General features: G+C 23.9%; 16 protein-coding genes and 1 non-coding gene across 44 annotated transcripts; 9 read left to right on the top strand and 8 right to left on the bottom strand.

Moving 5' to 3' along the window:
- The first annotated feature begins 69,529 nt into the window (after positions 1-69,529).
- LOC122508204 lies at positions 69,530-77,013 on the top strand. Of its 2 annotated transcripts, XM_043621405.1 has the most exons (5): positions 69,534-70,437; positions 70,517-70,649; positions 76,311-76,463; positions 76,533-76,617; positions 76,942-77,013. In XM_043621405.1, the coding sequence occupies exons 1-3, from the start codon at positions 69,892-69,894 to the stop codon at positions 76,460-76,462; spliced, it is 831 nt and encodes a 276-aa protein (XP_043477340.1). In that variant the 5' UTR covers positions 69,534-69,891; the 3' UTR covers position 76,463; positions 76,533-76,617; positions 76,942-77,013. The 2 variants fall into 2 exon arrangements, with proteins under 2 accessions (XP_043477341.1, XP_043477340.1); XM_043621406.1 differs by lacking the exons at positions 76,533-76,617; positions 76,942-77,013 and adding an exon at positions 73,781-73,855 and having other exon boundaries at positions 69,530-70,437; positions 76,311-76,449.
- A 1,805-nt stretch (positions 77,014-78,818) lies between these two features.
- On the top strand, positions 78,819-92,326 carry LOC122508191 (PAN2-PAN3 deadenylation complex catalytic subunit PAN2). Of its 2 annotated transcripts, none has more exons than XM_043621369.1 (20): positions 78,819-79,152; positions 79,625-79,812; positions 80,019-80,188; positions 80,281-80,401; positions 80,617-80,813; positions 80,896-81,109; positions 81,240-81,376; positions 81,513-81,659; positions 81,759-81,855; positions 82,845-83,081; positions 83,207-83,452; positions 83,544-83,793; positions 86,547-86,726; positions 86,934-87,272; positions 87,559-87,952; positions 88,217-88,443; positions 88,933-89,062; positions 90,326-90,547; positions 90,635-90,896; positions 91,290-92,326. In XM_043621369.1, exons 1-20 carry the CDS (start codon positions 79,077-79,079, stop codon positions 91,302-91,304), a joined length of 3,849 nt encoding a protein of 1,282 aa, XP_043477304.1. In that variant the 5' UTR covers positions 78,819-79,076; the 3' UTR covers positions 91,305-92,326. The 2 variants fall into 2 exon arrangements, with proteins under 2 accessions (XP_043477304.1, XP_043477305.1); XM_043621370.1 differs by having other exon boundaries at positions 78,820-79,152; positions 83,544-83,766.
- Positions 92,327-94,290: 1,964 nt separating this feature from the next.
- Positions 94,291-184,295, bottom strand: LOC122508300 (integrin alpha-PS2). 2 transcript variants are annotated; one of them, XM_043621578.1, is made up of 12 exons: positions 183,766-184,295; positions 158,492-158,616; positions 147,365-147,474; positions 131,437-131,575; positions 122,501-122,562; positions 108,381-108,429; positions 107,786-107,860; positions 102,757-102,935; positions 102,306-102,544; positions 101,334-101,961; positions 95,913-98,648; positions 94,291-95,659 (listed from the first exon to the last, which is right to left on the bottom strand). In XM_043621578.1, exons 1-12 carry the CDS (start codon positions 183,936-183,938, stop codon positions 95,570-95,572), a joined length of 4,605 nt encoding a protein of 1,534 aa, XP_043477513.1. In that variant the 5' UTR covers positions 183,939-184,295; the 3' UTR covers positions 94,291-95,569. The 2 variants fall into 2 exon arrangements, with proteins under 2 accessions (XP_043477513.1, XP_043477514.1); XM_043621579.1 differs by lacking the exon at positions 107,786-107,860.
- A 6,396-nt stretch (positions 184,296-190,691) lies between these two features.
- Positions 190,692-193,295, bottom strand: LOC122508301 (putative tRNA (cytidine(32)/guanosine(34)-2'-O)-methyltransferase). 2 transcript variants are annotated; one of them, XM_043621580.1, is made up of 6 exons: positions 193,207-193,295; positions 193,000-193,124; positions 192,845-192,914; positions 191,883-192,085; positions 191,398-191,792; positions 190,692-191,079 (listed from the first exon to the last, which is right to left on the bottom strand). In XM_043621580.1, exons 1-6 carry the CDS (start codon positions 193,278-193,280, stop codon positions 190,765-190,767), a joined length of 1,182 nt encoding a protein of 393 aa, XP_043477515.1. In that variant the 5' UTR covers positions 193,281-193,295; the 3' UTR covers positions 190,692-190,764. The 2 variants fall into 2 exon arrangements, with proteins under 2 accessions (XP_043477515.1, XP_043477516.1); XM_043621581.1 differs by having other exon boundaries at positions 193,000-193,265.
- A 99-nt stretch (positions 193,296-193,394) lies between these two features.
- On the top strand, positions 193,395-196,038 carry LOC122508299 (hydroxysteroid dehydrogenase-like protein 2). 2 transcript variants are annotated; one of them, XM_043621576.1, is made up of 2 exons: positions 193,395-193,501; positions 194,460-196,038. In XM_043621576.1, exon 2 carries the CDS (start codon positions 194,469-194,471, stop codon positions 195,690-195,692), a length of 1,224 nt encoding a protein of 407 aa, XP_043477511.1. In that variant the 5' UTR covers positions 193,395-193,501; positions 194,460-194,468; the 3' UTR covers positions 195,693-196,038. The 2 variants fall into 2 exon arrangements, with proteins under 2 accessions (XP_043477511.1, XP_043477512.1); XM_043621577.1 differs by lacking the exon at positions 193,395-193,501 and adding an exon at positions 193,613-193,818.
- A 3,045-nt stretch (positions 196,039-199,083) lies between these two features.
- LOC122508297 lies at positions 199,084-214,993 on the top strand. Of its 3 annotated transcripts, none has more exons than XR_006302209.1 (9): positions 199,084-199,773; positions 205,040-205,414; positions 205,541-205,962; positions 206,048-206,566; positions 208,972-209,338; positions 209,434-210,161; positions 210,309-210,466; positions 210,547-211,039; positions 211,964-214,993. XR_006302209.1 is itself a non-coding variant. In XM_043621575.1 (9 exons), the coding sequence occupies exons 1-9, from the start codon at positions 199,621-199,623 to the stop codon at positions 210,780-210,782; spliced, it is 2,784 nt and encodes a 927-aa protein (XP_043477510.1). In that variant the 5' UTR covers positions 199,084-199,620; the 3' UTR covers positions 210,783-211,722. The 3 variants fall into 3 exon arrangements, 2 of the variants coding, with proteins under 2 accessions (XP_043477510.1, XP_043477509.1); XM_043621575.1 differs by lacking the exon at positions 211,964-214,993 and having other exon boundaries at positions 206,048-206,250; positions 206,425-206,566; positions 210,547-211,722; XM_043621574.1 differs by lacking the exon at positions 211,964-214,993 and having other exon boundaries at positions 210,547-211,722.
- Positions 214,994-216,790: 1,797 nt separating this feature from the next.
- On the bottom strand, positions 216,791-218,015 carry LOC122508296 (CXXC motif containing zinc binding protein). The gene is made up of 2 exons (XM_043621573.1): positions 217,831-218,015; positions 216,791-217,747 (listed from the first exon to the last, which is right to left on the bottom strand). Exon 2 carries the CDS (start codon positions 217,737-217,739, stop codon positions 217,254-217,256), a length of 486 nt encoding a protein of 161 aa, XP_043477508.1. The 5' UTR covers positions 217,740-217,747; positions 217,831-218,015; the 3' UTR covers positions 216,791-217,253.
- A 386-nt stretch (positions 218,016-218,401) lies between these two features.
- LOC122508294 (phosphatidylinositol 4,5-bisphosphate 3-kinase catalytic subunit delta isoform) lies at positions 218,402-232,956 on the top strand. The gene is made up of 10 exons (XM_043621571.1): positions 218,402-219,068; positions 220,465-220,923; positions 226,054-226,488; positions 226,567-226,997; positions 228,389-228,679; positions 228,815-229,093; positions 229,524-229,796; positions 229,885-230,199; positions 230,628-231,090; positions 231,218-232,956. Exons 1-10 carry the CDS (start codon positions 218,925-218,927, stop codon positions 231,347-231,349), a joined length of 3,222 nt encoding a protein of 1,073 aa, XP_043477506.1. The 5' UTR covers positions 218,402-218,924; the 3' UTR covers positions 231,350-232,956.
- LOC122508295 (protein Spindly) lies at positions 222,287-225,487 on the bottom strand. The gene is made up of 6 exons (XM_043621572.1): positions 225,020-225,487; positions 224,558-224,867; positions 224,030-224,150; positions 223,634-223,943; positions 223,366-223,522; positions 222,287-223,286 (listed from the first exon to the last, which is right to left on the bottom strand). The coding sequence occupies exons 1-6, from the start codon at positions 225,271-225,273 to the stop codon at positions 222,459-222,461; spliced, it is 1,980 nt and encodes a 659-aa protein (XP_043477507.1). The 5' UTR covers positions 225,274-225,487; the 3' UTR covers positions 222,287-222,458.
- Positions 232,957-234,833: 1,877 nt separating the features above from the next.
- Positions 234,834-247,682, top strand: LOC122508293. Of its 2 annotated transcripts, XM_043621570.1 has the most exons (14): positions 234,834-235,134; positions 235,950-236,132; positions 238,001-238,336; positions 239,020-239,248; positions 240,446-240,618; positions 240,862-241,115; positions 241,511-241,696; positions 243,704-243,894; positions 244,036-244,110; positions 245,592-245,886; positions 246,248-246,373; positions 246,472-246,758; positions 246,885-246,977; positions 247,223-247,682. In XM_043621570.1, the coding sequence occupies exons 2-14, from the start codon at positions 235,954-235,956 to the stop codon at positions 247,334-247,336; spliced, it is 2,538 nt and encodes an 845-aa protein (XP_043477505.1). In that variant the 5' UTR covers positions 234,834-235,134; positions 235,950-235,953; the 3' UTR covers positions 247,337-247,682. The 2 variants fall into 2 exon arrangements, with proteins under 2 accessions (XP_043477505.1, XP_043477504.1); XM_043621569.1 differs by lacking the exon at positions 234,834-235,134 and having other exon boundaries at positions 235,815-236,132.
- Positions 247,683-249,970: 2,288 nt separating this feature from the next.
- LOC122508292 (mitochondrial intermediate peptidase) lies at positions 249,971-254,247 on the top strand. The gene is made up of 10 exons (XM_043621568.1): positions 249,971-250,287; positions 250,517-250,779; positions 250,890-251,076; positions 251,291-251,370; positions 251,460-251,648; positions 251,853-251,988; positions 252,154-252,492; positions 252,615-252,836; positions 252,974-253,204; positions 253,641-254,247. Exons 1-10 carry the CDS (start codon positions 250,150-250,152, stop codon positions 253,944-253,946), a joined length of 2,091 nt encoding a protein of 696 aa, XP_043477503.1. The 5' UTR covers positions 249,971-250,149; the 3' UTR covers positions 253,947-254,247.
- Positions 254,248-255,053: 806 nt separating this feature from the next.
- LOC122508290 (cullin-4A) lies at positions 255,054-263,718 on the bottom strand. 2 transcript variants are annotated; one of them, XM_043621567.1, is made up of 11 exons: positions 263,197-263,718; positions 262,013-262,376; positions 259,745-259,933; positions 259,485-259,631; positions 259,154-259,340; positions 258,795-258,984; positions 258,315-258,616; positions 257,978-258,208; positions 257,616-257,894; positions 257,225-257,377; positions 255,054-256,833 (listed from the first exon to the last, which is right to left on the bottom strand). In XM_043621567.1, the coding sequence occupies exons 1-11, from the start codon at positions 263,498-263,500 to the stop codon at positions 256,738-256,740; spliced, it is 2,442 nt and encodes an 813-aa protein (XP_043477502.1). In that variant the 5' UTR covers positions 263,501-263,718; the 3' UTR covers positions 255,054-256,737. The 2 variants fall into 2 exon arrangements, with proteins under 2 accessions (XP_043477502.1, XP_043477501.1); XM_043621566.1 differs by having other exon boundaries at positions 258,795-258,987; positions 263,197-263,716.
- Positions 263,719-264,495: 777 nt separating this feature from the next.
- LOC122508203 (troponin C-like) lies at positions 264,496-327,826 on the top strand. Of its 3 annotated transcripts, XM_043621402.1 has the most exons (6): positions 264,496-264,645; positions 310,796-310,862; positions 316,724-316,742; positions 320,800-320,943; positions 324,175-324,423; positions 327,771-327,826. In XM_043621402.1, the coding sequence occupies exons 1-6, from the start codon at positions 264,617-264,619 to the stop codon at positions 327,797-327,799; spliced, it is 537 nt and encodes a 178-aa protein (XP_043477337.1). In that variant the 5' UTR covers positions 264,496-264,616; the 3' UTR covers positions 327,800-327,826. The 3 variants fall into 3 exon arrangements, with proteins under 3 accessions (XP_043477337.1, XP_043477338.1, XP_043477339.1); XM_043621404.1 differs by lacking the exons at positions 264,496-264,645; positions 310,796-310,862 and adding an exon at positions 316,118-316,244; XM_043621403.1 differs by lacking the exons at positions 310,796-310,862; positions 316,724-316,742 and having other exon boundaries at positions 264,502-264,645.
- Positions 271,359-426,073, bottom strand: LOC122508202 (neo-calmodulin-like). 4 transcript variants are annotated; one of them, XM_043621397.1, is made up of 9 exons: positions 365,655-365,679; positions 344,786-345,511; positions 337,761-337,802; positions 304,510-304,755; positions 289,231-289,264; positions 280,000-280,101; positions 278,352-278,487; positions 278,122-278,270; positions 271,359-272,276 (listed from the first exon to the last, which is right to left on the bottom strand). In XM_043621397.1, exons 2-9 carry the CDS (start codon positions 344,870-344,872, stop codon positions 272,245-272,247), a joined length of 828 nt encoding a protein of 275 aa, XP_043477332.1. In that variant the 5' UTR covers positions 344,873-345,511; positions 365,655-365,679; the 3' UTR covers positions 271,359-272,244. The 4 variants fall into 4 exon arrangements, with proteins under 4 accessions (XP_043477332.1, XP_043477333.1, XP_043477334.1 ...); XM_043621398.1 differs by lacking the exon at positions 337,761-337,802; XM_043621399.1 differs by lacking the exons at positions 337,761-337,802; positions 344,786-345,511; positions 365,655-365,679 and adding an exon at positions 425,619-426,073.
- LOC122508200 (cytochrome P450 9e2-like) lies at positions 373,069-374,821 on the top strand. The gene has a single exon (XM_043621396.1). The coding sequence runs from the start codon at positions 373,154-373,156 to the stop codon at positions 374,678-374,680; it is 1,527 nt and encodes a 508-aa protein (XP_043477331.1). The 5' UTR covers positions 373,069-373,153; the 3' UTR covers positions 374,681-374,821.
- On the bottom strand, positions 390,088-390,218 carry LOC122508304. Its single transcript, XR_006302212.1, has one exon. It is a non-coding gene; the product is annotated as a U11 spliceosomal RNA (small nuclear RNA).
- Positions 426,074-447,497: 21,424 nt separating the features above from the next.
- LOC122508198 (broad-complex core protein) lies at positions 447,498-575,688 on the bottom strand. Of its 14 annotated transcripts, XM_043621390.1 has the most exons (8): positions 529,787-530,460; positions 523,575-523,776; positions 521,631-521,822; positions 517,630-518,218; positions 515,079-515,141; positions 479,210-479,266; positions 457,181-457,456; positions 449,802-449,938 (listed from the first exon to the last, which is right to left on the bottom strand). In XM_043621390.1, exons 2-7 carry the CDS (start codon positions 523,758-523,760, stop codon positions 457,194-457,196), a joined length of 1,350 nt encoding a protein of 449 aa, XP_043477325.1. In that variant the 5' UTR covers positions 523,761-523,776; positions 529,787-530,460; the 3' UTR covers positions 449,802-449,938; positions 457,181-457,193. The 14 variants fall into 14 exon arrangements, with proteins under 14 accessions (XP_043477321.1, XP_043477323.1, XP_043477324.1 ...); XM_043621391.1 differs by lacking the exon at positions 449,802-449,938 and having other exon boundaries at positions 457,066-457,456; XM_043621394.1 differs by lacking the exon at positions 449,802-449,938 and having other exon boundaries at positions 457,066-457,456; positions 515,079-515,126.
- Between the last annotated feature and the right edge of the window lie 1,028 nt (positions 575,689-576,716).

Below are 576,716 nucleotides of genomic sequence, written 5' to 3'. Positions count from 1 at the left end.
GGTGAAAAATGTTATTATTTGTGAAAATAATTGAATTCTAGTGAAATTAATTAAATTCTTGCAAAAAGTTTTATTATTTTTTAAAATAATTGAATTCCAGCGTAGAATTTTAGTAGTTAATAAAAATAATTGAATTTTCGCAATGAATTCTATTAAAATTTGTGAGTATAATTGAATTTCTTATCTGAATTCCTTAGAATCCTTTAAAAATAATTAAATTACTAAGAAGAATTTTATCATTTATGAAAATAATTAAATTTTTGCGAAGAATTTTATTAAAATTTTTAAAAGTAGGTAATTGGATATTGTTAAGAAGCATTGTACTATTTATGAGAAAACAATTGCCTGGAATTTTATTTAAATTTTTATAAGTAATTGAATTTTCGTGAAAAATGTTATTGCTTGTGAAAATAATTGAATTCTTGCGGTAGAATTTTATGCAAAGTTTTTAAATTCATTTTTTTCGAAAAATTTTATGCAATATTTCAAATAAATCAATTCCTGTAAAAATTTTATTACTTATAAAAAATTTGAATGTTTGCGAAGAATTTTATCAAAAATCTTTTGTAGAATTTCATTAAAATTGTACAGATATTGAAAATCATTGATTTTCAAAAAGTTTCTGAGAATAATTGAATCGTTTTAAATAATGTTATTACTATTTTTAGATTTTTTTTATTTCAACTATTAGCGAATTTAAAGTGATGCAAATTTTTCCCCAAAAATAAAGAGAAAAGTAGTTTTTAGTGTCATAAATCTAAAAAATGTATTCAAATAGTAGCAAATTGTAAAAAAAGTACTAAATAGTAGGTTTTAAATTTTTCTAAATTCGAATCCAAAAGCAAACCTTCAAAATTTTGAATTGATTCGGATTTGGAGAGTAGGATACATGTCAAAATTTCAAAAATGATAAAAATTTTCAAGATCCTCTCGTCAATTAGCCTTTATTTAATCTTGTAAACTGCATAAGACTTAGTTACAATGTTTTTGAGCGATACAAAACAAAGGATGTAATTAGTAACGCCTCTGTGATGTAAATATATAAAACGATTAATAGGAAGGAAACTCGGAGGAAGTAATTATTTAGAATAGAATTTTTTTATTGCGAATCGGAACAGTAAAGGTTGAAAATATCAAAAACTTGATCACAGGAAACAGGATGATAATTCTAGACAGAGGAAAAAGGAAAGAGTGTTATTTGAAGAATGAGAATGAAACTAATATGAATATAAAGGGAAGAAACTATAATACAAAAGAATGTTTAATGTTTAATTTCTAAAATTTTTAATGTGCCAAAAACAAGAAAAATTTTGTACACGATTGTAAAAAAAAGTTCAAGGCGAATTCACAAGGTTTTTAAGTTTTTTAAAAATATTTTTAGACACCAAAAACCTAGAACTCTTGTAAGAATTCTAAAAATTTGTGTTTTTAGTACTGTTTATAAAATTTACCGACTTTTCCATAATTTTCCTGAAAAAAATTTTTTTTTACTGATTTCCCTGACCTGTGGCAACGATGAATAAATTAATATTAAGAGAGACAAATTTTATGTCTGTTATCAAAATAGCAGACTTGAATAAGAATTGACTACTATTATCTTTATTTTCTTCGTCTTCAAACTACTTTCTTTATCTGAATGTGTCTATACGACAAAACCTGCTTCCTGATAACCACTATCAGATAAAAGCGTCAATAGAAATTTCAACTTACAAACGATAACTCCTTTCGAGAAGATAAGTGAGCGATTAATCAAATAGACACGATTCAGAGAGATATTAATTCTAAGTATGAGAATCATTCCAAAAATAAATGAAATAGAAACAAAGATTAATAACTTAACAATCGTAAAAAACTGTTAATATAGAATTAGCAAATTTTGTTTCGAGTCAAACAAATTTTCTAGAATTTTATTAGAATAATTCTACAATAAAATTTAGTGAAGACCATGGTATTCGCTTCACTTCGTTTGTGAGAGAACTTTCATGCCAACTAGGCGGGAATTCAAAGAACTAAATGGCGCGAAATTCAAAAACAGAAAAATTTAATTACTAATACTTTTATTACTAAAAGAAAATAATTAAAAAAATATGTATTTCTGATTAATATTGTAGTAGATTAATAATTGTAAAAAATAATAGTAGATTTATGCTAAAAACAACTTCTATGGAAAAAAAAAGAATCAATAATATACAAGTTCTACAACAATGAATGTATAATTAAGTAAACGATTCTCTTCTTTCTTCATATAGGAATTCAAAATTAACCGAGAACAAAGCTATTGAAAGATCTCGTACATCACGATCATTAAATTCTCGCAGATATTCTCTACTTTGACTTTTTACGATCCCTCAGTGGTGCAGTAAAAAGTCTCCATGAGTAACAAATCCTGAAAGCATTTATTGGTCGTCATGGACTTCACCTCCGGGTAAAATTTCGTGAGAACCTGCTTTTAACCGGCTCAGTTACTTTATTAGTAAATTTGCTAAACGAAACGAAAATACTGAAATTTTCTCTTTTTTTCCTCTCATTAATTCTTAAATTTCTATATTATTAACTTTTAAAATACCTTCTTTAACAAAAGCCAAAAAATTATTATTTCAGTGCGCGTGTGGTTTTTTTGCGCAATTAAACCCCAAAAATTAAATTGAAAGTAAAGAAAAAAAGAAAACAATCATGTACTTTATGCATGGATGAAGAAATATTTCTTTTTAAAGGGCATTAGGTTGTAGTCGTATTCTGCGATGTCCAGCAACTTTTTATATGCTGCTCGTTCCTTGAAGGAAACGTGATGCGGACAACACTCTATACCTCCGTGAACGCATTGATATCCCTCTCTTGAAACTCTCCCGACGAAAAGGGATTCCACAACAGGAATCTGAAAGGGACATCTTTCAGACTCTTCCGATCCGATACGCTATCAAATGATCTCGCATAGATCAAAGAAACGCTTTAAATCAGCTAAAGACAAAATACGCAAGAATGGCATTGGTGCGAATCTCGAGAATTTTTACGCATTTATTATGCAATTAGTATACTATTAGTTCAATGCAAAAATAGTAAATCAGGGCTGCCACAAAAATTTTATTTTCTTTTTCCCCGACTTTTCTCTCATTTCGAGATAAAATTTTCAATTTTTCGTTTGAGTCTAAAGAATATTCTGATTCAAAATGATTTCTCAAAATGATTAGATACGCAAAGAATGTTTTATTACATTTATTTACGAATTTCTTTAATTGTAAAATTATTCGAAAACATAAATAATTAAATTCTTACAGGTAAAATAAAAGTTTTCCCATGAATTCAATTATTTAAAAAATTGAAATAAAATTCATTCAAAAAATTCAATTACTTTTCATAAATAATAAAATTATTCATAAAAATTCAATTATTTATTTATTTTTAATACAATTTTAAATAAATTCCTGTAAAAATGTAATTATTTTCAAAAACTTTTTGCAAGAATTCAATTACATTTCACAAATAATGAAATTCCTAGCAGAAATTCAAATATTTTTAAAATCTACTATTTTAATAAAATTTCTGAAAAGAATTCAATTATAAAAAAAATGTAATTACATTCACTGCGAAAATTCAATTATTTTCATAAACAATAAAATTCTTCACAGGATTTCAATTATTTAAAAAAAATGTAATAAATTATAATTGTAAGAATTCAATTATTTTCATAAATAATAATATTCTGCACGGGATCGGGATTTCAATTATTTAAAAAGAATTTAATAAATATTCGTTGCAAGAATTTAATTATTTTTTTAGATGATAAAATCCTTCATAGGATTTTAATTATTTTTAATACAATTTTAAGTAATTTCTTCGAAAAATGGCATTATATTTTTTAATATTTTATTAAAATTCTTCGAAGGAAATCAAATATCAATTAAGTAGGGGAATGTAGTCAAGGTTGGCCTACTGTCTAGGTAGGCCACTCGCGTTTTTTTGTCAAGTTCACTAGCGCCACCTACGCGCATTTTTGTCGAAGCTTGTCTTAGTGAAACCTAACTTTTTGTTCAATTACATTTTCGGAAAATCGAAAATTGTGTTTTCTGTGACGTCGGTACAAAAAAAGCTCAAAAAAAGTTTTGTGCATAATGTGAAAAACCATTAATAAAAGATAAAAAACAAATTGAATCGTCAAGGCAAGTATGCAGAAAATTTGTGGGACTCATGGTTGAAAGGAAAACAAAGTAAAAAATCGAATCCCGAAACGTATTTCTTTATGGTTACAACAATTCGGTAATGTTACTTACTGTCAAGGTCGGCCACTATGTGTTTAAAATGCGCAAAGATGAGGACGAGCTACTTCATTTGCAAAAACTGCAATTCTGTATAACTCATAATATAATTGATCATCTTATTAATATTTTTATTTAATTTTATTAATATTTTAGTGCAAAATTTTTTTTTATTTATATTTATTTTTTTATATTGTTTATTTTTATTATTTTGTTATTTCATTAAGTTACAAACTGTAAACAATAAAGAATCAATTTTCCGTAACTCCAAACATGTTATTTTATTTTTTAACGATTAATGCCCTTTGAATTTTAAACATGGCCGACCTTGACTGTAATGGCCAACCTGGACTACAAATTTTTTTTTTTTTAAATCTTTATAACTTTTTCATTTTTAAACCTGTCAATTTACTTTGTACAGAAAAAATGTTCCTATTAAACAGGACTTTCCAACCATATACTTCAATTGTCCAAATTCATTTTTAAAAAAAAGTTATAAACAAAAGTCAAAAAGGTGGCCGACCTAGACTATGTTCCCCTATTTTTAATAATTTTTGCAAAAGTTCCTTAGGAATTATCAAATCCATTTTTTTACAATTCAATTTTACGAAATTTCGGTTTTTCAGAAAATTCTTCAATTAAATATTTAGAAAAAACACTTGAAATAATTTTAAAAAAAATTTAATTAAACTTTTTCAAAGAAATTAATTCTACAAAAGTGTTAGTTAAAAGTATGAAAAATTTAAATTTTCAAAGATTTTAATTTGAAACCTTTTTTAAATTTACTGATTTATAAAAATTCACGCTTTATTTTAATATTCAATTATTATCTAAAATTTTAACTGAAATCAAGTTTGAAATCAACTTTTATTAGAAAATTCTACAATTCAATTTTTTTAATACAAAAACAAATAATTTATTAAATGTTTCTTAAAAAGTTAAAATTGAATTTTCATATAGAATTTTATCGACAAATTTTTGATAATTTGAATTCTTTCGACGAATTTTAATAAATTTTTTAAAAATAATTACATTTTTCGAGGAATTTGATTGAAATTGTATTAAAAATAATAGAAATTATGCAAAGAATTTTATTATTTATGAAAATACTTGAATCTTTGTAAAAAATTTTATTATTTGAAAATAATTGAATTATTGCGGAAAAATAAATATAAAAAATTTTGTAAATAATTAAATTCCTGTCATATTTTTAGTATTTATAAAAAAATAATTTAAATCTTTGCGTAGAATTTGATCATAATTTTTTTTAAATAATTAAATTCTTTTAGAAAATTTCATTAAAATATTAGACATTGAAAATCATTGAATTAAGGAAAATTTTTAAAAATAATTGAAATTATGCTAAGAATTTTATTAAAAAATTTGAAAGTAATTAAATTTCCGAGAAGAATTTTACCACTTTTAAAAATAATTGAAATTTTGACTAGAATATTTGTATATTTTTCAATATAATTGAATTTCTGCAAAGAATTTTATTACTTTTGAAAATAATAAAATTCCTATACAAAAAATCTTATTATTTATGAAAATAATTGAATTCCTGTTTAAAATTTTTTTTATTTATGAAAATAATGTTATTATTGGGAAGAAATTTATAAAAAAATTTGTAAATAATGAAATTCCTGTGATTTTTTTTAGTTATGAAAATAACTAAATGTTTGCGTAGAATTTGATCAACAATTTTTTTTAAATAATTGAATTGTTTTGGAAAATTTTATTAAAACAGTAAATATTGAAAATCATTGGATTGAGAAAAGTTTTTGAAAATAATTGAAATTTTGACAAGAATTTTATTAAAATTTTTTGAAAATAATTGAATTTCATAAATCATTTATAACTTCTCCAAAATTCAATTTTTTTAGTGTTTTTAACTAAAATTCTTCTATAAATTCATTATTTTTAATAATTAATTAAATATGTATTAAAAAGTTTACCTAATTTCAGAAGAATTTGAATTATTAAAATTTTTCAGCGTCTCGGTACCTTTCACCGTACCGTGATACACTAAAAAAATTAATTTAATTCAAATAACTGATATTATCTATTATCAAATAAATATTTACTAGATTCAAATAATTTTTATTTAATTCATACCAATAAATCATATTTGAACCAACAATTTCAGTATTTGAAGAAAATACAATTCAATTTATTCAAATAAAGATTAATTGATACAAAAAAATATTTATTTGATTATAGATTAATAATTGTTTATTTGAAATTTGAATGAAATAAATTTTTTCAGTGAATAATCTTTATCCCAAAAAGCACAATATTGTGTCAATATTGCAATATTTTTCGGTATTGCCAAGCAATATTGCTACATTATTGAGTACAAATGTTGTTTATTTTTTCTGTTGTTGTTTATTTTTGTCATAATATATTTTCATTTTTTTATTATAATTATTATTGTATTAAAAAATTGTTAACCTAACGAGACCCGTAAACAAGTAACTTTATAATGCCAATTGAAAATCATCCAATTTGAAGATAAATTTAAGCTCGATTGGACTCTCATTTTCTCAGCTTGTTAAAGATTGTGTAAAGACTTAATAAAACCCCTCGCCAAAAAAGGAAAATCATGTTTCGAGTGTAGATGTGGAGGAACAACAAGAGAATATCACCGTGCTATCAAAGAAGGGTCGCGCTGACATTAATTACTTTGAGGTGACGACATGCGTGGGCAGAAGGCTGCGATTTAATAAAATGCAGTCCTCTTGCATACGAATTATTTCATAAACCCGGAGGCGCGTGTTCAATATCAATTTAGTCTTCGTTTCATACAAAACTATTATTATTTTTATCAAATTTCACGTTGACTTTCCATTTCCATTCGATTTTCACTTTGCCTTTCACTTTGAAAGCATAAATGAAAGACGAACTGAAAGTCAAGCTCAAAATCGAAATCAAGGTTAAAGTTTAAGTCAAAGTTAAATGGAAAAGTAAATGTCAAAGTCAAAGTTAAAATCAATGTGAAAGCGAAAAGTAAATGTCAAAGTTAAAGTTAAAATCAATGTGAAAGCGAAAAGTAAATGTCAAAGTTAAAGTTAAAATCAATGTAAAAAGTAAATGTCAAAGTTAAAATCAATGTGAAAGTGCCAAGTAAAAATCAAAGTCAAATTACAAAATCGCACGAAGATAAAAATTTGTCAGGACAGAAAAAAGCACATCTTCACGTATTAAATTCCCCACAACGAAGGCAACAATTACTGCTCACCACTTTTCTATCACGATTCGCTGCCGCGCATTTGAAACGCAGGTGTGTTCTCAACGCGCACTAAACCGGATGTAGTAAATTGAACTCTCGATGGAAATTTAAGCCTTTATCTTCAGCAGTCCAAAAAGGATTGTCACTTTCATATACCATATACAATATAATTGCCATACAAATTTCTGAAGCACTCGTTTATTTTACTTTAGCTTTTATTATTTATTTTATACTTTGTATATATTTGAAACACGTCGTGCAATCGAAATTCGAAACAATACGAAACTAGAAAGCAGGCAATTAAAAATTAATTAAAATCGTTAAGTACATTAGACTTGTAAATAATCATTAGTTAACGAGTAAAATCCTATATATGATAATACATGGAAATTGGTGAATATTTTTTGTTTTCCTTTTTTTGAGATGAAGACTGCTGAAGATGTAATTCGAGGTGCTATAAGAAGTGCTCGTTCTCGGGAGGTCTGGCATTATTCGTGATCCCAACTTGGTGAGGATTCTTAGAAATTTTGTGTCTCGGTGAAAGAATGTGCTCTCGCGGTAAGCCTTTCTCTTCTTCCTCAGAGACTTTCCTCTATGGTCAAGACTCGGTTAACTAAACTACGCAGCTAAATTTGAGATGTATGTTTTAGTACTGTCTCACCCTCTTCGAGTTTGTCATATAGTATTCTTTGATCTTCACTTAGATTTCACTTTCACTTTCACTTTAGCCTTCGATTCGATTTTCACTTTAACTTCGGCTTTTACTTTCACATTGACTGAAAAATCGAAATCGAAAGCTAAAGTTAAAGTCAATGTTAAAGACGAAATCGAATCGAAAGTCAAAGTTGAAGTCAAAGTTAAAGTCAATGTCAAAGTCTTAATCCAATCGAAAGTCAAAGTTTAGATCGAAAGTCAATATCAAAGTCTAAATTGAATCGAAAGTCAAAGTTTAAGACGAAAGTCAATATCGAAGTAAAAATCGAATCGAAAGTTAAAGACGAAATCGAATCCAAAAGTCAAAGTTAAAGTCAATATCAAAACCAAAATCGAATCGACAGTCAAAGTTAAAATCAAAAAGTCAGTGTCATGACCATGACTTTGACTTAAAAAATGATTAAATTCATTTCGAGAGTCAAAAAGTCTGATCAGAGTCCCTTTTATAAATAGAGCAATGAATCTAAAAATTTTATTTTTACAATACGCTTCTTTGTACGCTCTTTTATAACACACACCCAAATTGCCCATATAGGTAAAGAGTAAGGAAAAAAAAAATTTTCTTAAAGATCGCATGCCACGCTATCAAACGTCATGTCGTATCGTCCAAATTAAATATTTTACGACTTTATGACACTGAATTTTGTCGAGAAGAAACCGGTTTTCTTTTTCAAATGTTTTTTTTATTCACTCGTACTATATCCCAATCAAAAAATACTTCTGATTAATAATTAATTCCCTTTTTTCTAAAATAAAATCAATCGCTATATAATCTTGATGAAAATTCATACAAAAATTGATGACGATGAAAATAATTCACTTATTGATTGCAGTACATAAAACTAACAATCTTCTCTTCTTTCTTTCTTTTGCTAATAATTTAATAATAATAATAACAATAAATTAACAAGAACTGAAATAACAGTTGAAATTGTAGAATGTGATAAGTAGAACGGCAAGATTTGTATTGTAACTGCTTCAATAATGGGAAATCGTATAGGAGTTTTAAAAATAAGGATCCAAAAGAAAAATGCGAGAATGTAACGAGATTAAAACGACGAAAAAAAGCGAGATTTTTAAGGTCAACTACAATTTTAAAAAAGAGAGCGATATAATGAATTTTCGAGAGGTTTAAGAATCGAATGTGATAATAAAAATGTTTTGACAGAAAATGAGTGTTTTAAGAATGACTTTATAAAAGTGTGACCGTGTTATAATTTCGCTTATCGAGCCGGAAATGGATAAATCGGATGAGATCATTATTTATAATGTCAAAGTTAAGTGGAATGGTTTCTTCGAAGATGATTATCTTTGATGAACTAAATTTTTATTGCTAAAGATAAAGGAATCTCAGAGTACAGGCTTCACACTCAATAATTAATGTAAAAAAAGTATCAAAAAGTAGCTTCAATACTGAAAACAGTAGTAAAAAAGCAGCTATCGAAAATTAATTTTAACGAATAAAAAAAATTCTTTTAGTCGATTCAGAAAAATTTTGATATTGAATAATTGAATGTTTCTTAAAATTTAATTCTTATAAAGAATTTATCGATTTTTTAAAAAAATAATTCAATTTCTGAGAAGAATTTTATTATTTATGAAAATAATTGAATTTTTGCGAAGAATTTTATTTAATTTTTTTTAAATAATTGGATTCTCATGAAAAATTGTATTATTTGGGAAAATAATTGAATAATTGTTAAGAATTAAAGAAAGAATTATTAATTTTTTAAAAAATAATTGAATTACTGAGAGGAATTTTATTATTAATCAAAATAATTGAATTCATAAGAAGAATTTTATTGAATTCTTTTTAAATAATTGCATTCTCGTGAAAAATTTTATTATTTGGGAAAATAATTGAATAATTGTGAAGAATTAAAGAAAAAATTCAAGAAATTATCAATTTTTTAAAAAATACTTGAATTTCTGAGAAGAATTTAATTCTTATTCATCAAAATAATTGAATTCTTGCGAAGACTTTTAATGAATTCTTTTTAAATAATTGAATTCTCGTGAAAAATTTTATAATTAGAGAAAATAATTGAATAAAGGTAAAGAATTAAAAAAAGAATTATGATTTTTTTAAAAAATAATTGAATTACTCCGAAGAATTTTATTATTTATGAAAATAATTAAATTCTTGTGAAGAATTTAATTCAAATTTTCTTTTAAATAATTGAATTTCTCAGATTTTTTAAAACTTTTTCGGGAAATTTCATTAAAAAATTGAAAATAATTGAAATCTGACAAAGAATGTTATTAAATTTTTTTTAAAAAGTTGAATTCCTGTGAAAATGTTTATTTTTAAAAATAATTGAATTCTTGAGAAAAATTTTATTAAAATTTCTTAAAGTAATTGAATTCCTGAACAAAATTTTATTATTTATGAAAATAATTAAATTCTTGCGAAGAATTTTATTGAATTCTTTTTAAATAATTGAATTCTCATTGAAAATATTATTATTTGGGAATAATTGTGAAGAATTAAAGAGAGAATTCAAGAATTTATCAATGTTTTAAAAAAATAATTGTTTTCTTGCCTGGAATTTTATTTAAATTTTTATAAATAATTGAATTTTCGTGAAAAATGTTATTGCCTGTAAAAATAATTGAATTCTTGCGGTAGAATTTTATAAAAAGTTTTTAAATTGATTTTCTTCAAAAAATTTTATGAAATATTTGAAATTAATCAATTCCTGCGAAAATTTTATTACTTATTAAAAAATGGAATGTTTGCGAAGAATTTTAACAAAAATCTTTTGTGGTATTTCATTAAGATTGTATAAATATTGAAAATCATTGATTTTCGAAAATTTTTTGAGAATAATTGAATAGTTCTAAATAATTTTATTACAATTTTTAGAATTTTTTTTTATTTCAACTATTAGCGAATTTAAAGTGATTGTAAAAAAATAGTAAATAGTACTTTCCAACAATAAAACTTAATTGTCTAAATTTATGTTTCAAAAAAGAAGTTCAAAAGGTGGTCCAATGTATATACCAATAAATGTTAAAAATGTTATTTTGACTTTAAATTCGGAGAAATGAAAAAAAGAAAAAACGAAAGAAGCATAATAAAAAAAGTAGAAGGGTCAGGCGAAGAAATTAAACGAGAACTTTGCGTGACCTGTCATTGGACAAGTCAAGATACGAAGATACTGATGATACTGACTCAAGGTACAATTGACACATTGATCAGTAAAACTGCGAAGCACATTTGATTTGCGATCAGAAACTCCAATTGCAACTACCAATCTTGCTATGCGCGCACACACTTATTTCCACTGTCGTTATTCATTTCTTAATTTTTTTTCTCTCATTCTTTGAATTCTTTTTTGTGACTTATTTTTTTTAATTCCGTGCGCCTTGGGTCCTATATTCCTTTTGCCAATGCGCGTGCGCAACGGCTGCAAATGAAGATTTATAGAAGATCCTGCCGAGCAACTGCAAGTTCGCCTGCCTTGCCCTGCCTTGCCTTGCTGGCTGGCACGCGATGTGTAAAAAGAATTGAAAGAAAAATGATTTGATTTTATTGAGCGACTTGTAAAAACGAATGATTTACGGTGACTTATTTAAATCTCATAAGCTCTGAATTTATACGTCGTCAGTTTTATATGAAAGGATTTAGGCTTTCTGAAATTGCTGTATTTTAAGTTTTGTAATTAATGGAATATATATACATAGCTATGCGTGCAAAAGAAGACGTATAAATTTATATAAACAATTAATAATTAATAATATTTCAATAATTTATGTCTTCAGCATAATTATAAATGCGATGGAAAATATTTCCGGTTAATCAATAAATTCTATTCGGATCATATAATTTATCTAGACTGTTAAAATAAGAAGACCAATCAATTTTTTATGCGGCTGATGTAAAAATAATTACACATTTTTTCTAAGGATATCAAATTGAGACAAAAAACGAATAAAAATGTTGCTTCGCAACACTTTTGATTCGTTTTTTGCCTCAATTCGATATCCTTAGAAAAACTGTATTAAAATACTTTTATTTTATATTAATTTAAATCGTCACTATTAACAGAATTGTCACCAAAATATAATTTGGTTTTTCCCTGCGATTTCCAGATAGAATTTTGACTTTTTCTCTGACCCTAAATATATTGTGATTCACTCTAAAAATTCTTCTTTAAATCAATTATTTTTAATAATTTTTGAACAAGTTCTTTGAGAATTCTCAAATCTATCTGTTCACAATTCAATTTTACGAAATTTCGATTAATTGAAAATTCTTCAGTTAATATTAGAAAATAAAAACTTCAAATAATTTCAAAAAAAAAATTTCATTAAACTTTTTCAAAAAAATTAATTCTTTAGAATTGTTAGTTAACAGTAAGAAAAATTCAAATTTTGAAACCTTTTCAAAATTCAATTATTTACAAAAAAATCCATGATATAATGTTTTAATTATTCAATTATTATTATCTAAAGTTTTAACAAAAATTCATTTTTTACAACAATTTTTATTAGACAATTCTACGAGAATTCAATTATTTAAATACAAAAAAAATAAATTGAATGTTTCTTAAAATTTAATTTTTGGCGAAGAATTTTACCAACAACTTTTAAAAATAATTAATTTCTTTTAAGGAATTGAATTGAAAGCTTGTTGAAATTTATTATATTAAAGAATTTTATAATAATTTTTGAAAATAATTGAAAACTTTTTCAAGAATTTTATTAAAATTTTAAAAAATAATTTACATCCTGAAAAGAATTTAAATAATAATTTACGAAAGTAATTGAATTCATGTAAAGAATTTTATTAAGTTTTGTTTTAAATTTTAATAATTGAAATTTTGACATTTTTATTAAAATTTTTGACAATAATTTAATTTTTCAGAAGAATTTCGCTATCTTAAAGACAATTTTATTCTTAACAAGAATTTAGAAAAAAAATTTTAAATAATTTAATTTCTGCAAAATATTTTATTACTTTTCAAAAGAATTCTTGTGATAAATTTTGATAATTATTAAAATAATTGAATTTTGAAAAAGAATATTATCAAAATTCCTTAAAATAATTGATTTTATTGAAAGAATTTTATTGTTTATCAAGATAATTGAATTCTTTTGCAGAATTGCTTAAAAATTTTTGAAAATAATAATTGATTTTCTGCTACGAATAAAAAGTTATTTATGAAAATAATTGAATTATTGCAACGAATTTTATTATTTTATTGAATAATTAAATGTTTCTTAAAATAGAATTCTTTCGTCGAGTTTTAATAAAATTTCTAAGAATAATTGCATTTTTCGAGGAATTTATTTAAAATAGTATTAAAAATATTTGAAATTCTGCGATGAAAATAATTGAATTTTGAGAAAGAATTTTATTAAAATTCCTTAAAATAATTGATTTTATGGGCAGAATTTTGTTGTCTATCAATATAATTGAATACTTTTGCACAACTACTTAAAATTTTTTGAAAATAATTCATTATTTGCGACATTATTTATGAAAATAATTGAATTATTGCAACGAATTTTTTTATTTTATTAAATAATTGAATGTTTCTTAAAATTCAATTCTTTCGTCAAGTTTTAATAAAATTTTTAAGAATAATTACATTCTTTGAGCAATTTCTGTAAAATTGTATTAAAAATAATTGAAATCCTGCGATGAATTTTATTATTTATGAAAATAATTGAATAGTTGCTAAGAATTTTATTAAAATTTTCAAAAACAATTGAATTTCTTTATTTAAGAAAATAATTGAATTTTTCGATTGATAAATTTAAAATAGTATTAAAAATAATTGAAATTTTTCAATGAGTTTTATTATTTATGAAAATAATTGAATTCTTGTTTAGAATTTTATCAAAAATTTTGTAAAAAATTGAATTTCCATGAAAAATTTTATTATTAGTGAATTATTGTGAAGAATAAAGTAAAAATTTTGTTAAATAATTGATTTCTTCGAACTTTTTTTTTTGAAAATTCTATTCTAAATTAATTGAATTCCTGTGGAAAATTTATTATTTATGAAAATAATTGAATTTTGGGTGAATTTTATCCATTTTTTTTTTTAAATAATTGAATTCTTTTGTGAAATTTTATGAAAATAGTAAATATTGAAAACTATTGAATTGTGATAAACTTTTAAAAATAATTGAAATTTTGCAACGAATTTTATTTTCAATGTTTGAAAATAATTGAATTTTGGGCGAAATATTTTGCTATTTATAAAGATAATTAATTCTTCACGAGATATTTGTTATAATTTTTAAAAATAATTGAATTCCTGAGAAGAAATTTATTACTTTTGAAAATAATTCAATTATTCTTGTGATGAATATTGGAATTATTTATGAAAATAATTGAATTTTGTAAGGAATTTTATTAAAATTCCTAAAAATAATTAAATAATTATCTCTATTAATTAGTGAATGATAATTGCGTTAAAACTTTCGAAATAATTAAATAATTATCTCTATTAATTAATTAATTAATAAGCTAAGAGTGTAAAACAAATTTGTTTTCCCGAAATCGAAAAAAATAAAAAAAAACTGTTTAATTAATTAATTAATTTACATATTCTTAATTGTAAAATTGTTCCCGAAAATATTATATTTTATCGCAAACTTGAAAAAAAGTGCGCGCCCTAGCTATATTATTGCATCCGTATTAAATTCGTGAATTGATTTTAAAGAGAATGAAGCCAATTAAATTTCTGTGTTGAAATAGCCATAACGATGATAAGAAAAAAAGGTGAAAGACTTCTTTCGAATAAAGATTGATCATTAGCAGGTTATCTATACAAAAGGTGTGAAATCGGTAAACTTAATGCCACTCATTATTATCTAACTTAAGACATTCTTATCCGCCATAGGATCTTCAATTGGAATCGGCAATTATAAAGTCAAGTGAAAACTTTTTAGAATAATTGCCTCCTTTAAACGAATATAGTGATGAAAACATTGTCTACTGATCAGCTTGCGAATAATTAATCAGAGCTGACGGAAATCGAGAACAAAAGTGAGATTTGCCTTACAATGAATTTTTTTTCGATTAGTCATTGCCTCAATCTCAGGCACTCATAATCATGTAGTAATTAAATTGACCTAAAACTAAAAAATGATTTTTTTAAATATTAACTCAATCTTTAAATTTAATTACTGATTTTTAAATTTAATTGATTTAATTTTTTTATTTTATTAAAATTTTCAAAGAGTTAAATGTATAGTTTTTAATGTTTGTTGTATAAAAAAAAAGTGTATATTGTATAGTCTACAATGTATATTGAATCCATTTATAAAAATTAATTAACTAACGCACGAAAGTTGTGGTCAAAAACGGCGACTTTTTTACCATTCCCACGAGTTTGAATAAAATAAAATGATACGATAAATTTTCAGCAGAAACGATGATCCTTAAGAAGAAACACTTTCGTTCTTATAAACACACCGATAAATGATGTTCATGGAAAATATTATTATATAGCCAATAAGGACCGCAATTCTTTGAACAGATTGAGTTATAACAACTGGGAGGCCGTAATTGGTAAATATACCTGAGTCCAATTATATTTTAGACATTTCTTATACAATGTAGAGCTAGAATTGACGAAATTTGAATTTAATTATTAAATTGGAACATGAAAAATTCCAATTTTCGACACGCTTCTTCTTACTCTTATATACATTTTGACAAAATTTCAAGGGAAAAAATAATAAACTATTTAGAAATGGCACAATTTCGAGAGAGAATTTAAAAATTTAAATACACTACATAACTATACTAAAGTACTATTTAGCTGATCAATTTCATATTTAAACTATTCACGTTTTTTTTCACTATTTCTGAAATTCGAAAAAATAATGAATCAAAATTGAGAACTCAAGAACAAAATATTTTCTTTTTGGGTAAATTAATTTTTTTCGCTTTCTGTGTTCGTCAGACCTGTATTTTTGAAATATTTTTTTAGGGGAGATTTTTTTTTGTCTATAGAGACAGACCAAAAAATTCTTAATCATGTAAAAAACTGTTGGATAAAAAAAATTGTTGCATTTAACAAATATAAATATGTAGAATTTTTTTTCTGTTGAAAATTTAATAAAATTTCAAGCAGATTGAAGCAGATTAATTAACTGGTATTTTCAGAATTTTTATCGACGCATCTGATCAGGGTGTTATCAATTTCAGCAATCATTAAAGAGCTCTCTTTCTATTTTTCTTATACTTCCTCTTCTGCATGCACGTGGGCGAACTTCGTGCCAAGGCTTCGAGGGAAACTGGATTAAGGAACGCAAGACTCGGACCAATTTTATATACACACACAAGCAAAACTTGATCACATATATGCATGTATATAAAATTTCTGAATTTCAAAGAAAAATAATTCCACTTTCAAAATTTTGTAACATTTGTCGTAAAAATTTATAGCAATTTTTATTTATTTTATTTCATAATTACTACAAACATTTAATTTTGTTTTTCCCTGACTTTCCCCCGATTTCCAGATATTTTCCTGACTGATTTTGCCTTTTTCCCTGACCCTAAAGAATATTCTGTTATTCACTCTAAAAATTATTAGATACTCAAAAAAATGTTCTATTACATTTACTTAAGATAAAAATTTATTCGAAAACATCAAAATAACTTCATTTTTGAATAAATATTTCATTATTTTTCCATGGGAATTAAAATTCTTCAAAACTTTCAAATTCAAAACTTTTTGAAATTCAACAACTTGTAAGAAAATAATTAAAAAACATGAAGAAATCAATCACTCCGAGTCGAAGACTCGGAGTAATCGATTTCTTCATATTTCATAACAATAACCAAGTGATAAAATTATTATTTTCTATGACAAGAATATAGTTACTGTAAACTCCTTCAAAATTATTATCATTGCAATTAAATTCTTATTTTCTAAAATTTTTAACTAAAATTCTTCTTTAAATCAATTATTTTTTAATCATTTTTGAAAAAGTTTTTCGAGAATTTTCAAATCCATTTGTTTACAATTCAATTTAACGAAATTTCAAAAATAAACGAAATTTTCGGAAATTCTGCCATTAAATATATATTAGAAAATAAAACTTGAAATAATTTCAAAAAAAAAAAATTAATTCTACAAAATTATTATAGTTAAAAGTATGCAAAATTCAAATTTTCAAAGATTTTAATTAGAAACCCATTCAGAAGTCAATTATTTTCTAAAAAATCATGCAATCACTCTTTTAATATTTAATTATTATCTAAAATTTTCACTAAAATTCATTTTCAAATCAATTTTTATTATTAGAAAATTCTACGAGAATTCAATTATTTAAATAAAAAAAATTAATAAACTAATTAAATAATTGAATGTTTAATAAAATTGAATTTCTTGACAAAATTGTTTAACAGAATTTTATCAACAAATTTTTTAAATATTTGAATTATTTCAACCAATTTTAATAAAATTTTTAAGAATAATTAAATTTTTTCGAGGAATTTAATTAAAATTATATTATCTAAAAATAATTGAAATTCTGCAAATGAATTTTATTAATTAAGAAAAAAATTCAATTCCTAAACAGAATTTTATTATTTATGAAAATAATTGAATCCCTGCAAAAAAATGTTATTATTAATGAAAATAATTGAATAATTATTGTAAAAAAATTTATAAAAAATTTGTAAATAATTGAATTCCTGTGAAATTTTTATTATTTATGAAAATAATTAAACGTTTGTGTAGAATTTTATTAAAATTTGTTTTAAATAATTGAATTCTTTTGGAAAACTTTATTAAAATGGTAGATAATGAAAATCACTGAATGGAGGAAAATCTTTGAAAATAATTGAAAGTTTAACAAAATTTTATTAGTTTTTATTATTTATTAGTTGAATTTTATTAAAATTTTTGAAACTAAATATATTTTGAAGAAGAACTTTATTTTTTTATAAAAATAATTAAATTTGGACAAAATTTTTTTTTAATTTTTGAACATAAATATAAAATTTTAACTAAAATTAATTTTTAAATCAATTTTTATTAGAAAATTCCACGAGAATTCAATTATTTAAATACAAATATAAATAATTTATTAAACAATTAAATGTTTTTTAAAATTGAATTCTCATACATAATTTGATTAACAAATTTTCAAATAATTGAATTTTTTCGACGAATTTTAATAAAATTTTTAAGAATAATTACATTTTTCGAGGAATTCGATTAAAATTGTATGAAAAATAATTAAAATTATGCAAAGAGTTTTATTATTTACGAAAATAATTGAATTATTGCGAAGAATTTATTGAAAAGTTTCAAACAATTGTATGCAAATTCTATTTTTAATAATTGAATTCTTGGGGAATTTTCATTATTTTAGATAATAATTAAATATGCTTGTAGAGTTTTGTCAAAATTGTTCTTAAATAATTAAAATTTTGTCAAAAATTTTATTACTTTTAAAAATAATTCCATGTTTGTGTAGAATTTTGTCAAAATTTTTGTTTAAAAATTTAATTCTTTAGGGAAATTTTTTTTAAAATATTAGAATATTGAAAACCATAGAATTAAAAAAAAATTTTGAAAATAATTGAAATTTTCACATTCAATTATTTTCAAAGATTTTAATAAAATTATTAAAATCTTTGAAATTAATTGAATTCTTGTGATGAATACTAATATTTATAAAAATAATTGAACTTTGCAATGAATTTTATTAAAATTCCCCAAAATAATTGAATTTTGGATGAATTTTATCAATTTTTTTTAAATAATTGAATTCTTTTGAGAAATTTTATAAAAATAGTAAGTATTGAAAACCATGGAATTGTGATAAACTTTTAAAAATAATTGAAATTTTGCAATGAATTTTTAAAAAATTTTTGAAAATAATTGAATTTTTGGCGTAATATTTCGCTATTTATAAAGATAATTAATTCTTCACGAGATATTTGTTAAAATTTTTAAAAATAATTGAATTCCTGAGAAGAAATTTATTACTTTTGAAAATAATTGAATTTTGCAAAGAATTTTATTAAAATTCCTAAAAATAATTGAATTTTGGCAAAGAATTTTGATATTTATAAAGATAATGGAAATATTATAAGGTTTAGAATTTTTAATTAAAGTTAAAGTTCAAAAAATTAATTTTTTGAACTTTCGTGGATATAAATTTTCAAGGTTTAGAATTTTAAATATTTGAACTTTCGAAGTTTTAAATTTTCGATCTTTTGAACTTTGGTGGATTTGAATTTTCAAGGTTTAGAATTTTAAATGTTTTGAACTTTCGAGGTTTTGAATTTTTGATGTTTTGAACAATCGAGAAGTTAAACTTTCGGGTTTCGAGATGAAAAATGTTTTTCGACTCTCTCAACGTTGACGCCAACTTTTCAGGGACTTTATTTATTTTTATTAATTTTATTTAATTTAGAGATTAAAGTCTTAACATTAAAATTGCAACCTATTGAAAAACACTTGTTTAATAATAACACAGAAATTTTGCAATAGTTTTAGTGCACAATATATCGTAATCTATTGACTCGAAAGTGCACATTAATCTATCTTGTTGTGAGAAATCACTCGGAAGAGATGTTCGAGGATAGATTTCACTGGAGAAAAAAAAATGCTAAAGCGAAAGATGAAGATCACTTGCTTAGCTCCAGTTGTTCACGAAACATTAGATCATGCAACTATGCTTGTGGTGCAACAGATGTAACTACCGTGAGGCTCTGCATGCAATTAAATAGTGATTATCGTCTTAAATACGTTTAAATTAACGCCCTTGGATACTTTCTAATATCTATCCGAAAAAATTTCACGAAATCCAACAATAAATTATTTTGTTAATAAATTATTTCTCTTGTAATTCTAATATATTTACAATTTGTACCTATTAGCATTCGTGTAAATTGCATGTCTTTCTTTCTACACTTTTTTTTTATTAAAAATAGCTAACAAACTTTTTCTCTAACTTTTCCTCTTTTACATATTAAATTAATTAATTATTAAATTAATTATTAAATTAATTATTAATTATTACTAATATATTAATACTATTAAAAAATATGCCAATATTCGTACATAAAATTTAAATAAAAAAAATAATTCTACGAGAATAGTAGTTTATCAAAACGTCTTTAAGGCAAATATAATTATTTATACGAAGAGATGCACGCGAGAGGAATAATTGTCCGGGAGTAAAATCGGTGGCATCGTTTTGTCACATTGCAATTAATTGCGAGCGTCGCCGAATTAACAACTTTAATTACGCCTCCGGACTTGTCTCTTTCTTGTGTCCAGCACTAATGTGTCCTTATATATACGTCAATGTGAGTTATTCTCTCTTTTCCATATGCAAATGAAACCTTTGATTCCAATTCGAATGTTGTAAAATATAAACGAAATAAATTCATTTTTATCATGTATACTTTATATTTTTAATGTATTTTCAAAACAATCGTACAATAAATTGCAATATACACGAGCAGCTTTATTTAAAATTAAAGGGGATATAAACTCAAGCAAACATTATAAACCTAATTATTTTTTATAATTCAATTTTTAATTTTTAATTATTTTTTAAAAATGTTTATTAGTATATAAAAAGGTAAATATATATTAAAAACTCTGACTTTGACATTGACTTTCATTACCATTTCAATTTTCATTTTGACTTTCACTTTGACTTTTAGAGTCAAAGTCCAAATCAGAGTGGAAGTCAAAGTCAAAGTCAAAGTCAAAGTGAAAATGTAAATCAAAGTCAAATTACAAAATCGCATCACGATTTAATACCCAAATTCAATCCCAAATTAATATTTATCTTTTTACAGTAACATATTAAAAATAATCATTAAAGAGGAATTTTCTGATTTAAAGCACTTTCCTCTGAACGAATTCACCGAGTACCAATGGGAAACCAATAAGAAACGCAATTTATCAAACGACATGCTGTAATTTCATGTGCTTGGATGTTGAATGCAAACATTGCTAATACTCACACAAGCACCAAACTGATGGTTGTACAGCATCGTGCATTAGGTACTGCACCTGGCTTCAACAATCGCTCTTATTCAAAAAGAAATCAACGCTAATGACACGATAATGTATCTCACTGTATCATCACGTTTCAAACTAACCAGAAAAATACCCTCACTTTGCATTCAAATTATGCAAATTTCTTGATTAAATATTTACATATTTTTAAATATAATCAACATTTCTGTGAATCAATTTTTAAATGCGTATACGAATTTTTTTTTCTTTAAGTAATGATGTTCCTAAAGTTTCGAACGTTCAAATGAACAACAATATTTTTTGTTACTTCCAAGGCTCGAATCAGTGAAAGTATTTAATGATAAATCGTCCAAACGCCCATCCTGCCGGAAGGACGTTCCGAAAAAAAGGCTTTTAAAAAAAGGGAATTCAACTTTTCTTTTCTGGCACTCTTTGGTGTTAAAGTAGACGAAAAGACGAAAAAATACATATTTTTGACTTTTTAAAATAATAATTTAAACCATTTTTCAAAGCCTTCAAACTTGCTATGTTTCTAAACAGTGAAAAAAACATTTTTTCGTAAATTTAATGTAAAATCCCCAAAAATCAATATTTTTTGACCGGACAAGTCTCTTTCTCTTCAGAAACGTTCAAAGAATGAAACCTAATTTTTTAATTAAAAAAAAATTCATTTTTAATATTTTTCAGTATATTTGAGTAATACTCAGGCGCGAGTCCCTTCGAAATTGCTCTATAAAATTAATATGGAAGCAGATAAATGTAAAACTAAGTATATCGTTGGAAAGGTAATGAAACAAGCTTTCAAATGATGTAAATATCGAGTCTTTAAATTTATAAACCTGGGCTAGGCAGTCTCTTAAATAAAGCGAAAAGCGTCCTGCCGGCAGGACCGGGCTTCGTCATTCTGTGACTAAAAATTATGTGAATTTTTGGAACATATAACTTCTTCAAACTACCCAGCCCTTAGTTTTGAACTTACAAGCTCGATATTTATATGCGCTGAAAGCTTGTTTCGTTACCTTTCCAATGGTATATTTCGTTTTTTATTTATCTGAATCCATGTTAGTTTTCTTTAGTAATTTCGGAGGGACTCACCTGAGTCTTTTTCGTCCTGCCGGAAGGATGTTGGACGATCTATCATTAAAAATACGGAATTTAAGGACGAAAAATGAAAAATTGCGGACTATTTACGGACCAATTACTGAAAAAAATATAATATATATTTATATTATAATATAATATATAAATATAATATAACAAAAAATATAACCAGTCCGAGTCAAATAAGAGAATATTTTACTTAAAACTACAATTTAAATTTTTCATAACTCTATAAAACATGGAGATATCGATAACTCCGAGTTCGGAGTGATTCGACTCGGAGTGATCGACTTCTTCATGTTTTATAATAATTAAAGATGACCGAGTGATAAAATCATTTACAATTCAATTATTATTTACAAGAATTTTTAAATAAAATTCTACCTTCAAATCGATTATTTTTCATAATTTTTGAAAAACTTCTTTGACAATTTTCAAATCCATTTGTTTACACTTTACAATACTCAATTTTACAAAAATTTTTTAAATAAATTCTTATTGGTCATATTTTAAGGACCATTAATCCCTCTTTAATTAGCGACCAAGAAACAAAGAATTGATCAAAAATTATTCGAGTTATGAATTTTTTTCCGATTTTTTTTTAATTTTTGTTTTTCTGATACGGGCGGGTGGGGACGCTGACTATCAAAAATTTTTTAAATAAATTCTTATTGGTCACATTTTAAGAACCATTAATCCCCCTTTAATTAGCGACCAAGAAACAACGAATTGGTCAAAAATTATTCGAGTTATGAATTTTTTTCCGATTTTCTTTCCAATATTCGTTTTTCTGATACGGGCGGGTGGGGACGCTGACTATCAGAAATTTTTTAAATAAACTCTTATTGGTCAAATTTTAAGGACCATTAATCCCCCTTTAATTAGCGACCAAGAAACAAAGAATTGGTCAAAAATTATTCGAGTTATGAATTTTTTTCCGATTTTTTTTTAATTTTTGTTTTTCTGATACGGACGGGTGGGGACGCTGACTATCAAAAATTTTTTAAATAAATTCTTATTGGTCACATTTTAAGGACCATTAATCCCCCTTTAATTAGCGACCAAGAAACAAAGAATTGGTCAAAAATTATTCGAGTTATGAATTTTTTTCCGATTTTTTTTTAATTTTTGTTTTTCTGATACGGGCGGGTGGGGACGCTGACTATCAAAAATTCTTTAAATAAATTCTTATTTGTCACATTTTAAGGACTATTAATCCCCCTTTAATTAGCGACCAAGAAACAAAGAATTGGTCAAAAATTATTCGAGTTATGAATTTTTTTCCGATTTTCTTTCCAATATTCGTTTTTCTGATACGGGCGGGTGGGGACGCTGACTATCAAAAATTCTTTAAATAAATTCTTATTTGTCACATTTTAAGGACCATTAATCCCCTGTAATTAGCGACCAAGAAACAAAGAATTGGTCAAAAATTATTCGAGTTATGAATTTTTTTCCGATTTTTTTTTAATTTTCATTTTTCTGATACGGGCGGGTGGGGACGCTGACTATCAGAAATTTTTTAAATAAATTCTTATTAGTCACATTTTAAGGACCATTAATCCCCCTTTAATTAGCGACCAAGAAACAAAGAATTGGTTAAAAATTATTCGAGTAATGAATTTTTTTCCGATTTTTTTTTAATTTTCGTTTTTCTGATACGGGCGGGTGGGGACGCTGACTATCAGAAATTTTTTAAATAAATTCTTATTGGTCACATTTTAAGGACTATTAATCCCCCTTTAATTAGCGACCAAGAAACAAAGAATTGGTCAAAAATTATTCGAGTTACGAATTTTTTTCCGATTTTTTTTCCAATATTCGTTTTTCTGATACGGGCGGGTGTGGACGCTGACTATCAAAAATTTTTTAAATAAATTCTTATTGGTCACATTTTAAGGACCATTAATCCCCCTTTAATTAGCGACCAAGAAACAAAGAATTGGTCAAAAATTATTCGAGTTATGAATTTTTTTCCGATTTTTTTTTAATTTTCGTTTTTCTGATACGGGCGGGTGGGGACGCTGACTATCAAAATTTTTTTAAATAAATTCTTCTTAGTCACATTTTAAGGACCATTAATCCCCCTTTAATTAGCGACCAAGAAACAAAGAATTGGTTAAAAATTATTCGAGTTATGAATTTTTTTCCGATTTTTTTCCCAATATTCGTTTTTCTGATACGGGCGGGTGGGGACGCTGACTATCAAAAATTTTTTAAATAAATTCTTATTGGTCACATTTTAAGGACCATTAATCCCCCTTTAATTAGCGACCAAGAAACAAAGAATTGGTCAAAAATTATTCGAGTTATGAATTTTTTTCCGATTTTTTTTTAAATTTCGTTTTTCTGATACGGGCGGGTGGGGACGCTGACTATCAGAAATTTTTTAAATAAATTCTTATTGGTCACATTTTAAAGACCATTAATTCCCCTTTAATTAGCGACCAAGAAACAAAGAATTGGTCAAAAATTATTCGAGTTATGAATTTTTTTCCGATTTTTTTTTAATTTTCATTTTTCTGATACGGGCGGGTGGGGACGCTGACTATCAAAAATTTTTTTAATAAATTCTTATTAGTCACATTTTAAGGACCATTAATCCCCCTTTAATTAGCGACCAAGAAACAAAGAATTGGTTAAAAATTATTCGAGTTATGAATTTTTTTCCGATTTTTTTTTAATTTTCGTTTTTCTGATACGGGCGGGTGGGGACGCTGACTATCAGAAATTTTTTAAATAAATTCTTATTGGTCACATTTTAAGGACTATTAATCCCCCTTTAATTAGCGACCAAGAAACAAAGAATTGGTCAAAAATTATTCGAGTTATGAATTTTTTTCCGATTTTTTTTCCAATAATCGTTTTTCTGATACGGGCGGGTGGGGACGCTGACTATCAAAAATTTTTTAAATAAATTCTTATTGGTCACATTTTAAGGACCATTAATCCCCCTTTAATTAGCGACCAAGAAACAAAGAATTGGTCAAAAATTATTCGAGTTATGAATTTTTTTCCGATTTTTTTTTAAATTTCGTTTTTCTGATACGGGCGGGTGGGGACGCTGACTATCAAAAATTTTTTAAATAAATTCTTCTTAGTCACATTTTAAGGACCATTAATCCCTCTTTAATTAGCGACCAAGAATTAAAGAATTGGTCAAAAATTATTAGAGTTATGAATTTTTTTCCGATTTTTTTTTAATTTTTGATTTTCTGATACGGGCGGGTGGGGACGCTGACTATCAAAAATTTTTTAAATAAATTCTTCTTAGTCACATTTTAAGGACCATTAATCCCTCTTTAATTAGCGACCAAGAATTAAAGAATTGGTCAAAAATTATTAGAGTTATGAATTTTTTTCCGATTTTTTTTTAATTTTTGTTTTTCTGATACGGGCGGGTGGGGACGCTGACTATCAAAAATTTTTTAAATGAATTCTTATTAGTCACATTTTAAGGACCATTAATCCCCCTTTAATTAGCGACCAAGAAACAAAGAATTGGTCAAAAATTATTCGAGTTAAGAATTTTTTTCCGATTTTTTTTAATTTTCGTTTTTCTGATACGGGCGGGTGGGGACGCTGACTATCAAAAATTTTTTAAATAAATTCTTATTGGTCAAATTTTAAAGACCATTAATCCCCCTTTAATTAGCGACCAAGAAACAAAGAATTGGTCAAAAATTATTCGAGTTATGAATTTTTTTTCGATTTTTTTTTAATTTTCGTTTTTCTGATACGGGCGGGTGGGGACGCTGATTGCTATCAAAAATTCGATCAATTTTCGACCAAATTTTTATTTTTTGGTTACAAATTTAAGGGGGATTATTGCTCTTTAAAATGTGACTATTGCATTTTTTTCTATAAACTGTAATAGCTAGCGTACGTTGTTTGTGCGTTGATTGAACCGTATAGGGCCACTGCGCTACTATGTGTGTCGGCGCCTATGGATTCTTCTGATGGCTGGCGGGTCGCTAGTTTCACCGAGCCTATTACTTTTCAAAAGAATTGAATTCTTGTGATCACTTTTGATAATTATCAAAATAATTGAATTTTAGAAAAGAATTTTATTAAAATTCCTTAAAATAATTGATTTTAAGGAAAGAATTTTGTTCTTTATCAAGATAATTGAATTCTTTTGCAGAATTACTTAACAATTTTTGAAGATAATTGCTTTTCTACAACAAATTAAAAGTTATTTATGCAAAATAATTGAATAATTCCAACGAATTTTATTATTTTATTGAATAATTGAATGTTTCTTAAAATTGAATTCTTTCGTCAAATTTTAATAAAATTTTTAAGATTAATTACATTTTTCGAGAAATTTGATTAAAATAGTATTAAAAATAATTGAAATTTTGCAATGAATTTTATTATTTATGAAAATAATTAAATCCCTAAGAAGAATTTTATTACTTTTAAACAATATTTAATTTTTGCGATGAATATTATTGAAAAGAATTGAAAATAATTGAATTTCTACAATTATTTGTAATTTTTCTAAAATTCTCTTTTTTCAAAAGAACGAACTTTTACGGGATTTACGGACCTAGTTTGAGCCCTGTACTTCTTTTAATTTGTATTTTATTGTAATTATTTTGTGTATTAAGAATATTAATTGCTAGTTACTTCTTGTAGTGTAAATAAATATTTAATTTACATTATTTTCCAGTTTAATTGGAGTAATTTTTTAAAATATTGAAATAGAAACTAAATTTCTTTCACTTAATAAATAAATAATGACTCTAAAGTACTAAACTTTCGAACGAACGAAATTTTGTTTCTATTATTTATATACTTTTCAAATTCGAATTTTATTAGAAATTATAATAATATTGAATCACATATCATTACAAAATAATTTATCAACTTTTAAAGTGTATAACCCGTGTAGAAATTTCGCTATGGCCCAGATCAGGGACAGATCGGGCCTTCCCTATTAGGGAATGAAACACACGGCCCGACATGGCCCGGATCAGGAAATCCACATTTGATCGTCGCCCCGATCTGGCCCAGGTCGGGCCGTGTGTTTCATTCCCTAATATGGCCATAGTAGGGAAATTTCTACACGGGAATTAACATATTTTAATAATTGTACTCTAATTTTTCTGTTTAAATACTAAATTTACCTTAATTTCAAAATTTTTTTTTAACTTTCATTAAATTACCAGGATTAAATTAATGTAACTTAAATATTCACTAAGTTAATAATACGTATATATTTTTTTTACAAATATATACAAATATTTTTCATGAAAAAATTTCAAACAGATAATAAGATACCACATACATATGAATAAAATTATTACTGTAGTCTGGACAGGAATATTATAGCCATGAATCTTGACTTTGCATCTCTGCTTTGGCGTTATCGAAAATGATAAGATCTCTTTCCAATCGTTCTATAAATCGTACGAAGAAGACAACCAAAATTTTTGTTGAATAGATAATATAATTATAGACGTGAACTTTACAGAATTATCTTCAATGCCGCTGTTCTCTATAAAAAGATTTCTTACCACTATATACATACTAACAAAACTGACTATTCAAAAATGTACAATTTCTCTAATGTTCAACTCCCAAAAATAGATTTAATATTTCATCGAGAAATATTCCGATATAATTTTCTTTCGGAATATTCCTACAATATTCTTTATGAAAAATCCCCACATTATATTACAAAAATCGGAGGTTTTAATGTTCCTAGAATGTGGATGGAATATTTATTCGAAATGTTTTCAATATTCCAAGAGAATAGGAATATTCCATGCTATAAAGAAAATAACAAAAAAGTAGATAATTAGGAAATTTCCTCTTGTACTAAAAAGAACACGCTTCTAGGATAAAAGAAGAAAAGAAGAAAGAAAGAAAGAGAATTTCTTGTTGATTTTCGCCTCCGTCCTTGTCGCAGATATAAAAATGAGTCATATAAGCAAAGTGTTCTTCCGTCAATCATGATTATGCGACTTTTCAACATACTATTTACCAGAGTATTCTCTTCAAGGTTCGCGCTTCCAGTCCCTCGGGGCCTATGCGAAGCCATAACAATAATCCTTATCCCCATATAATTGTGCCCGCGGAGGATTTATAGAGCGGGTTCGAACCAACCACAGAACGCGTTTTCTGATGCTATCTAACGATCTCCCATTGAGAAAGAGCCTAGAACTACGGGACTGGTCTTGCGAAGGCAGCCACCAAGATGGGATTCATTCACTTCAGTGCACATGCTTACCAGGAAGCAACTAATGCGACCGAGTGCAATGTCCATTAAATCCGATTAGTCTTATAAATATTGTTTCTTAATATAAATAACAATAATCTTCATTAGATCATTTTAAAAACATGCTCCTTCTTCTTATTTAAAAAATACGCACCAACTAATTGGCAAAAGAAAAAAATTCAGAAAAAAGAAAACGAGAACAATAATAAACTCGCTTACCTTGATGTCTGCATTTTGAGGAACGCAAGTGCTCAATGATGGAGTAAAGTGGTTTCCTACTGCAACCCCCATAGCTCCCAGGGGAGTCATGTTCTAATCCGTCCGCCAGGATGTCACGAATCTGTAAAAGAAATTTTATATTTTTTAATTTCCGGGTTTTTAATTTTAATATTGAATTAATTGTTATTAATTCAGTGAATGCAATATTCAAATTAAAAATGACAAGTGCTTCGCACTTTTCTACTAAATGCTACTACTTTTCTACTATTTTTCATACTGATCGATACTCAATTCTCAGATGTCACATTGTATTAAATTATTTGCAATTCAATAAGTTAACATTAATAAAGATAGTAGTTCAAATTAAATAAAATACTCAGTTATTTCGAAAAAATAGTTTCAAAAATTATTCCTTCAAACACAATTTATTTAATTTAAATTCACTATCTTAACATTAATCAAAAAGCAGTTCTTTAATAAAATACTGAGAATAGTTATTTTAAGAAAACATTTCAAAAAGTTATTGCTTTAGATACAATTTATTTAATGTCAATAAAAAATATTTGATTCAAATAAATTTTTTATTCAAAGAAACAAAAATAATTTTTTTCTCCAAGAGTTGGAAAGTTTTATTTTATTTCCATTTATTCGCAAAATAGTAAAATAATATAATGAAATCCTGAATTAATAAAGGGAATGTGAACATTATAATTTGAAAAAGTGCATTAAACGAAATTAAAAAAATAAAATTATATTGTAATTTATAATTACATTTTAATCAAAAGAATTAAAAAAATTTGTATTTAAGGAAACATTTTTGACAATATTTTTGAATGTATTGCAATTAATAAAAGTAGATAAATATAATAAACCTTGAACCATGGAAAGCTTTATATTGAATTAAAAATATTTAATTTTAATTAAATAAAATAATTAGTTATACTTATAATTATTTTCTACCAATAATTAGTTACTAAATTAGTTATTAATAAGTAGTATACTAATTTCTGAAGCAAAAAGTCATCAGTTTCATTTTATTTATTTTTTTTATGACTAATTTTTGACTAATTCAGATTTAGAGAGTGCGTTTCACACTGAGAATGAGGCAAATTGGTGACTTAGCCGAAGTGCAGATGCTTCATCTGTTTATTTAAAGCGACAAGTTTTATTGTCTATTTTTTTGCGCGCGGCGTTGTCTTTTTTTGGTTGAAGAGCAAATTCCCGTAAAATTCTTAGTTAATGGAAGGTAAGAGGTAAGCGTGAAACAGTGAAAAAATAACGGTGGTAAACTGTTCCGCTCGTAGATGAGTATGTAAGTGCTCCTTGTGCATAAAGGAGACTGACGACATTAGTGTCACATTAGCGTGTACTACTAGCCGTCGACCAGCTGTCCTGATCTGACTTCCGTGCATCTGATGATATTCCGATCGTACTTTCAAAGAAACATACAATAAAAATAGAAATCTAGGATATTTTTATACAATTACTAAAAAAACGATGTCAAGTTAAAAAAAATAATTTTTAAACTTCTTGTCAAATATTTCCAGTTTGTTAAGGTTGAAGACTTTTTGCTACTGTCTTTTTTACGTCCGTGTCATTATCCTTGACAAGAGGTCGATCCTTACCATCCTTAGCTCAACAGGTGGTAGCCGTCTTCTATCGTTCCTTTATACTAATAATATGTATATTTTTGCTGTTTTTTTTTTCTAATAACAAAAAGACGAGTTCAAGAACATTATTCTTGAATAATTAATACGTATTTTTTCTATTTATTCATTTTATTCCTATTAATTATAATTTAAATTTTGTATATGATTAAAATGTACACTCACTACTGAAAGCGTACGAATTATCTTCTCGAGAAAAATTTTTGGTGTTATTTTTGCGAAAGGTTAGCAAAATAAAATTCCAAGATGCTTCATGTAACATGAATAAGATGTTAACCAGTCTCATGATGAAATGAATCTGGTCTCATGCTGTAAGATGATCTTAAATCTTATAGTGATTCTCATAACATTATTACGCGCTACGTGTCCATTGCATTACAATGGAAATGAAAATTAAATTTTTTTATCGCAGACTTCTCGGCTAAATTGGTTACCAGATTTAGATATTAAAATTATGTAAAAGTTATTAAAATTATTTCTGTTTTCCCCTGAAATTTTTTTTTCTACTTTCACAAAAATTCATTTAATGAATGTAAAATCGAATTAATTTTTGAATTTCAGCAATTTTTGGTAAATAATAAAAGTTTGCGGAGATGGAAAATTCCTCAGCGCTAATGAGATGATTGGTTGTAACTTCAACTCTGCATTATTCCGATCTACTGCCTCTCATCGCCCTCATAATGTGTACACATGTAACATCGCGTTAGTTAGAGTTTGAAGAGCATGCGAGAGAGGCATATTGGTGTGGGTGCTAATTGCGAAGAACGAAACTCGTGCCAGAAAGAAGAAATAATAGCGAAAGACAGAGAGAAAGAAGAGAGTAAATAAGCTCTAGAAAATACATCATTTTTGCCCTACTTGATAAAACACGGTAGTTCACCTCGCTACGAATTTCATTATAGAAATATAACTTAACACATTTTTAAACATACATTCTATCATAAGCACTGTTAACTTAAAACGTATCAAATTTCAACGAATTGATACCAAAAATGTGGATCAAATAAAAAATTGATCTGAATTTTTGGCAACAATTTGATCCACTTCAGTATCAATTTGATACTTTCAAGAAAACTGTGAGTGTTAAATTCTAGAGCATTGTTAAATATAAAAAAATCTATTTATGAACTTATTTAAAAGTGGTTCAATAAATTTATACCGTTTATAAAAAAAAGCAAAACAAAATTTTCATTTACCACTAAAAATGTATCTGAGAAAAAGGCCTAATTGGAATACTTCTTCGGCAATAATATTGATATAATTATATTTAATTCCAGATAATAAAATTACAATCTAAAATCAACTTGTTATACATTTATTGGGTTAAAATAAAAAAGGCAATTTTAAAAGAGTGAATAAGTCATAGTACCTATAAATTCTTGTAACGGCACTACTTTTTATATATCGAGATCACAACAAACTACACCGATGGAGAATCTGTTGGACCATAAAACCGCGAAACTCGTAGACTTGGCAATATAACTCAAGAGGAAATGCAAAAAATAAAAGCACATTTTTATAACAAGCCAAACCTACATGAAACTTTTCTTGACATCAAACTGTTTTCTTCCTCTACATAATCTGTATACATACCTAATTTATAATTATCAATAAAATTATTCCTGGCATTTATTTTTTTCCTCGCCTTTTTACATTAGTTTATTCGTAATTTTTTTAATTTGTAATTTTATTTATTTATTTAACGGTTCCTAGGGCTAATATTAATTTATCTAAAAATAATTTGTGAGAAAAAATTTGTTTATTTTCTAAGAGAACTTCACTCAAGTTTTTTTTTTTAAAAATATATAAAAATCTTGAAGAAAAATATCAAGAGACAAAAACAAAGTTTAAACAATTTTCTTTCAGAAAAATATTACGTGACAAGAGGGAATTTTTGTCAGTTGTTCGCTTGGGGAAATGAGAGTAGTGACCGGAACACAACTTTCTTGTGATATAATAAAACAACTGGGGCTATAATGCAGTTTATAAATTCGCGCAAGCTGGCAAGCTTGTGAATAAATGCTGCAAGAACTCATCTTTCGCGGATTCATCATCACTGAAGTCCTGACTAACGGCGCACATTTAACTACCCAGAAACGCAAATTAAACGCCGCTAGTGTTTAATGACTGGCGTGGGGTCACTTTTTCCGTTATTCCAATCTTACCATAAAAGAAGGTTTTTCAAACGGTGAATAATGGCTAAATACTTTTTGATTTCAAAAAAGTGCGGACGCGCTGAAATTACCAACGTTTATCCTTTCATTTCATGTGTATTATAATAATTTCAAAAGTTTTTCATATACATCTGCGAGGTTAATAGCAAAATTCAAAATTCATCCTTAAAATGGAAAATCTTAACAATAGATCTAAAAACTTAAAAAATTTATTTTTATTTATAACATTTTTTAAAATAACAATAATAGAGACAAAACAACAAAAACAAAATAACAATAATAGATCTTAAAACAAAACAAAGAAATATTCATTTTTATTTATAAAATTTGTCAAAATAACAATAATAGAGATAAAACAAGAAAAACAAAATAACAAGAACAATAATAGATCTTAAAACAAAATAAAGAAATATTCATTTTATTTTGACATCTTTTTGAGATCTTCCCTGACATTGACTTTGACTTTGAAAAGAAAGAATTTTGACTTTATACCTATGCTTCAAGAATATTCTGATTCACTCTAAAAATTACTCTACAGAATTGCTAGTTAAAAGTATAAAAAATTCAAATTTTCAAAGATAATAATTTGAAACCTATTCAATATTCAATCATCTAACATTTTAAACAAAATTTATTTTTAAATCAATTTTTATTAGAAAATTCTACGAGAAATAAATTATTTAAATAACAAAATTAATAATTTATTGAATGGAATGTTTCTTAAAATTGAATTTTTACGAAGATTTTTATCAACAACTTCCGAAAATACCTAACTAATTTCTATTAAGGAGTTTAATTAAAATTTAACTAAAATTCATTGAATTAAAGAATTTTAGCACAATTTTTGAAAATAATTGAAAACTTTTAATGAATTTTATAAAAATTTTTAAAAATAATTGAATTCCTGAGAAGAATGTAAATAATAATTTATGAAAATAATTGAATTAACGCAAAGAATTGTATTACATTTTTTTAAATAATTAAAATTTTGTCAAGAATTTTAATATTTGACAATAATTTAATTCCTGAGAAGAATTTCGCTACCTATTTATAAAAACAACTTAATTCTTGACGAGAATGATAAAAAAATTTTGAATTTTTATAATTATCAAAATAATTTAATTTTAGAAAAGAATTTTATTAAAATTCCTTAAAATAATTAATTTTAAGGGAAGAATTTTGTTCTTTATCAAGATAATTGAATTCTTTTGCAGAATTACTTAACAATTTTATAAAAATAATTGATTTTTTGCTCCGAATTAAAAGTTATTTATGAAAACAATTGAATTATTGCAACAAATTTTATTATTTTATTGAATAATTGAATGTTTCTTAAAATTAAATTCTTTCGTCAAGTTTTAATACAAATTTTAAGAATAATTACATTTTTCGAGGAATTTATTTAAAATTGTATTAAAAATATTTGAAATTCTGCGATGAAAATAATTCCTAAATGAAATTTTATTATTTATGAAAATAATTGAATGTTTTTGTAGAATTTTATGAAAAATTATTTTCAATAATTAATTTTTTATAAATTTTATAAAAATAATAAATATTAAAAATCATGGAATTGCGAAAAATTTTTTAAAATAAATGAAATTTTGTAAAGAATTTTATTTAAATTTTTGAAAGCAATTGAATTTTTGGCGAAAGATTTTGCCATTTTTATTTATAAAGATAATTGAATTCTTGACAAGATATTCGTTAAAATTTTTGAAAATAATTGAATTCCTCAGAAGAATTTAAATAAAAATTTATGAATATAATTAAATTCATACGAAGAATTTTAATAAATTTTTTTAAAATATTTTAAATTTTGCAAAGAATTTTATTAAAATTGTTGACAATAATTTAATTCTTGAGATGAATTTCGCTATCAATTTACAAAGATAATTTAATTCTTCACGAGAATCATTTTAAAATATTGAAAATAATTTAATTTCTCCAAAGTATTTTATTAGTTTTCAAAAGAATTGAATTCTTGTGATGAATTTTGATATTTATAAAAATAACTGAATTTTGGAAAACAATTTTATGAAAATTCCTTAAAATAATTGATTTTCTGCAACGAAGTTTATTATTTTATTGAATAATTGAATGTTTTTTTAAAATTGAATTGTTTCGTCAAATTTCAATAAAATTTTTAAGAATAATTGCATTTTTCGAGGAATTTATTTAAAATTGTATTAAAAGTATTTGAAATTCTGCAATTAAAATAATTAAATGTTTTCGTAGAATTGTCTTAAAAAATGTTTTCAATAATTAAATTTTTTGATAAATTTTATGAAAATAGAGAATATTGAAAATCATTAAATTGCGAAAAACTTTTGAAAACGATTGAAATTTTGCTAAGAATTTTATTTAAATTTTTGTAAATAATTTAATTTTTGGCGAAAAATTTTGCTAAATTTAACGATAATTGAATTCTTGACGAGATATTCCTTAAAATTTTTGAAAATAATTGAATTTTTGGCGAAAAATGTTGCTAAATTGATAATGATAATTGAATTCTTGACGAGATATTGCTTAAAATTTTGAAAAATAATTGAATTTTGCAAAGATTTTTTATTAAAATTCCTAAAAATAATTGAATTTCTGTGAAGAAACTTGACTAGATTTAAAATTCAGAAACTGATAAAAAAACAGAATTCAATACAAATTGGGTCAAAACAAGTGAGTTTGATTCGACCCAAGTGCGTATACAGAGGTATTTCTTCAGGCATAGGTCGAGCGAGAAATTAGATACCCCTGGAAATAAGTCAGGTGTGGGCTGGTCCTGGTCGCTGCGAAAGAGCACGTCGGTATCAGAGACCATTCTTCTTAAATTTACTTGAATGAAATCGGATCGTTTTACCACAATCTTTACCCACTGTTACAAAACTTTGTAAAAACATACACACAGCTACACCTATACACCTACATTTATGACGAATTCTCTAATTACGAGTCGAATATGTAAATGAGTATATATGAGTAAAAGTAAATAAATAAATAAATATAGTCTTTAAATCTGAATTAGTTGAAAATAACTAATTTCTAGTTAAATCTTGACTGACCTTTTGCTTCAGCAATTAGTAAAAATTTATTTATAAATAATAAGTATTATTAAAAGGATAAGTATTCGAAGAAACGAAGATGCACTTCCAGGACAGGAATATAATTATTAACGGATTTGCATTTTAATAGAACCTCCCGGAGAAGGTAAAGCCAAAAAAATGCTCTTCCGTTCTCTCAAAATAGCTGATGACAGACTATCTGTTTACAAGTAGACTTGCGAATTCTTTCACCGTGGGACAATTTTTTTAAGAATAAGGGTAAGAATTCAATAATTTGAAATTTTCTAATTACAAAAATCATACGCTCATTATAGTAGGTACAAGTTTTACATACACAGAAAATTGTAGGGTATTATTTTAACACCATGGGCTAAAATAACCTGCAAAGCTCTAAGTATTATAATAATCAAACGAAAGATTATTTTTTCCAATAAGGGGCCGTTTATAAATTATAAGACATTTAGGGGGGGGGGGGGTCAAATTTTCAAAAAAAAAAATGTCTAACGTAATTTATGGACAACTCCTAATTGGTGACGAACACATAAGTGGATTTCAAAATGTTTATAATAGTCAATGACCGAAGGAAACATATTCAATAGATAATGGTCAAATTTTAGGAAATTAATAGAAACATCAAAAACTGCGAATAAAATAACCCCCCCTCCCAATAAATGTATTTATTTAAATAATATCTAAACGTATCTAATCTGGATTGTTGAAACAATTTCTAAAATGAGTTTCTAGGTAATTCTAGTTATAGGGGAATTTGTAAAATTTATTAAATTGGAAACGTGTGGGTGGAGAAATTTTCGTAAGAGAGACCCCAGAGAGTCTGTTTAGTGAATATAACGTGTAACGTGGAATAACACTGAAATAGAAGCCAGGCAACGTTAGTATTCACCGAAAAGAAGATGTAGAGAAAGAGAGGTTATTTTTGGTGAGGTCAGAGGCTGAGGTCAGTCTATCATGCCTGGTCAACCTCCCACAAGTCCTGGAACTGCGCCAGCATCTCGTTTTGCACCCACGCAATTTGACATTCAAGAGTATAGAGGAGCGTATAAAATCTCGATATGATGCAAAAAGTTTCCTGCGATTCAAAATCTAACCAGGAAGCGAGATAAATGCATGTTATTTATTTAACATTTTTTTTCTTTTTTTTTCTTTTTTTGACTGCGTGTGGAAATACAAATACTCAATTTTAGATATATTTCTATAAAATCTCAATTATGAAAATAATTGAATATATTGCGAAGAAATTTTTAAAAAATGAAATTATAATTACGGTGACTAACTTGCCTTGATTATTTGCGAAAAATTTAAATAAAATTCTATAAAATGCATAATTACCGAATTAGACTATTTTTAATAGAATGTAAAGAAATTTCAATTATTTCAAAAATTTGCAATTATTTGTTTATAAAAATTCAATTATCTGGAAACAATAGAATTGAAAAATTTCAAAAATCTTATTTTGCAGAATTTTCAAAAAAAACTTTGCGAAAATTCAATTTTATTAAAAAATTTTAAGTGTGTATCTTTTTTTAAACTAACTAATAAAAATTTTGATTATTAGGTAATCTTCGCACTAAGAAACTTGAATGCATTAGAATGTGACTCTTTATAAAATTCAATTATTTATCAATTATTAAATTAAAATACTTTGAAAATTCGATTTGTTAAAAAGTTTTTAATGAAATTCTTTAACTAATTTAATTATTATCAGTTGAATTTCACAAAATTTCTATGAATTCGATAAAATTTTTAAAAATTTATTTTGTACATACTATATTTGAATCACTGACTGATTTTTTACTATCAAATTAATTATTTTTAAATTTTAACTAATTCAAATTTAGAGAACAGTATAATATCTATAAAAATTGGAATAAAAAGTATTTTAAAATTCATCATAAAATTTAAATTATACATCACGCCTTTAGTATTCAAAATTCAACGTTCATAATTAGTATTTACTATTTAGATAATAAAAATTAAATTTTCGTTTATTTAGACTCGAAAAAAATAAAAAGTAAAATACATCGGAAATTGGAAGGTAACAAAGTTTTTTCGAGTCAACAATTTACTCCAAAGGGGAGTTTAAACTGGATATAAAGTAAATCAAAAAGATTTACTGACAGGGATGCCGCAAAAAATAAATTTTGATTTTTCCTGACTTTTCTCTGATTTCCAGACAAATTTAAATAAATTTAGTTTATAATTCAATTTTACTAAATTTCGATTTTTCGAAAATTCTTTAATTAAATATATATTTGAAAATAAAAACTTGAAATGATTTTACAAAAATTCCATTAAACTTTTTCAAAAAAAAATTAGTTTTACAGAATTGTTAGTTAAAATTAAAAGTATGAAAAATTCGGATTTCCAAAGATTTTAATTTAAAACCTTTTCAAAATTCAATTTTATTTCTAAAAATCCACGCTATAATACTTTTAATATTCAATTTCAACGAATTTTAATAAAATTTTTAAGAATAAATACATTTTACGAGATATTCCATATTCGATTAAAATTGTATTAAAAATAATTGAAATTCTACGATGAGTTTTATTATTTATAAAAATAATGGAATTATTGCGAAGAAATTTATTGAAAATCTGTAAATAATTGAATTCCTGTGAAATTTTTTTTTATTTATGAAAAGAATTGAATTATTGCAAAGAAATTTATAAAAAAAATTTTTAAATAATAATTGAATTCTTTTAGAAAATTTTGTTAAAATAGTAAATATTGAAAATCATTGAATTAAGGTAAATTTTTCGAATATAATTGGAATTTTGACCAGAATTTTATTAAAATTTTTGAAAATAATTAAATTTCTGAGAAGAATTTTTTTATTTGTAACAATAATTGAAATATGACAAGAATTTAAAAAAATTTTTTTAAATAATTGAATTTCTGTAAAAAAAAGTTTCTTATTTATGAAAATAATTGAATTAGGTGAAGAAATTTATAAAAAAAAAATTGTAAATAATTGAATTCCATTGAAATTTTTATTATTTATTACAATAATTGAAATATTAAAATGAAATTTATAAAAAATTTGTAAATAATTGAATTTAAGAAAAATTTTTTAAATAATTGAAATTTTCTTAAGAATTTTATTAAAATTTTTGATAATAATTAAATTTCGAAAAAAAAAATTTTATTATTCATAAAGATATAATTGAAATTGCGACGCAAATTTTCTAAAAATTTATGTAAGAATTGAATTATTGAAAAAAAAATTCTTGAAAATAATTGATTTTTAGACATGAATTTTTTTATTTATAAAGATAATTGAAATATGACGAGAATTTTAAAAAATTTGTTTAAATAATTGATTTTCTGTAAAAAAAATTTGTTATTTATGAAAAAAATTAAATTATTGTCAAGAAATTTATAACAAATTTGTAAATAATTAAATTCTATTGAAATTTTTATTAAATTTATGAAAATAAATACATGTTTGCGTAGAATTTTTTAAAATCTTTTTTAAATAATTGAATTCTTTTGAAAAATTTTATTAACTTAGTAAATATTCAAAATCATTATAAATTATGAGTTAATTTTTTATAAAATTTTTGAAAATAATTGAATTTTAAACATAAATTTTTTTATTTATAACAATAATTGAAATATGACGAGAATTTTTAAAAAATTTTTTCAAATAATTGAATTTCTGGAAAAAATATTTTTCATTTATGAAAAGAATTGAATTATTGCAAAGAAATTTATAAAAAAAATTTGTAAATAATGACATGCCTGTGAAATTTTTATTATTTAAATAAAAATAAGTATATGTATGTGTAGAATTTTTCAAAATTTTTTTAAATAATTGAATTCTTTTGGAATTTATATTATTTATGACAATTGTTGAATTATTGAAAAGAAATTTATAAAACTTTGTAAATAATTGAATTCTTCAGAAAAATTTTATTAAATTGAATTAAAATTTATTAAAATAGTAGATATTGAAAATCATTGAATTTGAGAATCATTGAGAATCATTGAATCAATCATTTTATACTTTATAAAACAAACAAAAATAACACCAAAAATTCAGAATTTTCTCATGACTTCTAAAAATTTAATTTTTTCCAGTACTTTTAATAAAAATCCCTGACTTCTCCCTGATTTTCCTGACCAATTCTACGTGAAGGTGTTAATACAAAGGATGAAATAAAATTTAAAAAGTCTAAATTTTATTCGTTTATATTCGTTTACCTTAATTCCAGAAAGGTTTGACTTTTATGTAATCCAATTAACCTCTAGAGGGCCGGTAAATTTACCCAGATTTGAGTAGTTTTTTATAAAAATAAATTTATAAATAAGAACTCAATTCGATAAAAAGATTCGTCAAAATAAAGGTTAAGAGCCCTCTAAAGGTTAAGAGTTAATATTTTGCTCTTTCTTCTAAAGTGTAGCATCTTAAGAAGATGACTTTTTCCACATAAGGAAGCAAACAAGGGTAAATAAAAATTTGTTGTGATTGTGTACGTATTATATTGGCTCAAAGCCAAAATAGGGTGGCGTAGGTGATTTCAAGAGATGACCCGAACTCAGTTTTGGAAAGCTCGACCTCGCCCCTCTTTCTTCCTTTAATCTTAAAATAACGCGACCGTCTTGTTTCTCCGATTTCACGATCCGTGATTGCCCATTTTCCGCACTAGAGCCAAGCGCAATCTTGATCTCATAAAATTTTGCGATTGCAATTTTCTCCAAAGAAATCGCACACACAATAGAACTATGTTTCGACTAAAATCATTGAAATACGTCTTTGTCTTCGTCTTCCACTTCCTTTTCACTGAATTTTACCCACTAGAGTCTGACTTTAATTCTTAAAAATTAAAATTCACTGAATCTATACTTTAATTCTTGAAATCTTCCCCAAATGATAAAACTGTTATGTTTAATTTAATAATACTGATTTTCCTTTCGTGTATATTATGATTACATTTACAAATAAAAAATAAAAATTCACACTGAAACGTGTTAAATTATAAATATCGAATTAGAAACGATAGAGAACAATATAAAGATCCAATGTAAGGCAGAATCAATACAAATTGATTTGCTGATGTATAGAACCGATCGACACATTGCCTATAATGTTGAGGTTAAACGGCGATCTGATAAACTGATATTATTAGATACTGGTAGAAGGGATAAACATGATTCAATTTTCAATATTTTCTCTGCTACAGTTTGATATCAATTTATTGTAACACGCGTCGATACGGAAAGGTTTAGCTCTTCATGGAACAGATTAGAAAATATTGAAAACAATCTTATTCAATTTTACCTTCTTCAAGTTCACAACGTTTCTAATCAACGGACTTTAGAAGAAAAAATACTTTTCCTGTTAATATCTTTTTAGAAATTTCTATTTTTAGAATGTCTTACATACTTTCTTGACCAATAAATTAAAAAATAAAACAGTAAAAAAAACACTACAAATTTAAACCTTTTTGAAATTAAACAAACTTATAAAAATATTGTTATAAAACATGAAGATAACGATTACACCGAGTCTTCGACTCGAAGCAATCGATATTTTCATGTTTTATAATAAATAATTAAAAATGACCCAGTGATAAAATTATTATTTTGTATAAGAATATTGTTACTCTAACTATTTCGCAATTATTTTCATCATTAAAATTCAATTATTATTATCTAGAATTTTTAACAAAAATTCTTCTTTAAATCAATTATATTATGAGTTAAAAGTACAAAAAACTTAGATTTCCAAAGATTTCAATTTGAAACCTTTTCAAAAATCAATTATTTCTAAAAATTCATGCTGTAATGCTTTTAATATAAATTATTATCTAAAATTTTAACCGAAATTCATTTTTAAAACAATTTTTATTAGAATATTCTACGAGAATTCAATTATTTAAATACAAAAATAAATAATTTTGTCAATAATTGAATGTTTCTTAAAATAAAATTACCCTTTAATTTTTTCGAAGAATTGTATTATCAACTTTTGAAAATAATTAATTTCCTTTAAGGAATTTAATTAATATTTTATTGAAATTTATTATATTAAAAAATGTAATAACAATTTTTGAAAGTAATAATTGAAAACATTTTGAAGAATTTTATTAAAATTTTTAAAAATAATTGAATTCCTGAGAATTAAAAAAAAATAAAAATAAAATTAAAAAAAAAAAATAATAATTGTAATTAATTAATTAATTAATTAATTAATTAATTAATTAATTGTAATTGTATTTTATTTTATTAAAAATATTTGAAATACTGTGAAGAACTTTATTAGAATTGTTGAAAATAATTGAAATCCAATGACAATTTTTATTAATTATGAAAAATAATTGAATTCCTGAGAAGAATTTTATAAAAATTTTTTTTCAAAATTGAATTTTTAAGAAATATTTTGCTGTTTATTAAAATAATTGAATTTCTGAGAAGAAATCTATTATTTATGAAAATAGTTGAATTTTTGCCGAAGAATTTATTAAAATTACAAAATTATTGAATTCCAGTGAAAAATTTTATTTTTTGTGAAATTAATTTAATTCTTGTGAAGAATTTTATTAAATTCATTTAATAATTAAATTTTTGCAAAAAATGTTACTTTTTTAAAAAATAATTGAATTTTTGACGACGAATTTATTAAAATTTTTCATAATAATTAAATTCCAGTAAAAAATTTTATTTTTTGTGAAAATAATTGAATTCTTGCGAAGAATTTTATTAAATTTCTCAACTTAGTAATTGAATTTTTGCAAAAAATGTGACTTTTTTAAAAAAAATAATTGATTTTTTGACGACGAATTTATTAAAATTTTTCAAAACAATTGAATTCCAGTGAAAAATTTTATTTTTTGTGAAAATAATTGAATTCTTGCAAAGAATTTTATTATATTTTTCTTAGTAATTGAATTTTTGTAAAAAATGTTACTTTTTAAAAAACAATTTAATTTTTTACGACGAATTTATTAAAATTTTTCAAAATAATTGAATTCCAAGGAAAAATTTTATTTTTGGTGAAAATAATTAAATTCTTGCGAAGAATGTTATTGAATTTTTCTTAATAATTGAATTTTTGCAAAAAATTTTACTTTTTTTAAAAATAATTGAATTCTTGAGAAGAATTTAAACAATAATTTATGAAAATAATTGAATTCATGCGGAAAATTTCAATAAACTTTGTCTAAATAATTTATTGCAATTTTTCCAAGAATTTTATTAAAATTTTTGATACTAATTTAATGTCTGCAAAGTATTTTAGTACTTTTCAAAAGAATTGAATTCTTGTAATTAATTTTGATATTTGTCAAAATAATTGAATTTTGTTAATATTCCTTAAAATAATAGAGGTCTGTGAAGCTGGCCGAACCACTTTCATAAAAATGAATTTAAATTATACCATTAATTAGTGCTCAATTAGTGCTATTTTTGTACCATATTGCCGAATTTAGTGCTCAATGTTTATTTAAAAAAAACAAAGGTTCTGCTGAGTGAACGTTCCGCTGGCCGGACCATAACGAAAAACGCTTTAAAAACGCCAACAGAATATTTATAAATAGCCTATTATTTAGTGCTCAATTAGTGCTCAAAGATTAACAAAATAAAAAATTTTTTTATTAATTATTTATTTAAAAAAAAAAATTTTTTTGAATGAGTGAGTAATCCGTTAGCCAGACCATAACGAAAAACGCAATAAAAACACCAACAAAATATTTATCGATAGCCTATTATTTAGTGCTCAATTAGTGCTCAAAGATTAACAAAATAAAAAATTTTTTAATTAATTATTTATTTAAAAAAAAAATTTTTTTCGATTGAGTGACTAATCCCCAACCGCACCATTACGACAGACACGTCAAAAATCACAACAAAATATTTATCAATACCCTAAAATTTAGTGCTCAATTAGTGCTTAAATATTAACACAATAAAAAATTGTTTATTAATTATTTATTTATAAAAAACATTTCTTCGAAAGAGTGGACACGTTAAAAATGTTTTAAATTCGTTTTATAATTCGTTTTCTTAGCCTATAATTTAGTGCTTAAATAGTGTTCGCAGATTAAGAAAATAAAAAATTTTTTTTATTAATTATTTATTTAAAAGAAAAACTTATTCAAATGAGTGAGCGAACCGCTATCCGCACCATTACGAAAAACACATTAAAAACGCCAACAAAATAGTTATCAATAGCATATTATTTAGTGCTCAATTAGTGCTGAAAGATTAACACAATTCAAAACTTGTTTGTTAATTATTTATTTAAAAAACTAACTTATTAGTCTAACTGAGCGATCCGCTGGCCGGACCATAACGAAAAACACGCTAAAAACGCCAACAGAATATTTACAATTAGCCTATTATTTAGTGCTCAATTAGTGCTCAAAGATTAACACAATTCAAAATTTGTTTGTTAATTATTTATTTATAAAAAACATTTCTTCAATAGTTCTAGAGTTCCTGATACTTTTTAGAAATAGTTCCGGCGATTAAATAGTAAAAAATAAGTTTTTTCATAATAGGGGGCCAACTTCACGCAGTCCCTCACTATTGAAAAAGTGGATTTATAATTAGAATTTAGAGTTGTTTTAATAGAGTTCTAGAGTTCCCTACATTTTATTCGAATAGTTCTGATAATCCGAAGTCATAAAAAAATTATTGAAAACACGAGAATTTTTCAAAAAATCTAAAATGTTACGTTACCCAGGCGGAAATTTCCAACCGGCGCGGATCCTAGCCCGTACTGACGCCGGTGTAACTGTACTGGCTCGGAACCGGCTGCCAACCGAATGTGAACGGGCATTCTACCGAATAGTGACTAGGCCAGGAGCGCGCTGGCAACCGGCTCGGAACTGGCATTCTACCGCCCGCTGACCGGCCGGGAGAAGCCGTTCCGTGTATAATTCAACCGGCTGGGACCTGGCACTCTACCGACCGTGGATTTTTCATTTAATAGCCAGCCGAGCGCTGGCATTCTACCAACTGACAACCGGATCGGATCCAAATGATAATTTCAACAAATATCAATAAAAAAAATAATAATTAATTGCAAAAGATAAATACTGATGACAATTCATTGACAGTTCACTTTACACATTTTTTTTATTTTTTTATACACTTAAACGCAATTTTTTATTACATAGACATTTGAAAAATCCTAACGCTTGGGGGTACGGAACCTACGCCTAACCGAATATTTACGCACCGAAATCTCGCACGCTAACCACTATGCTACGCTCGCATGGGACTCTCAAATCTTAAATACTCTCAAGTGTCACTAGCTCAAATAAAACTTGCAGAATTACTACGCGTCAATGATACCGCTATATTTTTATTATTATATAATATATTAAATAATTGTATCTCAATATAATAATATTGAACATAATAATATTAATAATTTTAATTAATATCACAATAATAATAAATTTATATTAATAGTATAAATTTATTTATAATAATTATAAAGTATAAGTGCACAACAAATTTTTTTAATTGCTTAATTTTGAAAAAACTCTCAATAAATAATTACTTAATATTTTGATTAAATTCATTTATTAATTAATCATTATTTTCTAAAATAATGCAATTAATTATTGTAATAATTATTTAGTTATGACACATTTATTGAAAATAAATTTATAATGTGATTTATAATGTGACAATAAATGACGACATCCGCAGTCGGATCCGCCCCAGCACCGACCCAGTACAGACTTAACATATCCGTCATTCTTCCGACGCCGCAGAAGAATAAGATCCGCCGGCGGAAGAAATCCAGTACCGAGCCGGTACTGACAATAGTGGGAAGACGGTTCCGACAGTCGGAGCATAATCTGTACCGCGCCGGTTGCTTTTTCAGATCCGAATCGGTACAGACCGTCGGTACTTGCGGTCTGTACGGGCGCGGATCCCAGCCGGTTGTAAATTCCGACATTGGTCCGACTTTTCCGCCTGGGTACAAGAGTTCTGATTAGAGTTCCGTTAGCCCCCCATCTAGATCAATAAAAAACTCTTATAACAATTTTTTCAAAACCTAAAAACTACAAAACTACAAGACTTTTATGTTTTAAAAGAATTTTTTTTTTCAATTGAAAGTTCTATGAGTTCTAATCAGATTTCTGTGAGCCCCCAATACTGTTCGATAAAATAACTATAATAGGTAACAATTTTCTTAAGACCCAAAAACTACTGAATTACAAGACTTTAAAGTTTAAAAAAAATTCATTTTTTTGTTAAATTTAGAGTTCTAAGAGTTTTGATGAGAGTTCTGCGAGCCCCCAATAGTGTTCGATAAAAAACCCTGAAATCAATTTTTTCAAAACCTAAAAACTATCTATTAAACTACAAGACTTTTATGTTTCTAAAGAAATTTGTTTTTTTTTAAATTGAAAGTTCTATGAGTTCTAATCAGAGTTTTGTTAACCCCCAATAGTGTTTGATAAAAAACCCTAATAAGAATTTTTTCAAAACCTAAAAACTACTGAACTACAAGACATTGAAGATTCAAAAAAATTTGTTTTTTTTTAAATTAAGAGTTCTTGTAGTTCTGATCAGAGTTCTGTGAGCCACCCATGGAGTTCGAGAAAAAACCCTAATAACAATTTTCTCAAAACCCAAAAACTACTGAATTACAAGACTTTAAGGTTTGAAATTAATTTGTTTTTGAATAATTGAATAAGTTCAAACACTTAGTCATGTAAAGTTGGCACTACTTTTTAAAAAAAATCAAAATTTTAACAAGAGTTCTGGGCACTTTAGCAATAGTTCTCGAGTTCTATAACGATTATTATTTAAATAGTTCTGATGATTGACAAAAAAAGCGACAATGAAAAAACTTGGTGTTAACTTTGCATAGAACTATTATTTATGCAAAAAAGAGTTTTGTTCTCATATTCTGAAAGAGAATAAAGAGTTCTACAGTTCTCTACCAAAAGAACAAGAGTTCTGCAAAATTTCGAAAGTTATTAACAAATTAACCCCTTGGCTGTCAACGAGATTTCCACTGTTCGGGACAAAAGTGTGTTGAAAAAATTTTTAATGGATTTTTATGAAACTTGGTACCTTAAGGTTTCTAGGGTCGCTGATTATAATATATAATAATATATTATATAATATTATCTCTCTATATTACAAAAAGATATCGCCGCCGCTGTTTCAAGATTTTTTGACATACAGGTCAAGAGTTGACCTGTAGTTTTCCCCTCAAAATTTAGGTCAATTTTGAGGGCAGTTTTGACCTAGACGTCAAAATTTGACAAAAAATATTCGCTACCCTCAAAATTTAGGTCAATTTTGAGTGCAGTTGTGACCTACGCATCAAAATTTGACAAAGAATTCCCGCTACCCTCAAAATTTAGGTCAATTTTGAGGACTGTTTTGACCTAGACGTCAACATTTGACAAACAATTTTCGCTACCCTCAAAATGTAGGTCAATTTTGAGGGCAGTTTTGACCTACGCATCAAAATTTGACAAAGAATTCCCGCTACCCTCAAAATTTAGGTCAATTTTGAGGACTGTTTTGACCTAGACGTCAACATTTGACAAACAATTTTCGCTACCCTCAAAATGTAGGTCAATTTTGAGGGCAGTTTTGACCTACGCATCAAAATTTGACAAAGAATTCCCGCGCGCAGACTTAATGATGAGGTGAAGTTTGCCATCTGACCTAACAATGTAAGGTAATTTTATTTTAAAATTGTGTTTGTTCTTACACCTATCATTTTGACCTAATTTTGACGTTTCATTTTTTACTCTCTCATTTAGTTACGTCATAATCTATGTGTAATTTGACTTTTATTTAACTACAACTTAAGGGGTTAATCTGACATCAGTATGATAATTTTTGGTAAAATCAAATGTCGTTAAATACCCTGACATTAGCTGATGAATTTAATTTTTTATAGTTTATTAAAATTTTTATATATTTTTTTACTTTTATTTTTTTATACAGGGGAGGATGGGGCAAGGATAGTAAGTTTTTGCTTATGCTCAAAAATCGAGTAATTCATGGTATATTCGCATTTTAACACCAAAAGATGATAGTAAAAATTGGAAGTCAATCTGTCACCATTTGCGAAGTTAGGAGTTTATTTTTGAAAATGCTAAAATGTCAACGTTATGTTTATCATATTGTTTTCTATATTAGAGTTTCAGAATATTTATTTACGTAAGTGTTTTTCGGAGTGGAATTTCCTGCTGAACACGAATATCGTATTTATTTTCAAGTTAATTCACGTCGTTCCTTAAAATTTAGAAAAAACTGAAATATGGGCTCAAGGGGCAAGGATAGTTATAGAGATAATACGGCACGGTAAAATCCTGTTAATGCCATTGCAAATTTTAAAAAAGTGTTTAATTGTTCTTTTTAGGTTGATATACATAATGGTGCGTAATTATATATGTAAAACAAAGCTTATTGACCAAGCAATTGGTAGTTGTCTGAAGATTTGGGGTTCACAAAACTCTGATTAGAACTCATAGAAGTTTCAATTTAAAAAAACCAAATTTCTTTTGATAATAAAAGTCTTGTAGTTTAATAGTTTTTAGGTTTTGAAAAAATTGGTTTCAGGGTTTTTTATCGAACACTATTGGGGGCTCGCAGAACTCTCATCAGAACTCTTAGAACTCTAAATTTAACAAAAAATGAATTTTTTTGAAACTTTAAAGTCTTGTAATTCAGTAGTTTTTGGGTCTTAAGAAAATTGTTACCTATTATAGTTATTTTATCGAACAGTATTGGGGGCTCACAGAAATCTGATTAGAACTCATAGAACTTTCAATTGAAAAAAAAAAAAATTCTTTTAAAACATAAAAGTCTTGTAGTTTTGTAGTTTTTAGGTTTTGAAAAAATTGTTATAAGAGTTTTTTATTGATCTAGATGGGGGGCTAACGGAACTCTAATCAGAACTCTTGTAACGTAACATTTTAGATTTTTTGAAAAATTCTCGTGTTTTCAATTATTTTTTTATGACTTCGGATTATCAGAACTATTCGAATAAAATGTAGGGAACTCTAGAACTCTATTAAAACAACTCTAAATTCTAATTATAAATCCACTTTTTCAATAGTGAGGGACTGCGTGAAGTTGGCCCCCTATTATGAAAAAACTTATTTTTTACTATTTAATCGCCGGAACTATTTCTAAAAAGTATCAGGAACTCTAGAACTATTGAAGAAATGTTTTTTATAAATAAATAATTAACAAACAAATTTTGAATTGTGTTAATCTTTGAGCACTAATTGAGCACTAAATAATAGGCTAATTGTAAATATTCTGTTGGCGTTTTTAGCGTGTTTTTCGTTATGGTCCGGCCAGCGGATCGCTCAGTTAGACTAATAAGGTAGTTTTTTAAATAAATAATTAACAAACAAGTTTTGAATTGTGTTAATCTTTCAGCACTAATTGAGCACTAAATAATATGCTATTGATAACTATTTTGTTGGCGTTTTTAATGTGTTTTTCGTAATGGTGCGGATAGCGGTTCGCTCACTCATTTGAATAAGTTTTTCTTTTAAATAAATAATTAATAAAAAAAATTTTTTATTTTCTTAATCTGCGAACACTATTTAAGCACTAAATTATAGGCTAAGAAAACGAATTATAAAACGAATTTAAAACATTTTTAACGTGTCCACTCTTTCGAAGAAATGTTTTTTATAAATAAATAATTAATAAACAATTTTTTATTGTGTTAATATTTAAGCACTAATTGAGCACTAAATTTTAGGGTATTGATAAATATTTTGTTGTGATTTTTGACGTGTCTGTCGTAATGGTGCGGTTGGGGATTAGTCACTCAATCGAAAAAAATTTTTTTTTTAAATAAATAATTAATTAAAAAATTTTTTATTTTGTTAATCTTTGAGCACTAATTGAGCACTAAATAATAGGCTATCGATAAATATTTTGTTGGTGTTTTTATTGCGTTTTTCGTTATGGTCTGGCTAACGGATTACTCACTCATTCAAAAAAATTTTTTTTTTTAAATAAATAATTAATAAAAAAATTTTTTATTTTGTTAATCTTTGAGCACTAATTGAGCACTAAATAATAGGCTATTTATAAATATTCTGTTGGCGTTTTTAAAGCGTTTTTCGTTATGGTCCGGCCAGCGGAACGTTCACTCAGCAGAACCTTTGTTTTTTTTAAATAAACATTGAGCACTAAATTCGGCAATATGGTACAAAAATAGCACTAATTGAGCACTAATTAATGGTATAATTTAAATTCATTTTTATAAAAGTGGTTCGGCCAGCTTCACAGACCTAAATAATAGATTTTCTGGGGAGAATTTTTTTATTTATCGAAATAATTGAATGTTTTTTTGCAGAATTATTTAAAATTTTTCGAAAATAATTTATTGTTTGCGACGAATTAAAAGTTATTTATGAAAATAATAAATTGAATTATTGCAACGAATTTTACTATTTTGTTGAATTATTGAATGTTTCTTAAAATTAATTCTTTCGTCAAGTTTTAATAAAATTTTTAAGAATAATTGCACTTTTCGTGAAATTTATTTAAAATTAAAATTATTTAAAATTCTGGAATGAAAATAATTGAATTTCTGTCGAAAAATTGTGCTATTTATAAAGATAATTGAATTCTTGGCGGGATATTCATTAAAATTTTTTTAAATAATTGAATTTATTCGAAGAATATAATTACTTTTGAAAATAATTGAATTCTTGTGATAAATATTGTTATTTATAAAAATAATTGAATTTTTCAAAGAATTTTTTTTAAATTCCTAAAAATAATTGAATTTTTGAGAATAATATTGTTATTTATGAAGATAATTGTGTTAAAACTTTTGAAATAATTAAATAATATTAAAAAATTCATTCTTGTCAGAAATTAAAAAAAAATTTAAAGGTTTTGTATTAGAATTCGTGGTAGTTTCCTAGTTTATGAGACAAATAAAAAAGACACCAAAAATTCAGAATTTTCTTATAAATTTTAAAAATTTAATTTTTTCCAATATTTTTAATAAAAATCCCCGACTTTTCCCTGATTTCCCTGACCTGGGGCAACCCTGAAATTCAAATTCTTAAATGGAAAGTCTCCGAACTCCAGGTGAATCCAAATAGAAAATTAGTGCCACTTTCATAAATAAAAACACCAAAAAATAATTTATGACGCTAAAAGTCGACGCCAACTTCAGGAACATATTTTAACTCTTATATTTTAGCCTTCGAACTCTAATTTTAGTTCAATAATTTAAGTCCTAAAATTCACTTAAACTAGTTTCAAATTCAAAAATATACCACGTTTCAATAATATTTTAATCTTTATCCACAAAATGTCAGATTTAAAAATATAAACTCAGTTTCAGACTTCGTATTTTTTCCATATTATTTTTTTTTTCTGTTGATCTCCCCCCTCCAATTGAGAGCCCTGTCTCCCACTCTTTCAGATTGAATCCAAGTCATAAAACCCACGCGCACTCTACGAGAGGTAAAAAGGGAAGAAATCTGATGGTTACAGTTTTAAAGAAAAAAAGTTGCTGCTGTTGCAGCTACTGCAAGTATTTTCTCTCTGATATCATGCGTTTATGTCGCGGTTAAAATACCAAACGACAGGAAACGTATATCATCATTTTTGCAGTAATGGCGCATATACATTCATATAATATGTATAAAACATTAAGGAGGAGTTCCTAACCTTATCCTTGTTTCAAAATTCTATAAATTTTTCCTAAGCAACAACACGTGAAGCCAATCCATTTACTGGGAAATTTAAGCCTTTTTTTATTCATTTTCGTCTCGACATTGGTAAACACTGGTAACTTTAGATTTCATAATTTCTTTTCTGTGTAAGAAAAAAAAAAATTGGAGAAAAGTTTCAGTCTCTTATCTTTTGGAGGGAAAAAAATTTGAGAAAAGTTTCATAGTTTCTTATCTTTTGGAGGGAAAAAAATTTAAGAAAAGTTTCAGATTTTTTTTCTTTTTAGAGGAGAAAAAATTTGAGAAAAGTAAATAAGGTTCTTTAAATTCTGTCGATAGTGAACGGATTCGCAGAGGTAATAGAGAGTACCCTTTCGATTCTTTAGTACATTCCTTTTATTCTGGTGCCGTTAATTGCGGTGAACTTCTTTGAACCTAGCCGAAGTATATACAAAACCTCGCAGCCGCCACCACCACTATAACTCTACATACAAGTTGCAAATATGCGTTCACATTGAGATCGCGCAGCTCTATTAAATAAATGTACAGCAAAGAAATAAGAGAAACAAAATTACACAACAACATATACACTCCTTAATACCGCACAAGAAATGTTAATACCTATTTATCCACCAAACCATGGATTACAGGTCCCTGAAATTAGCATCGATCCTCAGCGGCAAAAATATTTTTCGCAAATTTTAGTAATCAAAAATGGCACTAATTTTACTTCGCCTGGAATTCTGAAAGTTTATAGTCAATTGTTTGAACTAAAAATATTCAAAAAGATTTTTTTATGTTTCCTGGAAGGAAAGCTTTTTTATGCTCAGCGTCAACGCTAACTTTTAGACATCTCCTGCCGCGCCGTTTAAACAAAATTAATGTTAAATATCTAATGTCAATTGTAATTTAATGTTTTCTAAAGTTATTGTGCTTATTCTTGAAATATAATTTCACTTAAATATTTCAAAATTAATTCAATTTTAAAAGAATTGCGTATTTACAATATTCATAGACAAAAGAACTTTAAAAGATTTTGATTTCAAATTTTGTAAAGTTTCAATTTTGAATGAATTTAATTAGAAATGTAACAAAACATAGATTTCAAAAAAAAATTTAAAAACTAAAATTCATCTGAAATTAGTTAAATTTTTTTTAATATATATTTAATTAGTTTTATTGAAAATAATGGATTTATAGAAGAATTTTCATTAAAAACACAAAAACAAATTTAATTTTGAAGCAATTACAAATGATCGCAGAAATTCAATTATTTTTCAAAAGTATAGTAAAATTCTTCTCAGAAATTCAATTACGTCAAATTTTTTTTTAAATTCTCGTCAAAATTTCAATTATTTTCAAAAGTAAAAAAATTTATTCTTCTTCGAAATTAAATTATATTCAAAAATTTTAATAAAATTATTGTCAAAATTTCAATTATTTTCATAAATAATAAAAATTTCATAGGAATTCAATTATTTACAAATTAATTATTATAAATTTCTTCGCAATAATTCAAGTATTTTTATAAATATTAAAGTTCTTTTACAGAAATTCAATTATTTTTATAAACAATCAAATTCTTTTGAAGAATTCAATTATGTTTTTAAGTTTTAAAAATTTTATTAAAACTTGTCAACAGAATTCAGTGATTTAAAAATATATTGATAAAATTCTTTATGAGAATTGAATTTTAAGAAACATTTAATGATTCAATAAATTATTTATTTTTGTATTTAAATAATTGAATTCTCGTGGAGTTTTGTAATAAAAGTTAATTTAAAAATGAATAATTTTAGTTAAAATTTTAGTTAAAATAATTGAATATTGAAAGCATTATAGCGGGGATTTTTAGAAAGGATTGAATTTTGAAAAGCTTTCAAATTAAAATCTTTGAAAATCTAAAGTTTTCATACTTTTAACTATAATAATTCTGTAGAATTAATTTTTTAAAAATATTTAAATTGAATTTTTTTGAAATAATTTCAAGGTTTTATTCTCTAATATATATTATTTAATTGAAGAATTTCCAAGTAATCGAAATTTCGTGTAAAATTGATTTGTAAAGAAAGAAATTTGAAAATTTTCGAAGAACTTTTTTTTTTAAATAAAAAAATATTTACCTATATTTATAAAAAGAAATATTAATTTTAGTTAAAAATTCTTAAAAAGAATAACATTGAATTGAAATAATGAAAATAATTTGGAAGATGTTATAGTAACAATATTCTTATAATATAAAATAATGATTTTATCACAGAGTAAGTAATGATTAATTTTTTCATTAAAAAAAAGAATTTTTTGCAATCTTCAAAATTTAATTGTTTTAGTGATTTCAACTAAAAATTATTAAATAAAATAAAATAGTAAATAATTAAATCACATTTAATAAATTTTTAAAGAATTGAATTCTTTTGTCGCATTGGAATAAAGTTTTTAAAATAATGACATATTTTACGAGAAACTCGATTAAAATTGTATAAAAAATAATTGAATTTCTTTGATGAGTTTTATTATTTATAAAAATAATTATGTAAATTTGATGTAATTTGATTTTAAAATTTAAATTTAATGATTTTAATTTAATTTCATTTAAATTATATTTAAATTCATGTAATTCCCAAAAAGAATTGTATTATTTATGAAAATAATTGAATTACTGCGGAGAAATTTATAAAAAGTTTGTTAATAATTGAATTCCTGTAAAATTTATATTATTTATATACGACAATAATTAAATGCTTGCGTAGAGGAGAAATTTTTGAAAATAATTGAAATTTTGCCAAGAATTTTGTTAAAATTTTTGAAAATAATTGAATTTTAGAGAAGAATTTTATTAATTATTTAATTGAAAGTTTAACTAGATTTTTTTTTAATGTTTGAACATAATTGAATTTCTGTGAAGAATTTGATTACTTTTGAAAATAATTGAATTTCAGCAATCATTTGCAACTTCTTCAAAATTCATTTTTTTCCAAGAACTTTTGCGAACCTAGTTCGAGCCCTGAGACTTTGACTGCAAATAACAGTTAAATGTAAACGTCCAGAAAATTTCAAGTGAATGTAAAGAGTAAAATGAGTGAGTTTACTAAAAAGCTCCAAAAAAAATTGTTTGCCCTGATTGTTGACGCCAACTTCAGGTTCTAAAAAATATTGTAACTACTGTTTGTTATTTTTAAATTAAAAATACAAAAACTGAACCAACTTTTAATGTAAACCACTTCATTGCATCTGAGATAATAATTAACAAAAACTGACTTTACTTTATCACAATTAAACAGATCCGTGAAGTTAGCATCGACACTCAGAGTTGAAAATTATTTTTGTTTGTAAAAATGAGAAAGTAAAACAATTTTTTTAGTGCCCTAATTTAATTTTAACTTTCAAGGTGAATGAAACAAGTGAATTTAGTGTCATTTTCATCTTTAAGAAGAAGTAAAAACATAAAAGCACCAAAAACAGTTTTCGCTAACCTCAGAGTAATAATTAAAGAAACTATTAATTAGGATAAAAATAACACAAACATAATTAATAATCTTAAAAGAGATTTGCGTCTTAGGTACCTCTGTATAATCGGAGTGCGTATGAATGAATATCGAAACATATATAAGAGCAAAATTCCCTTATACGAACGCCCTAACAAATTTTATATGCGTTACAAGAAATTCAGATCAGTGGAAGCAAAAAGCATCATCGGGACCTGAGCTATTTTCTTAAACGTCTTAAATTCCAACTAATAATTGAGCAGCTGAATGGCTGGGCGGGGAAGCAGGAATTATGCAAATCGCGTTAAATCGAGATCGTATCCTGAGGCCGCGACAAGGAAGGAAAAGGATGATGAAGAAAACGAAGGAACAACCAAAAAAAAAAAAAAAGAAAAGAAAAAAAGAAAAGAAGAAGAAGAAGAAGAAAAGAGGAGCCAGGAAAAAGGAGACGAATGATCAAGTAAAAAAGAAGGAGAGACAAGAAGTGAAGTTAAGTGCAACCATAGAGACGAGAAACTTGCCCCTGCATTGTGATTGCCGTTGCTGCAGTACTTATACTCAGTGAAGCAGTCTGACCACGAAACAACCAAGCCAAAGCCTCGTCTTAAACCCCTCTTATACCTGTCCCGAAGAATCAACAGGTTGCTCGACCTCCACCTGCCTCTCTCATTTGCGGGCCACTGCATGAAGCACCACACCTCCTTTCGTATGCTTTTGTAATGTCGTTAGTTCAGACTACCGAGATGAACTGTTTGGCTTCGAAGCCAACCAAAAAAAAATAAAAAAACAACAACAACAAAAAATAATAAAATACTCGAAAAAAAAAAATTGTCGATGAATGCCATGCACGCACTTGCTCCTGTCGCCTCGAACTCTGTCTCGATATATCCAGAGAGTTAAGATAAATAGGCGAACAGCCTCACCAAAGATCTTGGTTTCGAAATGGTTTTCGTGGCTGGTTGCATTTAGGCTTCACGCACTCTAGACACACGATTTTAAATCGATAATATTTCTTCTTCAATGACAACTGACAAACATTAGAAACTTTACTTTCAAACTCTCCTCGAATTTAGCGTCGACGCTGGTCAAATAAAGATTTCTTTCCAAAAAACCAACACTTTAACAGATTAACTTAATCTTTTCAAAGATTTTGAGTTCAAATCGATAAAAGGAAAGTTTGAGAAATCCTAGTGATTGGAAACAGTAAAATTAAAGGCCATTTTTGTCACTAAAAACGGATACTCCAAAAAAGAGTTTATGACGCCTAGCGTCAAAAACTCTTTTTTTGGAGTATCCGTTTTTAGTGACAAAAATGTCAGTTAGCTTCAGGAACCTAATTATTTTTCAAAAAACTGCAAAACAATCTCAAAATTTGAAATAAGTGGCATGTCGTCCGCGAATTAAATTTAAAACAACTATAAATAATGTAAAATTCTACTAAAAATTAGTTAAAATAGTTACTAATTTGAATTACCTTGTGCGACTTTTCACTAATTCGGATTTAATAACAGCATTCTTTTTACAAAAATATAAAAAAGCAAAAAAAAATTTGTCAAATCGTCGATCATAAACGTAAACTTCACCAACATGGATAAACGTGCGCAAAAGCACAAGACAAAATACGACAGGAAATACCCACACGGAGTTTTATTTTACTTCCTGTGAAACCACTATTTTAATTATATATACTATTTTTACGAAGATGTCACTTACTTGTACGCTACTTCGTTACAAGGCAGAAGACTCGTCCTCTCTCACATCACAAAACACCACAAAATGAAACAAAAAACAAATAGAACCAAAATACACAATTTTCAAAGAAACAATATCAACTTCTTCATATCACTAAACGACGAGAATTTCCTTTTATGCACACAAATCGAATTTAAAAATAGTAGAATAAAAACGAATCACAAACTTTTTTAATTGTAAATTTTAAAGACGTAATGTATATACGATTGTAATATTTCACAAATTTCACAAATAGAAAAAAAGTGGAAAAATTTTCCAGGAAAACGTATCGTTGATACGCTTGAACGATTAAAACTGTCTAAGTTCAAGTCGTGGGTGAAAACGAGCAACATCGAGGTGTTTATTCCTCGATAGTGTCACTATATTTAAGTGGATCCACGTGCTTTGTGCGCACGCATATTTCTATACTAGAGTTAAGCCGTCTGCTACAATTTCGAAAATTATTCAACTTTGGAGTTTTAGAATTTTCAATTTTCGATTGAAATCGAACTCTCTAAATCTGAATTAGTGTAATTTTACTAATAGTTACTAGTTTTCATTAACGACTTTTCCCCTTTTTATAATCAGATAGAAATTACTACTTTTGTTAGTAAAATTTTACTAATTTTTATTACAATTTCACTATAATTGCTAGTTTCATAATAACAGGCTTCACACTCAATAATTAATTTTAAAAAAGTATCAAAAGTAGCTTTAATACAGAAAAAAGTAGTAAAAAAGTAGCTATCGAAAATTAATTTTAACGAAAAAAAATTGTTTTAGCCGATTCACCAAAATTTGATTCAATATTTCCCTGACTGTTTTCTGATTTCAATCAAAAATATTTATTTTTATTCTAATCCTGCTCTAAATTTTTGAAAAATTCAATTATTTTCTAAATTTTCAACCCAAAAAATACAATTGTATTTAAAAGTAATTTTTAAAGGGAAACAAATAAAATTATTTAATAAAATTTAATTTAAATTTTTCACAGGAATATTAAGAAAATAAATTAATAATTTTTCAAAGTAAAAATTTAAATGTTATTACAGTTTTACAACAATTAGAATTTTCAACGATTTCGATTTAATAATCTTTTGAAATTTAGTTACTTCTAAAAAAACTGTACTATAACGCTTTTAATATTCAATTATCTAAAATTCCAAATGAAATTCGTTTTTAAATTAATTCTTATTACAAAGTTCAACTGAACTTCAACTATTTAAATACAAAACTAAATAATATATTGAATAGGTAATTAAATTATTTTCATAAATAATAAAAATTTGTTACAGGAATTGAATTAGTTTTATAAATAATAAAATTCATCGCAGGATTTCAATTATTTTTAATAATTTTATTAAAATTGTCCGAAAGATTTCAATTATTTAAAAATTTTGTTGATAATATTCTTTAAGAGAATTCCATTTTAAGTACTTAACATTTAATTATTCAAATCAATTATTTATTTTTGTAGGTATTTAAATAATTAAATTCTCGTAGAATTTTCCAGTAAAATTGGATTTAAAAATGAATTTTAATTAAAATTTTAGATAATAATTGAATATTAAAAGCATTATTTCATGGATTTTTAGAAGTAATTGAATTTTGTAAAGATTTCAAATTGAAATCTTTACAAGTTTAATTGAATTTTTTGAAATTGTTTGAAGCTTTTAATTTCTAACATCATATATTTAATTGATTCAATTATTCTCAAAAAGTTTTCGAAAATCAATGATTTTCAATATCTATACAATTTTAATGAAATTCCACAAAAGATTTTTGATAGAATTCTTCGCAAACATTCAATTCTTTTATAAGTAATAAAATTTTCACAGGAATTAATTTATTTGAAATACTTCATAAAATTTTTCGGAGAAAATCAATTTAAAAACTTTTTATAAAATTCTACCGCAAGAATTCAATTATTTTCACAAGCAATAACATTTTTTTCAAAAATTCAATTATTTATAAAAATTTTTTAAAAATTCTTCACAAGAATTCAATTATTTTCCCAAATAATAATATTTTTCACGAGAATTCAATTGTTTAAAAAGAATTAAATAAAATTCTTTCCAAGAATTCAAAAATTTTGATAAATAATAAAACTCTTCTTAGTAATTCAATTATTTTTTAAAAATATTTATAATTCTTTCTTTAATTCTTCACAATTATTCACTTATTTTCCCAAATAATAAAATTTTTCACGAGAATTCAATTATTTAAAAAAAATTAAATAAAATTCTTCGCAAAAATTCAATTATTTATATAAATAATAAAATTCCTCTCAGAAATTGAATTATTTTTTAAGAAATTGATAAATTCTTTATAAGAATTAAATTTTGAGAAACATTTAATTATTTCCAAGAAGTTTATAAAAAATATGTAAATATATTGAATTTTTGTGAAATTTTCATTATTTATATGAAAATAATTCTTTGCGTAGAATTTTATTAAAAGTTAGATTAAATAATGTAATTCTTTTGGAAAATTTTATTAAAATAGTAGATATTGAAAATCATTCAATTATTTAAATTTTTTTAAATAATTAAATTTCGAATTTTTTGTAGTGTTTTTAACTCAAATTCCTCAATAAATTCATTATTTTTAATAATTAATTAAACATATACATATTAAAAAATTTAACTAATTTCAGAATTATTTGAATTGTGAAAATTTTTGCAAAAATTTATGTTGGTTAAAATTACTAATGAAATTCATTCAAAATTGAAATTTTATAAAATTTAAAATTAAAATCCTTTCAAGTTCATCTATTTATGAAAATTGTAAACGAAACTATTTTAAAGTTCAAATTTTGAATTTTGTAACATGGAGTCTAAATTTTATGATTACACTTTGAAAAAGATTTCAAAAAAAGAAAAACTTGTGTATTTTTTATTAGAAAAAGGTGAAAAAGGAAAATAGGTGACAAATCGTCAAAAAAGGGGAAAAATGTGATAAAATTGAAATAAGGGGATAAAAGGGGAATTCAATTCAATTCTTCATAAATATAAACGAAAATAATTGCAATTTCTATTATCCGAACGGGGTCCTATCTGAATTAGTTGGTATAATTGAGGTTCCACTGTAATATAAGTCTCAAAGAAACGTGGATGAACGATAAAGCGTTATAAAGATAAATCTCGATTACTGTTACAGAATAGTTTAGAATTCGTTCGTCTTGAATAATTTAAATTTGCAATCGGTAGTTTTTTTTACTATTTTCTTTATATATAGTATAAAGAAAAAATGCCTGAACTGGATCTGTAAAAGCACTCCACATCATCCTTATGCTTTACAGTAAACAGCAACCAGTGGAAATGAAGAACATGAACTCAAGAAAAAACTAAAATTTACGCATACTCGTAATTAGCGGCTACACCGAAGAACTGAATCGTGGTCTCGATAATCGTGGTAATTTATGCATGCGTTGAGATAGCCACGCGCGGCATAATATAAAGAGCGCCGCGAAATGTCGTCCAATTAACGGCGAATGAGAGCGTCGAGGGTCGCGAATAAGACGACGTCTTTGGAGACATTAACGACTCGTTTATGCATCCGCCTCGGACATGTAGACGCCAAGTATTAAATACCGATCAAACTCTCTCCTAACTTTGCAGCAAGAACTTTTAAACATTTTTTTTACCTCTCAATGTCATAATATCTAATAATCCACTCATTTCCATTCAACTTTTCCTGATTTGATTTCCATTAGGCATACGTACAATTATTAAATACTTTCGAGAAGAAGCAGCAGCAGCAGCAACAACATCACTATTTCGCGGCATTCATTTTATGATTTTCTTATTGATCCATAACCTTTCAGGACAAAATGTATTTATGCTTCACTTGGACTTTATTAACGTTCCTCTTAAGATGTCTTCTCACTAAAGTATGTCATTAAATATGTTTAAGAATATAGGACTTAATTAGAAGACTTGAAGACGAGAATCGATGGATCTCGTAAAATTTAGTCGATTCAAGGTAAAAGTCGGTTAGGTTTGCCTTGCTTTGTCTTTTCTGATTAAAATACGCTACACAAAAACTAAAGTAAAGCGTTTCAGCGAATAGTAGAATCAAAAAGTACTTTTCGAACTGCAAACAACAAACAACAAACTTTTCAACTTTTCAAGAACAATTCAATTTTCTTGATGGATTGTGAAGGATTCTGGCTCCCACGCCTATCGAATGTTAATGACCCTAATGAATGTAACAAGTTAGAGCATTGACATTGAAGATAAGCCCGATATCTTCCCATCTCTATCGGTCGCTCCGGTTATTATTTATTTATGCGTGCAGCCTCGAAACCCGTTTGACGACACAGGACCTTCACCACGTCCCTGTCCTCGTCTAGGAAAAATCCCGATGATCGCGATCAGCCATATATGCATATACACACACGCACACTAATAAAATTGCACTCAAGACCCCGAAGATCAGTGAGCGCCAAAAATGGCAGTCGATAAAGATGCTTTTCGTTTAAAAATTAATGATTCAGGGGCTTTGGCTTTAACAGCCTTCTTCAATCTTGAAGGTAGTTCTTGAACTGTGTGTAACTTGAAACTGATAGAATTTAATTAAGGAAGGCAATAGAATTTTCATTCCTCATTTTTTCTATGATTCTTTTTAATTGCATTCCATAAGATGTTATCAAAGAGTATTCAATTTCTAAACTGGTTCACTATTTCATATGCGCACTATAATTATTATATGTATATATGACCCTTATGATATGAAGCTCAAGTCTACAGCAGTTTTCAGTTTCTTTTTTCAAAACAAAAATTAATGAGACGATATTTATTGTCTTGGGTTCAAATTTTAATTATTTCTAAAGTGATGCTTGTAATGTTTTTTCGACTTCTTTCGTAAAGGAAGTACTTCACTATATTTTTGTTTTGATATGCTTTTTTTCTGTTCCTAAAGTTCTGAAAGTTCAACTGAACACTATTTAATTCCTCATAATAATAATCCACAATTTCCATACAGAATTTCCACTTCTTCTCTGATCCTAAAGAATATTCTGATTCACTCTAAAAATGATTAGATACTCAAAAAAATGTTCTCACACTTTTATTTACAAATTTCTCTAAAAGTAAAATTATTCGAAAACATCAATAACTTCATTTTTTAAATAAATATTTAATCATTATTATTTTTCCATAGGAATTAATATTTTCAAAGATATCAAATTCAAACCTTTTTGAAATTCAACTGCTTGTAAGAATATTATTAGAAACATGAAGATAACTCAGTGAAAAAATTATTATTTTAAATAAGAATATTGTTACTTTAGCTTCTACTAAATTATTTTCATAATTTAAATTCAAATATCATTTTCTAGAATTTTTAACTAAAATTATTCTTTAAGGGAGCGTTCACAAATGATGTCACGCAATTTTTGGAGATTTTCGCCCCCCCCCCCCCCTCTACCCACTGTCACGCAAATTTTGCAATTTCACATGAGAAAAATACATTGTGTCACGTTTAGTAGAGACCCCCCCCCCCTACTCCCAAAAGCGTGACATCATTTGTAAACGCTCCCTAAATCAATTATTTTTAATAAATTTTCAAAAAGTTCTTCGAAAATTTTCAAATTCTTTTCTTTACACATAAATTTTACGAAATTTCGATTATTCGGAAATTCTTCAATTAAATATTCATTAAAATATAAAAACATGAAAAAAATTTTATAAAAATCCAATTAAACTTTAAAAAGAAAATTAATTCAATAGAATTGTTAGTTAAAAGTATGAAAAATTCAGATTTTCAAAGATTTTAATTTGAAACCTTTTCAAAATTCAATTATTTCTAAAAATCTATTCTATAGTACTTTTAATATTAAATTATTATCTAAAATTTTAACAAATTTTTAAATAATTGAAAATTTTTTGAAGAATTTTATTAAAATTTTTAAAAAATATTGAATTCTTGATAAGAATTAAAAAAAATAATTTTTGAAAATAATTGAATTCATGCGAAGAATTTTGTTATATTTCGTTTAAATTTTAAAAAATGGAAATTTTGCCAAGAATTTTATTAAAATTTTTGACAATAATATTTAATTCTTGAGAAAAATTTCGCTACCTATTTATAAAAACGAGAATGAGAGTGTTTAAAAAATTTTGAAAATAATTTAATTTCTTTAAAGGAATTTAATTTAAATTTTACTGAAACTTATTACATATTAAAGAATTTTATATAACAGTTTTTGAAAATAATTGAAAATTGTTTGAAGAATGTGATTAACAACTTAAAAAATAATTGAATCACTGAGAAGAATTTAAATAATAATTTATGAAAATAATTGAATTTACGCGAAGAATTTATTAAATTTCGTTTAAATAATTGAAATTTTGACAAGAATTTTTGACAATAATTGAATTTCTGAGAAGAATTTAAATAATAATTTATGAAAATAATTGAATTTACGCGAAGAATTTATTAAATTTCGTTTAAATAATTGAAATTTCGACAAAAATTTTTGACAATAATTGAATTTCTGAGAAGAATTTAAATAATAATTTATGAAAATAATTGAATTCATGCGAAGAATTTTATTAAAATTTGTTTAAATATAGTTGAAATTTTGACCAAAAATTTTATTAAAATTTTTGAGAAGAATTTCACTGTCTATTTATAAAAACAATTTAATTCTTGACGAGAATTTTTTTTAAATTTTGAAAATAATTTAATTTTTGCAAAGTATTTTATTACCTTTCCGAAGAAATGAATTTTTCTTATCAATTTTGATATTTATCAAAATAATTCAATTTTGAAAAAGAATTTTATTAAAATTCCTCAAAATAATTTATTGTATGTAAAGAATTTTATTGTTTATCAAAGATAATTGAATTCTTTTGCAGAATTACTTAAACATTTTTGAAAATACTTGATTTTTTGCGACGAATTAAAAGTTCTTTATGAAAATAATTCAATTATTACAACGAATTTTATTGTTTTATTGAATAATTGAATCTTTCTTAAAATTGAATTCTTTCGTCGAGTTTTAATAAAATTTCTAAGAATATTTGCATTTTTCGAGGAATTTATTTAAAATTGTATTAAAAATATTTGAAATTCTGCGATGAAAATAATTGAATTCCTAAATAAAATTTTATTATTTATAAAAATAATTGAATGTTTTCGTAGAATTGTACTAGAATTGTATCAAAAATTATTTTCAATAATTAAATTTTTTGTTAAATTTTATGAAAATAGTAAATATTGGAAATCTCTGAATTGCGAAAAACATTTGAAAATAATTGAAATTTTGCAAAGAATTTTATAAATTTTTGAAATTAATTCAATTTTTGGCGAAAAATTTTGCTATTTAATATTTTTATAAAGATAATTGAATTCTTAACATATTCATCAAAATTTTTAAAAATAATTGGATTTCTTTGAAGAATTTTATTATACTTTTGAAAATAATTGAATTCTTGTGATGAATATTGTTATTTGTGAAAATAATTCAATTTTGCATAGAATTTTATTAAAATTCCTGAAAATCATTCAATTTTAGTGAAGAATTTTGTTATTTATCAAGACAATTGCGTTACTTCTAAAGAATTACTACAAAATTCTGGTTTTTAGTGTTATTCTAAAAAATTTGATATATTTTTCCGATACCTTTGATCTTTTTTATCAAAAAAAAAAAACCTCAGTATATTTATTATTACTGTCAGCAAAGAAACAAAATTGAGGATGGATTGCAATTATTTCATTTCCGCTAAAATTTTTTTCAAGCAATTTTGACTACAAGTGCGGAAAAACGTGAACGGTTTTGAAATCCAGCAGTAATTTGTGCAATTGCAATAGAAAGATCATCTCTATAAAAGCATTCTGAACCCTTCATCGTATATACGTGGGCTCGTGCTATGCCAATTATTATGGACTGACTTTGCCTTATTCAACATCTATTTTCTTCCTCACGTACACTATTCACCAGCTGTTTGCAAAATGTGTATAATTTCCAACTCTTCATTTCCTCTATATGCTTGACCATGACTCTTAAATATATTCTGAAATTTACCATTTTTGCTACTAGAAATATTTTCAATCTCTTTTTTGCTTGAAATTTTAATTTTAATCTACCGAAAGTAGGAGGCACTCGCACTTTTAGCACTGAAAACCTCGAATAATAGTTTTTGACGGTAAAGATCGATTTTCTGTTCAAAATACATAAGAGGACTTTTAAATATGTATTGTTACATATATAAAGGGTGGGTCAAGATTGAGAATTGAAGCAGAGCAGGACTTGGCCGACTACCGGTCGGTTGGGTCGCTATATTCTCTCTCCTCTCTCTCTCTCTCTCTCCTACTCTTTCTTTTCCACTGTCGCCTTCTTATCTCCTATCCCTTCTCCGCACTTGTTTTATCCTCCTCTTTCTTATTTTCAGTCACTACCTCTTTCTTCCCTACCCATTCTACAAGAATTGTTCGATTGTTTTATTGCTTTTATAAACGCCGCCACCGCGGGCACTTCCTTTGTTGCAAGATTCATTGTTGCACCGCAGAAAGATGCGAATTTTAATTTGATATTGTCTAATATTATTTATGCATGAGCAGTTGAGCTAAAGTCTCATCCCAATGAACTGTTTATACAGAAAAAATTCTTCTAAAGTAATAATTTCACAGAAGGCTGTACACATACTCTCCTTCAATTAAAATTTAAAGTTGAAATGCACTCAGAAAAAATTAACTTTGAATCACATACTCTACTATGTTGCAAAAACCTTACCTTTAGGTTTATTAAATTATAAAGTTTGGGTTGCAACAAAAATTTAATTTTCTTTTTCCTTAACTAATAAATTAATTTTTTCGATTTTTGGAAGACGTATATAAAAGGTAAAAGAAAAACACTCTTTTACTTTTTTATAAAATAGACGACGTTTCGGTGGTCAGGTTAACTTAACTTAACTTTTCCTTAATTTCCAGGACTGCTTTTTCCTGACTGATTTTGACTTTTTCCCTGACCCTAAAGAATATTCTGATTCACTCTTAAAATTATTAGATACTCAAAAAAGTATTCGATTACATTTATTTACAAATTTCTTCAAAAGTAAAATTATTCGAAAACATCAATAATTTCTTTTTTAAATAAATATTTAATCGTTATTATTTAAAATTTTCAAATTTAAACCTTTTCGAAATTAAACAACTTATAAAAAATTGTTATAAGACATGAAGTTTGACTCTTTGCCCGTAAATATTAAAAAATTAAGAAAAAAAAATTTTTTTAATTTTAAAAGAATTTTATAAACATTGTTTTAAATAATTAATTTTTTCGAAATATAATAAATAATATGAAAATTGGTATCTTTCATTAATTTCTCATACATATTAAGTGAACAGAGCAAGTTTTAATAACCCTTTCGAGTCTCAAGTTTTAAAAAATTTGTCCATAGGAATTAAAATTCTTCAAAAGATTCGAATTCAAACCTTTTTGAAAATCAACAATTAACTTATAATTTAAAGGGCTACAAAACTTACTCCGCGAGGAAGTAAAATACTCATTAAAACTTCATTTTGTTTTGCATTGTTTCTATTTCCAAATAAAATTTATAAAATAGTAACAATTATCCATATTCATGCTGACTCAGCTTTTTTTAGTCAAACAGCCACCGTCACAGTTACATCCAATCGCATTACATGGTCCAACACCACAATAGTATCCTTCTCTTTTCTTACCATCTTTGCAAACTCTTACAGCACACCTGAGGCTTGTTTTATTATTAGGATCACAATCAGTTTCAATTATATCACCTCTGCCGCAACATTCAGCACGACTCTCATTAGGAAATAATAAAAATGTTACAGCAAATAACAGCAAGTAAATTTTCAACATTGTTGACATTTTATAACTATATTTTTTGCAGTGCTTCAATTTTCAAAATTTTTTGGGATTGTGTATTATACGCTTCTATACTCTTTGACACTACTGCGTATAATTTTGTTGCAGTTTAAAACTTTTATACCTCACAAGTGCAGAGAAAAACAATAAAAATTTATTTTTCACTAAAACTACTTTATTAATCAAATACGCGTCCACTGAAGAAAGGTTTGAATTTCTTACACTCGATTGATAATTACGAGGCCTCAAAAACTGCAGTTTGTCATTTATAGAGGTACGAGTTATCAGACATAGTAATATTTTTTTATAAGTTTCAGAGTAACTCCACTTACTAATTACACGTTGTTATATTTTTTCTTAAAGAATTATGACTATTTTAATGCGTCGAAGAAAAATAATCACATAGCAAATTTCTATGTTTCAAAAGAGTTAATTTATGTATCCGAAACAACGATAATTTTGCTACTATTTTCAATTTGTATTTTATTTTTAAAAAATTCTTTTTTTTATAATGAAAAAATTAATCATTACTTACTCTGTGATAAAATCATTATTTTATATTATAAGAATATTGTTACTATAACATCTTCCAAATTATTTTCATTATTTCAATTCAATGTTATTCTTTTTAAGAATTTTTAACTAAAATTAATATTTCTTTTTATAAATATAGGTAAATATTTTTTTATTTTAAAAAAAAAAAGTTCTTCGAAAATTTTCAAATTTCTTTCTTTACAAATCAATTTTACACGAAATTTCGATTACTTGGAAATTCTTCAATTAAATAATATATATTAGAGAATAAAACCTTGAAATTATTTCAAAAAAATTCAATTTAAATATTTTTAAAAAATTAATTCTACAGAATTATTATAGTTAAAAGTATGAAAACTTTAGATTTTCAAAGATTTTAATTTGAAAGCTTTTCAAAATTCAATCCTTTCTAAAAATCCCCGCTATAATGCTTTCAATATTCAATTATTATAACTAAAATTTTAACTAAAATTATTGATTTTTAAATTAACTTTTATTACAAAATTCCACGAGAATTTAATTATTTAAATATAAAAATAAATAATTTATTGAATAATTAAATGTTTCTTAAAATTCAATTCTTATAAAGAATTTTATCAACATATTTTTAAATCATTGAATTCTTTTGATGAATTTTAAGAAAATTTTTAAGAATAATTACATTTTTCGAGTGATTTGATTAAAATTGTATTCAAAATAATTGAAATTCTGCAATGAGTTTTATTATTTATAAAAATAATTGAATTATTGAGAAGAAATTTATAAAAAATTTCTAAATAATTGAATTCTTGTGAAATTTTTATTATTTTATGAAAAAAATTAAATGTTTATTAGAATTTTATAAAAACTTTTTTTAAATAATTGAATTGTTTTGAAAAATTTTATTTAAAATAGTAGATATTGATAATTCTAGAATTGAGGAAAATAATTGAAATTTTTGCAAAGAATTTTATTAAAATTTTGAATTTGATTTAAATTAAAAATAATTGAATTTCGGCGATTAGTTTCATTATTTATAAAAATAATTGAATTCTTAAAAACAATTTTATCATTTATGAAAATAATTGAATCTCTGTGAAAAATTTAATTATTTATGAAAATAATGGAATTATTGCCAAGAAATTTATAAAAGTTTTCTAATTTCAATTATTATAAATAATTGAATTTCAAAGATTTTAAGTTGAACCCTTTTCAAAATTCAATTATTTCTAAAAATTCAAGCTATTATGCTTTCAATATTCAATTATATTTTAAAATTCTAACTACAATTCATTTTTTAATCAATTTTTATTAAAAACATTTTCGAGAATTCAATTATTTAAATAAAAAAATAAATAATTTATTGAATATTTCTTAAAATTAAATTTTTATGAAGAATTTAAAAATTTTTAAAAATAGGTAATTGAATTCTTTCGGCGAATTTCAAAAAAAAATTTAAGAATAAATGCAATTTTCTATCATTTTATCTTAAATTGTATTAAAAATAGTTGTAATTATGCGATAATTTTTGTTATTTATGAAAAAAATTGAATTCTTGCAACTAATTTTATTAAACATTTTTTTAGAGTTGAATTCCTGTGAAGAATTTTATTTGTGAAAATAATTAAATTCCGGAGAAAAATATTATTCTTTATGATAAATTCTTGTGAAGAATTTTATTTAAATTTTTTTTAAATAATTGAATTTCTCCGAATTTTTAAAAAAATTTTTAAAATAATTGAATTCCATGGAAAAAATTAAAAATAATGGAAATCTGACGAAATATTTTATTAAAATTTCTTAAATAATTAAATTGCTTCAAAGAATTTTATTTTTTACGAAAATAATTGAATTGTTTCGAAGATTTTTACAAACATTTTTGACAATAATAATTGTATTCCCAGGAAAAATGTTATATTTTACGAAAGTAATTGTATTCAATGATGAATTTTATTATAATTTTTCCAATTTATAAAGCATTTTATGAAAGTTTTTTTAAATAATTGAATTCTCCAGAAAAATTTTATTATTTATGAAAGTAATTGATTTCTTGCGAAGAATTTTATTCAAATTTTTTTAAATAATTGAATCCTATAAATAAATGTATTATTTGTGAAAATAATTGAATTCTTAAGAAGAATTGTATTGAAAATAATTGAATTGTATATGAAAATTTTATTAAAATTGCAATTTTATTAACTAAATCTTGTAAAGAATTTTGTCAACATTAAATAATAGAATTTTTACAAGAATTTTATTTAAATTTTTGTATTAGAATTCTTGTCAATTTCATAGTTTATGAGGAAAAAATTCAGACTCAAAATTTCAGAATTTTCTTATAAATTCAAAAAATTTAATTTTTTCAAGTACTTTTAATAAAAATCCCTGTCTTTTCCCTGATTTCCCTGACCAGTGACAACCCTGTTTAATTTTGTACATTAATTCTGGTGATTCAACCAAAATTTGGTTGTTTTAAAACAAATTTTATTTTGAGTTTGAAATGTTCCTTAAAAATTTAATATACAGTTATGATTATAGGTATTAGTTGCATGATTCATAAATTCAGTTTAAAAACTAAACGAATTAATTATTTTTACAATTTAATGAACTATCCAACCTTGAATTTTTTGATAATTGAATATAATAAAGAAAACATCAGGCCAAATGACTTGCGCACTTGTGGCTTCGAATCAATATTCTCGTTTCAGCGCTAGTGCCCTGAGATGAAGGCAACAGTTATCAGCAGTATTTTTTCTCGTAAACAAGGGTGGAGATTAAGTAATCCGACTAAATCAAAGGATACAAATTAGCAGTACCAATAAATTTGTGGAGTTCAAAACACATTTTTTTAAAGTGATGTAGTGCAATTCCGTCGGATGAAAGTCACAGTGACTCTAAATTCTCTGATTTAGAAGAAAAAAAGAAGAAGTAAACGAAAATGTAGAAAAAATAAAGCAAAATCCAGTAAATCATAAATGAAATCAAATTCAGAACTTTAGTCATAAACAAAATGGATAAACGCCTTTCTCTTGGAATCAACGCCAGCATCCTTCTGATTTTAATAATATTCTGTGCCCTTCTATCTCTTCCCCTAAAATACCTATTCAACACCAATTACAAAGGCACTGAACCAACAGAAATTAATTCTCAAACTACTGAACAAACAAAACAAATTGTCCAAAAAGAAGAAATACCTCCGGAAGTGAAAGATTTTAAAAAAATGAATGTCTGTCCCTTCAACTACGAGCTCTGGATGAAATCACTATTCATTACCAACTACGACAAGAACTGTACGGAAAAACCGGAAATCAAAGAAAATCCTCAAGTTCCCCTTGAGGAGAAAACGGAAGAAATTCAAACAGTCGATTTAAACATTAAAAATGAAAAACCAAACGAAATTCTCTCCACTCTATCCACGACAAAGAAAAAGGATGTAAATAATACACAAATAAATAAATCAATTCCCGTTGCTGTACATATTCTCGCAATAATGCTTGTCGTTTCTGTCATTGTGGCTTTGGCTGAGGTTGTGAGGATTCGTTTCGCCAGGGACAAGGTACACCTTCATCCAACAACATCCCTTAAATCAAAATAATATGACTGGGGATTAATCAGTTTCTGTAAAAAAAATTAAGGACTTGTCAACTACTGGCAACGTCACAATTAGGCGAGGATCGGTTATCAACTTAATGGCTCAAAAGAAGGAAATGCTCAAAAGTCAACGCTCCCTAGACCTTCAAGCTATGCATCGATCGACACGACTCCTTGGTAGGTTATCAATTCATTTCCCCCACCTAAAAAAAAGTTTTTGCCGTACAAAGTAAAAAAAGTCCATGAATTTCATAGGTCCCTGAAGTTAGAGCGTCGACACTGAGCATCGAAAACAACTTTTTTTTCGCTAAATCGAAAAAACTGAAACAATCTTTTCAGTTTAAAACCTTCGTTTCAAAGACACAGGGTTGCCACAAAAATTTAACTTCGTTTTCCCTGATTTCCAGACAGAATTTTCACTTTTTTCCCCGACCCTAAAGAATACTTTGATCCACTCTAAAAATGATAAGATACTAAGAAAAATGTTCTAATACATTTATTTAAGAATTACTTTAATTGTAAAATTATTAGAAAACATTAATAACTTCATTTTTAAATAAATATTTAATCATTATTTTTTTATAGGTATTAAGATTTTCAAATTCAAACCTTTTTGAAATTAAACAACTTATAAAAAATTGTTATAAAACATGAAGAAATTGATCACTCCGAGTGATTTCTTCGTGATTTTATAATAATTAAAGATAACCCCAGTGAAAAAATTATTATTTTATATAAAAATATTGTTACTCTAGCTATTTCGAAATTATTTTAATTATTTAAATTCAAGAATTATTATCTAGAATTTTTCCATAGTTGATAAGATTTTCAAAAACTTCAAATTAAAATCTTTTGAAATTCAATAACTTATAAAAAAAACCCAGTGATAAAATTACTATTTTTTATATAAGAATATTGTTACAACTTCTTCGAAATTATTTTCATCATTTAAATTCAATTATTATTTTCTAGAATTTGCAACTAAAATTCTTTTCTAAATAAATTAATTTTTAATAATTTTTGAAAAAATTCTTTAAATTTTTCAAATCCATTTCTTTACAATATTCAATTTTACGAAATATCGATTATTCGGAAATTCTTCAATTAAATATTTTTTTAGAAAATGAAAACTTTAAATAATTTTTAAAAACAATTCAGTAATTAAACTTTTTCAAAAAAAAAATAATTCTAGAGAATTGTACGAAAAAATCAGATTTTCAAAGATTTAGATTTGAAACATTTTCAAAATTCAATTATTATCTAAAATTCTAACCGAAACTCATTTTTAAAACAATTTTTATTAGAAAATTCTACGAGAATTCATTTAATTTAAATACAAAAATAAATAATTTATTCAATAATTAAATGTTTCTTAAAATTTAATTTTTATGTAGAATTTTAGAAAACTTTTGAAAATAATTAATTTCTTTTATGGAATTTAATTAAAATTTTACTAAAATTTATTACATTAATGAATTTTATACCAATTTTTGAAAACAATTGAAAACTGTTTGAAGAATTTTAATAAAAATTTTAAAAAATAATTGAATTCCTGAGATAAATTTAAATAATAATTTATGAAAATAATTGAATTCATGCGAAGAATTTTATCAAATTTTGTATAAATAATTGAAATTTTGCAAAGAATTTTTTAAAAATTTTTGACAGTAATTGAATTCTTAAGAAGAATTTCAATACCTATTTACAAAAATAATTTAATTCTTGACCAGAATTTTAAAAAAATTTTAAATAACTTAATTTCTAAAAAGTATTTTATTACTTTTCAAAAGAATTGAATTCTTGTGATGAATTTTGATATTTATCAAAATAATTGAATTATGGAAAAGAATTTTATTAAAATTTCTTAAAATAGTTGATTTTATGGGAAGAATTTTGTTGTTTATCAAGATAATTGAATTCTTTTGCAGAATTACTTAAAAATATTTTGAAAATAATTGATTTTCTGCGACGAATTAAAAGTTATTTAAAAAATAATTGAATTACTGCAACGAATTTTAAAATTTTATTGAATAATGATTGAATGTTTCTTAAAATTAAATTCTTTCATCAAGTTTTAATCAAATTTTTAAGAATAGTTACATTTTTCGAGCAATTTAATTAAAATATTAAAAATATTTGAAATTCTACGATGAAAATAATTGAATTCCTAATTGTTTCTTAAAATTTAATTTTTACGAAAAATTTCAGTAAAAACTTTTGGAAATTATTCATTTCTTTTGTGAAATTTAATTAAAATTTACTAAAATTTATTATATTAAATAATTTTAAAACAATTTTTGAAAATAATTGTAATCATTTTGAAGAATTTTATTAAAATTTTTACAAATATAATTGAATTCCTGAGATGAATTTAAATAATAATTTATGAATATAATTAAATTTATGTGAAAAATTTTATTAAAATATTTGACAATAATAATTGAAAATCAATGAATTGCAAAAATTTTTTGAAAATAATTGAAATTTTGTAAAGAATTTTATATACGTTTTTGAAAGTAATTCAATTATTGGCGAAAAATTTTTCTACTTATAAAAATAATTGAATTTTTAACGGGATATTTGTTTAAATTTTTAATAATAATTGAATTTCTTCGAAGAATTTTGTTACTTTTGAAAATAATTGAATTCATGTGCTGAAAATTGTTACTTAAGAAAAGAATTGAATTTTGCAGAGAATCTTTTTTTTAAATTCCTTAAAATAATTGAATTTTTGTGAAGAATTTTGTTATATTTATCAAATTCAAGATAATTGCGTGAAAACTTTTGAAATACTTAAATAATTGATAATTTTGCATTAGAATTCGAGGTAATTTTAGTTTTCGAGACAAACAAAAAAGACATGAAAATTAAAAATTTTCTTATGAATTCTAAAAATTTAATTTTTTCCAATACTTTCAACAAAAATCCCTGACTTTCCCTGGCCTGTGGCAACCCTGAAGAGGTTTTACGTTTAAAAAAAGTAATTTTTTATTCCCAAATTGAATGAAAGAAGTAAAATTATTAATGCATTTTTATCTCCAAAAATCCGAAATAATAGTTTTCGACGCTGTGCGTCGATACAAATACATTTTTAATTATATGAAAAAGTCCCAATATGGTATTATCTCAATCAATAAATAATAATCTAACAAAGTTAGAGAAATCAATAAATTACCTAGAGAATTATATTTGAAATTCATCCTGTAATATTTATTCAATCACACCAGATGAAGAATACGAAGATAAAGGAAATTTTAATTTTGAATATAAATTAATAATATAATATTATTATAATTGAATGCCTCTAGGAATGAAATCAGTATCATTGCAGGGGCGAAGAGGTCACGTGCCCCGTGGGCCTCGTGCCTAGGGATTATTTAAACGTAATATAACTTCACAAACTTCTGTTTCTATTCTGTTGTTAAATACCTTTTATACAAAAATCATTTTTTCAAAATGTTGCCCTTTATAATTAAATTATATATGTATTTTATTACTATTCCTATAATCTATTTCATCTTTTCAGGTATATATGTCCGAAAAAAATGTCCAAAACTTGTTTAATTTTATATTATAATAATTTTAACATTTATATTGTACTATAATTATAAATTATAATTTTCTCATTTATTTATCATCCTAAAATTTTGAACGTTCAAATAAAGAAAATTTGTCTATTTATTAATTTTTTTTATAAATATAATAAATCAAATATTTTATTGTTAAATTACTTATGTATTTTCTACTATTGACATTGACAATTTTTATTTTACTAATATTGGAATAAATAACGAAAAAGTTACAAGTTCGCCTCGAATTGTTAAATAAAAAACTGTTCAATTTATTTACATCTTTTATTTTCAATCCAAAGGTAACTTTTGAAAATATTAATATAAAAAATATTGCAACGCGTTCAGAATTTTCGGAAATAAAATAATTTACCAAGTTCCAAAATGTTTAATTTACGTTTTGAATCGTAATTGCAAAGATAGTAAGTTTTAATTAAAAATATTATTGCAAAAAAAATTGTTCATTCGAACTCCTGAATTTTTGGAACTTATTCACTGTATATAAACAAATACCAATATAAATATAATTTTCTACTTTTTAAATAATATTGTACATAACAAGAACAATATAAAACTAATTTAAAAAAACTAATTAAAAAAAGGGTAATTCAAGTTTAAAAAACAATGCAAATCTTTCATTTTCGTAAGATTTGCATATAATTTTGACACTTACTTGAGAAACGATGCATTTTTTTAAAGAACAATTAATTTCAATTACCTTTGTTGTTGCAAAGTGTTTTTTTGAGGCAATTCTGTCCGATTATCCATTTTAGAAGAAATCCATTTAGTTAGAATATTTCTTCCTATTTAAATATCCCCTTATTTATTGGAATGTGGTTAAACATTTGGCACTCACTATAAATATCACTTGCTGTATTCACTTTTGTCAATGTCGAATAATTATTTAGAATTGAAAACTGAAATTAACTTCTAAATTTTACTAAAAGAACACTGCACTTGAATGATATGGTGGAATACTAAACTATACCGTAAATATGCAACCGGTGGAAAAAGTTATTTTTGACAACTATTTTGAGGTTATGTTGCTCGATTGTCAATTTATAATACTTCTGTATTCATATTGCATTATTGTCATTTACTCAATTTACTTCCTTAATGCCGAACAATAACTATAAGTTATGATTGGAACTAAAATTGAATGTTAAATAATACTTAAAAACGGTATAAATTCTACTCTCACTGTTGCAAAGTACAAATCCCGTGTGAAACTGAAAAATACGTTAATCATAAAATATAATAAAGCTTTTACACGATTGCTACAGATGGCACTACTGTATTGTAATGAATATTTTGGGGTTATGTTGGTCGATTGTCACGATTGCCAGATTATCAATTTTACGTATTCACTAATTATCACGACTATCACTTGATTTATTCACTTCCGTAATGCCGAATAATAATTTCGTATGCTCGAAACAAAAGTTTAATTTTAATTAATCAAAAACATGGTAAAAAGTCCAATTTATTAGCTACCACCGCTATCACTGTTGCACAGTTCAAATCCCACGCAAAACTGAAACAAAGATTATTTTACCCGATTGTTATAGATGGCACTACTGTTCAATAATTATTATTTTGAGGTTATGTTGTTCCAATTTCAATGTATTGTGTTGTATTCGTATTCCACTAATTATCACTTGCTCGATTCAATCACGAAAACTACGGATAATAATTTAGTAAAATTGCAACTATAGTTTAATTCTAATTAATCTAAAACACTGTAAAAAGGGTAAAAATTAAAAATTCACGTTTATCAATTATCATTGTTGTCAAGTGCAAATCCCGCGCGAAACTGAAAAATACGGGCGGGAATCATAATACAGCTTTCACTCGATTTCTCTAGATGGAGCTACTGTACAGTAATGATAATGTAGAATTCTTTTGTATCATCATTCTCGAGTGAAGAAACGTAAACAAAAAACGTTTTTTATATTAAAAAAATTAAATAAAATAAAAAAAGTACTAAAATTTTGTTATAAATCAGTTTTTTATAAAAATAATTTACGTATAATGTCAAAAGTGTCAAGACAATGTATATATTTGTAAATACACAAATAATTTGCGATATATTATTGAATACGCAAATAATTTAAAAAGTAGAAAATTATTAACATTTCTAAATGTATATTTTTTTCATGACACGTTAATGTTTAATTTCTATGCACTTATTTCCCTCTAAATTTCAAATTTCACTTTAAAGTAAAATCTTATTTTAATCATCTATTAAAGAAACGAAAAATTTTTCTAGGTAAGACATCTTTCTTCCGCCGTTCGTCTTTTCCAATTCAAGATATCTCGAAAATCATTCACACCAGCAGGGAATTATCAAAGTGGTCGTCCACTGATTCAGAAGATATGATAATTAGCAGTCATCGTGCACATTTAATTCGACGCCAATAAGGTAAATAATTTTATTTGCGAACTAAGTTATTATTTACCGAAATGATAAATTGCATTTTAATTTTTACAGATAATATGATTACGAGATTTGTGGAAATTATGAATATTGTCATAATTACATCGAAATAAGGATTGTGTCATTAAATGAGAGAATGGTAAACAAAATTATATAGTATAATAATTATATAGTAACAAATACACCCAGAAAAAAAAGATATATTTCACTCAGGGTCTATTAAACTTTTTGTTTGTTTCAAATAAATTTTGTTTGATTCAGATAAATTTTATTTGTTTCAAATAAAAATTTTATTTGTGTAAAAGAAATTTTTTATTTAAAATAAATAATTTAGTAATCTCCGAGTCAAATATGTTTTTAACTCAAATAAATTATGTTTGGTTTATGTAAAATTTTTCTCTGTGTGTATAATTTTTAGAAATCTATATAAAAAATGTAACATTCTCATTTCTTTAATTTTCAGTGAAATATTCTTCATTTTCTACTCGTCAACACTTACTATCTGACGCTAATTAAAATTCGTGTCATGGCAACTCAAAAAAAAAATGCTCAAACTATCGTAATTATTCTCAAAACTCAAGTAAAAAATTATTAATTAATTAATTCACATTTAGTTGAAGATATAAAATCTATAATCAAAAAAAGTACAAAAATTAAATTATTTTCAAAATAAATAAGTTTTACAATACTTTTAATATCGTTCGTATGTTTTTATCATCGACAATTTTAATAAAAAAAATACTAATAATAACAGTTTATACTACGGATAAAAAGACTATTTATTAGGAACAAATTTAAATTTTAGGAAAACTCAATTTTTGTAAAAAAAAAGCAGTAAATATTGAGTTTTTGGGTTTTTATTTTTATATTAAAACTACTAAATCTCTCAGGCGATGCCGGAAAAGATTTTTAGACGGGGCCAGACAAAAATATTATTAAAATCGTAATTTTATCACACTTACTCTTTCGTAAATCTAAGACTATTTCTGGAGGAGACAAGCGCCAGCGCATTCTTCTGAATCAAATCCTGTAATCATACAATAAAAAGAGAAACTTTATAAACTTTTATCTGATATTTATCAAATCAAGTATGCTATTAAATCATTCATAAGCATAAATACAATGCTTTTCCTTTCGAGGAAGCAAAATTAAGGAATCAAAAATATGCTACAAAATTTATACTATATTTTAGCAGGGTTGCCACAGGTCAGGGAAATTCAATTATTCTTAGAAATTTTAATGAATTTCTTTGCAATATTTAATTATTTTCATAAATAAAAATATTCATTATAAGAATTCAATTATTTTTCATTAATAATAAAATTCATTTAGAATTTCAATTATTTTCATGGCAGGAGTTTCAAATATTTTTTAATAAATTCCTTGAAAAATGCAATGATTTTTAAAAATTTTATTAAAACTTGATGAAAGAATTGAATTTTATGAAACATTCAATTATTCAACAAAATAATAAAATTCGTTGCAATAATTCAATTATTTTCATAAATAACTTTTGATTCGTCGCAGAAAATCAATTATTATCAAAAATTTTCAAATAATTCTGCAAAAGAATTGAATTATCTTGATAAACAACAAAATTCTTCCCACAAATAAATTTAATTGAAAAATTTCCAAATAATGGAAATTTCGTAAAAATTTAATTGTAAACAATTGAATTTTAAAATTTAATTATTTTTAGTGTGAATCAGAATATTCTTTAGGGTCAGGGAAAAAGTCAAATTCTGTCTGGAATTAATCAGGGAAAAACAAAGTTAAATTTTTGTGGCAATCCTGTTTAGTTTTCAAATCGTACAATAATTTATAATTTTGAATAAATAACATTTAAGTTATTAAACCAAAAGATCTATTGTATTTTTTAAAATGGAATAATTATTACAATGATCATCTACATTCCCTAAATTAATCTGTTGAATATGTGAAAAACTATCAATCTCTGTTTTACTCTGTGAATAAATGTTTCTTTTCCAAATCATTCTATACACTAATTCTGTGAATAAATGTATATAATAAACAAAAATCTTAATAAAGATAAAGACTCTTATTTTCCCTGAAAATTTGTCAAATTTGATAATTTAGTAAATGTACAAAATTTGCTAAAAATCTAAAAATTCCTAAAAATTACAAAAACAGTCCAAAAATAACAGGGAGGAAATATGTTATTTCTAATTAAAAAAAATATTTGGTAGAACAGGTAATAAAAAAAATTCCAATTTACCGCGTTTTATATAAACTTCGATCACTGCTCACGAGAAAACAGAATCTTGGCGCTGGAATCAGTATAACAATCAACAGTGAGTTCCATTTCAACCACATTTTACATATTTTATGATTTCTATTATTGAAACACCGATATGAATTAAATTTATTATGTTCATACCACCAAGAAATTTGTCATTTAACATTTAAACGGCGTCGATACTGTTATTATTAATTAGTGGTAATTTAGTCTACAAGCTCTGCCAGTGATAAAAATTTGAATAGTAAAAACATATTTTTTATTGAACGCTATTATCTCAAGGTGACTGATGGTGTTCTCAACGGTCAATTTATGACAAATAAAACAAAAAGAAGAATAAAATGGACTTTTCAGTCTTGGGCCACTATGATCCATCCTTAGACGCCAATGCTGCTGTTGTTGAACAGGATTTATTGTGTAAGCACTTATTTTCATTGTTTTTGTATTAAAGTTAAGACTTATGGAATTCTGCTGAGTTCTAAAAATTAATTCAAGCTTTCCTTAATTGTTATATTATAAAGACATGTTAATGTTAGTGACAATTGTTAACAGATTGCTTAATTTTCTTTACTTGAAAAATTTAAACAAAACGAACCTAACCCTTCTGGAGAGCAAATTGTCAAAGTGCTGTCAAGTGGGGTTATGTTGTTTTATTTCAGACTCACAATAAACTTGTACTTGATTTGAACAAACTAAATACAGTAAGTTCAGTATTTGCAATAAATTTTATAAAACTAGCGGTTAATTTTTATATTCTTTCTTTGAATTAAACAATTTAACTATTTTTCCTCTTATTTTATTTGTCCTTTTATTTTTTCCTTTTATTCTCTTTTTTATTTTGTTTAATTAACACTGTGTCAAAATATTTCATTCACTGTTTTAATAACAGGGCAGGATCCAAATTACGAATTACCTGCAGATGGATTCGTGCCTACATCGGAGCAATTTGGGGAAGAATTTTCAGGAGCTGAATATCAGGAGACGCGAACATTTTTGGCCGATGGAGGCGATAGATTTGGAGTTTCCACTGTGTCTTTTGATTCGGTGGAAGAACTTTTATGGATGGGAAACCAAGGGGTACTTTAATTATAAAAACTCTAAGAATTATATTTACTTTTTCTTAATTTATTTTAAAATTCCAGTATATTAAGAATTTTTAATATATTCAGAAGAAAAAATTCTAGTATATTAAGAATTTTTAGTATAACTAAGAATTATAAAAAAACATATGTTTTCATTTAATAATCAAAAATATTAATTTATGTAAATTAAAAATATTATAGGGTCACGTAACGTCATATTATGGCTCCAGTTTGCAAAAATATACCTCATTTCAAGTGCACGCAACGCAAGAAATTCGGCAAATTCATCCTGTCGACGAGGGAATTTTAGCATTGACACAAAGTATGTTGCGATGCCAGCTGCGACGTGGTATTCCAATATTTACACACACGTATGTTTGACCTAAATAATTTATCGTTTAAAGATAATATTAAATGTGTTTAATTATGTAATGAAACGATTATGTAATTTCGTTAATTATAGATCAGCAAATATGATCGATATGCAGTGTATACTTCAAATATCTCCGACAAGATTATTAATGGGTGGCCATCAGGATAAACTTATTGATTTTGAACTCACCAGAGGCAAAGAAACTGGATTAGTAAGTTAATTAATCTATTAGGCTTAAAAGCATTTGCTTTTAGAAAAATTGCAAAAAGTATTTTCTGAATGTAAAAAATGTAAAACCACTTTTAGAGTGAATTAGAAAATTCTTTATGGTTAGCGAAAAAGAGAATTAAATTTTTGTGGCAACCCTGTAATAATTTTTAATAATAATAATAGTTTAATAAATATTGTAATAACAATTTGTTCCAGGTGAACGTGGGTGAAAGTGGTTGTGCCATACTAAGGCAACACAACAGACTTATTTGCGCGGGTAATCCTGCAGGCAGGATTGATCTCAGGGATCCAAATACGTTGTCTGTTGAGCACACACTTGATACTCATAGTGGCTCATTAAGTGATTTTGATGTTCAAGGGAATTATCTGGTCACTTGTGGTTTCAGCAACAGGTGAGAAAATTCTAAATTCTATTCATTTGAAATTTCAATTGTAAATCAAGAGTTTTCATTAATTTAAAATATAAATTTATAGTCTTCAGGGAATGTCGGTAGATCGATTTTTGATGGCATATGACTTGAGACAAATGAGAGCACTCAGTCCAGTTCAAACGATGGTTTTTCCATTCTTACTCAAATTTCTACCGAGTTATTCCAGTCGTATTGCTGTTGTGTCTCCTCTCGGACAAATGCAACTGCTTGACACTATTTACGCCAATGTTCAACCATCAGTCACTTGTTTATATCAGGTAATCATTTTTCATTGTTTATTTTTATTTTTCAATTTCATTTCAAAATTTAATTTCATTTTTGAGTAAAATTTCACGTTCGTATAATATTTAACTTTTTATTTAGTAATACCGTTTTTAATTATTACAGGTTGCCACTGGAGGTGCAATGATATTATCTTTCGACGTTTCTCCTACGTCGCAATGTCTGTCTTTCGGAGACGCAGTTGGTTCTATTCATCTTATGTCTACAAACAATCCAGAACCACAATTTAACACCTTTTCCAGGTCAGTAAATTTTATTTCATCACTTTCAATAAAATGTTCTCAAACAGTTTCGAATTTTTGGAGCATTCATTAAATGCAATGATGTGAACTATCAATTCAGTAAAAAAAAAGTTTATTAAAATTTTTTTGTCCTTAGGCCTACTGAATTTGCAGATCCAGTGGAAACACTGCAACCTTTTTCATTTGATGATAATGAAACTTCACTAAGTTCTACTCCAATGGTATACACTGGTCATCCACTTTTTAGCGACTGGCCCGAGGAGTACATTAAAAAAGTGTACAGGTAAATTTTGCATTTACATTCGAATGTGCATTTAAACTAAAATAATTAAACTTATTTTTATACATTTTCCATCGATTCTTATTCTATTTTTCTTTCCAGAAAGTCACCGCAGATTGATCCGGAAATCCTGAAAACAATGAAAATGCAAGGTCCTATTGGTTACGCGCCGAACCCTCAGTCATTTCGCAGAAATCAAGTGAGGAAACAATATTCTCCCACACTACTACAATATTCACCACCCCTTCTTTAAAATATTCTTAAAAAACCCAATTTCAATTTTTCTAGAAATTACGTTTCATTTTTTTTTTTTTCTTTATTTTCCTTCCATCTTTCAATTTGAAGACTGGAGCCAAATTTAGTTAATTGATCGTTAAATTGTGTGAGAAAAGACGTAAATTCTAAGTCGATTTTTGAAATCAAATACTCTATATAGCTGCATATTTTCGTAATTTATGAACCAAATGTTTACGGTGATAAAAAAAAGAATCTACTTTTTGCAATTATAGTGAGATAATTTAATTAGTATTCGAAAAATAGTGCCATTTCTATTATAGAAACAAGACTGATGTAAAGTATTATGATAATTGAAATTGAGAACGTGATAATATTTTTCTAAGAAAGAATTATTATTTGCAGTTATTTCTCTAATAATTATCAGTAAAAAGAAACTCTCCCGTAAATTGTTAAAATTGAAAAAAGTAATTATAATCAAAATTACGTATTTAATATTGCATTCGCTAGAATTAAAAAATATTTTCAAATCTATTTTCAAATCTATTTTCAATTTAGTTATCTAAAAATGCAAAAATCTCTTAAATGAAAAATTAATTACAAGAGACTAAACATTTACACAAAAAAAAATGAAAAAGTTTCTAATGAACTGAATTATTAGAATTTATTTTTTCATTATTATAAATTATATTAAGGAATATCGCCTAAGTGATAAATAAAGTGTATAAAATATAAATAAAGTGTATAACGAGTGAAAATAAAGGTTATATGCGAGATCGTCATAAACCTGACTTGATTAATTTGGTTCTTATTTATTTAAAAATTGTCGAATTCCCAGGCACTGTGAATAGGTATTATTTATTTATACTCAAAAACTTTTTTAATCGGCATTTAATTTTAATGAAATAAAATTTTCATTTGTATGAAAGAAAATAAATAATACCTTTTTTACAGATTCCATACAATTTGGAAAAGAGGCGTGGTATAGTCACAAAATTATTTGGCAATGATTCACGAGTTAAAACAGACGATGGGACCTTTGTGGCTATACCAAAACGATATCGTAAGACAGAAGTTAAATATTCGATGAAATTTTATTACGATGAATTTGATTTCGATCAATATAATCGATCAAATTTTTGCGGCTTGGAATCTACACTTCCAAACAGTTATTGTAATTCCATGCTTCAAGTGAGTAAAAAAAAACATAAACTTTACTTCTTCCGCTATTGAATTTAAAAATATATATTAAAAAAAATATGTTTCAATTTTTGGATAATAGAAGATTTTCTGAAAATCAATTTCTTTTTAAACAGATGCTTTATTATTGTGAACCGGTAAGAATGTCGTTGCTTTCGCATTTATGTCAGAGAGAATTTTGTCTCTCCTGTGAAATGGGTTTTCTCTTTCACATGTTGGACACTTCGAAAGGAGTTCCCTGTCAAGCGGCGAATTTTTTGAGAGCTTTCAGAACTGTTCCAGAAGCATCAGCATTAGGTCTGATATTAAATGATCTTCATCCCGAAGCAAAAAGAAAAGTCAGCTTGATAAGATTGATTCAGGTAATTTCATTCATTTTATCATTAGATTTTAAATCTGAATTTATTCATTTTTCGAAAAATAATAATAATTTTAATTAATAATATTACACAGAGTTGGAACAGGTTCATTTTACATCAAATGCACTATGAACTATTGGAAACGAAGAAACGCCAACAGGAGAAGGAGGAGGAAACTATGCGATTAAAAATGGAACCCAAGCATAATGCATTTGTTTACAATGAACATGATTTTCCGAGTATTTTACAAGATCTTGGCTCACGATACATAAACAATGAGGACGATAGAAGAAGAAGACGAAAACAAGAGGAGGATGGTAAATATATGTGGATCACATCGAAAGGTAAACACAATTCACGTGTAACCTTTGCATTGGGCACTATTTTGTGTTTATTTTTCAATTTTTCTGCTAATTTTTTAATTTTCTACCCTTAGCAATCTGTGTTTGTAGTGACATTATAGTGATGTCTCTAGAAAAAAATAGAGTAATGTATTCCCTCTACTTATTAAACTATTTTTTTGTACCATAAAAATTTATCGCTAGTGTTTCTTAATGCTTTTTTTCTTTTTTTTTATTAAAAAAAGAAGAACAGGGCTCGAACCAGTGAAAGTATTTAAAAATACCGACTTTACGGATCAAAAAATGAAAAAATAGGGAGCATTTCCGGACCAAAAAAATATAACCAGTCCGAATCAAATAAAATATTTTACTTAAAAATAGAGATTAAATTCTTCATGTTTTATAATAATTAAAGATGACCGAGTAATAAAATCATTTACAATTCAATTATTATTTACAAGAATTTTTGAATAAAATTCTTCTTTAAATCGATTATCTCTATTAATTTTTAATAATTTTCGAAAAAGTTCTTTGGCAATTTTCAAATCCATTTCTTTACAATATTCAATTTTACGAAATTTCAATTATTCGTAAATTCTTCAATTAAACAAATATTAGAAAATAAAAACTTCAAATAATATTATAAAAAAAAATTCAATTAAACTTTTTCAAAAAAACTGATTTTAAAATTCAATGATTTTTAAAAATTCACGCTATATTTCTTTTAATATTCAATTATTATCTAAAATTTTAACTAGAATTCATTTTTAAACAAATTTTAAAATATTTGAATTTCTAAAATTCTTTCTAAAATTTCTAAAATTTTAACTAAAATTTATTTTTTAATTAATTTTGATTAGAAACTTCTACGAGAATTTAATTATTTAAATACAAAAACAAACAATTTATTAAATAATTGAATGTTTCTTCAAATTGAATTCTTAAAACTGTATTAAAAATATTAAAGGTGAAAGAAGTTAACAATTGAATTAACAATTGTATTAAAAATAATTCAAATCCTACAATGAGTTTTATTATTCATACGAATAATTGAATTCCTAACAATAATTTTATTATTTATATGTAAATAATGAAATGTTTGAGTAGAATTTTGTCGAAATTTTTTTTTAAATACTAATTGAATTCTTTTGGAAAATTTTTTTAAGTAATTGAAATTTTACCAACATTTAATTAATTGTATTACTTGGTATTTGAATTTTATTAAAGTTTTTAAAAAATAAATGAATTTTAGAAAAGAACTTTATTATTTATAAAGATAATTGAAATAATTACAAGAATTTTAAATGAATTTCTAAACATAATCTAAAATTTCAACTGAAATTCATTTTTAAATCAATTTTTATTAGAAAATTCTACTAGAATTTAATTATTTAAATACAAAAATAACAATTTATTGAAGAATTGCATTTTTCTTAAAATTGAATTTTCATAAAGAATTTTATCTAATAATTTTTAAATAACTGAATTTTATCAACGAATTTAAATAAAATTTTGAAGAATAATTTCATTTTTCGAGAAATTAGATTAAAATTGTTTTAAAAATAATTGAATCTCTGTAAAAAAATTTGATTGAATTGAGAAAAGTTTTTAAAAATAATTGAAACTTTGCCAATTTATTAAAATTTTAAAAAATAATTGAATTTTGGAGAAAAATTGTATTATTTCTAAAGATAATTGAAATTTTGAAGAGATTTTTTTAAAACTTTAGACCATACCTAATTGAATTTCTGAGAAGAATTTTATTACTTTTAAAAATAATTGAATTCTTTAGATGAGTTCTTTAATCAATATTTCTTTTTAAATACCTAATTGAATTCTTTTGTGAAATTTTATTGAAAATAATTGAATTTTGATAAATTTTTAAGAAGAAATTTAGTAAAATTATTTTGAAAAAAAAATTGAATTGTTAAAAAGAATTTCATTAAAATTTTTGAAAATAATTTTTATTCTTTCAAGTTTAATTAAAAATGTATTGACAATGATACTTAAATTCTAATAAATAAATTATAGGAAGACTTTTTCAAATAATTGAATTTCTTTGATTTATTATTTATGAAAATAATTGAATGATTGTAAAGAAATTTATAAAAAAAACTTTGTAAATAATGAAATTCCTGTGAAATTTTTATTATTTTTTGAAAATAATTAAAAGTTTGTGTAGAATTTTTTTTTTTTTTTTAAAAGTAATTGAATTCTTTTGGAAAATTTTATGAAAATAGTGAATATTAAAAATCATTGAGTTTAGAAAAATTTTTGAAATTAATTGAATTTCGGAGTAGAATTTAATTATTTCTATAAAGATAATTGAAATTTTGATGAGAATTTACAAAATTTTCGGAACATAATTGAATTTCTGCGAAGAATTTTATTACTTTTGAACATAATTGAATTTCTGCAATCATTTCTAACATTTTTAAAATTTCCAATATTGTATCGTACAATTTACGAACTTTTCATCCTTTTTGAATCAAATTACGGACTTAACGGACCTTTTTTTTTTTAAAAAAAAAACGGACTTTTACAGGATTAACGCACCTAGTTCGAGCCCTGGAAGAAGTAAAAGAATCTATTTTACTGGCTATTGTAGATGCTTTTAAAAAGCTTATTTTTAATTATTGCTTTGTTTTTTAAAAGTATGATAAAATTTTCTACATAATAATTTTCATGTTATTTTTATATTGTTTCAACGTAATAATTACTTATGTCTTATTTCTATACGAAACAAAAAAATTTAGACGACAGTGGCAAGAAATCAACGGATGAGAATGAAATCCGAGAGGAGGAATCAGAGATTAGTCGGGTTTTCGGTTCGGAGCAGATTCATATACATCGATGTTTAAAATGTGGACAAGAAGCTTCGAAACGTTCCATAATGTTACTGTGCAACTTAACGTATCCCGAGATGACAAATCCTTGTAAGACGCAAAATCAGTTTTTTCAATCTAATTAATTTTAAATTTAAATTTATCCAAATTTTTCATCAAATGAATTTAAATTTATCCAAATATTTCATTAAATGAATTTAAATTTACTAAAAATTTCATAAATTCAAATTCATTTTGATATTTTCTATCATAAATAAATGGAAATATTTGTTTTCAATGAATTATTTAATTCAATAGCGGAAGAAGTGCCATTTTCGAAAGTTTTGGCTCGGAGTTTGAAACCTGAGAAAGTCACTCCGGCCTGGTGTGATAAGTGTCAAAAATTCAATCCCACCTTACAATTGCGACATCTAACAAAATTGCCGCAAGTATTGGCGCTAAATTGCGGATTGGATAGCCAGCAGGATAAAAAGTTTTGGCAGAATCAAATGGATATTGTCGTTAAAAAAGTTCTCAATGGAGTTGAAGGGAACAGTCCACTTTCCAGTCCTATTCCATCAATCGCCAAACCTTGTCGATATGGAATAAATTGTTCCCGCACTGGTTGCCGATTCAGGCATGTCGGTCGACCACCCGGTAAGAAGAACATTTCTTTTGGACAAAAAATGTCCAAAAAAAATTTACAAATGTCAGGGTTGCCACAAAAAATTTTATTTTATTTTTCCCTGAATTTTCAGACAAAAATTGTGCCATTTTTCCTGAATGTAAAGAATATTCTGATTCACTCTCAAAATTATTAGATACTAAAAAGAACTTTCCATGAATTCCCTGACCTATGGCAACTCTAAATATTTATATATTTACTATTTATAATTATTTCAATAGAATTCAATTTCTATATCTGTAAATTTTCTTTTGCCAGAAACATCCTCACCATCGTCATCTACTTCTGTATCAAGTCATCTTTACTGTTCACATTCCTGGATACCGCAAAACTTAGAGATAACATTAGATGAGAAACGAAATTTGCACGTTACAAAGCTAGACAATAAAGTAAATAGTGATTTTGAAGACAAGTCGAAAGTATCAGAGGACGTCGATAGGAGTCATATGAAAATACAATTAGCAGCGGGAGAAACAAACGACAAAGAAGTACAAAAAGTTAATTATGAATTAAGTGCAGTAATTTGCCACATTAATGATAAGAACAACGAAGATAGACGAAATCTTGTTGCACTGATTCGTGTCGGTGAAAATTATCACGAAAGATCAAATGGAAATTCCACGTCTCAGTGGTATATTTTTAATGATTTTTGGTAAGACTTTTTACCTTTTTAAATCTTAAAAAGAACTCGAATTTTCAAACCGAATATTAAAATTTTCAAATTAAATATTTAATAAAACCACTCGGACGTTAAAGATTTAAGATTTAAGTTTTCAAACAAAATATTAAAATTTTCAAATAGAGTATTAAAATTTTTAAATGAAATATTTAAAATTTTCAATAAAATATTCGAATTTAGAAATAGAAATAAAAAAGAAATTTTGTTTTGAAAATATTTAATGGAATACTTTGACAGCATATCAGCTGTTTCTCCACAAGAAGCCGTGTGGTTTAATCTCGACTGGAAGGTGCCATGCGTTCTTCAATATACAGCCAAATCATCTACTGAATCTGCTCCCTTTGTGAGTCCACTTTGTAAATGGACATTTGATGTTTTTGGAGAGGACAAGTGTATTGCTCGAAGTGGAGGAACAAGAGGAATCACATTTACACCCCTTTCTGCCGATGAAACGCCCAAAAAAGGTGAGAAGAAAAATGAAGATTCAAAAATTCCAAACATTCAAATAAACGAATTAATTTTTCTACAGAAATATTTCCAAAAAAACGTTGGTAAATCTCACAACTTTTATAATAAACGATTTAGAAAATAAACTATTTTTCCTTCAAATTTTTACAATATTAAGTTGATCAGCAATCAACAATTTAAAAAATAAAAATTTGTAGACAAAAAATATTATTTTTTGGGTAAAAAATATTTTTTTTCTCGTAATCGTTGATCACAAACGTCGCAAAATTCACCTACGTAAAAAATTACTGAGTTATAAAAATGAAAACGTAAATTAAACTTTTTTAAACTTTACGAAATTATTTTTTAACGCGTGGCGCAATATTGTAACAGAATTTGGATTTAAAAATAAATTTCATTTATTTGAACGTTCAAAACTTTACGGACATAGAAAATGTTAAAAAAGAAGATTAGAAAAAGTTCTTCATTCTAAAATATGATTTCAGGTGATTTAGTGGGAATCGACGCAGAATTCGTTACTTTAAATCAAGAAGAAGCTGAACTTCGTAGTGATGGTAAAATTTCTCAAATAAAACCAAGCCACATGTCGGTGGCTCGAGTCACATGCATTCGAGGGTAAGTCATTGTTTAATTCATTAATTTATTTTTTATTTAATTCATTAAGTCATTGTTCTACGTTTCTTCTACTTCGACCATATTTTCATAAATAGAAAATTTCTTCTACTTTTACTGTATCATATTTTCATAAATAGAAAATTTCTTCCACTTTTACTATATTTAGGCCTCGGATATTATAACTAAACTTTTTCGACTATTTTCAAAAAATACGACTTCTTTCGACCCATTTTCAAAAATTACGACAACTTTTGAAGAATTTTAATTGCAAATTTTGAAAATAATTGAAATTGAATTCCTCGGAAAAATTCAATTTTAAAAAAAAAAATTTAATATATTTCGAATAAATTCAATTATTTTCTAAAATCTTAATAAATCCTTCGAAACAATTCAATTATTTTTATAAATAGTAAAATTCTTTGCAGGAATTCAATTATTTTCAAAACATCTTTAATTGAATTTCTCGGAAGAATTAAAATATTTTCATAAAATTCAATTATTTCCTTAAATTTTAATAATTTCTTCGAAACAATTCAACTATTTTTATAAATACTAAATAAATTTTCAAAATTTACAATAGAAAAGAGTTTCAAATAGGTAATTGAAATTTTATAAAATTTAATTGAAACTAATTGGTTTTTTTCAAAGTGTTTTATTAAAAAATTTTGAAAATCAACTTTTACAGAATTTTAATTGCAAATTTTGAAAATAACTGATTTCTCAAAAATTTTAATGAAAAATTTTCAAGTGTAAATTTAAAAATGGTAATTAATAAAAATTAGCTTCTAAAAATTATATTAAAATATTTTTAAATTTTTGTATTTAAATAATTGAATTTTCAAAGAACTTTCAGAAAATTATTAAAAATAATTGATTTCGCGAAGAATTTTGATTAAAAATTATAGAAAATAATTAAATTTTAAGAGAATTAAAATTGTAATTTTTAGAAGGTTTTAAATAGAATTTTTGAAAATTTTATTCCCGTATAAAAACAAAAAAAGTACCTATTTAAATATATTATTTTACGAAATTGTTCAAGTTTTGAATAATTAAATTTAGTAATCAGTGAAAGATCAGAAAATACAAAATAAATTTTTTGTGACGACACTGAATTAAATAAACGACTTTTTTTCTATTTTAAATCCACTAAAGCGACTTTTTTCAAGCTTAATGTCGATCCGAGGCCTGTATATTTCATAAATAGAAAATTTCTTCTACTATTTTTCTTCTATTTTTTCATAAAGAAAAAATATTCTATTCTAGGCAAGGTCCACTTGAATACACTCCATTCATTGATGATTATATAAGTACGCAAGAACAAGTAGTGGATTATTTAACCAAGTTCAGTGGAATCCAACCTGGTGATTTAGATGCGAACTTCAGCAGCAAGCATCTAACTACCTTAAAGTCGACTTATCAAAAGTTGCGATTTCTTGTTGATAATGGTATTATATTTGTAGGACACGGACTCAAAAACGACTTTAGGTAATTTATTGTGACCCGAAATTTATTTCTCTTTTCAAATTACTCTTTTAAAAACTTTGACTATAAAATTGAATTGATATTTTCCAGAGTTGTCAATTTGGTGGTTCCACCTGAGCAAGTTATTGATACCGTTCTACTGTTTCATTTACCGCATCACAGAATGGTATCTCTTCGATTTTTGACATGGCATTTTTTAGGTAAAAAAATACAGTCTGAAACACACGATTCAGTAGAAGATGCTCGAGCTGCACTTGAACTTTATCATAAATATAAACAACTTGAAGTACAAGGGAATTTATCGGAATCTCTTAAAGAGCTTTACAGTGTCGGTGCACAATTACAATGGAAGGTAAGTTATTAAATATTTTTAATGTCCCCAAAAGTTTCCAACCACCGAATGAACGTTTATTACTATTTTTATCATTATTTTTACTACTTTTTGAATAATTATAGAATAAAATTTTAAAATTCCACTTATTGAATTCAATTATTTTCAATACAATTTTAATAAAATTCTTCACAACAATTCAACTAAAAACTAACAAAAAACTATTAAAGAGAATCAGTTTTTTATAGAAAGATAAATAAAAATTGAAATAAAAAAATATTTCGTTCAACTGAATCTTCTTAAATTTAGAAATATTTTTATTTAGATTTACATTCATAAAATTTGAATAAAATTTTCATATAGAGTGTGATAAATCAGAAATAATATATTTAAACACTATTTTTTTATTTTCAGGTTCCAGACAGCTGATGTAGTAAAAGAGTTACTGAAAAGAATTCAGTAACAATCGATGAGTGTCGATTACAAGAGAAATCCGTCTTATTGTTAAATATTTAACAAAAACAATGAAAAAAAATGTAAGAAACATTTCTTACGGCTTTATTTATATGTATAGCCACGAATTTTTTCATATTCAAAAGAAATTCAAATAGTCTCAGGCACTATATTTCCTCTCTTCGAGTCTATATTTGGATTTTCTAATCCAGTGTCTGATTCTTTGAGATTTTCTAAACAAGTGTGTGCTGTGTATGTATCAAATAAGTATAAACTTGGTTTTTTATATTTTTTTATAAGTTCAGATAAAAATAGAATTGAATGATAGTGATGTTCGTCAAGTGGGTATAATTATTTACGGTCTTCGTTTTTTTTTTAAAGGAAATTTTTAATTTGTATTTTTTTATATACATATATATAATTGTGAAATCGCTAATGATAATTTCTTATAAAGGAAGAACACAAAACTTTAAGAAATTATTGCTGTATTCTACATATTCAAAAAAAAAAAGAAAATCAGAATCAGTATTGAACTTTGTGAATTGTTAAAAAGTTGTAGAGAAACTTTTTAACGAATGTGAACTCATGTGTATTTATGATAGATGAATTTTACAGTAATTTTCTTGTACATATATATTATTCGCATTAGATTTTAAATTGTTCTAAATGTAATTTCTTGTTTTAAAGAGAATTACTTTATTTATATTTAATTTAAAATGTCTAGGAGAGCATAATTGAGAAAGAAAATGGAGAGCCTTTGTCTGAATGACTCAATTTATCAATTTATTTTCATTTTCACTATATTACATTGTTAATATACTTGTAATCAATTTTACCAACTACGATTAAAAAGTTTAAAAATTCGATTTAGATAATCGGGAATTGATTCCTTTAATCGGTGGTTGGTAGAACCAAGCTTCGTTTTTTATTATTTTTTACAATGTATTTACAGTTTATATACTAATTTTCATTGAAATTAAGATGCAGTCAATACTTAATTAATTATTACTTTTACTATTTACATTCTTAATTAAATGTTTGTTACGTAATAATTTATGTACTTTAACTTATGAAAAAACATTATTTTCTTAAAACTTATACAACAAAAAATAATTTTTAGTTCGTAAAATCAAGAGAGAATATCTTGAGAATCTTAATTTTCTTTCTAGTATTTCTAAGTATAATTATTTGTGATATTTTTCGTTTTGACTTATTTAATATTTCCTTTTTTTTTATATAAACGAAGAATTATATATAATGTACACTGAAAATTCATACGTTGTCCATATTGTGGTAAATGTAATTATTTTTTATAAGAATTTTATGAAAATAGAACACTGTTCGTTCAATAGTCATTTCTTAAATTAGAAAAATCGATTTTGTTTGGAAAGAAAAAGGCAAAGAAAATGTTTTGGTGTTATTAGAAAATATATGTTGTTTATTGTGAATCTAAAAAGCATAATAAAAAATCTGTCTTTCATAATATTATTTATTTTCAATTATTAGATTAATAATGAAATTTACAATGAACTTTATTTAATGAAAAAGACATCAAATCATTTCATTTGTTTTTTTCCCTATAAAAAGTAATTGAAAATTTTGGAAATGGCTGTTTATCAAAATGTGACTGTAATCGATATATTTTTTAATACGTCAATAAAAATGAATTATCCTTTAGAACACCGTCTATGTTGAATATAAATTATAATGTCGACAGTAAAAATTTTTGTATTTCATCGAATTTTATCATTGCGATTTCTTTTAATAAATAGTTATGAATTTAAAATTATACTTTACTTTCTACCTGTTTAAAAATTAATTTTAATCATTAAAAAAGTTGCTACAAAAAACCCACCTAAAAAAATTAAACTTCTACGAATGATGTTCAAGTTCTGAACGTTAATTTGATCGAAATATATTTATTTTTTTAAATTAAAATTTTAACAATAATTTTGTGTCACTAAAAAAAAATTGTTTTTAAATGTAAAATTTATGTTTTTGAAGTTGATTTATTTATGAGAATTGTAAACGCAACTCTTAAAATTCAATTAATTTTGAAATATTTAAGTAAAATTATTCATTAAATAATTTCTAAGTTTAAAAAGAAATTATTGTCAGAAATAGAAAAAATTGAAGTTTTTATAATAGAATTCGTGGTAATTTTATAAATAATAATTTATTAATTTGTAATAAAATAATTTCGATCATTTAAACGTTTAAAACTCGTGGATCATTTCTGTGATAATTAATAATTATTTAAAATTTATTAAGATAAATATAATTTTAGTCTTTATTTGTTATGAGTTTGTTAAATAAAAAAATGCGAAATGCTTTAAAAAAATAGATAACGTATAATAAAAACACTATTTTTTAATATTTCAAATGATTATCAAAAAAAGAAGATCATTGAATTAATATTTATTTATTATTTTAATATTAAAACTTAACTCAGTATATATACATGTCTGTTAGGAAGAGACCGAAATTCTTTACTTAGTATTGCAAATAATTTTTTGAAATGATATAATAATTTACAGATTATACACACATTCACATAGGGAATACGAAATATACAAAAAAATATATATATATTCGAATACCCTATATACTAGGCGTTTATACACATAATTTTTCTAATAAATAATACAATTCTCGTCTGAAACTTATACTTGATATCAAGTTAAGTAAAAATGCACTAACAAGAAAATTATAATTAGTTGTTTTCGATTAAAAAAAAGTAATTATTTTTTAAGCCAAAATTTACTAAACTGGCATTAAGTTTTACCATTAATTATTATAAATTCGATTTTAATTTCATGAATTTCATGCATTTTATGTATTTCATGCGCCTTTCGAAAAAAATGATATTAGTTTGTTATTAAAATTTTTTTTTTGATAAATATTATTTGTTTCTCTATAAAATATTTGAAGAAAATAAGAATTAAAAAAATTCATCTATAAGTACATTTTTAAAAAACTTTCTGTCACTATTATTATTATCATCATCATCGTCTTTAAATTAAAGATTAGTAAATGCCATAAAAAATATGTTGACATCACTTGTTCGATTAAAGAAAAAACAACACTTATTTTGTGTGTGGTGTTTTTCTTTATATTAATCTCTTAAATATATCACTACTACATTATAATAGATTTCCACCTCATTGTCAATTTCATCTGATATAACGTCACGCATTCCTGCAACTGACAGTACAAAAATATATTTACATAACAACGTCGATAAGGACTTGTCATCGTCTCGACAAAGATTCAGAGGACTTAAAAATAAGTAAGTTAAAAAACTGTTTCTGACTAGAAACTTGTAAAATCAAGCTGCAGGAATCGAGAAGAGTATTCATTGGCAGTTTAGCAAATTTTTGTTTAAAGAAATGGGAATTAACGATTAACATTGTGTAACTAGTGGAGAAAGAAGATGTTTTCCAAACAGTTTGAAAAAAATTGCTTCTTTCATACGAGATACACGTGGTACTTTGTGTAACACCTGTTTGAAATAACAATATTTTTGTTCTATTCAAAAAACAATTGAAATTACCTTTGTTTTCTTTGTAGATTTGTTGCGATTAAGATTTAGAGGTTATGTAGTCCGACTGTGAATTTTCAATTTAGAATATTTCATGTTTATATGGCACTCATTATCACTTACTCGATTCACTTCATTAATCTCGATTAATAATTTAATTCGATTAGAAACTTTAAAACTTTAATTAGATAATAATAAAAACGCAATTAAAAAAACACATACGCAACCGGTGGCTGTCACATTGTTAACTGAAACTGAAAGATTTTCATCAAACCAAGACTATATAACTTTTGCGAGATTCCGCTAGATGGAGTTACTTGTCCGCTCTGTCGGTAACAGAAAATACTGAACTGTACAGAAAAGTAGAAACGTTTTTCTTGCAGGTGTTACACAATTTTAAAAAGTTCTTTTTTTGTTGTTAATTATATATGTGTAAATATATATTAACAATATTATTGGAAAACAAATTGATTGCCAATTAAATTTCTATTTGGCAACAATACCTTCACATTCACATTTTCGCAAATTATTCTCAAACTGTTTTTGAAATAATGGAAAAAATAAGAAGGTATAGAATGATAATTTTTGTGCTTGTTACAAAGAGCAAATGATTTAGTAATTGTGTAAAAAGTGCCAATTAATTACTCTTCGTTATGAGTAACATTTAAAGGCACTGTTTCGGTTTTCTAAATCAAAGAGCTTAGTGATCATCCCCATGGAAATGGCCATTTCGATTTAGTGGTTGTCTTTCTGGGGCGTCTGTGGGTCTATTTCTCTTGAAGAATCCGCACTGAAAAAACAAAAAAAGGTAATTTTAATTTATTATTCAAATAATTTATAATATTTATAAATATATATGACACTTTCCGGAGAAATATCGATTTTACGTGTGGCAAAAAATTATAGATTATATTTACAGGAACTCCGAGTCTTCGACTCGGAGCAATCGATATCTTCATGTTTTATAACAATTTTTTATGATTTATATTTTTAACAAATAAATAAATAATAATAAAAATTGAAGAATAAATAAAATATTGTACCTTATGAAGTAAATATATTAACAGCAATAAAATGACGACACCAGCGCAGGCAGACAAAACAACAACCCAAAGTGGCACAACGTCTGCTACTGGAGGAGGTGCTGTAGGTTCAACATTCGTAAATACTTCCTGACTCTTAACATTTTGCTCGGCAACATTATTAAGAGCAGCGAATCTCGTTATTCTCGTCAATACTTGAGTTGAAACCTGAATAGGCTCCCTGTACGCAACTTTCTTCAAAGTAGCCGCTTTGATTCTGAACTTCAAACTCAAATGAGCCTCCTCTCCTTTCTTCAAAGGTCCCAATTCACACTTTATTTGGAAACAACTGGCTCGCTTGCAGGGATTTTTGGTAATATCATGAGTCACTGGATCCAATTCGCTCGTCGTCGTCGTCGTCGGCAAACCTTGTTCTGCTTCACGTCTATGTCTAACGTTTCGCTCATGTGATTCGTAATGAGGATTCATCCAACTATCTCTAGCGGGAGTTTCACTATTCCTCGTGTAAACCTTGGATTGAATTCTCTTCTCATTGGTGCGCCTTTCCTCGTGACTCTGAGAACTGTGCATTTGAAATTCTTCGCCGACGTCTCTGTTGGAAGTCGAGGACTCTGTTCGCCAAGAGCTGCCTGACGAGTGTCCGGAGTGTCCGTAAACTTGTCCGTTTTGATAAGGATTGCTGTCGAACGAGGAATGAGTTTCCTGTGGGGAGCTAGTGTAACTATAGGTCCTAATACTGGAGTAAGTGGAAAATCCTTCGAGAGCGAATCTATTGCCATTGCTCAATTGAATGTAAGCTTTATTTCCAGGTCCGGCGATAAGTTCACCCTCGACGGGACCGAATCTGTGACTCACTGGACTGCCAGGATCGGACAATATTCTCTGTCCGAAATTATCCTCGAGAGGGAATTGAGTACCGTCCTGGAATACCATACACTTTTGCCCACTTTTCGTTGTGCCCATTCTCCCTCTAAAGTTAATGAAATTCTTCCCATGTCTTCTGTACGCTGACACCTTGTAAGTGCCTCTCGATATATCAGAGAAGAACTGCTCAAGATCCTGTGTGGAGCTAATATTCCGCATTCGTAAATTAATATCCGAAGTTCCAATCACTTCCTCCCGATCGCCACTTATTTCGTCATCGTATCGAGAATTTGTTATAACTCCATATCCCTTTTGTCGAACTTCCTCTCTATCCTCACCAAAATGACGCTCCGTTCCATAAACCGTTCCCGAACTTCCCTTTGAATTGTAATCATAGTCCTCCTCATCGTCCCTCTCCTGCTGTCTTATCCTCTCCTCCTCCGCTAATTTCTTCTCATTGATCCTCTTCAATTCATCGAATCTCCTCTTCTCTTCATACAACTTTCTCTTCTCCTCCTCCAATTCCGCCCTTTGTTTCTCAATCTCCTGTTGTTTCAACATATCAAAACTCGAACTACCCGTGGAACTCGTACTCATCTTCCTCTGTCCGTAGGAATAATCCCGAAATTGTTTCGAATCATTATTGTTCTCTCGTAAAGTCGAATGATAACCACCTCCAAAACCCGCAGAATTAATATCGAAATTTCTCGAACTCTCGGAAGTGACAAATATTTTCTTCTCTTCGTCGCTACCGAGCGGAAGTCCAAATCCTTGTGAATTATCATTACGATTTGCAGAGTGTCTTATTTGATTGAATTCCGAACTATCGCCGGTATTGACCTCAATTCTTCGTCTATCGTCCGAAGAATCGTAACCTTTCTGAACGGCAATACCACCGGAATGAAAATCTTCCTGATAATGTTGATGATGATATCCCGAAGTACCATACAGGGAAGAATAACGAGTTCTAGTCGCGTCCGTGTACTTGAGATGATGATAATTGTAATCCGCATTGACGCACTTAATCGTTCCTTGCGGCTCTTCCATCAGATAAAGCAGATCATCACCGCCTAGTGTTTTACCCGGCCATGTGACAAATACGTCAGCACTCAAGAAATTCGAAGGTCCATTATTTCTCACCGTGTAATTGTGAACAATCGCCGGTCCAAATTCAATGTCCGTGGTAATATTCTCCGAAGTGTAATTTTCCGGATTGTAGAACAACTCCTTCGGTCGACTTTCACCCTCGACGACAAGTTCAAGATCAACCCAAACGGGTATTTTAATTGCCTCATAATTATCGCGCATTGTACCAGAATTTTCCGAATTTGTCGTATTCACTTCCATTTTAAAGTCGAATGTCGCATTCATATTCTCGGCGACAATTGGTTCGAGAATTGTTTTGAATTTTACCATTTTACCCCTAGGCATTGGATTACCGATGTCACAACGTAGAACATTGTTTTGATTTGGAGCTAAACATTGAACGAGAACGCCGGTGTTGTTAAATTGCTCAAAATTGATGTACTGCACGTGTGGTGGGAGTTGAAGGTAGAACATTGCTTCGTATGCATCTTCGCCTAAATTCTTGACAGTGACTGTTATGTGGAAGTCTTGACCAGAGCCCAAGAGATATTTCTCAACACTTGCACTTGTCGACAATTGAAGATCGGGAATACAAATGTTGTCTTCGCCACAATTTTTCCTAATGTAAATTGAGTCTTTCAAGGAAGTTGTTTCTGCCAAGACTGGACGCAATGGCATGTCGGGACTACGACGTCGTAGATCTGGTTCTCGATTTTCGGAGAGAGTCAAACGAGCCTCGGCATCAATGCCTGTTAATTTGTCCCTTATGTGAGGAGTTACGTAAACCTGAAAAGAAAATAAGTAAATAAGACGAAAAAAATAATTAAGACATCAAATCTTAATTATTATTAAGTTCACAAATTTATATTTTTTGCAAGAAAAATATTTAAAATTTTTTTATAAATAATTGATCAAGAAAGTTTCATCAAGCTTCGCACTCAATAATTAATTTTAAAAAAGTAGTAAGCTGAAAATAAGTAAAAAAGTTGCTATTGGAAAATTTAATTTAACTAAAAAAATTCGTCTGATTTATGAAAATCACAAAAATTTTATTCTCCATTTCCTGATTTTCATGAAAAATATTCACTTTGTTTCTTATCCTGATAACTACAATTCTAAATTCTTCTAAAATTCAATTATTTTCCAAATTTTCAGTTAGAATTATAAAAAAATAATTTTTAAGAGCAAAAAATAAAATTCTTTAAAATATACAATTTATTTCAATTAAATTTCCCAAAATTTCCAATTAATTGCAGGAATAACAAAAATCAATAAATAATTTCTTAAAATTTTTACTGGAATTTAACTATCATAAAATTTAAATACAATTTCTCAAAAGACTAATTTAAAAATTTTAAATTTTAAATTTATTTTTTTTAATTTTTAAATAAAATTACTCAAAACTTTAATAATTTTTTAGAAAAAATAATAAATTAATGTTTAAATATTTTTACGGTTTTAGAACTATTAAAATTTACAAAGATTTCAATTTCAAAATTGTTTTAAAATTTAATTATTTCTAAAAATTCTAAAAATTATTTCTAAAAGAAAGCTTCTAATATTCAATTACTATCAAAAATACCTATTTACTGAAATTCATTTTCAAGTTATTTTTTATTGGAAAGTTCTACAATTCAATTATTTAAATACAAAAATTAATAATTAATGAAACAAATGAATATTTTTTTTTTATTAAATTGTTACAATGAATATTATCCAAATTTTTCAAAAGCAATGATTTCTTTCGAAAAATTTTAATAGAAATTTTAAGAATACTTACATTTTTTATCGAATTTATTAAAAATTTTATTAAAAATAATTTAAATCCTTTGAAGAATTTTATTGTTTACGAAAAGAATTTAATTCTTGTAACGAATGTCATAAAGTATTGTTTAAATAATTATATTTCTGTGAAAACTTTTATTATTTTCGAAAATGATTGTATTGTTTTCAAGAATTTCTTTGAATTTTTTTTTAAATAATGAAGTTTTTTTTAATAATTTCCATTAAGAATTTCTCAAATAATAGAATTTTGTGAAGAATTTCTGTCAAGTTTTTAAACTAATCGTGTTTCTTAATAATTGTCATTAAACATTTGATTATTGGATTTTATAACAATTTTTAGATAATAATTAAATTTTTCACAGAATTTTATTACAATTTTTTCTAAATAAATTGAATTCATTCAAATAGATATTTTAATTAAAACATTGAAAATAGTTGAATTCTTTCGAAGAATAATAATTTAAAATTCTTGACAATAATTAAATTCTTTCCAAGAATTTTTAAAATTTTTTGAATGTAGTCAATTTTTTTAAAAATTGTAATTAACAATTAAAATTGTTCATGAAAATTTCAATTATTTTAAACAATTTTATTAAAGTTTTCGTAAATAATATAATTCTTTTTGAAGAATTGCTTTAAGTTTTTTGAAAGTAACGTAGTTTTTTTAATAATTTGCCTTATTTAATAATTTTAATTGGAAATTTTTTAAATAATTGAATTTTACGAAAAATTTCTTTCAAATTTTGAAAATAATCGTGTTTGTTAATAATTGAAATTAAAAATTTGATTAATGAATTTGATTAAAATTTTTTGGAAATAATTGAATTCTGTCCAAAATTTTATTACAATTTTTTTTAAAATAACGAAAAATCATTGAATTCTTATGAAACATTTTAGTAAAACTTTTGGAATTAATTCAATTCTTTCGAAATATGATATATAATTTTTAAAAATAATTGAAATCTTTCGAGAAATTTTATTAAAATTGTATTGAAAATAATTGAATTCTTGTGAAGAATTTTATTATTTTTGAAAATACATAATTGAATTCTTGTGAAAAATTTTATTATTTATGAAAAAAATTGAATTTTTGTGAAGAATTTTATTATTTATGAAAATAATTGAATTCGTATAGAAAAATGTAACGAAAATCTTTGAAAATAATTGATTCTTTTTAAACAATTTTATAAAAATATTTTAAATAATTGAATTCCTGTTTTTTAAATAGTAGATGATATTGAAAATAATTGAATGTCAGCGAAGAATTTTATTACTTGTGAAAATAAATGCAAGTATGCCCAAAAATATTCTCAAAATTTTTTGCATTTTTATCAAATTTTGTAAGATTAATTTTTTTTCAACTCCTTGTGGATTTAAATTAAAGTAGTGTACATTTTCCAAAAAAATAGTATCTTTTAGTTTCACAAATGTAAACAATGTATTCAAATAATAAATTGTAAAAAAGTAGTAAATAATATGTTTTAGTAGATGAGTGCGAAGCCAGTTTCTTTTGTACAAAAGTTTACAAAAATTTGCTTAGAAAAATATTTTTTCTTCTATAACGTTGATCATAGATATTGAAAATTTGACCAAAGTTAATTAAGAACTGAATAATTTTTTATCTAAGAAAATATTTATATTAAATTTTTTTTTGTATTGAATTTACTTGTTTCACTCCGTACTCACCCGGAAAATTCTAGTCCACTGTACTTTGCGTTCGAGAGTGACATTCTTGATAGTCATCACGTTCCTTCCCTCCTGCTCAATAAAGAACATTCTTGGATTTTTCGTCTTGACTGGATCAAGAATCAGTTCAATATCAAAAGTCTGATGGGCATAATCGGCATCGTACTTCAGGAAGACCTTTAAAAAGAGACACGACACTCTTTCGCTGCCTCTTCTAATTGCACAGTCCTTATTGTCGAGATTTATTCCCGATAATTTGGAGTGACGCTCGAAAAAGTATTCAACTTTACAGTCTGCTCGAATTACAGGTCGGGATCTGAAAAATATCGCGGCATCTGAATCGTACGCTCCTACTACCAGATCGGGATAAGTATTTTGATCCAGATCCTGGCCGCCGGCAATTGAAAAGCCAAAAGTTGCGAGTGATTCTTCAAGTTCCGTTGCGAAAATCACTTGGGAGTATTTCTCTTGAAGGCCTTCCTTTGAACCACGATAAATGTAAACTGCTCCTCGACCCTCTGGGCCAGCATATGGTGCACCGATGGCAATATCTCCGTAACCATCATGGTCAGTGTCACCCAGGAAGGCTAAGGAGAGACCAAATCGACCCCTATTGAATTCTCCGTCCCTGCGAAGAAAAATAACAATTATTCATTCTCATCTGCATCTTGTTTTCGTTTTAGATTCTCAGGCTTTGCAATCGATAGTTGAAGAAAAGAACAAACATTCAAGAAAGTCATTTTATTAATATTCAAATCTTAAATTAAAATAATATTAAAATAATATTAAAATAAAATAATAATGTTAAAATAAAATTAAAATATTAAAATAATATTGAAATTTTAATAAAATTAGCTCTAATTAAAAATAAATAAATAAAATAAATTTAAATAGTGAAAAATATAAAAAAGATTTAAAAAATAGCGTTTTGTCGATAAGTCTGAATATTTTTTTTTCTACTGAATAATTTACCGAAAATCTTTCTTGTCGAATATGGCGTTCGGTTTAACAGCTCGATAAGCAATATAAACTCTTCCCGTCTCGATGACTTCTAAATTGCCAGGTAATGTAAACATTGGTGCACTAATTATCAGATCATCGAATCCATCTCCATTAATATCGCCGGAAGCCAGAGCGTAGCCAAAATATCCTCCCATTTGTTCACCAGTGATATTTCTGTAGTTTTTCATTTGCGAATCAAATAAAGCTACCTATAATCGACAAACAAAAGTTTCACAAAATTAGTTACCAATATTTTTAAGGACATTTTTTTTCTTATTCGAAAATTAAATTTTTTACTTTCAATTCTTATTCTTATTCAAAAATTAAATTTTCTTTACTTTCATTCTTATTCTTATTCGAAAATAAAATTTTCTGAATTTAAAATTTGAAATGCAGTTTTCTATACACTTGATATACCTACTTGTCCCATTAAATTGTTCCCACGTGGAATTCCAACAGCAACATCACTTTTTCCATTTCCTTGATAATCTCCGGAAGTTACTGAATATCCCATATAGCTGTCATCGTCTTGTGGGCTTCCTTCTTTCGTCATTAAAACTTTTGTGCGATTGTCCAATCCATTATATGAATACAATTGCCCTGTGAATCAATTGCAAATACATTAAATTATACAACTACACATTTATTATTAAATATTCATCTCTAAATGAAAACAAGGAAAAAATATTTGTTAGAAAATTTTATTTCTTTCTCTAATCTCGCAGAACTTCAATTTAAACCATGACAAAAAAATCACACATTATTTCATGTTATACACTGAGAAAACAATATCATTGAAGCAAACATAAAATTAAGATAAAAAGATAATTATCTTTGTAATACAGTCGACCAAAAAAATTATTTTTTTGTATGCAGGGCTCGAATCAGTGAAAGTATTTAAAAATACGGACTTTACGGACTAAAAATAAAAAATTAGGGACCATTTCCGAATAAAAAAAAAAATATAACCAGTCCGAGTCAAATAAGAGAACATTTTACTTAAAATTATAATTAAATTTTTTGAATTTAATTAATAAATTAAATTAAATTTTTCCATAACTATATAACATGAAGATATCGATAACTCCGAGTTTTCGACTCGGAGTGATCGTTATCTTCATGTTTTATAACAATATTTTTAAAGAAATTTTTGAAAATCTAAATTTCTATTGAGAAATAATAATAATTAAATATTTAAAAAAAAATTATTGTTTTCGAATAATTTTACAATTATAGATATTCGTTAATAAATTTAACAGAACATTTTTTTCAATAAAATTTTTTCCTTTTTATTCTAAAAATTCAGAAAGTTTCAATTTCATTTTCAATTAAATTTTCGAATTGACAAATAAAATTTATAAACATTTTTATTTCTTTATTTTCAAAAAACTTTGAATTTTATTAAAATAATATTGAAATTAAGGAATAACTCTACGAGAATTCAAATATTTATATACAAAAATAAATAATTTATTGAATAATTCAATGTTTCTTAAAATTAAATTCTCATAAACAATAATTTTATCAATAAATTTTTAAAACTACATTTTTTGAGGAATTCGATTAAAATTGTATTAAAAATAATTGAAACTCTGCGATGAATTTTATTCTTTATAAAAATTATTTGAAACCCTCCAAAAAAATGTATTATTTATGAAAATAATTGAATAATTTCGAAGAAATTTATAAAAAATTTGTAAATAATTGAATTCTTTTGGAAAACTTTATTGAAATAGTAGATTTTGAAAATCATAAAATTTCAGGAAAATTTTTGAAAATAATTGAAATTTTAACAAAATTTTATTTTGTATTGTTTATTAATTCAATTTTATTAAAATTCTTGAAAATAAATAAATTTTGGAGATGAACTTTATTATTTATAATTTTTAAAAATAATTGAAATTTTGCTAAGAATTTTATTAAAATTTTTGGAAAATATTTGAATAATTTTGGAGAATAATTTTAATTCTTTTGAAAATAATTAAATTTTGGAGAAGAATTTTATTACTTTTAAAAATTATTTAAACTATTACGAGAATTTTTTGTTTAAACATAATTGAATTTCTGAGAAGAGAATTTTTAAAAATAATTGAAATTTTGCTAAGAATTTTATTAAAATTTTTGGAAAATATTTGAATAATTTTGGAGAAGAATTTTAATTCTTTTGAAAATAATTAAATTTTGGAGAAGAATTTTATTACTTTTAAAAATTATTGAAACTATTACGAGAATTTTTTGTTTAAACATAATTGAATTTCTGAGAAGAATTAAATTTTAAATAAATAATAATAACTTCAAATAATATTAAAAAAATTCAATCAAACTTTTTCAAGAAAATTAATTTCAAAATTCAATTATTTTCTAAAAATTCTATTATTAATTAATATTCAATTATTATCTAAAATTTTAACTGAAATTCTTTTTTAAATCAATTTTTATTAAAAAAGTCTAAGAGAATTCAATTATTTACATACAAATAAAATGCAAATACAAAATAATTTATTGAATCATTGAATGTTTCTTAAAATTCAATTCCCATAAAGAATCGTTATTTTAGACAATAAAAATCATTGAATTAAAGAAAATTTTTGAAAATAATTGAAATTTTGCAAAGAATTTTATTCAAATTTTTGAAAATAATTGAATTTCTAAAAAGAGTTTTATTATTTACAAAAATAATTGAATTCCCGAAAAAATTTTATTATTTATGAAAATAATTGAATGATCGCGAAGAAATTTATAAAAAAAATTTGTAAATAATGAAATTCTTGTAAAAATGTTGTTATTTTTTGAAAGTAATTAAAAGTTTCTGTAGAATTTTATTACATTTTTTTAAAAATAATTGAATTCTTTTAGAAAATTTTATGAAAATAGTAGATATTGAAAGTCATTGAATTAAGGAAATTTCTGAAAATAATTGAATTTCGGAGAAGAATTTAATTATTTCTAAAGATAATTGCAATTTTGATGATGATTTTTGAAAAATTTTTGAAAAATTTTTGAACATAATTGAATTTTTGCTAATAATTTTATTACTTTTGAAAATAATTGAATTTTTACGGACCTAATTCGAGCCCTGTGTGAAACATAATAATTTTGATTCAATAAAATTAGGTACATTTAAATCAGTTACAAAATTTCATATTTTTTTGATTGTCTTCTTATTATTTTTGGAATAAAAAAAATGTTTCTCAGTGTAAATTCAAATGGAAAAAAAACTAAAAGCATTTTAACTCTTTAGTTTTGACGTATTATAAAATTAATAATAAAATATTTGCAAAAAGCAAATTTACTGAAATCAATCGTATACATATAATTTTGTTAAAAACTAAATAGCACCAGGAGCATTAAATATGTTAATTTATATGCACTTGAAATATACTCTTCTTCACTATAGGCATTAATCTAATTAAATAAAATTAATACTAAATATAGCCTCCGATGTTGGTCTCGACATCGTAATGGAATTTTTTGTTTAATGTGGTATTATTAATGACAACACTATTATGATATTATAATTATTAAAGTATTATTGGTGGTGACGAGAAGGATCATCTCTTGCTCTCCTCTTGTTAATCAGCACTGCTTTTGACGCACGAAGCTGTAATAAGCACGCCAACACCTGTTAGATATTGCCACCCTTTGGCTCACCTGGCAGTCATTTCATTAAATATTCAATTATTACACAAAGTTACAAACTCATTAAACAAAAAATAATAAAGAAAAACAAAATACTATGCAAGAAATAATGTATTTATTTTTATTATTTTAAATTTTCTATTGTACATAAAAAAACAATAAATAAATAAATAAACGAAATGCTATTAAATTAAAGTAAAAAAATAAGACTCTCATAATAACAATTATAAATAAAAAATTGAATTCATAATTCATAATAACATTAATTAATAATAATTAATAATACGAATAAATAAATAAAAATAATAAAATAATAATTAATCGTAAAAAAATTATAATAATTCCCATTAGCTTCAGATTTAGTTAATGAAAAAACAACGTAAACACTCAACAGTTACTGATAAATAAAAAACACAAACTCTCCAAAAAACATAGAAAATATTTTTAAAAAATTGCTGTTAATTACGTTGAATTTTCTTTCATTTCTTCAAAATAAAAACTGAATAAAAATTATGAATAATTAAATTAAAAGAATTTTTGTTTCGTAAATTGAAAAAAATTTTTTTTTATAAATATTTTCAAATTTCAAATTATTTTATTAAAAATCATCAAATTGTTGCAAAGAATTTTTGATAATTCTAATTATTAAATTCTTTTTGAAGAATTTCTTTGAATTTTTTTTTTTTTAATAATGGAGTTTCTTTAATAATTTGAATTACAAATTTTCAAAATAATTTAATTTTATGAACAATTTATTTTAAGTTCTTAAAATAATCGAGTTTGTTAATAATTGAAATTAAACATTTAATTATTAAATTTTATTATAATTTTAGGAAATAATTGAATTCTTTTGAAAAATTTTTATAACGAATTAAGAAAAAAATTGAATTCTTTTGTGAAATTGAAATTTAAAAATTGAAGTTTCGTTAAATGTTCAATATAATTGAATTTTTGCATAGAATTTTACTATTTTAAATGTAATTGAATTGTTTTAAAGGATTTATTGAAATTTTATAAAATAATTTAATTTTTTCGAAAAATATTATTAAAAATTTTTTTAAAATTGAATTGTTTCACGAAATATTATTAAAATTGTATTAAAAATAATTAAATTTTTTCGAAGAATTTATTAAAATTTTAGAAAATAATTGAATTCTTATAAAAAATTTCATAACGAATTAAGAAAAAATTGAATTTTTTTGATAATAATTGAATTTTTGCAAAGAATTTTTCTATTTATAAATGTAATTGAATTGTTTTGAAGAATTAATTAAAATTTTAGAAAATAATTGATTTTTTTTTTAAATTAACATTTTTTAAATTAATAAACAAAAATAACTAATTAGTAAATTAGTTAGTAATTGAATTTTTTTAAAGTTTGAGTCTGAAATTATTCAAAAATTCATATTTGAAAATAAAAAATGTAATTTGCATAATAATAAATTGAATATCGCACTTTTTGCTCGTGTAACATTTGCAAATAAACAAATGAAAAATTATAAATAAATTATTAAAAAAAACAGAAAAAATAAATAAATAAAGTTAATAAATAATTAATTAATTAATAAGCATCACTGCCAAGCAAGTAACAAGGGTAGAAATGGGAACTTCTGTTTGTAATAGTCGACATATCAGCATGCTTGTAAAAATCATCATAACATTTTCACTGACATGTATCAAATATCGAGAATTACGTGTTAATGTGAAAATGATTTTTAATTATCATGAAGAAAAAATCAAAAATTAATTTAGGGTTGGGAATTTAAAAAAAGCAATAATAACTCAGGGGAGGACCTGAAAACTCATGGTACCTTGAAAAGCACCTAATCGGGTATCGTCAGGGCAAAATTCGAACTTGGTTTGACTGTCCATCGAGTACAGCTGACCTGAAAAGTGTTTAAGAAAAATATTTCTAATATTTTCACACTATTATTATTATTATTTACAAATCATTTTTATCAGTTCTCCCATTTTTTGTCTTATTGAAAATTAATACCTGAAGGTTGATTATAGATTTATTTTTTACAAACTTAACACTATTTTCATTTTACGATGTGTGGAAAAATAACGAAATTATTCTAATTCTTATAATTAGATATTATAATTATTATATTAGAATTTTTCTAATGATTAATAACTATATAATATTACATTCATAATTTATAATTATTGCATTACTGTTATAATTCTTTTGATTGTTCTTTAAGTTTAAAAATTAGAAAATTTAAATTTCAGTTATATCGAATTAGCAGTTGTAATGAAGGAATATCATTAATGATTATTTACGATTTTTACGCAGTCGAGTTCAAAAATGAAATGTAGATAAAGTAATAGACTGCACACGTAAATTCATCTAAAATAGAAAATTAATTTTAAAAAATAATTAAAATCAAAAATAAAAATTACCTTGCCAGTACCAACTTCCTGGAGCTCCAATGAAAAGCCTTTTGCCATCCTGTAAACAAAAAATTATCCCAATTAATTTCAATTTTTGTAGATTAAAATTTGGATTGATTTCATTTTTTATTAATTATAGAATTATAATAAATTTCAATTTTTTTAGATTGCAAATTTAATCCCAAAAATACTTTATTAGACAATTTAAAAAACTTAGATTATTAAAAAATTTTAATAATTCAAATTCTTCTGAAATTAGATAAATTTTTTAATACATATTTAAATTATTATTAAAAATAATGAATTTATAGAAGAATTTTAGTTAAAAGCACTCAAAAATATTGAATTTTGGAAAAGTTACAAATAATTTCTAAAATTCAAGTATTTTCAAAAGTATTTTAAATCTCTTCGTAGAAATTCAATTATTTTCAAAAAAAAATTTCAATTCTCGTCAAAATTTCAATTATTTTTATAAATAATAAAATTTTTCTCCGAAATTCAATTATTTTCAAAAATTTTTAATAAAATTCTTAGCATAATTTCAATTATTTATTTATTTTCAAAAATTTTTCTCACCTAATTAAATGATTTTCAATGTCTAATGTTTTAATGAAATTTTCTAAAAGAATTCAATTATTTAAAAAAAATTATGATCAAATTCTTCGAAAACATTTTAATTATTTTATTATAAATACTAAAAATTCAATTATTTTCAAATAATAAAATTTTTTGCAGAGATTATTTTTAAAACAATTTTAATTGAATTCCTCGAAAAATGTTATTATTCTTAAAAATTTAATTAAAATTCGTTAAAAAATTAAATTATTTAAAAAATTTTTTGATAAAATTCTTTAATAGAATTGAATTTTACGAAACATTCAAATACTAAATAAATCCTTTATTTGTGCATTTAAGTAATTGAATTCTAGTAGAATAGGTTTTTATTTCAGGGAAGAGTCAGGAAAAAATTTTCAATATCTACCATTTTAAAAAAGTTTTTCAAAAGAATTCAATTATTTAAAACAAATTTTAATAAAATTCTACGCAAACGTTTAATTATTTTCATAAATAATAAAAATTTCACAGGAATTCAATTATTTACAAATTATTTATACATTTTTTTGCAATAATTCAATTATTTTCATAAATAATAAAATTCTGTTTAAGAATTCAATTATTTTCTGAATTAATAAAACTCATTTGCAGAATTTCAATTATTTTTGGGTAAGATAATTTTAATTGAATTCCTCGAAAACATTTAATTATTCTTAAAAATTTTATTAAAATTCGTCGAAATAATTCAAATGTTTAAAAAATTTGTCAATAAAATTCTCTTAAACAATTTTATCAAGAAATCCAATTTTATGAAACATTCAATTATTTAATTAGATTATTAATTTTTTTATTTAAATAATTGAATTCTCGTAGAATTTTCTAATAATAAAAATTGATTTGAAAATGAATTTTAGTTAAAATTTTAGATAATAATTAAATATTAAACGAATTATTGCATGAATTTTTAGAAAATAATTGAATTCTGAAAGGGTTTCAAATTAAAATCTTTGAAAATTTGAATTTTTCATACTGTTAACTATAGGGGAGAGTCTCCAGTTGTGAGACACCTCCAGTTGTGAGACAGTCAATTTTTTTTAACATGCAATATTAAAAAGCCGATTGGTTTATATAAAAACATTTCTTTTTATATGAGCCAACTTTTTCGTGTACGCCGAAGCGGATATATAAACTGTTTTTGTTAAATACCAACACTGTGTGTGATAATCGACTAAAAAGCGTTTTTTCAATAAATGTAAAGTACTTTTTTTCCAAGTTAATTAATTGAAAAAGGTAAATGTAATGCATTTTCTTTTAGTGTTTTCCTTATATTTTGTGATGCAATATTGCATTGTTCCAATCTACGGTTGAAAATAATTTAATTTTCCTTTTTCAAAATAGCGCCAATTTCTGGGTGTGAGACGCAGCATATCACCAGTTGTGAGACGGTGTCAACACCCATCTGGGCAGCATAAAAAATACGACTTTGCAGGCATACTATTTAAATGTTGTTTTGATTTTTTTTCTAGTATTTTTGGGCATGTCAAGTGGAAAAAAGTCAATTGATTCAGAAGAAATCAATTTTAATGCTCTTGTTGAAGCTATTAAATTGTGTTTATTTGATAGTCATATTTTGGCAAATAAATATTATTATTTAGTATATAATAATATATATTATTAATATATTTAATTATTTCTACTAAACATAACGTTTTATGTCAAACTTATTAAATTTTAGCAATTTTTAATGAGTGTCTCACAACTGGAGACATTTTTTTTTTTGAAAAAAAGCGATGTGCTCGGAAAATGTATCGTAAAATTTTTTGAGTTCATCGAAACACTATACTTTCTTTTAATAAAAGTTGCGTATTTCTGTTACCTTTCGAACTGTGTATTTTATTTACAATTTCGTTTACCCGTTTACAATTTACGGGTCAAAAATGAAACCCGTCTCACAACTGGAGACTCTCCCCTAGTAATTCTATAGAATTAATTTTTTTTTTGAAATTATTTCAAGTTTTTATTTTCTAATATATATTTAATTGCAGAATTTCCGAGAATTTCGTTAATTTTTGAAATTTCATTTAATTGAATTTTAAACAAATGGATTTGAAAATTATTCTCAAAAAACTTTTTCAAAAATGATTAAAATGTAATTGATTTAAAGAAGAATTTTAGTGGAAAATTCTAGAAAATAAGAATTTAATTGTAATGATAATAATTTTGAAGGAGTTTACAGTAACTATATTCTTGTCATAGAAAATAATAATTTTATCACTCGGTCATCCTTATAAAACATAAAAATTTGGGGGAACGATTTCTTCTTGTTTTATAACAATATTTCTAGAGTTGTTGAATTTCAAAAAGGTTTGAATTTGAATATTTTGAGGAATTTTAATTCCTATGGAAAAATAATAATTAAATATTTATTTAAAAATGAAGTTAATGTTTTAGAATAATTTTCCTTTTAGAAAAATTTGCAATTAAAAGTATTAGAACATTTTTTTCAATTCTCTAATAATTTTTAGAGTGAACCGCAGAATATTCTTTAGTGTCAGGGGAAAAAGTCTAAATTCTGTCTGGAAATTAAATTTTTTTGACAACTCTGAATTTAATAAAAATAAAGGAAAATTTCAAGAAAAGAATAAAGAACCCTGAAAACAAATTCTGATTTCTAATTTTATACCAGAAATTTAATTAGATATTTTTAACCAGATTTTCTAATATACTTTTAACCAGAAAATGCAGTATAAGGTTGTATTTAAAATTTCATTCCGGTTAGAATAACAAAGAATTTCTATTTATTTTAACTAGAGTTGTTTTAAACAGTTTCAAGGAGATTACTTCCGAAGTTTGGAGTTAAACTTTTTTTAAACTAGAGTTTTTTTATAGTGTAATTTCGAGTGGATTACTTTAGAAAGTTTCGTGGTTAGTTTATAGTTTTGAATCAAGTGCGAGAGAAACTAAACTTCCAGAAATGAAGAAATGTTCCCCGAAAATGAAGAATGATATTTTGATGTAGAAAAAGTAGAAACTGAAATGGTGTTTTAAATGAAATGAAATTTAAATGTACAATGTAGCAATGCTTTATACGCATGATGTGCGTGAACAAGAACAGAGGATCTTTTGCGCAATGCTGTATTATATGTATAGAGACAAAGTTTCAAACTGCCATTTAAGGATGGGACATTTCGTTCTGTCACTGTGTTCCGTGTTCCCTACTTGCAGGGACCACCTACGCGCCCGGTGGTCCCGTTCTTCTCTCGTTCTTTGCATCGTTTTATAAACGGCTGGCATTTCTCATGATAAGCAGAGTAAAACAATCTTTTTGAATGTTCACTCGATCTTAAGAGTTACAAAATAGTCTTTATTTCTTCCCATTCTTCGCTCATTTTGTTTCCTGCTTTTCTCCCTGCAATGCTCTCCTTGCACCTTCCTATCATTTATCTTTTGTATGCATTTTTTTTTGTCATTTGCAATATTTTTGAACGTTAAAAACAGGGCTCGAAAACTAGGTCCGTAAATTTACTTATTCAAGTCCGTAAAACTTACTTAAAATTTATAATTTTAATGTTCTCTTATTCGACTCGGACTGATTTTTATTAATTAGTCCGTAAAGGATCCGTAATTTTTTATTATTGGTCCGTAAAGACCGTATTTTTAAATACTTTCACTGGCTGTTCGAACCCTGTAAAAATTATCTTGTTTTTGTTTTTTTAAGGGAATATTAATATTTACACTGGGGAAAAATTTATTTGATTATCATTTATCATCCAAGTTATGAATTAATACTACCATTAAGCTGTATTAAACGCTTAAACGACGATCCTATTAGTAGTAAAATATTCTTTTTAAAAAAAAAAAAAAAAAAAAAAAAAAAAAAAATTCATGAATGCTTGACGTAGAATGGAAGATAAAAATTAATTGTTTACAGTATAAAAAGAAGAAGTAGAATGTTGAAAAGGCATGAAAGGCACCTGCGTTCTTTCAAGTGGCGCCAAGCCAGTCGTGGGTCGCTTATTTCGACCCTCATATTATTTATCGCCAGGCACGAATATTATTTGTGCATCTTGCTGCCGTTCGCACGGGCCCAAACAATGGTCGTCACTGGCAAAACATGAATGCAGCAAACCGTGACTTCTGTTCCGGCGCAAACTTACTACTCGCGATAATAAAAAAAAAAAATAATAAAGAGCGAAAGAGAGAGAGAGACCCAAACCGAAAAGGCGTTGTCACTCATCAGAAATAACATTTTTCGCTCTATCACACAAACTAATGAATTATTATAAACTATTCGAGTTTTTTCTTTCATTCTTCAGGAAGTCTGTCTGTACTCGACAAAGGTAATTGAAATCTAGATATTTCACTCAGGGTGGACACTTTTTCAATAAAAAAAAAATTCACTGGCATTTCCCGGTTTTTCCCGTAAAATTAGGGACATGGGAAAAAATTTCTTTCTGCGCTACGACAATTATTATTCTGAACGAAAAGAAAAGATTGAATTCTTGCAAAGAATTTTATTAAAATTTTTGAAAATAATTCAATTCCGGTGAAAAATGTTAATATTTGTGAAAATAATTGAATTTTTGCGAAGAATTTTTAAAATTTTTGAAAAAATTGAATTTTTGCGAAGAATTTATTAAAATTTTTGAAAATAATTCAATTCCGGTGAAAAATGTTATTATTTGTGAAAATAATTGAATTTTTAAAATTCTTGAAAATAATTGAATTTTTGCGAAGAATTTATTAAAATTTTTGAAAATAATTGAATTTTTGCGAAGAATTTATTAAAATTTTTGAAAATAATTCAATTCCGGTGAAAAATGTTATTATTTCGTCGGGTTAGCGCAATATCATACTTATTCGATAAACAAGGCAAGAACATACTTATTCAGAAAAGAGGCAAGAACATGCTTATTCAAAATATAAAGTAAAAACAAACGAATTCGCAAATTAACCTTTTTAGTCAGTCTTTAAATTATCAAGAATATTATAATTTTATTTCAATAATACTTTTCATATTAGAAAAACAAAATATTAAAAAAATTATTCTCAATGGAACTAAATAAAAGTTATTATTCGTAAAACAATTGTACAAAAGTAAAATTTAAAATCTGACTAAAAAGGTTAATTTGCGAATTCGTTTGTTTTTACTTTATATTTTGAATAAGCATGTTCTTGCCTTTTTTCTGAATAAGTATGTTCTTGCTTTGTTTGTCGAATAAGTCTGATATTGCGCTAACCCGACGATTTGTGAAAATAATTGAATTTTTAAAATTCTTGAAAATAATTGAATTTTTGCGAAGAATTTATTAAAATTTTTGAAAATAATTCAATTCCGGTAAAAAATGTTAATATTTGTGAAAATAATTGATTTTTTGAGAAGAATTTTAAAATTTTTTGAAAATAATTGAATTTTTGCGAAGAATTTATTAAAATTTTTGAAAATAATTCAATTCCGGTGAAAAATGTTATTATTTCGTCGGGTTAGCGCAATATCATACTTATTCGATAAACAAGGCAAGAACATACTTATTCAGAAAAGAGGCAAGAACATGCTTATTCAAAATATAAAGTAAAAACAAACGAATTCGCAAATTAACCTTTTTAGTCAGTCTTTAAATTATCAAGAATATTATAATTTTATTTCAATAATACTTTTCATATTAGAAAAACAAAATATTAAAAAAATTATTCTCAATGGAACTAAATAAAAGTTATTATTCGTAAAACAATTGTACAAAAGTAAAATTTAAAATCTGACTAAAAAGGTTAATTTGCGAATTCGTTTGTTTTTACTTTATATTTTGAATAAGCATGTTCTTGCCTTTTTTCTGAATAAGTATGTTCTTGCTTTGTTTGTCGAATAAGTCTGATATTGCGCTAACCCGACGATTTGTGAAAATAATTGAATTTTTAAAATTCTTGAAAATAATTGAATTTTTGCGAAGAATTTATTAAAATTTTTGAAAATAATTCAATTCCGGTAAAAAATGTTAATATTTGTGAAAATAATTGATTTTTTGAGAAGAATTTTAAAATTTTTTGAAAATAATTGAATTTTTGCGAAGAATTTATTAAAATTTTTGAAAATAATTCAATTCCGGTGAAAAATGTTATTATTTGTGAAAATAATTGAATTTTTAAAATTCTTGAAAATAATTGAATTTTTGCGAAGAATTTATTAGAATTTTTGAAAATAATTCAATTCCGGTAAAAAATGTTATTACTTGTGAAAATAATTGAATTTTTGCGAAGAATTTATTAAAATTTTTGAAAATAATTCAATTCCGGTGAAAAATGTTATTATTTGTGAAAGCAATTGCATTTTTGCGAATAATTTATTATAATTTTTAAAAATAACTGAATTTCAGTGAAGAACTTTATTATTTATTTATTTAAGATTCTTATTTCTTTATTATCTGTGAAAATAATTGAATTCTTGCGAAAAAAATTTTTTAAAATTATGAAAATAATTAAATGTTTACGTAGAATTTTATTAAAATTTTTTTTAAGTAATTCAATTCTTTTGGAAAATTTTATTAAAATAGTCGATATTAAAAATCATTGAATTCAGGAAAATTTTTTAAAATAATTGAAATTTTGCTAAGAATTCTATTAAAACTTTTTAAATTAATTGAATTCTTAAAAACAATTTTATTATTTATGGAAATATTTAAATTCTTGAGAAGAATTGTATTTAATTTTTTTTTAAATAATTGAATTCTCATGAAATATTCAATTATTTGGGAAAATAATTGAATAATATAGTTTTATTAAAATTTTGAAAAGTAGGTAATTGGATTGTTGAGAAGCATTTTATTATTTATCCGAAAATAATTGTATTTTTACCTGGAATTTTATTTAAATTTTTATAAATAATTGAATTTTTCGTGAAAAATGTTATTGCTTGTGAAAATAATTGAATTTTTGCAGTAGAATTTTATAGAAAGTTTTTAAATTGATTTTCTTTTGAAAAATGTTATGAAATATTTCAAATAACCCTTTAACGCCCAGTGGTACATACGCTGTACCACAAATGCATTAAAGTCATCATAACTTTGAAACTAATACATATTACTAAAAATTTTAAATTCTTAGCTCTAGTAAAACTCTTCCAGCAAATAATTAAAAAAAAACAAAAGTAAAAAAATAATAATAAATAAATAAAATAATAATAAATAAAAAAAGTGTCAAGATACATTTTCTCCTATGACGGACGAAAAAATTTAAAAAAATTAATCAGATTCGTTAAAAACTTGTTACTCGGAGGTTTTTGGGGTCGCTGATTACGAATATGAAGTCAAAATTGCAAAATTCAAAATGGCGGATCCAATATGGCGGACGAAAAAATAAAAAATAATGGGATTTATATGAAACTTGTCACTCGGGGGTTCTTGAGGTCGCTGATTACGAATATGAAGTTAAAATTGCAAAATTCAAAATGGCGGATCCAATATGGAGGACAAAAAAATTAAAAAATAATGGTAACGATATTCAAGTAAATCCTATTTAATTTTTAATTCTCGTCCGCCATATTGGATCCGCCATTTTGAATTTTGCAATTTTGACTTCATATTCGCAATCAGCGACCCCAAAAACCATTACATACCAAGTGTGGTTGAAATCGAATCGGTGAAAATAATTCGGGCTTTAAAAAGATAAATTAATTCCTGTGAAAATCTTTCTGCGCTATGACAATTATTATTCTGAATGAAAAGAAAAGACTTTTATTTCTATAAACGAATAGGGATTCAAAGTACAAAGTGCGGTGAGTTAAAAATGTTGCATAACATTTGAAATTATTAATAGTGGATTAAATAAACGTGAACTCGCGACAAGAGTCAGGTCTTTAGGCGATGCATTCGCTTCATATACGACACACGAGTTGCGAGATACCCCCTACTGAGAAGTAGTCTCTTGCTTACATGAAAAAAATTTGCAACCGGAACAATAGCAAGAATAAGGGACTCTCAAGTCTGTCTGCCAGGAAACACGATCAGCACGAGTTGTCTTCTGGCGCCGATCGACTAAGAAAAAGAGACTACGGAGGTGCGTATGCCAAAAGACCTGATACCTCTGCAGAAACACTGTACCAATTGTCGCAATGATAAACTTATATATAAAACTGTCGCTCTCAATCAAGATCCTTCATATACAATAATTATACGAATTATTTTTTTACAATAATGATTAAATATTTATTATAAATAAATAAAATGCTATTCATCGAACGTATAGCAAATTTTACTCGCCGGAAATAGTAAAAGTAGTAAAGCAGAAATGCGTAAGAGTTCCTGACAGTTTATAGGTATTACTATAAAGGTATAGTAAAAGTTACTTTATTCGTTTTCTCCACAGGGAGAAAAACACATAACCGTATAGTATTATTAATGAAAAAAAATATACCGCAAGTCTCGTTAACTATTTCATATACATACGAAAATTGTATAAACACGTGTTGGCCCATACGTATACATGTATAATTGTGAGTACGTAAAAGCAGAGAGAAAGAGAGAGAGAGAGAGGGGTATTAACATTGAATGCTGTGAGCCAGTTTAGCTTCGCCGGACATGCATTAAACATCCCAGACAATTCTGAATTATACATCCGTGAGATAGCTGCCTGAGTGTCTGTGGATTGTCCCACTATTTCTTTGGCGGCGATCGAGCCAATCGGAAGCTGAATTGAGAAAAAGAGAGAGAGAGAGAGGATTGAAAAAAATCTATGGATAATTATACACGTATTCTGCAAATAAACAGAAATTTTTCTTCAAAAATCATATTATACACTTTCTTATTTTTGATAATCTATGAAAAAGAAGCTTCAGTTGGGAAAGCAATAAATTTCTCTACAGCAACTTTGTAATTTGACTTTGACTTTCATTTTCACCGTCTTTGAATTTTACTCTGACTTTCGATTCGATTTTGAATTTAACATTGACATTGATTTTGACTTTCATTTTCACTCTCAGGCTTCACACTCAATAATTAATTTTAAAAAAGTATTAAAAAGTAGCTTTAATACTGAAAAAAGTAGTAGAAAAGCAGCTATTGAAAATTAATTTTAACGAAAAAAAAATTGTTTTAGCCGATTCACAAAAATTTGATTCAGTATTTCCCTGACTCTTTCCTGATTTCAATCAAAAATATTTATTTTTATTCTAATCCTGCTCTAAATTTTTGAAAAATTCAATTATTTTCTAAATTTCTATCCTAAAAAATACAATTGTATTAAAAAGTAATTTTTAAAAGTAAACAAATAAAATTATTTAATAAAATTTAATGTAAATTATTCACAGGAATTAAGAAAATAAATTAATAATTTTTCAAAGTAAAAATTTAAATGGTATTACAGTTTTACAACAATTAGAATATTCAATTATTATCCGAAATTTCACCTCAAATTTGTTTTTAAATCAATTCTTATTATAAAGTTCAACTGAACTTCAACTAGGGTAACTGCACCAATTGCCGAGGGTGCTCCAATTGTCGAGGATAATAATTTTCTTTTTTAGATAAATAGTATAATATATAATATTTAAGAACAAAAAAAATTTCTAAATAATCTTTGTATTTTCAACTGTATATTTATATATACAAATTTCGTAGCGATTCTACTAAAATAATTATTTAATTAATATTATAATTCACTGCTGTGAAATTTACACGAATCTCCGTTTTCTTAATACTTCAGGTTGATTAAAAGAGATTTTTAGAAATGCAAATTAAACGTATTTATAATGACTTTTTGTGTACAAAATTATTATTATAATTTTGTACACGAACTAAATTAATTTTGTATGCATGTTTTTTTGTTAAAAAAAATATTTAATATTTTTTAAAAGCAAATCATCGGTATTTGGTTCCTTTTTTTTTGACAGTTCCATTTTTCGAGGTAATGACTCGAAAATTGGTGTAGTCACTTTTTTCGCTGATGTACCATTTATCGATGGTTAAGTGTTTATTTACTAAACGTCAAACATAAATACTAAACATTTATAGGTACAGAGAAAAAGAAAAAAAATGCTCCAAAAATTTACAACCAACAGAAAATAATCAACCAAAAAAAACAAGGAAGACGGAAAAAAAATTAATAAAAAAAATGCATTATTTAAAACTAAAAAATTTTGTACTATAGTTTAATTATAATTAACCATTATATTTACAGTTCGTAATAAAAGTTGATTTTATTCGTTTACAAATTTAATGTGACTTAAATTAATTTATTTTTTCAATAAGTGTCTGATTAACAAAATTGATTAAATTTAATTAACTTATTTATAAAAGTTTAAAAAACAGTCAAATAATTTTCTGTCCTGTATCGTCTACTATAAAAATGTTTTATATCGATATTATAAATTATTTAATTATAGTTAAATAAATATATTTGATTTCTGGTAATGTTCTATAATATTTTTATCGAAAAAATAAATATCTACTTGATTTTCAAATATCTGTACAGGTTAATTGTTAGGTTATATTGGGTTATATGTTTAAAAATGTCATACCCTCGACAATTGGAACAGACCCTCGAGAAATTAGCACAAGACCATCGACAAATGGTGCTTTTGCTCGATTGACTTTTAAATATATTTTTTGCTTAACAATTTAGTTTATATTAAAAAAATAATAATGAATATTAAACATTATTAGATCCTTCGTCCAAATATACAAAAATCAAATTTTAAAGTGCATTTACTTCCGAGAAAAAAAATGTCAAAGTCACATGTTGCCTAAAACCCTCGACAATTGGTACAGTTACCCTATTTAAATACAAAAATAAATAATATATTGAATAATTGAATGTTTCTCAAAATTTAATACTTATAAAGAATTTATCAATTTTTTAAAAAAATAATTGAATTTCTGAGAAGAATTTTTTTATTTATGAAAATTTTTGAATTCTTCCAAAGAATTTTATTGAATTTTTTTTTAAATAATTGAATACTCGTGAAAAATTTTATTATTTAGGAATATAATTGAATAATTGTGAAAAATTAAAAAAGAATTATCAATTTTTTGAAATTAATTGAATTCGAATGAAAAACTTTATTATTTGTGAAAATAATTGAATTTTTGCTAAGAATTTTATAAAAATTTTGTGTAAAAATTTGTATTTCTGCGAAAAATGTTACTGTCTTTGAAAATAATTGAATTCTTGCAAAGAATTTTATTAAAATTTTTGAAAATAATTCAATTCTGGTGAAAAATGTTATTATTTGTGAAAATAATTGAATTCAAGTAAGAAACTTTATTATCTATGAAAATAATTGAATTCTTGTAAAAAATTTTATTAAAATTTTTGAAAATAATTAAATTTCGGTCAAAAATGTTATCATTTGTGATAGTAATTGAATTTTTGCAAATAATTTATTAAAATTTTTGAAAATAATTGAATTCTAGTGAAAAACTTTATTATCTTTGAAAATAATTTAATTTTTGCAAAGAATTTTATTAAAATTTTAGAAAATAATTCAATTCTGGTGAAAAACGTAATTATTTGTGAAAATAATTAAATTTTTGCGAAGCATTTATTAAAATTTTTGAAAATAATTGAATTGAAGTGAAAAACTTTATTATCTAACAAAATAATTGAATTCTTGTAAAGAATTTTATTAAAATTTTTGAAAATAACTGAATCCTGGTGAAAAATGTTATTATTTGGGAAAATAATTGAAATTTTGCGATTAATTTATTAAAATTTTTGAAATCAATTGAATTCTCAAAAACAATTTTATTATTTATAAAAATATTTGAATTCATGAGAAGAATTTTATTTAATTCTTTTTAAATAATTGAATTCGCGTGAAAAATATTATATTTGGGAAAATAATTGAATAATTGTGAAGAATTAAAGAAAAAATTCAAGAATTTATCAATTTTTAAAAAAATAATTGAATTTCTGAGAATAATTTATTATTTATCAAAATAATTGAATTCTTGCGAAGAATTTTAATGAATTCTTTTTAAATAATTGAATTCTCGTGAAAAATTCAATTATTTGGGAAAATAATTGAATTCATGTGAAGGATTTTATTAAAGTTTTGAAAAGTAGGTAATTGGATTGTTGAGAAGCCTTTTATTATTTATGCGAAAATAATTGTATTCTTGACTGGAATTTTCTTTAAATTTTTATAAATAATTGAATTTTCGTGAAAAATGTTATTGCTTGTGAAAATAATTGAATTCTTGTGGCAGAATTTTATAAAAAGTTTTTAAATTGATTTTCTTCGAAAAATTTTATGAAATATTTCAAATAAATCAATTCCTGTGAAAATTTTATTACTTATAAAAAAATTGAATGTTTGCGAAGAAATTTAACAAAAATCTTTTATGGAATTTCATTAAAATTGTATAGAAATTGAAAATCATTGATTTTCGAAAAGTTTTTGAGAATAATTGAATCGTTTTAAATAATTTTATTACAATTTTCAGAATATGTTTTTTATTTCAACTATTAGCGAATTTAAAGTGATGCAAATTTCCCCCAAAAATATAGAAAAAAGTAGCTTTTAGTGTCATAAAACTAAAAAAAGTTGTAAATTGTAGGTTTTAGTAGATGAGTGCGAAGCCTGCACTCTGAATTTTTGATAATGATTTTAACTTTCGATTCGATTTTGACTTTGAATTTAATTTTCATTTTTACTTTCAAGTTCGAGATCAAAATCAAAGTCAGAGTGAAAATGGAAGTCAATGTCAAAATCGAATCGAAAGTCAAAGTCAAATTACAAATCGTATAAACTTTACAAGAATATGAATTTTCTCAAACAACTTGACAACAATCTCAAATACTTGTTGGTAAAAATAAATTTTTCCTAACAGCTATAGAAAAAAATAAACTATTTTCGAAATTTGCATATTTTTATAGGAAATGAGGGTTTATTTAAATTTTATTCCTCTTCAATTCGCAAAATATTTCGAACCTCCTACACTCTTGCGAATTCGACCTTGCTAAATGAATTATAGAATACATAAATTTCACACTTGAAGAAAAAGGACAAAATGAAAGTGTACTCAGTGATTACTTTTCACTGTTTCAAATTACATTTCGAAGGAGAGATTTCGTAATGCAAAATCCGCCTGCCAAGTTAAGGGTTAAGTAAGAATACTTATATAGGAAGAATTCGCATTCCTGGCCATATTCGGTACGCACTGTATTCATGGATATACAACCGCTTGTCCGGAAAGGTACTATATACCACCTCTATCAGTGAAAGAGTGGTATTCCGATAAAGAACAATTTTTTCTTTCCTCTTATACTCTACTTTATGTATGTGACCGCTTTTGAGAAAAGGGTATTAGCAATCTTACTTTCAAACCACTTTTGACTAAAACCGTTTACAACAAGAAAGGTTTTTTAGATGTGTAGGTTTCAGACTTTGTTTTTTTCCCAACAATCGAATTTTGTTTTCCAGGCTCTTTTAATATAATTATAAAAACCCCCAAAAATTCTAATAAAGTGCGAAGGAAATATTAAAATTGAAACATCATAATAACATCATTAATTCTAAAATTAACAGTTAGAAAAAAGTGGTCGATGGGAAATGAAATGAAATAACAAAATTTAGATCTCACCTTGGATACGGAGGCTCCCAGTCCTGCTTGACATGAACCCTGCAGATTGTAGCCCTGTTTTCCTGAAACGGAAATGCGTAATTATTGTATATATTGTCCGCCTATTCAGACGAATAAAAACATCACTCGTCATATCTAGTCTATTGTATTCATGATGACAATAATACTAAATAAGTACTGGCTAAATTCAACATCTGACCTTTCGTTTAACTTTATTGCTTCCATATATACACATGTATTTAATCATTCACATATGTTTTATTTCACATTCTTTTTTTTTAAACATAATTTATTGGCTACCTGCTAATATTTAAATATGGAAGTCATGTTAAAATCAAAATTCTTTTCTGTATTTGAGAATTCAATTTGTAAACTAATACTTTTTGTATAAATATAAAAATAATAATAAAAACCGTAATATTTATAATAAATTAATAATACTTTTTATATTTTTATAAGAAGGACTGACACACTTTCGGCTTAAAAAAATTATAAGCACCACTTTAGTCATTTTTTTTTCAATTTCTACGTTTCTTTCAAACAGGAAGAACAACTTTACGCTTTATAAATTCGCCGCAATGATATGATATGCCCTTTACGGAAATGTTATAACGTTTTGAGTACTGCGCGATGATATTTCAGAAGAAAAATATGAGAATCTCTGTAAAGGACTTTTAAACGCATAATAATATATTTACTACGTTATTCAAACAGCATGGAAAGTTTTATATCAATTTTGGTAGTTTATTAGAATTCTAAAACTAAAATTTAGGCGATGCAAACTGCAAATGGGAATTTGTACCTCAACGTACAAAAATTTTAGAGAAAAACCTGCTCTTTGATGATTCTAAAAACTTTTGATCTAGCATGTACGACTATTTGCAACTATTACGAACATTTTCTGAATCTTTTGATACTTTTTATTTCTGATATTTTATTTCTAAATTTAAAGTATTTAATTTAAGTTTTTTATTTCTAAATTCAGTCCGAGGCCTGTTATTATTATTATTAAATTAAAATACGCGGTCTTTAAAGTACTGCATTAAATTATTGCTTTTGCATTTCAACATATATATATATATATTATAAGCCTCTTTTGCTTTTGTATTATAATATTCATTAAGTAGAAGAAATGCAAATTTATTTTATATTTAATCAAATAAAATGTTCACATCACTCGATTATGTAATTGATTCATTGTAAATAATTACAATGTCCGTGAAATTATATAGTGATTCGTGGTACTACTTAATTAAGTTAATTACGTGACCCTTGGATTAATCAAAAGCGAGTAGGGTATATGCAGTCATCAGAGGTAGCAAATTAATTAGAAAGGAGTGTTTAAAAATAAACCCGACCCGACCCGATATATATTTAAGCTCATTAGCAGGTTAGATCTGATAATACAATAAAGAGTTGCGACCGCTGCGACCATAGGTACATAATTATAACCATTTAAATTCATACGACTAAATAACTAAACAACTAAACTAATTTAAAAAATAAACAAAAGTTCTTTACTAATAATGATATACCCAGAAAAAAATGCACACAAAAATTTAACTTTGTTTTTCCCTGACTTTTCCATGATTTCTAGACGGAATTTTCACTTTTTCCTGACACTAAAGAATATTCTGATTCACTCTAAAAATTTAGATACCGAAAAAAATGTTCTAATATATTTTATTTGCAAATTTCTCTAAAAGTACAATTATTCGAAAACATTAACTTTATTTTTAAATAAATATTTAATTATTATTTTTCCGTAGGAATTAAAATTCTTCAAAACATTCAAATTAAAACCTTTTGAAACTCAATAACTTACTATCTTCGTGTTTTATAAAAATTAGAAGATGACCGAGTGATAAAATTATTATTTTTTGTATAAGAATATTGTTACATCTTCTTATAAATTATTTTCATCATTTTAATTCAGTTATTATTTTCCAGAATTTTTAACTAAAATTCTTCTTTACATCAATTATTAGTTAAAAGTAAGAAAAATTTAGATCTTCAAAGATTTGAAATTAAAACCTTTTCAAAATTCAATTGTTTCTAAAAATTCATGCTATAATGATTTTAATATTCAATTTTACTCTAAAATGCTAAACGAAATTATTCATTTTTAAAACTGTTTTTATTAGAAAATTCAACGAGAAAGACAATTTATTTATTTAAATACAAAAATAAATAATTTATTCAATGATTGACTGTTTTTTGAAATTTAATTTTTACGAAGAATTTTATTAACAACTTTTGAAAATAATTAATTTCTTTCAAGAAATTTAATGACAATTTTATTGAAATTTATTATATTAAAAAAATTTATAGCATATTTTGAAAATATTTGAAAACATTTTGAAGAATTTTGTTAAAATTTAAAAAAATAATTGAATTCCTGAGAAGAATTTAAATAATAATTTATGAAAATAATTGAATTCGTGCGAAAAATTTTATTAAATTTTGTTTAAACAAAGGAAATTTTGCCATAATTGAATTCCTAAAAATAATTTTCTTATTTATGAAAATAATTAAATGTTTGAATAGAATTATATCAACATTTTTTTTAAATAATTGAATGCTTTTGGAAATTTCATTAAAATCGTAGATATATTGAAAAACACTGAATGGAGGAAATTTTTTTTAAATAATTGAAATTTTACGAACATTTAATTAATTGTATTACTTATTATTTGAAATTTATTAAAGTTTTTGAAAATAAATGAATTTTGGAGAAGAACTTTATTATTTATAAAGATAATTGAAATTTTTACGAGAAATTTTTTTAATTTCTAAACATAATCTAATAAATTTTAACTAAAATTAATTTTTAAATGAATTTTTATTAGAGAATTTTACGAGAAATCAATAATTTAAATACAGCAATAAATAATTTACTCAATAATTGAATTTTTCTTAAAATTTAGTTTTTACGAAGTATTTTATTAACAACTTATGAAAATAATTAAATTCTTTTAAGGAATTTAATTTAAATTTTACTGAAATTTATTATAGTAAAGAATTTCATAACAAGTTTTGAAAATAATTGAATTTCTGGGAAGAATTTAAATTATAATTTATGGAAATAATTGAATTCATGAGAAGAATTTTATTAAATTTTGTATAAATAATTGAAATTTTGCCAAAAATTTTATTACAATTTTTGTCAATAATAATTGAATTCTTGAGAATAATTTCGCTACCTATTTATAAAGATAATTTAATTGAAAATAATTCATTTTCTGCAACAAATTAAAAGTTATTTAATTGAAAATAATAATTAAATTATTGCAACGAATTATATTATAATTTTTAAACTGAATGAGAATATTTTTTAAGTCAAGGAGAAGTAAGAATTCGAAATTATATTTTTAGGAGAAGCAAAAAATATTCTTACTATAGAAAATATTCTACCAATAAGTAGTCCCTTTTTGCAGTCTATATACAATAAATTATAAAAATTGAAATATTCAAAGCTAGCAAAAATTGCGAGAAATGTGCTGAAAAGCAAAAAATTTCTATACTTACAGGAAACAAAAGGAAAACAAACTTAAAAGAAAAATTTCTGTTTGGCACAACAATTAAATACACTTGACATTTTTAAAATAAATTTTCTTTATCCGTTTGTATGTGTGTGTGTTATAAATTGTCGTGTTAAAACACTTTCATTTGAAATAAATGTGGTGTCAGTTTAAAGTGTTTAGAAATCGAATTCAGTGTTCGTTGAAATTGTAAACTATATATTATTTAACTCGTGTTACAAACATATTGTAACCATTTCTGGATAAAACTCCGTTTGTCTTGTCAGCTTGTCCGTCTTTCAAGTACGTCTTTCTGTCTGCCGTTTATCTATCTCGACCTGACTATTCGACTTGCGAACGTCGGCAAATTAAACGGGACGATTAGCAGACTGACAGAGAAACTCGAAATTCTCCGAATAAAATTGTTTTTTTCCTCTCAAGTTGAGTATTTTATCTTAAATTAATAAATTTGTAAAGAAAAAATACTTGAAAGGGAAATTCCATCGCCATTGTTGTATAAAAAGAAAAGAATTGGATAAAAAAGACGATAGGAAAAAAGGGGTTATACTAATTGTTACTAATTGTCTTTATGCTTATCGCTTTTTTATTCAAGTCATTTCACTGCAATTCAATGTTTTAACTTATACGAAATGCTTTTAACTTTTTTATGGACGAATACAATGATACTTGTGTTCATTCGCATATTTATGCTTTTATGATGAGTAATCTGATTTATTTAATTTATAATTTGGATTTTGCTTAAATTAATTCGAACGTACGTGCATTTACACCCAGAGGAAAATTTTTTTATAGGATTTAAATAAAAAGATATTTGTCACAGAAGCTACTAAATTATTTTTTTTTAAATACAAATTTTATTCGCCACGAATAAGATTTATTTAAAGAAAATAAAAAGAATTGTTGGCTCTGAGTCAAATACATCAGGGTTAGAACAGGAAAATCAGGTAATTCAGGAAAAAGTCAGCGATTTTTATTAAAAACACTGAAAAAAATTAAATTTTTAGAATTCATAAAAAAATTCTGAATTTTTGTGGCATTTTTGTTTGACTTATAAACTATAAAATTACCACGAATTCTAATACAAAAACCACCAAAAAAATTTTTTTTTTTTATTTCTGACCAGAATGAAATTTGTAATATTTAATTATTACAAAAGTTTTAACACAATCTTGATAAATAACAAAATTCTTCACAAAAATTCAATTATTTTCAAAAATTTTAATAAAATTCTTGACAAATTTTCAATTATTTTCAAAAGTTTTTCGCAATTCAATGATTTTCAATGTTTACTATTTTCATAAAATTTATCAAATTAGTTAACAATTGAAACAATTTTTTTGATACAATTCTACGAAAACATTCAATTTTTTTCATAAATAATAAAATTTCATTTAGAAATTCAAATATTTTCATTGCAGAATTTCAAATGTTTTTAATACAATAAATTTTAAACAAATTCCTCGACAAATGCAATTATTCTTACAAATTTTATTAAAAACTTGACGGAAGAATTCAATTTTAAGAAACATTCAATTATTCAATAAAATAATAAAATTCGTTGCAATAATTCAATTATTTTTAATAAAATTCTTTTTCAAAATTCAATTATTTTGATAAATATCAAAATTCAGTACAAAAATTAAATTCTTTTGAAAAGTAATAAAATACTTTGTAGAAATTAAATTATTTTCAAAATTTTGTTTAAATTCTCGTCAAGAATTAAATTATCTTTATCAATAGGTAGCGAAATAATTCTTCTCAAGAATTCAGTTACTGTAAAAATTTTTAATAAAGTTCTTGGCAAAATTTCAATTCTTTAAACAAAATTTAATAAAATTTTTCTCATGAATTCAATTATTTCCATAAATTATAATTTAAATTCTTCCCAAAAATTCAATTATTTTCAAAACTTGTTATAAAATTCTTTACTATAATAAATTTTCAGTAAAACTCAAATTAAATCTCTATAAGAAATTAATTATTTTCATAAGTTGTTAATAAAATTTTTTGTAAAAATTAAATTTTAAGAAAAATTCAATTATTGAGTAAACTATTTATTAATGTATTTAAATTATTGATTTCTCGTAAAATTCTCTAATAAAAATTCATTTAAAAATGAATTTTAGTTAAAATTTTAGATTATGTTTAGAAATTTAAAAAATTTCTGGTAAAAATTTCAATTATCTTTATAAATAATAAAGTTCTTTTCCAAAATTCATATATTTTTCAAAACTGTAATAAAATTCGATTGATAAGTAGGTAATACATTTAATTAAATGTTGGTAAAATTTCAATTAGGTATTTAAAAAATTTTTCTTCCATTCAGTGTTATTCAATATCTACGATTTTAATAAATTTTTCAAAAGATTTCAATTATTTCAAAAAAATTCAATTCATAAATTACTATTTCAATTCTTCTCAGGAATTCAATTATTTTTTAAAATTTTAATAAAATTCTTCAAAAAGTTTTCAATTATTTTCAATAATTGTTATAAAAAATTTTATAATATAATAAATTTCAATAAAATTTACATTAAATTTCTTGAAAGAAATTAATTATTTTCAAAAATTGTTAATAAAATTCTTCGTAAAAATTAAATTTCAAGAAACATTCAATCATTGAATAAATTATTTATTTTTGCATTTAAATAAATAAATTCTCGTAGAATTTTCTAATAAATATTGTTTTAAAAATGAATTTTAGTTAAAATTTTAGATAATAATTGAGTGTTGAAAGCATTATAGCATGAATTTTTGGAAATAATTCAATTTTGAAAAGGTTTCAATTTCAAATCTTTGAAAATCAAAATTTTTCGTACTTTTAACTAATAATTGATGTAAAGAACAATTTTAGTTAAAAATTCTGGAAAATAATAATTGAATTTAAAATGATGAAAATAATTTTGAACAAGTTAGAGTTACAATATCCTTATAATAAAATAATGATCTCATTTGAATGTTTTGAAGAATCCTAATTCCTATATGGAAAAATAGTGATTAAATATTTATTAAAAAATGAAGTTTATGTTTTCGAATAATTTTACTTTTAGAGTTTGCAAATGAAAGTATTAGGACATTTATTTGAGTATCTAATAATTTTTAGAGTGAATCGCAGAATATTTTTTAGTGTCAGGTAAGAAGTCTAAATTTTGTCTGGAAAGGAGGAAAAATTAAATTTTTCTGGCAACTCTTAATTTAATAAAAATAAAGGAAATTTTCAAGAAAAGAATAAATTGTCATAACAGAATTTTATTATTTTATTAAAATTTTTGAAAATAATTGAATTTTGAAGAAGAAATTTATTGAAATAGTAGGGTAGAGTGGGGTAAAAAAGCCACATTTTTACTTTTGATGCTGTAAAATCTGTATTTAAAATTTTTTTCTCAAATTTCCAATTGTTATTGAAAGTTTAGTTATTAAGCTTGAAAATTCTTGACGAAAATAATTTTTATCTCATGAAAGGACTAAGTTATAAGAGTTTTACGAAAGCACTGCAAGTGGCTTTTTTGCACCACCTGGTGGGGTGAAAAAGCCACCCTACGATTTTAGCAAAACATGTTATCAATTTAGGTATTTTTATAGTTTTCCTTTATTTATATGACAAATAGTCTTATTTGAAAAATATTTTAATAATTATGAAAGAGTTTTTAGCAAGCAAAATTGAAAATTATATTAAGTTTACCTGTTTTCGATTTTCACTGCCAATTTTTCGTACCTTTTTTAGAAGTTCTCTTTAAGTTTGACCACAGATAACATATTTCGTTGCAACCGTTTATTCATTGTTTATTTTTTAAATGCACTTTGAACTAATTTTTCGTCGTGTTTAATTTATTTTATTAAATAAACACGAGAAATTTTGTAAAATAAGAAGGTTAGTTTAAATAGAAAACAAGTGAATTTCACAAAATATTCAATGGATTTTTTGCCCTGGCTTTTTTACACCCAAGACCAGTTATTAAAAAAAGCAAAAATAAATTGTTAATTCAGTTCAATTTCCAAAAATTAACATTGTATACGTTTTCGGTATACTTTTCTCCTTATGTACAAACATTTACTTTTACTATTCGTTCACTTAATCAGGTTGTAATATGTTTGAAAAGTTCACCAAAATGTTTTCAAAAAAGCAACAAAAAATTAAAATTACAATAAAAACAATATTAATCTAGGTACAACATTCAAATTAGATTCAAAAGTTGCGTATTACCTAATAGTATTTATATTCTAAACAGCTGATAAATCGGCTTAATAGTTTTTAAATAAAACTCAAATGGCTTTTTTACACCATGGCTTTTTTACCCCACTCTACCCTAGTTATTAAAAATAATTGAATTTTGATAAATTATTGAAATTAATTAAATTTCTAAGAACAGTTAATTTCATTAAAATTATATTGAAAAATAAAATTGAATTCTTTTTCATGAAATGAAAAAATAATGAAAATAATTGAATTCCTGGTGGAAAAAATGTTATTTTCCAGGTTTTCAGATTGCGTAGCAACCCTGGAATAGTTTTACGGAAAAATATTATAATTCCTTGAGTGATGTAATGTAAAGATTGAATTTAATGAAGTTGTTCTTCATCTATTTGTGCTAAATTATAGAAATTTTTAAATATTCCTAATACTTTCTAAATATTAAGTTTAATATGATAAATTCTATAAGTTTTGTCCTAATTGTTATAAATTCTAACGGTGACGCCTTAATTATGGACTGAAATTAAGAAACACGAAATTGTTGAACAATTTTCTGAGTAAATTATTATTTTATATGACTTGACAGAGACATGCGCTCATAATTAGCAAAGAGGCAGTCGAACATCGCGGGTCTTCGACCGCTGTGTTGCAGATTAACTATATAGATGACATTAAGAAACGTTTGATTGGTTCAAGTGCTTTTAACATAAAACCTAGAAAATGTATTTCCTTCATTTCAAATTGACGCGCACAGTATTAAAAGTAAAATTAACATGATGTCAAAATCATTTCTTCTAATAAAAGTTGCTTCAATTTCTCCATTTCTTTTTTTTTCATATAAAAATACAAGCGCACTTCCATTTAATAGTATCGCAATTAAATATAATGTTTACATGATTCTTTAGATTTCTTGAAATATTAAAATTCCTATGGAAATAAAGTAAGCGAATTATGTTTACTACCAGTAATAAATATTAGTAAATAAATTAATAAATATTACGGTTAGTAAATAATTTTGTGAATAATATTTAAAAAATACGAACGCTGAATAAAAACTTTTTTTTTGTTACGGTAAAATGTTATACGAAGAGTATTCAAACTTTTTTAATTCTTTCAGGTTTGTAAAGAAAAAAATTAATTTACACTCAGATAAAATTAATCTTGTTTGTGAATATTTATGAAATTTGTTTATAAAAACTCACCTGTTCGACAAGGAGAAAATTCCAGTGGTTGGCTAACAAAATTTGTCAACCAACAAGTGCCAACTGGCTCTCTTTTGTCCGCGCCTGAATGTCCTTTCGACACTTGCTTACCAAACCACAAATATCTTGGTGCACATGCCTGCAAAAATAATAACAATTGTTTCATTAAACATTGAATTTGTTTTCACCTTCGTAAACAAAATTATAATAAACAATAATAACTATGAAGTAATCTCATAATCTGTTATACAATTTAAATACTTAAACTTGATAGCAAGTGAAAATAATTTTTATAATCTTTATGTTCCTTATTTTAATTATTGATAAATTTATGAAAATTAAAATGCATATGAGTGTGAGTATAAATAAAATGTACTTATAAGTAGAGCGTGACATAAGAACATGTGTGTCCTTTTGCAAACTGAGGGCAGCAATTGAACAAATAAATGTTCTCAATAAGTATTTAAATCAGTCAACCACGACACAAATTATACAGATATTTATCTTTATTGTCTTCTTTCTGACTGTGAATCAGAGTATATTCGCTTATGTGAAACAATAAATTACAACTTCAAAATTAGTATAGATTCCTCTCGTTATTGTCATGATGATTTTTAACAAAAATCGTACATTTCTGTTTTAACAATTTACTCTTTTCTTGAAATTTTCCTTTATTTTTATTAAATTCAGAGTTGCCGGAAAAATTTAATTTTCCCTCATTTCCAGACAGAATTTAGACTTTTTCCCTGACACTAAAGAATATTCTGCGATTCACTCTAAAAATTATTAGATGCACAAAAAAAAATGTTCTAATATCTTTTATTTGCAAATTTCCCTAAAAGTAAAATTATTCGAAAACATTAACTTCATTTTTAAATAAATATTTAATTATTATTTTTCCATAGGAATTAAAATTCCTCAAAATATTAAAATTCTACTACTACTGTACTACTACATACTTGTTTTACTGCTTAAACTTTATAAACACGAGGAAATAGATGTTTAACTCCGAAGTGCATGAATACATATTATGGTTCCTGAAATAATTCAAAGGTCTCAAGATCCCTTTGTTAATAATAATTTTCACAGCGAGTTAATGATCCGTTGTGGCTGAAGGGTCAAAAGTCATATGACGATGACCTCAATTACATATGTTACATAATCGCCCTATGAAGGTTATAGACACAAGGGACCAGATTTCATTCAGCTTATTTATGTGTAAAAAAAACTATATACAAATATATACTTAATTTAAAAAACTTCTTTACAAAGTAAATATCGTGTTCTTCTCACGTATTTTCAAGCCTAGGACTGAATTTCGACACACAGTCAACTATATAAAGTATTATAAAAAAGCGTTGAAGCTTAAACTTGTACCAAACAAGATTAAAATACTTCACATTATTGACTTTATTTTCTCCACGACAAAAGTTATTTTAATAAAGAAGAACAAGTATTTTTATTTGTTTCAAGTAAATTTTATTTTGTTCAAATCTGTTTTATTTGTGTCGAATAAAATTTTTATTTAAACCAAATAATCAAATATAAATAATTCAGTAGACTCGGAGATAAGTTTACTTTCTATTTAACTGAAATTAATAGATGTCTAAATTATTATTGAGACAAAAAACATCAAAACGTTGCTTCGCAAATTACACGTTTTTTTTTTAATTTGATATCCTTAGAAAAACTGTGATTTATTTGAGTTAAATAACATTTTTCTGAAATCTGAAGACTGTATTTTCAAAATATTTTTAGAGGTGGGGGAAGAAAGAGTTTCTTCCGGCATTGATCTTACAGGTAGCGCACTAAATAACTCACTAAATGATAATATAAGACTTTTTTAAAAAAAACTATCAAGAAACAATGGAAGAATTTCCGCAATATAAATTATCTTCAATGACCTCGACAGTGGATCTTATCACATCCTCTATAAAATTGATAAGTGCATAACGCATAACTTGCATTTGAATACTGTGAAAGTAATTATAATAACATAACAATAATTATAATAACAATAATCATAAGAACAATAATCGTAACAATTGAGAATGTTTCGAATTCAAAATAAGGTGCTTCAATGTATAAAATTAAAAAAAAAATACTTTTATACAAAGTTAAGACACAATTATATTATAAATATTCTTCTTCATAAATTGAAATTCTCCAAAAGTGTATGCAGATATTTCGTTATTAAATACTCCACAATATAAAACAATCATAGCGAAAATGCAAGAAGGAGATAAGACATCACGAGAAGGGGGAAGTAAATTGAATGTAACGACAAGTTGACAGTATTTCACTCATACAACACTTAAGAGATGCAATAAGAATAAAAAGAGGAGATAATACAACAAGAGGAGTTATTGTCTACACTAAACAGCAATTTTTTCATTGCGCCACTTTAATCATTGCAATAAAAAAACAAAATAGTAAATTTAAAACGAAAAAAAACTATAAATTCTTTTCCTTTCTAATTTAAATTTAATCTATTAATTAATTAATTAACTATATTAATCTTCGTATGCTTTCATTCATTCTGTCCGCAATTTCAAGTTAGTTTTTGCGAATGCTTTTGTTTTTTTTTTCTTCAAAAAATATTGTTTGACAAATCGAAAATATGGAGGTATTTTTTCATGATTCACAATAGAATAATATTAGAAATTAGAAAATTAAAAAAAATGATGAGTAACAAATAAAAAATATAACTCACTTTATTTGTTATATGCTTTTTTCTATATAACAAATTTTGTTTGACTGATCCAAATTATTCTCCTTTTTATTTATGAAAAATAAAAAAATACTAGAAAATTATTTTTAAAATTACTAATTATATTTAAAAAATTGAGGGAGAAGTCAGAGTGAGAATTGTTGCTAGTTATTTCATTAGTATTAATTCCATCCCCAGTTTTTTTCGTTTAACTTTTTATTCTCCCATTTAATTTTCGGTTCAGTAACTTTTTCCTTCTAACAAAATGAAAAAGATTGAGAAACAAAAACTCTGAAATTATAGGGTCCAAAAAGAGATTAGTTGTTTCCCCATAAATATAATAGGAAGAATCGAATAATCGATGAACAGTCATGGGCATTAAACTTGCGCCCGCTTCTGCCGCAAGTATAAATCCATTGGCTTGCTCGACTTTAACGCACGAACAGCTGCAAGAGTCTCGTGCATATGGCATTTAAACGTGGACGTACATATTATTCGTATGCGCGTGCATGCAGGGAACTTTTTCAAACCAGAAATTGTAATAATATATAGATACTATTTATTTCAGAATATAAAGGCTGCATTAACACATCACAATGCCAATACCACTTCAAATGTTACAAACTGTATAACAATTGCAACAAAAGAATTAGTTTTCAAATAATAAAGGGTGAAATTTTGAGGAGAGTTTTTATAGGTCAAAATCATCAAGTGTTTGCGTAAAATATTTTCGTTTCAGATCCAATAGATAAATAATGATTTTTATCGGTCTGTATATTAAATATATATATATATAGTACCGACTAAAATTGTTTCCTACAACATTGCAGTTTTTAAATTCAAATATTTATTTCTGTCAATGACTAGAGGCAGGAAAACTTTATCCTTGAGCGCATAGAAGCATAAATTTTAAAACTGTTCTCCAGTGTTTTCGCATTTTCGCATTAAAAATACTATCCAATAATATCAATATTTTGTAAATTCTTCCACAATTATTTAATAAATTATTTTTTCGAACGTCGTCTATTTTATAAGAAAGTGAAAGATAGTGTCGCTTTTTCTTTCATCTTTAAAATATCTTCCAAAAATCGAAAAAATAATATTACTATTTAATAATAGAAAATAGTAATTGCAATTTCCTAAAGCATACATAATTTCTGAAGAAGCATAATTGAATTATCACTTTTGTTTTGATTCTTAATTTCCATCACTTATTTTTCAATCCTTAATTCACAGCTCTAAATATATTTAGTGATAAGTGAATTATAGGATATTTTTTCCAAGTTCCAATAATTAAATTTTGGTGCATTAATAATTAATTCACCTAATATTTGAAATTTTACAAAATTTCAATTTTTAATGAGTTTTAATAAAAATGTTAAAAAACTTGGATTTTTGAGAAATTTTAACAATTCAAATTCTTCTGAAATTAGTTAAATATTAAATTTTTTAATAAATAATTCATTAATTATTAAAAAAATTAAATTATGCAGAAGTTACAAATTATTGCAAAAATTCAATTATTTTCATAAATAGTAAAACTCATCGTTGAATTTGAATTATTTTCACTACAATTTTAATCGAATTCTCCGAAAAATGTAATTATTTTTAAAAGTTCAATTAAAAAGCGTCAAAAAAATTCAAGTATTTAAAAATTTGTTGATAAAATTGTTTATGAAAATTCGATTTTAAGAAACATTCAAATATTTAAAAAATTTGTTGATAAAATTCTCTTAAAAAATTTTATCAAGAAATTCAATTTTATGAAACATTCAATTATTTAATTAGATTATTAATTTTTTTATTAAAATAATTGAATTCTCGTAGAATTTTCTAATAATTAAAATTAATTTGAAAATGAATTTTAGTTAAAAGTTTAGATAATAATTATATATTAAAAGAGTTATTGCATGAATTTTTACAAAATAATTGACTTCTGAATGGGTTTCAAATTAAAATCTTTGAAAATTTGAATTTTTCACACTTTCAACTATAATAATTCTGTAAATTTAATTACATTGAATTGTAAACAAATGGATTAGAAAATTCTCGAAAAACTTTTTCAAAAATGATTAAAAAATAATTGATTTAAAGAAGAATTTTAGTTGAAAATTCCTAGAAAATAAGAATTTAATTGCAATGATAATAATTTTGAAGGAGTTTACAGTAACTATATTCTTGTCATAGAAAATAATAATTTTATCACTTGTTTTATAACAATATTTCTAAAGTTGTTGAATTTCAAAAAGGTTTGAATTTGAATATTTTGAGGAATTTTAATTCCTATGGAAAAATAATGATTAAATATATTTTTAAAAAAATGAAGTTAATGTTTTCGAATAATTTTAATTTTAGAGAAATTTGCTAATAAAAGTATTAGAAAATTTTTTTGAGTATCTAATAATTTTTTAGAGTAAATCGCAGAATATTCTTTAATGTCTCTAAATTTAATAAAAATAAAGGAAAATTTCAACAAAAGAATAAAGAATAAATTGTTGTTATAAGGAGTATTTTAATAGTAAAAATTAATTTATTATTATTATTGCAATTAGGACTTATTATTATATATTAAATATTATGAAATTAGTAATACACAATTGTCTTCATTACATGCTTCAAATAAGACCATTTTCTACGGTCATTACTTACCTAATAAAAATTTTATTTAAACTTCTCATATCTCTGTTATACAAATTGTATACAGTGAGTGATTCTGATACGCATAGTTTAGCAATTTAACCTGCTTAATTATATTAATTTTATCTATCTGATAAAACCTAGTTTTCTAACGGATATTTATGTTTGTTTATTTTTGCCACTATAATTCTCTTTTTTTAGTCTTTTTGCAACTAACTTTTTGCAAAAAGAATTTAACACCGAAGAAAAAATTTATTATTGATTCAAATAAAGGATAATTTTCAACTTTCAAAAATTTTACAGGAACAAATAAATATTTATTTGTATTAAATGATTTTTAAGTCAATTAAATTATATTTGCTTCGCATACTCAGAGAATAATGAAAAATGTTTGAATGAAATGTTTTTTATTAGAAATATTTTCATAAAAAATAACTGACTGACTATAAAAATTAGAAACTTAAATTTTATATCTATTATCTATAAACTTTGTAATTAATTTTTTTTATAGTGACTCAAAATTATTGTGATAAAAATTTAAGTTGGAGATGAAAATGAAAGAAATATTTTTTTATGCAAATGAGGAAAAAGTCAGAATTTTTGTGAATCGACTAAATCGAGTTTTTCCTTCATCAAATTTAATTTTACGATAGCTATACTTTTTACTCCTTTTTTAAATCTTAAAACTACATTTTGCTTCATTTTTAAAATGAATTATCGAGTGCGAAGCCTGATAAATGATAATATACCAAACTCACTTTTCTCCGTGTATTCAATAAACCTATAATTCAATAAACTTTGGTAAAACATGACTATACATTTACCCATTGTCACTGTAATAAATTCTCGAGGAACGCGCGATTTAATACTAATTATGTTGGAAAAAAACTGGTCGCATAATTTACCAAAAAAAAAAAAAAATAATAAGAGAAGAGAAGAATCTCCCTCCTTGTGTCAGTATACACACGAAACAGCCAAGGAACGAAGATATTTCGCGCGACTTGGGTATATTGTGCCTCTAAAGTAGTATAAAGAAAAAAAATCACAGCATCCAAAAAGTTGCTTAAAGGTTTGGCGTAATAGGCTCGGTAATCACTGCAGTCATAAACTGTCAAGAACATATGCAACGTCTCTTCGACGAGACATTTTATTTATTTTCAAATTACAGCAATGAGTGTCCCAAAATTGAAGAGAAAGCTTCTTTCCAAGCACACCGCTTTAAAAAGCAAGAAAGAAAAAGATGAAGAGGAGAAAATAAAAATAAAAGAAAATTGTGAGACCTTTCGCATCACCTTTACGATGATTGTCGACCGTATATTACATTCATGAGCTCAATACGTACAGTGTGTATAGTAGGTTTAATCTTCTTATGAGTTAGTGTACAAACACCTCACACTATATATGGAGGGAGAGGCACGAACGAGCTGAACTATGACAAGTTACGGCCACTTTTTAAGAAGTCGTATTTTGCCAATCTGACAAGTTTGCGCATTCTGATAAATTTATGTCATTCGGTAAATTCAGGTCTTCTCAAAAGATGTCAACTAACAGATTACAATTATTAGAGTCTTCAATATACCTGTATAGTGGTAGCGAAAGTATTTTTCAATATACAATCTTTAAATTCTTTTCACATTTCTTAGCAATAACTTAGCAGTAGCTAAAAGCTTATGTACTGTTTATTTTTCAAGTAAATATGTAAAATAAAGTAAAATGTATAGAGAAAAAAAAGATTGTTGTGCATTTTTTTTTATAAGGATTGAATAATAGTGGTCAATGGTTCATAGGTCAAGTTGAACTCTACAGGCATTGGTACAAAAGATGCAAGCTAACAATAAGTCACATTAAGGTGCTTCTACAATAGAGGTTTAGTGCTCACTAGCGCACATCGATGTGCATTCACTGCAATTATTAATAGAATAGAATTTTTTTTTTTGCTTGTTTCTGCGTGGTACATACGATTTTTAAAATCATTTATATATTAAAGAGAAACAGGGATGCCACAAAGGTTTTATTTTTTTCCCCTGACTTTTCTCTGATTTCCAAACTTTTTCTTGACTGATTTTGCCTTCTTTCTTGATCCTAAAGAATATTCTGCGATTCACTCTAAAAATTATTAGATACTCAAAAAAAATGTTATCTTATTAGCAAATTTCTCTAAAATTAAAATTATTCGAAAACATTAACTTCATTTTTTTAAAAATATATTTAATCATTATTTTTCCATAGGAATTAAAATTCCTCAAAATATTCAAATTCAAACCTTTTTGAAATTCAACAACTTTAGAAATATTGTTATAAAACAAGAAGAAATGGATCACTCCGAGTCTTCGACTCGGAGTAATCGATTTCTTCATGTTTTATAAGGATGACCGAGTGATAAAATTATTATTTTCTATGACAAGAATATAGTTACTGTAAAATCCTTCAAAATTATTATCATTGCAATTAAATTCTTATTTTCTAGAATTTTTAACTAAAATTCTTCTTTAAATCAATTATTTTTTAATCATTTTTGAAAAAGTTTTTTGAGAATATTCTCAAATCCATTTCTTTACAATTCAATTTAACGAAATTTCAAAAATTATCGAAATTTTCGGAAATTCTGCAATTAAAAATATATTAGAAAATAAAAACTAAAATTCATTTTTAAATCAATTTTTATTATTAGAAAATACTACGAGAATTCAATTATTTAAATAAAAAAATTAATAATCTAATTAAATAATTGAATGTTTCATAAAATTGAATTTCTTGATAAAATTGTTTAAGAGAATTTTATCAACAAATTTTTTAAATATTTGAATTATTTCGACGAATTTTAATAAAATTTTTTAAGAGTAATTAACTTTTTTCGAGGAATTAAATTAAAATTATATTACCTAGAAATAATTGAAATTCTGCAAATGAGTTTTATTAATAAAGAAAAAAATTCAATTCCTAAAGAGAATTTTGATTATTTATGGAAATAATTGAATTCCTGCAGAAAATGTTATTATTTATGAAAATAATTGAATTATTGCAAAGAAATTTATAAAAAATTTGTAAATAATTGAATTCCGGTGATTTGTTAAAAAATAAAATGATTATTTTATATTATAAGAATTCTGTTACTGTATAATTTCTTCAAAATTATATTCAATCTAATTTAATTATTATTTTTCAGAATTTGTAACTAAAATTCCTCTTTAAATCAATTATCTTCAATAATTTTCGAAACTTTTCCAAAATTCAATTATTTCAAAAAATTAACGCTATAATGCATTTAATATTGAATTAATTTTATTATCATAAATTTTAACTTAAATTACTTTTAAAAATAATTGAATTCTTGAAATGAATATTGTTATTAATGAAAATAATTGAATTTTGCAAAGAATTTTATTTTTTATGGAAATAATTGAAACCCTCTAAAAAAAATTAATTATTTATGAAAATAATTGAAATTTTATTTCAATTTTTTATTTTATTTATTTTGTATTATTTTTGAATTCAATTTTTATTAAAATTTTTGAAATTAGATAAATTTTAAAGAAGAACTTTATTATTTATAATTTTTGAAAATAATTGAAATTTTGCCAAGAATTTTATTTAAAATTTTTGAAAATAATTGAATTTTGGAGAAGAATTTTAATATTTTTGAAAATAATTGAAATTTGGCGAGAATATTTTCAAATTTTTAAAAATAATTCAATTTTGAAGAAGAATTTTATTATTTATAATGATATTTGAAACTATATTACGAGAATTTTTTTTTAACATAATTGAATTTCTGAGAAGAATTAAATTTTAAATAAATAAATTTAAATAATTTATTGAATAATTGAATGTGTTCAAAAATTAAATTCTCTTAAAGAATTTCATCAACAAATTTTTAAATACTTGAATTCTTTTGACGAATTTTATTATTTATGAACAAAATTTATTTTTATAAACAAATGGTATCAAAATTTTAGAAAATAATTATATTCTGTAAGGGACCGTTCATAAATGATGTCACGCTTTTGACATCATTTGTGAACGCTCCCTAAACTATATTATTAAAAAATTTTAAATTATTGATTTTTTTCGAAAAATTTTCTTAAAAATTGTATTTTAAATAGTTAGGTAATTGAATTACTGTGAAAATTTTATTATTCCAATTCAATTTTTGCAAAGAATTTAAAAAATTTTTTTTAAAATATAATTGAATTCTTGTGAAAAATTTTGTAATTTGTAAAAATAATTGAATTTTTGCAAAGGGTATTATTGAACTTTTTTGTAAACATTTAAATTCTTTTGTAAAATATTAAAATAGTAATAAATATTTAAAATGATTAAATTGAAGACAAATTTTTAAAAATAATTTAAACTTTGCCAAGAACTGTATTAAAATTTTTTAAAATAATTGAATGTCTGAGTTTTTCTTTGAGAAAAGGGGAATAGAATCATTTAAGAAAAATGAATTTTTAAAATCGTTTAATAAAATTTCCTGACATTTTTCAAGTTTTTCTTAGATTTAAAAAAAGTTTCCAGGTTTTCCAGGATCTTAGTAGCCCTGAATTAACCAAGTAATAAACTTTCTCTCCATCATATTGTAGAAGCACCTTCACAGTATGAGGAAAACGTGATTTTTTTCTTATGATCCCAATGTAATAGATACGGTTCTGAACAGAAGCTAACACAGTGAAAGATAAATAAATAACCACATAAACTTTACTATATCGAAGACCAACATCGTTTTCTTTTATTTCTATTGTACTCCTCAATATATCTGATGGCAAATTAAATTATTGCTCTTGTATTTATATGATAGTCGTGCCTTTAATTTCAATACAATAATAATTCAAGTACATTATTGTACCTTTATTTGCTATTTCTAATCTACATCGATGATTTTTAAATGCATGTGCTTCATGATTTGGCTCATCTCATATCTATAATAAAATAGTGCTCCTGAAGTTAGCGTCAATGCTCAGCGTCAAAAATTATCATTTCGTATTTTTAGATATAAAAAGTGTCCCTAATTTCTCTTCTTTCATTCAACTAGAAATGCTTTTAGATTTTTAGTCTGAAATTTTTGAAAAAATATTGTTCGGTTCGAAATATTGTTAGAATTGAGAAAAGTGTCAAGAAGCAAAAAAATTCCAAAATTTCGACTCCTGCTTAGTTTCAAGTGAAACGAACTATAATTATATGTCGTGCCTTCGCTATATGCCGCCACCTTTATATAATGTCCCACTTCAGTAGCCAATAAGAAATTATATTGTGGAAGCTGTGAAATAATCGGTGGTTTTGTGGTGATTATCTCAATCTACTGCATTGTCCCATAGAGAATGGTGGTCAAGTCTGGGTAAAGGAGAGAGAAAGAGAGAAGGAAGGAGAAAATAAAAATGGTCAGAACTCTTGATGTGAAACGACCCGCTTCTGGCGATTGTCTTAAAAGACAAGACCGCCAAAGCAAAAAAAGAGCCGTTTAGCGGGCGTTGCAATTTGTCCCATGAACAAAACACACACTTGGAATGCGTATTGTCTACCGTTGGATTATCTTTCCTCTTTGTCATACGCACTCAAAGAAAGATCCCCCCCGTCAGAATTGTTATAATAAGGGGAAAAAAACAAAATGTCGCTAAAAGAATCAAAAACAAAAAAACAAAATACTCCAAGAGAAAGATTGGATCGAGAAGTGTGCATACCTGTCGGAAGTGAAAATTGCACCATTCTCCAAATCTTGTCTTGATTTCCAGAAATCTTTCCGCCATTAAAAAATTATAAGCGAGTAAAAAGTTATTAAAAAACAGAAATATTAAAATTATTTTCTAATTATTAAAAAATTTTTTAGGGAGAAAATGGTGGTTTAATTTCTCCACTTGAGAACGCCAAGGTCACCACCAGGTGGCGAGAGAAATTCCAAGAAAACTCAACTGTCATCTAGCGGTGACCTTGGCGTTCGCAGGTGGAGAGTAGCGTCTAGTCTCCATATTCAATCTCAAAATGTTTTAATTTAGATTCAAAAAACCAGCAGACATTGAATTGATAATAGTCAATTAATCGGTTATTTGAATCAAATAAATTGTTTTTTCAGTGATAGAAAAGGCTTTCTTAAAAAAAAAAATGGTATTAGGAAATATTTATACAATATTTAACAACTGTATAGAATAGAAGACGTATAGAAATAGAAGACGAGATAGATATAAATCGATGGGATCAGAAATTAAAAAAAAGAAAGCAAAGAGATGAATGTGAAATTCTTAGAATAATGGAAATCATTTATTCTGATTGAGGAAAGGGTGGATGTGTAAAGGGAAAGAGATGTATAGGAGTCCAGTGGCAAAAACATCGTGGATATCTGGCGGCAGTGCGCGGAGAATACGAAAGAACAATCGCCCGTAAAATATGGGCTACTCTTCACGATCTAGTGGCGGCTTCTTCGCGGTAGTTGTCGTCGGCAAAGACGCATCGATTAAAATGGAAAGAAAGGCCACGATGGGGCCACGACGGGGCCATGCCCAAGCAAAGGACAATCACGACCTCAATGACCTCTGAGAGCCTTTTACAAAACTTCCCTTTTGCCTTTACGATTGGCTTCATCGGGAACGCCACAAGCAGCCTCTCAACTAAAGTGCAAAAAACAATCGTTCATTCCACAAAACACGACACAGAAACTAAATTATATCTCTCTACACGCTTTTTCTTGTTTAATTTCCTGCTTCTTTGCGTTATCAATATACCATTTCGTATGTACTTAAATGCTGCAATTACGCTCTCGAATAATGCTTTCAAACATTTTTTTACAATTATTTCCAAAATTTTTGAATCACTGATTAATGATTCAAAATTCTTGAAATAATTTTTCAAAGAATTTTTGAATCATGGTTGCCACAGAAATTTAATTATGTTTTTCCTTGACTTTTGTCTGATTTCCAGACATTTTCCTGACTGATTTTGACTTTTTCCATGACCCTAAAGAATATTCTGATTCACTCTAAAAATTATTAGATTCTCGAAAAAATATTCTAATACTTTTATTTGCAAATTTCTCTAAAATTAAAATTATTCGAAAACAGCAATAACTTCTTTTTTAAATAAATATTTAATTATTACCAAAGAGTGGAGACTATTAAATAAGTAAAGTGTTTTTAAGAGCACAAAAATAATGAAGCTAAATGCCATCTAAAAGAAGAAAAAATGTTGAATTTTAAGAAATTCGGTTTTTTGAATTTTTTCAAATTTTTGATAATCTTAGATTCTTTGCCAAAGAGTGGAGACTATTAAATAAGTAAAGTATTTTTCAAGAGCCCAAAAATAATTAAGCTAACTGCCATAAAATAGAAGAAAAAATGTTGAATTTTAAGAAATTCGTATTTTTGAATTTTTGATAATTTAAAATTTTTTACCAAAAAGTGGAGAATATTAAATAAGTAAAGTATTTTTCAAGAGCACAAAAGTAATGAACCTAAATGCCATAAAACAGAAGAAAAAATGTTGAATTTTAAGAAAATCGGTTTTTGAAATTTTTTCGAATTTTTGATAATTTTAGATTTTTTACCAAAGAGTCGAGACAATTTAATAAGTAAAGTATTTTCCAAAAGCACAAAAATAATGAAGCTAAATGCCATTAAAGAGAAGAAAAAATGTTAAATTTTAAGAAATTCGGATTTTTGAATTTTTTCGAATTTTTGATAATTTTCGATTTTTTACCAAAGGGTGGAGATTATTAAATAAGTAAAGTATTTTTTAAGAGCCTAAAAATAATGAAGCTAAATGCCATTAAAGAGAAGAAAAAATGTTGAATTTTAAAAATTTGTCAACATTAAATAATAGAATTTTTACAAGAATTTTATTTACATTTTTAGAAATAATTGAATTTCTCAGAACTATTTTTTGCAATTCTCTGAATATATTTGAATTCTTTCGAGAAAATTCATTAAAAAATTCAAAATAATTGAATTGGTTTGAAGAAATGTTTAAAAAATTGGTAAGTAATATTGAATTCCTGGGAATTATTTATTAAAATTTTGTTTAAAATAATTGAATTCTGTTGGAAAACTTTATTAAAATAGTATATGATGAAAATTATTATAAATTGAGGAAAATTTTTGAAAATAATTGAATTTTTGACATGTATTTTTTAAAAGTTTTTGGAGATAATTTAATTTTGCAGAAGAATTTTATCATTTATAAAGAAAATTGAAATTTTGACAAGAATTTGAAATCCAATTAATTTTGCAATTTTTAACGTCTAAAAATCAGAATTCGAATCATTTTTTTCAAAAACGAACATTCGAAAAATCTGTCCAATTTATAGTTATTGGGTGTGTATTTCAAAATCTATTTAAGCAACATCTCTATTCAATACACAGTACAATTCGGGATTTTCAAATTGTATAGCACGTATTACAATTCTAAAGGTATAAATGCATTCATCATATACGCCAGTTTGCTCGTACACTGCGAATCAACACGTGAGGCGAATAATTCCTCGTCTTTATGAGCGAAGCGCAAACAATTCACTCTATCTTCGCCATTTAAGAAATCACCAACTTTTATTTTTCATTATTTATTCAAAATCTGTCATATAACTTCCGTTATGACGATTTTTCTCTCACTTCCTTACAATTTAGTTGCTAAATTTTATAACCCATTATAAATGTATAAATTTATTTACTTTTTTTTAAAATCTTTTTTGAAGTTTTTTCTGCTGAATTTATTTGATTTAAATAAAAATTATTTAACAATAAAATAACATTATAGTAAATACTTATGTATAATTATTTATAACATAATAATAATAATAATAATAATAATAATAATAATAATAATAATAATAATAATAATAATAATAATAATAATAATAATAATAATAATAAAAGATACTAATAATAATCGATAATAATAATTAATAATAGACAATACTAATAATAGATCTTACGATCTGAAGATAGTAGACAGTTTTTATAAATCCATTCATGATGAAAAAAATATAAAATAAACTTTTTATAAACTAGAAAAGTATTTCTTTGTATAAAAAGGTAGAAAAAAAGAAAAAACCAGTATACATTATATACGTTTGAAATTAAAGTTTCCCCTGAGTGGTTCAGTTGGTATCAAGTTTAATAGTATAGATCGGAATAAGGGTTGAATTTGAATATTATATGCACATCTGCACTGGCATGTGCACAAATATTCACGAGTAATAAAGATTATATCTTTATATTCAATGTTCTCATTGTCCTTACGATTATTTTATGCCTCGCCACGCATTGAATTCATTTTCCTCGCTTGATTTGTCGGATTCTTTGTCATTGGGAACGCATTATCGTTGGGAAAATGTAAATAGAGTCTTATTATATCATCTCAAGTTTTGCATTTTTCGAAAAAAGTTTTAAATTCACAGTTTCACGTTATCTTATCAAAAATGAAAATTTATTTAAATTCCAAACTATGCCTTTATTCGAGTTTATTACTTTTTGAATATGCTTTACAAATTTTTGGCATAGTCTCTGAACTTTTTAAAAAAAAGTTTAGAATTGGTAAAAATTGAGCCGCACTAACTTCACAGGAGGAAGAGTTTTTATTATTTTTAGTCACTTCTTTTACTAAAGTAAAAGAATTTTTTATCGAAAGTAAAAAAAGTACAAATGCCTATTGTTTCGCACCTGGTGAAAATTAAAATTCGCTTTCATCTATGCTCGAGGACAATTAATTTCATGCATAATATATTATTCTAATTTACTTAATTCTAGCCAAGCAAAAAAAGCATCGATAAGTCTAAGTCATTTTAATTTTAATCACCCAAATATTCTTACTACTGGCGTATAAGTACCTCAATGTTCACTAAATTTTAGAGAACAGCATATTGCGCAAATATTTCTGCAAAATTTATAAACTAATTTCTCCCCTTGTATTCATGGATATAAAAATAAAATATGCATTAATCTTCGAATAATTAAAGTTTATAACAAAGTAATGTTTGTGACAATCTTGTAATAACAAACAAATGTTGATTATCTTCAAGATCAGGAAAATATCATTCATTCCCCTGTTGATTTCAACTTCAGAGTAGTGTTAAATTTTGCTTGTTTTGAAATAGTCCAGAAATAGAAGCAGTCGCGTTCGTTCGAGACACACGTTACTACTCGGTAGATTCGAAAAGCAAGTTTACTTCTTAGAGCAAGGAAAAATGTCTACGCAAGTTAGAAGAATTTTTCAATTTTAAATAAATTATCTTCTTCTAATTTACTTAATTGCGAACTTTTATTTTATCTTTCTTATTCTCTATCTTTTCTATTTTCTATCTTTTTCATTTTGTATCTTTTCTTTTTCTATTTTATATCCAGGGTTGCTGCACTTTTGCCCTTTTCAAATTCCCTAATTTTTCCAGGTTTTTTCAAGTTTTATAAAATTCCCTGACATTTCCATATTTTTCAAAAAAAAACGACAAACAAAAGATATTTCCGAATATTTAGATTTCTGATTGACTTTAAAAAAAATGTTTGGGTAAAATATTTGTGAGTCATTAAAAATAATGAAATTACGTAAATTACCGGTACATAATTTAAAAAAATATAAAATACGTATACGTAATGAGAAAGTACTCACAAGTAGGGGTCCTCCGTCCACCTTGGAAGATGAAACTGTAGCTCCGAACCATTGGCCGGATTTGTTATCAACTTGTACCAAACCATGACTTGTATTTGTAACACTATTTCCTGTAACAAATGAAAATTGATGCATTCATAGTTTTTGGAAAAAAACATGAAAACTGTAATATCTTATCAGATAATATAGTCTTGTATATCACTCAACGTCTTTCAAGTTGCAAGACTAAAAATATAATTTAAAAATGTAACTATTATAATGAAATGCCTTTTATCAAGTCACGCCCATCATGAAATGATCTAAATCTAATCAATTTACCACACCCAAGAGTGGCCTATTTCTGAAAGACCTATAAGGGCCACGCCTCTTGTTATTTTAATAATTTTAAAAAATATGGTTCTTAACATAAAACACGCAAAAAATGAGCCTATTTTCACTCACCATTATCACTACTTCTAAAGCTTCTGAAGCATAATCAGCGTTGTCATAAAAATTCGATTTTCTTGTTCCCTGATTTCTAGATACGTAGAATTTTCGATAAAAATAGATATTTAGATATTTAGACACTAAAGAATATTCTGATTCTCTCTAAAAATATACCCAAGATTAAAATATTGAATGAAAATTAAAAATACCCTAATACATTTATTGCCTTCAATTGAAAAATAGTTCGAAACATCAGTAACTTTTTTAAATCATTAAATAGCAGCTTTTAGTATCATAAATTTAGAAAAAAGTATCCAAATGGTAGCTAATCGTAAAAAAAGTAGTAAATATTAGGTTCTTGTAGATAAGTACAAGGTTTGTAATTAAGAAGAAATAATATGCGAAGGACAATTTTAATTAAGTTTGCGAATATTTTCATTAAACATGTATTTACATTTGGCATCCCTTTTTCTCGGGATTCACCGAAGGGATTCACCCTGCTTTTATTCCCATATATGCTCGCGTGTATCGCACAAAAGAGAGCCCATTAAGCGTAAAGGCACATTTGTCCTTTGATGAAATGCGCAAAAGGGGAACTTTTCATTTTTCAAAGTGGTACCAATCATCTAAGGCTGTTGCTTTCCGATGTGGTGCCAGTGGTAGTTCCAGTTTAACCAGTGCCAACAATGTATGAACTGGCAAATGCCCAACTCGATGGCAGAACATGTCATGCAGACTTACGGTTCTCTGTATTAGGCATTGCAGGTTCTTGTGGGCTTTTCGATTCCACGTAGGAAGTTCTGCGGTTCATCTGGTCTGCGACCATCTCAGGGTGTAGCGACCCGCAAGATTGCGATGAGAGAAGAAGAAAACCTGAACCTCATCCAACCGACTTATCTGGTACTGGTACAAGTCAGTGAGTGAGTGAGTGAGTGAGTGACCTCTAAGGCCACACTAAGTTCACTCCGTTTCCTCATACGCAACAAGAATCTCGATCAAACAAAACCAGGAATCTCACAGATTAATCATCATTTAATATGTGAGAAGAATTTATTTCTCCATGTCTTGTACGTTTTCACTCTTTTTATAATAATATAAAAAATACATTCGAGAAAAAGCTTATGTCTGGCTTTAATAGAAAAGGTACTTTATGTAAAAGTGACCCTTATAACTGTACGAGCATACATCAGATCAATGGACTACATATGCTAAATTAAATTGATATATCCATGCGTACGGATAATAAATACACATATGATTTACTCACATTTTATTCAATTAGCACTTGGATAGCTACATATATGCGTAATTGAACTTGATTGGGATTAATCATCTAAAACACTTGAGACATAGATTCCATTGCGAAAATATATATCACTCATCTACTGAAACCTACTATTTGCTATTTCAGGGTTGCTACAAAAATTTAATTTTGTTTTTCTCTGACTCTTCTCTGATTTCCAAACAAAATTTTCACTTTTTCCCTGAACTGAAAAATATACTGATTCACTCCAAAAATTATTAGATACTAAAAAAAAAAATTCGATTACATTTATTTACAAATTATCTTCAAAAGTAAAATTAATCGAAAACATCAATAACTTCTTTTTTAAATAAATACTTGTCATTATTATTTTTCTATAGAAATTAAGATTTTCAACTTCAAACCTTCTGAAATTCAATAACTTATGAGAATATTATTATAAAATGACCGAGTGATAAAATCATATTATTTTATATCATAAGAATATTGTAACTATAAATTTAAATTGTCAAAGATTTTAATTTGAACCCTTTTCAAAATTCAATTATTTCTAAAAATTCGAGCTTTTATGCTTTTATTATTCAATTATAATTTAAAATTCCAACTGAAATAATTCATTTTTTAATAAATTTTTATTAGAAAATTTTCGAGAATTCAATTACGTAAATACAGAAATAATTAAATATTTCTTAAAATTGAATGATTATAAAGAAACTTATAAAAACTGTTTTAAATAATTGAATTCATTCGGCGAATTTTAAAATAATTTTAAGAATAAATACAATTTTTTATCACTTTATTTAAAATTGTATAAAAAATAATTGAAATTCGGCGATAAGTTTTCTTATTTATAAAAATGAATTTAATTCTTGCAACGAATTTTATTAAAATTTTTTTAAAGAATTGAATTCCTATGTGAAGAATTTTATTTGTGAAAATAATTAAATTCCGGAGAAAAATATGAAAATAATTCAATTCTTGTGAAGAAGTTTATTTAAAATTTTTTAAATAATTGAATTTCTCAGATTTTTTTTAAAACTTTTCGAAAATAATAAAATTTCTTTAAAAAATTGAAAATAATTGAAATCTGACGAAAAATTTAAAAAAAAAACTTTTTTAAATAATTCAATTCCTGTGGAAAGTTTTATTTTTGAAAAGAATTTAATTCTTGGAGAGAATTTTATTAAAATTTCTTACATAATTGAATTACTTCGAAGAATTTTATTTTTTACTAAAATAAACATAAGAATATTGTAACTATAAATTCAAATTTTCAAAGATTTGAATTTTAACCCTTTTCAAAATTCAATAATTTCTGAAAATTTAAGCTATTATGCTTTCAATATTCAATTATAATTTAAAATTCTAACTGAAATTCATTTTTTAATCAATTTTTATTTGAATATTTTTCGAGAATTCAATTATGTAAATACAGAAATAAATAATTTATTAAATAATTGAATATTTTTTAAAATTGGATTCTTATGAAGAATTTTATCAATATTTTTAAAAATAGTTATTTGAATTCTTTCGGCGAAATTTAAAAAAAATTTTAAGAATAAATGCAATTTTTTAACATTTTATTTAAAATTGTATTAAAAATAATTGTAATTCTACTAATTTTATTAAAAAAGTTTCTAAAGAATAGAATTCCTGTGAAGAATTTTATTTATAAAAATAATTAAATTTCGGAGAAAAATATTATTCTTTATGAAAATAATTAATTTCTTGTGACGAATTTTATTAAAATTTTTTTAAATAATTAAATTATGAATTCTCCGAATTTTTTAAAACTTTTTAAAAATAATTGGATTCCATCGAGAAATTTCATTAAAAAATATTGAAAATAATGGAAATCTGGCGGAGAATTTTATTAAAATTTCTTAAATAATGGAATTGCTTCAAAGAATTTTATTTTTTACGAAAATAATTGAATTTAATGGTGAATTTTATTATAATTTTTCAAAATTTATAAAGCATTTTATAAAATTTTTTTTAAATAATCGAATTCTTGAGAAAAATTTTATTATTTATAAAAATAATTGATTTCTTGTGAAGAATCTTATTCAAATTTTTTTAAATAATTGAATTCCCATAAATTAATGTAGTATTTGTGAAAATAATTGAATTCTCAAAAAGAATTGTATTAAAAATAATTGAATTGTATATAAAAATTTTATTAAAATTGCAATTTTATTAACTAAACCTTGTAAAGAATTTTTTTCAACATTAAATAATAGAATTTTTACAAGCATTTTATTTAAATTTTTCGAAATAATTGAATTTCTCAGAACTATTTTTTTCAATTCTCTGAATATATTTGAATTCTTTCGAGAAACTTCATTAAAAAAATTAAGAATAATTGAATTGTTTGTAAGAAATTTATAAAAAATTAGTAATTGAATTCTTGGGAAATTTTTATTAAAATTTTGTTTAAATAATTGAATTCTTTTGGAAAACTTTATTAAAATAGTAAATGATGGAAATTATTATAAATTGAGGAACATTTTTGAAAGTAATTGAAATTTTGATAACAATTTTATTAAATTTTTTGTAAATAATTGGATTTTGGAGAAGAATTTTATTATTTATTATATAAAATTGATATTTAATAATTGATATTTTGAAGAGAATTTTTTTTTTAATTTTTGATATAATTGAATTTATGCAAAGAAGTTTATCCCTTTGAAAATAATTTAATTTCTGTAATCTGTTGTTCTTAAAATTTCTATTTTAATTCATTAAAAATTGATATTTTCTAAAATTTTTAAACTGAAACCTTTGAAGTTTATCTATTTACGAAGATTGTAAACGTAATTTTTTTGAAATCCAATTTATTTTGCAATTATTAAGTAAAATTATTCATTAAATAATTTCTAAAGACGTTAAAAAATTCAGAACTCTTTTATAAATTTTAAAAATTTAATTTTTTCCAGTACCTTTAATAAAAATCCCTGACTTTTCCCTGACTTGTGACAACCCTTTTTTTCTACGTTAAAAAATATTCAAAATGGTTAGAGAATTGCAGAACATATTTTTAATTCTTTTTTTCACATCATCTCTGATTAAACGAACAGAAGCAGAAGCGACTTTTTAAGGTTATTTACCGAAAAATGAAACGAGAGATATACAACGGTAAAAGTTGTTACACATTGTGAGGAGAACAAGTCGCAACGATATAGCACGCCACACGCGGTTCAACGACTCGAAGGGCAGTGATTTTAACTGCAATTTACCTTAGCACTTGAGCTGTGTGCGGAATACCCGCAGTGAATAATTGACAATTCCTTGGCGCTGAAAGTTCGAATAATCCACAATTACCTGAAATCACTGTGCGAGCATTTTACACTGTGACTTGATATGAGAGGTTACTGCGAGAGAATGAAGAAGGTGATAATGGCAAAGATCAGAAGAAAGGATATAAGAGAAGAGAAGAAGCCCCATTACGGTAGAATGGTATGATATGTATTGCTGAAATTGCAGTATTATGGGCTCTTATCTTCATCTGAAAACAAGCGACCTGAACTTCAACTGTTTTCAAAGAGATTTACGCTCTCTCGATATCATAACAATTTATTTTCATTATAGAATCATTTCCTCGCACGGACAACAATAATAATTTGTCGTTGAGCATGATTGCAATCATATTTTTCAATATTTGACATCACGCACTCAAGAGAGGGATCTAATGTTTTAAGTTATTTACTAGTAAAAACAAGGTCTGTTAACTGTTTATATCTTAAAAACAAAGTAATTGAAAAGTAGCCAACTTTTGAAAATTAAAACAATAGGTTAAGTCGTAGTTTTACGACTTAAAATAATACTGTCTCAAGACTACGATTCAGTCAAAAATATTTCTAATGTAAATGGTTTTATAGTCAAAAGGGGACTGAAAGTAAGCAGTTAGAACAAAAATTTAATTTTCTTCTTCCCTGACTTTTCACTAATTTCCAGACAAAATTTTTACTTGTTTTGACCCTGAAGACTATTGTAAAACATTAAATTTACTCGTTTGCTTCAAAGGCACCTTTCTGCAGGTAGTAATTTAGTAGATAATTTACTAATAGAATTTCATTAAGTTAAAAGCCAGAACAAAGTCGTTTTATTTATAAATTTTTTTTTGTAGCGATTATAGTATAATAAGAATTAGCCAATGCATAAGTTTGCGACTTTGTGTGATCTTGTCCAATTAGGTTTAAACTAGCTCGAAACTAGTTGTTCATTCCTGTGAAGCGCAAATGCTTGCTCTACACTACAGGTGACCAGAAGACTACTCGATTCTTGCCAATTACCGTCCCGTGTATGTCCATTGTACAGCCCATAAACTATTATAGTTGTTGTGCACAAAATATACAACTTTTCAATATCAAAATAAATAACAACCTGCTATTGTTCACAGTTTTTTTTTATATTATTACGTGTATAGTTATACAGTAAGAAAAGCTATCCGTCAGTCATAGGAAAGTATGGGAATCGCATAAGTCTGTCTCACTCCCACTTATGGGATATGACTGACGTGGTAGGTTTTCGTACTGTATATTTCTTGTATATCGCGATTGTAAATATAAAATTGATGGAGTGAAACTTTTTCTTGTAGGAATTAATTATATTTTTTCTCTTCTTGACTTTTCCCCTCTATTTACTACTTTAAATAAATAAATTTTAAAAAACTAAAATTCGGTTTTAATATTTCGATTATCATAAATGTTTTCCAGGTTAAAAAACGGAATTTTTGCAGGTTTTTAAAACGAAAATTATTTGAGAACATCAATGACTTCATTTTTAAATAAATATTTAATCATTTTTTTTTATAGAAATATTAAAAAATTTGAAATTCAATAACAAGAAAATTATTATAAAACATGATGATAACGATAACTCCGAGTCTTCGACTCGGGAGTGATCGCTTTCTTCATGTTTTAAAATAATTAATACTTGCTACTTTGTTACTGTAACTTTTTCAAAAATTATTTGCATCATTACGATTATTCATTTATAGAAATTTCAACCAAAATTCTTCAATTTTTTAAAAAAAATTTCAAAAGTTCTTTGTTAATTTTCAAATTTTTTTGTTTACAATTTAATTTTACGAAATTTCGATTATTTTGACATTCTTCAATTAAATATATTAGAAATTAAAAACTTCAAATAATTAAAAAAAATCCATTAAACTTATTGAGGCAAATTAATTCTAGAGAATTCTTAACTAAAAGTATGAAAAGTTCAAATTTTCAAAGATTTTAATTTGGAATTCATTTTTAAATTAATATTTATTAGAAAATTCTACGAGAATTCAATTATTTAACTATAAAAATAAATATTTTATTCAACAATTGAATGTTTCTTAAAATTGAATTTTCATAAAGAATTTTATTAACAAATTTTTAAATAATTGAATTCTCTTGACAAATTTTAATAAAATTTTTAAGAATAATTGCATTTTTCGAGAAATTTAATGCAAATTGGATTATAAATAAATAAATATTGAAATTTTGCCAAGGATTTTATTAAAAGTTAGGAAAATAATTGAATTTCGGAGAAAAAAATTATTATTTATAAAGATAATTGAAATTTTGACGAGAATTTTTGTAAATTTTTAAATATAATTGGATTTCTGCGAAGAATTTTATTAAAATTATTTTGAAAAAAATTGAATTCTTACAAAGTATTTTATTGCAATTTATAAAAATAATTGAATTCCTACATAGTATTTTAGTATTTATGAGAATTATTGAATTCTTGAAGAAAATTTTATTAAAATTTTCGAAAATAATTAAATTCCTGCACAAAATTGTATTATTTTTGAAAATAATTGAATTCTTGGGAAGTAGGTATTTTATTGCAATTTTTGTAAATAAATTAATTTTTTGAAGAATTTTATGAAAATTTAAAAGATTAATTCAATTATTTCGAATAATTTCATTGAATATTGTATATTAAAAATAATTGAATTCTTGGGATGAATTTGATTATTTATGTTAATAATTGAAGCGTTTTGTGCAGAAACAGCATAAGTCCATAATTCAAAATTGTTCAGGAATCAATAAAAACTGTTTTTCTCGTAAATGTTAAGATTTTTTTTAATTCGGCTTTTTGCATTATATTCTACTAACCTATAAGTTAAAAAATCCAATATGATTAATTAATTATCTACTTAATATAAAAAATTAAAAAATAAATTAACATTTGGACTTATGCTGTTTCTGCACAAAATGAAATGAAAAACACAGAAAATTTATTAAATCTAGTGAAATATCAAAGTTTTATGAAATATTTAATAACATTTATTTATAATATTAAATTTGGATAATTTTTAGTAACATTTTATAAATAATAAAATTGTTTTAAGAATAAATTTAACCAATTTTCAATATTTTCTGATTTTAAAATAATTCAGTTACCACTGTCACTTTTTGCTTCCCATGAGTGTTTTTATTTATAATATAAACTGTTTAATATAAATTATTAAAATACGTCAAGAATATCACAAATAAATATAAAACTTATCATGGACTTGTGCTGTTTCTGCACAAAATGATATTTTAATTATTTTTTTTAAGGGTTTAGAGTTTAGTCACTTATGTAATATTTTACCAGATTGAAAAGCTTCATTTAAAGATAAATTTTCAATAAAAAAGTGATTTTCGAAAAAAAATGGACTTATGCGGTTTCTGCACAAAACGCTTCAATTGAATTCTTACCCAGAATTTTATTATTTTTTAAAATAATTGAATTCTTGTAAAGAAATTTTAAAAATTTTTTGAAAATATTTAAATTGCTAAGCAGATTTTTATTATTTGGTAAACTAATTGAATTCTTGCCAAGTATTTCATTGCAATTTATAAAAATAATTGAATTTCTGAGCCGAATTTGATTATTTTTGTAAAAAATTGAATTTTTGCAAAGAATTTTATTAAATTTTTAAAAATAATTTTATTCTTCATAGAAATTTAATTAAAAATGTATTGAAAATAATACTTAAATTCTTATAAATAAATTGTAGCAAAGGTTTTTAAAAATAATAAAATTTCTTTAGAAAATTTTTAATAAAATTTAATAAAAATTTAATAGAATTTTTAAGAATAATAACTTTTTTCGAGGAATTCCATTAAAATTGTATTAAAAATAATTGAAATTCAGAATTGAGTTTTATTATTTTTATGAAAATAATTGAATCCCTGTAAAAATTGTTCTTATTTATGAAAATAATTGAAAAATATATTAAAATAATTTGTAAATAATTGAATTCCTGTGAAATTTTTATTATTTATGAAAATAATTAAAACTTTGCCAAGAATTTTATTAAAATTTTTGAAAATAATTGAATTTCTGAAAATAAATTTTACTACTTTTGAAAATAATTGAATTTCTGCAATAATTTGTAATTGCTTCAAAATTCAATTTGTTTTACACTGAGAGAAATGGATAGTCAGATTTTGATGTTAAAAAGATGATGTTACACGATACTATCATTATGCTACTGCCAACCATCACAGATGCTAAAAAAAATATAGTTATGCTACCCCGTACTACCAAGATGTTACTCCTGATGATATTGATGGTAACGGTGACTATCTAGATAGCTGTCTGTATACGTAGCATTAAAGATGGTCACCCTAACCACAATTATGTTACCCACTACTATAAATTTCTCTCCGTGTACTGTTTTTAACTAAAATTTTTCTATAAATCCATTATTTTTAATAATCAATTTAAAAATTTTTTTTAAATCTAAGTTTTTTTTATATATTTGTAATTAAATTCATTTAAAATTGAAATTTTACAAAATTTTAAATCAAAATTTATTGAAGTTCATCTACTTATGAAAATTGTAAAAGTAATTCTTTCAAAACTGAATTAATTTTAAAATATTTAAGTTAAATATTTAAGAAAAAAATTAAAATGTTAAAAAACATTAAAACATTTGCCTTTTGATATAATTTTTTCTGAAAGACGTATAACTAAATTTTGTACATTTTTTTTTTTTTGAGAGAGTATTTTTTTTTACATTGTTGTTTGCAGTAAAAATTATATTTTAGTTTTGAAATTATGTTAATGTCACTACTTTCATTAAACATGTATTATAAAAGTGAAAGTAATTAGAAGTGATGTATGCATTTTATATGCATTATTTTAAGAATTGATAAGTCTCGCATTTCTGATAAGAGAATGAAAGTCAGTAACCTGTTTTCTGATACTGCGGGATGCAGAAATAATAATTCTTGCGTAATTTTCTATATAGTAATAAAATTATTACATTGTGTCTATGTGCAAACAAGTTTATTTTCAAAGTTTCATTGATAATAAATAAACATAATTATAATTCTATTAAAGATATTTGCATTCTTTGATGTTTCTATAAAGTTCTGAATTTTTTAAGTTATCAAACATACCCTACAATTTTTATTTACTTTTTCATTGACTTTCAAATTTATTTTCTAAACTTTTCTAATTTAATTTTCCATTAACAAAGGAATAATAAAATTATATTACTGCTTCTCGTTGAAATTAATGTAAAAATCTTTTAATATTTAAAAAATTGTCTTCGATTTCCGACTAATTTTTCTTTTTCTTATCAAATTATTGTTTTTTTTTACCTTTCAAATTCTTAATATTTGTCAAAATAATTTTGATTAATTACTGAACAAAAAAAGAGAAGTTTTTTTTAACAAAAAACGATCTCTACAATTTCAAATTGGAAATTTAAATTCAGTAGTAGAAATTGATTTTTATTGCAGATAAAAACCGGAAATCGAAGTTTATTAGACAAGGAATTTTTAGAAATTTTATTTTATTAAAAATAAATTTTTTCTATCAATTAAACTAGATTAGATAAAAATTAGAAAATCTAAAACTGCACCCGAATACTTAAAAAAAATTATCCTAAAAGTTGAAAAAAATAAAAAAAAAGCAGTAAATAGTAGCTTTTAGTAGAAGAAAGTAGCCTGCAATATTAAAAAAAAAGAAAGAAAGAAATGGATCAATTTCATATGAAAGAAAAAAGCAGATCATCATTTCGCAGAAAGTGTTCATAAATTAGCCGAATTATAACTTTATTAAAATAAAATCCTTAAAAAAATTCATCAAGAAACGTTATAAAGACAAATGAATGTAAGAAATCGTTTTCGCAGATTTCATTGCGATAAAAATAAAAATCAAGTTAATAGTATCTGGTTCCAACTTTGGAATTCGCAAGAAATCCCTTGTTCCAAGTCCTCATGACTTAACCGAATTCCCGCGAGAGATTTTCAAGACCGGTCTCAAAGAAATGTCCAAGACAAATTTATTGATCTTTCTTTTCATTTATCAGAATACTGTTGAAATCACTGTTTTCATTCAATTTCAAATTGAATTTGTACGAATTAGATAAGGCAATCGCCACTCTTTTTTTGATGTTATAATTAATTAATAAAAGATAAATATATATTATCACTCACCATTTCTTGTGTCAAATCGAACAACATGGCAATTGTTGTCTTGATTTATGTCACATTTGAAAACCGAACCTCCACGAACTATATCCTTTTGATTGGTTTCCCCTGCTGGTGCGCCAACAATCACTCTGCAACAAAAAAATGTTTGGTAAATATTACAAAACTGCGTTTTTCAATGTTTTCTAATTCACTGCTAAACTTAATGTAAAATTAAAAAATTTTGCCTCTTTTTGGACCGAAAATCGTAATTTTTCTTGCCCAAAAGAAATACCCCGCCGGACTATTGGAACAAGTTTAATAGTTTTCGGAATTGAGGTCAGTGGTCCAAAGTTATTTTCGTGTATGATGTCAGAGTTTTCTCGCAGTTTTAATAACGCAGCTGTTTTCATAATAGATCTTTCACATACGAAGAAAGAAGAGATTTGTTGACAATTTTTCAAAAATTAATTAACAAGGTATACTTAAAAATATGAAGAGTGTTAAAATTCGAAAATTTACTTGTATATCTGTACTAAAAATATGATACACAAGTTCTGAAAGATCAGATGAAGTAAATTTTTTGCCAATATAATAAATTAATAAATTAATAGGGTAAGAGCCACCTTGGGGCACTCTAGCCAATAATTTCAAACATTCAAAAATACTAATAGCAAAACCAAAATTCAGAATCTATTTTGTTTATAATCCGTAACAAAATAATTGTGTTCTCCAAATTTATAATTTCTTTATAATTTATAATCGTTTTTGTCTCGACTATACAAGCAAAATATCAGTGAATAATTTCAATCATATATGCAAATGTAGTAATAAGCAAGGGTCCGTCGACATCTCCAATTTATTTAGAGATTGTACACGCACATAGCGTGCTGAATAGGCCATTAGCATTATTGACTCGAGGTTCGCTAACCATCTTCATGCACTCAATTTTTAAAAATTATCCCCATTCATTCGACTATCAATAAGCCACAAACATTAGATGCAAGAGTTATAAAAGATAATATGCCGTTGCGAACAATACCTTATTATATTTAAAAATGCATTTCCTTTATTTATTCATCCTTAAGAATAAGTAAATTAATTATATAAAACTTATGTAGAAAGGGGTCTTTTTTAAAGCCCTTTATGTAATAAATACATAAATGTGACGGGCCCCGAAGAATGAAACTAAAAATTAAGGATTCTTTTACCATAAAATACTTGTCCTTTTTAGATCCAAAATAATTAATAAAAACTTTTAGTTCTATTAAACTGTAGAGCTATTAAACAGAAACTTTTAATTAATGTAAAAATAGCGCAAACAAAAGCTTAAAAATTGCTTCTTTTCTTTCTTCGCAGAGCGTCATGAATAAAAATGTAAATTTCGAATTGTGATAATAACGTCTATATGTATGTATATAATTACATATAATGCGTATTAGACAAGTGATGTACCGAACATACAATTATTAAAAGTGCTTCTCTAAAGGTCTCTTCTTTTTTTCCAACAATTTAACTGCTACCAGCATTAATGAAATTTTTATTTTTGTATCCATAGATATAGAAAAAAAACACTGCTCTCAATTTGAATCATATAGAAAATAGAAACTACTATATTGCAGAAGAGCGTCACTCTTCTGTGGTTTACCATTGATTCAAGATGTTATAAACACAGCAGAAATGAGCACACAAGTTTTTTCTGTACCACTATTATATCCTTTTTATCATCACTTAGATCTTTATAGTCTTAATAAAATCACATTACTATAAAATTTTACACTGATCTAAAATTTCAACATCAAAACCTCCACGCAGACATAGACGTTGAAAAAAAGCTCTATAATTAACATTTCAATCAAAACTCCAAGTCTGAAAACTATTAATTTTATAAATTTAAATAATAACCCAAGTACCCTTTTTCTACTTAATTCTACTTTACACCTTTTACTTAATTATACATAATGTAACTTCCTACGATGAAAAGATGTGGATCTAGATATAAAATGCAGAGCTCGAACAAGTGAAAGTATTTAAAAATATACGGACTTTACGGAACAAAAATGAAAAATTAGAACATTTATGGACCTTTATGGGATTTACGGACCTAGTTCGTGCCCTGAATATGTAGATAAAGATATAAAATACAAAAGATAAAATATAAAAGATATAAAATATCTTAGAATAGAAAAACAGAAAAGAAAGGTTGAGAAATATTTTTAGCAACCGAAAGGTTTCTGAAGTCACTTCGCACTTGAAAGAATACTTAAAAATACCAAACACAATATTAAGTATATTTATAATCACAATACTAAATCCACAATAATACCTCTTAAAAGCACTTATTATTCTTAAAAGTTTTTAAGTACTCAATTTTCTTTATCAAGAAAAAAAGAATAATTTATATACAATGACTATCAAAAAGTTTTGAGATTGGGGTTATCGACTAAAAGCGTTTCAGGATATTGCCACATTTGCGGATGTTATTTATAAGTCTCATTTCCGTAACATAGAGAATTTATAAAGAGATTAATCTGGAGCATGATAATCTATAAAATTTAGTACAGCTATATATGTGTACTAAATTTAATTTACACTGTACACGCATATTTCACATACACGCATGTGTATGTGAATAAATTCTGCAAAAAAAGTTTTAAAATAACAAAAAAAGGAAGTATCAAAACGCTTTCTAAGAAGATATGTGCGAAATAAACACGATTGTTTACATACATTTGATGTAGAGGCTTAATAATTTCTTTCATGTCAATCAAATATTTATCGATGAATGCCTTTCTGATTTTCATCTGAACCGCTGTAATCATTAACAGCATACATTTTTTAACACTCAAGTGATGAATAAATTAAAGCTATTCAACCAATATTGTATCTGTTAATATGGCCAGTCATCGAAATCATAATGGATCTTTGAAGAATGATATTTCTCGCTGCATTTTATGCTGAATCTAATGGAAAATGAAGACGCGATAATAATCGAACCTATTAATATTATTTCATGTTTATAAAAATATGCACGTAGTAAAAGAATTAAATGTATAAAAAAATTACAAATTAAAAAAATATTTATTCACTTGTTGCAAAGTATCTGGGAAATATAGTTATTGAAAGAAACAAGTGAATTATAAATTTATAACACATGAAGGATGTAATTTTTTGTATACGCCACAACATATATTTATGTAAATTGAAATGAAACGAGACTAGTGTCTTCGTCAGTTATGACATTTATTCTCGATATTGTCTTTCCTGTTCCCTGAAGATATATTTAGACACAAGTTTTTTCTGATTTTAGTAAATTACTATCAATTTAACTGTCATGTGTGTATTTATCATTTTTATAAAGAACTAACGCACTTGACCTGATTTTTGACCTGACTGAAGACCAACGTTGAAGGAAACTTCTAAATCGTAAACTATACGAAAAAGAATAGGCACCAGACAATCGCAGTTTTGCTATCATAAATCGTTTCGATTCCATATTTCTTTAAGTTACAATTAAGTTAACAAATTATACACTTTTATTTCTGAAATAAATAATATTTATTCATTGAATGAATAAATAATAAAATCTCTAATGTTCGCGAGTAGTTTAAATAAAACGAATCAATAAACTACAAACCTACTAACAACATTAATACTAGTCTCTGCGTTAAATTAACTTTTTCTCAATAGAGTGTAAAACTAACGTGGGTCGATGCCGACGGAGTCTTAAACTCGCCCACTTTAAAAAAACAACAGTACACACACAGATATATACCTGCATTTAGCATACGAATCTTTGCAGAGGCGAACCGGTCCACACCATACAAAATTACGATAATTTTCAATGTTAAAAAAGTTATTGATTTCATAAGAATACACACGTCATATATACGTGAAAGTGGATTTTGGTAAAAGAGCTTTTCTGATTCACATTCAACGAGATTTTATTTTAAGCATATTTTTTATACGCTACCATATATGCGTGACATTTTTCATACTTGAAAATTTAATAGAGATTGTCAATTATTGCATTACAGCAAAATTCATTTATTGTTTTTTAAAGCCGAGGTTCCTTTATTGGTCAAGTCTGATTATGGAACGAACTGTTTTCAATGTACTACATTTTACAGAATTTTCCAGTCTTCAATTGTTTTTCTCAATTGAAATGCAGTTATGTTGCTCTGCCAGTTTCTCGCTATAACAGAAATGCTGTTATTCGATGAGGTTTTTCCATATTTTCTAAATAATCATTTAATCGATTTGGTTTGCTGACAAAAACTTGGAAGACTTAAAAAAACAAATTTACCGATTTCTACCATGTGCGCCTTTTCTCCAAAAACTTATTGTTCCTGAAGAAGTGCTTTCCTTTTGCCTTTTAGAAATGAAAAATGACTCATTATAAGGAAAAATGAAAGGGGTCCACATTAGCATTTAATGAAAGGATTTTTGGAGATGTTTTTCGGTGACATATGATTCGGTTAGAAATTTTTATATCTATATAACTAAATCTGGGCTCAGGACGGCCTACGTAAAGCGCGGCCCACCTTTATATTCACTTAGGAACGACTGTATTGACTTATTATTGCAACACGATGCTGGACAGACGCGCATTTATAATCCCTTATTTGGCAAAATCGGACGGCTCCATCGTGCTGCCGCGCCATACTTGGCGAATTGCTCAATGCCATCGTCCCGATCCCGCGCAATCGGACAATTCCATCTCTCTTTTTCTACCTGAATTTCTCTCTTACTTTCTCCCACAGGCAGAAATTGTTTAAGTGTTTTCTGTTTTTTTTTCCCTCCTTTGCCAAAAAAGCGCCGAGCGTAGTACTATTTTTGGGAATTTATTTTCGTTGTTGCATTTATCGTATTCGTATCATCGTATCTTGTCATGTCATAATATATCGTATATCAACATTATCAAGATCATCGTGATTATTATTATCATCATTAACAGAAGCATCGTTATCATCTTCGTTATTATCATCAACAGCAGCATCATTATTATTATCATTAACAGCAGCATCATTATCATTATTAACATCTTCATTATTATCACCAACAACAGCATCATTATCACTAACAGCAGCATCATTATCATCATTATTATCACCAACAACAGCATCATTAATCATCACCATTATCATCAATAGCAGCAGCATCATTATCATCTTCATTATTATCATCAATAGCAGCAGCATCATTATCATCCATAGCAGCATCATTATTATCATTAACAGCAGCATCATTATCATTATTAACATCTTCATTTTTATCACCAACAACAGCATCATTATCATCTTCATTACCATCATTATCATCATCAACAGTAAAGCATATCATATTAGAGAAAGATATGATTGATGATGATGAAAGCAGCCGGCGAAAAGACTGAGAAACTAAAGTAGGAATGTACAGCAAATTAGATTTGCGAGCAGAGACAATAAAAGCTTTTAAAACAGTGAATCGGAGAGTTCAGCGAACTTGAAACAGCAAGTCCATCTGTACGAGCGCGTATGTTAATGAGGGTGCGTGCTGAGAAATTAAATTTCAAGCGGGAGCAGTAAGTCTTCGGCCAAGGATTCACGCCACGAACGGATTCGTTGATAGGACTCGAAGCGAGTATTTATACTTTGTAAACGCGACCGACGTACTTACACGCAGGATGTTAACCACCCTATAGCCTTCATGTTATGGGACATGGAACGTGTGCGAGCTTTGACGTTTGTACATTGTACACTTGTTCAATCAGACACGACCATCTTATATATAGTCCCTACACGAACTTTCGTTATCCTGACAAATGTGACCACAGTCACCATGTACCTTTTGAATCAGCAAAATCATTCCTCTTTTTTCTTTACTCTCTCGCACAAAACTCTCTGCATCTAAATATTCAAGCAATATTATTGCACGACACGAGAAACATTTTTATCGATGTAAATATTTATTTATTTTTTATTTAGACCTAAGGGGAATATATGATTTTTAGCTGATTTTTGACTCAAATATTTTGGCAAATTGCGTTTATGTTAGAAGCAATAATAGAAGTACAGAAATACAACAACAAAAGTACAGAAATGCAATAATAGAAAGTACAGAAATACAACAACAAGAGTACAGAAATGCATTAATAGAAGTATAGAAATACAACAAACAGAAACACCAAGTGTATGATGTTCCCTTAGCGCATAACATTCCCCGATGTCAAATTGCAACTATTATTGGTTAGAGTACTGGTCTCACTAAAAACTTAATTGACACGTGATATAAACTCAGCGCACATTCAAGTATATCTTAATGCACGTGCAGACTTTCTTTGATTGTACATCTGTATTCGCATATATACATATAAAGGCCATACACAATTTGAAATGCCTGAGCATGTGTAAGATGTTCAATCCCGTTCAGTTCGTAGCAGTTCGTAGTGACGCAATGCAAACGGAGGCGCGTTTATACATCGTCATCACGAGGCTCCACTACTTTATAAGGAGCACCTACTCACAAATACCATTCCCTCCTCTCTTTACATTGGTAAATAGAATTCCCTTGTGTCTCACACACACACACACACGTGACATATAGAGAGAAACCCCTCTGGAGAATGTGGATCAAATTTAATTTGCATGTCAAGTATTTCAATACATACAAATATATATACCATTTATATATATCTATATTGTATTTAGGTACATACAATACATCTATAAATCCACCTGGATTTAGTTGTTTAAAGTAACCTTAAATACACCCTCCCCTTTCATTCACTATTTTCTTTATTCTAATATTCCTAATTGTTTTTCTAAATAGAGAAAAAAAGGGAAAAATTAGAAACTAGGTCAGTGTTACAAATACAGATACAATATTTACTTATTGTATATTGATCATTAAAGTGTACGTGTGGTGCGGACTAAATAAAGGCAAGATGCAAACCTTGTTTGTAATTGATTTGTCTTCAAAATTATCTTAAGATCACTGTGAAAAAAGGTTCTAAATTAGAGCTGATTTCAGTAATAAAATTAATCAAAGCTCAAAAAATTATAAACACCACCTAAGCTAAGAGAATTAAAAACGATAATAATAAAAATAATAATATTTGCATTTTTTTAAACCGTTTTTAAAATTGTATTGTAATAAAAAGGTTAAAATTCGGTTGTTGATGTCTTTTTCTTTTCTAAATAACGTTAAAAATGTTAGCCATTTAGGCTTCTATTACAAAACAATAATAACAATACTATTTGTGCAAGAAAAATTAAAAAATTATTTTATTTACTAAAATTCTACGCAAACATTACATTATTTTCATAAATAATAAAAATTTCACATGAATTCAATTATTTACAAATTATTTTTATACATTTTTCAATTATTTTCATATATTATTAAATTATTTTCATGAATAATAACATTTTTTACAGGAATTTAATTATTTTTCTAAATATGTAATAAAACTCAATGCTGAATTTTAATTATTTTTAATACAATTTTAATGGAATTCCTCGAACAATGTAATTATTCATGAAAATTTTATTAAAATTCGTCGAAAAAATTCAATTATTTTTATAACCTTTGCTACAATTTATTTTTTAGAATTTAAGTATTTTTTTCAATACATTTTTATTTAAATTTCTTTAAAGAATAAAAATATTTTCAAAAAATAAAATGAAATTCTTCGCGTAAGTAACAATTCAACTTTTTTCAAAATAATTCTAATAAAATTCTTCGCAGAAATCCAATTACCTTTAAAAATTTACAAAAACTCTCGTCAAATTTCAATTATCTTTGTAAATAATAACAATTTTCTCCGAAATTCAATTATTTTCAAAACTTTTAATAAAATTCTTGTTATAGAATTTCAATTATTTTTAATACAATTTTCATCAAAATTTCTCGAAAAATGCAATTATTCTTAAAATTTTATTAAAATTTGTCAAGAGAATTCAATTATTTAAAAATTTGTTGATAAAATTCTTTATGAAAATTCAATTTTAAGAAACGTTCAATTGTTTAATAAAATATTTATTTTTATAGTTAAATAATTGAATTCTCGTAGAATTTTCTAATAAATATTGATTTAAAAATAAATTCAAAACTAAAATCTTCGAAAATTTGAACTTTTCATACTTTTAATTAAGAATTCTATAGAATTAATTTTTCTCAATAAGTTTAATGGAATTTTTTTCAATTATTTGAAGTTTTTAATTTCTAATATTTTGAATTGAAGAATGTCAGAATATTCGAAATTTCGTAAAATTAAATTGTAAACCAAAGAATTTGAAAATTCGCAAAGAACTTTTTCAAAAATTTTTGAAAAAAATGATCCTAATGTTCTGAACATTCAAATGAACGAAATTTATTTTTTTCTTCTTCAAATAAAATTTACATTCTAATATTTTGTGTCACTATGAATAAAGTTAATTATATAGATTCTAAATATAAAATTTATTGTTTTTAATTTGTATTGCAATCAGTAATTTGTGAAAATACTTTTAAAATAGTATTTCGTTCATTTGAACATTTCTTGTTATTGAATTTCAAATTTTTGACTATTTCTTTAAAAAAAATAATGATTAGGCTGCGTCTACAACAAAAAATAATGTATAGAAAATTGTGTAATGTATAGTGTAATTGACCCTGACAGTTGGCAATGCCAAAAACAATACACATTACATTCCAAATTACACATTTTTCTACACATTATTTTTTCTATTGTAGACGTAGCCTTAAATATTTATTTAAAAATGAAGTTATCGATGTTTTTGAATAATTTTCGTTTTGAAAACCTGGAAAAGTCCGGGAATTTAAAAAGAGCAGAAGCTCTTTATAATAATAATTATTATTGTTATTAATATTATTGTTGTTATTATTACAGCAAATACTAAACTGTTTGTAAAAGGTATTACACGGCACGGCGCACGGCATGTTATAAGTGAAGAAATATTAATCCTAATGAATCATGAATGTGAATCAAAAGAAGCACATTTATAGAAATGTACAGGGACTACTGCTCAATATTTCAAGGTCCGTGTATATAATTTTTTTCAGACATTTAAGATGGAACGAATGGAAGGAATATGCAGTTAAGGAGAGGCATATGTTGGTTCCGAGTTTGGTCATAATACAAATTCTACAAAAGGCAGAAAACACGTGCGGATGCCACATTCTGGCGGCCATATGGCTGCCAGAACACTATGGTCTACATCTATACACTGTGTATACGTACGCACGAACAGTATATAATATGAGAGGAAGGAAGTGTTTTTCTGCTAACAGAAGTCACTTATGGGCCATCCGTGTCACATTTCTCAGATTTTCATTTTTGTCGCTGTCGCTGGCATAATAACACAATATGTACCTGCAGTAAAACGTGCATTACAATACTACAAGTTCCTCTGTGTTTTAAAAAAAAATACTCGCCTTTTATTATTTACACAGATTGAAGAAAATAATTCTTTCTTTCGGTCCACTTTTTCACTTCGCTTTTCACTGAAACTGTGTTTATATTACAAGGATTTTTGACTGAATTTCCAGCCTTGAAAGAGTTTCAAGTTTGAAGTTCATAGTAAAAATTTAGTTTTGAGCCCTTTGAATCGTTTGGACTTTTAGTCCAAACTAACTTTTAGCATTAGTAAAAATTTTTACCAAAGCAAAGGACTTGATAATTTTTTTTTAGATTAAGATTAGAAGAAGTAGATTTAGATTAAGAGAGAATAGTACTTTTAGTAGATGCGAGATTTAATATTTAAAAAAAGGAAATAAATTTTTATTCCTGTATGACGAGATGCTTACTTTTTAGTAGGTGGATTAGTTACATCTTTCTCGTACACGAACTATTACGTCATTACTATATAAGTGAAACAAAACATACTCTATAATAAACTAGATATATAAGTACTACCTGACCTATAAACAAGCAATCGCAATATGAAATAAATTTGTCTTTGCAAAATCGACAGAAAAAATATAGAAAAATCACTTTCCAGCTATAGCTTTCGAGTTACAGACGCATATGTTTAAACGTATTTTAAATTGTATTTTCTAAACACGAAACTATCGATAATAATAAATTTTGAAGAAGAGAATATTTTCTTCGCAAGAGAATAAAGATGGGGTCAAAGTTTCATCAATTCTTAATCTCTTTGGTTATTTAAAGAATTTTTAAAGTTAACTTGAGTTATTTTCAAACATAAATCACAGAAAATGAATGCCAAAAGTATTTTATTGTAATTATATAAAAATTTATCACGAATATAAACAAGCAAACGGTATAAAACGGTGTACAAGTGCCAAAGAGAATTGTATTCCTCCTCCTTCTTCTTTTTCTTCTCCTACATACCTATTCACTATACTATAAATAAAACAACTTTTTCGTTGATGCTCTAACTATTTCTACACATTTATTTGACTACCAAAAAAAACGTGAATCAACTTTCATCCAAAAAAATAAATACCTACTTTGTTTTTGTATCCAAAATGCAGAGGATATTTATTGCTCCATTTTTATATACAAGACTGGATAGTATTGTCTTTTCCAAAAAGAAATTAGAATATACACGTACTATGTGAGTGCATGCAGTTGATGTGAGAGAAAAAAAGAGAATTTCATTTTAACGAGATACCTAACTGACCTGAGCCCACATAGACGTAAGTTTGAAAGTTGTATATCAGTGCATATATGTATATATAGATATATGCGTTCATGTAGAGGCGTGTAAAAGTGATATGCCTGAGGCGACTGACTCTTCCGTATAATGACAGAGCCTGAGGTTCCGGCACGTGCCTCACGCGATCCTCATTACCTCCTTCTATTACTATCCTCTTTTTCATTTTCTTTTCCCTACAATCCCCCCTCGTTCACAATTTACCAGAATTTTTAAATTTTTTTTTATTTTGTTTTGTGTATATTTCCCTAAAATCAAATCGTCACGATTCGATTTTTATTCAAGGGAAAAAATAGAGTAGACTAACTTTTACTATACTTAATTCAGTTAATTCAGTAAAACAAAGCGTCTGAAACTTTAGCGCGTATTTCGAACTGAATTTTAATATAATTTTTACAAAAATGTACTTAAAAATATTGCCAAGATTGACGCAAAAATTAAATTTTGTTTTTCCCTAATCCACAGAAAAATTGTTGACTTTTTCTCTGACCCTAAACAATATTCTGATTCACTCTCAAAAATGATACTCAGCAAAAAAAAATGGTCTGTTACATTTATTTACGAATTTCTTTAATTACTAAATTATTCAAAATAAAAATTTTTAAAAAATAAAAAAAAAATTTTTATTACAAAATTTTACGAGAATTCAATTTTATTTAAATGCAAAAATAAATAATTTATTCAATAATTGAATGTTTCTTAAAATTTAATTTTTACGAAGAATTTTATCAAAAACTTTTCAAAATAATGAATTTCTTTTAAGGAATTGAATTAAAATTTTACTGAAATTTATTGAATTAAAGAATTTTATAACAATTTTTGAAAATAATTGAAAACTTTAGAAGAATTTTATTAAAATTTTTAAAATAATTGAATTTCTACTAAAAAATTTATCACTTATGAAAATAATTGAATTTTTACAAGGAATATTATTAACATAAAATAATTTAATTTCTGCGAAGACTATTTATCATTTTAAAAAAATAATTTAACTCTTGCAAAGAATTTTATTGAAACTAATTGAATTTTAACAGAGAATTTTATCATATATGTGATAATATTCGAATTCTCCTAAAGAATTTTTTATTGAAAATAATTGAATTGAATAGAGGAATTTTATTAACATTTTTAAAAATAACAATTGAATTCTTTCGAGAAATTGTATAATTTTATTGAAAATAATTCAATTCCGGCGAAGAGATCTACTAAAAATAATTGATTTCTTCCAAAGAATTTTATTAAAATTGAAAAAAAATAATTGAATTCTTAAGAAGAATTTTATTAAAATTTTTGAAAATAATTAAATTTCTCAAAGAATTTTATAATTTATTAAGAAAATAATTGAATTTTTTCAAGGATTTGAAATTGAATTGAATTTTTTCTTGACAATAATAGAATTCTTGCAAAGAATTTTATTATTGAAAATAATTCAATTGTTTGAAAAAATTGTATTAAAAAATTTTTTGAATAATTGAATTTTTTTTGACGAATTTTAATTAAATTTTTAAGAATAATAACATTTTTTTGAGGAATTCGATTAAAATTGTTTTAAAAATAATTGAAATTCTATAAATCATTGGATTAAGGAACATTTTTTAAAATAATTGAAATTTTACCAAGAATTGTATTAAAATAATATTGAAAATATTTGAATTTCGGAGAAGAATTTAAATATTTCTAAAGATAATTTAATTCTTGACGAGAAATTTTTAAAAAATTTTGCACATAATTTAATTTTTGCAAAGTATTTTATTACTTTTCAAAAGAATTGAATTGTTGTGAATTTGTGATGAATTTAGATATTTATCAAAATAATTGAATTTATGGGAAGAATTTTGTTGTTTATCAAGATAATTGAATTCTTTTTCAGAATTACTTAAAAAAATTTTGAAATAATTAATTTTCTCCGACGAATCAAACAAAAGTTTTTTTTTGTTAAAAAAACGAATTAAAACCGAATTAAAAGTTATTCATTAAAATAAAAGAATTATTGTAAGAATTTTATTATTTTATTGAATAATTGAATGTTTTTTAAAATTGAATTTTTTCGTCAAGTTTGAATAAAATTTTTAAAAATAATATTTGCATTTTTCCAGGAATTTATTTAAAATTGTATTAAAAATACTTGAAACTCTGTGATAAAAATAATTTAATTTCTAAATGAAATTTTATTATTTATGAAAATAATTGAATGTTTTCGTAAAATTGAATTAAAACTTTGTTTTAATAATTAAATTTTTTGAAAATAGTAAATATTGAAAATCATTGAATTGAGAAAAACTTTTGAAAATAATTGAAATTTTGTCAAGGATTTTATTTAAATTTTTGAAAATAATTGAATTTTTGGCAAAAAATGTTGCTAAATTTATAAAGATAATTGAATTCTTGACAAGATGTTCATTAAAAATTTTTTTAAATAATTAAATTTCTTCTAACAATTTTATGACTTTTGAAAATAATTGAATTCTTGTGATGAATATTGTTATTTATGAAAATAATTGAATTTTGCAAAGAATTTTATTAAAATTAGTAGAAATTGCAATTTATTTGTAAAATTTACTAATTTAATTTCATAATTTACTAATTCAAAAGCAAAAAGTCAATCACTAATTTAAAGTAAACATTTTTACGAATTCAAAGTTAGAGAGCAATATTCTACAGAATTTTTCTTTGACTCATTGTAAAAACAATAATTTGATTACTAAATTCGTTCATGGAATCGTAAATACATTTAAATTGTAAATATAAACTATTTCAATGGGAGTTCGTAAAAATGTTTTTCACAAATTCAAGTGTGAGCTTGACTATTTCTTTTTCAAACGAATTCAAAAAATCAAGTCTATTTTTATACAAAATCTGTTTATATTCTTTACCTAAAGACGCAATCTCCCTCACAGAAAATTGTGTTGTAAAATAGAATGCAACGCTCTTATTTTAATTCAATGTACAACACAACTTTCACTATAAATAGTGATTTTAAACCTTTCTTTCGAAATCATGAGTTATTTGAACTCAGAAAATATTTAAATCCTAATTTTTCCCTATATTTTAAGATGTCCTCTCTAAATTTAAGTTAGTTAAAAATTAAATCAGTTAAAAATAACTAATTTAACAGTATAATTATTTTTAAGCCTAAAACTAGATTACGTTAATTTTAGGACTTAAGATAATACTCTCAAGGCTAAAATTCAGTCAAAAATATTGATTTCATGTAAGCGGTTTTAGTCAAAAGTCAATTACTTTAAATTAGAATTATTTTCTATTTATTTTCTACTAATAACTATTTTTTTTACTAATAATAAATTACTAGTAAGTTTACTAAATTACTGAGTTGATAACTGATCAAATAGTCAAAGATTTTATCAATTATTTGCAAAAAAAAATTCAAATTTTGAGATGAGGCTTTTGATTCTATAAAAAAGTATGTCTTATACCCTTGTTATAAATAAACACTTCTCGGGGGAAAAAAATAATACTTAAGTGGTCATATAAACAGTGTACATAAATAATAACTAGGTACCCGTATATAGAAAATTACTTCGCATAATAATATCTAACAATATTCAAGGATGCATTTAAATTTTAGACATGCAATGCGCTCTCAACAGAGTCGACTAACAATATTTAGCCTTTTAATTAAGAAGAACATACTCTTTAATTTATTAAAACACCAGTGAGGGAAAAAATTACAAGTTGAATACTAATATCAGGCCTCGGACTGAATTTAGAAATAAAAAAAATTGTATCAAAAGTGTCGTAAAATGTTCTTAATAATTACAAATCGTCGCACATTATTTATTTAGAAACAATAAGCAAGATTTGCATTTGAATAAAAAGGGTTATAAATTTGTCTAGAATTTTGTTAAAATTTTTGAAAATAATTGAATTTCTGAGAAGAATTTTACTACTTTGGAAAATAATTGAATTTCTGCAATAATTTGTAATTGCTTCAAAATTCAATTTGTTCTTGTGCTTTTAACTAAAATCATTAATTGCAATTTCATCACTACTATGTATTATTATATTCAACAATATAATTACACAATAATTATAATTGAATCAATAAATACAAAACACTAAAAAAACGTATTTTTATAAATCGTATTCAGTATTTTGCAGTCATATACACATGCTGTCTACTATATGAAAGATGTAACATTATTATGTATTTATTTTTTAATTAAAGAAATATAATCATTCGAACGTAATTGCGTACATGCATCATTAAAGTAACTGTATAATCTTCTAGAATAATATCTAAAGAAATATACGAGTGTCAACCACCTATATTAAACATATAAAATGTACATATGAAATTTTTTTATAACCATAAATGTAATTTATTTCCCACAGGAAAATAAAATTATAATATAAAATAAAATTTCCTTCGAAGAAGAAGAAGAGAAAAAAAGAAATATGAAACAACTTAAAATATTTTCTCTTATAGACGTAGGATGAAAATTCATTCATGGATTATTCATTCATGTAACAGTGGAGTGTATATTGATTATATACTCGTGTTTTACCAATATTATGCAATTATATGATGTCATCTTATTTTTTAGTCAAGGGCATAATATATAGATTCTTAAGATATTGGATTTAAAATTTAATTCACCAGTCTTTTCGATTATTTCTAATTAATTTGTAAATAGAATACGCGCGCGCGATAGAAAATGTATAATAAATGCATATAGTAATCTGGACCGCCCACATAATATGTGCGAGGAAAATTATTATATAGGTATATTGCAGCAATGACCTTATACAAGTTGCGTGAAAAACAGCCTCGTATTATTACAATGCCTCTTAACAACTTTCCATAAAAAAAATTAACATATACTACGAGTATTAACTTAAGTTCGAAGAGATAAATTTTTACTCTAATTTAAACAAAATGTGTTTATATATCTTCAAAAAGAAAAATTTTTAGTACCACAGTAAATCGTGAGGTATTAAAAAGTGTTGCAGATTAAATTAAAACCAAAAAAGAATTAAATAATCAATTTTGGGTGTTATTTTTTAAAATGAATAAAATTTTAGTTCATTAAATTTTTTTATAATTTATAATAATTAAAATAATATAATATAATAATTTTATAATTTATAATAATTTTCGAAAAAGTTCTTTGGCAATTTTCAAATCCATTTCTTTACAATATTCAATTTCACGAAATTTCAATTGTTCCTAAATTCTTTAATTAAATGCATATTAGAATATAAAACCTTTAAATAATATAAAAGAAAATTCAATTCAACTTTTAAAAAAAAATCAATTTCAAAATTCAATTATTTCTAAAAATTCACGCTCTATTGCTTTTAATATTCAATTATAATCTAAAATTTCAACAGAAATTCATTTTTATAAAATGAAAATCAATTTTTATTAGAAAATTCTACAAGAATTTAATTATTTAAATGCAAAAGTAAAAAATTGAATAATTGAATATTTCTCAAAATTCAATTTTCATAAAAAATTTTATTAACAAATTTTTAAATAATTAAATTCTTTTGTCGGATTTTATTAAAATTTTTATGAACATAATTACTTTTTTCAAGGAATTCAATTATAATTGTATGAAAAATAATTGAAACGCTGCGATGAGTTTTATTATTAGTAAAAATAATTGAATCCTTAAGAAAAATTTTATTTCTCTTGAAAATAATTGAATTTTTGCAATAATTTATAACTTCTCTAAAATTAAATTATTTTCTAGTGTTTTTAACTAAAATTCTTCAATAAATCCATTATTTTTAATAATTTTTAAAAAAGTTCTTTGAAAATTTTCAAATTCATTCGTTTACAATTTAATTTTACAAAATTTCAATTATTCGGAAATTCTGCAATTAAATATTTATTGAAAAATAAAAACTTGAAATAATTTCAATAAAAATCTTATTAAACTTTTCAAAAGAATCAAATTCTACAGAATTGTTTGTCAAAAATATGAAAAATTAAGAATTTCAATGATTTTAGTTTGAAACTTTTTGAAAATTTAATTATTTCTAAAAATCCACGTTATAATGCTTTTAATATTTAATTATAATCTAAAATTTTAAATGAAATTCATTTTTAAAACCAGTTTTATTAGTAAATTCTACGAGAATTAAATTATTTAAATACAAAAATAAATAATTTATTAATTTCATGTTTCTTGAAATTAAATTCTCATAAAAAATGTTATCAACAAATTTTTTAAATCATTAAATTCTTTGGACGACTTTTAATTAAATTTTTAAGAATAATTACATTTTTCGAGGAATTCGATTAAAATTGCATTAAAAATAATTGAAATTATGCAATGAGATTTATTATTTATGAAAATAATTTATTGAATGTTTGCGTAGAATTTTATTCAAATTTTTTTTTAATAATGGAATTCTTTTGGAAAATTTTATTGAAATAGTAGATATTAAAAATCATCTGAATTTTAGAAAACTTTTGAAAATAATTGAAATTTTTACAAGAATTTGATTAAAATTTTGTAAAATAATTGAATATCAGAGAAGAATTTTATTACATATTTATAAAGAGAATTGAAATTTTGACGAGAATTTTATTTTTTCTTTTGAAAATTTTTTTTCTTTTATATATCAAAAGAACAGAATTCAAGTTGCGCAAAATTAATTCTTAAAAATATTAAAGTTACATCACATTTATTATAACTTGAGATTGACAAGCGAAATAAGTTTGATGTAAGTTACGACATATTTTTTCCCTAGAAGTTGATTTGTGAATTTTTCTATTAAAAAAAATGCGTTAATATTATTCTGGTGATTCAAAATAAAATGACTCACTGTTTGAAAAATACGTAACTATAAAGTTCACAGCGTTTATGATCAACGATTAAGAGAGAAAAAAAATTTTCCGCAAAAAATAATACTTTTTGTTAAGAAATTTTTCTAAATTTCATAATTTAAATGGAAAATTATCTTTTCAAAATCGTTGCTTTTTTAATGGCGTCAAGAACTTCACCAAAGTAAAAAATTCTCCTATAAAGTTCTGAATAATATAAAAAATTTTTTTAATGAAAAATACAAAAAAGAAAAAGAAAAATAGAAAAATTGCATTTTAATACTTAATGCAAACAGTAACTTTCGAAAATTGTTTAGAATACAGAATATTGAAAAAATATTTCGTTCATTTGAACTTTTAGAATTATTGGTAGTTGGAGAGATGTCAAAACGACTTCGGAGATGTAAAATTATTTTCGCTATTATATAAAGTCATTTGAATAAAATTGTTCTTTTCTTTTGTAAATAATAAATGGAAATTTACTACGAAAATTAGCAATAATTAATAATTATTAGCGAGTAGATTTCAGAAAATTAATCGAGACATCCAAAATGTCATTTTCAAAAGAATCGCCCATATAAACGAAAATAAAAAAAATACCCATCTCGACTTTTAAAAATGCTATGCGAATATTTTACGATGTGAAATAAAACGAGAAATGTTATATAGGCTCTTTCTTTAAACGTTCATATGAAATATTTTCTATAATTGCGCTATAAATTGTATAAAAGATATTTTATTACTATTTTTGTAATATCTCGCTACTATTTTTATAATATCTTCAAAATATTTTTATAATATCTTCCTACTATTTTTATAATATCTTCCTACTATTTTTATAATATTTTACTACTATTTTTATATTTTACTACTATTTTTCAAATATTTTACTACTTATTTTATATTTTACTACTATTTTTCAAATATTTTACTACTAATTTTATATTTTACCACTATTTTCTGGAATAAAATAAATGAATTCGGTCCAAAAGTATGTATGGAAGGAAATTTTCACTCGGAGTTGTATAATGATAACGGTCATTGCAATAATCAGGATGACAATTCTACGAAACCTGATCATCAATTATAAATATCCCTTAGTTGAGAATCTATTTTGGGAATTAATGCTAAGCGCAGACAAGACCGGTAGTGGTACTAGTGCGGAGTCAGGCGGCGAGACACACACGTGAAATTAATGGAAGCGTTGCTCGTAAAGCTCCTACAAGGTGGCCTAAATATACGCCTAGAATGATATTTCTAATACAAGCAATCTTCACTTCCGGTATAATCTGTAATTTCATCAAAGATTTACAATTTTTAATTTCAATTCATTCACTTCGATAATTTTATCGTCGTATTTTATTTCTAAGAGAGCGACTTGTCTATTATTAAATAAATATCTACCTTTATCGAATAATTTATTTATTTATATCAGATTTGTGATTTTTATTCAAATCGAATAAATTCTATTTGTACCAAATTATAATTTGAGTATTTTAGGCAAATACCATTTAATAAAAAAGTTTGTGAGGGATAAAATGGTGGTTTGATTGCTCCACTTGAGAACGCCAAGGTCACCACCAGATGGCAGTTGAAAATTCCAAGAAGGAACTGAACTGACATCTAGCGGTGACCTTGGCGTTCGCAGGTGGAGAATAGCGTCTCCATATTGTATCACAAAATATTCGACAATATTCGTAATTCTATAATTATTTATATTTTTCCAACACAGTTTTTTTTAAAGATTTCAAATTTACAATTTTTAATTTTAAAGTGCAATTTGTATACCTATTTTAAGTGATCAATAAATTGAAGCCGCGCACTGTTTCGAATCAAACAATATATTGTCAGAAGGGACGCAATTTTATTCGAACCCTTGACGATTTCTTTGATTCAAAAAATTTTTTTTAAACATCTGGTCCATGCAGCACTTGAAAACTTGATGCTCTTTAAATTCCAAGAGAGTGGTCGAGTTGTGAAAGGAAATCTTTTTATTCATAAAAGCATTTCTTTTATCAAATCTTCTCAAGTATACTTCTTGTTGACACTTGTGAGATATAAGCAGCGCATATACCTTTCAGAAATTATTATAAATGCACTTGTTTAATCAACAAATAACTATACTTTACTTTCACTCGTTTAATTAACAAATAATTAACAAAATTTTATTATTTTAATTCTTCTTCTTAACTCTGCTGAAAATTGATCTTTTCTTGCTTCTCTGAATCAAAACCATAATTCGTAACGGTTTTGCAAAAAAAAATTGATTCTTCGATGCATTATTTTAATCCTTTAACTTATTAATCCTCTAACTCTGGAGTTAGTTTTGACGCAATTTTTGGAAAGAATTTTTTTTAAATATTAATTCTACGAATTTATTCAATACTTTTATTTATACTGTATTGGAAAAATATAATTTTCGAAAAAATTGATATGGAAATTTTTCCCTTTTCTTTTGCTTCTATTAATTTTCTATATCATTTTTCGCGGTATTATTTATACACCGGTTTCCAAAGAGTTAGGGTTGCAAAGTTTATTCGTGGCCTGTCGTGAACGTGAGTCACGAGGCAATGGGAACGCAAGATCAGTCGTTATGATGCTCCAGATTAAGTCTGGTGCTCAAAACAGTGACATTAAACAAATAATATTTCGACAAAAAAAAAAACTCCCATATGTTCAATAATGTGCAAAATTTAAATTAACCAGTTCACTAAATATTATTATTATTATTATTTACACAATATATGCATGCAAAAAGAATAAATAAACTTTTTTGAAATTTGTTGAGGAAAAAAAATCACCTGGAATAGTAGTTTCTCTATAGAATAGCGATAGTTTTATAACTGAACCAACAAAAAAATGTTGACTTTGGTGAAGTTCATAACGATTTAATAGAAAAAAAATTACTTTTTCAATTTTAATTTAAAAAATTTTTTTACTTTTAAATATTTTAACTTTGGTGTGAAGTTCATAAATGACGTTTATAATTAACGATTTAATAGAGAAAATATATTGCTATTCAAATTTTTGGCTAAGAACTTTTTCGTAACAATATTTCTTTATCAATAATTCAAAAAAGAAAAATTTGTTTATATTTTAATTATTTTATTAATTATTATTTTTATTATTATTATTATTATTATTATTATTATTTTTATTATTATTATTATTATTACTATTATTTTTATTATTATAATTATTGCCCTTATTGTTAAGAATGATATATATAAAAAATAATATGCTGATTATGAGCACATTAAAATTCGAGTTGCACTGACGTATACAAAACAATGTCCTGGAGATGAAGTACCTATTGTTTCTCGCATGGACCGACACACAGTCTCAAGTGATAAGCAAACAAAGTCGTATAAGGTCTATCGCAAGTATATTATATATGTATATATATGCGTGTGTACAAAATAGAAAGCAGTTTATCATCTCTCTACCCTTTTACTTTTTAATTATTTTCAAATGTTTCTTTGTATATTAAACATTAAAAAATGCCTCAGTAGCTTCATTTAATTTTCGATCAATTTTAAACGTTCAAATGAACGGAAAATTTTTTTCTGCTAAAGTATTTTTAAAATGTAAAATAATAATAATATTAATAATAATTATTATTATTATTATTAACTCAAAATTTTTCGAAGCCATAAAATTATTTAAATAAAAGATGTTTTGATTCTTCTCTTTGGCCATCAGGCCAAACAGAAGAATCAAAACATCTTTTATTTAAATAATAATTACTATTATTATTATTAATAATAAAAAAATAGGAAAAATAAATAGGAAATAAAATAGGAAATTTCCTTAGGAGAAAAATTGCAGTAACTTTACACTTGATGAAAATGAATTTAAATTTATGTCTGAAATTTCATAATAAACTTGTTTTATAAAATCGCGTAAAACTAGTCATTTTAATTATATATATAGTCTATAAATAAAAAAAGAAATTTGACAAATAATGTCTTTTAGATTAATTCTGATCTTATTGGGCAGGAAAATATATATTTTATTTTTCCCATCACATTGGAGGCGTGACATTGAAAGTATAATTCGCAACAGATCGATATAGGGGCAATTTGAAAATAAGACCCCCTTCAAACAGAAATATATACAGTGCACATTCACAACAACTGCACGTGTATTTCAGTTCGATATATTAAAGCGGGAGTTATATTAGTACAGTCACCAAATGTACAATCTTTGACGGGATTAGCTCCAATGCATTAGTCAGAAAACTCGATTCTTCGACAAAAATGGGAATTACGACTTGCAGGTGACCATTATTACAACATCGTAATTTTATTTTATTAAGGAAGGAGAGAAAAAACTTTTTTTTTCTATATAAGAAAATTCTTTATATTTTTTTTAGTAGGTATGTATATAAGATAATTGCGATTGTCTAGAAGAAAAAATCTCTTTTAATTTAAATTCAGGGGAAAAAAATTGTTTAGTGAAAATTAACATCAAAATGAAAAATGTATTTTACAACAGTAAAGTTTTACTATTATTTACTAATAATTACTATTATTTAGTAATACAATTACTATTTTGTTTAGTAGCTTCGTAAATATTTTTCTAAGTTTTATGTTTCTAAAAGTTCCTATTTTCTATTTTATGTTCCTACTTAGACGCTAAGCGTCGAATAGTTCGAGAGCTATTGTTTGCAATTTTTAGAGATGAAAATTTTAGTAATTTCGCTTCTTTCTTTTACTTTGTGAGTAAAAAAAACGTGCAGTGGACTTTTTTAACCAAAGATCTTTGGAACAATTGTTTCGATTTGGCAAAAATAAAATTGTTTTCGTCGCACAGCGTCGTCGCTAACTTCCAAGGCCTCTAAGTTTTAGTAAATAATTACTAAAAATTGAAGAATAAATTTTTACTAATTCAAATTAGCGTATTTTAAACTTTTTACATTAGGTTTTTTTTAAATTAAACTTTAAACTCGATTTTCTCTAATTAAATTTTAATTTCGAGTGTTTAATAATTAAATTTCAAATCAGAGCTTTTAAATCAAATTTTAAATTAGAATTTTGAACTTAAATTTTATATTGGAGCTTTTAAATTAAATTTTTAATTTGAATTTTTAAATTAAATTTTTTATTAGAATTTTGAACTTAAATTTTAAATTGGAGCTTTTGAATTAAATTTTTAATTCGAATTTTGAACTTAAATTCAAAATTAGAGCTTTTAAATTAAATTTTTAATTCGAATTTTCCAATTAAATTTTAAATTAGAATTTTGAACTTAAATTTTAAATTGGAGCCCTTAAATTAAATTTTTAATTGGAATTTTCAAATTAAATTTTAAATTAAAATTTACAAGAATTCATTTTTAAGACAGAATTTTTAAATTAAATGTTGAATTATAGATTTCTTAAATTAGTGCTTTTAAATTAAATTTTAAACTAGGTAGAATTTTCAAATTAAATTTTAAGTTAGTGTTTTCAAATTAAATTTTAAATTAGTATTTTCAAATTAAATTTTGAATTAGATTTTTTAAATTAAATTTTAAATTAATGTTTTTAAATTAAATTTCAAATGGCATAGAATTTCTAAATTAAATTTTGAATTAGAATTTTTTAATTAAATTTTAAATTAGGTTCAAAGAGTTTTTTTCAAATCTATTTAACTTGTCAAAAAAAAACTTAAGATTATATTTTATATTAGTTATAAGCAATTTTATAAAAAAAAACAATATCAAAAAATTTCTTTTTTGCCCAGAAAAGTGCAAAGAAATTGATGTTCTTAAAATTCTGAACGTTCAAATAAACAAAATTTACTTATTTCTAATTCGAAACTAAATTTTTACTCAAATAATTTTTGCGTATAAAAAAATAAATTATAAAGCTCCTAAATATCAAATTTAAGTTTTTAATTTTTATTGCAATCAGTAATTTATGAAAATATTTTCATTAAAAATATTTCGATCATTTAAACGTTAAAAACTTGTGAATAATAAAAATTAAAACATGAGTTAAAAGAGCTTGAATTTAATAATACCTACTTATAATAATTTTTTTTTGATAAACCCGTATGAGTTTAAAATAAATAAATAAATAAATAATAGTAATAATAATAATAATAATAATAATAATAATAATAATAATAATAATAATAATAAGAAAAATAATAATAATTTATGTGGCAGTGCCATCAAATATTTAAAGAAAGGAATTTTTTTTTAAACCTGACTTAATATATAAATAATTTTTTTTCATCTTTAATGATAAATAGTAATAATAATTATGATAATAATTATAATAATAATAATATTAATAATAATTATTATAATAATTATAACAATAGAAATAAGTTAAAACAATAATAATAAAACCCGAGTTTAGAAGCAATATCCTCACATTCGAAAAAACTAAATTGCACTTCTTTAAAACATAAACATCATCTTGATATAACTAATTTGACTGAGTGTGCATTGTATATTTTAATTACTCGAGTTCAAGGAACTATTTTCTTGTAAATACTAAGAAAATCTTGATTCAACTTTTAATAGAATTGACCAAGTTTCTTGCTTAAAATTTTGGCGCAGAAAGATGAAGAAGAAAAAAAATAAAGAAGCATTGTTTCGAAATAGTCAACTCTACATTAAAATATTAAAGATTTAAAATAAAAAATTAAATTTTCAGAAATGAATAAAATGAGTGTGAAATATTATCAAGTAGAATAATAATTATTATTATTATTATTATTTTTTTTTTTTGCAAACCGCGAGTATAATGTCATCCCTTATTCTTAACGCATATACTCTATTTTACTATCAACAGGAAGATCCATTCGCACTTGAGCGATTGTGACATCGAGTCATTAGCATAGTTATCCGGAAGCTGATAATTATTATTTAACGCAAACCGTTACACTTTTTACAACAGCTGCACATGGTTGTTATATGAAATCTGTACAGGATTCAAATGTGCATACCAAACAAATGCGCGTTATACTATTTCACTGAAAATAGATCGAATTTATTTTTGTAATCACGAAAAAGAAATTTAGTCCAAAAATAGAAAAAGTTAGACTAACTTTACTTGTCATTGAAACTATCAAAGAAAAATATTCCTTTGAGGCTGAATTTAAAATTAATCAAAAAAGGGAAAATTATACCAACTTTTGCTATTTTTGCAAATATTTTACAGAAATTTTCTTCGAACTTAGTAATTTTTACTATAACTTATTTATTTTTAAAGCAAAAATGTTTCTTTTTGAAGTAAATTTTACGAAAATGTACTTTGAACGGAGAAATTTTTACTAAACAATTTTTACTATACAATTTTTACTAAATTTATTTCTCTTTAGAGCAAAAATTTTGCTTCGATCGAAGTATAGGAAAATGAACTTTGAACGAAGAAATTTTTACTAACTTTTATTTCTCTTTGTAGCGAAAATTTTGCTTCGATCGAAGTAAATTTACGAAAATGTACTTTGAACGGAGAAATTTTTACCAATCAATTTTTACTATCCAATTTTTACTAACTTTTATTTCTCTTTCTAGCGAAAATTTTGCTTCGACGGAAGTAAATTTTACGAAAATGTACTTCGAACGTAGCAATTTTTAATTTTAATCCATTTTTTACTAACTTTTACTTATTTTTGGAGTAATTTTTGCTACACATTAAAAGAGAATTTTACAACTGGGAATTTTTGCTCCGAAAATAGTGAAACTTGACAAAAATGCGCAGAGTTTCTTAACACTTTTGGTTTTTTCTATAAAAAAAAACAAAAAGTTTTTTTTTTCCTTTTCAGTCAAATGAGAATGTAAAAAGGAAAAAGAACAATTAGAAAAATAGTTTTCAAAAGGGAGAAGAAAATTCGAAAACTACTTACGATCCTCGCCCTACAGAATCACGATATTCAGCGACAGAAAATCCGAACATTGACTGACGATACGATTTGTAAAGAGTATAATGTTTAGTCTCAACATTAAAGGCCGTAATTTTCCAATATGAAGAACTACCGAAAAAGGCAATTAGCCCCAATAGAAGCCAAAAGAGCCCCATATTTTTTCTTTTTTTTTAAATCACTCTCACTATTTCACAAAGTGATCAACACCAAACGTTATCTGTTCATGTCCAATGATTTTTCAAATTTTTGTTACAACTGTAGAGTTTGCAATAAAAGTTTGCGGAATCAGTTTAAAAAATTTTCAAGTATAATGCACGAGGGAAAGATAAAAGGGATTTTGCTGAGGTCTTTTTTGATGAATTTTCTGTTGTGTGTGAATCATGAAATGACCGGTGTTAAGGACATGTGCTGAAAGCACGAGGTGAACGGAAGCCACGAACTTGCTTTGGCGAAGACGGCTTGACGAACGGTCGCGGACAGACTGGTGTTTCTGACTGACTGAAGTGGAAGAGTGGAACTCAGTTCTGTTCAGCTCCCACCCACTGCACTACATGCTGCCATACAATTGTTCTTCATCTCATCCAATTTCATTTAATGTTTTCACGACTCTCATTATTGTCATAAGATAATTCACTAAAATGTAAAAATAATATAATTCCTCTAAATAAATAAATAAATATTCCTCTAAAATAATAATTATTTTTTTCGATATTCTGTAGATAGAAAATATCCCCTGCATATGTTTTAATATTATTTTATTTTCAATTTTCCATCGGGTTTTATATTCTTGTCGCATCATTCATAAAAATTCAGTGTGAACAAAATAATTTTTTCTTCATATAGGAAAAAATTAAATTTTAATTTACACTCTTAGTTGAGAATTTTTATGCTTTATGAAAACTTGGAAAACTCAAAACATTTCCTGTGATGTGTGGGAGTTTTATTTACTGAAAGGAATATTGTTCAGATAACAACTATTAACTTATGTTTGTTTTGTTATTAAAATTTATTATATTATTATTATTGTTAATAATATTATTATTGATTTTTTTATTATTATTAAAATAATTTTCTGTAGTAATTTTGCATTTAAAAAATCTAATTAACAGTTTGCAAAAGAAAAGGCATCTTTGACGATATAAATTAATCAAATAACAAATCAAGTAAGCTTGATTTCTTTTGCTTGCATAACTTCTTTTACTATCAGTCCCTCATTTACAAATAAAAAATTACATTTCAAATTGAATTTTCTTTTATAATAATCGAATTGAAATTCGTTTGTTATTAGAATGATTTCAAAATAATGTTAAAATAATAATAATAGTAATAATTAAAATAAATAAAAAGTAATAAAAATATTATTTATGTACGGGAAATGTGAAAGGCCGAAAGGTCGTACATATGAATCCAATAAAAATAAATAAAAATAAAGTAATAAAAATAAAATAGTAAGAATAATAGTAATAAATAATGTTGTAATAAAAATTATTTTTACTTTCACTTTCATTTTCATTTTCACTTTGATAAATTTTTATTTTCACTGACACTTTGATAGGTTTTTAATTTTATTTTTATTGTCACACATTCACTTCGATAGAAAGTGAAAATGTAAATAAAAATCTATTCTATAAAAATCTTAGTGGAAATTAAGGGGCCCCGAAATTAAAGTGGAAATAAAAATCTAACAAAATGAGAATGAAAGGGAAAATAAAAATTTGTCAAAGTAAAAATGTAAGTGAAGATAAAAATCTATCAAAATGTAAATAAAAGTGAAAATAAAGTTGAAAATAAAAATTTATAAAAATAAACATTAAATTGACAATAAAAAACTGTCAAAGTTTTAACTAAAATATTCGTCTCTAATAAATTATTTTTAATAAATTTTTTCGAATCCTTTTTGAGAATTCAATTATTTAAAAAACAGAATGTTCAATTAAAAAAATTTTAGAATCTACATATTTACAATTAAATTTTACAAAATTTTGATTATTCGAAAATTTTTCAATTAAATATACATTCAAAAATTAAACTTATTTAAAAAAAATTTAAATGAAAATTGTTCAAAAATTAACTTCTTAGTTAATTAATTTAATTAAATTCGAAATTTAAGTAATTTTTAATTGAAAATTCAATGAAAAATAACTTAAAATTCAAATTTTCGAAAATTTCAATTCAAAACCTTTCGAAATGCAATTAATTTCTCGAATTTTTAACTAAAATTCGTCTCTAAATCAATTTTTTTTTAATAAATATTTGGAGAATTCAATTATTTAAAACAGAAAAAAAATCCAGATTAAAAATAATTCTTAAATCCATTTGTTTAAAATTCAATTTTACAATTGTATATTCGAAAATTTTCCAATTAAATTAACTTCTTAAAAATTTTGAATTAAAAATTACTAAAAATTATAGTATTATGTTAACTTGGTTGAACAGTGATTATAACACAAGTGAATTAGGTTTTGTAGGATTTGATGTTTACCGTTGTGATAGAAGTGTACATACAAGTGACAATGCTAGAGGTGGGGGTGTATTAATTGCTGTCAAATCTAACTTAAGAAACTCTCAATTATTTTCTCATATAAATTCAATTGAACATTTATTTGTTAAAGTTAATTTTAATAGGGAACATTATTGTATTGGTGCATATTATATTCCTCCTAATGCAACTATTCAAATGTATGAAACTACATGTGAGTCATTGGAGTGTGTACTTGAAAAATTTCCATCCACAAAAGTGTGTATCTTTGGTGATTTTAATATGCCCTATGCTGTTTGGAATTCTGATAGCAATCTTGGCCCTTTTTGCAATTTTAAAGCAGGATCTCTCAATTCACATAAATTAATAACAAGTATTGTATCTGACACACTTGATTTCTTGAATTTACCACAAATTAATTCTTTTTTAAATAATTATGGATCTTTACTTGATCTTATTTTTTGCAATTTTTATGAATATTCGTTGCATTTAGTTCAGGATGAAATTTTGTTAGAAGTTGATAAACATCACCCTCCTTTATTGTTTGTTATTGAAGACAATATAGAAACGTCACCAGACTTGACATTAGGACCGATTACTGATAAATTTGATTTTAGAAATGCAGATTATGCTGCAATAATGTATTTTTTGGATAATGTTGATTGGAGCGTTCTTTTTTGTAATTGTGATATTGATAATGCCGTTGAAATGTTTTATGACTATGTTTATACTTCTATAGAATTTTTCGTTCCTTTAAAAACAATATATAATTCTACCTTCCCTCCTTGGTTTACTTCGGAATTAAAAAATCTAATAAATAATAAAAAACTTGCACATTTGAAATATAAACATAGTGGTCTTTCCACTGACTACGAATCTTTTTCTAATCTACGATCACAATGTAAAACTTTATCAAAAAAATGTTATAATGATTATATTTGTTCGACCGAACTTGAAATTGTAAAAAATCCCAAAAATTTTTGGAAATTTGTTAATTCTAGACGTAAAACATTTTCAAATATCCCAAGTTTTATGCATTTGAGAGATACATATGTTGAAAGTACTAGTGACGTCGCGAATTTGTTTGCTTCCTTTTTTAACTCGGTATTTACAACTCCTGACACAAACAGTTTTCATTGTCCCACTTGTGACCTTGATAAACTTGATCTTAGTAATTTTTCCGTAAATCAAGAGACTATACATTCTCGTCTCAAAAATTTAAATACTAATAAGGGTGCAGGTCATGATGGATTACCTCCACTTTTTATTAAGACATGTTGCTCGTCTTTTGTTTTTCCACTTTACTTACTTTTCAACAAATCAATTTCTTCTGGGACTTTTCCTTCTTTTTGGAAAAAAGGAATTATAGTCCCAATTCATAAATCGGGGGATCTAAGCGATATTGCTAACTACCGTCCTATAACAATACTAAGTGTATTTGCTAAAGTATTTGAAGGTATTATTGCGGATACTCTTTATTCTACAGTTTCAAATGTAATTATAGACGAGCAACATGGTTTTACGAAGTGCAGGTCTGTTGACACTAATCTTAGTCTTTTTTCTGACTTCATTTTGCTTAATATGGAGAGTGGCCATCAAATAGACGCAGTATATACTGATTTTTCGAAAGCCTTTGATAAGGTCGATCATAGAATACTTATTGCAAAGCTCAGGAACCTTGGTATTTATGGTAACTTTCTGTCCCTGATTGACTCATATTTACAAAATAGACCTCTTTTAGTACGTGTCAAAACTATTTTTTCTGACTGTTTCACCGCTACATCGGGGGTACCCCAAGGCTCTCTTCTTGGTCCTTTACTTTTTATTATATTTATTAATGACGTACGATTAGTATTTAAGTATTGCAAGTTTCTTTTGTATGCTGATGACTTAAAATTATTTAAGGTGATCAATAATCATGATGATTTTCTTGCCTTGCAGCATGACCTGAATGGTCTCGCAGAGTGGTGTCTACTTAATAAATTACCTCTAAATGTTTCTAAATGTTTCGTTATATCATTCTCGAGATTAAAATTGGTCATTCACCATGATTATGTTATTGATGATAAGCATTTGACAAGAAAGGACCAGATCTCTGACCTTGGGTTAACCCTAAGTACAAATTTCTCGTTTAATGACCATGTAACTAGTATTGTAAACAAATCAATAAGAATACTTGGTTTTATCACGAGGAGCACTTTTGATTTTCATAACCAACGTGCAATGAAATGTCTTTATTTCTCTTTAGTAATGCAAATAATCTTGAATTTGTCCGTAATATGGCATCCGCAGTATGATTATTTAATAACGAGAATCGAGAGAATACAAAATAGGTTCCTTCGCTTTATGGCTTTTAAATTAAAGATACCATTTGATCGCTTTAGTCACGATTATTCTCAACTAAGGCGACTCTTAAATATACCTACTCTAACATCTAGATTTTTATATAATGATATGATATTTTTATACAAAGTGATCAATCAGAAATACAAGTGTCCTCCTCTCTTATTAAAAATTAACTTTCATGTGCCTACTAGGAGATTGCGTAATTATTTACCCTTTTATGAACAACATCACCGCTGTAATTATGCTGCTAATTCGGTTTTCTCAAGAATTAGTGTGGAGGCAAACAATTATTCCGATTGCATTGATTTTTTCAACTCAAATGAGAACAGATTTATCAGCGAACTTAAAAACACGATTTTTTCATTTGACTAAATTTCATTTACTTCGGCCAATCTTATGATTTCTTTCTTTTGTAATTTTCTTTAGATTATAAGATCACTTTTGTTAAGGACTTTTTTTGTCCGTCCAAACTTTAAATAAATAAATAAATAAATAAATAAATAAATAAAAATTCAAATTTACAAAAATTTTATTTTACAACCTTTCGAAATTCAATTATTTTCTCGAATTTTCAACTAAAATTCGTCTCTAAATCAATTATTTTTAATAAATATTTGGAGAATTCAATTATTTAAAACAGAAAAAAAATCCAGATTAAAAATAATTTTTAAATCCATTTGTTTAAAATTCAATTTTACAATTGTATATTCGAAAATTTTCCAATTAAATTAACTTCTTAAAAATTTTGAATTAAAAATTACTAAAAATTCAAATTTACAAAAATTTTATTTTACAACCTTTCGAAATTCAATTATTTTCTCGAATTTTCAACTAAAATTCGTCTCTAAATCAAGTATTTTTAATAAATATTTGGAGAATTCAATTATTTAAAGAAGAAAAGAAAATTCACGTTAAAAATAATTTTTAAATCCATTTGTTTAAAATTCAATTTTTCAAAAACTAAATTCTCTGGGATTTTCAATAAAAATTACTTAAAATTCTAATTTTGTAAAATTTTAATTTGAAACCCTTTGAAATTCAATTATTTATCAAAATTGTAAACGCAACTCTTATAAAATTCAATTATTTTCGGAAATTTTTAAGTAAAATTATTCTTTTTAAACAATTTGTAGGTAATAATTTTATCCCATGAATTAAATTATTTTAAATAAATTCAATTTCTTATTCTTGAAGTTTAATTATTATCAGAAATAAAAAAAAGTTAGAATTTTTATTTTAAAATTCGTAGTGACTTCAAAATTTATAAGTCAAACAAATAAAAATTCAAGAAGAATTAAATCTTTTTAATATTTTCAAAAATTTCTGTTCTTAAAAATCCAAAATTTTATTTATTTAATTATTTATTCAAAAATAAGTTGTAAATTCTAAAATTCAGAATTTTATTTATTTATTCAAAAATAAGTTCTAAATTCTAAAATTCAGAATTTTATTTATTTATTCAAAAATAAATTCTAAATTCTAAAAATATATTAATTTATTTAATATTTAATATTTTTTCAGTACTTTTGATGAAATTCCCTAATTTTCCTGACCAATTTTTTTATTTTCCCTGACTTCTTCTTGAATTCCCCAATTTCCCTGGACTCTCTAAAAATTTAAAAATTCACTAAATATAATAATAAATAATTATACCTCTAAAATAATTATTATTTATTTAGACATTTTATATATATATATATATGTAAAAAATTCTCCACGTAACACGATTTAATATTTTCAACACGTTTTATATTTTTCTAAATTATTCATTGCACATTGAATAATTTTAATAACAATCGAATTTAAATTCGTTCGTTATTAAAATATCTACGTAATTGCAAATTTACTCAACATTTTGTAAATTAAATAGAACAAATTTTGTATTTAAATTTCGAAAAGTGTATTAGTTTTTAATAATTTATTAATTCTACACTAATTAAAATGCTAAATAAATTTTTTCCTCAGTAACAAAACCACCAGCTCCGCGAATTACTCGCACTTATACAAAATAAAATTAATAAATATATAATTGAAAGTTTTTATCAACTTTTTTCTGGTCTTATAATTACAAAAAAAAGGCAAATTGTAATTATATTGTATTTTATTCTTATTATTAGTTATTAATTAGTCAGTAACGCTAAAAAATACAATTTAATTTACAAATTCATTTCTTCTATCATTTTCTTTACACTCTCAACCGATGATTCAATATCATCGTCTTCATTCTTTGATAATAGTTCCTGTTCTTCTGCATTTTCTCTAACGTCAATTTTCCCTTCCTCAAGATTTTCATTTCCTTTCTTATTTTTTATTATCATGTCACTTATTGATTCTAACATTGAATTTAACACCACAACACTTCCATCGGCTTTTCCAAGTCTTGTTTTCTGGAGTAAAATCATCGCCTCTTCATATGGCGGTGCTATTGGAGACTGCGTTGGTTTACAGTATTTAAATGATGTTCCTTCTGACTAAAAATAGAAAAATACAAGTCTTACTTCAATAATCAATTCTTATTTATTTAAATTTTATTAATTTATTTCCATTTCTAATTAATTACATTTCTTTCTCTAAATTTTCTCATTTTCATTATAAATCTCTACATTTACTTGAAAAAGAAGAAACTAAGAAAATAAGTTGATAAAGTAGTTTCCTGTGACAGTGAACTGCTAGGAACTCATTTTCACAACAGAATTTAGCAGAATTTTAATATCTTAAATAAAATTACTTATAAGTTAATAAGTAAACTTTTGGCTAATTTACTTTTATTTACAGCAAAGTCTACTTACATCTAATGGATACGATGTGTCTGAATCAGGTCCATTGAGATCTCCGCAAACAACAAAGGGAACAATACATTTATTGATTCCTTCTAATTCTTGAAAACTGCACTTTTCATTAGTTAATAACGGATTCATCATGTGCGGTTTGTAACCATTTGGTAGAGAATAATTTTTACAAACGACAAACGCTTCAAAGCTGGAATTACGCGAGCTGGGTGGTTTTGTTACAATGACAGATGAGAAAAATATTTTCAATTGAGAATAAAGAAGAGACATGTCATCTGCTCGAAATATTTTTGCCACAAATGTTCCCATTGGTTTAAGGATATGTGTTGTAATATTCAAAGCAGCTAAAAGTAGCTGAGATTGGACAAATACGTCCATATCGTGTAGTCCAGTGACTAAAATCATGTTTTTTTTTTCTTTTTGCTCAAAAATACTTTAAATATGAATTTTTTAAAAATAAGTAATTTTGAATATTTTTGACTTACCATCTGGTGCACCATCGCAGACCACTAAATCGGCATTTTCATTTCCAAAATGTGATATTATTTCTTCTGCCACTGAGACTTTTGTGATATCGCCTTGAATTTGGGTTACACCTTCTATCGGCGACATTGCCTGTAGATCGACTGATATTATTTTTGGTGGTTGAACATCTCTTCCCTTGGCAACTTCTTCTTTGTAAACTTCACTGTTGAAAATTATTATTAAAATTAGATACACTTAATATCTTCATTTCATAATGGGGCCGTCCATAAACCACGTAGCCCCATTTTTTGAGAATTTTGACCCCCCCCCCTCTCCCCATGTAGTACGCTATTACATGTATTAGCGCCATTTTTTCCTCTTGTCGTAGTCAATTGCTTGACCCCCCCCCTCCCCCTCAAGAGGCTACGTGGTTTATGGATGGCCCCTAATTAAGATCATAGTTGATTAAAATTTTTCAAAAATCAAAGTTCTTAAAAATCTTTAATTAAATTCATTCAAAATTGAAATTTTATAAAATCAAATTAACCCTTAATATTAAAAATTTTAAACAAATTAAAGTTGTATTTGAATAAAAACTTCAATTTTCATCCAGTAAGAAACAATTCAGGTTTTGAATGTCCGTCAAATTCTTCTTTAAATAGATTTTCGAAACTACTAAGATTTAAGAGTAAATTACATATAAAATAAATAATGCAATTCAATAAATACTTTAAATTTTCTTTTAAAACTGTTTAAAGAAAACAGTGAAATTCTATGAATAGTTTAAGTTTACTTTTAAATTATTTAAAATAAACGTTGCAATTCAATGAATACTTTAAATTTTCTTTTAAACTGTCTAAAATAAACACTGCAATTCAAAAAAATACTTAAAATTTACTTTGTCTAAATGAATATTTCAGAATTTAAATATTCACTTAAAATAATATTGACTTTCTCATGACATTAAATTATAAATATTTACTTCAATCGTTTGGATAACACTTGACTCCAACTTCCTGGAGCAGCACACAAATCGACCGCTCTTGAAACTCCTAAAAATTAAATATTATTATTAAAAATTATTTCAAAATCGAGCTTTTTGCCTATAACAATAAAAATTAATGTTATTTTATATACCTTCAAAAATGTTAAATTTGTTGTCAATATGAAGAAGTTTATAAGCGCTGCGTGCTCTGTATCCTTCCTCTTTTGCTTTTCTGTAGTATATATCTCGCTTATCTTTCGTTGTTTTGCCCATTTTGCTATAAAACAAAACGAATTTACTGTTTTCAAATCACAGAACTATTAAAATATTTATATTCTAACTGAAAAACACTGAAATACTTTTGCGGTTTTTGCAAAGAAAATGTAGACACTTTTGAGGTTAGGACCTCCAGCGGTAAATGGCGGTAAAACATGAAGGTGCCTTCACAGTGAAAATACACTACTAAATCTGGACAAGTAGCAAAGAACCCCTCTTGTTTCAACATTGTTACAAGAATTAAAACTAGAGGGCGCATTTTTGCATTTTAAAAAACAATTATTGTAGAAACGGTCTGTTCACCTGTGTTTATGTCAGTACACGTCACCTAGTGAAATACTCTCATACAATAATAAAATTTGAAAAATAATTATTTAGGTAATACTTTAGTATTCTTTATTTGTTTTCTATTTATATAACACATTGTTACTGTATCTATAGATCATATTAATAGAGACTAAGAAGTGCAAACTCATCATGAATTTCAAAGAGAAAAATGTTTTTATTTTCAAATATCTTGACAATTGAACTTTGAACCAATGATTATGTACATAAATATGTTCATATATATAGGTATATATAAATGAAAATCAAATCAGTCTTGAAGTTAAAGTCCACTGGATAATAATAAAAAAATACTATATATTTTTTTGTCGATTGTCGAAAATTGAGAAAATTTTCGTTTGAAAATTAAAGTAAGGGATAAGTTTCAGTTTTTTATAACCATATTTGTAAATTGTTTTCTCTTTTAATTTAACTGTTAAATAATACTTTATAATTCACGAAATGTAGAGAGTCTTTTAAGAGTTTTAAAATGTTTTATGATTATTTAAAAGTTGGTAGACAAATTCAGGTTTTTAGAAAGTAGGACTTGTAAAGAACATCTTGTTAATAGAAACAATCAAACAATTATATACAGTTAACTTTTTTAAAGTGACACTTCCCAATTGGAAAATTTTTTTTTAAATTAAATGAAAAAAATTTTATTTTTTACATTCAAAAATTATTTTAATTGTTATTTTTGAATAAGTTTAAATTAAAATTTCGGAAATAATTGAATTTTGCAAAAAAAAGTGTCAAATTTAATTTTTCGATAGCTAATTTTTTTCCACTTTTTCTGTCTAAGCTACTTTTTGCTACCTTTTTAAAATTAATTATTGAGTGCGAAGTCTGCTGTAGACCGATTGAACTTAAATTGTAATTAAACGCTAACAAAATAATTAAAATTAAATCGATTAATAATTAGACGATTTCTATTTTGATATCGATCAGTCATAATAAAATTATGTTTTTGGGAAAAAATTCTTTTGTCATTAAATGAGAGTAATTATTTTAGATATCAACAATGATCAACACCGGGAAATTAGCAGGTTGTACTATTTTTATAACAGGAGCATCGAGAGGAATTGGAAAAAGCATAGCTTTAAAAGCTGCGAAAGATGGAGCGAATGTTGTAATAGCTGCAAAAACAGCAGAACCACATCCAAAACTTCCTGGCACAATTTATACAGCCGCTGAGGAAATTGAAAAAAGTGGAGGACACGCACTTCCCTGTATTGTTGACGTTCGAGATGAGGGTCAAATTAAAACAGCAGTGGACAATGCAGTCAAGAAATTCGGTGGAATTGATATTCTCGTTAATAATGCAAGTGCAATTTCATTAACAAGTACTCTTGCCACAGATATGAAGCGTTACGATTTAATGAACAACATCAATGCAAGAGGAACTTTTCTCGTTTCAAAAATGTGTTTACCGTATTTATTAAAGAGTAAAAATCCCCACATTGTTAACATTAGTCCTCCATTAAACATGACTCCATTTTGGTTTAAAAATCACGTTGCGTACACAATGGCAAAGTACGGAATGTCAATGTGTGTTCTCGGTATGGCAGAGGAATTTAAAGAGGAAGGTGTCGGTGTTAATGCCGTTTGGCCAAGAACAGCCATTCAGACAGCTGCCATTGAAATGCTACAAGGCAGCGAATCAGCAAATTACAGTAGAAAACCAGAAATTATGGCCGATGCCGTCTATGCCTTAGTTTGTAAGGACAGTAAATCGGTGACTGGAAATTTCTTCGTCGACGAGGATCTATTGAGAAAAGAAGGTGTCACAGACTTTTCTCAATATTCATGCACGCCGGGAAATGAAAAGAATTTAATGCTCGATTTCTTTTTGGACGAGGCATTAGATTCACGACTAATTCCAAATAAGACTGAGAATAAAGTTGATGGGAGTAAAATAGCAAATTTATTTACAGTTATTGAGAGTAATTTAAATGCAGAGCTTGTTGATAAAGTTGGAGCGGTATATCAATTTAATGTGAAGGGCGAAGAGGAAGGTGTTTGGTTTATAGACTTGAAAAATGGAAAGGGCACAACGGGAAAGGGTGAGCCAAATCAACCAGCAGACGCTGTTCTCACTATGGATTCGCAAAACTTTTTCGCCATGTTTTCTGGTAAAATGAAACCCGCCTCTGCTTTTATGACTGGTAAATTGAAAATTACAGGCAATATTCAAAAGGCAATTAAATTAGAGAAGTTAATGGTGAGTTTAAAGTCGAAACTTTAAAATAAGATTTAAAAAACAGTTTAATAACTAATGGTATTCTTTAAAAGATAATAAATTCTAATAATTATATTCTTAAGAATTAAGAATAATTGGACTTATTACTTCAAGGTAATATTTATCTAAAATAACAATATTTAACTTTGGGTGAAGTTCACGACGTTTTGTGATCAACTTTTGGAGGGAAAAAATACTTTTTAACCCAGAAAACATGGCCCTAAAGTTTAACGTTAAAATATTACTTCTTATAATTTTAATTTTTTGCAAAATAAAAAATTACTTTTCATGGGGAGGGTACACCGATAATTATTATGGAATATTTAAATTATTTTTTTGATATAATTAAAAATATCGACGTACGCTCCCCTTAACTAAATAAATATTCAATTAAAATACTTTTTTCTCTATTGAAAATATTTTCATTAATTTTCAAATTATAATAAAAATTAGAAACTAAGATTTTATATTTAGAAATTTTATAATTAATTTCTTTTATAGTGAGGCAAAATCATTTGCTTTGTGAAATATTGATTTTAATCAAGTTCACAACGTTTATAAACAACGATTTAAAAGAAAAAATATTTTTTTATTCAAAAAAATATTTTGTACAGATTTTAGATAATTTGAAAAAGAGAAATTTGTGAACAAATTTTAATTTTATTATTTTCGTTAGGAAAAATATCTTTTTCTTTCAATCGTTGATCATAAACGTTGCGAACTTCACAGACAAAAAATGTACAAAATAATTGTACACAATAAAAATTTAATTTATAGAATAAATAAATAAATTTCGTTCATTTGAACATTCAGAAATTTAGAGTCAGATAAAAATAATTGTTAATTTGACAAAAATTTGAATAAAAAAGTAGTTTTTTCTTCAAATTGTCTATTATAAACGAGAATTTCACCAACGTTATATTTATATGTATACAAATTGTTATTCTATATTTTTTATATTCTTATATATATATGTACATTGTATCAAAAATTTTAATAATGTTTTAACTTTTTTAAAATAAAAATCTGCGATAAAATAAATGAAAAGGTGTTCAACTAGTAGAGAAAACGGCTCGTATTTGAAATTATATGTAAATTTTCACTCTGGAATATTATTAGAATCAGTATTTTTACGTTCACAACTTGCAAAAATTATCATATATCACATTTTTCAGATTTTCGATTTTTGTAGGTATTTTAAAAGTAAAATATATTTTTTTAAATTTGTAACTTTTTATTTAGTTTTTTAATATATTTTTTAATTTTATATTACTTTTTAACCTTTTTTTTAATAGTTCACTGAAAAGAAAATTTATTTGATTCAAATAACCGATTAATCTTCTATAAAATTGTTTTATTTTGTCAGGAAATTTTATCAAAAGTACTGGAAAAATATTAAATTTCTAGAATTTATAAGAAAATTATGAATTTTGTTGTCCAACGTAACAGACTTAAATAACAAAATATTACATTTAATTTTAAATTCTTTCTATTTTTAACAATAATTAAACAAAATTTAATTTTAATTAAATTCGTCGAAAATATTTGAAAGAGAAAAAATTTCACATCCTATAAAATAGTGACAATTTAAAATTTTTTTTTTTTGCAATAATATAAGAAAACAAATTTGAATTAGTAAAAATTTGAACTAATTAGAACAAAAGTAATAAGAAATTTTTAAAAATAAATTTTTAAATAATAAATAAAAAATAAAAATAAATAAAATTTCTTTTCTTAGAAAATAAATTAGTTCTTTCGAAACATTTTTATTCAAATTTTTTTTCAAATTAGTTATTTTTAAATACATAATATTCAATTGAAAAACTTTCAAATTATTCAAAAATTTCATGAAATTGTCTTGTAAACAAGTGGATTTTAGAAATTTAGTTAAAATTTCTAGAAAATAATTGAATTGAAATTTTGAAAATAATTTTTAATAAGGTACAGTATCAATTCTGAAAAATTATTCTATTTTAAAGGATTTTAAATTTGAATTCTTTTTTAAAATCTTCCTATGGGAAAATAATGGATAATAATTAAATATTTATTTCAAAAAATCTAAGTTCAAAATTATTTTACAATTAAAGATATTCAAAAAAAATGTATTGTAAACATATTTTGGAGTTTTAATTATTTTTAGAAACTAAAATATTTTTACGGTTTGAGAAAAAGGCAAAGTTTTGTCTAAAAATCAGGGAATTCTTTCAATCTTTCATGGAATAATTTATTTTCAGAGTTATTCTTTATAACCAGGAAAAATAATTTATTATTGGAAAATGACTGTGAATTTTTTTGGTGATAAAAGTGTCCACCCTGGTATAGTTTTTAATTTTATATAACTTTTTAAATATATTTTTTAATTTTACCCTACTTTTTTAATTTTACATTTTCAAAATTGACATTTATAATTTATTTATTTATAAGGAATTAATTCTTTTTTCGAGGTTAGCAAACAGCCCTTTTCTCTGGTAGTCCGCCTGACTAAGCATTCGCTTTTTCTACTTATTTCCCTAAAACTAAATATAATTATAGTAGTTTTAAAAAATTTTCACTAATTTTCACTAATGTATAAATTTTTACAGAATTTGTTCTTCTTACTTTTTATAAACTATTTCTAAAGCGCTTTAGATCGAAGTTTATATTAAAATTCCAGTTTCTAGAAGAGGAAACCAAATAACCAGCAACTAGTGTACAAATATCGATTTTATGGCAAACTTCCCAGATTTTCTCATGTGTTCGAAACATAAAAGTACGTCTACTTCTAACTGGGTTGTTTTTTGATTAAATTTCACATTTACATGCAAATTTCCAAGTAGAATGGTGCATTAAAAATTATAATGAAAAGTGGAAAAAAATTCTCATGACGAAATGAGGGTGTGTTTGCGTGCGTGTTTGCACTTGAAGGGAGTGACGAGTTCAATCCGCAAGTAACGGAATTTATAGACAACCCTTATTACCCTAAAAATTTCACTGTTCGCAGGCGCTCTCCTCTTCACAACCTGCGCAGTTAACATCCTATAATATAAGGCTATTAGCCCTTTCTCGTTATATGCGGTATTGTGGAGCATGATTATATGCTATGTGCCCAGCCTTTATTTCACGCAATCATTTTCAAAGATAAAATTTCAATTACCTTCTTTTTTTCTTCATTTCGAAATAAAGTGTATATAATGTTTATAAATGAAGAAACTTGAGTTTTAAACGCCTCTCGAAATGACAATCGAATTTATAATCAGTGAAAAAATGTGCAGACTTGCAGCACCCCAAGTACAATTCTTGCGACATGCGTCGTGCATTCATCCCTCTCTTTCGCCGGATATTCACTTGAGCAAGTTTGTAATTTCACGTACTTGGTCGATTCCTCGTGTCCGAACCTCAAGTCACTCATTTTCTCGCTTTCTACAAAATTGAGTAATTAAATTAATATTTACTTGTTCGATAGAAATTGCTCCCCTTTAGTCACATTTTAATTAGTTTAACCCTGTTTCGCCGCTAGTGTTCCAACCCCAGTGAAATACATCTATTTGTATATTTTTTCAATTAGTTAATTTTCAATTAATTTCAATTTCAAATATTTTCAACAAAAAAAAAAAATTAAATTTGATTCGATAAAAGTGAAAATGCAAACGATAAGGGATAATGTGCTCGAAGAGGCAGGTTAAAAGCATCTCGTGGGATTACCGCACACTACATAATCCCGGACAATCCTTTAACTTGTATCAATAACGAGAAATGTGAAAATAGATGTGCCAATAAAAAAAATATCACGACCTCAATGTAACGGGAAATATGTACAAGATGTAAATTTTAAATTACAAGAATTCGTATTTTAAATACGAAGAGTATCTTTTTTTTTAATATTTATACAGTTTCTTCACACTATTTTCAATAGTGCATTAAAAAAAGAAACAAACGAAAAGGAAAAACTATAAAAATGTTTGGATCAAAATTGAGGACTTGGATGGAGGCACACATTGTACGTCCGAAGAAGAAAAAAAAGAAAGATTTGAAAGAAGGCGAAAAAGGATTCGAATCTAATTGCAATTCACCTAGTAAATATTACACAAGATTGTCCGTTCCTTGTCAAGTGAGTATATTTTTTAAATTATTATTTTTTACGGGAAGGGTGAACTGGTATTTTTAACTATATCAAGAAAATAATTTTAATATTCCATAAAATTGTTTTTATAAATTTTTATTTTATGAAAATAAAATATATGAAAAAAATAAATGAAAATTTCAATGAAATGTATAATTTTTTGAGAGGGATTCAATGGTCATAAAGAAGAAATTACTTTTTAAATTTTTGTCAAATTAACCATTTTTTTTACCTGACTCTAAATTTTTAAATGTTCAAATGAACGAAATTTTTTTTCTGCTTAAATATTTTTTTTTAAATTTACTGAATAAACCGGAAAATAATGTAAATTAATCATTTTTACTATACAGACAATTTTTTTTTAGTAAAGTACAAATTAAAAGAAAAAATATCGTCGTTAAATCATTTTTAATCCTTTGAAATTTTAGAAACATCGACATTTTTTTCTATTTAATTTTCAAAATTTTCTGATAAAAAAATTTATTTGATGCAAGTAATCGACTATTTGTCCATCAAATAAATATTTACTTGAATTAAATAATTTTTATTTAAATTGCATTGTAATTGAACAAATAAAATGTATTTTAACTAATAACTTAAGTATTTGAAGGAAATACCATTTATTTGATTTGAATAAAAATTAATTGATTCAAGTAATTATTTATTTGATAATAGACAAAAAATCAGTCATCTGAATCAAATTTTTTTTTCTTTATGGAATATTTAAATTAATTTCTTGATATGATTAAAAATATTGGTGTTACCCTCCCATTAAAAAAAAAATTGTCGTTTCAAACTCAATTACTCCAATTACATTTCAAATTGAATTTTTTAAATAATATTCGAATCGAAATTCGTTTGTTATTAAAATAATTTAAAAATAATGTTAAAATAATAATAATAGTAATAATTAAAATAAATAGAAAGTAATAAGAGTTTTTATGACTAATTAAACTCTTTTGACAAGTTTCTTTAAATTTATTGAAAATAATATTTTTTTAAAATAATTTTAATTAAAAATTTGTAAAATAATTGAATTAAACAAAGAATTTTTTCAATTTTTTAAAATAATCTTGTCTGTTCGTAATTATAATTGGAAATTTGGTGAATTTAATTTTATTAAAATGTATTGATACTAATTGAATTTCTGCAAAGAATTTTACTATTTAGAAAAATAATTGATTCGTTCCAAAGAATTTTTATTATTTATGAAAATAATTAAATGTTTGCGTAGAATTTTATTAAAATTTTTGAAAATAATTGAATTTGGAGAGCAATTTAATTATTGAAAAACATAATTGAAATTTTGAGGAGAATTTAAAAAAATTTTCAAATATAATTGAATTTCTGCGAAGAATGCTATTAATTTTGAAAATAATTGAATTGTTTTTTAGAATTTTATGGAAATTTATAAAAAATAATTGAATTCTTGTGAAGAATTTTTTTTTTAAAATAACATTCAAAAGAATTTAGTAAATCTGAATAATTTTGCTATTTATAGAAATAATTGAATTCTCAAGAAAATTTTTTTTTCAAAAGTTTCTAGAAATAATTAAATTTTTGCGACGAAATTCAATAAAAGTTTTAAGAATAATTACATTTTTCAAGGAATTTGATAAAAATTGTATTAAAAATAATTGAAATTCTGCAATCGATTTTACTATTTATGAAAATTTCAATTATTTTAGTGACTCTTTATAAAATTCAATTATTTATCAATTATTAAATTAAAATACTTTGAAAATTCGATTTGTTAAAAAGTTTTTAATGAAATTCTTTAACAAATTTAATTATTTTCCGCTGAATTTTACAAAATTTCTATTAATTCGAAAATTTTCTTAAAAATTTATTTACTAACTACATTTGAATCAGTGATAGATTTTTTTCTATCAAATTAATTATTTCTAACTAATTTAGAGAACAGTAAAAATATCTATAAAAATTGAAATAAAAAGCGATTTTTAAAAAAGAAATTAAAATAATACAACTATTTATTTCCCGATTTTCCCGGTTAGTAGACACCCTGCAAATTTTAGGGAAATTAAAATATTTTATTAAGATGTTAAAAATTGTAATAAAAATGAATAAAAATTGATATAAATGAATAAAAATAAATAAAAGTAAATAAAAACAAGTAAAAAGTAAAAGTTTCCATAAAAGTAGGGAAGACAGGGGAAGATATCTGCTGTTCTAACTGCATAATGAAAGAAGCACCGGGTGAAAAGGGTTGGCAATGTTCTAAAATATGTATCACGTATTCAGTGTTCTTAAGACTATATGTGAATACAATAGAGTGAATGTGAAAGAAACATTTATATTGCTGCCAAAGAAAAATTGTGAAGGCAGTACAATGCTTTGTCAGACCTTCCTAATTGAAGTACATACCTATACCTATACCTTTACCTTCCATTTGAGAAATGTTCTAGGAACTCACTTGAAAGTGGGTGCATCGGTAAACGACAGACAGGTCATTAACACCCTTTATTGGCGTTTACTTTGAACTTCTGTCATGCGAAAAAAAAGAGAGAATATAAATAGTCTGCAGGGTTTAATGCTTCATTACGTTTGCTTATGTTCAATACATAATGTAATTGCCCTTTACACGAAACAATATACTTTTTCGTTATTTTCAAAACAATCTGACTGATCCAAACAAGAGAAAACTGATTAATTCAGATATTAATTTTTTTCACCCAAAATTGGGAGAAGAAACTTGTAAATAATTCCGATTAGTCTCCACCCTTCTAAGCATTATTAAATTCCATGTCTGTCTTCTGTCTTCTACAAATCTCACAAATTTTTAAAAAATTATTTTATTTCTTTCTAATATGGAAGTGAAATTTTAATTAATTAAGTTTCATCAAAGACTATACAAAAAAGATACTATAAAGTAAAATTCAAATTCTACTAAAATTAGTTAAATCTTTTAGTATATATTTAATTAACTATTAAAAATAATAAAATTCTTTTTAGAAATTGAATTATTTTCATAAATAATGAAGTTCATCGCAGAATTTGAATTATTTTTAAAAATTTTATTAAAATTCGTCGCAAGAATTCAAATATTAAAAAATTTGTTGATAACATTCTTTATGAGAATTCAATTTTAAGAAACATCCAATTACTTAAAAAATAATTTAATTTTATATTATTTAAATAATTTTAGTAAAATTTTAGATAATAATTGAATATTAAAATAATAAAATTTTTCTTAAATATTCAATTATTTTCAAAAGTTTTAATAACTTTCTCGGCAAAATTTCAATTATTTTAATAAAATAAAAAATTCAATTATTTAAAAAAAATTTAATAAAAGTCTACGCAAACATATTTAATTATTTTCATAAATAATAAAAATTTCAAGGAAATTCAATTGTTTACAAATTTTTTATACATTTCTTCGCAATAATTCAATTATTTTCATAAATAATAAAACTCATTGCAGAATTTCAATTATTTTTAATACAATTTTAATCGAAAAATGTATAATTATTCGTAAAAAGTTTATTAACATTCGTCAAAAAAATTCTGACGAATTTAAAAATTTGTTGATAAATATTCTTTATGAGAATTCAATTTTAAGAAACATTCAATTATTTAAAAAATTATTTATTTTTGTATTTAAATCATGAATTCACGTAGAATTTTCTAATTAAAATTGATTTAAAAATGAATTTCGATTAAAATTTTAGATAATAAGTGAAAATAAAATTAATAAAATTCTTCTCCAAAATTCAATTATATTCAAAAACTTTAATAAAATTCTTGGCAAAATGTCAATTATTTCCAAAAATTTTGCTCAATTCAATGATTTTCAATATCTACTATTTTAATAAAATTTTTCAAAAAATCCAATTGTTCTGCAATAATTCTATTATTTTCTTAAATAATAAAATTTTTTTTACAGAGATTCAATTATTTTCATAAATAATATAACTCATCGAAGAATTTCAATTATTTTAAATATAATTTTAATCGAATTTCATCGAAAAATATAATAAACATTTTATTAAAATTCGTCAAAAGAATTTAATTTTTTAAAAATTTATTCATAAAATTCTTTATGAGAATTCAATTTTAAGAAACATTCAATTATTGAATAAATTATTTATTTCTTATTTAAGTAATTGAATTCTCGTAGATTTTTGTGATAAAATTTTTTTTTAAAAATTAATTTTAGTTAAAATTTTAGATAATTGAATATTAAACGCACTATAGTGTGAATTTTAAAGTTTAATTGAATTATTTTCATAAATTATTATTATTTTAATTCTTATCAAGAATTCTATAATTTTTACAAATTTTAATAAAATTCTTGTCAAAATTTCAATTATTTTCAAAAATTTTAATAAAATTCTTATCAAAATTTCAATTATTTTCAAAAATTTTAATAAAATTCTTGTCAAAATTTCAATTATTTTCAAAAGTTTTAATAAGTTTCTCGGCAAAATTTCAATTATTAATTGAATCAGTAAAAATTTTTAATAATTTGAATCAGTGACTGAATTTTTGCTTTTGAATTAGTAAAGTTTATTAATAAGTTAGAAGAAATTACTACTTATTAGTAAAATTTACTAATTTAAAAACAAAACGTCAGTCACTAATTTAAATTAGTAAGCATTTTTACTAATTTAAATTTAGAGAGTTCAATTATTGAATAAATTATTTATTTTTGTATTTAAATAATTGAATTTGAATTTTTTTTTTTGTAATTATTTGTAGATTTTATTTTCTAATATAAGATTTAATTGGAGAATTTTCGAATAATCGGCGTTTCGTTAAATTGAATTTTAAACAAATAGATTTGAAAATTCTCAAAATAACTTTTTAAAAATTATTGAAAATAATTGATTTAAAGAAGAATTTTAGTTAAAAATTTTATAAAATAATAATTGAATTTTTAAAAAATCTTAATTCTTGTGCAAAGATAATAATGATTAAATGTTTATTTAAAATTAATGTTATTGATATAATTTTACAATTTTGAGTATCTAATAATTTTTCGACTGAATCAGAATATTCTCAAGAGTCGCAGAGAAAAAGTAAAAATTTGATCTTTGTTAGAAAAAGTCAGAGAAGAAGAAAATAAAATTTTTGTCGCAACCCTGAATATTAAACTGAGAAAAATATAAATAAAGAAGAATTCCTCACAGTATTAAATATTGTAGCCGCGGCAATGCGCATATAGGGAGATACTTTTGAAACCGTGCCAGAAAAAATATATATGATGTTAAAGTCCTATTGAATTTTCAAGGTACATCCACTGGTTTCACCTGCACTGACGAAGAACTTGGACGGCATCCATCTGCAGACGATGACGGGCTCGTCTGGTACTTCTGTCGGTGTTGGAAGTGTTAATCTCTCATCGCCTGAAAGTGCCTACAGTACTGGATATTCGACAGATGGCACATCTCCCGGTGCGAGCTTTCCTCCTGAATATTACATCAATATCAGAACGGGAAAGCACTATTTTCAAAATAGAAAAAACACCACTCGAGGCAAGAAGAATTGCGACGCTAATTGTCAACCAGTTGCACTGCTTAATGGACGTGAAAATTCAGCAACAAATCAATCGACATCTGTAAACAATAAACAGCCTAAAAATTCTCAAGGAAATACATTTACTAAGGTTTGTGTAAATTATTAACTAAAAACCAATTATAAATCATTTTACATTCTGTGTAATATCTGATTGGGTTGAAATTGAAATTGAAGAGAGTTGCAATATTCATATTTCTATTTTTTCATTTACCAGTTGACTGAAGCGGCAAAAAATCATTATCCACACTATTATCAGAGTCACAGTCCTCAGCAGGATGAGCATCGTCGGCATACACAAGTCTCGCATCAGAGGGCAGAATCGTTTTCAGTGAATTCATCAATAAACAGTCTGTCGATTCCATCTTCTATACCACCGCCTCTAGTTTCGGGTCCACTGCAATCCCCAAGGCAACGATCGCGAATTCGAACGAATCCATGGCTGTCGGCCAACTCTTCCAGTTCGGCCAGTACATCGGGCTACAAGTCAAGACTAACTCCCGATGAAAGTAGTATTAGTTCAAGTTTAAAATTGATGGAATCTTCGGGCAGCGTGAGTGACATTAATGTCAGTATTTATCGGGAGAATAAAAAACGAAGAGAATACAGACAGGAGAGTCTTAGTGCTGGCAGGAGTCCGTAAGTTTTAAATTCCATTTTGTAAGACATTAATGTCTCTAAGAAATTTTTTTTTTTGCTACTTGTTAATTTTCTGTTTCTTTAGTATAAATCAGAATTGGAGAATAACGCCAGGAATGAATATTCGCGATGTGAATAATTCTCTAGCAATGCCAAAGCGTTCGAAAATTGGAGGGAGAGTCATCAATAGTAGTTGTAGTACCAGCAGCAATAGCACTTGTTCAGCGTCCTCGACAACAAGAAGTGTCCATACATCCGACGAAGATTTAACTCTAAACGAAATGTTGGGTAAATATGATGAAAGTTATGTTTATGAAAAAGAAACTGACATACTGTCGGACAGTGATCCAACCGATTGTGACGATCATATCGATTCACTATCCGACGTCGACACCGCACAAGATGAGAATGATCCATTCGAAAAAGATTTCGATTACATTGATAATGCCACGTCTTTTCTAGAATTGGAGAAACTAGATTCATCTGGACATTTATACAATAATAAACAGTGCTCATTTTTCTCAGTGACCAATCAGTTGGGTCGGCATGATCCTAGATTGACATTCATTAAGAGACGAAATAAAGAGGAAAAAGCGAATCATCGGTAAGATTTTTCTTTCTTTATTTTTGGCCTCGCACTTATCTACTAAAACCTACTATTTACTACTATTTACTACTTTTTTACGATTTGCTATACTGTTTGGATACTTTTTTTTTAAATTCGTTACACTAAAAGCCACTTCTTTTCCATGTTTCAAAATTTACAGTACTTTAAACTTGTTAACAGTTAAAACAAAAAAAAAATTGGTTTAAAAAATTTTATTAAAGTTATTGGAACAAATTTAAAAATGTTAATAAAATTCTTTTCACAAACATTCAATTATTTTCATAAATAAACAAATTTTCGCAGGATTTCAATTATTTTTAATAGGTACAATAATTTTAATTGAATTCCGCGAAAAATGCAACTATTTAAAATAATTTTGATATAATTTGTTTATTAGAATTTACTCACTATTTTTAATATCATTTTTAATTATATTTCTTAAAGAAATTTAATTATTTTCAAAAATTTTAATGAAATTCTTCGAAAAAATTCTATTTTCTTCACGGATAATAAAATTATTCGCAGAAATACAATTATTTACAGAAATTTTTATAAAATTCTTAACAAGAATTCAATTATTTGAAAAAAATTAATAAAATTCCCAAGAATTCAATTATTTTTAAAAATAATTCAATTCTTCTTAGAAAAAATAATATCCATCTCAAGAATACAATAATTTTTAAAAATAATAGGTACAATTGTTCTCAGGAATTAAATTATTTTAAAAAAAAATTCTTTGCTAAAATTCAATTATTTTCATTATTAATAAAATTCATCACAAGAATTCAATTAAATTTTAAAAATTTTAATTAAATTCTTTGCTAAAATTCAATTATTTTCATAAATAATAAAATTCATCACAGAAATTCAATTATTTTTAAAAATAATTGAATTCTTCTTTGGAATAATCAAAATTCTTCACAAGAATTCAATAGTTTTTAAAAATAATAAAATTATTCTCAGGAATTGAATTATTTTTGAAAATTTTTATAAAATTCTTTGCTAAAATTCAATTATTTCCATAGATAATAAAATTCATGGCAGGAATTCAATTATTTTTGAAATTTTAATAAAATTCTTTGCTAAAATTCAATTATTTTCATAAATAATAAAATTCACCGCAGGAATTTAATTATTTTTCAAAATAATTGAATTCTTTTTTGGAATTATCAAAATTCTTCACAAGAATTCAATGATTTTTAAAAATAATAAAATTATTCTCAGGAATTCAATTATTTTTGAAATTTTAATAAAATTCTTTGCTAAAATTCAATTACTTTCATAAATAATAAAATTAATCGCAGGAATTCAATTATTTTTCAAAAATTTAAATGATAATCGTTGCAAGAATTCAATTATTTTTAAAAATAATAAAATTCTTCTCAGGAATTCAATTATTTCTTAAAAATGTTAATAAAATTCTGTGCTAAAATTTAATTATTTTCATAAATAATAAACGATTTTCAAAGAAATTCAATTATTTAAAACACAATTTTCATGAAAATGTTTCAAAATAATTATTTCTTTAAAACGATTTTTTTTAAATTCTTCTCAAGAATGCAATTATTTTAAAAACTTTATTAAAGTTCTGTGACAAAAATTCAATTATTTTCATAAATAATAAATTTTATTGCAGGATTTCAATTATTTTTAATATAATTTTTAATTATTTCCGCTATAAAAGCAATTATTCTTAAAAATTTGAATAAAATTCTTCGAAAAAATTCAATTATTTAAAAAAATATGATATAAGTTTTTTTTTAAAGTGTAATAATTACTTTCAATTCATTTTTAATTACATTTCTTGAATGAATAAATTTAATTATTATCAAAAATTGGAATGCAATTAATCGTAAAAATTCAATTATTTAAAAAAATGTTGATTAAGTTCTTTATAAGAATTGAAATTTAAGAAATATTCAATTATTCAATAAATTATTTATTTTTGTATTTAAATCATTGAATTCTCATAGAATTTTCTATTAAGAATTGATTTAGAAGTGAATAAAATAAAATAATTTCAACTCTATTATTAAAATGATTAAAGTTTTGATTAATTTTATTTATAAATTTCAAGAAAAAAATGATATGAATTTTGAAAGAATTATTTTTGTAATTTTTATAAATAGTTAAATTTCAAAAATTGCCTTACATTGAAATCATTAATGAAATATTTTAATTCCTGTAGTCAAAATAAATAGGTATTTAAATATTTATTTAAAAATATTATTCTATTTTTAAATGTAATTAGGAAATTATAAAAAAAATTGAGTAGTCTAGTTTAAATTTTCGATAGCTATTTTTTTTACTACTTTATTCTGTCTTTAAGCTATGTACTTTTTGCTAATTTTTTAAAATTAATTATCGAGTACGAACTAATAGAAAGTAATTTTTATCCACAGGTCTATTAATGTGGGAAACGGTGTGAAACGACAAAATATACATTTGAAGAAAATTGAAAAACTTACCAGTGAGAGGACTGTTAATGAGAAAAGGAAAAAGAGAATTTCTCAAAGGCGCAAATGGGATGATGAAACTGCAAATCTAAATAGAGTGCTTGTCGAGAGGATGCTATTGAAAAATTCAGGTTTCAACCAAGGGAGTCGAAGTGTCGGAGGAACTCCCATTTGTCTCAGGAGGAAAAAACACGATGTCAACAAAAATTTCTCACCGATAAAGCAGCCATCCGTTACTGAGGGCTTGATATCCCCTCGACAATTTTTAGTCGAAAAGAAAGCGGCAGAAATTGTTAAACGCAGATCTAATTCAGTAAGAAAACAATCGTTTCTTTTCTTTAAGAGAACATTTTATTTACAAAAATTGTCAGATTTCGAAAAGTAATAATATTTTTTTTCCCCTCACAGGTAAGCTACGTGAACGGAAAGGGTTACATGACAACGTTCGCCTCAGAAATCGCTCTAATTGAAGCTGATAAAGAAGCAGATCGAAAATACAGAGAATTAATAATGGAGGCGGAAAATATTCTTGTAAATATGCAAAGAAATCACAATACTTCTCCAGTTGTACCATCGCCGTCTAGAAAATTTCACAATGGCTTAACAAACAAACGAGTGGAACTGATAAAAAATACGGAATTAAATATAGAACTTGCTTTATCGAAAAGTAGAAATTCCCAACCGGAACTACAAAGTGGAAGTATAAAAGATTTAGAACACATCAGTCCCAAGAGACAATTTCCAAGAAATGGAAATTTAGCCATATCGAAGGAAAATCATCAAGTAAAATGCCCGGATTCTCCACTAATGTCAAGAAAAGCTTCACATGAGTCACTTATCAAGGGCCTATTGCAAAATAAAATACGCGTTGTGAATGATAATTTAACGAGAACGCAAGGATTGCCATCGAATTATTATGCCATTGAGCAAGGATCTCCAAATTTTAATAAAAGAGCCGAGTCACCGTCAATTGTAAAATCTAATGCAGAAGTTATGAAGATGCAAAATAATTATGTAATGGAGAAAAAGAATGCAACAATTCCCACTCCTTTGAAAGTGGAGAGTAATACATCCAGTTCGTCTGATTCTGAGGAACGTTGCGAAGATGTTGATAGAGAGCCGCTTCTTAATTTCAGGTTAGCGTGAAGCAAATTATATTTCTGCTACTATATAAATTCTCAATTTATTTTAATTTAATTTTTAATCGAATTTATCACTATGCGGTATTTTAATATATAACTAGCAACAATTAATTAGTTAATTAATTAATTATTCGTTAATAGGTCAATAGATATGGATCCAATTAAGGAAAGTGCATCATACTGTCCGCAAAGTGAACCAGTCAAGAGAAAAGTTTATGCAGGAAGTGTGACATTTGGAAGAATTCAAAAAACCTTGGGTGAACATAATGTACTCGGGGATACAACGAATGAAGACACAGGTAATTATCAACAATAATAAAATTTGAAAGGTACAAAATAAATTCATACTTTCACCCAATTTTTTTTTTTTCATTTACAGATGGCTCGAGAAGATCTCTTCGGGAAAAAGTAGCGCGTCTTCGACAGGAACGACTAGTAGCCGAAGCAAATTTGAACGTACAAGAAAATCGAGTTTTTCAGCAACAAATTTCCCAGATACGAAGGCAAATGCTTATGCAAACAATCGAGGGCTTAAAGCGCAGTTTGGAAGATCAATCAGCTACTTTAAAGCAAACTTGCCTAGACTCTTCGATTTTGAATGATAATTTTTCTTAAAAAAAATAATTTCGTTGCAATTCTTGAGAAAATAGAAGAGAGAAATATTAAGAGAAGAAATAAGAGAAAAAAGAGAAAAAAGAAAGAGAGAAATGTTAAGAGAAAAATACTAAGAGAAAAATGACAAACTTGATTTAATGAAACTAGGACGGATAAAAAAAAGGAGAAGAATATGAAACGAAAAGCTTCCATTTCCAGCTAAGCCAGAAACTAGAAGTTAGAAATAAAGCATAATGAGCTTTGAAGGATATCTCAAGGTAGGCAATAATCAATAAATTAATACGATTCTATAAACGAGTATACAATACAGGACAGAATTGTCAGTACACAATAGAAAAAAATTTGTAAAAAGCACACTTTTTCTTTTTCTCAAAAAATGATAAAGTCAGAGGAATTTTTCAAACTTTATTATTTTCATACAGAATGTAAAAAGAAAGGTATGTTTTTTTACAGATAATTTTCTTTTCGTTGACTGAAAATTTTGATCAATACTGTAAGTATATCATTAAAGGCTGTTAGAAAAAATAGATATCATTGAAATTCATGACGAATGTCATGAAAAATTATTCAGAGACAGTGATGCCTTTCCTGGTCTTTATAGATGCTAGGAGCTCAATTTATTCAATGATTATATTATACTATCAAAAAAAAAAATTAATCAGTAAAAAATGAATTTATCACTTTTTATAAGTATTCTTTCAATCCAATTTTTATTTCACGGAAATTAATTAATTTATATTTTTATTCTACATAATGTCCTTAAGGAAATGACAAAGTCGATGTGATTTTGATACACAGAATTTCAATGGAAAAATCGAATCGACTTTGACACCACTTTAAAATTCTGAACGTTCAAATAAATGAAATTTTTGTCTTCAAATTCAAATTTCTATTTATTATTATAATTCAGGATTGTCACAAAAATTTAATTTTGTATTTCTCAGACTTTTCTTTGATTTTCATTTGCTTACAATTCAAATTAAGTGAAATTTCGATTATTCGTTAATTCTTCAATTAAATCTATTTTAGAAAATTCTATTTCGAAAATTATAATTCTCATGAAGAATTTTATCAACAGATTTTTAAATAATTAAATTTTTTGACGAATTTTAATACAATTATTAAAAATAATTACATTTTTCGAGGAATTCGATTAAAATGGTTTTTAATTCTTATTTCAGTGAGAAATTTTTGAAAATATGTATATTAAAAATATTTCGGTTATTTGAACGTTGAACATTTTTTGGACATTGTATACAATTTTCTATATTCAATCCTGCATTAGACACGTGGATGTGGAAAAAAACAGAAAAAATTTTTCTCAGTGTTTACTGCAATTAATTGTAAATTAATAATACTCAAAACACTTGAAATAGTGACTTTGCTATACTTGGCTAGTTCTAAGAAGAAAGGGAGGATAAATTATATTTTAGAAGAGATTTGCAAAAAAAATTTTTTCTCAATTTTATAACAGAATATTGTCACCACTTCATAGAATATTCAGGCAATATTACCAATATTGAAATAATAATATTTACCAAAATTGGAACAATATTACCAATAGTGGAATAATATTTTCCAATAATGGATTTCCAATGGAACAATATTACAAATATTGAAAAAAGATTAACAAAATTGGAACAATATTGGTTTGAATTAATGAATATTACCAATATTACCATGAAGATGGTTATTCTGATAATGTTAATAAAACTTTATAAATCGGATGAATTCTGACAAAATTTGATGACAACTATAATTATAACGTATACTAATAATAAAGCCAGATAGGAACAAGCTTATATATACGATGCGTATGTATATTTTTCTGAATGAAAGATATAAGATTTATCGAAATTACAAAAAATATTTTCTGGGTGTGTTTCTTGTTAAACTTCAATAAAAAAGCACAGAAAGACCATATTTTATACGACTGTTTCGTTCGTCTGTTGAAAATTTGAAGATTTGAATGAAACAAGTTTTTCAATGTGTATACTGTTAAAGAATTAATGAGATAATTAATTATAGAATTCTATAATTAATTATAGAATGTTCTAGATTTGGCCCCAATTGACAGTTTGATAAAGATGGAAAAAAAGCAAAGTTTTTGAAAGATACCCAAATTAATTAGGCAATCAGTCTTTTTTACATTAATAGAATAAATAATTTATTGTCTATAATATACAATAGTATACTATATACAATAAATAACTTTGTATACTATATACAATAAAAATAACTTTGTATATTATATACAATACGATATATTAGGTGCATAATAGTGATGAGTTCATCATTTACTACAGACTTCTAGACAATGAGGATCTATTAGATTTTTTTCTTTCTAGAAATTATATACTGCAGTTTATTAAAAAAAAAAACTTATTTAATAGAAAAGTAATCTCAAATAACTTCCATTCGCAAAATGAAATTTATAATCATTTAAAAGTAACTAAAAAATAGGCATGATAATTGTAGGTCTTATTGATATGTTACTGAATGTAAATTATTATTTTATTTATTATAGTTCATAGTTCCTGAAAGAGAATTTAATAAAAACCTCAGGTGTTAGTTCTTATATTTGCTCTATTAAAAGTGAGAGTTCTTTTTGTTTCGAAAAAAAAGGTCTTCCGTTATAGTTTTAATGATGATAAATATATATATCCTATTTACTTGATGAATAATATTAATTTACAGTATAACATTAAGGGACTAATTGATAAATTATTGCAATTCTTCCTCTACGAAAAATAAATTTAAATACTTAAAATTTGCTTTTCTAGATTTTTAACGAACCGTTTTTACTATGAACTTTTTTTTCCAAAAATTTAAGCAAAAAGTAGGTATGACTTTTTAACAGTCAGTATAGAGACATTTAGGAATGTATTTTACACGCGTAATCCAGTAAAACGGTAGAAATTGTAATAGTAGGTACTGTATCTTCTAAATTTGAAAAAATTTACACGGACTTTGTTATTCAAAGATTTTCTTTTTACAGTTTTGTCTCTTTTATATCAAAAAGCAATGAATTACGATGAAATAAATTAGTAAAAGATGACTAATTAGTAAAAGAAGAGTGTTTAAAAAAAAATTTGCTTTGTAATTTCGTTTCGAAATAAAAGTCAAGAGATAATTTTGACTTTGAATTCAAAGTCCGAGACAAAAATCAATTTTAATTTTCAACTTATTATCATTTCTCACTTTGTCAAGAATAAAAAAATCAATTGATAGCTTAAGACGATTCTTATAGAGAGGCAAAGAAAGTGATATTTAAGAGAATAGACTGATAGTGTTAGTAATTTAAAGTGTAGAATTAATTTTACAAAATATTATTTCCCACTTAACTTATTACAATATCATAACGTATAGAATTGTAATTGAAATATGAATAGCTTCATTTGAGATTACCCAATATTAAACTTTTAGGACAGTGTAGTAACTAATAAAAGAAAAATGTTTTCAAAAAAAAAACATAGATGAGTAGTTCTTGTAGCAATAGTTAAAATTACCAAGAAATATCTACTAGTCTTTTAGATGGTTATTATCATATTTTAGTAAATGATGAAAAAATTGTACTCAGAGTACGCCTTCAAAAAAAAAAAAAAAAAAAAAAAAAAAAAAATGGGGCCCAGAAATTTGGGCATTAACTTTCGATCATATTTTATTGTATATGTACGAAAAAGTTTGCTGTGAATCATTATGATTTAAAACTAAATATTTCTCGACACTTTGTATCGAGCATTTTTGTATTTAAATATATTGTATTTATGTACATATCGACTAAGTTTAGTTGAAAGTTTGTTAAATGTTGAAAAATTTTTCACTGCAGCATTCGCATTATTTGGGAAAAATTACTTTGAAAAGTTGTCCCTCTGGTATTCTTTTCTAAATAACAAATGAAAAGGATAACAAATTGAGAGTAACGCGTTACTATTTTGAAAAAGTAAGAATAATTGTAACGAACTACATGTTTTGGATAATTTGTAAAGAAAAAGTCGTTACTTTTCTTCTTACCTTGTAATTATTTGGATTTAATGACACGTTTTGAATGTGTGGATTGTTCATGTGTATGAAAATATTTTTAAAGAAATTTATAACAAATATTAATATTAATTTTTTTTCTATGAATATTTTTTAATTTTATGTACAATCTGTGTTACAGAAAAGATAAAAATCAGTTTTTCTTTATCTTAAATATAAAGATTTCCAAAGATTTGAATTGGAAACCTTTTCAAAATTCAATTATTTCTTTTGATGATAATTAATTTCTTTTAAGCAATTTAAGTAAAATTTTACTAAAATTTATTATATTAAAGAATTTTATTAAAATTTATAAAAAGTAATTGAATTTCTGAGAAGAATTTAAATAATAATTTATGAAAATAATTGAACTCATGCGAAAAAATTTTATTAAAGTTTGTTTAAATAATTTAAATTTTGCCAATAATTTTATTAAAATTTTTGCCAATAATTGAATTCTTGAGAAGAATTTCCCTACCAATTTACAAAAATAATTGAATTCTTAACGAGAATTTTTGAAAAATTTTGAAAATTGTAATTTAATTTCAGCAAAGTATTTTATTACTTTTAAAAAAAAATCGATTCTCATGATGAATTTTAATTTTTATCAATTTTTTTAAATTTTGGAAAAGAATTTTATTAAAATTCCTTAAAATAATTGATTTTATGGGAAGAATATTGTTGTTTATCAACATAGTTTAATACTTTTGGAGAATTACTTGAAATTTTTTGAAAATAATTGATTTTCTGTGACGAATTAAAAGTTATTTATGAAAATAATTGAATTATTACAACGAATTTTATTATTTTATTGAATAATAAATTGAATGTTTCTTAAAGTTCAATCAGTTTTAATAAAATTTTTAAGAATAATTGCATTTTTTCGAGGAATTTTGAAATTTAATATTTAAAATTGCATTAAAAATGTTTGAAATTCTGCGATGAAAATAATTGAATTCCTAAAAGAAATTTTATTATTTATGAAAATAGTAAATATTGAAAATCATTGAATTGTGAAAAACTGTTGAATATAATTGAATTTTTGGAAAATAATTTTTGTATTTTGAAATATAATTGAATTCTTGACGAGATATTCGTTAAAAATTTTAAAAATAATTGAATTTCTTGGAATAATCTTATAACTTTTGAAAATAATTGAATTCTTGTGATGAATATTGTTATTTATGAAAATAATTGAATTTTGCAAAGAATTTTATAAAAATTCCTTTAAAAATAATTGAATTTCTGTGAAGAATTTTATTATTCATGAAGATAATTGCGTTAAAGCTTTTGAAATAATTAAATTATATTAAAAAATCCATTCTTGTCAAAAATAGAAAAAAATGTTAAAAACTATTAGAATTCGTGGGTAATTTCATATTTTATGAGGCAAATAAAAAAGACTCCAAAAATTCAGAATTTTTTTATGAATTGAACCGCCGGATCGTAGAAGGGCATATAGCCAATGTAATTCAAATGGGCTATATGCCCTTCTACGATCCGGCGGTTCAATTCTAAAAATTAAATTTTTTTCTACTATTTTTAATGAAAATCCCCGACTTTTCTTTAAATTCCTTGATTTTTCTGACCTGTGGCAACCCTTTTCTAATTTTCAAAAAAAGTATAGAAGGAAAATATTTCTATTAACATATTTGTAATAAATTTCTTTAAGCCCTACTTAATCGAATCCTTCCCTGACATATTATTTATGCGATCAAATCGATAATGCTTATAAAATAAGTAAGTTCGATAAAATATCGTTTTTCAAGTTTCTTTCATTGTCTTTTTAAAAGTACAATAAAGACAACTGCGCATAGAAATAATTTTTAAAAAATGTATACTTTATGTACTAAATTTTTATTGTAATTTGACATATTCTTCTTTATTTCAACTTTTTTTTCATAATTTATATAATGAAGAAAATGTAAAACTGTTTATTTACAAAAATTAACGGTTACTTTTTTGAAAGAGAAACGGTAACAAATTACTTTCTGGGAAATATTGATAACGAATTATTTATTATTTTTCTTATTACAAAAAAACTGATAACAGGGCATAGAAAAATGTCAAATTTTCTTGATTGTAAAGAAAATGACAACAATAAAAATGACTGACCTGTCATCAATTTCCTGTCATATTTTCTTAAATGTATACATGTACGACGAGAATTTATCGTTCTAGTCAATAATGACTAACACCGTTTAAAAGGTGTATTAAAATGGTACTATTGTTGCAAGCAATATCATTTATATATCAATAATTTTTTATGTATCTGATAACTGTGAATAAATAAATTATATTACAAGTGCTCAGGATTTATTACAAACGAAGAAACCATAAGCATTTATGCTAAATATAAATTCTTTTTTAAAAATCTTAATTCGATTTTTAAATTCTCATCAATATCTCGAAATATTACGACAGTTATAATAAAAAAATATCAAGGAATTTTTATTTAATTCTTTCGAAACGACTTTCAATTTCATAAATTCCCACTGAACTATTAATTTTATCACAATATTCTACCCACTCACCTTCAGCGAGATCAATGTCTGCAAATACATTTCCATTATCGCATGCTTTTGCAATCCATCCTTCTCTCGCTGAAAAATCACACGGCTCTATTCCCCGACAATCCAAACAAACAATTGTCTTAAATTTCCCCTGATCATCTGAACTATATGACTTTAAAGAATCCTCAATAATTGTCATTGAATTCTCTCGAGAACAAAGTTTACACTTGCTGACAAAGTGATTGACACCATTTCCGCGTTGTGCAGGTGTTGATTCGTCTAAAGAAGCATAATTCCATTTTTCCGAAACCTCACCGCAATTATTGCAGGAAAATTTCAAATACCAACGAAAGTCAACACCACTGGTTTTTAATTCGTCAATATTTTCGAGTGTAGCTTTTATTTGAAGAGCAATTTTAACCATTGTCAATGCTATATGCACAAATATAAATTTATAAAATATATTTGTTTTTATGGATAAAGAGGTTATGAAATATAATCGATTCAATACATACATTATTTGTCACGTCCACTAAATCATAAGTTTGAAAATATGTTGATATTAAATACTGTAATTTTTCTGCAAACAAGTTTTCTTTTTGCAAAATGACAGAAAATAATAACTTCTTCAATAGTTTTTTAACAATCTAACAACAATAAACAAAAATTTGTTCCAAATATTATGAACAAGTGTACTAACCTTTAGTGTTGCCGAGGACCTTAAGACTTTTTCAGGTTGAGTCCACAATAAAATAAATCGTCTCGACTTCGATGCGCAGTAATCAAAAATGTGTGTACGCGCATCGAATCGTCTTGAAAGTCGAGACGATTTTTAGCTATTCTGGAATCAGCCTCACAGGCTTTGCAATTCCCACACAACTGCTTGGGGAAAATTGTCCAGAACTCTACACAGATGTGTACACACCTTAATGAACAATTGTCAATGCAAACCCTGTGAATAGAGCACAAGGAATCGAAAGTAAAGCTGCATCCTTTTCTATCTCATGCAACTTTTTGCGAACAATTTTTGCGCGAACAATTGTGCGTTGACCTTCATTTTTCGCATCTCTAGCAGTGACCTCTGCAGACTCACTTCGCTTACTTTCTTGTAAAATGGTCATCAAATAAAATGTAAATATGTAATGGCGCCTCGTGTTGTTTTTGACTGCAAATGATAATTCTCATTGAATAACAAATTTATCATTGAGAGAAATTCATGTGAAAGTAAAGTTTTTCAACAAGTGAGAACGTGGCAATTTATTGTTCATTGAATGATTGTATTTTTAAGAATTTTGTGTGACGAAATTTATTGAAACGTGTGTGTACTCAAGACATCAAAAGGGGGTTGTTGCAAAGAAAAAAATGTAAAAATTACATTTTTTTTTACACTTACATTTTGTGTAGATTGTTTTTTTTGGCAAGCTTACATAATGAATGCATAGAGACATATGATTCAAATATGAAAACAAGAGCAACAGCTGAAATTGAGGTTGGAAAAATGGAACACCCATTCCTAGAATTGTTTACCCACTGTTTGTGAGTCATACGTGTTTGTTCAACGTGGTAATTGGATTTTGATTATTCGTGGAAAAAAGTAAACTATCTCATCATGGTTCATACGCCAAGTGCATATACTTATAATTTTTGGACAAAGACCCCAACAGAAGTTGTTGAACTCACATGTCTTATGCCAAATGGAGTTCTCATACCATTGGAAACAAATCGCAACACAACCCTCACTGAAATTAAAGAGGTAAATATTTATGTTGTAGACTTAATTTTTTTCCTTTTTATTTACAAAACATTGCAGTTTATTTTTAACACTTTTTTTTCTTTTTTATAAAGTGTATAAAGTACATAAGTGAAATAACAAGTAAATATTATTTCGCAACTCCTTTAAAAATCATAACGATTATAAACAAATAACAAAATATTAAAGGGTTGTAAACAAAATTATCTCAAAGAAAGGGCGCGTAAACTTAAATCAACTTTTTTTGCAATCTTTCAATTTCTAATTATTTTATTATTTTTTTCCTCAAATTTTCGAGGATAATTTTCATTTATTGACTTAAAAATAAGTTTATATTTACAAGTCACGTCATAATATATGAATAATAATGGAAAAACTCGTGATAATAAGGAATGTTTTGTGTATTTAAAAGTTCTCTATCACAAGGAAACAGTGACGTTGTTATTGCGTAAAAAATTACGTATGTCTACCTTTATTTATAAATATTTATCTTTGTTTCGTAATTTTTTTTTTCAAATTGGTTATAATGACGATAATTTCGAGTTTATAGTTTTCTATTTTTCTTTCCATTTGTCAAAAACGATTATTTGTCATATTTATTTCTTTTTATACTTAATTATTATTTTTAAAACAAAATGTGTGGGTTAAAAGGGTAAACAAAAAATTTTTTTTCTCATCTAATTCTATTTTAAGTTTTGTTTGTTTATTTAAATGTAGTAGTAGTTGTTATGTAAGAAAATTGTATTAAGTAAGAAGTTTTTTTTGTCGATAATTTGAAAAACAAAGTTGGGATAATAATAAACTGAATGCTATATATATGAATCTATTTTGAAAATTTTTTTTTTTTTGTCTTTAATTTATTTAAATTGATGTTTGTTCATGGAAATATAATCTATTGATAGTGGAATTAATTTTTTTCTTATCGAAATAAAAATTAATTTTTTTTAAATTTAGAATTTTAGGAAAGTATCAGAAATTTGTTTGTCAATCATCTTTATCGGAAGGTGCGATTAAAAGTAAAATGTGACAAGTTTGTAAAAACACGATGCAATTACACGTGTCGTTGAATAATGATAAATTTAAAGCACATGGTCATAACTTTTTTTTAATGTTGAGCAATTGATGTAAAATTTTTTTTATAGAAATTTTAAATAAGTAGTACACAAGTTTTTGCATTTATGAAATTAAAAAAACTGTTGCTTAAATATTTGATGGTATTTTTGTTTTTCTTTAAATTCTATAGAAATTAATTTAAATAAATTTATTTTCAATATTAATTCAAATTATTAATAGTAATTCAAAAAGTAAATAAATATTTTCTTGTTAGGAAAATATAAAATAATTTTTAAATTTAATTTGATTTTGTTTATGTGAATATTAAAGTTGTTAATGTTTACAGGACTTATGGGACGAAGCGAGCAAATATCCGCTACACGGTACATTAAGAGATGCACCGTCATACGTCTTCTCGTGTATTAATGCAAATGCCGAGGCAGAAGAATTACGTGATGAATCAAGACGACTGTGTGATATAAAGCCATTTTGTTCAGTGTTAAAAGTAATTGAGCGTGAGGAAGTGAAAGGAGATAGAAATTTAGATTCACAAATTGGTCTTCTCATCGGAAAAGGATTACATGAATTTGCAGCCTTGAAAAATTCCGAGGTGAATGACTTTCGATGGAAAATGAGGGTCCTCGGTGATGAAATTGCACTTGGTCGACAAAAAAAATCATGGATCGAAAAAGTAGAACATCAATATCCATTGAGACTAGCGAATTGTTCAATTCTACCGCAACACATTGAATCGAGACTCAACGATGGGAATATTGTTCTACTCACGAAATTCGAAAATACTGAGGTGAGTCTGTACTTTTTAATAAATTATAGAAATCAGAGTTGCCACAGATCAGGGAAAAGTCTAGGAATTTTATTAAAAGTACTGGAAAAGTATTAAATTTCTAGAATTCATATAAGAAAATTCTGAATTTTATTGTTCAGTAGCTTTTTTAATATATATTTAATTGATTATTAAAAATAATGGTTTTTAGAAGAATTTTAGTTAAAAACAGTAAAACAAATTGAATTTTAAATCAGTTACAAATAATTGCAGAAATTCAATTATTTTCAAAAATTTTAATAAAATTCTTTGCAAAATTTTAATTATTTTCAAAAACTTTCATCAATTCAATAATTTTTAATATTTACTACTTTAATAAAAATTCCTGAAAGAATTCAATTAGTTAAAAAAAATTTTAATAAAATTCTACGCAAACATTTCATTATTTTCATAAATAAAAAAATTTCCATATGAATTCAATTATTTAAAACAGAATTTTCCTAATAATTTTTCGAAAAAATTCAATTATTTAAATACGATTTTTATAAAAACTCTTCGCAAGAATTAAATTATTTTTTTATAAATAATAAAATTCTCAGGAATTCAATTATTTTTATAAATATTAAAACTCTTCGCAGGATTTCAATTATTTTTAATACAATTTTAATAAAATTCATTTCTAAAATTCAATTATTTTCATAAATAATAAATTTCATCGTAGGAATTCAATTATTTTTAAAAATAATAAAATTCTTCTCAGGAATTCAATTATTTCTTAAAAATTTTAATAAAATTCTTTGCAGAAATCCAATTATGTTTAAAATTTTACAAAAATTCTCGTCAACATTTCAATTATCTTTATAAATAATAATATTTTCCTCCGAAATTCAATTATTTTCAAAACTTTTAATAAAATTCTTGTCAGAATTTCAATTATTTTTAATACAATTTTCATTAAATTTCTCGAAAAATGCAATTATTCTTAAAAATTTTATTAAAATTTGTCAAGAGAATTCAATTATTTAATAAATAATTTACTTTTGTATTTAAATAATTGAATTCTCATAGAATTTTCTAATAAATATTGATTTAAAAATGAATTTCAAATTAAAATCTTTGAAAATTTGAACTTTTCATACTTTTAATTAAAAAATTAAATTAAATTGTAAACAAAAGAATTTAAAAATTCACAAAGAACTTCTTCAAAAATTTACTTAAAGAAGAAAGTTGAAAATTAAATATTTGTTTAAAAATAAAGTTATTGATGTTTTTGAATAATTTTCGTTAAAAAAACCTGGAAAAGTCAGGGAATATGAAAAGAGCAAAAGCGTAGCAACTCTGAATAATTTTAGGGGAATAAATTCTTTTCAATTAATTTAATAAGTAAATTAGAAAATAATTTTTTATTAACTCTCGTAATGTTAAAAATTATAGTATCAAATAAAAAAAGAAAATTATATTTTATATAAAAATGTCTTGATATTAATTATAAAAGAAAATATCTCTAACAGCTTTGTACAATTTTGCTGTGAATTAATATTAATTTTGTGTAATTTTTACTTGTTTGATTCATCACTGGAAATATAAACAATCGGATAATTCGCTTGTTTTGCCTTTAGTTCACGTATGTAACTTTTTTTCGGCTCAATAATTGTATCCTCTGTAAATCGTAGAACTTTTTTCTCTTTCATCTCATTTGTATATTTCGATGTTTTTGATAATGTTGGTTTTAAAATTGACGAATTACCAGCACTCTGTAAGTTCTCCTTATTCGATTCTTTTGCTTTAAATTTTTGTTGAATATCATCTAAACGAGAACTTGTGGAAACTGGTTGAAAATCTTCCAAGTCCGGATTCATTTCAACTTTTAACTTATTCATATTTGGTTGAATTGGCTCTGTCATTGACATGTCGTTAGTGAAATTTAGAGTTTTTGATATTTTACTCAAACTTGTGGCATTTCTGTCATTGGCAATAATAGTTGTTTCTAAATTAGAACTGTTGTTTAACTGTGTTGTTTCGATTGGTAGTGTCATGGACATATCTTTCGTGAAATTTAAAGTTTTACAAATATTATTCGATTCTTCTTTGTTGAAGTTACAAAGAACGGTTGTATCTAAATCGATACAGGAATCATTCTTTGATATTTCGCCTGTTAATGTGCTGTCAAAATTCGACAATGCTTTTGGTTGAATTAATTTCTCTAGTGAGAAACTTGTCTCGTCGAGTACTTTTGGTTGTAGACTCGATTCCGGTTCATCTTCAAAGTCATCATCGATTTTCAAACTTTTATTGCTCATTTGATTTTTTAATAATTGCTGAATTTCGCTTGTTGAGTAATTTGGATTTTCTTGTAATTGATTTTGTAACGCTGACAGATTTGCCTGATGAAAAGGAAAATTTCTTATTAATCGAATTTCAAAGTGTAGAAATTTTAAAAAAATGAAGAATTTTTTGTTTTACCTCTAGAGACAGTGCCTTGTATTTCCAGTATCGCAAACGACTTTTCAATTTATAGGAGAATTCTTCTTTGAGTAAAGTACGAATTGAATTGTTTTCAATTTGTGTCTGTAGCTCCTCGATATCTTTCTTTTTTGATTTTAGTAATGTTTGTAGATAACTGAAAGAAAATAAATATTAATAAAGGAGAAAAGTTTTGTAAATTTATAAATTTAATTGAAAGGAAAATTTCAATTTTAATTTTAATTTTAATTTCAATTTTTTTAATTACTTCATATTGGAGTTTGTCTCTTGCTCCTTTTGCAGTTCTTTGCTCTTCTTTTGTTCCTCCTTTAATCTATTTTCCAAATCTCTGATTCTTGTTTTATAGGAATCAAAGAGGGCTTCTTCTTGTTCAACGGATTCAAGACATGTTTCTTCATATTGTCGAACTAATGTTGCACGTTCTAATTTTAATGTTTTAATTTGATTCTCCTTTAGTTTATAGGTTCTTTGCATTTCGAGATAACTCGAGCGCATTGATTTCATTTTTTCCAACATATGCTGACGACGATCCTCCACTTCGGCGAATATGGAATTTCCTGAAATTGGGAGAAAATAAGAAATTTATTTTTGATTTGAAATTTTTTTTCTATTTTTATTCTTATTTTTTTATTCTTTTTTCTACCTTTTTGATCACCATCGGTAGGAGCCGTTTTGAGGCTATTTAATTCTATACGACAATTTGCAAGTTCTTCCTGTGTGTTTTCGATAATTTGATTTTTTTCCTCCATTCGTGTTCGAAAATCCTGAGAAAAATGTAAATTATTTTAAATCTTTTTTTTGCGCACGGAACGTGATATTAAATTAATTATTATTATTATGCAAATTACAAAATTTTTTATTTTCAAATGTGAATATTTTAATAATTTCAGATTCAAACTTTTAAAAAATTCAATTATTAACTAATTTATTAATTAATTCTTCATGTTTATTAATTTCAAAAATTTTAATAAAATTCTTTGTGGGAATTCAATTATTTTCGTAAATAATAAAATTCTTCGAAAGAATTCTATTATTATTAAATTTTTTGATAAAATTCTTTGCAACAATTCGATGATTTTCAATACATTAATTTTAAAATTGAAAATATTTAAAAAGATAACTGCGAACCGTTTACCGGAATATAACGATTATTAATATATATTTTACTCACTTGTATTATTGATTGTAAATCGGTAATTTGATTCTGAAGAGAGGTATTAAAATTTTCTAATTGAACAAAATTATTGTCCCTCTCTTCTAGAATCATCATCAATTCTTTCACTTTACTATCATTTTCTTCTGTTGATGTAAATGTTGTTGTTTCCTCAAAAGTTGTCTCTTCCTGTATCGATGGTAATTTTTCCTGTTGCTTCAGTAGTTTATTTTGACTTTCTAAAAATATATTTTCTTCTCCTCTCAAAACTAAATCATCCTCGAGTTCTTTTATTCGAGACTGGAAAACTTTTCTTTCCTCGCTGAATCTTTAATTTTTTAATTAAATTATAAATTGTAATAATAATATTTTTAATATTATAAAAATATATATTTTTAATATTATAAAAACCCTTTCGTTATGAAAATATATATTTTTAAATTAATTTAAAAAGTATATGATATTTCTAAATTTACTTACTTGTCTGTTAATTGTTGAATTGCAATATTAAGTGTTTCTGATCGTTGAACGGAAGCTTCTTCATAGAGTTCTTTAATTTCCTCATTCATTGCCTTTGCTGTTTCTAATTCACGTCGTAATACGTGAATTGTTTGTTGATAATCTTCATTGTTGCTTGTTAATTTTGTAACTTGAGATCTAAGAGAAGAGGCTTCTTCTAAAGACTCATTAAATAATGATTCAAAACCACTGTTTGTAAATGATTTGTCTCCCATTTCTTTTGGTTATGTTGTTCAGTTTGTTTTATTTCACTTTCTTTTCTTTAGGGCAAAACATACAAAATAAATATTTAAAAACAAATTAACGATAACATAAATAAACTTGGTGTCTATTCTAAAAATACAATTTTCAACACAGAAAAATCAAGAAACTGCCTCCAAAATTTATTCCATGTTTTGTTTTAGTTTTAACGGTTTCAGTGTCGATGACCGCGCGATGGTTTGTAAAAACAGGAACCACGAAGTCGAATGTTTTCGTTGCGTCGGTAAAACAGAATCGAATTATTCGAATTTTTAGCAGAATTTAAAAAAAAATTCTATTCGAATTAGTTTAGTAATTAATATTTTGTATAATTAATAGCAGAATTGAAAATTGTTCAAATTTTTTATTTGTATTTCAATTTTTTTCCTTTATGTATTTATTATTATTTATTCATTATTAATTTCTTTTATTATCCTTTAATTATTAATTCATTTTTACATCATAATAATTAATTTATTATTTAGGAAAATAATTAAAATCTCGTGAGGAATTTTGTTAAAATTTTTTGAAAATTCTAATTAAATTCTTTTTCAAGAATTTCTTTGTATTTTTTTTTTTTAAATAATGGAGTTTCTTTAATAATTTTAATTAAAAATTTAATTATTGAATTTTATTAGAATTTTAAAAAATAATTGAATTCTTTTGAAAAATTTTATAAAGAATTAAGAAAATTAAGTTTGAAAAGTATTGTTTATAAATTATAATTATTGACTGTTTTCTTTTTTATGTTTCAGACAACTTTTTCGTTTCAAATATCACACTCAACGACTCCTCATCAATTGCTGGTTCAAATATTAAATAAACGGGCGAATACATTAATGTCCCGGGGAGAGAGACCTGGTGACTTTATTCTTAAAGTTTGTGGACAAGAGGAATATTTAATTGGCGAATATCCGGTGATACAATTCATCTACATTCAAGAATCACTGTCAAGGGATACGACGCCCGTTCTTTTGGTTCTCAGTCGGGAAAATGTGATTCTCGCTAATGAAACTGCATTTGACAATCCCGAAGCGGATACATTAAAGCGTACAAGACCCTCATCATCAACATTAACACTGCGAAGAAAAGGCAAACTCATATCAGTCTGGAAAATTGAGGATCAATTTTCATTTACCGTTAATGGCATATCCAGACTTAATTGCGACGCCGCTCATCGAACAGTTGAGGTAAAACTATCATTTAATTTATTAATTAATATATCAAAAAGAAACAAGATTAATTTTCATTGTCTATTCTTTTTTTAGATTGGCCTTCAAGCGGGCCTGTTTCATGGTGGAAAATCGCTGTGCGAGAGTCGAAAAACCAAAGAAACTGTCGTGAATTTAGACGGCAGTTGCGAATGGGAGGAAACGCTCAAATTTGATATTAAAGTCCGTGACATTCCGCGAATGGCGAGACTTTGTTTTGTGCTGTACGAAATCAGCAAGACTGCAAAAGGACTGAAAAGCCGAAGACTGGTGAAAGACTCGAAGCAGGAGTATTTTATCAATCCCCTATGTTGGACGAATACAACAATTTATGACTTTAAAAGTCAGCTCAAAACTGGCGCAATGACACTTTATACGTGGACATATGCCGAGGATATGCAAAACGAAGATTTGCTTCATCCACTTGGAACAGTTGTTTCCAATCCTCATATTGATCGCGCTGCTGCTTTAATGTTAACTTTTCCCAAGTGAGTCAATTTTCATTTTTTTGAAATTTTACTTTCAAATAATTATTTTTGAAACTAATAAAATCCTTATCACAAAATTCAATTATGTTAAAAATTTTCAAGAAAATCTCGACAAAATCCCAATTATTATCTATATAACTAAAAAAATTCTTCTTCAAAATTCAATTATTTTCAAAACTTTTAATAAAATTCTTGTCAAAATTTCAATTATTTTCAAAAATTTTCCTCATTTCAATGATTTTCAATATCTACTATTTCAATAAAATTACCCAAAAGAATTAAATTATTTTCAAAAATAATAAAATTCTTCGCAAAAATTCAATTATGTTCAAAATTTTTTTTACTAATTCTCGTAAAAATTTCAATAATCTTTAAAAATAATACAATTCCTTACGAAATTCAATTATTTTCATAAATAATAGAAATTGCACAGGGATTTGTCTTCGAAATAATTGAATTTTTTTCAAAAAAATAATATAATTTTTACAGGAATTCAATTATTTTTATAAATAATAAACATCTTCTGAAGAATTAAATTATTTTCAATAAAATTTTATGAGAAGATTAAATTATTTATAAAGTTTATTATTATAAAACGGAAAAATTCAATTAATTTCTAAAATTTTTAAAAATTCTTCTCAAAGATTAATTTTTTTTTTAAAATAATTAAATTTTTCTCAAGAATGCATTAAATTTTCAAAATTTGTAATAAAATTCGTCGCAACAATTCAATTATTTTTATAAATAAGAAATTTATTCTCAAGAATTCGTTTATTTTCAATAAATTTTTAATAATATTTCACGAAAGGATTCAATTATTTAAGAAAATTATTAAAATAATGAAAGAATTCAATTATTTGCGAAAATTTCAATAAAATTCTTGACAAAATATGAATAAAATTTCAAAAATTTTCCTGAATTCAATTATTTTCAATATTAATATAATTTTCCTAAAGAATTCAATTATTTGTAATTTTTTTTAAATCTCTTAATAATAATTCAATTATTTACAAAAAATAATAATTTTATCACTGGATTATCTTTAATTTATTATAAATTGTTTAATTTCAAAATGGTTTGAATTTGAAATTTTTGATAATCCTAATTCCTATGGAAAAATAATAATGATTAAAATTATTTATTTAAAGAAAAAGTTATTGATTTTTGCGAATAATTTTACTTTTAGAGAAATTTGCAAATAAAAGTATTAGAGTAATCATTTTTGGAGTAAATTAAAATATTCTTTAGGATAAGGGAAAGAGTGAAAATTTTGTCTGGAAATCAGGGAAAAATCAGGGAAAAAGAAAATTTAATTTTTGTGTCAACCCTGAATCTTAAATGTATTTTTTTATTTTTTTAAACTAAAATTGAGAAAGTGTATTTTATTTCAGTTATGGAAAAGATAAATCCGTCTTGTATCCGTCGCCGGACAAAATGGTGGAGTATGCGGCAAAATTGCAAGAATCTTCGGAAGAGTCGTTGGAGGAGGAACCGAGCCAAGACACTGATGCTAATACTCTACAACAATTGGAGCAATTGAGAGCATTAGCGGATAGAGATCCCTTACATGAACTTCACGAACAGGAGAGAAAGACTATGTGGCTCTTAAGGCATCACTGTCTCAGAAAAATACCATCACTCTTGGCAAAGCTTCTTCATTGTGTTGAATGGAACGATCACAGGTATATTAATTTTTTTTCTAATTCTAATTCTAAGCTAAGCTTTGAAACGTGAAAAAAACAGAAATATTCGATTTCTGAATTGAAATTGAAAGTAATTAAAGAAAATTGTGTTTATTTTATTGTTCTTTAAAATAGGGAGGTTGCGGAAGCGACGGCACTGATTCAACAATGGCCAAAATTACCAGTGGAACGGGCTCTTGAATTATTGGATTACGCATACGCGGATCAAAATGTTCGAAGTTTTGCCGTACGTTGTTTACATGACGTTAGCGACGAGGATCTCAGTCTATTTCTACTTCAACTCGTTCAAGCCTTGAAACATGAAAGTTATCTTTCATGCGATTTGACTGAATTTCTACTCAGAAGGGCTCTCAATAACCAAAGGATTGGTCACTATTTATTTTGGCATCTGCGGTGAATATTTCATTTTTCCTTAATCGCATTCATTAAAGACTCAATTATTAAATATAAATTGCATTTATTCAAATATTTCAAGAATAAGAATTTTATGACATATTTATTATATTTATGACTTATCTTATTTACTTTTTGGAAATTATTTTTTGAATAGTATTTTATTATTTATTTTCACGGATGTTTCAATTAAATTAATTCAATTAAATTTAATTAGAATTTGCATCAAATTAGTCCTTTTAGTTTTACATTTTTTAATTTTTTAGTTTTACATTAGAAATTAGTTTCTATTTTTTTTTTTTTTACTAAAGTTACACCTGATTAGTAAGACTAATCGAATTTCAATTGATTTAAATTTTGATTCATTTTAACGAGAATATTTTTTATTTCGATATTTCTTGATGCTTATATTTTTGTTTTGGTGTAAAAGATCGGAGATGCAGGTCGGTTCGGTTTCGGTACGATTTGGCCTGATTCTGGAAGCTTACTGCCGAGGAAGTCAACAGCATATGAGAGCACTGTTCAAGCAAATGGAATGTCTAGATAAATTGAAAACAAGTATGGAGCAAATGAAGTTGCGGGGAAAAGATCGAAAGGCCGTTTTACAAGCTTTTCAGGACTTTATTCAAGAGCCTCATTGTCAAGATACACTCTTGAATGTTCTCAATCCACTGGATCCGGTCTTCAAATGGAATCGAATCAAGTAATTAACGATAATTAAATAATAAATAATATTAAAAAATAATAATAATAATATTACTTCATTTATAAATTCATTGTTTGCTTTTCAGAATCGAGAAGTGCAGAGTAATGGATAGTAAGAGACGACCGCTTTGGCTTGTTTTTGAAAATATCGATCCCTTTGGTGATGATATTTATTTGATTTTAAAATACGGCGATGATTTGCGACAGGATATGTTGACGTTGCAAATGCTTCGAATTATGGATAAATTGTGGAAAAGAGAAGGATTGGATTTACGTATGAATCCATACGGTTGTATTTCGACTGAAAATCGAATGGGTCTGATTGAAGTTGTTCACAATGCGGAAACGATCGCTAACATACAAAAAGTTAAAGGCATTTTCTCAGCTACTGCAGCCTTTAAGTGAGTTTTTGTCTTGTTCTAGATTATTTTTTTTTTTTAATTTCTCAAAATTCATTTAACGTTCTAAAATATTTTTAAAAATTACTTTTAAATTATAGTAGAAAAACGAATTTTTAAAAAATTATTTTTGCAAGCAGAAATTAGATTACCTAGGTATTTAAGTCTTTGGAAATAATAAATTAAAATAATAAATTGGTTAATAAGTAAATTTTTCAATTTTGAATCTGAAATTATTTAAAAATTAAAGTTGATATTTAAAAATAAAAAAGTTTATAATATTATTAGTATTAATTAATGCTGAAATTACTTATCAATATTAATAATAGTATTGCTTATTAATTTTAGTTATTTCAATTAATGTTAATAACCTTCTTAAATTGTCTATTTTTCTTCGTTTGTTTTTAATTTTTTAATTTCCTGATTCGCAGGAGAGGATCGCTTTTGGCATGGCTAAAGGATCACAATCACACCGAAACGGAATTAAATAAAGCAATTGAGGAGTTCACATTAAGTTGCGCAGGCTATTGCGTTGCAACTTACGTGCTTGGAATTGCAGATCGACATTCGGACAATATAATGGTGAAAAAAACGGGACAATTATTTCACGTTGATTTTGGCCATATTTTAGGACATTTTAAAGAAAAATTTGGCTTTCGACGTGAACGTGTTCCATTTGTATTGACAAATGATTTTGTTCATGTGATTAATAAGGGACAAACGAAAAAAGGACAAGCCGTTGAATTTCAACGTTTTCAAAATTATTGCGAGCAAGCTTTTCTTGTTTTAAGACGTCATGGAGGTTTAATTCTTTCTCTATTTGCAATGATGATCTCCACCGGACTTCCGGAACTCTCCTCGGAAAAGGATCTCAATTATTTGCGAGACACTCTCGTAAGTAGAATTTCTTTTTTTATTAAACATTTTTTTATTTTAGTATTTATTTTCCTTTTTTTATTTAACAGGATCTAAACATGTTTTAAATATAAATTTCTATTTTCTTTTCCTCTATTATTAATAGGTTCTCGAGATGTCGGAAAGTGAGGCACAAAAGCATTTCAGAAGTAAATTTGACGAAGCTCTTTGCAATTCGTGGAAAACTTCGCTCAATTGGGCCTCGCACAACATGTCAAAGAATAACAAGACGACGTAATTTATGTTCGTTTCCTGTTCGGTAAGACTGTCTCGTTTTTAATCGTTAGAATAATTCTTGTAACGAGAATCATTCATTTCTTGAGTATTTTGCAATTTACGATTTATTATTCTACATTTTTCTTGTTTCACGTAAATATAGAGATAGAAAGAGAGAGAAAGAGAGTTAAAGAAAAATTTAAGAATTATTCCAAAAGTTTTGAAAGAATAAAGATTAAAGTAAAAAGGAGGACTCATTGAATTTTCTTTTTGCTGGACAAACGTTTGTCTTGAGTTTTTCTTTAAATTTAATCTTTATACTTTTGATGCTTTTTGAATTCGTTTCTAGCATTGTGATAATTTTGAAGCAATATTAATTTGGCTAGAACGCATTTTTTCCTTCGTGGACTTATTTACAGACTATAATTAAACTACATGACCTTTTTCTAATAAGAAGAAAATATAATTTCTGGATTTCTGAATTATAAATAAAGAAATCGAATTATTTCGCTCTTTTCTCGAGAAAGCTCAGATTATTCGTCTGTTTGTCGATGCAAATAAATTCAGTAATGCGAATTATTAATTTTATTTTTAAAAAATCGTTTCAAAATTTTATTTTAATAATTATTATTAGAATTATAAAACAAATAAATTGCTTAGACAGAAGTGAATGAAAAGAGATTAAAAAAATTCAATCTGTAGAAACAAATTTTCCATTAATGGTTACAAATTAGAAACAAAAAATACAGGTTTTAAATTCGCATCTTTGGATTTATTTTCATTATACAGCGAATAAAAATTTATACTGTGAATTTCATCGACTGATATTGAATGGTTGAATGAGGATTAGTAAATTTAGATTGTAAATAAATAAAATTAATTCGCCGTAAGTCTATTCGTGCTGCGATATAATTAGTATGAATGACGATTGATAGGAAATGAACCAATTTAAAAAAGAAAACAAAATATTAAATAAAAAAAAAACGATGAAAAAAGTTTTTCAACGTTTTTATAAAAAACTTCATTTTGAAACATGAAGTTATTAATTTTTACAAAAAAAAAAATGGAATTCAGTAAAATCTGTGATAAAAAAAGAATACAGCAGAAGGAATTTAGTAATTTTATTTTTCACTCTAAATAATTTGGTTCAGTTCCACTAATTTCTTTCGTTGCCCAGATTGTAGTCGTTTCTCTGGGGGTTTTTTTAGGCAAAGTATTAAGATTTACATTCTATATGAAAAAGTATTCTGTTAAAAATTAAGAATATTCGATTCATTGACACAATATTGTAATTATAAACCGAAGAAAGAAAATTAAAATAAAACTACAAATTTTGTATCAAAAACAGTTGAAAATTGTAAAAACAATGAATGGTATATTAAATTAAAATGCATAAAAATTTATTTTAATTTTTTATATAATAAGTTTATTGAAAATTGCGTCAATGGATTGAAAATACTTAAAGCTAGTTCGACTTGATCGGAAGAGTGCGGAGGAAAATTGTTAATAATTTTCTCGCAGCTCTTCGCAAGTATTTAAAAAAATTTTTCCACTTTGGAATCAAAGTTTGGGTGATTTTTCAAGTAGTTGACTAGCACAATTTTCAAACAAATATATTAATAAATAAAATTCAAGAAAGAAATGAGTTTTGAATTTATCGACAAAAGAGTATTAATTAATCAAAAAAATTTAATTAATTGAATTAATTAAATTTATCAATTTATCAATCTATCGATTCGAAAAGTTTACAATTTTTAATAATTTGATTTTATTTATTAATTAATAATAACGTGTTTATTAATTCATAAATAAAATTTATTAATTCACAAGTAGAAATTTTATTAATTAATATTAAAATTTTATTTATTTTCTATTTATTGTTATCGAATTAAAATTTATTTAATTTGAGAGAAAACGTTTAGGAAAAATTTTCAAAACACATTTTTTTCTTGAAAGCTAAAAAAGGTGATAAATAGAAAAAAAATTTAACGTGAATTCTACTCAATTGACCATTACCTAGGTCTTTTGTGCTGTAAAAACTTATCTTTTCTCAACGTTAATTGTTTCTAAGATTTCGCAAAAAATTCTTTTTAGATAATAATAAATACAATTCTCAAGGCTTTTTTTCGTGACTTAGAAAAATAAAGCCTCCGATGAGAAAGAGTTGGATCAGTAAAATAAAAATATCTCATTTTGGAGTTTGAATAAATTAATTCTTTATAAAATATAATAAAAAAATTCCGCGCAAGAGAATAATAAAAAAGAGAAAAAAATTTTATGATCCACTCTTTTTCAATTATATAGTAATTTTGAAATTTGTTTAGCACTATATATAAAAAAATATGCAATTTAAATTAGGGAAAATTTTTTTTTCGTAGGTTTAATTTTTTTTTAGTTCGAGATTAGTTTAAATTAGTTTTCTTCTTTTTTTCTTGTGAGGCATAATAATCGGAAAATCATTTCATTTTTGATTTCTATAATTAAAATTTATTAATTATAATGATCGAATTAATTTCACATTCAGAAAGCGCGATTTAAATTTTTTTTAAGTGTTTAAAAAATAAAAAAAAGAAATCGTATTGTGAAGTGTGAGAATGAAATGACTTGTGGTAACTGATTCTTTTTATTAATTAATTTTCTTTATAATTTTAATGATACATTGTAAATACCTTCAAACATATTCAAAATACCAAACTTATTGTATGTCTGCGCTATTTATAAAATTCACTGTACGAAAAGTAACGAACAAAATAAAAGCGTATTAGTTGAGATTTTTACTCTCGAAAAATTCCAAGATTTTAATTTATTTAAACAAATGTCTGTTCCCGCTAATTTTTTAAAAATTAAAGTATGAAGTTGCCTGCAAATTGTGTCGGTAACTTGAATTCGGTAGTACCAATCGTACCAATTTACTGTTATTTGATTATTTCAGTTCTGATTTTTTAAAAAATAGGAATATTTCTTATATTAAAACGTAATCCTTTCTTAAAAAAGACATGGAGTAGAAAGGTCGAATGTATCGAAAAGTATCGAAGTAAAGAATGGGCATTGAGAATGTATCTTAATAGAAGGGTGTTTTTAAAATTGTTTGTACATGTGAAGGTGGCGCTGCAGTCGTATGTTATTTAAAAAGAGCGCGAATATATAAATTTTATTTTTGTTAATAGAAAGTACTCATAATAAATCTTATTTTGCAATGTCAAAAAAAACGTCAACATTTCAAATATAAATAAGCAAATTATTAACTGAAAATATTTGAATATTATTATTAATAAAATAATGGACTTGGATAATGGACATATAAAAACTAGCACCGTAGACGGCCGCTTGCGGCCGTCGGAGGAGCTAGTAATAGAAAAGAAGTATTAAAATACTAATAAAAAACTATTAACAATAATAACTATATTAATAAAAAAAACTAAATATTTTCATTTTTATTTAAAAGTACGCGCCAATGCAGATGGCGTCCGGAAACGCATGCGCAGGAGTTTGACATTTTTTTTGGCAACAAGACGACGGTTTTATGCAAAAGAGTCTGTGTGCGTGCAATAAAAAAAGAAGTGTCAGATTTTTAATAATAGTTGCTGATCTAAATTTATCAGGTTTACGAGAACTGTTTTGCCCCGTGTCCATGTGTTAATAAATTTAGAGACTTGTGACAGAAAAGAGTTGAAAAAAAGAAGAAAACCAAGTACCAGGAAATGTAGAGAGTCCTACGTTATCAAATAATTAATGACACGCAATTTCGTGCGATTACGCTTTTTTAATTTAATACATTTCATAAAAAGTTCAAGATTTATCCCAATTGTAAGTAAATTTTCTATTAATAGTTTTTTCGTAAGCACATTATCAATCGAACCGCTTCGCCTCATAAATGTTTTTAGTCATTCTTTTTCCTTTTACGATTATGTTATCGATAATCATGAAAACAATCGCCTATTAAAAATGAATGGCGGATTGATTTTATTGATTTTAATAATTTATGCAACAGATTGTATTGTTAATCGTAAGAGGAAAATAATAATTATTAAAAAAAACATGAGAAGTAAATGGAGTAAAAGTATATAAAAATCATTTCTTAATATTCGTATATGGAGGTTATGAAGTGGATGATTCAGAGACAGAGCAAACATCAGTTTACAGTGTTTACACACTGCTGATGTAATTTTGGAATAGATTATCGATAATAAATGTTTCGCGAATTAAATTGCGACGTTTTGACGTTTTGTTGCAATTTGAATAAATGGAATAAATTTACAATATCTGTCGATTTAGAGAAAGAGGTTATAATTTTTATCGCGCGGTAAATATATATATATATTAAAAGAAAAAGCAGAGGGAGGATTGTAAAATGAGCAAGGTCTTGTCTTTAAATCAAGTCTCTCGGAGACTTGAATAACCTTCCTTCTATTCCCTCTCTATTTTATTTCTTTCAAGGGGGGATATGTATATTTTTAGATGTGAACATGTGCTTCAGCTCATGAGTTTCAAACTTTTAGTGGTAAAATTTCATTACCTCCAGAATGTTGGAATGACAATTTCAAACTCGAGGAAAAATTTCTCTTTTTTTGTATTTAAAGTTAAATAGTGAAATATTTAAAAATAATAATGGTTCTCACTAGGAAAATGGAACATGATCGTCAAATGCGAAATACGAGGTCACGTTCATTAACACCACAAGTTTTGAGTCAAAATATCGACTCGGAAACAACAGATCATCACTATGATCTGAGAAAAAGAAGTCGTGAACGATCTTATACCCCCGGGGAGGTCTCCAGCAGCAGAAGATCAAGTTCAAGATCACTGTGAGTTTTTTTTAAATAGTTCGCATATAAATTTCAAAAAGTAATTTTTGTAATTTGTTTTCTTGCAAAAAAGAATCACATCAGGTTTATTTTAAGTTCTCTTTCATCTCAGACAAAAAGAGACGATTTCCCTTTGAAAGAAGTGATGTATTTATGTAAATAGAAACTTTAGAAATTTTACTAAACACCAAATTTTAATAATACCTAACTGACTATTTAAACTTTTGATTAGCTATTTTAAATAAATTAAAATACAGGCCTCGGATATTATGACATTTTCGACTTTTTTCGAATAATGCGACTTTTATCGACTTATATTAAAAAATTGCTACTTTCTCGATTTTCGCTCCAAATTTTGCATCAAAATACCACATTTTTAGTATAAACTTCAACTTATTTCGATTTTTATAGTGTGAAAAGTATAACAATAGACAAATCTTTGAAAAGTTATTTTAGAATAATTTTTTTAATTAAATTTTTAAAATATACAATTAAAAAGATTTTTAATAATTGAAATTTTGTACAATTTCATTGAAAATAAAATCATTTTTTTCACGTATTTTAATACAATTTTTGAAAAAAATAACTTTTAAAGAATTTTAATTAAAAATTTTTGAAATAATATTGAATTCTCAAAAATTTTAATGAAAATTAGATTATAAAAATATTTTTGAATAAACTAATTTTCAGAGTTTTTTCATTCTAATTTTTTAAAATTCAATTATTTTCCATATTTTCGATAATATATTATCAAAAATTCAAATACATTAAAAATAATAATAGCATAGAAATATTTTTAACATTTTGGAGGAAAAAAAACATTTTTAATATTTTTAATTGAAATACTTAAAAAAATTTATTATTTTTTTTTTTTGAGTTATACAAAAATTCTTTTTTAAAATTCAATTATTTTCAAAAAAATTACATTAAAATATTTATAAAAAACTATTTCTTCGAATTGTCTTATCATAATTTTTAAAGATTTAATTACCGTCATACAAAGTAAATTAAAATCTATTAAAAATTTACTTCTTTAAACGTATTAAAATTTCAGAGAGATTTTTAATTAAAATTCTTTAAAAATTTGATTATTTTTTTAAATATTTTTTAAAAACTTAATTATTTTGAAAAAATTTTATCAAATTTCAATTATTTTTCGAAAATTTTACCAAATTTTAATTATTTTTTAAAAGATTTTACTAAATTTCAATTTTTTGTCCATTTTCTAATTGTATGTAATTGTAAAAATATTGTCTTTCGAAAATTATTTAGAAATATTTAAAAAAAATTTATTTTAAGAATTACTTTATTAAAATTTTTCTATTTTTCTTTAATATTCTTTAAAAGGGATAATGAACAGTTTCAATTATTATAAAAAATTGAATTTTTGTATTAAAATAATTGAATTCTCGAAGAACTTTCGGAAAATCATTAATAATTAATATAGATAATTGATTTAGAGATAAAGTTTAGTTCAAAATTATAGAAAATAATTGAATTTTGAAAGGGTATAGTTGTAATTTTTAGAAATTATAAATTTCAGAAGTTGAAATTTTTAAAATTTTATTTCCCGTGAAAAAAGAAATAAAAAGTATTTAAATATTTATTTAGCAAAATTATTCAAGTTTTAATTAATTGAATTTAGAAATCAGTGAAGAATCAGGAAAATACAAACTAAAATTTTTTCTGACAACAGTGAATTAAATAAACGACTTTTTCGTTTTTTCGATTTTTTTTATTTTTAATCGACTTTCTTGGTTCGTTAAAGTCGATTCAAGGCCTGAAAATAGTAAAAAAAAAATGAACTAAGAAGTTAATTTATTTAACTGAAAGTTCATTTTTTATAATTAAAAATAAAAAATCTACAGAACAGTGAATGCAAAGAATCAGGAGCAAAACATGGATGTGATAGAAGAGCGAGAGGACGAATTTGAAACACAGAAAGAAATTCAGGAGAATGTCACTGGAAAGAAATCCACACGACGTTCTGAGCGGCAGCGAGTTAAGAGACAAACTGTCTCTAATGGTCAGAATGAAGTGAAGGATAATGCAGCAAATGCAAAAATTGAGCGCAAAAGAAAGAGTGTAACGCCAAAAAAAATGCTAACCAGTGATTATTCCTCGGAGGATGGCGAACGAGAGGATCCTCCAAGTCGTCCTGGATCTGCATACGAAATTTATAAAAAAGCCGGTGAATGGTGGAAGTAAGTTCAATAATATTATTTTTACCAGAAAAAATATATTTTGTCCCAATACGAAAACTTTCTTTTCAATTAATTGAAAATTTTATGATTTATTTAAAAATAAATTAAGTGGATAGCAGAAAATAAAGATTTTTTCTTAATAAAATAAAGTTAATACTAAAATTAAGTAATAAAATTAAAACACCTTTTTCTCAGTTAAAAACAAATTAAAAATTGTTTTCTTTTAAAGGAAAAAAGGAATAATTTTATTAATTTGTCAATAAAAATAATACTAATTTCAATTTCTACAAAAAAAAATCATATTAATATATTGAAAATATTCTTTCAAATTAGAAACATGATTTGATTTGTCCAAAAACGTTTGTTTACCTTCTTTCACAAATAACATTTGAAATGCCCTCTGTAGAAAATACAAGGTGTTCAATATTACATATTTCTCATAAATATTGTATTTTATATTCAGTATCAATTTAGAGACGATTGAGAAGTTCGAAATTTTTTTCAATTTTCTTGACTTTGCCTTTTTTGAAAGGCTTACATAATTTCTATTCATCTTGATTAGATATTTTTGAAATTGTAAAATTCTGTTGATTACTTTTTTTTTAATTGTTAAAACGAAAAAAAAAATTGAAAAGAAAGTGAAAAATGTTCTTGTTTTCTAAAACATACATTTATGATTGCAGTGTATTTCCTAAAACTGATTACACGTATTCTCGTGCATCGCAATGTCGTTACGAAATAGCTCCAGGCGTTTTGGCTATGCCTAATATGTCCCGGCGTTCCATTCATTCTGATTGCAGTAGCACGCACGGCAGTTCGATATCAAACAGTCATCAAAGTTTAAATCTCGAGACTGGCGAACATAGTGGTGGCGATATTGTCGATATTTCCTCAATTAAAGAGGATAACATGGTATGTTTTTTGTTTTGAATATTTCTTTTTGAATGATTATTATTAAATTATCATTATTGTACAATCAAAGGTTATTTTCATTTTTATTTTTTTTTGATAATTTGGAAAATTGAAGGTGATAAATGGTAATTACTTTCGGTATCATATAATGTTTTCAGAAATTTTATAATATCTAAAAATATTATGGTTATTAATTTTATCTCTGTTATCTCGATTTTTTATTATTATTACTAATTTGTTTATTGATATGATATTAAAAAGCATTAAAGTCTTTTGTATAAAGAATTTATATTTATTACCGAAATTTTTATTTATTTATATTAATATTATAATCCAACTAGCACGCGCGCGTGAAATTTTAAAGGCCATTGTTAGATAAAAAACTTTCTTTTTGAAATTTAATAAAAACTTATTTTTTAAAAAATACAATTTTTCGAAATTTTGAAAAATACGAAAAATATTTTTCAAAAATATGATTATATTTCTAAACAATTTTTAAAAGTAATAAAATTAAATTCTTTCAAATACAAAATTTATTTGAATGAAATTTGACAAAACCTTTGATTGTTTCAATTTTTTAAATTATTTTCAGGAATTCAATTATTTTGAAAAAGAATATAAATACAATTTTTCAAAAAACTAATTTTCTTTTTAAGAATTTCTACATTAAATTATTCAAAAATTCAAGAATTTTTGTTAAACAAATGTTTAAAAGCTTATTCTTATTTATTTTAATTGAAATTTCAAATAAATTCAATGTAAAACATTTTTAAATTTAATTATTTATAAAAATTACAACTGCAATTTTTTGAAAAGTCAATTATTTTTTAGAATTTTGGAATAAAATTATTCAAAACTTTCATTATTTCTAAAGGAAAATAACATATTAATAAATAATTTTTTTAAATAAACAGTTAAGAACTATTATAAAATTATTACTTACAAATTATTTTTGGTACAAATTTTACTTAAAAATTCCAAAAATAATTGAGCTGCGTAAATAATTTTTATAAATAATAAAAAAATAAAAATAAAATAATAAAAAGGTTCCAAATTAAAATGTCAGAAAATTTTAAATAATTTTAATTACAAACTGTCAAGAAGATAGTTTTTGAAAAATTTTTATTCAAATTATTTTTAAAGCAGTTAATTTATAAAAATATTTATTTATTTATTGCTTTATTGTTTTGTTTTTAGAGAATGGAAAATGCTTCTCATGTCTTTAATCAGGCGCACACCTCAGATTTTGCAGGGAAATCCGTTATTTATAAAAGAACTCACGTTGAACAATACACATCACATCGAGAAATAGTTTATGATTCTAACCAATTATCACCTCATTTATCACCAATTCTATCTCCCGAAGAGAGGTTTGTATACTTAAAAATTTGTTGAACTTTTAAAAATTAACTTGCTACTTAAAAATAAAATTAATAGACTCAATACATTGTCACTGTATATTTTTAGAAAATTTTATATAGTAAAATAAATAATTATATTTAAACTATAAGTAGTATAAATATAAATAGTAAATTTTGTTAAAAAAAGGAAACAATTTTTGTTATAAAGGTTTTTTTCTAAAGGATTTTTAAAGAAAAAAAATTATTTTTTAGGTATAAATCAAATGAAACTTTCATTGCACGTAAATATGGTCATTTATCACAAGGAGAATCCGATACAGAATTAGATGAAGCAATCACTAGAACAACGACAGTGAATTCAAATAGAACTTCAAGAATTTCAAATATATTTTTGAAAATCATATCAATTATCACGACAATATTTTACGGGACATTAACTTTTGCTACTTTAGGAGTCTTTAAAAAAAAGGAACAATCTGCTAGTCATAACTATCAACAATATCAAGGTGAGGGAAAAATTCTCGTATTTATTTTTTGAGACTTTCTTTCAAGTATCTATTTTTCTTATTTTGCTTACAAATTTTTCTTACAAATTTTATGTTTTTTTAAAAAAATGTTTCCATTTTCGTTTTCTACACTTTAATAAAGTTCATACGTTTACAATCAACGATTTAGAAGAAAATATTCTTTTTTTATATATTTTTTTCAGCAATAATTTGAAATAAAAAGAATTTGTAACCAAAAAATTTTATTGTTTTTGTTAAGAGAAATATATTTTTTTCTTGAAATCATTGATCATGGACGTTGTGAACTTCACTGAAATTTTTCTATTTCGATTATGTCAAGAAAATAATTAATTATCAAAGGAAAAATTTTAATTAAAATCAGGTAATTCTTACAGAATCAAACTGGAGTCGATTGTGGAAAACGCTTGATCGTGTTTTTGAGAAAGTTTATTTATTTTTAGTCAATATGATGTTATTAGATTCGTGGTTTTTAAGTCGAATAATGAATACAAGACAACGTGTGCAGGGAAGACGTAGAAAACTTTTCTTCATTATTCTCTTGCCTCTTCTCCTTTTGGCTGGTGAGTACTTGAATTTCAATAAATAAAAATTCGGTTACGGATTTAATTTGAGAAAAACTAGAAAAGAATACGAAAAATTTTGTAAACTTAGAACTTACTTAAACTGATTGTTAATTTAATTTTTGTTTTTAATTTTTCATTTATTTTTTGCAATTTCAATTAAAAATTTTATATTTTAAAATTATCTTCAATTTTATATTATTTGTTTCGTTTTTCAATATGGTGAAAATATTTCCAAGTTGTGTTGTGAAATTGAAAGCAGTTTTGAATCGTAGCAGCGGTATTTATCCTCTTTTTGTTTCAGGAGCTTACATTATGCAAAAATATACTTTTACATGTCTGGATTATCTGAAAAATGTTCATAACGACGTCACTGAAATGTCACAAAATTTTATCAATGATATTTACTATATATCATTTATCGATTATGAACTTTTCGTAAAATATTTCACTTTTTATAAGGACTTTTCTTTGCCTGAAATACCAAGGGTGAACGTGTCTCTGCCCGAAATCGGGTGGAATATTCCTTGGTAATTTTTTTTTTTTATTTTTTTTGAGAAAGTTCGCGATTGAAAAAGTTGTTTTTTTCTAATATTAACTAACATTTTTTTCTAAGTAATGTTTTTGTTTTTCGCTACTTTCTTTAGTGTTGATTTTCAATGATTTAGACATGTTCCTCTCATAAAAGTATTTTGAGTTGTTAGATTTATATTTATGTTGCATGTTGTTTGGTGTTCGGTTGCTTTAATTAATGTTGCTTTAAAAGTATTCTTTCAAAAATATTAAAATTTGAATACTTAAAAAACATTAAAAATATTAAATATAAATATAAATATTTATCTTAAAAATATTTTTAAAAATATAAATATTTATATTTCTCATTAGTTACTTAAAAAGAATTTCAAATCTCTGATTTAAAAGAGATTTTTTTGTGTGCTGTGTTAATTGGTAATTTTTTAAAAGAACGTTCTTTTTTTTAGTTTTGTTGAATATTTTGAATTTATTATTAAAATGTCGTGTCTCGATAATTATTTAGTCACTTGTCAATAGCCAAAGGTTTTTCACACCAATGAGTATAAGTTCTCGCCGCCTTTATTATGGTGCCTTTAAAAAGCTATAAATCATTTTATACGCAAATATAGTCTGTCTATAACCGGTTGGGCATTTTTTAGAATAAGTTTATACTAATTAATATAGAATTACAGTAGTTTTGTATTTTTGCTTGTTACTAAACAAACTATAGTATTTCACTTGCAATTCCTTAAATTTCGTTAAAAATCACAAGGCTTCAATTTTTATTGCAATAGTTTATAATTTTTTTATAGTGCGAATTTATAGAGTTATACAATTTGTTCGATAAAAACATTTTTTAAGAGGTTCGATAAAAGACTGAATTAAATTGTCTTCAGTTTAAATGATTACCTGAAGGGCAGCTTTCTGATTAAATATATAAATATTGAATAAAAATATAAATATAATTGAAAATTGAATTTAAAATCAAACAATAATAAAATACGAATTTATCATTAACGTTAATAATAAAACTACTATTTTTATACATTATTTTAGTAATGAAATGAATAATTTTAATTTTAAAAACTCGTTCACCCTTTTGTTTCTGCATTTAATACAGTTTAGTGCAACAATCTTGAAAGTTATAATATTAATTTTTTTTTTATTAATTGCAAAAAGACGTTTTTGGTGGCATCGTAAAAAGTTTTCAGTATAATGGACATTTAAAAGATGAGCAGATGTAAAGGGAGAAGGATAGAGGAAGGCAAATTCTCTGGAGATTTCAAGAGTTGACATTTAAAAATTCAAGCTATTCGATCGGTGAGTTCCTTCGTCTATCCTTCTCACAGTTATCGTAATATTGTTCCTTCACAATCAAAAAAATAAATAATTTCAATTTTTTTTCTGATTTGTAAAAGTTTTTGTTGTGGAAAGAAAAATATTTTTTTCCTACTTTTATTCTTAAAGGGAAACAAAAAAAATTTTCTTTTACAGGATTCTGGTGTTTACCACGATTGATGCCAGTTTTTACGAAACAAACCGAAGAAATAGTGCCATCATTGCATAATACGGCGGATTTGAAAGGATTTGTCATCGATACATCCCGAGAAAATGAATTGAGATCACTTCTTCAAATACTGACGGAGAAAGTTCAACGACTTGAGAGGAAAGACATTTTGCAAACTGTAAGTTGAAGTTTTTTTTTGTTTGTTTTTATTATAGTTTTGATATTTTATTTGCGTATTCTTGCTGTATTGATACTATATTCTTATTTATTGAATAATAGAAATTGAATAATTTGTATTAATTCGGATTTTTGTAAATAGGAACATTTGAAAAACGTAACACAAGTGATTGAAGATCTAAGGAAGAATGACGATAGTATATGGAGTAAATATGACGTAAGATTAATTTATATCAATGTATTTTCGTTTACTAAAGTATATTTTTTTTAGAACAATTTTTTTAGATAAATATAAAATGATTGCATAAGAATATTAGATTTGCAACATAAACGGGGTTGCTACGCAACCTGGAAACCTGAAAAACCTGGAAATGTCAGGAAATTTAATAATTTAAAATTTTTTACCAAAGGGTGGAGACTATTAAATAAGTAAAGTGTTTTTCAAGAGCACAAAAATAGTAAAGCTAAATGCCATAAAAGAGAAGAAAAAATGTTGAATTTTAAGAAATTCGGTTTTTCTAATTTTTGATAATTTTCCATAATTTTTGATTTTTTACCAAAAAGTGGAGACTATTAAATAAGTAAAGTATTTTTCAAGAGCACAAAAATAATAAAGTTAAATGCCATAAAAAAGAAGAAAAAATGTTGAATTTTAAGAAATTCGGTTTTTCTAATTTTTGATAATTTTCCATAATTTTTGATTTTTTACCAAAAAGTGGAGACTATTAAATAAGTAAAGTATTTTTCAAGAGCACAAAAATAATAAAGTTAAATGCCATAAAAAAGAAGAAAAAATGTTGAATTTTAAGAAATTCGGTTTTTCAAATTTTTTCGAATTTTTGATAATTTTAGATTTTTTACCAAAAAGTGGAGACTATTAAATAAGTAAAGTATTTTTCAAGAGCACAAAAATAATAAAGTTAAATGCCATAAAAAAGAAGAAAAAATGTTGAATTTTAAGAAATTCGGTTTTTCAAATTTTTTATGATTTTTGATAATTTTAGATTTTTTACCAAAAAGTGGAGACTATTAAATAAGTAAAGTATTTTTCAAGAGCACAAAAATAATAAAGTTAAATGCCATAAAAAAGAAGAAAAAATGTTGAATTTTAAGAAATTCGGTTTTTCAAATTTTTTATGATTTTTGATAATTTAAAATTTTTTATCAAAGGTCGAAGACTTTTAAATAAGTAAAGTGTTTTTGAAGAGCCCAAAAATAATGAAGCTAAATGCCATAAAAAAGAAGAAAAAATGTTGAATTTTAAGAAATTCGGTTTTTCGAATTTTTTATGATTTTAAATAATTTTAAATTTTTTACCAAAGGGTGGAAACTATTAAATAAGTAAAGTGTTTTTGCAGAGACCAAAAATAATGAAGCTAAATGCCATATAAGAGAAGAAAAAATGTTGAATTTTAAAGAATTCGGTTTTTCGTTATTGATGTTTTTGAATAATTTTTGTTTTACAAACCTGGAAAAATTCTCTTTTTTAACCTGGAAAACTTGGAAAAGTCAGTGAATTTGAAAAGAGCAAAAGCATGGCAACCCTGATCATATACAAATACGTTTTTCTTTTTTTCTTTTCTTTTCTTTAATTTTTAGTTTATTTTTATTTTTATTGTATTTCATTTTTTATTTTATTTCATTTTTATTCTTTTCATTTATAAGTTTTTTTTCAATTATTTAATGTATTAATTTCAGAAAAAACTAACTGATTTGGAAGAACATTTTCGTCAGGATGTGAATGAAAAAAATTATGAGACCATCAGCGCAATGAAAGTGGAATTTGAAGCACTTCGCGACAATTACTTTCAATTGAAGTCCTGTTGTGATTCAAATGTTCCGACTTTGACTGACGAGAAAATTGATAGTCACATCGATAGGCTTCTAGCTGGATATTTCGGTAGTTCAACTTCAAAGGAAGAATTGTCAAGAGTCATTCAAAGTTTACTATTGATACGGGAAAATGATAATATGCAAAAGGAAAATCTAAAAGGTATGTAATTTCCATTAGTAATTTAATTCCTTCTTTATAATATTTTTAATCAGTTGTAAATTATAATTATTATTTTTTTTTTATTCGAAATTTGAAGAATTATATTTCGTAAAATTACAGTATTTTAAAAATAATCAATTTTCATTAAAATTCAAAAAGAAAGTTTTCGTAACTATCAATAAACTTGACAATTATTAATATTTAAAAAAAATTTTATTTATTTTATGATTTTTTTATAGTTATGCTAATTGAAAAAATAATTATAAAATGATAATTTACAAAGCTTCAAATATTTAATTTATTAAAGAATTGATAGATTTAAAATAGATTTTATTTCAATTTATTTGAATTCGATTGACAGAATCGGAAGTAGAGAGAATTAGTGGCAATCTATCAATGGAGGACATGAGAAAAATCGTTAAAGAAGTACTCAAGATTTATGACGCTGACAAAACGGGAAGAGTTGATTATGCATTGGAAACAGCAGGTGAATAATCTGAAGAGAAAAAAATTTATTATCTTGTCTTTGGAAAAAAAGGGAAATTGTAAAATTTATTGTCGCTCTTTTCTTTTTAAAACTTACAGGTGGTCAAGTGATCAGTACACGATGTACACAAGGATATAATGTTAAAACGAGAGCTTATAAGCTCTTTGGTTTAACCTTGTATTATGAAAGTAACGATCCTCGAACTGTGATACAGGGAAATACTTTACAACCTGGCGCGTGTTGGGCTTTTCAAGATTTCCCTGGCTATTTATTAATTAAATTACGCAACTTTATTTACGTCACTGGTTTTACATTGGAGCATGTACCGAAATCAATTTTACCAAATGGAGATATGAGAAGTGCACCGCGCAAATTTAACGTTTGGGTTCGTTAATAATTTCTAATTTGCATCTATTATAATAAATTTATAATTTTTTTAAGATATTTTAAATTTATTACTTACTATTTTATTTTTTAAAAATTTGGTTATTTATTTTGATGGTAATTTTAGGGATTGAAGCATGAGAACGATTTGGAACCCGTTATGTTTGGAGAATACGAGTTTCTTGACTCTGAAGATAATTTACAATATTTCCCTGTTCAGGTTCGTATTTATAAATATTTATTCATCATTAATGCGAATTATTTTCAATTAATTTCTATTATCTGAAATTATTCAAAAATTCATATTTGAAAATAAAAAAATTTTGTAATTTGAATAATAATGATAAATTGAGTATCACGTTTCGCCCGTGACATTTGCTAGTTATTAAATAAAGTTTGAAAAGTTCATTAATTCAAATTTTTTAATTTAAGAAGAAAGGATTAATTTTTTTTTGTCTTTTGCAGAATACGACGATAAAGACAAATTACGATCATGTGGAGTTGCGAATACACAGCAATCATGGTCAACTTGAGTACACTTGTTTATACAGATTTCGAGTCCATGGACGAATATTGTGAAAAGATGACATTTTTTGAGATGAAGACGAAGGAAAGTTCCATTATTTCTTATCTAGTGATGAAAGTAAGCAGCTTTATATTGTCATTTGAAAAGAAAAAACCATCGTGCCTTTGGCTGCAGTATTTATTGTTGTTCCTCACCGCCAAATGAGAGTGAGATGTAAATCGCACAGAATTTTTTCGCACATAAGATATTTTTTTTTGTCTCTCTTTGAATATGAAATATGTGCGATTCATTTTTTAAGATAAGAAAGACGATTTCAGGGCTTAAGCGTATAGTGTAAAAATAATGTATTTTTGTAAAAAAAAAATAATATTCCTTTCAGGATTGTTCTTATATACGAAACACATTGTACAGAATTCGTTAGACTGAATTCCCAAATAGTTACCCGATACTAATTTCATAAAAAAAAGATGAAACATCGAAACTGGCGGAGACAGTACAAAAAAATCATTATTTAGAGTAGAAATTCTTGATGCACTTGTAGCAAGGCATTTGATGAAATCGTAAAGACAAAAATTATTGTTATTTATTTAGTCAAAATCTGATGAGAGTTTATTTATTTAGATCCTTAGAATTAAAAAAAAATATCCAAAGTTATTTAATTTTTAGTTTAGAGTCTTTTTTAAAATGACTACTTGCTTCTATTATTAATTTAATTTATTACTCCTACTACTGAAAGTAGTATTTTTATTTTGAAAACTAAGTTTTTTCTTTAAGATTGATATTCAAATTTCGATTAAAATGCCTTGACCTGTAGCTCGAGATTATTAACAAATCACGCTTTTACAAAGATCTATTTTAAGATATATTCGTATATATAGAAAAACGCCAGAAAAATATTAGTCTTATTTCTGGACACAAAAAATTTTTTTTAGTAATTACAATAATTAGACTTATTTTGTAATTTGTAAATATTTTTCTGTAAATTTTCGACTGATTTTTTTTTTGTAAATCAATGCGCAATTTTTTCCGTTATTATTAACAGAATTTTCTTTTCTTTTTAAATTTCTATAAAATCGTTGTAAATTCGAAATATTCAAAATTTTCTGTAATTTACAATTTTTTTAGAAATTTGAAAGGGAAACTTTCTTTTTAAATTTCTAAAATCGTTGTAAATTCGAAATATTCTGTAACTAATAATTTTTTTAGAATTTCGAAAAGGAAAATTTTTGTAAATTCTTTTTGAAAAGATTAAAAAGATTTATTTTGTAGTGAAAGAAAAAATCAAAAATTTACAGAATTTAGTAAAATTGACAAATTATAAAAGAAAAATTGTAATTTGTTAAATTTACCAAATTTAGAATTATTCTTTTTGTTTTCTAACAAGCGAATAGAAAATCGTCATTCAATTTTTATGCAGGTCATATTTATTATTAAAATATTGAAATTTAAAAAAAGAAATTTTTTTGCTTGATGAAAGTTTACATGTTAATCAAATATTTCTTTTTTTAGATTATATATTATAAAGTACAAAATTTATTTCAGTTTGCATATTTATAATATTAAATCATTTAAAGACAATAAGTACTTGTTTAAACTGAAGAGCAATTAAAATGATTCAGTATAATAAAGAAAAAAATAATTTTATTGCCTCTTTTTTAAGAAATATCTATATTAGTGAGATTTTGCATAATCAATGTTTAATTTTTTTTTTGTTTTTTTTTGTAAAGATTTGTAGACTGATTAATTTATACCTATTAATTTTAACTGCAGAAGTTCATGTGCGGTTTTTGGCATATTCTACTTAAAAATCAAAATGAAATTTTGTTTCAATGAGATTTGGAGAATGTGACTATTATTATTTATCGAAAAAATCAATTTAAAGTCAATGAGTGAAAAGCTTTTTTTTTCTATGTGTGTCATACTATATTTGTAAAACAAGCATATTATATGCACGAACAAATTGTAGAAACTATTAAATTTGTGAATAAAAAAAGAATTTTGTGAAAAAATGTTTAATTATTACATAAAAATTTACAATTTATTTTTATTTAATATTTATTTTTAATAAATAAATGAATTTTAATATATTAAAATTTTATTAAATTGTATTTATTTTATTATAAAATAATTGTCTAAAAAGATTATTAATATTTTTATAACAGAATAAGGTAGTTCAAGTTGGGTGGGGGAAATCCAATATGGCTGACATCAGCTGATTTACCGGAGGACAAACAATCCATTGAATTTAATGGGACAAATCAGTTTTTTAACCATAACTTTTTAAATATTCATTTTTGAACCATAGTGTAATGGAAAATTATTCTTTATTTATCGAAATCTATTTTTTAAAACAATAAAATTTAATTTTTTGGTTTTATTGTTTTAAAAAATAGATTTCGATAAATAAAGAATAATTTTCCATTACACTATGGTTCAAAAATGAATATTTAAAAAGTTATGGTTAAAAAACTGATTTGTCCCATTGAATTCAATGCATTGTTTGTCCTCCGGTAAATCAGCTGATGTCAGCCATATTGGATTTCCCCCACCCAACTTGAACTACCTTATAATAATAAATAAATGAGTTGGAGATTGTTTTAAATATTACGATTACGCCATTCGTTACTTTAAATTTGCGCGCCGAAAAGTAACCAATAGCAGACCAATAGGAGTAATGGTAACTAACCACGTGCCTAACCTAACTTGAACTCTGCCATGCTCTTGGTGTAAATTGTAAAAAATAAAAAATTCTGAAAATTCGCATAAAAATTTTTTGTAATGCGGCACACAATAGTTTCAATAGTTTTTTATCATTTAGAAATTATAAATAGTTTGTAAAAAAAACGTGAAAATTAATTTTACAATAATGTCGCGAATATTGTTAAGAAAACTTGTGAGGCAAATCGATGGTGTTAAATATGTCAGTACTTGGTCACCACTTGCTACGGCTTTTAATTCAAAAGCAACGCCGGATTTAGAGTTAAATAACAAAAATAAAGAAGTAGTAAGTAAAAAATTCTCTTTTCTCTATTAACAGTATTTTTAAAAAAGTATTTTCAAGCTTTTTTTTACGTAACCTTAAAATGTAGTAATGTACATTTGCAAAAAATGGAATTTCTTGTTTTTTCTTATAAAAAACATTGCTGAACAAAATAATTACGAAATAAATTAAATACAACTATTTAATATTAATTTTGTTGTTCTTTTTAAATGTAAACGAATTTTTTTTGCAGGGATTGTTTAATATACCAGAATTAAAAGATGCGGCGGGTTTTGAGATTCTGAAAAATTATGCGATATCGCACTCGAATAAACTTGTCGAGGAGGCGACAAGTCCTGATCGTACAAGAAAAATGGTGGAAATTTTCGATGAACTTTCAAATACTTTGTGTCAAGTGGCGGATATGGCAGAGTTCATTAGACTTGCTCATCCCGACGATGATTTTTCACATCACGCAGAAGATGCTTGTTTGGCAATCAGTAGCATAGTTGAAAAGTAATTCAATACTTTTTTGTTAAATAGGATGGAAAAGACTTGTTTATAATGCTTAATAAAAAAAAACAATAAGCATTAGGAATTTTAAAAATAAAAAATTTCTTTTGCAGATTAAACACTAATCGTAATTTGTACGATTCACTGCAACGTGTTTTAAAAAATGGAGATATAGAAAAAACCACAGACATCGATAATCATGTTGCACAATTATTTTCGATTGACTTCGAACAGAGTGGTATTCATTTACCAGAAGATCAACGACGGGAAGTTGTTGAATACAACGACTTTATTTTACAAGTAATCTCTAATTAATTTTTAACTCAATAAATATTCAATTACAATATTTTTCATTTCAGTTTTTGGAAAATCTTATAATTTACATTCACAAGCAACAAATAATGCAAAAAATAAATCGTTTGCGTAGAAAAAGTAGTTTTGAAAAGAAAAACAATTTTGTAAATGCGTTTATTTTTTTTATTATTAATCTATAATAATTTTGCACCTCTTTCAGATTGGACAGAAATTCACAGCAACGGCTCTCGCGCCAAGATCAATACGCATAGATCAAATACCAACGATAGCGAGAAAATAGTAGGAAATTTTATATTTTAAAAAATTCTGAATATTAATTAATTAGTTTCTCTTTTACTAATAATTATGATTTAATTTTTTTGAATTAGCTTTATTGCCGAAAGAGGTCAAGTCGTGATCAACGGTCATTTCGCAGAATCGCCAAGTTCATTAATACGTGAAGTTACTTATAAAATATTTTTACAACCAGATCGAACGCAAGAACTATATTTGAAAGATCTCTTAAATTCAAGGCATAAACTCGCACAAATTTGCGGTTTTCCTTCCTATGCACACAGGTTACGTTTAATTAAATATTTAATTAAATTTTTTAATTTATAATTAAAACAATATATTTTTCATTTTTTTAACACTTACATATTTTCATAAATTTGTTGAATTTTTTTTTTGAACAATTTCTTGAATAACGTTTTTGAATTTCCTGACTAAATTTTTATCCTATTCTTTGCAATTTTATAAGGAAAATAAATTCTATTTCACAGAGCTTTGAAAGGAACTACAATGGAAACACCGGAAAATGTGAAGGACTTTCTGAATATTTTGAACGAGGAATTAAGAGACCGAGCTGAGAAGGATTTTGAAATTATGCAAACGATGAAGGGCCGTAATTTGATAACTGTAAGTAAAAAGAATTTAATTTTTATTCCTTATCGTTTGGAAATTTGCCTTTTTGCTTTTAAAAAATATTAATTTAATTCGATTATTTTCAACAATTTTCATAAAATTCTTTTAATTTTATGAAATATAAAATTATATTTTTACTTATAATGTTCACATTAATAGAAAATCATGCCATGGGACACAACATATTTCACGACTCAAGCGAGAAATTCTTGGTTACAAATGTCAACGACTGATTATTCACCGTATTTTTCATTGGGAGCTTGTATGGAGGGTATAAATTTAATAACACAAGCTTTGTTTGGAGTTCGTTTAGAGGCAGAAGCAACTCATCAGGGAGAAGTGTGGCACGATGATGTCTATAAATTGGCTGTGATTGACGAAACAGAAGGATCATTGGGACATATTTATTGTGATTTATTTGAGCGTGAAGGAAAACCGAATCAGGATTCTCATTTTACAATTACTGGGGGGCGACAATTACCAGATGGTTCCTATCAGGTTTGTTTGTTTGTTCAATTTTTAATTAAAATCAAATCTTAATTAAAATTAAAAATTTTATTTTAACTTGTTACGTGTAATTATATTTATAAGATATTTTTAATTACGCTAATATATTTTAGAATCCAATAGTAGTGATAATGATTTCGCTGCCAGTTTCGAGATGGTCGAATCCTTGTCTATTGTCACCGGCGGCAATGGAAAATTTATTTCACGAAATGGGACACGCTTTGCATTCGATGCTTGGTAGAACGAAATATCAACACGTAACGGGTACAAGATGTAGTACAGATTTTGCCGAAGTCCCCAGCATTCTCATGGAGTATTTTGCCAGTGATCCTCGAGTAATTAGAATTTTAATTCAATTTTAATTCATTTTAATTTAATTTAATTGAAAAAAAAATCTTTCTTTCTTCTAAATCAAAAAATCTTTTTTCTCACTTAACAATATTAAATATTAATATAAATTTTGATTTTTCAGGTAGTAAAATTATTTGCTAGACACTTTCAAACACAAGAACAAATTCCCGAACAATTGGTGGAAAAATTATTCGCCTCAAAAAGTGTCTTTCCATCGTCGGAAATGCAAAATCAAGTATTCTACAGTATGTTAGATCAAGTTTATCACAGTCAAGAATTAGAACGTGACACGACCAGTATTTTGGCTGATATTCAAAGGGATTATTACACACTTCCTTATATTGAAAACACGGTAATTAGAAATTTAATTAATTTATATTTTTTTATTCGATTGGTAATTAGTAAGTTTATAAATATTTATTGAAGAATTAATCCAGGTCTCGGATTGAGTTTAAAACACAAAGAAAGTCGTTTTTGTCGATTCAAATTAGGAAAAAGGACGAAAAAGCAGTTTTTTTATTCGGGGTATTTTTATAAAAACTAGAATTTATATTTACTTGTCAGTTTTGTAAAGTGTCTAAAACGAGTTTTTTGGTCAAGTTTAATTTTTCGATAGCTATTTTTTTTACAACTTTTTTAGTTTGAAAAATGCTTTTTGATACTTTTTTAAAATTAATTATCGAGTGCAAAGTCTGTAATGGAAAAAAGTCGAAAGTCATTATCCGAGGCCTGTAAATTATTATTAATACTCAAGTAAATTTTTAATGAAAAAAAAATTAAATTCACAGGCCTGGCAATTAAGGTTTTCCCATTTAGTTGGATATGGAGCTAAATATTATTCGTATTTAACGTCAAGGGCAATTGCATCGTGGATTTGGCAAACCTACTTTCAAAATGATCCCCTCAGCAGATCGTCAGGTGAGAAATATCGAAGAGAATGCTTAGCACACGGCGGTGGAAAGCCACCATCGAAATTAGTCTCTGATTTTCTAAATAAGGAAGCTAGTCCATCGAATTTTGCGAAATCTCTATTAAATGAAATTGATATGAGAAACGACAAAGTCCAAGTGATGAGGAAAAAATTAAACTCGTAAATATTCTCAAATCATTTTCATTGTAAATAGCATTATTAATATTATATTTTATATTTGATCGTTAGGTAAAGAATTATGTGATTAAATTAACAAGTTTTTGTTTCAAAAAGAAAACTACAAAAAAAAAGTAAAATCCAATTCAGTAATAAAATAATCCAACGGCTTGGGCAAAAGAAAGTTAACATTAAAAAATTAATAGTATTAATATATTTATATTAATAAATGAAAGGAAAAGAAAATTAAAAAAAGAAAAAGAGAACTTTAGAAACCTTAGAAATGAAAAGAAATTGCAAAAGAAACACTAAATTTAAAAATTATTTTTATAATTAAAATCTATTGACAGTCGTTGGAATATTAAAAAAATAATTTTTCTGTACATAGGCAAAAGCGATAATAATATTCTTTTTTTATAAATAACAAATGTTATAATTTATTTTATAACAGTTGTTTTGTCCGACTGCATTAAAAGTGTTAATTATTCCCGCTTACCATAGATATAAATAAAGAATTTTAAAGTAAAAAAAAATCAAGGCATAATTAAATATTTTCCATTTTTCGTTGTTTTGTTTTTTTTCTTCATGGTTTTATTACAAATACAGAACCTTAAGCTATTTACAGTGTTTGACGAATTCTACGAAATATTACACAAAAATAAGTTTTGTAGCATAAACCTATTTATTCAAAGTAAATGCAGTATAAAGTAACCCATCAGAAAAAGATATTGGAAAAAATTAAAACCGAGCTCTTTTTTAAATAGAAAATGGTTTTTATTTCGTTTTTAAATAAACGTTACTGTCTACTGCATTTCTTCGCAAAAATTGCATTTGTAATAAAATTCTTCACTGAATTTGCTCCCACTAATTTGCTATATTTCTCTTATTTTCTCTTCGTGAATTTTTTTTTTTTTTATTAATATAAAAAGTCTCAGTAATAGAAGCCAGTCTATAAAATAATAGTTTGAGACAAAATAATATTACGCTTGTCACCCTTTTAAATTTGAAATTAGTAAATTTTATTCACAATTTGAAATATTGATCTTATTTTTTCAATTTGTAATTTTCTCGTAATTCACGCTTTAGGTAAAAAATTATTTTTTTTAACATATAATTTTTGACTTTCTGGTTTTTAATAAATCGCATAAAATATTTATATATAGCGTTTAAAAAGAGGGGCAATTATTCTATTTACTATTTAGAATTATTACAAATAATGTTCTTTTAAAAATTCTACAGGAAACTTATTTATTATGCGCCTTGTATATATTATCATTTTTATAAAAAAAAATCACTTTATATATATATTGATGATAATTTTACTTTCTTGCGACAGTTTCTGCCAAAAAAAACTACTTTTCTACTAAACGAGAGAAAAATTTAAATTAAAAAAAATATTTTAATTTTACACAAATATTTCTTTTATTTTTTCACCAAAAAGTTTGTTTATAAATGAAAATGCATAAAATGCATGAAGTGCATCACAGAGAGGAAATTTAAAAAGTGCAGTAATTTATAAACTAATGAAATAATCATAATTTGTAAGAAGTTTGGGAAAATTTAGATTTTACTTTTACCAATTTTAAAATCATCAGAAAAGAAAAATTAAATTTTGGCACAAACTATTGCAAAAGTAAATTTTCTTAAATTTTTTTCTACGAAGAAAGAAAAAAATTGAGGGGAATTTTTTTTTAAATTAGGTAAAATCAGATCAAGTGAATATTGAGAAATTTAATTAATAAAGCAAAGTGAAAAATTTGTGAAAATAAAATCACACACTAAGCAAAAAAATTGATAGATTTATATAAATAAATGATCATTTGTAAATTCACTTTTTTCTCTCACTATGCGCGATGATAAAAAAAGAAGAAAATTTTTTCTAAATTTCGTTTTCAAAACGAAAGGATTTTATAATATAATATACAAGACAGTATGCGACTTATTTTTTTGTATTACTTAAAAAACTGTCCATTCTTGTATTGCTTTCAATTAATAAATACACTTAGGATTATTTTAAGAAATAGGCACGTGAAATATCTCGAGAATTTCTTCCGAGCTCGAATCGATTTTTATCATCATTTATAATAAGTAAATTACAAGGGTGCCTTGTGTTTTTTTAATTTTGGTTTCACCAACTTGATTTCTAAGAATTCACTTTCCTTCCTTTTTTTGTATCTTCAGTCTCTCATATGGAAAAAGTTACAAAGCAATTTAAATTAAAGAATTTATCCATTTTTCGTGTAAAAGCAAATCATTGTGCAGAATCTCCATTTTTTTACGTTTTCTATTAGGATTTTTTTCTCACACACTTTCTCTCTCTCGCTCTCTCGCTCTCTTTCTTTCACATTCAAATTCACTCAAAATTCTACGTCCTTAGTTCGCTAAGAAAAACTGCATTGCGTAAAAACTTGTTATGCAAAACAGACGCATTATTATAGTTAATATTTTTCCTGATGCTTTTCCTTATGTTAATTTAAAAAAAACCAAACACAACAAAAAGTAAACAAAAAAAGAATGTACGTTGACACTTTAACACATTTTTTTTTAAAAACGGGGGGGATGCATTTTGGAAAAAATGCGAAATTATATAAGCTGACGGACAATTACTTTTTTTGTATAGTCTTTTTTTTTTCTTTCTTTCCTAATTCCACGGTGTAGAAAAAAAATTCACGAACACGGAATCACGAGATTGGGAATTTGTGTCTTGGCATTTTGCAAGCATCAATGAAAAAATCGTTTTTTATAGCAAACGTAAACACTTTACACTTGGATGTCATTTTGGCAGGTGATCGTCGCGGTTATGCGACATAATTGTACTGATTTGCATTGTCCTTATCTCGCTCCATATAATCTCTGTCAATTAATGATTCTATTCGTTTTTTCAAGTCCGCCGGCTGGAAATAAAATTTGTTTTTGCGAATTCATTAATGATTAATTTGCAAAAATAAATTAACAAGTTTGTAAAATATAATTTTAAACTTGCTGACTATTTTTTTTTAAATTTAATTTAAATGCATTGTCAATTAAATATGACACTGAAGGTTTGCAACGTTTTTAAAATCGAAACCAATGATTTCTTTTGGCTTCAAAATGTTCTTTTTGATAAAAAGAATTCTGTTTTAATTTTTTTTACTTTTAAAAACGTCGAGAACTTCAGGTTTCATAATTAAATTAAATTAAATTAGAATCGTTAATTTTTATTAATGAATGGAAATTTTTTAGTTTCTTAAAGAACTAATTAAGATTCAATTTTTGAATAAAGAAAATAATAAAGTGAAAGTTTACCTTGACGGGAAATTTAAGTTGATTGTAAAGTTCACTGATGAGAAGATTGTGCGTAAGGGTTTTTCTCATTTTCATTATTCTCACAATTGCTGCGTCTATTTGATACTGACGATCCTGATAAACTCTCTCCTCAGTTGCTTTCTGTTCTTCATTCTAAAAAACAAAGAAAATTTAAAAAAAACTATAAATGAAAATATAACAAATATATATTTTTTTTAATACTTAATTTTCGAATTTTACTATTTCGAAAAAAATATAACTGTAGTTCTTCTAAAATTTAATTAATTTCAAACATTCATCTGATTTCCCTGTTTTTTTTTAAAATGTTTATTTATAATTTTCTTTATATTTCTTTAAAAATATCTTTTGATTCAAATTGTGTTTAACTTACCGTTTCCTTCATTTGGATTTGATTAATTTTTATTCTAAAAAGTTTGTTGGTAAAATCGGCATTGAAGACGAATCTATCATTATCAGAGACGTCTCGACCTCGAGGATTTTTTTGGAGAACTCTAGCTTTACCGCACGCTAACGATTGTAACGTTCTTCTTAATTCACCATCCTCGATATTTGTCGCAGCTTTAATTTCCTCAAGCGATAAATCATCGGCATCATTAAATAATATTAAAACCAGGGCTTGAAACAGCGACACTTGTAATTCTTTATTCCCCTATTTTTTGATTATTTCGATTTAATTATTTTCTTCTCAATCAGATAAAAAATGGTTTACTTGAACAAATCTCTTTTTCTTACCTGTTGGAACCACGCTTTTAATACACAATGTCCCAATGTTGGTTGCCATTGTAATTTTCTGCCACTATGTTTGCCTAGATAAAATTTATTGAACACGTCTTGATATTGGACCATTTCTAACGGTAAAGTCACTTCCATGACGGGATAAGTTGGCCAGTAACCCATTGTGAGAATTGACACTGTTAAATCTAAATTACTGGCCGATAGTTCATTTTGGAGATTGCTGGAATACTGAAACAAAAAGGAAAATAAAATACCTTCTCATGTGACGAGAATGTAAAAATAAAGGAAATGAGTAAAAATGAAGAAATGACAAAAAATATTGATAAATAATTACTTGTTTAAATGCAATATTAATATCTTTGCTAAGTTCCATGTCCTTAAACATTCCCTCGAGTTTACTGGTGAAACCTCCACCGCATTCCTGCTTTAATTTCGATAACATTGATTTTTCAGCGTCGACCGACGCCGATTTTCCGACCAGTAAACGTTTGGCCAAATCCTTTTTATAGAAAGCTTCGAAAACATCCTTGCCATGAATAAAACGAAACAGAACCATAATCTTATCCAATAAACGCTCCAATTCCTCCTCAGTTGCCTCTTTATTTCCCGCTCGAAGTTTACAGTCGACGAATTTCGCTGAAAAGAAAAATAAACAAATTCAATTAAAATTGTCCATATTTATATTTTCACATTTTAAATGTGAAAATGATTTAGATTTAAATGATTTAGACAATGTTTCTTTTTTAAATTTGTAAAAATCAGAAAGAAATAATATTTTTGTAAAATAATTTTATTGAATAAAAGACATAATTACCTATCAATTCGGCCGGTTTGTTCGCTCTTTGATTAATGAACGCCTCGAAAGCCTCCTTCAAACTATTCGCAAACTTCTCATTCTTGTGAAAACAAGTATTGACTATATTATCCATTTTATCTTTGAAATCTAACAATTCCTGAACCATCGTTTTATCTTTCTCGGGATCTATGACTATCGTTTTACCTTTCTTCTGTTTGAAACAAAAAGAAAAGAGAGAAAATTTCAAATGAAACATTTGTAATAAGTAAATTATTATTTATATTATAATATAAATACAAATATAATATAAATATAATATTTATAAGTAAATTTAGAATTGAATAAATATTTTTAAGAATATCAAGTTCATAAATTACCTTAATATAACTATTGAAATTCAAGCAAAGTTCAACGAGTCCATTTTTAATTCGACTGTACAAATTGTAAAGCAGCGACAAATCGTGAATTCGATTTTCATCTAATAAGCCACTTAAACCTTTTTGAAGAATGCTGGAAATATGTTCGGACAATAATTGCTTTTCCACCGTGTGAATAAGGGACCATCTGGAAATTGAGTTTTTTTTTAAATTCAAAAATTTCATTAGTCAAAACGAAATATTTTTCATTCCTAAATTAATTTTGGAAAAGTTTTTAAATGGTAGTTAAATGAATTTTTAGGGAAAAAAAGACCAATTTTTTTCTTCTTACTTCGTTGAGGTGTCAAGATAATGAAGTAAACGTTCGTTTTCTTCTTGTAAACGCTTGTCAACGTGAGCTAAATATTCCGGAACGTCATGCTCCGTCATGAGTCGTTGGCCTTCTGCCGCGTACAATCTTTCTGTAGCTTGAAGGAACCTAAAGACACAAATTATTATTTCAAGTTAAAAAAAACGTTAAATTTTGAATTTTACATATTCAATACGTCGCAATTTTTTTGAGATTAAAAATAAATTCTAAAAGTGACATACTTTGTTTCGAAGGCGTCCTGATAGATTTGCAAATCAGACAGCATTCTCAATAATGATTTAAGCAGAGTTCGATCCACTGTATCACCTTGTCGTTCCTTTTCGATGAGCATAAGAAGTCCTTCTACTGTTCGAGTTTGCACAAGATTATTTAGAACGATGTTGAGTCTAAATAAATAAAGTCCCATCTCCCTGTAACAATATTTACAGATTATTAAATAATCTACGAGAATTCAATTATTTAAATATAGAAATAAATAATTTATTAAATAATTGGATGTTTTTTAAAATTTAATTCCCATAAAGAATTTTATCAACAAAATTTTTTAAGAATAAATACAATTTTCCTAAAATTCAATTAAAATTGTATCGAAAATAATTGAAATTCTGCGATGAGTTTTATTATTCATCAAAATAATTAAAATTAAATAATTGAATTTCTAAATAGAATTTTATTATTGAAAATAATTAAATCCACGTAAAAAAATGTATTAGACATTTATGAAAATAATTGAATTATTGCGAAGAAATTTATAAAAAAAATTGTAAATAAATGAATTCCTGTGAAATTTTTATTATTCATGAAAATAATTAAATGTTTGCGAGAATTTTATCAACATTTTTTTTAAATAATTGAATTCTTTTGGAGAATTTTATTAAAATAGGTAGACATTAAAAATCATTGAATTGAGGAAAGTTTTTGAAAATAATTGAAATTTTGAAAATTTTTTAACACAATTAAAATTTTGCGAAGAATTTTATTACTTTTGAAAATAATTGGAATTTTGATGAGAATTTTATTAAAGTTTTTGAAAATAATTGAATTTCGGAGAAAAATTTTATTGCTTTTGGAAATAATTGAAATTTTGCCGCGAACTTTTCTAAATTTTTTAACATAATTGAATTTCTGCGAAGAATTTTATTACTTTTGAAAATAATTAAATTTCTGCAATCGCTTGTAACTTCAACGAAATTAAATTTTTTCAGTTTTTTTAAAACTAAGATTCTTCTATAAATCCATTATTTTTAATAATTACATAATTAAATACATATTCGAAACTTTAACTAATTTTAGAAGAATTTGAATTCAACTATTTCTGAGAAGAATTTTATTATTTATGAAAATAATTGAATTTTTACAAAGGATTTTATTTAATTTTTTTTAAATAATTAAATTCTCGTGAAAAATTTTATTATTTGGGAAAATAATTGAATAATTGTGAAGAATTAAACAAAGAATTATCAATTTTTTAGAAAATAATTGAAATACTAAGAAGAATTTTATTATTTATGAAAATTTTTGAATACTTGTGAAGAATTTTATTTAATTCTCTTGGAAAATTTTATTAAAATAGTAGGAAAATTCAGGATTCAGGAAAATTTTTGAAAAAAATTGAAATTTTGACAAGAATTTTATTAAAATTTGAAGTCTTGAGAAGAATTTTATTTAATTCTTTATATATAATTGAATTCTCGTGAAAAATGTTATTATTTGGGGAAATAATTGAATAATTGTGAAAAATTCAAGAATTTATCCATTTTTTAAAAAATAATTGAATTTCTGAGAAGAATTTATTATTTATTAAAATAATTGAATTCTTGCGAAGAATTTTAATGAATTCTTTTTATATAATTGAATTCTCGTGAAAAATTCAATTATTTGGGAAAATAAATGAATTCTTGTGAAGAATTTTATTAAAACTTTTAAAAGTAGGTAATTGGATTGTTGAGAAGCATTTTCTTATTTATGCGAAAATAATTGTATTCTTTCCTGGAATTTTATTTAAATTTTGATAAATAATTGAATTTTCTTGAAAAATGTTATTGCTTGTGAAAATAATTGAATTCTTGCGGTAGAATTTTATAAAAAGTTCTTAAATTGATTTTCTTCAAAAAAATTTATGAATTATTTCAAATAAATCAATTCATGTGAAAATTTTATTACTTATAAAAAAATTGAATGTTTGCGAAGAATTTTATCAAAAATCTTTTGTGGAATTTCATTAAAATTGTATAGATATTGAAAATCATTGAGTTTCGAAAGGTTTTTGAGAATTGAATCGTTTCAAATAATTTTATTACAATTTTTAGAATTTTTTCTTATTTCAGCTATTAGCGAATTTAAAGTGATGCAAATTTCCTCCAAAAATAAAGAAAAAAGTAGCTTTTAGTGTTATAAATCTAAAACAAGTATCCAAATAGTAGCAAATTGTAAAAAAGTAGTAAATAGTAGGTTTTAGTAGATGAGTGCAAAGTAATAAAAATAGTTACCAAATTGACGAAATGCCGGAATTTTGTAAAACGTAGGTTCTGTCAAGATATAAAAAGATACTCCTAATCATAATCATTTGTCGACAGTGCGATTGCCAGCATTCATTCATCTTTTTCAGAAAAATGTGCCTATCCATGGACTCCGCAACGAATTGCTCTATATTTGCTTTAACATGCGACTCCGTCAGGTTTGTTAAATTATTATAAAGTGTCGATGCCATTTTGTGATTACACATATTCTCTACTGCCTGATATAGTTCCTCCAATGAATATCTTATACTTTTGCTGGTTTGAATCGCAACCACAGCCTCTCTCAATTTCTCCCATGTTTCCTCTTGATAATTATCCGGTAATCTTGGCTTATCTAAAAACAATAATAAATTACCAACTTACTTTTTATAAATGTATTCATCATTTACTTTAAAAAAAATTTAATTTCTAAATTTTAAATCAGTTTAATTTTGTCTAATTTTGCAATTTGTAATTAAAATGTAAATGTATAAACAGAAAATTGCGCAGTGTTTTTAGAATTATATAATTGTCAAGTAATAAGATAAATTACAGAAAGAACTATCACCAGATTGATCGTCATTTAATTTAATTAGACTACATAACCTTCACCTTTCTTTAATTTTATTTTTTACACATCAGAGAGAATTGATAATTTAATTTACTTCTAGAAAGAAGAATTATATTTTAAAAAAACAATATAACAGAAATTTCAAAACATAAACAAAAATTCGAAAACAAGGAGAAAATCAGTATCGTCAATTAAGTTAAAACAAAGCCATATTTAAATTACTCCGAAATGAATGATTTGCGAAAATTTACTCATAAACAAGAAAACTTTTCTTCAAATATGAAAACTTATGAAAAATAATTATAGAAAATGTATAAATCGTAAAAAATATAAATACTCCATTGACAAAAAGGAAAGTATTTAAATAAATATTAAAGGTTGTTTTTTACAATAAATCCTTCATGCTCAAAAAAAAGAGAGAAAAAAACATAAATACGTCAAAAATAGGATATAAATGAAGTTTCGCAAGACAAGGAAGGCAGAGTGCCAAAAAAGAAAAAAAAACGAACAAGACAAAAATTGATCAATGCCAAATGATTTGAAGGTTATGTGTGTAAAATGATTTTTACAATATTCGTTCTTTTTTTTTACATAGAAAACTTACTTTTAAAATTCTTGATGACCAACTTTTTAGCTGAACCTGGTTTGGAATTTGCTAAACTTGGTGATATTTTATTCGTTACTCCGTTAGGATTGGTGACAGTCAATGCTGAAAAATTTGCCCTTTTTTGTGAATTTGTCGTGGCAGCCGCTGTGTCCGTCATATTCTCAATTTCGTCTATCTCCGTAACCGAGGCAGAGTATTTGGTGCGCTTCGTGGAGTTGAAGCCCGTGGCCGTCGTGTGCTCCGTGGACGACCTCTTCACCTGTGCAGTGCCCAGAAGCTGTGTTCTTTGGAATTTAGACATATGCAAACATCCTCCGGCCGCTGGCCCTCACTATAAGAAAAACTTGATTTCTCTCACTTAAAATTGTTCAAACACTTAAAAACTCTTGATTTTTTTCACGAATTTTTCCAACAAAAAACTGATAAAAAAAATCACATTTATACACGATTAAACTATACTATATAAATGTCGATTTCAGACATACACTAACTAATACACATAGACTGTGTTCCTCGAGGTTAAAACTTCTCGGGAAATTTATAACCGCGAATGGAAATATTCTCTTTACCAAATATTTTTTTTTTTAAATAACTGTTGAAGAAAAAATTTAAAATTGATTTAATGGGGGTGAAATACGACTAACTTTTGCTAATTATCCTATATTTATAATTAAACTGAAGGAAGATTTAAATTAAAGAAAAAATATTTTAACATAACCTACAAATGAAAAAAGACAATTTTTCTGTCTGGCACAATGAATAGACGGACAAAGTATTTTGCAGATAAAATTTCTGTCTATCAGTTTCTTAATTTATTTATATTTAATAATTTGTTCTGTTTTAATTATAAATTCTTATCAATTTCTTTAAATTATACTTGTAGGCATGTAGGCCTGTAGTTGAAAACAGTTGAAAAGTGGACAAACAGTTCATGACAGAAGGAGATACCAACGTTGCAGAAAAAAAAAATTGAAGCCAGGGTGTGAAATTCGAACTTTTTGTTCTGAAAAGTAATAAAAATAAAGTAAAAAATAGAAAAAGTAGAATTTAAATTAGAAGAAAGATAAATAAAGTTTAATTTGTTTTAAAGGTAGTCAATAAATATTATTTTTAATTATGAACACGGAAGGCAAAGAATTAAGAAGTTTAAATTTCCCGCCGTCCCGCTTCGATTTAAATTTCTTTTTTCATATTTGCCAACAATGCAAACTTTTCTCTATGTACTATATTCAGAGTGTCTATTCCAAAACATCAACAATGTTTCATTTTTCTTTCAAATTTAGTTAGTTTAAAAGTTAATTTTCAGCCTGATTGTCATTTAAGAAGAAGAAGAAAAGTTAATATTTCAATTTAGTAATTAGTTTAAAACGTAATTATTAAATTAATACTAAAGAAGGAAAAAGTAGAAAAAATTCTCATGAATGAGAAAGGCAAAACATTCTCGTCGTAAGTTTTATTGTTTTTCAAGTCAAATATAAAATAAAAAATAGTGAAAAGGAAAAGAAAGGGTAAATAAAAAATGCATAGTCCATTATAAAATGGCTGTATTTAATCGTGTTATACCTTTTTTTTGAACACGCCATTGCCTGTGTGCTAATTAAATGAACATGTTTAAAACACACGGCACTCTCGCCATATATCTTCCATCGCTTTCGCGAATTTTTTCCTTTTATTTTTACAAGAAAATGCAGAACAAAAAATGAATTCGAAACCTTTTTTTTTGCCAATCGTTTTGTTTTTTTCGAGTATTTTTCGTATTTTTTAAAGTATCTTTTTTTAGGAAACGATTTTTCAGTGAATACTTTTCTATAAAGTAATTCTTTGTATTCAGTTATTCTCAGGTGTGAATTCATTTTTGAATACATTTCATTGTAAAGGAAAAAGTAACATTATTACAATTTTCTCAAGTAAAAATATTAATTACCCACAATGCAATTATTTTTTTTTGTTCCATGTCTATAACTTTGCTTTCTTTGGAGTTTAAAATACATTAAACATTTAATTCTTTTTGCAATATCGAGCTTGTTCACAAATATAACGTCCGCGTCAAAATTTTATAAAATCTCCATTTAATAGCTGGAAAAATAATTAAATTACTATAAGTATATAAACTTGTTTATAAATTTTACTTTTGAACCGCATTTTGTTGTTCAATTTTACAGAAATATATTTTTTCAATGTGTTCCTTTTTTAAAAAAGAATTTTTCTCTAAAGGATAAAAATTAATAGTTAAATATTGTTGTTGTGAAAATTTCATTTGAAAAATTGAAAATAGTTTTACGAAACAGAAATATATCAGGCTTTCTTTTCTAAAGTACTTGATCATTTTTTTTTCAGTTTTACCATTTATAATATTGATTATTTTTGCGTACATTCGAAGATCGTTTTTTATCGACTTGTACTCGTTACTCATTTAATAAATTAATGAAAGACATTTTGTTATTATAACAATTATCTCAACATCATTATATAATCTATCGGCCGTGGAATATATATTTATATATAATTATATCATATGTATAATATATATCTCTTTCTTTTTAGACCATTCTTTAAACGCATCCGAATAAATTTATCGAAGAAGCAAAAAATACGTCTAGAAGTTTTATGTTTGTTATTTTTAACCTTTTTTTTGTATTCTTCAACTTAATTAATTAAATTAAAACCGTCAATGAATTAAAGATAAAATTATTGAAAATTATTGAAAATTATTAAAAACTTAAAAATTATTTAAATCATGCTATATTTTCAGCTTCTTCGATAAATTTCACACAATAAACTTTTACATTCGTTTCGATTACGACAAACGATTAACATCTAACAATTAAATAATGTTTTTTCGCTTTATTTGCTACTATGACACGATTTTATTTTCGTATATGTATAATATCCACAAAAATTATCGCGTTTTTGCGGATAATATTATATATTCTACAAATAACGAATTAATTTGATGTTTTATCGTCAATATAATAATGAAAAAATGGTGTATATATTATATAATGAAATTAATGCGCAAAAAAAAGGAAGAAAAAAAAATATTCCCTTTAAAGCAGCGCATTTTTTTGGGATGTCTTATGAGATAATAGCCAGCGTAACGTTTCCATTATTATACTTATATTTTATATGTTATTATGTATATAATGCATAATTTATTATTATTAGTGGTAATCATTAACAATAATGACCTCGTTCGACCTATTTTAGTCAGATCTTTTTTGCACGTATATAGGTATTATATTATTTGATTACTTTTGCGCTTATCTTGAAACACGTGACGTGTTTATTAGTATCCTAATTATTTTTTTTTATTATAAGTTGTGTAACTTAGATGTTAATTAATTTTTTTTATTGCGTTAAATAGTGATTTTTTATTTATAAGAAGGGATATATTCAAAGAGAGCCTATAATGTGAGATCTAAAATCTCCAGTTTGTTTTTTTTCTTGGAATTTTATTTATTTTATTTATTTTATTTATTATCATATAGAAACACGTGAATAATAATTTAAATATGCGATAAGTAATTTAAGAAACTCCTTTAATTATATTCCTGATTATTCTCAAAGATGGTAAAAATAGAAATTTCTAGGATTTTCATTCAATATTTTTTTTATTGCTGAAACTAAATGACTTAGATATTGATTATTTAAAATGACTTATTAATTAATTTATTAAAATCAAAAATTAGTTTTTAATGAAGAAAATATATTCTTAGAATGAAATATTCGTATATTCTAATATATGGTCTTAAATTGTCGCAAACATGAAAAATTGTTGATTGAAAAGATTTTCTCTTAAAAAGAGCATTTTATGTTTCTTTTTCAAAGCACTATTAATACATTGTTTTTCTTTTTAAATCTGAGTATTTTTTTTTGTTATTAAATTGCCATTTTTTTTGGCAAAAATAGTTGCGAAAATAAAATGAAGAACAATAAATCGTTTTTGCAATAATTTTGATAAATATTTTTTTTAAGGAATTTTCAATCCTATAGGAAGTAGTAAAACCGTGTGTTGTCTTAGCCGATATGTCACGTTTCTTTCGAAAACGTATAATATTATCAATCAATGAGATCCATCATCATTATATCCATATTTATTAGAAAATATATTCCATTATTATTTTCATTTACAATTATAAAAAAATAAATCACATTTGAATTTCTGTTTTGATACCCTTGTTTTTTAATATATATTAAATGTAAACAAAGTATATTGTACATATATAGAATTAACGGAAGACGAGTCTCGATTTGATTAAAAAATAATTATTTTCTGATTAACTATATTTTATTTTTGTAACAGCATAAATCTTTAATAAATTATTCTCTTTTTTCGAAATTTTAATAAAATATTTAACGTTTTGAGCTGATTTATAATTATTGGAATAATACAACAAAAATAATTTGCGGACAAAATAATTATTTAATAAATATTCGTTTAATAATTATTTAATAATTACTCGTTTGATAATTATTTAATAATTATTATTCGTTTCATAATTATTAAAAATTTATTTAATTAATAATTATTTTTAAGAATTATTAATAAAAATTATTATTGTTTGTCTCGAATATAATTTACATTATTCTTATAATTGATTTAAAAAAATTATCTCGACAATTTTGTGTGGCTATAAGTGAATTTTGTTTTTTTTAACAATGATAATTTTTTGTTTCAAGACGTACAAAATAATGAATCTCATTCTTATATTTTTTTCACAAATGTATATATATCGTATTTATATTTTACATTTAATTATATAATATGTGTAATATAAATTTAATATAATTTAAACTTTTGCATCACGTAATGTAATATATATGTTTTTAATAATTAGTATCTTTAAAAGGTAGAATTGCAATATGTTAATGTAAAATATCTCGTTTTTTTTAATGATAGGATATTTGACGTGCACCGATCAGCAATCTATAAAAATATTTTTTTTGATTAGACCGTGATGATTTGTTATTGAATATTACAGACTTTGAAGCATTAGGAGCAATCGATTTGTGAGATAATTAAAAATGAAAATTAAATTTGTAATTATTGATAAAAAAAAGTGCGCTCGATACGTTGGGAAATATAATGATAACAACAATAAAGTTTTTTGAAAACTTTTCTTAAAATGAAATTTCTTTTAAATTGAAAATATTTCTTGAGTAATACGTAAGTTTGAAAAAAATTGAATGAAAATTGCAAAATTGAATAATATTGCTGTCGCTCGTAACTTTATAATTTCCTGTCTGATTATTTAATTATTGGAAGTAGATTTGACATATTTTATATATAAGAATAAAATCTTAAGTTGATAATTAATATTTTTAAAAAGTAAATACAATTTATCTTCACGGACGTAATAATTGATTTAAAGAAATTGATTTTTATATAATGTTTTTTGTTAAATATATATAAATTTATTAATATTGTCTTCGGGACGTTTCTTTATATATATCTACTTAAGTGAATTAGCAAAAGTTTTTAATTTGCATTTTAATTATATTAAAATTATTCTAATTTTCAATAAGATGAATATACAGTAAAGTATATAATATAATAATTTATTAATAAAAGTTTTGGAATTTTCATTCCACTATTTTGAATGTAATAAAATTTTACACCTTTTCTATATTTCATTCAAATTCATTTTTTATTAATTGAAATCAAATTAATTTTTTATTAATTTAATTTAAATTAAATTTTTTATTAATTTAATTTAAATTAAATTTTTTATTAATTTTTTACTAATTAATTTTTCAATTTGGTAATTTTTTTTTTGTTTCATTAATTCTTTCTTATTAATAATTTACGATTTTTTTTAAATATTTGGTGAAATTTCAACGTTTTCAATAATTTAGCAGAAAAGGTGCGATTTTCTTTTCGCAATTACAGATTATTTTCTATACTGAAATTTGTCATAGACAAAAAAGTCGTAGATAAAAATCAGCAAAATTGTGAATTAAATTTGTACATATTTTGCGTTTTCTCATAATTTTGTCTCTTACGTATCGACATCTTTAAGACTGTATTTTTTACATTTTTTTATTCTCTCATTTTTCGTAGACTGATTGGATACACTTTCAATCTCAATTGTCATTTTCATAGGTCACGAAGATTTTATTTTTGTACGCGGTTGAAATTCACATTGTTTATGCGATCCAACGATTGAAAGACAAAAAATATTTTTTAAATTGCAGAAAGTAATATTTTTTGTTTGTGTACAATTTTTTATTTTTTTTAGTTTGTCGACGAAGAAATAGTTTTATACAAAAAAATATCCATTTCGGCTAAAAATTCGAATAGAAAAATATTTTTTCCATTAAATCGTTGTTTATAAACGTTGTGAATTTTTTTCTTGTCTTTCTTTTTTCAATAAAACAAAGTTGTATATATTTAAATTTTGAAAATAGCTTTAAAATTTCACGTATATACAACTTGTTTTTTTTCATTTCTTTTTTTTTATTACCTTTTCAAAAAAATAATTATTTAACAAATAAATTAATTGTTTGATAGTAAATAAATTATTAACGAATAAATAAATTATTTACGACTAAATAAAAATATTTATTTATTAAAATTATTTTCGAATAAATAAATTATTTGTTAATAAATTTTTTTATATTAAGAAAGTAATAATAATTATTCAGAAAAGTTTTAATCAATTCAGAAAAGCCTTTTGGTAAGGTAAGATTAGACTGTTCTCTATCTGCAAAGATATAGTCTCGTCTCTAAATATATACGTATTTTTGTATACAATATATATATATGTGTCTATATTTCATATATCGTTTTTCTAGTATTTTTTTTTCTTAAATATAACTGCGATTATAATGAATGAAGAAACACAACGTTTTTTATTGTCTAGTTCTATTTCTCACATTTTCTGTTTCCAATATTTCGAAATTGTCCTTCATCGCATTTTCGAAAATAGTCAAGGCGTGAAAAATACCACGAAATAAATATATATTTTTTTCTTTTTCTCTATTAGAAACATTATTTTTTTTCTTAATCGATGTTTGAAATTTGAAAAATTTTTTTCTGGTATTTTTTCACGTAACCCTGTGCAAAATTGAGATAGTTTTATTTTAGAAATATATTGTACTTGCCTCTCACGAAGAATGATTATAATAATATTTTATCTTCATCAAATCTCTTGTACACTTTTCTTTATAATATCAAAGACAGTTTTTTTGTCTCTCGCAACGCAGTACAACATTAATTTGCTACATGCTTTTCTAATTAACAAATATTTTTTTTTAATAACATTAACATGTGCGTATTTCTAATTTTAATAGATAGAAGCGCGTGCTATTTATTTATTATATTGTATGCGTATCAAATTCGGAGCATATTTTTTTTTGTAATATTGTTGCGAAATTTTCTTTTTATTTTTGGGGTTTTTTTTTGTTTTATTTTTGAGAAACGATTTCGATGATTCAAAAATATTCCACATCAACTTTTTGCTTTTTTGCAAATTTATTTCTTTTTTAACAAATGCAAAGATTTCTTTTTGATGCTTTTTTTAATACAATGAATAAAATGAAAATTTTAGAAAATATAAACCTAATTTTTAATGTGAATTTTAATTTTTAATTTCAATTTCAATTTTTATTTCAATTTCAACAATATACAATTTTCCTTTTCTTTTGATACGCATTTATTTTTTTGTTTTACAGAACGCCCAGAAGATTATTTTAATTTTGAACAACTTTTCTTTTTCAGTTTAGCAACTGTTTTTTTCTTTTATTTTATTTAGCTACGTTTTACAAAACATTGAGGACGTTCAACTGATTTATTTTTCATTTTATAAACTTGATTAACCAACGAATCAATAGAATAACACATTTGGTATAAATTATATTTTTAAATAATTAAATTTCTGCAAATTAAACAAAAAAATTAGTTTTCGTTCGTCGGGAAGTTGTACATAAAAATTTTCAATATAAAAAAAAGTAATAAAAAAATATTTATTAATTCATTTTGATATGACGAGCGCATTTTTAAAGCATTTTTCTCTTCTGTAAATCTGAATAATTTCTCTTATTCATATTTAGAGATTAAAAAAATAAACAAAATGATTTAATGACATTAATTCGAAAAAGATAATTTACAAAATTTTCAAGTAAAGATCAAACAAATAATTGTAAAAATTGTAAATACAAATAGGTAAAATAATGTTAAAAGTAATAGCCCGTCTATAAATTATCATAATAATAAATAAAACAATTAAAAAAAGTTTTTATTCGAATTAAAAGGAAGTTTTCAGATACGAAATTTTTTTAAATTCGGAAATCGATAATGAATTACATGCTTAATTTGAGAAAAAAAATAGTAACACCTATTACTATGTCTCGCGCTGATCGAAGTGAGTCAATATATATAACTATAATGATACGAAGAGCATAACTACTTATATTTATGTAATTAATAATTATAGATACGTACTAACAAAAGCTCTATTGATTGTTTCAGGAGCGACCTTGTTATAATTTTCTTCTTTCATTGTTTTTCTCACTATTTTTTTTAGAACTTACTTAAATTAAATCGAAAAAATAATTCTTCTATTTAATATTTCGTCGATGATCTACATTTCAAAAATTCTTCTTCATTTGATCGCCAAAAATTTAGATTGCCTTTAGAAGGTTCCTTTAGTAGATAATTAATATTAATAACAATAATAATAATAATAATGATGAAAATTTAAATGAAAATATTATTGCACTGAAAGATTTTAGTATATATTTATTTCTTTTTTCTTTTAATCTCATCTTGTGCTGAAAAACTTTTTTTTTTTTTTTTGTTGCAAATCTTTATAATATGAAAGCTTTTAAATTTCCTTTTAAGATGTTCTTTCTCATTTTATTGTATTCTCAAGTTTGTATTTTATTTTTCTTTCTTTCATTGTTCTTCTTTTTTTTTTACTTTTTAATTTCGAAAAAACGCTTCGTTACAATCTTATTGAGAGGAACTTGATTGCCTTCGTTTTTCTGTGTTAGAACGTCGATTTCCGGTTCGAGAGTTTTGACGAGTATTACACGCCCCGCGAACTAATTCTTCGACGTTAAGATTGTCACAAATTCTGTAAGAGAAAAAAAAAATTAGTTACAGTTATTTATAAATTTTTATTTAATGTAAAATTACAATTTTTTACTTTTTGGAATTATATTTATTATTTATAACAATTTATTTTACACAATTATATATGCGATAAATGCAAAAAATCAGGGTTGCCACAAAAATTTGATTTCGTTTTTTTCTGATTTCCAGACAGAATTTAAAATTTTTTATCTGATCTCTATATTGAAAAAAATTAAAAGGAGTTCAATTATTTATAAAAAATATAATATTTGAAAGAAAAAATTTAATTTAAAACTTTACAAGAAAATTTCTTTCAATTATTTTCAAAAATTTCAGTAAAAATATTTATTAAAGAATTGAAAAATTTAATTCCGTTTTTTCCGGATTTCTGGAAACACTTTTTTTATTTTTCTCTGATAATATAAACTTTTTTTTTAATTTATAAATTTAAGTCTATTTGCAATTTGAAGTTATTTGTTTTTGTTTGCTTTTTTGTTTTCTAATTTTTTTGATTAGTTTTCTTTTTCATCGTTTGGAATTTTTAAATTAATGAAATTCTAATTTAATGTTTCATATAGATTAAATAATAACAAAAATAACTGAATAAAATTGTTTTTAATTAAAAATCATAATTTAATTTGTAAATTTTGCGTTAGAAAGTAAATATTCTTTAAAAATTTTTTAATTTGAAAGATAACATTTTTGTTAAACAAATTTGATAATTTTTGTAACTTTCATGACTTTGAGTCTGAATTAATTTTTAGTATAAAATAAATTTTATTACAAAATTAAAAAAAAATAATTGAATTGATTTGAAGAATATTATTGAAATTTTAGTAAATAATAAAATTCTTTTAAAGAATTTAATTCAAATTGTAATAAAACCAAATAAAAAAAATAAAATAAATAAGAAGTTTTATTAAAATTTTTGAAATTAATTGAATTCATTTTAAGAATTTTATTAAAATTTTAGAAAATAATTGAAATTTTTGAAAAATTTTATTAAAATTATAAAAAAAATTGAATTCCTGTAAGGAATTTCTTTAATATATTTGAAAATAATAAAATTGACTGGATTTCTTCTAAAATTACAATTTTATTGAAGATAATTGAATTCTTTTATTATAATTAAAAGAAAATTGAATTATTTCGAAGAATTTTTATTGAAATCGTTAAAAATAATTGAATTCTTGCGAAAAATTTTATTAAAATTGTACTGAAAATAATTGAATATGGGAAAAGAATTTGATTAATATATTTTGAAAATAATTAAATTGATTGAATTTCTTCTAAATTAGAATTTTATTCAATATAATAATTGAACTCTTTTACTACAATTAAAAGAAAATTGAATTATTTTAAAGAATTTTATAAAAACTCTTAAAAATATCTTGAAAATTCTTGCAAAATTTTTTATTAAAATCGATAAAAATAATTGAAGTCCTTGAAGAAATCTTATTAAAATTGTTTTTTTAAATAATTGAAATCTTTATAGAAATTTTATTAAAATTGTACTGAAAACAATTGAATTTGTGCGAAGAATTTCATTAATATTTTTGAAAATAATTAAATTCATTGGATTTCTTCTAAAATTAGAATTTTATTCAATATAATTGAATTATTTTATTATAATTAAAAGAAAATGGCATTATTTAAAAGAATTTTTATTGAAATCATTAAAAAAAAATTGAATTCTTGTGAAAAATTTTATTAAAATTGTTAAAAATAATTGAATTGTTTTGAGAAATTTTATTAAAATTGTATTGAAAATAATTGAATTCTTTATAGAAATTTTATTAGAATTGTACTGAAAATAATTGAATTTGTGCAAAGAATTTTATTAATATTTTTGAAAATAATTTGAATTGAATTCTTTGGAGAAATTTTATTAAAATTGTTAAAAATAATTGAATACTTGCGAAAAAATTTATTAAAATCGTTAAAAATAATTGAACTCTTTGGAGAAATTTTATTAAAATTGTTTAAAACCTTTTTGAGATTCAATTTTTTCTGAAAATTATTGCAACAGTTTTTAACTAAAGTCTTTTTTTTTAGTTTATTATTAAAATATTATTAATAACTTTAAAAAAGCAATTCCACATTTTACTTATTTAGAAAGAAAGTTAATTATTTACAGAAATGGAAAAAATCAATTATTTTAAAATTCATTGTGATTCAAAAGTTTTTAATTTGAAAAAAATTTAATGAGAATTCAAGGTTCCTAAATTTTTCGAAAATGTTTTTAAAATCCGAAAAAGAGATTTTTTGCTATAATTTTAGAATTTTGATACTTTTTTAGTATTGTCAGTATTAATTTGATAACATTTTCTGCGATTTTCATGATTTCCCTGATTAATTTAATTTATCCTGAGTTTTCCCTGATTCTCCTGATTTTCCTAACCTTTGACAACCTTGTAAATGGAGAAAATGCAGTAAATGCAATAAATGCAATAAATGCTGCAATAAATCTTGATGGAAATAAGTTTTTATAAAAGGTGATTAAATTTTGTGCTTTCATATTTTCTTTATGAATCTAAAAGAGCAGGGAATATTTTATTCAGCTGGTTTTTTTATTTTAGAGGATAAAATCGGACTGAAGTTGATTTTTATTTTTTTTTTCTAATTTAAAAGTCCGAGTTGCGGAGGGAAATAGATGGAGGGGCAAAGTTCAATATTTCAGGCGTTCAACTATCGAAGTCAATATTACGTCTCAAAAATAGGACATTGCTATTCGTTATTCGTCGATTTTTTCTCGTACCTTTTCGATGCATAGCACGGTTATAAAAGTTTCTTAAACTTTTCTTTACGAGCAAATCAAAGCGTTTCATTTTTACGACAGCTCCTTTGTCTTCGTGATTCTAACTAATTAGTCTGAAGGACCTTTATACACTGAGCATCGTGTAAGAAGTTCATTAAGTCCACGAATATGCAAGTTCTCGCTTAATCGGACAATTAATTTTCCTCTTCTTTATAGAAACTTCATAATAATAGTTTCCCTTTTTTTTACCCCCAAAAAATCGAAGAATAAAAAAAGTAATTTGTAAACTTTGCGAATATAATTTGATTGCTTGTCAAGTGAAAAGAGGAAATTATTATGAAAACTGTTCACTTTTTTAAAAATCCGTTAATATTAGAATATTATTGGTTCAATTTATGTCTCTGAAGTTTTGAATATTCAAATGAACGAATTTTTTGTTACTACTTTTAATTTATATTTAAAAAAAAAGTATTTTCTATATATATAATTTAATTATTTTTTCTTTTTCTTTTTTATTAAATATGTAATTATACATAGTTCGTGCCTTTTGGCTGGGAACGAGTTTACGGTATTCTCCTTTTCTAAATTTCACTTATAATTTTGTATATTTTTAAAAATAATTTTAATTACGCGGGAAAAAAATTTATTTCATTCAAATATACTTGTCTATTATCAAATAAATATTTACCTTAATTAAATATTTTTTAATTAAATCAAATGTATTGTATTTGCACCAAAAATTTCTGTACATTGAGAAAAAAAATTTATTTGATTCAAATAACCGATTACTTTTTCCTATTATCAATTAAATTCTTGGCAAAATTTCAATTATTTTCAAAAATTTTCCTCAATTCAATTATATTTAATATCTACTATTTTAATTAAGTTTTCCATAAGAATTCAATTATTTAATAATTATTAATTATTTAAATAATAAAAATTTCACAGAAATTCAATTATTTACAAGTTTTCTATAAATTTCTTTGGAATAATTCAATTATTTTCATTAATCATAACATTTTTTACAGGTATTCAATTATTTTCATAAATCATAAAATTTTTTACAGGGATTCAATTATTTTTATAAATAAAAAAATTCTGCGCAAGAATCCAATTATTTTTAACAATTTTAATAAAATTCTTTGAATTAATTCATATTTCTATGAATTGTAATAAAGAATTCAATGTATTTTGAATAAAATTATAATTTTAGAAAGAATCCAGTCAACACAAATATTTTCAGAAATATTATTAAAATTTCAAGAAATTTAAGGAATATTACAATTATTTCAAATAAAATTATTAGCATTTATTGCATTTATTGCATTACTGCATTTACTAACTTTTCTGCATTTACAAGGTTCGGTTGTCACAGGTCAGGAAAATCAGGAGAATCAGGGAAAAGACAGGATAAATTAAATTAATCAGGGAAATCAGGAAAATGGCAGAAAATGTTATCAAATTAACACTGACAATACTGAAAAAGTAACAAGTTTTCTAAAATTACAACAAAAACTCTGTTTTTCGGAGTTTAAAAATATTCTCGAAAAATTTACAAACCTTGAATTCTCATTGAATTTTTTTCAAATTACAAACTTTTGAATCATAATGAATTTTAAAATAATTGATTTTTTATTTCTGTAAATAATTAAATTTCTTTTTAAATAACTAAATTGTGGAATTGCTTTTTTATAGTTATTAATAATAATTTATTAATAAACTAAAAAAAAGACTTTAGTTGAAAAAAGTTGGAATAATTTTTAGAAAAAATTGAATCTCAAAAAGGTTTTAAACAATTTTAATAAAATTTCTCCAAAGAGTTCAATTATTTTTAACGATTTTAATAAATTTTTTCGCAAGTATTCAATTATTTTTAACAATTTTAATAAAATTTCTCCAAAGAATTCAATTCAATTATTTTCAAAAATGTTAATGAAGTTCTTCGCACAAATTCAATTACCTTTTTTCAGTACAATTTTAATAATATTTCTACAAAAAATTCAATTATTTTAAAAAACAATTTTAATAAAATTTCTCCAAAGATTTCAATTATTTTTAACAATTTTAATAAAATTTTTCGCAAGAATTCAATAACTTTCAATAATTTTAATAAAAATTCTTCGAAATAATTCAATTTTCTTTTAATTATAATAAAAGAATTCAATTATATTGAATAAAAATCTAATTTTAGAAGAAATCCAATGAATTTAATTATTTTTAAAAATATTAATGGAATTCTTCGCTCAAATTCAATTATTTTCAGTACAATTTTAATAAAATTTCTCAAAAGAATTCAATTATTTTCAATACAATTTTAATAAAATTTCTCAAAAGAATTCAATTATTTTTAACGATTTTAATAAAATTTTTACATGAATTAAATTTTCTTTTAATTATAATAAAATAATTCAATTATATTAAATAAAATTCTAATTTTAGAAGAAATGCAATGAATTTATTTATTTTCAATGATATTAATGAAATTCTTCGCACAAATTCAATTATTTTCACTACAATTTTAATCAAATAAATTTGTTTTTATTGTGGCGTTGGGTCCAAAAATTAGGGTTCTGAAAACATTCTAAGGTGCATTTTTAATAAAATTTCTACAAAGAATTCAATTATTTTAAAAATCAATTTTAATAAAAATTCTCCAAAGAATTCTTTTATTTTTAACGATTTTAATAGTTTTGAAATAATGAAAATTATTTTCGTAAATCATAATATTTTTTACAGGGATTCAATTATTTTCATAAATAATAGAATTTTCTCTGGAATTCAATTATTATAATAATAATAATTAATAATAATACAATTAAAGAAATTATTTGATTAAAGTAAATATTTATTTGATAATAAATAATTAATTTAAAATCAAAACTTTTAATATAGTAAAATATTTTAATTTTGTATATTATTTATTGTATACAATATTTAATGTTATAAGAGATTATTATAATAATATAATTTTAATCAACTAAAGGTTAAAGTTACATTAGTTTGCAAAATATGGTAATTTTTTGAAAATACTTTTTAAAAAGTTTTGTTCATTTAAACGTTCAAAATTTGAGTTGTGAGTTTAATTTACCTTCATAATTAACCATTCCGTCACCATCGAGATCCGCTTCTTTAATCATATCATCGACCTCTTCCTCCGACAATTTTTCACCTAAATTCGTCATCACGTGACGGAGTTCCATTGAGGAAATCAATCCATCGTTGTTTTTGTCAAATACTCTGTTATGGAAACAAAAAAAATATTACTTCTTCAATCAATATAAAAATAAATTTGGTACATTATTAAAAAAAAATTTTCACCTGAACGCTTCACGTAGTTCATCCTCTCCATCGGCACCTTTCATTTTCTTCGACATCATTTGAAGAAATTCATTAAACTCAATGGTTCCATTTCCGTCCTGATCCACTTCATTCACCATATCACGTAATTCTGTCTCTGAAGAAAAAAAAGAAGCACATTTTAAAAATTAAAAATAAAAATTTTTAAATTAAAAATTTAAACTTAAAATTTAAAAATTAAAATTAAAATATATTTTTTTAGCTATATAATTTATTACAAGTGTAATAAAGTATGTAGAGCACTTCGAGACCCCTACAGTAAATTTGAATAAATTCATAGTGCGATAAAAAATTTGACTAACGTAATTATGAAAGTTTAAATTACTGCGCCTCGAGTAATAACTATTAAAAAAACAAGTATACCTGAATAGGCTATGTTTTTTATTTTTCATATTTTATTATTATTTTATAACTATACTTGACTATAAGGGTTTTTCCTGAACTAAATATGATAAATTTTCAATTTTTATTTAGCCAATTTCGATTAAACTTGAACTACCGATGCAAATTGTGTAAATGCTAATTTTTTAATGCTACATAAAGAATTTTGCTATAAATAAATTATTCTTAAACAGGGTTGCCATTAAAATTTAACTTTCTTTTTCCTGACTTTTCTCTGATTTCCATACTTTTTCCAGACTGATTTTGACTTTCTCCCTGACCCTAAAGAATATTCTGCGATTCACTCTAAAAATGATTAAATACTCAAAAGAAATGTTCTATCGCACTTATTTACGAATTTCTTTAATTTGTAAAATTATTCAACTTTTTTTTCAATCATTATTATTTTTTCATATAGGAAAACAGATTTCAAAAATTTCAATTCAAATTGTAATTTTTGTGCGCCGATTCAAAGTTTTAATGTTGTGATAATTTTAATTTAATAACGATTTTATAACGCTTGAAGTATAAAAAAAAACATATTTCGAAATCAGTTTTAAACTGATTGCCCTTTAAAACTTTATTTTTATTTATCAAATTTTTCGTGTGTTTTTCTTTTTTTAACTGCTTTTTTAAATTTATTTTCACAAGTCTAATTGCGTTGGTAAATTTCAAAAATACATTTTTGAAATATTTTTTTTCAACATTTATATATATATTGAAAAATGAAAACATTTAAATGGAATGCTTTTAAAGCAAATGCGTGTTTTGCGAAATAATATAGTTTTTATTTATTTTTTTTTTTCACATCGCCTGACATATCGCAGTATTTTTCAGTCATGCCGGAAAAACAAGGTGAGATTTCCGTAAGAGCTTCGCACAAAATGGCACACTTTCCATGTAATATTTTATTTCAGGAACGATAAGCTTGAAAACAGTGAAAATAGCACAAATACATGAGTTATTATTATTATTATTCTTTGAATATGATAATATTGTGTAATAACGAAATTATTTATTTTTTTTCGCCTTAATTTACTCATTTTTTCGTTTTTTTCCATTAATTATTTTTGCGCCCATTTGTTTGTCTTTCTATTAATTTTAATTATTTTTAGAGTGGAGAGGAAAAAATTTTTTTTCCAAGTTTTATTCTTTAGAAAATAGATTTAACCTTATTCCAATTTTACAAATCCCTAGCTTCATGGTTATTCATGATGAGACAACTTACCCGATGGTCTTTGTCCCAGTGATCGCATGACAACACCCAACTCAGCCATCGTAATAGTGCCATCTTCGTCTTTGTCAAAGAGCATAAAAGCTTCTTTAAATTCTGAAAAGAAGATAAATTTTCAATATTTCAATCTTTCATATTTTTATAGTTAAAAGATTTTTTAATCGATCATTGTTTTCTTTTCGTTTATTGAGGGGAGGGTTTGGATACATTTTTAATTATATCAAGGAAATGATTTAAATCTTCGGTAAAATTATTTTTATATAGTAATTTTTTGAGAGGAATTCAATGGTTAAAAAAACGATCAGAAAATAATTTTAAGCATTTAAAAAAAATCATTGTTTTTAGGTTGAAAATGTAAAAAAGAAATCATTGTTATTCAATTTGTTTAAATGGAAATTCGTTTATTTCTTAAATAATTTCAAATCATAATTTTCAGGGTTTCTGCAGGTCAGGAAAGTCAGTGAATTCAGGGAAATTAGGAAAAAGTGAGGAATTTTTATTAAAAGTACTTTTTAGAATTCATAAGAAAATTCTAAATTTTGGTGCCTCTTTTGTTTGCCTCAGAAATAAATGAACTTCGAAAGGTTTTAATTTCAAATTTTATAAAATTTCAATTTTGAATTAATTTAATTAACAATTTAAATAATTCAAATTCTTCTGAATTTTATTTTATTTACAAACTATTTATAAATTTTTTCGCAATCATTCAATTATATTCAAAAATATAAAAATATTCTAGTCAAAATTTCAATTATTTTCAAAAGTAATAAAATTCTTCTTGGAAATTCAATTATTTTCAAAAATTTTAGTAAAATTCTTGGAAAAAATTCAATTATTTTCAACAATATTCCTCAATTCAATGATTTTTAATACCTATCTACTATTTCAATAAAATTTAAAAAAAAATTGAATTCATTAAAAACATTTTTGTGAAAATACTACACAAACATTTAGATATTTTCATAATATTCATAATATTCTGACCAGAATAAATTTTTTAATTATTTAAGAAGTTTTAACACAATTATCTTCGTAAATAACCAAATTCTTCGACAAAATTCAATTATTTTTATGAATTTTAATAAAATTCTTTGCAAAATTCAATTATTTTGATAAATAATAAAATTCGTCACAAGAATTCAATTATTTTCAAAAGTAATAAAATTCTTCGAAGAAATTAAATTATTTTTTCAAATTTTAACGAATATCTCGTCAAGAATTCAATTCTCTTTATAAATATCAAAATTTTTTGCCAAAAATTCAATTATTTTCAAAAATTTAAATTTAAATTCAATTATTTAAAAAAAAAAATGTAAAAATTCATCCAAAATTCAATTATTTTCATAAATAATAAAATTCATCAAAAAATTTCAATTATTTTTAATACAATTTTAAATTAATCAATCAAAAAATTCAATTATTTTATCAAATAAAGTTTTCCACAAGAATTTAATTATTTAAAATAAAATTTTCATAGTAATTCAATTATTTTCATAAACAATAAAACTCATCGCAGAATTTCAATTATTTATGGAAATTTTAATAAAATTCTTCGCAATTATTCAATTATTTTCATAAATAATAAAATTCTTCTCAGGAATTCGTACAAATTCAATGATTTTCAGTACAATTTTAATAAAATTTCTGTAAAAAATTCAATTATTTTAAAAACCAATTTTAATAAAATTTCTCCAAAGAATTCAATTATTTTTAACGATTTTAATAAATTTTTTCGCAAGAATTCAATTATTTTTAACAATTTTAATGATATTCTTCGAAACAATTAAATTTTCTTTTAATTGTAGTAATTCTATTACTAAATTCAATTATAATTAATATAAATTTCCAATTTTAGAAGAAATCGAATCAGTATAATTATTTTCAAAGATATTAATGAAATTCTTAAAAATTTTATTAAAATTCGTCATAGGAATTCAATTATTTAAAAATTTGTTGATGAAATTCTTTATGATAATTCAATAAAATTATTATTTAAATGAAGAATTTCCGAATAATAGAAATTTCGAAAAAATTGAATTGTAAACAAATGGATTTGAAAATTGTTAAAGGACTTTTTTAAAAATTATTAAAAATCATAAGGTAAAAGAAGGATTTTAGAGTGAATCAGAATATTCTTTAGGGCCAGAAAAAAAGTCAAAATTTTGTCTGAAAATCAGAGGAAAACAAAATTAAATTTTTGTGTCCACTCAGATGTTTTAAAATAAAAAGTAAATAATTTTAAAAATTATAAGAAAATTATGATTTGTAATTAGTTAAAAAAATAAATTAATTAATTTCCATGTAAAAAAATTGTATTTTTTTAATCAAAAAACAGATTTAAAAAAAAAATGTTTCAAAAATAGTAGAAATCAATTTTTTCATTCAGCAATTTTTTTATTGATACAAAAACATATTTTCTAAAAAAATTACGAATGAATTTTAAAATCTTCCACTTTCTAAGAACAATAAAAGTTGAAAAAAGTTAAAAAATTTTTTAAATATTATCCGACCGAATTCAAATTCCCCTCAAAAATTATTATAAAAATAATTTTACGGAAGATTTAAATTTAAAATTTAAATTATTTTCTTAATTAGTTAAAAATGTAGAAATCGAATAAAATTTTCTATAAAAATAATATAATTTTTTGCTTATTTCTTTCTTCAGTGCGAATTGAAGGATTTAAAATCCTTCAATGCGCACTAAAGAAAGGAAGAAGCAAAAAATTACAGTTTATGTTCTTTCCGTTTCTTCGTACATAAAATTTCACATCATTCTCATTGTGTATTATTTTTTTCGCCCAAATTTAAATTAATAATTTTAATTTTTTATGCAAATAAAAATTAATTATTTTTCCAATAAAATATTACAAATATTTTCTATTCAATTTAACGAAAAAAAAAACTATCGCGATGAAGAAATAATTCTAAGAGACCAGATCGTGAAATTTGATATAAACACTCGAGTAGAAACGGAAGTATTTGTTTCGTTCTTCTTCTTCTTCTTCTTCTTTTTTTTAGTAACTGTTTCGCATTACGCTCTCCGCTTTATGATCCATTAGTTTCCCAAAGTCATTAATTTCACATCAAGATCGATAAACTGAACCAAGTTCGAGTACCACTTGTGGCAGCTAACATAGAATACACGGCAAGATATTCAACTGCACGCGAATTTGCGGTCACAGCAAATTTGATAAGATTTGCAAAAGTGAGCTCGTAAATAACACTATAGAGAGAAAAGGTATCAAAAACTGTATATAAACTTTGCCAAACTTGTAAATTTGTAAGAATGAAAAATCTATTTCTTACTTCAATTTATTTTCTCTGCGAATTTGTCAAAAATTTTCCATCTCAATCAGGAAAAATTAATTAATTTTCGAAAATAAAATTATTATTGAAGAAATAAATTACTTAAATAAATAGTCAATATAAATTGACTTGAAAATTAAAACTATTAAAATTTAAAGGTAAAAAAAAACTTAAAAACTATTAACTATTTAACTATTTTTAATTTTTAAAATTGAATTATTATTTAATAAATTAATTATTATAAATTATATTTAATATATTTAATATAACGGTATAGATAGAAACTCTTGGATGTTTGGATTTTTGGATTATAAAGAGATACTCGGAATTCTAGAAATGGGCAAGTGGCCAAATATGTATGTTATAACATACTTTTAGAAATGCGCTCTTATAAATTTTCAATCCGCTACTTGTAGTCGACATGCCCCTATACAAGTTTAATGTCAACAAGGATATTTTGTACACAGAATTATAGTTTTGTGCCCAAATAACTCACAAGAAGCATTGATATACCTCTCTTTTTCTTTTTTCAGGACAACACATTTTTAGCGTAGAATTTCCATTATTATGTGTTATTATAGTCGCAATTACTCAATTGTCGCAGTGAAGAAAGAATAGTGAAAAAAAAAATTATAGGTTAGACGCAATTGCGCATGCGCTACTCTCACTCTTTAATTGCAGACTTCACACTCGATAATAGCAAAAAGTAGCTTTCAAACTACAAAAAATTAGTAAAAAAAAGTAGCTATTGAAAAATTAAACTTGACAACCAAAAAAACTCGTTTTAAACACTTAACAAAATTGAGAAAAAATTCCATTTCATATTTTTTATTTTCCTAATTTTCATTAAAAATATTTAATTCATTCTTATCCTACTGCTAATAAATTCAATTCCTGTAACGAATTTTATTATTCGCATCGAAGAATTTAAATATTTATAAAATATAATTTAATTCTTGCGAAGAATTTTATAAGACTTTTTAAATAATTCATTTCTTTCGACTAATTTTATGCAAATTCTGATTAAAATAATTAAATTCCTGAGAAATTTTTCTTATTCATGAAAAAAATTAAATTCTTACGAAGATTTAAAAAAATTTTATTTCAAATAATTGAATTCTGTTTGGAAATTTTATAAAAATAGAAGATATTGAAAATCAATGATGTCCGAAAAGTTTTTAAGAATAATTAAATTTTCCAAACAATTCTATAAAAAAATTTTGAGAATAATTGAATTATTGCGCAAAATTTTATTAAAATGTTTCAAAAGAATTGAATTTCTATGCAAACATTTTTTATTCTTGAAAATAATTGAATTTCCAAAAAGAAATCTATTACTTTTAAAAATAATTGAATTCTAGTGTTGAATATTGCTAATTTATGAAAATAATTGAATTTTGCAAATAATTTTATTAAAATCAAAAAGAATAATTGAATTATTTCCAAAAAAATGTAATTAAAATTGTATTTAGAATAATTGAATTCCTGAGAAGAATTTTATTATTTATGAAAATAATTGGATTTTTGCGAAAAACTTTATTAAAATGTTTCAAAATTATTGAATTTCTGTGCAAAAATTTTTTATTTTTGAAAATAATTGAATTTCTAAGAGGAAATCTATTACTTTTAAAAATAATTGAATTCTTGTGTTGAATATTGTTAATTTATTACAATAATTGAATTTCATTAAAATCTAAGGGATTAATCAAGATTATTAATTTTTATTTTAAGATTAATTAAAAGATTAATTTAAAAAAAATTTTTTTTTATTAATCTATTATCTATTCAATAATTATTGAAATTTCAGCAATTATTTTGTTATTTATCCACATAATTGAATTCCCAAGGATTTTATTAAAATCTAAATGAATAATTGAATTATTTCAAAAAAATATAATTAAAATTCTATTTAAAAAAATTGATTTCTTTTGAAAAATTTTATGAAAATATTTGAAATTCATTGAATTCCAGTTAAAAATTGTACTATTTTTGTAACTAATTGAATTCATCCAAAGAATTTTAAAAAACATTTTTTAAATAATTGATTTTTTTGAGAAATTAAAATTAAATTTTTAAGAATAATTACATTCTTTGAGCAATTTCTGTAAAATTGTATTAAAAATAATTGAAATCCTGCGATAAATTTTATTATTTATGAAGATAATTGAATAGTTGCTAAGAATTTTATTAAAGTTTTCAAAAATAATTGAATTTCTGAGAAGAATTTTATTATTTATGAAAATAATTAAATTATTGCGAAAGATTTTATTAAAATGTTTCAAAAGAATTGAATTTCTGTGAAAAATTTTGTTATTTTTGAAAATAATTGAATTCTTCGTAAGAATTTTATAAACATTGTTTTAAATAATTAATTTTTTCGAAATATTATAAATATTATGAAAATTTTATTTTATATATTTGAATTCTTGCGTGGAAAACTTTATTTGTGTAAATAGTTGAATTTTTCAATTAATTAATTTAAAATTGTATTAAAAATAATTGAATTTTTTCGATGAGTTTTATTATTTATGAAAGTAAATTGAATTCTTGCTTAGAATTTTATCAAAAATTTTTTTAAAAAATTAATTTTCTATGAAAAATGTAAAAGTATTTGAATTATTGCGAAGAATTGAATACAAATTTTGTTAAATAATTGATTTTTTCGAAATTTTTTTTTGAAAATGCTATTCTAAATTAATTCAATTTCTGTGGAAATTTTATTGTTTATCAAAATATTTGAATTTTGGATGAATTTTAACAATTTTTTTTTAAATAATTGAATTTTTTTGCGAAATTTTATGTAAATAGTAAATATTGAAAATAATTGAATTTCGAATATGTTTTTAAATTAAAATGAATTTGATTATAATTTTTGAGAATAGTTTTTTGATTTTTAGTATTAGCGAATTTAAAGTAGTGAAATTTTCAAAAAGAAAAAATCAGAAAGAAAAAATAGTCTGCAGGAAAAAAATTTCAAAAACTTGCTGGTTTTACATTAAACAAACAAATATTTTCGACTCAAATAATAATAATTATGTAATAATAACAAGTTTTTTATTAATAGTCAATAATCCTCAAATTATTCAGTTGAAATAAGAAAATAAAAATTTTCGCTTTTCACACCTCTGAAAATTGTAAAAGTAACCTAAAACTTTTCTCAAATCTAAAATCAATATTTGTGTGGTTGCTTGAAAATAGGTTAATAAGTGTCAGGGAAATATTTTAATGGAGAAGTTGGACAATTTTTGTTTTTATTCATTTTTTGGTCACTCATTTCAGACATTACGTTTATACACTTTTATAAGAATTCTCTTTTGCTTCACGAATTGTATTTTACGGCCATTTTTATCCTTCTTAGGGATTCAATTATTTTCATAAATAATAAAACTCATAGCAGAATTTCCATTATTTCTAATAATTTAAAAAAAATTTTTCGAATTGATTCATTTTTCTTTTAATTGCAATAAAAGAATTCAATTACTTTTATAAATAATAAAAATCATCTAAAAAATTCAAATATTTTTAATACTATTTTAAATTAATTAATTGAAAAATTCAATTATTTACACAAATAAAGTTTCCCACAAGAATTCAAATATTTAAAATAAAATTTCCATAATACTTATTATATTTCAAAAAAATTAAGTATTTAAAAAATGTTTATAAAATTCAATTATAAAGAATTTAATTATTTTCAAAAATAACAAAATTTTTCACAGAAATTCAATTATTTTTAAACATTTTAATAAACTTTTTCGCAATAATTCAATAATTATTTTCATAAATAATAAAGTTCTCATCGCAGGATTTCAATTATTTTTAATATAATTTTACTTAAATTTTTCTGAAATAATTCAATTATTCTTTTAGATTTTAATAACATTATTTCCAAGGATTCAATTATTTACATAAATAATTCTTCTATAGAATTCAATTATTAAAGATAAATAACAAAATTATTTCCGAAAATTCAATTATTTTGAGGAATTTTAATAAAATTCTTTACATAGTTCAATTATTTTCATAAATAATAAAGTTTTCCACAAGAATTTAATTATTTAAAATAAAATTTTCATAATAATTCAATTATTTTCATAAATTGTAAAATTCTTCTTAGGAATTCAATTATTTTTGAAAATATTAATAAAATTCTTAGTAACTGTTCAATTATTTTCATAAATAATATAATTCTTCGCAGAAATTCAATTATTCTGTTCAACAATTTACAAAAATTCAATTATCTTTATAAATAATAAAATTCTTCTCGGAAATTCAATTATTTACAAAAATTTTAATAAAATTGTTGACAAAATTTCAATTATTATCAAAAAATTTGGATCAACTATTTTCATAAAATTATCTAAAAGAATTCAATTATTCAAAAATTTTTTGAATAAAATTCTGGGCAAACATTTAATTACTTTCATAAATAATAACATTTTTCACAGGTATTTTATTATTTTTGTAAATAATAAAATTTCTTGTAGGAATTCAATTATTTTCATAAGTAATAAAACTCATCGCAGAATTTCAATTATTAAATAATTTATTTTTAAAATTCTTTATGAGAATTCAGAAACATTCAATTCTTTAATAAATTATTTATTTTTGTATTTAAATAATTTGAATTCTCGTAGAATTTTCTATTATAAATTGATTTAAAAATGAATTTTAGTTAAAGTTTTCAATAAAATAATTGAATATTAAAAGCATTATGAACGTTAATTTTTAGAAATAATTGATTTTTGAAAAGGTTTTAAATTAAGCTCTCCAAAAAATTTCAACTTTTTCTTCTTTTAACTAACAATTTTCTAGATATTTAATTTTTTTGAGAAAGTTTAAAATTAAATTTTGTTTAAAATTATTTGAAGTTTTTATTTTTAACATACCTATATTTATAATAAATAATTTTATTTCTATGATAAATAAAATAAAAAAGAACAATTATCAATTTTTTAAAAGTCATTTGGATAAAGTGGAATAAATTATGGGTGATTTTTGGTGCAATTTTTCTCGGACTGAATTTAGAAATAAAAAGTTGTTATAAATGTGCACTAAGAACAGAATTTAAATTATTCTTACAGTAACATTTTTTGTATTTTATTAATTATAGAAAAATTTTTGAGCGTTAAAATGGTGGTTTTAGTTTCTCCACTTGAGAACGCCAAGGTCACCACCAGATGGCTGTGAAAATTCCAAGAAGGAACTGAACTGCCATCTAGCGGTGACCTTGGCGTTCGCAGGTGGAGATTAGTGTCTCCATATTGAATCTCAATTTGTTCGTCCAATATTCGTAATTTTACAATTATTTATAATCAAATTTAGAGAGTTTGACAATATAAAAACGGATTTTAATTTTTAATTTACTTTTATTTGTGATATTTTTAGTCTCTAATTTGTTTAGTCTCAAATTGATATACCAAATGTTTTAGAAATAGTGCAACATATATAATATTTCTTGTACCTTTAATTATAGTACTAATTCTGCCATATTCACAAAAGTAAAATAAAGTAATATAAAAATGAAAGAATGCTTTATCCACTTAAAGATTTATGTATGTTTGAAAGATTTATGATTACGTGATTCGTGTATTCGTAAATATATTTGTGTATGTGTGAGTGTGTATATATAAACAGACAACGATTAGGTATAAATTGCTGTGGATTAAAAATGTTTGTCCTGATTTCAGACTTGCAATCAATTATTAAAAGAAAAGTACGCGACATACAGATATGCATTATAAAATAGCTTGTGCCAGTTATCGAACTTTAATTCACATGAATGAAGCATTAAATTGATTTGCGTTCCTCGAGAAAGCTGTGCAAAAACTTTGATATCATCATCATCATCGCAACTTTTTTTTTTCTTTCTCTTTTTTTCAATCTTTGGCTCGACATCAATAAACTTTGGAAACTTACCCGCAACCTGATCTTCTGAGAGACCATACTCCGACTGAAAAAGAGAAAACATTTTTGATTAGATGAATTGAATTGAAAAAAAAAATAAAAAATAAACAAATGTTGTAAAAGAAAGTTTGATTCTTTTTGATATGGAAAATTTTATAATTGGTTCTTTTTTTCATGGCACATACACACGCAGAGTCTCTTTTTGAAGCTAATTATCAAGTTAGGAAAATGGGCGAACAGAAGAGGTCACTTTAGAAATTATTATAATAATGTGTGCCAAAATGCGTCCACTCTGTTGAAGCGCAACACTCTCATTAATTTTGACTATCCGCTTAGAAAATTAAATTCTATTTCTATAAAGTTTTGAATAACAATTTCATATTTCTAATCTGAAAATATTTATATTGAGATTAAAAATATGAAATGCAGTGATACAATACAAATTGCTTCATTTCGATTAAATACATTTATTTTCTGACTGACAGTGGAAACAGTCAACTTTGGTCAGACAGATGGTTGTAACATGTGCTTTTTACGGTCAATTTCTTTCGAGACAACTGCTCGACTGTGTGAAACAAAAAAAAAAAAAGAAACAAAAAATACAAGTATTAACGAAAAAAAATTTTTTGGCCCATCTGGTTGAAACATTCTTTCACAAACTTGTCTAAATCATTTGCGAAACTTTATTTCAATCTTTGGCAAATGCATATCTGTTATTATTTTGACAAAATCGAGTTTTTTTATTGAATCAAGAAATAATTTCGACTATAACTTTAAGAGGGTTGCCACCGATTAGGGAAATCAGGGAATTCAGGGAAAAGTCAGGAAAATGAGAATTGGTCAGAGAAATCAGGAAAAAGTCAGGGATTTTTATTAAAAATACTGGAAAAATGAAATTTTTAGAATTACTTAACTATTTCAAAAGTTTAAACGCAATTATCTTAGTAAATAACAAAATTCTTCCTAGAAATTCAATTATTTTTAGGAATTTTAATAAAATTCTTTGCAAAATTCAATTATTTTCACAAACAATAAAATTCATTGCAGGATTTCCATTATTTTTTAAAATTTGAACGAATATCTCGTCAAGAATTCAGTTAACTTTATAAATAGCAAAATTTTTCGCCAGAAATTCAATTATTTTCAAAAATTCAAATAAAATTCTATGCAAAATATCAATTATTTTCAAAAGTTTTTCGAAATTCAATTATTTTCAATCTCTAGTATTTTTATAAAATTTCGCAAAAGAATTCAATTATTTAAAAAAAAAATTGATAACATTCATCCAAAATTCAATTATTTTTAAAACTATTTTAAATTAATTGAAAAATTCAATTATTTACACAAATAAAATTTTCCACAAGAATTCAAATATTTAGAATAAAATTTTCATAATATTTATTATATTTCGAAAAAATTAATTATTTAAAACATTTAATGTTTAAAAAAATTTAATTATGAAGAATTCAATTATTTTCAAAAATAACAAAATTTTTCAGAGAAATTCAATTATTTTTAAACATTTTAATAAACTTTTTCGCAATAATTTAATTATTTTCATAAACAATAAAATTCTTCTCAGGAATTCAATTATTTTCATAAATAATAAAATTTGTCGAAAAATTTAAATTATTTTTAATACTATTTTAAATTAACCAATCGAAAAATTCAATTATTTAAAATAAAATTCTCATAATAATTCAATTATTTTCATAAATAATAAAAATCTTAGCAACTATTCAATTATTTTTATAAATAATAAAATTGATCGCAGCATTTCAATTATTTTTAATTATTCTTAAAATGTTAATTTCAATTCCTCGAAAAAATCAATTATTTAAAAAAATGCTTTTCAAAAATTAGTTAAAATTAGAATTTTTCACAGGAATTGGTTTATTTTAAAATATTTTAATAACATTTATGAAAAAAATCAATTATTCTAAATACAATTTTAATTAAATTTTTTTGATAAATAATTCAATTATTTATTTAGATTTTAATAAAATTCTTCTCAAGAATTCAATTATTTACAAAAATAATTCTTCGAAAGTATTCATTTATATCACAAGAATTCAATTCTTTTGAAAAGTAATAAAATACTTTGTATAAATAAAATTATTAAAAAATTTTTTTAAAAATTATCGTCATGAATTAAATTATTCTTATTAATAGTTAGCGAAATTCTTCTCAAGAATCCAATTATTGTCAAAAATTTTAATAAAATTCTTTAATATAATAAATTCCAATAAAATTTTAATTAAATTTCTTAAAAGAAATTAAAATATTTTCAAAAATTGTTAATAAAATTCTGCGTAAAATTTAAATTTTCAGAAACATTAAATTATTTAATAAATTATTTATTTTTGTATTTAAATAATTGAATACTTGTAGAATTTTTTATATAGATTTTTCGAAATAATTGAATTTTGAAAAGGTTTTGAAATCCAAATCTTCGAAAATTTGAATTTTTCATATTTTTAACTAACAATTCTGTAGAATTAGTTTTTTTTTGAGAAACTATAATTAAGGATTTTTTTAAAATTATATTTAAAGTTTTTTTTTCTAATATGAATTTTTATTTGTTTATATTTTATATACATTTTCAAATAATCGAAATTTCGTAAAATCGAATTGTGAACAGATGAATTTGAAAATTCTTAAAAAATTTTTTAAAAAATTATTAAAAATAATTGATTTAAAGAAGAATTTTAGTTAAAAATTCTAGAAAATAATAATTGAATTTAAATGATGAAAATAATTTCGAAGAAGTTAGAGTAACAAATATTCTTATATAAAATAATAATTTTATCACTCGGTCATCTTTAATTGTAATGAAACATGAAGACATCGATTGCTCCGAGTCGAAGACTCGGAGTGATCGATTTCTTCATGTTTTATAACAATTTTTTATAAATTGTTTAATTTCCAAATAGTTTGAATTTGAATGTTTTGAAGAATTTTAATCTCTTTGGAAAATAATAATGATTAAATTTTTTTAAAAAAGAAGTTATTGATGTTTTCGAATAATTTTACTCTTGAAGAAATTCGTAAATAAATGTATACAAAAATTTCTTTTTTTTTTTGATTATTTAATTATTTTTAGAGTGAACCCGAATATTCTTTAGGGTCAGGGAAAAAGTAAAAATTCTCTCTGGAAATCAGGAAAAAGTCAGGGAAAAACAAAGTTAAATTTTTGCGACAACAAAATAGATGAAAATTATTATTAATAAAGAAAGTTTTCTTTCTCAATTTCAAATGCAAATAAATTAAAAATTTATTTGCATTTGAAATTGAGAAAAAATTTTATAGTAGATATTTGTTAAAAGACAAATCCTTTCTATTATCAATACTATATGACCAATTAAATAAGGATAAAAGTTGACAATGTATCAAATTTTCTGAAAGATTATCCGACTCTCGTCCTGCATCAAGAACAGATAGGTCCTCTCGTTTATTCAGCTTGATTGATCATCGATTTCGACGGATGGGATATATATTCAATAAAACAACAGTGAACACGATCGAGATAACGCTATGATTCATTTCTTTTTTTCGTTTTTTTACCCTCATTTTTTTTTTTTTTTTTTTATTTATTTGGAAAAAAACCTTTTATTCACTAACTCTATTGTCTACAGCTCATATTTTTTTCCCCTAAAAATTGAATTGCCTCCGCGAAATCGACTAAACTCTGCCGTATTCATAATTCAATTTTTAACTGCCATTCAATTAACAGTTTACAAATATTGAAGGTCCGATATTTATCTTTCATTTTTTTTTTATTGAATTTTAACATTGATATTTGTATTTATAATTAAATTCGATTTTTAATGCCAAACAAAAAAAATAATTTTCAATAATAAGTATTTCATTTATTTTAAAGTTCATAAGTTTTAGAACATCAGAAGTGTGATTCACAAGTTTTGAACTTTCAAATGAACGAAATCTTTTTTATTAAAAATATTTTTTATAACTTAATAATTGCAATAAAAGTTGAAACTTAAATTGTAAATTTAGAAACTTTATAATTAATTTTTCTTTATTGTTTATTGTTTATTGTTTATTGTTTCTTTATTGTAAAATAAAAATTTTGTTTTGAGGAAGAAATAAATTCAATTCGTTCATTTGAACGTTCAGAACTTTAGGATCATTAAAAGTTTACAAAAAATTTTTTAATTTTCAATTTTTTAAAAATTAAAAAATTTTTTTTTTATTAATTTATTCAACTTGAATTTTATTATTAAAAATGTTTTTTTACATACAAAAGAATTAATTCTTGCCATACATTATTATTATTTGCATTATTTTATTTTTCACAATTTTGATATTTGTATTTATATTTATAATTTCGAATTTTAAGTTTCTTTCAAGAAAATAAAATTTTCTTTTAAGCATTAATTTTATTTCAACTCATTAATTAATTAATTCATTAATTAATTCAATTATTTTAAGAAATAATTAATTTTTATTATCGCAATAATATTATTTATTTAGTATTCGTATATTATTATTTTTTATTATGTTAGAATAGAAATAAAGTAAAATGTTAAGTCATAAAAAGAACTATACTACTTACACTTATTTGTCTAATTTGACCGTCAATTTTGCTCGTAAGTCTTCTTAATCTACCATATTCGGAGGAATATTTCTTTTCTGTATCCGCCATTTTGGCACACACAATTTTTTTTTTTGGTGAATTACTGATGAGATTTATAATAATAATAATTCTTTTACGACCTTGACTTTAGAAAATGAAAATAATTTCTAAATTTCTATAAAGCTTGAATTGAAGAAAAATTTTAAAAATCTCAAATTTTTATCTTCAATGTGTCCTTGCATTTTTCTCGTTGCAACTCTTTTCTAGTTCTAGCAACTTGCCAAACAGCGATATATCGTCAGACAGAAAATCAATATTTGCTGCGCTAGCGTTATAACTGAATTGCCCCTTTAAATTAACAATCAAATTATAACAGGTTTATAATCGTTCAAATTGTTGTTGAAAATTATTTTATTAATAAAATTAAGAAAATTAAGAAAATTAATATAAAAAATATTATATATTAAAAATGTTCGATAAGAATAAAATTATTATATTAATAATGCTCAAGAAGAATAATATTATTATTAAAAGTTAGAATTAAATTCTCTACTTTTTGCTTTTGAATTAGTAAATTTTACTAATAAATTAGTAGAAATTTCTATTTATTAGTAAAATTTACCAATAAATTACTATTTATTAGTAAAATTTACATTTTGCTTTTGAATTAGTAAATTTTACTAATAAATTAGTAGAAATTATAATTTATTAGTAATTAAATAAATAAGTTAATTAAATTATTACTAATTCAAATTTAGAGAGATTATTAATTAATAATTATTAATTAATACTATATTTACTCTCTTTGTAACTAGTAGAGTTCAAGGACACTATAATTACAGGGTTTCGACAAGTCATGGAAAATATTAATGTTTATACGGAAAATGAGTAAATTTTATGAATATTAATAATTTCTTAAAATTACAATTATAACCCCACCTGGGGTTCAATTATTTTCTACAATTTTTAAATAAAATTCATCTCTGAATCAATTAATTTAAATAATTTTCTAAAAGTTCTTCTAGAATTCAATTATTTAAATACATAAACTCAATTTTTTATAATAATTGTAACTCTTCATAGTTTTTTCTTAAGTTATCAAGGTATAATATTTTCAAAAAAAATTATAATACCTAAAGAAATTCTTAGAATTAATTTTTTTAAAATCCTATTTAAAAATAATTTTTGAATGATAATAGTTTTTCAATTTTGAAATATTTCCAAACAATTAAAATTTGGTAAAATCTTTTGAAAATAATTGAAGTTTTGAAAAGTATCTACCTATATAAATAAAAATGATCAAATTTTTGAAGAATTTTAGTTATAAACAGAATCATGATTTCTCAAAAATTTTATCAAGTCCAAAAAAAAGTTGAATCTTAAAGAATTATTACAAATTAACAATTCTAATAATTAGTTTTTAGAAATATTTTATTAATGTAATTTTTCGAAAATGTATTTTTTAAAAGAATTTTTGTATAATTTAAAAAAACTAATTAATTTTTTGATGAATTTTAATCTTTCAAATTAATCACATTTCTGAGAAGTATTTTATTATTTATGAAAATAATTGAATTCTTGCGAAGAATTTTGCTACAATTTTTGAAAATAATTGAATTGTTTTAACTTTTAAGGAATTCTAAAATTAATTTTAAAAGTAATTCTATTAAGACTTTTGTAAATTTAATTAAAATTCTGTTGAAAATAATTGAATTTTTATTAAAATTTTTTCCAAGAATTGTATTAAATTTTTCGCAAATAATTGAAAACTGAAAACTTGGGACGAATTTAATTAAAATTTTTAAAAATAATTGAATTCCTGAGAAGTATTTTATTATTTATCGAAATAATTGAATTCTCGTCAAGAATTATGTTCAATTTTTTTTTGGAAATATATAAATACTTTTTAGGAAATTAATTGAAATTCTGTATTTAAGAATAATTGAATTTCCATAAAGAATATCAGACCGTAATAAAAAATTTATTTGAAAATTGATAATTTATATAAAAAATTTTAAACAAATTTTGAAAATAATTGAATTCTTTACAAGAATTTTATTACATTTTTGGTAATATGTAATTGAAAATATTAAAAATATTGAATTTTAAAAAATTAGAAGCTTATTTTCGGTTTTAAATTTACCTTTAAAGATTTTTCATTAAAATTTTTGATACATAATTTAATTATTTTCAAAATTTGAAATTAAAATTCTTCAAAAGTTCATTTTCAAAAATTTGAACAAAATACTTGAAATAAATTATTTTCAATAAAATTTGAAAAAATTTGAACTATTCAAGAACAATTTTTGAAAGATTTGTTTATAGTTATTTTTTGCATTATAAAATATTATTTTTTGCAAAATAAGTTGCACTTTTTTACTGAAAATTGTGGTATTTTGTTGCAGTGTTTGGAAAAAAAGTCGCAATTATTGAAAATATTTCAAAAAAGTATCAATTTGCTTAATTTCCTTGAAAAAAAATTTTTTTCATGACATTTACCTGACTTAACTGACAAAAATTTTGTTTTAATGTGTCATGGAAATTTTATCATTTATCACTTGGAAATCATGGAAAAATCAAGGAATTTTATAAGGAGAAATTTGTAGAAACCCTGAATTATTAATTATTATTTAAAAAATAAAAAAATATAAATAAATAAAATAAATAAAAAAAAATTAATTATTATTAATATAAATTATAAATTATTAATTGTTAGTAATTATTGTTTAAAGACAAAAGAAAAATGCCTGTGATATAATTGATTGTTGCAAACATGGAATAAAATTCCGCCAATTCGTGATGCTGTAAGAAAACAGCAATAATTTAATTAGTGTGTAACTTTAAATTATGCCTATCGTGATGCCTTGAAAGTTTTAGGGCCGTTAACATTCCCGACAAAATAAATGAGGTTGCGCGCCAAACAAATCTTATAGGCGATGATTTAAATTCACTAAATCCTTTTATATACCACTTAATCACAGATTTTTTTTTTAAAGCAAAAAAAATAATTCACATGGCTCACTTCTTTTTATTCGCATAGAAATCAATTTTCAATTTTTGTTTTTTAATTTCTGTATTTTATCCAAGTAATCCAAGTATAATTATACAGATTTTTATTTTTATCCAAGTAATTATGCGCTTTTTGTTTTTATTGAAGGTTTAATTACACTTTTTTGTTTTTATCCAAGTATATTGTTTATTATTGAAGATGTAAATTAATTTTAACTATAATGTTGACATCACGAGTTGTACTATTATTATAAACGAATGTCACTTGATCAATTTCTAAACATCAGTTCTTGCACATCACACTTTTTGAAACTTTGCAATAACACCTGATGTTGATACTTTTTGTTTATTTGTTTTTACTTTGCCAAAATTTTACAACAGAAACGAAGGAGATTTTTTGAAAATGAGATTTTTCTTTTGAAACATGTTGAAAATGTTTTTTTTTACATCTGCTTGTTAACTGCCCACAGATTGGACGACTATGATCTCTACTAGACCGATTCTCACTGCCAAAATTTAAAGCTTGTGTGTTGGCAACGAGTTCAAGTCGAGACATAGGAGTGTTTTTCGAAACATTATTAATTTTATCTTTACGAGTTTATTGCACCCCCTGATGTCTAAGGAAACGATGAAAAAAAGTCGTAACTTAGTTTAAATTTCTATTCGCACAAACTGGTGAGAAATTGCTGCTCATTTTAATTGTTTGATAATTAATTTTAATAAAAATTAATTTTTTATTAAAACTAGTAACTGTAATTAAAAATAATTGAAATATTTAAAAAAAACTAACTATAATTGAAAATAGCAATAATATTTAAAAAAATAACTATATTTAAAAATTGTGACAATATTTTAAAGTATACCTGAGAACAAATTTTTTCTAAGTAGCCAACCAAAAAAATAGGTTGAAATTAAACATAAACATAATCACCTTGTGAATTAAAAAAATAATTCACAAAGCTCACAAAAAAATTAAATTTACGGTTTCGATATTTAATGCAACATAATAATTTTCAAAATTATTTGTAGTATCGAAAAATATTTCGATCATGTCAAAGTTTAGAATTATTTTAAATTTACTGTTAAATTATTTTAAATTTAGGTATTTTATTAAAATTGAAATTAGCCTTAAATTTTAAATTCAATTATTTTAAAAATCATCATGTGACTTTTGTTCTGATTAATTTCAATTTTTATACTACTTTAGATTTAGAATTTAGAATTTCTTTATTTTTAAAATATAGAACAATTTTAAAGAATTTGATTAAAATTTTTCAAAATAATTGAATTCTTTCCAAAAATATTGTTAAATTTTTTGAAAATAATTTAAAACTGAAAGCTTGGGACGAATTTCATTTAAATTTTTCAAAGTAATCGAATTCCAGCGAAATATTTTATTATTTATGGAAATAATATTGAATTCTTGTGCAGAATTTTGTTCAATTTTTTTTGAAAATAGTTAAATACTTTATAGAAAATTAATTAAAATTCTATATATTAAAAGAATAATTGAATTTCTATAAGGAATACCAAAATTAAATAAAAAATTGATTTGAAAATTATTGATTTCATATAAAAAATTTTATTCACATTTTTAAAATAATTAAATTTCATACAAGAATTTTATTACATTTTTTAAAAATAATTAAATTTTTATTGAATTTTATTACATTTTTTTGAAAATAATTGCAATCTAGAGAAGAATTTGTTTAAAATTTTTCAAAATAATTGAATTCTTGAGAAGAATTTTATTTCAATTTTTAAAAATAATTGAATTTTTGACGGAAAAATTTGCAATTTATAAAGATAATTGAATTCTTGATGAGATATTCCTTAAAACTTTTATTAAAATAATTGAATTTCTTCGTTGAATTTTTTTAGTTTTGAAAATAATTGAATTCTTGTGAGGAATTTGTTATTTATGAAAATAATTGAATTCTTGCGAAGAATTTTACTACAATTTTTTGAAAGTAATTGAATTATTTTAAGGAATTTGAAAAATAATTCTATTAAAATTTTTGAGAAACTTAATTAAAATTTAGTTGAAAATAAATGAATTTTTATTAAAATTTTTCAAAATAATTTAATTTTTTCCAAGAATTTTATTAAATTTTTCAGAATAATTGTATTTTTTCGATGAATTTTATTAAATTTTTCGAAAATAATTGAAAACTGAAAGCTTGGGAGGAATTTAATTGAAATTCTTCAAAGTAATCGCATTCCTGAAAAGTATTTTATTATTTATGGAAATAATTGAATTCTTTCGAAGAATTTTGTTCAATTTTTTGGAAATAATTAAATACTTTTTAGGAAATTAATTAAAATTCTATATTATGAATAATTGAATTTCTATAAAGAATTTCAAAATTTAATAAAAAATTATTTGAAAATTATTAATTTCATACAAAAAATTTTAATCAAATTTTGAAAATAATTGAATTCTTAATAAGAATTTCATTACATTTTTTAAAAATAATTGAATTTTTATAGAATTTTATTTTATTTTTTTTTGAAAATAATTGCAATCTAGAGAAGAATTTGTTTAAAATTTTTCAAAATAATTAAATTCCTGCGAAAAATTTTGTTATTTATGAAAATAATTGAATTCTTGCGAATAATTTTGATACAATTTTTTGGAAATAAATGAATTGTTTCGAGGAATTTTAAAATAATTCCATTAAAACTTTTGAGAAATTTAATTAAAATTCTATTGAAAAGAATTGAATTTTTATTAACATTTTTCAAAATAATTGAATTCTTTCCAAGAATTTTATTAAATTTTTCGAAATTAATTGAAAACTGAAAACTTGGGACGAATTTAATTTAAATTTTTCAAAAGTAATCGAATTCCTGCGAAATATTTTATTATTTATGAAAATAATTGAATTCTTAGGAAAAATTTTGCTACAATTTTTGGAAATAATTGAATTGTTGCGAAGAATTTTAAAAATATTTTTTAAAAAATTGAATTTATGCGAAGTATTTTGTTATTTATGGAAATAATTGAATTCTTGTGAAGACTTTTGTTCAATTTTTTTTGAAAATAGTTAAATATGAACTTTTTAGAAATTTAATTGAAATTCTATTGTGAATAATTGAATTTCTATAAAGAATATTAGAAAATTTAATTTTAATTAATTATAGTTTTTTAAACGCAAACTTTAATTGTTGACAATTTGGATCGAGTGAAATTTGAATCTACTAAAATTTGATCCGATCAGATTAACTTGAGTGATGAAGAAAAAATTTAGTATAAAAAATCCTATATTGGTAAAAAAAATTTATAATTATAATTATTATTATAATTATTATTTATAATTATTATGAAAAAAATAAATATTACTTTCGGTTCACACGATTATCGCTTTTAAAGTAGTGCAAATTATTCTCAAAAAGAAAAAAACAGAAAAAATAGTTTTTTTGTGGCACAAAATACAAAAGAAGATCCAAATAGTATCGAATCGTAAAAAAGTATAGTAAACAGTAGCTTTTTGTAGAATAGTACAAAGGCAGCTGTGTTTGAAAAAAATAATTATTTGTGCTAATAATTGTAATAATTTTCAACTATCAACCGTTAAAATTATTATCGTCATGAAATCCGCTATTTATAAATTTTGGAGCTAATCGACTGAAACTATCGTTGATTTTAACCATACTAGGTCGCTAAATAACCACCGGTAATTAAAAATAATTAATATTTAGCATTCACTATTATTTAAGAATCCTGTTTGAAAATTATTTTATAATCTATTATTTATTCCCACATCCGAGGCAATGAAATTTGAATACCATCCTTTATTGTTTGTATTCCAATGTGGGCTTTTAATATAGACACCTATATTTATGTGCATAAAGTATTAATGAAATTCATTTCAACGCTTTTAATTTTAACATGAATGTATAAATGTTAAAGGTAATCAATTTTGACTGAAATTGTTATTCAGTTATTATTTTATTGCCATACTCTATAAATTTCAATCAGTTAAAACTTAAAAATAACTGATTTAGAAGCAAAAAATCACTATTTCAAATAGTAATATTTCGACTAACATTTAGTTTTAAAATAACTCATGTTTTGGTAAATTTTTTAAATTAGTTAAGTTAAAAAATAAATAATAAATTATAACTCATTTTTCAGTTAACTATTTTTAACTTCAAAAAAATTCGAAAGCAAAAAGTCATTCACTGATTTTGGTTAAAACTATAATTTTTAACTGACTGAAATTTGGAGAGTAAGTATTATACGAAAGTGAAGGACTTTATTTGTGCGAGAATGAATTTCAAGACTGATAATAATCTGCACTTATAATAACGTGCATCATCCCACTAATGGTGTGTCAGTACTCAGTCGATGTTGAATTCCAAGTTCCAATTGAGTGCTAAGAACCTGTCGATTGATTATTACCGCAGTGTCTATGCTCAATGTGGGTCAAATTTAAACGCTTACTTCTTAGAACTCATTATAATCATTGGAATTGCTTCTTATTTTTCAGTATATATATATATTAATAAAATATATTTCCATTAGTTATTAATTTAAATATCGATCGTTTCTTTATTTATTATTTAGTTTATTAAACATTTTTTTCATTAACTAAAAGCCCTACATTTTAGGTCATTATTACTCTCAAAATCTGAATTCATAGAAAGTTTAGTAATGAAATGACCAAAAGTCGTTCACCAAATGATTTTGTAATTAGTGAAATTTTACTGACAATTAGTTTAATCACTAGCAACAATTGAGCACTCCAATGAAACAACTCGTTCAACGCTCAATTTATAATTTTTTACTCACTTTTTAAAATAAAATTAGCAATTTTAAAAATAGTACAATGTAAAAATTTTTAATTCAAATTTATTTTCATAAATAACAAAATTTTTTGCAGGAATTCAATTATTTTGAAAAATTTGTAAACAAATTCTTTTCAAAATTGCAATTATTTTCAAAAAATTTAATAAAATTCTATAAAAATTCAATTATTTTTCAAAAATTTAATAAAATTCTTGTAAAGAATTCAATTTTTTATTAAATTCTGATATTCTTTATAGAAATTTAATTATTCTTAAAAAATAGAATTTCAATTAATTTCCTAAAAAGTATTTAATTATTTCCAAAAAATTGAACAAAATTCTTCACAAGAATTTAATTATTTTCATAAATAATAAAATTCATCGAAAAATTTCAATTATTTTTAATACTATTTTAAATTTATCAATCGAAAAATTCAATTATTTTCTCAAATAAAGTTTTACACAATAATTCAATTATTTAAAATAAAATTTTCATAATAATTCAATTATTTTCGTAAATAATAAAATTCTTGTCAAAATTTCAATTATTTTAAAAAAGAATTCAATTAATTTGAAATATTTCAATTTCTAAAATTTCAATTGAATTCTACGCTAATATTTAATTATTTTCATAAATAATAAAACTTATCGCAGAATTTCAATTATTTTTAATACAATTTTAATCGAATTCCTTGAAAAATGTAACTATTCTAAAAAATTTTATTAAAATTCATCAAAAGAATTCAAATATTTAAAAATTTGGTATTAAAATTCTTTATAAGAATTAAATTTTAAGAAACATTCAATTATTTAATAAATAATTTACTTTTGTATTTAAATAATTGAATTCTCGTAGAATTTTATAATGAAAATTTTACGAATTTAAAATTTAGGTTAATCTAAATTCTAAAATTTAGTTTAAATTTTAGATGATAATAGAATGTGAAAATATTTTTTAAGAATAGTTACAGTAATAATATTTTTATAATATTAATAATATTATAACTCACTAGAGAAGCTAATTTAATTTCTAATGAAATAAACTTCTTTGATAATAATGTTACAAGGTTCACAACGGCATTGCGTAACATAATGTTTAATAGAAACTGAGATTATTTAATTTGCACATAAAAAGTTTCAACCTAGATTTAAGTTAAAAATTCATTGTTATATTAGATTTAGGAGTACTTTTGTACGAAAGGGCATGTCCCGTTATGTTTCTTAAATAAATAAATAAATAATATAATATAATTATTTTAATACTCAATTCTCTTTATGTTTTATAACAATATTTTTAAAGTTGATTAATTTCAAAAAGGTTTGAATTTGAATGTTTTGAAGAATTTTAATGCCTATGGAAAAATAATAATAATTAAAAATTTAAAATATTTAAAAATGAAATTATTGTTTTCGAATAATTTTACAATTTAAAGATATTCGTAAATAAATTCAACAAAACATTTGTTTCAATAAAATGTTTTCCTTTATTTTCTAAGAATTTAAAAATTTTCAGTTTCATTTTCAATTAAATTTTCTAATTGACAAATATAATTTATAAACATTTTTTTCCTTTATTTGTAAAAAAATCTTTGAATTTTATTAAAACAATTGAAATTAAGAAATAGAATTGATGCAAATTATTTCCTTATGTTTGAGAATTTTCTACAAAAATATTAAGAAACGGGAATATCTAATGTTTTTCTTCCCAAAAGAAAAAAATGAGTTTGTAAACAATATTGTTATTGAGAAATAAAAATTATGCATAAAATGGGTATATTTCCTACTTTTTAATCAAGATTTTTTAACAATTAATTTTCTAGTATTTTTTATAGATAAAAAGGAGAATAAATTTGTATAATAATTTAGATCAGTCAAACGAAATTCGTTATAGAAATAAACAACTAACAAAATATATTTTTTATTTGTTAATTATAATTTTTTTTAAATTTTCTAATTTGTAATATTATTTTATTTTAAATCATCAAAAAATAATTAATTAATAATGTACTAATTGAAAGGAAAAGTCGTTTATGAAAACTACGAACTATTAGTAAGATTTTATTCTCGTCAAAGGAAAGATATTTCGCATTTTTCATAACAATCGTAAATTTACTAATTTTCACCATGTTTTTTTTCTAAATATCCCTTAGAAAAAGTTTTATTTATTAATAGAGTTCCAAAGATAAAGTGAGGTCTTTAGTGATCCACCCGCATTGGTTAAACGACTCATAGCGTCTATTTTTGAAACAGCATCTCTTCTAAAATTGTGGCATTTAACAACATGTCATGGAACTTGTCGCTGAGGCGACAATTATTTTCCTCTGATACAAGAAAAATGGGTTAAAAAATTAAAGAAAAAAAAAAATCGAGTAGAATACCGGAAATAGTCATTTAGTTTTACAACAATTTTTTAATTTCGTCTGTAGAGAATTTACATTTTTCATTTTTATGTCTCACTGGAAAATTTTAATAAAATTCCACGCGGTAAACATTTAATTATTTTCATAAAATAATAAAAATTTCACAAGGATTTCAATTATTTACAAATTTTTTTGAAAAAGTTTAATTGAATTTTTTGAAGTTTTTATTTATGAATAATTTCAAGTTTGAAGTAAAATATTTTTTTATTCGACTCGGACTGGTTATATTTTTGTCAGTAATTGGTCCGTAAAGTCCGTATTTTTAAATACTTTTAGTATTTAAAAGTATTTAGTAGTTTTAAATACTGATTCGAGGTCTGATATTTGTAATTCTTTTTTTAATTTAAAAAAAATTGTAAATTTTTTAATTTTAATTTTTAATTTTAATTTTTTAATTTTAATAAATTTTTTTTTTTTTGTAAATTTTAGTTATAGTTGTTAACAATATAAATTGTAAAATGCATCAGAAAAACTTACCAAATTGATAGTGACGCGAAGATCGTACTGTTGTTTGTGTCCCTTCTTTTTGTTCTTGCCAGTTTTAACAGATGCTGCTTTCGGTGTGACCTTGACCTGACCTTTTTGTGCAGAAGGTTTCTGTGCCGGTTTCGCGGCTCCTTTAGCACCAGGCGCTACCTTTTGTCCCGGTGCCAGAGGAGCTTTTTGTCCCTGTAAGCCCTTTTGGTTAACATGACCTAGACCATCAGCCGGTTTGTTGCGAGCCTGCACAAAGAAACGAGAGAAACGTCAAGTTTCATTCAATACATTCAAAATTAAATAAAAAAAAAAAATAAAAAATTATTTAATGATTTTTTAGCAATTTTTAAAAATACTTTTCTGTAAAATAAAAAATCGCTTGAGTTCAATTTTCGGCACCTTCTTCATTAAAATAATTATTTAATACTAAAAGTAATTCTATAACCTACTTGAAAATATTTTAATCTCCAAATATATAATTATATACTCTCTAAATTTTAATTTGTAAAAATCTTTACTAATTTGAATTAGTGACTGACTTTTTTCTTTTAAATTAGTAAGTTTTACTAAAATTCATTTTTTAGTAAAATTTACTAAAAAATGATTTTCAGTAAAATTTACTAATTCAAAAAAAAATCATTTTTTAGTAAAATTTACTAATTCAAAAGCAAAAAGTCAGTCACTAATTCTAACTGGTAAACATTTTTACTAATTCAAATTTAGAGAGTAGTTAATTTCCCCGTAGAGAATATATTTTTTTCCATCAATCTCAAAAAGAGAATTTAAAAAAAACTCTGGAGAATTCTTATAATATTAAAATTCAAAAAAAGTATGAATTTTCATAATATTAAAAAAATAAAAAATTCTATTCACGCTTTTAGAAAAGAAATACTATTAAAAAATAGCGCCCGTGACATGTCTCGATGATGAATCGATTTTCATATTTTTCTTCTCCTTTCAAACCATCAATCTTACTTATTTATAAAAATTATATATTTATATACTTACAAAAGATATTTTAATTTTTAAATTTTTTCCTTCACAAAGAACAGAGACAATGGGAATAGGAAATTTTTTCTTTTTATAAATAATGTGTTGTTTTCAAAAGAACAATTTATGCAGTGAACGAAAAAAGTTGGCCATTGTCGAAGATTCTTATTTCTTATATATGTGAAAACTTTTTCCCATGAAAAAGAAAAAGAATTCTTTATATACGCATATCCAAAGAATATTCGCTAGAGCGCAATCTTAATGCCTTTCTCGATTTCTGTCTATTCATGGGATTCACATATAAATCAAAAATTTTACATTCATATTTTTCTTTTTTGTGTTGAAAAAAATTTCAAAAATAATTCCAAAAAATAAAAAGAAATAAATTATGGAGCAAATATATAAAAATCAAGTAATTTATTATTTGATTATAATTAATATAATAATTATTTGAATGTTGAAACTAGAAATAAAAAAAATTAACCTAAACATTATAATCAAATTCTTTAAAACGATTCAATTATTTTCAAAAAATACTCGAAATTCAATTTTTTTCAAAAAATATTCGAAATTGAATTATTTTCAATATCTAGTATTTTCATAAAATTATGTATAACAATTCAATTATTTAAAAAAAATTGATAAAATTCATTCGAAATTTAATTATTTTTATAAATAATAAACTTTCCACAGAAATTCAATAAATTTAGAATAGCATTTTCAAAAAAATTCCGAAAAAATCAATTATTCCATAAAATTTTAATACAATATCACAATAATTCAATTACTTTCACTAATAATAATAATTTTTATGAAAATTCAAATTTAAAAAAAAAAATTTGATAAAATTCGAAGCGAGAATTCAATTATTTTCATCAATAATAAAACTTTTTAAAGAATTTCAATTATTTGTAATACTATTTTAAATTAATTAATCGAAAAATTCAATTATTTTCACAAATAAAGTTTTTCACAAGAATTCAATTATTTTCAAAAATAATTCTTTGAAAGAATTCAATTATTAAAGATAAATAACAAAATTATTCTCGAAAATTCAATTATTTTGAGACATTTTAATAAAATTCTTTGTAAAATTCAATGATTTTCATAAATATGACAATATTCTTCAGAAGAATTGAATTATTTTTAAAAGTAATAAATTTCTTCTTGGAATTTCAATTATTTAAAAAAATTCTAATAAAATCGTTCGCAAGAATTCAATTATTGTAAAAAATTTTAATTGAATTCTTTGTAAAATTTAATTATTTTTGAAAACTTTTCGCAATTCAATGATTTTCAATAAATTTACTATTCTCATAAAATTTCCAAATAGAATTCAATTATTTAAAAATTTTTTGTAAAAATCTTCGTAAGAATTCAATTCTTTTTATGAATATTAAAAATTTCTCAGGAATTCTATTATTTAAATTAGAATTTGCATAAAATTAGTCGAAAGAAATCAATTATTTACAATTTTTTATAAAATTCTTCGCAATAATTAAATTATTTATTATAAATATTTAAATTCTTTGATGAATAATAATATTCGTTGCAGGAATTCAATTTATTAGCAGTAGGATAGGAAAGAAGTAAATATTTTTGATGAAAATTAGGAAAAAGTCAGAAAAATTAAAAATAATGGAATAGAATTTTTGTCAGTTTTGTGAAGTTTTTTTGGTCGTCAAGTTTAATTTTTTAATAGCTTTTTTTTTTACTAATTTTTTGTAAAAAAAATAGTAGTTTGAAATCTAGTTTTTGCTATTTTAAAATTAATTATCGAGTGCGAAGTCTGCACTGAAAAAAAAATTATTTGATGCAAATAAATATATCAATTTGATAATAGCAAATTTTATTTTAGAAAAATAATCATTTATTTGAATGAAATAAATTTTTTTTCAGTGCACATATAAGTAGTAAACTCCACTATTGGTGAGACGTCCGTTTATAAAGAATTTTTGACTTTTATATTACAGAATTTTTTTTAAATCTTATATGAATAAAAGAAAAATTTTCATTAAAAACTAGAAATTAATAAATAAATAGAAAAAAAATAAAAATAATAAATAGAAATAAAATAATAGAAATAATAGAATAGAAAAATAGAAACAATAAAAATAATTAGTCATTTAAAAATAATGATGATAAAAATAGAAATTTTCGTGTTTTGAAATCAGAAAATCGGAAAAATTAGATACTGACAGTTATGATAATTATTGTCGTCAGTTTATCAAATGATTTATAAAAGACATTTAATGCGTGGGTGGATTGTTTCGAGCTTAACTTGATCTTCAATCTCATATGAAAATTAAAAGTCAAATATAACCCACCAATCGTATAATTTTCTTAAGAAATTTTTCAAATTCAGTCGTTATAACATCAGTATATTTGCATCAGGATGTTTATCTTCCTGCAAAGTAAAATCGACATGTGTCTATGATTTTCAATTTTATAAACAGGTTTTTTTTTATTAATTATTTACACTATCAATATATACTAAATTTATCATGAAAATATGTTTGTTTTAATTAGTTGCATAATCTTTATTAGTATTGCTATTTTTTATTTTTATTTATTTTTTATTTTTATTTATTTTTTACTTTTATTTATTTTTTTCTTTTATCTACTTTCTTTTATTTTTATTTTTTATTTTATTTACTTTTTTATGTTTTATTTTTTACTTTTATATACTTTTTAAATTTTATTCGTTTACTTCTATTTGCCTTTTTTATATTTAATTTTTTACTTTCATTTACTTTCTTATGTTTTATTCTTTACTTTTATTTACTTTTTTATATTTTATTTGTTTACTTCTATTTACCTTTTTGTAATTTCTTTTTCAAAATTACAAACTTTAATTACATTAAGTTAGCATTGCGCAAATAGTTATAATGATTTTCCAACCGCTACACATATCTCGTAACCCATTAGGGAAAATTTATTTAACCCACTTAAAATACCAAAAAGCTTTTGTAAATTTGATTTCACGTTCCTACAATAATTTTCGTTAGTATAGTGTGGAAAAAAGTATAAAAATACACATATATCGAGTTTCCTAATTTTTAATTGCAAAAGAAAAATTCTTTCGAAATGATAAAAATTACTTTTTTTTTTTAAATAATAATGGAGGAGAAAAATTAATAGAAAATAGAATAGAAAATTTCAATTTTAAATGAATTTAATTAGAAATATAAAAAAAAACTTGAATTTAAAAAAAATGTTAAAAACTAAAATTCTTTTGAAATTAGTTAATTTTTTTAAATATATATTTAATTGATTATTAAAAATAATGGATTTATAGAAGAATTTTAGTTAAAAACACTAAAAAACAAATAGAAAATAGAATAAAAAATAAAATAAAGATAAAGGAAATAAGAATTTTTTGTACGCGTGAAAATTGCAGTATGTATCGACGAAAACAGTTTCTTGATTCTATCATTTTCTGTATATTAGTTGAAAACCAGACGTGAATGTTAAATAAATTATTCTATAAATATTTAAACTTTATTGGAATAATAATTCAGATGGGCATTTGGCGACTCAGTTACAGTGATTGAAATGGACGCGATAATTATAGGCAGTATTGCTCACACCTACCTTTATCTCTCTCTCTCTCTATATGAAAACTATTATTATTCTCTCAAAACCGGAAGTTACCTCATTTTATCTAAACTTAAAACCAATTATAATCTATAGAACGACTTATAGTTTATTAGACACATAATAAATATGCACATCTCTCGAGATTTATTCCTGTTTTTAAATTATATTAAATATGAAAAAATATACATAAAAAAAGAAAAAGAATTTCTTTTTTTATGTAATCAAAATTTTTTATTTTTCCATAAATCAAATATTAATTATTCAATAAATAAAGAATAATGTTTATTGATTTGTTTATTATTTTATTATAGAAAAGTTTTTGAGCGTTAAAATGGTGGTTTGATTGCTCCACTTGAGAACGTCAAGGTCACCACCAGATGGCAGTGAAAATTCCAAGAAGGAAAACTGCCATCTAGCGGTGACCTTGGCGTTCGCAGGTGGAGATTAGCGTCTCTATATTGAATGTCAGGATATTCGTTTGGAAAAAGTACCATTAGTGGTTTATTTAACGAAATAAGTTTCATTAGTAACTTATTAATAAAAAAAGCTAAAATAAATAAATAAAAAGTAGTTAAAAATTAGTTAAATAGTTGTTTAAGGTGAAAAAAAATGTATCAATAGTCGCGTGAGTTTTAACGTTTAGTTATTATTAAATAAATAATTTTAATTAAATTTAAATTGAATTAAAATTATTTATTATTAATTGACTCTTCGATTTATTTCCTTATTGATTGCTAATGTAATTTAATTTGAATAGAAATTAATTAAATTTTTCCAAATGTAAAAAAAATTGTTCTGGAAAAAAAAATTAAATTTGTAATCAAAAACTGCTACTTATGAAGTGTTGTGGGTCATTGTTACGGAGTAAAAATCGTTAATTACAAAAGTTAAGAGTTCAGACATAATAATTTAACTAACGTTTCTGGGATTTCAGCTTGAACAAAATGGAGGTTTCCCCAAGGAGTAGAATATATTGTTCGACCAGTTAAGATTCTCTAGAGATTCGTTGGCATGTTTACCCCTTAACCACGTTCAAGTAATTGGGCGAAAAAAAATGCTGATTTACATCCAATTATGTAGAGTGTACATATCCACTTTAATCAAAATACAATAATTCTTCTTTCGATTATTTTCCATATGTATAATATCATTTATTTTGACCTCAATTTTAACGTAATCTATCGGCCCTCAAGGGGGGGCCTTAAGAAACCCTGAGTCAGTGGCTACGAAATTTTTTTATATAATAGGGAGTGATTTAAAAATTCGAAATTTAGTAAATTAAATAAATTTATTATTAGACTTAAATAAATGAATAATTATTTAATAATAATAATAAATTAGATTTATTTATTTTATTTATTTACTTATTAATTTGTTAATAACTATTATAAATATTGTACCTAATATTATTAATTTTGCGATTATCTATTTATTAATAAATAAAATAATATTTAAAAAAATATTATTCGTAAGTGCGCCGTTAAATTTAATCTAAATGTATATTAAATTAAAAATGCTTCTTCATGAGGGCTGTTGATTTTTTTCTTTTGCCACAAAAAATAATTATAAATTTAATAATAGAGCAGCTGCCCTTAATTCTTTTTGCAATCAAAGCCTTATACAAGAAGTTGCTGGCGCACAAATAAAATAGCGGAAAATTGAGGTCGTGAAATTTTGAATTTCTCATTTCCCACAGGATCGCCAAAGGCTGCAGAAAGGATAACAAGGGCCAGAGCATAAAAGGAGCGAAAGATGTTGGAGAGGTAAATTTCTACTCAAATTTCTATTTGTCTGTTATTTATTTAATGAATTATGTTTACAGTATTATTATTATAATAGCGCACACAAACATATATGACATATTTTGTAAAATAGATATTAAATTTCAAAAATGAAAACTGCATCATCTGTTTCATACGTTGACGATACTTATTTAGCTAGATACAAAGTTAATGTATTTTTTAGTTAAGTTTCTTTAAAAGTTCAATACTCATTATCTGAAATCATTAATTGTTTTATTTTTTTATTTTTAAATTTATTTTATTTTTTACGTGATAAATAAAGTTTTGCACTTTAAAAAAAAATCAATTTAATGAATTGTTAATAAATATTAATACAATAATAAATAAATTACACTGAGAAAAAAATTTATTTGAATTAACTAACCGATTAATTGTCTATTATCTAATAAATATTTAATTGAATCGAATAAATATTTACTTGAGTCAAATAAATATTTACTTGAATCAAATAAATATTTAATTAAATAAATATTTACTTGAATCAAATAATTTGTATTTAAGTCAATTAAATGGTATTTGTTGTTAATTATCAACTACAATTAATTGTTATTATAATTTTTTATTATTTATTGTTACAATTCTTGTTGTTATTTGTTAATTATAATTTGTTATTACTTATTACAATTTTGTTATCGGTTATTTGTTAGTTACAACTTGTTACTATCATTATTACAATTCTGTTATTTGTTAATTACAATTTCTTATTATTTATTATTACAATCTTGTTAATTGTTAATAATAATTTGTTTTTTTTTTGTTTCAATTTTGTAATTTGCTGATTATTATTTGTTATTACAATTTATTATTTGTTAATTATTGTTTGTTATTATTTTTTATTACAATTTGTTATTATTTGTCAATTATTGTTTGTTATTATTTGTTATAACAATTTTATTGAATAAAAAAAGTTGCAATTTGTTAATGTAACTAAATAATGTTAAATAAATTATTGTTAAATAACTAAACTATTAGTTTAAACAATTAGAATTAACAATATATAAATAATAATTATTATTTGTTATTAAATTTATTATTATTGTTACTATTATTATAATTATCATTACTATCATTATTATTATTATTATTATTATTGGTTACAGTGACGTAACACTAAGTAATAATTTTCTTAATAATTAAATAAATTAAAAAAAACATATAAATAAGAGAAAACAATAAAAAATATTTTAAAAAATAAAAAAAAACACAGTTTGTAAATAAATTAGTTTTTTTTTTATTTTCCGAACTTTATAGAGCTGTGTGTGAAATAACGCTTAATAGATCCCTTTCACTGCTTAAACGTATGGAATAAAGAAAATTCCTTTTATAAATGAAAGTAATCACGCAGGATATGAATAATTTCGCACAGAAGAGACTTTTAAAAGCTTTACTTCAGAATGAAGGAATTAAAAATTAAAAAGACTTGAAAAAGTTGTTAATGAAATGCCATTTAAGAGCTCCCCGCATAATCTGATATAAGCACGTATACCACTTAAGTGGTTACCCAGCTGGTTGGGACCTTTGCCAAATTGTTGTATTTAGCTTTTCTGTTATCCTTTGTTAACAATTGAAAATTTCATTCGAAAAGTTTAATCAGTTTCAATTTCTATTAAAGTAAATATTTACTTTCAATTTAGATAAATAATAATTTGTTATTATATATGTGCTAATAACAGAAAATATAGATGTCGTTTTCAAACACCTGGGGCCAAATTTTATTAATCAAACTATATTCAAAATTCCATTTTTCAGCAATTTTTTTTTATTTTAATTTCTATTAGATATTTTGGTAATCGTCTTATTTTGTATTTATTTTTTTTATTTATTATTAGGTATGTTTTTTATTTCATTATATTTATTTATTTTTATTTTGTGTTATTTTGAATATAAAAAAAAATAATAATAGAAAAATGTTTAAAAAAAGTAAAATAAAAAAAATGAAAATAGAAAAAAGTGAAATAAAAAAAATATAAAAAAATAAAAAAGTGAAGTAAAAAACAATAAAAAAATGGAAAATAAAATTAAAAAAATACTTCCTCTATGAGGAAATAATAAAGGAACTAACAAACTAAAATATTAATAAAATACATCATGACTAAAGAAATAATAATGTAGCGAATGAAAAATATTCCAAAAACTCGAGGTTTAGAAAAAGACTTTAACAAAAAGAAGAAGAAAAAACTAAATCTTGCGACAGCTTCTTGACCCAGTGAGGAAAAAGAATTTTGAATATATATCTATACTATGTGCCATGGAAAGCAGCAGTATCATAGCCTGGAAGGTTTTGAAATAGCTGCCTCCCCCACTTTTTAGTTTCACGACTGGTGCGTATACAAATCCAACGCATCTGTCGTTGAAATTCTTAAAAAAAAAAAAAAAAAAAAAAAAAAAAATCTTATACGTAGTGCGTTACTTACATAAGCACAACAACAAACGTATACATGACAGAAGGAGACTAGGTCACTGAAGTGAATTTTTTTTTTTTTTATTTATCCACAAATTTCACTCAATGGCATACCAACAAATTTTACAATTGATTCTTCAAATCATCAACTGATTTAATTGGAATAAAAATATATTTTTTAAAAATTACTGATGCGAGTAGCGGAGTGAGCATTTTGATCGTGAGAAATTGTATCGAACAATTTTTATGCTAGAAAATTTTAAATAAAAATAAATAATTAAAGAAAAATACTAATAATTTCTTAATTTTTAAAATTATTTTTCTTTTTCTTATTTGTTTGTAAAATAAAATAAATTGTAAAAAATTACCTAGTATTTTTTTTTTATTTAAAATTATTTAGTACAAAAATCAGCTCGAATGCAAAAAAAAAAAAAATAATGTGTAGAAAAATTCTGGGAAAATTCAAATAATTTGTAGAGATATTTGTAGAAAAATTTTCTATGCATTTAATTTTTACTATTCCATCGCATCAATAAAAAAAACCTCTCGTAAGGATTTTAATGTTCGATAAAATACGGGAAGTGATTCATTTTGAAGGAATTCAATACAAGAAAATTTTCACGAATAACTTTGAACGATCTTCTTAAATGTTTGATCGTTTATTTATATATATAAAACGTACACATTCGCACGTGTCAATTGATGAAGAATAATTTATTTTTATTTGTTGAGCTATTTTAAATATTACTAAATACATTCTTGACAAGAATACATTTATTTTCAATATTGGAAGTGAATTAAGTGTGAAAATAAATAATTCATAGTTGTGATGTTCTATTATATTTACCATAATCGAAAATAAATTTCTTTTTTATTTTGAGAGATAGAAAAGTAAAGTTTTTACAAGTAGGAAGAAATAACATTTTTTGAGGTAAAAACTGAAATTGGTTTTTTTTATTTTTCAAAAACTAAAATTAACTAAAAACTAAATTAAGTAAGTGTCTAAATAAAAAGCTTTATTTTCACTTCAAAGAATTATAGTTTTTTATTTTTCAAAACAAAAATTAAGTGAATACTAAAAACTAGGTAACCATCTACAAAAAATTTATTTTTAATTCGAAATTTTATTTTTTACTTTTCAAAACTAAAATTAACTGAAAATTAAATTATAACTAATTTTTATTTTTAAATTTATTATTATAATAATTTTTTTAACTATTTTTATTATTTTCCCAGTTCGTTTTTTTTATAATTTAGTTTTTAAAAAGCAAGAGTTAAGTTTTAGAAAAGTAAAAATTAAGATTTTTAAAGAAAGAAAAGTTAATTTTATTGTTAAATTTCAGCTTTGAAGAGTGAAACTTAAAGTTTTTAGAAAGAAGTTTTCTTTTTGAAAATGTAAATTTTAAATGTAAAAATAATTGTAAATTTTGTAAATAATTGTAAATTTTTTTAAATAATGAATAGAGTTTGTTCTAAAAGATAATTGTTGTTTTTAGTTCATTTTAGTTATGATGAGCAAAAAATAAATTTTTTTGAATCAAAAACAATTTTTTAAAAAGTTAAAAGTTAAAAAATTAACTACAGTTAATTTTAGTTTTGAAAAATAAAAAATAAAATTCTTAGAAGTAGAAATAGATACCTAAATAAACTAAAATATATTCATTTATTTAAAAATAAAGTTTTTTAAAATTGTTATTTTTGGTTTTAGTTAATTTTAATTTTTAAAAGTAAAAAATACAATTTTATTGAAGTAAAAATAAAGTTTATTTTGAAAGATAGTTAATTTTAGTTTTGAAAAGTTAACAAAAATATTTTTGAAGTAAAAATACATTCTTTTTAAACAAAACAGTTGTTGTAGTTAATTTTAGTTTTTAAAATTAAAAAAATATTATTTGAAGTAAAAATTAATTTACTTTTAATAAAAAATTGTTAATTTAATTTTCAAAGTTAATTTTAGTTTTGAAAAGCAGGAAAATAACATTTTTTTGAAGTAAAAACTATTTTTCTTAAAAAAGTAAGTTAATTTTGTTTATAGTTAATATTATTTTTGAAAAATGAAAAATATAATTCTTTGAAGTGGAAAAAAACTTTTTTTTTTTAAACAGATATTTTTGTTTTTAGTTTTAATTTTAGTTTTGAAGATTAAACAATAAAATATTTTTGAAGTAAAAATACAATTTTTTTTATACAAACAGTTTATTTACTTTGTCGTTAATGTTAGTTTTGAAAATTAAGAAAGTAATATTTTTTGAAGTAAAAAGTAAAGTTTCTTTGGAAAAAAATTAGTTAATTTAGTTTTCAGTTAATTTTAGTTTTGAAAAATAAAAAAGTATAATTCTTTAAAATTTGAAATAAAAAAAAGCTTTTTTTAAACAGTTATTATTGTTTTTAGTTAATTTTAATTCTGAAAAGTAAAAAATTTATTTTTGAAAAGTGAAAAAAATTGTTTTTAAGTAAAAATATAGTAAAAATTTTTTTTCTTTAAATAGTTGATTTTGTTTGTAGTTAATTTTGTTTGTCTCGAAAATTAAAAAAAATTAATGAAGCAAAAAAAAAAGTTTCTTTTAATAAAAATTAGTTAATTTTATTTTTGAAAAGCAAAAAAAAATATTTTTTGAAATAAAAAAATTTCCTCAAAGTTTAAAAAAATGAAATTTCTTTTAAAAAAACAATGGTTTTAAATAGCAGCTTGCGTGCATTCTTGCAAAAGTTTTTCTTTGTTTTAACCAAAAGAAACACGTAAAGATAAAAGAAGAAGAATGAATCAAACACTTTGCCATTGGTTAAAATTTTCAAGAAGCTGTAGCATTATAGCCGACATTTCTGTAACGTATGTGAGAGTAGGGATGGAAATATTTTCGCTGTGGTTATAAAAGTTATCCTCGTTTCAAAAGCGGTTTAGTGTGAGACATTCAAAGTTAGGCGCCACCCCGGATAAAATGGTTAGTGATACTTATGATTTAGTGGCAGTGTGTGTGTCAATAATTTTATTATCAATACTCCAATAAATCTCCGTGTACAACGTAAAATTTACTTCAATAGTTTTCAAAAAAAATCATTTCAAAAATGATAAAATTGATTTTCTGTTTTTGAAAAATGAATATTTATTCATATTTTAATGTTTCTCTGTCAATTTTTTCAAATTTGTAAAAATTAATTATTAAATACATAAACATTGAAAAATAACCTAAACATTCAAAATTGAACATTTAAATATTAAAAATTAAATATTTAGGTAATTATTAAAAATTAAATATTTGAATATTAAAAATTAAATATTTAAATATTAAAAATTAAATACATAAATATTATAAATTAAATGTATAAATATTAAATAAATTTTCAAAGTTTAAATAAATTTGAATTGAAGTAAAACATTTTAGTTATAATCAATAAAAAATATTTTTTTATTGTGTTTTAGGATGAAGAGCAAGTGCAAAGTGAGTGATGCTGAACATTAGTGCAACTGGAGGAATACTTTTATTTTTGTGCACATGACAAATACGGCTTTTATTAGAATGAACGAAAGAAAAATTGTTTCAAAGTCATTTTAAATCACTAGTTTCGAACTTTTCATTTTTCGTTCCGTTTTGTTTCGTTTAGAAAAAAGTTTTTCTTAACTTAGAGAAATCAATTTCTTAGACTCGTTTATTTCATTAAAAAAATTTTTTCTTTCAAAAAAAAATGTTTTTTCCTTCTTTAACTTTGAATTTTCTAATGCAAAAAATTATTTTCTAATACAAAAAATTATTTTTTAAATTAAAAAAATCAATTCTTAACTAAATGTTTAATTTTAATTATTTTTTCCCTTTTGTAGAGTAATTTCTTAGAAAATAGAATTTTATTTTACAGAATAGATAGAATAGAAAATAGAAAGAAAATTCGAAACTTTTGGCAAATATTGTTATTAAATAAATTTTCTTTGAATAATAAAAAAAATAAAAGTCAAAGCAAATGATATCTTTGAATTAACAAAAAAAAAAAATTCCGTTCGCATATTTTCGAAATTCCCTTTGAAATAAATTTAAACTGAAACAAAATTTGTATCGAAACAAATTATAAACGTTAAGCAAATAATGTTAAACGGAAATTTTCAAATTTGTATCATTTAGAGGGAAATGAGAGATTTTTTTTGCCAATACAAAGAGCGAGAGAAAATAATGAACCAAAATAGGAATATCATTTAGCAAATTCGATCGTGTCAACAAACATAACCGTATTGATATTGCGTCACCATTTACTATCCTATAGATTTGAGATTTAGGTCGCATTCTCGTTTTACATGTTTAGTTTATGTAACACACATCGCGAAATAGTTCCATATAAATGCTTCGCTTCACATATATATTTCTATATACGAGCGCTGCAGTTACCATTACAGAATTTCTGATGGATTTCATATATATTATTATGTATTTGAATTTGAATTTACAGTTCAAATTTTGAAAAAAAAAACTGAAAATATTTAAATATGATTATTTTTAGAACCTTGTTTTTGGTCGAATAGTCGAAATTGATTTAAATATTCATTTATTTAGTAAAGAAATTAATTCTAAGACTCTAAAAAATTGAAAAGTATAAAAATATCGAAAAAGAAAGTAAATTTAGAGTTGAAATAAGTTTGAATCGTTTGAATTAATTGAAACATTTGTGATTCAATATGGAGACGCTATTCGTCCACCTGTGAACGTCAAGGTCACCGCTAGATGGCAGTTCAGTTCCTTCTTGGAATTTTCACTGCCATCTGGTGGTGAACCTTGGCGTTCTCAAGTGGAGAAACTAAAACCATCATTTTATCCCTCAAAAACTTTACTACAATTAAAAAAATATTATACGAACATTTTTTGGCACCTTGTAATAAAAAAAACTTGATGAAAACTTCACCCATTTTAAACCAAAAGTAAAAGAGAAAAAATCTGTAATAAGATTTAAAAAAAGACAGTAAGAAACATTATATAATATCAATAAGACAAAAGAACCAATTTCAATTTCATTTCGCATAATGAAATTGATCATTATTATGAAAATAGTTTGAAATTATTTCTAACAGTTGATAATAAAAAGGAGAAAAAAAAAACAATAAATTGGATGTTCTTTTTGAAAACTTAAAAGTTTTTAACTGACGTTCGAAACTAGTGAATTTTTAATCTATGCGCTACTGAATTGAAATTTTAACAGCTCACGGAGACGAGAGTTCAATAAAGTATATAGTCCGCATGAAATGAATTGAGACTGCACTCAAAGTTCAATATCTGTTAATTTAAAAGCTAAAGCAGAGTTTTTACTTATTTACTTCATTTAATGTCAAATAATTTATTCCGAGTTTAATCTCAAGGGTTTTTCAAATAAATGCGCATAATATATGGATATTAATAATAAATCAATACTAATAATAAATGAATAATAATAATATATGAATAATAATTTTCTTTGTTATATGCTTTTTTCCATAACAAATTTCGATTGACAGATTTAAAAATTATTATGCAAATTATTCTCCTGTTTATCTTTAAAAAATAGTAGAAAATTAATTGTAAAAAAATTTTTGATTAAAAAGTAGAAAATATACCCATTTTATGCATAATTTTTATTTCTCAATAACAATATTGTTTACAAACTCAATTTTCTCTTTTGGGAAGAAAAACCTTAGATATTCCCGTTTCTTAATATTTTTGTGGAAAATTCTCAATTTCCATAAGGAAATAATTTGCATCAATTCTATTTCTTAATTTCAATTGTTTTAATGGAATTCAAAGTTTTTTTTAAAAATAAAGGAAAACAATGTTTATAACTTTTTCAAAAAAATTAATTCTACAGAATTGTTAGTTAAAAGTATGAAAAATTCAGATTTTCAAAGATTTTAATTTGAAACCTTTTCAAAATTCAATTATTTTGAAAAAATTAGGCTATAATGCTTTTAATATTCAATTGTTATTTGAAGTTTTAACTGAAATTAATTTTTAAATCAATTTTTATTAGAAAATTTTACGAGAATTAAATTATTTAAATGCAAAAATATTTACTTTATTGAATAATTGAATGTTTCACAAAATATAATTCTCATAAAAAATTGTATTAAAATTTTTTTAAATAATTGAATTCTTTGGACGAATTTTAATAAATTATTTAAGAATAATTACATTTGTCGAAAAATTTGATTAAAATTGTACTTAAAATAATTTAAATTCTGCGAAGAGTTTTATTATTCACAAAAATAATTGAATTCCAAAAAAGAATTTTATTATTTTTGAGAATTTTTTGAATCCCTGTCAAAAATTTTATTATTTATGAAAATAATGGAATTATTGCGAAGAAATTTTGTAGAAAATTTGTAAAATTTTAAAATTATTATTTATGGAACATAATCAAATGTTTGGGTAGAATTTAATGAAATTTTTTCTTAAGTTGTCAATTAAATTCATTTGAAAAATTTGATTTAAATTGTAGATATTAAAAATCATTGAATTTTATTAAAATTTTTGAAAATAATTGAATTCTGGAAAAGAATTTTATTAAAATGTTTGGAAATATTTGAATTTTTAAAGAATTTTATTAAAATTTTTTTTTATAAATAATTGAATTTTAAAAAAAAATTTTATTAAAATTTTTGAAAATAATTGAATTTTTAAGAAGAATTTTTTTATTCATAAAGATAATAATTCTGATTTTGTCGAGATTTTTTTGTAAATTTTGAACATAATTGAATTTTGTGATAAGAATTTTATTACTTTTGAAAATAATTGAATTTCTGCAATCATTTGTCAATTTCTTAAAAATACAATTTTTTTAGTGTTTTTAACTAAAATTCTTCTATAAATCCATTATTTTTAATAATTAATTAAATATATCTTGACAAACTTAACTAATTTTAGAAGATTTTGAATTATTAAAATTTTTCAAAAATCTAAGTTCATTAAAATTTCTAATTAAATTCATTCAACATTGAAATTTTATAAAATTTCTAATTAAATTCATTCAACATTGAAATTTTATAAAATTTCAAATTGAAACCGTTTGTAGTTGATTTATTTATGAAAATTGTAAACGCAATTTTTTTAAAATTAAATTAGGTTTAAAATATTTAAGTAAAATTATTTATTAAATATTTTATTTATTTTATGATAGTTCTTCAAGATTAAAATTATAAAAAGAAATTTTTGTCAGAAATTGAAAAAACTGAAGATTTTGTATTAAAATTCGTGGTAATTTTATAGTTTATTAAACGAAACAAAAAAGACAGAAAAATTAAATTAATTTCCGCCAAATTAACCACCACGCTTAAATATGCTCTTTAATTAGTAAGTCAGTTTTATTGCAATGAAATGAAACTCAATCAGTTAAAATTTAATATTTATACGTACCTTGCAATTTCTGACCTAAATGTCTCTAATTTTCCCATTTCCTAATTTGATTTACACTAACGAAAATGGGCATTTCTGTCTTTTGGGTTAAAATAAGCAATTTATAGAGAAATAATTAACGTGCCCTAATTTTCAGTGTTGAGGAGAGCATTCTCCATGTTCGATTCGCAGAAGACGGGGAAAATTGAAAAGGAAAAAGTTAGAACAATTCTCAACACTCTTGGACATACGTTTGATGATCATGAATTGGAATCTCTATTGAAACAAGAAGATGAAGAAGGTATTTTTTTACTCTCTTTTTTTTCGAGAAAGAATTACAACAATATCGAATATAAATTCCAATAGTAGACGATACAAATCTTTAAAGAGCACAGTTTCTAAAAAATAGCCAAGTCTACAAATCTCGATTCCCGAAAGATATCTTTCGTCGAGTTGGACTGGGTAAGTTTATCGAAGAATAAATTAGGTCGACCCACATAAAGCTCTGATTTTTTTTCTCTACCTTTTATACAAAAAAAAAGAAAAATTGAAGATTTCGATTTAGAAAATGAAAAATGTTGAAAAGATGATTATCTGTTCGCGTATAGATTTATATTTTTTATTTATAGGGAAAAATTATTTATTTTTAGTATCGTAAATAGTATTACTGGTTTTTGAAATTTTTATGGTAATAAAGCTCTTTAGGGACTGGTGTATGGTAGAGAATTTCACAGTATAGGAAAATAAAATCATGGACACTAAAACCCTTTAAATACGCGAGGGACAATCCGTTACGGTAGACTGCAACTAGAATGTACGTTGCTTGGGAACAAAATAGCTCCAATTTAATCTTCTGTATAACATACACACTGGGTGTTCAATTTTTATTTCTACTTTTAATGTTTTTTGCAATTTATAAAAAATTCTATTCTTAATTCAAACGATGCACTTTTTTTCTGTAAAAAAATACTTTTTTTTTAAATTTAATTAAAAATTGTTAAATTGGTTTACTGAGACTTTTGGAAATAAACTTTTTCACATTTTATTAACTTTCTGACTGCTCAGGAACAGAAAAATTACATTTAAAAAAAAGCATTCCGTATTGAAAACAAAATACTTAAAAAAAATTTTTTTGTTAACGATTTCTCGAATTCTCTAAATTTGACAATTTTCAAATCCATTTGTTTACAATTCAATTTTACCAAAAATATCGATTATTCGGAAATTGTTTGGAAATTTGAAAATTAAAACTTCAAATAATTTAAAAAAAAAATTCAATTACAATTTTCAAAAAAATTAATTCTACAAAATGGTTAGTTAAAAGTATGAAAAATTCAGATTTTCAAAGATTTTAATTTGAAACCTTTTTAAAATTCAATTATTTTAAGAAAATCAGGCTATAATTTATGGAATAATTAAATGGTTCACAAAATAGAATTTTCATAAAAAATTTTATTAATAAATTTTAAAATAACTGAATTCTTTGGATGAATTTTAATAAATTTTTTTAAGAATAATTGCATTTGTTGAGGAATTCGATTAAAATTGTACCTAAAATAATTTAAATTCTACAAAGAGTTTTATTATTTATGAAAAAAAGTCTTTCCGTAGAATTTTTTTTAAATAACTGCATTCTTTTGGAGAATTTTATTAAAATAGTAGATATTAAAAATCATTGAATTTAAGAAAATTAAAAAAAAATATTTTAAATTTCGAACAGAAATTTTATTAGGTCCAATTTTCGAAAATAAATGAATTTTAGAATAGAATTTTTCTATTTATAAAGATAATTGAATTTTTACAAGAATTTTTTTCAATTTTTGAACATTAGGGAGTACATAATGTACGAAAGGGTATGTCCCGTTATGCTATTAAATAAATAAATAAATAAACATAGGAATTGAATTTTTGTAACCAATTTTACTTTTTATAAAGATAACTGAATTTTTTATAAGAATTTTTTTCAATTTTTGAACATAATAATTGAATTTTTGCAATGAATTTAATTGTTTTTGAGATTTTTTGAATTTCTGCAATCATTTGAAACTTCTCAAAAATTCAATTATATTTTAGTTTTTTTAAAGAAAATTCTTCTTTAAATCAATTATTTTTAATAATTTTTCAAAAAGTTCTTTGAGAAATTTCAAATTCATTTATTTAAAATTCAATTTTACGAAATTTTAAATACCTATTCGGAAATTCTTAAATTAAAAATATATTAGAAAATAAAAACTTCAAGTAATTTGAAATAAAATTCAATTAAAGTTTTTCAAAAAAATTAATTTTTATACTGAAATTCAGATTTTAATAGATTTTTATTAGAAAATTCTACGAGAATTAAATTATTTAAACAGAAAAATAAATAGTTTATTGAATAATAGAATGTTTTATAAAATAAAATTCTCTCAAAACATTTTATTAACAAATTTTTAAATAACTGAATTCTTTGGTCGAATTTTAATAAAATTTTTAAGAATAATTAAATTTTTTGAGAAATTTGATTAAAATTGTATTAAAAATAATTGGAATTCTGAGATGAATAATATTTTTTATGAAAATAATTTGTAAATAATTAAATTCCTGTGAAATTTTTATTATTTATGAAAAAGATTACAAATATTTGCGTGGAATTTTATTCAAATTTTTTTTTTTAAATAATTTAATTCTTTTGGAACATTTTATTAAAATACTAGCATTGAAAATCATTGAATTGGGGCAAATTTTTGAAAATAATTGAAATTTTACCAAGAATTTTAATAAAATTCCATGAAAACAATTGCATTTTCGGAGAAGAATTTTATTATTTATGAAAATAATTGAATTATTGCGAAGAAATTTATAAAAAATTTGTAAATATTTAATTCCTGCGAAATTTTTATTATTTTGCTTTCCATTAGGAAGATAGTTATTTTTTATTAGAATTTACAACTTTTTGAAATATTTAAAAAAGTTATTTTATATAAAACGAAAATTATGGATCTAAGTTCTAATCTAGTTTGGATGTGAGCTTACTTTTCGAATTCAGGACCATGATCATCAGCGCTTATAAGACCAGTATTATTATGTAGATCACGCCGTCACTATCAAAAGCACTTAATAGCTTAGTATACTTGATTTGAAATTAATCTCCGGTCTAGTTTATACACTAAAGTCTATTGAATGTAAAATATACAAACACACAATCTCATGATATTCATTATATATATACCGGCACTGCAAAATTGATTCATCAACTACTTTGGAATTCATATTTTTCTTTTCCATTTTTTCGAAAAATAATACTAGCCGATCAATTTCTACATTTTATTAAAGTCCCCTTTTTTTTAGCAAAATATTCAATTGGAATTTTTACTCTCTAAATCTAAATTAAATTTAATTTTAATTTTTCATTTAATTGTTAATTTAATTTTTAGTTTCATTGTTAATTTAATTTTTAATTTAATTGTTAATTTAATTGTTAATTTAATTGTTAATTCAATTTTTTATTTAATTTTTTAATTTAATTTTTAATCTTTTAATTAAATTTTTAAAGACAGTGGAAAGTTGAACTTCGATTCATTCTATCGAGTGGCCTGTCATTTTCAAGAAGAGGACGATGAGGCTTTACAGAAAGAATTAAAGGAAGCCTTCAGATTGTATGATAAAGAAGGAAACGGTTATATTCCCACAAGTTCTCTTCGCGAAATTTTGGCTGCCCTTGATGATCAAATAACTCCTGATCAAATGGATGGTATGATTGCCGAAATTGATACTGACGGATCAGGCACAGTCGACTTTGATGGTAAAATAATTTTCTTTTATTAATTAATAAATAAAAATAATAATAAAAACATAAATAATTAATATATCGATAATATTTTCTATTTTATAGTAATTAAATAGAATTTAATTAAATTTTGTGTTTATATATAATTATAATTTATGTCCCTACAGTTGGCGTCGACGCTCAGCGTCAAAAAATATAATTTGGGATTTTTAGAGATGAAAATGTCACTAATTTCACTTCCCAAAGAATTTTATCAATAAATTTTTAAATAATTAAATTCTTTTGTCGAATTTTATTAAAACTTGCATGAAAATAATTACTTTTTTCAAGGATTTCAATTAAAATTGATTAATAATTGATTAATTAATTCTGCGATGAGTTTTATTATTAGTTAAAATAATTGAATCCTTATAAGAAGAATTTTATTACTCTTGAAAATAATTGAATTTCAACAATAATTAGTAACTTCTTAAAAATTATATTTTTTTCTAGTATTTTTAATTAAAATTCTTCTATAAATCCACTATTTTTAATAACTTTTGAAAAAGTTCTTTGACAATTTTTAAATTCATTTGTTTACAATTCAATTTTACCAAAAATTTCAATTATTCGAAAATTCTTCAATTAAATATATATTAGAAAAAAAAACTTTAAATAATTTCAAAACAAATTCCATTAAACTTTTTCAAAAAAATTAATTCTACAGAATTGTTAGTTAAAAGTATGAAAAATTCAGATTTTCAAAGATTTTAATTTAAAACCTTTTCAAAATTCAATTATTTGTAAAAATCCACATTATAATGCTTTTAATATTTAATTATAATCTAAAATTTTAACTGAAATTCGTTTTTAAAACAATTTTTATTTTTTATTAGTAAATTCTAAAAGAATTTAATTATTTAAATATAAAAATTAATAATGTATTGAATAATTGAATGTTTCTTAAAATTCAATTATCATAACAAATTTTCTCAACAAATTTTTAAATAATTGAATTCTTTCGACTAATTTAAAAAAAATTTTTAAGAATAATTACAATTGTTTTAAAAAATTGAATTCGTTTGAAGAATTTTACTACAATAGTAAATATTAAATAGCATTTAATTATGAAAATAATTGAAAAATTTTATTAAAATGTTTCAAAAGAATTGAATTTCTGTGAAAAAATTTTATATTTTGTCAAATAATTGAATTTCCAAGAAGAAATTCATTACTTTTGAAAATAATTGAATTTTGCAAAGAATTTTATTAAAATGCCCCAAAATAATTGAATTCTTGGGAAGAATTTTACTAAAATCTAAAAAATAATTGATTTATTTCAAAAAATTAATTAAAATTATATTTAAAATAATTGATTTCTTTCGAAAAATTTTATGAAAATATTTGAAATTAATAGAATTCCTGTGAAAAATTTTAATATTTTTGTAAATAATTGAATTCTTCCAAAGAATTAAAAAAACATTTTTTTAAATAATTGATTTTTTCGAGGAATTGAAATTAAATTTGTAAGAATAATTACATTTTTCGAGAAATTCTATTAAAATTGCATTAAAAATAATTAAAATTCTGCAATGAGTTTTATTATTTATGAAAATAATTGAATTTCAAAAAAAAATTTTATTCTTTACGAAAATAATTGAATCCTTGTAAAAATTTTATTATTTATGAAAATAATTGAATTATTGCGAAGAACAAGAAATATAAAAAAAATTTGTAAATAATTGAATTCCTTTAAAAATTTGTATTATTTATGAAAATAATTGAATGTTTGCGTAGAGTTTTATTCAAATTTTTTTTAATAATGCAATTCTTTTGGAAAATTTTATAAAAAATTAGTATAGATATTGAAAATCATTGAATTTGAGAAAATTTTTGAAAATAATTCAATTTTTTCCAAGAATTTGATTAAAACTTTTGGAAAATAATTGAATTTCAGAGAAGAATTATATTATTTATAAAAATAATTGAAATTTTGATGAAAATTAAAAAAAAATTTGGAACACAATTAAATTTGTGTCGACGCCAACTTCAGGGACCCTATAATTTATAAATTATAAAAATAAACGTTTTTTTTGTTATAATAATTTGCTTAGTATTTATTATTTTTAAATTATTAAAAATTACCGAGTAATAGAATTTACTTTAGTTATAGAAGGCAAAAATGTATTATTTAATATTTATTATTAATATAATTAATAATAATTAAAATTAATAAAAATCCTAACAAATAAAATAACGAATGTAATTATAATAATAAATGTAATAAAAAAGAAAATAATGAATATGATAAATAATAATTAATAAAATAATTAATATAGTTAATAATAATAATAATAATGAATAAAAAAATAAATGAGAAGAATTAGAAGATTAAAAATGAAAAGAAAAATATTTCTGAATTCCTCTTTTTTTATTCTCCTTTTTCTATATATAATTCTATAAAGATTACTTGTGCCTATATTTATGTCACTGAAAGCCGTGATAAAATCACTCAAGCTCTCGACGTCTTAAAATTGCTTTTCCTAGCTTCTTTTAAAAAAAGAAAAACAAAAATAATGTTAGAGACACACCTACTTTTTCGATTAGGTAAGATATCCCAAGCGTATAATTAATTAATTTTAGAAACTTCCTGTACTTTAGGTTTACATAATATTAGCTAATCAATTAACTAAAAATAATACAAATAATTGATAATTTTTATTAGTGTTAAATTAAAAAAGAAATAATATTTGTTGTCGTTTCTTATTATTATATTTTTGACAAATGTATTTTTTTAGAAACTTTCGAGTGTAGGTGAAATACTTTAAAAATTTTTAATGCAAATACAGAATTTGGATTTAATCCGAATTAAAATCTCAGATTTAGGTGTATTACGAGAGCTCCAGTGAAACCATTTTGGGAAATTTATTACACTTTGCTTTTCCTCGTTATTGTGGTCACACGGTTGCACTGAACATAACAGTGCATCCACTTTTTTTTTCTTTTTATCCACCATATTAACTGAATATATTTTTATCTACATTTTAGATTTTAGGCAAAAATAATTGTACTTTTAAATTTTTATTATTAATTCTCAATGATATTTAGTTGTAAACTTTTACTATTTTTAAGTAAATTTAATTCTATCACTCTGTCATTTTTAATAATGAAAAAAAAAATAATAAAAATTAAAGAAAAAAAAATCAAAATTGACATTAATATTAATTTTTAAACAAAAAAAAATAAATATTCATATTTAAATTAAAATAAAAACCAATTTTTATTTTGAAATACAAATCAAAAAGAAAAAAAAGATGTATTTTAAAGAAAATTAAAAATTAAAAATGTATTTTAATAATTTTTACTTTATGTGAATTTTTCAGAATTCATGGAGATGATGACTGGCGATTAAAAATTCTTTCCAAATATACGAAAAAAAGAAGAAGAAGCATTATTAAAGTTATGTGATCTCTCATCGCATTGATACAATTATATTTATATGTTGACTGTTGGTTACACTTTATAAAATTACGATCAAAAATTCCCTATTTATAATAATAATATTAATAATAATAATAATAATTATAATAATAGTAATAATAAAATAAATAATATTTCAGATTTTAAAATTCATTGTTGTACAAAATAATAAAAATGTTATCAAAAATGTTGGTAACTTATTATTTTCTTGGAAAAGTTGTTAAATAAAAAAGAATTTTTTTGAACTTTCAATTTTTCTGTCATTTATTAAATCTATTAAATTAATCCTTCAATTAATAACAGTTAAATGAAAATTTTTTTCCACTCCAATTTTTCTGTTTGTAATTAAATTAATCCTATAGTTAAGAAAAATTAAAAAAAAAATTTTAACTGCAATTTTTTTGTTTGAAATTAAATTAATCCTTTTTAGTAAAATAAAATTTATTTTTTGCAAAGAAAAAAAGAAAATTTTGCACGTGAACGAAGAATGCACATAAGTTTATGTATACACTTATAAATGTCTTTTCAGTTAAGTATGTCCACTGCATGCTTATTTGCATTTTGCTTTATTGTTAGAGATTTAATCTCTATCGCAGATAAATCACTTCCGAATATGTTTGAATTTTAGAATGAAATTGATTCACCTTGCAGATGTGCTTCATCAACGGCCTATATATTATGCCTTAATTACTAATTATGTGGGCAGAGTTCATTTAAAATTCACATAAAATCTTTGTCACAACCATAATTATGAATTTATCGAATAATAAAAATTATAATTATCTTATTATCAATAAATCATTTGAGAATAGTCGTTAAATAATTAACAAAAATAGACATTGTAATAGTAATAACTTTTTTTTAATAGTTTTTCTTTTCAAATATTTTCAATTTTAAAATTAATGAATTGCAAATCATTGCGAATTCTTGCAAAGAATTTTATCTAAAATTAAAATTTTCGATAATTTTGAATTAAAATTAAAACTTTTATTTATTTTTTTTTTAATTTTTAAAATTTGAGAATAATTGAATTTCCTCCAAGAATTTTATTATTTATGTAAATAATTAAATTCTTGCGAAGAATTTTATTACAGTTTTTGAAAATTCTAATTAAATTCTTTTTGAAGAATTTCTTAAATTTTTTTTTTAAATAATGGAGTTTCTTTAATAGCTTTAAATAAAAATGTTAAAAGAATTTTATGAACAATTTGTTTTTCTGTCGAAGAATAGATATTACTAGATGTTTTGACAATCATTGAATTCTTTTAAAAAATTTCTTTAATTTATTGAATTTAATCGATTTAGTTTATAATTGTAATTAATAATTATACTATTAAAATTGTATTAAAATTATTGATAGAATATTAAACTCTATTAATAAATTTTAATCCGAGTTTTCGTAAATAATTAAATTCTTTTGAAGAATATCTTTATATGAAAATAATGTAGTTTTTTGAATAATTTTAATTGAAAATTTTGAAAATAATTTAATTAAACATAGAATTTTCTTAAACTTTTTAAAAATAATCGTGTTTGCTAATAATTAATTGAATTATTGGTTTTTAAAGTTTATTAAAATTGTATTGAAAATAATTCAATTCCTGAAAAAAAGTTTATTATTTTTAAAAAATAATTTAATTCTTCATATGAATTTTACTACTTATAAAAATAATTGAATTTTTTTAAAGGATTTATAACAATTTTAGAAAATAATTGAATTCTTTTGAAAATTTTTGTTACCAAATTAAAAAAAAATTGAATTTTTTTGAAATTTTTTTTAACGAATTAAAAACAAATTGAATTCTTTCGTGATATTTTTTTAAAAAATAATTGAATTTTTAGCAAGGATTTTTCTATAAAAAATAATTGAATTTTTGCAAAGAATTTTACTCTTTATAAAAAGAATTGAAATATTTCCAAGTATTTTTTATAATTTTAGAAAAAAAAATTGAATTCTTTCAAAAAAATTCTTTTTCTTTTCTTCTTTTCTTTCAAAAAATTTATTCTTATAATAAATTTAAAAAAATCAAAAATATGTTTGATTAAATGTTTTTTTTTTTTTTTTTTTTTTTTTTTTTTTTTTTTTTTTTTTTTTTTTGATAAAATGAAAAAGATAAAATGAGCTTCGCTTCTATTACTTATATGTATATAATTAAGGTTTTAAAATTTTTGTCCTTTTATCTTTGAATTTTAATGGTTCATGAACACTGGCGTGCTCATGTAAATGCGGTAAAGAGTGGTCGAGCTTTCAACGAACCACAGTTAAATATTCATTGGGCTGGACGTTGAAAACTGAAAAGCAACTCTTCTTATTTCAAATTACAAAACCCAGAATATCCTTTAATGAGCAACAACTTTTTCAGTTATTTACCCACGTTTTATTTAGAATCATTTTCATGTTTCGTTATTTATTTAGAACCAATTTAGATTTTACTTTATGATGAAAGGAAAATTTTTAATTTCTACGTTTACTTTTAACTTGCGTCCAAAAAATATTAAACAAGCTACATATATGTATATTTTTTTCAATTTTTAATGTTTCTTCAATCTTTATAATTATTACAAATTATAAATCTTTAATTTCCATAAAAATTTTTACTGTTATAAATAAAATGTTATTATTTATATTTCAAAAAATATTTTTGTAAATTATTCGTAAAATATATTTTTGTTGACTGTATAGTCAATTATTCGTAAAATGGATATTTTTGTTGTGTGTTTTTGTATATAATATTTATTATTTATTCTTAAAATTATAAACTTTAGTTATATTTACAAACTTCGGTATTTCTTTGTATAAATATTTATTCTTTTTTTTGCCAGGATTTCAGAATATGTGTCTCGTTAAAAATATAAATTGTATCAGAGTGTCTACTGTTTCTCTTATAAGTAACGGTATTGATACTTTTAAGGAGAATTAAGTACCACAGTGAAGATATTCTTCCTCTTAAAGACCAATATCAGTGTCATTTAACGCCACTTTATTTTGCTATAAACTTTCTTTATGGTATTTTGAATTAGTATAAAATTGCAAAGTTGGAACCTTTTCAATAATTTTATTAAAAATTTTTTATTTTTTTAATAATTTGAAATCTAATTATTAATTGATAAATAATTATAGAATTACGAAACATTTGAGATTCAATGTGGAGACGATACTCTCCACTTGCGAACGCCAAGGTCACCGCTAGGTGGCAGTTCACTTCTTTCTTGGAATTTTTACTGACATCTGGTGGCGACCTTGGCGTTCTCAAGTGGAGAAATTAAACCACCATTTCTCCCTCAAAATTGATTTAAAATACAACAAAATATTATTGTAAGAATAATTTAATTTATTCTTCAGTAAAAACTTTGATCAAAATTTTAATTTTCTATATATATTAAAATATTTTTTTAAAAAAACCGAAATTTATTTTACTCCCAGTTTTTCTAAGGATATCAAATTGAGGCAAAAAACGAATCAAAAATGTTGCAAAGCAACTTTTTGATTCGTGTTTTGTCTCAATTTGATATCTTTTAAAAAATTGTTAAAAAACAATATCTACTGATTTTAACAAATTTTAAAAATATTTTTCATAAAAAAAAACTTTTCTTCGTAAATAATTTAAATTTGTCTCTTTTTAAGCGACTTGCTTTGGCTTCCCAAGAAATCTGCACACTGCAAGATCAATATAAGGAAGGGTCTGCAACCAACCTTGAAAATTTATAACACACTCCCCCCAAAAAAAGAACTATGAACAAGTTTCGTAATATATATACGAATTGCAAACTAAATACATTCAACTACTTTTCTTTTAATTCAACTTGGGGAGAAAAAATTCCAACTTTTAAAAAAATTGTTGCATATTTATATGCATTTCTGATAAGAATTAAAAAAAAACAAATCCTCTGAAAAATATTTCATTTTGCTAATTCAAAACAAGAATCAAAGTTGTGACCTGATTTCCGTGAATGGTAAGCGTCAGCAAAGTATCGCATTTGTACCCGGAAAATAGTTTTGCTTCAGCATCAATGTTTTTTTTTCTTTTTTTTTATATTTCTTCTCTTTGTGAAATTGAAAGACGAAAGAACTAGTCTGCATGTTTTTTTTTCTTCGCCAAAGAAATGCGGTCATAATATTAATTAAATGGTTTTTTTTTGTTTTACTTCAGAAGTTGTAAATTCTTTTTATTGTTTCACAATTATTGTTGTATACAAAATTACAAAAATAATTGTAAATTTTCTTTACTTATTTTTTTCCGAAAAATTTCTTATTGATAACAAATATTTATCACTCATCACTTAGACATTTATTTACACTTTAAATTATTTACACATTTAAATATTTTTATTAAAAATATTTAATTTAAAAAATTTAATATTAAATAAATAATATTTAAATTTTAAAATTAAATATTTTATTTTATTAAAAAATATATTTCAAAAATATATTTCAAAATTTGACTACATTAATTTCATATATAATACAATTTTATTAATTCACATTAAAATTACTGTATTACTATTTGAATTTTAATTATTAAAATTTAATTAATAAAATTAAAGAGCAAAAATTTTTGCTATTAACAAATATCTAAAATTTCAAATATATATATTTTCATTGGAATAGTCTCACGCTTGTAAGAAATATGCTCCTCGTTTTTGAAATTAAAGAGAGGGAATTAAACTAAATTAAAATGAGAGAAGAGAAATTAAAAATATTTATTAGTCTCAAGTATTTGAGACACTTTCTGAATTTAATTAGAGCATACAAAGAATCGTACAAAGAATTGTAAAACAAGCAGACACTTGAAAATATTCTAGAGGAAAAAAAATTGAAAATAACATATTTAATTATATGTAGATCGGCGAAAGTGAAAGAATTAATGAACGTATAGACACTTGTTCGGTTCTTTCTTGCCTCATCGTAACCAGTAATTATAATTATGAACTAAAAACGTAAAATCGGACCGGGAATATTATTGAAGTTGTGCATAAAATTTTCATTACCTTCCAGACGAGATTCAATATGAGAAATTAAAAACTTTTTTCTTTAGAAACTTTATAATTATAAAGATCACTTTAGTCCAAAGTTTGAAAATCTCAAAAATCACCGACTTCTTCTCTGATAGGAAATTTTTTTCTCTATTATTATTAGGAAAGTTTTAGTTTTAAAGGAGTTGAATATTTTTTTATAAACAAATCATTAAAGTAGTCAAGTAACAAATCAAATAGGGAATCAAGTACCTAGGGAAATTCAATAAACACTGAACATTTTTGGTCAGACTACGAGTGAAAATATTCGAATTATGTGGAAGTAGTAAGAGATGGGTTTAGTCAGACAAAATAAGGTAAAACACATTTTTGGTATACGAGAAAATAAGTAGTAAAAATCAGTGTGAGTCAGACAGATATTAAAAATTTTTGAGTTAGAAAAATAAGTAGTAAAAGTCAGTGTGGGTCAGACAGAAATAAAAAAATTTTTGAGTTAGGAAAATAAGTAGTAAAGCTCAAATTCAGTTTCGCAAAATGAGTAGTAAAACACTGTTTGGTCAGACAGACACTGGAAATATTTTTTTTTGAAGATAAGTAGTCAAACACAATTTTAGTCAGACAAAAATGACTTAATATGTAGTAATTTTCATTACAATTAATTTAAAAATCTTGAAATTCACTGGATAAGTAGTTAAACACAGTTTTGATCAGACAGAAAAAATAAAAAAATTGGAATATGAAGATCAGTAGTAAGAAATTTTTTTACTCAAACTATACAAACTCAAACAGTTTAGAATAGGAAAAAATAATATTAAAACACAATTTTGGTCAGACAGTGACCGTAATTTTCGCAAATTTTAAAAATAAGTAGAAAGAAATAGTTTTGGTCAGACAAAAATTGAAAATATTTAGAAAAATTAGGAGAAAATAATAGAAATAATTTTCAGTGAGGCGAAATAAGTAGAACAACTCAATTTTGGTCAGACAAGAATTTAAATTATTGAAATTCGTTCAGTCAATGATTGGAAATATGAAAATTAACGATTAAGTAGTAAGGCACAATTTTAGTCAGACAGAAATGAAAAATATTAAAAATTGAAAATAAGTAGTAAAAGTCAGTTATAGTCAGACAAAACCAGTAGTAAAACATAATATTAGACAGACTGTGACTGAAAATATTAAAATTAACGAAGAAGTAAGGAAGAATTTTAGTCAGACTAAATAAGTAGTATAGCCCAATTTTGGTCTGGCAGTAATTAAAAATATGATTTACAAACAAGGTGAGTTATGTTCGAACAATGTAAAAATAGATTTTGGTCAGATAAAAAGTGTAATTTGAATTTAAGTAGAAAATGTCAACTTTGGTTAGACAATAAATTAAAATATGGAATTTGGAAAAAAAGGAGTGAATGCTAGTATTAATCAGACAAAATAAGTAGTATGGACTAATTTTGGTCAGGCAGTGATAGGAATTTTGAAAACTAACGAGTAAGTAGTAAGACACAGTTTTGGTTAGACAAAAATGCAAAATATTGAAAATAGAAAATAAGGAGTAAAAGTCAGTTATAGGGTCGGATTGTAATTGAAAATATTAAAATTTAAGATTAAGTAGTAAAGCCCAGGTACAGTCAGACATAAATAATAAGTAGTAAAACACAATTTTAGTCAGACAAGAATTAAAGTTTATCGAAATTTCGAAATCAAGGAGTAGAAACAGATTTTGGTCAGACAAAAAGTGGAATTCCAGTTAAAGTAGAAAAATTCAGTTTTTGTCAGACAAAAATCATGATTTCTATTAATTTCCAATGTAAAAATAAATAATTTTGATAAGAATATAAAATTAAAAACTTACAGCAAAATTAATCCGAAAGCTCGGTTATGCGGGAAATTTACGGTGCTTAACTTGTATGCAGCTTAAGCAATTTTCCAGTTAAACTAAAACAGTACCACTAAAGTGAAATACATCGTCATATTATCGCACTGTTCCCATAAATTCTAGAGAACATAATGAATTATATTATATATGCTTCGGTGCGAAAATAAGTACCTATACGTGCGCATTGCACAATTTCTGATATATTGTAATCGAATAAAATCAAGTTTCCAACAATAATTAGTAACAAATTGAGAATTCATAGAATATTTCATTTTTATTTTCATTTTTTGACAAACGAAAATTTCTAACTTGAAAATATACATATTTGTAAAAATTTGTAACTTTATTTTCGTGTTGTAATTTTTTTTAAACTCTTTTAAAACTCTTTAATTATCCAAAGGAATTAAATTATTTTCAGAAATTTCAATAATAATAAAAAGTTTATCAAAAATAAAATTATTTTCAAAATTTGTAAGAAAATATTTCTCATGAATTCAATTATTTAAAAAAATTCTAAGAAAATACTTCGGCTTCACAAAAATTTATATATATTTTCATAAACAATAAAATTTGAAGCAGGAATTCAATTATTTAAAAAAACTGCTGGTAATAAATGTCTTTAAAATATGTCAATTATTTCCATAAATAATAAAATTTTACGCAGAAAATTTAATTATTTTCAAAAAATTCTAATAAAATTCTTCACACGAATTCAATTATTTTTAAAAATAATAAAATTATGAGCAGGTATTCATAATTATTTAAAAAACATTATAAGAAAATACTTCACATAAATTCTATATTTTCTCAAATAATAAAATTCTGCGCAAAAATTCAATTATTTTTTTTAAATATAGTAAAATTTTTCGTAGGATTTCAATTATATTTTCAAAACCTTCTAATAAAATACTTTGCAAAAATTCAATTATTTTCTTCAAACAGTAAAATTATACGCAGGAATTCAATTATTTTTGGAAATTTGTCCTTACAAAATTTCAATTATTTTCATAAATAATAAAATTCTGCTCAAAAAATTCAATTAATTTAAAAAATTGTAATAAAATTCTTAACAAGAATTCAATTATTTAGCAAAGTTATAAGAAAATACTTCACAGAAATTATATATTTTGTCAAATAACAAAATTCTGCGCAAGAATTCAATTATTTTCCTTATATAGTAAAATTTTTCGCAGAAATTCAATTATTTTTGGAAATTGACATTAAAAAATTTCAATTATTTTCATAAACAATAAAATTCTGCTCAAAAAATTCAATTATTTTCAAAAATTGTTAATTTTGAAATTTTCGAATAAAATTCTTCATCAGAATGGAATTATTTTCAAAAATTTTAAGAAATTACTTCAAAAAATATTCTATTTCTTCATAAATAATAAAATTCTGTCCAAAAATATAATAATTATAATTTTAGGAAATGGAAAGATTTTTTTTCCAAAAGAAAAGAATAAGTTTGTAAACAATATTGTTGTTGAGAAATAAAAATTATGCTAATGAGTATATTTCCTACTTTTTAATCATAATTTCTTTAACTCGGGACTTGACAATCGTTAATCTGAAAGTTTCTTTTTATAGTAACGACTACCGAGTGATAAAGTAAAAATTAAATTAAATTATATTATTTTATAATATTTTATAATATTTTATAATATTTTTTAATATTTAATAATATTGCGAGGCAATATTGCATCAATATTTCCAGAAATTATTGCTGCAGGTCAAACGTTTAATTAAAAAAGAAATTGTGTCAAATAATAAAAAATCGAATAAGTATTTGTTAGTAAATAAAATATCAAAAACATGTTTTTGAAGAACAACAAAAAAAAAAATTTATCGATTGTGAATCATATAGATAAAATTTAAAGTGGTGTTAAAATGTGTTGAGTGTATTTTTGCGATTTACGATCTCATGTATAGAGTGGTTGGAATAGTCACTTTTTTTTCTATAAGGGTCCATAAATTTTCATTCGCGATGGCCTCCAGAGGTCCTTAGTTCGCTCAAAAGAAAAAAGAGCCTCGGGATATTTGCCGAATGGCTTTGGTCGAGTGAAAAGCTTTCAATAACTCTCCCAGGTTCCATGTGAAATGTCAAGAGAGACTTTTGCTCATCTTTAACTTCACAATTGACTTGATTACGCTGCCCTTAATTTTCTATATGTCCATTAAAACTTTTAAATTGTTTCTTTTTGTTGTTGAAATTTTCACTAAAATCTACAAAAGTTTATTTATACTTATAAATAAGTATACTTCATAAAAAAATAAATCAATTTTTTTTTAATTTAAGTATTTTTTTAAAAAAAGATTTTTTTTTTAATTTAAGTATTTTTTTAAAAAAAGAATTTTTTTTTTTTAATTTAAAGATATAATTATATTTTTTAAATATGTTTCACTGTATAGCAAAGAAATTATAAGTTTGATTTAAACAAAATTTGTTTGGATAAAATAAATCGTTTACTCAGTTAATTAATTCAAATTATTTGTAAAATACTTTAGTTGGTTCAAATATTTTTTATTTGAATCAATTAATTGGATTAATTAAATTTTATGATTTTATATATTTCTATGATCTATGTACATTTTTTCTGAGCATAATTTATTATGTTAATTTCAAGAACAGAGAAATTAAAAAAAAATGCTATTTAATCATGCAATTTTCTATAACCTATATGGAAGAACGATGCAACATTCCTGTCATTTGTAATTAATTAATTGTAAGCATGCAATTTTTGTATCTGTTTGTGAAAAGACAAAAGAATAGATAATTTTTAATCATTCTTTTAAAAAATTTAACAGCTCGCTTATTGTGTGTAATAATAAAAAAAAAAGTTTAGTATTTATTTAAACGCCTCTTTTTTAAATTTCTACGCTATTATTGGTAAAATTATTCTATTTCTAATCTATATTATAATTTCTTGAAGCCTATTGAATGCAGAACGTCTATCTAAGATATATTTTAATTCCTCTAAATATTCTGGCTAAATAGCTAGGTCTAAATCTCTAGCTATATGTCATCTGAGTTTGTATGTACCTGACTCACGCTTCTAAAGCTACTTGTGCTGGCACTGCGAGCCTGTAAACACACCAATCCAAGTAGAATAATTGAAAATTTACTCATTTTTTTAAATTATTTTAATTACTAAAAATTCTAATTTCAATTATTAGTGACTATAACGTTTCGCTATAAAGTGTCGAAATTTTAACAGTAAAAAATAAATAGTAAATTTGAAATAGTAAAAAAAAATTTCAACTAACTTACACTGTTAATTTAAAAGTATCAAATTGTAACGAATTGATAACAAAAAAATGTGGATCAAATTAAAAATTGATCCAAAGTTTTCGCATCAATTTGATCTACTTTAGTATCAATTTTGCTACTTTCAAGAAAACTGTGTATCTAACGCTATTGAATTAAATAATTTATAAAATTCTAAAAATATATTCAAAACATATTTTATATATTTAAATATATTTACTATAATGAAATATATTTTACATATTTTATATATTCAAATATATTCTATATTTATTCAAATATATATTCCACATATAAATGAGGATAAATATTAAATAAACATAAAAAATGAAATACACAATTTGTAAAGTATTATTAATATTATTATTTAACATTTTCTATATTTGAGATGTCCTTCAGATATAATATATCTATTTATCAGTGGTATAAAATTTATAATTTCGCATCAAATTCATTCATTATAATTAACAGATAATCAATTAAAGAGCAGGAAATCTGGTACAATAATGGACAAAGTAATTATTTCGTAATCAAATTAAAGACACGTGATCGATCACATTAACGCTGTCCGCACAAATTTTCAGTTATCAGATTTCTCTGCTAAATTTGAAACACATATATTTATTATCTATTACTGGATGTATGATTAAATTTAATTAATACATATAAATAATTAATTATTGAATGATATATTTAAGATATCTATTTTGAAACAAAATTAATTGCACATAAGAGGTGAAACTCGTTTTCAGTCAGGCGAAATAAGTAGTAAAACACAATTTTGGTCAGACAGAAATTGAAAATTTTCTTGTAATTTGTGAAAAATAGTAAAATGTAATTTTAGTGTTGTAATGTAAGTAGTCAAGGAACAGTTTTGCTCAGATGAGAATTTAAATTTTGGTGAATTGTAAATAAGTGGTAAAAACTATGTTTGGTCAGACTTGCAAGTTAAAAAATATTGCAGTTAGACTAAGTTCATAGTTTTTATTAGAAAAAATTAGTAATATGATATAGTTTTGGTCATACAGTGAGTGTAATTTTCGCAAATTTTAAAAATAAGTAGAAAGAAACAGTTTTGGTCAGACGGTGACTGTGAATATTGTAAATTACGAATAAGTAATAAGAAATAGTTTTGGTCAGCCAAAAATTAAAAGTATTCACAAAAATAAGGAGAAAAGGATAGAAATAATTTTCAATCAGTGCGAAATAAGTAGTAAAATACAATTTTGGTCAGACGAGAATTTAAATTATTAAAATGGGAAAACAAGCAGTAAACGTTAATTTTAATCAAACAAAATAATTAGTAAGGCATAATTGCAGTCAGACAGTGATTGGAAATATGAAAATTAACTATTCAGTAGTAAGGCACAGTTTTGGTCAGACAAAAATAGAAAATATTGAAAATTTAAAATAAGGAGTAAAGGACAGTGACTAAAAATACTGAAATGTAAGAATAATTAGTAAAGCCTAGCTGTAGTTAGGCATAGTAAGTAGTAAAACATTATTTTAGTCAGACAATAATAAAAATTTCTGAATAAATAAAATTATCGAAATTCGAAGACAAGTAGTAGAGACAGATTTTGGTCAGACAAACAGTGGAATTTGAGTTTAAGTAGAAAAATACAGCTTTGGTCAGACAAATATATATATTTAAATTACAGAATTTGGAAAAAGGAGTGAATGATAGTTTTTATCAGACAAAATAAGTAGTATAGCCAACTTTTGGTCAGGCAGTGATTGGAAATATGGAAATTAACGATTAAGTAGTAAGGTACAGTTTTAGTCAGACAGGAATGGAAAATATTAAAAATTGAAAATAAGGAATAAAAGTCAGTTATGGTCGGATTGTGATTGAAAATATTGAAATTTAAGATTAAGTAGTAAAGCCCAGGTACAGTTAGACAAAAAAGTAGTAAAATACAATTTTGGTCAGACGAGAATTTAAATAATTGAAATTCAAAAACAAGTAGTAGAGAGATATTTTGGTCAGACAAACAACGGAATTTGAGTTTATGTAGAAAAATACATCCTTGGTCAGACAAGAATTATTTATAGTCGGATTGTGATTGAAATTATTGAAATTTATTATTAAGTAGTAAAGCCCAGGAACAGTCAGGCACAATAAGTAGTAAAGGTCAATTTTGACCAGACGAGAATTAAAATTATTGTAATTAAAAAAATAAAGAATAGAGACACGTTTTGTTTAGACAAAAAGTGGAATTAAAGTTTAAGTAGAAAAATACAGTTTTGCTCAGACGAGAATTTAAATTATGGAAATTTGAAAACATAATGGAGTGGTGGATGCCAGTTTTCGTGAGACAAAATAAGTAGTAAAGCCCTGGTGCAGCAGGTATAGTAAAATACAATTTTAGTTAGACAAGAATTGAAATTATTGATATTCGTAAACAAGGAGTAGAAAAAACAGATTTTGGTCAGACAAGAATTAAAAATATTGTGATTCGAAAACAAGTAGTAAAGACAGATTTTGGTCAGACAAACAGCAAAATTTGTGTTTAAGTAGAAAAATACAGCTTTGGTCAGACGATAATTTCAAATCCGGAATTTGGACAAACAAGGAGTGGATGATAGTTATCGTCAGACAAAACAAGTAGTAATGCACAATTTTAGTCAGACAGTGATTGAAAATATTAAAATTAACGAATATATTCAATATTTTACTACTTGCAAGTAGAAAACGTAGGTTTTTGTCAGCCAAAACTTAAAAATATTCCTCGAATGAAAGTTTTATTTTTCTTTTTTTTTCAATAATTGATCATTGATATAATTAAAATTAATCCAATAATTTATCCCTTCCATCTCACTATATTGTACTTAAAGAAACGATTTTTAAAATACGTTTTCTAAAATAATAATTTTTTATTTAAAAATAATTGTAAATATAATTAAACATAACAGAAATAAAAATAATTTAGTATTATTGGGTCAGTGCTTGTATATTTGTAATAAATAAATAGTTTTTAAGTTTTTCTGTACAAATATAGAGAAATTAGACAATTGTTAGAGGGGAGACCTGTAAAAAATGTTTGTAAAATACATAAGTGACTTTTTTTTAACTCTAACTAAGGGAAGCAAAGAAATGTTGGAATAATTCATATATACGAGCATTGTCATTTTAATTGGAATGTCTCTTTATTTGCTAATTGTAAGACAACAATTAAAAATTTTCTAGAATGAATTAACAAGTTTCAATCTTCTTTATTAATGAGTATGCAAATCCTAATCGTTTTACAGGAAAAATTTTTGTTTCAAATAAATGTACATAGTTTAGTCAAAAAATGTAGTTAATTTTAATACGCTCATACTTATTATTTTGAAGTTTAAATTTTTTTACAATTCTCTCCAAAGAAGATTAAATTTTAACTGATTTAGAGTTAATTATTTAAAATTTTAACTGATTTAGAGTTTGAGACATAGATTTTAATAATTTTGGAAAAAAATTTTAGACAGTGTCGTATTAAAAAAGAAAACAGAAATATTAAAATATAATCGAACCCATTTTTTTCTAGAGACAAACTTTATTAATTTAATTTGATATTGAAATAAGAGCGTCGCTTCTTATTTTAATGCCTAACAATTTGCTGCACTCTTTGTGTTATACTTCACAGCAAAGAAAGTAATTTGAAAATTTATAGAAGGCTATCGATGACAAAACTTGACTTTACGGATAAGATAATGAGATCATCAACGGTACATTTATTATATCTTATGATGTTCAAGTTTCAAAGAAAAGTTGTCGTTAGATAAAGTTTTGTACAAAAACGACGAGTTTAGAAAAAATTGATTAAAACATTAAGCTGCGTTATAAATTTTTCTTCAAAGAAAACTTAAATTCTGATGAAACTTTAGAAATAATTTTTTCAAGTTATATTATTCTTTAAATTTATTTATTAAAAAAAATCAATTTACCTAAAGCTCTTAATTATAATTATTAATTGAAATACACAATTTATTTGATTTACATATAAAAACTATTTATTTATTTTTTATTCATTTTTATTTTATTTTATTTTATATTTTTTTCACTTTCATTTGATACAAATAATTGGTTTGGAATATCAAACCATTTGATAATCGGTTATTGGAATGAAAATATATTTTTTTAGTCCATTATTTATTATTTAGAAATTTAGTAAATTTTCCCCCCTGAGAAAAATATTATTTCGTGGAATAATAAAATATAAAGTTATTGTCCTTTCAATTAGTGATTTTTGCCTTTTGTGTACATGTTGTGGCAGTTTGTAAGCGGAGATAATATGTGCAAAGTATTTCATTACTTTGTCAAGCCATTTTGCAACATGGTTGGTAGGATTTCCAGCATAAAAGGAAGAGAGAAAGCAGTAAAGACAGAAGACAACTCTATAATATAGTTATATCACACAAAAAAAAAATGAAAAGAAGTCTTATTCTAAGTTGTAACATTTTTAAAACAACGTTTCTAGATTTTCCAAGGAGATTACTTCTCCTGTCAGCATTCTTAATGCACTGAATTTTAAATTGAACGAAATTTTTTTATTTTTCTACAAATTTTTTCAAGAATTAAAATTTTTTAATTATCACAGTTTTTATCACTTTGCAAATTTTACATTGTGTACCAATTTCAGGGTTGCCACAAAAATTTAATTTTGTTTTTCCCTGACTTTTTCATGATTTTCAGAAAAAAAATTTTTACTATTTCCCTGAAACCTGAAGATTATTCTGATTCACTACAAAAATTATTAGATTTTCAAAAAAATTTTGTATTATTTAAATACAAAAATAAATAATTTATTAATTAATTAAATATTTCTTAAAATTGAATATTTATGAAGAACTTTATCAAAAATTTTTAAAAATAATTGAATTCTCATAAAAAATGTATTATTTGTAAAAATAATTGAATTCTTAAGAAAAATTATATTGAAAATAATTTAATTATAAAGGAAAATTTTATTAAAATTGCAATTTTATTAACTAAATCTTGTAAAGAATTTTGTCAACATTAAATAATAGAATTTTTACAAGAATTTTATTTAAATTTTTCGAAATAATTGAATTTCTGAGAACTATTTTTTTTTTTTTGAATTTTCTGAATATATTTGAATTTCTTTGAGAAAGTTCATTAAAAAAATTAAAAATAATTAAATTGATGCAAAGAAATTTATAGAAAATTGATAAGTAATTGAATTGCTGGGAAATTTTTATTAATATTTTGTTTAAATAATTGAATTCTTTTGGAAAATTTTATTAAAATAGTAGATATTGGAAATAATTGAAATGATGAAAATTTTTGAAAATAATTAAAATTTTGACAAGAATTTTATTAAATTTTTTTAAAATAATTGAATTGCGGAGAAGAATTTTATTATTTATAAAGATAATTGAAATTTTAATGTGAATTTTTAAAAAAATTTTGAATATAATTGAATTTATTTATTGTAAACGCAACTCTTTTGAAATCCAATTAATTTTGAAATTTTTTAAGTAAAATCATTCATTAAATAATTTTATAAGTAATTTTCCCTGAATTCACTAACTTCCCTGACCTGTGGCAATCCTGAATTTATTTTTATTTTTCTTCTATTTATTTATTTCTATTCATTCATTTTCATTTATTTTTAATTATTATCTTTTACTTATTCATTTGTGACGCTCCACGAGAAAAGGGACCTTATTTACTCTTGTCATAAGGTCCCTTTTCTCGTGGAGCGTCACATTTATTAATTTTCAATTACTTATTTTATTCATTTCTAATTATTTATTTATTCATTTTTATCTACTTATTTTTATTTATTATTTTACTTTTAATTTTACTTTTATTAATTTCCTTTTATGTTTAGAAATTATTTAATTCATCTGGTAATTGAAATTCTCAAAATTTCTCTCAAAAATGAATTTTTCATTTTTTTTTCTATTATTCTACCTTTTTTCTCAGTATTCGAATTCTTTTTACTTTTTTTTTTTAAATAATTAATACCAAAGTGATAAAAATCTTTATGAAATCTGTCGACATTGTAGAATGGGTAGAACTTTACAAAATCATGAATGTTCACTGAGTTTTGTTTCAAAAGTTGTAAAATTTCGTCATAAAATAATAACACTAAAGAAGAACAAAACACAGAAAATTCTTGTTCGCTATAGATTTTTTGAGGCGTGAATGTATTTTCGTGCAGACAGCGTAATAGCAGCGCGCGAGCAACTGATTACAATAAAAAAAATGTGTCACAAAATTTTCTGGAGAAAATGGAAAATTTTTTCCTTACATTCACGAAGATTATATGTAAAAAAAAGAATAATAAATAAAAACAAGAATAATAGTAATATTATTATTATTATTATTACATATTTATTATTATTTATTATTTGTATAATTAACAAAATAATAATAATTATAATATTAATAATTTTATTATTATTAAAAAGGACGAATTTTTCCTTTGTAATAAATAAAATTGTTATTATTTAATTATTTAATCTTGTAAATGGGGTATAAAAATATAATAAATAGTAAATAATAAATATAGATACAGTTAATAATCATTTATGTCAATTTAAATATGTTTTCGCATCGATAAACGTTTTAAAAACATTTTAAGTACAGTTGCAAAAACATTTGTTTTTTCAAAGATTTTTTATTGTTAGGCAAACATTTTATAATTTATTTTGTAGATACACAAAAGATTTTTTTAAATCTTAAAAATTTGAATAAAACACTAATTTAGGCAGATTTTATTCGTTGAAAGCGTTGAAGTAAAATGTATAGTTTTTGTCTGGAGAAATGAGATGAGATATTAAAAATTTACCTTGCTTCTATTTCTGGGGGTATAATCTTCTTTACTCGGCTTCCTTCTTTTGTCCTTAAGGATCATCCTGGCGGCTGCGAATGCCATCTTGATTTTTTTTAACACTTTCGTATCAACAACAACAACAACGACAACAATAACAAATAAATTTCGTATCAATTTTTTCCAAAAAAAATTCACTGTCCGTGATAACGAATTTCAATTCTAATCTTTAAACGTATTTTTTTCGGTAGAAATTCCCGAAACTATAATCGAAGAATTTCCAGCTAATAAATTCTATATTATCACTGATAATTTTGGTCACTAATTTTTTTATATTATAATAAATATATATATATGAGAAAAATTTGAACACTATCGATTATGTTTGAGAATTACACAGCCAGGGTTTACTATTTGATTGACTAACTAAATTCATTCTTGGAATTGACAGTATGATTTATGTGTGGATTACCGATTAATCCTTACTGATTTACAATAATGACTAATATTAATTTCAATTTTATTGAAACTATCTCCTTTCGCGTCTATATTTAATGATTTTATTTTGTTCACTTGATGCATTTGTCACTCGAGTGATATTATTCGGATAACCCACATACTATTCAATTGGTATTATATTGACTACTTTATTGCATCGACTACACTCCAGGAGAATTGAATCTCGGTGGCTGAGTCTTCATGATGGTCTGTGTAATTGACGGCTATTGGGATATGGCCATGAATCTATAATAAAAATTTATTTTGTTCACGACTTTTTTTTTTTTTTTTTGTCATTTATTATGTATATAAGTTAATTTCGCAATTTTATTCTGATTTCAGGCAATAAATGTTTTTATATTCTGTAATAATAATGATAATAAATTAACACGTATTAAACCACTTTTTTTATGTGAAGCTATACGTAAACTTTATTTAATAATTCAGGGTTGATGGAAAAATTTAATTTTTTTTCTCTGACTTTTTCCTGATTTCCAAACTTTTACCTGACTGATTTTCCCTTTTTCCCTGACTCTAATGAATATATTCTGATTTGCTCTAAAAATTATTAGATAGTCGAAAAAAAAGTTGAGCAAAACTATAGTGAGTCATTTTCTTTTTTTTATTCCTTTCGACATTTGGAATTGAAAACATCTTTTATGCATAAGTATAATAAAAATAATAAAAATTTCACACAGATTTTATTAAATACAAGATTTAACTCGATTTCAATGAAGTGGAAAAAGGACGAATACTTCTTTAATAAAATATAACACTTTTTTCTTGTATCTTGAAAATGATTTACAGACAAAAGAAATTCACGACTGGCTTTAGTCCAAATCACAGCATACTCTTTTAAAGTAAAAAAGAAAAAGAAAAAAGAAGAAGACGAAAAAAACAGTAAAATCTATTTCGTAGAAATTTTACATTTATATCGAAAATTAAATCAACAAATATAATTTTCTTTTTATAAATAACTATTCGCTTAAAGAGAAATATGAAATAAATATAAAACTGTGATTTTAATATTATTTTAATACAATAAAATCGTAAAAAGTGTTCAGTTAAGTAGTGAATTTACCTTCAGGTAAAATAGAAAATAGTTCAATAGTTAACAGCAACAACAAAAAGAAACTAAAAATAGTAAATAATATTAATAAAGAAGAGAATAGTTAAAAATAGTAAATAGTGAAATAATTAAGAAAAGAGTTAAAAAATACTTCAATTAATTAGTTAAAAATTAAAAATTAAATTAATTAATTAATTATTAATTAAAAAAGTTAAAAAAAATTTTTATCAAGTAATTTAATGTACATCTGATTATTACTTGAGAAAAGTTATGCAACGTATAATGTATATAAATTGCTTAAAAGATTTCTCCATTTATTATCAATTTTATTTATAAAAAAGAAAATGGAAGGTAGAGTGAAAAGTTTTGATTAGACTGCAATGCGCTGATCAAGTTGAGTTCAATTTTAGAGGGAAAAAAAGTAGGAGAAAAACTTTGACGCTTATCTGTCTGTATATCACCAATAGAGACTGATTTTTTCTCTTCAAAGACCAAATGAATCATGAATGGAAAATTTTAGGCAAGCACAAAAATAACAAATAGAAAAATTTCATGAAATTAAGACGAGTAGTGAAAATTTACAAAAAAAACGTGACGATCAAATGAGTGTTAAATTAAAAATTAAACGCAATTTTTGGAAATAGTATTTATTTCACCATAATGAAAATTCAAAAAATTTGGAAAATAAATTATTATATTTATTTTATTATTATTTTCTAATTTCTAATTTATTAGTGAAGTTTACTAATTAAATCAAAAAGTCAGTCACTAATTCAAATTACTAAACATTTTTCCCAACTCAAATTAAGAGAATGAAATAAAAAGATTTTCTTTACCTTTAATAATGTATTAAATATAATAAAGTTTTTACATCTCAATAAAATACAGTTATTAAATTACTGCAGTGCAAAAAGAAAAAAAAATGTAGTATGATACTTTTAATAGGATCGTTATAAAGATTTCCTTAATTTGAGTAAAAAAAAAAAAAAAATTATGAACTAGAGATGGGAGAGCATTTTTTTTCCCTTCTTTTTAGACAATAATTCAGCGTTATTAAAAAAAAGGGAATTTCCATTAAATCGAGACGATATTGCACTCGACCTGTTTTCATTCCATCAAAATTTTCTCGTTCCATTCCAAACTTTGCTATGTCTCGTAATAATGAGGCACATGAAACCACAACTGATAGAGTTTAATTTAATTCCAAAGTGATAATTCGATCCACTTAATTGATGGTTCAAAGCTCTCTATTGGCTTCAAAAATTTCAATTTAAAAACTGTTATCGAAAATTATTAATAAAAAAAAAATTTCTTATTTAAAACTTATTATTTTTTGTATAGGTACTTTGTATCTAGTGTCATTACTTGTAATCATTCGTACTTTTCAATATTTAAATGAATTTTTGCTCTCAAAGTCTAGTCGAGTATTGTAATTGGAATTTTAATCCTCATACTTTTAAGGCTTTATGCTTCCTTTCAGAATCGTTTCTTTTACAGTCTTTATCCTCTTCTATTTAAAAATCATGGCTTTAAAATAAAAAAAATTTGTTTTATTTTAATCGTATTTTTTATTTAAATCGAATTTTTTTATTTCAATAGGATTTTTTTAGTGGAATCGTATTTTTTTATCTAAATCGGATTTTTTATTTGAATCATATTTTTATTATTTAAAAATCAAATTTTTTTAAAATACATTTATATTTTTTAAAAATATTACTATTACGTGTTCAAGTATTTGTGAATATTTTGCAAAATATTCAATTATTTTCAACAAAATTGAAAAAAATTTCACTAAAGAATTCAATTATTTTCTAAAATTTTAAAAAAGTCTTCGAAACTATTTAAATATTTTTTTAAAATAGTAGAATCTTTGCAAAAATTCAATTATTTTTTTAAAATAGTAAAATCTTTGCAGAAATTCAATTAATATCAATAAAAGTTAATTAAAAAATTCAATTTTTTAAAAAAATTTTAATAAATTCTTCGAAACAATTCAATTTTTATAAATTCTAAAATAAATGGTAAAATTTTTTAAAAAATTTAATTGTTTTCTAAAATTTTAATAAATTCTTTGGAACAATTCAATTATTTTTATGAGTAATAAAATTTATTGTAAGAATTAAATTACTTTTTATAAATAATAAAATTCTTCTAAGGAATTCAATTATTTTCAAGTCAATTTTAATAAACTTCAATAATCAAATATTTAATTATAATTATTAAGAGACACGATTATTTTAAAAGATTAAAAAAAAATTCTTTGTTCAAATCAATTATTTTAAAAATTTCCAATTAAAATTATTCAAAAAACTAAATTTTATTTCTCAAAAAAAACTTAAAGAAATTCTTCAAAAGAATTTAATTTATTTACAAAAACTCTAGAAAAATTGTTTAAAAGATTTCTTATTTTCTATCAATAATTTTAATAAAATTTTAATATTAAAATAATTAATTACAATTATAAGCAAAATCGATAATATTCAATAAATTAAAGAAATTTTTTTGAAAGAATTCAATTATTTTAATGAATAATAAAAATTCTGTTAAGAAATTCAATTATTCTTAAATTTTTTGACAAAATTATTTGCAAGAATTCAAAGATTTTTAATTAATTTATTTATAGAAATAACGGGACATGTCGTTAATTAATACATAAATCTTCAATTTTTATTATTTTTAAAATGTTTTCAAACAAAAATACTTTGTTTGCTTTTAATGATGTAAATTAAATGATAAATAAATAATTTAATGAAATTAAATACTTATAAATAAATTTAACAAATTCTTTGCACCCGTTTATTACATAATAATACATAAAATATTATTAGTATTATTTCACTGCAGCCCTATCAATGATCATTTTCAGAGATATTCCTCAAGTGCTAGTGAAGTGAATTTTCATCAATTTTTTAATAGAAATGATTTTCAAAAAAAAAAAAGAAAAAAAGAAAAAAATGAGAGATTAGAAGAAGATTATAACGTGAGTGAAAGAACATTCGTAAATTGGTATTTAATCTGATTAAAAGGAGAAATATGTTCTTATTTTTATAAGAAGCTTATATACGAATTCTCCTTTTTGAAAATGAGCTTCAATTCGGACTTAATTTTATGACATCTCCTTCTGTGAACGGAAGTGGAATTAAACTATCAGTTCAAGTCGCAAGAGGAAACTGTGAAATTAGGCCAGTCATATATCTATATACTATATACATACAGAATAGCTATTCGAAACTTGCAACATTCATCGAGTCGAACTGCAATTAAAGATTTCTAGAGCTAAGAAGTTTAAAAATTGATACTTGCATTGCACTTTCAAAAGACACAAGTTGAATTAAATGGACTTAACCGTTTTCCGATTGTAAAATCAAAATTATTCATTATCAATTGTTTGTTGCAAACTGTTTTCACTTTATCATTAGATTATATAAATAATGTTCTTAGTGCGGTCAATTCTTAATTTTTAATGGCAAAATCAATCTCAGGGTTACCACAGAAATTTAATTTTGTTTTTCCCTAATTTTTCTCTGATTTTCAGACTTTTTACTGACTGATTTTTGACTTTTTTCCTGATCCTCAAGAATATTCTGATTCACTCAAAAAATTATTAGATATTCCAAAAAATGTTCTATTACATTTTATTAAAATTTATTAAAAAATTTATTTATTAAAAAACAATTTAAATTTACCCCTTCTTTTTGAAAAAAAAAATTTGTGAATATAATTATCACAATGAAAAATGAATCCAGTAAAAAATGAGTCATTAATTTTTACAATTTGAAAATGAACTAATTTCTAAAATTTCTAAAAAAAAAAGATTAATTAATTTTTAAACTGCACTTGACAATGTGATGGCAGTGATTTATGAGAAAGAAATTAGAACGATTACTCACGTGTGAATTTATTACTATTGAAGAATAATAATAAACAGAGAGAATATTGGCCAATGAAAAAACTAATTTTCTAACCATCAACTTATAGCATATTCAATTTGTCGAAACTTTTACAACGATTAGACTTAATGCAAAAAAAAAGAAGAAGTATTTATTCATTTCAGACTCGCACTCGCTTTGATGTTTTTAAAGCCTTTGGCAATGAAAACTTTTTTCGCTATTCAATGAATATGAGAAAAAATTTTCCCAAACACTTGAAGGATTTTTTTCACAAACTTCCAATTTATATTTATAATGATGTTTTTTTTCATTTCATATATTTATACAGACATTTCTATTTAAATAAATGGTTTTAATATTTTTAAAATTTTTAATGCTTTTAATATTTTACTCAATATTTGTATTCAAGAGAAAAAGTTTTTTGTGGAAAAAAATTACATTACAGTTTATAAATGCATAATTAATTAATTTATTTCAAAACATACACGGTTCAAACAAAACAATTATTATTTGTAATTATAAAATAAAATAATAATTGAATTGTCGAAAATTATTTTAAAAATTGAGACAATTTTAAGTTTTGTTATATTTTATTTAATTTTATATTTGAAAGAATTTAATTTTATTACTTTTAAAAACTGTTTTAAAATATAATCGTATTTTTCAAGAATAAATTATATTTCGAATAATTATATTTTTTAAAAACTAATAAATTTTCATTAAATTGGAAAAAGAAAGTTTTTGTAACTCACAATGGTCAGCAAAATTTGTGCTTTATGTGTATGTAAATATATGTAAATGTATGTAAATATATATAAATTATGTAGTGCTACTACTTTCATTAATATTTACAATAATGTGATAATTATAATATTCTAACAATATGTATTTAATTTTAAAAAAAAATAATTTCATAAATATCTATCTAATATTTACTAGAATTCATGTAGAAATTCCTCGGAATTGTTCTAGTGAAATTTCATAGAAAATTCATCAGATTGAATATATAGAATGATTCTGGTAAAATTCTATAAAGAATTTTTTTTGACTGGATATAAACTTTTTTTTTCTTTTTCCATCTTCCAGCATTAACTATAGTTTGTAATGCATAGTAAAGTTTTTTTTATTGGATACTGTCTGAAACTAATCTGAGAGTGATAAAAATATGATGAGAAAAAAATTGTTAGCGTAAATTTTTTTTGGTAGAGGAAAAAGACAGCACTTAATCCTCTTTTCTGAAAGTCAAAGTCTGCAAGTTTAAATCGAGTAAGAAGGAGTGCTATTTAAGAATGGTGGATGAAGAATGTAGAACGAAGGATTGGAGGAAGAACTAGGTAAAAGAGGCGCAACGTTGTGATCAATACTTCTCTACTCCACTTTCTGATGAGTCTAACAAAGATAGAGAAATTCGCGAAAGCGGGATTTTCAAAGAAACCATCTGTTCTTATATGAAAATCGTCTCTTATAATAGCTTTCTATGAATCATCTTCTTCAGTGTATGTCAAATTTTTACATACAGTGAAAAAAAAATAAATAAAAAAAATTAAAAAAAAAGAAGAAAAAGAAAAGAAAATAAAGGAGAATAAAATGCTCGTCGTTAATAAATATGATAATTTTATTAATTAATATTTCATATATCATCAAAAATAGATAATTTGCCCCTCGGCAAAAATAGAGATCATTTTAATGTTTGCTTATATGGTGTGATGAAGAAGCGTTTAAAACCTAATTACCATTAAAGAGAAGGCATGGTGTGAAATTGTCGGTTCGTTGAGTTTTATGCGAGATTTTCCTATGACCCAATAATTGCTTCATTTAAATTAGCAAAATAAAATAACCCAAACAATTTTCAAATGGATTTATGATGAAATTTTCATCATTATATTTTTCTTTCTTTAAATTCATGAGAACAATGGTGCGAGAAATCTTGAGGAAAATTTTATTCCTCAAGATTCCTGAATTAAACACGTGAAAAAATAAATGAGAACAATTTCTTTGTCTAAATAAAAATTGTCCTTATTTTCTTTTTTTAGGCACTCATTTTCACTCTCATGAAGCTAATTATCATTAAATTATATGCACATTTACATTTTAGCGCAGTTTTTATGTCAAAATTTTCTTTTTCAAATTTATTTTCAAATTCATTTTCAAATTTATTTTCAAATTCATTTTCAAATTCATTTTCAAATTCATTTTCAAATTCATTTTCAAACTCTTTCAAATTCTTTCAAATTTTTTTTATTATCTATTCTTCGAAATGATTTTCTATGTGTGGAGAGAGAACTCGCGGGAACAAAAATCAGTGTCATTTGAAAGTTCATTTCCGGTTTGTTCGTCCGATTGAGATTGCACACCAGAAACAAGGTATCAGTAAATTTACACGATTGCCGTGGACGGTTGTTAACGAGGCAAACTCGTTATTTCGAATCGTTGGACTCCGGGCATAAATGATCGAAAAGTACACACACAAAGGAATTAGAAATAGAAAAGCAAATGGAATATTAAATTTTCAAAAAAAGGATTATATTTAATTTACAGAATTATTAAAATTAAATTTACAGAATTTTAAAATTAAGTTCACAATTTCTACACGATTAAATTGTCAAAAGAGTTAATTGAAACAAAAGAAATTCTCTTGCTGAGAAAGGCGAATTCCGATTTTTTCGAGTGTGTATTAATTATAATGTCATTTTCATTTAAGGAAAATGTCGAGTTTTAGGACTCCCAAAAACTTTGCTAATCATGAACGTCCCGTCGCGTCGGCGTCATACCAAAGTATATACTACACTGAGAAATTAATCAGTAAAGTACTTCCGCAAAGGAAGATTAGTTTGCTACATACATCTTCCATTTGCATAAAATATAATTTTCAAATTATTAAATTTTAAAATCATACCCAAAGTGTAGGATTTTACATTTTGTGCGTGTCTCTCTGATTTTGTTTAAATAAATCAGTTTTTTTAGTTCGGTATGCTTCTTTTATCAAATGATAGATTTTTAAATCTTGTGCTTTTTTGTGACTTAAATTTTTTCATAATTGGACTGATATACTTTTATGATGATGTGAATTTATGTGACTTTATATGACTTTATACCAAACTGTTCTGTCTGAATTTATTCGGATGAAGTAAGTTCGAATTAGGTAAATATTTCTTGTGCGAAAATTGGTCTTTAGTGTTGAAAAGTGTACAAAGTGTGGTAAGGATGATACAGATGCTATTCCTAAATTGTGTAGGTACCCCAGCAGCATCTAAACCTGCAGCAACATTGACAACATTGCCTCAAACTCGTGAAAGCTGCAGCAATTTTGATGCAATGGTGCTTCAAGTTTGGATAGTTGTGGAAAGCTTATCATCCTAATTAGAAATCCTATCATCCTATCATCCAAATCCTTATCATCCTAGTTTAGAAAGCTGTCTTCCTTTTCATTCTAGTTGTTCGTTACAACTTTCTACTTTGCCTGATGGATCCTTCGCTAGATGCTGTAAACCTAGGTCATTGTCTCCTTCGACTAATGCCAAATCTTCACCGACTTATGTTAACTTGGATAGTATTACGGATAGTATCATGGATAATATTATGGTTTTCGACATTCACCTAGAGTTTATCTTTAGTTAACGATGATCCAAGCATCAATAACATTTTGTTGGATCTAACCGATCACAATTAACCCAAAGTTAACCCGAGACGAATGCGAAAAATAGGCTATGAAAACTATTAAGGATGTATCTTCAAGTGTCCTAACAACTACTCCATCATGACTGATAATATGCCAGACATCAACAATAAAATCCGATATGCTGTTTAGGCTCACTGATATGGAAAGCCGAGTTGTAAACCTACAGAGAAGAGGGCGTCTTTCTGTTGTCGAAACGAGACTTGATAAATCTGATGCAAACTGTTCTACAAAAGTTGATTCTAATTCAGTATCTAATAATGATGAACTTGCTGATCGAACTGAAATAAAGTACAATCTAGTTTTGTTCAATCTACCTGAAGAAGACACTGATCCTTAACTGACTATTAGGGATCTAATTGACGACTGAGGGGTTTTTCACTTAAGATTCCGAAAAATTCATTTAAACATTACTAGACAGATTTTTACAAATTCATACGATGTCTGCAATGTAAAGTGAATCTAGACAAATTAATGCGTTTTAAGACGACCAACGATCTGTAACTAAAGATGAGCGATCCTAATCCCAAATTTATATTTAATTATTTATTTATTTATTGTTAATATCTCTTTTTCTCATATTGTCACCTGTGTAACTATGAGAATTTAGGAGTACTATTTCTTCGAAAGGATTAAACGATTTTGATTTTTATGAATAAAAAGCAGAGAACACGCGTATAAAGTAAATCTACAGTAAAAAATTTGATGGTCTAGTGAATGAAAGCCATTTTACAGGGACTTAAAATGTATTTCCAGTGAGGTGTTCACATGTGCATGTGAATATTAGAAGCAGAAGGCTGAAATGGCAATTTTATCAGCCAGTGCTTACCGCGATAGTTGTTGGTGCGTGACAAGGGGCTGTTAACCTAAACAGCTTTCTGCGCCATTGCTACCTACTGACTCCATTTCTGTGCATGTCGTTGGAAAAGCCATAAGCCCTCATGATGGCCTGATCCTTTGCTCTATGCCATAACTAACAACAATATGTGTGTAGATAAAATATATCAAACCATCAGCATTAATCAAATTATAATATAACTAACGAGAAATTATACTGCTGCAGAGTGCGCTCCAAATTATTCACGAATATTTACAATAAAAATTAACTGTCGTATTTTTTTTAAACTCCTTGAGACGAGTACCTGCATTCTAGAAAACATTCAGTTAGTTTTTTCGTAAGGAATTGAATTTTTTTTAAAACCTAAATAATTGGGTTTAATTTAAAGAAATTCTTTGTGACGTTCAAAGCTTGTGGCTCTGTTGAAATTAACAATAATTTAGAAACAAATCTTTGGCGACAAGGTGAAGAAAACAATTAATGATAAATTAATCTGATCAATATAACAGAAGAGACTAATATTTATATTCATAATTTCATATAAAACAATTTCTTGAGTGATAACATAATGTCCGGTAATTTATAGTGCCTGGAGGGCTCAGAATTTGATGGGTTTTTGGATGACTGAGAGCGAGGGGGGAGAAAAAGAGAGGTTGTTTGGAACAGAGCCAGGCATGTTGCTAATCCTAGGATATGTGGAGTTGTATTACATTCTCGTAGTGGAACATATAAGTACAGTTTAGAAGTATGCATCTACATAGCGAATAGTACATTTCCCAAAGGTCGTCTAATTACAACAGATATGTACGCCAACTATTTAGATTATTCACAAAAATTATCTAATCAATTTATCTGAATAGGTGCATTAGCTAATATACTTCTCTGCGATAAATATACAATATACAGTATACAACATACAGTATACAACATACAGTATACAACATACAGTATACAGAATACAGTATACAGAATACAGAATGCATATACAAAACAAGAACAGTAATAAAGAATAAAGGTTACTACAAAGGAAGTTTGCAAGAAAGTTAATATCATAAAGTTTGAAGAAAAACTTTTCTTGTCATTAGATATATTTTCCTTTTTAGAAAAATTGTAACTTAAGTTAGTGTACTTGCTCGGAATGTTTGCATATGGGATTGGTTAGGGTATGTGCTGGTGTACCATGTCCTAGTTAAGTTATTGAACTGCACGTGAGGTGTACGTCTCATTGATAAGGGAAGTGTATTAAGTGCATTTTCACAATTTCACGTTTAGAAACAAAATTTCGTGAGTTTGAGCAGTGAAAAAAATATATTCTACTTTTAAGTTTAGACTGTATTCTTGAGAAGCTTTTTAAAGTTATAAACATCGTTTTCTTACTTTTCCTTAAATAATGCCGTTTTCTGATTGTTTCTCCAATTCAAAATAATTTATCGCGCTAGGTGCAAATCGTAGAATTATTTTCTTAAAGTAAATAAGAGAATTATATACTCAGAATTAGATTACAAGTCGTCAGACTTGTAATCGAATTCTGAGTATATAATTCTGTCATAAATTTGGACATTCCCGAAATGCCAATTGAGGGGACGGATCGAAGAACCGACAATTATTCTCCAGCTCTACTCTAAGTATCTAGAAAATAAATCTGACTTAGTTCCTTGTTGGGATATTCAAGATTGCCCAATTTTTGGAAGATTTCATAATATTTTTGAGCCGTTTAAACTTTCCCTCCTTAACGAATTGTAGGAATTTTTAAGCTTTTGCTAGAATTTCACTAGAACCTCGAAAATAGGGATACAACCTACTTTAATTGCTCGAAATTATGCACATAACATAAACTAGATTATGGGTAAACTAAATTTCTATTTTTACTTTATTCTCGGGTGAATTTTCTTTTTAAACAAAACAAAGACAATATTTTACTATCATTGATGATTTTATATTTAAAAATCGATTACGTGAACGAAAGATCTGGTTGTTGAAATTATAGACTTGAACCAAGGTAAAACAAATATAATATTATTCAATGTAAAAGTAGTTGACAATAAATTCGTTTCTAGAAAAAAAATTCTTGTGAAAACGAAAAAAAGGATCAAACCTAACGACAAAATTTTCTTAGTACTTTTAATTCCTTTTTTCGTAAAAAATATTTTCTACATTTAAAAAGTTCTGAAGAACCTAATAATCTATTATTAAATACTAATAAATATTTTTTCAGTAAATATTCCAGCAAAGAAACAAATATGTTTGTGACCTGTATTTTAATGGCTGTTGGGGAAAAAAAAAAAAAAAGTGGTGAAAGAAACATGATATCGAAAGGAATGTTCACGTTTTTCCGTTTACAGCTTAATAATTTTAGAATCGCTTTCCTCTACTTTGGATTGTCTCTCTCTATAGAAATTGGGAATTCCACTCGATGAAATACGACTTGAAGATATTTTTCGATCATAGCATTCGTCATCGAATGGAGGAAAAGTTGAAACAGGGCCAACTGGAACCATGCGGGTTACAAAGAAACATTCGCCATAGTATTAGTGCGCAATAAACTTTTTCAGAAAATGTCACTCTCTTCACAAAAAGAAAATACAATTCAAATGTGTGACTTATGCTTTGTGATTTGCTCATCGTTACTATTTATGTGTGAATTCATTCCATTTATACCCATGAATCTATAAATATCGTTACACATTTTCTATTATATAGTCTTTGAAATTCTATTCCACTTCTTCCATTGTTATTGTTGAAATTCCATTTCATTTTTGTAAATTAAAATATTTGTTTAATTTTTTTAAACTAAAATATCTGTTTACAAATTAAAATATCTATTTCAAAACAAAAGAAAAAAAATACAAAAGGGAGAAATATTTACAATTGCAAAGTTAAAATTTTTTTCTCAGGAAATGAACTCCTATTTGGAAAAGCGTTGGAGAAGAACTTCAAACATTTATTCGAGAAATACTTTCTAAAGAAGATTTAAAGCAATTGTTAAGAAAATTCTATAGTTGAATTTAAATATAAATATTTATAGATATTTGCAGAAAAGTTTATACCAGCAATTATTTACTATATAAAAAAAATTCTATTTCTTTATTTGTTGAAATTTGGTTTTTATTTTTATTTATATTTGGTGACAAAATTTAATGATTCATGAATTATTGGATTTTATTTTTATTCACGTATACAGACATCAGAATCGATAATTAATTTTAAAAAAGTAGCAAAAAGTAGCTTTCAAACTAAAAAAAAGTAGTAAAAAAAATAGCTACCGAAAAATTAATCTTGAGGATCAGAAAAAAAGTTTTTGACACTACAAAACTGATAAAAATTCCATTCCATATTTTTGCTTTTCCTGACTTTTTCTTAATTTTCATTAAAAATATTTACTTCTTTCTCATTCTGCTAATAAATTAAATTCCTTCAACGAATTTTATTATTCATAAAAGAATTTAAATATTTATAAAAAAATTTAATTCTTGCGAAGAATTTTATAAAAATTTTTAAATAATTCATTTCTTTCGACTAATTTTATGCAAAATCTAATTTAACTAATTGAATTCTTAAGAAATTTTTATTACTCATGAAAAGAATTGAATTCATTTAGAAGAATTTTTATTAAATTTTATGAAAATAATTGAAAACTGAAATTTTGGACAAAATTTAATTTAAATTTTTCAAAATAATTGAATTTCTGCGAAGCATTTTATTATTTATGTAAATAATTGAGTTTTTGGAAAGAATTTTATTAAAATCTAAAAAATAATAAAATTATTTCAAAAAAATTAAATTAGAATTGTATATTTAAAATAATTGATTTCTTTCGAAAAATTTTATTAAAATATTTGAAAATAATTGAATTCCTGTAAAAAATTCCAATATTTTTGTAAATAAGTAAATTCTTCCAAAGAATATAAAAAAAATTTTTTTTTTAAGAATTGATTTTTTCGAGTAATAGAAATTAAATTTTTAAGAATATTACATTTTTTAGTAATTTCTGTAAAATTGTGTTAATAATAATTGAAATCTTGCGATGAATTTTATTAAAAAGTTTCAAAAATAATTGAATTCCTGAGAAGAATTTTATTATTTAAGAAAATAATTGAATTATTGCGAAAAATGTTTAAAAAGAATTGAATTTCTGTGGAAAATTTTGTTATTTTTGAAAATAATTAAATTTCTGAGAAGAATTTTGTTATTTAAGAAAATAATTTAATTCTTGCGAAAAATGTTATTAAAATGTTTAAAAAAATTTGAATTTCTGTGAAAAATTGTGTTATTTTTGAAAATAATTGAATTATTGCGAAAAATTTTATTAAAATGTTTAAAAAGAATTGAATTTCTGTAAAAAAATTTTCTTATTTTGGAAAATAATTGAATCTCTAAGAAGAATTTTTTTATTTATGAAAATAATTGAATTCTTGCGAAAACTTTTATTAAAATGTTTAAAAAGAATTGAATTTCTGTGAAAAATTTTGTTATTTTTGAAAATAATTGAATTCTTCATAAGAATTGTACAAAACATTATTTTAAATAATTAATTTTCACGAAATATGATAAATATTATGAAAATTTTATTTTAAATAATTGAATTCTTGTGGAAAACTTTATTTGTGAAAATAGTTTAATTTTTCGATTAATTGATTGAAAATAGTATTAAAAATAATTGAAATTCTTCGATGAGTTTTATTATTTATGAAAATAATTGAATTCTTTTGCTAAATTTTATGATAATTCTAGATATTGAAAATAATTGAATTTCAAATATTTTTTGAAAATAATTGAATTCCCAAAAATTTATATGCAATTTAATAATGATTGATATTTAAATAATATTCAGTAAATGGCAAAATATTTTCGATTTAACTGTTGAAAAAAATTAAAGAAAAATTTACTAAAATCGAGTACACCTTATTAGCAAAGTACAAATTTTCGATAAAAGGTATTTTGCATTTCACAAATGCAACACAGTAATAGTTTCTCTCCGTGTAAATTTCAGAATTCAACTCTAATGCCAGCCAATTATCTCAATTTTATTCGAATGTACTTTTCTTGAATATCAAAGAATCTTTTGAACGTGCAAAATTACTATTCTAATGATTTTGAAAATTTCCCATTATTATAGTGTTAGCATTTTTACACACCAGACATTCATTGAATTTTACTGTATAAAAATAAAATTATTATAAAAATCAAAAGTATTATTATCAAATTATTTAAATATTATTAATTTAATTAATTAAATGATTATTAAAATTATTAATTTAATTAATTAAATTATTGAATTAAAATTATTAAAAAATTTCTTCGTGTTAAAAAATATTTCACAATATGAACGGAATTTTTTTCTCTAACACACGAATGTTTTGTTTATGTTTTTTTCTTTATTTCGAAATCTTTTAGACTTTTAGTTATAATATTGAGGAAAAGAGCGTGGAAAACACTTGAAAACTCTTATGCACGACAAAGAAGACTTGACCGAGTCATTATTAACAGAGTTAGTGCAGGTGCAATTCATAATTCCAAAAGAGAAATGCTTGTCACTCATAGTGTGGCCCTTACAAATGTACTTGAATTTCTAAAGGAGTTTGTCATTAATTAAACAAAAGAATCAAATTTTCTACTTAAAATTGAAACAAAATTCTTCTCACTTCACCAAAAAAAAAATATATATATATATATGACTTATCTAAAATGCATGTCAAGGCTACAAAATTTTGTTCCAATTCCAGAAAAAGGTCATTTTTTCTCAATTCAAATTTAATAAATTCAAGTTTATTAAAATTTGTCTTAAACGTTGATATGGTTATAAGCAAATATAAGTATAAAATAGTTAAAAAAATATGAATAAAAATATTGTAAATATAAATATAAATATAAATATAGTTATCAGTAATAATAATAATAAAATAAACAATTTAATATTTTCATTCAGAATAAATTTTAAATAACTAATTTATAATTTTAAAAAATGTGGTTTTAACAACAAGCAAACAGTAAACAGATGATACTGAATCATCAGAAATTTTTGAACTTTAGAGAAAAGCTTTGAGGGCAATTTTTTCCCATTTAAATATTTTCAAAAATTACTATACTGAAATGAAAAGTAAAAAACAAATATTTACTTAGTTAAAAAATAAATTTCTCTAAAAATTCGAAAGTTTAAATAAACGACAATTTTTTAAAAATATTTCCATAAACTTTGAATTTTGTTAGAAAATATTTATTTGTTTTGTTGATTAAAAAAATTAACTCGATATCCTTTCTAAAAATACTGAATTTATTATTTTATTTTTAATTTTATTTTAGTAAATTTTTGAAAATATTTACATAAAAAAAAATTATTCCTTCATTTCAACGTTTAAAAGAGTAAAATAAAAATATTTTTTTTTAACCTTTAGAAAAAATTATTTAGCGATAAAATTCAAATTGAACGAAAAGTAATAAAAAAATCTTCCTTCATTTGAACTTTGAAAAAATTTATGCATATTGACTGGGAGAATAAAATTTTAAACTTTCAGCTGAATGCAATTTTTTTCTATTTGAATATTTTTTTAAAAAATTACTAAGATGCTATTGGATAATTTAAGTTCAACATTTATTTAGTTGATAATTATTTTTTTTACCATCAGACTTCGCACTCGTTAGTTAAAAAAAAATATTTTTTTAGACAAAAATCAATATTTTATTTGAAAATTTTTATTTTTAGAATTAGAGAGCATTAGAATTAGAGCAAAAATATTCATTCAAAAAGTTTCTTCAGACAAAAATTTAAATAAAATAATGTTTTTTTTTAATTTTTGATTATAAATGTTGTGAATTTCAAAAAGTGTGAATTATTTTTAAAAAAAGAAGCTAAAAAATAGTGGATCAAAATCAAAGAAATTAAAATGTACAAAATAGTTAATATATTGTAATTTTAATTACTTGACGTTTTCTTCCACGCATTTAAAGTTTTAATAGTTTGAGCGAAATTTGAATCGATTTTTGAAAATATTTAAATAGAAAAAAAATATTCCTTCGAAACTTTAGGAACATTAGATTACAATTATATTATTTACTATTTCGTTAAAACTGAAATACTTGTAGCATATCATTTATTATTACTAAACATGTAATTAAAATACACAAGTTGCTTTACTCTATTATGTGAAATTGAAAAATGTCGTGACACGCTTCTTTCTTAGAACTAATAAATCTCGAAAATAAATGGTTTCTATACTATTCGGACATATAAAAGATTGATTAATACGATTTCCATAAATTTTACGTATTAAAATACATTATAGAGAAAGTAACAATAAAAAATTTTTGGTCAATAAAAAAAATTTTTTTTAAATTCGCTAATTTATTTTCATTTGAAAAATAATTTTACTTTTTTACTTATTTACATAATTTAATTATTAATTAATTTCGAACTTCTACTGGAGAAAAATTTATAAAATAAATTCAATATTTAGAGAAGGAAAGAATTTTTCTAACAAAAATTTAAAAAAGTTTGATTCAAAAATATTTCGCAATTATAATTTACAAAAGAGAAATAAATATTTCTCTTTTGTAAATTATAACTGCGAAATATTTTTGAATTTTTTTCTTTTCATTCACATATGTGAATAAAAAATATTCATTATTTTTGTATGGGAAAAATATTTCGTTTTTTAATCGTTTATCGCATAAATATTGTGTGAATTTAACTGAAAAGAAATATTTTCCAAAAAATATTACTACACTGTACGAAAAAAATATTTTCTTTAATTTGAACGTTCAAAATACAAAGAAAAATTTTTTTCAGCTGAAATTAAGTTTTAGAATAATATAAATAAAGAAAAGAATCTAATTTCTTAATTTTTTAAAATTTTCATCCACTTTTATTTTCATCCATTTTTATAAAAAGAATAAAAAAAAAATATGGTAGAAAATTAAAAATCTTGTAGCAATTATTATGGTCTGATTCATAATTTATGTGTTTATCTCGAGTGGAAATAAGTGCTCGCGCGCATTCCTCCCATGAGACTCATTATTCTTAATTTTTATAAAACTCAAAAATGCATTTTCAATTCACCACAATTTGTAATATATGTATAGGTGTACATACACACTGCTATATGGATTTATGTCATTATTTGCTTTTTCTTTAATAAGGTCAGTGATTCTTAAGTGTCTATAGTTGTTTTTATTCGATTTACCTACACTAATGATATATTTAAACAGAAAACTTATATGTAGAAACATTATTGCCTGTTATCAGAATATATATAGAAAATCAAGAACACATAATGGTATGTTAATGTATATTTAATAAGTAGAAAAAATAAAGCAATAGTAATAATAAAAAATATAATAAAAAATTATAATAAAAAATTGAAATAAAAATAATAACAATAAAAATAATAATAACAATAAAAATAAGAATAACAATAATAAGAATAAAAATAAGAATAAGAATAATAATAATAAAAATAATGATAAAAATAATAATAATAGTAAAAATTATGATAATTAAAAATTCTATTCTGCACTGCAAAAAAAATTATTTGATTCAAATAACAGATTACTTGTCTACTATCAAAAAAATATTTACTTGAGTCAAATAATTTTTATTCATATAAAATAAATATTTCCTGAAATCAAATTTTTATTCAAATGAAATAAATGTTTAATTGAATCAAATAATTTTTATTTTTATTAAATAAATCAATCCTCGAATCAAATAAATTTTATTCAAATGAAATAAATATATTCTCAAATCAAGTAAATTTTATTCAAATGAAATAAATGATTACTTGAAGCAAATAATTTTTATTCAAATAAAATAAATATTTTCTCGAATCAAATAATTTTTATGTATAAATCCAACAAACTGTATTTGAACCAATAAATTCAGTACTTGAAGCAAATTTAATTGATTTGAAGAAAAATTATTTGATTCAAATAAATTTTTTTTTGCAGTGTATTTATAAAAAATATAGAAATAAAGTTTATTATATAAAAATGAAACAAAAAATGATGACAATAATAATTGAAAATTTTATTTTATTTATAAAAAAATAGAAATTGTTTGATGTTTGAAAATAAGAAAAAAAAATAATTATAATAGCAAAAATAATGATTAAAAATTCTATTTTACACTAAAAAAAATTATTTGATTCAAAATAAACGACTTCCTGTCTACTGTCAAAAAAATATTTACTTAAATCAAATAATTGTTATTTAGATTAAATAAAAAATTTGCTGGAATAAAATAATGAATTTTTATTCAAAGGAATTCAAAGGAACTTCTATTCAAATAAAGTAAATGTTTAATTGAATCAATTAATTTCTATTTAGATTAAATAAATCAATTCTCGAATCAAATAATTTTTATTCAAATGAAATAAATATTTTCTCGAATCAAGTAATTTTTATTCAAATGAAATAAATGATTACTTGGAAGCAAATAATTTTTATTCAAATAAATTAAATGTCTACTTGAATAAAATAAATTTTTTTTCAGTGTATTTGAATAAAAAAAATAGAAATAAAATTTATTATACAAAAGTGAGAAAAAAAATTATCATAATAATAATTAAAAATTCTATTTTGTTTATGAAAACATAGAAATTGTTTGATATTCAAAAATGAGAAAAAATAATGATAATAATAATGATTAAAAATTCTATTTTGTTTATGAAAAAATAGAAATTGTTTGATATTCAAAAATGAGAAAAAATAATGATAATAATAATGATTAAAAATTCTATTTTATTTATGAAAAAATAGAAATAGTTTAATATTCGGAAATAAGAAAAAATAATGATAATAATAATAATTTAAAATTCTATTTTATGTATTGAAAAAATAGAAATAGTTTAATATTCAAAAATGAGAAAAAATAGCAATAATAATAAAATAATAATGAAATAATAATAATAATAATAACAATAATAATAATAATAATAATAATAATAATAATAATAAAATAGTAATAATAATAACAACAAATAATAATAATTACAACTTAATTTGCTTAGATCAAGTGTCAAACTTACTCGACGCCACTATTTTCAAGTACCACTCATCACTTAATTTTGACAAGAAATTTCATAGACAAAATAGCAAAAAGCAAACACTAGATAACGCAGCGTTACGATGTTGTAAACAAGAATTAAGCTCATCTATATAGTGAATATTTTCGTATTTCTATTCGTAAATTTTTTTTTTATTACTTTTATATACTTGGCACATATAAAAATATTATCCTAACATATATTTACATTCTGTTTATCACTGAGCGTGAGTTGCACGTGCCACATATTTTCGCTCTCAAAGGAAGAGAGAGACTGACCTTCCGTAACGCACGCGATTCTCGATCGGTTTTTTTTTCAAAAGAATCAATCAAACAAAAATATTCAATAAAATACAATAAAAAAATTTTACACACGAAAATAATATCCCCAAAAACATAGCAAATTTTTCCTAAAAAAAAATTTCAATCATGTTTCAAAATTTTTAGACAATAAAAAGAAAATATTTTTCACTTTTCTTTAATTGTTCTATTATTATTATTTTCATTATGGAAAAATTGAAAGAGAAAAAAAGATTTTTTTTTTATTGTATAATTTTCTTTTCTTTTCAATAATTATGAATCACTTGGTTGTGTTTTGCTTTGAATTGATGGAAATATAATGTGTTTAGGAGAAAAACATCGAATTTACGATTTCTGCCCTGCAACCGCCATTTTTGGTATGGAATCACAGAAATCCATTGTGCGCTCTTCGAATGATGGTGGAGAAATAGAAAATTTTTTTTTGAATTTTTTGCTATGCAACTAATTTCACTCCGAAAAATGTTGGGGAATTTTTTTTTTCTGAAGGCACTTGAAAATGTGGCACACGAGTGTTTGACAAGTGAAATTGAATAAAGAATAGTCAAAATAACGAACTTACGTGTTGGACGATGGGCAGATGGGCCGTGACTAACACCCCTGGTGCAAGCACCCACCCCTTTCAGTAAAACACCCCCCCCCCGCTTGTACCACAATTGATAGTGCACGGCGCAGGTCCAAGCACTTTCTTCCCCGTTGCTACACAAGGGTCCTTATACCCACACACACTCACATCAATCAGTACATTCAAGATACAAAAATGAGAAACTCACACACTTTTTTAAGAGAGCGAGTGAGAGAGAAAGAGACACAATTCGCATTTCATGCACTTTAGATTAATCGGCAAATTGTTTTCTTTAATAATTTTCAAAAATTTTTTATAAGTTGAAAATTTTTAATAAGGTGAAAATTGGTAATAAATTGAAAATTGTTGACAAGTTCAAAATTGATAATAAAGTTCAAAATTGATAATTAATTCAAAATTGATAATTAGTTCAAAATTATTAATTAGTTTAAAATTAAGAGGAGATTTCGACTACATTTTTAACTATATCAAGTAAATGATTTAAATCTTCGATAAAATTATTTTTATAGTAATTATAATTTATAGTAGGTACAATCTTTATTATTAGTACTTTTTACGAAAGGGTTTTACTCGTTAACATTTTGAATAAATAAATAAATAAATTTTTTCAGACACTTTTTGAATTTTTATTTTTCTAAAAAAATATGCAAGGTTGACACGCTTTTGCTCATTTCAAATTCCCTGACTTTTCCAGGTTTTCCAGGTTAAAAAACGAAATTTTTCCAAGTTTTTAAAACTACATTTATATTTTACAAAATTTTTAATTCTAACCTTTTTGAAATTAATCAACTTATAAAAAATTGTTATAGAACATGAAATGAAAATATAAAACATGATATCTTCATGTTTTATAATAATTAAAAATGTTGTACTGATAAAATCACCATTTTATACCTATTATAAGAATATTGTTACTGTAACTTATTCAAAATTACTTTCATTATTTTAATTCAATTATTGTTTTCCACAATTTTTAACTAAAATTCTTCTTTATAAAGTGTAAATGAATTATTATTAATAATTTCTGAAAAATTTCTTTCAACATTTTCAAATCCTTTTGTTTACAATTCAATTTTACGAAATTTCATCGATTATTCGGAAATTCTTCAATAAAATATATATTAGAAAATAAAAACTTGAAATAACTTCAAGAAAATTCAATTCAACTTTTAGAAAAAAATTAAATCTACACAATTGTAAGTTAAAAGTTGAAAAAATTCAAACATTCAAAGATTATAATTTGAAACCTTTTCAAAACTCAATTATTATCTAAAGTTTTAACTGAAATTCATATTTCAATCAATTATTATTAGGAAATTCTACGACAATTCAATTATTTAAATACAAAAAAAATAATTTATTGAAGAATTGAATGTTTTTTAAAATTCAACTCTAATTTAAAGAATTTTATCAACAAATTTTTAAATAGGTAATTGAAATTCTTTTGACGAATTTCAATAAAATTTTAAAGAACAATTTCATTTTTCGAGAAATTAGATCAAAAATGTATTAAAAATAATTGAATCACTGTAAAAAATTTTCATTGAATTGAGAAAAGTTTTTGAAAATAATTAAAATTTTGTCAAGAATTTTATTAAAATGTTTCTAAATAATTGAAATATTGCCAAGAATTTTATTAAAATTTTTGAAAATAATTGAATTTTAGAGAAAAATTTTAATATTTATAAAAATAATTGAAATTTTGACTATAACTTTTATTAAACTTTTGACTATAATTGAATTTCTGCTTAGAATTTTATTACTTTTGAAAATAATTGAATTCTTGAGAAGAATTATTTAATAATATTTCTTTTTAAATACCTCATTTTTTTTAATACAAAAATAAATAATTTATTGAATAATTCAATGTTTCTTAAAATTGAATTCTCATAAAGAATTTTATTAACAAATTTTTAAATAATTGTATTACATATTTATAAAAATAATTGAATCTCTGTAAACATAAATTGAATATTTTTGAAAATAATAGAATTATTGCGAAGAAATTTATAAAAAAAATTTTAAATAATTCATTTCTTTTGGAAAATTTTGTTAAAATAGTAGATATTGAAAATCATTGACTGGAGGAGAATTTAAAAAAAAATTGAATTTGTTAAAAAGAATTTCATTAAAATTTTTGAAAATAATTGAATTTTGGAGAAAAATTTTAATATATGTAAAGATAATTGAAATTTTGACGATAAATTTTTTAAACTTTTGACTATAATTGAATTTTTGCGAAAATTGTAAAGGCAACTCTTTTAAAATTAAATTAAGAAAATTGAATTAAAGAAAAATTAGATTTCAAGAATAAGCACAATAACTTTAGAGAACAATATCTACAAAAAAATTGACGAAAGAAGAAATTGATTTTTACAATTTTTGAAGCATTTTTAAATTAAAAAAGCAATCTTTTTAGTTTGAAAACGATTAAAAAATACCATTATTATTAAATTTTGTTCAGGGTGTCTACTATTTTCGTTCAACAAATTTCCCGGTTATTTTCTGGCTTTGTCCTAATTTTCCACCTGTTTTTTTCTCATCAAATTTAAATTTATTTAATTTCGAACATAAATAAATCTACAAATGACTTCAAAAAATTTTATTAGAGTTTTTATGAATAATTAAATTCTTTTGACGAATTTCTTTAAATTTTTTTGAAAATAATGTTTTTTTTAATAATTTTAATTGAAAATTTGGAGAATAATTGAATTAAACGCAAAGAATTTTTTCAAATTTTTTAAAATAATCTTGTCTGTTCATAATTATAATAAAAAATTTGATAAATACAATTTTATTAAAATCTATTGATACTAATTGAATTTCTGCAAAAAATTTTACTATTTATAAAAGTAATTGAATCCTTCCCGCAAAGAATTTTATTATTTTTATAAAAATAATTAAATGTTTGCGTAGAATTTTATTAAATTTTTGAAAATAGTAATTGAATTGTGGAAAACTATTTAATTATTTATAAAAGTAATTGAAATTTTGAGGAGAAAATAAAAAAAATTTTTAAACATAATTGAATTTCTGTGAGGAATTTTATGGAAATTTTTTGAAAATAATTGAATTCTTGTGAAGAATTTTTTTTAAAAATAATATTCAAAAGAATTTTTAGAAAATCTGAAGAATTTTGCTATTTATGGAAATAATTGAATTCTTGAGAAGAATTTTTTTACAGTTTCAAGAAATAATTGAATTTTGATAAAATTTTTAAGAATAATTACATTTTTCGATGAATTTGATATTAAAATTGTATTAAAAATAATTAAAATTCTGCAATAAGTTTTACTTTTATGAAAATAATGTAAAGAAATGTAATTTAAAGAAATTTCAATTATTTCGAAAATTTTCAATTATTTGTTTATAAAAATTCAATTATCTTGAAACAATAGAATTGAAAAATTTCAAAAATTTTATTTATTAGAATTTTCAAAAAAACTTTGTAGAAATTCAATTTTATTAAAAAAATTTAAGTAAGTATCTTTTTTGAAAGTAAGTGATAAAAATTATTATTATTTTCAGTTGAATTTCGCAAAATTTCTATTAATTCGCTAATTTCTTTTTAAATTCAAACCTTTTTGAAATTAATCAACTTTAAAAATATTATTATAAAACATGAAGATAACGATTACAAAATGTAAATTAAGTATTGAATAATTGAATGTTTCTTAAAATTGAATTGTTATAAAGAATTTTATTAAAAAATTTTTAAATAATTGAATTCTTTTAGGTAATTTTATTAAAATAGTAGATATTGAAAATTTTTGAAATGAGGAAAATTTTTGAAAATAATTAAAATTTTGACAAATGAATTTTATTAAAATTTTTGAAAATAATTAAATTTCGGCTAAGAATTTTGCTATTTATAAAGATAAAAATTGGGATGTTGTCGAGATTTTTTTGTAATTTCTGAACATAATTGAATTTTGAAATAAGAATTTTATTACTTTTGAAAATAATTGAATTTCTGCAATCATTTGTAACTTCTTCAAAATTCAATTTTTTAAAATGTTTTTAACTAAAATTCTTCTTTAAATCCATTATTTTTAATAATTAATTAAATTTAAATTAAAAAAATTTAAAGAGGGTCAAAATAGTTTTTGACCATTGATTTCCCCTCAAAAAATTACTATGAAAATAATTTTATGGAAGATTTAAATCATTTTCTTGATATAGTTAAAAATGTAATCCAAGTATCCTCTTAATATGTTGAAAATTGTTAATAAGTTGAGAATTGTTTATAATTTGAAAATAGCTTATAATTTTTTGAAAAATATTCACTTTTAAAAATTATAAAGAAGTAAGAAATGAAATATATTTTTGAAGACAGTAAAACGTTTTCTAAAATATTACTTTTTAAGAAGTTCCCAGAAAAATGATGTTCTTTCAGAATATAAAACTAAAAAAATAAGCATTTTCTGAATGTCTCCAGAAAGAGACACCGAGACACTTAAATAAATGATTGTAATGTTTTTTTTAAAGTACTTCCGGAGAACAAATTTATTTGAAGAAAATATAATATATTTGGATTAGGTAAATGTATATCTGTCTCATAGACTATTAATCTTTCTTTTTAATTCAAGAACAATTTTTATTGTTTATTTACCCAATGCAGAAAAATAATGGGGACTATGAAATTTTGTTAATTTTGTTCAATCACCACTACCATTGTAATCAACTGTGAACCGTCACATTTACTGTCCTTCATCTAACCTGTCGGCTACATTAAGTTTGACTTCACTAAAGGAGAGACATGTTCCTTCATCAGCAGTAGTTTCATTTCATATGATGTTTCAGCCTCTGAACTTTCTAAAGTCATTAAAACTTGTTTAAAATAACATGGAATTTTAAGGACATTCTATAGTAATGATATATTAAATAAAATAATTAATTGTTAATTCGTTACACTTGACAAAAAATATTGTTTTATTCAAATAACTCAATTACTTGTCTATTAACAAATAAATAATTCCTTGAGTCGAATAATTTTTATTTCAGTTTTTAAATCAAAACTTTGGTGAACTTCACAACGTTTATAATCAACGATTTAAAAAAAAATTTTTTCTATCTAAATTATAAGTTCTTTATGAAGAAAAAAAGTTTTTCGAGAATTCAATTATTTTTACAAGTAATAAAATTTTCCACAGGAATTCAATTATTTGAAAAATATTTAATAAATTTCGTTGCAAGAATTCAATTATTTTTATAAACAATAAAATTCATCGCTGGATTTCAATTATTTTTAATCTTTAATTTCAAATATATCCTTCAAAAAATGTTACTACTTATGTTTAAAAAATGTATTAAAATGTTTTAAAGAAATTAATTATTTAGTTCGAAACTTGTAATTAGATTTTTCTAAATGCTGATTTTTATTCTTTATGCACAGAATTTTACCGCATAAAATGGGTTTCAATATAAACGGTTTGTTTGTTTGTTTGTTTATTATTTTTTTTCTGCTTCACGATATTTCATGTCAAAGCAGTCAAGATGTTTACTGTTGTGGCTTCATTGAAAGGGCTCTCTGCTGGGGTAAAAGGGGAAGAAGGGAAGAAGGGAGGCTGAGCTAAAGGAGAACTTGTATCAATGATGCTTCTAACAACTGTCAATCGTTGTATCCGACATGTAGGTGTCAGCTTTACAAAAGGCTCATTCTATCACGTGAGCCAGATACCCTCGATCTTGGGGTAGAAAAACAGAAACAATTCTATAGCTCTTTTTCTCTCTCACATATTTTTTTTTAACAAAAGAAATCAATTTTCCGACTTTCTAAACATAAACAGAAATGTAAAAAAAAAATTCAACAAAAATGTATAGAATGTCAACTAAAAGTAACAATTTTCCCTTCTTCTTTAACACATTTAGTTCGCTTTATCGAAATTCAAAATGGCGGCTGAAAAATGGAGGACGAAATGAGAAAAATTTTTAATTGTCATAAAAACAAATTGTAGACATATTCTAACAACACAAATGTTTATTAAAAATAATTGAAATCCAGCGATGTTTAATGTTTAATTGTTAATTTTTATGGTGCCGTTAAGCTAGCGACCCGCCATCCGTCAGACGCCTAAAAAATCCAAAGAAGTCGCAACTGAATAATACGAAATGATCAATTCTTTATTCTTTCCTGTTCGCAATAATTTATTTCACTATAGAGTTAAATACAAATATTTTACAAACATAATTTAACATAAAAATTAATTGTTTATTAACAATTGAATTTTATAAAGCTGTTAACTTCGAAAGACTCAAAAATTCGATTGTCTGCTAATTGGCGGATGAAGTATTTTGACTAGGAATTTTGCCAAAATTACTTTACAAAAGTAAATTCTTGTAAATAAACATCTAATGAACATTAGACAACAAAAAAATAAATTGTTTTTTAACAATTGAATTTTAAAAGCTGTAACTTTTGAAAAACTGAAAAATTCAATTGTCTGCTAATTGGCGGATGGAGTATTTTGACTAGGGATTTTGCCAAAATCATGTTACTAAAAACATTTCTTGTAAATAAACATCTAATAAACAACAGGCAACAAAAAAATAAATTGTTTATTAACAATTGAATTTTTAAAGCTATTAACTTCGAAACACTCAAAAATTCGATTGTCTGCTAATTGGCGGATGGAGTATTTTGACTAGGGATTTTGCCAAAATTACTTTACAAAAGTATATTCTCGTAAATAAACATCTAATGAACAATAGGCAACAAAAAAATCAATTGTTTATTAACAATTGAATTTTTAAAGCTATTAAATTCGAAAAACTCAAAAATTTGATTGTCTGCTAATTGGCGGATGGAGTATTTTGACTTCTTTTTGTTTATTTTTTGTTGCCTATTGTTCATTAGATGTTTATTTACAAGAATTTTTCTAGTAAAATAATTTTGTCAAAATTCCTTGTCAAAATACTCTATCCGACAATTAGCAGACAATCGAATTTTCGAGTTTCGCGAAGCTAAGAGCTGTTAAAAAATTTATTTGTTAATAGACAATTGATTTTTATGTTAAATTATGTTTGTAAAATATTTGTATTTAACTCTACAGTGAAAGAAATTATCGCGAAAAGGAAAGAATGAAGAATTGATCATTTCGTATTATTCAATTGCGACGCCTATGGATTTGTTAGGCGTCTGGCGGCTGGCGGGTCGCTAGCTTCACGGTACCAATTTTTTTTATTTTATTATTATTATTATCATCTCAATAGAGCGGAATATTCTTTTCACATTTCTGTAATATAATTATTATTTAAATTATTATTTTATTAATTAAATTAAATTCAATTAGTAGATTTTTTAATTAGGCCAATATGAAGATAAATTCAAAGAAGCGCACCAGCAGATAAGATATTTGTCAGAATGAATATAAACATTTGTACATTCGCTTGAAACGCTTATTCCGATAATAAAATTCATTTAGTTAAGTGAAAAGTGAGTGCAGTTATAATTTGTTTTCCATTCATTTTCCATAATGGATTTATTAACATTAATTCTTACAATTTTTCTTCTTGGGCTTTTGTACTACAACTATTTTTATAATCCAAAAAAGAATATTTTCGATCACTTGGATATTCCATACGTGAAACCACTGCCTTTTTTCGGAAACATAATTCCTTGTCTATTAAGAAAATTAAATTACATCGAACTGGTGACAAAATTATACAATAAATTTCCAAATGAAAAATATTTCGGTATGTTTGATTTTCAAACACCAGTCATTGTGATTCGTGATCCAGAAATAATAAAATCAATTGGAATAAAAAATTTCGAATCATTCATCAATCATCGTGGATTTACGAACGAAAGTATAGATCCAATTTTTGGAAGATCATTATTCTCGTTGAAGGATAATCAGTGGAGGGAAATGAGGACAATATTGAGTCCCTCGTTTACGTCGAGTAAAATGAAAATGATGTTTAATTTAATGAGAAATTGTGCGGAAAAATTCACGCAAGCTCTGCTTGAAATATCCACTAATGATTCTCAGAACATTATTAATCTCAAGGATATTTTTACTAAAATCAGTGCCGATGTGATTTCAACCTGTGCCTTTGGTATTAATATCGATTCAATGAGAGATCCAAAAAATAATCTCTACATGATTGGTCGGAAAGCGACAAATTTCGATGGTATTCTATCATTAAAATTTCTACTCATCAGAAATTTCAAGAGATTATCGAAACTATTCAAAATAACGATCTTCAATTCAAGAGTAAATCGATTTTTTACTAATGTAATAAGTTCGAATATAAAATTTAGAAAAGAGGAGGGAATCACGAGGCAGGATTTTCTTCAATGGATGATGGACTTTCAGGACAATAAAAATGAGAATCGAAAATTATCTCTTGAAGAGATTACGGCAAATGTTGTACTTTTCTTTGTTGGTGGTTTAGATGCTGTTTCATCGGCCTTATCGTTTGCTCTTCATGAAATAACAGTAAACCCCGGGGTGCAGGAAAAATTACAACAAGAAATTGATAATGTTTTTGAAAATTCCCCAGGACATGAGCCAACATATCAAGATATAATGAACATGCCCTATATGGATGCGGTAATTAATGAAGTTTTGAGACTTTATCCAATTGGAATTGTTGACAGGATATGTAACCGCAAATTCGAACTTCCTCCAATTTCATCTGAAAAAGAACCAATAACTGTGAGTCCAGGGATGTCGATTACGTTTCCCATGTTTGCTATTCATCGTGATTCTCAATATTTCGAAAATCCAGAAAAATTCACTCCAGAGAGATTTTTGAACGAGAAAAGAGTCAATGCTAGTAGTGCAACTTATTTTCCATTTGGTATAGGACCGCGAATTTGTATTGGAAATCGTTTCGCCCTAATGGAGATTAAAGTTGTTTTATTTTATCTTTTAGTGAGTTTAAATTTTCAATCATGTTGCAAAACATCTGTACCGATCAAATTTAAGAAAGATTGTTTTCTTTTATTACCGGAAGGTGGCTTTTGGTTGAAAATTGAAAAGAGAAAATTTCCCTAAAAATTCTCAGTGGTTCTCTGATTTCCAGACTTTTTACTGACTGATTTTGCCTTTTTTCCTGACCCTGAAGAATATTCTAATTCACTCCAAAAATTATTAAAATTTCCAAATATGTTGTATTGCATTTATTTACGAATTTCCTTAATTGTAAAATTATCCAAAAACAACAATAATATAAATAAATAAATAAATAAATAAGTTATAAAACTTCATGTTTTATAACAAATTTAAGATGCCAGAGTGATAAAATCATTATTTCATATCATCAGAATATTGTAACTGATAATCAGAATATTGAATTTGTAATAAACAAATTGAATGTATAAATAATTATTGATATAAAAATGAAATATAAAACATCTTTTTTGTATACATAATGAATTTATCGTATAATTTTTTAGCGAAGTTATCACGAATAAGTTCATGGGGTTAACTTACATTAGATTATGTATTATTATATAAAAAATTTGAAAATAAAAATTATTTGATAAAAATTTTAAAGTTGTAAATAATTTTTGTTAAAAAATCCAAATATAAAATATCACTAGCAATCTTCTTATCGTATATTTTTTTAGCGAAATTATCACTAGTAAGTTCATGGAGTTAACATAATTAGATTATGTATTAATTAAAGTGATCAAAAAACAAACAGGAAAATTGTAGTGTAATTTTCGGAAAAATGTATTAATTGCAAATTTTCTTGATTAATAATTTATTAAGTACTGTACTGAAGAAAAAATTTTGTTTGATTCCAACAGCCGATTACTTGTCTATTATCAAATAAATATTTACTTGAATTAAACAAATTTCATTGAAATCAAATAAATTTTATTTGAATCAATAATTTCAGTATTTTAAATTTTAACGAATAATTTTAATATTTGAACCAGTAATTTTTGGATTTAAACAAATAATTTTAATATTTGAACCAATAATTTCAGTATTTTAACGAACAATTTCAATATTTGAACCAGTAATTGTTGTATTTAAAGACTAATAATTTTAATATTTGAACCAATAATATTTGGTTCCTTTGTGGAAAAAATTTTTCAAGTTTAAAAACTCTGAGAAATTATTTACTCAAATAATTATTAATAATTTAAATAATTATTTAAAGTTTCAAAGACTAAAATACCTACATTTTTTATTTGTTTTTACAAGAAAAAAAGGAGAAAGAGGGTGAATTTTCATGATATAAATAAATAATTAAATAAAGAAAATAATTAATAAAATTAATTGTTGCTTTCAAATGCTCGTTAAGAAACAATTGACCTCTATATTTTGATATATGGTATCATACAATCATATAAATTGTAAAAGCATTATATAAATTACATAAAAATGTGGTATATGACAAACAATTTTAATCCAACTCGTGAAGAAAAAAGCTCATTCGCATATACATGAAATTATCGACCACTTTTCACATTGTCAGATAAAAAGATTAAAAATTATGAGGACAGAATATGAATAAATAATAATTTGTGGAACATTTTCATAATATCGAGGAGAAGGTTTTTAATTATTAATATTTTGATCGTTAATTTAATTAATTTTAACCAAGTAGTTCATAAAATATGCAGAAAAAGGTGTCTGAGATATTTTAAAATACTCCATTCTTTAAGACGTTTTTTATACACCTAGAAAAAAAGGTACATTTTTCTCAGAGCCAAATAAAATTTTTATTTGTTTCAAAATAAACATTTGGATGTAGTTCAAATTTTATTTAAGTTCAAATAAAAATTTTATTTGTCACGAATAAAATTTTTACTTAAAAAAATTAAATAATTTAGTAGGCTTATTTGAGACAAATGCATTTTTACTTAACTTACAACAGAATTTGGTTCAAATTAAACTTTTTTCTTCGTGTATTTTCACATATTTTTTCAAAATTTATTATTATTTTAAAACTGGAAAAAAATTTGATTAAAATAATTGATTATTCGACTATTATCAAAATCAATTAAATAATTACTTGAATCAAATAATTGTTGTTTAGATTAAATAAATATTTCTTGGAATCAAATAATTTTTATTCAAATCAAACAAATATTTCTTAAAATCAAATAATTTTTATTTAGATTAAATAAATATTTGCACGAATCAAATAATTTTTATTTAAATGAAATAAACATTTCCTGGAATAAAATAAATTTTAATCAAGTGAAATAAATGTTTACTTCAATCAAATAATTTTTATTCAAACGAAATAAATATTCTTTGGAATCAAATAATTTTTATTCGAACAAAATAAATGTTTACTTGAATCAAATAACTTTTATTCGAATAAAATAAATATTTACTTGAATCAAATAATTTTTATTCGAATGAAATGAATGTTTACTTGAATCAAATAATTTTTATTCGAATGAAATGAATGTTTACTTGAATCAAATAACTTTTATTCGAATAAAATAAATATTTACTTGAATCAAATAATTTTTATTCGAATGAAATGAATGTTTACTTGAATCAAATAATTTTTATTCGAATGAAATGAATGTTTACTTGAATCAAATAACTTTTATTCGAATAAAATAAATATATTTACTTTGAATCAAATAATTTTTATTCTAATGAAATGAATGTTTACTTGAATTAGATAATTTTTTATTCGAATTAAGTAAATCGTATTTGCTTCAAATACTGAAATTATTAATTCAAATACCAATTAATTGATGAAAATACAAATTCTGAATTATTTAATTAAATGTAAATATTTAATTGACACTAGACACGTAAATCCGTTATTGGATTCGAATAAATTTTCTATCAGTGTATTATTATTTTTTTTATAAAAGTTAAAAATAAAATAAACTTCAAAGATTCGACGGTAGAAAAAAAGTCGCAGTATATATCAAAAAAGATATAACTGTAGTTTGGATACAAAAGAGCAAAAAATGTTTTAAAATTCTTTTCTCATAGCTAGAAAAGATAAAAAAAAATCTGTGAAAATTTCAATTTTTTTATAGTCGTTCAACTTCAATTTAGATAATAGTAATAAATAATGGTTAAGATAATTAAGGTTCGTATTTTTATATTACCGAAATTTATACATTATTAAGTAGCTTCGATTTTAGGAACGTACATAAAAAGATTCTAGATTTTTATGAAACACATAAAAGACTTTTATTAGATATCTGATCGATGTTCGTAAAATGTGTATATAACATGTCAAGAAAAAAAGTATATATAAAAAAAAGTATTCATTTTATTCGGGGAAAAAAACTGAAGTAAAAAAAAGTGAGAAATAGACTACAGGACTACACACAGTAGAGGAAATTAATACGATTCAAACCTCAGTTGCAATTTAATAGGCTTGCCGTGGTTTCCTTTACTGAAAGTTTTCTACATGCCAGAGAGAATTCAGCTCAGTGATTGAGTAGTGCAGACCAACGAATGGTCAGACTGGTTTGTTCAATTCGAAAACTTTTTCGTTTAATATTTAAAAACTTATTTAAACATATATTTAAATACCAAATATTTATAATTTTCTTAATTCTATTTTTAAACTACTTACAGTGTAAAATAAAATTTTAAAAATTAAAATTTTAAACAATTACTTGCTTATTGTTAAATAAGTATTTACACTGAATAAAATTATTTGATTCAAATAACCGATTAGTTATCTATTATTATCAAGTAAATATTTTCTTGAGTCAAATAATTGTTATTTAGGTCAATTTAAATTGTATTTGAAATTTTAAATCAATAATTTTAGTATTTGACGAAAATATTAATATAAACATTTAATTGATTTAAATAAAAATTATTTGATTCAAGTAAATATTTAATTGATAATAAGTAATCCATTATTTTAATCAAATTAATCTTAATTATATTTCAGGAATCACCGTGATTTTTTCTTTTTTCATGTACTTAATTTTAAGAAAAAAAAAAGAATTTCCAGTTTTAAAATGAAGTTTTAATTTTAAAAAATGAGTATTTTTAAATTTGTCCTAAAAATATATTAAAGATTTTATCTAAATCCGAAAATTTGTCAAAAATTACGAAGAAACCTTGCAACGCCAGGTAAAATTAAAAGTTTATTATTTAATTTTAATTTTCAATAACATTCTTTCTTCAATTTATAATAAAAACTATATCATTATTTCCAATCTCAATAAATTAGTTCATATCTTCTGTACAATGAAAGAAAAACTTAAATTCATATTAAAAATTAAATTCACATTCTCTGAAATTTTAATTTTATTCATTCCATTTTCATAAAAATAATAGACAATAAAAATAAGAATAATTTAATACTTTTATTTTTTATTATTTTAATCTATTTCTTGTATTTTTAATTCAAATTAAAATTTAACACTTTTAGAAATAAATTTTCAAATTCGTGAAAAATTTTAAAAACTCAATTTTTCTAAAGTTATTCTTCTGTAATTTTTAAATAATTAAATAATTATATTTCTCAAGAAATTGAGGTTCAATTTTCCGCTATTTTCTTTCAATTTAATTAATTATTTATCAATTCCACAAAAATATTGCAGAACAATTTTTCGATTGGAATTTTAATTATTCGTTTAATAATTATATTTTACCTATAATTTATAATTTTATACAGTTAAATATTATATTTACTTACGAAAGAAAGTCGACAAAAAACACATGTTGTTTACTCACCTGAAACAAAAGGAAAATAATTTATATTAGAATTATTATCAAAAAATAAATAAATAATTAATTAAACTATTTAAAACCAAGAATTTATAAAATGAATTATTTTTATCAAATTTTTCAAGTTTTCACAATTTTTATTGAAATTTTTTAATTTCTATTTAATTCAACACTTGACAGTGTCCAACTGTAACGAATTGATACCAAAACTGTGGATCAAATTATAAATTGATTTAAATTTTTGTCATCAATTTGATCTACTTTGGTATATCAATTTGATACTTTCAAAAAAAAAACTGCGAATTAAATAGTATTTGCTTAAAATATTAAAGTTATTATCCAATTTATTTGATTTCAATAAAAATTATTTGACTCCAGTAAATATTTATTTGATAACAGACAACTAATAATTTATTTACTTTGTTTGTTGAAATAAAAATTTAATGTATAAACGTTTTTTCAATCTTCATTTTTTTATCGATTTATGATAAAATTAAAAATATTTTTCCTCAATTTAAATCAATAAAAATAAAATTTGATTGAAAAATGAGAGTCAAAATAATGTAAAATAAATGTTAAATAAAATTAAATAGTTTATCTCGATGGAAAAATAGTGAAAAATTGATTTTATACAGTAGATGGTAATGTACCAACTGTTGGCTATTCTTAAAAATTTTCTACATTACCGCCAGTGAATATTTTCAGTTTATCGACATAAGGTTAAACATATGTTGATAATAGTTCTGTTTTACCATTAACCAATAGAGAAGTAAACGTTTAATTATTATTGTTTTGTTTATGACCTTGTACCATCTGCAGTTAATCATGAATATTATTAATTACAATTGTAAATAATTGTAAACAATTGTAATTTAAATTTATTTGTCTCATTTGTTTTTTAATACACTTGTCATTAATAAATAATAATAATAATAATACGAGTGGGTAATAAAAATAAAGTAACAATTTTATTATTTATAGCTTTACTATCATTTTATTTTAAAAAAATGTTTTTTATATTTATTTATTTTATTTGAATCAATAAAATAAAATTATCAAATAATTTTCAATTACCTATAATTTTTTTAGTTTTCAACGTTCAAATAAACGGATTTTTTTTACTTAAACATTTTTTAAATTAATGACAAATAAAAAAAAAATTATTAAAATTAAATATTTTCTTACACTGAAAAAAAAAGTTCATTGAATCAAGTAAATGCATTTTCTTGACCTGATTTACTTGAAACAAACCCATATTTTCTTATTGGAAGAAATTTATTTTCTTGTGTCAAGTAATTTTGAGCATTGATCAAAGTTATTGGAATAAGAAAATATGGGTTTGACATAAGTAAATATCTTACTGTTTCAAACGAACTGTTTTACATGCGCCAAGTCTCGAAAAAGTATTGAATCAAGAATATCATGTTCTCACGTCAAGTAATTTACCTTGAGTCATTTGGTATCTTGAGTCAAATAATTTTTTTATTTCCTTTAAAGCAACTATTTATTTCATCCAACACCCATAGTCTTGAGCCAAGAAAATGGGAAGATTAATACAAGTTAATAATTGTTTCAACTCAATTAAAAATTATTTTGTTTCAAAGAAATATTAATTAATCTAAGCATTTCTTTTACTTGAAGCATTTCTATATTCTCATGTTTCAAAATCATTAATTTCTTGCGAGAATGTTATATTTTCTGGAATGAAATATTTTATTTATTCAATTCAATTAAGTGTAAGATCTTAATATAAGTAAATATTTGTTTCAAGTCGATTAAAAATTATATTCAATTAATCCCATATTTATTTGAAGAAAGAAATTCATTTTCTTGTGTCAAGTAATTATTAGCATTGAACAGAATTCTTGAATTAAGAATGTAGTATTTGGCGGAACTAAATATGTAATTATTTCAACCAAATATTTTACTTTTCCGAAGTACCAAAAAGTATTGAATCTAGAATATATGTTCTTAAGCGAAATAATAAAGTATTGTCTGGAGAATTCATGTTTCTTGAATCGAATCATTTTATTTATTTGCTTTGAAACTTTTTTTTACTTAACACAATGCCGGTGTTCTTGATCCAAGAAAATATTTTTCTTCAAATGTATATGCAACTTAAATATCAGTTTTTGAAAACTGTCCATTGAGGCTAGGATGGCATAGTGGTAGCGTGACGGCTTCTGGTGCGTGCAACCCGAGTTCAATTCCTCCGACCGTGGAAAATTTTCTTTCAAGGTATATTTGTTGTATTTGTGTTAAGTATTAATTAAATGTAAATATATATGTAAAATAATAATTATTTAATTATTTAAATAAAAAATATAAATGTTAATTAATTAAATAATAAAAATGTTTGACCTAAGTATTAGAAAAGATGGGATGGAGGTAAGGGGGGGGGGGTAATTTAAGTAAATAATTTACTTGTATTGAGAAAGTATTTTTTTGATTGAAAACTATAAATTTTCTCAAATCAAGAAAATATTTTCTCGGACAGAGAACATACTTTCTTGATTTGATACATAAATGATTTTGAATTAATATATTCTGCATTTCTTACATGCTACTTAATTTCTTGGTAGAATTCCATATTTTCTTGGATCAAGAATATCTGTTCTTCTCACAAAATAAATGTTTTCTTCATTTAATCTTGAATTACTTGAACGAACGTTACAAAACATTGAATGAATCGAATAAAATAATTCAATCATCTATATATATTCTTAGAACAAGAAAATATTTTATTCATTTAATACATTTTATATTTCGTATAAGAAGATTAACTTCTTGGTCGAATTCCATATTTTCTTGGATCAAGAATATATGTTCTTCTCCCAAATATCCTATGTCAAGAAAATCGTTTTCTTGAATCAATACTTTAATAGTCTTGGCCGTATTCAATCCCACGATTTTCTTCAACCAAGAAAAATTTTCTTGGTTCAATACTTTTTTTTTTTCAGTGTAGCTAAGAATATAATTCTTAATTAATGAATAATTATAATTATAATTCTTAATGAACAAAATAATTTTTAAAAAAGTACAAACTGAAGGAGGAAAAAAATATTTATTTGAATGTTTGAAACTTTAGGAACGTTAATTACAGTCCAAAAACAAAATGTTTGAATAGATAATGAAAAAAATTAGATTTTAAATAATTCGTAATTTTTGTTTAGTGAAATCTTTAATTAGATTTAATTAATTATTCATGTTTTATAAAATAAATATTTTTTTAAGACAATAATATAAAATATAATGTTAATAAATTATTAACATTAATATATCATTAATTAAATTTTTCTTTGTTTGAATTTCGCGTTAAAATAGTTGATTAAATTGCCGCCTAGATGGCATGAAAATTCGCTCACAAACGAAATGAAAGTAAATATTATATTTGGTTTTCTAATATTTTTTTCTTCCCCTCTAAATCTGAATTAGTTATTAAAATTAAAAATAACTTATTAGCAAAATCGTGGCCGACTTTTTGCTTCAGTAGTTAAGAAAAAATAATCTATTTTTTGTAGATAATTATAGTAATTATTAGTAAAGAAATAATTACAAAAATAGTCAAATTTCACTATAATTAAATTAATTACAAAAAATTTCAGTTATTTTTACATAACCCAAAAGTAAATGTAACTAAATTTAATTAAATTTTAATTAATAATTATTAATTAATTATTATTAGTAACTATTTCATTAGCAAAATATTACTGTTTGAATCAGAGGCTGACTTTTTACTAGAAAATTAGTTATTTTTTAATTTTAACTAATTCTAATTCAAAAAGTTAAACAACTTTAGGCGATGCTTCATTTCGTTTGTGAGCGAATTTTCATGCCATCTGGGTGGCAATTCAATGAACTCTGTTGGCGGGAAATTCAAACAAAGAAAAATTGAATTCAAAATATATTAATGTTAATGTTGTTTATTAACATTAATGTTTATGTCACTTATTAACATTAATTATGTGTTGAAGTTAACGATCACTCCGAGTCAAGCCATTTTTTTTTTTTTTTGTTGGCTTGACTCGGAGTGATCGTTAACTTCAACACATAATTAATTTGAAAACCGAGTGATAGAATCATTGTTATATTATTATTAACAATAATGTTTATGTTTAAAAAAATACTTGTGTAAATACTAAATTCCCACCTAATATTCAATAACATAATTTGAATTCATTGAATCAGACAAAATTTCTTTCCAGTGTGTACATTAAATTAATTCAAGTAGGTGCTCACTGTTTACTTTTGATTAAAGGAAAAAGAAAATAAATAAATGAATAAAAGATAAGAAGATAATTTCTCTAGATACTAATTTACACTTTGTTTTAATATATGGAGGATTCTCCAGGGCACTTTTGAAGAAAGTTTCTCGAAAATTGATGCGGGATTCAGAAGTCTTAGCTATAGTCAAAGTCTGCTGCCTGAGAATTTCTATGTTCAATATTCAGAGCACACAAAACATATAATTAACGCTCCTTGGCCTCGGCATTACTGTGTGTGAATGTGTGTGTGGAATGTACGAAATGGGGGATGCACAAAAGTAAACACACAGGCAAAGGGTTTCACGTGAATCGCCTTGTACGCCTCGTGGTTGCATATGCATATCAATTCTTGGATACCGATGAGCATCAGCTGTGGGTCACCATAGAAACTAGTGTGGTTAATCAAGCGAAAACATTTTCAAGCTTCCTCGAACATGTCGATCCAATAAAAAAGACAAAGGTTTAGAATAAATATGTTTACCTAGTAAAACGAAAAAAAAAACTATGAGCCCTCTTTTTTGGATGATAGCCCTTTTCGTCTACTCTCGAATCTTTCCTCTGTACTCAATATTTCCACTTTCGTGACTCGAAGGATTTTCAATTTTTCTTTTTAAAAAAATTATTCTCCGCAGTGAAATAAAATTTCAAATTTTTACATGAGTTTGAAGTTCGCAACGATTTTTAAAAAAACCGAAAAAATGAGATTTATTTAGAAATAATCACTAAGTTTTTTTTCTTAATAAATCGGCACGAAAAACACAATTTAAATTGTTGTCAGAATAATATTTTTTGCATTTTATTAATTAGAATAAATTTTTTGAGGGAAAAAATGGTGGTTTGATTGCTTCACTTGAGAACGCCAAGGTCGCCACCAGATGGCAGTGAAAATTCCAAGAAGACTCCGAGTCTTCGACTCGGAATAATCGCTATCTTCATGTTTTACAATAATTTATACTTGCATAAAATTTTTCAAAAAAAAAAAAAAATTAAATTATTTTCAGGAATTTTAATAAAATTAATTGCAAAATTCAATTATTTTTAGGAATTTTAATAGAATTCATTGCAAATTTCAATCATTTTCGCATAAGTAATAGTATTCATCATAAGAATTCAGTTATTCTCAAAAGTAATAAAATTCAATTATTTTCAAAAATTTAAATAAAAATTCATGTCAAAATTTCAATTATTTCCAAAAAATTTTCTTAATTTAATGATTTTCAATATTCAACTATTTTAATACAATTTTCCAAAACAGAATTCAATTATTAAACAAAAATTTTGACAAAACTCAACAAAAACTTTCAATTATTTTCCAAAAAATTGAAAATTTCACAGGAATTCCATTATTTAAAATAGAATTTGCATAAATTTTTTCGAAATAATCAAATGTTTTAAAATTTGGCATTAAATTCTTCGTAGTAATTCAATTATTTTTATAAATTTTAAAATTCCATTCAGGGATTTAATTATTTTCATAAATAATAAAATTATTCGGAGGAAATCAATTATTTTCATAAATAACAATATTCATTACAGAAATTCAATTATTTTCAAAATTAACAAAATTCAATTATTTTTAAAAAATTTTCTGAATTCAATAATTTGTATAACTATTATTTTAATAAAATTTCCCAATAGATTTCTAGTTCTTAAAAACAATTTTAACAAAATTCTACACAAATATTCAATTATTTTCTAAAATAATAAAAATTTCACATGAATTCAATTATTTACAATAAAATTTGTATAATAAATTTTTCGAAAAAAATCAATTGTTTGGAGCTTTTTTTTAATATTCTTCTCAATAATTCAATTATTATAATAAATAATAAAATTCATAAATCAATTCATAATCAAAATCATAAATAATAAAATGTAAATAAATTCCTTGAAAAATGTATTTATTTTCAAACATTTTTTGCAAGAATTCAATTACATTTCACAAATAATGAAATTCTTCGCTGAAATTAAAATATTTTAAAAATCTTCTACTTTAATAAAATTTCTCAAAGGAATTCAATTATTTTCATAAATAATAAAATTCTTCACAGGATTTCAATTATTTTTAATACAATTTTAATTCAATTCTTCGAAAAATGTAATTAATTTCATAAATTTTATTAAAATTTTTTGAAAGAAATAAATGAACAATTATCAATTATTTTTAATAATTGTTGCAAAAGTTCCTAGAGAATTTTCAAATTCATTTGTTTACCATTTAATTTTATGCAATTTTGATTGTTTCGAAATTCTTCAATTAAATATTTAAAAAATGAAAACTTGAAATAATTACAAAAAAAAAAAAATTCAATTCACTTTAAAATTTTAACTAAAATTTATTTTTTAATTAATTTTTTTATTCGAAAATTCTATGAGATTCCAATTTTAAAAAGAAAAATAAATAATTTATTGAATAATTGCATGTTTCTTAAAAATGAATTCCTATGAAGACTTTCATCAACAAAATTTTGTAAATAATTGAATTCTTTTGACAAATTTTAATAAAATTTTTAAGAAATAATTACATTTTTCGAGGAATTTGGTTAAAATTGTATTTAAAAATAATTAAAATTACAATGATGAGTTTTATTCTTAATATAAATTTGCATTAAAATTTGCATAAAATAAGAATTAATAAGAATAATTAATTATAATTAATAATAAAATTAATGAATTAATTAATTTATAATTAATTATATTATTAATTAATAAGAATTTTTTTTCTGTAAAAACTTTTATTATTTATAAAAATAATTAAATTTTAAAGAAGAATTTTATTATTAAAAAATTTTTAATTGAAATTTTGACGAGAATTTAAAAAAAAAATTTTGAACATAATTGAATTCCTGCAAATATTTGTAGATTCTCTAAAATTCAATTTTTTTTAGTGATTTTAACTTTAATTTTGATAAAAAATTATAAAGACAAATCTTCAACATTAAAAATAATGATTTTTGAAATATGCGGTACAAAAACAACAAGTAATGTTTAAATTACTTAAAGAGAGAAACAGGTATTTAAAAAAAAAGAGCTTTAATGATTATTTTAAGATCATCTATTTTAATAACTACTTTGACGGGTTCAGAAAGAAAAGAAAAAACGAAGGTCGGAATCAGATATATAAAGGAATTTCAAAAACATGATCAAAGGTATTATATCCTTGACTATAAATCTACGTGCGTGGGAAGAAGGTTTCTGATGTCGCACACCTACCATCGGCAGTAGTGAAACCAAATATTAAGTCAGACAGTTATATACGAACTCGAAATAATACCAAAAAATTACGGTCTTCTTTTTTCCTATTTTATTTTCATTTCTGTGTGTGGAATTTTTTTATTCTTTTTATTATAAGTATAAATATAAGTTTTAAATATAAATATAAATAAGTGTAAATAAATATAAATAAATATAAATAAATATAAATAAATATAAATAAATATAGATACCTAAATATAAACAAATGTAAATAAATATAAATTTAGAAATATTAACAAAAAAAATTTAACTATAAATATAAATCGACTGAAAAAAATTGATTTAAATAAATGATTACTTGTTTGTTAATAAATAAACAATCCCTTGAATCAAGTAACTTTTAATTAAATGAAATAAATATTTTAAATAATTTTTATTTAAAGCAAAAAAAATATTTACTTAAATAATTTTTATTTAAATCAAATAAATTTTAATTGAACCAATAACTTCATTATTTAAAGAGCAAATATCATTTAATTGAAATGGTATTTGCCTTTCTCACGTGGGTGAAGTTCACAACGTTTATGTTTAATAGTTAGAAAAAAAATCCGTTTTACGCTAAAACAATATTTTTTGTTTACAAATTTTTATTTTTTATATTGTTGACAAAAAAATATTGTGGAAAAACATTTTTCAGACAAAAATTTGAAGAGAAAATATTTTTTCATTTAAATCGTTGATTATAATGGACATATATTTTTCAAAAATTGCAAATTTACTCTAAACAAACGAGTATCATTAAATTAGGGTACTTTTGTAATTAACTGCAAAATACACTTGTTTCATAATATGCATAACTTTATAGTCTAATTATATCTTTTAATTAAGTATCATATTTCCAACAAACATTTATTATTCAAAATTATAATTAAGACAGAAAATAATTATAAATATAATATTATAAGTAGTTAAAATAGACTAGTTTTTTTTCCAGCATAAGAAAATTTATTTATTTTCAAAAAACAATTACTTGTCTGTTAAAAAATAAATATTTATGTTTGTTAACTATAATTTTTTCCCTACGTCAAACAAATAGAAAAAAGTAACTAAACTTTTACTTAGTATAAATAAATTTTATTTGGTTGAAATAATAATTTTATTTGGTTAAAATAAAAATTTATTTGGTTGAAATAAAAATGTTATTTAGTTGAAATAAAAATGTTATTTGGTTGAAATACAAATTTCATTTGTGTTGAATAAAATTATTATTTGAACCAAAATGATTTATTTGATTTAAATAAACTGTAACTCGTTCAGAGTTACAGTTTATTTAAATCAAATAAATCATTTTGGTTCAAATAAAAATTTTCCCCGGTGTTAATTAAATATTTGCTTCAATTCAAAATATTTCACGAATTTATTGGTTCAAATAAACAATTTATTTGCCACAAATACTGAAATTAATGGTTCGAATAAAATTTATTAGATTGAGACACGAGAATTATTGGCAAAAAGAGTAAAATTTATTTGATTTAAAAATTATTCGAATTCAAAGTAATTATTTATATTTGTAAATATAGTGAAAAATAATCGTTTATTTAAATCATATTAATAAATTATTGGCCATTTAATTTGTATTTTTTCTAAATTTATAACTACATTTGTATTTTGAATCTCGGGCAAATTGAAAAACAAGTGTTGGTAAATGATTGAAAATGTATAGTCGTGAAGATGAATAAATTTTCGGTGCATCATTGAATTGGAAATTGTGTGTGCTATAGTAAAATGAGAATCAATGGGAATAAATAGGTGATCATTAGGTATCACCACCGAGCACACATTTCTCGATTCTATAATCATTTTGAAATTGTGAGAATATATATATTATGGTGTGTCATGGTGTGTGATCTAGGTCGGCTAAGTAGGGCATCAACATTCTAGAACTCTTCCATTTCAAACGCCATGGTCTTTTCTCAAGAACATATAATATACTTTTCAAAAACCTTTTTTTTCATCTCTTATTTTTTGAATTACTTTATACCATTCCCTTTCAATTATTCAACAATAAAAATTCCAAGGCTAGATTACAGGTTATACATTTTAAATAATGTACATATATTATTATATTAATAATAGATAAAATAAATATAAAGTAATACTTTTATTATTTAATTCTTTTATCCTTTAATATTTTAAGTTGAACTAAAAAAATTAATGGAAGTTTTTTTCCTATGTCGTGAAAATGTTATTTTACTAATAACTATAATAATTATTTTTTAATTATCAAGGGTTGTTACAAAAATTTAATTTGGTATTTCAAAAAAATTTATGCAAATTCTATTTTTAATAATTGAATTCCTGTGAAATTTTTTTAAAATTGTTGAATATTGAAAATCAATTAAGAAAATTTTTTGAAAATAATTGAAATTTTGACACGAATTTTTATTTAAATTTGAGAAAATAATTGAATTTTATTACTTTCGGAAATAATTGAATTCTCGTGGTAAATACTATTATTTATGAAAATTTTTTAATTTTGCAATGAGTTTTATTAAAATTTCTGAAAATAATTATATTTTGTAGAAGAATTTTGTTTATTCATTTTATAAATATAATTGAAATGTTGACGACGATATTTTTTTTAGATTTTTTGAAAATAAATGAATTTCTGCGAAGAATTTTTTTAAATTTTGAAAATAATTGAATTCTTTGAATATTGTTATTTATGAAAATAATTGATTTCCTCCAAATAATATTATTATTTATGAAAATAATTAAATCCCTAAAAAAAATTTTAAAATTTATGAAAATAATTGAATTACTACAAAGAATTGACAAATTTTAAAACATTTGATTATTTCGAAAAAATTCATGCAAATTCTATTTTAAATAATCGAATTCCTGTGAAATTTTTATTTTTTGGAAAATAATTGAAAGTTCGTGTAGAATTTTATCAAAATTTTTGTTTAATAATTGAATTCTTTTTGTGGAAATTCATTAAAATTGTTAGATATTGAAAATTATTAAATTAAAAAAAATTTTTGAAAATAATTGAAATTTTGACATGAATTTTTATTGAAATTTTAGAAAATAATTGAATTTTATTACTTTCGGAAATAATTCAATATTCTTCTAATGAATATTGTTATTTATGTAAATAATTGAATTTTGCAATGAATTTTATAAAAATTCCTGAATATATAATTGAATTTTGTCGAAAAATTTTGCTATTTATAAAGATAATTGAAATTTTGATGAGAATTTTTTGAAAAAAATTGAATTTCTGGAAAGAATTTTAATATTTATTAAGAAAGCAGAGGCGTCGGTGCTAGGTGGCAGCCAACAGCCTCAAAGAACAAAAATTATGTACTGGGTATGTCTAGATAGCCATACCCCGTCGAAACAGTTTGAATCGACGCGCTATTGAAGTAGCGAGTACCCTTTTTGAATTGTACAGACGACTAGTCGCTCTTATATAGAGTGCGAGATTCGTTTCTCTTATGGGAATCCCAACCGCGGCCACCTTGCGGAACCTGGAGTAACCAAAACTCCAGATTTCAGTGCGGGGAATTACAAAATTGTTTAGAACTTTCATTCCTGTAATATAAAAATTAAAATAAATGTTAACGCAATAAACTTGACGACAAAAAAAAACTCATTTTAGACACTTCATAAAACTGACAATAATTCTATTCCTAATTTTTTATTTTCCTGAATTTTTCTTAATTTCCATCAAAAATATTTACTTCTCTCTTATCCTGCGGAAATAAATTGAATTCCTGCAACGAATTTTATTGTTTATGATAGAATTTAAATAATTATAAAAATAATTTTATTCTTACGAAGAATTTTATAAAAATGTTTAAATAATTGATTTCTTTCGACTAATTCTGTGAAAATTGTAATTTAAATAAAATATTAAAAAATATTAGAAAAATATTAGAAAATTCTAATTTAAATAGTTGAATTCCTGAGAAATTCAATTCATTTTTATTATTAATGAAAAGAATTGAATTCTTACCAAGATTCTTATAACCAAATTTTTAAATAATTGAATTCTCTTTGAAAATTTAATGAATAAAATTGTAGATATTGAAAATGATTGAATTGCAAACAGATTTAAAAAATAATTAAATTTTACAAAGAATTCTATTTAAATTATTGAAAATAATTGAATCTATGTGTGGTATTTTAATTAATTTTTTTTTAAATAATTGAATTCCTAAAAAGTATTTTATTATTTATGAAAATAATTATATTCTTACGAACGATTTTATTAGAATTTTTTAAAATAATTGAATTTTCAAGAAGAAAGTTATTACTTTAAAAAATCAATTGAATTCTTGTGATGAATATTGTTACTTATGAAAATAATTGAATTTTGCAAATATTTTATAAAAATGACTCAAAATAATTGAATTTTCGGGAATAATTATGTTATTCATCTTTAATAATTGAATACTTTCGAAGAATTATTTATGTAAATTATTGAATTCTTTGGAAAAAATTTATTAAAATCTTAAAGAATAATTGAATTATTTCAAAAAAATTTAATTAAAACTGTATGTAAAATAATTGATTTCTTTTGAACAAATTTATTATAATATTTGAAAATAATTGAATTCCTGTGAAAAATTTTAATATTTATGGAAATAATTAAATTCTTCAAAAGAATAAAAAAAAACATTTTTTTTTATTCTTCCAAAGAATAAAAAAAACATTTTTCTTAAATAATTAATTTTTTCGAGGAATTGAAATTTAATTGTTAAGAATAATTACATTTCTTGAGCAATTCCAGTAAAATTGTATTAAAAATAATTGAAATTCTGCGATGTATTTTATTATTTATGAAAATAATTGAATTCTTGAGAACGATTTTCTAAGAATTTTTAAAAACAATTGAATTCTTGTGATGAATATTGTTATTTATAAAAATAATTGAATTTTGCAAAATATTTCATAAAAATGACTTAAAATAATTAAATTTTTTTTTTTTTTTATTTAAAGCATAAAAAAATCTCTCAAAAGGTTTATAAGCTTACATGTGTTTAAATAGTTAATTTACATTCTTAAAGAATAATTGAATTATTTCAAAAAAATTTAATTAAAACTGTATTTAAAATAATTGATTTCTTTCGAACAATTTTATTAAAATATTTGAACATAATTGAAATTCTGTGAAAAATTCTAATATTTTTGAAAATAATTGAATTTTTCCAAAGAATTTAAAAAAAAATTTGTTTAAACAATTGATTTCTTCATGGAATTGAAATCGAATTTTTAAGAATAATTATAATTTTTGAGCAATTCCTCTAAAATTGTATTAAAAATAATTGAATTTCTAAAAAGCATTTTATTATTTATGAAAATAATTGAATAGTTGCTAAGAATTTTTTTAAAATTTTCAAAAATAATTGAATTCCTGAGGAGAATTTTATTATTTATGAAAATAATTTAATTATTGCGAATAATTTTATGAAAATGTTTAAAAAGAATTGAATTTCTGTGAAAAATTGTGTTATTTTTAAAAATAATTGAATACTATTATAAACAATGTTTTAAATGATTAATTTCTTCGAAATATAATAAATATTATGAAAATTTTATTTTAAAAAATTGAATTCTTGTGAAAAACTTTATTTGTGATAACAATTGGTTTTTTCGTTTATTTAACTTAAAATAGTATTAAAAAGAATTGAAATTCTTTGATGAGTTTTATTATTTATAAAAATAATTGAATTTAGGGTGAATTTTATCAATTTTTTTTTAATAATTGAGTTCTTTTGCGAAATTTCAGAAAAATACTATAGATATTCAAAATAATTGAATTTCGAACATTTTTTGAAAATAATTGAATCTTTTTAAAGAATTTGATTATAATTCTTGAGAATAGGTATTCTTTTGATTTCTAGCAATTGCGAATTTAAACATTTTAAAGTAGTGGAAATTTTCCAAAAAAATAATTTTGTTTATATTTCAAAAAAAAAAAAATTCTAATCACTCAATGTATTAAATTATAACAATACCGAAACGCCACTCTGATTTTAGCATATTCTAATTAACTTTGAAAAATTGAAATTGAAATAAGAGTCCAAGGAGTGAGAACATTGTCGCGCAAGTTAAAAGAAAATAAAAGTAATAAAAGTATCTTAAGTGAAAATTGTATCGCTCTTTTTATTGCGCTCAAGGCAACTAAAGTCGGGGGAAAAAGGAAAATAGAACTTGACAAAATTGAACGTGAAGCCAGTCAGTCTAACGTGATTGGCGTTAACTGTACAAAAGTTATGTTATTTTCCTGAGTGTTGAGCTTATTAATCTAGATTGGTTTCGTGACGATTTTCTTGTACACTCGATCGCTTCCTAAGATCATGACGTGACCTCAATAACTCAACAAGCATTTGCTAAGGGATCATACGATTGGCTGCCATAACGAGGAATAGATCCCGTGCTGCTTTTATATTATATATATTTAAGAAAAAAACAATTTCAATACTTCCTTTACCACAATTTCATTCGATTAATTATTTTCGTCATTCAAATTTATAATATTTTATATGCAAAATGGCAAAAAAATTGCGATATAAATTTTTTATCAAGTTGCGCCGAAAAAATCGGACTTTCTAAACACCCCAAGAGAGTGAATTTAAAGAATGAACCGAATGACATAGCTAGGATAAAAGTTAGAGCAAAAATATATATTTATTTATGTGTTGCACAGTGCGAGAAGATTTTATTTTTCTATATAAATTTTTTCTTCTATGAGGCAATTAATTTTTTTTTTTAAAGACGCTTTTTAAATTTCTAAAGGAAAAAAAAGCATACATGTGAAAAAAGGAGGAAAGAAGTTTTTCCTGTAAGTTAATAGGAAAAGGAAGTTTCCTGGTTTCCTTAGCAACTGAGCACCCTTTTCTTCCATCTAAGGTGGTTCTTCAAAGCGCATGAAGAGAATCTCATTTTGATGTCAGTATCTAATTTATCCAACAAACTTCTATTGAAATTATCTCTAATATCATAATAAAAAATTACGCAATTTAATTTCTCCGCATAAATATTAAATACAATTATTAATAATATGATCCACAAGTTTCGAACGTTTAAATGAAGAAAATATTTTCCATCAAATATACTTTATTAATTACTGAATGCAATAAAAAAAAAAGTTTTGTTTAAAATTTGACGACATTAAAAGGTAAGAATTTCAGGGTTGCCACGCTTTTGTCCTTTTCAAATTCCCTGACCTTTTTTCCAGGTTAAAATACGACATTTTTCCAGGTTTTTAAAACGAAAATTATTCGAAAACATCAATAACTTTATTTTTAAATAAATATTTAATCATTATTTTTTTATAGACATTAAAATATTCAAAAATTTGAAATTCAATAATAAGAATATTAAAAAACTTTCTTTCTTGCTTTCTTTCTTGCTTTCTTCATGTTTTATAATAATTAAAACTTGCTACTTTCACTGGTAACTTAATAGTATCAAAATGCAACGAATTAATACCAAAAATGTGGATCAAATAAAAAATTGATCCTAATTTTTGACATCAATATAATCCACTTTGGTATCAATTTGATACATTCACGAAAACAGTGTTGTTACTGTAACTTCTTCAAAAATTATTTTCATCATTACGATTATTCATTTCTAGAATTTTCAACTAAAATTCTTCAATTTTTAAAAAATTTTTGAAAAAGTTCTTTGTGAATTTTTAAATTTTTTTGTTTACAATTTAAATTTTACGAAATTTCGATTATTCTGTCATTCTTCAATTAAACATAATAGAAATTAAAAACTTCAAATAATTAAAAGAAAATTCCATTAAACTTTTTGAGAAAAATTAATTCTACAGAATTCTTAATTAAAAGTATGATAAAAGTTAAAATTTTCAAAGATTTTAATTCGAAATTCATTTTTAAATCAATATTTATTAGAAAATTTATTGAGAATCCAATTATTTTACTATAAAAATAAATATTCTATTGAACAATTATATGTTTTTTAAAATTGAATTTTCATAAGGAATTTTATCAACAAATTTTTAAATAACTGAATTCTTTTGACCAATTTTAATAAAATTTTTAAGAATAATTGCATTTTTCAAAAAATTTGATGAAAATTGTATTAAAAATAATTGAAATACTGCCAAGAAATTTATTAAAATTTTTGAAAATAATTTAATTTCGCAGAGAAGAATTTTATTATTTATAAAGATAATTGAAATTTAGGCGAGAATTTTTGTAAATTTTTAAAACATAATTGGATTTCTGCGAAGAATTTTATTAAAATTATTTTCAAGAAAATTGAATTGCTACACAAAGAATTTCATTAAAATTTTTAAAAATAATTTAATTCTTTAGAAAAATTTAATTAAATGTATTGAAAATAATACTTAAATTCTAATAAATAAATTATAGCAAAGGTTTTTTAAATAATTGAATTTCTTTGAATTAATAAAATTTTTAGTAATAATTTCATTTTTCGAAAAATTTGATGAAAATTGGATGAAAAATAATTTAATTATTGCGAAGAAATTTATTTGTAAATAATTGAAATTCTGTAAAAGAATTTTAATATTTATGAAAATAATTGAATTATTGCGAAGAAATTTATTTGTAAATAACTCAATTCCTATGAAATTTTTATTATTTATGAAAATAATTGAAGTCAATAATTTTATTAAAATTTTTGAAGATAATTAAATTTCGAAGAAGAATTTTTTTACTTTTGAAAATAATTAATATTTTGAAGAGAATTTTTTTAATTTTTTTGACGTAATTGAATTTTTGAGGTGAATTTTACTACTATTGAAAATAATTGAATATCTGCAATCATTTCTAATTGCTTCAAAATTTAATTCGTTTCAGTGTTTTTAACTAAAATTCTTTTATAAATCCATTATTTTTAATAATAAATTAAATATATATTAACAAATTTAACTAATTTCAGAAGAATTTTAGTTTTTCAAATTTTTGAAAATATAAGTTTTTAAATATTTCTAATTAAATTCATTAGTTCAATACTCAGAATGGTTTTGCAATAATTGAATTTTTTTTAAATTAAGGTTTAAATGAAACAAAAAAACTTTATTATTATTAAACGAAAAACAAGGGAAAATAAGAAAAAAAGTCAATAAGCTCTATTTGTTTTAACTTAAAAAAAATCTATTTTATTCTAAGGCGATGACATTTAAATTTACAGCACAGTAATTTCTTAATTAACCGCAGAAATTCATCCCCATTATACACTTCATTGTAAGTTAACAGAATTTAAATTTTACCCGAGAGTGTTGATATATGCATTCGATTTTCTACAAATGGATAGAAACAAAGTTCGAAATTCCTTCTATTTTATTCATTCCATGACTTTCATCTATTTCTATATATAATACTCTTTCGATTTTACTTAACGGAAAAGTAAGTTTCGATAGAGGATATTTTTTAACTTTTTAAAAACACACTAGTTTGTTAAAGATTATTGTGAAAAAAAATAAAACCAAAGTCTGTTATTTCTTTAATTACGATTTTAACATCGATTTTTATTATTTTTCCACAGGAATTAAGATTTTCAAAAAATTCAAATTCAAACTATTTTGAAATTTAACAACCTGTGATCGCTTTCATTATGGTTTATAATTAAAAATGGCTACTTTGTTACTGTAACTTCTTCAAAAATAATTTTTATCATTACGATTATTCATTTCTAGAATTTTTAACTAAAATTCTTCAATTTTTTAAATAATTTTTGAAAAAGTTTTTTGTGAATTTTCAAATTCTTTTGTTTGCAATTTAATTTTACGAAATTTCGATTATTCTGAAATTCTTCAATTCAATATATTAGAAATTAAAAACTTCAAATAATTAAAAAAAATTCCATTAAACTTATTGAGAAAAATTAATTCTACAGAATTTTTAATTAAAAGTATGAAAAGTCTAAATTTTTAAAGATTTCGATTTGAAATTAATTTTTAAATCAATATTTATTAGAAAATTCTACGAGAATTCAATTATTTTACTATAAAAATAAATATTTTATTGAACAATTGAATGTTTCTTAAAATTGAATTTTCATAAAGAATTTTATCAACAAATTTTTAAATAATTGAATTTTCTTGACAAATTTTAATAAAATTTTTAAAAATAATTGCATTTTTCGAGAAACTTGATAAAAATTGTATTAAAAATAAATAAAATTCTACCAAAAATTTAATTAAAATTTTTGAAAATAATTGAATTTCGGAGAAAAATGCTATTATTTATAAAGATAATTAAAATTTTGACGAGAATTTTTGTAAATTTTTAAACATAATTGAATTTCTGCGAAGAATTTTATTAAAATTATTTTGAAAAAAATTGAATTGCTACGCAAAGAATTTAATTAAAATTTTTGAAAATAATTGAAATTCTTTGATTTCAATAAAATTTTTAACAATAATTACATTTTTTGAGGAATTCCATTACAATTGTATTAAAATAATTGAAATTCAAAATTGAGTTCTATTATTTATGAAAAAATTGAATTTTATTAAAATTTTTATTAAGTAATTGGATTCTTTAGAAAATTTTTTTTAAGTAGGTAGTAGATATTAAAAATCATTAAATTGAGGAAAATTGTAGAAAATAATTAAAACTTTTGAAAATAATTTAATATCTAAGAAGAATATTTTATTACTTTTGAAAATAATTGAATTTCTCCAATCACTTGTAATTTTTAAAATTAATTGAATTTCTACGAAGAATAGTTTATTAAAATTTTAAAAAAAATTGAATTCTCTTGATGAATTTTAATACAATTTTTAAGAATAATTGCATTTATCCTTGAATTCTTGCAAGGAATTTTATTAAAAATTTTTTTAATAATTGAATTCCTGAGAAGTGTTCTATTATTTATGGAAAATAATTGAAATTTTGCGATGACTTTAATTAAAAAAAAATTGAATTCTTCAAAAGAATTTGATTATTTATGAAAATAATTGAAATTCTGTAAAAGAATTTTAATATTTATGAAAATCATTGAATTATTGCGAAAAAATTTATAATAAATTTCTAAATAATTGAATTCCTATGAAATTTTTATTATTTAAAAAAAAATAATTGAAATTTTTCCAATAATTTTATTAAAATTTTTAAAGATAATTGAATTTTGAAGAAAAATTATTTTACTTTTGAAAATAATTGAAATTTTGATGAGAATTTAAAAAATTTTTTTTGACCTAATTGAATGTCTGAGAAGAATTCTAATACTTTTGAAAATAATTGAATTTCTGCTATCATTTGTTAATTTTTAAAATGAATTGAATTTCTACGAAGAATATTTCATTAAAATTTTTATAAAATAATTGAATTGTACTTTCTTTGACTATTTCCTGAATTTCTCAATCTGTGGCAACCCTGATGATATTTTAAATGATATTGAAAAATTATTTTGGATAGAAAAAAATAAGAAACAGAAAACTTGTTTTTATACCTTTTTTCCTTTAATTCAATTTTAATATACGAATAATTTATTTTTTAATAAAACTATATTTGCGAAGATGAAAAAGTTTTTTTTTTGTTTCTTGAAAATTGGATGGTTGGTCAGAAAGAATAATTTAATCGTGTAGATGCGTATATATACACGTTTGTGATATATGCAGAAGATTATCATTTAAATTGGATATTGCGATTGCTTTTCTCCTTGCATGCACACTAGCATATCAATATAAATTTTATGTATGTTATAACTTTGTTTGCCTGCAAAAGTTTTCTATAAAAAAATGTATGTTTCTCTTATTTTGATAATACGCATACAGCGCAAATAATAAAGTTTTAAAAAAAGTTTTTTTTTGTTCGGAAATATTTAGAGATTAGTAGTTTAGTATTAAATTAAATAAAAGACTTAATAATATTGTGAATAAATATAACTGTAATTCTGAGAGAATTATTTATTTTCATTTGTGCAGGGGTCGCGGATGTCTGATGGTTAACAAGTGTTAAAAAGGCTGAAAGGCAATAAGGGTGCTACTGCAACAGGTACATTCATATATACAGTTATACTCGTTACTTATTGCATATTCTCATGTAGAGAGAGAGTAAAATGGGTCTATTAATAGTGAGGTTACTTACTGATAAGATCAAAGCTTTTATTTTCTTGCGGTGTTAAATATAGAATTGTTTATTCCAAGCAGGGTTGCTACAAAAATTTAATTTTCTTTTCTCCTGACTTTTCCCTGATTTCCAGACAGAATTTTCACTTTTTCTCTGATCTTAAAGAATATTTTGATTCACTTCAAAAATTATTAGATAGTCAAAAAAATGTTCTATTACATTTATTTACAAATTTCTTCAAAAGTAAAATTATTCGAAAACGTAAATAACTTCTTTTTTAAATAAATATTTAATAATTATTTTTTTTACAAAAATATTCAAAAATATGAAATTCAATAAATAAGAATATTTTATAAAACATGAAAATATTGATCACTCCGAGTTTTCGACTCTGTGTGATCGCTTTCTTCATATTTTATAATAATTAAAAAATTAAAATAAATTCTTCAATTTTTTTATAAAATTTTTTAAAAGTTCTTTGTGAATTTTCAAATTCTTTTATTTACAATTTAATTTTACGAAATTTCGATTATTTTGACATTCTTCAATTAAATATATTCGAAATTAAAAACATGAAATAATTAAAAAAAATTCCAATAAACTTTTTGAGAAAAATGAATTCTATAGAATTCTTAATTAAAAGTATGAAAAGTTCAAATTTTCAAAGATTTTTATTTGGAATTCATTTTTAAATCAATATTCATTAGAAAATTCTACGAGAATTTAATTATTTAACTATATATAAACTTTTTAAGATTAAAAAAAAATAGAATATAAATATGATAAATATAAAATTTAAGGTGTAAAAATTAAGGTCCTAAAAATAGAAAAAAAATTATTTAACTATAAAAATAAATATTTTATTAAACAATTGTATGTTTCTTAAAATAGAAATTTTCATAAAGACTTTTATCAACAAATTTTTAAATAATTGAATTCTCTCGACAAATTTTAATAAAATTTTTAAGAATAATTACATTTTTCGAGGAATTTGATTAAAATTGTATTAAAAATAATTAAAATAAATAAAATTCTGCAATGAGATTTATTATTTATGTAAATAATTGAATTATTGAGAAAAATTTTATAAAAATGCTTCAAACAATTGATTTTTTTCGAAAAAATTTATGCAAATTCTATTTTAAATAATTGAATTCCTGTGAAATTTTAATTATTTTAGAAAATAATTGAATATAATCGTGTAGAATTTTGTCAAAATTGTTTGTAAATACTAGAATTCTATTGGAAAATTTTATTAAAATAATAGGTATTTCATTATAATAGTTAATTATTTTCATCATTTAAATTTAATTATTATTTTCTAGAATTTCTAACTAAAATTCGTCTTTAAATCAATAATTAGTAAAAAGTACGAAAAATTTAGAATTCCAAAGATTTGAATTTAAAACCTTTTCAAAAAATCAATTATTTCTATAAAAATTCAGGATATAATGTTTTTAATATTAAATATTAAATTATTATCTAAAATTTTATCCAAAATTCATTTTTAAATAAATTTTTATTAGAAAATTCTATGAAAATTCAATTATTTAAATACAAAAATAAATAATTTATTCAATAATTGAAAAATTTTTTTTTAGATTTAATTTTTACTAAAAATTTTATCAACTTTTAAAAATAATTAATTTTTTTTAAGGAATTGAATTAAACTTTTACTGAAATTTATTATAATAAAAAATTTTATAACAATTTTTGAAAATAGTTCAAAACTTTTTGAAGAATTTTATTAAAATTTTTAATAACAATAATTGAATTCCTGAGAAAAAGTTAAAAAATAATTGAATTCATTCGAATTTTATTAAATTTCGTTTAAATATTTAAAATTTTGCCAAGAATTTTATTAAAATTTTGCACAATAATTTAATTTTTGACGAGAATTTAAAAAAATTGTTTGAAAATAATTTAATTTCTGCAAAATATTTTATTACTTTTCAAAAGAATTGAATTCTTGTGAAAAATTTTGAAATTTATCAAAATAATTGAATTTTGGTAAAGAATTTTATTCGAATTCCTTATAATAATTGATTTTATGGGAAGAATTTTGTTGTTTATCAAAATATTAAAATTTTTTTGCAGAATTAATTAAAATTTTTTTGAAAATAATTGATTTCCTGCGACAAATTAAAATATATTTATAAAAAAATTGAATTATTGCAACGAAATTTTTATTTTATTGAATAATTGAATGTTTCTTAGAATTGAATTCTTTCGTCAAGTTTTAATAAATTTTTTCAGAATAATTGCACTTTTTCGAGGAATTTATTTAAAATTGTATTAAAACTATTTGAAATTCTGCGAGGAATTGTATCTAAAAGTTTTTTTAATACTTGAATTTTTTGATAAATTTTATGAGAATAGTAAATATTGAAAATCTTTGGAAAAACTATTGAAAATAATTGAAATTTTGCAAAGAATTTTATTTAAATTTTCCAATATAATTGAATTTTTGTCTAAAAATTTTGCTATTTATAAAGATAATTGAATTCTTGACGAGATATTCGATAAAATTTTTTAAAGTAATTGAATTTCTTCGAAAAAATGTATTACTTTCGAAAATAATTGAATTGTTGTGATGAATATTATTATTTATGAAAATAATTCAATTTTACAATGAATTTCATAAAAAATTTTGAACATAGGTTGAATTTTTGTGAAGAATTTTGTTATTTATCAAGATAATTGCGTTAAAACTTTTGAAATTATTAAATAATATTTTTCTAACCTGTGGCAACTCTGACGAGACTGAAGAATTTCTTTTTTTACGTTACACAGCGATGAAAAACCGAATAATAAATCTAGTCACAAATTACACTCTTATTCGATAGTATTATTAATTATCCGATGAAGTTTTTACTCGATTGTGTTTTTTTTTGCGATTCTTTATTCCAAAACGGATAATTCACACTTTTTACCAACAGCAAGAACAACAATTTTGACAGTTATCTTTTTGAAACGCCATATTTGTTTCCCTTATCCCTTATGCTCTATTCATATGTGCGAAAATTAAACATTATTCGTAAATGCAAAGAAACGTGGTAACCCCACCCTGGCTTAATTGTAGGAAATTCGCTATCTTACCTACCCAACCCTGACATGTCGTTACTAAAAGGGTAGCTCAGGGCAGCTCGGGGTATCAAGTACATTCTGGCGGGACCGGCGGGGCACAATCACACAAGTAATGGAACTGAATAAAAGGAAATCGGTGCAATTAGTGAATTATCGTCGCGAATCATGTGATATTTAGTTTGATTATCTGTAATAATTAAATAAAAAAAGTCGATTCTCGCGTAGTTTGCTTTTTTTGTCGGGAGTGCCGAGTGTTCGCGATCGAGTAAAAATTTTTTTTTTTTGTCGAAATATCGGGAGTGTCGCCTGTAATCGCGATCGTTTGTTATAATTATGTAAAAATTCGCCCTTTTAGTTCGAATAAACACGAATAACACGAGTATTCGAAATTATTAAAGTCGCGAGGGTCGCGAGTGAATTTATTTTGTGCCCCAAAGATATAGACGACAATCAACAAGTTGCGATTTCAACATGGAATACCAGGACCGACACCGGCTGATGAAATCAACATTCATTTCTCTGTAAGTTTGCAATATTTTTTGACAAATTGAACCAAACCGTGAGTAACAAAAGTTTTAATTTACTATTTATATTAGCAATGAAGTGCTCTACATGTACAACAATTGTAATTTCTCCTCTAAATTTTTTATTCTGTTTATTTTCTCCCTAAATTTTTTATTTCTATTTTTCTTCCTAAATTTTTCTATTCTTTTTATTTTCCCCTAAATTCACTGTTTGTTTACGTCGGACATGTCACTGTGTAAGATGTCCTTGAAACGGTCTCTGAAATGTCATTTTGTTGAGTGGACAATAATGATAGAGTTAAAGTTTAATTTTTTATTGACTTTACACACGTGTAACGTATTGTTTCTCTGGATATATAAGCTTTCGTGATGACTTTTGTTGCGTTAATGGCTACTGCCACTAATGAATTGGCAATTCTGATTAATAATACCCTTCCACAACTTGCATTATTCCTCTCGACCAAGAGAATGTATTCAAGTTTCAATTGTTGTTTGATCACCTACATCGAAATGCGAAATCATTGTTTGTATTTAGGTTAATAGAAGTTCTAATAGTGTAGGCGTTACCAATCGATATAAGAATTATTCTCAGTCCATTAAATTGCATCAATAATTAATCAGTTATAATCATCAACTATTCACAATCAAATAGTTTCTCAAATTTTTATTAATTTGCTTTCAATTTTATTTTGGAATACTTGTTTAATAAAAATGGAAAATTTATTCTCGTTAAGATAAATTTGACTTTTTTTTTATTGTGACACTAAATGGGCTTGTCCCGTTTATTATTATAAATAAATAATTTCAGAAGAGTAAATATTTTTATTTTTTCAATTAAAATTTAAATAGAGAAATATTTGTTTGAAAATGGAAGACATATTGGTCGAAATTAGCTACTTATTAATTAACTATTTATTATTAGTAATTTTTTACTAAAATTTTCTTTTATTTAATAATGTAATTTTTATTATGAAGGTATTTTCATTTTTAAGTACAAAATAATTTGAGTACAAAGAATATTTTTATCTTTAGTGAAAAGAGGATATAATTATTCAAAATGTCTCCACCAGCTTTCTAAGTAATGAGATGAAGAATAATTGACCTTGCTAAAAGAATTTTCTTTCTTATTTTATGAGATAATTTTTTATTTCTCTAATTCTGAATTTTCTTTTTAATACAAGAAATTCTTATTTTTTGCGCGTTTGGGCTTAAAGTAAATTGATATGAATAATAATTTTTAAATACACAAATATAGATACAAATACATTTTATAGATACTTTTTTTTTATTATTTTATTTTTTTAAATTTCTGTTTGTCATAGTAGGATTAATTAAACAAAAATTTATTATTATTATTAAAGTTTAATTATTAAATTTATCAATTATTATTAATAATTATATAATAATTTAAATATGTTACTGAAAATAATAATTCAATCTATAATTAGAATTTAATAATTATATCCTAATAAAAATACTTTTATTAATTTTATTTTATAACAAAAATAAAAACAAATAAAAATAAAAAATGTAAATAAATAGGAAATATATTTCAAAATTGATTTTGTATTTTCTAATAAATTTTTCAATTTTCTTTTATTTTTTCCCCTAAATTATTTCACTTTTTGTTTATAATATGTGTCACGTATGAAAGATGGCCTTAAAATGGTTTGAAATATGGTTTTTTAAAAAATGACTTTTACGTTTACAATAATGAAAAATAAAAAAAGTTATCACATTTCTAAAAGTTTACGTAGTGAAGTAAAAAATTTTTTTGTTTTAATATTAAGAAATATTTTGAAAAATGAAAAGTGAAAAATGAATAAATCACGAGGGGAGAGAAAAAGTGTCAAAAGTCGCTTTATTGTGTTTTAAATTTTATAGAGTAGATTGTGTACATAATTCTCGTATGTGTTATTGAAGATTTACGATATAATAGTGATGTAGGTTCTAAAAAGATAATTTTCAAGTTTGACAAACTAAAATTTAATAAGGTTAGTTTTTTTAAGGTTACATTTTTTTATTTATAAAATACCATAATTATATTTTTTATTTGGTTTCTTATGAGTTTATTGTTATTAATAATAATAAAATTAATAATAATAATAATAACAATAACTATTTATGGTCCTCTTTGGACTGCGGAGATATGTATTAAATAAATAAATAAACAATAATAATAATAATAATAATATAATAAAATAGTAACATAATAACATATATAATAATAAAAATATATAATAATATTATATATTATATATTATATATTATTATATATTATTATTATATTATTATTATATTATTATTATATATTATATTATATATTATATAAATATTTAATATATAATAATAAAAAAACAATAAAATAAAAATAATATTAAATAATTTATTACTAATAAAATAAACAGAAATAAACTTTATAACTATAAGTATTGTATTTCTTCGAAGAAACACTTAAAATTTTATTAATTGAAATTTTATAAGTAAAAAATATCAAAAGTATTTTGAAATGTTTCACTACTTTTTGTTGACTTGACCCATCAATTTACCCTGTAAATAAATGTTCTTCTTTTGGAGTCACCATTAAAAGTAAAGCCTGGATTTTGTCAATGGCTAATAAAGGCAGAAGAAATTTAGCTTGAGAGATTTATATAGGAGTTTTGAGACGATAAGAAAACATATTTCGTTTCGTTTCTTTTTTTTTCTATCTAGAAAGTAGTCGCAGATATTTTTTTCAGAAAAAGCAAAGAATAAGGCACTTCCAATATATTGATAAAAGAAAAATATTCAAAGAAAGATATAAACTTTTTATTCATCTTTGACATTTGAAGGTTTAGTGCAATAGCTTACAGTTATATCCACTGTCATACCGGATTTCTTTTCATTCCTTTATCATATGTAGAGATGAAACAAATTTCATCCTGTCAAACATATAATATAATCCAATATAAGTAGGTTAAAAACATGTTTTTCTTTAATATATAACGATCAGTTCTAAATTTTTATCGTTTTCATAAATAAATTTATAAATAAATTTATAAATAAATTCATAAATAAATCATAAATAAAGTCATAAATAAATTCATAAATAAATCATAAATAAATCATGAATTCATAAGTAAATAAATTTTGTATAGACTAGAGTGAAGATTTTAATAGGACATTTTTCTTTATCGATAACAAATATAGTTAGGTTTTGAGGGACAAAATGGTGGTTCAATTGATCCACATGAGAACGCCAAGGTCACCACCAGATGGCAGGAAAAATTCCAAGAAGAAACTGAACTGACATCTAGCGGTGACCTTGGCGTTCGCAGGTGGAGAATAACGTCTCCATATTGAATCTCAAGATATTCGTCAATATTCGTAATTTTACAATTATTTATAATCAAATTTAGAGAGTTTGACAATTAATATAAACGCACGGAAAAAAAATTTTATTTGGAACAGCGATAAGTTTCTCTAAAATAGCGAAAGTCTTAACTGAAACATCTAAACATTTGGCTAATCTAGCGAAATTTATAGCTGCTCCAGGTGAATATTTTTTTCCGTTCGGATTTTAATTTTAATTTACTTTAATTCAATAAAATAAGTTAAGTTAAAGTAAATAAAATTAAATTAAAAGTATTAAAGTAAAAAGATATCTTCAAAAGTAATACTCCTGAGAAAAATTAAATAAACAAATAATATCCGCATGTAAAGAAGAAAAGCTATTTTGTTGAAAAAGCTGCGAAAAGCATTTGAAGTGCTAGTAAATTTTATGATTCGTTATAATTCGAAAGTATCCATTAAAAGTACGAGAATTCCATTCGCTATACAACATTTATTTCTAAGAACAAACAAAACTCCTCTTATACACAAAATGGCTTTTTTTGTTTTCTAATACTTTCGCACTAATAACCCAATAAATATAATTTCTTCAAATATAATTAATTCTAAGTCTTTAACTTTTACCAATATAACACAAAAAGTTTTTCATCTCTCTCTCTATATATATATATATATATAAAACTTTTTAACCCATTGAAATTTAATGTAATATCGAAACTTTATAACGTTATGAAAATAATCCGATTTCCACAACTTTTAGAAACATTAGCTTTTTGAGTTCATATTGAATATTTTGTCAGTATTGATAATTATATACGAAGCATTCATAAAATATGTTGACATTTATTGTTATAAAAGCAAAATTAATTTTCGTTTTGGATTTTATCACAATGCCTTCGAGAGAAAGGGAGATTCAAAGCTTTTGTGAAATCCGATTTATTTCATTTATTACGAGAATTAATATTCTTTACATGCATAATATAGAATTTGAGAGAACGATATAATAATATAAAATGCAAAATAAACAGTGTGTTTAATAATGCAAACTATTTTTAAAAATAAAAAAATTTCGTAAATTCAGAGATGATAATAATGAAGCACTGATAAAAATTTATTTCAATGAATTAATTAAAATTATTTGACAAATATGGTTTAAATATTTTTCATTTGGTTTTGAAAATTAAGTAGGTATGTAACAAAATATTTAGGTCAATAAATAAATATTTATTTTCTTCAAATGCAGATTTAATGGATAATAGAAAAATTCTTTAATTGAATTAAATTAAATTTTATTTCGATCAAAGTAAATTTTATTTTCGGTTTATAATTACTTATCTCTTACACAATATTTTTCCTGTTTTCCTTTATATAGATTCTGAAGAGAGTGCGAATTCAAAGATATAGAAAATTTCTGCATTTTTAGAAAATAGTATTGCACGCATTGTCGACGACGAAAACGTGATCTGAATAATCTTGATCATTTTCTGAGACACGCAGTAGTTGACTTGATTTATGACTTTTAAGGGAGAGAATAATTTAAGATTTTACATCTTGGCTTCCTCGATTCTAAAAATTTTCTCTCTTTTTTTTTAGAAATGAAATTTTCTCTTAATAAATTTAATTTAATCACTCAACTGTCAGTTTCGTGACATTTACTTTTGAGTAAATCGAAGGCAGCAATTTAGTAATCATGAAACAGAAAAAGGAAATCAAATATTGCAGAAAAATTTGCATTTTTAGAGAACGAATTGTATATAGAAATTGTCGCGGGTTATAACAAGATATTATCGCTAATATTAGTTTTACTCACGCGATACTTTCAGATTATGATTATTAGTAAACAATTTTTTAATAACTCTAACTCTCTAACAATTTTCAAATCCATTTGTTTACAATATTCAATTTTACGAAATTTCAATTATTCGTAAATTCTTCAATTTAATAAATATTAGAAAATAAAAACTTAAAATAATAAATTAAAAAAATTCAATTATTATTAAAAATTCACGCTATAATGCTTTTAATATTCAATTATTATCGATGTTATGTATTAAAAATTATGAATAATAATTTAATTAATTAACAATAAAATTAAAGGTAAAATATTACACAAGAAAACTTGCAACCTTTAAAGTTTGGTAGTGGATCCCCTCCTTCCTACTTATTGTTCAAGTAGTGAGGTGAGAATCTCTACTGTTTGGAAATAGTGGATTTTAAGGTTTTGGAATTGTTGTGTAGATGTTAATAAAGTTAAACAAATTTACAAAATAATGAGAATATATTATAACTTCTAAACCCTAATACAATTATCTAAATTTCCCTTATTTACTTTATTTTAAAGATTACAATCTTTATCTTCTTTCAAGTATGTGATTCTACACAATATCTATTTTCTGATGCGTAATGTGTTTATGTGCATATATTGTATCTTAGTGTGTAAAACAACTTAGCTCACCTTTGTCATTTATATATTTCTTTTTAGTTTTATTTCCTTTAATTAATATCCTTTGTTTTTTAACGCGCTTGCACTTTATTTAATATTTCACTTTTCATTTCTTACTTTTGTCACTTTATTTCATAACCATTTATTTATTCACTTATTTTATTACTTCATTTTTATCTTGTGGTCTATTATTCAGACCTTCAATTTAATTAAACAAACAAGGGCTTCGTACAATAACTTTATCTGGCAGTATAGCCCTAACTCTCCGTCTTGGTCACGCCGAGACACACGGGCAAATGCCCAGATTTTCCTGTGTCAATCGATTTTATTAATCGACATTACAGTGGTGAAATCATACTTTAGTTTATTGCACCTGCTCGTTGCCAGGCGCTTTTCTGCAAGCTTGCAGTTTTAGGCAGTGGTGTGATGGTTCATTAACCTGAACACACCACTCCTTAAGTTTCACAATACATTGGTATCTGAAGCCTCATTCTTTTAATTAAAGTTAAATTCCTAATCTTTTTCAATGTAAATTTATAGAAATGTGAAATATAATTAACTGCAATAATTGAGAGATATTATATTTTATTAATATTTAAACTCTTTTTAAACGAGATTATAACGAAAAGATGAACTAAGTATGTTTCGTTATTGTGTTTAACATGGATATTCGTATTTGTGTTAATATTTTCTTATAAACATTATATTTATATTTTGTTATCACGAAGGGATATTTAGTGACAAAGTCGGTTCGTCACAATCGAAAATTTTAACTGAAATTAAGTTTTAAATTAATTTTTATTAGAAAATTCTACGAGAATTCAATTATTTAAATTTTAAATACAAATAAAGTGCAAATAAATAATTAATTGAATAATTGAATTTTTCTTAAAATTCAATTCCCATAAAGAATCGTGATCAACAAATTTTCAAACAATTGAATTCTATCAAAGAAATTTAAAAAATTTTTAATAAAAATTACATTTTTTCGAGAAATTCGATTAAAATTGTATTAAAAATAATTCAAAATTCTGCGAAAAATTTTATTATTTGTGAAAATAATTGAATCCCTAAAAATAATTTTATTACTTTTGAACAATATTTAATTTTTACGAATGAATATTATTACTCTTGAAAATAATTATTGAATTTTTGCAATAATTTGTAAATTTTACAAATTTGAATTTTTTTTTTCGTGTTTTTAACTATACATCTTCTATAAATCCATTATTTTTAATAATTTTTTAAAAAAGTTTTTTAAAAATTTTCAAATTCATTTGTTTATAATTCAATTTTACAAAATTTTAATTATTTCTAAATTCTTCAATTAAATATAAATTATAGAAAATAAAACTTTAAATAATTTCAAAAAAAATCCGCAATTAAAGTTTCTCAAAAAAATTAATTCCACAGAATTGTTAGTTAAAAATATCAAAAATTTTAATCTGAAACTTTATTAAAATTTAATTATTTCTAAAAATTTGCACTCTAATGCTTTTAATTTCAATTATAATCTAAAATTTTAACTGAAATACATTTTTAAATCTATGTTTATGAGAAAATTCTACTAAAATTCAATTATTTAAATACAAACATAACAATTTATTGAATAATTGCATGTTTCTTTAAATTCAATTCTCATAAAGAATTTTATCTACAAATTTTTAAATAACTGAATTCTTTTGACGAATTTTAATAAAAATTTGAAGAGTTTTTTCGAGGAATTCGATTAAAATTGTATTAAAAATAATTATAATGATTGCGAAGAAATATATAAAAAAAAATTTGTAAATAAGGAAATTACTGTGAAATATTTATTATTTTTTGAAAGTAATTAAATTGTTCTCCACAATTCAATTATTTTCCCTAAATTTTAATAAAATTCTACGAAAACATTTAATTATTTTCACAAATACCTAAATAACATTCTTTGGAAGGATTCAATTACTTTTATAAATAGTAAAATTCTTTGCAGAAATTCAATTAGTATAAATACATTTTAATAAAATTGAATTAATCAAATTTTCAATTATAATTATGAACAGACAGGATTATTTAAAAAAATTGAGAAAATTGTTTGTTTAATTTAATTATTTTCAAAATTTTCAAATTAAAATGATTAAATTGCAATTGATTTGATACCAAATTTTGGGCATCAATTTGATACTTTTAAGAAAACTGTGCAATTAAAAATTGTTTTAATCTATAGAAAATAATTTTTTTAAGTAAAATATTATTAAAAGTATTATAACAAAAATATTGACGTTCATTTGAATGTTTTAAACTTAAGGATCATTACGAGAAATAAGAATAAAAAATTGATTTTTAAATAGACTTTATTAACAATATATGTAGTTGTATTTTTTTTAAATTTACTTGCATTTACTATGTGACGACAGTAAAGTCGATATATGTACAGAAGCTTGTATATATGTATGTATCGTCAATCTCGGTGGGATGAAAGTAGAGATTGGGTGTTTCCCAAAGTAATTTAATCCCGATGTTAGCGTTAAAATAGGATTTTTCGGTTTCGTCATAAAAAAAGGAAGGAAAATCTGTTGAAAACGGTTAAAAAAAGCCAATAAAAAGGAAAATATTGCAATCGCAGTAGTCTCTTTCTCTCAAAAATGATATTTAATTTAATTTCAATTTTTATTTTACAAACTGCGAAATATTTTATTTATTTTTTCTTTTTTTTTATTTATTTTCCTTCAAAAAACGGATTGTGTCCTTTTTTTACTTATTTTTTAAAACTGTTAATTCTCTGGAACAGTTGTATTTCTTTTATATTCTTATTTTTATCAGTAGAACTTGATTTTATCTCCATTTTGCACTGAAATGTGTAGGTACGAAAAAACATAGATATACGAAAAGATTATTTTTATGGGGACCGAGGTTTTTTTTCTTTTTTGTATTAAAATAGTCTTGCAACATGAACCTTGATATGAATCATAAAAATTAGACCCTTTATTTTACTTTTGCAATATTTAGTCCTTACGTATTTTTTCTCGTATCTCTTATTCTTGGGGAAAAAAATATACAAGTTTGAAATAAGGGAGCAGGAGTTATAAATAGATGAGATATTAAATAGACTTTTTCTTGTTTATAAATACTTGTACATATACGAAAATAAACAAAAATACAAAAATAAATATAAAATAATAAAAAAAAATTAATGACAGGCACGTAGCGAGTCCCCTCAATGTTTGCCCTTTGTCCTAAATTAATAAAAGAAGAGTGGAGAAAAAGAAATAATTTGTGACTTTTTCAAGTGAAAAAACGAAGAAAGTAAAATAAGAATACAAATTAACTACCATCATGGGATTTTTTCTAAAATTATGTTTCAAAAATAGTGATATGTGGGTCAAGAACGAAGATTTAGTTTGTAGGTTCCGCATTAAGCTGTGCTTTTGCATATATATTTCTGCGCGATAATATACAAACTTGTATAATTTATCTTCACTAACTTAAAACTTTTGTTAAATTTAGCAATAATTTTTTAAATATTTAATCATCTGTATATAGGTGCGCTTTTCATCTTTGGAATAATAAGTAAACAACATGATAGCAGGTGTTAAAGTTCATGGAGACCTTCAAGACTCTATAGTGCTGAGCAAATAAAGATTCTCTCGTATGCAAACTGGAGATTTTAAATGGAAAAATTCGATTGCTTAACTTTTCCAATATTCCATTTCGTCCTTTTAGAGAAATAATAATTTTATGTTATTTGATTCTTTTACTACATTTTTTATTTATTTTTGCATTTGAAGAAATAAAGTAAATTAAATTATTAACTATATTAATCTCCGCATTCTTTCATTCATTCTGTCCCCTCTCCGCAGATGTATATCAAGTTAGCAGTGCAACTTCACAAAATTCAAAAATGAACAATACTATAATTTGCCGTTAATTAATCGCTAATTAATTGTGAAAGAAATAATTTTGTCGTTTAAATATTTTTTTTTATACAGGGTGCCCTGCTAACTTGATGTCAAGTTAGCAGGGCACCCCCTTGAAACTGTTAAATCAATATATTTCGCAGAATTTCTTGCGCAAGAATTTACCGTTTTTTATCCGTAACAAATCCCATTAATCCTTTTGAAAAATAATTAAAGTTGCGAGGGCAAACAAAAGTTTTCGGCTTTAGAAGTGTAGAATAACCACTTTAACCGCACTCATAGGGTTATTCCTGTGTTTTAAATTTACCGCTTGTCGAATTTAAATTAATTGTGTCCGGGAAAAAATCGTATGATTATTTTCAACTTAACATTAGATAATATCAAGTTAAGCCAACCTCCTATCTCAATTTTTTATATTTGTTTTCATTTTTATAAATTCCACACTTTCGCCACTAGTTGTGCAATGTACTATTGTACCAAATGATCAAAATATTAGTGTACGGAACCCGCTATTTCAGTGCAAGTGAAATTCGCACTTGCCCAGTTTTTTTTAAATGCCGTCTAACATAAAAATAAACAATTATGAAAAGATAAAAATTACTTCGGAGGCGAGGGAATATTAATTTAGTTAAAATTTCTAAAATTTTTGTAAGATCCTGGAAAAAAATTTCAAATATAGTGTTTTTCCTACCTTGGATCCTCTTGCAATTTTTTTTAATTACTTCATACATTAAAATTTACAATTATCAAAAGAAAAAATTGTTTCTAAGGCATGAAAATGATAATTTAATTGAATAAACAATTTAATTTAATACCGAGATTTTTTAAAAAATCATAACTATTATAAATGGTACAATATAAATTAAATTTATCAATCTTTTTCTGTGAAAGTCAGGTGGCAGATTGCACCCGTAGTAATTTCTTAAATCATTAATGCGCGCATAGAATTTTACTAGTAAATTGAATAAGTTAATAAAATATCTCTGAATATCTATAATATATTTAAAATATAAGTAAATAACGTAAATATTTTTTCCCATTGACTATAAACGTTGTAAAAATAATCTCAGGGCATTCTAGCGATATTTTTATTATATCCCTAGGATATCCTGTGAATATCCTCTAGATATACCAAGGACAGCTATAAGATATCCCTACACTGTAAAAAATTTATGGAGTTAACGGACTCGGGAGTTGGGAGTGAAATTTTTTGAGTTAAAAATCAACTCTAGAAGAGAGTTAATTTACTAACTTCTACTAACTCCCTTTATCACAAAATTTTATTCACAACCATTGTTTACATGATTCTTTATGTTTTTTTATTATTGTAGATTATGTAAATGCAATATTATAAATAAAAAACCAAACGGTCCGGTTTACCCCAGGGGGTGGGGCAAACCGGACCGTTTGCAAAATTTTTTAAAGTTAACACAGCAACTTAACAATAAAAGATAAGGTATATGTGTCTCTGGGAAAAAGTTGCGCAATTAAATGATCATTCAAACAAGCCATCGAAAAGTGAAATCAGTTGATTCGTTTGGTCACAAGAGTCAAAAAACCGTTAGGGGGTCCGGTTTGCCCCACTCTACCCTATTAATTATTTTTAAGAAATAATCTTCTAAAAATTGAAAATTAAAGATTTTTAAATTCAAAAGTTAATAAACTAAAATAAATAAAAAATAAGTATAAACCAACTATTTACTACTTTTTTTACGTTATGGTACTATATATTTAAGTACTTTTTTTTAGATTTCAGCAACTCGAAGCTACTATTTCTTTTTTTTTTTGAGAATTTGCACTACTTTAAATTCGCTAATACAAGAAATAAAAATATATTTTAATAAAATTTCGCAAAGAAATTCAATTATTCAGAAAAAATTGATAAAATTTATCCAAAATTTAATTATTTTCATAAATAATAAAATTTCTCCATTTTAAACATTTTAATAAAATTCTTCTTAGGAATTCAATTTTTTTTAAATTTTAATAAAATTCTTTACTATTACTATTTCTTTTCTAATACTATTTTAATTGAAATTTTGAAAAGAATTTAATTATTGTCCGAATTTTAATAAAAGGCTTCGCAGTAATTCAATTATTATTCAACTCATTAACAAAATTTTTGCAAGGCATTTAATTATTGTTATAAATTTGAATAAAATTTTTTTTAAAAATTCAATTATTTTCATGAATGATAAAATACTTTACAGAAATTCAATATTTGTGTTGTTACTTAAAATAATAAAATCCTTTGCAGAAAATAAAATATTCTCGTATAAATAACATTTTTACAGGGAATCAATTATTTTTATAAAAAATAAAATTCTTTTAGGAATTCAATTATTTTCATAAATAATAAAACTCATTGCAGAATTTCAATTATTTTTTATAAAATTTTAATCGTATTTCTCGAAAAATGTCACTATTCTCAAAAATTTTATTACAATTTGTTGATAACGATTCTTTATGGGAATTGAATTTTAAGAAACATTCAATTCAATTAAAATTTTAGATTAACAATTAAATATCAAAAGCAATATAGCGTGAATTTTTAAAAATAATTGAATTTTGAATAAATTTAATTGAACTTTGTAAATATTATTCTAAGTTTTTATATTTTAATATTTATTTCATTGAAGAATTTAGGAATATTTGAAATTTTGTAAAACTAAATATTGTAAACTATAATGGATTTAAAAATACCATCCTTCTAATTTTAGGTTAGGATTTTTGTCAAAATAATTGTGCGAATAAATTAACCGAGTTGAGTTGTACAATTCGAAACTCCGATTTTCGAATTGGCTAGTTTGATTCGAATTTACTTTCGAATTGGTAGTTCGATTCGAATTTTCTTTCGATTCGAATCGGCCAATTCGAAATTGAACACTTGAACAAAAGGAACTTCAAGCGTATAGAAATATGGATAATAGATATATACTGCCCACAAAGAAAAATTGATATTCTAAAATTAAGAATTTAATCACCGACAGATTAGCTCAGTCGGATAAATGCCTCGCTCGGCGAGATGGACCAAGGGTACTTGGTTCGCGCCCATTAGCCTGGGATTTTTCCGGCACGTGAGATAATCTGAGCGGGCGATTTGAACGTCGAGGACTTGGTTGTGTAATATTCGAGACTTCGAATTTATACATCCAAGACTCGGCGTCGATAAATCGGCTGTACTCAGTTAAAGGTTTTCCGTAGTTTCCCTTAACTATGGCCAGAGAGGGCCATGTGAATACGAGTACTTCTAATAAAAGTCGGCTGCGGACCGCAAATAGGGGGTATTTGGGGAAATCTGGGGAAATTTGGAGAATAATAGGGGGGTTGTCAGATATGTAAAAACCCGAATGGGGTATACATGAAGAGCAATTATATACTATAAAAAAATATAAACAATAAAGAAAGAATACAAAGTCATTTTATAATTAATTAGATTTAAAAAATTATATTTTTAGGAAAACATTTTTCTTAAAATTTAGAAAATTTTGAATCAAAAAAGTTAATTTATTACAATTAAAATTTATTTGTAAAAATTATAATTATTTACTTGATTTAAATACAACTTATAATTTTGTTATTAATTTAAAAAAATTTTATTTAATTTATTTAATTTAAGAAAACAAATAATTTACATTACTATAAAATAAAGAACACATCTAAGTATTTTTTTATGATAATATAAAGAAGTTAAATAAATAAAAATATGCTGAAATATTATTGTATATTTAAAATTAAATTTATAATAATAACGTAACTTTATAACCATGGAAATTTCTAAAAATTTAATTTTATAATTGCTTATTTTTGAAAATTAAAAATAAAATGAATTCTTCCTCTATAATAAATATACATTTATTTTTCTTTATTAACTTTATAATTTTCAAATTTTTAATTTTCAATGTTCAGAAAAATATTTGTTATTACTTAAAAATAATTATTAATTATTAATAAGAAATATTAAAAATTATTGGTATTTGTATGTTGTTTATATATTAAAATTATAGAATTAATAAAAAATATATAGACAATTTTTAAGAAAAAGTTTCAAAGTACTATAGATAGCTGTATTATGAATATCAGCCTACTAATTTTAGGTTAGGATTTCTGTCAAAATAATTGTGCGAATAAATTAACCGAGTTGAGTTGTACAATTCGAAACTCCGATTTTCGAATTGGCTAGTTCGATTCCAATTTACTTTCGATTCGAATCGGCCAATTCGAAACTTCGAATTCGTATTTCGATTCGAATTTTCTTTCGATTCGAATCGGCCAATTCAAAATTCGAAACTTCGAATTGGTATTTCGATTGGAATTTTCTTTCGATTCGAATCGGCCAATTCGAAATTCGAAACTTCGAATTCGTATTTCGATTCGAATTTACTTTCGATTCGAATTTTGCACTACACCTCTATTAAAAACATTTAAAAACTTTTTTGCAAAAGCAAGGAAGATTTTTTTTTATTAAAACAAATTTCATCTTCAATTTAAAAAGGGATTTTAAAAAAACAATTTTTCTTTGTTTTAAACAAATTTTTTCTGGGTGCAGAGTTAAAAAGGTGTTATTTAAATGACTTGCAATGCAAAGAAAATAGAAAGGTTATTTTAATAACGAATTTGGTGTTAAAATAACAAGCAACAACCCTTACAACAAAAGGATATCTTTAGGATATCCTCAGGATGTCCTGTATAAATGTAAGATATCCCGAGAAAGTAAATTCGAATCAAACTAGCCAATTCGAAAATCGGAGTTTCGAATTGTACAACTCAACTCGGTTAATTTATTCGCACAATTATTTTGACAAAAATCCTAACCTAAAATTAGAAGGATGGTATTTTTAAATCCATTATAGTTTACAATATTCAGTTTTACAAAATTTCAAATATTCCTAAATTCTTCAATGAAATAAATATTAAAATATAAAAACTTAGAATAATATTTACAAAGTTCAATTAAATTTATTCAAAATTCAATTATTTTTAAAAATTCACGCTATATTGCTTTTGATATTTAATTGTTAATCTAAAATTTTAATTGAATTGAATGTTTCTTAAAATTCAATTCGATTTTTTCAATTCGATTTATTTTAAATTAAAATATATTTTTATTTCTTGTATTAGCGAATTTAAAGTAGTGCAAATTCTCAAAAAAAAAGAAATAGTAGCTTCGAGTTGCTGAAATCTAAAAAAAGTACATAAATATATAGTACCATAACGTAAAAAAAGTAGTAAATAGTTGGTTTATACTTATTTTTTATTTATTTTAGTTTATTAACTTTTGAATTTAAAAATCTTTAATTTTCAATTTTTAGAAGATTATTTCTTAAAAATAATTAATAGGGTAGAGTGGGGCAAACCGGACCCCCTAACGGTTTTTTAACTCTTGTGACCAAACGAATCAACTGATTTCACTTTTCGATGGCTTGTTTGAATGATCATTTAATTGCGCAACTTTTTCCCAGAGACACATATACCTTATCTTTTATTGTTAAGTTGCTGTGTTAACTTTAAAAAATTTTGCAAACGGTCCGGTTTGCCCCACCCCCTGGGGTAAACCGGACCGTTTGGTTTTTTATTTATAATATTGCATTTACATAATCTACAATAATAAAAAAACATAAAGAATCATGTAAACAATGGTTGTGAATAAAATTTTGTGATAAAGGGAGTTAGTAGAAGTTAGTAAATTAACTCTCTTTTAGAGTTGATTTTTAACTCAAAAAATTTCACTCCCAACTCCCGAGTCCGTTAACTCCATAAATTTTTTACAGTGTAGGGATATCTTATGGCTGTCCTTGGTATATCTAGAGGATATTCACAGGATATCCTAGGGATATAATAAAAATATCGCTAGAATGCCCTGAGATTATTTTTACAACGTTTATAGTCAATGGGAAAAAATATTTACGTTATTTACTTATATTTTAAATATATTATAGATATTCAGAGATATTTTATTAACTTATTCAATTTACTAGTAAAATTCTATGCGCGCATTAATGATTTAAGAAATTACTACGGGTGCAATCTGCCACCTGACTTTCACAGAAAAAGATTGATAAATTTAATTTATATTGTACCATTTATAATAGTTATGATTTTTTAAAAAATCTCGGTATTAAATTAAATTGTTTATTCAATTAAATTATCATTTTCATGCCTTAGAAACAATTTTTTCTTTTGATAATTGTAAATTTTAATGTATGAAGTAATTAAAAAAAATTGCAAGAGGATCCAAGGTAGGAAAAACACTATATTTGAAATTTTTTTCCAGGATCTTACAAAAATTTTAGAAATTTTAACTAAATTAATATTCCCTCGCCTCCGAAGTAATTTTTATCTTTTCATAATTGTTTATTTTTATGTTAGACGGCATTTAAAAAAAACTGGGCAAGTGCGAATTTCACTTGCACTGAAATAGCGGGTTCCGTACACTAATATTTTGATCATTTGGTACAATAGTACATTGCACAACTAGTGGCGAAAGTGTGGAATTTATAAAAATGAAAACAAATATAAAAAATTGAGATAGGAGGTTGGCTTAACTTGATATTATCTAATGTTAAGTTGAAAATAATCATACGATTTTTTCCCGGACACAATTAATTTAAATTCGACAAGCGGTAAATTTAAAACACAGGAATAACCCTATGAGTGCGGTTAAAGTGGTTATTCTACACTTCTAAAGCCGAAAACTTTTGTTTGCCCTCGCAACTTTAATTATTTTTCAAAAGGATTAATGGGATTTGTTACGGATAAAAAACGGTAAATTCTTGCGCAAGAAATTCTGCGAAATATATTGATTTAACAGTTTCAAGGGGGTGCCCTGCTAACTTGACATCAAGTTAGCAGGGCACCCTGTATAAAAAAAAATATTTAAACGACAAAATTATTTCTTTCACAATTAATTAGCGATTAATTAACGGCAAATTATAGTATTGTTCATTTTTGAATTTTGTGAAGTTGCACTGCTAACTTGATATACATGTTTGAAGTTAGATGTGTATGCTTTTGTTTTTTTCTTTAAAAAATATTGTTTGACAAATCGAAAATAAGATTTTTTTCACGATTTATAATAAAATAATATTACAAATTAGAAAATTTAAAACAAATTATGATTAACAAATAAAAAATTAATTTTGTTAGTTGCTGTTTTCTATGACAAATTTCGTTTGACTGATGTAAATTATTATGCAAATTATTCTCCTTTTTATTTATGGAAAATACTAGAAAATTAATTGTTAAAAAATTTTGATTAAGAAGTAGGAAATATACCCATTTTATGCATAATTTTTATTTCTCAATAACAAATATTATTTACAAACTCATAGTTTTTAATAATTAGGTAATTAAATATATATTGATAAATTTAACTAATTTTAGAAGATTTTGAATTATTACAATTTTTAATTAAATTCATTCAATATTAAAATTTGATAAAATTTCAAATTAAAACCGTTTGAAGTTGATTTATTTATGAAAATTGTAAACGCACTCTTTTAAAATTGAATTAATTTTGAAATATTTAATTAAAATTATTCATTAAATAATTTATTTATTTTATGATAGTTGTTCAAGATTTAAGTTATTTAAAAAGACATTTTTTTAGAAATTATTAAAATTCATAAGTTTTACTCATTTTCCAAAAATTTTAATAATTTAATATTTAATATTTTGCCAAAGAAAATAATGTTAATATCAATAAATTGTCAGGAAATCAGGAAATTGATAAACTGAAACTTGTGACCACTCTGAAAATATTTAATATTTACTTTTTACATATTTAATACATAAATGTAAAAATAATTTTTAAAAATATTCCCTTATCATTTGAACGTTGGAAACTATTGGAACTTCTTATTCATAAGTATATTTCACACTTCTCTCAAGTTCTTAAATCAAATGAAATGTGTTATGTAATTTTGAATTGAAATTGCTTTCTTCCTCTCAACAAAAGAGTTCATTAGGTTTATTGAATATTACGTAAACGTTGAATAAAATTTGCAGTATTTTTTTTTTATTTTTAAACTTTGTGACTTTATAGAATAAAATATTCATTCGAACAAAAAAGAGGGTGACGCAACAATCTGAATTACTTAACATATTTTATAATATTTTACACTTAACGTATAGTTCCAAATAATTTATTGTCTATTCAATTATATATCATAAAGTCAACTCTGAGGTATTACATAAAGTGTTGCAGCTTAAATTTTACATCAAAAAAGGATTAAAATAATCAATTTTAGAATTTAGAACTTAAGAATTAATTTTCTCTGCAACAAAAATAGATTCCCCTAAAGTTTTAACCGTTTTGACCTAATAAAATTTTAACCGAACGACAAATTTTTACAATAACTATTTTTTTTTACTACTTTTAATTCATATATTATTAAAAATGTTATTTTCTGTATAAAAATTTAAATCTTAACTAAGTAAATATAGAATTCCAATTGTTTTGCAATTTTTAAAAATGTTTAAACTTTAAATTAAAAGAAAAAATATTTTTTACTAGAAAAACATTAAAATGTTTTGTTTAGAAATTTTTCTTTTTCAAATTATTGAACAAGGAAATATGAAAAACATTTTTAAACAAAAATTTATTAAATTTCTAACAGGGGAAATATTTTTTCTCCTAAAACTATTGATTTTCAACAAACTGCACTAATTATAATAATTAATGAAGTACAAATTAAAAGAAGTAGATAAAAAATTTCGTCGTTCATTCGAATGTTTGAAAATTTGAGAACAGAAAATAATATCCAATTTTTTTTTTTTTTTTGTTATAATGAGAAAAATAATTAAAAATTATATAGAGAATGTTAAAAAAAACAATAAAATTTTGTATACAGGGAATGAGTAAATAACATTAATTTAAATTGGGAAAAAAATTAAAAATTCTGTTTTAAAAATTCAATTACAGTTAAAGGATATCAATCTTCATTTATCACAATGCTTTTCGACATTCGTATTGTTGTATATCTTACTGAATGTATATACGCCGAATATCGAGTTTTCAATGACAACTCTTCTTTGAAAGCATCGAATTCTTCAAGTACACTTATACCATTTGTTCTAATAAAAATGGATGTCCTTTTAAATTACAAAAGAATCTCAGTTCTCTATATTCCTTTCTTTCAACTTTATTGTGCCAAAGATAATAAAAACATTCTTTTTCTTTATTCTTCGAAATTTATAAAATTTATATTGTGAGTAGAAAAACTATATTTTAAATCTATATTTTCGCAAAAAAGATAATTTTTTACTTGAAATTTTAATTTAAATATATATGAAATATATGAAATCTATTTAAATTATTTTTAAATTATTTTTTTAAATGTTTTTTTTCACATTTGAAAAAATATGAAAAAAAATAGTTTTCCGAAATTGGTAATAAATTATATTTTATGTGTGAGATAACCTTGGAAGTAACCTTGAGTTAGCCATAGGGTTGAGACCGACAAGTTTTTTCTCCACATACACACACAGAGAGTTTAATAAAATTTGAAATATTATTTAGTTGTATTTTACAATCGTAGATTTACTTTTGACAAAACAAATATTAAATTTAATTTTCATGAATTCATGGTAATTGTTTCGAGTATTTGTTTTGCAAGAAAAGTTTGTATTTTCATTTCTATATGGAGAAAAGTAAGTAAATAAGTAGAACAAGTCAGTGAATTGTCAGACGCTCGTAGCATTAAGGAATGCTCTTTATGTCTCTGCGAAGTATATAAAACTTCAAAAATGTATCTAACTTTTAATAGAAAATTGTGAGTGTACATAAAAAATTTTTTCGCTCTGTATTCTTGGATAAACAGATATTCATATTTTAAATATGCAAATATTATTTAAAATTTGCTTCTTGGATTGAGAAGAAAAATTGATTCAATATTACTTTGTCGGTTAATTCTCGAATTAAAGTTTTGAACCCTTAAAAGAACGAAATTTGGTAATTACTTCTTGAAATTAATTTTTTTTTTACAATAAATTTGCATTACTATTAAAAGAAATTAACTATCAGGGTCAGGAAAAACAGAAAATTTAGGGAAAGAGTCAGAGAAAATAGAATTAATTAGGAAAATCATGAAAAAGGCAGGAATTTTTATTAAAAGTACTGAAAAAAATTAAATTTTTAGAATTCAAGAGAAAATTCTTAATTTTTGTATTTTTTTTGTTTGACACATAAACTATGAAATTACCACGAATTCGAATACAAAACCTTCAAATTTTTGTATTTCTAACAATAATTTCTTTTTAATAACTTAATTCTTGAAGAACTATCATAAAATAAATAAATTATTTAATGAATAATTTTACTTCAATATTTCAAAATTAATTAAACTTTAATAGAATTGCGTTTACGATTTTAATAAATAGACGAAGTTCAAAGGTTTTAATTTGAAATTTTAGAAAATTTTAATTTGGAATTAATTTAATTAGAAATCTTAAGGAACTTAGATTTATGAAAAATTTTCCTAATTAATTTTAAATTAGTTAAAAATAATGAAAAATTGAATTTTGAAGAAGTTACAAATTTTGCATAAATTCAATTATTTTCAAATGTAATAAAATTTTTCGCAAAAATTCAATTATGTTCAAAAATTTTTTTTTTAATTTCATCAAAATTTCAATTTTCTTTATAAATTAATAAAATTCTTCTCCGAAATTCAATTATTTTCAAAAGTAATAAAATTCTTTGCAAAAATTTAATTTTATTCAAAAATTTTTTTAAATTTCATAAAAATTTCAATTATTTTTATAAATTAATATAATTCTTCTCCGGAATTCAATTATTTTCAAAAGTATTAAAATTCTTCGCAGAAATTCAATTCTATTCAAAAAGTCTTTTAAATTTCATAAAAAATTTCAATTATTCATAAATTAAAAAAATTCTTCTCCGAAATTCAATTATTTTAAAAAGTAATAAAAATATCACAGGAATTCAATTATTTAATGAAAATTTCAATTATTTTTATAAATTAATAAAATTCTTCTCTGAAATTCAATTGTTTTAAAAAATAATAAAAATATCACAGGAATTCAATTATTTCATCAAAATTTCAATTATCTTTATAAATTAATAAAATTCTTCTCCGAAATTCAATTTTTTTCAAAAGTAATAAAATTCTTTGCAAAAATTCAATTATGTTCTAAAATTTTTCTCAATACAATTATTTTCAATATCTACTATTTTAATAAAATTTCCCATAAGAATTAAATTATTTAAAAAAATTTTTATAAATTTCTTTGCAATAATACAGTTATTTTCATAAATAATAAAACTTATCGCAGAATTTCAATTATTTAAAAATTTGTTGACAAAATTCTTTATTTGTGTATTTAAATAATTGAAATCTCGTAGAATTTTTTAATAAACATTAATTTAAAAATTATTTCCAGTTAAAATTTTAGAAAATAATTGAATATTGAGAGCATTATAGCATGGATTTTGAGAATCAATTGAATTTTGAAAATGTTTCAAATTAAAATCTTTGCAAATTTGAATTTTTCAATACTTTTAATTTACAATATTCTATAAAATACATTTTTTTGAAAAATTTTACTTAAATTGTTTTTTAAATTATTTGAAGTTTTTATTTTATAATATATATTTAATTGAAGTGTTTCTGAATAATCGAAATTTCGTACAATTGAATTGTAAACAAATGGATTTGAAAATTCTCCAAAATTTTTAGTTAAAAATTCTTGAAAATAATATTTGAATTGAAATGATATAGAAAATTTTAATTTTAATTAGAAAAATTAGGGAAAAGTTGGGGGAAAAACGAAATTAATTTTTTGTGGCAACCCTGAGCATAAAATTTTTAAATATTTTTAGAAGTTTTTTTTGCAAATTGTTAACCTCAATTCTTCTTTGTGTAATTTAAATTTTTCTGTAGTAAAAAAATATATTAATTGAAACAATTAAAACTTTTGCTAAAGCAGATAAATTTATATATAGCCGTTCGAAGTTGACCCACGTTATCTTTTTGTAAAGATCTAAAGGACCAAATACAGTTTTCGAGATGGACCATTAAATTTTTAAATAAAGAAAAGAAGAAAGTTTTAATTTTATTTTAGGCAAATATTAAAAAACTTTGTATACGAGTTTTATCAAAAATGTTGTTGCAATCTTATCTGAATATATAGAGTACCTATATTTTGCGATGGGTAACAGGTTGTTGGCAAGAATATCATAGGGTGTGTCACTTGCACATGACTTGGGTCGCATAATAATGAACTACATAATAGAACCAAGGTTCTTTTTTACTAATACATTTTCCAGTATATGCATGTGTAAAATTTTTAATTTTTCTATTCCGTTTCTCCAATTATAAGAAATTAAAAATGTTGAAATATTTTATGAGAAATGTAATTGTATTTATGTAATATGATTATTAAGTAGATTTTATTAATTAGTTTATTGAGTCGCTAATTAACTTGTTTATTAAGTATTATTATTATTTGTTTATTGAATTTATTAATTTATGAAGTAGTCTATTAATTAGTTTATTGAGTAGTTTATAAAGTTGTTTATTAATTAATTTATTGAGAAGTTTATAAAGTTGTTTATTAATTAATTTATTGAGAAGTTTATAAAATTGTTTATAAAGTTGTTTATTAATTAATTTATTAAGAAGTTTATAAAATTGTTTATTAATTAATTTATTGAGTAGTTTACTAAGTTTATTATGTTTTTAATTAGTTTACTGAGTAGTATATTAAGTACTTCTTATCGATTAGTTATTGAATAGTTTATTGAGTAGTTTCTTGAGTAGTTTATTAAGTTGTTTATTAAGTATTAAATTTACTAGATACAGTGAAAAATAATTGGAAAATAAAAGTAAACATTAAAAAGTAAAGTATTTATAAATAATAAATAATGTTAGTTAAAAAAAGGAAAATATTACAGTTTTCCTTTAAAACTTTGAATATCCTTCGAGTTTAATTAAACCCCAAAGCAATTCGCGAAACAAAATTCAGTTTGTAGTTAATATTCAAAGCTGCGAACTATGGATACTTATATACAAATCTTATGCTAATTTTCCTCTAAGAATATATGATGTTAAAATAAAAGAAAAATCGTTTCTTCAATATGGAAAGAGTTAAAAAATAAAAAATTTAAAGTAACGAAATTTAAGTTACAAAATTGAGTTTAGTTGAAAAATTTTAGCAAATTAAAATTTAATTTACTGAATTCTCTTCCATGAAATTTTAATATAAAAAAACGATTTTTATAAAATCTTCAGTTTATATAAAGAGTTTATATAAAGAGAATGGTTGTTACCAGTACTTTTTAGTATTTTTTACCAATAAATTTGTATTTTACGCTAAAAATGCGATTTTATAAAAAAGTCAAAAAATATAACCAAAAGTATATACAAAACTTTTGTAGTAGACACAAAAGTCGTTCTTTGTTTTGCGTGTCAATTAAAGAGAACATTAAGAAATATTCTTGTATTTGTAAACTTACCCGGCGCATCACTCGTATAGAAAATGAAGACGTCTTCATATTGGTGGAAATCCTGACAGAATAAATTTAAATACAATCTGTAGGAGTATTTTTCTGTTTTGTTTTTTGTTTTTTAATTTTTTTCCTTCTAGTTGCGAATCTAACACTGAAAATTAAACCGAAACCGGAAATGGAAAGAACACAGTGGACGGATATGGTTTCTTTTTTAAATTTTAAATAGCTGGATCTTTATCAATATAACTACAGGTGGTTTTCATTCGGCAAAGAGATTTCAATTTTAATTTTTATTGAAAAGATTTCTTTTTTTGTATTATTTTCAAGAATGAGAATTTTTATTTTCTGAAAAGATGTGAAATGATTATTTTTTTTTTTTGAAATTTTGCAAACGAAATTTTGATTAAAAGACAAAAAGGAGAAATCTCTTTGCAGTCTACGTGAGCGCGGTTGTCGAGCGTCTGTAATTTTCTACAGACCATAGAAACCCACCCCATACTTCGCGCATGTACATTTCATGGGAATATGCGTGCATGAACGTTTCATGTGCGCATGAACGTCTTTTTTACTTTAGAAGAATTCCAGTTGATTATAAGGACACATTTTATTTAAAAATAATTATGTGTAATTTATAATTACATCTATAGTAACGTTAGTGCATTTACAGAATGTTGATAGCCCTTGTACTTTTTAACACAGAGAGCAGGGCTCGAACTAGGTTTGAACTAGGTTTGACTTGAAGTCATTAAAAGTCCGTTTTTTTTTTTTAAAAGTCCGTAATTTGAATGAAAAAGGACGGAAAGTTCGTAAATTGTACGATATAATTTCGGAAATTTTGAAAAAGTTAGAAATTATTGCAGAAATTCAATTATTTTCAAAAGTAATAAAATTCTAAGCAAAAATTCAATTATGTTCCAAAATTTTTTTTAAAATTCTTCTCCGAAATTTCAATTATCTTTAGAAATAATTAAATTCTTCTCCGAAATTCAATTATTTTCAAAAATTTTCCTCAATTCAATGATTTTCAATATCATACTATTTTCATAAAATTTTCCAAAACAATTCAATTATTTAAAAAAAAATTGAATAAAATTCTACACAGACTTTTAATTATTTTCAGAAAAGAATAAAAATTCTACAGGAATTTAATTATTTACAAATTTTTTTATAAAAAAAATTATTTTTCGTAAATAATAAAATTTTTTTTAGGAATTCAATTATTTTCATAAATAATAAAACTCATTGCAGAATTTCAATTATTTTTCATACAATTTCAATCGAATATCTCGAAAAAATTCTTAAAAATTTTATTAAAATTCGTCAAAAGAATTCAGTTATTTAAAAATTTATAGATAAAATTCTTCATGTGAATTCAATTTTAAGAAACATTCAATTATTCAGTAAATTGTTATTGTTTTTGTATTTAAATAATTGAATTCTAGTAGAATTTTATCATAAACATTGATTTAAAAATGGATTTCAGTTAAAATTTTAGATTATAATTAGATTTTAAAAACAGAACGTAAATTTTTAGAAATCATTGAATTTTGAAAAGGTTTAATGAATAATATACATTTGATTGGTTTAATTGAATTTAAATTGGATTCAAATTAATTTCTTTCATTGCAATGTACCTGTACTGATTTTATTAACATTATCTATTTTCGTTGAAAAAATGTTAAAAGAATTGATGAAGAATTAAAACTCTTATATTAAAATAATATTTTTGAATTATTAAAAGTGTATTGTATTTTTTTCAAGAAGAGTGAAAAATTTGTCTCATATTCTTCCGGTTTTATAAAATAATAGAAAGAAGAACAAATAATATCCAGCATATTGAAACGATTTGAGCGTCGTATAACTCGTAAAAAGAAGGGGAGAGTTTCAGTCATTTTATGAGAAAATGGGAATAAAATTGTTTCAAGGAGAAAACTTGATTGAAGTGATAGGACTAGAATGAAATTGTATTTTACTACTTCTTCATAAAATAAGGTGTAAATTATATATGTTATTGTATAAAAACGCGGCTAAAATCTTTACTATAGTTCAATAAATATTTATCTCAACGCTAAATTGTATTTATATTCTAGATAATGTCGTTTCAATAGCTGTTTGTTAATTCAAAAGTAATAAAATTCTTCACAGAAATTCAATTATGTTCAAAATTTTTTTTAAATTTTCGTCAAAATTTCAATTACTATCTTTATAAATAAAAAAAATTCTTTTTCAAAATTCAATTGTTTTCAAAAATTTTTATAAAATTCTTGTCAAAATTTCAATTATTTTCTAAAATTTTCCTTATTTCAATGATTTTTAATATCTACTATTTTAATAAAATTACCCAAAAGAATTCAATTATTTAAAAACAATTTTAATAAAATTCTACGAAAACCTTTAATTTTTTTTTATAAAATAATAAAAATTTCAGAGAAATTCAATTATTTACAAATTTTTTAAAAATTTCTTCGCAATCATTCAATTATTTTTATAAATAATAAAACTCATAGAAGAATTTCAATTATTTTTAATACTATTTTAAATTAATAAATCGAAAAATTCAATTATTTTCACAAATAAAGTTTTTCTCAAGTATTCAATTATTTAAAATAAAATTTTCATAATATTTATTATATTTCGAAATAATTAATCATTTAAAACAATGTTTATAAAATTCTTATAAAGAATTCAATTATTTTCGAAAATAACAAAATTTTTAACAGAAATTCAATTCCTTTTAAACGTGTTAATAAAAATATTATTCAATTATTTTCATAAATAATAAAATTCTTCTCAGGAATTCAGTTATTTTTGAAAATTTTAACAAAATTCTTAGCAACTATTCAATTATTTTCATAAATAATAAAATTCATCGCAGTATTTCAAATATTTTTAATACAATTTTACAGGAATTGCTCAAAAATTATAATTATTCTTAAAAATTTGATTTCAATTCCTTGAAAAAATCAATTATTTAAAAAAATGTTTTTTTAAATTCTTTGGAAAAATTCAATTTTTTACAGAAATTTTAGAATTTTTCACAGAATTTTAATTTATTAGTTTCAAATATTTTAATAAAATTAGTTCGAAAGAAATCAATTATTTAAATACAATTTTAATTAAGTTTTTTTGAAATAATTCAATTATTCTTTTAGATTTTAATCAAATTCTTCCCAAGAATTCAATTATTTGCATAAATAATACTTCGAAAGAATTCAATGATGTCGATAAATAACAAAATTATTCCCGAGAATTCAATTAATTTGAAGTATTTTAATAAAATTCTTTGCAAAATTCAATTATTTTCATAAATAACAATATTCATCACAAGAATTCAATTATTTTTAAAAGTTAAAAAATTTTTCTTAGAAATTTAATTATTTGAAAAACTTCTTTTTTGAAATTTTTTTGCATAAATAATAAAAAAATGATTTTTAGGAATTCAATTATTTTTAATACAATTTTACAGGAATTGCTCAAAAAATGCAATTATTCAATAAATTGGTTTTTTTGTATTTAAATAATTGAATTCTAGTAGAATTTTCTAATAAAAATTGATTTGAAAATTAATTTCAGTTAAAATTTTAGATTATAATTGAATATTGAAAATATTAGAGCGTGAATTTTTGTAAATAATTGAATTTTGAAAAGGTTTTAAATTAAGAATTTTTGAAAATCTTAATTATTTCAAATTCAATTATTTTGAGTATAATTTTAATCGAATTTCTCAAAAAATGTAATTATTTAGACCTAAGGCTACAATTAACAAACAGTATTTGACAAAAATTAAGGTCCTTAAAAAAATACGGAAATTAAAATTCGTCGAAAGAATTCAATAATTTAAAAATTTGTTGATAAAATTCTTTATGGGAATTGTATTTTAAGAAACATTCAATTATTCAATAAATAATTTATTTTTGTATTTATAATTAAATTTTTGTTATATTTGAAGTTTTTATTTTCTAATATATATTTAATTGAAAAATTTACTCGAATAATTGAAATTTCGTAAAATTGAATATTGGAAAGATTATTATTTTTTATTTTACCTGCAAGTTTTCCGGTTCCTTGTTCCATGAATTTGAAGTCCACAACGTTGATCAACGAAAAAAATTTGTTTAAAATGTTTGAATATTATTTTAATAAATATACAACAATTATTGTTAAAGCATTAATAAAAATTTTTCTTTTTTATTTATTTTTGTGGTAAATTATTTCATTATCATTATTACATTATCATTAAATAATACACTTTTTAATCAAATTTTTTTTTTGATAAAAATGGACTTCAACTTGGTCCTTGTTCCTTGGTTTTTCCGTTCCTTTTTTAACTTTTCCGTTATCAGAGGATGCTCGCGGTAGCCAATATTGATTAATTGAATTATTTAATAGAAATGATCAATTGGTTTCATTTTTTTGAAAAAATAATTCTAATATAAAGTATTTTTCTTTTCTTTTTGTTTCAGGTGAGTTAAACAACATATATATGCTTCCTATCGCCTTTATTTCGTAAATCGTAAGTAAATATTTATCGAAATATTGATGTATAATTTTAATTGTATAATAATTAATAAGTAAAATTAAAAAGTGAAATATAATTACCAGAGGAACAATTTCAAAATTCTGATACAATGTATTAACTAACCTTTCAGTACCAATTGGAAATTTGAAAATAAAATTTTAATTTCCGAATTTATAGTGCAAAAAATAAAAAAGTGGCTGACATCTTTTTTACCCTACTTTACTTTAAAAACAACCTGTTTGCGCATCATTTCCATTTTGGATATTTTTTTTATTCATTGGATCTTTTTCTTATAAGAAAGTTGTAGAAGCAGTTAGAATAAAGATATCTAAAGATTTGATTAAAGGCGCTCTTTCAAAGGTGTAATCAAACTCAATGACTTATTTTCGGAATATAGGTCTCTTGAAAGTCGATAAGAACTTAAATGTTTATTCTTAGAAAAGTTGAATTGATAGAAGAGATACCTATAAAAAAATCTAACGATCTTTGATTTTCTTAATATATCTTTATTAGAAAAAGTAATTAAACCGAAACTAAGCAGAAAACAAAAAGAAATATAGTAAAACGTTGTTTAATTTCATTGTTCATTTTTGACGTTTATTAGTTTTTAACTTTTTTAATTTATAACTTATTTCCGATATTTGATATTAATTTTTGATAAGAACTTGTTTCTTTGAATAAAAAAATTTATTATTATAGAAAATACAATCATGTATATACATCATTTTTTATTTATCAAAAATTGAAATTAAAATATTCTAACAGATTAAAATTGTCTTGCGATTAATATTTAAATTTATTCAAATTTCCAGTTTTGTCTAACTAAAAATGTCTTTTTCTACTTAAGTAAATTTTACAACGTTTTCAATTAATAAGAAAAATTAATTTTCTAAACAAATTCAAGCAAAGTTTTCGAGATTTTCGATTTGAAAGATTTGTAACGAATTATTCTGAATAATATTCTCATTAATTTTGAAAAGAAAAATTTGTAAATGGAAAAATTTTTACTGATTGCAATAAAAATGAAAAAATTAAATTTTACATTTAGAAACTTTATATATAAACAACGGGTGAAGATCACAACGTTAATCAACGATGGGAAGAATAAAAAATTTTCTACTCAAAAATAATAATTTCTTTTTAAATAACTTAATTCTTGAATTCTTAAATTTTTTTTTAAATTCGCCAAAAGCATTCAATTACAACCTATTTTTAAAAATTTTGATAAAATTCTTCATAAAAATTCAAATTTAAGAAATATTTAATTATTTAATAAATTATTTATTTTTGTATTTAAATAATCGGTTTCTTCATGTTTTATAATAATTAAAACTTGCTACTTTGTTACTATAAATTCTTCAAAAATTATTTTCAACATTACGATTATTCATTTTCAGGATTTACAACTAAAATTCTTTTTTAAGTCAATTTTTTTAAGTAATTTTTGAAAAAGTTCTTTGTGAATTTTCAAATTCTTTTGTTTACAATTTAATTTTACAAAATTTCTATTATTCTCATATTTTTCCATTAAATATATTAGAAATTAAAAACATTGAATAATTAAAAAAAATTTCATTAAACTTATTGAGAAAAATTAATTCTAGAGAATTCTTAATTAAAAGTATGAAAAGTTCAAATTTACAAAGATTTTAATTTGAAATTCATTTTTAAAGCAATATTTATTAGAAAATTCTACGAGAATTCAATTATTTGTCTACAAAAATAAATATTTTATTAAACAATTGAATGTTTCTTAAAATTGAATTTTCATAAAGAATTTTATCAACAAATTTTTAAATAATTGAATTCTCTTGATAAATTTTAATAAAATTTTTAAGAATAATTGCATTTTTCGAGAAATTTGATGAAAATTATATTAAAAATAATTTAAATTCTGTTAAAAATTTTATTAAAAGTTTTGAAAATAATTGAATTTCGAAGAAAATTATTATTAATAAAGATAATTGAAATTTTGACGAGAATATTTGTAAATTTTTAAATTTAATTTGATTTCTGCAAAGAATTTTATTAAAATTATTTTGAAAAAAAATTGAATTTTTACGCAAAGAATTTAGTTTTTGTGGCAACCCTGAATCAATAATTTTTGAAAAGTATTTTAAATGAAGAATTTCGTTCGGCAGGGTTCCTATAGAATCTGGAAATCATGGAAATCATGGAAATGGTATGGAATTTTTAAAAGTTTCTAAATTTTTTCAGTTTTCCATTTTTTCTCTTGAATAGAAATTCAAATAATAATAAAGCTAAATGGCATAAAAGAGAAGAAAAAATGTTGAATTTTAAGAAATTCGGATTTATGAATTTTTGATAATTTTCGATAATTTTAGATTTTTTACCAAAGAGTCGAGACTATTAAATAAGTAAAGTATTTTCCAAGAGCACAAAAATAATGAAGCTAAATACTATCAAAGAGAAGAAAAACTGTTGAATTTTAAAAAAATCGGTTTTTCGAATTTTTGATGAATTTTTAGAATTTTAGAATTTTTACCAAAGAGTCGAGACTATTAAATAAGTAAAGTATTTTTCAAAAGCACAAAAATAATGAAGCTAAATCCCATAAAAGAGAGAAAAAAATGTTGAATTTTAAGAAATTCGGATTTTTGAATTTTTGATACTTTTCGATAATTTTAGATTTTTTACCAAAGAGTCGAGACTATTAAATAAGTAAAGTATTTTCCAAAAGCACAAAAATAATGAAGCTAAATCCCATAAAAGAGAGGAAAAAATGTTGAATTTTAAGAAATTCGGATTTTTGAATTTTTGATAATTTTCGATAATTTTAGATTTTTTACCAAAGAGTCGAGACTATTAAATAAGTAAAGAATTTTCCAAGAGCACAAAAATAATGAAGCTAAATACTATCAAAGAGAAGAAAAACTGTTGAATTTTAAGAAATTCGGATTTTTGAATTTTTTATAATTTTCGATAATTTTAGAATTTTTACCAAAGAGTCGAGACTATTAAATAAGTAAAGTATTTTTCAAAAGCACAAAAATAATGAAGCTAAATACTATCAAAGAGAAGAAAAACTGTTGAATTTTAAAAAAATCGGTTTTTCGAATTTTTGATAAATTTTTAGAATTTTAGAATTTTTAACAAAGAGTCGAGACTATTAAATAAAAAAAGTATTTTTCAAAAGCACAAAAATAATGAAGTCAAATCCCATAAAAGAGAGGAAAAAATGTTAAATTTTAAGAAATTCGGATTTTTGAATTTTTGATAATTTTCGATAATTTTAGATTTTTTACCAAAGAGTCGAGACTATTAAATAAGTAAAGAATTTTCCAAGAGCACAAAAATAATGAAGCTAAATACTATCAAAGAGAAGAAAAACTGTTGAATTTTAAGAAATTCGGATTTTTGAATTTTTGATAATTTTCGATAATTTTAGATTTTTTACCAAAGAGTCGAGACTATTAAATAAGTAAAGAATTTTCCAAGAGCACAAAAATAATGAAGCTAAATACTATCAAAGAGAAGAAAAACTGTTGAATTTTAAAAAAATCGGTTTTTCGAATTTTTGATAAATTTTTAGAATTTTAGAATTTTTACCAAAGAGTCGAGACTATTAAATAAGTAAAGTATTTTTCAAAAGCACAAAAATAATGAAGCTAAATCCCATAAAAGAGAGGAAAAAATGTTGAATTTTAAGAAATTCGGATTTTTGAATTTTTGATAATTTTCGATAATTTTAGATTTTTTACCAAAGAGTCGAGACTATTTAATAAGTAAAATATTTTTCAAAAGCACAAAAATAATGAAGCTAAATCCCATAAAAGAGAGGAAAAAATGTTGAATTTTAAGAAATTCGGATTTTTGAATTTTTGATAATTTTCGATAATTTTAGATTTTTTACCAAAGAGTCGAGACTATTAAATAAGTAAAGTATTTTCCAAAAGCACAAAAATAATGAAGCTAAATCCCATAAAAGAGAGGAAAAAATGTTGAATTTTAAGAAATTCGGATTTTTGAATTTTTGATAATTTTAGATTTTTTACCAAAGAGTCGAGACTATTAAATAAGTAAAGAATTTTCCAAGAGCACAAAAATAATGAAGCTAATTACTATCAAAGAGAAGAAAAAATGTTGAATTTTAAGAAATTCGGATTTTTGATAATTTTCGATAATTTTAGATTTTTTACCAAAGAGTCGAGACTATTTAATAAGTAAAGTATTTTTCAAAAGCACAAAAATAATGAAGCCAAATCCCATAAAAGAAAGGAAAAAATGTTGAATTTTAAGAAATTCGGATTTTTGAATTTTTGATACTTTTCGATAATTTTAGATTTTTTACCAAAGAGTCGAGACTATTAAATAAGTAAAGTATTTTCCAAAAGCACAAAAATAATGAAGCCAAATCCCATAAAAGAAAGGAAAAAATGTTGAATTTTAAGAAATTCGGATTTTTGAATTTTTGATAAATTTTTAGAATTTTAGAATTTTTACCAAAGAGGCGAGACTATTAAATAAGTAAAGTATTTTTCAAAAGCACAAAAATAATGAAGCTAAATCCCATAAAAGAGAGGAAAAAATGTTGAATTTTAAGAAATTCGGATTTTTGAATTTTTGATAATTTTCGATAATTTTAGATTTTTTACCAAAAAGTCGAGACTATTAAATAAGTAAAGTATTTTCCAAGAGCACAAAAATAATGAAGCTAAATTCCATATAAGAGAGGAAAAAATGTTGAATTTTAAGAAATTCGGATTTTTGAATTTTTGATAATTTTCGATAATTTTAGATTTTTTACCAAAGAGTCGAGACTATTAAATAAGTAAAGTATTTTCCAAGAGCACAAAAATAATGAAGCTAAATACTATCAAAGAGAAGAAAAACTGTTGAATTTTAAAAAAATCGGTTTTTGAATTTTTGATAAATTTTTAGAATTTTAGAATTTTTACCAAAGGGTGGAGACTTATCAATAAGTAAAGTGTTTTTATAGAGCCCAAAACTATTGAAATTAGGTTTAAAATTCCACTGGAATTTCTTAAAAATTTGACCTGGAAATCTTGGAAAAAGTATGGAATTTTAAATTCGGATTTCTGTAGGAATCCTGAAGTTCGACAAATATTCAACAAGTTGTTCATTTTATGACCATTTAGCTTCCTCAATATATAAAAATTGCGGTTTTGCACACTTTTGAAAAACTATGTACGAAAGGGTTCGTCTAGAAGATTTGTTAAAAATAAAATTATATAAATCATTTATAAGTTGTTGTATAAATATTTGGTGAAATTTACACTTTCATTTGCCAATTGCTTCTATTTTATGATAGAATAATCATTTCAAAATATTAATATTAATATTAAATTAATTATGAAAAAAATACAAAATTTGAATTTTTTGTAAAAAAAAAAAATATTTATTAATTTTATATATTTTGATAAAATATATACTTTGTATACATCAATCGATTCGTTTTCTTGTCAGGAATGTAATTTTGAGAATAATTAATAAAAATATTAACAAATAAAAAAATTATTTCAAAAAATACAAAAAAAAAATTTTTCTGAATTTAAAAAAAATTGTATAAAAAAAAATTTTGTAGATATTTTTGAAAATCCTTGTGTCAGATTTTAGGTATTAATGACTGCAATAAACCTGCAAAATTTCAGGACAATCCATCAAAATTTGTAAGAGATAATTTGTACACAATTTTTGTGACATACACACACACATACATCTGGACATTTGCTCATAATTGAATATACATATGTTCTAGATGAAAATGAGTCCATATAATCTTCTTTTGAAAAATTGAAAATCGTCACCAATGCAAAGCTTCCTCATGAGGAAGCAAAAGTAGATCAAGTCTTTAAAGTAATATTTGATTATATTTTTTAAAAATAATTATTTTTTAAATAAAAAAAACATTTTTAGGATAATTAGGTTGAAATAGAAAATAAGGTGTTTTTTTCATTGAAATCACATACGTCTATCGTTAAAGATTTATTTCATAATATTACACCAACAACTATTATTGAATTTTTATAATAATTTTTATAATAATTCCTTATCATGTTAAAAATGCGAATAAACACTTATTTTTAATAATATATAATTATATATATATAAATTTATATATATATATAAATTATAATATCGTATAATTGTTATAATTAATAGCCTAAAGATGCGATGCACATCAGGAGGCACGGTATACGATCCGTGCCAATCGCCGCGTTCAACTAATTGTCTCTCAACCACTTCGTAAAATTTCCAGCACGTCAATCTCGTGCTAGCTTAATAATAAACGCCATTTTCTTTCTTTCTTTCTTCTTCTTTTATTAATTTTTTTCATGTTTACTGATTTTCTTTCTTGTGTACTTCTAATATTTTTTGTATTTTTACTTTTAACATCATTCTATTTCATTTTGTTTTCATTTGTTTCATTTATTTTCGCCGATATTTGGAATGCTCGATTACACAATATATGTTTTCTATATATAAAAAAGTGTGGCTATTGCGATGAAAAAAAAAAAAATTGCTGTTTCTCCCCGAGTCGAGACTGGAAAGTTTGTTTATTATATGAAAAAGGGAAATTTCTTAGAAAATATAGAATCCTTATTTTCACATTTTACATTTTATTAATCCAGTCTCTACTCTAATGCGAGAAAGAAAAATTAAAATATAAAAATACCGGCGGGTTTTGTGATTTTCAATCTCAATGAACCACGACGGCAGGCGATTAATTCAATATTATTATGGACATCTGGCAGAAAGCTGATTGTTACAAAGCTCACTTAAGAATCTTGATCGTTAATTAAATTTAACCGCTTTTGAGTATGTTACACGAATGATAATTGCGATAACGGAACAATATATTTATATTCTGTAAAATATAATATTATATGGCGACTGCTGCTGTTTCCGCAGAATTTACTTGTAGCACCGAAGAAAAATGGTTTATTTCATTTCCAGAAACTTTTTTTTTTTAAGGTCTTCAATAACATAATGGCAACCTTAGAATCACGTTTGTTTCTTGGAAATTGAGATCAGTATTTTTCTTTTTGATAAATGCATTTTTTTCTTCCTTTATGTGTCTCATTTATAGTTTTTTTTTTGTTAATGAAATTATGATATATATTTTTTTCGGTGGTACAAGAAATCATGGGGAAAATTGGCCAGACAGTGTTGATAAAATACGAGACGTAAGTACAACAACTATTGTAGCTTAAAAAGATGCTGTTATTGCCGGACCTCAGAGAATGATCACTATTACAAAGAGAAGTATGGACATATGTGGGAGAATAAATTACATATCTGAATTTTTTATATATATATTATTAGTAGTGGAATGCGAAGACTTTTTTTAGTTTCGATCATGGCATTGTTCATCGGACATTGCTTTGATCATTTGGCAGTGTTTTATTGCATAAGTGGATCTTGATCTTATGCATTGTGAATTTAATTTTTTACTTTCATTATCGATGAGGGAACGATCGACGTCCATTTCTTATAATTTGTGTACAAAAAATGCTTCCAGCCAACTTCGCAATTTCCACCATAGTATTTTTTTCCTACCATTTTTCACTTTTTCAAAATTTAAGTCCGACTGTTAATGTGACTTTTAAATCATTTTTTGTTATTCTAGTCACAAAATTAGATTTTTTCAATCATTGAATTTATCATTTTTTTTTTTTTTTTAAGAAAGTGAAATTTGGTTGGAATTTTTAATGAGCAAACTGAAGTACAGACAATGCGCAGGTTCTGAGGTCTCGGCAAAATGAGGTATATTTGTGAAGAACGCATACGGCGTTGCTACCGGAGATTTTCTTTGCTTTCATTATTTTTTTTTATTAACCTTACCATTAACAATTTTTGATACCTTAACTACCAGAAATTCTTTTTTTTTTTCTTTAAATCGAAGACATGTTTTATGTATTTGTATTCGTTTTGTACTTGTACTGTTCAGCAAGGCAGCGTGTTGCACTTTGTTACATTTATAAATTTGTCGGACTGTGACTTTTCTTTTAAAAAAAATCTCGAAATTTTATTTACAACCAAGAAAGAAAGAATAACATTAAATTATAATTTTTTAAATAAATAGGCAATATATATATATTTTCCAAAAATAAACAATTCCAAAAAAAAAAAAAATCAGAATTTTCTAAATTTATATTCTAATTTCTTACTATAATTGTATATATAATTATGTAATTACATATACCATAATTTATTTAATTAAAATACAAATGAAAAGAAACGTTATAATAAAATATCGGAATTTTTTCCAATTCGTCTTCAGCCGGCCTTATCTCTTATTTAGTTGTCTTCCTGCTTTTTAATGAACGGGGGATGAAAAAATATCAATTCAATGCGGGATTAAACTTGTGATTCCATACAAAAATCATGGAATTTATGGTCCATGAGAAAAAGGAAGTAAAAAAAAAATAAAAATAATTTTCCCAACAAGACGAAACATTTAACGAGACCAAAAAACACGAGACATATAATTAGATATGAAAATAATAATTAAAAACAATTTTTGTCTCGAAAATATTCGTCTAGTTGGTTTTTTAAACAATTTTTTCTTTTAAAAAAATAAAAACCCGAAATGATGATAAAATTTATAATAATTACAAGTTCCATAATAAACATATTTCAACAATCACTTCGAGAGCGGACGTAATGTAACTTGATAATAATAATAATAATAATTATAATAATAATAATAATAATATAATAATAATAATAATAATATTAATAATAATAATAATAATATAATAATAATATTAATAATAATAATAATAAAAAATAATATTAATAATAATAATATTAATATAATATTAATATAATATTAATAATAATATTACTAATAAAAATATTAATAATAATAATAAAAATAATATTAATAATAATAATATTAATATAATATTAATAATAATAATATTAATAATAATAATAATAATAATAATAATAATAATAATAATAATAATAATAATAATAGTAATAATAATAATAAAGAACCAATAAGACACCTTAGAAAATAGGCCTATTTTATATATATAATATATAATATATAATATATAATATGTATACGTATTTACATAAAAATTAACATAACGTGCCATTGACTCTCATAGTCTCTATATCGTACAATGTGAACCAACTAAAATTGAACTACCCCTTCAATTTAATGATAAGGAATCAATAATTAAAATTAAAAATATAATCGAGATGAAACGTAAACAGTATAATTAAAAAATACGTGAAATTCTATTTTTTTCGATGATCTTATAATTATCTAGGTGTAATATTTATATATTTATATTTTATTTATATATATTTATATGCACGCGACAGAAGGGTGTTTCTCCAAAAAAAAAATTTTTTTTTTTTGGAGTATTATTATAGATATTTATACGTGAACGAAAAAAATGATGATTTTTTTTTGTTTGTGAATATGATTCATAGTGGCATGATTGTGCGAAGAAATAATGTACAAAAGTTTTTTTTTTCTTGAAAGAGAGGTTTCAAGGAAAGTAATTTTTTTTTTTTGCTTCTTTTATCTCATGGTTTACGATTTTCATTGACAGGAAATATTAAGTATTTTTTTTTTATAGAAATGAGTAAATTTTTTGGAAAATTATTTTGTTGAAATAACTATTCTCTCTATGTTTAAATTAGTTAAAAGTGACTAATTGTTAGTAAAATTTTTACTGTCTTTTCGCTTTAGAAATTAAAATAATTATTAGTCAGAAATAACTAATTATTAATTAATAATTTACTACTAGTAGTAAATGACTAATTAGTAGTAAATGACTTATTAGTAGTAAATAATTAATTCGTAGTAAATGACTAATTATCAAATGAAAATTAATAATTATTAGTGGAAAATTAGTCATTATTAATTATTTTGATTAGTACACGGAAAAGAAATTCACCTGAAACAACGGCAAATTTTACTACAATACATGAAACAAATATAAAGTAACTTTTACTATTTTCAAAACGTCCCTGAAGTTCTTCATCGTTAAAATAAGCGAAAAATTATTCTTTTTCAAATTCAATTTTTTTTATAATAACAATAAACGGTTGAGTTTTAAAAAATAATTTTATGTTTTTTAAATATTTCATTTATATTATGGACTTTTTTATTTCATTGAGTTCAGAATTTTTTTAATATTCTACAAAGTGAAACCTAAACTGTCAAAAATTTGTGTGCATCTTTTTGCAACTTTTACTATTTTTTTGAAAGTAAATTTCACTACAGTCTCAAATTAAATTTTATCAAGTTTTACAAAAATTTACTGTATAAAAGTAAAATTTACTCTGGAAGTAGTAAAAATCGACAAAAATGCGCAGATAAATTCGGGTTTACTTTAGATTTTACTATGAATGTATAATAAAAGTTACTTTATTCGTTTTTTCCTTGTTGGAAAATTTTTTGTTTGTTTCAGTTAAAATTTTTACTAATTCTAGAGAAACTTTTCGCTGTTCTGAGTAAAAAATTTTTTTGTGTAACTTATTATTATTAGTTTCCTGTAATTATTAATTAATAATTTCCATTTTAATATTTGAATCAGTGTATTAATTTTTACAATTAAATTAGTTACTTTTAACAAATTACTAAAAATTTCACTGTCTCTCTATATTAGAATTAGTAGAAATGTTTGTTAAGTTGAATTAGTGACTGATATTTTGCTTTTGAATTAGTAAATTTTCCTAATAAATAGAAATTTTTACTAATTTATTTCTAAAATTCACTAATTAGTTTCTATTAGTATAAATTGAGAAAATTTATTTCTATTAGTGAAAATTGCTACTAATTTATTCGTAAAATTTACTAATTAGTTTCTATTAGTAGAAATGGCGAAATAAATTAAATTTATTTCTATTACTGAAAATTTCTACTAATTCATTCGTAAAATTTACTAATTAGTTTCTATTAGTAGAAATGGAGAAATAAATAAAATTTATTTCTATTAGTGAAAATTTCTACTAATTTATTCTTAAAATTTACTAATTAGTTTATATTAGTACAAATAGGAAAAATTTATTTCTATTAGTAGAAATTTCTACTAATTTATTCGTAAAATTCACTAATAAATGTACTTACAAATTAGTAGAAATTAATTAGTAACATTACTAATTAGTAAATTTTACAATAAATAAATAGAAATTTCTATTAATTAGTAAAGTTTTCTAATTGAAAAAAACAGTCACTATTTTACTATTAGTAAACTAAACAAGTTTACTAATTCAATTTTATGGAGATTAAATTACTTATTTTTACCTAATTACTAAATTTTACAATGAAATTAGTCATTTTTAACTAGTTACTAAATTTTACAATTAAATTAGTCATTTTTAACTAATTATTAAATTTTACAATTAAATTAGTATTTTTTAACTAATTAAAAATTAGAGACTTAATTTGTAGAGAGAAATTACATTTGAAGAAAATACGCTGAAGACATGAAATAATCGTATTTGATAAATTTGATCATTGAAATTTGATCTTTGCAAATTTTTTCTCTCCTTTTACCTCTCTGTCTCTCATTCTCTCTTGTATTCTCATTTTCTCTCTTTCTTTTTTTCTCTTTTTCTCTCTTTCTTTCTATCACTCTCTTTCACTCTCTCTGTCTCTCTTTCTTTGTTTTTCTATTTTTCTATATCACTTTCTCTCTCTCTCTCTTTCTCTCTCTCTTTCTTTTTTTTACTAAACACTTGACGATACGTTTAATTAAAATACTAGAGAATTTCTACCCTTTCTCACATTAGGATCAAAATTTTTTGAAAATCTCGTTTCCGTCATTTTTTGACAGGACATTATTCAATATGATTGTTTTGTACATCAGAGTAAAAGAAACTATAATCGTTTTTCAAACATAATTGAAAAATTTTTCTAAACTGATTTATTTACTTAAAAAGTAAGTTTTAATCGAAATTAAAATTTGTAATTAGATTTTTTTCGATATGTTTTTTTTATAGCCAAAATGACTATTTCGTTTAATATTTAACAAAGAAAAAAATAGATTTTTTGGAAAATTAAATTGAAAATTTAGCAACGATTATAAAGAGAATTACCCTGCGTTACACAATATGTATTTATTTTAAAAGATTTTTCTCTACAACAAATATAATTGAGAGTGATAGTTTTCTTTTATTTATCTGATAAGGAAAAACATGATATGGAAGTTAGATGAAGAGTGTAAATGAATGATTTTTTTAAACTCTAATTTCTCTCGTTAATATATAATATACATATATAATGTAAACGTGATGATGTAGTTGACTTATTTAGACGCGTACTTCTTAATTATAGTACAATTAGTTTACACCCATAGACAGTAGCGATACCTGTGTTTTTTTTTATTTTCTTCATTTTTTTTTTCTTTTTTGCAATTTTCCCATTCGATAAATTTAAAAACTTTCATAACAATTACTTTATACTTAAGGTTTTCGTTAATATTAGTTATGGCACAATATAAATATTATATTTAAAGTCTTTTTGAAGACATAATAAAAATAAATCTAAGTAGTCTTTCTCACCTATCTTCGACAATTTTCTCATAATTAAATTTCCTAAGCTTTCGATTCGAAGACGTATTGTTTTCTTTTTTTTTATATTTTATTTTCTTTTTTAAATGGATCCTCTCTTTCCTTCCATAGTTTCTGTTTATTTTTTTTTTCTATTTGTTTTCTCTTCTCACAAAAAAAGGAAACAAAAAAATTTTGATTTGGAAGAATTTCTCTTTTTTTTCTTAAAAAAAAAATTAAATAGACTCATTCTCAGACCCAGAAGAATAGAAAAATTTTGTAATTTTTTTGGGAGAAATAAAGTAAATAAATAAATAATCGTACCGTTTTAAAAATCAAAATTTAGGTCTGAGATGGTAGACGATTTTTTTTTCCAATGTTCTTTGGTACGTTAATATCACATTAACAAGAAAACTTTAAACCAATCAAGACATTCTAATCAGTCGATTCCCTCTAAATTAAGGAATTAATAAAAAAAAAGTCAAGAAAAAATAAAAATAATAAATTTCATTGCCTTAAAACTGATATTTAAAAATTAAAAAATCAGCCTTCTCGAAAGTATAAATTCGCATATCAAAGTAGTTTCTTCACAGCGCCAAGGAAAATTAACTTGAGCTCCACCGCAGCTGCCCGGCTCAAATGCAAATTAACCCATTTATTAATCAAAAAAATTAACTTATTCCCTAATAAACAAAAAAATTTTTTTCAACAAAACATCAGGCCCGCTTTTTTTTTTAAAAATTACGAACATCACCGTCTAGAGGAGTTCACTTTTTATTTCATACACAATTTTTTTGTGAAAAAAGATTTTTTTGTGCGTGAAGAAAGAGTTTTGAGAAAATTTAAAGTGAAATCCTCATTTTTAACAAAAATTCGAGTGTCAACATTTATAAAAACAAAGTTTTTTTTTCGAAAAAACAAAAACACAATCATGTTTATAGAAATTGCAAAAAACGTTAGATTTAAGCTCACAATTATTCTTTTTTTACATATTCTCATTTTTCAATCTTAATTTATATGTACACTTATAAATCTTACGCAAATAAAAATAGATTAGTTGAAAATATTTCCTTTCCCAGAGTTTTCTTTCTTTCTTTCCCCTTTTTTCTTAAATACGAGACGAAAAAATCCATGCATTAGAGTCGTAAATATTTAAATACGCGATAGAATTTTCATTTTTTTGAACGCGAGGTCATTTTTTTGACGCCTGATGATGATGACGAGGATGAAGATTTTTTTTTTAAAGATATGACACGCGTTTTTTTTTCTATCTACGTTCATTATTGTAAATAGTAAAAGAGCTAATTCCCTTGCAATTTTGAAGGTATTGTTGGCACATTAGTATATCATAGATTTTATATTAATATATCTTCACTATAATTTCGCTTTGATATTAATTATTATGTTTATAAACAGACGGGGCGGGGGCAAATGCGCACACCCTGGAAAGATATGTTAGTCGAAATTTGCAAACACACGACATATAATAGTTTTTTTTAGAGACAACTGATTCTGCTGAAAAATTAAAATAATTTTTTGTTTCCTAATTGGTAAACTTTGGTATTTTTCCCAAAAGTAATTTTCTTCGGGGAAAAAAAAGAAGCAGTCATAATTCACCTTTGGTATCGTGCCGATTTTTCTTCAAAGTCTTATACGTATACGTTTCGTTGTAACGAAGTCGAAAGAGATTTTTTTTTAAATTTAAAAATCAAAAATAGCAGAATCGGTTGTCTCAGTTAATTCTGTGATTTTCCAAAAAAACTCGCAATTTTCGGAAGATCTTCGTGCAGTCGTTTTTTTTTAAATTTAAACACTAAAACATCGACGTAATTCCGTATACTTTTTTTTAATCTTTTTTCAGTATTTTTGCTTATTAAGTATACAAAACAACATCACAGAATTTCCCAATAATATTTAGAGCCAATTCACATAATTTTTTTTTAGATTAAAGAACTCGGCGCCTGTCGTCATAATGTGGAATGTATGCGGACAATTTTTTTTCTCTCTCTCTCTCTCTTTGCCTTTTTTTTCGTCCCTGATCTCTCGTCTCTCACCAAATATATCACAGAATCACAGAATTCCCGAAAATGACTAGGTACAATTTCAATAGCAAAAGTTGTTCCCTCGTTCATTGACGATTGGAGTCCGAAAGAAATAATTTAAGAATAATATACAATAGTGTCTTATTTTTTTTTTAAATGACCGACTTTTTTTCTTTCCACATTATGCATAAGAAACGCGAGACGATAATTTTTATATATATAATACATAAATATTATATACCTTAAACGAAATTCTTTGAGTTTTGACACCGCTTATGAAGACTACTAATGCTAGAATCGTATAATTTTTCACGGTATACTTCGTGCTTATTTAAGGAGATATGTCCGAAGAAATTTGGATTTTTTTTTGCTAAATAAATTTTTTTTTTGTCGAGCGAACGTCACAGGCATTTTTGTTTTTCAAAGACGTCATTAATTTTATACTCTCAACTATGTCAAAAAATTTTTTTTTTCTCTGGCTCTATTATACGAAACGTACATATATATAACGATAGAGGATAGATGTAAATCTATTTCTATCTTTTCGTCATTAATTTGTACTTGCTCCACGTTATGTTTTAGTTTATAGTATATGTAATGGCATTTTCCTTGCGCTTAAAGTGATAAAACATCAATTTCTGCATTTTTTTTCTCACTCCCACCTACTCTGAGATTAAAACCTGAATATGTTACGGTGAACAACTTTTTTGAGTTTTTCACTTGTACGGATGAATTTTCACTAAATCGAACTGTGGAAAATATACTAAAACTATTCTTTTTTTTTCCTTCAAACTTTCTTTTTTAAAAAATCGCTTTTGAAAATAATTTTGAAAAATAGTAGTTTAAAATAATTTTGAAAAATAGTATTTTAAAAAAATTAAAAAGAAAATTTTTTTAACGGAATTTCAAAAACTAATTATTAAGAAACATTGTTTTAAATAATTTTGAAATTAAATTTTAGTTAATTTCTTTAAAATAAAAAAGAATGATAAAAATAATAAAATAATAAAAATGGAAATAATAATAACAATAAAAATAAAAATAATAATAATAATAATAGTAATAATAATAATAATTGAAATAAGAAGTAAAATAATAATTCAGACAATAATAATAAAAAATTTTTTAAAGTCTCTTAAAATGATTCTTAAAAAACTTTATAAATTTCTAAAAAAATCTTTGGAAATAATCTTGAAAAATCTCTTGAAATCATTTTCAAAAATGTTCGGAAATAATTTTTAAATTATTGAAATAATTAAAAATCTTTTGAAATCATTTTCAAAAATTTCTTTAAATAATTTCTAAAAATCCCTTAAAATGAGCTTCAGTTTTTTATATAAAGGGAAAAAAATGTCTAATTTTGAGCTTTTGATTCAAATTCAATATTTAATAGTATACTATTATTAATTATTATTTTTCTTTTATTATTTTATTTATCGAATGAAAGATTTCTTACGCAGATTCAGTGAAATTTTTCTTTTTCATTGAATATCACACATAGCTGAAATTTAATCACTGAATAATAGTGAATTTTTCACTGTTATTATTTCATTCCAAATTTTAGAATTTAAATTCTCTAAATCTGAATTTTATAGTGAAAAGTTGTGGACTAATTTAAATTAGCAAAAGTTTCTATGAATTTCTAGTAAAATTTCATATTTAACTTAAATTTTTGAAAGAATTCAAATATTTTAAATAAACTAGAAAACTTTTTTCGTAAAAATATTTGCAAAAATATTCTGAAAATTAAATAAAATATTCTTAAAATAGAAAATAATGTAAAAATAACATTTATTTAGTTAGGAGTTTTTAATTAAGTTAATCAATTAGTTAATTAATTTTTTGAAAGACAAACTAAGTTTTTTAATGCAATACAAATTTTAAAAAAAGCAATAAACTTTTATTTTTTAGTTTAAAATTTTTTACTATAAAATTTTTAAGTGAAAAATTACTAACTGTTAGTAGAAATTTTTATTATTTTTAGTAGACTTTTTACTAATTCAAATTTAGAGAGAAGAAAGTGACATCAGTGAAGTTCAGAACGTTTAGAATCGACAATTTGCAAGAAAAATTGTTTTTATATTAAAATTTTTTTACAGTTTTGTGATCGGTCCCTAAATTTAGCGAACTATTTTTTTAGTTTTTAGTGATCAAAATGGCATTAATTTCACCGTTTTCATTCACTTAAATTTTAAAATTTTTCGATTTCAAATTTTCAATTCTTTAAATACTAAAATTTTAAAAATAAATTTTTTGAATATTTTTGGTTTCTTAGGAAATGAATTTGTCCCTAGAAAAACCCGGAAAAATAGTTTTAGCCGCCAAATTTATAAACCTAAACATTCGTAATTATTTTTATTCGTAAGAAACACTTTTTCAATCATTGATCATAATTTTCCTAAAGTTTCAAGTATTCAAGTGGACGAAAGTTTTTTTCTAATAAAGGTATTTATAAAAAATTACTATATTAAAATGAAAAATATTTTAATTTAAACATTTACTTGTTAATTAATTTTTTTAGTATAAAAATAATTTGTTTAATTTACAAAATAATTCTTTTAATATAAAAAATAATTCTTTTAATATACAAAATAATTTTGTTTAATATGAAAAATAATTGTTTTAATATAAAAAATAATGCATTTAATATACAAAATTATTCTTTTTAATATAAAAAGTTATTTTTTTAATATGCAAAATAAATCTTTTAATATACAAAATAATTCTTTTAATATACAGAATAATTTTTTTAAATATAAAAAATATTTTTTAGGTAAAAAAAACTGTAAATTAAAAGAAGAAAAAAAAATTTGTCGTTAAAACGTTCGAAACTTTAGGAACATCATAAACGCTCTAAACTTGACCGACGTATAGAAAGTGAGAATATAACTTACGAGTTGCTAAAGTCGATATTAAAAAATTATACTTTAGAATTAGATAGAAAAATGTATAAATATTAAATATGAATAAAATTTTTCGTGAAACATTTTAATAATGAATTTTATAATTAAATTTATAATTCTAAATTTATAATTTTTCGTTAAATGTAAATTCCATGCTTTCGTTAAAATGTAAATTGATAATTTTTCGTTAAATGCAAAAGTTATAATTTTTTCGTTAAAATGCAAAACTTTATAATTTTTTCGTTAAATGCAAAATTTATAATTTTTCGTTAAAATGCAAAACTTTATAATTTTTTCGTTAAAATGTAAAACTATAATTTTTTTGTTTTTTTGTTAATTAGCGAAATTTTTCATAGTTCGACTCTTTTGTGATATTTACCTATAATAAGGTCTTGACCTTATTTCACTTTTTTTTTTTTTATAAAACCTGAACGAGAGAATATCGTTTCGCATTAGTATCGTAGGAATATATATATATATAATATGTATATATACAGTTCAAAATATTATTTTTAAAGAGTTAAAAATATAGTCTGTAATTTTTCGCGCGCAATGGACCTATACACCATACTTTTTTTTTCATCATCATCAAAAACCCGGTAGAATTTTTTTCTTTTTTTTTAAATATTTTTTATACACCCCCTCCCACTATTCTATCACTTCCCCCAAAAAATCCTATCCAATGCTACTAACGATTCTTGTATTCTTGTATTGGATTTGTGAGACTTTGTTGAATTTGAGCATATCAGATTTTGTAATTGAATTTCATTTAGGCCTAAGATAATGAATAGTATTGCCTAATTTTTGTTTCTTCCTTTTTTTCCCCTTCACTTTCTTATTCTTGACTTTACTAAAATAATATATGTATATTGTTTACACCTAGGGTTTTTTTTTGCTCCACACTCGCATCAATGTTTTTTTGGAAGCAGAGATGCTTTATTATACACACATTTATACATGGATTTTTGTAATACGCGAGAGGATTATGATTCACGCTTTTTTTTCTTTACATTTATTACAAATTCTCCTTCTTTACCATGACCTCGTTTGTCGGTGTGGGCAATCACGTTTTTTAGAAATAATTATAACAATTTTTTTTTGAAAAAGGTGTATAAATTTTATCACACGATTTGTGATTTAAAATATTTTTGCAAGCACGTGCCATTTCACACATTGTGCTTTTTTCACTCTTTGTGCTTTAAAACTCATTGAATTAATCATCTGCTGTTGCTTATGTATCTTATTGCCATTGTCAATTGTGACGATTTCTGAGTTGTTCTGAGCAACAGGAGATGATTGCTTTCTGGAGAAATGTTGTTAATTACAATATTTCTCGAGTACAAGATATTCACGCTGAATTTTTTAGATTTTTAGACCTACCAATCACTCAGTCTACCAAAACTTTGGTATGCACTCTGTAATTTGCACTTAATAGTAGTAATAATAATAAATTTCAGTCGTGCCATCTTTAAAAATTTTTTTCTTTTCGATAAATCTAATTCGCGAGTCGTAGGTCATCCTTAAAGATAAATGATTATCAGCCAAATAACTAGAGATTATCTTTGATTTCGAGATAGCGTGCATATCCTGTACAGTTTATGGCAAAATTTTGTACCAAAAAGAACAAAAAAGTTTGTTATAATAATAAAGTCGAATTTAATATTGGAATGTTGCTAATTGCAAATTGACTCCTAAAGTATGGCTCCCTCCTTCTTTGGATTAAAAGCAGTCTTGACGAAATGTTTTTACGAAAAAAACGAAAAGACGTAAATGCGAAACGACGAGGTGAGGCCATAGTCGCTGTTTGGGAAAAAGTCGACAAGGAAATTTGGGTTTTTTTGCGACTTAATCATCTCTATGTCCCTGGCCTACTCAATTTGAAGAGTTACCGTTGTGAATGACGACGGTAAGAATGATGACGATACTGATGATTGTGATGATAGTGATGATGATGATGATGATGTTGAGTGGAGCCAGGGGGACGATGATGATACCACCATTTTCATTGGGGTTGTTGTTGTAGTTGCACGTGTTGCATGTTGCCAAGGACGTTGTTTATCGCTGAGGTCTTGAGCAACCTTTTAAGCATCCCACTTGTGCCCCGATGCTGGAGACTCTTGTGCGTTGTCAGTGAATTTTTCGTACGATATCTGCGTTGACAGAATTCGCACACATAGAGGGTGTCCGATTGCTCGTGCTTGTCCTGAAAATGACGTTTTAGCGAGTAGTAGCAGGAGAAAGTACGTCGGCAGTAAGGACATTCCTGAGGCTCGTTTATGCCACCGGCGGTTGGTGGTGGCATCCGGTACACGGCTGAGGGAAGCTTCGACGGTGTGGGATGCATCCCATTGCCCGTACCTGCAAATCGAACACTCTTTAAAATCACAACACGAAAAATAGTGCAGAAGAGCCTGATTTTCTTTTTGTCTTAATAGAGAAAAGTTTCTTTTCCCACAAACAAATTTCTTTCTCATTTTTCTTTACTACAAATCTCAACTTTGGAAAGGTTTGTCCAGACTTCAAAAATTCGACACAAATGGATTTGGTTCGAGTTCTTGAAGTTAGCCTCGACCAAGCGTCGAAAAGAATTTTCTGCCCCAAAACCAAAAGAAGCAAATAATTGTTTCTTTGTGTTTAGGTGCAAAAGTGTTGTTTTTGACTAAAATTTTAACGAAGTGTTTTTTTAGCTCCACTATTAACTTCAAAGTGTCAAATAGCATCGAAGCTAAAATGTGGATGCCAAAAATGTGGATCAAATCATAAACTGATTCAAATTTTTGGCATTTAATTCACATTCGTATCAATTTGATTCTTTCACGAAAACCGTGATTCCTAGAGAAATAAAGGAAGTGATATTAGTCATATCTCAACAATTTCATCTCTAAATACCCCACATAATAGTTTTCGACGCCAAATGTCGACGCTAACTTCAGAGACATCATCCAAACACTAAAATCAGTAATTGGTATTGCAGCCAACCTAAAATAATCAAAAACAAACATCAGGCTCCTCTGTTTTCCTCTTCAAAAAATAACTGGTACAAATTGTAATTGCAAATTGTAATTGCAAATTAAAAACACAATTTTCCTGAAAGCATCAAATTGATACATTAGTAGTTCTACTTTGATCCAATTGATGTCAAAAATGAATTTTTGATTTGATCCAAATTTTTGACATCAATTAGTTACGACTTGAGACTTTTAGGATAACAGTGAATTACAACTTTCAATATTGCAATGTGTCGAATTGTAAAGTTGTAAAATTGTAATATTATATTGCAAATTGTAAAAATTGTTATATTGCAAAATGGTAATAATTGATCTTGTCCAAAAATAACCATCCCGAGGAAATCTCTGCTTTCACTCAAGTTTCCGAATTATGAATGAGCATAAAGCGATATTGGGTATCGAAACGACCTCGATTTCCCTAACTCGAATTATTAAAGTCAGTGATGAATTAAATCAGCCACTAATTTGTTAGTATGCAAGTGAAGATCAAAAATGGGTGAGATTATTATTCATTCAAAAGTGCAAATCTGTGTGTTATAAAGAAGTAAATCATTCAAAAGAAAGTTCCAATAATTATTAGTTTTTTATAATTGTGTTATAAAAGCGTAGAAATCTTTTTAGAAATCTTTTCAGAAATCTTTTTAGAAATATTTTTAGTAATCTTTTTAGAAATCTTTTTAGAAATCTTATTAGAAATCTTTTTAGTAATCTTTTCAGAAATCTTTTTTAAATTTTTTTTCACAAATCTTAAATACAATAAATTGAAATATAAAAATATTATTGTAATAAATTTGTTAGTTTATTAAATTAGTAGAAAAATGATTAAATTACAGTAAAGATATTTGTTATTTGATTACATCTTTTAATTAATATGAAAGTTAAAATTAAAAGAAGCGTTCATGCTGAATATGTTAATAAGCACAGAAGTAATATTAGATTACGTATTCATTTTTAAACAAATCCTTTAGAGGAATATTGGTAAAATAATTATGATTCATGCTATAATGCAATAATTTGTAATATAATAATTGATACTATAATAATTCGTAATATAATAATTTATAATATAATAATTCATAATATAATAATTTATTATGTAGTACTGAATGAAAAAAAAAAAATGTTTGACTAAATTTATCTCCAAAGTTCTGAATTTTCAAATGTACGAAATTTATTTATTTCTTTATTAAGTTGAAAATTTATTTTTAACACTGCGATGCTTTGCGAAGAAATAAATTATATTTTCTGAATACTAAATAAAATTAGAATTAAATAAAAGAATTAACTAAAAAATTAAATAAAAAATCAACTAAAAATAAGTTAAATAAAAACAATGGTAATAATAATAAAGAACCTAAATACAATAATAACAAAATAAATATAATAAAATACTGAGTAGAAAGATATTTGAGATTTTTAATTTCGATTATAATAAGTAATTTTTGAAAATATTTGAAAAATATTTATATATTTTTTATTCATATTTTGTATTGACGGAAAAAATTCAAATTTTCTTTATTCGAAAGTCCAGAACTTGTGGATAAATAAATATTTGTTTTATTATTATATTTATTCTGTTTATTTTTACACATTTATTTTCGTTTTATACTGAATAATTATTTCACCAATATTTTTTTTTTATCAAACCAATCGAATACAAAGTAACAATGAATTGTGCAATAAATAACTAATGATTCTTACGATATGTTCCAACTGAAAAACAAGAGGAGAAGTAAATAATCGTCAATTAAAAGAATTAAACAAAAATTTTTTAAACGAGAACATGCACTCGTTTAAAATTTTCATTTTCTTTAGTAACAAGAAGTAGGGAAATTTTTTTTATAGAATTTCTTTTATTTTTTTTAGTAGAAATTCTTTTCTTTTGGCAGAAATTTTTTTATTTATAGAAATTCTTTTTTTTTAAATTTTTTTCTTTTATAGAAATTCTTTTTTTTAAAATTCTTTTCTTTTATAGAAATTCTTTTCTTCATAGAAATTTTTTTTTATTAAATAAAAATTCTTTCATTTTATAAATGTAAACAAAGATAAACATGTGAATCTAAAAATAAAAATTAAAGATGAAGCAGGGAGTGTAAATTTAGAGCTAAAGTCTACAGATAAACCCATCAAGGTGAAAAACTGAATAAGTTAATCATGCACACAACATCGAACATCAAAAGCAAACAAAAATGCAACACAAGCAAATAAAAAGAAGAAGAAGAAGAAAAAGAAGAAGAAGAAGAAGTATAAGTAGAAGAAAAAGAAGAATCGGAAGAAAAAAAAAGTAAACCCAAAAAATTGTTAAAAGGATGTAAATTAGGAAAATCTCAAAGGGCATAGAAACGAACGTTAATTGTCGCGATTAAAAATAAATAAGATTTAATTTTCTCTCTCTTTTTTTTTTGTTTTTTTTTTGTTTTCAACAAATTGCACTGTGTTTTTATCACTTTTTCCTTTTATGCCGTGTCTCTGTGGCATTTCCAGTTGCAGGAAATGACATTAACGTTCGTTGCTGGGCAGTCCAAGCGGAAAGGATTGGGTTAGTAGGAACCTGAAGCGCAGAAGTACCGTGTGGCTGATAGAAGGATCCTATTAACATTTAAAGAAAAAGAGGATTTTTTTTAGAACAATAAAGAAAGGGTTTCTGTCAATTCTCCATCCCACCCCACCCTCCCCCATCTCCATCCCTTGTCTCTTGTTTGCTAACTTCCATTAGGGAATTATCTGGATTTTCGTTTTGAATATAATTTTCTGAAATGAAAATTAATGGAATTTATTCTTTTTTTCAAAAATTATAATTAAAAAGCTTTTTTTCTGGAAAATAAAAATAAAAGCGCTCTTTTTCTCGAGAATGAAAATTAAAGAGCTTTTTTCAAAAATTGAAAGTAGAGCGCTTCTTCATTTTCTGAAAAATAAAAATAAAAGCTACTTTTTCTTTTTTTAAAGATGAAAATTAAAGCTCTTCTTTTTTTTCTTGAAAATAAAAAAGCTCCTTTTATTTTTTCGAAGGTGAAAATTAAAGAGGTTTTCTTAAAAATATTGAAAGTCAAGCGCTTTTTTTTAAAGAAGAAAATTAAAGCTTTTTCCAAAATTCAAAAAAGCGCTTTTCCTTTTTCTCGAAAATAAATATTTAACGGCTTTTTCTACTTTCAAAGAAGAATATTTAAGTGATGTGTTCAAAAATTAAAAATTCAGTTTTTCTCTTTTGCAAAAAGCTTATTTTTTCATTTTTAAAGTAGAAATAAAAAATGCTCTTTTCTTTCTTAAAAAATAAAAATAAAAGCGTCTATTCTTGTTCCAAAGCTGATAATTACAAACCTTTTTTCTCGAAAATGGAAATTAAAGAGCTTTTCTGCAAAAGTTGAAAATAAAGCTCATTTTCTTTCTTCAAAGAAAAAATTAACACTTTTTCTTTTTTTTTAATAAAAGTAAAGTGCTTTTCTGATTTCAAAGAAGAAGAATAAAGCTCTATTTCTTTTACTTGAAAATAAAAATAAAAGCTCTTTTTCTTTTTTTATAGATGAAAGTTAAAGTGCATTTTCTTATTCTCGAAAAAAGAAAAGCTCTTTTTCTTTCTTCATAGGTGAAAATTAAAGAGCTTTTATTTCTCTTAAATGAAAATTAAAGAGCTTTTTTATTTTCAAAGAAGAATATTAAGTGCTTTTTTTAAACTTGAAAGATTCTGTTATTTTTCAAAAAAGCTTCTTTTTTTCTTTTTCTGGAAATAAAAATAGAAATAAAAGCGCTTTTTCTTCTTTCAAAGGTGAAAATTAAAGAGAATTTTTCTTAAAAATGAAAATGAAAGTGCTTTTTTTATTTATAATAAAATTAAAAAGACTTTCTATTTTCAAAGAAGAATATTAAAGCTCTTTTTCCAAAAATCGAAAGTAGAGTGCTTCTTTTCTTTCTCGAAAATAAAAATAAAAGCTCCTTTTTCTTTTTTTAAAGATGAAAATTAAAGCTCTTCTTTTTTTTCTTGAAAATAAAAAAGCTCCTTTTATTTTTTCGAAGGTGAAAATTAAAGAGGTTTTCTTAAAAATATTGAAAGTCAAGCGCTTTTTTTTAAAGAAGAAAATTAAAGCTTTTTTCTAAAATGAAAAGTAAAGCGCTTTTTATTTTTTCTCGAAAATAGAAATTCAAGGGCATTTTCTACTTTCAAAGAAGAATATTTAAGTGCTTTGTTTAAAAATTGAAAGTTCAGTTTTTTTCTTTGCAAAAAGCTTCTTTTCTTATTTTTCAAAGTTGATAACTGAAGCGCTTTTTTTAATTGAAATAAATGAAAAGAACAATTACAATAAGTGAAATAAATAAAAAAAAATAATAATTTTTAATAAAAATAGAAACACTTTTTCTTTTGTTTCGAAAATAAAAATAAAAAATGCCTTTTTTCAAAAAAGAAAATTGAAGCTCTTTTTTCTCGAAAAAGGAATATTAAAGAATTGTTTTAAAATATTATACAGAGCGTTGTTTGCTCAAAAATAAAAATTAAAGTTCTTTTTTTCCTAAAAAATGAATATTAAAGCACTTTTGCAAAGCTTTTTTTGCTCAAAAATAAAAATAAAAGCGCTTTTTCTTTTTTTCCAAAAAATTATTCAAATTTGAAAAATAGTAGAACAAATATTACTAAAACATTTTGTTCATTTCGTGAATATTTTGCTTTCTCGATATGCAAATAAATTTCCTTCCTTATGATGGAAGCGTTTACATTGTTATTCTATTAATATTATGCACAATGTATAAATAATATTTATATTGTTTCTAATATATAAATAATATTTCCTTTTAAATTAATTTATAAATAATAATACTAGTTCCATTAGTGGAAAAAAGACAAGAAATTAGTAACTTTGAATCTTGATAACTGCTTTTGATATGGCAAATGTTCTGAGGTCAAAAGCAGCATCACATCCTCTTTCTCGACCCAGATAATTCACTCTTTGGTCATGACCCGTTAAATCGTCGCCGGATCGCCGAAGGGAATAACGGGATTGAGACCGGAAGTAGCCGAGCAATGACCCTCCCCCGAGAACCGGCAAGCGCTGTATTATAACGAAGAAGGAAGGAAGGAAGGAAGGAAGAAAGGAAAGAGGAAAGAAAGAAAGAAAGAAACACCAAGAGGTTGTAAGATCAAGAACTTAAAAGTGGGAGTTCAATTCCAAAAAGATATGAAAAGAAAGTATTTGGGGGAGAGAGAGGTGTTAAAGAAGAGGAAGAGAGAATAAGGATTCCGACCCTGGTGGAATGGCGCAGACCGGTTCGTGATGCATGCATTTTTCCCGTATTAAAAGAGAAGAAAAACAGATCTTCTGGAGAGATGGAGTTAAAAGAGGAATAAAGAAAAAAGGACGTCTGTTATTATTATGCAGGAGTCGAGGTCGCTTCGATGGGGCACCAAACATCCCGAGAATATTTTCTTAATTATCAAAATATTATGTCACAACAACTAATATTAGTTTATTTTTCGTTTGGAATAGCATTCGAATTATTTTCATTGTCAAAAGTGGCGCTAATCATGGAATTAGTTTTTGTTTGGAATTGATAAAATTTTATCGAGACTTTGAGTGAAAGGATGGAGAATTTATGAATTTTATCGAGAAGAAGAAATTTGTTCGATTTTTCCAGCTCCTGAACTTCGGTACAATTTTTTTTTTTACTTTTTTCAGATGCACAAACCCTTTTTTTTAGTTAAATGCAAATTTTAAATTTGTACTGTTACTGTATTTGTAAATTCAACTCAAAAATTAATTCTAATATAGAACTCAATTAAAAAAAAAAAAAAAAAATTCTAATAAAATTGACGAAAGATGTTTACATCTTTCGTGAATTTTTTATTTAAGAGGATTTCATCGATTTCATCTTTCAGTCGATCTTATCGAGTTCAACTTTGAGTGGATTTCATCGATTTCAACTTTGAGTCGATCCTATGAAGTTAAACTTTGAATTGATCGCATTGGGTTTGGGTTAAAAAATCTTCGAGTTGAAGTTATTGAGTTAAATTTTGATTCAGTCTTATTAATAAAAATCTTTTAAAGAATCTTGTTTAGTTAGATTTTGAGTGTATCTTAAGGCTTTGAACCTCGATTTCAAGTTAATTTCGAGTCGATCCTATCGATTTAAACTTCTAGTTGAACTTATTAAAACCAACTTTGGGACAATCTGCTTTAATTTTTTTTTTTTTTTTTTTTTTTTTTTTTTTTTTTAATATTTAACGTTTGAATTGTTCTAATTGAGCTAAACTTCGAGTCGATTCGACTTAGTTAAACTACGATTTGATTTACTTTGAGTCGACAGAGTTGAACTTCGAGTTTATGTTTGAGTGAATTGAGTTGATGTTAGTTACTATTAGTCTTAATCTTTGAGTTAATTTTTTTAAAGACATTTTGAAGTGAAAGTAGAAGTTGCCTTTGATTTTCCCAATAGATATTTTGAACTGAAAATAAGAGTTGCTTTTCATTGTTAAAAAAACGTTTTTCAAGATTTTTTTTTTTTTTTTTTTTTTTTTTTTTTTTAATGTTAGGGTTTAAAAGAACGAAAACAGGAGTTGGAAGAGCCGAAATAAAGTAAAAAAAAGAGGTTTGTGTTGGCGCCCTACCTTATCTAAACCTTCAAAAGAACTTAATGTCAATGTCTCCGGGTCTGCTCTTATGATAAGTATAGATATGGGTCATCAGGGAATTTCGCGAACAGTAGACACGTTCGCAGATGACACATCGGTATTCCTCCTGTCGTTCTGCGTGTTTGTCGGCCACGTGGCGTTTCAGGGAGGCTTTGCTGCAAAGCACTTTGCCACACAGCTGGCAGGTGAAGAGCTTCTTGGCCGACGGTGTATTCAGCGAGTTCAACGTCAGCCCTGGCATGGAGGCGAGCACTGAAACACAACAATGCACCTCATGCAGCACCCCACACTTACCTACACCAACTTTAACACGTGTGGCCCTGTCCGACTGTCCATTTACTCCCACACTCATTCATCAATTTTCCCTCCCCTCTATCTTTCGCTCGCAGAAAATCAACCCAAAAAATCCAACAATCATTATTTACCTCCAGTCTCCATTCACACCCTGCCTTTTTTTTCTACTCTTCCGGAATTTTTTTTTTTTTTTTTTTTATTCTCTGATTCTGACACTCTGTTGATTGTTATTTCAAAGTAGAAAACAAAGGTGGACAAAAAAGAAAAAGGCGAATCGATTTCAAATGAAAAAGAAATTCTCTATTCAGATGATGAAACAAAAAAAATCGGTGTCGGAATTTAGTGTCAACGCTTTTGACGATTAGCGTCGACGTTGAAGGGCCAAATTTTTGCCCTTGTGTTCAATTCCCTCCTTTTATTTTGATTCTTTATTGAACACGAAAGAAATAAAGAAACTTTAATAAAATACATTTAAAAAAAAAAAAAAAAAAAAAATCGTTACTAGAAAAGAATTTAATTTTTCCTTCTTTCGTTTCAATGTTATAAAAAATGTTGTCGTACCTCGTTTAGAAACGTCAATAAACAAACAGCATTCAAAAATTAAGAGCGTCAGAACCGAGTGATCTAGTATAAATATTTCAACAAAAAAAAAAGAAGCTATCGTGAGAAAAAAGAGGCAGGAAGCGGAGGAAGACTCTGAAGAGCATCCGCAAGTGAAAGGAGACGCAAACCTCGCAAGCGCCAAGATGAGGTAAGAAATTTTCAATAGGTGGTCGCGAGAAGTACGATTAAAAAAAAAAAAAAAAAAACTATCTTCCGTTTACAGTGGCGAATGTCGAGACTATTATATGCTTTAATAAGACAGCACAAATCATTTTCTTTTGACCGTCTCTCTCTCTCGTTAATTTAGAGAAAAGTTGAGGTTTTTAAAAAAAACAAAAAATACAAAAAAAAAACGTTGCACTCTTTATGTCTTCGCCCCGTTTTCTTCCGTCTTCCGCTTCTTTTCTTACACATCTCTCCTTCGGTGGCGAAGCGACCATTAATTTTCATTGAAAATTGCTCTTTATCCAATTTCTTGAGTCGTGTCTCATTAAACTTCAGGCGAGTGGAAAAACTGTGTGGCGGCACATTATGCGTGTATTTTTTTTTTTTTTTTTTTCTTATCAAGGAAAAGGTTTTTTGCATAAGTGAATGAAACGTGTAATGTAAGGAAAAAATGAATGTGAGGAGTAATTTTTTTTTTAACAAAAAAGAAAATGCAATATTTTCGAACAAAAAAAATAATGAAGAAAAAAAGAAAAAATGAAAGACATAAAAAAAAGTAACTGCATTTAATTCTATTTGGAATATATATCGTTAAGGACGAAATCTTTTCTTAGGCGTAATCAAGCCTGTTGTACAAAAGACGACGAAGGAAACATTGAGCATTCTGGAAAGACACTTAGGCATGCAATTTCATGGAAGTTTCTCGTCGTCTCGTCAAAAAAAATTGACGCGACGCAAAACGATTTGCGCTCTTTTCACTTGCGTTTTTATGCGTGTAAATATTCTTTTCAACCCTAAAAGCACTTGGTATGCTTCTTTTTTCTTTTTTTTTTACTACCTTTTTCAATTAAGTTTATGATGCTCGCTGTTAAAAAATTTGTTTTATTCATTATAATTGTCATTCAAGCGGACAAGGGCCTGAAAAATCTTTTTTTTGCACGAATTGAATCAAAACTCGAATTTATCATTTCTGATTTAATTGAGAGGAAAAAAAATACAACGGTAGAAAATTTTTTCTAAATTCGAGTTTCATTCAATGTTTAACATTCAGGGCGTTGAGAAAAAAATTTCCTTGACATTCGTTTTCAATCTAATTCGTTTATTTGTGTAATTAATTATTGTAATTTAATACAAAAATTAACTATTTAAAAATGTGTTAATAAAAATTAAACTATAAAAATACATTAATATAAATATTATAAATATTAATATTAATTTTCAAAGTTTAAATTGAATATTTTTATTTATTAATAATATTAAATGTAAATATTAAATATAAATATTAAATATAAATATTAAATATAAATATTAAATATAAATATTAATTATGAATATCAAATATAAATATACAAATTATAAATATATTAATAAAAATATTAAATTACAAATTCGACATAAATTTTCTAACAAATTTGAATTCAAAGAAATTTTATTCACGTCCTATTTTGTGACAAGTCAAAAAAATTTATAAGAAAGAGCGGACAAAACTGACTTTTGCCATAAAACAAATACGCAGGATGGAACAAAACAATATGCAAGGATCTGATGACGTAAACTAAATGTAATGTTGTTTTGAAATTCTGAAATTATATAAATTACATTTCATTTTTATTTTTTATATCGGAGACTCAAAAAAAAAGACGAAAATTGTTAACTATATGAATAGAGAAAAAAAAATAGTAAATTTGGATTTTTTTTGTACTTTATTCTACGTGCGTGATACAGTCCAATTTCTATATTTGTTCATATCGAACATTTTCATTTAGGGGCAAAAAAAAAGAAACGTATATCACGCGATTCAACAAGTTTTTTCATTTCAGTGACAAAAGTGATCGGCAAATCCATTATTCAAGTTTATATATATATTGAGGTTGGGGAAAAATGTTGTTCGAGATTAAGTGGAAAATCGTCAAAGATACGGGTGATGCTTCTATTATATAATAATTAATATAATAATAATATTATAATACAGTGAAAAAAATTTAGTTGATTCAAGAATTTTTTTTTTTAAGACATTTTAGTTGTTTGACACAGGTTTTTTTCAATGCATATTTTATAACATTTATATATAAATAATGTAATTATTTTATACAAAATACAAATAATTATAAAATTATAATATTATATTCTATTATTTATAATATATTGAAAAAACACCCTTTCTTTCGCAATATTTGCTTTTTTCTGAAATTGAAAAAAACATATTATCACACGAAACACTGGAAGTAAATGAAAAAAAACCAAAATTTTCTTTAATACTTTTCTCCTCTTTTTTCGCTTATTAAAAAAAAATTGCGTCAGATATTTTAGTTAATTGAAATCAGAGATATTTTAGGTAATTGAAACCAACTTACCTTCGAAAAAATGAAATCAGTTGGTATCTGCTCTTTTGCGTCAAACAGATGTACTGATTGCTTAAAATAAAATATTATCATCCTAAACTCAAATGGCATTGAATTCTTTTTTTTTCTCTTTCCCTTGGTTTTTTTTCTCTTTAAAGAGTTTTTTTTTGTTCCTTAAAAATTTTTTTTTTAATAATATAAATTTATTTGTAATTTAATTTAATTAATTTATTTGTATTAATAAGAAAAAGAAACAGTTAAATTAATTATAGTAGCAGTAACACGATTTTTTTCTCGTTCATGTGAATTGAAATCTTTTTTTTTTTTTTTTTAATTTAATTAAATACGAATTATTATTCGTTTGGAAATTAAGAGCACAAAAATGAATGAAGTCAATTCTCCTTCGATAATAAAAATGATATATATACGTTTAATTTTATATCATTATGGTTTATGTGAGGATGTGATAGGTTTCTAGAAATAAATGAAAGAAAGAAGACAACGGAATTATTAAATCAAATAGTATACATTTCGTAGAATATAAAAGTGAAAATATATTAAAATGCATTTCTCATTGTTTATGACGATTGTAATAATAATAATAATAATAATAATAATAATAATAATAATAATAATAATAATAATAATAATAATAATAAAAATAATAATAATATTAATAATATAATATTAATAATAATAAAAGTTGTACTAATATTTATAGTAATAATAGTACTAGTATCAATAGTAATAGTAACAATAATACTAATATTAATGGTACTAGTGTCAATAGTACTAGTCTTAATAGTACTAATACTAATATTATTAAAATAAATAGTAGTACTAGTATCAATATCACTAGTACCAATAGTGCTAGTATGATTAGTACTAATACTAGTAGTACTAATATAAATAGTGATAATAGTACTAGTATCAATAGTACTAATATTAGTAGTAATATTATTACTAGTACTAGTATCAATGGTACTAATATTAATAGTACTAGTATCAATAGTACTGATATTAATAGTACTAATATTAATAATAGTATTAATAATATTAATATTATAATAATATAATAATTAATAATAATGATAATAATTATAATAATAATAATAATAATAATAATAATAATAATAATAATAATAATAATAATAATAATCATGTAATAATAAAAAATAATAGTCATCAATAAATATATAATATAACCAGAACACCTTGGCAGATAACAATATAATTAATAAGTAAGCAAGATAACGTAGCGATGTGCTGTGTGATTTTTAGAGTTTTTAAGCTTTCGAACAATAAATTAAAGGTATCGTTCACAATTGCGCGAACCGAAATTTTTTTATAAATTATTTTCTTTTTTTTTATTTCTAATAACGAATAAAATTTTTTGATAACGAAAGTCTAATTTTTTCTTTTTTTTTGGTAAATTTTGGAATTCGAAAAAATATTTTACTGCTTGTGTCCCTTCAGCATAGCGCTTGTAATGTCGCACTGATTGTGTAAAAACTATTTTATACTAGTAAGCTATTGTGAGAATTGTGTGCTGTGGTGATTTTTATTTTTGTCAATTAATCTAATTTCTATTACGTAGTCTATTTGGGGAGATTATAATATAAATTAAGAAAAAAGAAAAAAAATAAATAAATGAAGCTGTATTGTTGAATTGTAGTGTGTCTCTTGACCATTTTACTATAGCGCGCTACGATATCGTGGAAACGAGAAGCGAAGGGTTGTTATGATCATACATAAAAATTTAATTTACGTGAACGAATATATAGATAAAGAAAAATTGTTTTCAATTAAGATAAACTTTCAGAGTCTCTCTCTCTCTTTCTTTCTTTCTGTCTTTCTTTCTTTCTTTCTATCTTTCTTACTTTCTTTCTTTCTTTCTTACTTTCTTTCTTTCTTTCTTTTTTTCTGTCTTTATTCTTTTTTCTTATTTTCTGTCCGTCTTTGCCTTCTTTGATGTGTTTTATTTTTAAAAACTTTTTTTTTTTTTTAAACTTATCCCTTAGGTATTTTTAATTAACAGTTTGGTAACATCAGTCCAATAATAAAAATCAGTCCAATAGAACGACTAATTAGTCCAATTCAGTTCTTGTGACGTTTTTTTTTATACACACACACATAACAGGCCGAACCGTAAGCCCGCAATAATTTAAGTTCGATTTTAACGTCTCACGATTAAAAAAAAAAAAAAGAAACGTGCAAATTGAAAATTCAGTCTTTTTAAAATTAAGAAGAAAAGAAACGACATTTTGCCGTATCACAGAAGCCGATCGATAATTAAAATAAATTTCTAAAATCGAAATATTTTCAAAATTCATCGTCATTCAAATTGCAATTATATTTTTTCAGTCGCAAAGAATGTTTTGTTGTGCGTATATATATTTTTTTAGGGAAAAAAAAACACTTAAGAGAGAACAGAAATCAAATATAAACTCTATTAACATAAAAAAAAATCATATTCTGCAATTAAATATTCCATTCGATTTATATTAATTTCATTAATAATTTATTATTCTCATAATATAGGCGCCGCCCAGCAAATTGGGGTGGTGACATAATTATTTTATTAATTCGCGTAATTAATTATTTGGCCATTTTTACAGTAGTCATAAAGTCAATTTCTTGGAAATAGTCTATATACGTTTAAATATTATCAATATCAGTTCTTTCTTTGTCTTTGACTACTATAAAATTGTATCTCATTATATTCTCGTAATTTAAAGCTTCGTTCTTCATTTCCGTTCCGAACTTCCGTCTAAATTATATCCTCTTCTCATTTGTATATCGCGCTCCGACTCCCACACGACAGTCAAATGACAATAACCTCTTTCGCACTACTTCTTTTTTTTCAACACTTATGGTTGAAATTAAACAATAGTAATTATAATAATAATAATAATAATAATAAGTCGAATTTTCATATATATATATATATGTTTGTATATATATATAATACAAGTCTTAAAATAATCCCTTTTTGGGGGCAATCAGAGAAATGGTTTTTTAAAGAAAGATATTTTTTTTTCTATACATTTTTCCCAATTATTCGAACAAATTTATCACATTCGATTTAATTCAATAACTTACTTTTCTTTCTATACAATTATATAAATAAATAATAAATTACCTGGAGATTTATACTGAACGATATAAAATATATTTATTTATATATATTATTTTTTTATTATAATTTTCCTCTCTAATTTTGACTGCTAAAATTTGCAAAAACTTTGCAAATATTTGCAAATATTTGCAAAAAAAAATACAGTATGCTCTCTAAATATGAATTAGTGAAAAGTCGAGTAATTTCAATTAGTAAAAATTTCTACTGAAAATTACTTTTCACTAACAAAATTATTTCTTTTTTAAATAATAAAATTTTTAATTGATTTTTCTTTTTTGAAAAATATTTAAAACTACTAAATGATATAGTAAAATTTTATTATAAGAATTGATAGAAATTTTTACTAATTGAAATTAGTGGACGACTTTTCACTAATTTAAATTTAGAAAGTGGGTCTCAAAATTGTTAGTCCACCGGACAATTTTTATTATTGGAAAAAATAATTTTTTTTTGCTAAAAAAATATATTAACTTGGATTTTCTTCTCTTTGAGGCAATGAAAATTTTTGTATTTAAAATTCTTCAAAAACTTGATTATTTTTGCATTGTTTCCAAAAATTCTTTTAAAAAATTCAATTATTTTTAAAAATATTCACTAAATTTCAATTATTTAGAAATTTTTCTATTATATTAATTGAAAATTTTATTATTTTTCAAAAATAATTTAGAAATATTTTTAGTCAAACTAATTTAAAAAAGATTTTTATTACAATTTTTTAAAAATCAATTATTTAAAATGTTTTTAATTGGAATTTTTCAATTATTTAATTTAATGATTAGAAAACACCATAATAAATTACACTTGCAATTATTAAGAATAAATTAATTGAAATTTTTGTAAATTTGAATCTTTGAATAATATCCTATTAATTAAAAATTTTGAAAAATATTAACAAATTTTCCTCAATTTTTAAATTCAATAGTTTTCATTACCTTAATGAGAATAAAATCATAGTCGATATATTTTAGAAAAAAAAATCATCTTTTACAGTAATAAAAATTGGGGTTGACTAAAAATTTTGAATGATACTGCAAGTCCCTGAAGTTAGTGTCAACACTCAGCGTTGAGAACTATTTTTTCCATTTTTTAGAAATATCATTTATTCACCTTCAAGACTAAATTATTTTTCAAATCCCTTTTTTGAAAAAATACTTCAATTCTATTCGTTTCTTTAAAAAAAAAATTTTTTTTCAACCCTCAGCTTCGACACCAACTTCAGAGAACTAAACACTAATTTTATAAATTTGAATATCTGCAAATTTTTCATATATTCGCAAAAACAATAAATATCTAAAAGAAATTCTAAAAATAGTAAATTAAAATATTGCATGAATTTTTGATATTTATATAAATAGAGATCAGTACATTTTTTTAAAAGGCAGTCTTTGCAATTTTTTTTTTTTTCAATAATTCTAATATAACGAAATCAAGTAATTATCCTAGGGTTCTTTGGGACTGCGCTAAATGAAATTTTTATTTTTCATCTAAAAATCTAAATTAAAATATAAATTTAAATTTAAATTTAATTGTTTTTTTCTTTCTTCATTCTAAAAGGCTAAATTAAAATATTTTAAATTTAATAATTTCCAATTCTACCTTTAAAAAATAGTCTTCTTAAAATTTAGATTTTTAAAAACTAATTTAGTCATTTTGTTTCTTACCAAATCGTTTAGAATTTCTAACACGATTATTCGCTAATTTTCTAATCACAACCAATGGTTCCTTTTTTCTCAATTTTTTTGATTTATCTTTGTTTGTTTTTTTCATGTTTGCACTTAAAACTTAATTCTATTGTTCTCTAATGGATTTATATTTGAATATATTCTTTTTTTACCTCCAATAATGAGAACTTAATTTTAAATTTGTCCACTCGAATTTATTATTTTTATTGAAAATCAAATCGTTGAATAAATTTGAATTTTCTTGAGAGGGAAAGATGCTTGAAATTAAGATTTGTTTTTCACTTTTCTTTTGGGTGAAAAAGAAGAAGAAGAAAGATAACCATTTCTCGGATTCTTATTTACTTTTTCGCCTAAACCATTTTTTTCGCTTGATTTTATATAAATCAGATTTTTTTCTATGCTTTAATATATTTATATATAATATATAATATATATAATAATGGAGTAGTCGTCGTCGTCGTTGTGGTCGTGTAAAAGTCGAAGCGATTATTTGAACATATTCTAAATTATTCTATCATAGCCTATCTATAAACGTGTGTTTGTATACGTGTATGGATTTCATGTGGCGAATTATATCGGCATACTGTAAAATATAGTATATGTATATTATATATATTTATTTATATATATATTTATATGTAATTTTATGTCGTTCGTGGGCTGTTTGCGTCAGCATTTCTACGATTAGTTGATACGACGGGACCTAGCCTGCCTAATAAGTTCATTCTTCAGGGTCGGGCAAAGCCTTCTTGATTTTTTTTTCCCCTTCAATTCTATACAAGTCTTTATTTACAGTCCCAGCATTCGTGGGTGGGGGGAAAGGGAGAGGGGGAATTGAACAAAAATCACAAGTTTGAGCAAAGTTTTTTTTTATAAAAAGTGTACTGAAATAATTTGTTTAAAATAATTTTTAATCATTTTATTCATTTTATTCAGACCATTATTTTGAATTTATTTATTTTAAAAAAAATCGTTTTGACGATGCGTTTCGAAATTTTGGGTCCTTCTTGATCCCTAGAAATAGATTTTAAAATACAGTCAAACCTGTCGGAATGTAACTCTATTTAAAAAATTTTTTTGTATTCAAAAATGTCCAAAAAGAATTATTTTTAGTTTAACTTAGTTCAAGAATATTGTAATTGTAAAAATATTACAAAATGACAATATTTTTGTCATTTCTTTTAGTTTGTATTTTATTAAAAAATATTTCACTCTAAGACTTTGAACGTTCAAATAAAGAAATTTTTTTTTCATTAATAATAGAAATAAAAATGAAAAAGTAAATATTTTCTTAGTCAAAATTTAATTTTTTTTATATAGAAAAAAATATTTTGCAATAACAGTCATGTCCCTCAAATATTTAAATAAATAATTTAAAATATAAATTTTTAGTAAAAATTTTAGTTTCAATTTAACCCCTTAACAGTCCATGGCCCATATATGGGCACGAAAAGTCGTGCCACCTTTGCGTCTGTGGCCATATATGGCCATCTCAAAAAAAAAAATACTAAACATGATTTGATTTTAGTAGCGAAGTACATACTACTATTTTTGGGGTCGCTGAATCCGAATCTGAAGTCAGATTTAAAAAATTCAAAATGGCGGACCCAAAATGGCGACTTTAAAAATAAAAAAATTTCAAATTCGCTTTAAATACGTTACTCGGGGGTTTTTGGGGTCTCTGATTACAAATATGATGTCAGATTTTTAAAATTCAAAATGGCGGATCCAATATGGCGGATAATTTCAAGATTGATGCGATTCGATTAAAATTCGTTTCTCGGGGGTTTTTGGGGTCGCTGAATTTGAATTTGATGTTCGTTTTACAAAATTCAAAATGGCGGATCCAATATGGCGGATAATTTCAAAATTTATGCGTTTCGATCGAAATTCGGTTCCCGGGGTTTTTTGGGGTCGCTGAATTCGAATTTGATGTTCGTTTTTCTAAATGCTAAATTGTGGATTCAATATGTCGATCAATTTTTTTGAATGTTGACAAATTTGTCTAAAATGTTTACTCAGGGGTTTTTGAGGTAACTTCATATTTTTTTCGCATCAATCTTGAAATCATCCGCCATATTAGATCCGCCATTTTGAATTTTGAAAATCTGACATTTTGTCATCAGAGACCCCGAAAACCCCCGAGTAACGAGTTTTAAGCGAATCTGAAAAAAAATTTTTTTTTGAAGTCGCCATTTTGGATCCGCTATTTTGAATTCTTTAAATCTGACTTCAGATTTGGATTCAGCGACCTCAAAAACCCCCGAGAAATGAATTTCCCTTAAAACGCTTTAATTTTAAAATTATCCACCATATTTGGTCGCCATATTGGATCCGCCATTTTGAATTTTCAAAAACTAACCTCAAATTCGAATTCAGCGACCCTAAAAACCTTATATATGATGAAATCATATTTGTTTGTAAACTTTTTTTTTCGGACCGTTTTTGGACCACAAGCGATTTTCAACTGGACTGCGAAGAGGTTAAAATGTAGATTTTTAGTAATAATTTAAAAAATTTTAATTTTAGTTATAATTTACAATATAGATTTTTAGTAATAATTTAGAAAAGATCCTAAAGAATTCACATGTAAAAGAAATTCAAATTCAACATTTTAATGTTCAAAAGTTTAGAAAAACTAATTTTTTTTATTTCTTTGTAAATAATTTTCTAAATTTTGTGAATTCATATTTATTAATTTATATTTATTAATAAGAATTGTGACTACAATTTAAGTTTAAAATTATTACCACGAATTGTTACTAAAATTCATATATTTTAAATTATCACTACTAATGTTACTATAATTTATTGTTTAAATAATTATTACGCATAAGATTCAAAATTAATTAAAATTAATTTTACTAAAATTTTGATTTTTTTTCTTTTCAGAGTTGCCACAGAGTGTGAAAAATCTAAAAAAACATCAAAAAGGTATGGAATTTAGAATAAAATTTTAAGAAAATCTGCGTAAATAATATCGAATTTGACAAAAGTTTTGGTTTTTTTCTTTTCGTATAATTTTTACCAAAATTTTGTTTCAAAGTTGAAAAATTTTCTAATTTCATCATCGTAAGTTTAGTTATATTTTAAAAATATGTTCGAAATTTTAAATTATTTTCAATGTTCAAATGAGTGAAATTTTTTTCTGTTTAAATATTTTTCAAAAATTACTTTTTGTAATGAACAACATTTTTTTAATACAAAGTAATTTTTTTAATTTACAAAGTATTTTTTTTTAATATACAAAGTAATTTTTTATTATACAAAGTAATTTTTTACTGTACAAAGTAATTTTTTAATTGCACAAAGTAATTTTTTTACTGTACAAAGTATTTTTTTCGATTTACAAAATAATTTCATTAGTAAAACACAAATTACAAGAAGTAATAATAATTTCAATTAAAATTGTTACGAACTAATTTCTAATTAAAAATTGCTTATTTTGTAAATTACCAAATTTATTTTGTAATTTATTTCAAAGCTTGAAAAGGACTCAAGTTTGGATTAAAATTCAACACCAAAATATTTTGTTATAAATAAATAAATTCAAGAAATATCTACTTTAATGGTCTTAATAAATTTAATTTGTAATTACAAAAGTGGTTAAAAAATTTCTAGTAAACTGAAATTTACAAATAAGAACAAAAATACAACTAAAATTCACTAATTTTTACTTTTCGTGTACTTAAAATATTTTTCCAAAATTTTATTTCTTTTTGTTGTAGGAAATTTTTTTTTAAATTTCTTCAAAGTTTTGTTTTCAATTTTTCCAAAATTTGAGAATACTTTTATAAATTACTATAATTTTTTGCAGTATTAATTCACTTGCTTCGGTATTAGTTTACTTTTTTTAGTGTAATTTACCTTTTTCTGTATTAATTAATTTTTTTCAACATTCATTAATTTTTTATTTATTAAGCAATTAACTTTTTTTTAGTATTAATTTACTTTGTCGAATATTATTTTACTTTTTTCGTTATTAATTTACTTGTTTCAGTATTAGTCTACTTTTTTCTGTATTCATTTACTTTTTTCAGTATTAATTTATTTTTTTCAGTATTAATTTTTTATTTTTCAGTATTAATTTACTTTTCTCAATATTATTTTAATCTTTTCAGTATTAATTTACTTTTTTCAATATTAATTTACATTTTTCAGTATTAATTTACTTTTTTCAATATTACTTTACTCTTTCGGTATTAATTTACTTGTTTAAGTACTAATTTAAATTTTTCAGTATTAATTTACTTGTTTCAGTACTAATTTACTTTTTTCATTATAAATTCACTTTTTCCAACATTATTTTACTTTCATTGAATATTAATTTATTTTTGTTCAGTATTTGAATTTACTCTAAAAAAAGGGCAAAAAAAACATTAAAATGATATTTAAAACTTAGAAAATACAAAGCTTCCTTCACAAGGAAGCAAAATTAAAAACCCATTTACACACAAATAAATAAATTAAAAAAAACAGAAGAAATAGTAAAAAACGAATGCAAATGTGATCAGAAGAGGAAAATTATCATCAAGAAGGTTTTGTTTTTCACGTGGCTTATCAAAGTTCTACTAAAATATAGGTATATTGTATGTAGTCGGCTATATGTATATGCAGCTATTATTATTATTTACTTAGTACATAGTAATCTGTCAGTGTCAATGGACCATAGCTGTCAACTTCTTTTTTTTCTATTTTGCAGCAAAAAACCGGTAAACTTTTTATACTCTTGAGGTGTGTGCGCGAAGTGCATTTTTTTTTCTTTGAATCGGTAGTGGTTTACATATATAGTGTGTTTGGTTGCATAAAGGGGTGAAAACGAAATGGAGTGGATGAAAAAAGAAATGTGAACGATGACGAGTGTGTGGTATATGAGTATTGTACATCAGACTTTGAAAAAGGAGGTGAAAACCATTTGAAAAAATAAAAGTGTTAACGATATTCAAAAAAAGAGGAATGAGTGTCGTAAAAGGTACTTTTGTATATATAAGGTCCTGTATATACACCGCAAAAAAAATTAAAATGAAAAAAAAAATTGCTAAATGCAAAAAAGTATCCCGTTAAAGCATTTCATGTGGAATGAATATATTAAAATAAAAAATATATTATTTAATTGCATCTTCAATTCGAATTCTCACTAAGAGACATCTTAATTTTCACTCAAGATTTTTTTTCTTTTTAAATTTTCTAAGAGTTGTCCCTTGGCGAGATTCTCTACTGAAAAGAAAAAATTTTCTACTCATTTTATATAAAGTGAGAAATAATAAAAAAATCTTGAGTCTTGTAGTTAATCAGTGTTCGTACAGTCTTGTAACATTACATGTTTTTTTTTCATCCTAAAAGTTAGTTGGACGATGGCGTCTTGGACGCCTGGAAGTTTTTTTTTACCTTTATTTTTTTTAACCTTTTTATCACCTTAATAGACCCTAACTAATAGTTGGCGATAAAAAATCGCGTTTCCAACTCGGCTCTTTCGTAGCACCGCTCTCGAATCAGTTTTATGCACGCGTATACGCTTAACAATAGTAATAATAATAATAATAATCACTTTTTTCAAAAACAGAAAAAAAGTCTCGAACCTAACGGGCAAGAAAAATTCCGTCATTTTCTAAAAATTGTCTTTCGCAATAAAGACATTTTTTTTCTCGCGCGTAAAAAAGTACGACAGTCTTCATCCATCCTCTATAAGCGTTTTATTTATGGTAAAACGTCTTATTTTAGACTTAATAAGTATTTTTAATCACCCGATTAATTGCGCCTAATCGTAACAACACGAATATAATTCTTTTTTTTTAACGGGTGCATATTTGAGAAGCTGGTCCAGCCTTTTTTTTTCATTTTACATTTCCTTGTTTTAAGATCGCTTTCGAATTTTTCGGTCTTGCACAATTTTTTTTTAACACACTTGGAAGCACTGTGTTTCTTCACGGAATTTTTTTTATTTTTTTTTATAAAACTATGACAAGACAGTCGCTATGCAAATTTGTCGGAGTCGAAAACATCATTCTTTATCGGGAAGCAAAATATTGGCAAATTTTTTTTTCTCCTTTCTCTATATAAAAATATTTTATAATTAGAAACTTGACAAAAAGTGCTAGAAAATGCGTGAAACTTTTTTTTTTCTCTTTTCTCTCCGAGAGCACAAGTTTAATGGCCTGAAAAAATATTTTCGAGTATAAAGTCAATTTAGAACAGATGTTTTTAAAGTTATTTTCAAATTGCACACGCGAGGATTCGACTTATTTCGAAATGAATTAAAAAATTGAATATGAACGGAAATATTTCAATAAAAATAGAAAAATAGAAAAATTTTTGGAAAAATATTAATCAGACCTGTAAAAATTGTAACTCTTCGAAAATTTATACACTCGAAGAAGTAGATTGATAATTTTCATTAAAATTTATTTCCTTTTAAAGTAAAATATTATGATAGTATTATTAAATTTTAATAAAATAATTATTAAGTTAAATTATTAAATTGTCATCGTATATACGACTAAACTTTAATAAAAATTTGATTCAACTTCTCGTAATGTATACGTCCATTTTTTTTCTAAAAATTTGCAAAAGGCAAGATTATTTTATTCCACAAAATTTGACAATATTTTGCGATCGAGTATTTTTTAATATTAATAATTATCACAAAGACACTGGTTGTTGAAAAATAGAAAGATAAATCTTCTGTTCCGACTTGTCTGCGTCTGTCGACAGTCATTGCCTTTTCTCTAACAGCTATTATAAACGAACAAGCCTCTAAGCTCGATAATTCCTCGCGATCCAAAAAGCCCTTCAAAAAAAAAAAAAAAAAAAAAAAAATTCGGGCTTTCAAAAAACGCGATTGACAATTATATAAATTATTATTATTCATTCAATTTCTTTTTTGTCGTGTCAATCTCGTTTTCACATGACAAAAAATTTATTTGTTTTTTTCTTTATTTCTGTCTACGATGGTAGATGCTCTTGTGATTGTTGAGGCTGTTCAGTGTCCTGAACACTTTATGACAAAGTCCACAGACTGCGCTGTTCAGAGGCTGAAAGTGTTGCTGCTCTTTGTGTCGCTTCAGCGTCAATTTTGTCGACAAAGTCTTCCCACACACGTCGCATGTGTAACACACACCCGGTGGTAAAAGATTACCATGCAACGGATGGGAAAGACGCATCGCTAAGATCGCTGAAGGCGGACCTTTCGAGGGGAAAGAACAAAAAAAAATTGGCGAATTGAAAAAAAAAATTTTTTTGAAGAAAAAGTGTCGAAAAAGTTTTAGACAAAAAAAAAAAAGATGGGGAAAAAGGAGTAAAGTAAGAAAAAATATTAACAAGATAAAAAATAGTAGGAACGGAATAGAAAAGAATAGAAAAGAATAGAAGAGAATAGAAAAGAATAGAAAAGAATAGAAAAGAATAGAAAAGAATAGAAAAGAATAGAAAAGAATAGAAAAGAACAGAAAAGAATAGAAAAGAATAGAGAAGAATAGAAAAAAATAGAAACAAAATAAAAGAAAATAGAAATAAAATAGAAAAAAGTAGAGAAAAAATAAAAAAGAATAGAAAATAGTAAAAAGTAGAAAAGAACAGATAAAAAATAGAAAAAAGTAGAAAAGAATAAAAAAAATTGGAAACAAAATTAAAAAAAGTAGAAACAAATAGAAAAAAGTAGAGACAAATAAAAAAAGAAGAAAAGAAATTGAAACAGAATAAAGAAAGTAGAAAATAGAGAAGAATAGAAAAAAGTAGGAAAAAGTAGAAATAAAATAGAAAAAAGTATGGAAGAATTGAAAAAATGGAGAAGAATAGAAATAAAATAGAAGCAAAACAGAAAAAGTGGGAACAAAATAGAGGAAAATAGAAAAAGAACAAAATAGAAAAAATTAGGGAAGAAATAGAAAGAATTGAAAAGAATAGAGATGAAATAGAAGCAAAACAGAAAAAAGTAGAAACAAAATAGAAAAAGAATAAAGAAAATAAAATTAAAATAAAAAATGAACGGACAAATTAAAAAAGAATGAAAACAAATTGGAAACAGAATTGAAAAAAATTATAAATAATTAGAAAAGAATAGAAATAAAATAGAAACAAAATAGAAAATAATAGAAACAAAATAAGAATAATTAGGAATAATAGGAAAAAAAATGAAAAAAGTGAGAGCAAAATAGAAAAGAATAGAAAAAATTGTAAAGAAAATAGAGAAAGTAGAGAGAAAATAGAAAAAGATGGAAACAAGATAGAAAATAATAGAAAAAAATAGAAAAAGTTAAAACAAAATAGAAAAAAATTACGAACAAAATACAAAAGAGTAGAAAAAATTAGAAATAGAAAAGAAAAAATTTGAAAAACAAAGAAGAGTAGAAATTAAAAAGAAAAAAAGTATAAATAAAATAGAAAAAAGTATAGATAAAATAGAAAAGAGTAGGAACAATATAGAAATAATAGACAAAATTGGGGATAAAATAGAAAAAAATAGAAAGGAAATTAAAAACAAGTAGGAACAAAATAGAAAAAAATAGAATTAAAATAGAAAAAAGTAAAAATAAAATAAAAAATTGAAATAAATAGAGAGAAAAGAAAAAAAAACCACATGAAAAAAGTACAAGAAGAGTGAAAAAATAGATAGAATGGAAAAAATAAAAAGAATAGAAAAAAATAGAAAGATTAGAAAAAATTGGAAAAAATAAAAAAATTCAAGAAGAAAAGGGGAAAAATCACAAGAAGAGTAAAAAAATGTACAGATGGAAATAGAGAATAGAGAAAGAACAAGAAAAATTGTAAATAAACAGAGAGAAAAAAAGAAAAAAAGAAAAAGAGTTGTGATAAAATTTGAACAAAAAAATTAAAGTTTAAAAACAAATTTTTGAAGAAAAAAATTTTAATTTGTAAAAAAACAAATTTAAAAAAAAAATAAAATTTGTAGAAAACAAAATAAAAATTTTTTTTGGTAGAAAGAAGCGTGATCGACGCCATCGCGAATCGTTAAAAATAGACAAAAAAAAAAAAAAGAATAATTAAGGATTAACAAGTATTTTTTTTTTTTTTTTTGTTAAAGCAAAGACCAACCAAGCACCGTTAAAAAATGTACGTTTTTCCCAATTAAATAAGAAATGTTTATTTCCGTTTACGAACCAATATTGCGGCGGAGAGTAGGAGACAACGGAGAGTTCCACGTGTGGATGGACCCCCAGCACAAATCCGTTCGTGAAGGTAGGTAGTAGTAGAGGTACACACAGAACAATGACGAACCAGAGCACGTATAGCCGAGCGAGACCGGGACCGGGAACAAACAAGAACAAAGATACGGCTGCTATTAATATTGTGGACACATTAGTACGATGCTGGTATTTTCTAAAGAGAGAGGGTGCTTGTGAGGGTGGGAAAGCTGTTTGGGAAAGGGGGTGGCATTTTGTCAACGTTTTAAAGAAAGAAGAGAAGAGGGGGACGAGGGGGGGGGGGGCTCTTATCTTCACTTTTGAGGAAACTAAGGCTAGTGTTATTATTATTATTTTTTTTTATTTTCTTTTTTTTTTGTTATTTTTCAAAAAAAAACCAACTCTTCACTGAAAGGTCAAGTGTCTTATATTGAGAAAAAGGCTCGGGGCTCTGGTTTGTCATTGATCATGGTAATGTGACTCGTTTGCCGGAACTACTACGCGCAACGATTTTTTTTTTCGCTATTCCTACGTATAACAAACTTTCTGCTGTATTCTGATTTATTTAATTATATAAGAGGAGTAAAATGCATTGCAATATTGAAATGCAGTTAATTTTTTGAAAGAACACCTAAGACATAACGCAGAATTGATAAATTTTTCTGTGTGATTACTTTACTTTAAAATTTAATTATCTTCTTTGTATAGTTATATTTGTGACGGGCTATATGAAGAAAGATACCTGAGAAGGAAAAGATTTTAGGTTATGTTTATTTTCGAAAGGTGAAAATACATTCGAAGAGAATTGACTCTCATCACTGGAAACTTATTTTAGAAGTTTAGAACTATTTAAATTATCTTCATTTACATTATTTATTTTTTTTTTATTTTCTCATTTATTTTTTATTTTATTTTTTATTCACTGTGTTTCTAAGGATATCAAATTGAGACAAAAAACGTATCAAAATAGTTTCGAAGCAACGTTTTGATGAGTTTTTTGTTTCAATTTGATATCTTTAGAAAAACTTCATTGAATTATACATAAATACAGTTAGACTCGATTTTGCAAAATTAAAAAAAAAAAAAAAAAAAAAAAAAAAAAATCACAATTAACGTAAAATGACGATAAACATAACCTATAATTTTTCTTCTTCTTAGGTACCTCTCTTCGTAGCGCATTACATCAATTAAATACACAGGCCTTGGATAGAATAACTTTTTTTTTTTTTTTACTTATTTTGTACCAAAATTCGACAATTTTAACTTTTCTTCCACATATTGCAAGAAAATACCTCTTTTTGGGTAAAAATGCTACGTATTTCTATTTTCGTAGTAATTTAAGTATAAATTTTCAAAAAAATTATTTCAACATTCTTTTTAAAAATTTTTTATTATTATTTATTTTTATGAATTTCGACAACAACAGAGATGATTTAGGACAGGGAAATCAGAGAAGTTAAAGAACTTTATCAAACTTATTTTATTTTACAGTGGAAAAGCATCAAAATTTATGAAAATTTAATAAAAATTCTGATTTTTTTTATTTCCTTTGAAAATATCGTAAAACTTTAATTTTCTTATTCGTTTTAAAAACTTTTTAGAGAAAAAAGTTAATTTCTAAATAAAATAAATAAATAAAAAAAGTTATAAAGAGCAATTGTTTTGAAAAAATTAAATAACTGAATTTAAATAATTGAATTTTTATTGAACTTTTTAAAAAGTTATTAAACATAATTAATTTATAAATTTCAGTTTAAAAAATCAAAAAATTAAATTAAATTTTTAAAAAATTTAAAAGAGAAGTAAAAATTTGTAGAAAAAAATCACTTTTCAATAATTTACAATAATTTATAATTAATAATTGATTAAATTCAAAGTAGAAATAAAGAATTACAGTTGTAATTTTTAGAAATAATTAAATCTTAAAAGGTTTTACATAGAAATTTTCAAAAATTTAAATCAATTTTTTTTTAAATTGGAAATAATTACTAGGGAAGTAAAATTTAATAGAAAAAATTGAATTTTAGTAATATTTCATTTTAAATTGAAATCTCAAAGAACATTTTCAAAAAATAGCAAAAATTACTGATTTAGATAAGAATTTTAGTTAGAAATTCTAAAAATAATTGAACTTTAAAAGAATTACAGTTTGAATTATTTTTAGAAATGACACTTCAGAATGCTTAACATTGAAATATTCGAAAATTTTTATTTTTGTGGAGATAAATAACAATAGGGTTAGAATTATTTAATTTAGAAATTCTAAGAAATTATGTGTTTGAAAAGTTGTAAATGTAATTTTTTTTGGAAAATAATTCAATTTTTGAAAGTTACCTATTATAATTAAAAACTTTTCAAGAAATTATAAATTTCGTTCAATTTTATTAATATGAATTTTATATTTAAAACTATTTTATTACAATTGGTTTTAATAAACGTATTTTTGTTGAAAAATATCAAAAAATGATTTGAAAATAAAAGCACTTTCGGTAAAAACTAAAAAATGAATTTATATAATAATAATATAAGAGGAAAATAGTTTAAAATTTTTCTAGAAATCAGAAAAAAATCAGGAAAATAAAAAATAAAATTTTTTGACAATTTTTGACTTTTTCGAATTTTTTTCTACTTTCTCTTGACAAAATTAGACTTTTATTTGCGTTTTGAATTCTATCCGAGGCCTGTATGCATATTTAATATAATAATGAAAGGTAAAATAATCACTGAAATAATTTAGGAAGAGAAATTGAAATATAGTGCTAATAAATTGAAAATTGTGATGAATAGTATACAGCAAAAGAAAGTGTTAAGTAAGAGAAAAAAATTGAGAGTGTTTTCATTTACCGATTTTTATTAATCTTCGTAGAATGAAAATCTTGATGATGACCGTAACGTTGGTTGTCTTCAGAATGAATCGATTTTTTGGAAAAGTAAGTTGAATTCCAGTCGTGCAGCTGAGCAATAATAATTATTAGCAATAATTTGTGTATTATACCTTTTGTGGCTCTTTTTTATTTTTTTATTTTCCATTTATTATTCTTTATTTTCAATTTTTTTTTGTTTTGAATTTTCTAATTGTATATAGAGCTTTTCTATATTCTTATTTCTAATTTCATTTTTAGTTTCAATATTCTTTGATAGAATATTTTTACTCTCTCAATTTTTATAATAAATTTTGTTTAGAAAAATCCTCAGTATTTTTTTCTTACTTTTTTCTTCCTTTTTTTCTAACTTTTTAAAAATATTTTTTCTGTTTTCATACTTTTTTCTTTTTTTTTCTAACTTTTTACTTACATTGTTTCTAAAAATTTTTACTTACATTGTTTTTTACTCTTTTCTTTCCCTTTTATCTAAATTTTTTCTTACTCTTTCTTACTTTTTCATTAAATTTTTCTTACATTTCTTTCTTATATTTTCCTTACTTTTTTCTTATATTTTCCTTTTACTTTTTTCTCACAGTTTCCTTATACTTTTTTCTTAGATTTTTTCTTACGTTTTCCCTAAAATTTTTTCTTCAAATTCCGCCAAGGTGTGAAAAGTGTTCCTTAATTCTGGTTCTCTCAGCAATGCCCTCATTCACATTAGTACAGTTCAGAATACAACAGGTATCGTTATACGTAGAATGCAGTGCAAGACGAGAATATAGACATAAACGTAAAAAGAGGGATAATTTCTAAATGAAAACAAAAAACTTAATTTTTCTTGTTTTTTTTTTGGTACATTTTTCAACATACCATTCTCAATGCTTCCCCGGGCAACTGGACAAATCCTTTATTGTTCTCAAAGTTTCAATTAATTACCGAATTATCAATGAAATCGTAAATTTTCATTTTTATCAATTTTTGATCCGAGGAATTCGAAAAAATAATTTTGAAATCAAATCAAAAGAATATTTTTAAAAGAAATTGAAAAAGAATTTTATTTTCTCTTTTTCTATACATGCGAAAAAATTCCTTGGAATTTTTTTCTTTTAATTAATTTGTATTTTTATTTTTATTTAATTTATATTTTTCTTTGTATTTAATTTCTACTTTTATTTGTAGTCAATCTCTACTTTTATTTGTATTTAATTTCTACTTTCATTTCTATTTAATTTAAATTTTTATTTCTGTTTAATTTTTATTTTTATTTCTGTTTAATTTTTATTTTTAATTTCTCTTTTAATTTACATTTTCATAATTTCATTTTCATTAAATTTTAATCAATATTCAAAAATAAAAATACTAAGAATATAAAAACACACATTCGTTACAATAGTTCATAATTAATTCAAGACTTGGAGAACAATGTTCAATAATAATTGAAGTTTTTTCATTTTCAAAAAAATATAATATGAATTATTTTAATATACATTTCATATTTAATCAAATATTGAAAGTAATGTCAATATTTCTTTAAATTTTTAAAATTGCCAGTGAAAAATAATATTGAAGTTCTTCAATTATTATATAAATAAATTTTAATAAAGAAATAATGGTTTTTTTAAATAAAATATATACAGTGTACTAAGTGCGATCGCAAAGGACAAAATATCGGACATGATGGCCACAAATTTTTTTTTTGATAATTTATATATTCATAATAATCAATTTCTTAATTAATTGTTATTATATAAATTGCATCTATCTACAGATACTTACTTTGTTTGTATCCTTTATAGGGTTGCCGCATTAAAAGTTGAAAATGGTCATTGGGAGCTAAAGGATAGAACAAAAATAAAATTCTTATTACCAAAAAATAAAATGTCGAAAAAATACTACTAATAGACTAAAAATAAAAATTTCTAGAGAATATTTACACTACTTTCGGCTTTATGATAATGTACAATTTTTAATAAATACGGAATTTTAATTACCTAACTTATTCCGATAAGTAAAATTAGAAACAAATAAAAATCTTAATTTTCAATTAGCTAAATAGTAAATAAATTTAAATAGTTTTTAATTTAAATAGATTTCAATAATTAATTTATTAATAAACAAATTTGAATAATAAATAAATTTAAATAGAAAATTTAAATAGTAAATAAATAAATTTAAATAGTTGAATTTTTTCAATTGAAATTTGTGGCCAACATGTCAAATTGCATCAATTTTTTTATACAATTATTCGTAGGGTATATTTAGATTCATGGGCAAATTTTTATTTACTGTGAAAAATTTCAGAACGAAAATATTTTCTTACCTATCATCCTTAATTTTGTCAAATTTTTGTCAAATTTTTACAAAAATTCAAATTTGTATCAGAAAATTTTTTTTTGTCGAAAAAATCAACAAATAGGAAATTTGTTTTTTTTTTATTAATTTATTTGTGCAATAAGCCACGTAGAAGAAATAATATTTCTCCAGTAAAATCGATATTTTTATGAATAGGAGCGAGAAAAAATGTAAAAAGAATTTTTTTAAGGCGTAGAAAAGAAAAATTTTATTCATAAATAGTGAAAATATCTTGAGTACATAATTTTTCTATAGAAAAAAAAATGAAATTCAAAATTTGCGATACCCTGAACCCTTAAAAATAAATATTATTTACATGAAAAAAAATAATTCAGATGGATTATTTGTTTATCCACTTTATAAATAAATGCGCCTAGACGAGTATATAATCCATATATATGTAATAATATATATCACAATAAAAAAATCTTAATTTAATTTTTCGCAAGAAAAATTTCTTTCTTTCGCACGAATCACAGTGTCGCAAAACTTTTTTTTTTATGATAATCGAGTGTGGCTTATAAATTAAAACTGTTTTTTTTATTAATTAATTAATTATTAAGACTGTTATATTTATTATTATTAATTATTTTTTTATTTTAAAAAATAAAAAAAATACATCCTCTATGAAGCCTCGACGACTGGTAACAATAAAACAATGTTCCAGTTTTATAAAATATGTAAATTCGACCTAATGGTCGTTAACAAAATCGTAGATGAATATTGTCATAAAATAAATTATAATTTATTGGTGAAAATGATAACAAAGGCATTTTTAAGGGATGATAAAAAAGGTGTAGAGAGAGAGAGAGAGAGTAAGATATATTATAATTTTTGTATATATAAAAATGAAGTCTTTTTTGAAAATTTATCTCAAATATATAGCACCATTAGAGAAGCATTTATAGCCATCAACAATATAAAATATATCAAAAGTCTTATTTTTTGTCGAATGGATGGAAATTATTGTGTAAAATAGTAAAGTTTTTTTTTCAATTTACTTTTTACAAAGAGAAAAAAATTGTCAGCTTTTTTGGAAAGCATTAGAAAATATTTTTTGAATAACCTATAAATTTTTTTTATTTTAATTTTTGAACTCAATTTTAATTTTAATTTTAAAATCAGTTGAAAGAAAAATTAATAAATATGATCCTGAAGTTTTTAACGTTCAAATAAACGAAATATTTTTCTGTTACCAGATTAGGAAATATTTTTTAAAATTCTGATCTTTTTCTTAAAATATTTTCTAATCCTTCTTTTCTAAAACGAGCTTTTAATCAAAAAACTTATCAATGAAACAACTTTTCAATAAAAAATATTTCTAATCAATTGTGGTTCCAAAAGTATATTTTCCCCACAAATTTTAATTTCAAAAATAAATTTTTCTAACAATTTATGATTTTAAAAACGTTTTTTTTTCATAAAAACTGTATTTTTTAATACAAATAAAATAATAATAATAATATTCAAATAAAAGAAACAATGAATTTTTTCGGAAATTTCAATTTATTAAAGTATAAAAACTTGATTGCATAACAAACATTTAGAAATTATATTTTAGAAAGAATACCCCAATCATTAAAAATATTTTTTAATTAAAACTATCTTTTATTACAAAAAACTTTTGATTACAAATATTTTGTATTAAAAATATTTCGTATTGGAAAAATTTTTATTAAAAGTAATTTTTATTACAAATTTTTTTTAGTAGAAATATTTTCTATTAATATTTTTTAGTAAACATATTTTCTACTAATATTTCTTAATACAAATATTTTTTACTAAAAATATTTTCTATTCAAAATATTTTCTATTAACAATATTCTTTTTAGAACCTACTTTTGAATCAAAATATTTGATATTAAAAATATTTTGTATTACAAATATTTAGTATTAAAAATATTTTGTATTACAAATATTTGATATTAAAAATATTTTGTATTACAAATATTTGATATTAAAAATATTTTGTAGAAAAATATTTTATAGAAAAAAATATTTTGAAGAAAAAATATTTTGCAGAAAAAATATTTTGTAAAAAAAATATTTTGTATGAAAAATATTTTGTATGAAAAATATTTTGTAGAAAAAATATTTTGTATGAAAAATATTTTGTAGAAAAAATATTTTGTATGAGAAATGTTTTTTATCAAAAAGATTTTCTATTAAAAATATTTTTTATTAAAAAGATTTCCTATTAATAATATTCTTCATTAAATATATTTTTCATTAAAATTTAAAAATATTCTTTATTAAAAATATACTCTATAAAAAAAATTTTCAATTAAAAATATTTTCTTTTAATATTTCTTAATACAAATATTTTCCATTGAAAATATTTACATAAATTACCGATTGCAATAAAAATTGTAAACTTAACTCTTACATTTAGAAACTTTGCAATTAATTTTTTCAAATTAAAAAAATTATTGTGTATTTTAATTTTGAAAAAGAAATAAATAAATTTTCATTTATCGTTTCATTTGAAAATTGCAAACTTTAGGATCTGTAATAAAAAATTCTAATAATGAAAGAAGAAAAAAGTGGAAAAAGTGAATAAAGTGAATAATTTATACAATTTAATATTTATATCCAGAATTGAAAGTGTTATTTCAATCCTTTTTGTTCATTTAAATGTTGGAAAATTGAAAATTATTTGTAATGGAAAATAATCAATGGGAAAACAATGATAACATTAAAAAAGAACTCTAAATATACAATCAAGACTCAAAATTACAAAAAAAAATTTTTTTATTTTCATTTAGAATTATTAATTTTATTTAATATTTTTTTATTATTTTAAATAATGTAGGTTTAATTTGAAGTAAAAATATAAAATCGTAAGGTACATAAAAGTAATATTTAGAGTACAAGAGAAATGTTTCGATTCAGTAAAAAAAGATTATTTTTAATTTTTTTTCATTATTTTTAATTATTTTTAATTTTAACTCTTTGAGTTTTTTTTCTTTTTTTGCATTTGAGTCTTTGATGTTTTTAGTTATTCGAAGGATATACATTGTATATAGACGAGTTTGTGTGATATTATATATAATAACATTGTAGATACTTAAATACTTGGATTAATTTTACTTTAAGTCTCAGTCGTTTGTACTGCGGCAATATACGGGAGTAAATGTTATAAAACTTTTTCTTTTTTTTTACTCTCGCTTCTCAATTCTTTTAGCAACTAATCAACGAATAAGCCTTAATAGGCACTAACTTTATCTGCAACTACAACAGTTTTTTTTACAACTACTTGATCGACTGAAAATTATCTCTGCGTATTTACAGGTGAAAATTAATTCGATAGTATAATAGTTAATAATTAATAATTGAACTTTCATTTTAATCGGAGCACTCTGTTAACGCACAGCATCAATCATCTTGGTATGAAATTTTTTAATTTTTACTTTTCATACATTTATTGTGTCTATATATTTCTATCATCTTTATATTGTTCATAATTCTATTATCTTCATATTGTTTATAATTCTATTATCTTTAGATTGTTTATTTTTCTATTATCTTTTTTTTTATTTCTATTTTCTTTACATTGTACAATTTGTAAAAAAAAATTGAAATTTATAGCATAGCCACTCTCACTTTATCTCAAATTATCTACTATTTTAAAATTCACATTTTTTAATATAATAATAATTGTAATTATTTTACAATTTTTGTAATTTTTTACAATTTTTTTAAATTAAAAAAGATGATTTATTAAATAAACTTATAAAGTACCCGCATCGATATAGTCTCCCGTTGAAGAATTAGAAAATTTTATTTTCATCCCACTAATTATTATTTTTTTTTAATTACTTATCGTGAAAAATTAGAGATTGTAAGACAATTAATATAGGAAAATATAAGTTAACGAATTTTAAATTTTACTTGACCTCTATTAAAGGATTTTTAAAGAAAAATATACATTTTTTTCTCTTAAATGTTCAGTTTAAGAATATGCAACATGTTTTTTTTTTGTTGTATAAGACGAGCTTATCGCGATCACTGTAAGATTAACCCTTCTACATTATTATTTACATATCACGTTATTCAAACTGCATGACAATAATGAATCCCACGTGGAAAAGATTATCGGTAATTTTAGCGGAAATTCCTTGGAGTTCTTTTGGAAAAAATCGGCAAAAAATTTTTTTTTATTCAAAAAAATGAAAAAATTAGAATAGTTTTGCGAAAATAATTTAAAAATCAAAATAAAAGTTAAAATCAAAGTCACGTGAAAAATGGAAATCAAAGTGAAAGTCGAAGTCAAAGTTGAATCGAAAATTAAATTACAAATTTGCATCTCTGATAATTTTTTGACGTGGGAAAGTACATGCAGAAAAAAGATTCATTTAAATTACAAATTATTAACATTCTTTCTTTCGTTAGTGATAAATTTACACTACTTTTGTAATTAATACAATAATTTTTTTTAAATATTGAAGAAAAAAAAATTTAGAACGTTGAAAATCTTAGTAAACTAAATTGCAATAAAAAAAATTGTAACCTTAAATTTTTTTCTGCAGTACTGTTTCATTAAACTGTAAAAACGAAGTCAAAATCCACAATGTTGATTAGCGGAAAAATTTGTTGAATTTGATTTTTTTTTTCAAAAACTATACAACAATTTAAACAAATAAAATTCTTTTCTTTTTATACATTTTTATGGCAATATTGTTGCGTTATTTTCGAGTATTTTTTTTCGTTTGATTATTTTTTATCGTTGTTCAACCCTGTGGACTCGAAATCGTTCCGTAAAAACACCTTCCGAACCAAAATATATTCCGCGAGAAAATATTCACTTTGGCACTATACATCCTTATAGAAAAATCTACTTATAATTATCCTATAATGAATTGAGTGTAAGGAAGACAACTTAATTTAAAACAAAAGTTTATTTATAGAGTGGGGTGAAAGAGACACTTTTCTACTTTTTGCGCTACAAAAATAAATATTTAATCATTTTTTTTTTATAGAAATTAATATAATTAATTTTCTTCAAAAATTATTTTCATTATTCCGATAATTCATTTCTAGAATTTTCAACTAAAATTCTTCAATTTTTGTTTATAATTTTTGAAAAAGTTCTTTGTAAATTTTCTCAAATTCTTTTGTTTACAATTTAATATTACGAAATTTCGATTATTCTGACATTCTTCAATTAAAAGTATAAAAAGTCCAAATTTTCAAAGATTTTAATTTAGAATTCATTTTTATATCAATGTTTATTAGAAAATTCTACGAGAATTTAGTTATTTAAGTATAAAAATCAGGCCTGATAAAAATAAATATTTTATTAAACAATTGAATGTTTCTTGAAATTGAATTTTCATAAAGAATTTTATCAACAAATTTTTTAAATAATTGAATTCTCTTGACAAATTTAAATTTTAATAAAATTTTTAAGAATAATTGTATTTTTTAAGGAATTTGATGAAAATTTTATTAAAAATAATTGAAATTTAGTTAAGAATTTTATTAAAAGTTTTGAAAATAATTGAATTTCAGAGAAAAATTTTATAATTCATAAAGATAATTGGAATTTTGACGAGAATTTTTGTAAATTTTTAAACATAATTGAATTTTAGAGAAGAATTTTATTATTTTTAAACATAATTGAAATTTTGACAAGAATTTTTATTAGATTTTTTAAAAATAATTGAATTTTGAAGACGAATTTTATTGTTTTTAAGCATAATGGAATTTTGGAGAAGAATTTTATTATTTTTAAAGATAATATTGAAATTTTGACAAGAATTTTTATTAGAATTTTTGAAAATAATTGAATTTTGAAGACGAATTTTATTATTTTTAAAAATAATTGAATTTTGTAGAAAAATTTTATTATTTTTAAAGATAATTGAAATTTTGACAAGAATTTTATTAAAATTTTCGAAAATAATTGAATTATGTAAAAGAATTTTATCATTTTTAAAAATAATTGAAATTTTCACGAGAATTAAAAAAATTTTTTGAAAATAATTGCATTTTGGAGAAGAATTTTATTATTTTTAAATGCAATTGAAATTTTGCCAAGAATTTTATTAAAAATTTTGAAAATTATTGAATTTTGGAAAAGAATTTTATAATTTTTGGAAATAATTGAATTTTGGAGAAGAATTTTATTATTTTTAAAGAATAAAATAACGTGAACTAAAGAATTTCAATTTAAAATTGAAATTTTGACAAGAATTTTATTAAAATTTTTGAAAATAATTGAATTTCGAAGAAAAACTTTATTATTCTGCAATTATTTCTAATTGCTTCAAAATTCAATTTGGTTCAATGTTTTTAACTAAAATTCTTTTATGAATCCATTATTTTTCATAATCAATGAAATATATATTAAAAAATTTAACTAATTTCAGAAGAATTTTAGTTTTAAAAATTTTTAACTTTAAATCTAACTTTTTTTTATATTTCTAATTAAATTTTATTCATCAAAATTAAAATTTTACAAAATTTGAAATCAAAATCTTTTAAAGTTCATTTACTTATGTAAATTGTAAATACGCAATTCTTTTAAAATTGAATTAATTTTGAAATATTTGAGTGAAATTAGATTTCAAGACTAAACACAATAACTTTAGAAAACAACAATTTTTCCAGGATTTGGACGATCCACAAGTTTTGAACGTTGAAATGAATGAAATACTTTTTATTAAAAACATTTCCATAAATTGCTAATTGCAATAAAAATTAAAAACGAATTTTATATTTAGAATCTTTATAGAGACACAAAAAATAATAAAAATTTAATTTGTAGAAGAAGAAAATAAATTTTGTTCGTTTGAACGTTCAGAACTTTAGGATCATGGATTTTTGGATCGAAATTCCCTGAGGTTTCCAGGTTTTTACAAAGTTTATAAAATTCCCTGACATTTCCAGGTTTTCAGGTTGCGTAGCAACTTTGATCTTCTATTGTTCTAAATGGCTTTTTCTCAATCCCACTCTATAAAAAAATTCTAAACAGACACAATTTTGAAATTTGATTTTTCAAAATTCATTGTCATTATTATCATGATAATTGTGATAATTTTTATTATCGTTATGAAAAGTTGAAAACCGGCCTCATCCTAAGCGTGAATTTTGCTGCTGAGAATAAGGTCGATGATGTTGTTGTTGTTGTTGTCTTAGCTCCTCTTCTTCCCTTCGCTGTTGCTCGTTCTTACTGTGCTGTCGGTGGTAGATGCTCTTATGGTTGCGGAGGCTGTTGAGACTGGAATAAACCCTCTTGCAGATGTTACAGATTGGTTCCTTGCTGGGCCTGGTGTGCACGTTCTGTATGTGCCGCTTCAACCGCGTTAAGGAAGTCAGGTTTTTGTTGCAAGGCTCACATCGAAACTCATCGGTCGTGCTGCTGCCGGCCAACAGACCTGGCGGCAGAACCAGACACAGGGTGTTACTTTTGTTTTTTCACTTTCTTTTTTTTAGTATCTTTTTTTTATTATCTTTTTTTGGAGTATCATTTTTAATAGTCAATATTTGAATTGATACTCTATTTCTTATTCTCATTTTTTTTAGTTTTACTCTTTTTTTTGACAATATCTCAGCTTATTAGATCATCTTATTAGTTTTCTTTCAATATTTTTTTCGTGTCAATTTTTTTTAACGCCACCTTTATAAACCGTGTGCCTTAGTCATTTTTTTTTTGCCACCATCACCCGACAAAAGCCGTGCCCGAAAATTTGTGCTTTTTTTAAATTTACTTTTTCTTGGTTAAAAATTCGCTCTTTTTTTATTTACGCTCGTAGATGTCGTGCGCTTTATATTCTTGGAATTTTTGACAAGATTCTCACACTCTATGTCAGTTTTTGTTTTTACCCTTTTTCCCTCACTATCAAAATTTTCTATGTTTTGTTTAAATTAATTAATTTAATTAAATTTAAATAATTAATTACATATTGAATTTTTTTGTCAAAATCAATTTGTTTATTATTCAATTTCAATTTTCTTAATATTATTTAATATATTTTTTAACAATTTCAAATTATTTTTAAATAATTTCAAATAAATTTTAATATTTTTAAACAATTCAAAATATTACTGAACAATTGAAAATATTTTTCAATAGTTTTAAATATTTTTCAAAAGTTTTAGATAATTTAAAGTACTTTTTAATATTTTTCTGTTACTTTTAAGCAGTTTACAATATTTTTTTTTTGTAATTTTTCAATCTTTTCAAATAGTTTTTAAGATTTTTAAATATTTGTCAATAGTTCTAAATATTTTTTGCTATGTTTTGCTATTTTTAAAAAGTTTTTAATATTTTTGAATAGTTGTAAATAGTTTTAAATATTTTCTGCTATGTTTTGCTATTTTTAAAAAGTTTTTAATTTTCTTAAATAATTTGAAAAGTTTTTAATATTTTCGAATACTTTCAAATAGTTTTTTAGTTATTTTAAATTCTTTCGAATAGTTTCCAATATTTTTAAATACTTTCCAAATATTACAAATGATTCCAAATACTTTTCAATTATTTTTAAATACTTTTACATAATTTTGAAGTACTTTTTAAATATTCTGTTTTAAAAGAATTTTGAAGTGCTTTTTAAATACTTTTCACTAATTTTAAGTATTTTTTATATACTTTTTTAATACTTTTAAATAATTTTTAATTACTTTTTAAATACTTTTAAATACTATTAAATAATTTTTTATTACTTTTTAGATACTTTTAAATAATTTTCAACACTTTTAAATAATTTTAAATACTTTTGAATAATTTTAAATACTTTTGAATAACTTTAAATACTTTTGAATAATTTTAAATACTTTTGAATAACTTTAAATACTTTTGAATAATTTTAAATACTTTTGAATAATTTTAAATACTTTTGAATAACTTTAAATACTTTTGAATAATTTTAAATACTTTTGGATAATTTTAAATATTTTTGAATAATTTTAAATATTTTTGAATAATTTTAAATACTTTTAAATAAGTGTAAATATTTTTAAATAATTTTAAATACTTTTAAATAATTTTAGATACTTTTAAATAAGTTTAAATACTTTTGAACACTTTTGAATACTTTTGAAATACTTTCTAAATAATTCGTAAATTTTCTGTATCTACTTTTTTATGTATTAAAAATATAAGTGCAATGAATTTAAAATATTTTTTTAATAATTTTTTTTCATCAAATATTTTTGAAAATTATTCCAAAAAAGGATTTGCAAGGAAATACAGTAATTTTCAGGGGGAGAAATGTGACGAAAGAGGGTGAGACAAAACCTGTAAATAATTTCCAAGAAATAAAAAGCAAAACATCTTTACAAGGTAATATTAATTAACGAACTTAGTTCTTTTATATATAAATGTATAGTAGAGCACAAGCAATCCAAGAGTCCAGCAATCGTTTCAGAGCGATGACGTTAGTGTTCAGGTCAAAGGCACCATATATGGATCCATGTTGATGCATATTATTTACAGCAGGAGATAATAGTGCAGATTTTTTTATTTTTTAACGTTTATGTAGATTTTATATATAAAATATTTACAGGTGTGATGTGTTTCAATGGTAGCGATGAACAAGGCGGAGGTTCTGCGATCAGCAGAGATTACTTCAATTTTTTTTTTTTTTTTAAGTTTTTTTGACAAAGAAGAATAACTTTTTTTTTATTCCAACTAAACCCACCGAGTAGAAAAATAATTGAAAAATGCATTTTTTTTAACTATACAGATTATTTATTTCTTATTAACTTTTTTACGCAAGTACAATAGCAGTCTACATTATTTTTGTTTTTCAAAAAACGAGTGATTTATAATTATGGCAAAAAAAAGGGATTTTTTATCGTGATAAATAAAGAATAATTGTTTCTTTAAAAGAAATTAAATTTTTAAACGAAATTTATTTATTGTTAAACTAAATACTTTTTAGTCTATTTTTGAAAATTTTCATTTTAAATGTCTTTTTAAATTACTTTTTTTATAATTTGCTAATTGTCAGTAATGTAAAATAATAATGTTTTATTTCAATTTTGGTGAATTTCCCAAAAAATCGAAATTGAAAATTAAAAACAATGAGAAAAAAACCAAAAATATCATTTATGATAATTAAAGTAAAATTAAAGTTAGAAAAAAGTAGAAATAATTCTTCACAGGGTCTTCTGTTATAAATTTTTTTCAATTTCTATTATTTTATTCTATTTCAAAAAGTTCCATAAGTTCAACAATCAATGAAGTTTACTGTGAGTAAAGTTCACAACGTTAAAAATCGAACATTTTTAAGAAAAAATACTTTTTACGCTAAAAAGAATATTTTTTGTTTACAAATTTTTATTTTTGAAATTTCTGTTCAATATTATGAGAAAAAAAAATTTCTAGAGAAAAATTTCTTTTTTTTTGTCAAAAAATTATTTTTTCTTCTAAATTGTTGATTATAAACGTTGCGAACTTATTTGTTATTTTATTTTTTTACATTTATCATATTATTTTTATTATTACTTTTTTTTATTTATTACTTATTATTTATTATTAATAGTCAATGAAAAACTTTTTGAAATATAATTTTAATTTAGAAATTTTTAATTATACAAAATAATTTTAGAAATTAATTTTTAACTTTTAAGAATAAATGGTCATGATTGCTTTCAATCTCTCTTTGCGAACGTCATTTGTTGGCGGAACGATTCGTATACAAAATAATACAATAGAATGTCTCTAAAAGTTTTAAGCGTTCAAGTGAACGATTAATCCATTACTTTCTTTAATTTGAATTTTATTATTAAAAAAAGTTTTTTTTGTAGTTTAAAAAATTAATTCTTATAGAAGTTTAATTTCAATGTAAACTTAGTTTGTAAAATTTTATCTTACTTTTTTCATTTCAGTACAAAATGCAAATATTATTAAAAAAATATTATTTAAACATTTTAAACATTAAAAAAATATATTGTTCATTGGAGCTTTCAAAACTTTTAAGAAAAGAAACAGAAAACCCCATTTTATTATTGAAATTTTTATTTAGAATTAAATTTGTAAAAAAATTAAATTATATAGTTGTTGTTTTAATTTTGAAAGAGGAAAAATAGAAATCAGTAAACGTTTCACGGATCATAGAAAAAAAAAATATTTTCCGAAAAAGTAGGCGTAAAGTTTACGTAAAGTAAACGTAAAGTAGACGTAAAGTAAACTTAAGTAAACGTAAGGTAAACGCAAGGTAAACTTAAAGTAAAACAACAAAAAGTAAATATTTCGTTTTTCATACAGTAAAAAGAGAAAATAAAAATAATAACAACAGCGCAAAAATATGAGATGAAAACTGAGGCCCTTAATTATAATTCGCATCTTCTATCTCTTATATATAATGTAAGTATTTTCATAAATTATTTTCACTAACTGACAGTTAGTGAAGCAGGTCTGTTACATAATTAATCTCACTTTTTTTGGTGAAGCGTAAAAAAACACAGTCAGGTATAGAATCATAAATTGTGCACGAGAGATAGAGAAGAGGATAAAAGAGAGAGAGAGAGAGAGAAAGAAAATGATCGGACGGATCACCTGCTGCAAAACTTTCTCTTTGTGCTTTTTTATACAGTTAAATAAAATAAAACCAAAATACTTTCGGCAAAAGGTAGACAGTAAAAGACCAGCTAACGAAAAAAGGAAAGCTAATAAAAAAAAGAGACGTTTAAAATAAAGCAAAAACAAAAAAAAGTAAAATTGTATTTTGATACGCGCAAACGAACTTTACTGCGGCATTATATTTCGGTACTGATCCTGGAATGGCGAAAAGGGTGAAATTAAATGTTCGAGTGGTTGTAAATAATTTTCGATTCAATGCATCTCTGTGCTAGCTTCCAATATTTAAAACTTTGCGCCCCTTTGTACTCCACGTGCTTAACGGCTCGGAATCCAATTCTAAATGAGTACGGAAAACGATACTCGATTTTGCTTTTTCGTTAATCCAATGACCATTCAAACAATGAATACCCATTTGTTATGTGAGTTACATCTCATTCGCACAATGTAGCTGATATTTAATCCCACTGATTGATAGCAATTGTCAAAAGATTTTGTATGATACTACTGTTTCATTTTCACCCCCCCTCCCCTCCCCCCATTTCCCCCCCTGCGCGCACCATCCAGTCTCAGTCGGATATTATTTCATTTACTTTTCAAAACAATCACTAAAATTTTAATTATCTCACCATTGTCAAAAAGTCCATGGTCAATTAATAACTCGTGTATAATCAAAAGGACTTTTCTTTTTTTTTTCTTTTTTTTATCTGTGTCATATACGCTTTTTTTTATCCTTTGTCTCTCGTGCACAATAAATTCTCATTAATAGAATTAATAATTTTGGTTGTATTTGTCGATTCACTGGTTTTTATGAAATAAAAATGAGATTTCCATTTATTATATATATTTGAAAATAATAAATATTCAACTTTTGAATTGTGTTGAAAATGATTCTTGTTTTTGGAGAGATGGATTTTATTAAATTTGAGTGAACAATATTGATGATTGCTGCAGACATTGGATATTAGAACATTTCTCGACTATTTGACTCATTGTCGACTATTTTTAAAAAATTAATTGTTTTTTCGACTTAATTTAATAGAATTAAACTTTTTCGTCTATTCGTCCTCAAAATCACAACAAAATAAGAACTATTGTTTTTTGAAAAATGCAAATTCTTTCAATGAAGTTGAAGTCCACAACGATGAGCAACAATAGAAATTTATTAAATCTTTGAAATTGAAATTTTCAAGAATTGCAGTTGTAATTTTTGGTAATAAATAAATTGCAAAACGTTTGAAATTGAAAATTTGAATCTTGAATAGTTTTAATTAAAAAAAAGAACGAAGTTTTTTTTAACAAATTTTAATAACATTTTTTTGACAATAGTTTAATTTTTGATTATTGTATATTGAATTTAAAAAATATTGGAATTGAAATTTTGTAAAATTGACTTGAAAATTGAAATATAATTAATTTTTTATGCTTTTTAACTAAAATTATGATTTTTTTTAAATAATCGAATTCTCTAAGAATTCTGTCAAAATTATCAAAAAATAATTGATTTAAAGGAAAAATTTAATAACAAATTCTAGACAATTATTGAATTTTCTACGAAATTGTTGCATTAATTTTTGGAAATAATTGAATTTCAGATTGTTTGAAATTAAAATTTCCAAAAATTTGAATCTTGAATAATTTTAATATTTTCTTCAGCCCTGGGAACATTCTTAATAAATCAATAAATTAAAAATTCTGAAGAACTAAGTTTTTTTTAATAATTTTAATTCGATGGCAAACTATTTTAAAAAAATTGAGATTATAAAAAATTCCAACGGTGTTCAAAGTCCAATAATGTTTAAATATTTAATTTGAATAATAATTAAAATTTTTAATAATTTTTCTTCAAAATTCTAGAAATAATTAAATTTTAGCAAAATTACAGTTGTTCAAAAAAATAATTAAATTTCAAATGGTTTCGAATTGAGATTATTAAAAAATTTGAAATAATTTCAAATGAAAATTCTAAAAAACTTAGTTTTTTAAGAAAATTTAATTCAGATTTTCTGAAATTAATTGAATTTTTAACAGTATTTTTAAATATGAAAAATTTTCAAACCATTGAAAATTAAATAAATTGAATTAAAAATAATTGAATTTTAATTAATTTAATAATATAAAGATTTTTTAAGTCAACTTTTTTAATTTAAATAATGGAATTTTAATTAATTTTAAAGTAAAGAATTTTTAAGTAAACTTTTTTATTTAAATAATTGAATTCTCAAAATTATTAAAAATAAGTGATTAGGAAAATGATTGTAGTTAAAATTTCTAGAACATAATTGAATTCGAAAGAAGTTACAGTTGCAATTTTTCGAAATAATTGAATTTCGAAAGGTTGTAATTGAAATTTTCCAAAAAATTTTCAATTACCGTATAATTTAAATTATTTTTGAATAATTATTTCAAAAAACTTGTTAAAATCTCAAATAATTTTAGTCTTAAAATTCTAGAATAATTTAATTTTTGAGTTTTAATTAATTTTAAAGTTGTAAAACTTTGAAAAATAGTTGAATATTTCACAAAAATACAAAATTTTAATTCGAAATTGATTATTAAAAAAAATATTAATTTCTGTCTGTGGAAAAATAAATTATAACCTTTTTTTTGAAACTTGAAAGTAATTGAATTTCCAAAAATAATTCAAAAAAAAATTTTTAAGAATTGAAAATTTTGAAAAATTTCACCATAATTTTATATTTAAAATATTTTATCAATTTACTACCTTTTTTAAATAAAATTAGCAATTTTAAAAATAATAGAATTTAAAAATTTCCTAATTTAAATTTTTGTTGAAAAAACTAAAAAATAAATTTTCGGAGAAATTACAAATAATTGCAGAAATTCAATTATTTAAAAAAAAATAAAATTCTTCTTATAAAATTCAACTATGTTCAATATTCTTATAATATAAAATAATGATTTTATCTATCGCTCATATTTAATTATTATAAAACATGAAGAAATCGATCACTCCGAGTCTTCGACTCGGAGCAATCGATATCTTCATGTTTTACAACAAAAATACTTTTATAAGTTGTTTAATTTAAAAAAAGATTTGAATTTGAAATTTTTGAATGTCTTAATTCCTGTGGAAAATTCTGTTCCAAAAATAAGATTAAAAATAGGAATTGTTCAAATATTTTTCTTCTTTTTCTAAAACAAAATAATAATTTTGTTGAAAAAATTGTGATTCATGAACAAAAATATTGCAAAATAAATAAATTTTCTATTTCTTAATTACAATTGTTTAACAATTTTCTAATTTTTCTTAGAAGTAAAGAACAAAAATCTGCATAATTTCAATTTGACAAAACATAATATTTAACAAAATTTTAGTCTTTTAATGAAAAGAATTGAAAAATTTTCTGATGATTTCTATTTGTCATTACAATTTTGAATTAATTATAAAATAAAAATAATTATAACATTAATTATTAATAATAATAAAGTGCATGTTCCAGTAATCTGTTCGCAGTTTGAAGTTAGTTGTTGTTTGTTTGTTTGCTTCTTAACTGTTTTCTAATTTTTCTTTTCAAATATTTTCAATTTTAAAATTAATGTTTTAAAAATCATCGAATTGTTGCAAAGAATTTTATCCAAAAATTTGATAATAATAGAATTCCTTCAATGAATTTTATTATTCATGAAAATAACTGAATTCTCGCGAAGAATTTTATTAAGATTAATGTTAGCATTATTTTTTTGGTTTTCGTTTTTAAAAACGTTGCGCACTGCCTAATATCCGAGGTCTGCTTATCATGTAGCATTATTCGAAATTTTAAACTCGAAAGAAGTGAATGATTCAGAAAAATAAGAAAAATGAGTTTTAAAAGAGATAAAAAGAAATGAAAACAATGATTGAAAAGTACTCTCATTTTGAACAAAAAAAATCAGTGAATTGACTAATTGGTTAAGCTTTTCTCGCATGTGTGTTGTTCTTATGGCACATTAATAGATTTCCATTTGTCCCTCCTGGTCCTTTCTCTCCTTCTTGGCATGATACTGACTCTTGTGGCTGACCAAACTGTTCCTCGATTTGTAACTTCTGCCACACTGATCGCAGGACAATGCCTGGGGCACGTAAAAGTGTGTATCAGCCAGATGTCTCTGTAATGACCAGGCTCTTGAAAAATGTTTTCTGCAATAATTGCAATAGGTCTCTCCACTGGCGGGTCTCGAATTCTTCCCATCATGCTGCTCCGAAGATGATGACGACGATGATCGTCGATTCAATTCCTGCAGTGATTGTGACTTGTCCCTTTGTAGTCGCGCACTGGAATTTTGCGCCGTCTCCAATCTTTCACTAAAATTCTCCAAATCCTCAGCAGACGGATCCAAACTGCCCTCCAATAAACAAGACTCCAAATCATCAACGCACTCAATTTTTGGCGAAAGTGGCTCCGATTTGAGGACAATTTGCATTCGATCGCTAATGTCATCGAGGAGATCAATTATCGGTAGATCTGGATGATGATCCTGATGATTTGGAGCGAATTCACAATTCTGTTGACAAGATGTGGAACTTTGGTTTGAGCTGGTTTGCTGTTGACCTTCCTGCTGGTTCTCACAGGTGGTGATTGTGGCGGACTGCCAACCCCCGTCCTCCTCGGCGACCTCCTGGTCTGCAACCAAAGAGGAGGGGGCTGAGTCCAACCGTGCTCTCGCAATTATATGCTGGCGCGCAATACAAATGCGATTATTTCCGCAGTTAGTAAGCCTAGAACATGCTTCACATTCATTCGTTTATATACTAACACACAGAGGCATTCATTCTCTCTCTCTCTCTCTCTCTCTCTCTCTCTTTCTCTCGATCATAAGATAGCAAATTATACAATCATGTGCCTAATTTCAATATTCTTTATCTTTCCCCTTTGAAAATTTCTCACCCAAGAAGAGCATCTACTTTTGGGAATTGTAAATTCTTTTTTCGATTTTTTTCCACTACTTCTTCTTCCCCCTTTTTACCATTCTCAATCTACTAGTCTAGCTTTCCTCTCTCTCTTTTTTGACCGGTTTCTTTCGACTTGAATTTTGAACCCTGAGATTTATGACCTTTATTTTAATCACGTAAAATGGAATATATTTTCAATTTCTTAATTTTTTTTTCCTCGATGACAAAGAAAGAAAAAAATTGTCGTTTGTAGTAAACAAAGAAGGAAAGACATCTTTTCATAAATAAAGGTTTGTCAGTATGTTATGGAAGATTGGGGGACTTAAGAGACACTTTTTCGAAACTCAATAAATTCTAAAAGTAATCAAGATTTTAACTAATTTCAAACGAGTGTTTGTTACCAGAAGGAATAAACTATACATTTTTAGTTTATTAAAGCAGTCTTTTCTAAGCAGTTTTTTCAAAATTATTGTTTACTGAAAAAATTTCGAGTGCTTGCAGAAAGTAAAACGAAAACTAAAATTCTGTTTGCAGAATAAACTACAATTTGCCTAAAAAGTTTTTCAAAATTATTGATTACTGACGAAATTACCAAGTTTTTGCAAGAAAATAAAAAACTACAATTTGCCTCAGTAGTTTTTAAAAATTTATCGTTTTGTAAAAAAATTTCGACTTAATGAAAATTTTGTAAAATAAAATTGAAAGTAATCAAATTTTTTTAAAGAAAAAGAGAATTTTCAAAAAAAAATTGAATTGTCCAAAAATTTTAATTCTATAATTGATGAATAATTAAATTTTATAAAGAGTAAGATTCAAATGTACCTATTTATATATTTGTTTATTATTTGTTTATTTTTTTTAAAAGGTTACATTTTAAACTGTATCAACTAATTTTTTTTAAACAATTACAATTAAAATTTTTATTAAATATTAAATTTTTTCATTATAAAAAATTATTGAAAAATTCCATTATTTAATATTAGAATTTTTCACTCATTCATAATTATAATTATTTATAATCGAATCCTTGAAAATTTCAATTATATAAAAAAAATGATTATAGAATTTCCTTATTTTTAATCGAATTCGTAAGAATTTTAATTATTTAAACAAATGATTAAGGAATTTTATTATTTTTAATAGATTTCTAATTTTTTTTAATAAATTTAATTTTTGAATTCGAATATTATAATTTAAATAATTAAATTTTCCACGAATTCAATTTAAAATAATAGAATTCTATAATTATTTTTAAAGAATTGAAATTTTCAAGAATTCAATTTATAAATAATGGTATTTCTTAAAATAATGTTAGTAATTTTTTTAAATCATTGAAATTTCCAGAAAATTCGAATAAAAATAATAGAACTGCTTAAATGTAGAATTTTTTTTCTTAATTGAAGATTCGAAAAATATTATTTAAAATACAAAAAATAAGCTTTTTAAAATTGTTCGGTTCTATTTTTGAAAGATTATTAAAATTTTATAAACAATTATTTGAAATTTTTTTTAATAATTGAAATTTCCAAAAATACCATTAAAAATAATGGAATTGCCAAATAATCAATAATTAATAATTAATAATTTTTTTTAAATAATCAATAATTCTGAGAATTCGGTTAAAAATAATGGAATTTTTAATAATTTTAATAATTTATTTAAATAATTGCATTGTCCACGAATTTGATTAAATATAATGGAATTCCTGAATAATTTTACTCTAATATCATTGCAGAATTTCAATAATTTTAAATACAATTTTAATCGAATTTTTCGAAAAATGTAATTATTCTTAAAAATTTTATTAAAATTCGTCAAAAGAATTTAATTATTTTAATTTTTTTAAAAATTAATACATTTTAAATTGAATTCCTCGAAAAATGTATAATATTTTTTTTTAATTTTATTCAAATTTCATCGAATGAATTTAATTATTTAAAAATTTGTTAATAAAATTCTTCATAAAATGTTAATTTTAAGAAAAATTCAATTATTCAATTTTGTTTATTTTTTAATTTAAATAATTGAATTCTCGTAGAATTTTCTATGAAAAATTGATTTAAAAATTAATTTCAGTTACAATTTTAGATAATAATTGAATATTTAAAGGAATATAGCGTGAATTTTTAAAAATAATTGAATTTTGAAATTAATTTTTTTGAAAAAGTTTAATTGCGGATTTCTTTTAATATTATTTAAAGCTTTTATTTTCAAATATTTATTTTTCTTGAAGAATTTACGAATGATTGAAATTTCGTAAAATTGAATATTGTAAACAAAAAATGGATTTGAAAATTGTCAAAGAACTTTTTGGAAAATTATTAAAAATTAATAGAGAAATAATCAATTTAAAGAAGAATTGTAGTTAAAAATTCTTGTAAATAATAATTTAATTGTAAATTTAATCTTCAATTATTTTATCACTCGGTCGTCTTTAATTATTATAAAACATGAAGAAATCGATCACTCCGAGTCTTCGACTCGGAGCAATCGATATCTTCATGTTTTATAGAATTATGAAAAATTTAATTTATAGCTTTAAGTAAAACGTTCTCTTATTTGACTCGGATTGATGACTGTTTATATTTTTGTCAGTAATTTTTAATTTTTGATTTGTAAAGTCCGTATTTTTAAATACTTTCACTAGGTTCGAGCCCTGACTACACAGTAAAAAGTAAATCTTAATTTAAGAGCTGCCTTAAATTCAACACTGTCTGCTATAATGTTAAAGGATACGAAAAACGTGCGTAAATTCAACATTGACTGTCTTAAAAATGTTGCATCTTAATTTAAGGCAGCTTTCGTGCCTTAAAATAAGATTTTCTTTTTACTGTGTATAAAGACCTCTTTGATATTATAATTAGAAATAGACCAACAAGATTAGTAAAATACCGAAAACATTAAACGGAAAGGTGTAAAGTACCAAATACCAAAATCCACTTTCGCTTGTACTAACCAGGTGAAACGAGAGAGAAACATGACCGCGTCGATAAATTTTGACCCCGAATGGAAATTGCAAAATGACCTCGACCTTGAAACTAAAGAGCACACCACCAATGGAATTTGGGATGATTAAAACAAATTAGGAGCAGTTAGAGTTGTAACTGACCACGGTATGTGCCCTTGAATGTGAAAATAATCCCTGACCACAGAGTCCTCAGGGGAATGACTGTGGGATGGTCCGGATATCATGCGAGGGTGAAGAAGCACAAGAAGCACAAGAAGAAGAAGTAAGCGATGACGAGATGTGGATATACGTAAAAGGCCTATAACACTCATAAGGATAGGATGTCAATATATAGAGGCTTGAAGCTTTAGGAAACGATGGTTCTTTGAGGGATTTTACCCGGTCGGTTACCCTGGCAACGCACCCCGCTCTAAAACCCCTCGGATGCTGTGCTACAAGAGGGGAGGATACCTAGGATGCGTATTATTCTTAATAACCCCGCTCGCCCGTAGGCACCCGTAGGACTGTATTATGACTGATGTTGACTCTGAGCTTGGAACCTCCTGGCGATCGATAGGCCAACTCGCGAACAGGGAGAATAAAGAATGAAAAAAAGGAAAGAATATGAGTACCTTTCGGATTGGTTATACCTCATCTCTCTCTCTTTAGTCTTAGGCACCAAAAACTTTCCCCGATTGGTAATAGAACTCGAGAAAGTTTCCACTTCTTCAATATAACCCACTCTCCTCTCTATTTTACAACTCAAGATCCAAGATTTTCTTAGGGAGCTTAATAAAGCCCCCTTCTTCTTAGATGAAGATTAGATGATGCTCCTCGAGGCGAAGCACAGGGCACTTCACTATTCGCAATTCCAACTGCCTCGAGGAAATATCAAAAACTTTTCAAACTTACTATTCTGTCAGAGGGGCAAGGAAAAATGGTACTCTTTTCATTTCCCTTAGTTCATCGACTAATTTTTAGATTTCAAGAAGCGATTGTCATTTAAATAGGGGCGCGATTCTTCTGAAAGTGCAATGTCAAGGTTTTAGAAAATTTTTGAAAGCTGAAGCTGAAACTAGCAACCAGTTAATTTTGGATATTAATTTTTAAAGTTAAAAGTTATTGAAATTCAATAACATATAAGAATATTATTATAAAAACTTGCTACTTTGTTACTGTAACTTCTTAAAAAATTATTTTCATTATTACGATTATTCATTTTTAGAATTTTCAACTAAAATTCTTCAATTTTTTTTCTATAAATTTGTTTAAAAGTTCTTTGTGAATTTTCAAAGTATTTTGTTTACAATTTAATTTTACGAAATTTCGATTATTCTGACATTCTTCAATTAAATGTATTGGAAATTAAAAACTTCAAATAATTAAAAAAAAAATTGAGTATGAATTATTGAATAATTAGTATGAATAATTGAAATTATTGAGAAAAATTAATTTTAGAGAATTCTTAATTAAAAGTATAAAAAGTTCAAATTTTCCAAGACTTTAATTTGAAATTCATTTTTAAATCAATATTTATTAGAAAATTCTACGAGAATTCAATTATTTAACTGTAAAAATAAATATTTTATTAAACAATTGAATGTTTCTTAAAATTGAATTTTCATAAAGAATTTTATAAACAAATTTTTAAATAATTGAATTCTCTTGACATATTTTAATAAAATTTTTAAAAATAATAATTGCATTTTTCGAGAAATTTCATGAAAATTGGATTAAAAATAAACAAATAATTTAAATTCTGCCAAGAATTTTATTAAAAGTTTTGAAAATAATTGAATTTCGAAGAAAAATTTTATTATTTATAAAGATAATTGAAATTTTGACGAGGGTTTTTAAAAATTTTTAAACATAATTGGATTTCTACAAAGAATTTTATTTAAAGTATTTAGAAAAAAATAAAATTGTTATGCAAAGAATATCATTAAAATTTTTGAAAATAATTTTATTGTTTAGAGAAATGTAATTAAAAATTTATTGAAAGTAATACTAAAATTCTAATAAATAAATTGTAACAAAGGTAATTAATATAATTAAATTTCTTTGAAATAAATTTTAATATTCAATTATTATCTAAAATTTTAACTGAAATTTATTTCTAAACCAATTTTTATTAGAAAATTCTACGAGAATTCAATTATTTAAATACAAAAATAAATAATTTTTTAAGTAATTGAATGTTTCCCCCCCCCAAAAAAATAATTGAAATTCTATGATGATTCTTATTATTCATAAAAATAATTGAATTATTTCGAAGAAATTTATAAAAAATTTATAAATAGTTGAATTCATGTGAAATATTTATTATTTATGAAAATAATTTAATGTTTGCTTAGAATTTTATCAACATTTTTTGTAAATAATTAAATTCTTCAGAAAAATTTTATTAAAATAGTAGATATTGAAAATCATTGAACTGAGGAAAATTTTTGAAAATATATAAAAATTTACCAAGAATTCTATTAAAATTTTCGTAAGTAATTGAATTTTGAAGAAGAATTTTATTTTTTTAAAGATAATTGAAATTTTGACAAGGATTTTATTAAAATTTTCGTAAGTAATTGAATTTTGAAGAAGAATTTTATTATTTTTTAAAGATAATTGAAATTTTGAGAGCTATTTTATTAAACTTTTCGAAAATAATTGAATTTCTGCGAAGAATTTTATTAAAATTATTTTGAAAAAAATTGAATTGTTGCGCAAAGAATTGCATTAAAAGTTTTGAAAATAATTTTATTCTTTAAAGAAATTTAATTAAAAATGTATTGAAAATAATACTTAAATTGTAACAAAGGTTATTAAAATAATTAAATTTCTTTGATAAATGTTAATCAAATTTTTGAGAATAATAACTTTTTTCGAGCAATTCCATTAAAATTGTATTAAAAATAATTAAAATTCAGCATTGAGTTTTATTATTTATAAAAATAATTGAATCCCTGTAAAAAATATTATTGTTTATGAAAATAATTGAATAATTTGTAAAGAATTGAATTCCTGTGAACTTTTTATTATTTATGAAAAAAATAAAATGTTTGCGTAGAATTTTATTGAAATGGTTTTTAAATAATTGAATTATTTTGGAGAATTTTATTAAAATAGGTAGATATTAAAAATCATTGAATTGAGGAAAGTTTTTGAAAATAATTAAAATTTTGCCAAGAATTTTTGTAAATTTTTAAAAATAATTTTTTTTGTTCAAAGAAGAAATTAAATATGACACGTTTTGTCCATTTTGAATATCGTTTCAACTATATAACAATTTTATGACGTTCGCAAAGAGATCATTTTTTTTAATATAAAATAAATCTATCCTAGAAAGTATACAACTAACGACGAGATATATCAAAATACATTGTTGTCAAAAAAAAGAAGATTGCAGTCGATTTGATAAGTGTGAACATTTTTCTCATCTCTGAATCAGATTTGTTTGTAAAATTTCTCCTCTTTAATGATATAATGGCAGTATTATTTGGTTATCAAATCAGAGATAATCGTATTTAAATTTAATTCAAGATAAATTTCTATAATAAGTGTATGTGCAGAACACGTTTCATAGATTAAAGAAGGTAATTTTTATCATTTAACATAGTATTATTTCATTTTGAGGTTTTTAAGCAATTACTCATTTATTTTTACTAATTAATTCCTGTACTTTACTTTACTTTTAATTCCTGTACTTTGAAGGTGTAGTTAAAATGGTTGTCAGACAGAATGTCCAAAATAAAAGGTCCAAATTTAGAATGTCCAATAGTTATAATGTCCAATGGTAAAAATTTCCAATAGTTAGAATGTCCGAAGATAAAAATGTCCAAAACTTAGAAAGTCCAAAATTTCCAAAAACTCCAAACGACAAAAAGTCCACCACTTTAAAATCCAAAAAGCAAAAAAATCAAAAATCCGAAATAAAAAAGAATGAAAAATTTAAACAAGTATATTTCGTATACATATTGTCTTTTGTTTGATATGAAGTTTCCCTGGTTACAGTAACAGTCGTGTCAAAACATTTTTCGCGTTCGGATCACATCAAAATTTTCGTGCGGTTTTAAGTTGCAAATTTAGTTAAAATGTCTGACATTGAAGGGGAAATCGTTTTAGTAGGAAAATCGCGTTATTTACACGTGGAGGGTTTTTTGTACACAAAACATTCCTCTGGCAAGAACACGAAAATATATTGGCAGTGCAGAAGAAGGAATGATTGTGATGCAAGAGCAACTACGGTCAGTGTTGGGTTCGCCGTCAGGATTGTTTCTGGAGGACATTCTGCATCTCACAAACACGCACAAAAAAAAATTTTTTTTAACTTTGGACAATCCAATTTTTTGGACATTAAGTCCTTTTGACTTTACAACTTTTGGACAATTTGACCTTTGGGCTTTCCGTCCATTGGACCTTCCGGTTTGGACTTTCGGTCTTGGACCTTTTGTTTTGGACAATCTGTAGTGTAATCAGTTAAAATTTTTCGAATTTTGGATTATTTATAAAAAAAAGTTTCTTATTGACTAATAATAAAAATATTTTTTTCGATTTGTCAAAGCGTTTTTTTCAAAAATTTAAATCAATTAAAAGTTTATGAAACTTATTAAAATTTTCTTTTTGCCTTTACCCTTTTTATCATAATTAAAAATTACAAAAATATATATTTTAAAAAAAAATATTATAAATAGCTGCATATTTTTAAAAAAGCAATTTTATTTGAAAAATATGCTCCCCTTTGCTGGATTATTTTCTGCGTGCGCAAAAATTTCGCTTTTATCAACAACGGATGATTAAGTTTTTCAACTCGATTGAACCTAGAACACAATCGATATTTAGAAGGTGCCGCGAGTTTGAAATTGTTAAAGTAGATTTGAATGCCTCGCTGTGAATTGCTGCCAGCTGGTGGCAAAAAGTTGAATTCATTGTCCGAGATTCTATATTTCATTGCGAAATGATTCATAAAAAATTCAAATTTAACACTGTATACTCATTTTCAAATTTATTATTTACAGTTGGGAATGTTAAATCATTCATAATTTCTGCACATTCTCGAAAGAGGATAATGCGCACTTTCAGAGTTTCCCTCAAATTGATCGAATAAACGAAAATTAAAATTTAATTAACGAAAAATTATTCACCTAGATCACACACTATTCTAACTAATATACTGATATTAGTACTAATTAGTAATACTAATTAATAATTGTATAACTAATTAATTTAGTTATAATAATTAAGTGTTACTAATTAATTAACTAATATTAATTAAGAAGAAACTATACTAATTAAAATATTAATTGGCTAATTAATTATTAGTAATACTAATTAGTAGTAATATTACAAGTTAATTAATTACCAATTACTAATTACTAATTACTAATTTAATTAATTCTAATTTAATCCTTTTCTCAATTTAGAATTTTTTTCGTTTATTTTCCTACTTCTGTACTTTGATTTTTTTTTATTAATTTACTATAATTACTGATTAGTGAATAAATTATTCACTTTATATTTCTATTTTCTACCAAATATTTCATGAAACAATTAATTTCTCATAAAAGAATACCAATAAAATAAAAAGGAATTCGAGAAAAAAAACTAGAAAAGAACTAATATATTAGTAAATTATTAATTTCTGATTCTCTAGAAAAACACATAAAATTTTATTGCAGAAATGAAAATCAATCTATAGACGAAATCTTTTTTCGAAACATTGTATTGAAAAACACAACAAAAAAATTTTGATTCCTTATAAAAATTTCTAATTTAATTTCAAAAAATGAAAAAAAAATTATAAACTATACTGTTGTTTATTATTATCGTATTAAAAAACCGAGTTCTTTGTTTGAAGTGCATCTGATAAAAGTTTATCGTGTAAAAAACCTAGATAAAAATCAAATATGCACTGGGCAATGTGCAACAATCTAACAAAGAATTTTTTATTTCTTATTTTTAATAATTTTAATTTGTATAAATTTTCAGCAAGAGCGATAAATCAAATCAGATATTCTATTGATATCTTTCGTATATATTTATTAAAAGAGAGAGAGAGAGAAAAAGCCTACACTATATGTTTATTATCATTTTTTTTACTTGAATTATTCCTTATTAGGCATATATTATCTAAATTGTGAATACGCAAAAAAAAAATGGAAGCTTGATTGGAACCGTGATATAGGAAAAAAAACACAAACACACACACACGTCTTAAATCGACGCTGAACTTTCTTTGGGAGAATGCATAATCAAGTGATGTTTCTCTTCCCCTGTATAATGGGAACTTTCAATCAAGTTAATTAGAGACAAAGAGAAAGGGAAAAGAGAAATCAGTCTCGGGCCTTTAAGAAAAGGGACTAATTTGGCAAAAATTTGTTGTTGATGTGGTGACGCATGTCCATTCTTTCAACAATTATAATTAATGTAGAAAAAAAAATTCTCGTCTTAATGTTAATGTAGAAAAAAAGTCATAAGATTTTTTTTATGTCGAAAATGCAGAAGTTGTGTATTTGACAAATTTATTTGTTTTTTTGTATTTTTATTATTTATTCCTCTTTTTCTACTTTTAGTTTATTTTTTATTTCTTTATTTTTCCTCTTTCTTATTTTTATTTATTTACTTTTATTTATTTTTATTTTTATTTATTTTTATTTTTATTTTTATTTATTTTTATTTTCATTTATTATTTACTTTTTTATTTATTTAAGTAATAAACGGGCTTTTATTTTTATTTATTCTTATTTTTGTGTTACAAATTTATTTCTTTTTCCAAATTAACTTTTTATTACTATTTATTTTTATAGAAATTTATTTTCGAAGAAATTCAATTTCTATTTGATTCAAATGAATATTATTTCTTTCAAATAAATTTTTATTTAGTTCAAATAAATTTTTATTCGGTTCAAATAAATTTTTATTTGATTCAAATAAATTTTATTTAGTTGAAGTTTTATTTCGTTCAAATAGAACTTTAATTGCTTAAAATAAATTTTTATTTGGTTCAATAAAATATTATTTCGTCTAAAAAAATTTTATTTGGTTCAAACAAATTTTCTTTTTCGGTTGAAATAAAATAATATTTTGTATAAATAAATTTTAATTGATTGGAATAATTTTTATTAGTTCAAATAAATTCTATTTGGTTGAAATCGAAGTTTAATTGCTTCAAATAAATTTCTATTTAGTTCAAATAAATATTTATTTACTAGAAATCAACTTTATTTGGTTTAAATAAATTTGTATTTAGTTCAAATAAATTTTTATTTGGTTCAAATAAATAATTTTTGAATCAAATAAATAATATTTGAATCAAATAAATATTATCATTACAAATAAATTTCTATTTGTTTAAAATAAATATTATTTAGTTCAAGTAATTTTTATTCGGTTCAAATAAGTTTTATTTGTTTCAAAATTAATTTCTACTGACTTACAATAATTTTTTGTCACTATAAAAAGATATAAAAATTAAGTTTCTAATTTTTACTCCAATCAATAATTTACATAATTATTTTTAATACATTTTTATTATATTTACTAACAATTATTATATTTTACAATATTTATTACATTTAAAAAAAAGAAGAAAAAAGAAAAAATGGTCCACGATAGTGGATTATTTTTTCTTTTTTCTTCTTTTTTTTCCCCGACACAAACAAATAAAATAATCGACCTATCAAAAATTAAAGTGAAATATGTTATTTATGAATGAAAAATTTTCATCAATATTTTTGTTGCGTTTATCAAATAAATTTTATTGGAAGGGAAAATTTTTCTGTTTCACGACACAGTAGTGAGAGCGAGGAATTTGAACGGTGTATACGGTATATAAAAAAAAACGTCTGTATAAAAGTATGTCCTATATACAATTTGTAATTGTGGTAGTGTCCCAGAGTTTGGGTGCGGGTGAATATAGTGAAATAAATATTTGCCCCAAAGCCATTGCATCGCAGGAGGTTTGTTGCAATGTTTTGGCCTCTCTGATATGGCGCAGAAACTTTTGTACCGCTACTTTTTCGCGGTTGAATTTTACAACAGGTTTATACTCACTACTGCAAGTGGCATTTTATGAAAAAGAAAACGGAACAGAAGGAGAAAATAAAGAAACAAAAAAAGAAAAATGGCACAAGACGAGGGAGAAAAGTGAAAAAGAAGACGAAAAAAAAAAAATTTGTGCGTCTAGCGCAATTCTTTTCTGATGACAATATACTTTTTCATCAACAAAACAGAAACTAAGAAGTAAGAATACACACTGGAAACAAAGACTTTTTTAAATTTTTTTTCAGTAATTTTTTTCTACTTATTTCCTTCTAGTAATTCTTTTAAAAAACTTGTAGTCCTTTCCTAGTTATTGCTAGTGATTATTTCTAGTAATTTCTTCTAATAATTTTTTTCTGATTTTTTCTAATTTTTTTTTTAGTTTTTTTTCTATTTTTTTTAGTTTTTTTCTACTTTTTTAGTTGTTTTCTATTTTTTTAGTTGTTTCCTAGTTATTTACATTTATTTTCTCCTAGTAATTTTTTTCTACTTTTATTTTATTTTATTTATTTTTTTCTTTAGAAAAAATAAGAAATAAAAAAAAGAATAGAAGTTTCCATTCATTTTCTTCTAGAAATTTTTTTTCCACTTTTATTTTATTTTTATTCCTTTTTTTTCACTTTCAATACAAAAAATTCTTCATACGAAAATTGTCTCTCGACAATATTTATTGTTTAGAAGAAATGAGAAATAAAAAAAGAGGAAAGAAGTTTCACAATGATATTTATATTGCACAAGTGCTAATTAGCATAATTATCTACCTCTTTTCAATTGAGATAAAAAATTCGCAATTTTTGGACGCTCAAAAAGTAATTTATATAATAAGTAAAAATATCTTATTGATAAAAATAAAAGTTTGAAGTCTGTTTTAGAAATACGAAATATAAAATTTAATATTCTTTTTTTTTTTTTTTTTAAATGCGATTATACAAAAAATTATGAAAATGAGAAAAAAATATCGCAGACTTAAATAATGACACAGATGGAAGTGAAATGATCATTAATAATACGGAAATGAAACTTTGTTTCAATCTCATCGCAGTGAGGAATAATAAAAAAATAGAATAAATAAAAGATTGTATGGACATTAATTAAAGACTATCAGTGTACTTTTTCTGGAGCAAAATGTGAAGAAAAAAAAGTTTAAGATTCCTAGAATGTAATAATTGTTCTATAGAATGACTCGAAAAAAAGAAGAAAATGAAAAATGATTCCATAAATTCTTATTATTTCATCTTCTTCTTCTTCCTCTACTTTTTCTTTATTTATTATTTTTTCTGATTATTTTTTCTCCACTTTTCTTTTTTTTGCCTTTTCTGATTATTTTCTCTCCATTTTTCTTTTTTTTGCATTATTTTTTTCTGCACTTTTTCCAAATCTCCCTCTTTATTTTAAGCATATCAGTCATTATTGTTTTTGCGTAATGATGTTATGCAGTAATGACGATGAGAGAAAAAGTAAGAGTTGAATTATAATGCTAACAGAAAGTTGAAAAAAAAAATCAGTAAACGACAAGATTTCTTGTGTTTATTTCTTGACAGATAACGAAGAAAACAATAATTACAAATGTGGAAAAAGAAATTTTTTTTCTTTTTTCTAAATAAAACGATTACCTGTCTATTATCAAATAAATATTTATTTATTCGATAAGTAGATAATTAAATCATTTTTATTTAAGTTAATTAAATTGTATTCGATTCAAATACTAAAATATTATTGCTTTTAAGTACAATTTCTCTGAAATAAAAAATTTTTGATTCAAGTAAATATTTATTTAATAAAAATTCTTTGTTTGAATCAAATCAATTTTTTTTTAAATTTATTATCAAATAAATATTTATTTGGATTAAATATTTTTTACTCAAGTCACTTAAAATCGTATTTGCTTGAAAATACTAAAATTATTGATTGAATTTATTTCATAAAAATTATTATAAAAATAAAAATTATTTTGTTTCAAATTGTTTTTTTTTGTCAATAGAAAAAAAATCAATTGAGTGAAATTTTTTTCAGTGTTTTTTTAAAAATTAAATATCTAAATAATTTATTTCCTTTAAAGTAAATAATTTTCTTCGTTAAACATTTTTTTCAAGAAAAATTCTTTTTACTCGAAAATATTCCCATTTTTTTTTATTGTTCGCGAATTTACTGCTGATCGAACCGATAAGAAATATATATATATATAATAATTTTTCTATCTTTTTTTTTAGACTTAAGCCATAAGGCTGATAGTTCTGATCGATAATATTTTTAATTCTGAGTGACAAGTAATATAAAATATAACACGTTAAAAAAAAGCAAATAATGTGCGACTTTTTTTTATGAGTATTATCAGTTTCGGCGATAGCGAAAAAAAACTGTTTCTTTTTTTTGCGAAATAAAAAATCAGTAGCGAAACTAGACTGGGAGAAAGTGGGCGCATTTTCCTGTATTTTTAGAAATAGAAAAAAAAATTCTTTTTAGCACCTTTAGAAATTTTACAAATAGAAAATGACCGCGCGAGCTAATAAAAGAATGTGGAGAAAAAATATTGAAGCAGCGCCAAAGAAAGGATTTTATTTTTCCTCGCGCAGTATTCTTAGAGAAGGAAGGTGAAATTTTAATTTCTTGAGATAAATAATTAAGAGATGAATGTGAAAATTATTTATGTATCAATGTAGTATTCTTAAAATATTCTTTTCCCTTTTTTTATGTCTTTACTATTTTTTTTTCTTTCATTTTATTATTTTTTATTTTTCTATTGTATTTTCTGTATTTTCGCACTATTTTCTTTTATTTTCTGATTATTTTTTGCATTAATAAATTAATTTCCCCTTTTGTTTGTTTTTCTTGCCGCATATTTTATTAAAATAGATATTAGAGAGAAAGTTTTTTTTTTGTTTTAAATAAATATGAAAAATTTCTTTTTCTGATTTGAAATCCTCGCTCTAGGTCAAAGGGCAATGCGAATGATATGCGAGTAAAGTTTTTGTCGACGGGCGACACACGATTTTAATGTGCCTAATAATTCACAGTACGATGCAAGGAACGTGAGTGGCGTACCAAGGTTATTGTATTTTATTTTTAGTTAGGCCAATGTTTAGCTGGCCACGTCTGAATTGAGTAGATAGAAGGACCTTGAAGAAATTCACGGATAACATCTGTTGCCTTATCAAATGGCCCCTCCGATAACTTTTTCCGTACTAACCTAGCATAAACCAGGCGTTCAAATATATTAATCGAAAATGCTCGCACCTGAATTTACACAACGTCTCGATTTGCAGACAAAGAATTTATTTCTTCTAGACATTTTTATCAAGATGGTGGGGGGGGCTCATTTTTAAATATGCTTTATATATATTACTCAATATTATTATGGTTTAGAAAAAAAATTACAGATTTATTTGTTTATTCGTTTTATTCTAAAAATAAGGAATTTTATAAAAGATTTTACAAAAATTCGAGATTCGAGATTCGAGATTTTATTAAATTCGAGATTTGAAAAATATTCGAAATTTTATTAAATTCAAGAAATTATAAATTTCAAGATAATTTTTAGTTCAAGTTTTTAATTATCAATGCGAAAAAAAATGTTACCAAAAAAATAAAATGGCAAACTTTTTTTCCGGTTTAATCAAGTACTTTAGATTTTGATTCTAATCAAATAAAAAAAAAAGTTTAGCGCAAACTGTATTTTGTAATTTTTTTTCCTTCTTTAATTTATCAAAGGAGGAAACTTTTTATTCTCTGAATAGAATTTTTTTTTCAAATACTTGAAAAAGATTACTAATTCTATTTTTGCATAGAAATGACATATGTGCGAAATCTTGAATTTAGTTTTTTTCTTCTCTCTTTAATCCAATATAAAGCCACAAACAAAAGGTTATCCATTAGATACCCCGAGTGTTTAAAAGAATTTTTTCTCTCGACATAATAAAAAAATCTACTCTAATTATTTCTTGTTAATATTTCACTTTTATGAATATATTAAATCCGATTCGTATCATTACTATTTTTTTTTATTGTTGACTAAAAAAGTCTTGAACGTTGAAATTGAACGAAATTTTTTTCAATGCAATTTAAAAAAATATATTTGAAGAGAAAAATATTAAAAAAATGTATTGAATAAATAAATGTTTGGTTAGAATTATTTTTTTTCTGTAGAGTAATTTTCGAAAATATTTAAACAGAAAAAAATTAAACATTTACTAAGTTGGTAATTAATTTTTTAATACCCAAAAATTTTTGTTGTGAAAATAAATTTTATGAAAAAATATGAAAACAAATTAGAAAAAGGAGAAAAAAAATCGTCGTTTATAACGTTCAAAACTGTAAGAGAAATTTTTTAAATTTAAATATCTTCTGAATCTACTTTTCGAAAATCAGAGTAAAAAAAGTAAGGAAAAAAATTTCCAAATCGCAACTATAAGATTTTGTGACCTTATTTGAGCAAAAATTTTATGAGCCCGTGATTCGGTGACAAGTTTATTTTAAGAATAATGACAGGAAAAAAAATCCAGTTTAATAAATATCCTTGGACTTTTTTTTTTAAAAATCTGATAACTAAACGTCAGAATAAACAAAAGTTAACATAAGTTAAAAAAAAAATTGAGTCATAAAAATAAATAATTTGAAAATTTTTGCAAATACAAGAATTTTAATTCTTTTTTCTTCAACATAGTAAAATAACCAAAAGATTATGTGTATTTAAATAAAAGTAAAAACGGAAATTGTCTGTGTCTTATCGCAAAGTGCGAAATTGACACTCAACGCGTGGATTTAAAGTAAAAAGATCATGTTCCGGTTGCCGGGAATGGTGTCTTTTTTTTATAATCCGCGATAATGCATTATTATTGTTATGCGGGTCAAATAACAATAAACCAATAAAAGGTGATAACTAGAGACTATCACATCCTCTTTTTTTTTAATTATACAATTTCACTTTTTGTACTATTTTTTATTTTTTTTCGATGCTAGTATTATAAAAATTAATAATCCCAATTTTATTTTCTTAGACAATATTAATTCCAGACAAATAGTAAGATAAATATAAATTAAAACTATATAAAATTCCAGTGATTCATGTAATAAATAACAAAATGGGTTATTTTTTTATTGCAGGAGGAATTGCCGAACAACACTATATAGTGGGAAATACGACAACAACAAAAAAAAAAAAAAAAATTATGCGAAAAAATTGGACAGCACGAGCACGGCATACAATGTTGGTATGTAATTTTATTTCTTTGTAAATTATTTGATAAATTTCATTTTATTTTATCTTGTAAGCAAATTGTTGATCAATGTTGAAATGACGAAATTTTTCAAATGAGTTTAATTATTCACGTGAGTCTCAATAAGACATACATCCAGAGAAATAGATTATGAATACATTTTTTTTTGGTTCACGTAAATTATATTTGAATCAAGTAAATTATTATTTGAATTAAGTAGAAATTAATTAGAAATTTATTTTTTACAAATCATTTTATTAAATTAAAAATAAATATTATTTGGATAAAAATTAAATTCCATTTGATTTAAATAAATAAATTTAATAATTTAAATATTTTTAATAGAAATTTACTTCTTGCAAATAAATTTTATTCAATTCAAATAGAAATGAATTAGATATAAGACAACTTTTATTTGGTTCTAATATAAATTCATATACAAATAATATTTATTTGGTTCAAATGAAAATTTATTTAATAGATAGATTTATTTATTGGAAAAAAATTTTATTTGGTTTAAATAGAATTTATTTATTGCAAAAAAACTTTATTTGGCTCAAATCAATTTTATTTGATTCAAATATATTTTTTTGTTCAAATTTATTTTTATTTGGTTCAAATAAGTTTTGTGTGGTCCAAATATATTTCCATTTGGTTCAAATAAATTTCTATTTTGCTGAAATTAATTTTTATTTGGTTCAAGTCAAGATTGGTGTAAATAATTTTAATTTCGTTCAAATAAATTTCTATTTGCTTCAAATAAATATTATTTCGTTTAAATAAATTTGTATTTTGTTCAAATCAAACCTCGTTCAAATAAATTATATTTAGTTGAAATATATTTTTATTTGGTTCGAATTAATTTTATTTGGTTGAAATATATTTTCATTTGGTTCAAATAAATTTTATTTGCTTGAAATATTTTAAAATCCATTTCTATTTGGTTCGAATAAAAAATATTTCCTTTAAGTAAATTTCATTTGGTTTAAATTAATTTCTATTTGTTTTAAATAAATTTTTATTTGATTCAAATAAATTTCTATTTGATTCAAATAAATTTCTATTTGGTATCAATAAAAATATTTCTTTTAAGTAAGTTTCATTTAGTTTAAATTAATTTTCATTCGCTTTGATTAAATTTTTATTTGGTTCACATAAATTCTAATAGGTTCAAAAATCAGACCTGGTTCAAATAAATAATTTTTGATTCAAATAAATTCCTATTTGCTTTTAATAAATTTCTATTTGTTTCAAATATATTTCTATACGTTTTAAACATTTTTTATTTGGTTTAATTAAATTTCTCTTTGCTTTTTCAATTTTCTATTTACTTCCAATAAATTTCCATTTGGTTCAAATAATATTCCATTTAATTCAAATAATTTTCCATTCGGTTCAAATAAATTTCTGATTTTTAAAAATTTGAAAATTTTCATTCAAATTTTTAAAAATTCTTTAAATGAAAATTGAATTTCCGCTCAAAAAAAATTTAATTGCACCAAACAAAATTTTTATGATTGAAACAAATAAAAATTATATGTGGTTACATAAAAATATTTTTGGTTTAAATAAAATATTTCTCTGGATGTATTAATATGAAAAAAAATTGTTGCAAATAAATATGAATTTAATAATAATTAAGGCCATTTAGATTACGCTAATCGCTGCAGATTTTTATATGCCCATTTTTTGTGACCATCATAAATATTATATCAATTTACTTATATTTTATTGTGTTGTATTATCTGCAGTGGACTTAGTTTGTACAGTGATTTCAAACTGACGTTTCTCTCTTTCTTGTTCTTCGCCAATTAGAGTGGATCTATAAGCTCATGAGCAGGGATTTTTGTTTTTAATTTTCCAAAAAAAAATTTTTTTTTAAATTTGCTAATTTTTCTTTTATAAATTTTTTTTATAAATTTCTTATTCATTTTTTACTCATTTTTTATTCATTTTTTTACTTCTACAATTTTTGTTCAATTTTTTATTCTAAAATTTAATATTTTTCACTAAATTTGATAAAAGTAGACAAAATTTATCGTTACAAATTTTTTTCTCTCTTTAAACTCAGATAAATATGAAAAATTTAGAAAAAGTTCCCTTTTTTGCCCAGAGCTATAGATTCTCACAAAAAAATGATTTTATGAAATGCAAATGCGAAATAGTATTTTTTTTTTTTTTTTTTTGAAAGTATAGAAAATGATGATTTTTGATGATTTGGTAATGCATGCCAATTAGAAGAAATTTAAATCTTCCAAGCAGAAAGAAAGAGTAAATGATTTTTCACCGCAACCAATAATAATAATAATAATATAAATTTTGTAATTTTGATAATTTGTGATATTGTTAGTTTGATATAACTGCACAAGTCATAGTGATTGTTTTCTCATCGAATCGGTCAACATTGAAGATAAAATATATAAATAAATTATATATTTTTTTCGACAATGTTTTTTGGACTCGAATGGAATATAATTAAAATAAAATAGCAGGTATTAAGTAACCACTGAAATCAACAAGAATGGGGAATCAAAAAATTTTTTTGCATCACGATTTTTGAAACATTATAAAACTCGTTTATTTCTTAAATTGGGGGTAAAAAATGATTCTGAAATTCTTGTGATTTTAGGGGAACATAAAAGTTTAGAAAAAATTGAAAAACAAAAATTTTCTTTTCTTACCTTGCGAAGTGCCCGCCAAGTCCGGTGTTTGTAACCCGTGACCCAAACCTGGAAATTTTACTACTGTTACGAATAGAAATTAAGCTCTCGTTTTAGAAATTCTCAAAAGACCTGTACGCAATTTCGCAATTCTATGTGAAAACAAATATTTTGCATGCTTTAAAAAAATTTTTTTTCTGGCAATAAGCAAACAGTACACAGAATGAAATTAAAAATATGCTAAATTTAACTAAAAAGAACATAATTAGTCAAATATCTTTATTTTACAAAATTTTTTTACCTTATTGTAATAACAATTACAATTTAATAGCAATTACTAATTACAATTTTTTTAAAAATAAACTGATTTTAAGTCCACAAAAAAAAATTTTCTAAAAATTGAAATAGAATAAAATTGAAACTTTTGCTGTTAAATTTAACTTTCTATTTTAATGCGCCTGGTGCGAATTTTAAAAAATCGATGAGATGATCTAGTAATTTTTTAAAGTCGAGAGTTAAATCATGAGATCATAAAAATTTTAAGAAATCTATTCGCGAAAATCTTACATAATTTCTTATTCAATATTTTCGTTTAACTTAGCAGTTATTTTTTTATTACATTTTTTTTCTTAATTCAATCGTTTTCGAGTTTTCAATTTAAATTTTTTCCAAATTCAATTTTTTAAAATAAATTTTTACTACTTCTTTTATGTTTGGCTACTATTTGGATATTTTTTTAGATTTGTGACACTAAACGCTTTTTTCTTTTTTTATAAAAATTAGCACCACCAAAAATTAAATTATTTAAATAAATAAAAAACAAATTACGTCAATTTTTTTTGAAAGAAATTAATTATTTGAAACAATCTTTTTACAATTCTCCTAAAATAGTCAATTGTTTTTAAAAATTTTAATAAAGTTTTTTTGAAAAATCCATGTATTGAATACAATTATTGTAATAGAATTCCATGAAAAAATTTTAATAAAAATTCTTTACAAGAATTCAATTATTTTAATTATTTTAATTTTAATAAAATTTTAAAGAATAGTTACATTTTTCAAGGAATTAGATTGAAATTGTATTAAAAATAATTGAAATTCTGCGATGAGTTTTATTATTTCTGAAAATAATTGAATTATTTAGAAAAAACTTATAATAAAAATTGTAAATAATTGAATTCCTTTGAAAATTTTATTATTTATGAAAATAATTGAATGTTTGAATTTTATTTAACTTTTCGAAAATAATTTGCTTTTGGAGAAGAATTTTATTATATTTAAATAAAATTGAAATTTTGACAAGAATAAGAATTTTATAAAAATTCTATAAAATAAATTGCTTTTGAAGAAAAATTTTATTATATTTAAATATAATTGAAATTTTGCCAAGAATTACATTAAAATTTTCGAAAATAATTAAATTTTGGAAAAGAATTTTATTATTTTCAAACATAATTGAAATTTTGCCAAGCAATTTATAAAAATTTTTGAAAATAATTGAATTTTGGAGAAGAAATTTATTATTTTTAAAGATAATTGAAATTTTGCCAAGAATTTTATTAAAATTTTTGAAAATAATTGATTTTTGGAGAAGAATTTTATTCTTTTTAAAGATAATTGAAATTTTGACAACAATTTCATTAAAATTTTTGAAAATAATTGAATTTTGGAAAAGAATTTTGTTATTTTTAAAGATAATTGAAATTTTGCTAAGAATTTGATTAAAATTTTTGAAAATAATTGAATTTTGAAGAAGAATTTTTTAATTTATAAAGATAATAATTAGAATTTTGTCAAGATTTTTTTGTAAATTTTGAACATAATTGAATTTTGTGATAAGAATTTTATTAGTTTTGAAAATAATTGAATTTCTGTAATTATTTGTAACTTCTTCAAAATTCAATTCTTTTAATATTTGTAACTAAAATTCTTCTATAAATCCATTATATTTAATAATTAATTAAATACATATTGACAAATTTAACTAATTTTAGAAGATTTTGAAATATTAAAATTTTTCAAAAATCTGAGTTCATTAAAATTTCTAATTAAATTTATTTAGTATTTAAATTTTATAAAATTTCAAATTGAAACCGTTTGAAGTTGATTTAGGTATTTATGAAAATTGTAAACGCAACTCTTTTAAAATTGAATTAATTTTGAAATATTTAAGTAAAATGATTCATTAAATAATTTATTTATTTTATGATAGTTGTTCAAGATGTAAGTTATAAAAAGAAATTTTTTAGAAATTAAAAAAATTGAATGTTTTGTTTTAGAATTCGTGATAATTTTATAGTTTATGAGTTAAACAAAAAAGACAACAAAAATTTAGAGTATAATATTAAAGTACAAATTAAATATTAAACTACAAATGAATGAAATAAATATGAACAAGCACATAAAATATGCCTAAAACATTACACATTAAGCAAAAAGAAAAAAAGAAAAATTATGTCCTTTTCTAGTAAAAAGTAGCAGAGACAAGAAAACAATAAATGAAAATGAGTGAAAAAAAATTGTTCTATGCGTACAGGTCAGATTTGTTGATAAATTATCAGTTGGAGCATACCTGATAATGGTGAATGGTCTGTGGTGAGTGCTGCCATACTAAAATTGAAGCTCCCTGGCGTTGAGGTAAATAGTTTACTCTCGGGGATAAAATTTGGCGTTGGGGGATGTTCAGGTTCAGTTTCATGTTCGTTACTACTCGCCGATGCAGGTGGTCGATCCGACGCTGCCGCTCCAGAATCCGAGGAATCCTCATTATTGGGACCATTGCCACCATTACCTCCAGTTAATTCGAGAGGTTCACATTTTATCGAATCTTCAACAGGACTATTCTCCTCGTGAATGCCATTTCCCTCAATTTTATTCGACAAATGATTTTTCACCATTGAAAAATCCGTGGGCGTTGCATCATTGTTATTAAGTGGAGGCGATAATATCCTGGGTCTCTTTACACTGTCTTCGTGTGGGTCTGGGGTATGCCTTTCGTTTCTACGTATCTGCGCCCTGCGCAGCAATTGTTGTACTGTTGTTGGTGTTGGGGTTACTGGAGTTGATGGCGAGCCCGCTCGAGGGAAACCACCTTCGTAGGACGATTTTTCATGCGGAGGTATGTGATTGCCACCGGCAGCCAGCGCACGAACATGCGAGAGCTGAATATGTCAAAAAAACAAAAAAAATTCATTATAAATAATTGTAGAATTAGGAATATTGACGAAAATCTTGTGATTCAATATGGAGACGCTGTTCTCCACCTGCGAACGCCAAGGTCACCGCTAGATGGCAGTTTTCCTTCTTGGAATTTTCACTGCCATCTGGTGGTGACCTTGACGTTCTCAAGTGGAGAAATTGAACCACCATTTTCTCCCTTGACATTTATTTTCAATAATTAGTTTTTGCATTAAAAATCAAAAAATAAATTTGCTACTATTACGATTATTTTATGACACTGAATTGCTATTTTATTTTTTATTTCAAAATTCAGTTCTCCTTTATCCGGAAAGAAATAAATTTTCTTCCAATTCTTGACTAAAGAAAAATTCGGGTTATCAACACAAGATTCTTTGTTTTGCATGTCACCTGCCATTATTTTAAAATGATATCCAACTAGTGTCATGAATTTCACACAAGAGAGGAATCGTGTTCTAAAAATAAAATATAGGTCAACAGTAAATATTTATGTTGTTTCTTTTTTGAAATGTAAATAAAATAAATACAAATCGAAAAAGAGCAGAAGGGAATTGGAAAATTCGCTCAACGATTAAATTTATATCTATACATATAGTTACCTTTAACAAAAATTATTCAAGTCCAAATTATTAATATTTTTATTCTCGTGATGGAGTAAAAAGAAAAAAAATTTTTTTTTTTTCAAGGTCTAATATTGGCGACGTGCATTATCTTTATTTGCATGACCTATGTCAATCACGGAGGGGATCAAGATAGAACAAAGTAGAGATAAGAAAAAACAATTTAGTAAACCTACTGATAACACTCGCGAGCTTGATAATTGCCATTATAAATAATTCCAAAAATTACCTTGTTTTCTACTGATTATTTAAGACAATTTTCCTATAGAAACTTTATCAGATTTTTATATAAAAAAAAGTGAGGAGCGATGATTATTTGTTGTCTTTTTTTAACACTTCAGTGTTATTAATTAATTATTATTAATTATAATAATATTCTTCATAAATTTTCAATATTATTTTGATTCTTAATAAAATATACCTATTATTTAATATTCCATAAAATTTATTATTTTGATATTTAATAACATTTATTATTTAATATTTAATAATATTTATTATTTTATTAACATTTAACAAAATTTACTATTTTATTTAAATTCGATCCCAGCAGAGTTAGTGCCCCATTTTTTATAGTTTTAATTTCCTTTTTAATTCTTCGGTACTATTTTATTTATTAATTTATTTGAATAAAAATTTATGAAAATTGTAAAAGAAAGTTAACAATAATTTTTAAAAAGTTAGAGAAAAAAAGTATAGAATAATATTGAAGTATTTGGATCTTTTCATCAAGATATTTTCAAACAAGTATTTATTTTGAATGCAAAGATTAGTCAATTGAATGAGAAATAATTTGCTGATTATTGAAAAAATATAGATTTCGTAATTCAACACAATGTCATTATTCAATAAATGAAAATTAGTAAATATACTCGGAATTAAGCGAGTGAAATTGCATAGTTTGAAAAACAATTTGGAATTCATATTTTACAACATCCATTATTTTGTCAATTGAAAAGTAATTTAGTGCATTCAGCCTAAAAAGTTTTGTAACTTATTGGAAAGCCTACCTGTATATGATAATAATAATAATAATTCTTATTGTTCAAATAATTTTACGTCCGTTTTTTAAATATTTTGTCAGATTAATTTTTATTTATTTAATAAAATTATTTTTATAAATAATGAAATTTTTATAAGGATTCAATTATTTTTGTAAATAATAAAATTATTTTTAGGAATTCAATTATTTTCATAAATAATAAAACTCATTGCAGAATTTCATTTATTTTTAATACAATTTTAATCGAATTCCTCGAAAAAATTATTAAAAATTTTATTTAAATTCGTCAAAAGAATTCAGTTATTTAAAAATTTATAGATGAAATTCTTTATGAAAATTGAATTTTAAGAAACATGAAATTATAATTGAAATTTTGTAAAATTGAATTGTAAACAAATGAATTTAAAAATTCTTAAAAAACTTTTTCAAAAATTATTAAAAATAATGGATTTATAGATGATGTTTAGTTAAAAACACGAAACAAAAAGTAAATTTTGGAAAAGTTACCAATTATTGTAATTATTCTTAGAAATTTTATAAAAATTCATCAAAAGAATTCAATTATTTAAAATTTTTTATAAAATTCTTCTTGCAAGAATTCAATTATTTTCGTATATTAAAATTCTTTTTAATAATTCAATTATTTTCATAAATTTTTAAAAAATCTTCGTTAAAATTTCAATTATTATCTTTCAAAACAGTAGATTTTTTCGTTAAAATATTCAATTATTTTCAAAATTTTTATTAAAATTCTTAGCAAAAAAATTTATTTATTTTAAAAAAATCCAATAAAATTCTAAGCAAATAGTTAATTATTTTCGTAATATAGTAAAATTCTTTTTGGGAATTCATTTATTTTTAAAAATAATAAAACTCATGGCAGAGTTTTAATTTTTTTAAAAATTATTACATTTTAAATTGAATTCCTCGAAAAATGTACCTATAATTATTCTTAAAAATTTTATTAAAATTTATCGAATGAATTCAATTGTTTAAAAATGTTAATAAAATTCTTCATAAAAAGTCAATTTTAAGAAACATTCAATTATTCAATTGTTTCTTTTTTAATTTAAATAATTGAATTCTCGTAGCATTTTCTAACAAAAATTGATTTAAAAATGAAAATCGGTTAAAATTTTAGGTAATTGAATATTTATTTATTTATTCAATTTGAAATATTATTATTATTATTATTATTATCAACATGAATATTGAAACCATTACAGCGTGAATTTTGTAGAAATAATTAAATTTTGAAATGGATTAATTGCTTTGAAAAAGTTTAATTGGATTTTTTTTTGAAATTATTTGAAGTTTTTATTTATGAAAAATTTAGTTTATAAAAAAGTAAAAGTAAGTAAGTAAAGTAAGTAAGTTTTAAGTAAAATTTTCTCTTGTTTTACTCGGACTGGTTGTTTTGTCAGTATTAATAATTGGTCCGTAATTTTTCATTTTTAGTCCGTAAAATCCGTATTTTTAAATACATTCCTTTGTTCAAGCCCTGTTATTATCAATATTCCGCAACTTTCCCTAATTTTCAAGAAACAAACATTTTTTACGATAAATACCTAAAAAGGAAAAATTAGCCAAAAATATTTGTCATTCCTCTCTTAATATTAGAGAATAAAATATTATTTCACCTGTTTTACCTTTTATTTTTTGTAAATAATGGAGAAAACTGATGCAATTTAAAAGTGTAATAACATAGAGAGAGGTTTTGATAAAAAAAAAAAAATTGATAATATTTCTTACCTCATCCCTGTCGGTTTGATCGGCCTGTTGCGTAAGTCCTGACACCCTGAGGACTTCGGCCGTTTTAAGAAAGCTACTAAGAGAGCGTTGATGTACATTTACTTCGCCGTGGTAGATAAATTCCACCAAGGCATGCAAATCGCTGAATGCTACATCTTGTAGTACTATCACCGGGTGTTTACACGGTGTGCTCTGTAACAGAAAGATAAAAGTATTCTTCAAGACCCGCAGAAATCAGGACACAATAAAAATATAAATCACAATATCGACGTGTCTGCGAGAAAAAAGCTTTTCCTGCTTTTGTTATTTTTATTTTTATATGTATATATTAAAAGAATGAGTGCATTCATTTATTCAATTCTTCTTTTATTTCTTCACTATGAACATAATACATTTTTGATTCCGTTTTCTATTTAATAATTTTGGAAATTATTTTTGCACAATCTTCACTATTTCAATTGTTATCATTTATTTGTATTAAATAAAAAATTTTATGGAGCGAAAATAAAAATTTTTACTTGAACCAAATAAAATTTGTTTGATCCAAATCGAGATCCAAATAAAATTTATTTGAAACAAATATAAAGAGAATAATGTCAAAAAATAGACAATAGTGAAATAAAAAAATTACAAAATAGATTACAGTAGATTAATAATCATAAATTAGAATTCATATATCAATGTAATCTATTATAAAATCATTTTGGAAATTTTATGGACAGATGTTCAAGTAGCATATAATATAAAATTATTCACGCACTTGGGATAGTAGCGAAAATAAAAAGCTATATATTATTTGCAATACAATGAATCAAATTAAACACTTGCAATTTATGTTAGAAATTCAGCTGAGCCAACTATAAGTTAAAATATTTGTCCATCTGACAGTTCTAGACTTAACGTCTTAGTATCAGCAATCAAGAGTGTTTTGTCAGTTTTAGCTTTTAATAATGTGCAAACACACTACAAGTTTATTCACATACATAGCTATATAGTCATCGTTTCATTAATATCTTCCACCGATTATTATTACTGATCATTATTTATTATTTAAATACCTTTATTAAATATATAAATGTTCTATTTCTAAATAAAAGAAAAAATCTGTTTTTTTATTCTTTCATTATTGATTCATTAAGTAATAATACAAAAGCCGGTATTAAAATAATTCTATGAATGCTAATTATATGAATTAGAATTAAAATGAATGTTGTTTGGTCTTTGAAAAGAAAAAAAATTTTGCCACGAATTTTTTTTTTAGAAACTTTTCGACACTTTTTTCAGTATATAAAAGTATTTTTTTCTTGTTTAACTGTTTGGCAGCTGTTTTTATAAATAATAAATTAATGAGTTACGAACATTTTGAGATTCAATATGGAGACGCTATTCCCCACCTGCGAACGCCAAGGTCACCGCTAGATGGCAGTTTTCCTTCTTGGAATTTTCACTGACATCTGGTGGTGACCTTGACGTTCTCAAGTGGAGCAATCAAACCACCATTTTATCCCTTGACATTTATTTTCAATAATTACTTTTTGCATTAAGAATCAAAAATCAAAAATTAATTATGGAAGTTTATGAACTATTTTTTAAGAAGCATATTATTATAATTCGAATTAAGAAAGAAATTAAAATAAATAGTAATAAACATTTGTTCACTCGAATCAACTAGTAATACTATTAACAATAATACTAAATGTTAAAATTATTATTTAATAAGTAATTATTAATTAATTATTACTATTCTTAAATTATTGAATAATAAAAATTAATTGAAAAACACTAATACAAAGTTTATATTTGAAATGTAAATAAATAAATAAAATGAAATATCCCGAAAGTTCAAGGTTGTGCATGCGAAGAGTATTTATTTTGAAGAGAAAAGAAAAAAAAATTGCGCGCAATAAAAGCGATTGAAATCAGGAAGGTAATTTGAATATGCACCTTAAGTAGCTCTCGGAAGTAAGGACTGCAGGCTGAGAGAACAACGCGATGTGCCTTGAGACTTTTGCCATCGCAGGCCAACGTGACGTCCACAAAATCCTCGTCATCTCGCAAGTTCTCAAATGCCGACGTAATGCTGCTCTGGTAGTTATTCCATCGCAGACAAAAGTGTTGCGTATCTACCATCGTTATGTCTATTCACCTGGAATCAGAAATTCAAATTTTTTTTTCTATTAATCCACTTTTTACTTTGAAATTTAATCAAAATTTTTTCACTCCTTTTCAAAAATTTAATTTTTATAGTCATTCTAATCAAATTCATTCTTTTTCATATTGTATTAGAAACAAATTTCTCATTGAAAAAAATGTATTGAAAAAAATTCTCAATTCTCAATTTTTAGTTAATTATTAGATATTTCTTAATTAATTCTTAATTAATTCTTAATTAATTCTTAATTAATTCTTATTGAATTCTTTCTATTATTGCATTCTCATTTTTTTTCCTCTATTCTTTGCCATTAATTCCATTTCTGTCTAGAAATTGTAAAAAAAACCTTCTCTTTAACTATTTTTGTTTGAAAAGATTTTTTAGTTTATTTTCAGTTGATAATTATTCTTTAATTACATTTGTAATTTTTGTTGTTGTTGTTATTAATTTTGCAATTTGCAAAAATATTAGTCGAAAAGATTGAAAATTAGTTGAAAACAACAAAAAACAACAAATTTTCGACTGAAAAAAAAAATGAAAAAATCTTTTGGACTCAAAATATTTTTGCAAACTGCAAAAATATTTTGAGTCTAAAAGATTTTTCATTTTTTTTTTCAGTCGAAAATTTGTTGTTTTTTTGTTGTTAATTTTGCAAATTGGAAAAATAATAAAAATTGCAAAAAACATTAGTCGAAAAGATTTCTTACTTTATTCTAAGTTGAAAAAACTATTCGTTAAGTAAACATTTGTAGTTTTCTGTTGTTATTGTTGTTGTTAATTTTGCAAATTGCAAAAGACACTAAAAAAAGAAAGGGGAGAACGGAAACTTAGAGCAACTTTTCTAGGCATGTGACAAATCCAGATAAGCTGGTGCAAAGACTCTGATAAATTGAGATAAAGCTTATTGTGAAATATATCACTTGCAAAGTTTCAGGGTATGCGTCAGTATTGTACTCTAAAGTGATGATATTTTTAGAATTTTCGTTTTATGACCACTTTTTATTACTTTTTAGTTATTGATTGTGATCGTGATAAAAAAAAAGAGGATAAAAATTGATCCTATGTATACGATAGGAAATTTCATATATGTACTTTCTAAATTCGAATCATCTTAAAGATGTTCACTGATTTTACTTTTAGAATCACCTGACCTGCCTCTTTTTTAAAGTTATTATGCAATTTTCCTATTTCAATTTTTCTATTTCTATTTTAAATTTTTATTTTAAATTTCTATTTTCAATTTTTCTATTTCAATTTTAAATTTTTATTTTAAATTTCTATTTTCAATTTTTCTATTTCAATTTTAAATTTCTATTTTAAATTTCTATTTTCAATTTTTCTATTTCAATTTTAAATTTCTATTTTCAATTTTTATTTTCAATTTTCTATTTTAAAATTTCAATAAATATTCACCAAAATAGTTTTTATTAAATTTTACAATAAAAAATGCAGTAAAACGTTAAAAAACTGAAAGTGTTAATTTTTAAATTTACCAAATTAGAACTAAGAAAAAGTTACTAAAAAAAAAGTTACTAAAAATTTTCTACTTTTACCTTTTGCTTAGAATTAGTAAAAATTTATCCACAAATTTAAAACTTTCAAATGAATAAGAAATATTTTTTAATAAAATTATTTTCGTAAACTACTGATTGTTATAAAAATTAGAAACTTAAATTTTACTCTAAATTTTGTATACATTATTTTATTTATTTATTTACTAAATTTTACATTTAGAAACTTTATAATAATTTTTTCATAATTATACAAAATTATTGCAATATTTTAATAATTTTAATAATTTTAATAATTTTCAAAATTTAATTTCAAGAAAAAATAAATGAACAACATTTTTTTCTGTTTAAATATTTAAAAAATTACTATAGAAAATAGAACGACAATTAGGTAAAATTAAACTACTAATTTTACTACTTTTGAGGTAAATTTTTTTTCTTATTTTTGTAAGGAAATTTTCTTTGAAATTAGTGAAAGTTATTCAGGAAATTTCACTACTTCGGAAGTAAATTTTTCTAATTTTTAATAAAAAAATTTTCTTCGGAAATAGTAAAAAATTAAAAATTTTTTTGAAAATAGTAATTTTTTATAGTGTATCTAAATTGTACTATTTTTTCAAGGAAATTTTACCAATTCCGAATTTTTTAAAAAGTTTTGAATTTTTAAATGAAGGGAATTTTTTCCTTAATTATTATTTTCTAAAATTACTATGAAATAATTTTTTATTTCACAGTAATTTAAAATAATAATTAAATAACATTTTAGTTTAAAGTTATTTTTTTAATATACAGAATAATTTTTCTAATAAAATTTAAATTAAGAAAAGTAATTAAAAAATATCGTTAAAAATATATTTCAAAGTTAAAAACTTTAAGGAATATAATTCTGAAGTCAATTTTACTAATTTTTACTGAAATTTACTTTCGATATAGTAAAATTTATTTTTGAAAATAACAATTTTCAATAGCAAATTTTACTATTTTTGAAATTAAATTTGACTTAATTTTTTTTTTCGTAATTTTTAACGAACTTAGTACAATTTGTTATTATTTTATTTGCAGAACAAATTTTACTAAATTGAAGAGAATATTTTACTAATTTTTATTCAAATTTACTACGAATGTTATAAAAATTTACTCTGGAACTAACGATTTTTAATTTTTTACTGTAAAATTTTACTATTTCCACAACTTAATTTTTCTATAAAATTTCTTGAACTTTACTTCAAAGTCAGTAAAATTTCTTAATAAAAGAATTTTATTTCCTGAGAAAATTTTGCTACGTCAGAAGTAAATTTTACTAATTTTCCAAAAGAAATTCTCTTCGGAAATAAAAAAAAATATTCTGTCAATAAAAATTTTTAATACCAAAATTTTATTATTTAAGGAAAAAATTGTACAAAATCCAAAGTGAATTTTATTCATTTTTATCGAAATTTACTTTGTAATATTTTTTCTAAAAATTACTCGAGTCACAAATTAATAATAATGAGAATAATAATGAATAAATAAATCTGGAACTAGAATTAAATTTTCTAAGACGAACTTTTTACTTTGCAAACTAAAAATAGAGTTTATTTCAGAAGAAGAGTTTAGAAAAGGAGTTCCTTCTTCTAAAAATTGCTAACAAAAAAGTGAATCTAGAACTAATAATATATTTTTCAGAAAACTAAAAGTACGAAAAAAAAGAGAATTTTGACATTAGAATGACATTAGCGAAAGTTTTTTTTTCTCTCTTTTTGTTTTTAGATAACGTTTTGAACTTTGGCTGCGCCAATTAACGTGTTTTGCTTAATCGTGAATTTAATTCAGTTTGAGAGATAAAAATTTTCGAGCTCAGTTCAGAAAAAACTAGAAGACAATTATTATTATTGTATATATAAGGGGGAGACGCGCGCGTTTTACCCGTTGAATTTCTATAGAAAGCTTGTGCTAAAAACTGCACTCAGCTGCGCTTTTTTCTTTTTTGTCTCTTTTTCTCTCTCTCTCTCTCTCATTTTTTTTTCTTTCAATCTGTGAAAAAAAAAAAATTAGGTCGTCACACTGGAGCCATGCCAGAACGCACGATTAAATAATTTCTTGGTTGCTTATAAAAGTGCAAGCTCTAAAGTATGCTGATAGTGCTATCTCGGCAAAAAGATAAAAAAAAATCTTAAAACAAATTTACAGACCAGACTTGATTCTCTTAAATTTAACCGTTCTGATATTCGCACGAAAAACTTTTCGTGTCTAATTCAACATTGATAATTTTTTTCCTTATCATCAATGTTTTAATGCTCATTATCAACTAACTAGTATCGCAATTTACCAAAAAGGAGGAGAAAGAGAGAGAGAGAGAAAAAAAATTCTTCCCAATGTCTATTACATTTTTGCTAAATTTTTTTCTATTTAGATATTTTTTTTTAAATTATCAGAAGTGGAAATTATTTGCAAATTAATCATTTACTTTATAGTTGGGAATTTTTTTCACATTCGAATTGAAATAAAATTCGAATCGGAAAGGAATAAAAAAAATTCTAAACAATTTTGGGAATGTTAATTTCCTCTACACAAGAGTTGCAAAAAAAAATTGCAAAACAATAAAAATTTTTTTGCAAATATAATAAAAATTACGTTATTTTAGTTTCAGGTGAAATTTTTGCGAGTCTTTTATCTAAAAAAGTAATTCATAATATGTAAAGCATTTTTCAATTTATCCTGATAGAGACCTTGAATAAAATATCGAATATTGATTCTTTTATGGCACAGATATCAAATGCTGATAAAACAATATTTTATTTAAGTCTCTCAAAAAAAAAAGTAAAATAAAAAAAAAATCTGGAATAATAAATAATGTCAATAAAAAGTAGTTATTGCACATTTTTTTTCCACATACTTTTCATGATATAATTGTGCGAGAATATTTGAAATATAAAAATTAAATAATTTCAACAGGTTTTTAATTTTAAATTAAATTGACGAGAGCCAGTGGAATTTTTTCCTTTTTTTTTTTTCTTTAATTCTTATCTGGACTGGAAAGCCATTAGGCACTGAATTAAATCAAAACTATAGTTGTTCATTCATGGCGAAGAGATAGGTTAAGGTTAAATTTCTTCAACTTTCGTTGCTTGGTTTTAATAATCACAAGTGGTTGCTCTGCTTGGTCGCTCCGTCAAGGTCTATTGCTAGTGTAAACACAGTGTCTCTAATTTACGATTAATGAGATTAGGAGTATGGTATTTTCTTAGAAATGTCCTGGAGTGAGATTTATTACTCCAAATGAATTCTATACACATTTTATTATATTTATATATAGTCTATTTTTAATCTCACTTTTATTGATATGAAAGAAAAAAAAAATGAAGAATGTTTCAATAAAAAATGTGACTAGAAAAAAAAAATTAATTTGAAATTAAACTTATTTAGAAGTTAATAATAGAAACTTGTGATAGTTGTGATACTTGTGTTACTTTTGATAAAAAGTTCACTGACCACTAATTTTCAAAGGCAAAAAAATATTATTTCTATTTACAAATTTGGAGAAAATTTTTTTTTTTATAGAAAAATTGTTTTTATTTGCAGAATTGTAGTTATTTTTTTTTTGTTTATGAAAGTGGAGAAAAATTGTTTTTATTTTTACGATCCACAAGTTTCGAACGTTCGAATGAAGGAAATATTTTTTACTAAATATTTTTTAGTAAATATTTTTTACTAAAAATATTTCCGTAAATTACTGATTGTAATAAAAAATTGTAAACATAAATTTCACACTTTAGAAACTTTAAAGTTAATTGATTTTAAACTTGACTCAAAATTAATCTAATAAAAATTTATTTCGTTTAATTGAATATTCAAAAGTTTTCGAAAGTAAAAATTGTTTTTATTTCTAAAGTTGTAGGAACGTTGTTTTTATTTACAAAATCGTTGAAAATTTGTTTTTATTCGCGAAATTTACAAAAAAATTAATAAAATAAAATTATTTACTATTTTTATTGAAAATATTTCGATAAATCACTGATTGTGATAAAAATTAAAAACATAAATTTTACTTTTCGAAAGTTTATAATTAAACAATTTTGACACTTGACTCAAAATGATTCTAATAAAAGTTCAATTTGAAGAAGAAATAAATTAATTTCGTTCAGTCGAATATTTTAAACTTTGAAAAGTAAAAAAATGGTTTTGGAGAAAAATTATTTTTTATTCATAAAATTCTAGAAAAATTATGTTCTTTTTTAAAATTGTAAAAAAATTGTTATTTTTCATTCATAAAATTGGAGAAAAATTGTTTTCATTTGTAAAATCGAAGAAAAATTGTTTCTTTCCAATTGTAAATTTGTAGAAAATTGCAAAAAAAATGTATTTAAGAAAATCGTGGAAAAATGTTTTCATTTATAAAATCGCAAAAAAATTCGTTTGCTTCATTAATAAAAGCGAGGAAATAAGAAATTTTGCAAATGAAGAATGCGTAAAAAATAATTTTTAATAAAAAATTGTCATTTTGAAAACGATACCTTGCCGAAATTAACAACAATTCCAATTTCCCATTGGAAGACACTTTCACATCACGTTTAAAAGTTCCCGGGCTGACAACAAATAGCAGTTGAAGCACATTTTCCAACTATCAATGATTTATCAAAACAGTTCTCTCCACTTTTTTCCCCAAGTCTCTTTCAAAAAAAAAAAATTCCACGACTAGAATTTCATAATTTTAAATAAATAACTTAATTCGACTTTTAAACAAAAAAAAATCGCGAAACAGGCACAAAAAACTCCACACGCACGGGAAATTTAAAATTCGAATGTGGATGCTGCGAAGAGATATAAGAGAAAGAGAGAGAGAGAGAGACGATAACACACGAAAAAAAAAACAAAATCAACAAGAAAATGAAAATATTTGTTGAAAAAATGTAAAATTGGCAAATTTTTGTTGCGAATTATTTTGTTGGACGCGTCGAACGTTGGCCCGCCAAGTCATCACGTGAACTAACCCCCGAAAAAATGTTTGCGACTATATTATGTATAGTGAGAGTAAAGAGTGTCGCGAACGATGATTGTGATTCGTCAACGGCACGAAACGGATTAATCCTATCGGCGCGACGCCGGGTGAGATTATCGATAGAGTGAAAACTGAGCATGTAAAGTGTGTGTGGCACGCGAGGGTCGTCATGCCGGCGAAAACTACCCCCCAAAACAGGAGGCGAGAGAAAGTGAGGTGAAAACAAGCTTTAAGTTGAAGGGTGGGAACAGACGTGCGCGAAACGCTCAATCAAATGAAAATTCATCGAGCGTAAATAGATAGAGAGCGTACTTCTTTTTTTCCTTTCGTTTTTTTTTCTTTTTTGCGTATTTTTAAAAAAAAATTGCAGGGACTTAATTTATTTTTTTTTCTGTTAGAAAATAGTAATTTAATAAAAAATAAAAACAATAATAATAGTAAAGTCTAAATGGTTTGTCCACTTTTCTTTTTTTTGCGTATTTATAAAAAAAATTGCAGGGACTTAATTAATTTTTTTTTTGTTAGAAAATCATAATTTAATAAAAAGTAAGAACAATAATAATAAAGTCTAAAAAGTTTGTTCCCTTTATAAATAAAAGTTTTTTTAAAATTGCAAATAATAAAATAAAAATTTTCGCATCATTTTCGTACTTTGCAAATAAGAAAATAAATAAAATTGCAAAGTCCTTTTTTATGAATGAAAATAGTAATAAGTAACAAGAAAAAGGATAATAATAAATGGACAATGAAAAAAGGAATAAAAGAATAGTAAAATTTTTTTTTGCGTATGAAAAATTGCAAGGGCTTTTGCAATTCTTTTGTGTACAAAAATAATACTTTATTATTCATTCTAATAATAAATAATAATGAAAAGCAACAATTTTTAAATGTAAAGAAATTCAGGAACTTAGTTAATTTATTTTTCTCTGTACGAAGATAATAATTTTTTATTTTATTAATATATAAAAAATAGTATAAAAGAATAAGAAAAGTGAATAAAAAAAATAAAAGAAATAGAAAAAAATAAAAGAAATAGAAAATAATAATAGAAAAAATAGTAAAATAATAATTAATTTTATGAATAAAAAAATTTCCTCACCTGATGGAAATTTTTTTTGTAAATCAATTTCATTTCAAGTGAGGAAAAAAATAAACAGTAAGAATCTCGGGTTCTTGACAATTTTTTCTTTTCTTTTTTTTTTGTTTTTCATTCCGAGAAATAATATTCCCGCGAAATTCATTGAATCAACAACAGTTATCAGGAAATATTAAAATTTTCTCTATGTAAATAAAGAGAGAAAGCTAAATAGTCTATATATACAAGATTGGATCTTTTAAAGAGAAAAAAAAATAACAAATAAAAAAAAATTGCCAAGAAACCTTATAACGTAACCGAGAGGTTCTCGGGTTTTATATTTTTTAAGCCTTTTCTTTTAATATAATATATTAATAATAGATTTTTATGTCCTATACGCAGTATATTTGTCAATTACTAATTTTAATTGAGAATGAAAATTTTGTAATTTTTAGAAAATAAAGGAAAAAATGTTCTGTTACATTTTATTACCAATTTCTTTAATTGAAAAATTATTCAAAAACTTCATTTTTTTTAATAATTAAAGATGTTCGAAAGATGAAATAATTATTATATATTATAAGAATATTGTTATTGTAACTTCTTCAAAATTATTTTCATATTCAATTATTTACAATTTTGACTAAAATACACGGAGAGAGAATATATATTAAATTTTGTAAAAATTTCCCAAATTTGAAAATATTTTTACAAAATTTAATATATATATTCTCTCTCCGTGTACATTTTTAAATCAATTTTTATTAGAAAATTCTATTAGAATTCAATTATTTAAATACAAAAGTAAATAATTTATTGAAGAATTGAATGTTTTTTTAAAAATTGAACTCTCATTTAAAGAAGTTTATTAACAAATTTTTAAATTTGTTTAAATTTAATTAAAATTCTTTTGACGGATTTCAATAAAATTTTTAAAAGTAATTGAATTTTTCGAGAAATTAGATTAAAATTGTATTAAAAATAATTAAAATTCTGCGATGAGTTTTATTATTTATGAAAATAATTAAATTATTGATAAAAAACTTAAAAAGAAATTTGAAAATAATTGATTTTGGAGAAGAATTTTATTATTTTTAAAGATAATTGAATTTTTGCCAAGAATTTTATTTATAATTTTAAAAAATAATTGAATTTGGAAAAGAATTTTATTATTTTAAAAGATAATTGAAATTTTGACAAGAATTTTATTATTTCTAAAGATAATTAAAATTTTGCAAAGCATTTTATTAAAATTTTCGAAAATAATTGAATTTTGGAGAAGAATTTTATTACTTTTAAAGATAATTGAAATTTTGACAAGAATTGTATTACAATTTTCAAAAATAATTCAATTTTGTAGAATTTTATTAAAATTTTCAAAAGTTATTCAATTTTGAACAATTTTATTAAAATTTTCAAAAGTTATTTAATTTTGAAGAATTTTACTAAAATTTTCAAAAATAATTCAATTTTGAAGAGTTTTATTAAAATTTTCGAAAATAATTGAATTTTGAAAAATTTTTTTATTTATAAAGATAATAATTGGAATTTTATCAAGATTTTTTTGTAAATTTGAACATAATTGAATTTTGTGATAAGAATTTTATTACTTTTGAAAATAATTGAATTTCTGCAATCATTTTTGAACTTTTTAAAAATACAATTAAAACTATATATTCATATTTTATTTTTATGAAAAAATTTGAATTAAAAATTTTTACTTTCTATTATTCTTAAAATTGCTAATTTTATTTAAAAAAAGAGCGCAAAAGTTAGCCGCGCGCGTAAAAGCGCCAATTGTTGCTAATTGATTATTAATTATTATTAAAAATTCGTTGTCGCTTCGCAGGACGAAAGTTAATTTAAAATTAAATTAATTTTAATTTAGAGTCGAAATTAAAATTTTGTGCAATGAATAAAAAAACAAAAATAAAAAAAAGAGTAGAATGTAAATTGGGATATGAATGCATTCTGCAAGCAGCAGGATCAAGAGAACGTTGGACAAAGGAGATAAAGTCGGAAGTGGTAAGACGTCGTCGTCCGGGGCGAGTATATTGTTCACGCACGCCTCGCCGTTTAATCTCACTCTACTTGCTTCAGATTTACCTTGCAGCACCTGACTGAAATCCGCGCTCACGTGCGTGCACGTCACCCCTTCAGCACCATATTATATGCACATTTTCAATACGTACTCCTACTGACATTCCTTCCAGCGAAAAGTGACATTCACGCAGCGAGTAACCATCTTAAAAACTGCACAACGCACGAGAAAAGGTTACGTTTACCGAAAAACGCTTTCTGCGAGATGAGACTCTGGCGCGAGGGTTGGTGAAAGGTTAGGTCGATTCCCCGGCTGCCACGGAGGGGAGAAAAAAGAGAGAGAGAGTGAAAAGCGGGGGAACTTATCAAACAAGATACAACACCCAAAAACCAGCTTCGCTCTTATATAGTTTCTCCGAGAAAAATCTCACCCCTTTCTGTTTCCTCTCATTTTAGTTTCATTTTGAATAATGCTAATTTTAAATATCAAGCTAATAATAATAATTGTGAATAATACTAATTATAAATAATAATACTAATAATCACTGCTTTTTCATTCCTCTCTTCGTGCTTCTCTCTAAATTTCAATTACTAGAAGAAATAAAATTGCTGAGTCAAGTTTTGCTATTGAATTAGTAAATTTTACTAATCAATTAGTAGGAATTACTGATTATCAATCTAATTTACTGATTCAAAGGCAAATTATAAAGCAAAAGCTGATAAATTAGTGGAAATTACTATTTTACTAACAAATTAGTCGAAATTACTATTTTGCTAAAAAAATACCAGAAGTTACTATTTATTAGTAAAATTTACTAATTCGAAAGCAAAAATTTAGTAATAATAGTCGAAATCACTATTTTATTAACAAATAAGTAGAAATTATTTATTACTAAAATTTACCAATTTAAAAGTAATAATTTACTACTAATTTACTAATAAATAGTAATTTCTATTAAATTAGTAAATTTTTGCATTCAAATTAGTAAATTTTACTAATGAATAATGATTTCTACTGTTATAAGCAAAATTTTAGTCAATTTCACTAACAAATAGTAATTTCTACTAAATTGCAAAAATTTACTAATAAAATAATAGAAATTACTATTTAACAGTAAAATGTACTAACTTAAAAGCAAAAATTTACTGATAAATTATTAGAAATGACTATTTTAGTAACATATTAGTAAACATAACTATTTTAGTAACAAATTAGTGGAAAGGACTATTTATTAGTAAAATTTACTAATTTAACAGCAAAATTTTACTAATAATAGTCGAAATTACTATATTACTAACAAGTAAGTAGAAATTATTATTTATTAGTAAAATATACTACTAATTTACTAATAAATAGTAATTTCTACTAATTTATTAGTAAATTTTTGCTTTTAAATTATTAAATATTTTACTAATAAATAATAATTTCTGCTATTATTAGTAAAATTTTGCCTTTGAATTAGTAAATTTTACTAACAAATAGATCATTTCTACTGACTTCTGAATAAAATAGTAATTTCTACTAATTTATTATTAAAATAGTAATTTTCACTAATTTGTTAGTGAACTAGTAATTTCTACTAATTGGTTTCTAAAATAGTATTTTCTACTAAATTGCAAAAATTTACTAATATATTAGTAGGAATTACTATTTATCAGTAAAATTTACTAAATCAAAAGTAAAATTTCACTAAATTAGCGAAATGTTTAGTTGATTCAGCTAAAACTTTCGCTATTATAAAGAAACTTATCGCTGTTCCAGGTAAAACTTTTTTCCCCACAAAATAAGTTAAATTCTTTAAATTTTAAAATAATTCAAATATTGAAATATAAGTAAAATATTAAAATAATTAAATTATTGATATAATTAAAATAATTCAATTATTGAAAAAATTAAAATAATTTAATTATTGAAAAAATTAAAATAATTCAATTATTGAGAAAATTAAAATAATCCAATTATTGAAATAATTGAAATATGGAAATAATTCAAATATAGAAATTATTAAAATTTTTGAAATAATTCAAATAATGGAAATAATCAAAATTTTCAAATAATTCAAATATTGAAATAAATAAAATACGTAAATAATTCAAATATTAAAATACTCCACAATAAATAAGATTGAATTAATTAAATTAAATTAAGAGGATTAAAGAGGATTGAAAAATCTAACAATTATTTTACAATATTAAAAAATAATTAAATTGAAACAAAATAAAAATGATAAATGAAACGGAGAAGAACAGGAGAAAAAGAAGGAAAAGAAGAGAGAAGAAAATAAAAAAATAAAGAAAATTAATAAAATTAATAATTAAAAAATGAGTTAAATCAGGATCAGAATTGAAGCGAAGTGGAAGAATTAAAAATAGAAGAGAGAAAAAAAGTGGCAACACTGTGTATATGTATAGTGTGCAATGATGATTCTGCGCCAGTAATTTAGCGCGAATTTCTCTCCACGCGACTCTCCGCCGATAAAACAGAAGAACAACTGCCTCATATACACTGAAATGAAAAGATTCTTTGCGACAAAACGCTGGGAAGAAATCCGGCGGGCCCCCGACGCACATTTAAAGCTTGTCGTCTCATCTCGTCTATAAAGAGGAGTATGAATATATCGCATGTTTTATGCTTGTGTATTGAGTACGTCGGAGGAGAGAATACAGAGGGAATGAGAGAAACGGAAAAAAGGAGAAAAAAAGAGAGCAAAAGAAAAAGAAACTTGAAACTAGAGAAGAGGGGACAAGAGACTCTCTCTCTTCTTCTTCTTACTTTTCTTCTTCTTCTTCTTCTCTCCTACTCTCTTTATTTTCTCTCTTTTTCTCTTCTTTTTTACTCTCTATTTTATTCTCTGTCTTTCTCTCTAATTTTTCTCTCTTTCTCTCTTACTCTCTCTATTTTTTCTCTTTCTTTCTTACTCTCTTTCTATTTTTTCTCTCTTTATGTATTTTTTCTCTCTTTCTGTCTTAGTCTCTCTCTATTTTTTCCCTTTTTCTCTCTTAGTTTCTGTATTTTTTCTCTCTTTCTGTCCTAGTCTCTCTCTATTTTTCCCTCTTTCTCTCTTACTTTCTGTATTTTCTCTCTCTTTCTATCTTCGTCTCTCTATTTTTTCTCTCTTTCTCTCTTATTCTCTCATTTTTTTTCTTTATTTCTTCTTTTTCTTCATTTTTTTTCTTTCTGTTTCTCTTTCATTATTTTTTTTTATTTTCTTTTTTCTTTCTTTACTTCTTCTTTTTCTTCATTTTCTTTTTTTTCATTTTCTTTTTTTCTCTTTCTTTATTTATAAGAAAGAGAAAAAAAGAAAATGAAAAAAACAGAAAGAAACAAAAAGAAGAAAAAAATAAGAAAGGGAAAGAATGAAAATAAGAAAAGAAAGAAAAGAAGAAAATGAAGGAGAGTCTTGAACGTAGAAAAAATATCTGCATTACACCGAAGAAAAAATATGAGGAGAGAAAAAATGCGAAATCTGAATAATAGAACGAAAGAAATTCATTCAGATTTGTAAATATTACTTTGGAATTAAAAAAGTTTATTTTAGTTTAATTATTTTAACCCTTTTAAACAACCCTTTAAACAACCCTTTGGAAGGAGTTAAAAAAAAGTTGTTCGAAAATCAATTAAAATACGCTTTCTCGATTTAAAAAAAAACTCAAATATTTATCAGCTTCTGCACTAACAGCAAAATCATATAAGTGCTTTCCTCTCCCGTTCTCTAAGCTTTCTTACCTACCGCCTTTATTTCAAGGTCACGCCACTATCTCTACAGAAACGCTCATACAAACACCTCTCAATATGCAAAAAAAAAAAATATTCATCGTCTCCAAAATTTTCTCCACAAAATAATTTTGTTTTAAAAAAAAATGTTCCATGTGCAACTTACAGCCAAATTGAAGTTAATATCAGCGAGCTTAACATTCTCCTGGCATTTGAAACACACTATAGTGCTTGTAAACTCTCGCAAAAGAAAAAGAATTTGAGAAAGAAGAAGAAGAAGAAGGGATATTATAAACTTTGCTTGGGGAAAAAAGGAGAAAGAAGAAGAAGTATAATAATAATAATAATAAAAAAAAGTAAAAAAAAAAGAAATTGTATATACACGATGTCACCGAACGTGGCCGGCGGCGAACGAGCAAAAAAAATAGAGCGGTATACGAGCTGCAACGTTGGGCCGAGTTAGGAGGACTACTCGTTCGGGATGGTGAGAGAGGGCAAGGAGGGAGATATTCGCCTGGTGGAGTACCACCGTTATTCTTTTGTTACGAGCGACTACCATCTCGCTCGTTAACTTTCGATATATCGATTCACGAGTTATCGAAGCGCGAAATTATAATATTTCGTTAATAAACTTAATTATTTTTAGTATTTTCTCACGACTTTAGACAAATATTGACGAGACTAAACAAGAAAGTTTGGCTATTGTAAAATATAATACTTCACGGTTTAATAGTTTCCAAATTCTGAATATGTATTTGAAAATCAACATTTCTTAGAATTGCCATAAATCAAGTAGAATAGCGAAAGAAAATGTAATCTCTAGTTTCTTTAGAGTCATAAAACCGAGAAACCCTCGAAAGAATATAAAAAATATCTCAAGTGTCCTTTTCCATAGGACAATGCAACATGTGTTTACCATACTTGTGACCACAGAAATGGCTTTGAAAAGTCACGTACACATAGACTTTCATTATGCGACGAACCTTAATTATCAATTGTATAATATGAACGTTATGAATAATTAACAACAATATTATATTGTTGCTAATTGTGCAGTATGAATGTATTATTTGAAAATGATATTATTAGTAAACTTTATCTGATTTATTGTTGTAATATTATAGTATATATGTGTATATTAGTAACGTATTAATATAATAATAATATTATATTATGATACATTATCAAATTGGTTATCGTTATAATTGTTGTTTATATTTAAATATGATGAGTGCAGTATAAGAGATTTATTGTTACTAGATATGATGTAAATAATTAATAATTGTGTAATTAGTGTGAATGCAAAAGGATTATGTTCACTTGTTGTGATACATGTTTTCAATACATAGAGTATGTTTATACGTGTATTAGTGCAGTGCAGTGTTAGTGTGGTGATTCTAAAAACTTCATAGACTTTACAAACTCTATAACAGGGCATGCGCAAAGATTATGCCATGGACCAAGGGATAAATGCTCCCTCACGAATTCAGTTCTATTTTGGAGTTCTTTCGTAACGGACTTCAGAGTAGTCCCAAAAATAGCCTTAAGAATAACTTCGACTTGTGTAATGTTTGACTTTAATATATAATAAATGTATTGGGTTTACTCGTGAAATGAGTCGGATTAATAATTAATTGATATTAATATTAATTATTAATTGATCTTTCTTATTTTCGAGGTTTTTCCCTCCGTTTTAACGGAAATTAACTTGTTTTATTTTGAATATTTCCGCCTTCCTTTTCAAAGGATTAAACCAAGATTGAACATCGAATCAAATCGCGGATTTTACGCCTGCGCGTAAATAACGTAAATCCGCACGTAACAAATTGGGGGCTCAACCGGGATCTTGGTGCGGAAAAATTTAAATTTTTGCAAATTTTGTGACTTTTATTCGAAATTTTATGTGAATTTGAACTTTAAAGAACAATAGTGAAAATAACAAATATTACGGGTTGTAAATCTAACAGTGTTAAAATTTTAAGGAATTTCATAAAATAAACTATAAAACAGTGTAAATATTAACATTTTTTGTGTACCATGAACATTTCGAGAAAAATTTGAGACTAATGAATTAATCAGTGATATAAATGGAAGTGAAATATTCAATCTTTTTACTTTGGACATCATGGAATTCATCTGGAGAACCAAACTACAAATTCAAATTGTTGTGGTGGATTAAATATTGTTGCTGTATTAGGACGTCGAACGAGTGTCAATTTTAATAATAAAAATAAATTTTAAAAAACTTTATTCAACTGGGAGTATCCTGTTATCCTGCTTTCCTGAGTTCTGTACTTCGAAGAGATGCTGATACCTGATTTTTCCTGAACCAATGAATTGGATTTTCAATATTTTTTTTTGAGCGGACTTCTGCAAGGTCAACCAACTACAAGAAGAATTGTTTCCAAAAGTAAGAAGAATATAGTGGAAAAGTGTGTGCGCGAAAGAATTTCAAATTTTGAAATTATGGTCATTTCGTTGTGAAGTGCGTGAAACGTAGTGTTTTGGAATAATAAAATAAAGGTATGGTTAGCGTATGATTATGAAATTATAGATTATAATTTGTCTCTTCTGAGGTTATGATTTTTACACTATTTAAAGGTATAATTAAGAAATTTTTTGGAAAGTTTTAAAATTTCCGTGTGAAACAATTAGTTTTCTTATTTTTGCTATTTAATAAATTATTTAGATGCATTTTTATTTTTGTGATAATTGAGTATTTCATAATTGACATATGTATTTTATAATAATTAATATATTATTGTTTTGTTGAGTCTAAATTAAATGTGTGTTGTGTTAGTTAAAAATTTGATATAGTTAGTATATAGTCAAACTAATTAGGCAATGATTATTGTTTTTATTAAATATTTAATTGTCAAATTATTTAAGATATAGAAAATTTAATATTGATATTTTTAAAATGATAAAAATGGTTTATTTTCAATTTTGAATAATTAGAATACTTATAAATTAAGAAATATTTTATATATTTTTATGTTTACATTTTTATTTAGTCAATTGTTGTATAATACGAAGTACTTTAAAATATTTTAATAATATAAAATGACACTAATTCTCATTTTTGTAACTACAATATTTTCGAATTAGTTTTTCTAAATATTTTTAATTCTGTGAATTAACATCTTTCTTATTAATTTAAATAATAGATTGTTGTATTTAAAATGTTGAATTAATTAAAATTTTTTAGTATTTTTCTTAAGTTGTCAGAATTAATTGTTTTTACGATTGTATATAATTGATTTAAGGTAAAGTCTAGAAGAGACAAATGGTGTGAATGAATTAAAAATTTTGTGAATAATATTAATGAATATATGATTGTGAATATTCCGTACATTGTGGTGAAATTAATGCAAATAATGGAATTTTATTGTAATGTAAAAATGACGTGACATGACAAAGACAGACATATTTTTGAACTGTTTTATGATATTTTTAAACAGACAATTTTAAAGGCAACAACGCAATTTCTTTTACTTCCACGGCTGTTTTCTCTATCTCTACAAGTGTCAATTTAATTTTTAAAACTTTGTCCGAAATATTCAACCCTTAATGTCACGAAAATACCTGACTAATCAATGAAAATTTGTTTAGTACATACCAATTTCCTTTTTAAAAGATAAGCACTGCTTTACATGCAAAGAACCTGATTATTGCACAAAAAAAGGGCATCTCTCTTTCTCTTGTTTTAATGCGCTTCAACGTTATTATTTTCCACTTAATGGGTGTTAGAAAGGGTGTTTTGAAACCTTGAAAGTCTGTTGTATTACATGTATATGGCAGAAAGGCAATTTATTCATATTAATACCGAGGATTTTGGTATTTCTTCATTTGAAATTTTGGGAATGGAATTTTTGCACGAGAATTCTGCCTCCTTTAGGGTTTCAGAATGAAGAAATTATCCTTGATCTTCCACCCTTGAGACACACGAACGAGGGAAAATATTCCTTACCGCGAGATCTAATAAGTCCTTCTGTTTAAGTAAAGAAAGAAAGTTTAAAGAAAGATTTTTATTCTTTTTAAACGTATTGAAATCAATAAGAAAATTTGAAAATTGTACTTTGAAGAGGGGAGAGTTGTTGACAATTTTGGTATCATTTTGGAAGATTTGAATCTTTATAATTCGGGGTGTCTGACGTGTGAGAATTTATTTACAACAGAAAATTCTAGAAATTGACGGAAATTTTAAATATAAATGCAATTTGAAAAGTTTCATTAATTTGTAAAAAAAAAAAAAAATTTTAAGAACATTTATACTAAGCCTTATATTCTTAAACAAATTTTTAAGAAAACATATATCAGCAATCAAACTAAGTTTCAGTCTACATTTTAAGTTTTGATAAACATATTATAATTAGTTTTGCAGAGGAAATAAACAAACATATGTTTTACTTTTCTATGCACCAAATTTTGAGTTATATATGAATTAAAGAATATTTTTTTTTTTCATTTTAAAAGTATACCTGTTTTATGTATAACTTAAACTATATTAAATCTAGACAATTTCACTGAGATAAGAAAGTTGTTCTCTCATTAAGGTTTGAATAATGTTGAGAAAAATAATTGTTTTTAAGTTTATCTAAAATTTTAATATATCTAAAATTAAAATCTTTTCAATTAGGTACGATTATTTTAATCCTCATTTTAATTTTTATTGTTTTAATACTTAATTTAATATATTTAGAATATTAGAAATTAATAAATAAATCTGAGAATTCTAGAGTCAAAATTCACTGGACACCCTGCAATTTCGGTGAGACCCTTGCGAATTGTGTGTTCTACTTGGCATGGTATACCAATTGACAACAAACGACTTGACAAAGGAAAAATCAATTAGTTTGGATTTATTTTGCACGAGGTGACACGTTCTATGAACAAAACACCTGTGTTTTATTAATTATTTTTACAAAACATGACGAAGGACGAAAGGCCGGGTAGAACCATGCAATTGCTCGGAGTCAAATAAAATTAGCGAACCAATTTAAGGTTTTGATGCAATGGACGGTTTATTGGTTCTGGGAATATGTGACCGCGAGACCGAGACAAAAGGTAGAATGTTGATGAGGACGGCCTCGGCACGGAGTCACAGGGTAGTGGTGAGTCTGGCCAGTAATCACACTACTAGAATTAATAAAGGTGATGTGGATAGCATTAGCCGGGAGTCACGCTACAGAGGTCGGGAAAGACATGAGAACAAAAGGGCCAGTGTTCAAAAGGGTCGTCTCGTGGTTTCGTTCCCAGATAAGGTTGAGTGGCCGTCGCATTGATAAACATTCAAAATGAAAATTTGAATTGTAATAGGAAACTGGAATTTTCATAACTCTCTCTTCAACCTTTCAATTCTCCTTGTAAAATAAGAACATTTTTCTAATAGTTACATTCACCCGAATCCACCACCTGCGAACATGGCATGTGTTGCCTAGAGGTCAAGGGTGGTGAGGATGGGGATGGTGTTTGTCGAAATCGTGAAAAGTATTTTAACGTAAAGTGGGTATTGGTCCCTAATCAGAAAATTTACAATGTTATTTTAAATGCTTCCATAACTATAAGAGAGGTTGCTAAATAAACTTAGTTTTGAACTTCATTTTTAAAAAAGAAAAGCCCTTTCTTTATGACCGTTTTACTATTTGTATAAACGAAGACATTTTCTTAAGTCAGTGACATTTTTATAAAACCGATTCTGTGTCAGCAGGCTAACTACCTGCAATACAGGACTCTTTTTTTTCATCATCCTCTTTAAGGGGGAAGGGGGTGTCGAGCAACTGGGACTTGCTCGTACCATGTCTTTCAATTTTCACCTTTTTTCCCTTCTTTCTTACCCCCTCAAAAATTTTCACTGTGAAAAAGTAGAAAAGAAAATTATTTCTTTTGATGTTCTGTATGAAATTATTTTAAAAATTATGGAATATTTACAGTAAAATAAAAAGAAAATTTTCCTTTCATTTTTAGATCTTCTCTCCTATTCTTGAACTTAAAAGACAAGTTAGAATCAATCTAATAATTATATCTCAATTTTTGTAGTTATGATTGTTTCAGAAAATAAATTTTAGGTTATTATAGACAAATTTAAAATAAACAAAAAATTTTTAAATACCCAAGCGAAATTTCTTTTATAATTTTCTTGCGAAAATTCTCTTTAAGGGGGAAGGTGTTACGAGCGACTACCATCTCGCTCGTTAACTTTCGATATATCGATTCACGAGTTATCGAAGCGCGAAATTATAATATTTCGTTAATAAACTTAATTATTTTTAGTATTTTCTCACGACTTTAGACAAATATTGACGAGACTAAACAAGAAAGTTTGGCTATTGTAAAATATAATACTTCACGGTTTAATAGTTTCCAAATTCTGAATATGTATTTGAAAATCAACATTTCTTAGAATTGCCATAAATCAAGTAGAATAGCGAAAGAAAATGTAATCTCTAGTTTCTTTAGAGTCATAAAACCGAGAAACCCTCGAAAGAATATAAAAAATATCTCAAGTGTCCTTTTCCATAGGACAATGCAACATGTGTTTACCATACTTGTGACCACAGAAATGGCTTTGAAAAGTCACGTACACATAGACTTTCATTATGCGACGAACCTTAATTATCAATTGTATAATATGAACGTTATGAATAATTAACAACAATATTATATTGTTGCTAATTGTGCAGTATGAATGTATTATTTGAAAATGATATTATTAGTAAACTTTATCTGATTTATTGTTGTAATATTATAGTATATATGTGTATATTAGTAACGTATTAATATAATAATAATATTATATTATGATACATTATCAAATTGGTTATCGTTATAATTGTTGTTTATATTTAAATATGATGAGTGCAGTATAAGAGATTTATTGTTACTAGATATGATGTAAATAATTAATAATTGTGTAATTAGTGTGAATGCAAAAGGATTATGTTCACTTGTTGTGATACATGTTTTCAATACATAGAGTATGTTTATACGTGTATTAGTGCAGTGCAGTGTTAGTGTGGTGATTCTAAAAACTTCATAGACTTTACAAACTCTATAACAGGGCATGCGCAAAGATTATGCCATGGACCAAGGGATAAATGCTCCCTCACGAATTCAGTTCTATTTTGGAGTTCTTTCGTAACGGACTTCAGAGTAGTCCCAAAAATAGCCTTAAGAATAACTTCGACTTGTGTAATGTTTGACTTTAATATATAATAAATGTATTGGGTTTACTCGTGAAATGAGTCGGATTAATAATTAATTGATATTAATATTAATTATTAATTGATCTTTCTTATTTTCGAGGTTTTTCCCTCCGTTTTAACGGAAATTAACTTGTTTTATTTTGAATATTTCCGCCTTCCTTTTCAAAGGATTAAACCAAGATTGAACATCGAATCAAATCGCGGATTTTACGCCTGCGCGTAAATAACGTAAATCCGCACGTAACACTTTATCGGCGCATGAGACATCTGTCGTAATAAGCGCAGACTAAAAAATAGTGCGTACGCAGAGAAAGAAAGGAGCCGTAGAAATTTTACAAGGTGGTGGTGTGATGGTGGGGATAGTGCTTGCGGTCTATTTCTCCATCCCCCCCCCCACACACACACACTTTCTTTCTCTCTCTCTCTTTCTAACTCTCCGTGAGAGTGAATCTCTCCCCCTCCCCCTTTTCGACATCACCCCTATATAACAATCTCCCTTCCTTTAGCGAGAGATGAAAATGCGCAAAGCTAACGGCTTCCAATTAAAAATAGAGCTGGAATTTAAAAGCCTCCTCCCTGCGACGACGCCGTTCGCGAATATCCCCCCCCCCTCTTTTTCTCTCTTTCTCTCTCACTCTCTTATATACCGAGTACACTCTCGTATATACGCGCGAAAAACGATCGATGTGAACATGGACTTAGTTTGTGGGCTTGCGAATCCTGAAAACTGGGCAGAAAAGAAAGGAGGACTTAGGAGGGAAAAAAGATGTTTTACTTGAGAGAAAATTTTTTCTTTTCCACAAGAGCGAAATTATAATTGATTCGAGGAGTCTTGTTGGTAGAGAACTTCCAACCCCATATGCACACGTGCTTTAGGGAGAAGCATGCTTTCTGTGGTCAGAGACGAAATTTTATGATCTCCCCCTTACCATAGACTAAGTAGATGATATTGACCCAATCAGGGCCTGTCTCGTTGTGGGTTGTGAAGCTTCTTTTTTTCTAATTGCGAGTAAATGGAATTATTTCTGAATTTCTGAACATAAGAGATATTAAGTAGAAGCCATCAACTAAAGAAGAAGAAGAGATATTAAAAAGATATTTTTATAAATAAGCAGATGGTACTATAATTACAAATTAGAGAAAAATTTATCACATTTTAGGCAAAATTTCGAATGGTAATTATACTGAAAGTAACCTTTGAGAAAATAATGTTGATTTTGTCAATTTTGTCAGGGAAATCAAGAAAAAGTCAGGGATTTTTTTAATTAAAGGACTTGGAAAAACTTAAGTTTCGGAAAAGTTACAAATTATTGTAGAAATTCAATTATTTTCAAAAGTAATAAAATTCTTTATAGAAATTCAATTATTTTCTATAATATTCATAAAATTCTTGTCAAAATTGCATTCGTCTTTAAAAATAATAAATTCTTTTCCAAAATTCAATTATTTTCAGAATTTTTTTCAACTTCTGATCAAAATTTTCAATTATTTTTAAAAATAATAAAATTCTTCTCCAAAATTCAATTACTTTTTAAAAATATTAATAAAATTCTTGTCAAAATTTCAATTGTCTTTAAAAATAATAAAATTCTCCAAAATTCAATTATTTTCAAAAATTTTTATAATTTGCTGGGCAAAATTTCAATTATTTTTAAAAATTTTTCTTAATTCAGTGATTTTCAATATCTATTAATTTTTTTAAATATGTTTCAAAAGAATTCAATTATTTTCAAAAATTTTAAGAAAATTCTTGTCAAAATTTCAATTATCTTAAAAAATTATATAATTCTTCTTCAAAATTCAATTATTTTCAACAATTTTAATAAAATTCTTATCAAAATTTCAATTGTCTTTAAAAATAATAAAATTCTTCTTCGAAATTCAATTATTTTCTAGACTTTTAATAAAATTCTTTATAAAATTTCAATTCTCTTTAAAAATAATAAAATTCTTCTCCAAAATTCAATTATTTTTAAAAATTTTATTTTAATTTTTAGCAAAATCTCAATTATCGTTAAAAATAATAAAATTCTTCTCCAAAATTCAATTATTTTCAACAATTTTTTTAAATTCTCGTGAAAATTTCAATTACTTTTTAAAAATAATAAAATTCTTCGCCAAAATTCAATTATTTTCTAAAATTTTAATAAAATTCTTGTGAACATTTCAGTTATCTTTAAAAATAATAAAAATTCTCCATAATTAAATTATTTTCGAAAAGTTTAATAAAATTCTTGTCAAAATTTCAATTATCTATAAAAATAATAAAATTCTTCTTCAAAATTCAATTACTTTCGAAAATTTTAATAACCTTCTTGGCAAAATTTTAATTTTCATCAAAAAATTTCCTTAGTTATTGAACTGAGGAAAATTTCAATGAATGGAGTTTTTATTTTCTAAATATTTAATTTAAAGAATTTCCGAATAATCGAATTTTCGTAAAATTGAATTGTAAACAAATGGATTTGAAAATTATCAATGAATTTTTGCAAACATTTTTAAAATAATTGATAATTCAATTGAATTCTTTCGTAGAATTTTGTTGTTTATATCATTTTAAATATCACCGCGTGTTTAACTAGCGACATCTTATTCCCCGTGTTTAACTATTTTTGTGGTCACATGACTAATGGTGACTTCCTGTTTATCTTTACTTTGTAATGTTTTGTGTTTAGTTTTAAGTTCCAAATAAAACGTGTTTATTTAAGTCTGTTTCGTTTTTCTGGTTTAAAACCTCAACAAATTTTTAAAAAAATTTGAAAATAATTACATTTTTCGAAAAATTTACATAAAATTGTATTAAAATTAATTGAAATCCTGCGTGAAGAATTTTGTTATTTAGGAGAATATTTGAATGCTTGCAACGAATTTTTATTAAATTTTTTTTAAATAATTGCAATCTTGTGAAAAATTTCATTATTTATGAAAATAATTGAATTCTTGCAACGAATTTTATTACATTTTTTTAAAAATAATTGAATTCTCTTGAGAAATTTTATTAAAACAGTAGATTTTGAAAATAATTGAATTTCAGCGAAGAATTTTATTATTTGTGAATTGTAATTGAATTCTTACAAAAAATTCTTGAAAATAATTACATTTTTCGAGGAATTAATTTAAAATTGTATTTATAAAAATAATTGAAATCCTGGCGAAGAATATTATTATTTATGAAAATAATTGAATTTTTACACAACGAATTTTATTACATTGTTTCAAATAATTGAATTCATGTGAAAATTTGTATTACTTGTAAAAATAATTGAATTCTTGCGAGAAATTTTACTAAATTTTTTGTAAATAATTTAATTTTTTGGAAAAATTGGTGTTGAATTTCATAAAGTGTTGAATTTGAAATGATTTTGAATATAAAAAGCAAAGTGTAAATCAAAATTTATTTAAATGAAAGTGGAAATAAAAATCTATCAAAGTGAATATGAAAGTGAAAATAAAGGTATAAATAAAAATCTAAAAAAAAAAATAAAAATAACAGTGAATAGGAATGTAAAAATCCATCAAAATGAAAATAAGAGACACAAGGTAGTAAAGATAAAAAATACTAGTGAATAATTAATATACTAATTAATTATTCTAAATACAAGGAAAATATTAATACTAATTACTCTCTTGTATTTTCTAAATTCATACAAACAAAAAATTGTTTTCAAAAATGTGTATATGCAAATAACACAAAATCAGCAGTAAAGAAAATAAATTAGGTACAAATGGTCATTATACCTTCACTACATAGAAACCAGGAAAAAAAATAAAAATTAGCCCCAGTGACAAAAAAATAGAAATTTCTTTCAACGAACTCAGAGAGCCGCAGTTATACAGTAATCATTATATATGGAAATTTTCTTAAAAAAGTAAGACGAGATTGATGAGACATGACTATAGAATTACCCTATGGTATATATAAAGTGTGAGTGAAAAACGAGATTTTTTCCATTTTTTTTTTTTTGGACATTAAGATGAAGGTAATGAATCCCCCTTCTATATACTCTCTTTTTTCCTTTCTCTCTTTTCGCGTCTTTCTCTTCTCGAGACTCCTGCCACCCCATATTCCCCTTCCAACCCCCGAGCGACCCCACTCGATTCGCCCCTCAAAAAATCATTACGCCCTTCCGCGGGCTGCGCATGAACGCGGTTTTAATTCGCTATACTAGAAAAGTAAAATATAAACGAGCGAATGGAGCCAAAGGGACGTTGCCGCGTCTAGCCGAACAGGATGAGAACCCAGGACGAGAGGAGAAATCTCGATCCTTTTTTTTCTTCTTTCTTTCTCTTTTTTCCTTTTTGCCTCTCGTTCTTCGGAGAAGTCCGGAGTATCCTCCCCTACTGCTCTAGGGATTCCATTGTAATATGTATTGATTGGATTCTTAGGTGCCGAGGGTAAGGTCCAAAGTATCCATTAGATATTGTTATTCGCAATTTTTTTTTAAATCCACTTTTACGCATTTTTTTCTCATTTTTCTCTCATTTTCTCCCCCTCTCCATTAACTATATTAATCTCTGTATTTTTAAATTCATTCTGTCCGCAGTTTCAAGTTAGTTTCTGTGTATGCTTTTGTATTTTTTTTTAAATATTGTTGACAATATTGTTTGATACCAAAAATGTGAATCAAATTAAAAATTGATCCAAATTTTTGGTATCAATTTGATTCACTTTAGTATAAAGTTGATAATTTCAAGAAAACTGTGAATATAAACATATTCCAAATTAGAAAATTAAAAAAAAATTATGATTAACAAATAAAAAATGTACCCATTTTCTTTGTCACATGCAATTTTCCGTAACAAATTTCGTTTGACTTATCTAAATTATTATGCAAATTATTCTCCTTTTTAATTATAAAAAATACTAGAAAATTTTAATTTTAATAAAATTCAAAGTTTTTTGTTTCCCGTGAAAATTTTAGTTATTTTAAAAAAAGAATTCTTCTCCAAAATTCAATTATTTAAAAAAATTTTTTTAAATTTTCGTGAAATTTTCCATTATTTTTAAAAATAATAAAATTCTTCGTCAAAATTCAATTATTTTCGAAAATTTTAATAAAATTCTTAGCAAAATTTCAATTATCTATAAAATAATAAAATTCTTCTCCATAATTCAATTATTTTCTAGAATTTTAATAAAATTCTTGTTAAAATTTCAATTGTCTTTCAAAATAATAAAATTCTTCTCCAAAATTAAATTATTTAAAAATTTTTTTTTAAATTCTCGTGAAATTTTCAATTATTTTTAAAAATAATAAAATTCTCTCAAAAATTCAATTATTTTCAAAAATTTTAATAAATTTCTTAGCAAAATTTCAATTATCTTTAAAAATAATAAAATTCTTCTCCATAATTTAATTATTTTCAAAAATTTTAATAAAATTCTTGTCAAAAGTTCAATTGTCTTTCAAAATAATAAAATTCTCTTCAAAATTCTATTATTTTCTATAATTTTCATAAAATTTTTGTCAAAATTGCAATCGTCTTTAAAAATCATAAAATGCTTCTCCAAAATTTAATTATTTTCAAAAAATTTTAATAAAATTCTTGTCAAAATTTCAATTATTTTTAAAAATAAAAAAATTGTTCTCCATAATTCAATTATTTTGTTTTGGGAAATTTTATTAAAATAGAAGATATTGAAAATCATAGAAATGAGAAAATTTTTGAAAATAATTGAATTTTGAAGAAGAATTTTTGTTATATATTATTATTTTTTTTTGCAAATTATCTTATCTAGAAATTATCAATATTTGGGCGCAAAGACTGTTTTTTTTAAATTTATTATATAAAATTAAAAAAATAAAAATATATAAAATTATATAAAATTGTGTGTAGTAAAAAAGTTGACCGTTTCTGCAGGGCAATTTTATATATACTCTCGATTTACATGGGTAAACAAATAAAAAAATGTAATTTAATTCGAGTGTAATGAAAATGAAACTATTTTTTTTACCGGAGTTATACACAATTTTTCTTTTATTTTTCCGATGAGTAAAATATCCGAGTGTTTAAATTGGGTGAAAATGGAGAAATATTTTTCTTTTTTTAAGAGATTTTATATCGAAAAAGTTTTTTTTTTTAAAGTGATTTTTTTATCATTTCCAAGTTCTATTAAACATTAACAAAAATTTGTTTTCCAGTAGAAAAAAGATTATTAAAAATAGAAATTTACTAATTTTTTTTTTCTCGATGTGAACGATCTATATGTTTGAACGTTGAAATTAGGATGTTTTCTATACATCGTGACGTCCGGTGAGTCAGGCGCCCTTGAGCAAGTATAAAAGCAGTAGTATGTACTGCGCATACGATTCGCACACACTTCTTTCTTATGCATGAAGAAAAGAACTTACTATGTAGAAGTAGTTAAGAAAAAAGAAGGAAACAATTTTGCACTCAGAGTCTCGTTATTGAAAGTTCCAACATTTACACATTTTATACATTTCCTTTACTAATTCCACTATAGTCGGCGACTAATTCTTTTCGATTTCAATCAATTTTAATTCGTAGATTTTCTATTTACTGTTACATTTTTTTTGTCATTATTTTCTTTTCATCAAAATTATCCTTTTTTTATTAGCATTTTTTATTTTTAACATTTTTAATTTTTATTAACCTTTTTTTCTATTTATTATCCTTTCTTTTCTTTTTATTAACATTTTTTATATTTTTTATGTAAAAAATTTTTATATTATATTTTCAAAAGTAATTGAATTTTAGAGAAGAATTTGATTATTACTTAAGATAAATGAAATGATGACAAAAGTTTTATAAAAAGTTTTGAAAATAATTGAATTTTGGAGAAGAATTTTTTTATTTTTAAAAATAATTGAAATTTTTACGAGAATTGAAACAAAATTTGAAAATATTTGAATTTTGTAGAAGAATTTTATTATTTTAAAAGAAAATTGAAATTTTGCTAAGAATTTTATTAAACATTTCCAAAATAATTGAATTTTGGAAAAGAATTTTATTATTTTTAAAGATAATTGAAATTTTCAGGAGAATTAAAAAAATTTTTGAAATTAATTGAATTTTAGAGAAGAATTTTATTGTTTGTAAAGATAATTGAAATTTTTACAAGAACTTTATTAAAATTTTCGCAAATAATTGAATTTTGGAGAAGAATTTTATTATTTTTAAGAATAATTGAAAGTTCCACGAGAATTGAAAAAAAATTTTGAAAATAATTGAATTTTGGAGTAGAATTTTATTATTTTTAAAGACAATTGAAATTTTGACAAGAATTTTATTAAAATGTTTAAAAATAATTGAATTTTGTAGAAGAATTTCATTATTTTTAAAGATAATTGAAATTTTGACAAGAATTTTTAAAAATTTTAGAAAATAATTGAATTTTAGAGAAGAATTTTATTATTTCTAAAGATAAATGAAATTTTGCCCAGAAAAAAAAGAAAAAAAGATATATTTCACTTGGAGTCTAGTAAATTATATATTTGTCTGAAATAAATTTTATTTCGTTTAAAAAATTTGCTTTTATCTCAAAAAGTTATATTTGGTTCAAATAAAATTATTTCGTTCTAATAAAGTTTATTTGGTATAATTTAATTTCTATTTGCTTCAAATAATTTTTTATTCAGTTGAAATAAATTTTTAGTTGGTTCAAATAATTTTTATTAGGTTTATTGTATTTGAACAAAAAAAATGTTATTTGGTTCGAAAAATGTTATATTTTTGGTTTTAAAAATTTTATTTGGTTCGATAAATGTTATTTTTAGTTTTAAAAATGTTATTTGGTTAGAAAAATGTTATTTCGTTTAAAGTAAATTTTGTTTGCTTTAAAAAAAATTTTTTTTCCTGCTTAATATAATTGATACTTAAAGCATCATAATAAATAATTTAGTAGGCTCTGCAGTAAATATACTTTATTTATTTGACTAAAATAAATTATGTTTGAGTTTAAATAAAACACATTGTTTAGAAACACTCGGACCATTAATATTTTAATCTTGTGCAAGGCTACATTTTTCGACTTATCTAAAACAAACCTGCCATATCTTATTCACACTAACCTATTTCACATAAAAAAAGCACAATAAACTCTAACTAACTAATAAATGGTCGAATTTCTTGTTTGTCTGGCAAATATGTATTTTTTGCAATTGAATTTCTTTCTTAATTATTCTCTCAATTTTCTTTCAAGAAACACCTGTTTAAGCGAAATTAAATTTCAATGCAAAAATTCTTTTTATATACAAATTGACTGAAAATGCAATTTTTGAGTTTTTATTTTCGGCTGTAGACACTTTTTTCCGATCTTTTAGCTGTAATATTAAATTCATTCTCACAATAATATTTAAGGTGCAATTTTAAAAAAATTTTGTTTTATTAATTTTATTAATTTATATTTATTTTGTTATTTTTTAGACCAAATAAATTTGTCCCAAATTATATTTATTTAGATCAACTATATTTGGTGTAAATTATTTAGTTGGACCAAATAAAATTTATTTCATTGAACCAAATAAATTTTGGTCTAAATTATCTATTTGGACCAAATAAAATTTATTTCATTGAACCAATAAATAATTTGCACCAAATAAAATTTGATTTAATTGAACCAATAAATAATTTGCACCAAATAAAATTTGATTTAAATAATTTACTTGTTTCGAAAATAAAATTTACTTGGACCAAATAAATTATTATTTTTAATTTATTATTTGAAACAAATAAAAAGTCTGGTTGGCTTTGTTTCAAATATAATTTTTTTCGAAGATACTAACGAGAGTGATAAACGCCTTACATCGAATAAAGAAACTAACAAAAAAAAATGCTCGGTCCTAAGAAATGAATAGAGAAAATATATTATTCCATTTAGTTAATAGAGGATTATAAATATTAGATAGTGAGATTAGTAGATTAGTAGATTAGTAGATTAGTAAATTGTGTACGAATTTGTTTCGAATAAGGAAGGAACCACAGGTGTGTACGTGTTTGCGTGTGTGTGTGGGTGGAGTAGGGGTTGGTCAGAGAGGAGGGTGAAGAAGGTTCGATGACACCAAGAAAAAGCTATTTGGGGATGAAATGGACGTTTTCCGGGTACAAAGGGAGTGATAAGGGAAAAGCAAGGTCGAAAAAAGAAATTAGTAGAGCCTCACGTTTTGGCGGGCATTGCTCCCTGGGTTCAAGGCTAAGCCACGCTGAATACTGGGGCTGGCATACCAACCTCCTGAACCTACCTCCCCTCATACTTTGTTTAACCCCTAAACTCCAACTATAACCTTAACATTTAATACGATCGCTATTTTTTTTTTTTTTGCTATTTCTGATGGTTCTCTCTCTTTTTTTATTATTTTTTCAGTCTTTTTCTTTTTTCACCCTTTTTTTGTTCTTATTTTCATTATTTTTTGTATTTTATTATTATACTATTTTTGCATTATATTTCTACTATTTTTTTGTATTTTAATATTGTACTACTTTTTGCATTCTTTTTATTATTTTTCCTATGTTATTTTTACTATTTTTTATATTTTATTTTGACTGTGTTTTATATTCTAGTTTTCACTACTTTTTCCTACTATTTTATTCTTACTGTGTTTTATATTCTAGTTTTTACTATTTTTTCCTACTGTTTTAGTTTTACTGTGTTTTATATTCCAAAAGACCTATAAATTCTTTTTTAAATAAATATTTAATCATTATTCTTATTCCATAGCAATTAAGATTTTCAAAAAATTTCAAATTCAAACTTTTAAGAAATTCAACAAATTATAAAAATATTATATTACAAAACATGAAGATATCAATAACTCCAAGTCTTCGACTCGGAGTTATTGATATCTTTATGTTTTGTAATAATTTAAATTACCATAAAATTTTCCAAAAAAAATTAAACTATTTTCAAAAATTTTAATAAAGTTCTTCATAAGAATTCAATTATTTTTACAAATAATAAAATTTTTCACATGAATTTAATTATTTTCATAAATAATAAAATTTTTCATTGGATTTTAATTATTTTAAATATAATTTAAAATAAATTCCTTGAAAAATGTAATTATTTTCAAAAATTTTTTGCAAGAATTCAATTACATTTAACAAATAATGAAATTCTTTGCTGAAATTCTATTATTTTAAAAATCTACTATTTTAATAAAATTTCTCCAAAAAATTCAATTATTTAAAAAAATGTAATAAAATGCATTGCAAGAATTCAATTATTTTCATAAATAATACCCTATTCTTTACAGGATTTCAATTAATTAAAAAAAAATGTAATAAAAATTCTTTATAAGAATTCAATTATTTTCCTAAATAATAAAATTCTTCGAAAAATGTAATTATTTTCAAAAATATTCAAAATTCAATTATTTTAGAATATTCATGCTATAATGCTTTTAATATTCAATTATTATGTAAAATTTTAACTGAAATTCATTTTTAAATCAATTTTTATTCGAAAATTCTACGAGAATTCAATTATTTAAATACAGATAAAATGCAAATAAATAATTTATTCAATAAGTGAATTTTTTCAAAATTGAATCCTCATAAAGAATTTTATGAAAAAATTTTTAAATTATTCAATTTTTCGACGAATTTTAATTAAATCTTCAAGAATAACTACATTTTTCGAGGAATTCGATTAAAATTGTATTAAGAATAATTAAAATTCTATGATAAGTTTTATTATTTATAAAAATAATTCAATCTTGGTAAAAAATTTTATTATTTTTGAAAATAATGTAATGTTTGCTTTAAATTTTATCAACCCTTTTTTTAAATAATTGAAATCTTTTGAAAAATTGTATTATAAAATAGTAGATATTGAAAATCATTGAATTGAGGAAAATTTTTAAAGATAATTAAAAAATTTGCCAAGAATATTATTAAAATTGTTGAAAATAATTGAATTTTGGAGAAGAATTTTATTATTTTTAACGATAATTGAAATTTTGACAAGAATTTTATTAAAATTTTCAAAAATAATTGAATTTTGGAGAAGAATTTTATTATTTTTAAAAATAATTGAAATTTTCCAGAGAATTTTATTACAATTTTGGAAAATAATTGAAATTTAGAGAAGAATTTTACTATTTTTGAAAATAATTTGAAAAGTTGCTAAGAATTTTATTAAAATTTTCAAAAATAATTGAATTTTGATATTTTTTTGAAAAATAAAATAATAAAATAATTTTTTAATACACGTGACACTAGATTAATATAATATTTAATTATAGTTTATTATAGAAATAAAAATTTCTGTATGAGCTCGTTGATATGAAATAAATACATTAAATTAATAAATAAACAGTCGCTATTGCCTCTATCCTTGTTATATCCTTCCGTCCTTTATCGCTTCCACCCTTTTCTACAAGTCGAGACCACGAAACGACCCCTATTTCCCTCGTCATTCGGCGACACGCACGTGTTTATCATTTTCGCGTTTGCATTAAAAGAAGGAGAGAGAGAAAGGAAAAAAAAGAGAGCGAGCGCTGAATTCAGAGAGAGAGAGAGAAGAAGAATATATTATTCGCAGCAATCAATAAAAATATTACCCAGGAACGAGGAAGAAGGTAGGAACGACCCATGTGTATGAGTTCAATAACCACTTAATGTGAATTTCAATTTTTGATTGTTTGATCTGCTTGAGTAGTTTTAGAGCGAATATATTGAGGGTTCAAAAATGTATTGTACAGTTCCCGTTATAATTGACTGGGATTAATGATTAAAAATACTTTTTTTCTCTCTTCTTGTTTTGATGAATATATTCGACAGCAAAAATTTCTTAATTACAATTTTAATAATAATTCATTCATATAATTATTCTTATAATTATAATTTTTAAAATTTCCCTTAAAAAAAATTCGAAAAAAATTTATTATTTCAAGATGGTTATTTTTATAACTATTTTTTTATTTATTATTATTTTTATATATATAAAATTATTTTTCACTTTTAAAAATATATAATTAATTTTTAATTTCTCTTGTATAAAATTATTTTCATTTGTAGTTATTTTTATGGCACTGCTAATATTATGCAGTATTTATGTTGTAAAAGTCAAATCAAAATTAATATACAAAGTTGATTGTGAAATGCTAATTATCTAGACGTGTATAGAAATGAGTTCCTCTATGTAAACAAACTGATGATTAAATTCCGACAAATGAACCTCATCATATGAGTGGATTTTGTTCTCTAAATTAAACTAATTACTATTTATTTAATGACAACTGACGAAATAATAATTTCAAATTGAAAAATAATTTTCAGCAGAAAGTTTTTTTTTAATTTTAATTATAAATTTAATTTTTCTCTGATTTCTTTAAATTTAATTTTACTTCTATTTTCTGAATTTAAATTTAAATTCTCTGTTTTTAGATTTAATTTTCCTTCTCTTATTTTTAAATTTAATTTTCCTTTAATAATTTTTTCCTTTAAATATTCGAAATTTCGAATTTTTCTATTAAAATTTTAGTAATTTAGAAAAATGACAATTATTCAACTGCGCTGAAAAAATAAATTGACCAAAAAGAGGCCCATATCCGTTCCCTGAAAAAATGTTGGAGGGCTTGGCACAAAAATAAATTGGTCCCAATAGCCAGAAATTGACGCGATAAAAGATAGCATCCTCTTCTTCCTATTCGTGTCCAACGAGCGTGCGTGTCCTAACTGCACAGTGCATGCAATTTTGGCATGACCGAGGCGAGGGAGGACGGGAAGGGGAGGGGGTATGCCGAATTGTGTGGGAAAAGGGGCAAAGAGGGATAAAAGTTTACTGCATCAGGGTCCCTCTCTCTCACTCTCTCTCACTCTCTCTCTCTCTCTCTATAATACTTGAATTCGCAAACACTGAATGGACATTGACCCTGTTCAACTTAACCAGACAGACAACTATTTTTTTCCGTCACCATAGATAGAGGACTATATAATAATGTTCCTAACACGAAATTCTCAGGCGTGGCTAAATATTGCACCCAATTCTCGCGAAATTCACTCGCGTATCTTTTCAATTATCTATATAGAGAGAACCTTTCAAAATTACTTTTAAATTGACTTTCGTCAAAATATAAAAAAGTCTAATTAACAAAAGGGTTCAGAACAAAATTTCTTATAGAGAATAATTTCTCGTATACAATATAAAAGTGAAATATAATATATAATGAAACAGTAAAACCAAAAATTGGATGAAAACAAGGTCTGAAAATAATTAAAAGTAAAAATTTCATTATATATTAAAATTGATTTTAAAAATTAATTTAATCGCGGCATTACTGCAAAAAAAAAATTGTGTTCCCTTCACTGAGAAAAAAATATATTTGAATCAAAAAATCTTTTTTATACAGTCAACCAAAAATTATTTTTGAATTATTAATTAACTATATATTAATCTCCGTATTCAAAATTCAATTATATTCTACAATTTTAATAAAATTCTTGTCAAAATTTCAATTATCTTCAAAAATAATAAAATTCTTCTCCAAAATTCAATTATTTTCAAAAATTTTTTTCAATTCTCGTGAAAATTACAATTATTTTTAAATATAATAAAATTCTTTCGTAAAATTTCAAATGTATTTAAAAAAATAAAATTCTACTCCAAACTTCAATTATTTTCAAAAATTTTTTTAAATTCTATAATTTGAATCAATTAAAATTGTATTAAAAATAATTGAAACTTTGCTACGAGTTTTATCATTTCTGAAAATAATTGAATCATTTAGAAGAAACTTATAAAAAAATTGTAAATAATTGAATTTCTATAAAATCTTGATTATTTCTAAAGCAGTAATTGAAATTTTGACAAGAATTTTATTAAAATTTTCGAAAATAATTTAATTTTGGAGAAAAATTTTATTATTTTTAAAAATAATTGAAATTTTGACACAAATTTTATTAAAATTTCCAAAAATAATTGGATTTTGCATAAGAATTTTATTTTTTTTAAGAATAATTGAAATTTTCACGAAAATTGAAAAAAAAATTGAAAATAATTGAATTTTGGAAAAAAAATTTATTATTTTTAAAAATAATTGAAATTTTGACACAAATTTTATTAAAATTTTCAAAAATAATTGGATTTTGCATAAGAATTTTATTTTTTTTAAGAATAATTGAAATTTTCACGAAAATTGAAAAAAAAATGGAAAATAATTGAATTTTGAAGAAGAATTTTATTATTTTTAAAGATAATTGAAATTTTAAAAAGAATTTTATGAAAATTCTACAAAATAATTGAATTTTGAAGAAAAATATTATTATTTTTAAAAATAATTGGAATTTTGACACAAATTTTATTAAAATTTTCAAAAATAATTGAATTTTGAAGAAGAATTTTATTATTTTTAAAGATAATTGAAATTTTAAAAAGAATTTTATGAAAATTCTACAAAATAATTGAATTTTGAAGAAAAATATTATTATTTTTAAAAATAATTGAAATTTTGCCACAAATTTTATTAAAATTTTCAAAAATAATTGAATTTTAAAGAAGAATTTTATTCTTTTTAAGGATAATTGAAATTTTCTCGAGAATTGAAAAATATTTCCAAAAATAATTGATTTTTATAGTAGAATTTTACCATTTTTAAAGATAATTGCAATTTTGACAAGAATTTTATCAAAATTTTTGAAAATAATTGAATTTTGGAGTAGAATTTCATTCTTTTTAAGTGTAATTAAAATTTTCACGAGAATTGAAAAATTTTTTTGAAAATAATTGAATTTTGGTGAGAATTTTATTATTTTTAAAGATAATTGAAATTTTGCTTAGAATTATTCATTAAATAATTTATTTATTTTATGATAGTTGTTTAAGATTTAAGTTATTTAAAAAGAAATTTTTGTCAGAAATTGAAAAATTTAAGGTTTTGTATTAGAATTCGTAGTAATTTTTCAGTTTATGAGTCAAACAATAAAGAAACAAAAATTCAGAATTTACTTATGAATTTTAAAAATTTAATTTTTTTCAGTACTGTAGGAAAATTGTTGCATTCCTTTCTGATACATTTTTTGTCTCAATTTGATATTCGCAGAAAAATGAAGATATAATAAAAATATTTTTCGTGATTTGTAAATTTTATAATTTGAAGAAAATTTATAAAAAAATGATTGAATTGTAATTGGATGAAATATTATAGAATTAGATTGGCTCTAGCATGAGTTGTCGATGTCGATGCAACAAGTCGTGTCTAGTATAGAAACAAGTAGTATAACTTGACGCGTTATATGCTCTAAGGGACTGCCTATGACTGTCTGGCTAGATCTTGGTTTATACTACTTATAGTCGAGCAACTAGTGCAGCAGAGATAGTTTCAATATTATCGTTCGTCAACCGCCGCTTTCTATAAGCAACAAATTAAATTTTTAATTCAAACTAAACAAACGCTACTTTATTTCTTTTTCAAAGGCACAATAAAAAATGAAAAAGTAGTAAATAAAAATTATGTTAACTAAAATTTTATTCTATTTTTTTGTATTTAATTCTAATTCGTTATTTTTCGTAGGTATTTCATTCTAGTTTCTTGTATTTATTTTCTTCTTGTTTTTGGGGGGGAGAGGAAAATATTTTGAAAAAGTAAAATTAAATTTTTATATTTAATTCCAGAGCATAACTCTAGATTTTTTCTATTCTTTTTTTAAATTTTTTAGGTATTAGATTTTTGGTTTATTTTATTATGAAATATTAGAAAATCTATATTTTTGGTTTATTTTACTACGAAATTTTATTTGAAAATCTAGATTTTATTTTGAATCTTAAATAGAATTTTTCTTAATGAAAAAAAGTGGCTAGTAAAAAAATTTGCTGCTCTCAATATGGACGCCATTGAGTGTCGGTCTTTCATTTATAGGAACTTATAACAGCAAATTGGAGTTTGTGTGTGTGTTTGTGTGAGTAGTGAGCCAACAGTCATAAGAGGGAACAGACCAAAACGAAATCGAATCACCGTGACGCGTCTCTCTCTCTAATGCGAAGAGGAGTGCGCCGTCGTCTGTCTTGCAATTAAAAATACGGTTCTGACCTACTTTGCACATTTGACTGTTGCAATATTGTAGAAATATCTGAAAATGATCGTTCTCAAATTATATATTCCAAAACCTAAAAATGCGGTCATTGAGTAAAGAAGAGGAAGGAGAAGGAGAAGAAGAAGAAAAAGAAGAAGATGCAGCAAAAAGAAAAGTAAAATCTACGTTAAAATATTTTGCAACGTGGATGTAAAAATGTGACCCGTCGTAAAGAAGCGAATAAGAAAATGAAATTATGGTTTAGGTTTAGAACCAGTTTTCTTTTTTATTCTGTTAAAAAAAAATTTGTTTTTCTATTCTCTACTTCTTTCTCTATTTTTTCTACCTTCTTCTATTTCTTCTTTACTTTTTCTCTATTTTTTCTACCTTTTTCTATTTCTTCTTTACTTTTTTCTCTATTCTTCTCTTCTTTTTTCACTATTTTACCACTTTTTTCTAATTTTTCAATATTTTTCTCTACTTGTTTCTATTTATTCTCTATTTTTCTCTATTTTCATTCCTAAAATTTTCATCCTCGGAGCAAATTTTTTCACTTCTAATGTAAAATTTCAATTTTTAATGAATTAATTTAAATAATAACAATTTCACAGAAATTCTATTATTTACCAACCATTTATAAATTTCTTCGTAATAATTCAATTATTTTCATAAATAATTAAATTTTTTACAGAGATTCAATTATTTCATAAATAAAATTTTTTGCAGGGATTCAATTATTTTCATAAATAATAAAACTCATCGCCGAATTTCAATTATTTTTAATACAAATTCTAAGAGAATTTCCCAAAAAATGTAAATATTCTTAAAAATTTTATTAAAATTCATCTAAGAAATTGAATTATTTTAAAAAGCCTTCTTACAACTTATTTATTAGAATTTAAGTATTATTATCAATACATTTTTAATTAAATTTCTTGACAGAATTAAATTATTTTCAAAAATTTTAATGAAATTCTTTCTAACAATTCAATTTTTTAGGTATTTAAAACGAAATATTAAAAAAAATCGTCTCAAGAATTCAATTATTTTCGAATAAAGTAATAAAATTTTTAGCTGAAATTCAATTATTTTATAGAATTTTAATCAAATTATTGTCAAAATTTCAATTATCTTTAAAAATAATAAAATTCTTCTTCAAAATCCAATTATTTTCAAAAATTTTTTTTAATTCTCGTGAAAATTTCAATTATTTTTAAAAAATAATAAAATCCTTTAACAAACTTCAATTATTTTTAAAAATTTTCAGAAAATTGTTGGTAAAACTTCAATTGTCTTAAAAAATAATAAAATTCTTCCCCAAAATTAAATTACTATTGAAAATTTTAATACCATTCTTGTCAAAATTTCAATTGTCTTCAAAAATAATAAATTTTTTTCCAGAATTAAATTATTTTCGAAAATTTTAATAAAATTCTTGTCAAAATTCCAATTAACTTTAAAAAAAATAAAATTCTTTTCCAAAATTCAATTATTTTCTAGAATTTTAATGAAATTCTTGGAAAAATTCAATTATTTTCTGGAATTTTAATAAAATTCTTGTCAAAATTTCAATTATCTTCAAAAATAATTAAATTCTTCTCCAAAATTCAATTATTTTCAAATTTTTTTAATTCTCATAAAAATTTCAATTATCTTTAAAAATAATAAAATTTATTCTTCTTCAAAATTCAATTTTTTCTAGAATTGTAATAATTCTTAATTATTGTCAAAATTTCAAATGTCTTTCAAAATAATAAAATTCTTTCCAAAATTCAATTATTTTCAAAAATTTTGATAAAATTCTTTTTAAAATTGAAAGTATCTTTAAAAATAATAAAATTCTTTTTCAAAATTCAATTATATTCTATAATTTTCATAAAATTCTTGTCAAAATTGCAATCGTCTTTAAAAATAATAAAATTCTTCTCCAAAATTCAATTATTTTCAAGAATTTTAATAAAATTCTTGGAAAAATTTCAATTATCTTTAAAAATAATTAAAATCTTTACCAAAATTCAATTATTTTCAAAAAATTTTTTTTAAATTCTTTTAAAAATTTCAGTTATTTTTAAAAATAATAAAATTCTTCTTTAAAATTCAATTTTTTTTAAAACATTTTTTTAATTCTCGTGAAAATTTCAATTATTTTTAAAAATAATAAAATTTTTTTCCAAAATTCAATTATTTTTGAAAATTTTAATCAAATTCTTGTTAAAATTTCAATTGTCTTTAAAAATAATAAAATTCAATTATTTTCAAAACATTATTTTAATTCTCGTGAAAAATTTAATTATTTTTAAAAATAATAAAATTCTTTTCCAAAATTCAATTATTTTCAAAAAATTTTCTCAATTCAATCAAATTTTTTACAGAGATTCAATTATTTTAAATACAATTTTAATCTAATTTCTCGAAAAATGCAATTATTCTGAAAATTTTTATTAAAATTTGTCAAGAGAATTTAATTATTTTAAAATTTGTTGATAAAATTCTTTATGAGAGTTGAATTTTAAAAAACATTCAATTCTTTAATAAATTATTTATTTTTGTATTTAAATAATTGAATTCTCGTAGAATATTCTAATAAATTTTATAAAACATGAAGATATGGATTGCTCTGAGTCGAAGACTCGGAGTGATCGATGTCTTCATGTTTTTTAACAATTTTGTATAAGTTGTTTAATTTCAAAAAAGTTTGAATTTGAATGTTTTGAAAATCTTAGTTTAAAACTTCAGAAAAAACCTTCGGGTCCAAAAAAAAGTTACGGTTACTTTAGATTCTCATCTTGAGAGTAAATAATATATATTAAGTACATATTCCATTCTTGTGTGTGTAAAATTGTAAATGTAAATGTAAATGAAAATGAAAAAAATCGCAAAATCTTGGTATTTAAAAAGTTGAAAATGAAAAAGGTAATCCAGTGGCACGTGGGAAATTCTGGCGAGGATTGCGTTTTATAGTTACTCTCTCATGCATAGAATTTTTCAATAGAGCAGCAAGAAAAAGGCAATGCATTCGTGTTGAGATTTCCCATGTGTCACTGACGGCGTGGTGTTCACTTTATGAGAAAAAACTTTTGATTCTATTTTTCTTTTATATATTTATATATTATGAACATACTTTCAATCTATAAAATTCGACTTCAACTTCGTTATTACATTCAATTATATTCAATTTAAGATTTTATTTATCAAATCCAAATTATCAATTTTCTTTTCTTATTTTTACCGCTGAAAAAAAAATTTACTATCATTACTATTTTTTTAGCATTTTTATTATTTTTACAATTTTACTATAAATAAAATAGTTAATAAAATAGTAAAATATTTTCCGTTTTTTTTCCATTTCGAAAGAATTCGAAAATTTTTGCATTTTTTTTTTCTTATGGAAAATAGTTGGAAAAATTTTCCAGAAAATCGAATAATAATTTTTTTTGTCCCTACGAATGCAAAAGCTGTTAAAGAACATTAGTTTTTGAGTAATGAACAAATTTTAGCAAACTGAAGCCATTATTGAACTTCGAATGACTCAGATATAGGCATTTGGCAATTTCCCACAGAGTATTTGCAGAAATGATGCGTAATTACAAGCGGAAGATTGACAAAATTGACGAAGCCGCTCTTCATAGCGCAACTGCATTGCTTAAAATTCGCAAACTGTTTTTTTTTTTTTTTTTTTGGTCAAAAGATTGTATGAAAATAAACACAAGAGAATTTTTTTTACAATCGAAATTTACTTTCAAAAGAATATTTCAAAAAATATTTTTTCCTAATTTTTTTAAAGTGATTAAATTTTTCGAAAATTTTCCTATTAGGATTAGAAATTTTGTGAATAATTATAAATTTTATATAATTGAAAATAATATTGATTTTTCCAAAAAAATATTTTATTGCAAATTCAAAAGCAAAAAGTCAGTTAGTGAACATTTTTATTAATTTAAATTTAGAAAAAGAAGACACACCCTAATAACTACAATTTATTTTTTTCAAGTGTCAACGAAAAAAAAAATGCCTCGACGCCATTGCACACACAAATATCTGTTCAATATGTGTTTCATGCGTGTAAATGTGCGACAGACTATATACGAAACAAAGGACCGCTCATTCGTTCGCATAAAACATCAAGTCGCGTATATACTCGAATCGTGATAACTTCCTTCAGCTGTGATTCGTCACGATCAGCTGATTGTCGAATTTCAAGGCAAACAATTAAGAAATCTCGCTTCATTTTTTTTTTTTTTTTTTTTTTTTTTTTTTTTTTTTTTTTTTGAAATAAATCTGCGACACCATCATCGCGAGAAGAAGAGTGTTGTGAACAATATTATATTTTTGGGATAGGTAAGTTGCCTGTGTCGCACGTTCAAAAGTCATCATCACGTATATTCAGGAATTTATTCTTACGTCAACAAACACATCAAATAGCCAACAGCAATATGTCTCTCTGTCTGATACATTTTATCAACACTTATGGAATTTAAAACTCGGAACTCGTCGTAGCAGAGGGGAAGTGATAATTGAATAAATACATTAGCGATGAGGAGTATTTTTTTTTATTTAATTTAAATATGAGATCCTATTCTCGAGATTCACATGAATGGAATTTGGTTCAAGAAAAATTCAATTTAGTTCAAATAAATTTAATTTGGTTCGAATAAAAGTTCTTTTTGTTCAATTAAATTTTATTTGGATAAAATAGAAACTTTCTTGATCGAAATAAATTTTATTTGGTTCCAATAAGTTTTATTTGGTTCAACAAAAATTCAATTTGGTTCAAATAAATTTAATTTGGTTCGAATAAAAATTCATTGGGTTCAATTAAATTTTATTTGGATAAAATAGAAATTTTCTTGATCGAAATAAATTTTATTTGGTTCCAATATGTTTTATGTGCTTCAAGTAAAATTCTATTTGGTTCAAATAAATTGCGTTTGGTTCAAATACACTTTATTTGATTAGAATAAATTTACGTTGGTTCAAATAAAAATTCTTTTGGTTCAATGAAATTTGATTTGGTTCGAATAAATTTTTGTTGGTTTAAATAAATTAAATTTGGTTTGAGTAAAAATTCTTTTCATTCAATTAGGATTTTTATTTGGATAAAATAGAAATTTTCTTGATCGTAATAAATTTTATTTGGTTTGAATAAATTTTATTTGATTTAAATAAAAATTCTTTTCGTTCAATTAAATTTGATTTGATTCGAATAAATTTTTTTTCTTGGTTCAAATAAATAAAATTCATTTGTTTTCAAATTTTCAAAGATTGTAATTTTTAAAATGTTTTCAAAATTAAATTATTTCTAAAAATTCATGCTTTTAATATTAAATTATTATCTAAAATTTTAACTTAAATTTTAGACTCAAATAATATTTGGTTTAAATAATATATTTCTCTGGCTGTGCAGGGAAAATGATAATAAATAATAACGAAAATTGAAAATTATTTCCGTTAAATTTATTTTCCTTTCTTCTACTCTACTTTCGATGCTCGAGATTTTTGAATAGTCTGAACGTTCCGATAGGCATCACATCTAAAAGGACTCGAGGATTTTTCGATATCACTGCTTGATTCTTTAAATCCAATGGCGTAAGCTGGTAAAAGAATTTCTTCTCATATGGAAAAAATTAATCAGAAGTAAATTTTTAATTCTATAATCCTTTAAATTATCCACTTGGAAAAAAGCGAATGTTTTAAATTGTTTGCCATTTTGTTTGCTGCGCCATTTAATAAAATGTAAGAAAGAGAGAAGGAGAAAGAGAGAAAAATAGAAAGAGAAAAAAATAGAAAGAGAAAAAAATAGAAAGAGAGAAATAGAAAGAGAAAGGGAGAAATATAAAGAAAGAGAAAAAAGAGAAAGAAAGATTAGAAATATAGAAAGAGAGAAATAGAAAAAGAGAAAAAAAGATAAAGAAAGAGAGAAAAATAGAAAAAAGACAGAAAGAAAGAAAGAAAGAAAGAACGCTTCGAGTTCCTCTCGAAAAGCAGCTGCGTACGATTTTCGCATATATATATATATATGCAAGCTACTGATTGCTCTTCCAACCCCTTCATTCCAAGCATCGCACCAATATTCTAGGCTACGTATTCTCGCCAAGGCGTTGAATGTTCACTCATTCCACCCGCACTCCGTATGGCGTGAATGCAAGGTGTGTAAATGAGACGGAGATTAGCGACAAAAAAAACAGGACAGTAAAGTGAAACCTTCTGTCTATATAGAGAATGCAGATTTTTTTACCCCCCCCCCCCAAAAAAAAACACCATGATTTTTTAAATACAAAAAAAAGACGGAATTTTTTTTTTTTCATTTTTAAATGAGACAACAATGTTGTGTACGCCAATGGTCCAAATCTTATATGCATTTAGCCAGACCACATCCATAGGAGGGGTGAATGTTTACGACACATTTAGACTTGATCTAATCTGTTCTTTGTTGACCGTCATATGTGAATTAAATGTAATAAACGTACATACGAAGTGGATTATTGATCGTTGTTTTGTCTCGAGTGTTTTATGTTAATTCTGCTGGCATATTATTTCCGAAGCTACAAAATAAGAGTCGAAAAAGTTTTGGACTTTTTGAGAAAATTAAAATTTTTAATTAAAAAAAAATACGTATCTGGTATAAATGTACAATTTTTGTATTTTTATTTTTTATTCAGAAAATTATGAAAATTTTATGCTTTTTTATTATTTTTCATAATACAATTTTAAAACGGTATAATTTTATGTAAGGTTAATTTAAACTTATTTTGAACCTTTTAGAATAATTTATTTGAACCAATAAAAATTTATTCGAATCTAATAAAAGTTCGTTAAAGTAAATAAAATTTAATTTAACTAAATTTAATTAAACTAAGTTTATTTGAATCAAATAAAATTAATTTGAAGGAAAATAATTTATTCGAAACCCAATAAAATTTATTTGAACCAAATGCAATTTATTTGAACCTAATAGAATTTATTCGAACCAAATAAAATTTATTTCGATCGAGAAAATTTCTATTTTATACAAATAAAATTTAATTGAACCAAAAGAATTTTTACTTGAACCAAAAATAAATTTTATTTGAATCAAATAACCAAAATTTTTGAAACCAAAACAAAAATCTTTGCTATTAACAAATAGAAAATTAATTAAACCAAATAAAATTCAATTTCAACTATTCTAAAAACAAGACTTATTTTTCAGAGCGATGAAAAGTAAATCACAATAAAAAGGAAATCGTAATTTGAAAAAAAAAAATTAGTATAAATATTTTTTTTTTATTGACGAGTGAAATTTAAAGATTCGTTGATGAGAAATAATTGAGATTCATTTTCTTTGACATAAAATGCTTGTTCGTTTCTGTCTGTGGACAGGAGTTGAATTTCAGAGATAAGGTCGCAATCTAGTTACTAGGCGTCTAATCTAATCAAGGCTTCAAATTATAAGTATATACATATAGTAGGTATATAAATTATATTCTTTGCAGATAAACTAAAAAAAATTCCTCTAGCTAATTAATTTGCAATAAATACACTGAAAAAAAAATTTATTTGCCTCAAAAATCCGATTACTGGTTGTCTATTTTGTCAAATAAATATTTACTTGAATCAAATAATTTTTTTAATTTAATTTCATTTGCGAAGCAATAATTAATCTGTATTTGAACCAAGAATTTCGCAATTTGGACCAATATTTATTATTTTCAATATTTGATCCCATAATAGTTTTAGTATTTGAACCAATTAAACTAATTAATTTACAACAAAATTCCAAAATTAAAACTGTAAAATTTCTCTAATTCGATTTTTCTATTTTCTTTTATTCCTTTTTCATTTTTCCATTTTTTATTTTCCTACAATGTTCTGAATTTGTAGAAAGTTTATTTAAATATTTTAAAAAATTCATTTTATAAAATAAAAAAACAATATTTATATCGTTAGAAATTAATTTTTATTGGGAAATATTTTTTTCACTGAATTTTGAATTTTTAAAAATATTAAACTAGAAATTGGAAGCCTTCTAAACTTTAAAAGTCACAAAAGAAAATAAAAAGAAAAGAAAGTTTTCTTTCTGCATTTACTATATATGAATTTAATTTAGAAAAATCAAAAGCTCTCATTTAATATTATCAAATTAAGAAAATCAAAAGTATTAATTTATTATCAATTTAAAAAAAATGTTATCAACTTAAGAAAATCATTCAAGGTGAATGGTGGACTGCATTTAAAAGCAGGAAACAATAAAAGAAATAAAAATTATGCGCTTCGTCGACAAGGTTATTTGAGAGCTCTCTGATGGACTTCACCCATTTCCGGAAACATTTATATAAGGAAAGGGCGTCATCATTGACCTAATTTTACAATCGCTTTGTTTAATTTCTCAAGCAAAGGGTTTTTTCTTCGTCCATTTAAATTTTTCTATTTTAATAAACATTGTTTTAATTTTAATAATTTTTTCTATAATTTCACGACTATTAATATATTCAAATGTTCCTAGAATTTTGAACTTCTTTTAATTTTTCCAAAAAAAAATTTATTTGATTTAAATAAATGATTACTTGTCTAATAAATATTTACTTAAAATAATTTTTCAAATCAATTAAAAATATTATTTTAAGGAATAAAAATATTTTTTCGGTATTTTAACCAATAAAAATGTTTTTTTCTATTTGAACCAATAATTTCGATATTTAAAACAAAATACCGCATTTAAAATTAATCTATATAAAAATTATCTGATTTTGCAGTTATTTCCTAAATTTATAAAAAAAATTTATCGCTAATTAGTACTTTATTTATACTCTAATTTTAAAGCACTTTAGAAGTGACTATTCATTTGAGAGGCGCAACACGAGTAATGCAGAAAGCGTGTTCCAAATGAGAATCTCTACTTCGAGTGGAAGACAAATGTCGTCAACTAAATTGCACATAACATATTTTATTTGAAAAATTTTCTGGAGCATTTTAATTTTAGATGGAATTTCTTTTTTCCAAAGTGTACGTACACTGACTTATGTTTCAAAATAATATAAATATCTATAGACATCTGTTTTTCCCAATGCTTTTTCTTTCGTACTTTCTTTTAATACTTTTTCTCAACGCTTTCTTTCAAGTACTTCTTTAAATATATTTTTTCTTCAAATTTTACGATTTTTCCTTTTTAAAAAAATTTTTATACTTTTTTAAAATAGGTATTTATTCTCAAATATTTCTTTTTTTTTTTTTTTTAATAATACTCTAATACTTTCTTTTAAATACTTTTCAAATATTTTTTCTTTGTTCTTTTTAATACTTTGTCTTAACTCTTTTTTTCTTTTTTAATTTTTTTTTCTTGTTTCTAATTCTTTTTTCTTTTTTTAATTCTTTTTTTTAATTCTTTTTTCTGTTTTTTAATTCTTTTTCTTTTTTAAATTCTTTTTTCTTTAGTTCTTTTAATGCCTTCTTCTAAATACTTCTTAAAATATTTTTTCTTATTATTTTTAATTCCTTTTTTTTAATTATAAACTTCTTTTTCTTAATTAATATTCCTTTTTCTTAATTATTTGTAATTCTTTTTTTAATTCTCTTTAAATACTTTCTTTCAAATACTTTTCTAAATATTTTTTCTTAAATATACTTTTTCTTAACACTGCTTCTTAAAAATTTTTTTTAATGCTTTTTCTCGAGACATTTTGCTTAGCGGAGTGAATGACTTTTTTTTGCAAAATTCTAGAAAAGTGAACAACCGAAAAATTATAAGCACGTGTGGGAACTTAACTGTTTTCAAGAAAAAGCACGTAATGGCTGCAACTTCTGAACTATTTTTATATTCCTGCTTCTGCATACAGTACACATAAGCATTCGTACAGAAAATTCTATATTTACATTTTTTAATGCCATCGCCTTTTTGTCCTGCCCACTTTTTTTTCTCACAATGAACCAAGAAAAATAACACAATTAATATTATAAACAAAAATTTACTTTTTTGTACAAAAAAAATAAATTTCTGTTTAAAAATTTACTTTTTTGTATAAAAAAGTAAAGTTTTGTTTAAAAATTTACTTTTTTGTATAAAAAGTGAATTTTCTTATATAAAAAAATTTTTTTTTATACAAGAAAATATTTTTTACAAACAAAAAAAAAGAAAAAAAATAGCAAAGTCTTATTCTGTAATCGTTTTAAAAAGCAATTATTCAAAAGGTCAATTAAAGGCGACAAAAAAAGTGCAAAAAAAAAATGTTTCATAAAAAAGCAATATGATATTCTTTTATATCTCTCCTATTTTATTCACAATCCATTGAAAAAAAATACTTTCAAAAGCTTTCAATTGGCTGCAATGCAAGATTAATAAGAATGAGTTATGAGCCTCTCAATTACCATATTGATGTGTTCTTCAAGTTCAGTAAATTGTGTCAAAAATTAAGTTTATTATTTTAATGGAAAATTTATTTGTTTCATTAACTGCATTATCAAAAAAAAAAAAAAAATGAGAGTCAAATTAACAAAACGTTTTTTTTAATAAAAGAAAAGTTATTTTTACATCTGAATAAAGTTTATTCTATTGATAAAAATAAAGTCCTGATGAATTGTGATAAAAAAAGAGAAGAAGAAGAAGAACTGTATAGCGTTTAGCACATGTTTACATAAAAACCAGTCTGTTTATATTAAAGTAGAATTTACATTTTTTACACTTTTTGAAAAAAAAATTTAAATGACACATTTTTTTAATGTAAAGATTATTAGCAATAGTTGTGAGGTGAATTTAACCTAAATTTTAATTCACCTTGTGTTATATTTAACATTATTGGTGTAGTTCACAAAATTGATTATGTAATTAACACATTTTGAAGGAACGAATATTTTTCCATTTAAATTTTTGTCTACAAAAAGTTTTTCAATTCACTCAAACTTTTTATGTTTGCAAATTCAAATTATTTTGATATTGAATTGAATTTTATTAATTTTTTTAATTTTCTAGTCAGATATACGAAAAATATTATTAAAAATTTTTATTCAACTACAATTCAAGTATTTTTTAGTTAAATATTAATTTTTTAATTGTAAAAAGAAAAATTATTTGGAATAAAATTAAAAGAAGTAATAAAAATATAGTTCAAGTGTGAATAATATTTTTTATTTCATTTTCGGTGTAAAAAAAAATTTTCTCTGTATTAGAACAAAATATTAACTAAATTAATTCCTAAGGAAATAAATGTTCAATTTTGCAATATTTTCCGTCGTATTTAGTCAGTGTTTGAAAAATATTTACGAACTTGAAAGTTAACAAACGTTGATCAACGAAAAGAATTTGTTTAATGTATTCGAATATTCCTTTTAAGAAATATTCAACAATTATTGTTAAAGTGAAAATAAATTTTTTTTTATTTATTTTTACGGCACAATTGTTGCGATATCTTTGAAAAACTGATAAATATTAAAATTTCAAAACAGAAAAGAAAATATTCCAGACCTTTGGGAAAATGAAAATATTTCTTCGAAAAAGAAATAGAAAAAGCTTACAATTAGAAGAACAAAATTTGCATTTAAAAAATATTTTCTGTCGTAAAAATTACTGTCATTGAACGTTCAAATGAATGAAATTTTTTTTCTGTTAAAATATATTCGTAAATCACTGCGATTGCAATAAAAATTTAAAAACATAATTTTACATTTAGAAAGTATATAATTAAATTTTTTTTAACCAAAAACGAATTTTTGCAATTTTGCGAATTTTTGCAAAAAATTTTTTTCGCGAAAAAATAGAAGAAATATTAATGAAACGATACACCATATGCACGCATTGAAATTTTTGGGAAGGAAGGATTTTTACAATATTGCGCAAAAAGCGAGAAGAGAGCGTGGGTTTTCTGAAGAGAGGCGAATTGAAGAAAGAAAGAAAGAAAGAGAAAAAAAAGTGAGTCAGGCATGAAATGTAAAAAAGCAAGTTGAGTCTCGTCGCGGTCACTCCTGAATCGTGCGAACGACAAAGGATTGGTCTTGAGTATTACGTCATTTCTCAGGCGTTCTAACGTCTGGCATTATCCTCGTCTAGCGCTTGTCTAGCCGGCAGTCTCGACACGACTAACACAGTGAAATAAAGCAGCGGGAGGCTCGACTTGTTCGTGAATGCTTTTCTATGTATGCACGTATCGCGTCCGCGTGCGTGTTCACATAGACTATTTTATCATTTGCTACAAACACACATGGTCACTGTTTGAAAGCAAAAAAAAAAAAAATAAAAAACGAAAAATAAAAAGAAAACCGCGCTTCAATCTAGAAATTATTTTATGAATCCGATTTTCTACTATTTGAGTATTTTTCTTTATTTTTTTTCTTCTTTTTCTACTTCTTCGTTTTCTACTTTTTTTCTTTTTTCTACTTTTACTTCTTTTTCTTCTTTTTCTCTTTTTTCTACTTCTTCTTCTTTTTCTCTTTTTTTCTACTTCTACTTTTTTTCTACTGCTACTTCTACTCTTACTTTGCTCCCTCTTTTTCCAAAAAAGGGAGCCAAGTAAAAGTAGAAGTTTTGCCCCATTTTTGTTCCCTTCTTGCCCCTTCTTCGGAACTGTCAAAATTTGCTCTGTCTTTTTGCCCCCTTTCTATCCTTTTTTTTGCTCTATTTTATCCCCCTTTTTGTCCCATCCTCGTGGCTGTCGAATTTTTCCTCTATTTTTGTCCCCTTTTTGCCCTATCTTCGTAGCTGTCAAAATTTTGCTCTATTTATGTTCCCTTTTTTGCCCTATTTTTGTGGCTGTCAAAATTTTGCTCTACATTTGTCCCATTTTTGCCCCAGTCTAGTTACCTTTTTGTCCCTTTTTTGCCCCTTCATTAAAACTCAAAATTTTTTTTCTCTCCTTATATCCCCTTTCTATTCTTTTTTTTGGCCCCATTTTTATCTCCTTTTAGTCCCATCCTCGTGACTGTCAAATTTTTGTTCTATTTTTATCTCATTTTTGCCCTATTCTCGTGGCTGTCAAAATTTTTCTCTATTTTTGCCCCATTTTTTCCCTTCTTTGGAACTGTCAACATTTTTTCTCTCTTTATATCCCTTTTCTATTCTTTTTTGTCTTATTTTTGTCCCTTTTTGCCCCATCCTCGTAGCTGTCAAAATTTTGCCCTATTTTGGTCCCCTTCTTGCCCCTTCTTTAGAACTGTCAAATTTTTTTCTCTTTATATCCCCTTTCTATTTTTTTCTTGCCCTATTTTTGTCCCCTTTTTGTCCCATCCTCGTGTCAAAATTCTAATCTGATTTTGTCCCATTTGTGCCTTGTCTTCGTGGCTGTCAAAATTTTTAATTTTACTCTATTTTTATCCCATTTTTTCCTATTTGTCTGTAAAAACTTTGCCCTATGTTTGTCTCCTTTTGCCCCAGTCTACTTACATTTTTGTCCCTTTTTTGTCCCATCTTTGGAAGTGTCAAATCTCTACTATTTTTTGTCTCTTTTTAGCCATATTTGTGTTCGTTTCTTGTCCATTATAGGGGGACTAGAAATATTTTCTCTTGTTTTGTCCCTATTTGCCCACTTTTTGAGTGTGTGAAATCACTGCTATATTTTTGTCCCTTTCGTCTTATTTTTGTCCCATTTTGCCCATCTTTAGTAGTGACAAATCTCGATGCTATCTTTTTGTCCCCTTTTGCCCATTTTCGCTCCCTTTTTGCCCATCTTTGGAGAAGTCAAGTCTCTGCTATCCTTTTGTCCCTTTTTCCCATTTTTGTCCCACATTTACAAGTATCAAACCCACCGCGATTTTTCCATTTGAAAAAGTGGGAAAAAATCCCAACGACTTTGACATTCCTACAAGAAGGGATTAAAAGTAGAAAAAGAATTCCAAGGCTTTAAAGAAGCAGAAAAACACTCGTCGTTTCGAAAATTAACACAAAACGTATTTATAACGTTGACCACATTTTTTTGGGGGGTTTATCTAAATTTAATTTTTTTTTCATTCGATTATTAGAAAAATGACTAAACACGCACAATTTGGAAAAGAAATTTTTTGAAAATTTGAAGATTTGAAAAAGAAGTGAATAATGCATATGAACACATACACATATACGCAGGCGTGTTAAAGAGACGCGCGAACGACACACTTGGTTTGAAGGCCACAAGGCTGTGTGCTAGACGTACCTTGATAGTTGGTGTTAAAGTCTCGTCTCGTCCTTCCGCGGCCACAAGTCCCGGTTGATTTTTTTTTATTTTTTGTTTCCTCAATGTTTGCTGATGATTATAATAATAATATTGCTGTCTTTTTGGGAATAATTATCAAACGACATGAATTTAAAGTCAACAAGTTTTGTCCAATTGCCGGCGGACGTCACGTGGAACGTCCCTTAACTCCCGTTTCTTCCCCTCCAGTTCAATAAATATTATATGTGCTTAAATCTCGACGATTTCAGATGTAGGTCCATCTCGCGAAAATCTTTTTGAAAAACACACTATTTAACACCACTTTATTTTTTTTTGTTTTTGATTCTTGAAAACGGTTTCTTGTCCTTTAATATATAGTCAGAGCACTGATTTCATTGCGGAAAAAAGAAAAATTGGTAATATGCAAGGTATATTTGCACCTTGATGGGTAATCCTGAAGTTAAACGACACTGTTTTATTTGATGGAAAACGTGGGGTAAAACGTGGCGCGGATTAGAGGGTACGGGATGTGATGACACCACGACACCAGCAGACGTTTGGACACCGGGACTACCTAGTCGTAGAGTGATTGGGAACGCGACTGGCCAAAGCACTTGATTCGCGCGCGGTTCGGTTTGCCCGTTTGCCTGCGCCTCTCCCGTGCAGTTTTTTTTCGGCTGAGTAGTAGTATAGTAGTAGTCCTATAGTAGTAGTAGTCGTAGTATTCGTAGTAGTCAGTCGTCTTGGTTTTGGTGTATAATGTTTAATGAGAGAGTGTGTTGAGCGCTAATGTCTGTGTTTGTGTGTGTGTGTTTGTGTGAGAGTGCGTGCGCGCTCACGGGTAGGCGAGGGGTATAGTTACCGAAATGTTAACCTCGTGGAACCACTTTTTATTGAGTGTCGCAAAATTCATAGGAACCTCTAAAGAGAGAGGGGCGGCCACGAGGCGGAATGGCGGGAGGATCAGGCGAGGGGCAACATCATCCCCCCCACTACTACCACCTTTTTCACAAACTACATTGGCCCCCCTTCCTCCTCCTCCCTAGAACCCCGCGCGTTGCCCCTGGTCGCGTTTGCCAATTCTTTGCCCCTCCATGAGAAATATACTCTGGCCCCCACACACACACACACACATATATACACTGTCCCTCCCCAAACCTCGAATCAACCCTCTAACTCTCTCTCACTCTCTCTCTCTCCCTTCCGCAGAGAGAGAGAGTCCTCCCTCGCGTCGCGTCCCTCATCCTCTTTCTCCTCTTCTTTTTCGCTACTCTCTTCCTCCTTCTCCCTGCCCCCCTCTTTTTAAACCCCCAGACCTCCTCATCCTCCTCCTCGCACCCCTCTACTAAAAACCCCTTCTATGCCTCTGACGACCCGGCATTTAGCCCGTGCATAGCCAAACTTATGTACAGTTAGCTGCGTCGAATAGTCGCGCCGATTTTTCTCTCTTGGACGAAGGCATCACTTGACTTGAGAGTTTGCTTCGTGAATTTTTTTTTTATTTTTAAACCTTGATTTTTTCACTATTTTTTTGAAGGTTTTGCTATTTGGGATATGGGACTAATTATGAAAGAAAAGGGGGACCGGTAATTAATATTCGATAGTAGGTAATGTCAAGAAGGTAGGGGAAAAAAATTATGATGAAGAAAATGAGTTAGATATTTTGGAATTTGTTAGGCCTGAGATAATTATTCGATTTATTGCAACAAATTAATTAATAATAGTAATTTAAGAAACTAGGTTATAGTTAATTAGCTGAAAAATTAATTAAGCAAGATACTATAAATTTGAATTAGTGGTAAAAAAAAAGTTGTTTTATGTGTGAAAAAATGAGTTCTTGGTTTTAAATTTAGTAATATTCTACTACTAAATTAATATTATTCTACTACTAAATTAGCAATTTTCTATTTCTAACTGAATTCTAAGATTCAGTAAAATCTTCACTATTTAATTGGTAAACACAGTCCACTCTCCCTAAATTATATTAGAAAATAACTAATTTATATGACGAGAGTAAATTTGTACTATATTGTAATTATAAACCTAATGAATAAATGAGAAGCACGATATTTTACTAACTACTAAATTTGATTTAGTTCAAATAAAAATTTTATTTGCGTCGAATAAAAATTTCTTATTTAAAGCGTATAAATAATTTACTATTCTTTTGGTGACAAATTTATTTTTACTATTTTCACAAATAAATTACTAAATTTTTGTTTTATAAATTTTATCTGTGCCGAATGAATTGTTCTTTTATTTAAAACAAATAAATAATTTAGTAAATTCACAGGCAAATCTACTTTTATACCTATTATTTATTTATTTATTTATTTATTTATTTAAGA

Source organism: Leptopilina heterotoma, unplaced genomic scaffold (genome assembly GCF_015476425.1).
Source record: "Leptopilina heterotoma isolate Lh14 unplaced genomic scaffold, ASM1547642v1 Lhet_53, whole genome shotgun sequence".
Taxonomy (NCBI): Eukaryota; Metazoa; Arthropoda; class Insecta; order Hymenoptera; family Figitidae; genus Leptopilina; species Leptopilina heterotoma.
Note: the sequence above shows the minus strand (reverse complement) of the source record. Positions and strands in the feature narration are given on the sequence as shown.

Coding starts and splice junctions, on each gene's coding strand:
- LOC122508203 (XM_043621402.1), top strand. CDS start 264,617: ATGAATGAGAAAGGCAAAACATTCTCGTC. Junction 264,646..310,795: donor AAAGGCAAAACATTCTCGTC/GTAAGTTTTATT, acceptor CATTTCCCACAG/GATCGCCAAAGGCTGCAGAA. Junction 320,944..324,174: donor GAAACAAGAAGATGAAGAAG/GTATTTTTTTAC, acceptor AAATTTTTAAAG/ACAGTGGAAAGTTGAACTTC.
- LOC122508299 (XM_043621576.1), top strand. CDS start 194,469: ATGATCAACACCGGGAAATTAGCAGGTTGTACTATTTTTATAACAGGA.
- LOC122508292 (XM_043621568.1), top strand. CDS start 250,150: ATGTCGCGAATATTGTTAAGAAAACTTGTGAGGCAAATCGATGGTGTT. Junction 251,371..251,459: donor CCAACGATAGCGAGAAAATA/GTAGGAAATTTT, acceptor TTTTTGAATTAG/CTTTATTGCCGAAAGAGGTC. Junction 253,205..253,640: donor TTCCTTATATTGAAAACACG/GTAATTAGAAAT, acceptor TTAAATTCACAG/GCCTGGCAATTAAGGTTTTC.
- LOC122508198 (XM_043621382.1), bottom strand. CDS start 523,760: ATGGTAGATACGCAACACTTTTGTCTGCGATGGAATAACTACCAGAGC. Junction 521,823..523,574: donor ACTTCCGAGAGCTACTTAAG/GTGCATATTCAA, acceptor TTTCTGTTACAG/AGCACACCGTGTAAACACCC. Junction 515,142..517,629: donor AGACCATTCACCATTATCAG/GTATGCTCCAAC, acceptor TATTCGTAACAG/TAGTAAAATTTCCAGGTTTG.
- LOC122508295 (XM_043621572.1), bottom strand. CDS start 225,273: ATGGGAGACAAATCATTTACAAACAGTGGTTTTGAATCATTATTTAAT. Junction 224,151..224,557: donor ATTTACAATCAATAATACAA/GTGAGTAAAATA, acceptor CATTTTTCTCAG/GATTTTCGAACACGAATGGA. Junction 223,523..223,633: donor GAGACAAACTCCAATATGAA/GTAATTAAAAAA, acceptor ATTTTCTTTCAG/TTATCTACAAACATTACTAA.
- LOC122508294 (XM_043621571.1), top strand. CDS start 218,925: ATGGTTCATACGCCAAGTGCATATACTTATAATTTTTGGACAAAGACC. Junction 220,924..226,053: donor CGAAATTCGAAAATACTGAG/GTGAGTCTGTAC, acceptor TTTATGTTTCAG/ACAACTTTTTCGTTTCAAAT. Junction 228,680..228,814: donor GTTGAATGGAACGATCACAG/GTATATTAATTT, acceptor TCTTTAAAATAG/GGAGGTTGCGGAAGCGACGG.
- LOC122508293 (XM_043621569.1), top strand. CDS start 235,936: ATGGTTCTCACTAGGAAAATGGAACATGATCGTCAAATGCGAAATACG. Junction 241,116..241,510: donor TAACTATCAACAATATCAAG/GTGAGGGAAAAA, acceptor TAATTCTTACAG/AATCAAACTGGAGTCGATTG. Junction 245,887..246,247: donor GCAAAAGGAAAATCTAAAAG/GTATGTAATTTC, acceptor TTCGATTGACAG/AATCGGAAGTAGAGAGAATT.
- LOC122508296 (XM_043621573.1), bottom strand. CDS start 217,739: ATGGTTAAAATTGCTCTTCAAATAAAAGCTACACTCGAAAATATTGAC.
- LOC122508297 (XM_043621574.1), top strand. CDS start 199,621: ATGTTTGGATCAAAATTGAGGACTTGGATGGAGGCACACATTGTACGT. Junction 199,774..205,039: donor GATTGTCCGTTCCTTGTCAA/GTGAGTATATTT, acceptor TGAATTTTCAAG/GTACATCCACTGGTTTCACC. Junction 209,339..209,433: donor TTAAACGCAGATCTAATTCA/GTAAGAAAACAA, acceptor TTCCCCTCACAG/GTAAGCTACGTGAACGGAAA.
- LOC122508202 (XM_043621397.1), bottom strand. CDS start 344,872: ATGGCATTCGCAGCCGCCAGGATGATCCTTAAGGACAAAAGAAGGAAG. Junction 280,102..289,230: donor CTCAGAAGATCAGGTTGCGG/GTAAGTTTCCAA, acceptor TCTTCTTTTCAG/AATTTAAAGAAGCTTTTATG. Junction 278,271..278,351: donor GAACTACGTGAAGCGTTCAG/GTGAAAATTTTT, acceptor TTTCCATAACAG/AGTATTTGACAAAAACAACG.
- LOC122508204 (XM_043621405.1), top strand. CDS start 69,892: ATGGATAAACGCCTTTCTCTTGGAATCAACGCCAGCATCCTTCTGATT. Junction 70,438..70,516: donor TTCGTTTCGCCAGGGACAAG/GTACACCTTCAT, acceptor AAAAAAATTAAG/GACTTGTCAACTACTGGCAA. Junction 70,650..76,310: donor TCGATCGACACGACTCCTTG/GTAGGTTATCAA, acceptor AAATTTTTCTAG/GTAAGACATCTTTCTTCCGC.
- LOC122508200 (XM_043621396.1), top strand. CDS start 373,154: ATGGATTTATTAACATTAATTCTTACAATTTTTCTTCTTGGGCTTTTG.
- LOC122508300 (XM_043621578.1), bottom strand. CDS start 183,938: ATGGGGCTCTTTTGGCTTCTATTGGGGCTAATTGCCTTTTTCGGTAGT. Junction 131,576..147,364: donor TGGACGGAGGACCCCTACTT/GTGAGTACTTTC, acceptor TTATTTTTGCAG/GCATGTGCACCAAGATATTT. Junction 95,660..95,912: donor TAATATATTTACTTCATAAG/GTACAATATTTT, acceptor TTGTTTTTTCAG/TGCGGATTCTTCAAGAGAAA.
- LOC122508290 (XM_043621566.1), bottom strand. CDS start 263,500: ATGTCTAAATTCCAAAGAACACAGCTTCTGGGCACTGCACAGGTGAAG. Junction 259,632..259,744: donor CAGGACGCCTTCGAAACAAA/GTATGTCACTTT, acceptor TTGTGTCTTTAG/GTTCCTTCAAGCTACAGAAA. Junction 258,988..259,153: donor ATTTCAATAGTTATATTAAG/GTAATTTATGAA, acceptor TGTTTCAAACAG/AAGAAAGGTAAAACGATAGT.
- LOC122508301 (XM_043621580.1), bottom strand. CDS start 193,280: ATGTTTTACCGCCATTTACCGCTGGAGGTCCTAACCTCAAAAGTGTCT. Junction 192,915..192,999: donor CAAATTTAACATTTTTGAAG/GTATATAAAATA, acceptor TTTAATTTTTAG/GAGTTTCAAGAGCGGTCGAT. Junction 192,086..192,844: donor GTGTTATCCAAACGATTGAA/GTAAATATTTAT, acceptor AATTTTCAACAG/TGAAGTTTACAAAGAAGAAG.
- LOC122508191 (XM_043621369.1), top strand. CDS start 79,077: ATGGACTTTTCAGTCTTGGGCCACTATGATCCATCCTTAGACGCCAAT. Junction 87,273..87,558: donor GCATGTCGGTCGACCACCCG/GTAAGAAGAACA, acceptor TTCTTTTGCCAG/AAACATCCTCACCATCGTCA. Junction 90,548..90,634: donor GGACTCAAAAACGACTTTAG/GTAATTTATTGT, acceptor GATATTTTCCAG/AGTTGTCAATTTGGTGGTTC.